General features: G+C 38.7%; 3 protein-coding genes, 1 long non-coding RNA gene and 3 pseudogenes across 18 annotated transcripts; 5 read left to right on the top strand and 2 right to left on the bottom strand.

The window, feature by feature from the left end:
- The first annotated feature begins 62831 nt into the window (after positions 1–62831).
- WNK3 (WNK lysine deficient protein kinase 3) lies at positions 62832–217003 on the top strand. Of its 4 annotated transcripts, none has more exons than XM_035712180.2 (23): positions 62832–63025; positions 86278–86927; positions 106571–106743; positions 107789–108009; positions 108726–108883; positions 111621–111709; positions 115389–115608; positions 119834–120128; positions 120917–121110; positions 121206–121355; positions 163459–163523; positions 171293–171440; positions 182007–182123; positions 183345–183500; positions 183582–183633; positions 184898–185035; positions 185409–186352; positions 190850–190940; positions 191482–191612; positions 192122–192744; positions 195644–195855; positions 207271–207473; positions 211535–217003. In XM_035712180.2, the coding sequence occupies exons 2-23, from the start codon at positions 86391–86393 to the stop codon at positions 211862–211864; spliced, it is 5247 nt and encodes a 1748-aa protein (XP_035568073.1). In that variant the 5' UTR covers positions 62832–63025; positions 86278–86390; the 3' UTR covers positions 211865–217003. The 4 variants fall into 4 exon arrangements, with proteins under 4 accessions (XP_035568073.1, XP_035568074.1, XP_025324321.1 ...); XM_035712181.2 differs by lacking the exon at positions 62832–63025 and adding an exon at positions 63482–63710; XM_025468536.3 differs by lacking the exon at positions 62832–63025 and adding an exon at positions 63482–63827.
- On the top strand, positions 196050–198098 carry LOC112673289 (Y-box-binding protein 1-like; annotated as a pseudogene).
- Positions 217004–220080: 3077 nt separating the features above from the next.
- LOC112673066 (uncharacterized) lies at positions 220081–224554 on the bottom strand. The gene is made up of 3 exons (XR_003144656.3): positions 224415–224554; positions 224116–224170; positions 220081–223979 (listed from the first exon to the last, which is right to left on the bottom strand). It is a non-coding gene; the product is annotated as an uncharacterized LOC112673066 (long non-coding RNA).
- On the top strand, positions 224456–387251 carry FAM120C (family with sequence similarity 120C). 5 transcript variants are annotated; one of them, XM_035712179.2, is made up of 16 exons: positions 224456–225148; positions 248980–249226; positions 250706–250788; positions 276341–276469; positions 289462–289564; positions 290125–290201; positions 290767–290918; positions 291908–292181; positions 292819–292990; positions 322611–322860; positions 369189–369303; positions 370940–371149; positions 378409–378610; positions 381116–381254; positions 381642–381699; positions 385636–387251. In XM_035712179.2, the coding sequence occupies exons 1-16, from the start codon at positions 224456–224458 to the stop codon at positions 385888–385890; spliced, it is 3159 nt and encodes a 1052-aa protein (XP_035568072.1). In that variant the 3' UTR covers positions 385891–387251. The 5 variants fall into 5 exon arrangements, 4 of the variants coding, with proteins under 4 accessions (XP_035568072.1, XP_025324322.1, XP_025324323.1 ...); XM_025468537.3 differs by having other exon boundaries at positions 290638–290918; XM_025468538.3 differs by lacking the exons at positions 370940–371149; positions 378409–378610 and having other exon boundaries at positions 290638–290918.
- LOC112673184 (beta-galactoside alpha-2,6-sialyltransferase 1-like) lies at positions 326898–352263 on the top strand (annotated as a pseudogene).
- LOC112673065 (40S ribosomal protein S6-like) lies at positions 355867–356660 on the bottom strand (annotated as a pseudogene).
- A 39034-nt stretch (positions 387252–426285) lies between the features above and the next one.
- Positions 426286–532311, top strand: PHF8 (PHD finger protein 8). Of its 8 annotated transcripts, none has more exons than XM_049107269.1 (24): positions 426286–426427; positions 427359–427550; positions 461800–461885; positions 462253–462361; positions 466309–466469; positions 467079–467220; positions 468818–469004; positions 471072–471234; positions 477041–477128; positions 477483–477589; positions 479101–479192; positions 481665–481754; positions 483637–483924; positions 484675–484778; positions 491054–491232; positions 491525–491610; positions 492390–492523; positions 493120–493433; positions 514775–514870; positions 524193–524302; positions 527381–527404; positions 528354–528690; positions 529672–529756; positions 530752–532311. In XM_049107269.1, exons 2-24 carry the CDS (start codon positions 427453–427455, stop codon positions 530840–530842), a joined length of 3171 nt encoding a protein of 1056 aa, XP_048963226.1. In that variant the 5' UTR covers positions 426286–426427; positions 427359–427452; the 3' UTR covers positions 530843–532311. The 8 variants fall into 8 exon arrangements, with proteins under 8 accessions (XP_048963226.1, XP_025324326.1, XP_025324324.1 ...); XM_025468541.3 differs by having other exon boundaries at positions 483622–483924; positions 492390–492490; XM_025468539.3 differs by having other exon boundaries at positions 483622–483924.
- Positions 532312–544588: the final 12277 nt, after the last annotated feature.

Below are 544588 nucleotides of genomic sequence, written 5' to 3'. Positions count from 1 at the left end.
TCTCCCTCTGCCTGTGTCTCTGCCTCTCTCTCTCTCTCTCTCTCTCTGTGACTATCATAAATAAATAAAAATTAAAAAAAAAAAAAAAAAAAAGAAATGCAGGATTTCCAGGCCCACTAACTCAGAACCTACAAGACTCCCAAGTGATTCATATAGAGTTCAGAGAAGCCTGTCCCATTCAAGATTCAGCTGGTCTAGTTTGGGTAACCTGCCCATCCCTTGACTGGAGGCGGGCATATACTATGGTTGACATTCCTGCCAGACTATTTCCAATGGGGGAAGTGATCATTTAGATTTCCCAAATCAAAGTGCTATTACCAAACAAATGGGGAACACATGCTGAGTAGCAAAGAACCAAATAAATGACCACTTCACCTTTGGTGTTCTTTGGGAAGGTGAGGTTTGGAAGATATTTTCCCTCAGGAAGGGTTAATAAAACTTTGTGTGTTCATTAGATCTGGTTCCACCTTGCAGGCAATGAAGTTACTTTGCCTATGAAAGGGAATTTCAGGGGCTTGAAAAGGAAAGCCTCACAAGGCCTGGGATAAATCCTTAGGGAATGGGTTTGTGATGGGCAAATATCTGATTCAGTCTGAAACCTGTGCCTCTGAGGCAGTGAAGTCTCTGAGAAGAGCTAAGTGTACGCCCAGAAACACTGGTTACTTAGAATTGCAATTTGGAGAATATTTGAAGGACCATGCTGACTTCCCTGGAAGGTGGAAACAGCAAAGCTTTGTTCTGGAGAAGAGCAGCAGAGCCAGATGGAAACAGAGCAATGTTCAGTAGTGATACATTGTGGCAATGAGGCATAATGCATGCATGGGAGTGGTGGTTTTTCTCTGCTGAGGTATAGACATCAGGCTGACCTCCTTTGTGGACTATGGTCTAGTCCTTTCTGGACTTATCCTTCTGAATAAGCCAGGGGAAGAGAAGAGCCAAAGCAGGTGGTGTTAAACTTTTTTGCTAATCTGGCCCACGAAGGCTCAAGCCTATTTTCATTTATTTTGGAGAAATACAAAAGATAAGACTCTACTTGCACCTCGAGACTTATAAAGCTATTCATATAGTCTACATGTGTTTTTATGTAATTATTAGTTCAGTGTCTTTCTTCCCAAAGACAAGAAAATACCAAGAAGGACAGAGATTTTGCCTGCCTTATTCATCCCTGCATCCCCAGAACCTAGCAAATGATAGGTGCTCAACAAATATTTCTCCAATAATGAATGTGATGGGATATCAGTGTTGTGGGGCTTCAAAACAGGCAATGATTCTGGTCAAAAGTCATCAAAATGCCTTCTGCTTAGATGTACCCAAAAAGTACAGCCTGATATTGTCTCCTAGTTCTTTAACATTCTAATAAAATAGCTGAAATCCTAGCCACTTGGAAAATCCAGTATCTCCCCTCATATTTTTGAAGACTCTTGGCAAATCTCATTTACCCTGGCCAGATTTCCTACTTATTCTCGGCCCATCTGCTACTTTGCACTTCCTGCTAGGTGCCATAGCCACTCCCATTGCTACATACACCAGAAGCAGTCCTTTTCACTGGGGCTTCCCAGAGCTGCCACCAACAGTTCTCGGCACTGTTTATACCCTGTGCCTGCTTTTCTTCATGGTCCCTGCCCCCATTCAATCCTTTCTCCTTAGGCCTCTTAACCTCCTCTAAATTCACTGCCACTACTCTTTCCTTTCCCATACCAGATTAAATGACTGTCAAGTAGTATCTGGCATCTGGTGGGGGGAGATGGCCTCTATTCTCCTCTCTTCTCTTTCTAATCTTTATTATAATATGTTCTGTTCTAATCAAGGATTTCTCTTTTGCACAAAATTCATTAACTTTGCACAAAAGTCTAAGTTAGGAACAAAAACAAAACAAAAAACTGAGCATTATCTACTTTCCCTTTGTGTTTGTTTCTTCTCTAACAATTTTAATTCCTAATTCCCTTAGAGATGATAATGTACTGCATTGAATGGTTTACTCCCTGCAAAATTAGGTTCACTTAGAACCTTTGAATATGACCTCATTTGAAAATACTATCTTTGCAGATATAATCAAGTTAAGATGAAGTCATACTGGATTAGGATGGGCCTTAAATTCAATGATTGGTGGCCTTATTAGAAGAGGGAGTTTTGGGGCACCTGGGTGGCTCAGTGGTTGAGTGCCTGCTTTCAGCTCCAGTCGTGATCCCAGGATCCTGGGATCAAGTCCCACATTGGGCTCCCCACAGGGAGCCTGCTTTTCCCTCTGCCTAATGTCTCTGCCTCTCTCTGTGTGTCTCTTATAAATAAATAAATAAATAAATAAATAAATAAATAAATAACAAAATCTTTTAAAAAACAAGAAGAGGGAATTTTGTTTTTTTTTAATAATAATAAATTTATTTTTTATTGGTGTTCAATTTGCCAACATACAGAATAACACCCAGTGCTCATCCCGTCCAGTGCCCCCCTCAGTGCCCATCACCCATTCACCCCCACCCCCACCCTCCTCCCCTTCCACCACCCCTAGTTCGTTTCCCAGAGTTAGGGGTCTTCATGTTCTGTCTCCCTTTCTGATATTTCCTACCCATTTCTTCTCCCTTCCCTTCTATTCCCTTTCACTATTATTTATATTCGAAGAAGAGGGAATTTTGAACACAGACACACAGAAAACAGACACACAGGGAGATGGCTATGTGAAGATGGAGGCAGAGATTGGAATGATTGATCTATGAACCAAGGAACATCAAGGATTACCAGCAACCACCAGAAACTAGGAGAGAGGCATGGGTCAGAGTCTCCCTCAGGGCCTCCTGAAGGAACTAACCTTGCCAACACCTTGATTTTGAACTTTTGTCCTCCTGAGCTGTGAGAGGATAGATATCTGTTGTTTTAAGCCATTCAGTATGTATTATTTTGTTATGGCAGCCCCAAGAAACCAATACAAATATGGATGCTCTTGTCTCCTGGTAGAAGAGTTAGGAAAGGTAAGGGAAAAAAAGACAAGCACAAATATTAGGATTGCAAGATTATATCCTGAGATTTTTTTTTATATTTTATTTATTTAGTCATGAAAGACACAGAGAGGCAGAGACGTAGACAGAGGGAGAAGCAGGCTCCTCATAGGGAGCCCAATGCTGGACTTGACCCCCTGACCAGAGATCACACCCTGAGCCGAAGGCAGACACTCACTCAACTGCTGAGCCACCCAGGCATCCCTGTATCCTGAGATTTTTAAAACGGCCTACAACTTTGCTAATCAAAGTAAGCCCAAAGAGCAGCAGAATTACAGTTTAAGAAGGGCTGATCCAAGAAAATTCTGGCACTTGCTACCACATGGATGAGCCTTGAGGACATTATGCTAAGTGAGAAAGGCCAGTCATAAAGACAAATGTTGTGTGATTCCTCTCCTGTGAGGTACCTAGAACAAGCAAATGTGTAGAGACAGAAAGTAGAATGGTAGTTTCCCAGGACTGGAGAGAGGAGAGAAATGAGAAGTTATTGTTCAATGGGTACAGAGTTACAGTTTTGCAAGAGGAAGAGTTCTGGAGATGGATGGTGGTGATGGTTGCACTACAATGTGAATGTAGTTAATGCCACTGAAACATACACTTAAAAATGGTTAAGATGGTAAATTTTTTTCAAGGTTTTTTTGTTTTGTTTTGTTTTTGTTTTTGTTTTTGTTTTTGTAATCTCCACATCCCATGGGGCTCGAACTCACAACCCCGAGATCAAGTCACATGCTTTTCCAACTGAGCCAGCCAGGTGCCCCTAAGATGGTAAATTTTATGTTATATGCATTTTACCACAATTAGAAATTTAAAAAAAAGAATGGCTAGCCTACAAAGTCACTTCTGGCTTCTGTCACCTCTCTAGCCTCATTTGGCCCATTGTCCCCCTCACTTTGTGCCCCAAACAACCAGGAATTTCTTCTTTTCCCTGAATGTACCACCTGTGGACTTTGACAAGATATGGTTGTCTTAAAAAAAAAAAAAAAAGATATGGTTGTCTTCGCCTGGTGCACTTCCCCTACCTTTTTTTTTTTTTAAGATTTTATTTATTTATTCATGAGAATAAATAAATTCGTGAGAAGACACAGAGAGAGAGGCAAGACCAGGTTGAGAAGGGGGACAGGGACTGCTGGAGTGCTAAGGTAAATGAACAATTTCACACTCTTCCTTCCATCCTTGTATCCTTTGCCCATGATTCAAAGATAGCATTTGGCTGGCTAAACTTAGTTTATAAGCCCACTCCACTCAACACACTAGGGAGAAAAGAGATAATGTGTTATTTCACAAAACAAGAAGTCCTAGGTGAGTGGGGGAGGCCTGTGTGTTGGTTAATTCAGTACCTTAAGGACCCAGTCCTTTCTACCTCACCATTATGTGAAACTCAGTGCATTGACTTTGTTCTCAGAGGCTACCTTGCTCTGCTGGCTGCTGAGTCCCTGCATCACTTCCATACAGGACAATATTAAAAGACAAACCAAGGAATGGTTGCTTCTTCATGTGTTTCCTTTTCAGATCAAGGAAACCTTTCCTATAATACCACCACATAGAGGACCTGTCTGTCCCATGAGTCAGAACAGTGTCACATTCTCCTTCTTTAACCAACTTCTGGAAAGAGGAATGGGAGACCTATGATTGCCTTAAACCAATAGTTCTTGAATTTCTTGGCTTCAGAGCATTTTTATACCCTTAAAATTATTTATTTCAATCATTGACAATAGTTTATATGAGCAATAGTTGACAACTTTTAGAATATTAAACATTAAGACTGAAAAAATTTTAAAATATGGTTGCAAATCAAAACAACAAAATGTACTAATCTCTTGTGTGTGTTTCCATGTAGATGTAAGAAAAACTTCAGAATTTGGGATGCCTGGGTGGCTCAGCAGTTTAGCGCCTGCCTTCAGCCCAGGGCATGATCCCAGTCCTGGGATCGAGTCCCACTTCGGGCTCCCTGCATGGAACCTGCTTCCCCCTCTACCTGTGTCTCTACCTCTCTCTCTCTCTCTCTCTTTCTGTCTCTCATGAATAAATAAAATCTTTAAAAAACTTCAGGATTTAAAAGTAATGAGGGGTGCTTGGCTGACTGGGAAGAACATGTGACTCTTGATCTCAGGGTCATAAGTTTGAGCCCCACTTGGGTGTAGAGATTACTAAAAAAAAAAAAAAAAAAAAAAAAACCCAAAAATAAAAAAAAAAACTTTAAAAAAGAAAAAGAACACATGCTAAAAAAATAAAAAATAAAAGTAATGATGTATTGGCTGATAATAAGGTTGCAGGGGTTATAGCTAGCAAAAGCATGGTAGAAATACTGAGATTAAACTGAATTAACCTGTAAAAACACATATATTTATGTTAAACCCTGGAAAATTCTAGAAAATATGAGAATAACAAAGATACATTCTATTCATTGTCAGAGTGATGATATCCTGATGTGTCATATAACCTCTAGAAAACTCCATCATATACTTGTAAAGTAATGAGAACAAAAAAGGAAAAGAACATCATGAAAAGAGTTTTGACCTTGCAGTATGAAAAGGTCTTGGGGGTCCCCAGGAGTCCCATACTATACCTTCAGAACCACTGATTTAAATCAATCAGGCCTTAGTCCTGAGTCACACAGGGGATGAGGGGGCCCCCGAAGCCAAAGCAGGGCCCTGACAGCCTAGAAGAGGGAGGTGACTGACAAGGCCTGCTACAGTGGGTCAGAGAGAATTCCCCAAGGACGACAAATGAAGGGGAAGAAGTGTGTTTGGGCAACCATAAATCAACAAGCAATATCCCCACGTCTCTCTTATCTAGACAGGACTACTGACCATTGGACACACTCTTCTAATTTCTACATCTCTCCTTTTCAGGGCTGGGCGTGGTTGTCCAGGGAACTAGTTTTTCCTTCAGATGTGTTCATGGCCCTGTTGAATTTCTGTTGGCACTTGGCTGCCTTGCATTATATATTGCTTTCATCAGATCAGTGTTTGTAGCCACTGGAGAAGTACCTTAGAATGTTTGCCAAGGTCAAGCATCACCTTGTTCTTATTTATTTAATCTTCATCTTTAATTCAACTCAATTTATTTCAAAAAGAACATCTTATTCACTATCCACACCATTGATTGAAAGTCTCTTTAAGCTACTCCAAGGAGTTGCAGGAAAAATGATCCACTAGACTATTGATTCTTCCTTAGAATTACATTTGTGTGTGGGTTAATTTGGTTTTAAAAGCCTTTTCCTGCCTTGTTAATTTTCCCCATTCTCACCGGTGTGAGGTGGTATCTCATTGTGGTTTCAATTTGTATTTCCCTGATGGCAAGTGATGTGGAGCATTTTCTCATGTGCTTGTTGGCCATGTCTATGTCCTCCTCTGTGAGATTTCTGTTCATGTCTTTTGCCCATTTCATGATTGGATTGTTTGTTTCTTTGCTGTTGAGTTGAATAAGTTCTTTATAGACCTTGGAAACTAGCCCTTTATCTGATACGTCATTTGCGAATATCTTCTCCCATTCTGTAGGTTGTCTTTGAGTTTTGTAGACTGTATCTTTTGCTGTGCAAAAGCTTCTTATCTTGATGAAGTCCCAATAGTTCATTTTTGCTTTTGTTTCTCTTGCCTTCGTGGATGTATCTTGCAAGAAGTTACTGTGGCCAAGTTCAAAAAGGGTGTTGCCTGTGTTCTCCTCCAGGATTTTGATGGTGGGAATGTGAAGTGGTGCAGCCACTCTGGAAAACTGTGTGGAGGTTCCTCAAAGAGTTAAAAATATTCCTGCCCTACGACCCACCAATTGCACTGTTGGGGATTTACCCCAAAGATACAGATGTAATGAAACTCCGGGACACCTGCACCCCAATGTTTATAGCAGCAATGTCCACAATAGCCAAACTGTGGAAGGAGCCTCGGTGTCCATCGAAAGATGAATGGATAAAGAAGATGTGGTTTATGTATACAATGGAATATTACTCAGCCATTAGAAACAACAAATACCCACCATTTGCTTCGACGTGGATGGAACTGGAGGGTATTATGCTGAGTGAAATAAGTCAATCGGAGAAGGACAAACATTATATGGTCTCATTCATTTGGGGAATATAAAAAATAGTGAAAGGGAATAAAGGGAAAGGAGAAAAAATGAGTGGGAAATATCAGAGAGGGATACAGAACATGAGAGACTCCTAACTCTGGGAAACAAACTAGGGATGGTGGAAGGGGAGGTGGGTGGGGGGTGGGGGTGACTGGGTGATGGGCACTGAGGGGGCACTTGATGGGATGAGCACTGGGTGTTACTCTATATGTTGGCAAATTGAACACCAATAAAAAATAAATTTATATTAAAAAGCCTTTTTTGTTTTTAATTGTCTTATCAGATGCTGTGGTCTAGGCAAACCTAGCATTTCAACGATGCAGTTTCTTAGTTTTTTTTTTCCCTAGAGAGTCAAACCAAACTTTGACCATCAGTAGTTGCATCTGGAGCAAGACAAAAGAGAGTTTTTAATTCCTCATTTGTTTTACTTTTCCCCTCCAAAATGAATGGCAAGAAAAAAGACTACAAGTGTAACAACACCTCCTTCTTCCTGCTACTTCTCCCCCTCTGCCACTCCTGAGGGTCAGCCTTATTCAGACCTGGGGGGTGGGAGGCCCCAGTGGCTTAGAATAGCTTCCAAAGCTCCTGAGTCTTGAAAGTTGCTCATCCTTAAACCTGGGAGGAGGGGGGAGGGTAGAGAGGGGGTGGGGTGGTCACAAGAAAGATAGCTGAGAGGTGGGTGGAGAGTTAGATGACCCAAAGGCCAATCCGTTGGAGGGAAGGAGAAGAGAGAGACAAAAGAAATAGAAAAGCAGAAATTTGAGTCACAGGGAAGAGAAGAGGCTCACAGGGGATTAAGAAGGAGAAAAAGTCAGAGAAAGACTAGGGGAAAGAGAGAGAGAAATAAAGGAAGACAAGAAAGAGTAAAGAAAAGTGGCAGGAACTAACTCCTCTAACCTCCCTGAGGGAATGATCACCATTTTCTGAGTACCACTCTGCTAGTTTTTCTTAGGGTAATCTCATTTCTCTCACATCCAAGTCCTCGCAGGGCTTGCAGGGCACCTAGCTGTCACCTCTCTGTACAAATCCAGTGGACTTTAAGGATCTAATACAAGTTTGGGAACAAGGGCAGATCCTAGAGATGAGATTCAGGAAAACTGAGTCAGGCAGCAAGGAGACTAAAGGAGAGGTAACTAGCTGGAAGGATTTTTCACAAGTTCTGGCAAAGAGCTGTTCCTAGTGGGACAGTTTAAAGAGAAAGGAGGGCTGAGATATCATGATGTCACCAGTTACCTCATGGCCACCTTTCCAAAGGCTTCCCTCACATTCAGTGTTTCATTCTATTGGCTCCAACAATTTTTTCTTTACAGGGAATATTATACCCATTTCACAAATGAGGAAACTGAGTCTCAGAAAGTGAAAGAGATATGTCTCAGATCTCTCAGTGTGTTTGTGGAGGAACTAGGACTAAGGCCAAGGTCTTCTGAGTGCCTACCAAGCACCAGGCCTAGTACTGCTGCTTTGAACATATATTTGATCTTCACAACCTTATAACCTTAAGGAGGGATTAATAGTCTCATTTCTCATGATTTGCACAAATGTACAACTGCTTCTGGACTCCTTTGGGAGGGCAGCCTGTTGGCTGTTATTCTTCCTGGGGATCAAAGCTTCCTGGGAGCTATAGCTTCTTTCCATGGGGAGAGAAATACTAACCACCCCACCCCTCCCTTGGGGTAGTTGTTCAGGGCTGGAATAAGTCTGAGCCTTCATGTTTGGGAGACCTTAGAGCTGCTCTTAGGAAAGCAATAATACTTTATTCTTCTAGAGGCTAGGGCTGAGACCCAGGGCTAAGGATCTCCTTAGCATATCCCTTGTACATTTTCCTCCCACTACCCTGCTTCCACCCTGACCCAAGCCATCACCTCTCTCACTGAGTTACTGCAACAACCTCCTACTAGTTTCTTTGATGATGACTGTAGACAGTTGTGCGGTTTGTGCACTGCACAAGGGCATCTGGTTGAGGGGCCCAGTAGGGGCTGAAATCTAGCCTGTATTCTGGTGCTAACTCATGCATGCTGATGTGGGGCTGCATCTGCAGGAAGAAGGGGCATATTTCTCCTTATACAAAGGCCCTTTTTCCCAAGCCAAGTGCCATAAGGCTATGTCTACCTGGAGATGGCACCTTTTACCAATTCACACATTGACAGGCAAATAGCACCTGAACAGGAACCTTGTTCTTGTTTTCACCCTTGCCTCCTCTAATCTATTCTCACAGCAATCAAAGGGGTCCTGTGAGAACCTAAGTCAATCACATCCCTCTTTTGTTCACAATCCTCCTATGGCTTCTACCTCACTCTGAGTCAAAATTAAAGTCCTTACAGTGTCCTACAAGGCCCTACATGATCTTATCTCCCAATACCTCTATAATCTTAACTCTCACCTCTCTCTTCCTCATCATTTTATCCTAGACACACTGAACTTCTTGCTGCTTTTTAAATACAACAAGTCCATCTCATCTCAGGATCTTTGTGCTTGCTATTCTCTCTGCCTGGATTCCTTTTCCTCCAGATATCCACATCCCTGATTCCTCATCATAGACAGCATACCCTCAGTTCTACAGGATCCAAACTAGTACCCAGAGCACATTTTTATTTGATTAGTGATCCTGAGCAGTGGGAAGAAAAAAGAGGTTTGTGACATCACTGGAATTGCAGTGAATGCTCTCACTTTCAAAGTCTCTTCCATCATTGCATTACTCACTCAGGATTCAGTCTTAAAAGAGAGCCAAATTTGGGTCAAGTGCCCACATGGTGTCTATACCAGGGGGAGGTAAAAAAAATGATCTGGCCCTCTTGGCTTGGCTTTTGTAATGGGAGCCAGTAGTGGGGGAGCAGGTGTTGGGAATTTCCCTCCTGCCAAGACTACACACTGTGGAAAGTATGAAACTGGATAGCCCAAAAAACAACAACTGTCATGTTTTTAGGCAATGAAGCAGGAGGCTCAGTCTAAAGCAATTGCTGGACAATTGCTATAAGGAAGTACAAGGAGGTGATGAGGTCCTAAATGGTACTGACTACTATGGCCATCTTGGCAGGAAATATAAGGCCATGCCTGCAGAGAAAGTGTCAAAGCTGGGCAAGGAAGCAAGAGGTCTGCAGAGTACTCCTGCCACCAAGATGAAGATGAATCTCTTCTGGGTAATTTTGCTTTTCTTTAAAAAAAATTTTTTTTTAAAGTTCTTTCAAACTGTTTTAAATCCTGGCTTTCTGAGGCCCAGAATAGGACTTTATTTGCCCAGTCATGTGGCAGATAGATCCTAGGATGAGCCCCCAAAGATTTCTACCTCTTGATGTTCATGCATTTAGGCAGACAGAGCTTGTAATTTGCTTCTAACCAATAGAACATGGCTAAGGGGATAGGTTGGTCACTCCCATAACATTATGTTATACATGACTCCACCTAACAAGACTGTGGTCAGAGAGACTCTTCCTTGCTGGTTCTAAAGAAGCTAGTACCTGTAGTGCAACCTGGTGGGATTCTGACACAGGGAACTCAGCTTAACTATGAAGAGACTTTTGACCCATAGAAACTGATAATAAACCTATGTGTTGTTTTAGGCCACTGGATTTTTGGTAATTTGTTACACAGCAGTAGAACACCAATGCAGTCATATTCCCCAGTTAGTGACCTCATCATCAATCTGGACAAGGTACTGCATGGAGATAATATTAGCATCTTCCTCATAAGGTTGTTATAAGGATACCTGAGTTTAATTTCGTAAAGGTCTTAGAACAGTTCCTGGCACATACATGAGTATTTTTAGGGTTTTTTGTTTGTTTTTTAAAGTGGGGGGTGTGTAGTCCCATCTTCATTCCAATAGCTCCTACATCTTCATCATTGAGACTTCGCTTATGTTGTCAATTTTATCACTTCTGCAATCTCACAGGTATCTAGGCAATTCCTTACTCTATATGGTATATCAGAGAGCATCTCGTATTGTGGCTTAGAGGACAATATATTTAATTTAGCTGTTTTGGTAAGATCTCTATTTCTTTTTTTTCTTTTTTTCACTTTTTATTGTGGTAAAAACTACATAACATAAAAGTTACCATTTTAATCATTTTATTTTTAAAAATATTTCATTTATTTATTCATGAGAGACACAGAGACCGTCAGAGACACAGGCAGAGGGAGGAGAAGCAGGCTCCATGCAGGAGCCCAATGTGGGACTCGATCCCAGAACTCTGGAATCACATCCTGAGCCGAAGGCAGAAGCTCAACTGCTGAGCCACCCAGGTGTCCCCATTTTAATCATTTTAAAGTGCACAATTCAGTGGCATTAAGTATAACCATCACCAGTATCTATTTCCAGAACATTTGCATTACCCTAAATAGAAACCCCATGTCCATTAATCAGTCACTCCCTATCCCTCTGTCCCTAACTGCTGAAACCACAAATATGCTTTCTAGCTGTATTAATTTGCCTATTCTGAGTATTTCACATAAATATAATTGTAGTCAAAAACCAACCTACGTGCTCTGGAGCCAGAATATAACACAAAGAGCTTGGGGATAAAGAGGAACAATAGTTTTATTACTTTGCCAGGCAAAAGAGGCTACATGCTCTAATGCCTTCAAAACTGCAGACCTACCAAGCATAAAAGGGTGAGGGGTTTTGTAGGAAAATACAGGACCCAGGCAGTTCAGGTGGAATCTGGTATGTGCTGCCAGCCCCATTTGTCATGTCTTCAGTATGGTCTCATGATGAGTCTGGCACCGGCTGTCCAAGTCTCTTTACTAACTATACTTTGAGGTCAACAAGATGTCAATATCGATACCGAGTTCCTAGAACAAAGGATTCTAAAAAAAAGGGAAGGAGAGGAGAAGGCTTCAAGAATGAGGAAGAGAAAAATTTGTTCAGTTTAAAGTCAAGCCTTGCTGAAGCATTAGTGCATTCATCTTTACATTTCTACTATGGTTTTAGAATCAGATGATATGTGGCCTTTTGCATCTGGCTTCTTTTACATAGTGTAATGTTTTCAAAGTTCATTCATGTCATGGCATGTATCAGTAGTTCACTACTTTTCAATGGCTGAATAATATTCCATTGAATGGATATACTAGATTTTGTTTATCTACTTACCAGTTCAAGGACGTTTGTGGTGGGGCGTCTTCATGGCTCAGTGGTTGAGCATCTGCCTTTGGCTCAGGTCGTGATCCTGGAGCCCTGGGATCAAGTCCTGCATCAGGCTCCCTGCAGGGAGCCTGCTTCTCCCTCTGCCTATGCCTCTCCTCTGTGTTTCTCATGAATGAATAAAATCTTAAAAAAAAAAAAGAACATTTGTGGTGTTGCCACCTTTTGGCACTTGTAAATAGTCTTGTTCCAAATATTCATGTTCAAGGATTTATTTGAAAACCAAGTTTCAGTTCTTTTGGGTATGCACCTAAGAGTAGAATTTCTAGCTTATGTGGTAATTCTGTTTAACATGTTAAGGAACCATCAAACTATTCACATTGGCTACACCATTTTATATTGCCACCAGAAATGTATAAGGGTTCTAATTTCTCCATGTCCTCACCAAAACATTATTATTATTATTATTATTATTATTATTATTATTATTATTATTGCCATCCGGGAAGGTATGAAGTAGAGTAGTATCTCATTCTGGTTTTTTTTATTTAAGTTCAATTTAATTAACGTATACTATATTATTAGTTTCAGACAGAGAATTTGGATTCTATAAAACTGAATTTAGATGTATGCAACTGTATTCATCAGTTGCATACAACATCCAGTGCTCATTACTTCAAGTGCCCTGCTTAATGCTCATCACCCAATTATCCCATCCCCGCACCTTCCTCTCCTCTAGCAACCCTCAGTTTGTTTCACATACTTAACAGTATCTTATGATTTGCCCCCTGTTTTGGTCTATTTTCCCTTCCTTTCCCCTATGCTTATCTGTTTTGTTTCTTAAATTCCACATATTCATGAAACCAGATGGTACTTATCTCTCTCTGACTTACTTTGCTTAGTATGATACCCTCTAGTTCCTTCAATGTTGTTGTAAATGGCAAGATCTCATTCTTTTTGATGGCTGAGTAATATTCTGCTACATATTGAATTATATAGATACATATATATGCATATATATCACTTTTTATCCATTCATCTATTTTTTTAAAGATTTTATTTATTTATCCATAGAGACACACAGAGAGAGAGAGAGGCAGAGGCACAGGCAGAGGGAGAAGCAGGCTCCATGCAGGGAGCCCGACATGGGACTCGATCCAGGGTCCCCAGGATCAAACCCCAGGCTGCAGGCGGCGCTAAACCGCTGCGCCACCGGGGCTGCCCTCCATTCGTCTATTGATGGACATCTGGACTCTTTCCATATTTTGGCTATTGTGGACATTGCTGCTATAAACATTGGGGTGTATGTGCCCTTTTAAAATACTACAATTACCCTTTGGATAAATATCTAGTAGTGCAATTGCTAGATCCTAAGGTAGTTTTATTTTTAACTTTTGGAGGAATCTTCATATTGTTTTCCAAAGTGGCTACACCAGTTTGCATTTCCACCAATGGTGTAAGAGAGTTCCACTTTCTCCGAATCCTCACCAACATCAGGTTCATCAGGGATATTGGTCTAGGTCTTTGTCTGGTTTGGGGATCAAGATAATGCTGTCCTCATAGAATGAGTTTGGAAGTTTACCTTCCATTTCTATTTTTTGAAAAAGCTTCAGAAGAATAGGTACTAATTCTTCTTTGAATGTTTGGTAGAATTCTACTGGGAAGCCATCTGTCCCTGGAGTCTTGTTTGTTGAGAGATTTTTGATTACTGATTCAATTTCCTTGCTGGTTATAGGTCTGATAAGCTTCTCTATTTTTTCCTGTTTCAATTTTGGTAGGTTATATGTTTCTAGGAACGCATCCATTTCTTCCAGATTGCTTAATTTGTTGGCATATAATTGCTCATAATTTCTCCTATAACTGTTTGTATTTCTTTGGTGTTGGTTGTTATCTTTCTTCTTTCATTTATGATTTTATTTATTTCGGTCCTTTCTGTTTTCTTTTTGACAAGTCTGGTTAGGGGTTTATCAATGTTATTCTTTCAGAGAATCAGCTCCTAGTTTCATTGATCTGTTCTACTGTTTTGTTTGTTTGTTTGTTTGTTTGTTTTCTATAGCTTTGATTTCTTCTGTAGTCTTTACAATGGTAAAGACTCTTTCCCTGATGGATTTACGCTTTGTTTGCTTTATTTATTTTATTTGCTCTTCTTTTTATTTATTTATTTTTTAACTCTTCTTTTTCCAGTTCCTTTAGGTGTAAGGTTAGGTTGTGTATTCCAGACTTTTCTTGTTTCTTGAGGAAGGCCTGTATTGCTATATACTTTCCTCTTGGAACCACATTTGCTTCATCCCAAAGGTTCTGAATTGTCGTGTTTTCATTTTCATTTGCTCCCATGTATTTTTAAAATTTGTCTTTATTTCCTTTATTTTCATTCATTCTTTAGTAAGATGCTCTTTTTTTCAAATATCAACTTCCTATATTCTTTCCCCCATTCTTTTTTTTATATTTTATTTATTTATTCATGAGAGGTACAGAGACAGTGAGAGGCAGAGACACAGGCAGAGAGAGAAGCAGGCTCCACGCAGGGAGCTCGATGTGGGACCCATCCTGGGACTCCAGGATCACACCCTGGGCCGAAGGCAGGCACTAAACCACTAGGCCACTGGGGCTGCCCAGTAAGATGCTCTTTAACCTACATGTATTTGTGGTCCTTACAAATTTTTTCTTGTAGTTGACATCATATTTTAAAGCACTATGGTCTGAAAATATGCATGGAATAATCTCAATCTTTTGTACCAGTTGAGACCTGATTTGCAACCCAGTAAGTGATCTATTCTGGAGAATGTTCCATGCACACTTGAGAAGAATGTGTATTCTGCTGCTTTAGGATGAAATGTTCTGAATATATCTGTTAAGTCCATCTGGTCCAGTATGTCATTTAAAGCCCTTGTTTCCTTGTTGATCTTCTGCTTAGATGAATTGTGCATTGCTGTTAATGGGGTGTTAGATTTGCCTACAATTATTGTATTATTACCAATGGGTTTCTTTAACTTTTTTATTTATTGGATTATATATTTGTCTGCTTCCAAGTTGGTGGCAAAAATATTTACAATTGTTAGACCTTCTTGTGGAATAGATCCTTTTATTATGATATAGTGTCCTGAATCTCTTATTACAGTCTTTGGTTTAAAGTGTGGTTTGTCTGCTATAAGAATTGTTACTCCAGCTTTCTTTTGATGTTTATTAGCATGATAAATGGTTCTCCACACTCTGACTTTCGATCTGGAGGTGTCTGTGGGTCTAAAATGAGTCTCTTGTAAACAGCATATTGATGGGTCTTGTTTTTTTTTCATTCTGATACCCTGTGTCTTTTGATTGGAGCATTTAGTCCGTTTACATTCAGAGTAATTATTGAAAGATATGAAGTTACTGCCATTGTATTACCTGTAAAGTTACTGTTCCTATAGTTGGTCTCTGTTCTTTTCTGGGCTTTGTTACTTTTGGGCTCCATCTTTGCTCTTTGCTATTTCTTTCAGGGCTGGTTTAAATGTCCACAAATTCCTTAAGTTTTCATTTGTCCTGGAAACTCTATCTCTCCTTCTTTGTGAATGACAACCTTGCTGGATCAAGTATTCTTGGCTGTCTGCATATTTTTCCCATTTAGCACATTGAATATATCTTGCCAGTCCTTTCTGGCCTGCCAGATCTCCGTGGATAGGTCTGCTGCCAGCCTTATATGTCTACCCTGTACTTAAAGGATCTCTTGGGCAGCCCGAGTGGCTTGATGGTTTGGCGCCGCCTTCAGCCCAGGGCCTGATCCTGGAGATCCGGGATTGAGTCCCACATGGGGCTCACTGCATGGAGCCTGCTTCTGCCTGTGTCTCTGCCTCTCTCTCTCTCTGTGTGTCTAGCATGAATAAATAAATAAAATCTTTAAAAAAAAGGATCTCTTGTCTGAAGTGGCTTTCAGGATTTTTTCTTTATCTTTGAAATTTGCAAGCTTCACTATATTATGTCAAGGTACTGACCAATTTTTTGATTTTGAGGTGGGTTGTCTGTGCTTCCTGGACTTGCATGCCTATTTCCTTCACCAGATTAGGGAAGTTCTAGCTAGAATTTGTTCAAATAAACCTTCTGCCCCTCTCTCCGTCTCTTCATCTTCTGGGACCCCTTTTATCCGATATTACTTCACTTTATGAATCACTGAGTTCTTGAAGTCTCCCTTCATATTACAGTAGTTGTCTTTCTCTCTTCTTTTCAGCTCCTTATTTTCCATCATTTTTTCTTCTCTATCACTGACTCTCTTCTGCTTCATTTATCCTCACTTTTAAAGCTTCCATTTTTAATAGCATTTTACATTTTGGCCTGATTAGATTTTAGTTCTTTTATTTCTACAGTAATGGATTCTCTAGAGTCTTCTATACTTTTTTCAAGTCCAGCTAGTATCTTTATAATCATTGTTTTATTTATTTATTTTTAAAGATTTTATTCATCTATTCATGAGAGACACACACAGAGAGAGAGGCAGAGACACAGGCAGAGGGAGAAGCAGGCCCCATGCTGGGAGCCTGCCGTGGGACTCGATCCTGGGTCTCCAGGATCACACCCCCGGGCTGAAGGCGGCGCTAAACCGCTGAGCCACCGGGGCTGCCCCTAATCATTGTTTTAAATTCCAGTTCAGACATCTTACTTATAACTGTATTGATTAAATTCCTGGCAGTAAGTACTACCTCCTGTTCTTCCTTTTAGGATGAATTTCTCTATCTCTTCATTTTGCCCAGAAAAGAAGAGAGAGAAGACAACAACAGGAAAAAAAAAAAAAAACAGAAATCAGAAGAAAACAAAAACAAAACAAAATAAGAAAAAATCAAGTAAGAAACAAAACAGGACAAAACAAAAAACTAGATCCTGGGTGTATTTGGATCTGCTTATTCAGAGAAATTACATCCCAAAACAGTAAAGAAAGAAAAACTCATATACATACAAGAATAAAATAAAATACAATAAAAGGTAACCATATATATATATACAATGTATATATAAAAATAAAAATTAAGAGCACCTGGGTGTCTCATTCAGTTAAGCATCTGCCTTTGGCTCAGGGCATGGTCTCAGGGTCTTGGGATCAAGTCCTGTGTCAGGCTCCCTGCTCCAAGGGGCCTCTGCTTCTGCCTCTCCCACTGCCCCTCCCACTGCTTGTGCTCTCTCTCTCAAATAAATAAATAAAATCTTTAAAAAGAAATAAATTAAAATTAAAAAGAATTTTAAAAGAATTTAAAAAATAACCACTGAAAGACTAAAGAATAATAATAATAATAAAAACCCCACGAATGCTATATACTGTTTTCCCCAAGAGCTGAAGCTTTGCAGTCTAAAATGAGTAAACTTGGTGTGAGCAGTTGTTTCTGCTGGTCTTCTGGCTGAGTGGCCTGTTGCGCTGATTCCCAGGTGCCTTGGCCTGGTGGATTTGTGCCTCCCTTGCCAGGGGGCCAGGCTCAGGGTAAAGGTCTCCGAATTGCACTATGTGGTGCTGTTTTGCTCTCTGAAGGCTTTCAGCAGTGATGGGCAGATTAAAATGGCAGCACCCGCTTTCTTGCCCTGGAGCTAAAAGTTCAGGCCCTGACTTCAGTAAGCCCTTACAAAAAAAAGCAGTCAACCACTTTTGTTTCCCTGGTTTCCATCCATACTCTGTGTTCACCCCGGCTATGACTGAATGATTTTATCTCAGGCACACGACTGAGTTTCACGTCTCCAAATTTTACAGAATCCTGCGGCACAGACCCACACCATTCCGGGGAGGCGGGGGGGACGGGAGGCGTTGTCTCGCCATGCTTCTGCCTTTTGCTGGGCCCTTGCCAGGTGAGTAGTCGAACCACTGTGCGGCGGCTCACGGTTTATGGCAACACAGAGCAGAAAGCCAGCACCTAGACCCACCATTTTCAGCTGGCTTAGCTGGCTTCCCCACTCTGATGACTGGGAACCATGCGGCACTCAGGCACCTCCACTCTTCTTAGGATCACCGAGGATCCTGAGACCACACTGTCCCACCTGGGATTCTGCCCTGCTTTGCTACCTGAGCACCTTTAAGCCAGGGACATCCCCCACTGAGGCAGATTTCTAAAAGTTCCAATTTTGCCCTCCAGTGCTTATAATACTTTGTGGTAGCCTCCTTAAATCTGGTCCCTTCCCTTCGCTCTATCCTGGATATATCACCCCAGATTCACATCTCTGCACCTCTACCTTCCAAAAGGTGGTTGCTTTTCTATTTTTAGAATTGCAGCATTTCTTTTCTTAGATCTTCAATTGATTTCCCAGGTGTTCAGAATGATTTGATAACTAGCTGAATTCCAGGGACCAGACAAAATTAGGGTCCCCTACTCCTCTGCCATCTTAACTCCTCCTCCTTATTGTGGTTTTGATTTGCTCTGATATATCTTCTTTGGATATATATTCCAGTGCTTTGCCCATTTTTGATTATTTGTCTTTTTGTTGTTGAGTTCAGGAATTTATTACATATTCTGGATACTAGTCACTTATCAGATATATAAATTGCAAATATATTCTACCATTCTGGGAGTTGTCTTTTCACTCTTTTGATAGTGTCTTTTGATGCACAAAGATTCTCAATTTTGATGACTCTATCAATTTTTTCTTTAGTTTCTTATGATTTCCATATTATATTCAAGAAAACTTTGCCATATCCAAGATTATGAAGATTTGTGCCTATGTTTTCTTCAAAGAATTTATTTCATAGTTTGAATTCTTATATTGGTTCTTACATAGGACTTTGATCCATTTTGAGTTCATTTTTGTATATGGTATGAGATAAGGTGTAACTAACTGCATTCTTTTTGCATATAAATATCCCATTCTCCCAGCACCCTTTGTTTAAAAAAATGTTCTAGAGGAATCTGGGTGGCTTAGTCAGTTAAGCATCTGACTCTTGATTTCAGCTCAGGTCATGATCTCAGGGTAGTACAATCAAGCCTGAGTCAGGCTCCATGCTGGGCTTGGAGCCTGCTTAACATTTTTCTCTCCCTCTCACTCTGCCCCTCTCCCTGCTCTAAACAAAACAAAACAAAACAAAACAAAACAAAAAACAAAACACTGTTCTTGTCCAGTTGAATGGTCTTTTTTTTTTTTTTTTCAGTTGAATGGTCTTGGCAACTTTGTTGAAAATAAATTGACTTTAGACATACGGGTTTATTTCTGGACTCTAAATTCTATTTCATTAATCTGTATATCTACCCTTATGCCATTACTATACTGTTTTAGTTGGCATAGTTTTGAAATCAAGAAGTGTGTCTTCTGAATTTGTTCTTCTTTTTCAAGATTGTTTTGAACTATTCAGAAGACCATTTTAATTTTTAGTATCTACTATCTACATCACTGTCTGAAGCCTACAGTTAGTTTGGGCTTTCAAGAACCATACCACTCCCCTAATCTTAGAACAGACATGTATATATATTAGATATATAATCCCCCTAATTTTCTAGTGCTGATGAGTACTTATAGGCTAGAGTTGAGAATGACAAGGTCCTGTTGATACAAATCTGCAGTTAACTAGAAATGCAACCTAAATGTTTTTAAAGAATACTTCCAGATAGCCTTAACAATTGAAACATGGAGTTGCAATCATTTTGCTATTGGTGTAAAAAGGGTCAGTGGTTCAGACCTCATTTACTTGAAAAACACAGGAGGTGTTGCAAATGATGCAACCTGAATTCAACCCAAAGGGCTTGGAGAAGTTACTTTTTCTTCACAAAGCATTTTCATCTGGCAAAGTAAGCTGTGGGAACTCTAAATAGTTTGTTACATATGTAGTAGCTAGGCTTATGTTTTTTATTCTCCCTTTCATAAAAAAGGTTAGAATTGATTTTTCATGTTGAAGATCACTCCAAAATTCATGACAAATAATAGCAGCAGATTCTTAGTACATTTACTTTAAACTTTCATTTCAATGGAAAGTGTTTATATAAGTAGTTTCACATGCAGTTGTAAGAAATAATACAGAGATCCCTCCCTATGCTTTACCTAGTTTTCTCCAATGGCAACAGTTTGCAAAAGTATACAAAAGTATAATGTCATGCCCAGAATGTTGAGTATCAACTATCCACTGATTTTATTCAGATTTGTCTTGCTAATACCTGTGTATGGGTGAGTGTAAGTGTATATTAAATTCTATACAATCTTATTATCTGTATAGGTTCATGTGCCTACCACCACAGAAACGATACACAACAGTTCCATCACCATAGAATCCCTCATGTTGTTTTTATAACTACCTCCACCTCCCTACTGCACCCGCTCCCCAAGCCCACTCTGGCAACCACTAATCTGTCCTCAAATTGTAAAAGGTTGCCATTTCAAAAATGTTAAATTGAATTATGATGCCTCCAGCTTTGCTTTTCTTTCTCAAGATTGCATTGGCTATTTGGGGTCTTTTGTGGTTTCATACAAATTTTGGGGTTGTTCTAGTTCTGTGAAAAATGCTGTTGGTATTTTGATAGGGATTTCATTGAAACTGCAGGTCCCTTTGGTAGTATAGACATTTTAATAATATTTGTTCTTCCAATCCATGAGCATGGAATATCTTTCCATTTGTTTGTGTCATCTTCAATTTCTTTCATCAATGTTTTATAGTTTTCAGAATATGAGTCTTTAACATCCATGGTTAAGTTTATTCCTAGGTACCTTATGCTTTTTGATACAATTATAAATGGATTAATTTTCTTAATTTCTCTTTCTGTTGGGACGTCTGGGTGGCTCAGTGGTTAAGTGTCTGCCTTTGGCTCAGGGCATGATCCTGGAGTCCTGGGATCAAGTCCCACATTGGGCTCCCTGCATGGACCCTGCTTCTCCCTCTGCCTCTATCTCTGTGTCTCTCATAAATGACTAAATAAAATCTTAAAAAACATTCTCTTTCAGGTGCCTGGGCCAGAATGAATTTGAAGTTTTCATTCCTTTCTATTTTTTAGAATAGTTTGAAAACAATAAATAATAATTCTTCTTTAAATGTTTGATAAAATTCTGCTGTGAAGCCATTGGCTGGCCCTGGATTTCTGTTTGTCGGGAGTTTTTTGATTATTGATTCAATTTCTTTGCTGGTTAATAGTCTGTTCAAGTTTATTATTCCTTCCTGTTTCTGTTTTGGTAGTTCATAAATTTCTAGGAATTTATCCATTTCTTCTAGGCTATCTAATTTGTTGGTATATAATTTTTCATAATATTCTCTTATAATTGTATTTCTGTGGTGTTGGATGTTATTTCTCCTCTCTCATTTGTGATTTTATTTATTGGAATACTTTCTCTTTTCTTTCTGATAGGTCTGGTTAGAGGGTTAGAGAATGTTGATAAACATTCTTTTTTTTAAAAAAGATGTTATTTATTTATTCATGAGAGACAAACAGAGAGAGAGGCAGAGACATAGGCAGAGGGAGAAGCAGGCTCCATGCAGGAAGCCAGATGTGGGACTCAATGCCGGGACTACGGGATTACACCCTGGGCTGAAGGTAGAAGCCCCAACCGCTAAGCCACCCAGGCATCTCAAACATTCTTATTTTTCAATGAACCCACTCCTTATTTCATTGATCTGTTCCATTGTTCTTTTAGTTTCTAGATCCTTAATTTCTGGTCTCATCTTTATTATTTTCTTCCATATGCAGGCTTTAAGCTTTGTTTGTTGTTCTTTTTCAGCTCCTTTAGCTGTAAGATTAGGTTGTTTATTTCAGATTTTTCTTGCTTCTTGAAGTAGACCTGTATTGCTATATACTCACCTCTTAGGACCACTTTTGCTTCATCCCAAAGGTTTTAGACTATTGTGTTTTCTTTTTCACTTGTTTCCATGTACTTTTTAATTTTTTTCTTTGATTCCTTGGTTGGCCCATTCATTGCTTAGTAGTATGTTGCTTAACCTCCATGTAATTACGGTCTTTCCACATTTTTTCTTGTGGTTGACTTCTAGTTTCATAGCATTGTGGTCAGGAAAGGTGCATGGTATGACTTCAATATTTTTGTATTTGTTGAGGCCAGTTTTGTGACCTAGTATGTGATGCATAATGTCCCATGTGCACTTGAAAAGCATGGATATTCTGCTGTTTTAGGATGGAATGATATGAACATATTTATTAAGTCCTTCTTGTCCAGTGTGTCATTCAAAGTCATTATTTCCTTGTTTGTTTTCTGTTTAGATGATCTGCCCACTGATGTAGTGTTAAAGTGCGGTGTTAAGCTGAGTGAAGTAAGTCAGTCGGAGAAGGACAAACATTATATGTTCTCATTCATTTGGGGAATATAAATAATAGTGAAAGGGAATATAAGGGAAGGGAGAAGAAATGTGTGGGAAATATCAGAAAGGGAGACAGAACGTAAAGACTGCTAACTCTGGGAAACGAACTAGGGGTGGTAGAAGGGGAGGAGGGCGGGGGGTGGGAGTGAATGGGTGACGGGCACTGGGGGTTATTCTGTATGTTAGTAAATTGAACACCAATAAAAAATAAATTTAAAAAAAAGAAATAAATTTAAGTAAGTAAAAGACTGGTACACTGAAGGCTACAAAATATTAATGGAAAAAGTTACAGACTCATCTTTGACAGAAGGTATATTTATGCATTAGGATATAATAAAGCTTATGTATTCTCTATATGTACATATATTACACGTAAAAAATAAATAAATAAATAAATAAATAAATAAATACAACTCTTTCTTATGAAAGAGAATTATAATACGGGAAAAAAAAGTGTGGTGTTAAAATCCCCTACTATTATTGTATTATTATTAATTATTATTAATTAGTTCCTTTATTTTTGTTATTGTTTCATGTATTTTCTTGCATGCATAAATATTTTAAATTGTTATATCTTCTTGTTGGATCTTCCCGTTTACTATGATATAGTGCCCTTCTTTTTCTCTTGTTATGTCTTTTTTTGAAGATTTTATTTATTTACTTTTAGAGAGAGAGAGAAAGAGTGTGTGTGTGTGTGCGCGCGCGAGCGCGCGCACATGTAGGGGGAGGGTGGGGGAGAAAAAAGAATCTCTCTCTCTTTTTTTTTTTTAAAGATTTTACTTATTTATTCATGAGAGACACAGAGAGAGGCAGAGACACAGGCAGAGGGAGAAGCAGGCTACATGCAGGGAGCCCGACATGGGACTCGATCCCAGGTTTCCAGGATCACGCCCTGGGCTAAAGGAGGCGCTAAACCGCTGAACCACCCGAGACAGGATTTCTTAAGGGGACTCTATACTGAGCACAGAGCCCAACACACAGCTTGATCCCATAACCCTGAGGTCATGAACCAAGCTGCAACCAAGAGTTGAACGCTCAACCAAGGGAGCTCCAGGCGTCCCATTGTTATGTCTTTTTCTAAAGTCTAATTTGTTTAATATAAATATTGCTACTCTGGCTTTCTTTTGACATCCAGTTGTGTGATGAATGTTTCCCCATCTCCTCACTTTCAATCTGCAAGTGTTTCTTTTTTTTTTTTTTTGCAGGTGTCTTTTTTTTTTTTTTTTTTTTTGCAGGTGTCTTTAGATCTATATTGAGTCCTTCTTAGGTACCATATAGATGGGTCTTTTTTTTATTTTGTCCATTCTGTAATGTTATGCCTTTTTTAAAAAGATTTATTTATTCATTCATAAGAGACACAGAGCAAAAGAGAGACAGAGACACAGGCAGAGGGAGAAGCAGGCTCCATGCAGGGACCCCAATGCAGGACTCAATCCCGGGTCTCCAGGATCATGACCTGGGCTGAAGGCAGCGCTAAACCGCTGAGCCACCGGGGTTGCCCCATCCTATGCCTTTTGATTGGAATGTTTAGTACATTTGCATTCAAAGTAATTATTGATAGATACATATTTATTGCAATTTTTAATTTATTGCAATTTTATTACATTTTTGTCATTGTTTCTTGGAGATTTCCTCTGTTCTTTTCTTGTCCTTGTCACTTTTGGTCTCTACTTTCCACTCTAAGAGTTCTCTTTAATATTTCTTGCAGAGGGATGCTTGAATGGCTCAGTGGTTGAGTGTCTGCCTTTGGCTCAGGGCATGATTCCGGAATCCTAGGATCAAGTGCCTGGTTGGGGTCTCTGCATGGAGCCTGCTTCTCCTTCCTCTGCCTATGTCTCTGCCTCTCTCTATGTCTCTCATGAACAAATAAATAAAATCTAAGAAAAGATTTCTTGCAGAGAACTTTAGTTTTTTGTTTGTCTGGGAAACTCTTTATCACTCCTTGTATTCCAAATGATGGTCTTGCTGGATAGCGTATTCTTGGCTGCAGATTTTTCCCATTCAACACTTTGAATATATCATGCCACTGTCTTCTGGCTTTCCAAGTTTTTGTCATGAAATCTCCAGCTAGTCTTATGGGCTTTTCCTTTAAGGTAAGGACTCTTTTTGTCTTGCTGCTTTTAAATTTTTTCTTAATCACTATATTTTGCAAAATTAATTACAATATGTCTTGGTGTTGCCCTGCTTTTATTGATTTTGATCACAGTTCTCTTTGGTTCCTTGATCTGGATATCTTTTTCCTTCCTCAGATTAGGGAAGTTTTCAGCCATTACTTCTTCAAATACATTTTCTGTCCCCTTTTCTCTCTCTTCTTCTTCTGAGACTCTTATAATACAAATGTTATTAGATTTGATGGAGTCACTGAGCTCCCTAAGTCTATTCTCATGTTGTGTAATCCTTCTTTCTCTCTTTTGTTGAGCCTTATCACTTTCTATTACTTTGTCTTCTAGATCATTAATTTGTTCCTCTACCTCTTCCAGCCTGCTGTTCATTGCATCAAGCCTGTTTCTAATCTTGTTTATTGGACTCTTCATCTCTAATTCATTTTTAAGTCTTTTATTTCTATGGTGCAGGTCTCACTGGGGTCTTTTTTTATTTTTTAAAATTTTATTTTTAATATTTTATTTATGTATTTATTCATGAGAGACAGAGAGAGAGAGAGAGGCAGAGACACAGGCAGAGGGAGAAGCAGGCTCCATGCTGGGAGCCCGACGCGGGACTCTGAGTCTCCAGGATCACATCCTGGGCTGAAGGTGGCGCTAAACCACTGAGCCACCAGGGCTGCCCACTGAGCCACCAGGGCTGCCCTCACTGAGATCTTGTATTCTTTTCTCAAGTGCAGTGTGTATCCCTATGATTGTCACTTTAAATTCTCCATTAGGAAAAAAATATTAAATTCTCCATTAGGCATGTTACTTATATCTGTTTCACTTAGATTTCTGATCATGGCCTTGTCTTCTTTCACTTGGGACAAATTCCTCTAGCTTCACATTTTGTCTGTCTCTGTCTTTTCTGTGTTAGAAAAGCCAGTTATGTCTCTTGCTCCTGAAAGCAATGGCATTATTATGAAGACATCATGTAATGTCCAGGGACTGGTGCTTCAGAGTGTCTCTGGTATGTGTTGCATGCACTGTGCTTTGTGTTTTGGCCATTCTGTCCTTCAGGCCAGTCATCTGCATAGGCTCTCCTCACCTACTATGGGCAGTGTTTGTTTGGTCCGTGGCCTGAAATATGGCAAGTTTTAACTAGGTGTGCTCTGATCTGCTTGTGAAATGAGACCTGTCACCACCTCCAGCAGAACTGAGGCCCTGAAAAAACTCTCCTGTCAGGAGACGTGTGGGCAGGTGTTTGTGCTTGTCTTCTGGGGGAGGGGCCTGCCTTGCTGGGACTGAAGCAAGATTGACTAGAATGGCAGTCCCATAAGAGTACAGGGGGGATAGGGCTTGTTGTAAACAAGTTAGGCAACCATCTCTCTCTTTCTGTCTCTATGAATAAATAAAATCTTAAAAAAAAACAAGTTAGGCAACCAGTGTCAGTGCTATGGTGCTTCCCTGAGATGGCTCTGTGTTTATACTGAGGGGCAGGGGAGGGAAATGATGCCAGGCAATTCCTTTGTTCCTGGAGAGATGTCTCCTTGAATACTGCTTCCCAGGGATTCACTCTGAGAAGAGCAAATAATCTCCCTCCTGCATGTCCCAGATGCTCTTCAGATTGTTGTTTACTTGCTGTCTGCCTCTGAGTTGTTTGCCTGCCTTCTCTCCAGGAGCAACTCAGTGCCCTCTGGGTTCTATCCTAGCCAAACCCACTGACCTTTAAAACTCCACACTTTAAGCCCTGCTGGTTGCAAGAACTCACAAAATTCAGCTCCTTTCATTTTCCAAGCCAATGGCTTTGGGAAATATTCTCTTTGTGCATTCTCCCATGTACTCCTATCTCTCTCACCCTTCTCCACAACCAAGGCTCCCTCCCCTTCCTGGCATCTGTAGTCCTTTTTTCCTCTAAATTTCAACTCTGCACTTCATACTTTCTTCAATGCGGCATCTTTTCTCCCTTTAGTTGTGGAGCTTTTTCTGTCAGTCTTTGGGTTGATTTCTAGAGTATTTAGGATGATTTCGTAGTTATCTAGTGGTGTTCAGGGGATAAGGCTCCTACTCTGCTGCCATCTTCCTCTTCCCAAAGATATTTATTGTATTTGCTATTCTCAGTGCAATTAAATACATTACCAGTAGGGTTGATGTGTATTTTCCTAAGATCCAGAACTGGTGTGAAATTCTTCTTTTTTAAAAAAATTATTTATTTATTCATGAGAGAAAGAGAGAGAGAGAGAGAGAGAGAGAGAGGCTGAGACACAGGCAGAGGGAGAAGCAGGCTCCATGTAGGGAGCCTGATGTGGAACTCAGTCCCGGGTCTCCAGGATCACACCCTGGGCTGAAGGTGGTGCTAAACCTCTGAGCTACCCAGGCTGCCCTAGTGTGAAATTCTTAAATAAGTCAGTGAACCAAACAAATATATGGATCATAGCTGTTTATGAATATGATGCCCAATCTTTATTTCTAGCTCAAATTTCTTCCCTGAGCTTCAGACCTAGGTCTCCAATTACCTACTGGACGTCTCCCTGTAAATATCCCATAAGCACCTCAAATTCAACAAATATCACCAAAGTTGCCATCTTCTTATCTGAACTTGTTTCTTCTTCTATGTTCACTACCTTAATTGGTGGCATTGTTATCTGCAAAATGACCTGTCAGGAACTAAGCAATAATCTCTCCTGTTCCTTGCTAAATTCCTCCAATTAAGGCTTGACTCTACAACTAAAGGTCTATCAAATCAGTACCCTTTTTTCTATCCCTATGGCATCTCCCTATTTCTAGCCTCAACATCACTCTTCTTGATTATTGCATTTGCCTCTCTCAGTACAGTTTTCATCCTTCATCAAGTCTACTTGCCACAATGGCCATTGGCATTTATGTCCTGGTAAATGTTTAACAACAGGCTTTCTAGGGGAAAAGAGGTTTTAATTTGTAGCATTTGCTGACACCCATTACGTAAATATTCCCATCATCACTGATTTTAAGCTACTAACATATCAGTTGGCTTGCAAAATTTCTAAAATTGTAAGAATCATCTGTCTTGGGAGCTGGTAGGAGCCAGCTGCAGAAAACCACTGGTATAAATGAATCTTTGTAATATGCAAATTTGACCAAGTTACTCCCTTGATTAAAACTTCAATGACTCTCCCATACCCACAGGATAAAACCCAAGTTCTTCAGCTCAACATTCATATTCCTTTGTGAATTAGCCACTATAGACTTTACTAGCTTTATCTCTCAAACTGCCCAAACTACCTCCCTAATGTCCTATCTATCCATTTTTGAATGGCTCACAACTCTTGGATTTACCAGGCTGTTTCACACCTTTGTATCTTTTTTCTTGCTTCTCTCTGCATCTGGTGAACAGCTATTTATTTTTCCAGACTCAGCTGATACCCTCAGGCAGAACTGGATCTGCTCATATCAAAATCCATTCAGGGAAGCCTGGGTGGCTCAGAGGTTGGGCGTCTGCCTTTGACTCAGAGCATGATCCCAGAGTCCTGGGATCAAGTCCCACATAGGGCATCCTCCACGTAGCCTGCTTCTCCCTCTGCCAGTGTCTCTGTCTCTCTTTCCGTGTATCTCTCATGAATAAATAAATAAAATATTTTTTAAAAAATCCATTCAGACTTCTGTCATAACACCTATAACTTTCATTTTATTTGTTCCTTTATGTTCCTTTCTCTGATATCAACTTGTGAAGTTACTTGAAAATGGACAGAGTATCATTCATCTTTTTTTTTTTTTTTGAGTATCATTCATCTTTATCTTTCTAACACCTAAGGTCATAGCCTGGTTTATAGATTCAATTTAATAAATAGTTATTAAAGGGAAAGTTGATTTAGTCTAAGACTTGAAGGAGTTAAGAGTTGGTTGGATAGACTAGTGTGAAGAGATAATTTCAGGTGAGAGAAAGTGCACATATATACAAGGCATAAGGAGAACACTCTTTAGAAAGCAAGGTGTGTGATGCTCCTGAGGAGTTTTAAAAAATTCCTCTGAATAAGTAAATAAAGAGGCTATTAGTGAGCCTATCACACTGTGGACTTCAATTATGATTAATGGCAGCAGTCACTATAATGTTTTTCATTCCCCACCCCTGGCTCATTTGCCATGGGTACAAAAAAAAAATGTGCTGTACTCTGATTAGGGAAAATACAAATTCTCCTTCTTTTCCTACTTTTCTTATCAATGATTCCTTTTTTTAAAATATTTTATTTATTTATTTATTTATAGAGACACAGAGAAAGAATGAGAGGCAGAGACTGAAGCAGAGGGAGAAGCAGGCTCCATGCAGAGAGCCCGACATGGGACTCGATCCAAGGTCTCCAGCCAAACCGCTGCGCCACTGGGGTTGCCCCTTATCAATGATTCCTAAGACTTCAAAGTGTGAATGGTGAGAAGTAACAGACTTAATATACATTTTGGAGATTGGGCTTGAGAGGACTTGGTGATAGATTGTTGTAGTGTGAAGGAAGGGGAGATATCAAGGATAGCTCTGAGGTTTTTAGTCTAAGCAACTAGAAAGATGAAGTTGTCATTAACCAAGATGAAGAAGACTGCAGGAAGAGCAGGTTTGTGGTGGTGGGAAGATCAAGTTTCTATTTTGGACATGCTAAATTAAAGAAGCCTATAAGACAGCCAAGTGGGAAGTTCAAGTAGACAGTTGAATACACAAATATGGAGTATAGGATAGGGTTGACTATTTGGGAATAATTAGTATATAAATGGATGGTAGTTAAAGTGCAAGGACTAGTATGAGATTGTCTGGAGAAATATCTGAGGAATGAGCCATAAACACTCTAAAGTTTGAGGGCTGGGGGAAAAACAGTGGAGTCAGCATAAGATAATGTGAAAGAGCAGCCAGTGAGATAAGAGGAACACAGAGTGCCTGGGTGGCTTAGTGGTTCAGTGCCTGCCTTTGGCCCAGGGTGTGATCCTAGGGTCCCAGGATCAAGTCCCACATCAGGCTCTCTGCATCGTCTCATAAATAAGTAAATAAAGTCCTTTAAAAAAAGATAAAAGGAACACTATGAGGTTTCAGTCTTATAAAAACTAAGAGAAGAAAGTGTTGTAAAAATGAAATTATTTTTTTTATAAATTTTTATTTATTTATGATAGTCACAGAGAGAGAGAGAGAGAGAGGCAGAGACACAGGCAGAGGGAGAAGCAGGCTCCATGCACCGGGAGTCCGATGTGGGATTCGATCCCGGGTCTTCAGGATCGTGCCCTGGGCCAAAGGCAGGCGCCAAACTGCTGCGCCACCCAGGGATCCCTAAAAATGAAATTATTAATTCTGTTTGATGTTGATGTCATAGTCAGTTTGGGCCACTAAAATAAAATACCATAGACTTCATGGTTCATAAACAATTGAAATTTATTTCTCACAGTTCTGGGGGTAGAAATCCAAGATCACAGTGCCAATATGGTTGGGTTCTGGTGAGGACTCTCTTCCAGTTTGCACACAACCATTTTCTGCACTTATCTTTCCATGGTGGAGTGGGCAAGAGAGTTTTCTGGGACCTCTTTTATAAGGGCACCAATCTCATTCATTAAGGCTTCACTCCCATGACCTAATCATTTCCCAAAGATCCCCACCTCTTAAAACCATCACATTGGGGATTAGGATTTCAACAGATGAATTTTGAGGGGACACATTCAGTGTCAAAAGTTGGAAGTTGTTGTGTAAAATTAGGATAAAGGAGTACTGAATGCACTTGGCAACCTAGAGCTCACTTGTGGCCTTGCCAAGGACAATTTTATGGGAGTAGGGACCAACACCTACTCACAATGTGTTGAGAAGGGAAAAAAAAAAAAAGAGAGAGAAGGGAAAAGAATGTGACAATAGCTCTCATCTGGCACCATCTGAGTTCAGTGAATATTAACCAAGATCCTTATTTCTTCTTGAGAGACAGTGCATAATACCATACAGATTAAGACAGACTTTAGAGTCAGACTGCCTGGTTCTAATTCTGATTTAGCCACTTGCTGGTAGTGTGATATTAGGCAAATGACTTTCCTTCTCTGTGCTTCAGTTTCCCATTTTTAAAGTAAAAATAGGTTGTTGTGAGATATATAAAAATTAATCTGTATGACATAAAACAGTGCCTGGCTCCTAATAAGCGCTAAAGAAATGGTAGGTCTGATTGGTATTTCATTTTTAGCCTTCAGAGAGATCTCTGGATTGGAATTTCTGCCACAGATAAATGACCATGTGTTATTCACTTAAAAATAAACAAACTAAAACAAAATATTTCTAGAAATTCAGGGACATAGAATATGTTCCAACCTATGTGGATGGCAACTTACTCAAATTTGAAATGGGTGAAATCACGGAATTTTATACACACACATCCACACTCACAGAAACCACTGGAATTTGGAGGGCCAGATATGAGATTACATTAGTTGCTGGTTTAATGTTATATCAAATAGGGGGCATCAGGGTTCAATGAAAAGAACACTGAGCAGAGATGCAAAGGGAAGAAAGAAACAATCGAACCAATATGGTTCAAATGTCTACACAGGCTAACCAGGCATTTCACAGCAACCCACCATGGTTAAGTATGATTCATTTCACAGGTGAGAAAACTGAGGCTCAGAGAGGGTAGATAATTAGACCAGAGTGGCACAACTATTAAGTAGAAGAAGCAGAATTTGAACTCTGCTGTTTTGATTTAAAAGTCCCTGCTTCTTCTACCACTAAAGCAGCCATAATGCTCTGTGATCAAGAGCATAGAGTTTCATGGGGGAATGCCTAGATTTGATTCTAGCTCCTGCCAGTTATCAGCTGTGTGAGCCTGTGCTCACACAGTGCAAGCCACTCCATCTCTCTGAGCCTCTTTGTTCATTAGTAAAACAGTGATGATAATAAGACTATTTAATTTTCACAGGGCCCCTGTGAGGATTAAACAGGCCTATAAGTGAAGCATTGAGCACATAGTAAATTGTCCATAAATGGTAGCTCACAATAAAACAATATTATACTACTCAAGGTTTAGATTCAGGTTTAGCAATTAATGCACCCAGTTAAGTTACTTCACTTTCCTGGACTCCAGTTTTTAACCTCATCTTTAAGGTCCCTTTTATGTTTATTAAAAAACAATAACAAACAACTTGTATTGAGCTATTGGCTTTAAAGGATTTTATTTAATTTTTAAAAAAAATTTTTTATGATAGTCACACACACACACACACACAGAGAGAGAGAGAGAGAGAGAGAGAGAGAGAGAGAGGCAGAGACATAGGCAGAGGGAGAAGCAGGCTCCATGCACCGGGATGCACCAGGGATCCCAAGGATTTTAATAGGATTTAAATTCAATCCTAATTTTTTAAAGTAAGCTCTAGGGCCAGTATAAACTCACCCTGAGATCAAGAGTTGCATGCTCAGGACGCCTGGGTGGCTCAGCGGTTGAGCACCTGCCTTTGACTCAGGGCAGGATCTAGAGTCCTGGGACCAAGTCCCATATAGGGCTCCCAGCATGGAGCCTGCTTATCCCTCTGTCTATGTCTCTGCCTCTCTCTCTCTCTCTCTCTCTCTCCGAGTGTTTCTCATGAATAAATAAATAAAATCTTTTAAAAAATAGTTGCATGCTCTACCAACTGAGCCAGACAGGCACCCCTCAATCCCAATTTTAAGCATCTTGTGTGAACACTGACTACTTCTAATAAGCTTAATGGGGTCACAAAAATTTTCCTCATATTTGATCCATATCTGTCTAAAGCTATTCTTTTTTTAAAAAAAACTATTCTTATTATAACCCCTTCTGTGATATTCTGTCTGTATCTAGCCCTCCATTAGTTAAAACACCACATAATCATCTATTATGGCACCAAATATCTAGGTGATTCAATCATTTTGTTGCTTTCATTTCTCCTTTCTAAACACATTCCAGTTGACTACTCAATAGGTTTTGGTGATTATTTCTTCCAGAGAACCTCTTTGAAGTAAACTCAAAGGTACACTGATTTATTAGTAGAGGTCCTCAAAGAATCAAGTATTTCCGGCTCTGAAAAGCAGCACATGAACCCCTCCCCCCAAATCTGCTTAAAGAGGAGAAAAAGTAAATACGTATCACACTGAATATACCTGTAATATATCCTACTCTCAAGTATTAGTAAAACAATAAACTCATAACATTTACTAAAAGCTCCCAAAACATGGAGTTAAAGATCAGAGGTTTGGCCACAAACGATGGTAAAACAATTGGTTATACATATGAAAAAAAAAACTGAAATTGGAGGCTAATAGTATACCATATACAAAATCCAACTCTAGCCTTCTTAGACACTTAAAAATAAAGGCAATATTTTGAAAAAGAAAAAAAAGAATAGCCCTTGACATTCAGAAGCTGGCCTGGCAGTCACATCTAGGTCATGTTATCCTCATATTTAGACATAAACACAGAACACCCACCTCAGACAAGGTTACTCTGAGACCATAATAAATTAAGACAAAGCAAGGTCATTTCATAATTTTGTCTAAACACTGTGCCACTCACAGAATACCAAATGCCCCCTCTCTTGGCCAAAATGAGTGACTTCTACTTTACCATTATAATCTTAGCCTTATGCTATTTTTCTCTCCCTATAGAAAAGATTTATTGAGATACCTGATCATAGAATTGCCCCCTCTTACTTTTTGTTGGCATCCAATTTAGAACAATCTCCCACTTTCTTAGGACCTCCTCCAAATCATTCAACTGAAGTTCAATTCCAGTAAAAGGTTTTTTTCTAATCTAATCTTACTGAAATGCCCCTGGATTCCTCATGGTGTGTGTTCTTCCTTGCTGCAATGAATAATAAATTCAACTTGCTAAATTTTAGGTCGTCTTTGACTAGAGGACATTGACAACTTAAAAACCTTTAGCAAAAAATCTTGGAGCAATATTTAGCAAAAAATATTTTTAGCACTTTGGGGTATGATGTATTTCTTAAATAATACACAAAAGCATTAACAATATAGAATAAAATTGATAAATTTGAGTGTGCGGTAGGCAGCCTCTGATATGGTCCTAATGGTCCCCCCCTTCTGGTTTTCACACTCTGGTGTAATCCCTATTGTTGGAAGTGGCCTGAGTGTACTAAATTGCTTTTTGATGAATACAATAGGGCAGAAGTGATAGGATTTCACTTCTGAGATTAGGTCATCTAGACTGTGGCTTCTATCTTGGGTAGTCTTTCTCATTCACTCTCCCTCTTTGATTGCTCACCCTGAGAAAAGCCATTTGCCATGTCATGAGAAAGCTCTATGGAGAGACACCCATGACAAGACACCAAGGTCCATTAATCACCACATAAGTGAGTTTGGAAGTGGTCCTCCCTCAGTCAAGGCTTCAGATAAGACCACAGACTCAACTGACAGCTTGATTACAACCTCATGATACACCCTGAGCCTGAAAATAAACCATGTTCAAATTCCTGACCCACAGAAAATGTGGAATCAAAGTTTGTTGTTTTAAAGCTCCTAAGTTTTGAAGTAATTTATTACATATTGATAAGTATCTAATATAGACCACATTAAAATTAGGAATTTTGGTTTATTGAAAGACATGCCATTAAAGTGAGAAATTGGGATGCCTGGGTGGCTCAGCGGTTTAGCACCTGCCTTTAGCCCAGGGCATGATCCTGGAGTCCTGGATCAGGCTCTTTGCCTCTCTGTGTCTCTCATGAATAAAGAAATAAAGTCTGCCAATGCAAAGTAATAGAAGGGTATGTTTATATGCTACTAGTGGGAACATAAACTGGGGCAACCACTTTAGAAACATTTTGGTATTACCTAACTAATTAAGTTGAGCATACCCATATCCTATAATCTGGACATTTCAAACGTAGGTATATGCCCTGGGAAAAGTGCCCCATGAAGCATGTTCACAGCAACACTATTGGTCATAGTGAAAACATGGAAACAACTGAAGCGTCTGTTGAGAGAAAAATAAATTGTAATAAATAAATAAATAAGTGCATACAGTGAAATATTATATATTTTTGGAAATAAATGAATGACATCTACATATAGCAAAATGAATGAATCTTAAAAACATAACAGTGAAATGAGCAAGGTGCAGAAGACTATGGAGAGTATGATACTATACTTACAGAGTTAGAAGTAAGGAATATGAATACATACATAGGCAATGGAACTTTTAAAAATAAATGATAAATATAAAATTAAAAATAGTGGTTAGTTATGTGGAGAGGTGGTGTGGGATAGAAAGAATAATACAGATAAATGTAAGTTATTGGTAATTTCTAGTTTTTAGGTTGGGTGGTAGATTCATGAGTGTTTTATTATTAAGATTTATAAATCAGACATAGTTACAAACATTCTTTTAAATGCATCAAATATTACTTCACTTAAAGCACTTTAAAAAACAAATGAGGAGCATTTTTATATTTTATTATGGAAAATTAAAAGCATTTTTTTTTATATCTAAAGAAAACAGCCAAGTTCACTTTTTAAATGGAAAGGAAAAATACAGAAGGGAGAAAAGTTTGGTGAGTTCCTAAGAGGATCAAGAAAAGGAATACAATTCAGGGAAAAAGAAAAAAAGTCATCCATTTTAAACTATGGTATTACTTTAATCCTAGATCATTCAGGAAGCTATGCTGGCTAAAACAGGAATTTATTAAGAAGATTATACATTCATCTGCAGTTCACATCAAGCAATTTCCATCCATGTTCCACGTCTACATCTTTAAATAGTTTTTAGTGCTCTCCCTTCTCAAATCAATATCCAACTTCAGAAACTGTCACATAAAGAAGTAGATAGAACTACTTCTATTGGTGCTAGAGGGGAACCAGTCTCAGTTACATTCTTGGGGTTTTCCTTTTTTTTTCCCTTGGGGTTTTCCTAACTGGTTCTGGGTTCTTACGCAATGCCAAATCTTGACTAGGTATTGAGGAGGATCATTTGTCTTCACAGATTATAACTGAGGGACAATGTCCACTTGGCATATTCAGATTGGTGGTCTCTCTGTGGCTTCTGTGCTTGTTTTAGAACATAGAAATCATTATAATATTTGTAACCCCAGGCCTTACATTTCAGTCCCTCAAGTTTATTAAAGCAGATATTCCTTTCTGGGGCCTCACCAGGAGGCATGGAAAGCAAGGTCCGGGTACCAGCTGACTTCTCCCACCTTTCTGCTCCCTAGCCCATGGGACATTGCTTTTGAATCTGATGAAAGTCCCATTCTCCCTCTAACCCAATTCTCCTATGTGCTTGGGCTTTTAGAAAAGAAGTTCAACTATCTTGCAAGCTGACCTGCTTTCAGCTCAGCCATATACTTCTTAGAAGGTAAAAAAGTACAGGGTCCACAATCTTCCAGAAAGTAAGAAAAGGAAAGGGTGAAATACAGGAAGAAAAAACTCTAATATTTCAAAATAACTGAAGATAAGCAAAAGTTTTCAAAATAGGACTCCAAAAATGCTAACCAGGAGCCTGGGTGGCTCAGTTGGTTAAGCACCTGACTCTTGGTTTCAGCTCAGGTCATGATCTCGGGGTCTTTGAATTGAGCCCCATGTTGGGTTCCCCTCTCAGCAGGGATTCTGCTTGTCTCCCTCTCTCTCTGCTCCCCCCTCGCTAAAATAAATAAAATCTTTAAGAAAAAACATGCTAACTGTGGAGGGGAAAAATTGGACTCCTTAAAATAAAGAACTGTTGTTTACCAAAATACACTGTTAAGAGAGTGAAAAGGCAAGACAAAAAAGGAAGAAGATATTTGAAATACATATATCAAACAAAGGATTCATGTTAAGAATATATAACAAAGGGATCCCTGGGTGGCGCAGTGGTTTGGCGCCTGCCTTTGGCCCAGGGCGCGATCCTGGAGACTCGGGATCGAATCCCACGTCGGGCTCCCTGCATGGAGCCTGCTTCTCCCTCTGCCTGTGTCTCTGCCTCTCTCTCTCTCTCTGTGACTATCATGAATAAATAAATAAAATCTTAAAAAAAAAAAAGAATATATAACAAGTTCCTATAAAGCAGTAAAAAAATGCAGACAATCCAATTGAAAAATTACGTAAAGCCAACACATCACAAGAGAAGATATCCTAATGACCAATAAACATGAAAAAATGTTCAACTCCATAAGTCATCAGGAAAATGCAAATTAAAATCATAATGCAATTCTACTCTACATCTACCAGTATGCTTAAAGTGGGAAAGACTGACAATATCAAATGTTGGCAAAGACGTGGAACTAATTGGGAAACATAAAATGGTAACCTCTTTGTTTTTTTTTTTTTTTTTTGGTAACCTCTTTGGAAAATGCATTAATCACTAAAGCTAAACAACTATAGCAATTCCACTCAAATATATACCCCAAATGAACATATATATCTGTTTATCAATAAACATATTTAAGAATGTTTATGGAGGCACTACTTAATGAAAGCCCCAAATGGAAACTATCCAAATGCTCATCAAGAGTATTTGGATACTGAATTTAATAAGTTATTTATAGATCTTGGATACTAGACACTATTTTCTAAAAAAAAAGAAAGAGTAACTGGATAAAGAGTAGTATACTCATACGATGGAATAACATACAGCAATGAAAATGAATAAACTATTTCTACATAAAGTACATAGGGATCTCACCAACCCAACCAGACATAAGAGTACATGTTGTATGATTCAATTTATATAAAGCTTATATAAAGTTTTTAAAGAGGCAAAATTAAGTTTTGGTGTTAGAACTCAGAATAGTGGTTATCTATGAGATGAATAGTGACTGGGAGTGCACATGAGGAGGGCTTCTAGGGAACTGACCATGTACTATTTTAGGATCAGGATGCTGGTTACACAGCTGTGGTCCCAATGAAAATTCTTTAAACTCTACATTTAAGATTTGTGCATTTTTCTATATATGTAATACTTCAATAAAAATTTAGCCACCAAACTTTCACCTAAAACTTATCTAGCCATGTTGCACCTGCAAGTCTGAGGACCAGACTCTGAAATGTGATTCACTGAAATAACCAATACCTCTTTAAAGCTTTTTAACTACTGCCTTTCCAGTTTTCCTGGTTATACCCCTATGTTTCACAACAATCATATTGGCAAAAATTAAGTAAATTTAAAAAAGTTAATTAGGTTTGATTATATCAACTATTGGTAAAAATGAGAAGAAAAAGGAATTCATACAATAATGGTTGCAGTATAAATCAGTACAACTACGTTGGATGTTAACTCAGAAATATCTAGTAAAATTAAATATTTATGTCCAAGAGAAATCAAAACACATGTTCACAAAAAGACTTCTACAATAACGTTCATAGCTACTGTATTAGTTATCCATTGCTACATAACAAATTACCTCAAAATTTAGTGGCTCAAAACAACAAATATTATCTAATAGTTTCTGTAGTTTCAGGCATGGCTTAGTTGAATGCCTCTGCCTCCAGGTCTCTCACAGAGCTGCAATTAATGCATCATCTGTGGCTATGCTTTCCTCTGAAACCTCAACTAAAGGGAGCAAATTACAAAAGGTCACGCATACCAGGAGGCAGAGATTGTTTGGGGTAATTTTGTTTTTTAATTATTAATCCTTTAAAATTTTTATTTTATTTTTTTAACCTTTAAAAATTTTAACCCCAGTATAGTTAACAGTGTTATATTAGTTTCAAGTGTACAAAATAGTAATTTAATAATTCTATACATTACTCAGTACTTATCATGATAAGTGTCTTCTTAATCTCTTTGACCTATTTCACTCATCCTTCCACCCATCTTCTCCCTGGTAACTATCAGTCTGTCTTCTGTAATTAAGAGTCTATTTTTTGGTTTGTCCCTTTTTTTCCCTTCTTAGGTTTCTTAAATTCTACATATAAGTGAAATTATATGGTTTTGTCTTTCTCTGACTTTTCTCACTCAGCATTCCCCTCTAGATCCATCCATATTGTTGCAAATGGCAAGATTTCATTTCCTTTTATGGCTGAATAATATTTCATTGTGTATATATGCCACTTCTTCTTTATCCATTCACCAATCAATGGACACATGGGATGCTTCCATAATTTGGCTGCTGTAAATAATGTTGCAACAAACATAGGGGTGCATGTATCTTTTCTAATTAAGGTATTCATATTCTTTGGGTAAATTCCAATTGGGGAATTACTGGATCATATGGAATTTCTCTTTTTAATGTTTCTGAGGAACCTCCATAGTGTTTTCCAGTGTTTGCATCAGTTTGCATTACCACAAACAGTGTATGAAGGTTCCTTTTTCTCCACATCCTTGACGACACTTGTTTCTTAGGTTTTTTATTTTACCCATTCTGACAGATGTAAGGTGATATTTCATTGTGGTTTTGATTTGCATTTCCCTGATGATGAGTGATGTTGATCTTTTCATGTGTCTGTTGGCCATCTGGATGTCTTCCTAGGAGAAATGTCTGTTCATGTCTCCTGCCCATTTTTAATTGGATTATTTGGGGTTTTTTTGGGTGGGGTGTTGAATTGTATACGTTTTTATATAGTTTGGACATTAACCCTTTCTTGGATGTATCATTTGCAAATATCTTCTCCCATTCAGTAGTTTATCTTTTAGTTTTGTTGATAGCTTCCTTTGCTGTGCAGTAGACTTTTATTTGGATGTAGTGCCAATATTTTTTGTTTTTGTTTCTCTTTTGTTAGGAGACATATCTAGAAAAAAAATGTTGCTATGGCAGATGTCAGAGAAATTATTGTCTGTGCTCTCTTCTAGGATTTTTGTGGTTTTAGGTCTTACGTTGAGGTCCTTAATCTATTTTGAGTTTACTTTTGTGTATTGTGTCAGAAAGTGGTCCGGTTTCATTCTTTTGCATGTAGTTGTCCAGTTTCCACAATACCATTTGTTGAAGAGACTTTTTCCCATTTCATATTCTTGCCTCCTTTGTTGAATATTAATTGACTGTATAATCATGAGTTTATTTCTGGGTTCTGTGCTGTTTGATTGATCTATATGTCTATCTTGTGTCAGTACCATACTATTTTTTTAAGATTTTATTTATTTATTCATGAGAGACACACAGAGAGAGAGGCAGAGGTAGAAGGAGGCTCCCGGTAGGGAGCCCAATGTGGGACTCGACCCCGACCCCGGGACTCAGGGTTCACGCCCTGGGCCAAAAGCAGATGCTCAATCGCTGAGCCACCCAGGCGTCCCAGTACCATACTATTTTGATTGCTACAGCTTTGTAGTAGTATATTTTGAAATCTAGAATTATGATACCTCCAGCTTTGCTTTTCTTTCTCCAGATTGCTTGGGCTATTTGGGATCTTTTGTGGTTTCATACAAATTTGGGGGCTGTTTGTTCTAGTTCTGTGAAAAATGATGTTGTTTTGATAGTGATTGCATTAAATCTGTAGATTGCTTTGGGTAGTATAGACATTTTAACAATATTTGTTCTTCCATTAAAGAGCATGGAATATCTTTCCATTTCTTTGTGTCCTCTTCAATTTCTTTCGTCTCTGTTTTATACTTTTCAGAATACACGTCTTTCACCTCTTTGGTTAGGTTTAATCCTAGGTATTTTATTATTTTTGGTGCAACTGTAAATGGGATTGTTTTCTTAATTTCTCTTTCTGTTGCTTCATTATTGGTTTATAGAAATGCAAAGGATTTCTATACATTGATTTTGTATCCTGTGACCTCACCGAATTAATTTATCAGTTCTAATAGTTAATTTGGTGGTCTTTAGTGTTTTCTATGTATAGTATTATGCTATCTGCAAGTGAATGTGTATTTCTTTTTTTAATTTAAAAAAATTTTTGAACGTGTATTTCTTCCTATCAATTTGGATGCCTTTAATTTTTCTGTTGTTTGATTGCTGAGGTTAGGACTTCCAGTACTATGTTAAATAAAAGTGATGAGAGTGGTCATCCCTATCTCATTCTTTTTTTTTTAAGATTTAATTTATTTATTCATGAGAGATACAGAGAAAGAGAGAGAGGGAGAGGCACAGGCAGAGGGAGAAGCAGGCTCCATGCAGGGAGCCTGATGTGGGACTCGATCCTCGGTCTCCAGGATCACACTCTGGGCTGATGGCGGCGCTAAACCGCTGAGCCACCAGGGCTGCCCCCCTATCTCATTCTTGACCATAGACGGAAAGCTCTGTGTTTCCCCATTGAGTATGAAGTTTACTGTGGGCTTTTTATATATGGCCTTTATGATGTTGAGTGAGGTATGTTCACTCTAAACCTACTTTGTTGATTTTTTTTATGTTGATTTTTTTAAAATCTTGACTAGATGGTGCTCACTTCGGCAGCACATATATTAAATCTTGACTGTGCATTGTCAAATTCTTTTTCTATTGAAATGATCACATGGTTTTTATCCTTCTTTTATTGATAGGATGTATCACGATTGATTTGCAAATATTGAGCCACTCTTGCATCCCAAGAATAAATCCTACTTTAATGTGGTGAATGATTTTTTAAATATATTGTTAGATTTGGTTTGCTAATATTTTGTTGAGGAGTTTTGCATCTATGTTCATGAGGGATATTGACCCTTAATTCTCTTTTCTTGGGGTGTCTTTATATGGTTTTGGTATTAGGGTAGTGCTGGCTTCATAGAACGAATTTAGTTTTCCTTCCTCTTCTATTTTTTTGCAATAATTTGAGAAGAGAATATTAACACTTCTTTAAATGTTTGTAGAGGGGATCCCTGGGTGGCGCAGCGGTTTGGCGCCTGCCTTTGGCCCAGGGCGCGATCCTGGAGACCCGGGATCGAATCCCACGTCGGGCTCCCGGTGCATGGAGCCTGCTTCTCCTTCTGCCTATGTCTCTGCCTCTCTCTCTCTCTCTCTCTCTCTCTGTGTGACTATCATAAATAAATAAAAATTAAAAAAAAATAAATAAATGTTTGTAGAATTCACCTGTGAATTCATCTGACCCTAAACTTTTGTTTGTTGGGAGTTTTTTTTTTTTTTTTTGATTACTGATTCAATTTCATAGCTCTTCATAAGTCTGTTCTAATTTTTCTTTTCTTTCTGATTGAGTTTTGGGAGGTTATATGTTTCTAGGAATTTATCTATTTCTTCTAGATTGCCCAATTTGTTGGCATATATTTTTCTTATAATATTCTCTTACAATCCTCTGTATTTCTGTGGTATTGATTGTTATTTCTCCTGTTTTGTTTCTTATTTTGTTTATTTTAATCCTGTTTTTTTTCTGTTTGATAAATCTAGCTAAAGGTTTATCAATTTTGTTGATCTTTTCAAAGAAACAACTCCTACTTTCAATGATCTGATCTATTGCTTTTTTAGTCTCTATTTTGTTTATTTCTGCTCTACTCTTTATTATTTCCTTCTTTCTAGTAGTTTGGGGTTTTGTTTGTTCTTCCTTTTCTAGCTCCATTAGGTATACAGTTAGGTTGTGTATTTGAGATTTTTCTTGCTTTTTAAATTAGGCCTGTATGCTATAAACTTCTTAGAAACATCTTAGAACAGCTTTTGCTGCATCCATTTGGGGCCATTTAGAGATTGTCTACCACAGTATCTTTTTTTTTAATTTTTATTTATTTATGATAGGCACACAGTGAGAGAGAGAGAGGCAGAGAGACATAGGCAGAGGGAGAAGCAGGCTCCATACACCGGGAGCCCGACGTGGGATTCGATCCCGGGTCTCCAGGATCGCGCCCTGGGCCAAAGGCAGGCGCCAAACCGCTGCGCCACCTAGGGATCCCCACAGTATCTTTATTCATAACAGACCCACCCAGTTTAGACATCCATCGATAGGAACATTGATAAGCAATCTATGATGTATTCATACAATAAAATACACGCAGTAGTAAAAAGGCTGAGTGAAGGAAGCCTAACACAAAAGAATATATAGTGCATAATTTAATTTATATGAAGTTTTATAACAAGTAAAACTGCCAATCTATAGTGCAAAAAGCAGAACAGTGGTTGCCTATGATGGAGATAATTGTTTGAGAAGAAATGTGAAGGAACTTTCCGGGCTGATGCTAATACTCTGTGTCTTGATAGAGGTTTCGAAAATGCAAGTATGTGCATTTGTCAAAATCTGTTGAATTACCACTTAAGATTATATTTAATTACATGTGTATTTTATTACATGTAAATTTTTACCTCAAAAGAAGAAAACATAAATATTCAACTGTATTTAATGATGTGTGTGCTGAAATATTTAGGAATGAAGTGTATTGATATCTGTAACTTTGAAATGCATCAAAAAAATGAGATGTATGAAAGTGCCTGGGTGGCTCAGTCAGTTAGGTGGCCAACTCTTGGTTTCAGCTCAGGTCATGATCTTGTGGTTGTGAGATCAAGCTCTGCATCGGGCCCTCATCCCCCACATTGGGCTCCCTACTCCATACAGAGTCTCCTTCAGATTCTTCCTCTTTCTGCCCCTCCCTGCTCACTCTCTCAATCTCTGAAATAAATAATTCATTAAAATCTTTTTTAAAAAATAAAAGGATTAATGGATTATTGGAGATATGGGTAGGTGGATAGTTACATATGATAAAACAAGTATAGTAAATGTTGGTGGGAATGCAACCTGGTATAGCCATTCTGGAAAACAGTATGGGGGATCCCTGGATGGCTGGCGATCCCTGGATGGCTCAGCGGTTTAGCACCTGCCTTCGGCCCAGGGCATGATCCTGGAGACCTGGGATCGAGTCCCACATCAGACTCCCTGCCTGGAGCCTGCTTCTTCCTCTGCCTGTGTCTCTGCCTCTCTCTCTCTCTCTCTCTCTCTCTCTCATGAATAAATAAATAAAAAAAAATCTGGAAAACAGTATGGAGGTTCCTCAAGAAGTTAAAAATAGAGCTACCCTACGACCCAGTAATTGCACTAGGCATTTACCCCAAGTATACCATGTGGTGATCCAAGGGGGCACCTGCACCCCAATGTTTATAGCAGCAATGTCCACAATAGCCAAACTGTGGAAAGAGCCCAGATATCCATCGACAGATGAATGGATGAAGAATATATTATATATAGGATGGGATATTCCTCAGCCATCAAAAGGGATGACATTTTACCATTTACATCAACGTGGATGGAACTGGAGGGTTTATGTGGAGCAAAATAAGTAAACCTGAGAAACAATTGAATGGGAAGAAATCAGAGAGGGAGACAAACCATGAGAGACTCTTAACTATAGGAAACAAATTGAGGGTTGCTGGAGGAGAGGTGGGTGGGGGATGGGGTAACTGGGTGATGGGCATTAAGGAGGGTGTGAGATATGATGAGCACTGGGTGTTATATGCCACTGATGAATTACTAAACTCTACATCTGAAACTAGAGAAGTATTATATGTTGGCTAACTGAATTTGCATTTTTTAAAAATGTAGAGTAACATATTAATTGTAGAATTTGGTGGTGGATACATATGAATTCACTGTACAATTTTTCAACTTTTTTGTATGTTTGGAAATTTTCATAATATATAATTTTCATAATATATTCATAATTTTTTTTGGTGGCAGAAGGACACACTTTATTGAACCCCTCAAGCCTAGTTCTCCTTCTGCACAGTCTTGGTTCCCCGGAGACGCCCAGTCCGGTGGGCAGCAATAAGACCCACTTTGCGGCCAGCAGGGGCATCTCTGCGGATAGTAGAGGGTTTGCCGATGTGCTGGTGGTTGCCACCTCCAAAAGGATGCTCCACAGGATTCATGATGCATTAAATGTGCGTCCCAACATTGAAATCTTTAAATAAAATAAAATAACATAACATAACATAAAATAAAATAAAATAAAATAAAATAAAATAAAATATAAAACAAAACAAAACAAAACAAAATAAAATAAAATAAAAATACCTCTTGGGACACCTGGGTGGCTCAGCGGTTGAGCGCCTGCCTTTGGCTCAGGGCGTGATCCTGGAGTCCCAGGATCGAGTTCCACGCGAGGAGCCTGTTTCTCCCTCTGCCTGTGTCTCTCTGCCTCTCTCTCTCATGAATAAATAAATAAATCTTAAAAAAATAAAAAGAAATAAATAAAGATTTCAATGTTGAGTTTAAAATATGGGGGATTCCCTAGGTGGCTCAGTGGTTTACCACCTGCCTTTGGCCCAGGGCATGATCTTGGAGTCTCAGGATCGAGTCCCACATTGGGCTCCCCACATGGAACCTGCTTCTCCCTCTGCCTATGTCTCTGCCTCTCTCTCTCTGTGTCTCTCATGAATAAATAAATAAAATCTTGAAAAATATATAAGCTGCAAAATCATACATGCTCCATTAGACCATTTATGCAAAAACAAAATGAATATTGTTTATGGCTAGTATCATATAAAATAAACATATAAAAACATCCATTGGAGGGATGTGTTGCTGGCTCAGTCAGTAGAGCATGCAACTCTTGGGGGGTTGTATGTTCGAGCCCCACATTGGGTATAGAGATAAATTTTTAAAAATCATAAAATCTTTTTAAAAAATAAGTTATTCAACCTCATACATGCTAGCAGATCCAGAAATCTAACTCCAGAGTCTACATTCTTGACCACTCTATTTATATTTGTCACCTGACTAACCCTGTGGACTGGTGTCTAAACCTTGTGGAAAAAGAGGTTTCAAGCAGGATATAAGAAGTTGATTTTATAAGGCATGCCATGAGACACAGGGAGACAAAAGGTGACACAAAGTGGAGAAAATGAAACTTGTCTTCAGTTCTACACAGAATGCAGGATATCTCTAGCAATTCAAAGATTGGAAGCAACAAGAGACACAACCCTTCATGCAGATGTTGGTGTTGTCATGGTGGATGTTATCCTCTACTCTGTGTTGAATTGTGTCCCCCAAAAAGATGTGTCTAAGTCCTAACCCCCAGTACCTGTAAATGTGACCTTATTTGGAAATAGGGTCTTTGCAGTTGTAATCAAGTTAAGATGAGGTCATACTGGATATTCCTCTCTCTTGCCCTGGCATGTTTTTAGGCACTTCAGAAAACAGTCAGATCACTGATGGCCCAAGTCCTTGGCGTACTACCTCTGCAGATTCCTGAGTTATGCTGAAACACATTCCAAATAACTGCACCTTTGTTTGTTCTTTTATAATCAGATATCTAGTAAAGTGGAATTTAAAAAAATTATCCCAATCTCTTTATGTCATAAAGACTGTGATTCACTCTGGTCACTTCGTGTTTTTTTTTTTTTTTTAATCTTAGCTAAGGAATAACAAGATCTTTTTTTCTGTGTTTTAGCAACATTATTCAGAGTTCTGGAGAGTCTTTGGGAGGAAGTAGACTCAATTTGCATAAGAAGGCAAGGTGCTTTCATAGAGCAAAGGAGGGGAGCATTCAATACCTTCTTGCTTAGATTTAAGGTTTTAGAACCTCCTTTTGGAGTGGTAAGAAAGAATGCCAGTGTGCCAAAGGAGAAATTACCTTGAAGGCAGCAAGAATCTAGGCTGGTTATTCAAGCTGTTTATCTCAACACCAGAACCTAAGGGTTCTTGAAGGTTGGACTGGTTCTAAAGTATAAAGCCCTTGGACTGAACCTGGCAGGCATAGTGGTGTGTTTTGAGAGTCAACAGCTGAGCATGAAGAATCAACTCAAAGAGCTGTAACCTTAGCACTCCAAACTCTTGCACTGTGTGGGATAAGGGGAGATGGCAAGAGAAGCAACAGAGCTAGTGGACTGAGTGGACTTTCTAGTTCTCTCTCTTTCTGCCTAGAGGTTAGGAATAGAACTCAACACATTGGAATGAATAGATACCTAGGTTCTTTACCAAGTTAGCAGGGACAGAGGCCTCAAAAGGGAGATGGTAATTTCCTATGAATAAAGACAGATGAGTGCTTAAACAGTTCATCAGGGACAGAAGACAACCATTATTTATACTCTTAAGTGGTAAAGTGGATCATAACTCCATTCAATGAGCATTTCCTTAGTCTCTATTATATACCATGCACAATACCAGACTCCAAGACTACTATAGTGTTCAAAAAGGGGAAGTTCCTGTGCTCATAGCTTATACTCATAGAGGAGACAGACGTTAAATGGACTGGATGAAGATTCAGTTTCTCTGCCAGCTCATTAGTTTATGTAGCCCAAATGTGACCTCCAAAACTACAGATTTATATCCTTATCAATATAGCACCTGTAGTTAACTAACTGAAGGGTCTGAGTCCCCTTCTAAAATCTTAGTGAAGAGAAGCTGATTAGCTTAGCCTAGGAGTCTATCCTGGTCCAATCAGCTGCAGCCTGGGAATGAGGTGACAATGGCACATTGCCCATTCAGTGGGGCAATGGGAAGGTTTTGTAAGAAGTGAGTATGGGGAGTAGGACAATGGAAAACAATGAACCAGGGGCACCTGGGTGGCTCAGTCCTTTAAGCATCTTGACTTTGGCTTGGGTCATGGTCTCAGGGTCCTGGGATTGAGCCCCATGTCAGGCTCCCTGCTCAGCAGGAAGTCTGCTTTTTCTTCCTCTGTGCTCTCTCTGTCTCCCTCACTCTTGCTCAAATAAATAAATAAAATCTTAGAAAAAAGAAAGCAATGAATCAGCTTTACATATTGGATTTCACAATATGCATCGAGTAACTACAATAACTTATACAATGCCTAATATAAATTAATACTATCAAGCCCTGCAGCACCTGGGTAGCACAGTTGATTAAGCATCCAACTCCTGGTTTCAGCTCAGGTTGTGATCTCAGGGTCCTGGGATTGTGCCCCACATCAGGCTCTGCACACTCAGTACAGGGTATGCTTAGAGTTTCTCTCTCCCTCTCCCTCTGCCCACCCCCTCCCCACTCTCTCTCTCTGTCATAAATAAATAAGCCCTAAAAAATAATATCAAGTCCTTTCAATAAACAAATGATTCTTTCTTCCCAAAGAAAAATTAAAGCCCCAAATATATCCAAAGCATCATATCTCTCATTTTTTTCAGTCAAAGGAATCTCACATGGGTGCCTGGTGGAAGCCCAAATTCCTAATTCTGTTGTCATGTCCTGTGATGTCTTCTGCTGCTGTTTTGTTTTGTTTGGCTTTGGAAAGAAGTCCTCAAGAAGAGGAGAGCTCTACTCTTTCTGAGATGAACCTTAGGGCTGTCCTGGCTTTCTATACTCTATGTCAAATGCCAAGATCTACAAACTGGCCAGTGAGTGATCATTTGGCCCCTTCCAATGATCTCTGCCTACCCTCCATACCTCCACAGGATATTGAGAGGTATCCACTACCATTCCCCAAACAATAAGTAGTGGTATTGGCATCACCACATAATGTATGTATATATCAACCATAGGTGACTGAGCTACATTAGATGTTAATTGTGCTCCATGAGAAGAAACTTTGCAATGCAAGATCAGTAAAATATTTAGGTGTTACCCCAATAAGAGGAACTAGAACATGCATGAGCCACAAGGAATCTAAAAGGGATGACTTTTTCCAGCTCAAGGTCTAAACTACAGACTGGTCAATAAAGCAACTTGGTCACTTTCCCTCTGGGCTTATACCCCAGGCTCTGTTCCTCTCAGTCATACTACCCAGACTATGGGCAGTAAAAGGCAGAGAAAACCTTTTTTTTTTTTAAACGTAATCTTGGGGCCTCTGGGTGGCTCAGTTGGTGAAGTGTCTGCTTTCAGCTCAGGTCACCATCCCAGGTTCCTGGGATCAAGCCCTGCATGGGGCTCCCTGCTCAGTGGGGAGCCTGCCTCTCCCTCTCCTTCTGCCACTCCCCCTGCTTGTGCTCTCCCTTTCTCTGTCTGTGTCAAATAAAAAAAGTAATCTCTATACTCAATGTGGGGCTTGAACTCACAACCCCAAGATCAAGGGTCAGATGCTCTCCTGATTGAGCCAGCCAGATGCCCCTAGAAAACCTTTTCATAAGGCTCAAAGTAGTAATTCTTAACCAGGGATGCCTTTGTTCCCTCCCCCTCCACCATGCCAGAGGACATCTGGCATTTGGGCATGTTGGGGACATCTGGAGACATTTTTTGGTAGTCACAAGTGTCTTTGGGGGAGGTACTACTGACATCTACTTGGTAAAAGCCAAAGATGCTACTAAACATTCTGCAACATATGAAACAGCTCTCCAAACAAAAAAATGTCAATAGTACTAAAGTTGAAAAACCTTGGCTTATAGGACTTAGAGCAGAATATGTCTCACTTCCATCAGGCCTCCAATCTTTTGGACACCATTTATGTTCCCTCTTAGTGTGCTCAGTGAAGAATGATGGTCTGGGATGAGCATTTCTACCCTACTACCTGCAAAGGAAAAAAGGGCATAGTTCAACAGGTTAACTAGAGAAAGAAAGATGTCCAAATGAGGACAAGTCAAGACAGAGAAATGCCAAAATAGAGATCCCCATAGCAACAGCTTTTAACCTTTTAGTTCTTACCTCATAAAACTTCACCCCCAGAACAGTGATTCAATTATGTGCCCTTGAGGGATGCCTGGGTGGCTCAGCGGTTGTGCGTCTGCCTTTGGCTCAGGGTGTGATCCTGGATTCCAGGGACTGAGTCCCACATCAGGGTTCCCACATGGAGCCTGCTTCTCCTCCCTCAGCCTGTGTCTCTGCCTCTCTCTCTCTGGGTCTTTCATGAATAAATAAAATTTAACAAACAAATAAACAAACAAACAAACAAATAAGTGGTACCCAAAACAACTCAAGAGGTTCAATTCATTCCACAAGTATTTATTGTGTGTGCCTGGATATGTGCCAGGAAGGTGTTTGGGACACATCAGTGCACAAAACAAAGATCCTTGCCCTATGGCAGCAATAACATATTAATAAGCCAATCATATAATATGCGGAAAGGTAATAGTAAGAGAATAAATTCACCATGGGAAGAACATAAGCCGAAAATATGTACATCGGGCAGCCCGGGTGGCTCAGCGGTTTAGCGCCGCCTTCAGCCCAGGGCCTGATCCTGGAGACCCGGGATTGAGTCCCACATCGGGCTCCCTGCATGGAGCCTCGTTCTCCCTCTGCCTGTGTCTCTGCCTCTCTCTCTTTCTCTCTGTGTCTCTCCTAAATAAATAAATAAATAAATAAATAAATAAATAAATAAATAAAATCTTTTAAAAAAAACAAAAAGATGTACATCAGCTTAGTTTGAAGTCTAACTGAAAGCATAGAACATATATGGAAGTCATATCTTTGCCTTAAAACTAGGAACATTCCCATTCTATATTATACTAGAAATCCTAGCTAGTGCTGTAAGACAAAGGAAGGAAGGAAGGAAGGAAGGAAGGAAGGAAGGAAGGAAGGAAGGAAGGAAGGAAAGAAGGAAGGAAGGAAAAGAAAGAAAACAAAGAAAAAGAAAGGAAGGAAGAGAGGAAGAAAGAAAGAGGTGTCTGGGTGGTTCAGCTGGTTAAACAGTCGACTCCTGATTTGGGCACAGGTCATGATTTCAAGGTCCTGAGACCAAGCCTGCATCTGGCTCTGTGCTCATTGAGGAGTCTACTGGAGATTCTCTCTCTGCCTCTTCCCCTGCCCCTCCCTGTGCTTGCTCATTCTCTTTCTCTCTCTTTCTATCTATATGCATATAAAATAAATAAATAAATAAATAAATAAATAAATAAATAAATAAATATTTAAAAATAATACTATTTAAAAAAGAAAAAAAAAAGAAATAGCATGTATACAGGTTGTCAGTTGAGAGGGCATTGGAGTAATACCACTCCAGTAGTCATGAGCATCCCTACTACCACTCAGTACCAATATTCAGTAACAAGAAACAGAGCTTCTTTTTTTAAAGATTTTATTTATTCATGAGACACAGAGAGAGAGAGAGAGAGAGAAAGAGAAAGAGACATAGGCAGAGGGAGAAGCAGGCTCCATGCAGGGAGCCTGATATGGGACTCGATCCTGGGAATCCAGGATCACACCCTGAGCCAAAGGCAGATGCTCAACCACTGACCCACCCAGGCGTCCCAGTAAAATCTTTAAAAAAAAACCACTTCAATTATGTACCCTTGAACTTTATTACAAGGTCTCCATTTTTGGGAGTAGATGGGAATAAGGAAAACTTGAACTCTTCCCATGAACCCAAGTAAGTTACAAACTTCCAAAATCTAAGCCTTTGCTTTCAGCTAGAATGTCCCTTCCCACCATCTTGGCCTGTCTAAATCCTACTAATATTTTAAGGCCCACATCAATGTTTCTTCCACCCAGTCCCTCATAACCCCCCAGCTCTTCTAAGTTGGTATCTCTTTATAGCACACATTATTTTCTTTTTTTAAAGGATTTTATTTATTCATGGGAGACACACACACACACACACACACACACACACACACACACACAGAGGCAGAGACACAGGCAGAGGGAGAACCAGGCTCCATGCAGGGACCCTGATGTGGGACTCAATCCCGGGACTCCAGGATCACACCCTGGGCCCAAGGCAGGCGCCAAACTGCTGAGCCACCTGGGCTGTCCCCACACATTATTTTCTACTTTGTATTAGGGTTATTTGATTTCACGGGAGGTTTTCAGCTTTTGCAATTTACTTTTATAGCATCTGCACAGTCATATATTATATATCAACATACCCAAACCATCTTTTTTGACTGAATTTGTACTTGAATCCATCAGACAACAAATATTTCAAGTTATTGCCTGCCACCCAACCCTCCAATTCCTACAATGAAGCCATCTTGGCAAAGCAGATTTTGCACAGTGATCAAGTATTTTATTTTTTCTTATTATTTTATAAAAATACAAATGGAAGCCAAAAAAGTGAAAGGGCTAATACTACACTTTAGACAAAGGCTAATAACATCAAACATGTCAAAAGCAGTGACTTGAGACAAACATAATAGAGCAGCTGGTCAACAGGGGATTCAATTATGAAGGAAAAACAATAAGGCAAAAGAGTATATACGGATGATTGAAAATACATCAGTGAAAATTGAGTCAAAAAAGGTACAGTGTAATGATGAAGGAAATTGAGAATTTTTTTTACATTTTAGACTGAGAATCAGTATAGAGTACTAGTATATATATGGGCTTCTAGAATCAGAGAAATTCACGGTTCCACAGAGCTATTGATTAGGGCACAACTTACTATGTACAGTGCTATCAAATGAAAAAAGAAGATTAGTGTTCAACTTCCTTGAAATAAATTTGTTAAGAGAGTTGAAAAAAAGAGTGCCTGGGAGGCTCAGTCAGTTAAGCATCTATCTTCAGCTCAGGTCACCATCTCAGGATCTTGGGACAGAGCCCTGTGTCTGGCTCCCAGCTCAGCAAGGAGCAAGCTTCTCCCTCTCCCTCTGCTCCTCCCCACCCACTCATTCTCTCTCTCTTTCAAATAAATAAATAAAATCTTTAAAAAGAGAGAGTGGAAAAGATACCTCAAAGTCAATATGAAAATTCCCAGCTTAATCGTTTGAAAGTCATTATCAACAAGTCCTTCTTCCCAACATTAAAACCAAGCCATGTTTGGATGCTTGGGTGGCTCAGTGGTTGAGTATCTGCCTTTGGCTCAGGTCATAATCCCAGGGTCCCGGGATCAAGTCCCATATCGGGCTTCCTGCAGGGAACCTGCTCCTCCCTCTGCCAATGTCTCTGTCTCTATCTCTGTGTCTTTCATGAATAAATAAATAAAATCTTAAAAAAATAAGATAAAATCAAACCATGTTTGAAGAACTAATGGCCAATGTTTTTTCAAAATTTGTTGAGGATTATAAAACCACAGACCTTTTTTTCAGCCCCTGACTAAGTCGTAAGCTCAAGTCTTAGGACTTGGCCTAACTTGTTCTGGGTTCTCACTGTAAATTGAGCACAAAGTATTAAATTAATTAATGTAATGAATGAACCTCATTGTTTTCCAACAAATATTTGCTGAGGTCCATAGAAGAGATAATACAGTTCTTGAAAGTAGAATGCTTTCAAGTATAAGGCTTACTTGTGAAAGGAGCTTCTGTTTCCAAAGATTATAGTGTTTCCAACAAGAAGTCTGCTATCATCCTTATCATTGTTCTGTACATAAGTTATCTTTTTTAAAAACAAGCTGCTTTAAGATTTTCTCTTCATCATTGGCTTTAGAAATTTCATTATTGACATGCCTTAGTGTAGTTTTCTGCATGTTTCTTTTGCTTGGGATTTTGTTTTTGCTTTTGTTATTTAGTTTTTTGGATCTGTGGTTTTCTAATTGTCAACAAATTTGGAAAAATTTCAGCCAATAACTCTTCAAATATTTTTTGACAACACCCCCTTTTCTGAGACTCCAATGACATGTGTATTAAGGCCCCTTGAAGTTGTCTCACAGCTCACTAATGCTCTGTTCATTTTTTTCAATATTTTTCTGTTTAAATTTAGATAGTTTTCTTTTTTTAAAAAAGATTCTATTTACTCATGAGAGACACACAGAAAGAGGCAGAGACATAGGCAGAAGGAGAAGCAGGCTCCCTCCCACGGGCTTGATCTCAGGACCTTGGGATCATGACATGAGCCAAAGGCAGAAGGTCAACCATGGAGCCATCCAGGTGCACCAGATAATTTCTTTTTTAAAAAAAAAAAAGTTATTTTTTTCTCTTTTTAAAAAGATTTATTTATTTATTTATTTGAGAGAGAAAGGCAGAGTGTGTGTGTGTGTGTGTGTGTGTGTGCACGCGCGCGCTTGAGCAAGGGGAAGGGCAGAGAGAGATAGAGAGAGTACTCAAGGAGACTCCCCACTGAGCTCAGAGTCCTCTTCAGGGCTCTATCCCAGGACCCTGAGATCATGACCTAAGCCAAAACCAAGAGCCAGCCACTTAAACTGAACCACCCAGGCACCCCATAACTTTAGATAGTTTCTATTGTTATATTTTCAAGTACATTAATCTTTTCTTCTGCAATATCCAATGTCAAAGAAAATCTTAAAGCAACTTATTTTTAAAAAGATACTTTATGGGGGTACCTAGATAGTTCAGTGGGTTAATCAGTGACTCTTGATTTTGGCTCAGGTCATGATCTTGGGGGTCCTGGGATGAAGCCCTGCATTAGGCTCAGCAGGGAGTCTGCTTGAGGATTCTCTCTCTGAAGTGAAAAAAAAAGATACTTCATGTACAGAACAATGATAAGGATGATAGCAGACTTCTTGTTGGAAGCAATATAATCTTTTAGAGCAGAAGCTTCCTTGCCTGGCAAGGTCTGACATCTTGGCTTATGCACTAAAATCCTATGAATGAATGAATGAATGCCTGTAGCACTTATTATAAAAAATATGTACATGTTAACTTGTTCTTCAGTATCCTGTAACAATTCTTGAATTATTATTTTCATTTTCACTTGTTGATGCCTTATCTCTTCCTCTGTAGTCTGTGTCCACTTTAAGCAGGGACTATAGTTGTGTGCTTCTCTTTTTCCCAAGTGGCAGCATTTGTGTAATTATTTTGTCCAGGTTTCCTGACTCTCAGTCCAATACTCTTTTTTAACGATTCCACTAATCAGCATTCTTAACAGAAATAGTATACTGAGGTAATTATAAGCACTCCTTGGCACATGCAAGGATACATTCTTGAAAAGGCATGCATGGTTTAAAATTATGCATATCAAAGGCAATGTAATTCATCATTTTAAAAATATTTTATTTATTCACGAGGGACAGAGAGAGAGAGAGAGAGAGAGGCAGAGAGACAGGCAGAGAGAGAAGCAGGCTCCATGCAGGAAGCCTGATGTGAGACTTGATCCCGGGACTCCAGGATTATGCCCTGGGCCAAAGGCAGGCGCTAAACCACTGAGCCACCCAGGGATGCCCCATAACTCATCATCTTTAATAGCTTCATAATATAATTTAGTGTGGCTATACCATAATTTATTCAAATATTCCTCTATTGACGGGCATGCAGGTTTCTTGGTGCTTTTATTTCTGTAGGATAGACTTCAAACAGCTTGGTCAAAGGGTGAATGTATGTAGCCGACACAATCAGCTGGAATTTTCCCACTTCTTTCTTGTTAACAGAATGCTAATTTTGTTCAGGTATTAGGCAGAGAACTCTGACCTCAAGGAAGGTAGTCCTGCTCCCTGATCTATATGTGACATGGTCTACATGTGACATGTATGGCAAAGGAAATGCCTGGGCAAGTTTGTGGGGGATGTCTGGAAAAAAACTGCCTTCTTTCAAAAAAGGAGAGTGGCATATCCCTTGCTTACCTGGCCACTGCCATTCTCCTTTTCTACCTCTGAATTCAGTTGTGATATATAGATTCAGCAGCCCATCTTACATGAAGTAAAAAGCCTAAGGACAAAAAGGCAATATGTCAAGGATGGTTGATTAGAAAAAAGCCTAGAAAAAAGCCTTTTAGAAAAAAGCCTAGATTCTTGAAACGTTGTTGAGCAGCTGATCCAATGCTAGCATATGTGTTCCTCCATATTTCTTGATATGTGAGAAAGAAAAACAAGCCTCTATTTGTTTAAGCCACTATTAGTCAGATATTCTTTTTTTTAATTTTTATTTATTTATGATAGTCACAGAGAGAGAGAGAGAGAGAGGCAGAGACACAGGCAGAGGGAGAAGCAGGCTCCATGCACCGGGAGCCCGATGTGGGATTCGATCCCGGGTCTCCAGGATCGCGCCCTGGGCCAAAGGCAGGCGCCAAACCGCTGCGCCACCCAGGGATCCCTAGTCAGATATTCTGTCACTTGTAGCCCAAACCATTCTGAACTAATACTGTAGATTTTGAATTTTATTAATTCTTCAGATTACTTTCAAAAAAGGTAGTAGTGAGTCCTACTTCTATCAGCAATGGATGGAAACAGGGAAATAGTCATTCATCTGGGATTTATTTTTGTATATGGCATTAGGTAGAAATTTTTGTTTTTTTTCTAGTTGGATGACCAATTTTGGAAGCACCAATTATTGAAGAAACTATCCCTTTTGCACAGATTGGAAACAGATATTTATTTTTATTTCTTAATTTTAAAAAGTTTTTATTGTAATTCGTTAATGTACACTTATATTTGTTTCAGGGGTACAATATAGAGGCTCAATACTTCTATACATCACTCAGTGCTTATCATGACTATTGCACTCTTTAATCCCTGTCACCTATTTAACCCATCCCCCAGTCCTCCCCCTCTGGTAAGGATCAGCTTGTTCTCTATAATTTAAAGTTTCTTGGGATCCCTGGGTGGCACAGTGGTTTGGCGCCTGCCTTTGGCCCAGGGCGCAATCCTGGAGACCCGGGATCGAATCCCACGTTGGGCTCCCGGTGCATGGAGCCTGCTTCTCCCTCTGCCTGTGTCTCTGCCTCTCTCTCTCTCTATCATAAATAAATAAAAATTAAAAAAAATAAAGTTTCTTGGGGCACATGAGTGGCTCAGTGGTTGAGTGTCTGTCTGCCTTTGGCTCAGGGCGTGATCCAGGATTCTGGGATCAAGTCCCACATCAGGCTTCCCATAGGGAGCCTGCTTCTCCCTCTGCTTATGTCTCTGCCTCTCTCTGTGTGTCTCTCATGAATAAATAAATAAAATATTAAAAAATAGAGAGTTTCTTGATTTGTCTCTCTCTCTTATTTTCTCCTTTGCTTGTTTCTTACATTTCACATAATGAGTGAAATCATATGGTGTTTATCTTTCTCTGACTTATTTTGCCTAGCATTATACTCTCTAGCTTTATCCACGTTGTTCCAAATGGCAATATTTCATTCTTTTTTTAAAAGATTTTATTCATTTATTCATGAGAGACACAAAGAGAGAGAGGCAGAGACAGAGGCAGAGGGAGAAGCAGGCTCCATGCAGGGAGCCCGATGAGGAACTCGATCTTGAGACCGCGGGATCACCCCCGAAGCCAAAGGCAGACGTTCAACCGCTGAGCCACCCAGGCGCCCCAAGATTTCATTCTTTTTATGCCTGAGTAATATTCCATTATATATATATATATATATATATATATATATATATATATATCCATCTTCTTTATTCATTCATCAATTTTTGGGCACTTGGGCTACTTCCATAGTTTGGCTATTTTAAGAAATGCTACAATACACGTAAGGGTGCATGTATCCCTCTGAATTACTGTTTTTGTATTCTTTGGGTAAATACCCAGTAGTGTGATTCCTGGATCATAGGGTAGTTCTTTTCTTAATTTTTTGAGTACCTTCTATACTGTTTTCCACAGTGACTAGACCAGTTTGTATTCCCACCAATAGTACAAGAGGGTTCCTTTTTCTCCACATCCTCACCAATACTTGTTGTTTCTTGTGTTTTTTATTTTACCCATTCTGACAGGTTTGAGGTAATATCTTATTGTCATTTTGATTTGTATTTCCCTGATAATAAGTGATGATTATTTTTTTCATGTGTCTGTTGGCCATCTGTATGTTTTCTTTGGAGAAATGCCTGTTCATGTCTTCCACCCATTTCAAATCGGATTATTTGTTTTTTGGGTATTGAGTTCTATCAGTTCTTTATATATTTTGGATACTAACTCTTTATCAGATATGTAATAATCTTCTCCCTCTCAGTAGGTTGTCTTTTTGTTTTATTGATTGCTTCCTTCACTATGTGACTTAACCTCAATTCTTCTTGGCATTTCTCCACCCTAGGCTTATGCCATAGTTCTGGGCTATTACAAGTGCTAAGGCCTGGGAGCAGAAGCCCGTTAAGTCCTTGGCCATCAGGCAACACAGTTTAGCAGTCAGAGGTCTATTGCCTCTGACCACAGTATTCCTTTATGACCTTGTTATATTGGGATCCTGCCAGTGGCTTGGGAATTTTTGTTAAGGCTGCCAGAACAGCCCCTGTTTTCTCAAGTGTTCCTGTCCATCCAGAGATGGTGCCAGGAAGCAAAATGCATGTCCCTTCTACCCAGGACCCATGTGTCTCCCTGATAGCATTACATTATCCTCAGCTCTAGGGACAGGAAGTGCTAGAATCTCTCTCTAAGCTGGGTAAAATATTTTGCCCTTCATATTTTCTGGCCAAGACACTTAGTCTTTGCCCCTAATCCTCATCCCCTAAGGACTTGGGCTTTTGAAACACAAAAAGAGATTGGCAAGTGAAATCTGCTTTTTGTTGTACCACATTCCCTTGTCCTGAGGCAATAAAACCTGGGTATGGGGGCAAAAGGGTGTGAGAGTAAGATACAGAAATTAAAAGGAGTAACTACAGAAAACATTAAAATATTTGTTTCAGATATGTTACTTGCAAATATCTTCTCCCATTCAGTAGGTTGACTTTTAGTTTTGTTGATTGTGCAGAAGCTTTTTATTTTGATGGTGTCCCAATAGTTTATTTTTGCTTTTGTTTCCCTTGTTTCAGGAGAAATATCTAGAAAGAAGTTATTAGGGCTAATGTCAAAGACGTTACTGCCCATGCTCTCTTATAGGATTTTTATGGTTTCAGGTCTCACATTTAGGGCTTTAATCCATTTTGAATTTATTTTTGTGTATGGTGTAATAAAATAGTCCAGTTTCTTTCTTTTGCATGTTGCTGTCCAGCTTTCCTAACACTGTTTGTTGAGTAGGCAGTCTTTTTCCCATTGGATATGCTTCCTTGCTTTGTTGAAGATTGACTATATAGTTGTGGGTTTATTTTTTTTAAGATTTTTATTTATTTATTTATTCATGAGAGGCACACACAGAGAGAGGCAGAGACACAGGCAGAGGGAGAAGCAGGCTCCATTCAGGGAGCCTGACGTGGGACTCAATCCCGGGTCTCCAGGATCAGGCCCTGGGCTGAAGGCGGCGCTAAACTGCTGAGCCACCAGGCTGCCCGCATTTATTTTTGTTTTTAAAAGATTTTAAAATTTATTTTGGAGAGTGAGAGAGAGAGCACAAGTGGGAGGGGCAGAGGAAGAGGGAGAGAGACTCCCAAGCAGAACATGGAGATCAACATGGGGCTTGATCTCATGACCCTGAGATCATGACCTGAGCTGAAACCAAGAGTCAAACCCCTAACTGATTATGCTGCCCAGACACCCCCTGGACTTCACATTTCTACAGGAATGATCTCCTGGAGAGGGAAAGGGCTGTTTCAGCATGCCAAACTCAGGCTCTGTATCCTGTCCACATGGGGACTTTGCAGAGGAATTAAGATTTCAGATACTTAGTAAGTTTTAGAGAAATGATGCAGGTTAGGTTTGCTCTTTTTTTTCAGGTTGTCAAGGTGAAGGCATTTATCTTAAATTTACCCCTCTACCTGTTATCTGGCCTGGGGCACATGAGGAAAGACTGTGTCTAGAAGAGGAGATTGTATTCCATAGTAAGGATCCAGAAATTGTACTGTTTAATTTGTTTTTTTTTTAAGATTTTATTTATTTATTCATGATAGAGAGAGAGAAGCAGAGACACAGGCAGAGGAAGAAGCAGGCTCCATGCAGGGAGCCCGACATGGGACTCGATCCCTGGTCCCCAGGATCGTGCCTTGGTCCAAAGGCAGGTGCTAAACTACTGTGCCACCCAGGGATCCCCGTACTGTTTAGTTTGAAAGTTGGAGAGATCTGCTCATTTTTGAGCTAGGTGATGTTTGTTCTTACTCAGGGGACACTCAACTTCTGCTGGAAGGAAAGAGAGCCTCCTGGGAGGATATTAACAGACCCTAGATGATTCAGGTAAGAAATTCCCCAGTACCAAGGCTTGCCTGGAGAAAAGATCATCCAGGATTCAAGCCCTGGGAATTACTGTCTTGAGCAGGGGGCTTAAGTAAGAGAAGTACATTTTCTTTTTTTTCTTCCAAATTTTTAATTAAATTCTAGTTAGTTAACATATAGTGTAATATTGGTTTCAGGAGTAGAATTTAGTGATTCATCACTTACATATGACACCCAGTGCTCATCATAACAAATGCCCTCCTTCATAGTCATCACCCATTTAGCCCATTCCCTGCCCACCTCCTCTTCAGCAACCCTCAGTTTGTTCTCTATCATTAAGAGTGTCTAATGGTTTGCTTCCCTCTTTTTCTTTTTTCTCCCCTTCCCATATGTTCTTCTGTTTTGTTTCCTAAATTCCACATATGAGTGAAATCATATGGTATTTGTCTTTTTCTGACTGACTTATTTTGCTTAGCATAATATACTCTAGCTTCATTTGCCCACATCATTGCAAATAGCAAGATTTCATTCTTTGTGATGGCTGAATAAGAGTCTAATATATATATATATATATATATATATATCTCACATTTTCTTTATCCATTCATCAGCAGATGGACACTTGGGCTCTTTCCATAGTTTGGCTATTGTTGATAATGTTGTTATAAACATTGGGGTGCGTGTACACCTTCAAATCTGTATTTCTGTATTCCTTTCAGTAAAAGAAGTAAATTTTCTTTGCCCTAGATGCTAAGATTTTTAAAAAAGATTTTATTTATTTATTCATGAGAGACAGAGAAAGAGAGAGGCACAGACACAGGCAGAGGGAGAAAGCAGGCTCCATACATAGAGCCCGACATGGGACTTGATCCTGGGTTCCCAGGATCATACCCTAGGCCGAAGGTGGCCCAAAACCACTGAGCCACCCGGGCTGCCCGATGCTAAGATTTAATAGAGGGAGAATGTGGCTGCAATATTTTGAGATCTAAATTGATTTTTTCTTTCCTGTATTTCCCCCCACTTTCTCTTACCCCCCCCCCCAAAAAGGTAGTCAGCTTTGTGGTATATTTCAGAGGAAGGAGGTGGTGAGGCAGGAAAACAAATACTCTGTTAGTCTCTCTAGCTTTTGTGTTCCAAAAGTGGAAGCCCTAGGGAACGGCTTAATGTCCAGAGGGAAAGACAAGGTATCTGGGCCAGAAAACTAGAAGAAAGAAAGAATTGCATAAGGCTAAAAAAATATTCTTCTCTTCCTCACTCCCCTCTCCTTGCTTGGGAGGGGGCGCAAACAGAGCTCTGTGGGAGATCAACCAGCACAAACTGCCAGGAGCAACATTTGGTTACTGAAAGACTCAAGAGAGGAAGGGATGTGTGCAATGTCTAGGTGGATGGACCAATAGGTGACCTTGGCAATGAATTTTGTGCTCCAAGTATAAGTATGGCAGAGACATTGGAGAAAACTATAGCACCTGAAAGGACCCATGTGGGCAGAGGGTTGAGCTGTAACTGACAGCCTCTAAAGGACCTGGAAGCATATATCTTTAACCTATCCCTACTCTCTACCCCCATGCCTGGGTACTACATAAGATCCCCAAACTGTGGCATCACCTGGGATGAGAGAAAAGAACATTAGAAATGATGTATTTTTTGCCCAATAACCTAGTAAAAGGAGGGTCAGAAACTGAGTTTCAGGAATAGTCACAACTCTACCTATGGTTGTAGCAGTCAGCTGTAAATTTTGAGATTCATCTCCATTCCATCTTGTTAATTGAAGGAGTTAACTTCTGTATGGTAGGGAGGAGATCAACAGCTAGAAGGGCCATGAAAATATCCCCCAGCCCCACCCCTGTGGGATGCTGGGGTCTAAAAATGGTTCCAGCAAAAGCTTTTGTAATTTCTTGGCACCAGAGCCTTCACTTAAGATGAACTAGATTATTGGAAGAATATTTTCCTAGAATAATATAAAGTCAAGTTGCACATACTTAATATAAATCAAATTTTCTATTTGATGTATAGGAACGTCACAAATGCAACTTGACAGTCAGTGGAAACCAGTGGGTTAGAAAGGAATATTCTCTGCCATCCATTGTTGACTAGCTATAATTGCCCACTCCCCTTTCTGCCTATAGTGGCATTTGTTCTGAGTTATGGACAGGTTGTTTCAAATAGAAGGGCATGTGTGTTAATAAAAGGTTTAAACTGAGAAGAGCCTATGCTTGAATAGGGAACAGACTGATTTCCTAATATCTGAAGGTTGTAAAAGTCACACTACTTTACATTTATTTAGCACACCTTGACTGTCAAAGAGGGACTTCTCAGGAGGGTTAATATCTGAGCAGGTTGAAGGGCTAACATTTTCAGATATTGCTCTGTATTGATTACATCATGGCACTTGGAGACTAAGGAAGAGGAGCAGGCCATAGCTAAGGGAGGTACCTGTTGATTTTCCTAAAGGTGTGGTGGTGGCTGGAATAGGGTACCACCCAGAAGTAAAAATTGTGGTTCAATTAAAGAAAATGGTGAGCACTAGTTTCTAGTTATCATCTCAGTGGGAGTCAGGGGGATAAAAAGGCTTATAATAACTTGGTAACCTTTGAAATAGCCCTTCGATGGTTACTTGGCTATGTCTCCTGTTTTCTACATTGTAGGCAACAATTCAACAGGGAAAAGGGACTATCTTTAGGGGCAGTGAGAAAAGGAGTTTAGGAGACCCCATTCATTCTATAGCGCTAATTTGGAATGCAGAGATCTTTTAGAGTCTGGTACTATTTGGAGAAATCACACCCTGCTCTTCCAAATTTTGCCAGGAAGATCTCCACAGGTGAAGTAGTTGGACCTCCTAGCCCTGAATTTCATTCATGTAGTCTATTTCCATTGTCAAAAGTGGAAGATGGAGATTTGAATTTATTAAGGGCATAGTCTGGTTTTCATACATGTTTTGGCAATCCTTGGATCAATAAATGACTTTCAAGAGAAAAGATGTAAAGATAATAAAGAGGGCTACATGGCTTCTCACTGTTTCACTCCATTTGGATTCTGGAAACTTCATAGTTAAATTTATTGATGGTTTTTTAAAGAGCCGAAAAGGCTGAGGTTATGAGGCCTATGGTAGGAAAAGAAAAAAAAAATGTGGAGAGAGATTGATATAACCCATTAATAGGGCTCTGAGGCTGGGCAGTTGGAAATACTAGCTTTGCGTTTTTCACCACACAGTCTCCTACCCTCAAGGCATCCTGCTAAGGCTTTAGGGGCGTTTGAAAGAAATCCTAGCCCTTAGGGTTAGGAGATGTCATTCAGTGGCTCAGATACCAGATGCAGCCTGGGGGATTGAAAAGCCACAGGCTCTGGAGTGAGTACACTTGGGTTCAAGTTCTGACTCTTCCACACATAGTTGTGTGAACTTGAGCAAGTCATGGCCGTTTTCCCCTCCTGAGCCTCAGTTTCTTCCCCTGTGGAGCCAGGATTATTCATGAAAAAATGACAGAAACAATTCCGTTACAGTGTCTGATACAATGCAGGAAACAGATCTTAAAGCTGCTGTGCCAAGGTTAACGTGTAGTGAAAGCTTGAAGGAGGTAGCATTCACTACCAACTAGAGGAGAGGGCTGGTGAGCGGGAGGAGATGGCGAGAGCCTGCTTTAGGGGGAGGTGGCCTTTCCCCCCGCATGTGCGCAGTCAAGGAGACCAGCAGAGCAGAGAAGGGGCGGGGCTAGGTTTCTGAAGGGGTTGCTATGGCACCGAGGGGCCAGAGGAGGTTAACCGAACCCTTAAAACATTACTCCCTCCCCCACCCGTCACTGCCTAGGCCGAAGGCCATTGTTCCCAGCAAAATGGCGTCGGTAACTTCCCTCCGGGCCAGAGGCCTAAGTAAAGCTGAGGATGGAAAGGAGACTGGAGATGGGAACAAAAACTACAATTCCCAGGGTACACCTCACCCGCCTGCGAGGCGCAATGCACGTGCCTAGGCCTAGCGGTTACAGGCCGTCAAAACTCCGTTTCATAGCTTCACTTTCCCATCCCCACTTTCGTTGTTGCCCAGCCCCCGCGCGCGCGCACTGCGGCTCTGGGGGTGGGGGGGACATGCCGTGCCCGTTGCCCTCGCAACGTAACCAGGAGACCGGTATTCGTAAATCTGTGCTTCGATTTCTAATCCCGAAGCCGGCAGGTATGGATCTCGCGAGAAAAGACGGGAGTTGGAAAAAGGGAGTTAGGGGTGGTGGGTGAAAAGGTGTTGGCGGGTACCACATTTGCATTTAGAGGGTTGCGGATAACAGAGTGGATGGTGGGTGGCTGGGAAGTAGTGTGTGCTTAGACTTTTTTTTTTGGAGGGGGGAGAAGGTAAAGCAGCCGTAGAGAGAGAGCTTTTGAACACACAGGAGGTGTCACGCGTGTTTTGCAAAGGAGAGAAGCCTTTATCCTGCTCGACGCGCATCCCTCTCTCCCGCTGCGTTGAAGAGGGCGGGGGAGGAGTGCGCACGCCCTAGTTGGCTAGCCACTCAGCACCTCGCAGTGATAGGGGCTGTTCGGAGTTGGGGCTGCTCCGTCGGCTCTCTCCGCCCCTCCCCCTCTTCTTTCCTCCCCTCCCTTCCCCGCCCCCCTCCACCCTCCTCTCCTCTCCAGAATTCCCTGGCTGGAGTACGCGTGCGCTTGCTCTGCTCCCGGGAGAGCGCGAGCTTTTGCTCATACCCCGCTCCCCTAACCCCGCCCGCTCTTTACCTACCGGCTGTAGCTGGCCCGGTGGGCTCGCGGGAGACGCTCGCGCGCGCACGCGCACACAACGCGGAGCGGAGCTCGAGACATCGAGGAGGGGAGTAAGAAGCATCGGAGGAGGCGATAGAGGAGGAGGCGGTGTGTGTATCTGTGTGTGTTCTACCGTGTGGCTCGTCGAGGGGCGAGCGGAGGCTTGAAAGAGGGCGAGGGAGAAGCGAAAAGAGTCCGAGTCTCTGTCCGTGAGAGCCTCTAATCTGGTGAGGGTCCCGGGCCGGCCAGGGCTCTGGGAGAGAGGGAGGAGGCCGGGGGGCGTGTCTGGGATCCGGCTGAGAGATGAATGGGCCGGGGATGAATGGAGGGAGGCAGCAGCGGCCAAGAGTCTGTTCCGAGTAAGCGCCCTTAGTGGAGGGGGGGGGGGGGCGGCTTGACCGAGGCTGGGTGATTGCTGTCGCCAAGAGGTATGGGACGAGGTCGGGCTTGGGTCTTCGAGGTTGTCGGAGCCGCTGTCCGTTTGAGCGAATGGGCAGAGAGAGAAATTCTAAGGGAGACAAGTGGGGAAGGGCAGGTTTGGGGTTGAGGTGCGTTTTTTTGTCTTCTTTGCTGCTTTTGTTGAGGGTGGCAACTTTGGGAGTTGATGGAAGAAGACTAGGGAATGGGGAAGGTGAGGTGGATACTTGAGGGGGACCGGGAGATGGTTGACAAAGGACTCAGTGATCGTTTGAGTGCGATTGAGGCTGCTGAAAGAGAAGATCGCTTCAGGTGTGGGAAGTTGAGTTTCAGTGGGTAATGGGGTAGGGGAAAGTGGATTTAATTTAGAGATTCATTTGATGTGTGAAAGTCGATAGGACTGCATCAGGTGAGGGAATATTACTGTCTGTGTAAGTGGGTTAGGTTCAAGGAGATTGAGAGGTGTTATTTGGGAACGGGTGGTGTTTTCTGTGACTGACAGCTTGGGGGTGGGGAGGGAATAGTATGGTTTAGTATAAAAGTGGTGAGGTGACTTCACTGTACTGAAAGAGGTTTTGTTTGACTAGTTAAGAAGGTGAAACATTTATGGAGTGGGCTGTGGGTGGAAATCCTTCCCTATCTTGGGAGTTGATAGACCCTGTTTTTTTTTTTTCTTTTTAAAAGATTTTATTTATTCATTCATGAGAGACACAGAGATAGAGGCAGAGGCATAGGCAGAGGGAGAAGCAGGGTCCATGCAGGGAACCCAATGTGGGACTCCATCCTGGGACTCCGGGATCATGCCTTGAGTCAAAGGTGTCAACCACGAAGCTACCCAGGCATCCGGATAGACCCTGTTAAAATGAAATTGAACCCTCAAAACAGATGCGAGTGGTATGGATATTCCTTCTTAAGAGTTGCCTTTGACTAAAGCAATTACATGAATAAATACTCTTTTAAGTTGTGAAAATCTTCTGTGTAGTAGTGATTGCTTCCAACTTTGGGAGGCATTGTTACCTGTTTTTCACTTACCGTAAGTTGTAACAATCAAGATAACTTTTGAAGAGATCTCAGTATATGACACAGAGCATCAGGTGTCTTCTAGATAGTCTCTAACCTTTAAGTTGATGAATTTAAAAATTGTTTAAAGTCAGGAGCCTAAAGGAAAGCATACTCTGCATTAAAGGATAGCTAAAATGTACTAAAGCTGATTTTGAATGCTAAAATAATTATACGTGATCTTTTTTGGTCATTTTGAATTTACCTTGTTTGAAAATTGGCACTTGCTGTTTTCCTGTGAGTTTAAATTGTAGCAGATTACTAGGACATTTTGTTCTCGAATACATTACTTATCTTTTGGTAAGGATACCTTGTGATGGTCTCATTCTGTTCTGGGTCAAGATTAATAGTTCATGGATTTGTAACTTTTCATGGTTACTTTCTACAAACTTTACTGACATATACTCATTATCTTGGAAATGTTGCAAATTTGAGAACATTCCCATGCCCTTTTTCTTTTATTCTGCTTTGATGTTGGAAAGAGTGTAATCCTTGTTTTGGCTACCCAGAATTTAAATACAAAAGCTGATACTATGTTCTTATTCTCATAGAATAAAATGAATACTTAGTGTATTAAGCAATAGAGTAGAAGTATAAAAGCACCATGAGAGCCTGGGAATGTTGCACCAACTTTGGCGGCAAGGTAGCCTCCCAGTTTTGAACTAGATATTTGGAGTGGAAGAACTTTCAGGTTTTGAGGCTAGGAAGTTTAAGTTTGGTATATCTGGAGAGTGGGTTGAAATAAGGCTGGAATCTTAGATTGAGTCTGGGGTGAAGGACTGCCCTGCCGGATTTGGAGCCGTTGACTATTTAAGAAGGGGAATAACGTAAGCAGATTTTTGGTATTCATCTCTCTGCCTTTGCTTCTGATGTCCCAACCCGCCCCCATCCCCCCCCCACCTGGAATGTTCTCTCCCCCTCCCTTTGAATTTGAGCTCCTTTTTAGACTAACCTCTGTCATTAGTTATTCCTGAAAGCCTTTCCTGCTCTCCCCCATCTTCTTCCCTTTCCCTAGCAGCCTCCACTAAGCTACATTAGATGCCCCTCTTTAGTGGTCCCATCACACCTTGTACATATTTTAATTACTGTGCTTCTGTTGGTAGGCAGCAGGAAAGTTATTTGCCTTTTTTATACCTAAGAGAGAAAATAAAGCACAGAAAGATAAGACCTGCTCTATTAAGTAAGTGGTGGACCCTGGAATTTTGACTTCTAGACCAATGTTGATCCTCATATCACAAGTCTGCATTTTTGATGTAATTATTCCATGGTGTTTTAGGAGTTAAATTTCTGTAATTCAAACTTTAATTATCTTCCATAAAGTACAGGAATTTTTCATTAAGGTGTACATTACTTAGCCAGTAAATGATAAAGCCAGTGGTTGCATAGTACCAGAATAGTAATAAAGGAGAATTGTTATATTACTATAAGATTTCTAGTCAGATAATTTACTTTAAAAATTAACAGAAGGTCTAAATTTTTGTGTATATGTTTGTGGGGGAGGGGATTGTGTGCAAGGAAAAAAAACCCTTCAGTACCCCATCTTAGCATAAGTAGACCAGCTCTGTTTGCAGATTTACTTGATTATGTCTCTTGGCTAAAGTCCATTATACTTTCAGAGAGGTGGGTTTTTTTCCATTTTTTGTTTGAGATCATAAAAATTATGGCACTGTTAGGAGATATTTGATGATTGTAAAGGACATCTATAAAAGCATTCATTCAGAAATTTCCAAAACTTTGAGAGTAGAATTTGATGCCATTTTAAATTGTTTTGGTAGAACTTGTCCTGAGATATTTGATTTAGGAAATGTTGAGGTTAAGTTATTGCAGTAGTGAGCCTTTAATTCTCCTTTCTTCAGGGCTATTTTTTTCATTAACAGAAATGAAGTAACATTGTTTTCTGTGTTTTAACCTGGTAACCTTTTATTGTGATAAAATTTTAGAGTGCACAATTAAGTAACTTCATGATGTTGCATATTTAGTTCCAAAACATTTTCATCTATGGATTTGCCTATTCTAGATAGTTCATATAAATGAAATCATGCATTACATTACCTTATTGTCTGGCTTTTTTCACTTCACATGTTTTTGAGATTCAATAATGTTGTGGCATGTTATCAGTATTTCATTCCTTTGTTTTAAAAAGTTTGTTTGTTTTTAGTAATCTTTATATGCAATGTGAGTCTCAAACTCACAACCTTGACAAGAGTTGCCTGCTCTTCTGACTGAGCCAGCCAGGTGTCCCTATTATTTCATTCCTTTTTATGGTTTCCTTGTATGGGTATATTACATTTTGTTTATTTATTCATCAGTCCATAGTCATTTGGGATCTTTCTACCTTTTGGCTTTATGCATAATGCTCATATGAATATTTGTGTACAGGTTTTTGTTTGAACACCTGTTTTCAATTCTTTCAGATATGTACCTAGAAGTGGAAATACTGAGTCATATGGTAGTTCTGTTTTAACTTGTTGAGGAACCACCAAACTGTTTTCCACAGTGGCTGCACCATTTTACATTCCCACCAGCAATGTACAAGGGTTCTAATTTCTTCACATCCTCACCAACATTTGTTACTCTCTGGGTTTTTTATGAAATGGGATCTCATTGTGGTTTTTATTTGTCTTTCTGTAACGACTAATGATGTGTAGCATCTTTTTATGTGGTCGTTGACTATTTGAATTTCTTCCTTAGAGAACTATTTAAATCTTTTGCCTGTTTAAAATTTTTTTATTGTTGACTTGGAAGAGTTTTTAAAGAATATATTCTAGATACTAGACCCTGATCAGACATATGATTTGCAAATATTTTCTTTCATTCTGAGTTGTCTTTTTACTTTTTTTAAATTTTGTTTATTCATGAGAGAGACACAGAAAGAGGCAGAGACATAGGCAGAGCAAGAAGCAGGCTCCCCAGGGGGAGCCTGATGTGGGACTCCATCCCAGGACTCCGGGATCACAACCTGAGCTAAAGGCAGACGCTCAACTACTGAGCCACTCAGGTGTCCAGTCTTTACTTTGTTGATAGTGTCTTTTGATGCACAAAAGGTTTGAAATTTGAAGTCCAGTTTATCAATTTTTTGTTGCTTGTGCTTTCAGTGTTATATTTAAGAAACCATTGCCAAATCCAAGACAATGAAGATTTTTTTAAATTTATTTTTTATTGGTGTTCAATTTACTAACATACAGAATAACCCCCAGTGCCCATCACCCATTCACTCCCACCCCCCGCCCTCCTCCCCTACAATGAAGATTTACTCCTATCCCTTCTTTGAAGAATTTTATTGGTCTAGCTTTAATATTGAAGTCTTTGATCCACTTTGAGTTAATTTTTGTATATGGTATGAGGTCAGGGTCCAGCTCTATTCTTTTGTATGTGGATTATCTTGACTTTTTTTTAAACCAGAACTTTTTTTAAAAAATATTTTATTTATTTATTCATAGACACAGAGAGAGAGAGGCAGAGACACAGGCAGAGGGAGAAGCAGGCTCCATGTAGGGAGCCCGATGTGGGACTCGATCCCGGGTCTCCAGGCTCACACCCCACGCTGCAGGCGGCGCCAAACTGCTGCGCCACCAGGGCTGCCCTTATCTTGACGTTTTATAAACTATAAAATAGAAAAGGGGGTGGGAGGTACAAGCTTCCAGTTATGGAAGTAATAAGTCACAGTGATAAAAGGTACAGCATAGGGAACATAGTTAATGATATTTTAATAGCATTATATGGTGACAGATGGTAGCTACACTTATGGTGAGCATAGCATAATATAAGGACTTGTGGAATCACTATGTTGTATGCCTGAAACTAATGTAACATTGTGTGTAAACTATACTTCAAAAAGATACATAATATACAATATTATACATGTATTTAAGTGATGCTATTTTGTAGCAATATGTAGTTATTCTTTGGGCATTTGTGGAGGAGAAATGTTTCTAAATGCATTTTTGAAGGTCATGCTTTATATTTGAAGAGTGGGGATATTCTAAAGCTCTTTGTGAGGCAGTGAGACTTTCATGGTCAGGAAACTTCAATATGGCAAGCTAGACAATCCTTATGGTAAAGTTGCATAAGTGTTTTTTTTTTATAAAGAGTATTATTTTTATTTTCAGATTGTTTGTGTAGGGTGAAATCTTTGCTTAAAACTTGTGGGGGGAGAGCAGCCCCAGTGGCGCAGCGGTTTAGTGCTGCCTGCAGCCCGGGGCATGATCCTGGAGACCCAGGATCCAGTCCCATGTCGGGCTCCCTGCATGGAGCCCGCTTCTCCCTCTGTCTGTGTCTCTGCCTCTCTCTCTCTGTGTGTTTCTCTATGAATAAATAAATAAAATCTTTAAAAAAGAAACCTTAAAAAAAACTTGGGGGGGGGGAAGCAGATTTAGTTTATAATTAACCAGAAATTGGCATTGGATTTATCCTAAAAGCAGACATATCTATGTGTTACATTGTTTCTGAGCTGGCTTCTTGACCAAAACATATATCAATCAGTACCTTGTGGAGACTTTTTATTTGTAGCTTAGGCTATAATCACCTGTACATTGTCCTATTCATTTAAGAATCATGTAAGATTATTTTAGTTCAACAGAACTAAACTTGTAAAAATGAGAATTAAAATTTAGCATGGTACAATTGATTTGTAAATCTCAGCCTATAGTTAAGTGTAATTAAAATAGGGACATTATCTCAAATTGTTTTAAACACTAGGGCATGTGCGTGTGTTGAATAGGAGAGTGGGAAATTGGCTTGATCAACCCCAAGACCTATGAGGTACTAGTTCAGCTCTGATGATATCCAATGCTGCCCAGAGCATAACTGAGGCTACTGTGGCATTTCCATTCAGAGTTAGCCTTTGAAGGTTTCTAGCAAGAGAAAAAAAAAAAAAAACAACAAACCCTTGACGATATGTGGTTCATTACCAAGTAAGGAACCTTTCAGATGCATTGATAACTTACTCTGAAGCTGTTAGTCCAAGTGAATTTTGGAGTATGACATACCAAACATATTTGTCATTCATTTAACTGTATTGTGTCCTTCTAGTGTGCAGAGTTGATGTGTTGGGAATAGATGAAAAGGAAACAAAGCAGGCAATGACTCTGGTCTCTTTGAGAATACTTACTTTATGGTTGGTGGACAACAGACAGTTAACAAATCTATCAGAACATAAATGCTGAGAAGAATGTGTTTTCTAAAAAGATTTTATTTTTAAGTAGTCTCTATACCCAACATAGGGCTCAAGCTCACAGTCCTAAGGTCAAGAGTCTCATGCTCCACCGACTGATCCAGCCAGGAACCCTGAGAAGAAATTTTCTTAAATGGTGCTGGGATGTTAGAGAGAAGCCTCTTTAGCTCAGGTGGTTAGTTTGGAAGGCTTCTTTGAGGAGGTGACTTTGAAGAGAGATCTGAATGTTAAGAGACCAGCAGTTCTTAGTATCCCTTCTGTTAATTTTTATTTTATTAAATTATTAATTTATCTCTTCTAAACACTTTAGATTTCTTAATATTTTATTTTTATTTATTTTTTTTAAAAGAATTTATTTTATTTATTCATGAGAGGCACAGGGAGAGAGAGAGAGAGAGAGAGAGAGAGAGAGAGAGAGGTAGAGACACAGGCAGAGGGAGAAGCAGGCTCCATGCAGGGAGCCCAACGTGGGACTGGATCCCGGGTCTCCAGGATCACGCTCCGGGCCGAAGGCGGTGCTAAACCGCTGGGCCACCGGGGCTGCTCCAGGTTTCTTAATATTTTAAATGTGTGAGTTACCTGTCTTTGTTTCTAAGGAAAAAAGAAACTAAACCCAGGTACATTCCTTATGAGAAGAGATTGTGTCTGCAAGTGAAAATGTCACTGGAGTAGGAGTCAGCCTGGGTTCTGGTCTTAACTTCAGTGTAATCTTGTGTAAGTCTGTAAGCATCGATTTCCTCACTTGTTACTAAACAAAACAAAAGTCCTACCTATTTTGCAGGGTTTTTTTTTTTTGGCTAATTAAGTGAAAAAATATACTTTGTAAATTCTACAACTACGCATGAAATACAGTGTGTTCTATTAACATATTTTTGGAGTCAAAGTTCCTCAATTGAGAAATGTTTTCCTACCAATTTAAAGCTTTCCTGTCTCTAACCATCTGGTAAATTTTAACACCAAATATTGAAACTCATTGATTATTCAGGAGGGGTTGGGTTCTTAGAAAGTGGTAGTGTGGTAGAAAATATGTTGGATTTGGAGCTAGAAAATGGGTTCCAGAATTCTCCCCTTCACTTACTGGCTTTGTGACTTGGGCACGATGCTAAACTTTTTTGGCCTTCCTAATTTTCAGAATTCAGGGCAATACCAAATAGCTCTCAGAGTTGTTAGGAGTAATCAAGCTAAATACATGAAGTTCTTATGAAAACTATAAAGCAAGGTTTGATAACCTTTTTTCTGTAAAGGACCAGATTGTATAATTTTTTTTTTTTTGCGGGTTTTGCGGTTTTGTGGGCCATGAAGTCTGTTGCAACAACTCAGCTCTGCTGTTGTAGCAGCCATAGGCAATATGTAAATGAATGAGTGTGGCCGTGGTCCGATAAAACTTTATGAACACTGAAATGTGAATTTCAAATAATTTTTCTGTCACAAAATACTATTCTTCTTTTGATTTTATCCCCCAACCATTTAAAAATATAAGAATCTTTCTCAGCCTACCTGTTGTACAAAAACTGGCAGTGAGGTGAGTTGGGTTTGGCCTGAGGGCTGTATGTAGTTTTTCCACCACTGTTGTAAAGGGTTAGGCAGAATAAAGTGTTAATTAGGGATTTGAGGGCAGCCTGGGTGGCTCAGGGGTTTAGCCCCGCCTTCGGCCCTCTGCGTGATCACGGAGACCCGGGATCGAGTCCCACGTTGGGCTCCCTGCATGGAGCCTGCTTCTCCCTCTGCCTGTGTCTCTGCCTCTCTCTCTCTCTCTCTCTCTCTCTGTGTCTCATGAATAAATAAATAAAATCTTAAAAAAAAGAAAGAAAGAAATAACTTAAAAAAATAATTAGGGATTTGAGGGTAGGTGATTGATAAATATAAAGCTAGGTGCCCCGATAAATATAAATTGTTTAATTTTGATAATGAAAGAAGGTGGAGATCATTTCAGCCCCTTTTTTAATTTGGACCTAGAGGTTTCGTCACACAAAATGAGCATCTTGAATTGAGGAAATGATCTTGCCAAAGCAAAACTGGATGATGGAAATGAGAAAGAAGATAGTTTTAGTGTTACAAACTCCCAAGGACTGTAATGTGGTTGTGTATTGTATGTACCTGTGTAGTTCAGGGTTGTGTATAGTGTTATGCACGTGGCGCCACATCTTATGAGGCCCCATACTAATGAGTAAGGAGTAGACTTGGGAGTACAGTGCCTGAGTTGAATTCTGGCCCTGGTTTTTACTAGCTGTGTGATTTTAGAGAAGTTAACTTAATTTTTTGAGCTTAGTTTCCTCATTTGTAAAATGGGAATAAAAATATTATCTACCTCAAGATTTTTGTAATGATTACATGAGAAAATGCATGAAGGGGCTTACAGTGCTCGGCACAAAACACTCAAGGAGTGTTAATTGATGATATTTATTTGGTTTTATGTTGTACATGCCTTATTTGTTTTTTCCTTCCTTCAGTTATTTTGAAAAATGATAATATCCTTTTTTTAAGATTTTATTTATTTATTCATGAGACACACACACACACACACACACACACACACACACAGAGGCAGAGACATAGGCAGAGGGAGAAGCAGGCTCCATGCAGGGAGCCCAATGCGGTACTCGATCCCGGGTCTCCAGGATCACACCCTGGGCCAAAGGCGGCGATAAACTGCTGAGGCACCTGGGCTGCCCCAAAAATGATAATATCCTTAACTGGTTCTTTTGTACAGATTGTTGATGGACAATTCTGCTATAAAGGATTAAAATAACATAGAGATAGATTAAAACCTTAAGGTCCACCTTTACACAATTTCTGCCCTCTGGTAGGTACCATTATTAAGACTTGACTGTAGGGGCACTAGGCTGACTCAGTTGGTAGAGCATGTAACTCTTGATCTCAGGGTTATAAGTTTGAACCCCACTTTGGGTGTAGAGATTACTTAAAAATCATAGAAAAATCCTTAAAAAGAAGAGTTGACTGTAAACTTGTACTGTCCTTTTTTCTCTGTATTTATATGCATATACATATACAAGTAAAAATATATATATGTTTTATGACTTGCTCTTTTCCCAAAGATATGACTTAGGATTCTTTTCATGTCGGTCTGTCTCTCTCTCTATATATCCTCTCTCTATATATATTTATATATATGTGGAGAATGAAGTAGCTATATATATATATATATATATATATATATATATATACACACACACACACACACACACACACATTCTCTTTAATGAATACATAGTATTTAATACAACTTGCTTCTTTAACCTGTCGGATAAATTAGGAACATATTTTTCCAGGATCCCTGGGTGGCGCAGCGGTTTGGCGCCTGTCTTTGGCCCAGGGCGCGATCCTGGAGACCCGGGATCGAGTCCCACGTCGGGCTCCCGGTGCATGGAGCCTGCTTCTCCCTCTGCCTGTGTCTCTGCCTCTCTCTCTCTCTCTCTGTGACTATCATAAATAAATAAAAATTAAAAAAAAATAAAATAAAAAAGGAACATATTTTTCCATGCTGTTTTGTATGCATTTAAACATGACTTGCTCTTTTCCCAAAGATATGACTTAGGATTCTTTTCATGTCGGTCTGTCTGTCTCTCTCTCTCTATATATATATCCTCTCTCTATATATATTTATATATATGTGGAGAATGAAGTAGCTATATATATATATATACACACACACACACACACACACACACATTCTCTTTAATGAATACATAGTATTTAATACAACTTGCTTCTTTAACCTGTCGGATAAATTAGGAACATATTTTTCCATGCTGTTTTGTATGCATTTAAACATACATGAGTACATTTAGAAACAGGGTTTTGTGAGTTTTTTCCACATAAGATATATATATGTTGTACTATAATTTATTGTTTTTCACTTAATAGTATTTATGTGTAGATTTTTATACTTCATATATATCCATTTCTCATTTTTAAAACATGTATATTATTACGTAGTACAGATGTATCACTGCTTATTTTACCATTCTCTCTTATAGATGGATATTTAAGTTCTTTTCAATATTTTTTGCTATTCCAAACAATGCTTCAGTAAGAGTCCTAGTGCATACATAAATTTGTATACATACAAGAATATTTCTTACATACATACTAAAAAGTGATTGCTGGTGATAAGTATGCATTAAGATACTTGGAATTTGTCAAATGAAAAGGCTATTCCAGTTTGTCTGCCAAGAGTGCACGAAGTGCTGAATTTCTCATATGCTTCTCAATATATAATATTAACAGAGTTTTAGGCTCATCTGATGGACAAAAAATATTAAATTGTTTGAATTTGCGTGTCCCTGCTTACTAAAGAGTTTGAGCCATCTTTCTACCATCCATGTATTGGCCATTTTTTATTTCCTACTGATTTTTTTAGTTCTTTATATATTCTGGATATTAATGCTTTGCTGTACATGTTGCAGATGTTTGCTCCCAGTCTGTTGCTTAGCTTTTAACCTTGTTCATGGTCAAATGGCCAAATGTGTTAGCTTTTTTATTAATGGTCGTTGCATTTTGTCTTTTTATGAGAGCCTTTCTTCAGGTTAAAAATATATTCATCCATATTTTCTTTTAATAGTTATATAGTTTTGCTTTTACATTTAGCTCTTTAGCCTACCTGGAATTTATTTTTGTGACTGGTTTTATGTAGGGCTTTAACATCCTCCCCCCGCATATAGAGAGAGCCAGTTGTTCTGACAGTGTTTATTATGCTATCTGTTCTGTGCTGAAACGACATTATTTAACTCACTATGGCTGTATTATATTACAGTTTTCTTTATATAGGTATTGCATGTTTCTTCTTGAGTTTATTCCTAGATGAATATAACTTTGTTGCTCTTATGTACAGGATAGTGTGTGTGTTTAAAATCTCAGTGACCTACCTTCCTTCTTTACACCCAGTCCTTCCCTCCCCTTCCTCGTGCTGCCCATCTCCAGTGCCCTCACCTTAGAATAGTTGTTTTTTGTTGTTGTTTTATTTTTTTAAAAGATTTTATTCATTTATTAAATATTTTAATTTGTTTATTTGATAGGGAGAGAGAGAGAGTGCATGTGCGCACACTAGCAGGAGGAGCAGCAGAAGGAGAGGGAGAGGGGATCCCTGGGTGGCGCAGCGGTTTGGCGCCTGCCTTTGGCCCAGGAGACCCGGGATCGAATCCCACGTTGGGCTCCCGGTGCATGGAGCCTGCTTCTCCCTCTGCCTATGTCTCTGCCTCTCTCTCTCTCTCTGTGACTATCATAAATAAATAAAAATTAAAAAAAAAAAGAAGGAGAGGGAGAAGCAGGCTCTCCGCTGAGCAGGGGGCCCCACGCAGGGCTCCGTTGGGCTCTATCCCGGGATCATGATGTGAGCTGAGGGTAGATGCTTAATTGAGTGAGCCACCCAGGCACCCCAAGATTTTATTTATTAGAGACAGAGAGAGATCACAAGCAGGGGTAAGGGGCAAAGGGAGAGGGAGAAGTAGGCTCCCTGCTGAGCAGGAAGCCCAACAATGTGGGACTAGATTCCAGGACCCTGGAATCATGACTTGAGCTGAATGCAGATGCTTAAGTCACCGAGCCACCCAGGTGCCCATAGAATAGTTGTTTCTTAAATTACATTTTCTAACTGATTAGTGCGGATGTATAGCAAAGCTATTGATTTCTGTTTGTTGATTTCATCTTTGGCCTTTCCTCTGAGCTCTCTTGTTAGTTCCTATTATAGTTTTTTAGTTGATTTGCTTGGATTTTCTAGATAGATAATCATATAACCTGCAAGTTTTGAATTTTGTGACATACTTTCCAATATTCATACATGTTTTATTTCCTTAAGTGGTAGCAGTGATAATAAGAATTGTTGGCTTATTCATGACTTTAATTATTGTTTATGCGAAAGATGTTTAACCTCACTCATGAGATAAATGCTAATTAAAACCACACTGAGATTCCTTTTAAAAATCTATCAGTGTTAAAAGTCAAAACGTTTGATAACACCTTTTTGTTTTCAAGGTTCTGGGGTAAAGGACAGCTTCATACATTATAGGTGGAAGTTTGAATTGGTATAATGCCCATGGAAGGCAGTTTGGCAGCGTTATATAAAGATGCACACAAAAAAAGATGCACAGGCATTATATGTATTATACTGGATATATTAGCATACTTCAATGAAAGTTAAATATGCAAATTTATTTTGATCCAACAATCTCACTTCAGGGAATACATATATATACACACACCCACACGCATATATACATACATATATGCAAAGTATGCGATGTTATCTGTCATAATAACCTAGCAAATAATTGAATAATATATACTATATAGGTTTTAAAAAATAAGAATGAGGAACTTCTATGTAGTGACAGGGGAAAAAATAACTTGTGACTATAAACAAAAGTTTGGTATATATGCTACTTTTTGTGAAGGGAAGGAGAAAGAGAACATGTATTTATATTTGCTTATTTGCCTAAAGAAACTCCAGAGAGCTACGCAATAATCTGATGAGTGGTTCCCTGTTGGGGGAGTGATGGCAACTGAATGGATGGAAAACAAGGTTGGGAGGGAACCTGTTAATTATATACCTCTTTGATTTTTGAATTTTAGGACTATAGTTTTAAAAATTAAATTAAAAATGGTTTCTTGAATTATTTCAACTCCTCCAAGAACATTTTTGTTTTTCTTGATCTTTCTTTTCTGTGTTACAGGTTTTCTCCAAATGACTGATCTGTCCATATTTAAGAATGAGCTAGTAGAAGGGCTGACTGGGAGTTCTATGTACTGAGACAGGGTTGTCAACTGGTAGGCTTTATTTTGGGGTGAGTGGGTGTACAGCTGGCTAATACATTTGGAGGGTCCAAATACCAGAGGGCAAAGGCTTTGCCCTGTGGTGCCCTCGTTCATCCTGGTTTGTTGAATTTGATATTCTGCATGCAAGGATTTTTGTCTCTTATGGAATGGGGAGGAGAGTTCATTAACTGTATCATAATTTAGTCCCTTTTTCAGCCTTTTATTTACTCTGGCACTTTATGGGATCACTTATTTCTGGGATTTGGTCCTGCAAGTCTTCTCTCTCCTGGGTTGGAACCATTTCTATTACATATTTTAGGTTGTAGCATCATTTGATTTGTGTTACTAGCCAGTTCTTTCCTATCTGCTCTCTGTCAGAAATTATTGAAATCTTATATTTGCTATGCCATTTTCCATTTGTGTCCTTGACTTATGACTTATACTTTTGTACTTTTTTTTTAACCATCACTTTTCCAGAGTCTTGGAAAGTACAAGGGATGTAACTGTTCAGTTCACCTTCTTGAACCAGAAGTCAACAGTTATATATCTTAAACTTGGGTAAACTGTAAGCTCCTTGAGGACAAGGTCTGACTTTTTATTTTATCCCCAGCTCCTGATAGTGCTTGGCACTTGGTAAACGTTTATTAATTTGAATACATATATGTGTGTGTGTGTGTATATATATATATATATATATATATATATATATATATATGTGTGTGTGTGTGAATGAGAAAGAGAGGATTATTAATGGGAAATTTACTGTATAATAAATGACTACTTAAAAATTTATATTGAACTATACTTGACATACAACATTGTGTTAGTTTTAGGTGTACTGCATAGTAGTTTTACAATTCTACACATTATGCAGTGCTCAACACAGTAAGCGTAGTTGCCATCTGTCACCATACAAAGTTATTACGATATAATTGACTATATTCCCTATGTTGTACTCTTCATCTCTGTGACTTATTTTAGAACTGGAAGTTTGTATCTCTTAATCATTTTCCCTATCCCCTCATTCCCCTCCCTTGTGGCAACCACCAGTTTGTTATCTGTATTAGTAAGCCTATTTATTTCCCTTTGTTGTTTTTTTCATTAGTTTTGGTTTTTAGATTTCATACATAAGTGAAATCCTATGGTATTTGTCTTTGACTTATTTCACCAATCATACTACCCTCCAGGTCCATTCATGTTATCAGGAATGGCATGATCTCATTCTTTCTTATGGAATTAATCCTTTATCATGTATATATAACATATCTTCTTTTTTTATTTTTTTTATTTTTTTATGATAGAGAGAGAGAGAGAGAGAGGCAGAGACACAGGCAGAGGGAGAAGCAGGCTCCATGCACCGGGAGCCCGACGTGGGATTCGATCCCAGGTCTCCAGGATCGTGCCCTGGGCCAAAGGCAGGCGCCAAGCCACTGCGCCACCCAGGGATCCCTATAAAATATCTTCTTTATCCATTCATCTATTGATGGACACTTAGGTTGCTTCCAATATTGGCTTTTGCAAATAATGCTGCAGTAAAATAGGGGAGCACATATCCTTTTGAATTAGTGTTTTGTTTTCTTCAGGTAACACCCAGTTGTGGAATTACCAAATCATAGGGTACTTCTACTATTAGGGTTTTTTGTTTGTTTGTTTGTTTTTAGGAGAGAGAGGGGGATGAGCAGAGAGAGAGAGGGAGAGAGAGAATCTTAAGCAGGCTCCATGTTCAGCTCTGAGCCCAACGTGGTGCACCAATTAACATTCCCACCGTCAGTGCACCAGAATTCCCATTTCTCCACATCCTTGTCAACACTTGTTATTTCATGTCTTTTTGTTACTAGCCATTCTGACAGGTATGAGGTGATACTGTGGTTTTGATTTGCATTTCCCTAATAATTAGTAATATTGAGCTTTTTTAAAAAGTAAGCTCTACTGAGCCCAATGTGGGGCTCAAATTCATGACCCTGAGATCAAGAGTTGCATGCTCTACCAACTGAGCCAGCTGGGTACCCCATGTTCAGCATCTTTTCATGTGTCTGTTGGCCATCTCTTTGTCTTTGAAAAATGTCTATTTAGATCTTCCACCTATTTTTTAAAATTAATTAATTAGTTTAGTATGAGTAGGGGGAGGGGCATAGAGAGAGGGAGGGAAATTCAAGCATACTCTGTGCTGAGCATGGAGCTCCATTTCACAATCCTGAGATCATGACCTGAGCCGAAAGCAAGAGCCAGATGTTCAACTGACTGAGCCTCCCAGGCACCCCTGCCCATTTTTGATTGGATTGTTTTTTGTGTATTGAGTTGTATGAGCTCTTTGTAAATTTTGAACATTAACCCCTTATCAGATATATCATTTGCAAATATTATCTCCCATTAGGTAGGTTGACTTTATGTGTTTTCTTTCAATTGCTGGTTTTAAAGTTGAAATTCTTGAGCCATTGATTGACCAAGTACTGATTTTATGATGAATTTCTCATGGATAGAACCATGATAAGCTATGGGGGAAAATTATTTCAGACTTTTGACTCAGATGCTCCAGGATTATTTATCAAACAGATTAAAGGAGTAGATATAGGGTACACATTTTTGAGATTTTCCCTATAATTTCAATGTCCATAGAAGTGCTTTTGTAGTTACCTTTATATATATTTCTAGTTTGTTAGCATTTTATGAAGGAAAAAATAGTCATGGAAAGGTTATGACGTACAGCCATTGAACTTAGTAAGAGGCTTCAGTTTTGAGGCCTGAGTTTTGCAGACTATTTCAGTGAAGTGTGTTTCTGTATTGCTGAATGAGGAAGAAAGATATTTCCTTGTCACTGAAGCAATGCCAACATGGTTTATTACTGGAAAGCTTTAAAAGAGTGTATTATATACTTATCAGCCTTGCTAAGTGAGTCTACTGAAAATCATTTAATGATTTTTAGAGTATTGTTGAATAGTGCTTTAATATAGTGCTGCCCCACGGGGTTATTAAGATGTAGACAATAAAAGCTTCTATTTATTAATTATTATATTGTGCCAGGCACTGTGCTGAGTGGTTTATATGTGTATTTTCATATCAGTACTGTGAAATTTCACAAATGAAATCAACAATGAATGAGGCAAAGTAATTGGCCCCAGATCTCCTTTGGGAAATGAGAGGCTTGGGCAGCCTGGGTGGCTCAGCGGTTTAGTGCTTGCCTTCAGCCCAGGCATGATCCTGGAGACCCGGGATCGAGTCCCACATCGGGCTCCCAGCATGGAGCCTGCTTCTCCCTCTGCCTGTGTCTCTGCCTCTCTCTCTTCCTGTGTCTCTCATGAATGAGTGAATAAAATCTTAAAAAAAAATCCTTTCATAAATTTTATAGAATTCTTTTTTTTAAAGATTTTATTTATTCATTCATGAGAGATACAGAGAGAGACACAAGCAGAGGGAGAAGCAGGCCCCATGCAGGGAGCCCAACGTGGGACTTGATCCCGGGTCTTCAGGATCACGCCCTGGGCTGAAGGCGGCACTAAACCACTGAGCCACCCAGGGATCCCCATATTCTTATATACCTCAGCCCCAGGTGACAACTACTCTTATTTTCTGTTTCTATAGATTTGCATATTCTAGACTTTTCATATAATGGAACCATACAGACTATTGTCTTGTCTTCTGGCTTCTTTCACTTAGCATTATGTTTTCAGGGTTTATCCTTGTTGTAGCATGCATCTGTAACTCATTCCTTTGCATTGACAAATAGTATTCCATTCCATGGTTATGACATATTTTGTTTATCAGTTGACAGACATTTCTATTGTTTCCATCTTTTGGCTTTTGTGAATAATGTTGCTATGGACACTTGTGTAAAAGCTTTGTGTGGACATATGTTTTCATTTCTCTTGGGAAGATGGTGTCATATATTAACTCAATGCTTAATTGGAGGAACTGCTAGACTGGGTTCCAGAGCAGCTGTACCATTCTGCATTCCCTTCAGCAATGTATGAGGAGTCCATTTTTTCCCACATCTTTACCAACACTTGTTATGTTCTGTCTTTTTTATTGTAGCCATCTTCACGAGTGTGAAGTACTCGTTGTGGTTCGTTGTGGTTTTGAGTTGCATTTCCCTGAAAAGTAATGATGTGGAACATCTTTTCATGTATGTGTTTATTGGCTATTTGTATATCTTATTTAGAAAAAGGTCTATTCAGAGAGCCCATTGGAAAAAAAAAGAGAGCCCATTGGATTATTTATCTTTTCATTACTGAGTTGTAAGAATTCCTTATATATTCTGACTAAACAGTGATCAGATATATGGTTATCACATATCAGATATGTGGTTTACACATATTTTCGGTCAGCCTTTTTGCTTTTCACCTTCTTGGTAGCATCCTTTGAAGCACAAAAGTTTTAAATTTTGATGAGGTTCATCTTGTCAATTTTCTCTTTTATCACTTGTATTTTTGTTATTGTACCTGGGAAATCATTGCTTAGCACAAAGTCACTAAGATTCACTCCAGTGTTTTTTCTAAGAGCGTTATAGTTTTAGCTCTTACATTTAGGTCTGTGATCTACTCTGAGTTCATTTTTTTTTGCGTATGAGGTGGGGGTCCAACTTTACTCTTTTGTATGTGGTATATCCAGTTGTTCTAGCACCTTTCATTGAAAGACTGTTCTTTTCCCATTCAGTGGTCATGGCCTCTGTTTTGCAAATCAATTGACCATAAATGTTAAGGTTTACTTCTAGACTCTCAATTCTGTTCCATCGATCTACAAATGACCCTTGAACAATGTGAGGGTTAGGAGCACCAACCTCTGTGCAGTGGAAAATCTGCATATAACTTGACTCTAAAAACTTAGTAATAATAGTGTACCAAAGCTTTACCAATAACATAAACAATTGATTAATACATATTATGTATGTTATATGTATTATGTACTGTATCCTTACAATAAAGTAAGCTATAGGAAAATGTTATTAAGAAAATCATAAAGAGGGGAAAGCAAATTCCCAATACCATAATACATATATCCACATATGGATGGACCTGCACAATTCAAACTCATGTTATTCAAGGGTCAATCATATATATATCTATCCTTATTTTGTTCAATTCTAATTTAATTCTTTTGTGGTAGGATAGCATACTTTGATTTCAATTCTTTTAAACTTACTGAGATTTATTGTATAGTGTATTATTTGCTCTGGAAATTTTTGCATATGTGCTCGAAAAGAATGTATAATTTGCTCTTATAGGAGTGTTCTGTAGATGGCCATTAGGTCAAGTAGGTTGGTTGTATTGGCTAAGTTTTCCAGATTATTTTTGATTTTCTGTCTAGTTCTGTTCATCACTGAGAATGGGGTATTAAAATCTTCTACTGTTATTATTGAATTATTTCTTTCCCATTTTGTCATACTTACAGATGTCCCTCCTTGTCTCTAGGAAAATTTTTGTCTTGGGTTGGTTTTTAGAATTAAGAAGACTGAGGGAACACTCATTTCCCCATTCCTCTTAATTGTTTCTTCTTATCCTTATAGTTTGGGAAACCAGGTGACTAAACATGTTAGAATTATTATACCAGAGCAGCACTATTGGTTCCTCTATTTTTATATTAGGGTTCTGAGTAAGAATTAATTTTTAAAAAGAGGTTATGCAGTTAAAAATGTTTGAAGGCTTTTTCCAACTTAAATTCTCTAGTTTTATCTATTTTTGTCTGCTTAGAAGTCTTTTTATCTTACTTATGGATCATTGCTCTTGAGGTTTCTGGATAAATGACCGTTAATTAAGTGAAGTGAATAATATTATTCTTACTTAAGAATATCTCACCTAAAATGTTTACATTTGAGGAATATGAGTAAAGGGCATACTAGATCCTCTGTATATTCTTGCAGGGCTTCCCCCCCCCAAGTCTAAAATTATGTTAGAATAAGTTAAAGAGAAAATCTCTACCTCACTGAGGCATTGTTAGATGCTTTTTCTCACTTGGAGGCAATACTCGTCTTATTAGATGACTTTCAAAGTGTATTGATTTGTCAGTGTAACCTCAGCACCTTTTAGCTCTGGTATTAATTAACAATTATATCCTAGTACTGTCATCTGATAGGCAAATTTCTGTGGATTTTTATAGATTCTCCTTTTGCCTCACACCCATATTCATTTAGATAGTAAATCTTGTATTTAGTATTTCCTTAACATGTCTGGAATCTGCCCCCTCTTGCCACTATTTTCATTCAAACCTCAGCATCTCTTTCCGGGATTATGGCAGTAGCTCTCTAACTGGTATCCCTATTTTACATTGTATGGCATAGAAATCTTTGATGACTACTGCCTCTCTGTCCTCATCTACCTGCTTCTAATAGGTGAGTAAACTATTCATGGTACCACTCATATACGCTTACTCCACACTGTTTCATGACTTTGCTTGTGATCTTCCCTTTGCTTGGATCAGCTAATTTTCTTTTTTTTTCTTTTTTTTTAATTTTCTTTTTTCAAGACTCAATTTGTGTATCTTTTCCAGGAAACCTTACTTAGAGTATCTGACTTCAGGTTTTTGCATGTAGATATCCAGTAGTCCCAGAACCATTTGTTGAAAAGCTGTTCTTTATTGAATATTCTTGGCACCCTTGTTGAAAATTAAATTGACCATGAATATGTGGATTTTTTCCTGGACTGTTTATTTTTGCTCTGCTTATGCCATCCTTATGCCAGTACCACACTGTCTTAATACTATAGCTTTGTAGTAGGTTTTAAAATTGGGGAAGTATGAGTCTTGCAACTTTGTTCTTTTTCAAGATGGCTTTGGTTTTGGCTATTCTGGGTCCCTGGAAGTTTTATATGAATTTTAGGATCAGCTGGTTAATTACTGCAGAGAAACCATCTGGAATTTTGATAGGACTTGTCTAAAATGTATAGAACAGTTTGGGGTGTTTCTCCTCATTTTGTTATAGTTCAGGGAGGTTTTTCTTCAGGTTTTCAAATTTGATAGTTCTGTATATTCTTTTTTTTTTTTTAAAGATTTTATTTATTTATTCATGAGAGACACACACACACAGAGAGAGAGGCAGAGACACAGGCAGAGGGAGAAGCAGGCTCCATGCAGGGAGCCTGATGTGGGACTCGATCCCGGGTCTCCAGGATCATGCCCTGGGCCGAAGGCAGGCGCCAAACCGCTGAGCCACCCAGGCGTCCCAGTTCTGTATATTCTTGGTTTGACATGACAAATTGTGCCTTTTAGGGCACATAACGTGATAAAGGTATATAGGCTTAACTTTGTGATGCATGTTTGTGGTGAGAAGGGAAGAATTTTCTTATTGATAGTTTACCATTTTTGAAAAACTTTTTCTTCCTTATAGGTTCACACATTCATTATGGAAAGTTTTAGAAAATACAAGAAAGCAAAAAGAAAAATGTTCATAATTCCACCATTCAGAGTTAATATAGTGTGTACGTGTGTGTATGGAAGCTTGTATGTATTTCTTTTTTCATTTAACCATATAACATATAGGGAATTTTTTTCATCTCACTAAAAACTGCAGTTTTTTTTTTAACTTTTTTTTTTTTAAGTAGACTCTGTTCAACAGATTCTGTTCAATTCTGTTCAACATGGGGCTTGAACTCATGACTCTGAGATCAAGAGTTGCATAGTTTACTGACTGAGCCAGCCAGGCACCCCAGAATTGCAGTGTTTTTTTTGTGTGTGTGTGTGTGTTTTTTTTTTAATGCTATGTCACATCTCATTTTGGTATTTAAACCTCTATTAGGCTTATGTTTAGGATAGTTTTTCCAAATTGTGTTGTAGTTAAATCTTTGCCCAGATTCTTGACTATTTTCTTTTAAAAGATTTTATTTATTTATGAGAGACACACACAGAGAGAGGCAGAGACATAGGCAGAGGGAGAAGCTGGCTCAATGCAGGGAGCCCGATGTGGGACTCAATCCTGGGACTCTGGGGTCACGTCCTGAGCCGAAGGCAGACACCCAGGCATCCCGGTTCTTGACTATTTTCTAAGCAAATTCCTATAAATGAAATTACTGGTTCAACAGGATGCATAGATGCATATTTTTAAATCTTTTTTGCCATTTTTTGGGATACTGTGTTAATATTTGGCAGCAGTTTCTTTCTGCCAATATCTGAAGATAAGCTCATAAACAAGTATTTGCATTATTTGAAACTACCATTAGATGTTCATAGCAGCATTATTCACAATAGTCAAAAGGTAAAACAAAACAAAAACAACTCAATCCATTTACCAGATGAATGGACAAACAAAATGTGGTATATCCACATGATGGAATGTTGTTAAGCCTTAAAAATGAATGAAATTCTGATACATGCTACAACGTGAATGAATTTTAAACATTATGTGAAGTGAAATAAGCCAGACACAAAAGGATTCATACAAAATATTGTATGATTCCACTTATATGAAGTACCTAGAATAAGCAAGCTCATAGGGACAGAAAGAAGAATACAGATTACCAGAGGCTGGGGAGATGGGGAATTTAACAGATACAGAATTTCAGTTTGGGATGATGAAAAAATTCTGGAAATTGTGAATGTACTTAGTGCTACTGAATTGTACACTGAAAAATGGTTAAATTTGATATTAAGTATACTTTACTACAATAAAAATATTACTACTGGATTAATTTCAGAATTTTAGATAAAAACCACTTTTTTGGTGGTTTATTTTATGTGTTTATGTGTTTATTTTACTTATTGTGCGTTACCTACCTTGTAGCTAGGTGAACTCGGGGTTTGGATACTTGTTTTAAATATGATAGACTGGGATCCCTGGGTGGCTCAGCGGTTTGGTGCCTGCCTTCGGCTCAGGGCATGATCCTGGAGACCCAGGGTCGAGTCCCACATCAGGCCCCCTGCATGGAGCCTGCTTCTCCCTCTGCCTATGTCTCTGCCTCTCTCTCTTTCTCTGTGTCTCTCATGAATAAATAAATAAATAAATAAATAAATAAATAAATAAATAAATAAAGTCTTTAAAAAAAATAAATATGATAGACTGATAGCTGGTGCTGAGAACTAAGTTCCTAACCAACATTTATGCAATATGAAGATTTACTGAGCTATGTATGCCAAGTAGTCTGCTGGGCACTGAGGACTACAGTGGTAAACAAGATAAGACGCAGTCCCTGGAGTCTCCTGGTTGCTAAGGTTGGACAGAATAAGAACAAACTTCTTATTAAGAAAAAAAAAGGATTAAACAATCAGGTGACTTGTTTTCTCCTTAATGATTTCCTTTGTGGGGTGATTTTAAAATATCCTTTTCCCCCTTTCAGGTTGCTATGGAAACATAAGACTACATAAACGGAAGTCCGTTCTGATAATTACCTGAGATGTAACTGGACTAAAGAGTGGAACAGGAAAAATTGTAGTACCAACCTCAATTACAATGGCTACTGATTCAGGAGAGCCAGCTAGTACAGAAGATTCTGAGAAACCTGATGGAGTTTCACTGGAAGACAGAGCTCCTCGGGTTGTAGCAACTTTAACGGTGGAAGCCAGACTGAAGGAAAAAAGTAGTGCTTTCTCTGCTTCTGGGGAAACTACAGAAAGGAAAAGATTCTTCCGAAAGAGTGTCGAGATGATGGAAGATGATAAAGTTGCTGAATCTTCCTCCAAAGGTGAGAGAATGAAGACCGCAATAAATATGCCAAGAGTGGAAAAGCTTCCGACAAACGTGCTAGCAGGTGGACAAGAAGTCAGATACGGACAGTGTTCAAAGGCAACCTCAGAGTCCTCAAAAGATGGTTTCAAGGAGAAAAATGAAAAGGAAATAGAAGAAGAAGCAGAAATGAAGGCTGTAGCTACTTCTCCTAGTGGCAGGTTCCTGAAATTCGACATAGAGCTGGGAAGAGGAGCATTTAAAACAGTATATAAAGGATTGGACACTGAAACCTGGGTTGAAGTTGCTTGGTGTGAGCTGCAGGTGGGTATATAGTCTCCTTGGTTTTAATAAATTTCAGTTTTAACAGGCCTGGCCTTCTGAATGATCCAGGATTAATATATATCATGGATTAAAATAAAATGAAAGGCTTGTCCCCCACCTTCCTGAAATTATGCTCTTTTCCTGGATATTCTTAGAGCCCATGGCAGTCTTTTTTCCCTCCTGTTGTTTTCCCTTCTGTTTTAAAGGGGGAAACGTCTATGAGTGTTTTCTTTGGGAAAATAACCCTAATTTATTAACCTTGGTATGTCTCCAAAACTCTTGAGGTCTCACTTTGAAAACTTTTAGTAAATGTATGCTTTTAGTTAGTTGATTGTTGTACTAAGTATTTGGGAACATGATATGTCAGGGATATATTTAGTGTGATACATCCCTTTTCTCTTTTTCTTTCAACAGTTTTTTTGGGGTTTACATGGTGTTTTTCAGAACAGAAAATGTTAAGCTTGATTCTTGGAGGACTTCTATTAATATAAACTTGTCTGTGCTTTAAATTTACCTCAAAGAGGATCTCTGGAAGAAATAATCACCAGAACCTGCTGAGTGAGGTAGTCAACTGGAATGTGTTTAGAAAGGAGAAATGAAAACAACAGAATAGTTGAATTACCTAGATATTTGGTTCCATAATATTTATGTGGTACTTTTAACTAATGAAGGACTAAATGGGAACAGAACATCATACAGAAATTCTATAAGAAGAATTGTTTTAGGCAGATGTAGTTCAAATATAAAGAAAACCTTTGTGACCTCAGTCAGCCCATGGGAAATGTCAGTGTTCACATGAGATGCTTAAAATTAAGATTGAACAGAGCAAGTCACTAAGTACAGGTTTTTGTTATTCACATTCCAGTGGTCTCTGTTCATGTTGATGTATATGTAGGTGCTGTGATTTCACACATTCTGAATTTGCTGTAGGTTGCCATTTATTATTTTTTTAAGATTTTTTTTATTTATTCATGAGAGACACAGAGAGAGGCAGAGACATAGAGGGAGAAGCAGGCTTCTCACAGGGAGCCCAATTTGGGACTCAATCCTGCCCTAAGCTGAAGGCAGACTCCCACCGCTAATCCCTGCTCATTGCTATTTAGATAGGTTGAAATTTAGTCCAGGTTCCTGCATTTCTAGGGAGCTTTTTGTTTAACAACATGGTTTTGAAACTTCACTGTTTATAAGTTAGTGTTTGTTTCATATGCAGATTCCAGAGCCTATTGTCAGAGGTTCAGATTCTGTAAGTCTGGGACAGGAGGCAAGACTGCAATTTTAACAAGCTTTTTAAGTGCTTTGAATGTAGAAAGTCCCTTAGCTCTCTGGAATGCAAGTTAACTAGCAGTCAAGCCATTCTAGTAGTTCTTGAAAGATGTGTGCATCTGTGGATTTGCTTGGTTTTCTTCTCCCTCCCTTGTTCCCCTTTCAGAATTTTATAAGGTCTGTGTCAGTAGAAATATTAGGTCATGTGAACAAATAAACATCAAAATCACCTGAAATTCCACTTTTCTGAGGATACTTTTAAACATTTTAGTTTATATCTTTCTGGGCTCTCTCTTTTTTTTTAAATTTTATTTATTCATGAGACAGAGAGAGAGAGAGAAGCAGGCAGAGGGAGAAGCAGGCTCCATGCAGGGAGCCCAGAGCGGGACTCTATCCCGGGGACTCCAGGATCACGGCCAGGGCCAAAGGCAGGCGCTAAACCGCTAAGCCACCCAGGGATCCCTTGGACTCTTTTATTTTTCTTCAAAAATGTATATATGACTATTTTTTCCCCACAAAGTGGGATTGTTACTATAAGGTTTTACAAAACCTTTTCTTTTTACTTATCATGAACATTTTTCAGTACCAGTAATTGTGAATTTACATTATTATTTTTAATAGACATCCTTATAAGTTATTTAATCAGTCCTCTATTGTTGGACATCCTGAATTTTCTCCAGTATTTCACTATTATAAACATGGTTGTGATCAACATCCTTGTAGATACAGTGAAAATTATGTACATTTTAATTTCATCTCTGCATTGTGATATTGGTAATGCTCATTTTTTAGTGATGCTCTGTAAATTGGGGAAATAATTTCCATTCACTTGGTAGTAGGATACATAGTAAAAATATGTCAAGTATTTTGCAAATTGTATAGCCATGCTAAAGGATGCTTAGGTAAAACTTAAAATATTCTAGTGGTAGAGACTGCTTAGGGGAGTGCCTTCTATCATTCACCTGTGGAGAGACTGAAAGAGCCCATAAGGTCTCACTATTCAAAGTATTCAGACCATACTTTGAATAGTGATGCCCTGGACCAGCAGCATGCACATCACCTGGGAGCTTATTAAAACTACAGGTTCCTATGTCTCATTCCAGACCTACTGAATCAGAATCTGCTTCTTAGTGGCATCCGTAGGTGATGTACACACAGTAGGCACAGTATGTTTGAAAAGCCCTGAAAAAAGGTACCAGTGCAAGAGCTAGCTGATCAGAGGAGGGGTTCCCTTGATACACCAACATGAACTTTATATTATATCATATATACTGATTCCTGATATCTGGTCCAGACTTTCCAAATCAGATTCTCTAAGAGAGAGGCCCCAGGACCTTATTTTTTTGAAAGTTTTCCAGTTGATTGGACACATAGCCAGATTTGGGAATATCTCATGTGGAGCAAATGTTGTAAATATATAAAATACATTTTAATTTGCATTGAGAACAATTGCAGTTTTCTATTCTGAAAGGAATGTCAGAATTAGTGGATTTAATCGATACAATTTTTAGACATAATTTTCTGCATATTTGGAATTAGGAAAAACTAACTTGAGTATGATGCAGTTTGTAATGTATAATTTCTCATATTTTTTTCACAAAGTCTTATTATATAGTTAAACAATTTTCTAGAAAAACATCCCAGTCAATAATTTAAAGTATTCCAAATTCTTCCCCGATCTTTATGTGTGTGTCTGTGTGTATAATACAAAGAATGAGTATGTCTATACTTTTGTTATCAATTTGATATGTATTTTCTATTTATTAACATCATTAAAATATTTAAACTATATTTTATTGCATTTATAACACCTCTTGCTTAAATCTTCCCTGAAATTAGGCAGTTCTTTTCTTTTTTAATCTTATTTTTTGCATGTTCGATTTAATAGCTTAACAAAAGGCTTTTATACCTTTTTCTCTTAATGGTATTCCCCCCTACTGTGGATATTTGAGCCTTGTGTAGCAGTTGTTAAAAGCTCCATGTACATTTGTTTAGAATACATTGACCTTATGGCAGTGCAAAGAATCGTGCGAGAGAGATTTTACTGCTGATATTTGACTTTGAGGATGTTAAACAAACCAACCCTTTGATGATATAGGTCAGATTTAGGATTTGGCTGTAAACATCTGCATTTCAACACTTTGTCATATTTTATGGTCTCTATAACTTGATTTATGCTTTAGTGGAAAGGCTGATCTATTGTTCTTTGTAAAGAACTTGGTAAATTGGTAATTTACCGTGAGTCAGGGCTATCAGTCATAAGTGCTGTCTGGAAGACTATTTTAGTTCATAATGTTGAAAGACCTGGTCAGATGTTACTGAAAGGCTTGCTTAGTAACTCTTAGAAGGAGTCAATCACAACAATTTGTAATATTTTCCTCTTGCACTAACAACTTGAAAATCAACAGCACTCTCCTTTTACACATGGAAATATAACCGGTTTTAAAATTGTGGAGAAACTTATTTTTCCATTTTAATTTCATTCATTATCTAAAAGCACTTTGGGGAAGTATATTTTTCAATACCAGCCCTACAGTTAATTGTAAAATTAGAATTAGATAACATGAAAACAGCTGAATTTCTAAAAGAAAAATTTTAAAAAATGTATGCTAGAATTTCTGTTTCTGAATAAATATTGTGGTCCAAAGTATTCACTCTGGGATACTTTTGCTATTTTGCTCTCAAAATATTTTTTATGGTCTTCTTGGAAACGTTTCCAGATTCTCTTTGAGCCACATAAGAAAATGCTTCATTACATATAGGCACACCCAAAATAGTGATATTCAGTTTGATTCCCCTCTCTCTTCATCTGACCTTGCCCTCAAAGTGGAATACTCTCATGGACAAAGAAGATTCCATTGAAGGGAGGAGAGATAAAGCTTGCTTAAATATATTTGTTCTAGTCTCTTTGTTTAAAAACTGGTCACGTAAATTTATCAAGTATAAACCAAAGGCAGATGTTTTCATAAAATGACAAAGGGTAAGAGTGGCAGGAGACAGACTTGGTCTGGGAAATATCATTTATATTCTTGGTTCAAAATTAATTTTGAGCTAACTGATGGCTAAAAGAACAAATTGATATATCTAGTAGACTGAATAATTTTGCACTCCAAAGATGCCCATGTCTTAATATCTGGAATTTATTAATATGTTACCTTATATTGCAAAAAGGACTTTGTAGATATGATTAAAGATTTTGTGGTGGGTAGATTACCCTGAATTATCTGGGTAGATCAAAGATAATCATAAGGGTCCTTATAAAAGAGAGGAAGGATGGTCATGGTCTGAAGGAGATCTGATGATGGAAACAGGTTGGAGTGATGTGATTGATGGAAGTGGGCCGTGAGCCAAGGAACATGGTCAACCTTTAAAAGCTAAGAAGGCAAGGAAACATTCTTCCTTAGAGCATGCAGAAGGAACACAGCCTTGCCAATACCTTCATTTTATTCTAGTGAGTCTCGTTTTGGATGTCTGATCTTCACAAGTAGAAGATAATAAATTTGTGTTGTTTTAAACCACTAAATTTATGGCAATTTGTTACAACAGAAGTAGGAAATGAATGCAATACACACAGCTGCCATTCATCTGTCCATTCATTCAACAAATAAATATTCAGTTCTACAATGTGTTAGAACTGTGCTAAGTACTAGGGACATAATAGGGAGAAAAAGCAGACACAGGCACTATTTTCATAAAACTTACAATAGAGAGAATTTATAGTAAGAAGGCGGCTTAGAGGGGCTCCCTGGATGGCTCAGCAGTTTAGTGCCTGCCTTGGGCCCAGGGTGTGGTCTCAGGGTCCCGGGATCGAGTCCCGAATCAGGCTCCCTTCATTGAGCCTGCTTCTCTCTCTGCCTGTGTCTCTGCCTCTCTCTCTCTGTGGCTCTCATGAATAAATAAAGAAATAAATAAATAAAAATCTTTAAAAAAAAGAATGCGGCTTAGAGATTAGAATTAGTGAAAAGATCAAAGGGCTGTTAAATATAGATTTTTTTTTGAAGGGAATAGTAGGGTTGGGAGTATCGGCAATGTGGTACCACTCCTTTACTACTTCATTTTCTTTTTTTAACTTTTTATTTTGAGATAATTTGCTACTAACTAAAGAGTTGCAAAGGTAGTATAGAAAGTTCCTGTATGCCACTCACTCAGTTTCCCCTTATATTGATATCTTAACCAGAGAACATTTATCAAAACTTAAGAAATTAAAATTATAATAATATTGACTGAATGAAGTACAGAACTTATTTGGATTTCACCAGTTTTCCCACTGATGTCCTTTTTCAATGCTGTGATCCAATTTAGGATCCTACATTGCATTTAGTTGCTACATCCTCTTAGTCTCTTCCAAACTGTGACAATTCCTCAGTCTTTCCTTGTTTTTCATGATATTGAACTTTCATTTTTTTTAAGATTTTATTTATTTATTCATGAGAGAGAGAGAGGCAGAGAGGAAAGAGAGAGAAAGAGAGAGAGAGAGAGGCAGAGACACAGGCAGAGGGAGAAGCAGGCTCCATGCAGGGAGCCCGATGTGAGACTCCATCCCAGGACTCCGAGATCACGCCCTGAGCCGAAGGCAGACGCTGAACTGCTGAGCCACCCAGGTGTCCCTCATGATCTTGAACTTTTATTTTATTTTATTTATTTATTCATGAGACACACACACACACACACACACAGAGAGAGAGAGAGAGAGAGAGAGAGAGAGGCAGAGACATAGGCAGAGGGAGAAGCAGGCTCCATGTAGAGAGCCCGGCGTAGGACTCGATCCTGAGGGTCTTGAGCCAAAGGCAGAGGCCCAACCGCTGAACCACCCAGGCGTCCCTGATCTTGAACTTTTAAAGAGTATTGCTCAGTTATTTCATAGGATGTCCCTTAATTTGGGTTTGTCATGTTTTCTTGTGATTAGATTTAGGTTATAAATTTTGGGAAGAATACCACAGAGGTGTTACAACTTTCTCAGTGCATTGTAGCAGGGGGTACGTGATGTTGGCTTATTTTTTATTTATTTTATTATTTTTTTCCCTCTCCTTTTATTTTTTTATTGGAATTCAATTTGCCAACATATAGCATAACACCCAGTGCTCATCCCATCAAGTGCCCCCCCTCAGTGTCCATCACCCAGTCACCCCCACTCCCCGCCCACCTCCCTTTCCACCACCCTTTGTTTCCCAGAGTTAGGAGTCTCTCATGTTCTGTCTCCCTTTCTGATATTTCCCACTCATTTGTGATGTTGGTTTAGATTATTGGTGATGATAACCTTGGTCACTTGGTTAGGGTGGTGTCTAATAGATTTTTTTCTATTGTAAAATTAATATTTTTCTCTTTGTAGATTAATAAATATATTGGGAGTAGATACTTTGAGACTATCAGGGCCTGGGCCAAAGGCAGGCGCTAAACCACTGAGCCACCCAGGGATCCCCTCCATTTATCAAAATTAATGTTAATTGAGGACTGTATGAGTACCTGGATAGGTACTTAATTTGAATATTTTATTTAATCTTCACAACAATTGTATGAAGTAGAGATGACTAATTTTCAGATGGTGGAACTGAGGTTTAGATACATTAAGTAAGTTACCCAAAACGGGAGAGCAGGGAGTTGTATTCATCAAGTGTGTATAAATGCGTATAAAACATTTACATAGATGATTTAAGAATTTCCCCCTCAGTTATTTGAGTAGATAATTCTTTTGTTTTTAATAATTTTAGAATACACAGTTTCATAAATGGACCCTGTTTAAAATACAGTTCTTAATTAAACTACTAACGATCAGGGGCTACTTAATAGTGTCATTTAAGAACACTCTCTGGCTTGGGGCCTCTGAGGAACAGTTTAATGGTTGGGTTGCCTTGGCTAAATGTCTGGCCTTCATCTCTATCAGTGTCCAGAGATGGTTGGACATGTTGGTGAGACTGAGTTGTGCTAATTCAAAAGCCTAAATCTAGGACACAAATTTATTAATTTAGAATGAGGAGTACAGTTGGTAGGTCAAATGGTCTAGTTGTTCTGTAGGCTAGGTACATGGGATGCTAAATTATAATCAGAAACTGGCTAGGTAAGAAAAGAGTCAGAACAAAGGAACTAGAATTCCCTGTGTGTGTTCTTTAGCAAGACAATAGAGCAAGCACATGAACTGTTTGTTCAGGTCCTGACCAGATGAGGACATCCTCTTTGTTCAATGGTACTGGAAAACGAGTGAACCTGGTTCTGTATTTGGTTCATTCCCCTTTCGGTGTGCTTTTTTGATGTGCTCTACCATTGATGAGCACTTTTTAAAAAGGTATCAATACTGTTGCTGTCTAAAAGCTGTAAAATGCTAATATGGCCAGGCTATAACTATTACATGCTGATTTCATGATTAGTACTTTGGTGTTACCACTTGCAAATTATCATTGTCCTAGTGCGTGTTTATTTCATATAGCTTTAGTTCTAGGATGCTATGCTGTCTCTCCAAGGAAAGTGGCTGTGAATGAGGTGTCTGCAGTCATTGCTGTGAATACTGCTTTTGAGAGGTGAAGTGATAAACTAGAAAGTGGTCAGGATTCAGAATATGGCAGAGCTGGGTTCCAGTGTTGCCTGTGCCAGTTGGGTACCTCGGGCAAGCTAAGCAGCTTAACATTTTGGAGCCTTCTTTAAAAAGAAATGTAATATTTTTGATATGCAAAAGACAATAAAGAATAACATGATGGAAATTTTGTACCTACTGCTCAACTTGAGAAATAAAAATGCTGAGGATCAGAGATAATGATTGTAAAATGTGGCACGTTTGAGTGTTCAATAAATGATAGTGATAAGATATTGAGCAGCCTCATATTTATTCAAAATATTCATTGATAGACTGCTTTTTAAGTTAAGCATCATTTCAGAGCCTTCATTGTGGTTTTCCTTATTTGAACAAGTTACAATACAGCTTTTATAACATTGTTGATGACTTCTTTTTTTTCACCTTTGCAGAAACAGCCACATAGCCACTGAACTGGTTATGTAGTTCATTGTTGGTGTTTGCATTAAGAGCCATAGCTGATAAGGCTATAGTTTACATATTGGAAATGAAATACTTCTTTTTTTGCTTTGTTTTTAAGTTTTTATTTAAATTCCAGCTAGTTAACATACAGTGTAATATTAGTTTCAAGTGTACAATATAGTGATTCAGCACTTCCATATAACATCCTGTGCTCATCACAAGTGCACTCCTTAATCCTCATCACCTATTATTTAACCCATTCCTCCACCCACCTCTGGTAACCAACAGTTTGTTCTCTAGTGATGAGTCTATTTCTTGGTTTGCCTTTTTCTTTCTTTTTTTCCCTTTGCTCATTTGTTTTGTTTCTTAAATTCCACATACTAGTGAAATCATATGGTAATTTGTCTTTCTCTAAAATTAGCATAATACTCTAGCAGCATCCATGTTGTCTCAAATGGCAAGATTTCATTCTTTTTTATGGCTGAGTTATATTCCATTGTATATATATTCCACTGGCAGGTTTACTTTTCACTCACTGAATTAGAAGTGGATCTTGGAAGATCTTGGCCATCCCTTTTCAGTGGAGTTTACCTCCAGCAATACATCTGGGATAGCAGTTATAATTCTGCAAAGTTGTTTATTCCTAATGCTGACTACCTTTGATTCCTAGGATCAAAGGATAAGATGGAGTAGTTTAGTTTGGCACATGAAAGACTTGTATTCTAGTAATTTAATCAGAAGGCATCAAAATGTATTCATTATTCTTCAGAATAGATCTGACCTATCACAAGTAGATGACTTCCAGCTAATTATAGGGAGATTTAGGACTTAATTAGTCATCTTAAGTTAGATAGAAAAGCATAAGTACTTATTTCCAGGTCTCTTCTAAGTGTAGCATTCTTTGCTCTTGTTCTTAAAGTTTCTTAGCTCTTTTAGCATTTAAAAAAAAAGTTCAGATGCAATTGACATGTAACATTGTGTAAGTTTAATGTGTATGATACATTTATATATTGCAATATGATTGTTATAGTAGCATTAGCAATTTATCATGTCATATGTTTATCATTTCTTTGTGTAGACAACAGTTAAGATTTAGTAGCTTAGCAACTTTGAACTTTATAATTAATCTTCAGAACTTATTTATTTACTAGTTGTATATTTATATCTTTATTTTTTATTTTATTTTTTAATATTTATGTCTTTTTTATATATATTTATGTCTTTAAACACCGTCTCTCACATTCTTTCCTCAACCCCCTGGTAACCACTCTTCTACTCTCTGTTTTTACAAATTAATTTTTTAGATGCTACATTTAATGATATCACACAGTGTATCTCAGAAGGATATCTGCACACTGATGTTCACTGTAGCATTTTTCACAATAGCCAAGGTATGGAAACAACCTAGGTGTCTATCAGCAGATGAATGGATAAAGAAGAGGTGATACACACACACACACACACACACACACACACACACACACACAGGAATATTATTTAGCCATGAGAAAGAAGGAAATCCTGCCATTTATGACATGGATGGACCTTGAAGGCATTATGCTGAGATAAGTCAGATAGAGAAAGACAAATAATGTATGAGTTCCTTAACTCTTTTTTTAAAGATTTTATTTATATATTTGAGAGAGGGAGATCACTCATGAGCAGGGGGAGGGGCAGAAGGAGAGGAAAAGGGACAAGTGAATTCCTCATTGAGTGAGGGCCCTGATGCAGGGCTGGATCCCAGGACCCCAGGATCACGACCTGAGCTGAAATCAGATGCTCAACCAACTGAGCCACCCAGAAGCCCCTTAACTCTTCCTTAAAATGACTTTTTTTTGTTGTGGCAAAATATACACATTAAAATTTATCATTTTAGGGCGCTTGGGTGGCTCAGTTGGTTAAGTGTCTGACTCTGGATTTTGCCTCAGGTCATGATCTTAGGGTCTTGAGATCGAGCCCCACATTGGGAAATAATTCAGTGGCATTGAATGTATTCAATTCAGTGGCATTGAGTATATTCACATTGTTGTACAACTACTACCACCTCCCATCTCCAGAACTTTTTATCATCCCAAACTGAAACTGTACACCCATTAATCAGTAATTCCCCCTTCCTTACTCTCTCAGCCCCTGGTAACCACTATTCTACTTTCTGTCTCTATGAATAAGCCTATTCTAGGTATCTTGTAAAAGTGGAAAGTGGAATCACACAATATTTAACTTTTGTGTCTGGGTTATTTCACCTAGCATAATGCTTTTAAGTTTCATATATGTTATAGCATGTATTAGAATTTCATTCCTTTTTAAGGCTGAACAATATTCCATTGTGTGTGTGTGTGTGTGTGTGTGTGTGTGTATACACACACTACATTTGTTTTATCTATTTTTGTTGCTTCTTCTGGCTGTTGTGAATAATGCTATTAAGAACATTGGTGTAAAAAAAAAGAACATTGGTGTAAAAAAAAAGAACATTGGTGTAAAAATATCTGTTTAAGTCCCTGCTTTTAATTCTTTTTGGCATGTATCTAGAAGTGGAATTGTTGGATCATATGGTAATTCTATGTTTAATTTTTCAGGAATTGACATACTGTTTTCCTCAGTGGCTCTACCATTTTACATTCCTACCAGCAGTGCACAAGGGTCTTCACATCCTTGCCAAATCTTATTTTCAGTTTCTGTTTTATTTTGTTTTTTTAAATAGTCATCCTAATGGATGTGAAGTGCTAGATTATTCTGGTTTCGATTTGTATTTCCCTAGTGACTGGTGATATTTTGCTTCTTTTCATGTGCTTCTTGTTAATTTATATTTCATTCTTTGGAGAAATATTCAAGTCCTTTACTAATTTTTAAATTGGGTTGTTTGTCTTTTTGTTGTTGAGTTGTATGAGTTCTTTATATGATCTGAGTATTAACTGCTTATCAGATATATGAATTGCAAATATTTTCTTCCATGCTGTGGATTATCTTTTCATTCTCTTAATAGTGCCTTTGATGTTCAAAAGTTTTAAATTTTGAGTAACTCCAGTTTATTTTTCTATGGTTGACTCTGCTTTTGGTGTCATATCCAAAAATGCATTGTTGGGCCCAACGTCATGAAGCAGTCCCCTCTGCTTTCTTCTAGAAGTTTTTATTTTTAGCTCTTATGTTTAGGTCTTCAACACATTTTGAATACATTTTTGTATATGATGTAAGGTAAGGATCCACCTTCATTTTTTTTTGCATGCAAATACCCAGTTTCCCCAACCGTTTGTTGAAGAGACCGTCCTTTCCCCATTGAATGATCTTGACATCCTTGTTGAAAATCATTTATTTGACCATATATAGAAGGATTATTCTTGGTTCTGTAGTCTATTCCACTGATATTTTTGTCTGCCCTTATGCCAGTATCACACTGTTTTGATTACTCTAGCTTTATAGTAAATTTTGAAGTGAGGAACTCCAACTTTGTTCTTTTTCAAGATTTTTTGGGTATTAGGTCCTTCGAGATTCCACATGAATTTTAGGATTTTTTTTCATTTCTGCAGGAAATGTTATTGGGATTTTGATAGGAATTACATTGAATTTGCAGCTCTCCTTTGGCATTGACACTTAACAATATTAAGCCTTCCAGCAATTAAATTCCATTTATTTACGTCTTCTTTAATTTTAATGATGTTTTGTAGTTTTCAGTGTTATAAAATAACACCTCCTTAATTAAATTTCTTCCTACATATTTATTCTTTTTAATGCTGTTGTAAATGGAATTGTTTTCTTAATTTTCTTTTTGGGTTATTAATTTTAGTTTATAGAAATACAACTGAATTTTGAATGTAATTTTGTATCCTGCAACTTTACTGAATGAGCTTTAGTGTTTGATTTTGAGTGCCAGGAAAAGGAAGCTTACTACTTATTCATGAAAAAAATGTGATATATTTCTAAGTTAATAGAAATAATAAGTAAAATAGTAAAATATATGAAGAACCTAAAATAAGATGGAAGAAGTAAAATTAAGTATATCCTGTACAAAATCAAATATGTTTGTATTGCATTTACTTGTTAAAAAACTGAGACTGTCAAATGGGTTTAAAAGACAGCCCATAATTGCACTGCTGGGGATTTACCCCAAAGATACAGATGCAGTGAAACGCCGGGACACCTGCACCCCGATGTTTATAGCAGCAATGTCCACAATAGCTAAACTGTGGAAGGAGCCTCGGTGTCCATCAAAAGATGAATGGATAAAGAAGATGTGGTTTATGTATACAATGGAATATTACTCAGCCATTAGAAACAACAAATACCCACCATTTGCTTCAACGTGGATGGAACTGGAGGGTATTATGCTGAGTGAAGTAGGTCAATCAGAGAAGGACAAACATTATATGTTTTCATTCATTTGGGGAATATAAATAATAGTGAAAGGGAATATAAGGGAAGGGAGAAAAAATGTGTGGGAAATATCAGAAAGGGAGCCAGAACATAAAGACTCCTAACTCTGGGAAACGAACTAGGGGAGGTGGAAGGGGAGGTGGGTGGGGGGGTGGGGGTGACTGGGTGACGGGCACTGAGGGGGGCATTTGATGGGATGAGCGCTGGGTATTATTCTATATGTTGGCAAATTGAACACCAATAGAAAATAAATTTACAAAAAAAAAGACAGCCCATATATGTTGTTTACTAAAATCATACTTAAGACAGTGTAAAGAAAAGTTAAAATAAAGGTATGAACAAGAAAGAGAGAGGTGTGTTAATATTAATATCTATCACAGAAGCAAGGAAATAAAGCATTAAACAGGATTTTATGAAATTACTTACTTCACAGTTTAAGAAGATGTATAAAAGAGCCATAGGCACAAAAAATATTTTGGCTGATAATTTAAACTAAGAACCTGTAATGGATTCAAGGAAAATGGATAAACATGTGGCTATAGTAGGAGATTTCAGGTCCTATTATTTCAAAATAGGACAGATCTAGTAGGCAAAAAGAGAATAAACATAGAAGAACTAGATAGTCATTTGATGGCTATATATTACTTTATATCCTTCAAGGAGAATATATATATTTTTTTATTAAAAAGTTGTTTAATTATGTGGCCTAAAGAAAACATTAAGTTAAAGAAAAGAGATTTTATATTTTGTATTACTCAGTAAAATTAGAAATAATGAAACAACCAAAAGATTCTTAACTGGAAATCAGAAGTCACACTTCTAGATAAATTGTGGATTGAGGGTCAAATCAAAACTGAAATTATAAACTACCAAGAAAGCAATGAAAAAGAGGACATTACAACAAAATTTGTGGATCATTGCATAAACTATACCCAGAAGAAAATTTATTACCTAAAATGTCTTCATTATTAATGAATAATAACTAGAAGGGATGTTGTACCCTTGAGAGATTAGGGAAATAACAAAATAAAGCAAATTAAAGGAAGAAGGAATTAAAGATAACTGAAATTAATTAAAAAATTGTAAACTTAAAAATACGATAAATTCTACTCATTTTGGCTTTCTGAGAAATGATTAATGAACCTAATAAAGAGGGCAAAAATACATGTGAGAAGTAATGACAAATGAAATATAGCAGTGCTTTGGAAAAGAGTCAAAGAAGTATAAGAGAACATGATGTGCAACTTTGTCAACAAAATTTTTCCAATATTTTCGTATGAGACATTTCAAGTACAGAGCAAAGTTGAAAGACCTGCCTGGGACATCCATTATATCCACCATCTAGATTCTACCTATAACATTGACAACACATTTTAAATCTTAAGTAATGGCTTGTTCTTAAAGTATAATTCAAAATGTACTCAAGAAAGAGTAGAAAAGTTGAATAGGCTGGTTATTATAGAAAGGTGATTTAAATTCTTTTTGTTGTTGTTGTTAATACTGGGACAAGGAAGCACCCAAGAGTATGCAGTGCAGCATTGTTTGTAATAGAGAAAACTTGAATCAACCCAAATGTCCATCAGTGGGTAATGGATAAATTGTGGAAGAACTATATAATGAGATACAATGCAGTAGTTAAAATAAATAAACTGGAACTGTTATACATATCAAAGTAGGTAAATACAAAAATGTTATATTGAACAAAATAATTTGCAAAAGGAACAGAACACATGATAACCACCTGTATGAAGCTTTAACACTTATAAAATTATATTGCTTATGGATACAAGCCTATAATAAAAATATTTTTAAAACATGCATGGATTAAAAACCTAATTCAGATGGTTACTTCTGGGATGGGAAGGAAGGGGATAGAATCAAGGAGGGATACCTAGGGGACTTCAACTATGTCTTAAGTGTCTTGTTTAAATGGAAGTAAATTTGGCAAAATGTTAAAATTCAACAAAGCTGATTGTTATACCTTACTCTTTATGTTTTAATTTTCTTGTAATTCAAAAACAGAAAGCGAGTAAATTCAGAGCTCAATTTCTAGGTAACCTTTAAGTGACAAGTGAATCCAATATTAAAACTATTTAACCCCAGTTAATTTCATGAGGCCAGTGTAATCTGAATACAAATCCTTATATTGTACAAAAAAGAAAAGTATAGCTTAATCTTACATATGAATATAGATGTTAAAATCCTTAGCAAAATATTAGCAAATAAGACTCACCAGTGGATCAAAAGAATAATGTGCTGCACCTGGTAGGCCTTGAAGATTTTAATAGTTCTGTATCAGGAACCTATCAAGAAACCGTATGATCACATCAGTGGGTGCTGAGAAAACATTTGATAAAATTCAGCAGCCCCTCCTAATTTAAAAATAAAAGTAAAGTAGGAATGTAAGGAAATTACTTCAACATGTTAAACTTTGCAAAAACAAAAACAATAAGCATTGTAAGATGTGAGATAATAATACTTTTAATTAAAATACAATAAAAGGCAGTGATAGCTGTTATCATCATTTTTTTCAATATTGTGGATGTCTTAGCAAAATCAGTAAGAAAATAAACAGTACTTTGTAAAAGAGATAACTATCTTTTCCTGTTGATGATAGAATGTAATACTTGGAAAATCTCAGTCTCTAATATCTTTTCTCTAGAGAAAGAAGATAGAAGGAAGATAGAAGGTATAGGATGACAAGGTGAAGGTCCAAGCCATAATTTGTATACTTTCTCAGAGCAATGATTGCCTCAAGGCAGCAGAGCAAGAGTCAAGCCTTACCCTTCCCACATGATACGAAAAACAGAAACATTACAAGAAAACTGCAGACCTATATCCCTCGTGAACATAACATTAGTACATTAAATCCAGCAATATACAGAAAGGATAACATGTGATGACTGACTATGGCATTTTCCCAGGATGGCAAGGATTATTTAAAATTTGAAAGTGAATGTAATTCAATGTATTAAGAGACTATAGAAGAAAAAAACAATCATTTCAATAGATGCAGAAAAAAACATTTGAAGAAATTTAGTATCCATTTCTGATCAAAACTCAGTAAATTTGCAATTGAAGGGAACTTTCATAACCTGATAACATCCATTAAGAAAAACAACATTACAGCCTGTATCTTCCCCTGCCCTTTACCCATTTTGCCCATTCCCTTACCTCCTCCTCTCTGGCAACCATCAGTTTGTTCTCTGGATTTGTAGGTTTAATTTTGCTTTTGTTTGTTTACTCATTTGTTTTGTTTTCTAAATTCCACATGTGAGTGAAATCATGTGGCATTTGTCTTTCTGAGTCTGACTTATTCCACTTAGGATCATACCCTCTAGGTCCATCCATGTTGTCTCAAATGGCACAATCTCACCTTTTTATGTGGCTGCATAATATTCCATTGTGTAATATACACCATGTCTTCCTTATCCATTCCTCTATTGATAGACTTAGGTTGCTTCCATATCTTGGGTATTATAAATAATATTGCAGTAAACACAGGGGTACATGTATAGTTTTGAATTACTGTTTTAATTTTGGGGAGTAAATACCATACCATATTGGAATTATTTGGTCATTATTTTTATTTTTTTGAGGAGCCTCCATACTGTTTTCCAGAATGGCTGCACCAATTTACATTCCTTCTAATAGTGCTTGAGGGTTCCTTTTTCTCCACATTCTCACCATCAGTTATTTCTTTTCTTTTTGTTTATAGTCATTTTGAGAGATTATGGTGATATCTCAGTGTGATTTTGATTTGTATTTCCCTGATAAAGAGTGATATTGAGCATATTTTTATTTGTTGGCCATCTGTATGTCATCTTTGGAAAAATGTTCAGATTCTCTAGCCATTTTTTAAAAGGATTTATTTATTTGAGAGAGAGCATGCAAGTGGGGAGTGAGGGAGGAGGGGCAGAGGGAGAGGGAGAATCCCAAGCAGACACCGCACTGAGCATGGATGCCAATGTGGGACTTGATCTTCCCACCCTGAGATCATGACCAGGGATGAATTAAAAAGTTGGACATTTAACTGACTGAGCCACCCAGGTGACCCTAGCCATTTTTTAATCTGATTTTTTTTTGGTGTTGAATTACGTGAATTCTTTATATATTTCAGATATTAACCACTTGTTAGATATATCATTGACAAATATCTTTTCCCATTTAGTAGGTTGACTTTTTTATTGATGATTTCCTTTGCTATGCAGAAGCTTTTTATTTTGATATAGTTTCAGTAGTTTATTTTGTTTTTGTTTCCCTAGCTTTAGGAGACCTATCTAGAAAAGTGTTGCTATGGCTGATGTCACAGGAATTACTGCATGTGTTCTTTTCTAGGATTTTTATGGTTTCAGGTCTCATTTAGGTCCTTATTCCATTTTGAGATTATTTTTATGTATGGTGTAAGAAAGTGGTTCATTTTCATTATTTTGCATGTAGCTGTCCAGTTTCCCCCATACAATTTATTGAAGAGACTGTCTTTTTCCCATAGTATATTCTTGTCTCCTTTGTCATGGATCAATTGACCATATAAGCGTGGATTTATTTCTGGGCTCTCTGTTCTTTTGATTTATGTGGTGTTTTTGTGCCAGACCATACTGTTTTGATTACAACAGTTTTGTAGTATATCTTGAAATCAAATTGTGATACTCCAGCTTTATTTTTCTTTCTCAAGATTTCTTTGGCTACTTAGCATATTTTATGGCTCCATAGAAATTTTAGGAATTTTTGCTCTAGTTCTGTGAAAAATGGTGGTATTTTGATAGAGATTGCATTGAATCTGTAGATTGCTTTAGGTGGTATGGGCATTTTAACATTAGTAATTCTTATCTGTGAGCATGGAGTATTTTTCCATTTGTGTCATCTTTAATTTCTTTTATCAATGTTTTATAGTTTTCAGTGTATAGGTCTTTCACTTCCTTGATTAAGTTTATTCCTGGGTATTTTATTCTTTTTGGTGCAATTGTAAATGGAATTTTCTTAATTTCTCTTTCTACTATTTTATTATTAGTGTATAAAAATGTTACCATGAAATTGCTATTTTTTAAAAAAGATTTTATTTATTCATGAGAGGCAGAGGAAGAAGCAGGCTCCATGCAGTGAGCCCGATATGGGACTTAATCCTGGAACTCCAGGATCACGACCTGAGCCAAAGTGCTTAACCGCTGAGCCACCCAGGGATCCCAAAATTGCTATTTAAAAGTATCATTTACAGTAGTACTAAAAAAACTACTTAAGTATATATGTAAGAAAGTATGTGCAGAATCTGTATGCTGAAAGCCAAGAAAAACATTGATAGAAGGAATCAAAGGAAATCCAAATAAATGGATTGGTTTATTGGAAGATTCAATATTGAGATGTCAGTTTTCTCCATATGACCTAGAAATTCAAGATAATTACATCAAAACCCCAGTGGGAATTTTTGTTGTTGTTGACAAACTGATTTTAAAATTAACATAGAAAGGCAAGGAACTGAAATACTAAAACAATTTTGACAAAGAACTTTAAGGAATTCATGTTAACTGATTTTCAGACTTAGTCCAAGGGTACAGTAATTAAGACATGTTTGGTATTGGCAAAGATAGGCACAAAGATAAATGGGACAGAACAGAGTTTAGAAATAGACCCAAACAGATACAGTCAAGTGATTTTTTAAAAAGATGCGATGACAATTCAACATAGAATGGATGGTCTTTTCTTTCTTTTCTTTTCTCTTCTTTTCTCTTCTCTTTTCTCTCCTCTCCTCTCCTTTTCTTTCCTCTCCTCTCCTCTTCTTTTTCTTTTCTTTTCTTTCTTTTCTTTTCTTTTCTTTTCTTTTCTTTTCTTTTCTTTTCTTTTCTTTCTTTTCTTTCCTTTCTTTCTCTTTTCTTCTTTCTTTATTTTATTTGGGACCCCTGGGTGACTCAGTGGTTGAGTGTCTGCCTCCTGCTCAGGGCGTGATCTTGGGGTCCAGGATTGAGTACCACATCCGGCTCCTTTCGGGGAGCCTACTTCTTCCTCTGCCTGTGTCTCTGCCTCTCTCTTCTCCATATCTCTCATGAATAAATAAATAAAATCTTTTTTAAAAATAAAATTCATTCAATATTTCTAACCACATTAACCAGGATTACTTAGCCTTGACTCTAAGTAAGCATTATTGGAAATTTCATACTATTTATTGTATGGCACACTCTCCTTTGCTAATAATTTTATGTGGCCATATTTTTATTGAAATTCTTTGAGTATTTTCAGAAAAGCTGTATGGTATGGTATACTTTGGGTCCTTGTTTTCATGAAAATGTGTTTATTTTTCCCTTTTAAATTTGATTGGTAGCTTGTCTGGGTTCAGAGTTTTAGGATTACAGTCCTCCCTCAGAATTCTGTAAACATTGTTCCTTTGACTTCTAGCATTTAATGTAGCAGATTAGAGGTTCATTTCCTGTTTGAAGGTATTTTACTGGATGGTAATCTTGTATTTACATCTGGAAATATGTTGGTATTTCACATATTTAACCACCATAAATGTCTACATGTCTAACATTTTGATTATTCTTGCCCTGACATTATAGACCCTATAGATGTGGAAATTTAAGGATTTGGGGAAACTTCCTATTTGTTTTGATTATTGTTTTTTTTCATTTTGATATATTGTTTTTCTTTTCCAGCATAGGAAATTTTATTTAGTTATTTTTCCAGTTTTATTGAGATATAATTGACATATAACGATGTGTACAACATAATGATTTGATATATGTGTATATTGTGGAATGATTACCACAGAAAGTTTAGTTATTATATAAGATTGATTTTTAAGTTATTGATTTATTTTGCAGGTGGGTTTATAACATAGTTTTGAACTATAACAGCTACTGCATTGTTGAATGGCAGGAGTCAAAGTATCTACCTAATAAAATATGTCAGTGATTATATAGGTCCTGAGAAAAATTTACAGTTGAAGATAAATATATACATAAATGAAAACAACAAAATAAAGCACACATTTGAATGATGTTAGAAATGTGCATGCAAATTTCTAGATTCTAATTTGGAGCTTCTTATTCCATTTCAGGACCGGAAATTAACCAAAGCTGAGCAGCAAAGGTTCAAGGAAGAAGCAGAAATGTTAAAGGGTCTCCAACATCCCAATATAGTTCGATTTTATGATTCCTGGGAGTCTATATTAAAAGGAAAGAAATGTATTGTATTGGTGACTGAACTTATGACATCAGGAACTTTAAAGACGTAAGTTGACCCTGATAGTGCCAATGAAGTTTTATTTGGAAATAATTTTCCAGAGTCCTAACAGTTGTTTATTAGAGAATTTGTAGCATCTGAATCTAGTGACTATGTCTCAGGACAGGTTAAAAAATTTAGGATGTTGGGATGCTTGGGTGGCTCAGGTTGAGTGCCTGCCTTCAGCCCAGGGCGTGATCCTGGAGTCCCGGGATCAAGTCCCACATCAGGTTCCCTGGATGGAGCCTGCTTCTCTCTCTGCCTATGTCTCTGCCTCTCCCTTTCTCTGCGTCTCCCATGAATAAATAAATAAACTATTTTAAAAAGAAGTAATGTCATTTTGTAAAAATAATGAAAGATGGGGGTTGTGGTCAGGTTCACCTATCTAGTGAGCAGTACTGTATAATTATAGTTTATTTTGTTTCTGACTATAGTTTTTCATTCAATGGTATAATCACTTATTTATAACTATTAAATGTGGGTTATACTTTTTCTGTTTCCTAGCATCTTTGCACTAAAATTTCACCTAGTTAAACCCCCTGGTGACCTTATATAAGCAGTTATTAGAAAGTAGAGAAGGATTTTCTTTATAAAATTGTGCTACCCTTCCACAAAAGGTTACTCTGATTAGAATGATTCTTGTTTTGAATTAAAAATGCTAAAAAAATTGCTAAACTTGGCAGGATGTCTTCTCTAAGAATGAAGCCTTATATTTAAAATTGTTTTTCTAGGGGTATCTGGGTGGCCCAGTGGTTGAGTGTCTGCCTTTGGTTCAGGTCATGATCCTGGGGTTTGGGATCGAGTCCTGCATCAGGCTCTCTGCAGGGAGCCTGCTTCTCCCTCTGCCTATGTCACTGCTTCTCTCTCTCTGTGTGTGTCTCTCATGAATACATAAATAAAATCTTAAAAAATGATTTTTCTGTAACAGACAATAGAAAACAACTCAGTGATGGCGTCATAGCACTGAGAATAGCTTACATGATTTACCCTAATAGTGCTCATATAATAAGCTAGCTGTGTTTGTTTACATGTGGTCTTTTGTTTCTTTGCATAGGTACTTAAAACGATTTAAAGTCATGAAACCAAAGGTCTTAAGGAGCTGGTGCAGGCAAATTTTAAAGGGGCTGCAGTTCTTGCACACTAGGACTCCTCCCATTATTCACCGGGATCTGAAGTGTGACAATATTTTCATCACAGGACCCACTGGATCTGTGAAGATTGGTGATCTTGGACTAGCCACCTTAATGAGAACATCTTTTGCTAAGAGTGTCATTGGTGATTAAAATTTTATAGTTTATTGGTTGGATAAAGAGAGATTTTGTTAACTGTATATGTCTAGAATAGGGATCAGCAAACTATGGCTCATGAGCCAAATCTGGCCCCATTGCCTATTTTCATAAATAAAGTTTTATGGGAACACAGCTTTACCCACTCATTTATGTATTGTCTGTGGCTGCTTTTGCATTACATTGGCAGAGTTGAATAGTTGTGACAGAGACCATTGTCTCTGAAATATTTACTCTCTGGTTCTTTACAGAGAAGTTTGCTGACTCCTGGCCTAGAATGTGAATTTGCTTTGAAATATCTATTACATATTTCCTTATTTCAGACATCCTAGTGTATTTCTTTTGTGGGGTATACTAAAGGTTATTAAAAGGTTCTGAAGATTTAAGAAAGAAGATTTACTAATTTAGTTTAGAAAATTATAAAGAAAGGATAGAAATAAAGACAGATTTTAGAAATCATTACCTGATCTTGAGCATTTACAAATTATAATTTATCAGTATAGAAAGTTAGGGAAATTCCTTACATACTTATATAGATATAGAAAATATTCTGCCAATTTTTATAAATTTGGTTTAGGGAGCAGAAATTAACTCAGATAATCCTTATGGCAAACCCTCAATCCTTCCTATGATATTGATGGATACAGTTTTCTTTTTTTTCATTTTTCTTTTTAATAAAGATGTGGATGTGGTGTTATTTTGTAGGGACTCCTGAGTTTATGGCCCCAGAGATGTATGAAGAACACTACGATGAATCTGTAGATGTCTATGCTTTTGGAATGTGTATGCTGGAAATGGCTACTTCAGAGTACCCTTATTCCGAGTGTCAGAATGCAGCTCAAATATACCGTAAAGTAACTAGTGTAGGTATAACTTTATTCTTTTTACTTCCTAGATTGTCACATTTCATGTGACGACTTTACCAACTGAAAACTAATTCTGGTTTAGGGCTATATAACATGCTAAATTTAACATAATTGTAATGAAACAAACTTTAGATTTATGCTATATACCTATGCTTTATTGGGGTCGCATTAAACGCTATTAGTATCTTTGGGTAAATGTACAGACATATCATCTGTATGCATTTGTTGATAATTTTTAGATTTATTAGGTGGAATTTTTTTTCAAAGTCAATAATGAAGATTGACTAAATGGTTTTGAAAGTTTCTGATGCAAAGCCTGATTTTAAAAGGGCATTCAAAATATTATTCAACACAAAGGGTTGTGGATGGGGTGGTTGGTCGGGTGTTGGGGTAACTGGGTGACAGGCACTGAGGACAGGCACTTGATGGGATGAGCACTGGGTGTTATACTATATGTTGGCAAATCAAACTTCAATAAAAACAAATTTAAAAAAATTTAAAAAGAACAAAATATTATTCAACAGATACAGTTTTTGGTTCCCTGTTAGGGGTATTTTTTTTGCAAGCTACTCATAAAGAGCTTGCAGTTTTAGTATGGATAAATTCACAAATAGCTATAAAAATAAAAGGATAGGAGTATATTAAGGGATGTAAGGAAGGTAGAAGCAAAGTCTTAAGATTGTTCAAAATTAGGTCTATTTCATATCCAGTTGGGTGGCTCTAGAATAGGCCAAGAAAGAGATTGTCAGAATGTTTGAACTAATAGGTACCCTTTTAAAATAAATGCTGTATACTGCATACTTTCATATTTAAATCCCTACAAGATGGCACTATCTTCAGTTTATGAATGATGAGACTGAGAATCAGAGATTGTGACTTGCCCAAGTTCACACAGCTACTAGTAATGTTGGATTTTGACTCTAGACCTGTCTGACTCTGGAGATACTTGTGTAATGAGACAAGAAATAAGGCCAATATCCAGAATGTGGGCCATTCTGTAGGACAAATGACCTAGTTTGTCCAACAAATCAATTTCATGAAAAAAAAGCAAAAGGGGAGGAGGGACTCAAAGAATAGAAGAGACATAAAGTAGTGTTGAGCAGGTAAATGTTTAACAACTGACTCTGAAAAAGAAAAAGCACTTATTTCTAACACTTGCTCATTTCCTTGGTATTAAATATTCCCTCAGTGACTGATTTTATGTTACCAATGTGATCTCAGTAAAGGCAGAATTGGGAATGGGATACACAGTGGAACTTACATGGTATTTCCACCAAGTTTTCACCCACCTCACCCTCTATTACCTACTTCACAATATACGATATCAATATCCTATACGATAGGACTTTTTCTATAAGAATAATGTAACTCCATTTTTTGAATGGTGACTTTATTATTTTATATTAAAGTAAAAAAATGCCATATCACAATTCACGTTTCCATCTATATTAAAGCTTCTTGAATTTGAGATCTAAATTAACTTCTAATCTCACCAAATTTATTTAGTATGTGATACTAGGTTTTCTGATTCTGCATCCTATGAAGTAGTGTGACAGACCCAGAAATAGTTTTTAGATTGCCTTATTTCATGACAATTATTCTATATCTTTCTCCTTCTAGATTAATTTGGAGTTTTCTGTTAAATGACTGTAACAATTATTTTTTTAAAGATTTGTTTATTTTAGAGAGAGAGAGAAAAGAGAGCACAAGTGGGAAGGGTAGAGGGAGAGGAGGAAAGAATCCTAAGCAGACTCCATGCTGAGTATGGAACCAGACATGGGGCTAGATCCCAGGACCCTGGATCATGGCCTGAGCCAAAACCAAGAGTGGGACGCTCAACCAACTGTGCCACCCCAGCACCCCTAATGATTTTTTTTAAAGTCTAAAACTCATAATTTGGGACACCTGGGTGGCTCAGTGGTTGAGCGTCTGCCTTCAGCTAGGGCATGATTCCAGGGACTTGGGATCGAGTCCCCGCAGGGAGCCTACTTCTCCCTTTGCCTATGTCTCTGCCTCTCTCTGTGTCTTTCAGGAATAAATAAATAAAATCTTTTTAAAAAACCTCATAATTTAAAGGGTAATAGAATGTAAAATAAGCAGATTCAGGCAGTAACACAGTTACAGAAACACTTTTAATTGTGTGGACCTTACTAATTTATCATTGAACTCCTAGAACCTGATAATTAGCTTGAGTTTCTCTCAATATTTTAGTATTGCTTAATGGTAAAGATAATACAGGTTTTTCAAAAGTTATATATATATTTTTTTCATACATACATATATATTGATTGTTGCTTCTAGCCATTCTGGAAGACTTGTTTATTATAGTTTATTAATTGGGGTTATACTTATATGTATATTTTGGGATCAAATATTTTTTCCCTATTTAATGCTGCAATATGAGAATTCTCCGTGTTATTAAATGCTTTGAGAACATTTTTAGATTTTGCAGAACATTAGCATATATATGTATCACACAATTTGTATCTCTGTTGTTGGAAATTTAGATTGTTCACAATTTTTCACTGTTATTTGTAGATCATTAGAACTGTGACAATATCTTCATCAAAAAATTGTGAAACTAAAAAAAATTGTGAAACTTACACTATATATATATACATATATATGTAAAGTTTAATATAGGTTAGTGATAAAAATTATTATGTTAATAAGTGTCCTGTTGACTTGAGATTTTAATTGCTTAATTTGTGACTAGAAACCATTTTTCCCCCAGGGCATAAAACCAGCCAGTTTCAATAAAGTCACTGATCCTGAAGTGAAAGAAATCATTGAAGGATGTATTCGTCAAAACAAATCAGAAAGGTGGGTACAAATGTAGTGAAATGATGTGACAGATGGATACATTGATCTCTTACCTTGGACTGAGTCATTATCTGACTTTGAATAATACCAGGTATTACTTTTGAATGGAAAAGAAACCATACCATCTAGAGTGAAGTGTATCAGTGCATGTTGTTTGCCATTTTGGGCTTTGATATCATGTGCTAAATTTTTCTAGAATTGAAATTTGAGTTTTGTTTGTATGTGTTATGGCAAGTTTTCATCGCCTTCAGCCTTCAGTTTAACAGTCACTGGGGACCCCCCAGTTAACTTGCTTCTAACAGTTGATAGTAGAGAGCTTCTGCAGTGTCACCTTTACGTAAGTACTTAAAAAAAGATAGCTTAAAAAGAATTGACCATCAACTCATCACATGTTTCGTATTTGACCAATGTCCTTGTGTCATGATAATGGTAAAATAGATAGGGCTATTTTTGTTCAAGAAGTATAATTTTAGGTTTATTTGTAACCCAATTTGTGTTTTCCTCATGGACACATCCCTTTAGTTTTAGCTTATATTTCCCATTAATTTGAGGTTTGGATAGTTGCTGAGTTAAATCAGTAAGTTAGTCTTTTGATTTTTTTATCTCCATATTGATTATGATTAATATAGGTGATAGGTCCTTTACAGAAATTATTTTCACCCACATTTTATTGACTGCCCCCCATTTTTATTAGTTTTCTAAGTTTAGTGTTGTGTATCTGAGGATATTTAAAGCCACTAAGGTAAAGCCTGCTCATTTTTTTAAAGTCTGTTTAATTATAGCTTTATTACAGAATTCTATTATACCAACAGGCTGTATCTAGGTAGTTATGTATTTTAATTTGGTAAACTATACACACCCTAAGAGTGACCATTTTAATCGTTTTTAAGTGTGTAATTCAGTGACATTAAGCACATTCACATTGTTATACAACCATCACCTCTATTTCCAGAACCTTTTCATCACCAAACAGAAACTCTGTACTCACTAAATAATATCTCTCCATTTTCTCTTCCTCTCAACCCCTGGTAATCTTTATTCTACTTTCTGTCTCCATGAATTTGCTTCTTCTAAGTATCTCATGTAAGTGAAATCAATACAATACTTATCCTTTGTGTCTGGTTTATTTCACTTAGCATAATGTTTTTCAAGTTTGGCTTCCATGTTAAAGCATGTATCAGAATTTCCTTCCTTTTAAAGGCAGAAATACATACACACATATAGCACATTTTGTATATTCATCCATTCATCTGTTGATAGACACCGGGGTTATTTTTATCTTTTGGCTATATGGTGAATAATGCTGCATGAACATTGGTGAATAAGTATTTGCTTGAATCCCTGATTTCAGGTCTTTTCAGTGTATACCTAGGAATGGAATTACTGGAACATATGGTAATACTATATTTAATTCTTTGAAGAACCGCCAGTTTTTTTCTGCAGTGGCTACACCATTTTGTATTCCTTCCAGAAAGGAAGGTATGAAGGTTCAAATTTGTCAACATCTTCACCAACATTTGTTTTTTTCCCATTTTTTTGATAATAGCCATCCTGATGGTTATGAAGTGGTATCTCATTGTGGTTTTGATTTACATTTTCCTAATGACTAATGATGTTGAATATCTTTACATGTGGTTGTTGGCCATTTGGATATCTTTGGAGAAATGTCTGTTCAAGTCCTTTGCCCTTTTAAAAAAATTAGATTGTTTATTTTGTTGTTGTGGCTATTTTGAGTTGTAAGAGTTTATGCATGCCTTTTTTTTAAGTGGTAATTTTTATCACAATTAAAATACATAACTACTTAAAGGTGCAGTTGACCCTTGGATAACAAGTCGTACAGTACTGTAAATGTATTTTCTCTTCCTTATGGTTTTTCTTAATATTTTCTTTACTCTAGCTTACTTTATTGTAAAAATACAGTATAAAATGCATAACATAGTATATAACACATAGAAAATATATGTTAATCAATTGTTTATGTTATTGATAAGGCTTCTGGCCAACAGTAGGCTATTAGTCGTTAAGCTTTTGGGGAACTAAGAGTTAGACACAGATTTTTCAACTAATGTCGGCACCCCAACCATTCCCTGCAACCACCACAGTGTTCGAGGGCCAGTTGTACTATATTGAAGTAGCCGTTTTAGTTTGGATTCTGATTATAGCTTTTGCAGCATTTTAATTGAGATCTCTTACCAAAGAACATTGGAATATTCAAAAGGATTCATGGCATATTAGTGTATTAGAAAGAGCACGGACTTCTGCATCAGATTAAAATTTAAATGTGGACTCACACTTAGCCAGTGTGATCTTGAGCAAGTTACTTAGCTGTTCTTCAAAGCAGGTATTTATTTTGATGATTAAAAGGATAATACATACAAAACAACTAACAGAGTAATAAGTATTTAATCATATCTTTTGCTGCTATTGCTATAATTATCCCACAGTAAAAATACACAGGCAACATTTTCATTGAAAGGCAGAGGTCTTAACTTGGTTATGTCTTCTTTTTTTTAAGATTTTACCTATTAGAGAGTACATACATGAACAGGAGGAGGGACAGAGGGATTGAGAGAAGCAGGCTCCCCACTGAGCAGAGAGCCAGACACAGGGCTGGATCCCAGAACCATGAGATCATCACCTGAGCAGACACTTAACTGACTGAGCCACCCAGGTGCCCCTTGGTGGCACCTCTCACTGTAACCTTAAAACTAATTAGTCTGAAGAAGCTTATTCTTTTTATTTTATAGCAGTCTCTTAATTATTTGTCCCTTGATCACTAAAAAAAAATGATCAGGAGGGTGGAAAATCATCAACTTACAGCATACCATGCTGTCAATATATTTTATCTTTAAATAGTATAGGAGAGGTTTTCAATGTAGACATTGTGGAATATATTAGTTTGAGCTCTCTCTGGCATATAATATAGATAGGTTAGATATTATATATCTGTTTAGAAATTGGTCCAAGCAAAGGAAATTAACTGCTCCCAGCTTGTAAAAGAATCTTTTGAACCCCTGTCCTTTTTTTCTCTTCGGAGATAGTTAAGCCCTAATTTTAGATAGAGGTGTATCCTTGCATATATACTTTGGCCTAAAACACTAGACTTAGATACTTTAAGAAAACCATGGGACTTTGCTGAACTAAATTAGTTTCATTCAGAGCATTCTCTAAAGAGTGAAGTACACTGACTAGATTATTGTTGATGGAGTCAGTAACTTCTATTTGTAAAAGAGTTTGAATTTCTGATTTCCTTTAGAGGTTATATATCCAGAAGAGCTTTTCGTTTCCTTTACTGTCAATCTGTTGTTTGAATTTTAGTAACTTAGGCCAGTGGCTTAGGGAAGCTAGTCACTCCACCTAACATATACTTCAACACTTCTACAGTTCTCTAGGCATACTTATAGGTATGTTAAACTTGAGTATATAGCTATGCTGCTGGTAATAATCTTTAATTAAGGTGACTTTAAGTGCGTGTTAGTTGGGATTTCTTTGCATCCTTGGTAAACAATAAGTTGGATTTAAGATTTGGTTTTTATAACAAGACAGATTAATGGGGTAATTAATAGAAGAGTTAAAATAAAATTGTTACTTTTATATAATTGATGTTTACTAATTAAGGATTCTATATCTTATTTATGATTGGAAAAACTGATAATGAGATACGTATTTTGTTTATTAGGTTGTCTATCAGGGACCTACTAAACCACGCATTTTTTGCTGAGGATACAGGACTGAGGGTGGAGTTAGCAGAGGAAGATGACTCCTCAAATTCATCCCTGGCTTTAAGACTCTGGGTTGAAGATCCTAAAAAATTGAAAGGCAAGCACAAAGACAATGAAGCTATTGAATTCAGTTTCAATTTAGAAACAGATACCTCTGAGGAAGTAGCGTATGAAATGGTAAGTGAATCCTACCGCTGCTCTCCACCGCCTCCCCATGCCCCTGCCCACTGCTGCCCTTTATAATATCAGAGTTGATTGATTCCTTTCTCCTTATTGCTTTATTCCCTCTCATTTTTCCTTTTCTTTATTTAAATTATTTTATTGTGAAATGCATCTCTACAGCAGAGTATATTAAATCTGTATGTACAGCATAATGAATAATAAAACACTACTGTTGTTAAGAAACAGAACACAACCCATACCTTAGAAGCCACCTCTATGCCCCTCCCAGTTATATTCCTTTCCCTAATCACAACAGTTAATACCTACCCTGACTTTTGTGTTACTCATTCCTTTGCTTTTTCTTATAATTTAAGTAATATTTTCTTTTGTTTTAAAAACCTGAGTGGCAAGCCCACATCTCATTGGTTCCTGAAGTTACTATTAGGTGAAGATACCCAGGAGTGCATAAGCTGAACAGTCTTTTGGTCATAGTCTGGCTTCAGCTTTCTTTAATGTTTATAAGAGCCATTTCTGGGGAAGTCAGCAGGCAAGGTCATGAGTGAGTTCAAGGAAGAACACACATGGCTCACCAGTCAGGTCACTGATGGGCTGTTGTGTGGACCAGAAATTAGTTGTCTGATAACAATATGGTTTGATGGGGAGTGGGCCCTTCTGACTTCTCTACTTCTACTCACCCCATGATCCCTCTCCCTACATAGCAGATGACAGCAGATAACTTCTGTGGGGTTACATGTGTGTCCACACCTGATCCAGGCTGCTGCAGTGCTTGGAGGGAAGGTGTGTAGGACCTTTGGCAGCACATAGACAAATTAGCCAAGTACAGATAGTCTTGAGCCAGGCTTACCTGGGCATTCTGTCCTCCGGTTAAAAAGAAGGATGGAACATTGACAGTGGGGATCTTGGAGATGATAGCCTTTAACATGTCTATTTTTGTAGTCATACTGTCCTAATCTGGAATGATTGCCTTGGACATCCGGTGCACAACTATTATCCTGATATTTCTCTTAACTATCTTTCTAGATTTCTCTTCCTCTCTTCATTGGGTTTCATATTTCCTAAATCCCATGTCTTTCTCTTTCTTGGTTTATTCTCTTGTTTTAGTGACATACTTCCTCTGGTCTGCTTCTTAACAGAATGGGTATGAGAAGTAAATTCTTTGAGACTTGCATGTATGACAATACTTTTATTCTATATTGATATTTAATTGATTGACTAAGACATTTTAGTTTGCATTTAAAAAAAATTAGACTCATTGTTCCATGCTTTTCTAGCTTTCAGTATTGATACTGAGAAGTACAAAGCTGTTCTGTTTTCTGAATCTTTTGCATGTCATCCATTTTTTGCTTTCTGGAAGCTTGTAATAATTTCTATTTCTTTGTTAGTATTCTAAAATTTCACAGTTATGTGTCTTGATTTGGGTCTATTTTCATCTACCGTGTTGGATTCTCAGCAGACCCTTCCAGTCTGTCAACTCATATCCTTTAGTTTCTTGGAAATTTCTTTAAGTATTTTATTGATTTCTTCCCCATCGTTTTCTTTCCGGAAATGTTATCATTTGGATGTTGGACTCTTGGATTAATTCTCCAATGTTCTTATCTTTTCTATTTTCCATCTTTTTGTCTTTTTATTCTCCTTTCTGACAGATATTATCAACTTTATCTTCTACCCCTTCTATTGAGTTTTTCATTTCTGCTATCATTTTTTTAATTTTAAGAGTTCCTTTTTATATTTTGGTCTGTTCCTTCCTTAGAGTAAACATCTTGTTTTTTGTTTCATGGAGGCAATATTATCACACCTCTCTGTAACACTAGTAAAGATAGTGTTTTTGACATTTTTTCTCCCTGTGTAGGCTCTTTTCTACAAATTGCTGTTTTACTTTTGCTGGTTTTGTGCTCTGTTTTCTTGTTAGAGGCTTTTCTGATATTTCTGATAATTCTTGGCTAGTTGCTTATGATTAATAGATTATAGGAGACTATATTTGTTTTCTGTTGCTGTGTAACAAATTACCACAAATTCAATGGCTTAAAGCAACATCCATTTATTATCTCAGTTCTAGAGGTCAAAAGGCCTAAGTGGGCTTCACTGGATTCTCTGCTTAGGATCTTACAGGCTAAAATCCAGTTGTTGGTGGCCTGGGCTCTTATCTGGAGGCTCTTGGTTGGTGGAGGTGGGTGGGGGGATGCTTTTGAGTTGTTGGCAGAATTCAGTTCCTTATGGTTGTAAGACTGAGGCCCCTGTTTCCTTGATGGCTATTAGCTGGTTGTTACTTTCCACTTCTAGAGGCTGCTTTTCAGTCTTTTCATGTACCCCCACTCCATCTTCAAAGTCAGCAATGTCTTGTTGAATCCTTCTAGAGTCACCTGCTGGTAAAAGGCTCACAAGGATAATATCCCTATTTTAAGGTCAACTGTTCATAGCAAAATAATGGGAGTGATATTTCATTATATTCACAAGTTTGAGGATTAGGATGGGACATCTTTGAGGGGCCTTAATTTTGCCAAACACAGGAACTTACAGCCTATTGGATGATGTGATTGCTTGTGTTAGACTTGTTAACTTTGACTTATAACATAGGGTGTCTGGGTAGGCCTTTAATTAGGGAATCTTTGACATCAATATTTATAGGTATGTCTTCTTGGATTGGTCAGGTTCCCCAGATAATCATCTTTCAATGTCCTTCCTGAAGGATAAGGGTTTGGTTACTGGTATTTTGGTAGCAAGTGGGGTAAAGAGCTAAGGGTTTCTGCATATGGCATTCAGCATGCATATGGTCATTCAATTTTGTTTTCCACACGGTAGCCTTAACCCTCAACTGTGTCTAGTGTGCCATAGTCCAGAGACCCTCTCTTTTACCCTCTCTAGAGAACAAATCTCCAGGCTTCTTGGGTAGGGAGAAGCAATCACCCAAAAGTGTGGAATGGAGGGTGGGGTACAGGGATCTAAATATTTAACTGCTTCTCACAACCCTTTCACTTAGTCTTCCTTATTTTAGTCATCTCTTTTGACTTAACCCAGTTCTGGAAGTAACTGATATTGCCAGTTCCTGTGCCTTATGAGTATTTTTCAGTATAAATGATTAATGAATCTCAGCCTTCCCTAGTTCACCTTTTTCAGGACTGCTAGGTCACTTATTACTTAATCTGTTTTCCACATTCCGGAGTGTCCAAAATGTTGTTGCTGTTGCCTTTCTCTTATTCTCCCTGTCCTTGTGGTTTACAACCTAAAAATCCATTTAGTATGGGGTTTGTTTTGTTTTGTTTTGTTTTGTTTTTGGAGCTTCGGGAGGGAGTGAAATTAAATATATGGATTCCATCTAACATTTTAATCATCTTTCAACTACCACGAAATTTCCCTGAGTCTGCAGACCCCCAAGACATGCTTTAAAAAACAGATTGTAGGACTGAGAATGATATGCCATGACACCTCTTCAAGTCATCTTCTCTGCTACTCAGCCCTGCTCTTCTCAGACAGCAAGCCCTTAACTTCTCTTCTCTCACTCTTCTAACGCCTGGTAAGATGTAGTACTTTGCTGTGAGCCTATTTCCCTTTGCCTAGAGTGTGGATCTCTAAACTTCGTTCATACCTCCCTTAATAGCCAGCAAGTTCTTTTTTTGTTTTAATTCAAGTTAGAGTTTACCTTCCTCTGTGACACTTTCTCTACTTTTTCCTTTAGGGCTTTTCTACCTTATTTTAAGTTAAATTTGTACCATCTTACCACCAGATTGTGTGCTCATACAGGACAAAGGACCAATGTAGTAACTTATATGTCTCTGGAGTCCAGTACTGGGCACATTGTAGGCACTTAATGTTGAATGAGGAAACCTTTTTAATCTTTCACAAACCTTAATGAGTCATAAATTAACTGTAATAAGACTGCATGTACTGAAACATCAAGTTTTTTGTCTGTTTTTGTTTAAAGCCAGAATTATTTTAACAATGCTTGGTAATGGTGTTGTTTTTCTTGTGCTGATTAAAGGCTCTCGATTTATGTATGTCTGATTTAAAAAGAACATAAATATACATCCATTATATTGAATCACTATGATGTACATCTGAAACTGTCAATCATATTGAATTGAAAAAAAACATGTAAACAAATTAACTGTTAATTTAATAGCATTTGGAATTTTGGGGGGTCACAAAATAACTCTTCTAGTAAAAAAAAAGTTAAAATCTTAAATATTAAAGATGTAGTTTGCTTATTATGTTTTGTTTGTAGGTCAAGTCAGGATTCTTCCATGAAAGTGATTCCAAAGCTGTTGCTAAATCCATTAGAGACCGGGTCACTCTGATAAAGAAGACGAGGGAGAAGAAGCCAAGTGGCTGTTTGGAAGAACGCAGGGATTCCCAGTCCAAGTCTGCAGGGAATGTACTTCTTCAGCCCCAGAACACAACTTTACCCTCTGCTCCTGCTCAGCACACTGGAGCAGAATGTGAAGAAACTGAAGTTGATCAACATGTTCGACAACAGCTTCTAAAAAGAAAACCACAGCAGCCCCATCCCTCTGTTACAGGTAACAGCACAATTTATAAAAGCACACAATTTATAAAAGCACACAATTCCTCAAGAAGGAATTTTCTAGACTTTAAGATCCTTTGTATTTTATTTAAAAATTATTTATTTATTTATTTATGATAGTCACACAGAGAGAGAGAGAGAGAGGCAGAGACACAGGCAGAGGGAGAAGCAGGCTCCATGCACGGGGAGCCCGAGATGGGATTCGAGCCCGGGTCTCCAGGATAGCGCCCTGGGCCAAAGGCAGGCGCTAAACCGCTGCGCCACCCAGGGATCCTGATCCTTTGTATTTTAGACTCAAGTATAAAATCATGGTTCCTCTAATTTTTCTTTTTCTTTTTTTCCTCTAATTTTTCTGCTATAATACATTCTCTAGTCAGAAGGACACAGTATTTTCATAGTAATAACCAATTGTTCTATAAAGACAGTATTATTTTCTAGCCAGGTTCTAGGAAAATGAGAATATGACACTTAGATTTTTCTGAAGTCCTAATGGCAAGTATAGATTAGTTGGGGTTATACATGAAATGGCCAGCAAATGGAGTTGATTTTTATGTGATTCTTTGTTTATAGGTTTACTTTACCAAGAAAATTTTAGTTCTACCACAGTGTCCACATGGAGAGTTTATATAATGGTTTTTGGTTAACTGTGTAATGTGCATGTTTTATTTCAAGTTGTCTTAGGTTTTCAGAGGGAAAAGAGATATAAAACACTTATTTTCTATGTCATTAGGACCTTGTGCTTCAAGTTTTCCTTCTACTTGTTGCTTATTTTCTGTGTCATAGGTGACAATTTGTCCGAAGTGGGAGCTGGATCTGCTGTACACTCAGATACTTCAAGTCAGCCTAGTATAGCCTATTCCTCAGACCAGATGATGGGCTCTCAAGTGGTTTCCAACATCTCACAGGCTGAAAGAAATGTTCCAGGGATGATTTATCCATCCCAGCAGCTAGTAGGACATTACCAGCAGATTTCAGGGGTGAGGTGAACTGTTACATTTTTAAATATATAATCCATATATTTACTGTAAATGAGAGAGTTTATCTTTAATATATTTTTTTTCTTATTTAACAGCTGCAACAGCAGCCAAAGCTGACTCAGCCCCACATCTTGCCTTTGGTTCAAGGTCAGTCTTCTGTTTTGCCTGTACGTGTCCTTGGACCTCCAGTTGTCGCACAACCCCAGGTTTCCCCATTAACTGTCCAGAAGATCTCACAGATGAAGGTAAGATATATTTTAGAGGCTCTGTATTCAGTTAAATATATTCAACACTGTCTAGATTTTCTGACAAGCAAAGGCTCTCTTTCACAAATTCATTATAGTTTATGTAAAACTCCCTGAAAGCCAAAAGTTGTTTATGTTTTCCTTCACCTAAGATGTTCTTGAGGATGTGCTTAACATTGTGAAGCTAGAGTCTTGAGACACTGCTCGTATAATTGGAAAAGAAACTGAGAACTCCATATATGGATAAACAAACTTATTTAGGACTCAGATCTCTTGCTCCTGGTGATGATGGTTTGTTCTTTATATTAGACTTTTCTAGCCTGGTGTGAATGTGGAGGGATTTTCTTTTCTTCTTTTCTTTTCTTTTCTTTTCTTTTCTTTTCTTTTCTTTTCTTTTCTTTTCTTTCTTTCTTTCTTTCTTTTCTTTTCTTCTTTCTTCTTCTTCTTCTTCTTTTTTTTTACAGATTTTATTTATATATTTGAAAGAGTACGCACATGAGTGGGGGTAGAGGGCAGGCAAAGAGAGGGGGAAAAGCAGACTCCCCACTGAGCAGAGGCTCCATCCCAGGACCTGGGATCATGACATGAGCTGAAGGCAGATGCATTAACCTATTGAGCCACCCAGATACCCCTAGAGGGATTTCTTCCCTAGTTAATTGGAAATAGTATTTTATAGGCTTACAATTTTTAACACTTTCATCTAAATTTTTGGCTTTTATTTATTTATTTAAAAAAAATTTTTAAAAAGATTCTATTTATTTTTTCACGAAAGACAGAGAGAGGCAGAGACATAGGCAGAGAGAGAAGCAGGCTCCCTGCAAGGAGCCGGATGTGGAACTCAATCCTGGACCCTGAGATCACACCCTGAGCCAAAAGCAGACACTCAACTGCTGAGCCACTCAGGTGTCCCTAAATTTCTGGCTTTAAAAAAATTTTTTTGGCTTTTTGAAAAATTTAAATTCCGGAATATAAGGGAAGGGGGAAGAAATGTGTGGGAAATATCAGAAAGGGAGACAGAACGTAAAGACTGCTAACTCTGGGAAACGAACTAGGGGTGTTGGAAGGGGAGGAGGGCGGGGGGTGGGAGTGAATGGGTGACAGGCACTGGGGGTTATTCTGTATGTTAGTAAATTGAACACCAATAAAAAAAAAATAAAAAAATAAAAAAATAAAAAAAAAATTTAAATTCCGGTATAGTTAACATGCAGTGTTCTATTAGTTTCAGGTGTACAATATAGTGATTCAACAATTCTATACATTACTCAGTGCTCATCATGATAAGTGTACTCTTAATCCCAATCAACTATTTTACTCATCCCCCCCACTTCCCTTCTGGTAACTCTTTGTTCTCTCTACTTAAGAGTCTGCTTTTTGGCTTGTCTCTCTCTCTCTCTCTCTCTCTCTCTCCCTTTTCTTTTCTTTTCTTTTCTTTTCTTTTCTTTTCTTTTCTTTCTTCTTTCTTTCTTTCTTTCTTTCTTTCTTTCTTTCTTTCTTTCTTTCTTCTTTCTTTCTTGTTTTGCTTTTTATATTCCACATATGAGTGAAGTCATATGGTATTTGCCTTCATCTGATTGACTTATTTCACCTAGTATTATACCTTCTAGATGCATCCATGTTGCTGCAAGTGAAAAGATTTCATTCTTTTTTATGGCCGAATAATATTTCTGTGCACGTGCGCACACACACACACACACCTCTTTATCCATTCATCTGTTGGTGGACACTTGGGTTACTTCCATGATTTGTCTATTATAATTAGTGTTGCTATAAACATTGGGGCGCATATATCTTTTTGAATTAGTATTTTCATATTCTTTGAAGGAAGTACCCAGTAATGGAATTACTGGATCATGATAGTTCTATTTTTATTTTTTTGAGGAACTTCCATACTGTTTTCCACAGTGGCTGAACAAGTTTGCATTCCCACCAGGGGATTCCCAAGAGGGTTCCTTTTTCTCCATGTCCTCACCAACACTTGTTTTTTGTGTTTTTGGTTTTAGCCATTCTGACAGATGTGAGGTGATATTTCATTGTGGTTTTGATTTGCATTTCCCTAATGATGAGTGATGTTGATCATCTTTTCATGTGTCTATTGGCCATCTATATGTCGTCTTTGGAGAAATGTCTATTCATGTCTTTTGCCCATTTTTTAAATAGGATTATTTGTGTGTGTTGATATTGAATTATATAAATTCTTTATATATTTTGGTTATTGGACTCTTTATTGGATCTTGGCTTTTTTTGATTCATGTATATTTCTATAGGAGAAATAAATGTTTTTGTCTTTTTGACTCTCAAAGTCAGCATTATTCATTTCTGAGAAGGAGTAAACCGTTTTTATGAGAGTTCATATATTAAGATTATAATCTGGTTCCCTTGGTTAATGAGGCCTGGACACATGGTTCAGCTTTTTGCCATCACTGCATTTTATTTTCTCAACCTTACCCTCCCCTGTATGTGCCTTATTTCTTTGGGAATGAGATGGTCTGAGCATTCGCTATATATGATTCAGTTAGCAGCTGGCATGTCTGTTTCTTCCTTTTTTTTAAGATTTTATTTATTTATTCATGAGACAGACACACAGAGAGAGAAAGGCAGAGAGAGAAGCATAGAGAAAAGCAGGCTCCATGCAGGGAGCCCAATGTGGGATTCAATCCCGGGACTCCAGGATCACGCCCTGGGCCAAAGGCAGATGCTCAACTGCTGAGCCACCCAGGCGTCTCAGCATGTCTGTTTCTTTTAAGAGATTGGTATATAGTAAGTCATGGCTCATCAACAATTTTTAATGACTGCCATTTCTGTGGATGTAAGATAAAACATGATTCTTACCTTCAGGTAGTTCACAGTTTTGTAGGGGAAGGCCTACACATACTTGACAAATGTCAGGTACATTTAAAATCTGCTGAGGTAGGGCAGCCCCAGTGGCGCAGCGGTTTAGCGCCGCCTGCAGCCCAGGGTGTGGTCCTGGAGACCGGGATCGAGTCCCTCGTTGGGCTCCCTGTGTGGAGCCTGCTTCTCCCTCTGCCTGTGTTTCTGCCTCTCTCTCTCTCTCTCTCTCTGTGTGTGTGTGTCTCTCTGAATAAATAAATAAAATCTTTAAAAAAAAGTCTGCTGAGGTAAATTTAATCTGATGGAGTTGACAGTGCTTGGTATTTGGCTGGTGTTTGTAGGTAACATGGTACATATTCAAAATGGAGCTCTTGTTATGGTTTGTCTCTTTTTAAGACTTTCATGCAAAGTGTGTTGAATGGATGCTTAAATTAACTTGGGTTCAACCACATAGTATGCAGTTATGTGTATTTTAAAATGTGTTTCCAAAATGTAAAAGTTTTAAAAATTGAAGGTTATTTACCCATTTAAAAATAAAAGCTATGGGCAGCCCAGGTGGCTCAGCGTTTTAGTGCCGCCTTCAGCCCAGGGCCTGATCCTGGAGACCCGGGATCGAGTCCCACGTCGGGCTTCCTGCGTGGAGCCTGCCTCTCCCTCTTCCTGTGTCTCTGCCTCTCTCTTATTCTCTCTCTCTCTCTCTCTCTGTGTCTCATGAATAAATAAATAAATCTTAAAAAAAGGGTTTGAAATATATAATTATAAAAAATAGAAATTAAAAAATAAAATAAAGCCTATGAAATTATAAAACAGACAGTGAAAATCACCGGTTATTCCTCCAGCTAGAGACAACCTATTGTTTACATTTGTGGGTAAAGCCTCTAGATTTGTCTTTTTTTCCCCTATGTATACATATATATATGTTTGTTTATATATACATCTATATCACATACCTGCTATTTTTTGGACTGTCTTCACCATATATAGAAACCACATAAGCAAGCACTTTGACCATTGGTGTCTTTTTATGAATGTGGTAGTTCAAGTTCTAGGAATTATTGCAACCAACCTATATTTATTCAGCCAACTCTCTGCTCTCCTCTTTAGAAAGCTTCTGTGTTCATTGTAGCTATGCTATTAAAATCCTTTTGAGCTTTTTCTTAGAACTTCCAGTGTCTGGTGTGTGAAGGTGTTAGATTCAGTTACTCTGAATCTCTGCCAGGGTTTGAATGAATTATGTGGCAAGTGCAATAAATGAGAAGCCATGAGCAGTATATTACTGGGACTGGTCTCAATCCCTTAATGTATTCAACTAGCATTTACTCATGATATTAAGGATTTTTGTAGTACTAATACTATGCCCAGCACCTTTTTGATAACTTGCTGGAATTTTTAGAACATAATATTATTTTGTCCATCATTTTGTCTGGGACAGGCCCATTAAAATGGGCATGGTATATGCATTTATAATTTGAATTTTCTTTGCACCAGAACCAGGAACTGCAGCTGACCTTTGGAGTAGATGGACAAACTTCAGCAAAATCTATGACTTTAGACTTGTCAGTCATTGAAATTCCACAATCAGTCTTTTTCTGTAGTTTCTCCTCTGACATTGCCTGCTTCACAAATGACTCCCGAATATCTAACAGTTGGTCTTCAACTTGAGCCTCACCCTAGAAATGGGAATCTGGCATTAACCAAATCACCAGATACTAATCAGACATCTAGTTTCTTTTTATCTATTTATTTTTAAAGATTTTATTTATTTATTCATGAGAGAGAGTGAGAGGCAGAGACATAGGCAGAAGGAGAAGCTGGCTCCCACGGGGAGCCTGATGTGGGACTTGATCCCAGGATTCTGGGATCATGACCTGAGCCAAAGGCAGACGCTCAATCACTGAGCCATCCAGGTGCTCCAGATGTCTAGTTTTTCACTGGTTAATTATCCTCAAGCTTTGTCAAGTCATTCTGCCCAATACATGAGCTGTGCACAGACTGCTGCTGGTACAGCTCAGTTCCCTTCTAATTCCACTGGAGGGCATTCAGGGGCCAATCAGCCTTCCCAAAAGATACATTAATTATTCCACCTGTATCCAGTAGTAGATCAGGAATCTGTGGCTCTAGGTTCTTCAGTGCTACAAAGCAAGGCTGTGCATTTGAAGAAATCTTGTTTGCAAGCCTCTATTCAGCAGCAGATATTAATTTTACAACCTAAGATTATGGCATCCTACAAAATAATGATCAGTAGGATTGTATTCTGTGAGTATCTGAAGCTGGTGCAAGTGAGCAGCAGCCAAAGGGTGGGTATTAAAAGTGTGATTCAGTCCCTGGAATGGCCATCTTATTCTGTTCAACATGCTTATCCAGGACCACCTGAAGAACTTCCCATTTGAAGGCTCCCGGGCAGCTGCCATTTATGATAGATGCCCAGGAACAAGCTTCTTGCCCATCACAGCTAATTTACCCAATCCAGGCTCTAGCACAGCATGTTTATTCACTATCAGCCCTGGAGTATCCTCTTTACACTGTGCAACCACCAGGATCATAGTCCATCCATTCTATGCAGACTTCTTATCTATTCCCATCTGCAGTACAGCCCTCTTATTTGGCCCTAGGCCAAGGGCAGCCTGCCTTTCTAGTACAACCTTGGGTTTCATCACGTTTTCCAGACCAGGCAGCATATGTGATCCAAGCAGCTTACTCTGTGCAGTTTATAGAACAGTTTACTTACCAGTTACTGCCTCTTGACCATACCCATTATTCAACACAAACTGTTTACACCAGCCAGATAGATAACTGAACAGGTAACCTTCATAACCCAGTAAGTATACACGGTAAACCCTCCTGATAGGAAGCACGTACATATTACAAACTCTGCACATCAGAAGTTACACTCAGTACCACCTTATGTAGCAAAGACTTCTGACCAACAAGCCTATTTAACCCAACCCTAAGGTGGTAGAAATTCTTCAAAGTTGGAGCAAAAGACATTTTTAATATCAACCTTAGATATACAGATACATCCCATGGAGCCTTTATTTAATGTCCAGCACTCAGCAGCCCCATCAAAAGCAGATGTCTTTCTTATTTATTTATTTATTTATTTATTTATTTATTTATTTATTTATAGATTTTATTTATTCATGAGACACACACACACACACACAGAGAGAGAGAGAGAGAGAGAGAGAGAGAGAGAGAGGGGCAGAGACACAGGCAGAGGGAGAAGCAGGCTCCATGCAGGGAGCCCAATGTGGAACTCAATCCCGGGTCTCCAGGATCACGCCCTGGGCTGAAGGTGGCGCTAAACCGCTGAGCTACCCGGGCTGCCCCAGATGTCCATTTTAGTCGCCAGCAGCTAGAAGCCCAATTAGCATTACATCTCAAAGGGCCATGGAAGAGCAGCTTCAACACCCTGCATAGATGTCCGTCATTCAGTAGGCTTCCTCGCAGGCCCAGATCTAGCCCCCATACTTTTCTACACAGCTTTTGCAATCACATCTAACACCAAGCCAGATTTCTCATTCTTCTTTCTTTCTTTTTTCTTTTCTTTTCTTTTCTTTTCTTTTCTTTTCTTTTCTTTTCTTTTTTTTTCTTTTCTTTTCTTTTCAAGGATTTTATTTTTTTGATAGAGCAAGAGAGAGAGCACAAGGGGGGAGTGGGGGGAGAGGGAGAAGCAGTCTTCCCGCTGAGCTGGGAGCCTGATGGTGGGGCTTGATCCCAAGACCCTGGGATCATGAACTGAGCCAAAGGCAGACAGATACTTAATCCACTGACCCACCCAGGTGCCCCCTCTCATTCAGCTTTCATTCAGCATCAGCAGATGACTCATTCATCTTATAGATAAGCATAGAAAAGCCATCTATTCAAGAAGGTCCCATAAATCAACAGCAGTCTTTGGGTAGCCACCATGCTACTTTCCAGCAGCAGTTACCTCCTTCACAGGTACCTAACTAGGTTCAGCCATTACCAGATATGTCAAAGGCATGCTACTTTCCAACAGCAGTTACCTCCTTCACAGGACCGAACCAGGTTCAGCCATTACCAGATATGTCAAAGGCCATTATAAACATGGTACAGATTTTTATTTTTTAATATTTTATTTATTCATGAGAGACACAGAGAGGCAGAGACACAGGCAGAGGGAGAAGCAGGCTCCATGTGGGGAGCCCAACGCGGGACTTGATCCCGGGACTCCAGGATCATGCCCTGAGCCTAAGGCAGATGCTCAACCATTGAGTCAGAGCCACCCAGGTGCCCCAACATGGTACAGATTATACCTCCTTTGCAATAACAATATGTAATACAGCCTTTAGAGCAGCCTCAAGTGCTTCAGGCATTAGATAGCAGTCAGACTTTTCCCCTGAAGAAAACCCTAGTGCAACACCAGCCAGCTTGCATTTAGCAGCAGTCTGTCCAGCTATGCTGGCAGCCATCTTCTGGCTCAACACTCATTTTGGGGTCAGCAGGAACAATTAAAATAGCAGATCCTCTATCAAAGCCCTGGGATAGCTCTTTTAAATCATCCATCTTCTTCTGTTCACTGTCAACGCTTAGTATTCCAGTACAGTCTTCCACTGTCTTTCAGAGCATTTCTTTTTTTTTCTAAAGATTTTATTTATTTATTCATGAGATACCGAGAACAAGGCAGAGACACAGGCAGAGGGAGAAGCAGGCCCTTCCCAGGAGCCCAATGTGGGACTCGATCTCGGACCCCGGGATCACACCCTGAGTCAGAGGCAGACACTCAACCTCTGAGCCACCCAGGCATCCCTTTCAGAGCATTTTTATGTTACAGATACAACAGCATTTGTGAAACCTAGGAATTCCCAAGGCATGTCTTCCTGAGGGGGGATATATAGATGATTGTGATTTTTCTTTAATGTCCAAAGGTCAGGGAAACAGTGAGCTAGGTAGAAACGGCATTGGACAGGGAGCCATAGTCCCTAGCCCTGGATCTTTCCCTTAGCTCAGTGTGTGGACTTGACTTAAGTCTCTTTGGAGTTTCCACATCTGTAAAATTGGAGGCATTAAACCAGGTGATGTTAACAAATAAAACATCCGGGATCCCTGGGTGGCGCAGCGGTTTAGCGCCTGCCTTTGGCCCAGGGCGCAATCCTGGAGACCCAGGATCGAATCCCACGTCGGGCTCCCGGTGCATGGAGCCTGCTTCTCCCTCTGCCTGTGTCTCTGCCTCTCTCTCTCTCTCTCTGTGTGACTATCATAAATAAATAAAAATTAAAAAAAAAAAAAAAAAAAAAACAAAAAACAAATAAAACATCCAAACACCTCCTTGGGATGTATCAGTGAATAAAACACAAACATCCCTTCTGTCATTGGCTTTTGTTTCTTAATGGGGGGAGACTGTCGATAACCTTAATAGTAAGTACATTTATAGTATGGTCCCAGGAGATTGGAGGAAATGTGGATCAGGATAAGGAGGGGGAAAGCAGCTTGTAATTTTAAATAAGGTGGTGATCAGGGTAGGCCTCATTGAAAAGGTGACACTCAAGCAAACATCTGAAGGAGGTGAGGCATTCCACAGTGCACCTTTCAGGCAGAGAGAATAACCAGTGCAAAGGTCCCAAGGAAGGAGAGTGTCTGGCATGTTTGAAGAACAGCAAGGGGGCCAGTGGAATTGTTAGTTGTAAAATGTTAGGAGCCTGCGATTATCTTATTCCACATTTATAATAAAGCATTTGCCTTTATGAGATGATAATAATGAACACTATTAAGTGATTCCTAGGTGCCAAATACTGTATTAATGGTTTTACATGTACTATCCTGTGTGAATAGTACTATGTGAATGGTGGCTCTCATTACCTGTTTTACACATAAGGAAACTGAAGCTCAGGCAGGTTCCAGGACGGTCAGGATTTGAATCTAGACTACCTGGCTGCAGAGGCTATGCCCTTAGTCAGTACACTATCCAGCCTCTTTGTAAGATAGCATCCTCCCTGCTAAGGGAGGGCATGATGACTTCATTGAGATTTAGTTAACTCGGGATTGATTGAATTAATTATAGGAAGGAATTGACAATCCAGGTTATTCTTTTTTTCTATCTCTCTTTTGGTCTGATTTAGATAACTCTAAAGACTCTGAATTGATTGAGTTTGACTAATAAAATGCTTTGAGGTCCTTAGATAAAAAGTGTGCTATACTGTAAGAGTTTTCTAATAATGGCTATTACTTTTCCAAAAGCTACTATCTCAAATACTGTGTGTTTTATAAAATTCTCTCTTCATCAAGGTCATAAATCATAATGAATTCACTGTGTACAAGATGACTGCTAACAGGAATGATCAAGGATTAATAAAGATCTTTGCAGTTAAAGTTTCTTCAGACAAAGCATGCTATTCTGGGATTTATTTCTTTAGAATAAATTTCTTCACAAAGTATTTTGGGTTGGAATGTTCATTTCTGTGGGCATGTGCTATATACTTTCCTTATCTAGTTAAAAAATTTTCCCCAAAATTTATTAAAAAATTTCAAAGATACAGAAAAGTTGAAAAATTATAAATACCCATATACCTACCAACTAGAATCTACAGTTAACTTTTGCTGCATTTGCTCAATCATATATCCCTCTTTATTCATTTATCAATCCATCTCATTTTTCTGGCACATTTCAAAATTAAAGTTGTTGACATGAGTATACTTCATAAATACTTCAGCATTCATATCATTGGCTAGAACTCAGTATTTATTTTTTTTTAGTTTAAATTTATATGCAGTAAAATTCATAGATTAGAGTTCAGTGAGAATTGACAGATGCTTACACTTGTATTACTCAAACCATTATCAAAATATAGACCGGGTATTGGCAAACATTTTCTGTAAAGGTCCAGGTAGTAACTGTTTTAGGCTTTGTGGGCTGTATAGTCTCTGTTGCAGCCACTCAATTCTGCTATTACATATATGAAAACAGCCATAGGCAATGTGTAAGAAAATAGACATGGCTGTGTTCCAGTACAACTTTATTCATAAGCTTTGGCCTGCAGGCTGTGGCTTGCCTACCCAATATAGAGTACTGCCATTACTGCAGAAAGTTCGCTTGTGCCCCTCCCCAGTCAGTAGCTCCCACATCCCACCAGAGTCGACCGCTATTGTTTTTTCACCTTAGTTTATCCTGTTCTAGACCATCATATAATTGGAATTATATGATGTATATACTCTTGTATAAGTCTTCTATCACTCAGTATGTTTTTGACATTAATCCATGTTGTGTATTTCAGTAATCTTTTTACTGCAGAGCAGTATTCTATTGTATGAATATACCAAATCTGTTTACCCTATTCATGAATACCTGAGTGGTTTCTAGTTTTGGGTTATTAGGAATAAATCTGCTATGAATATTCTTGTAGAAGTCTTCTTGTTAATGTGTTTTTATTTCTCCTGGATAATACCTAGCAGTAGAATCACTAGGCCTTGGCATAGGTGTTTGTTTTCTAAGAAATTGCCAGTTTTCCAAATTGGTTGCATTAACTTACATTAACACCAGTAATAAATGAGTGCCACACCCTCGCCAACACTCATTTTAGGTATTCTGGTGGGTGTGTAGTGGTATCTTATGGTTTTATTTTATTTTATTTTTTTTTAATTTTTATTTATTTATGATAGTCACACAGAGAGAGAGAGAGAGAGAGAGAGAGAGGCAGAGACACAGGCAGAGGGAGAAGCAGGCTCCATGCACCGGGAGCCCGATGTGGGATTCGATCCCGGGTCTCCAGGATCGCGCCCTAGGCCGAAGGCAGGCGCCAAACCGCTGCGCCACCTAGGGATCCCGTATCTTATGGTTTTAATTTGCATTTCCCTGATGACTGTGTTGTTGAGCATCTTTTCATGTATTTATTGGCCTTTGTGTATTTTTCCTTGTGAAGTATCTACTCAAGGAATCTTCCCATTTTATTTTGCCTGATATAGTTGGTCTTGTCATTTTTGACTTGTAGGAGTTCTTATATATGCTGGATAATACTAGTCCTTTAGCAAATATATGTTCTAAGAATATATCCTCCAATCTGTGGACTGCTCATTAATTTTTGTAATGACTTCATTTGATGAAACAAAGTATTTAATCTTGATGAAGTCTTTCTGTTGTGGTTATTGTTTCTGTGGCCTCAGAAACCTTTGCTTACACCCATGTTACAAAAATACTTTCCTCCTTTATGGTTTTAGGTTTTATGTTCAGGTCTATGGTATTTCTTAAATTAATTTTATGAGTGGTATGAAGTAGGCACTCAAAGTTCTTTTTCTCCCCTCCATATGACTATCCCATTGTTTAAGCTTCACTTGTTGAAAGATTTCCTTTTCCCATTGGACTGTTTAGTACCTTTTCAAAAGTAAAATAACTTTATAAATGGGAATCTGTTTCTGGTCTGTATATCCTGTTGCATTGATCTAGTTGTCTGTCCATAAGCCATTATCACACTGTCTTGTTTACTCTAGATTTATAATATATCTTGAAGTTAGGTAGTATAAGTCTTTCTATTTTGTTTTGCTTTTTCAAGATTTCTTTGGATATTATAGCTCCTTTGCATTTCCATATAAATCTTAGAATTACTGGACAATTTCTACAAAAAAAGTATCTGGTGGAATTTTAGTAGGGATTGTGTTAAATCTGTAGATAAGTTTGGAAGATATGATATAACAATATCGAATCTACCAACCCAGGAACATGGCCTATCTCTTCATTTATTTACATCTTCTTTCATTTCTCAGCAATGTTTTATAATATGGGATTTTGGCATATCATTTGTGTGTGTATGGTGGTTGTGGTCAGAACTCATCTTTTGGTAAGCTTATACCTAATACTCTATGTTTTGACAATACTATAAACGGACTTTTAAAAGACATTTTCTAATTCTTTGCTGTTAGTATATAAAATAAAATAGTTTTTTCTTTTGTCTTTGTACTCTGTGACTTTACAAAGTTCAAATTATTCTTATTATTTCATCGGTTCCTTGGGATTGTCAATATAAATAATATGATATGTAAATGGAAACAGTTTTATGTCTTCCTTTCTAATCTTTATGCTTTTTATTTCTATTTTACCTTATTGCACTGGCCTCAACCTCTAGTACAATGTTAAATAGCAAAGAAGACACTGTTCAGTTTGCTTTTTTTCTGGTGTAAAGGAGAAAGTGCTCAATATTTCCCCATTAAGTACACTGTTAGCTATAGAATTTTCTAGATTGCCTTTATCAGATGAAGGATTTTCCTTTATTCCTAATTCACTAAAAATATTTAATCTTGAGTGGATGTTGAATTTTGCCACATGCTTTTTCTGTATCTGTTGAAATGATGATATGATAACATGACTAAATTTACATACACCATTTTACTATTTTTTCATTTTATCCCTCTGTATTTTTATTTCTTCAGGCTTCTTTGGGTAAAAAAAAAATTCTTTTTGGAATCTAGTTTTAATGTCCTTTTCCTTTTCCTTTTCCTTTTCCTTTTTCCTTTCCTTTCCTTTCCTTTCCTTTCCTTTCCTTTCCTTTCCTTTCCTTTCCTTTCCTTTCCTTTCCTTTCCGTCTCCATTTACTCATTCATGAGAGATATATATAGAGAGAGGCAGAGACATAGGCAGGGAGAGAAGCAGGCTCCACACAGGAAGCTGATCCCGACACCCGGGATCACACCTTGAGCTGAAGGCAGATGCTCAACCGCTAAGCAACCTAGGTGTCCCCAGTTTTAATTTTTCTGTTGTCTTTTCAGCTAAATATTCTTTTGTGTTTTCACAATTTCTATCAAATTTATTTATCTAGGCATTTTTAATTCAGATATAATTCACATGCCGTAAAATTCTTCCTTTTAATGTGTACAATTCAATGATTTTGAGTATTTTTACAAGGTTGTGCAACCATCACCACTACCACAAATTCCAGAATATTTTTATCACCCTAAAAAGAAACTCCATATTTATTAGCAGTGATTCTTTATTCTCTATCCCTACTTCTGTTGCCCCTGCCATTCACTTTCTTATTTCTGTCTATTTAGTTGCTTATTCTAGGCACTTCACATAAATAGAATCATACAATATATGTTCTTGTGTGTCCGGTTTTCACTTATGATGGTGTTTTCAGGGTTCATCCATGGGGCAGCTTGCATCAGTACTTCATTCCTTCTTATAACCAAATATTCCATTGTATAGATATATTTTGTTTATGCATTCATCAGTTGACTGACATTTGGGTTGTTTCTATTTTTTTGTTGTAGTGAATAATGCTGCTATGAACACTTGTGTATAAGTTATTGTGTGAACATTCATTTCTCTTGTTAGATACCCAGGAGGGAAATTGCTGGGCCATATGGTAACTCCATGTTTAACTTTTTGAGAAACTGCCAAATTTTCCAAAGCAGCTATAACCGTTTTACATTCCTACCAGCTAGGTATAAGGATTTCAAATTCTTTACATCCTTATTAACACTTATTACTTGTCTTTTTGATTGTAGCGTCCTAATTGGTGTGAAGTAGTATTTCATTGTGGTTTTGATTTGCATTTCCCTAAAGGCTAATGATGTTGAGAATCTTTTCCTTTGCTTGTAGACCCTTTGTATAGCTTCCTTTTTCTTTTTAGGAGAAATATCTATTCAAATCATATGCTCTTTTTTTATTTGCTCATTTTTTAATTAAGTTTTTTGTCTTTTCATTGTTAAGTTGTAAGTATTCTGGGTGATACACCCTTATCAGATTTGTGATTGGCCAGTATTTTCTCCCATTCAGTGTATTGTCCTTTCACATTCTTGATAGTGTCCTTTGTAGCTCAAAAATTTTTAATTTGATAAAACCCAACTTACTTGTTTTCTTTGGTTGCTTTGTGCTTTTGATGTTGTATCTAAGAAACTATTGTCTACTCCAAGATCATGTAGATTTTCTCCTAAATTTGTCTTCTAAAAGTTCTAAGTTTTAGCTCTTAATTTTAGGTCTTTGATCCATTTTTAGTTAATTTTTGTATATAGTTTGAGATAGGGGTCCAATTTTATTTTTTTTATGTGGACATTCAAATTTCCTAGACCATTTATTGAAAAGACTATTCTTTTCCTATTGACTTACCATACTTGTTGAAAATCAGTTGACCATAAAAGTATGATTCCTCCAACTTTGTTTTCTTTCTTCAAGACTATTTTGGCTCTTCTTGATTCCCTGTATGTGATTTTAGAATCAGCTTTATAATGAACCTTAATAAAAATTGTGTTAACTCTGAATGTTTCCTTCAGTATGTTTCCTTCAGTCTTTTAATAATAGCAAGTCTTTCAACCATGAATATGGGGTGTCTTTTCATTAAAAGGTGTTCTTTAACTTCTTTCAGCAACATTTTGTAGTTTTCAGCGTACATGTATTACATTTCCTTGTTAAGTTTATTCCTAAGTTATTCTTTTTTGTGTTGTTACAGATGGAATTTTCTTAATTTCCTTTTTGGATTATTCATTGCTAATATATAGAAATATAACTCATTTTTGTGTATTCTTATATTCTAACTTTTCTAAATTAGTTTATTAACTCTAATAGTTATTCTCTGTGTAGATTCTTCAGGATTTTCTGTATATGAGATCATGTCATCTGGGAATAGTCATAATTTTTCCTTTCTAATTTGGATGCCCTTTATTTCTTTTTGTTCCTAAATGCTCTTTCTAGAACTTCCAGTGCCATGTTGAACAGAAGTAGTGAGAGAGGACATTTTTGTATAGTTCCTGAGCTTAGTGGGAAAGCTTTGAGTCTTTCACCATGAAGTATGATGTTAGTTATGGATCTTTGCATTTTTAAACAACTTTATTCAGGTATAATTTATGAACAGTAAACTGCATATATTTTTACGGTGTACAATTCAGTGACTTGACAGATATATGCCACAATCAAGATATTGAACATTTCCCAAACCCCTAAAAGTTTCTCATATTCCTTTTCAGTGGTATTTTGTGTGTGTGTGTGTGTGTGGTTCCTCAAGGGATTTTTTTAAGGGATTTTAATTTACATTCTTAATTCTTCAGTTTCTACATGGCTTTCATATTTTATTTAATATTATATAAAATATAAGAACCATGTAACCATTTATTCCCTCTAGGCTTTAAGCTATAATTGTTTTATATATGCTCATATATATGTGAATATATATATGTACTTAATATATAATATATAAATACATATATTACACCCACATGTATCATAAACCATAATGGTACAGTCTTATAATTTTTACTTTATATAAATATAAGCATTTTTCAGGAAATTAAGAAAACAAATTTAAATTTTGATGAAGTCCCATTTTTCAATTTCTTTGGTATTGATTCTGTCTTTGATGTGGAATCTCTTTGCCTAGCCTTAGACTTTGATTTTCTCTTGTTTTTTAATTTGTAGTTTTCACTTATGATCTAGGTGGTCTATGTTATTTTGTTAATTTTTTAGAAGGTGTGAGGCTAAAATTCAGGGTTTTTCTTTTTCTTTCTTTTTTTCTACCTGTGGATGTTCAATTGCTCTAGTATCCTTTGTTGAAAAGGCTACCCTTCTTCCACTGAATTGTTTTTTATGTCTTTGTCAAAAATTAGTTGGGAATATTTGTGTGGGTCTTTTTCTGTGTTCTCTATTCTGTTTAATTCATTAATGTCTCTCTCTGTTAATCATGTAGGTCTTGGTTACTATAGTTACATAAAAAACATTGAGTAAAGTGATTTCTCCCACTGTTGTCTTCTTTTAATTCTTTATTTAAATTTAATTTAGCTTTTTTAAAGATTATTTTAGCTATTCTAGGACATCTGACTTTCCATATAAACTTTAGAATAATCTTGTCTATACCTACAGCAAATCTTGCCAGGATTTTTTTTTTCTTGCCAGGATTTTGATAGTAATTGCATTATTCCTATATATAAATGTGGGGAGAATTGACATCTTTACTATATTGAGTCTTCCAGTGCATGAATGCAGTGTCCTTTCATTTATTTAAGTCTTCTTTGATTGCTTTCACTATCATTTTATAATTTTCAGCATACATAACATCTTTGGTTAAATTTAAGTATTTAATTAAGTATTTAATTTTCTTTGGAGGGGGCAACCTGGGTGGCTCAGCAGTTTAGCGCCGCCTTCAGCCCAGGGTGTGATCCTGGAGAACCGGGATCGAGTCCCACATCAGGCTCCCTGCATGGAGCCTGCTTCTCCCTCTGCCTTGTGTCTCTGCCTCTCTCTCTCTCTCTGTGTGTCTCTCATGAATAAATAAATGAAATCTTAAAAAAATTTTATTTGGAGATATTATAAATGGTATTGCTTTTTATTTCAGTTTCCTCATGTTCATTGTTAGTACATAGAAATGCAGTTGTGTGTGTGTGTGTGTTTTGTATCCTATGACCTTGCCGACCTTAATTCTTAATTCTAGGAGAGTTTTTTGGGTAGAATCCTTGGGACTTTTTTTTAATGTAGATAATCATGTAATCTCCAAAATGGAGACAGTTTAATCTCTTCCTTTCTACTCTATATGCCATTTAGTTTTTATTTTACTTTTATTGTCCTGGTTAGAATTTTGAATATTGTATTGAAAAATTAGAGTGGTGAAAATGAACATCCTTACCTTGTTGCCAAGCTTAGAGGAAAACTTTAATAAGTCTTTCACCATTTGGAATGATGTAAGCTATAGATTTTTCATACATGCTCTTTATCAAGTTGAGGTAATGCCTAGTGGCTATTCCTGATTTACTGAGAAACTTTGCCTTTTCTGTGTTAATTAATGTAATTTGGTGATTTTTTTAAGCTATTGATATTGTAGATTACATTGATTTCAAATGTTGAAACAGCATTGCATCCTTGGAATAAACCCATTAGGTCATAATATATAATTTTTTGTATACATTGTTGGATTTAATTTACTAATATTTTGTTGAGGATTTTTGACTCTGAAGTTCATGGGAGATATTAGTCTGCCATTTTTCTATATCTTTGCTAATTTTATGTCTAGAGATCCTATCAATTGCTAAGAGTAGAATGCTAAAATTTTTTTTAAAGACTATTTATTTGAGAGCAAGAGAGCATGGGTAGGGGTGGGGCAGACAGAGGGAAAAGCAGACTCCCTGCTGAGCAGGGAGCCCAGCTCCAGGGCTCTATTCCAGGACACTGGGATCATGACCTGAGCTGAAGACAGACACTTAACCTACTGACCCACCCAGGTGTTCCAGATGCTGAAGTTTCTAACTATAATTGTAGATTTATATATTTCTCCTTTTAGCTCATTTTTTCCCCATTTGTTTTGAAGGTTTATTGTTTCATGCATTCACATATAGGATGGCTCTGTTTCTTTGGTGGATTGATCTTTTTATCATTATATTATATCCCTCTTCATCCCTAGTAATTTTCTTTTCTGAAGTATACATTATCTGATAGTACATATCCACTCTTGCTTTCTTTTGATTAATGTTAGCATGGTATATCTTTTTTTCCTTACTTCTACTTTCAACCTATTTATCTTGTCGTGTTTAAAGTAAGTTTCTAGTAGAAAGCACCCAGCTGTTTTATTTTTTTTAATCCACTCTGCCAGTATCTCCCATAAAAGGTATATTTAGACCATTTACATTCAAAATGATTATTACTACCTTAGGACTTAAGTTTGCCACTTTAAAATTTGCTTTTTGTTCCTTTCTTGTGTTTCTCTTCCCTGTTTCTTTGTTCTTGCCTTCCTATGAGTCACTTGCAATTTTTTTTTTAGGATTCCTTGTTTTATATATACTGTTTTGAGTATATTGTGCTGTATAGTATACTTTGTGATTGCTGTAGGTATTCTCTATATTTGTAAGCTACACACTCTGCTAGTATGGACATTTTACCACTTCAAGTATTGAAATCTTCCATTTAGGTCTCCTTACCCTTCCTACTTTTAAAATATAAATGTCTCGAGGAGAGAGGGGCAAGGTGGCAGAAGAGTAGGAGTCCTCAACTCATGTGGCCCCACAAACTTACCTAGATAACTTTCAAAATATCCTGAACACCTTATGAATTCAACTTGAGATTTAAAGAGAGCAGCTGGAATGCTACAGAGAGAAAAATTTTTGCTTATAACAAGATAGGAAGGCCAAAAATAAAAAAGAATAAAGTGGGGGAGGGGAACCACAAGTAGGTGGGCTAAAGCAGGAAAGCCCAGCCCTGGAGAAGCAGGAACTTTAAATCCACGCCAGAGTTTTCCCTGACAGAAAAGTGCTTAGCAGGAGGGGCAGTGAAGCCTCAAGATTCCTGGAGTCACTATAAGAGAAGGGGTGCCCAGGGGAAAGCTCACCACAAACCACGGTCAAATCTCGGTAAAGGGCGCCACAGCCCTCTGGGGCATTTGGGAAAAGCCAGTCAGTTAGGGGGGCCAGCTCCAGAGCTGCTTTTACCTTAGAGCCTGGCTCCGGACAAAGGTGGCTGTGCCCCAATCCCTTTGAGAGAAGCGGTCCCTGGGAGCGCGGGTCCAGTGGCACAGGGCCCCGGATCTCAGGGTGCCCAAGCAGACAAACCTGACTATCCTCCGTGCCCCCTGGAACAGGCGGAAATGGGGAGATCACTGAATAGTGAGAACTCTCCTGCTGCTGGGCGCCCAGCAAGCTATGCAGATCAGTGCACCTGGCCTGCCCCCAGGAACATCTAGGCAAGTGCAAACTGGGAGTCTGCAGTTAGTTACAAGTGGGTGCTGACTGCAAAGCTGGAAATTTGGCTTCTGCCATTGTTGTTTTTCCTCTTTGTTTCACTTTGTGACTGGGAGAGGTGAGGCGTCTAGGTAACAAAGGACTCAGGGGGTAAACAGCTCCCACTGAGCCCGACAGGAGGATCTCCTCCCAGGCACACACACCTGAGAATCAGCATAGCAGACCCCTTCCCTAGAAGACCACCTGAAAGAACAAGGGAAGAGCAAGTTTACTGACCAAGCAGCACTGGAAGCTCCAGGACTGAGAGAAAATAGTATATAGAACTAGAGGGTCCTTTTTTTTTTTCTTTTCTTTTTCCATTACAACTCGTTTTTATATCAGACTAAAAATTTCCAATATTTTTTCTCTTTTCCCCACCTTAACTACAATATTTTACCAGCTCTTCATTTTTAAGTTTTTTCCTTTTTGACTTCCATATTTCTACAATTACATGTCTTAGATATATTTTTCACTTCTGCATTCCCTTCAACATATTCAATTTAATTTTGGTAGATAGGGATCCCTGGGTGGTGCAGCGGTTTAGCACCTGCCTTTGGCCCAGGGCGCGATCCTGGAGACCTGGGATCGAATCCCACGTCGGGCTCCCGGTGCATGGAGCCTGCTTCTCCCTCTGCCTATGTCTCTGCCTATGTCTCTGCCTCTCTCTCTCTCTCTCTCTCTCTCTCTCTCTCTCTCTCTGTGACTATCATTAATAAATAAAAATTAAAAAAAATTTTGGTAGATATACAAGATATGGGTTTTGTGTTTTTTTGTATGTGTGTGTTTTGTTTTTAATTTTTTCTACCTCATTTTATTTTTCTTTTTTTTTCTTTTTTTTTTTTTCATTTTATTTTTCTGTGGTGAAGTTAGTACCTTCTAAAACATGACCAACATACACACAAAACCAAGTGGAACACTGTATGGGTTCATTCTGTGAGATTATATTCTCTCTTCCTTCCCATTCTGACCCCCTCTTTTATCTTCTTTATGTTTTGGTGGTCAGTGTTGGGGCTTTCTGGAAGTATTGCTGGTTTATATAAATTTGGGACTGAGCATCTTCTAACATACAGAACAAAATACACTCAGAACAAAGAGGATCACTCTCTAGGACCCCTCAGGTAGACTACATTCTCTCTCCACTACCACTTCTTCACCATCATCATCCTCCCATTTTTTTCTTTTCCCTCTTTACTTTTTGTTCTCTTTTTTTTTCTTCTTTGTTTTGATTTTTGGCTTTCTATTTTTACTACTTTGTTTTAAAATTTATTTTTCACTTTAGTGGTCGTTTTATTTTGTTCTGTTCTTTTTCTTTTATTTTCTGGTCTCTGACCTCTTCGGAATCACCTAGGCTGTATTTTACTTAGGTTGTGGTTGATATTTTTGACTCAGCTTGCTCATGCAGCCACTCTGCACTGGACAAAATGACTAGAAGGAAGAATTCACCACAAAAGAAAGAACCGGAAAGAGTACTCTCTGCCACAGAGTTACAGAATTTGGATATCAATACGATGTCATAAATTCAATTCAGAAGTACGATTATAAAACTGGTGGCTCTGGAAAAAAGCGTAAAGGACTCTAGAGACTTCTTCACTGCATAATTGAGATCTAATCAGGCCGAAATTAAAAATAGATTAAATGAAATGCAATCCAAACTGGATGTTCTAACTGCTAGGGTTAATGGGGTGGAAGAGAGAGTGAGTGACATAGAAGACAAGTTGATGGTAAGGAAGGAAACTGAAGAAAAAAGAGAAAAACAATTAAGAGCCCATGAGGAAAGGCTGAGGGAAATAAATGATAGCTTGAAAAGGAAGAATATACGTCTAATTGGGATACCAGAAGATGCTGAGAGGACCACAAAGTATATTTGAACAAATCATAGCTGAGAACTTCCCAAATGTGAGAAAAGAAACAGGCATTCAGGGCAGCCCCGGTGGCGCAGCCGTTTAGCGCCGCCTGCAGCCCAGGGCGTGATCCTGGAGACCCTGGATCGAGTCCCACATCAGGATCTCTGCATGGAGCTTGCTTCTCCCTCTGCCTGTGTCTCTGCCTCTCTCTCTGCGTCTCTATGAATAAATAAAATCTTTAAAAAAATTCTCTAAAAAAAAGAAACAGGCATTCAGATCCAAGAGATAGAGAAGACTCCCCCAAAATCAATAAAAACCAACACCTCGACATTTAATAGTGAAACTTGAAATTTCAAAGATAAAGAGAAAATTCGTAAAGTAGCATGAGACAAGAGATTCTTAAGCTATGTGGGGAGAAATATCAGATGAACAGCAGACCTCTCCACAGAGACCTGGCAGACCAGGAAGGGCTGGCATGATGTATACAGGGTACTAAATGAGAAGAACATGGAGCCAAGAATACTCTATCCGGTAAGGCTCTCATTCAGAATAGAAGGAGAGATAAAGAGCTTCCAGGAAAGGCAGAAACTGGAAGAATATGTGACCACCAAACCAGCTCTGCAAGAAATATTAAGGGGGACCCTGTAAAAAAAAAAAAAAAGAGAGAGAGTCCAAAGAAACAATCCACAAAAACAGGGACTGAACAGGTATTACGATGACACTAAATTCATATCTTTCAATAGTTACTCTGAATGTAAATGGGTAAATGATCCCATCAAAAGACGCAGGGTATCAGACTGGATAAAAAAAGGAAGACCCATCTATATACTGTCTACAAGAGACTCAAAAAGTCAAGAGACTTTTTAGACCTAAGGACACCTACAGCCTGAAAGTGAAGTGGTGGAGAACCATTTACCATTCAAATGGTCCTTGAAAGAAAGCTGGAGAAGCAATCTTCATGTCAGAAAAATTAAAGTTTATCCCAGACTGTAGTAAGTGATGAAGAGGGACACTGTACCATACTTAAAGGGTCTATCCAACAAGAAGACCTAACAATCATGAATATTTATGCCCCTGATGTGGGAGCTGCCAAGTATACCAATCAATTAATAACCAAAGTAAAGAGATACGTAGATAATAATACACTAATAGTAAGAGACTTCAACACGGCATATTCAGCAAAGGACAGATCTTCTAAGCAGAACATCATGAAATAAACAAGGGCCTTAAATGATACACTGGACCAAGTAGATTTCACAGATGTATACAAAACTTTCCATTCAAATGCAAATGAATACACATTCTTCTCAAGTGCACATGGAACTTTCTCTAGAATGGTCCACAAATTGGGTTACAAATCAGGTCTCAACTGATGCCAAAAGATTGGGATTATCCCCTGCATATTTTTAGACCACAATGCTTTGAAACTAGAATTCAATCAAAAGAAGAAATTTGGAAGAAATTCAAACACATGGAGGTTAAAGAGCATCCTACTAAAAGATGAATGGATCAACCAGGAAATTAGAGAAGACTTAAAAAGATTCATAGGAACTAATGAGAATGAAGATACAACCCATCACAATCTTTGGGATACAGCAAAAGCAGTCCTAAGAGAGAAATACATCGTAATACAAGCCTCCCTCAAAAACGTTGGAAAAAACTCAAATGCACAAGCTAACCTCGCCCCTAAAGAAACTGGAGAAAGAAGAGCAAGTAAAACCTACACCAAGGAGAAGAGTGACAATAAAGATTTGAGCAGAACTCAATGAAATAGAGACTAGAAGAACTGTAGAACAAATAAACAAAACTAGGAGTTGGTTCTTTGAAAGAATTAATAAGATAGATAAACCCCTAGTTGGCCTTATTAAAAAGAAAAAGACTCTAATAAAATCACGAATGAAACAGGAGAGATCACAGCCAATATCCAGGAAATACAAACAATTTTAAAAATGTATTATGAGCAACTATATACCGACACATTAGGCCATCTAGATGAAATGGATGCATTACTGGAAAACCACAAAGTACCAAAACTGGAACAGGAAGAAATAGAAAACCTAAACAGGCCAATAACCAGGGAGGAAATTGAAGCAGTCATCAAAACCTCCCAAGACACAAAAATCCAGGGCCAGATGGCTTCCCAGGGGAATTCTATCAAACGTTAAAAGAAGAAATAATACGTATCCTACTAAAGCTGTTTTAAAGGATAGATAGGGACGGGATACTTCCAACCTCGTTTTAAGAGGCCAGCATTGCCTTGATTCCAAAACCGGACAAATACCCCATCAAAAGGAGAATTATAGACCAATATCCCTGATGAACACAAATGCAAAAATTCTCAACAAGATGCTAGCCAAGAGGATCCAACAGTGGCAGCCTGGGTGGCTCGGTGGTTTAGCGCCTGCCTTCGTTCGGCCCAGGGCCTGATCCTGGAGTCCCGGGATCAAGTCCCACATCAGGCTCCCTGCATGGAGCCTGCTTCTCCCTCTGCCTGTGTCTCTGCCTCTCTCTCTCTCTCTCTCTCTCTCTCTCTCTCTCTCTCTCTCTGTGCTTCTCATGAATAAATAAATGAAATCTTTAAAAAAGCCAAGGACATCTCGGTAGAACAATTCTTTTTTAAAATTTTATTTTTAAGTAATCCCTCAGCAGTTGAGTGTGCCTGCCTTCAGCCCAGGGCATGATCCTGGAGTCTCAGGTTCAAGTCCCACATCAGGCTCCCTTCATGAAGCCTGCTTCTCTCTCTGCCTATGTCTCTGCCTCTCTCTCTGTCTGTCTCTCATGAATAAATAGAGACTCCAGGATCAGGCCCTGGGCCAAACGAAGGCAGGCGCTGAACACCGAGCCACCCAGGGATCCCCTCTAGTTTCAAAGATAATTTAGTTTCCTGAGCTCTTGCAATGCTATTCTGGTGTGCTTGGTCTTCTGGCTCAGGTTGACCCCTCTCTGGGCCCTTATTAGTGCCACGTGCAGTTAGTAGAAAGGGCTTTTCTGGGCTGCAAGTGTTAGATTTCAAGAGTGTTGTATGCTTGGCTGAAGTATGGAAAGCATTTTCCCTGGCCTCTTTTTTGGCCACCTGATGCTGGTACCCTTCTTGTTTGATCTCTTCTAGTGCCACTAGGTTATAGAAGCACTTATCTGGTCACTATCTACTTCTGGTCAGGACTTGAGGAGTCTATATGGGCTCTTGCCACTGGATGGAGGGTGGGGACATAATGATTTGGGTTGCCTTCTGCCATTAGATGAAGTGTCAGGAGGCATCTGTGTAGCCTGGATCTTTTCCTGCTGTGTCGTGGAGCACCAGGAGCTTTGTGATCTCTAAGGCTCTGTATTATCAGATTCCTTCCTCTGTTCAATCTTTTTTTTTTTTTTTTTGTTCAATCTTGTAAGAATGTTGGGGTTCTTTTGATTTTTAGCTGGCTTGTTTTCAGGTGAAAAGCCATAAAAATGGCAAACGCAATCCATTGTCCTTCCTTTTTTCCCACTGTCACCTTCCTACCTGTTTCTACCTGCTTTTGCTTGCTCTCTCTTATGCCTTTAGGCAGTCATTTTTTTACATTGTCCAGCACTTTTCATTGGTAACTGCTGGGAATGGAAGAGGGTATTAGAAGTAGAACCTCACTTTCCTAAATTTTGTCATTGCAAAATATCACTTAAGTGAGGTAACCACTGTAATCTTGTCAGTAAACCCTAGAAAGTTGATGACAAAGGGATGGAGTCAATTTCTGATACTTGGGTTAATTTACTGCTAAGGTAGAGGAAAGAGACATCTTCAGTCTGGTCAAATAGCAAGCTATGCTTATATTTTGTGTCAGCCTCCGCAATAAAAATGAAAATGTTTTGCACAGAGATCTGTACACTATTTGCCTCTGTATTCCTAGCACCTAGCACAGCGTTTGATACAAATAGTTGCTTGTTACATGTTTGTTGAATAAATTAATAAGAATATCTGTAGATACCTGTCAGCCTGTTCTCAGTGGCAGAAGGATTCTTTGTTGATATTAATTATTCTTGTTGCTAATCAGGACTTCCAAACTGATAATGAACTTGTGTTTAGTGGGCAACCTAATAATATCTGTTCTTTTTTGTCCATTTTATTTTCCCACTTAGCAATGGACCAGGGGCATATAAGAGACAGGAAATGAATCATGAGTTCAGATGTGCCAATTGTGGTTTTGATAATTTTATCAAATCATATGGAAAACCACTTATTCTGATATTTATCTATTACTAAGGTCAGCATTTCTTACCTCCTCTGGTGTGATGTGTTAGTACTAGTGAATTAGTACTTCTGGTGGTCAAGATTGATTTCTTTTCATTTGACATTGTGGTATAATCAAACATTCATTTAGATGGTTTCATTTTCAGATGCTGGAGAGAAATATTAAACCTCAGAATTTTGTATGCAGTTGCATTCCTACTCAATATAATGTTTGAATATCACTTTGAGTCTTTACCACAATTGCCTTTTTCCTCTTTAAAAAGTCTTTTTTCAATTACTTTAATCACATGAGTAATATGCCACTATATACTTTTGGTAAAAATTTAAAACAGTGCTGAGCAGCCTCACTTGACCCACCCATGTCCTTGCCCCTCGTGTTGTCAGGTTGATGTATGTTCTTCCAGATTTTTTTCTATGTAGTTACATATATAGATATATAGCATGCTTAAATTATACATAGCACCATTTCCTGGTTTGATTTTTGTCTTTAAGCACCTAAAAGAGATTCTACTGTATGTGTCACTTTGTACCTTTTTTTTTAACTTAATTATGTGTCTTGGAAATATATGTATGTCATTACATATAGGTATTTTGGATTGTATTTAATTGTTCCATAGTATTCATTAATAAGACTATACTGCAGTTTATTTAGCTATTCTGCCTACCGATGGACATTTTGTCTATTTCATTTTTCACTACTAATATTACAATGAACAAAGTAGATCATGCTAGAGGAGACACTGGAGCAGAATTATTAGACCATAGTTCTATACATTTTTTATATTAATACATATTGCCAAATTGCTTTTTCAAGGGACTAGACCAATTTAAATTCTCATCAGCTGGTGGCACAATCTGTCAATATTTGATAATATCAGATTTTTTTGCTAGGCTGATACATTAAAAATAAAATATTGTTTTGATTTACATTTCCTTGATTACTAGAGATGATGAACATATCTTCATATGTTTATTTTTAACTTTTTATTTTGAAATGATTTGAGGCTCACATAGAGGTTGCCAAAATACTACAGAGTTTCTGTGTACCCTTCACTCAGCTTTCCACAATATCAACATCTTATTTAATCATAGTGCAATCATCAAAACCATGATATTGGTGGCATACAATACTATTAAACTAAAATCCTTGTTTGGATTTTGCCAGTTATCACATGCACTCACTTACTTTATGTGTATCTGTAGTTCTGTTAATTTATTTAATGTATAGATTTGTATAGCAATCACCACAAACAGAATACAGAACAGTTCCATCACTCAAAAAAAGTCCTTTGAGTATCCATTTATAGTCACACCCTCTTCCACCTCCAACCCCTGGCAGTCACTAATCTGTTCCTCATCATGACCATTTTGTTCTTGGAAAATACTGTATCAGTGGAGCTATACAATGTATAACCTTTTGAAACTGACTTGAGATCCATTCAACTTGTTACATGTATCACTAGTTGCTTATTTTTATTGTTTGTATAGTATTCCCTTATATAGCTATGCCATAGTTTGTTTACTCTTCATTTGTTTACTGCATATTCATTTTTTTCTTTGAAAATACCATTCATATTCTCTGCCCATTTGTCTCTTGAGGGTTTCCCCTTTTTCTCTTTGATTTTATTATATGTTCTGATACTAATTATTTGTTAAATATATTGCAAGTGCTTTCTTCTAGTGTCTTTCTAATTTGCTTATAGTGTCCTTTATCAGACAGAAGCTTTTGTTTATCTGCTAAGTTTGTTATAAGATCAAATCTATTCACTGTTTTTTTTTTTTTTTTTTTTTTTTTGCTTTTGGATTTTGTATCTTGCTTAGGAAGGCTCATGAGCATAAAACATTCTTCTATATTTTCATCTAATAAAATTTTTTCTTCATGTAGTTGGGCCAGCTTTCTACTTTTTGGAATTTTTTTTCCTTTATCTGCTAATGATTTATATTTTCCATTCTGGGAGGAGTATTCCAAGTTTTCTCTGTATCACATCATGCTTCCATATTATCATATTCAAATTCTTTATATCTTTTTTGGTCCAGTTCTTTTACTTTCTGAGAAAAATGTGTTGAAGTATCCCACTACAATTGTAGATTCCTCCTTCTTATAGTTCCTAATGCCTTAATTCTAAAAATTTCTGTATACTGAAAGGATTTTTCTTTAATTTCTTGCCCAAATTCATTTGGTGGCAAACCTGATCTGAACTGATGGGACTATCGATAGTTGTTTTTTGTTTGTTTTTAAAGCAGGCATATTCTGGGGCACCTGGGTGGCTCAGTTGGTTGAGTGTATGCCTTTGGCTCAGATCATGATCTCATGGTCCTGGAATCGACCCCAGTGTTAAGCTCCCTACTCAAGAGGGAGTCTGCTTCTCCCTCTGCCCTTCCTTCCCCTGCCCTCACTTGTGTTCTCTCTTTCTCTGTCTCAAATAAATAAATAAATAAATAAATAAATAAATAAATAAATAAAGGCACATTTTAAAAATATTTTATTTATTTGTTTATGGGAGACACACACACACACACACACACACACACACACACACACACAGGCAGAGACATAGGCAGAGAGAGAAGCAGACTCCATGCAGGAAGCCTGATGTGGAACTTGATCCCAGAACTCGGGGATCACACCCTGAGCCAAAGGCAGATGCTCAACCACTGAGCTACCGAGGTGTCCCAAGCAAGTACATTTTTTATATTAAGGATTACATAATTGGTATATGTAAGAACCTCTTGTATAACAGGATTTACTATTGCTAAAATATTTCATTAGTTATCCTATATTCTTGACTTAAAATATTTACAGTGAAATCTTTATGATATATGCAAGGATATCCAGAACAACACAAGGAATGCCCATATACCTATTACTCACCTTAAGAAATAAGTTATTAGCACATTTGCTGTCTTCTGGATACCTATATTTTTTGCAAGATTTAAAATTTCATGTAAATAGTATCCTAGCATATACATTCTTTTGCATTTTTTAAAAGTCAATATTATTTATGAAATTCATCCATGTTCATATATGTAGCTCTAGTTCATTCATCTTCCCTTTCTCCCATTGGTGTACAATTGAGTTCTATCCATTAATTTGCTTATTTCCATGTTCATGCGTCATTCCTTTGGGACAGAATATAAGTTATTAATTTTATAGTTGCTAAATCTCCTCCCATGTTTACTGATTTTTTGGGGGTGTTGCTTTATACCTAAAATGAAAGCCTGATTGACCAACGTTGATAGCTGATTTGAGCTTCCTCAATTAAAGTGTGTAAAGTTTGTAACTGCTAGGTTAACATTGCCTCACCTCACATCTTATGAATGCTTGCAATAGCAGTGAGATCTTTTGTAGTTAGCTGTACTGAGTGGGATGTTTAATGAGTGTTTCAGAATCCTCTCAGATCTTCATTTTTAACTGTTCTCTAAAGAAGATTTCTTCTAAAATATATGACTTCTCTTCATAATAGCAAAGAAAAAACCATTCTGCTTCAGGATACAATCTAGGATAACTGTTTTCATTTTATTGTCATGCTCCTTGAATAGCTTCTTCTAATCTGGAGCAATTGTTTTAGCCTTTCTTTGTCTTTCATGACCTTGATGATTTTGATGAATATAGGCCAGTTATTTTATAGATCAGTATTCAAAATGGGTTGGCCTGATGTTTCCACATGATTAGATCAGGTTATATATTTGTGGCAGGAATACTCTAAAGGTGATGTTGGGTCCTTTTCAGTGCATTATAACAAGAGGCATGATAATAATAAGACATGATATCCATTGTCTTATTATTTGTGATATTAATTTTGATCACTGGTTTAAGGTGGTGTCTACTATAGTTTTCCACTGAAAAGTCATTATTTTTGTTATAATTAAGTAATTTGTGGGGAGTTACTTTGAGACTATGTTTATCATAAACCTTTATTCACAGTTTTGGTAGCCATTTGAAGATTGTTGCCTATAACAGTTTTTACTATGGTGATTGCAGATGGTATTTTTCAAATTCTGTATTTATTATTTAGATTACAGCTTTCCATTCTTTGCCATTTATTTATTAATTGATTTATTTAAATGTGTAACAGAGATTTTTATTTTATTTTATTTTATTTTATTATTTTTTTTTATATTTATTTTTTTTTATTGGTGTTCAATTTACTAACATACAGAATAACACCCAGTGCCCGTCACCCATTCACTCCCACCCCCCGCCCTCCTCCCCTTCTACCACCCCTAGTTCGTTTCCCAGAGTTAGGAGTCTTTACGTTCTGTCTCCCTTTCTGATATTTCCCACACATTTCTTCTCCCTTCCCTTATTTTCCCTTTCACTATTATTTATATTCCCCAAATGAATGAGAACATATAATGTTTGTCCTTCTCCGACTGACTTACTTCACTCAGCATAAGATGTGGTTTATGTATACAATGGAATATTACTCAGCTATTAGAAATGACAAATACCCACCATTTGCTTCAACGTGGATGGAACTGGAGGGTATTATGCTGAGATTTTTATTTTATTCTATGGGTTTTAACTCATTAGTATCATTATTTTGATGCATCAGCTATCTCATATTAAGCTAGTAGGATCCTCTTCAAGCTTGTTCCTTTACACTTTTGACATGTCCCCATCATTCTTTGAACCTACATTTACACAATGTAACTTATCTTACAACAAGTTATTATAGGCTAATTCAATTCCTCCCTGCCCTAGCATCATAATTGGTCATAGCTCAATGGATTCTGATTGTGAGGGTTTGTTTTAATGGGGATACAGTCTCATAATAGGAATGATTTCAAAGTGAGGGGAAAATTGGCCATATAGGAAAGAGAAAGGAGAATTACTGGAGTGATGTTCTTGAGAAGGTGAGAGGAGATGAAGTTTAGTTTCTAAATAGAGGGTTTGGCCTTAGCATAGTAGCCCAGACAGGTTGCCCCTAATAGTATGGGTGAAGGCAGAGAGTGTGGGCATAAATGATAATAGGTGAGTAGATGTGGTAGTGGGAGCTTATGGCAATTCTTTTCTTGTTTCTTTTTTATTTTCTCGATGAAATAGAAGCATGGTCATCATCAGAGCATGAATTTGAGGGAGGGAGTATGTGTTAAAAGTTTGAGGCGAGAGGAGAAGGTATAAATTAGTTTTCTAAGAGAATGATAAAATAAATGGTAGTAAGACTGCCAGGCAGCATTAAATACCTACTTCAAGTTAATTGTCAGAAAGACTTTATTGAGTTCGGTGCTTCTCTTTTTCTAAGCTTTGGTGTTTCTCAGGGGTTTGGTGATTCCTGGTTTTCTGGTTCAGATCCTGTTTGAGTTTTTGGGCAAACTTCATTGCTGCTTATGTTGCACAAAAGAGGTTTGGGTTGGGTAGAATTGCCTGGTTGTTCCCCCTTTACCTTCCCATTTAATCATCCAGATGAATTCCCCAAAGCCACTTCATGTTTTAGTATCCACTGTGAGTAGGTTTGGTGCTTCCCAAATAAATCCTAACTTTGTAGTAGTATTCTCCACGTATGTGTTTGAAGCTTTGGTTTCCATAGATTTTGTTTCCCTGTGGATGTGATCTATTGTTTTCTGTTCCTTTGGAGATTGCCCACTATTTATGATCTGTGGATGGCACTCTTCTATTTTTCTGGGATGTTATGACTTTATTCTAGTTTAAAAAAAATCTTGGGGAGGTGGGGCAAGATGTCGGAAGAGTAGGATCCCCAAGTCACCTGTCCCCACCAACTTATCTAGATAACTTCCAAATAATCCCGAAAACCTAGTAATTCGGCCTGAGATTTAAAGAGAGAACAGCTGGAATGCTGCAGTGAGAACAGTTTGTGCCTCTAACAAGGTAGGAAGATGGAAAAAAAAAATCATTCAAGAGGGAGGAGCCCTCATGAGGAGCCCAGCTAAGGCTGGGCAGCGAGAGCCTCCAGGGCATGAAAGCCCAGTCCGGGAGAAGCAGAAACTTTATCGATCTTCCTGGAGGGAAAGGCTTGCAGGCAACTCGGGCAGGATCCCAGGAGGGGCAGTGGAGCCTCCAGGTTCCTGGGGTCTCTAATAGAGGAAGTGTGCCCCAGGGGAGAGCGTGCCACACACCTCGGGTGGAGCTCCCTAAAGGGCCGGAGTGCATGCCCCGCGGGCCCTCGGGAGCAGCTCAGGCGGCAGCTCCCCACGGAGGGGGCTGCGCGCCCCTCGGGAGGGAGATTCCAGCAGTGCAGGACATGGAACCCAAGGCGCTGGGGGACACAGCCCAGGATCCGGTGCTCCCCTTGGGACAGGAGGAGGCCAGGAAGACACAGTACAGGGGATCCCTGGGTGGCGCAGTGGTTTGGCGCCTGCCTTTGGCCCAGGGCGCGATCCTGGAGACCTGGGATCGAATCCCAAGTCGGGCTCCCGGTGCATGGAGCCTGCTTCTCCCTCTGCCTGTGTCTCTGCCTCTCTCTCTCTCTCTCTCTGTATGACTGTCAAAAATAAATAAAAATTAAAAAAAAAAAAAAAAAAAGACACAGTACAGCGAGGATGCTCCTACTGCCAGGCAGTCCCGAGCTGTGCAGATCAGCGCCCCTGGTCCCTGGAGCATCCAGGCCCCTGTGGACTGGGAGACTGTGGTAGTTACTGCTGGAGCTGACTCCAGGGCTGTAGAGCTGTCAGTCACCACTGTTGTTGTTCCTCCTGGTGTCCCCTTGTGCCTGGAACTGAGCAGGGCCACCAAGGAGCAGGGGCCTCACAGGATAAACAACTCCCACTGAGCCGTGCACCTGGAAGGGGGTGGGGCAGCTCCCCCAGGTACACATACCTGAGAATCAGCACAGCAGTTCCCTCCCCCAGAAGACCTCTGGAAGGACAGGGGAAGAGCAACTTCTTGACCAAGCAGCACTGGAAAGCTCCAGGGGAAGTCGAGGTGCTTACAGTATATAGAATCAGAGGATACTCCTCCCTGTTTTTTGTTTTTTGTTTGTTTTCCACTTTTTTTCTTTCTTTTTCCTTCCTTTTTCCAGTGCAACTTGCTTTAAGCCACTCGGCACTGAGCAAAATGACTAGAAGAAAGAACTCACCACAAAAGAAAGAATCAGAAACAATACTCTCTGCCACAGAGTTACAGAATTTGGATTACAATTCAATGTCAGAAAGCCAATTCAGAAGCACAATTATAAAGCTCTGGTGGCTCTGGAAAAAAGCATAAGGGATTCAAGAGACTTCATGACTGTAGAATTTAGATCTAATCAGGCCGAAATTAAAAATCAATTAAATGAGATGAAATCCAAACTGGAGGTCCTAATGATGAGGGTTAATGAGGCAGAAGAAAGAATGAGTGACCTAGAAGACAAGTTGATGGCAAGGAAGGAAGCTGAGGAAAAAAGAGAAAAACAATTAAAAGACCACGAGGAAAGGTTAAGGGAAATAAATGACAGCCTCAGAAGGAAAAAAATCTACATTTAATTGGGGTTCCAGAGGGCGCCGAAAGGACAGAGGCCCAGAAGGCATATTTGAACAAATCATAGCTGAGAGCTTCCCTAACTTGGGGAGGGAAACAGGCATTCAGATCCAAGGGATAGAGAGATACCCCCTAAAATCAATAAAAACCGTTCAAAACCCCAACATTTAATAGTGAAACTTGCAAATTCCAAAGATAAAGAGAAGATCCTTAAAGCAGCAAGAGACAAGAAATCCCTAACCTTTACGGGGAGAAGAATTAGGATAACAGCAGACTCTACACAGAAACCTGGCAGGCCAGAAAGGCCTGGCACAATATATATAGGGTCCTAAATGAGAAGAACCTGCAGCCAAGAATACTCTATCCAGCAAGGCTGTCATTCAGAATAGAAGGAGAGATAAAGAGCTTCCAAGATAGGCAGAAACTGAAAGAATATGTGACCACCAAACCAGCTCTGCAAGAAATATTAAGGAGGACCCTGTAAAAGAAAGAGGGAGTCCAAGGAAACAATCCACAAAAACAGGGACTGAATAGGTATTATGATGACACTAAATTCCTATCTTTCAATAGTAACTCTGAACGTGAATGGGCTTAATGATCCCATCAAAAGGAGCAGGGTGTCAGACTGGATAAAAAAGCAAGACCCATCTATTTGCTATCTACAAGAGACTCATTTTAGACATAAGGACACCTACTGCCTGAAAATGAAAGGTTGAAGAACCATTTACCATTCAAATGGTCCTCAAAAGAAAGCAGAGGTAGCCATCCTCATATCAGATAAAGTTTATCCCAAAGACTGTAATAAGAGATGAAGAGGGACACTATATCATACTTAAAGGATCTGTCCAACATGAGGACCTAACAATCATGAATCTTTATGTCCTTAACTTGGGAGTTGCCACATATATCAATCAATTAATAACCAAAGTTAAGACATACTTAGATAATAATACACTTATACTGGGAGACTTGAACACGGCACTTTCTGTATTTGACAGATCTTCTAAGCACAACATCTCCAAAGAAACGAGCTTTCAATGATACACTGGACCAGATGGATCTCACAGTTATTTACAGAACTTTACATCCAAACGCAACTGAATACACATTCTTCTCAAGTGCGCATGGAACTTTCTCCAGAATCAACCACATACTGGGTCACAAATCGGGTTTTAACCAATACCAAAAGATTGGGATCGTCCCCTGCATATTTTCAGACCATAATGCTTCGAAACTAGAACTCAATCAGAAGAAATTTGGAAGACATTTAAACATGTGGAGGTTAAAGAGCGTCCTGCTAAAAGATGAAAGGGTCAACCAGGAAATTAGGGAAGAATTAAAAAGATTCATGGAAACTAATGAGAATGAAGATACAACAGTTCAAAATCTTTGGGATGCAGCAAAAGCAGTCCTGAGGGGGAAATACATTGCAATATAAGCATCCATCCAAAAACTGGAAAGACCTCAAATACAAAAGCTATCCTTGCACCTAAAGGAGCTGGAGAAAGAACAGCAAATAAAATCTACACCAAGCAGAAGAAGAGAGTTAATAAAGATTTGAGCAGAGCTCAATGAAATAGAGACCAGAAAAACTGTGGAACAGATTAACAAAACCAGGAGTTGGTTCTTTGAAAGAATTAATAAGATCGATAAACCATTAGCCATCCTTATTAAAAAGAAGACAGAAAAGACTCAAATTAGTAAAATCATGAATGAAAAAGGAGAGATCACTACCAATACCAAGGAAATATAAACGATCTTAAAAACTTATTCTGAGCAGCTTTACATCAATAAAGTAGGCAATATAGAAGAAATGGACGCATTTCTGGAAAACCCTAAACTACCAAAACTGGACCAGGAAGAAATAGAAAACCTGAACAGCTCGATCGATAACCAGGGAGGAAATTGAAGCAGTCATCAAAAACCTCCCAAGACACAAAAGTCCAGGGCCAGATGGCTTCCCAGGGGAATTCTATCAACCATTTATAGAAGAAACAATACCTATTCTACTAAAGCTGTTCGGAAAGATATAAAGAGATGGAATACTTCCAAACTCATTCTATGAGGCAAGCATCACCTTAGTTCCAAAACCACCAAAAAGAATTATAGACCAATATCCCCCTTGAACACAGATGCAAAAATTCTCAACAAGATACTAGCCAATAGGATCCAATAGTACATCAAGAAGATTATTCACCATGAGCAAGTGGGATTTATCCCTCGGATGCAAGGCTGGTTCAACACTCATAAAACAATCAATGTAATAGATCATATCAACAGGAGAAAAAACATTAACCATATGATCCTCTCAATAGATGCAGAGAAAGCATTTGACAAAATACAGCATCCATTCCTGATCAAAACTCTTCAGAGTGTAGGGATAGAGGGAACATTCCTCAGCATCTTAAAAGCCATCAATGAAAAGCCCACAGCCAATATCATTCTCAATGGGGGAAACACTGGGAGCCTTTCCCTAAGATCAGGAACAGGATAGGGATGTCCACTCTCACCACTGCTATTCAACATAGTACTGGAAGTCCTAGCCTCAGCAATCAGGCAACAAAAAGAAATAAAAGACATTCAAATTGCCCTGAAGTTTTAATATTACCAGTTATCTCAGCTCTCAGAAACGAAACCTTTAAGGTTTTTCAGAAATTTTTCTATACATACACATATACAGAACATTTTTTAGTATTATTTTATCAGAATTGGATCATGTCAGTTTCTAAAAAGATTTCTTCTTGCTATTCAAGTATAGAAGGCACATATACATTAAAGTACCATAATCTTAAATATACAGCTTACTGAATTTTCACATATATATTCCTCCATTAAGTGCAAATGAAGATAGAGAATATTTTTATCCTCCTAGAAGTTTCACTGAGATCCACCCATATTGTTGCATGTATAGGTAGTTTATTTTTTTGTAAAAAAAAAATGAGATGTTCTATTTTAGAATATGCCACAGTTCAGTTATCAGTTCTCCTGTATACATACATTGAGATTGTTTCTGGTTTTTGACTCTTAGGAATAAAGCTGCTGTTAATGTTTCCATATGTTTTATTGATGGACACATGCACTGATTTCTCTTGTGTGTATATATGTAAGAGTGGGATTGCTGGGTCACAGTGAAAAGGTATATTTAACTATACTAAGTAATTTTACACAGTTTTCCAAGTAGTTGTGTCAAAATACATTCCTACCAGCAATGCATGAGTGTTCTAGTTTCTTTACATCTTTATCAACATTTAATATGACCCGTATTTTAAATTGTAGCCATTCTGGTGAACGTGATGTAATATATATTGTGGTCTTGCATTTCTCTGATAAGTAACGAAGTTGTGCATCTTTTCAGGTAATTCTTAGAGATTCAAATATCTTCTTTTGTGAAGTGCTTCATCAGAGTTTTTTGGGGGGTGATTGTTTTTCTCTTTAGTCTGCTTTAATGTCAAACATTTCTTCAGCCTTTCTTTGTTTTATTGACAGTGTTGATAAGCACAGGCCAGTTTTTTGTAGAATATCCCTTAGTTCATATTTGTTTGAACTTTTCTCATGACTTGATTCAAATCATGGATTTTTGTAAGGAATACCATGTAAGTGACATTCTGTTCTGCTCAGGGCATCATAATAAGAGGCATGCCAGTTTGTCCCAATATTGGTGATACTAACGTTTATTACTTGTTTCAAGTAGGGCCTGCCAATCTTCTCCACTATAAATTGCCATTTTTACCTTTATAATTTATGAATTATTTGTAGGTAGCTGTCTGAGACTGTAAATATCCCTTTCATCAAAACTTTCACCCACCAGTGTATCTATTGATGATATTCTAATTTCATCATTCCTCTTTATGTTTATTAGTTGGCTTTATTTATTTATTTATTTATTTATTTATTTATTTATTTATTTATTTAGGTGTGGACTCATAGGGCCTTCTATTATTTAATAGGCTGTGATATAATGTTATCATTATTTATTTTGATGGTTAAAGTACCCCAGACTTGGTTAATGGGCACACATTCAGGGTAGATTTGTGTCATTTTGACATGTCCCTATTATTCCCTGAGTACTTCTTTATTTTCTGGCTCAGCATGATGTTTCATGCTCATTTTGTACTTTCCCTGCCCCATCAATGGAATTGGTCATTTCTCCATGGAGCCCTAACTAGTGGCAATATAATTTAGAAACCAAAATATGGATGTTAGGTGTGTTTGCTGCTACTTGTGGGTTATAGTTACCAGAGTTCTCAGCAGACAGACCAGAATATGTGTGTGCGTGTGTGTGTGCACGTGCGCGTATTTCATATTTTCAGCCCACCTTGCTTTTGACTTTGTGTTCTTGGAAAGAATGTTTGTTTTTGTTTGTCTTTTCTATATTTCTTCATTTTACACCCAATATGTCTACTTGATTATATAGAATGGGCATTTCAAATTCAGTATGTCCAAAATAAAACACTTTCTTTTGCACTCCCCTTCCACCACTTCCCCAAGGCTCTTCCTTCCTTGGTTGTCCCCTTCTCAGCAAATGGAAACTATCTTTCCTTTTACTCAAGCCATATATCTATGCACATCTTTTATTATCTTTTTTTCATATCTCCCTTCAAATCATCAGAAAGCCTTTTGGTTTTTCCTTTAAAATATATACAACCTGACTACTCACCACCTCCATCATTATTGTGATGGTCTAATCTCTCTTACTTGAATGATTAGAGTAGCCACCTAATTGTTGTTCTTCCTTCTGCTTTTGCTCCTTTATAACCCTTTTCTCATTCTAAGAAGCAGAGTGATTGTTTTAAAATGCAAAGGTCTGCCTTTAGCTCAGGTCATGATCCTGGGATTCTGGGATCCTGGGATCAAGTCCACATCAGGCTCCCTGCTCAACAGGGAGTCTGCTTTTCCCTTTACCCCTTCCACCTGCTTGTGCGTGCTCGCTCTTTCTCTCTCTTTCAAATAAATAAATAAATAATCAATCAATCAATCAATCTTGGGAACTTAGGTGGCTCAGTCGGTTAGGTGTCTGTCTTCAGCTTGGGTCATGATCCTGGGCTCCCTGCTCAGTGGGGAGTCTGCTTGTCTCTCTGCCCCTCTCCTCTCTCGTGTGCTCTCTCTCTCTCTCAAATAAATAAATAAAATCTTTATAAATACATTTTTAAAAATCTTTAAAAAAATAAATAAAATAAAATGCATGTTAGGGGCACAGTCAGTTAAGCTTTGGTTTCTTGGTATAGGCTCATGTTATGGTCTCAGGGTTGTGAGATCCAGCCCGTATGGTATCAGGCTCTGCACTTGGTACAGATTCTGCTTGAGACTCTCTCTCTCCCTCTACCCTACTGTTAGGCTTTCTCACTGCTTCCAAAACAAAACAAAACAAAACAACAACAAAAAAACCCCCCAAAAACCAAAACAGGATTAGTTGCTCTCTCCAAATAGCTGTAGAAAGCTTGGAGGGCTGTACCAAGAGCAGCTTCTGATCAATTTGATGGTTGGTACAGACCCTTGATAACCGAACTGGGGACAGATAATAGGGGCAAAGTATAAAATATAAGTTGACTTTCAGTTCCCTTTCATGAGGTACTCCCTCGGAAGACTGTGGAGTAAAGCCCACATAATTTTTTTTCTTTTATCTAGTTCTACTTGCCTTATAATTAATGAATCTTCCTCTTAGTTTCTGTCACTCTTATCTGTCGATCTTTGTGGTGCTGGTATGTTTTCATCTTTTTTTCCTTGCCTGTTTAATAGCTTGGGTGTCATTATGTGAGTTTATCCATGGAACTGTGCTGTGGATCAGTCATTTCTTAGAGTAAATTTCATTATTCAGAATCTTGGGTTGGCCAGGTATTGGCCTTAGATAAGCAATGACTTTACAGATGAATAACTTTATAAAGATATGGAAGTTGACATATACAATGATAATTTTTAAAAATAGGAATTTCACTGTTAAACAGCTATATACATCATACATGTGGTTTTGAGCAGTTTGCACCTTTAGTTAGACCTGAGTTTGAATAACGTCTCTGAATTATTTACTATATGATTTGAGGAAAGTTACTTAATTTATTTTAGCTCTGATTCTTTTCATTTGTAAAATGACATTTTAAAATGCCTGTCTTGCATTTGCAACTTATTTTGAAATGTAAAAAGTTAGATGGATTGATGGATATACATGTGATATGCAATTATATTAAAGTGCTGTAGACTGTAAGTGGTAGATATATAGGTTTTCACTGAACAAATATTCAACTTTTCTGTATGTGGATAATTTTCATCTTGTCAGAAAAAAAAAAAGCCTACCTTGCAGGCTTATTAGGATTAGATGAGATATATGTAAGAAGTGCCTGACATGTAGTAAGTGCTTAATAAATGGTGGTTGTTAAAAAAAAAAAGCACATCATAGGAAGACATGGTTTGTAGTGTTGTGAATACAATAAGGCAGTTTATGAAATGTTTAAATGTTTCTTGTTTTTTGTTTCCTTTTTCTTTCTTCCCTCCTCTTCTCCTTCCCTTGAGATTATAAACTGCATCCAGGGCTAAGAATCACTGGTGGGAGGAGGACAAGTAATGATGAAGTTAAATAAAGGAGAAAGAGGGTTAGGAACCAACAAAAACTAACAGAAAAGCCTCTGTGGTGTGCACATCCTCAGTACTCTTCGGAGTCATTTATCTATTCATTAATTTCCACTTAGTGACTCAATTTTTGCTTCCATCACAGCTTCAGTTTGCTCATTTGTAAAATGAAGATAGCAATGCCTACTGCTCAGAGTTGTTATAGGGTTAAATTTAGTTAAATAATGTATATGAAATGCTTAGCTTAAACGAATGCTTAATAGTGATCGGTTTGTTCCTATAATAAAAATAAAAATAGTAATAAAAATGAGAATATTATACTAATGAAAGACTATTATTGATTATCTATTCCTATTTCAGGTGTTGGTTAGGCACTGGCAATATTGTGATAAATTTTACAGCTAAGGTCTCTTCCTCAAATGGCTCACAGCCTCATGGGTGAGAAAGATCTAAAAACAAATATAAGAGAGTGTTTTAAATGTCCAAATGGAGAGGAGGGGATCGTCTGGCCCATGGAATCCAAGCCTAATTTTGCTTCTCATTTTGGCCTTGTCCTCATTTTGCATGTGTGCAGACGTACTTCACTATTATCGAACTTTGCTAGCAAGTTACTAAAGTCTCAGGCATCCAGATTATCAAGGTCTCATTAGGAAAGGGGATTGGTGCCTGTCTTTCATTTGGACTTTAAGGTGGGGAGTAGTTGAGAAATAAGCACAAAGTATCATTTTCTGCCTTCTCTTTTCTCTTCCAACCTAGTCAACCCCTACTGAGGTTTTTTCCTGGACAAATTAGCTTCTAATTGTAGGTTAGATAATTAGCTTTTTAACATAATCACTATTTAAACACAAAAACAAGTATTTTGGCAATGAGATTTCTTTTATTCATACACACAAGATTCAACAAAATGTATCCAACTTAACAAATGGTTGTATTAAAGAAATTTTAAAAGAATTATATTGAGTCCCAGCGAAATGGAACATATGCAATTATATTAAAGTGCTGTAGACTGTAAGTGGTAGATATATAGGTTTTCTGACATGGTGTCCTGATGCATAAATCTGGAGGTAAAGCCTATGGATTAAGTAAAGAGAAACAAGACATGGTTACTATGACAATAATTTGGAATGATATTTTATAACCACTTATAAACAGGATTATTAATGCTATTTGTGTCCTCAGAATCATGGCTAATAGTTGGTTCATCTGTCTTTTTTATGTGAAAGCTTCAAATCAAGTTCTCTCATAATATTTTGAGGAGTTTCAAAACTAATATTTACAAATGGATGCTGGACTATTTTTATACATGTCTTTCAGATTTAATGAAATTTTCCCTTTTTACTTTTGTTTAAAATGACTATAATGTTGTGCATTGAAATAATGGGGACCTGCCCTGTAATTACCAGATTTGAGGGTTGATAAATCTGTACAAAGTTGAATTTATCTTTCTTCTTATTATCAAAGAAAGATGAATATATAGGTAAGCTTATTTAACACCTTGTCATATATTCTTCCAGACCATTTTATATGCTTATACATATATGTAATTTTAATGTAACCATACTATACATACTCTTTTATAATTTTTTTCACCTATAGTGTTAACTTATATGTTTTAATACATTTTTAAGGAGCTACATAATATCCTTTCTATGAATATACCATTATTTATTTAATGGAACAAGTACAGGTAAGTAATTTTCCTGCCTTTACTTGGCCTTCATAATTCCAGTATTAAATGGCCACACGATAGTGCAATAAATATTCATATTTACCTAACGTATTCCCTATTCCTGAACAACTAACTTGCAGCAGTTTTTATTATGTATAATACCACAATCAAAACACAGAGACATCTACCATTTATTGAGTATTTACTATGAAGTGAACTTTATACTATGTACTTTTTTCTACCTTTGTATTATTTCCTTAGGCTTTATGACCAGGATCTCAGGGTTGTAGGTTCAAGCCCTGCATTGGGGTCTGCACTGGGCGTGGAGACTACTTACAAAAAAGAAAAGAAAAAGAATGTCCTTCAATTTGAGTTTGTTTGAAGTTTCCTTTTTTTTCAGATTCAGATCATGCATTTTTGTCAGGAATACCATGTAAGCGATGATGTGTTCTTTGCACATCATATCATATTATGAGGCATGTGATATCAGTTTGTCCCATTATTGCTGAGGTTAAGTTTAATTCTTTGGTTAAGGTGGGGCCTGCTATATATAGTGTTCTACCATAAAGTAACCTTTTTTTTTGCTTTTGTAATTAATAAGTAATCTGTGGGGATATATTCTGAAACTATGTAAATTTTACCCACTAGTTTTATCATTAATGATGATTTTCTGATTTCATCATTTCTTATATTTATTAGTTGGCGTTGTGCTGTAGAAACTTTGTATCAGTATGAACTTATGTTTTCTCATCTTATCAAATGGGTTATATTGTTACTATCATTATCTTGATGCCCAAATTGTCCAATATTTGAGCAGTAGGAACCCCTTCAGGCTGGCTCCTGTATATTTTTGATATATTCCCATCATTCTTTGAGCAGTTCTTTACTTTTTGACATAACAAGATGATCCAGCCTCATCTTGTACTTTCTTTGCCCTAATGTTGGAATCAGCCATTTCTCTAGGAAACCTTCATCCCTTATAGTTTAGAAAGCAAGATATGAGCTAAGGTATGTTTTATGAAGAGTACCCAATGTGGTTTTGCTGGCTTTTCTGGAACCTGTTGTAATGAAGGCTTCTTGTATATAGGAGTTCTGTTCATAGATTGGACAGGACTGAGGAGGAATTGAAATAGTCCAGGAAGATGATGAGACATAAGTAGAGTCATAGTATATAGAAGAACCCAACTCATTCAAAGGAGCTACAGTTCAGTGTGGCTTCAAGTAAAGGAGTCTGAGAATGAGGCAGGTACCAGTTCATGGAAGACTTTGCCATCCAAAGGAAATTAACCTTATAGATGAGGAACCATCATAGAGGGTTTAAACTAGGTAGGAAAGAGATCAATTTTGGTAGATATACATTTTAAGTACGTTCTGCTGTCACCAATGAGAGTATGTAGGATGGGTTATATAAATGTTTAAAATTGTTTTCCAACATGGTTGACATTTTCCTTCTTAGAGGACCAGTATTACAACTACTATTACTAATGCCTCAAAAAAGATAGTTGTCAGTAGTTTAGTGGAAAGAGAGCAAGAAAGAGCCAGAGCACAAAGTAAGTTAAAGCTTGAGTCATTTTATTTATCTTTTTGTGAAATGGTGGCAACTCTTCCTTTTAGTACTGGTTTTACAGTCAGGACAGGAAGCTGAATGTCCATATTCTCCATTGAAAAATAACACAAACAAAAGTATGTATATAAGATAATGCTATCTTTTCAAATGAAAAATATTGATGAATATAAATACTGGTATATTTTATTTTTCTTTATGTTTGGTAATAACAGCAAACATTCAGTAATGTAGACATTCTACCTAGTTTGTGAGATAACCAAAATATGGAATGTAGCAACCATGTTTTTGGAAATAATTGCAGATTGCATTTTTAGCTTGAAGTTTACTATTATAACAAGTTTTATCTCTGTACTATTTACAGCCTGTATCCCAGGCCATTGGAATTGAACAACAAGCAGCTTTTCTAAAACCGGATTTAGTTAGAAGGTGAGTATTTTCACATTAATACCATGAAAACAACGAGAGTATTTTGAAGTATTTGTACTCAATAGGTGCTTGGTGAATCTTTTTTTTTTTAAGATTTTATTTCTTTATTCATTCCTTCACTTATTCATTCATGAGAGACACAGAGAGAGAGGCAGAGACATAGGCAGAGGGAGAAGCAGGCTCCATGCAGGAAGCCTGATGTGGGATTCGATCCCAGGACACCGGGATTATGCCTTGAGCCAAAGGCAGACACTCAACCGCTGAGCCACCCAGGCATCCCCTTGGTGAATCTTGATTCTTGATTAGAGAAGCTTCTGTGTTCTTGTATTTGTGTGTATGTTCAATAAAAATAAAAAGTATTGTTTTTACTTTTTTATGTTAATAATGATCATATGGATTGTTAAATTATTCACCATTTTCTTGTTCTCATTATTATATTTTTAAGAAAAGCTTATGAGAGTTAAAGGAAAGAAAGAATAGTGCAATTTAGAGTAAAAGCCCATCTAATTTAAAGAAATAAATTACAACTAGGTATATAACTGTTATTTTTTGGTAGTTGTAAACTAATATTTTTCCCTGTGTTTGTTCAAATTAGATAACTTTTATTGTTCTCTCTTCAAGTTCACTGATTCTTTCCATTGTTCGGTTCATTTTGCTATTGTACCCATTTGATGAGTTTTTAATTCTATGATTGTAATTTTTTCCAGTTTTATTGTGAAATAGTGGACATACATCACTGTATACATTTAAGGCATACACCATGATGGTTTAATTTGCATATACATTGTGGAATGATTACCACAAGAGGTTCAACTAACATCCAACTTCTTAGATAGATACAATAAAAGGAAAATAAAAAAGGAAAAAATTTCTCTTATTGTGGTGAGAACTCACAGGATATCCTTTCTTAACAATTTTCCTGTATCTCACACAGCAGTGTTAAATATAGCATGTTGTGTATTACATCCTAGTATTTATTTATCTTGTAACTGGAAGTTTGTACCTTTTGACCACCATCTTCCAGTTTTCCCTCCCTCCACCCTCTACCTCTGGTAACCACAAGTCTGATCTCTTTTTCTATGAATTTGTGTAGGGTTTTCTTTTCTTTTCTTTTCTTTTCTTTTTTTTTTTACTTTTTTGTTTTGTTTTTTTTTACATTCCACTTATGAGATTATACATTATTTGTCTTTCTCTTTGACTTATTTCACTTAGCATACTGCCTTCAAAGTCCATTGATGATGTTGCAAATGGTAGGATTTCCCTTTTTTATGGCTGAATAATATCCTACTGTGTGAGTGTATGTGTGTATGTGTATATATGCACACACCACAATTTCTTTATCCATTCATCCATCTATGGACAGACAGGTTGTTTCCATGTTCTATGTCTTGGCTCTTGTAAATAATGCTGTTATGAACACAGGGGTTCAGATATCTTTTTGAGTTAGTTTTTTTGGTTTTGAGGATATATTCCCAGAAGTCAAATTGCTGAGTCATATGGTAGTTCTATTTTTGATTTTTTGATGATCCTCCATTCTGTTTTCCAGAGTGGCTGCACCAGTTTACAGTCTGACTAACTGCACAGTAGTTATCTCTTCTCCACATTTTTGCCAGCATTTGCTATCTCAGGGACCTGGGGCCAAGCCCCACGTTGAGCCTGCTTAAGATCCTTTTTCTCTCTCTCTCTCTCTCTCCCTCTGCCCCTTCCCTGCTCATGCTCACTCGCGCTCTCTCTCTCACTCTCTCAAATACATAAATCTTTAACGAAGAAAGAAATGCAACAGATATCTGTATATTGATTTTGTATCCTGCAACTTTATTGGATTTCTTTATCTGTTCTAGCAGTTTGTGGTGGAGTTGTTTGGATTTTCTTTTCTTTTTTTTTTACGATTTTATTTATTCATTCATGAGAAACAGAGACAGAGATAGAGACACAGGCAGAGGGAGAAGCAGGTTCCATGCAGGGAGCCTGACGTAGGACTCGATTTCAGGTCTCCAGGATCATGCCCTGGGCCAAAGGTGGCACTAAACCGCTGAGCTACCCAGGCTGCCCATGGGTTTTCTATATATAGTATCATGTCTTCTGCAAATAGTGAAAGTTTTAGTTCTTACTACCAATCTGGATGCCTTTTATTTATTTATTTTTGTCTTTGTTGTCTGATTGCTGTGGCTTGATTTCCAGTACTATCTTGAATAAAAGTGAAACAATAGACTTCCTTGACTTGTTGCTGACCTTAGGAGAACGAGAACGTTCTCAGTTCTTCCTCATTAAGTATGATGTTACTTGTGGGTTTTATATAGATGGCCTTTATTATGTTGAGGTATGTTTCCTCTAAACCCATTTCACTGAGAGTTTTAATCATAAATGGATGTTGTACTTTGTCAAATGCTTTTGCTCCATCTATTGAAATGATCATATGGTTCTTATTCATTCTCTTATTGATGTGATGTAATGTATTAATAGATTTGCAACTATTAAACCACCCTTACAATCCAAGAATAAATCCCACTTAATTGTGGTGAATGATTTTTTAATGTATTGTTAGATTTGATTTGCTAGTATTTTGTTGAGGATTTTTGCATCTGTATTCATCAAGGATAAAGGATATTGGCCTGTGGTTCTCTTTTTTCGTGGTATCTTTATCTGATTTTGCAAATTTTCTATTTCTTCCTGCTTCAGTTTTGAGAGTTTATATAATTCCATGGATTTATCCATTTCTTCTAGGTTGTCCAGTTTGTTGTTATATAGTTTTTCATAATATTCTCCAATAATTGTTCATATTTCTGTGATGTCAGTTGTTATTTCTCCTCTCATTTGTGATTTTGTTTATTTGGGTCCTTTCTCTTTCCTTTTTTTTTTTAAAGATTTTAATTATTTATTTGAGAGAGAGAGAGAACACAAGTGGGAAGAGGGGCAGAGAGAAAGGGAGGAGCAGACCCCCTGCTGAGCAGAAGCTTGATGTGGGCCTTGATTCCAGGTCCTAGGATCATGACCTGAGCTGAAGGCAGACACTTAACCAACAGAGCCACCCAGGTGCACCTCCTTTCTCTTTTCTGAGTCTGGCTAGAGGTTTGTTTTATTAATTTTTTTCAAAGAAGCAACTTCTGGTTTCATTGGTCTGTTCTATTTTTTTAGTTTCTATATCATTTATTTCTGCTCTAATCTTTATTATTTCCTTCCTTCTGCCAGTTTCAGGTTTTGTTTGTGTTTTTTTCTAGCTCCTTTAGGTGCAAGGTCAGGTTGTTTGAGAGTTTTCTTGCTTTTTGAGGTAGGCTTGCATTGCTATAAACTTCCACATTGGAACAGCTTTTGCTGCATCCCCAAGGTTTTGGACCATTGTGTTTCCATTTTCATTTGTTTCTTTATTTCTTCTTTTATTTCCTGGTTGAGCCATTCATTGACTGTTGCATGTTATTTAACCTGCATGTATTTGTGGTCTTTCCAGATTTTTTCTTGTGATTGACTTCTAGTTTCATAGCATTGTGGTCAGAAAATATGCATGGTATGGCTTCAGTCTTCTTGAATTTGTTGTGGCTTGTTTTGAGAGCCACCATGTGATCTATTCTGTAGATTGTTCAGTGTGCACTTGAAAAGAACGTGTATTCTGCTGTTTTAGGATGGAATGTTCTGACTGTATCTGTTAAATCCATCTATTCCAGTATTTCATTCAAAGCCAGTGTTTCCTTGTTGCTATCTTTTAAAAAATATTTTATTTATTTATTTGAGCGATTAAGAGAGGGTGAGCGAGCAAGCATGAGTGAGGGGAGGAGTTGAGGGAGAGGCAGACTTTCTGTTGAGCAGGGAGCCCAACACGGGGCTCGATCCCAGGACCCTGAGATCATGAGCTGAGCCCAAGGCAGATGCTTAACTAACTGAGCCACCCAGGCACCCTGGTATTCTGTTTAAATGATCAGTCCATTGATATAAGTTGGGTATTAAAGTACTCAACTACTGTATGATTATTGATTATTTGTATCTGTTATTAACTTTTTGTCTTTGTTGCTCATCTGTTGGGTGCCTAGATGTTTATAATTGTTACATCTTCTTGTTGGATATCCCCTTTATGATTATATAGTGTCCTTCTTTGTTTCTTGTCACAGTCTTTTTTTTTTAATTTTTATTTATTTATTTATGATAGTCACAGAGAGAGAGAGAGGCAGAGACACAGGCAGAGGGAGAAGCAGGCTCCATGCACCGGGAGCCCGACGTGGGATTCGATTCCGGGTCTCCAGGATCGCGCCCTGGGCCAAAGGCAGGCGCCATACCGCTGCACCACCCAGGGATCCCACAGTCTTTGTTTTAAAGTCTATTTTCTCTGATATAAGCTTTGCTCCTCCATCTTTCTTTTGACATCCATTTTCTTGATTGATGTTTCTCCACCTCCTCATTTTCAATCTGTTGGTGTCTTTGAATCTAAAATGAGTCTCTTATAGGCCACTTGCAGATGGATCTTATTTTCTTTTTTTCTTTTTTTTTGGGGGGGGGGAATCTTATTTTCTTATCCATTCTGTCCCCCTATGACTTTTGATTAGAGCATTTAGTCCATTTACCTTCAAAGTAATTATTGATATATTGTCATTTTATTCTGTGTTTTGTGGTTTGTTTCTGAAGATTTTCTCTGATCCTTTATTGTTTTATTTCTTTCACAGTTTGGTGATTTTCCTTATTGATATATTTGGATTTTTTCTCTTTGTCCTTTACATATTTATTAGTGGTTTTTGAGATATGGTTGCCATTAGGTTGTATGTGACCTCTTCTGCATGTAGCAGTCTGTATTAATTTGATGGTTGTTTAAGTTTGGGCCTATTCTTTACTCCTCTCCTCCCCACATTTTAGATATATTTTGTCATATTTCATATAGTTACATATTTTACGTGTTTTGCATTTATTTTGTGAATATCTTGACTGAATTTTTACAGAAATATTAATCTTTACTGCTTAGTTTCCTACCTTTATACTTTTACTTTTGTTCTCTCCTTCCCACTCTAGGAATCCCCTTTAATATTTTTTACAGAGCTGGCTTAGCAGTCATGAACTCCTTCAGTTTTTATTTGTCTGGGAAACTCTTTATCTCTCCTTCTATTCTGAATGAGAGCCTTGGTGGATAGTTTTCTTGACTGCAGATTTTTCTCATTGGGCACTTTGAATCTATCATGCTGCTCCCCTCTGGCTTGCAGAGCTTTTGCTGAAAAATCCTCTGCTGGCCCCACTTTGTGAGCCTTACTTAGTGAGCATGAGTGGGGGGAGGAACTGAGGGAGAGGGAGAAGCAGACTCCTCACTGAGCTGGGACCCCAATGTGGGATTTGATTCCGCGACTCCCAAGATCTTGACCTGAGCTGAAGGTAGATGCTTAACCAACTGAGCTATCCAGGTGCCCCATGGAGTTTCTCTTTTATGTTACTATATTTTTTTGCCTTGCTGCTTTTATTTTTTTATCATTGTATTTTGCCAATTTAATTACAATATATCTTGGTATGGATCTCCTTTTATTGATTTTGTTGGGCATTTTCTGTGCCTCCTGGATCTGGATGTCTGTTACCTTCCCCAGATTAGGGCAGTTTTCAGCTTTTACTTCTTACAATAAATTTTCTACTCCATTTTCTCTTTCTTCTTCTAGGACTCCTATAATACGAATGTTATTACATTTGGTGTAGTCACTGTGTTCCCTAAGCCTATTTTCATTTCTCATAATTCTTTTTTCTCTCTTGTTCAACTTGATTAGTTTTCAGTATTCTGTATTCTAGGTCACTAATTTGTTCCTCTGCTTCTTCCATCCTGCTCTTCATTCCGTCAAGTGTGCTTCTCATTTTGTTTAATGAGCCCTTTATCATTGCTATGTTATTCCTTATCTCTGTATTATGGATCTCACTAATGTCTTCCACTCTTTTCTCAAGTCCAGTGAGTATGTTTGTGAACATTACTTTAAATTCTCTATCAGGCATGTTACTAATTTCCTTTTTGCTTAGATTTCTGGCCGTGGCCTTGTCCTATTCTTTCATTTGGGATAAATTTCTCTGTCTTCTCATTTTACTGATATTTCTGTGCCTCTTTCTCTGTTAGGAAAGTCAGCTACATCTTCTGTTCTTAAGGATAATGGCCTTCTGATGAATAGGTCCTTGTGCCCTGCTCAGTAGTATCCCTGTTCCACAGGGCCTGTAGCTTGCTGGAGTGTCTCCAGTGTGTCCTGCATATGCTCTTATTTTGTCCTAGGCACTTTGTCCTTCAGGTCAGTTGTCTGCAGAGACTTTGCTTGCTGGTTGTGGGCAGCGTTTTGTCCCCTTGCCTGAAGTGGCATGTTTTAACTAGGTGTGCTCTGGTCTGTTTCTCACCACCACTGTAACTGAGGCTCTGCAAAATTCCTGTCAGGAGACAATGTGTAAGCAGAGTTTGGGGCCAGTCTTCTGGGGAGGTGGCCTGCCACGGTGGGAGTATGGCAAAAGAGCTGGGAAATCAAGGTACCACTGGAATGTGGGAGAGGCAGAGCTTGGTGTAAGCATGTTAGGTAGGGATTGTCAGAGTTGTGCTGGTTCCTGTGGTGGCCCTGTGCTTACACTTAGGGTCAGGGGAAGGAAATAGCACCACCTAGCTCCTTTCTTCCTGAAGGTTTCTCTCCGTGAATGCTGCCTTTCTGGGATATGGTCTGAAATGAATAAATAACCTCCCCACTTTGTACTCCAGGTACTCTTCATATCACTCTTTCCACACTGTATACCCACAGGTTGTTTGCCTGTCTACTCTGCAAGAGCAGCACAATCCCCTGTGGATTGTATCCCAGCCAAGCCCAGTGACCTTTAAAACTCCAGGCTTTATGCCCCACTGATTGTCAAGAGTCACAAAATTTGACCTCTCTTGCTACGGGGATTTGTTTTCCCATTCACTACCCTGTATGGGTAGTCTGTAACCCTTTCCTGTGACCACTGCTTCCTCCCCACCCCAGTGGCTGCAGTCTATTTCTCTCCCCAGCCACGTCTCCACACTTTCTGTCTTCTTCAGTGTGGCCTCTTCTTTACTTTTAGTTGTGTAGTTCATTCTTCTAGTCTTCAGGTTAATTTCTGGTGTATTTTGGATGATTTGATAGTTACCTGGTTGTATTCATGGGACAGGTGAGCATAGGGGTTCCTCTTACTCTGCTACCATCTTCCAAGAAGTCACTACTACATATTTTTAGTCTCATTTTCATTTTTTGTTTTTTTCTCCTACCCTGTTCTTATGTCCTGCACTTCATCTGTCTATACTCTATTGAGTTCAATACATAAACAGGTATATTTTGATAGAAAATTGTTTGTTAGGAGTTGTATTTGAACACATTAATAATATACCCCAAAACAAACAAGATAAAATTGATCGAGAGCATCCTCTGATAAAAGGTTCCATAAAGGTCCATCAATGACAGTGTTTTTATTTCATTCCTACTACTGTCAGGTGACTGCCAGATAAATACATATTATCTCAGTTTTTCATAACTTTGAAAAACATCTTTATTGAGATACAATTCACATACCATTAAATTAACCAATCTTAAGTATACAATTTGCTTTTTGTATATTCTCAGATATTATATTTCTTATTTTCCTTAAACTCATTATGTATAATTTTATAATTGGAGTTTTTCTAGAATTTTACCATCAGAATGGAATTCTTCTAGACATCATAGAATTTCAGATGTTAATTCTGATTTGGGTTAAGTACTGTGCTTTGAGAATCATCGAATACTGTTTTCTCTGAGAAATTGAATAGGAGTTGCTTTTGTTTTTTTTCTAATAACTAGTTTGAATCATGATGTGGCATTTGTGAAGGAAAACATCAATACCCCTGATAACCCATGTGGAAATGGCAAACAAGATCGGATCAAACAAAGAAGAGCTTCCTGTCCTCGACCAGAGAAGGGGACTAAATTCCAACTTACTGTCCTTCAGGTCAGTGTGTAAATATTATTTGGTTAAGAGTGTGTGTAGAGGTGTATGTTGACAGATTGGGGCCATGTTGCTTCAGACAGGAGTATAGAGCATTGTGAAATGCTAACATATCTTTCATTAAAAATTTTTCTGATACGAGTATTATGTACTAGGAAATATTAGGAAGAAAATAAAAATTACTTTTTATAACCTCTCAGAAATAGTTCCTATTAATGTTTTAGTTTTCATCTTTTTTTCCCTCTATATGTATGTGTAGTATTTTACATGATTAAGGTTGTAATAGTACTAGTAATAGTAGCAAATTTATTGTATTCTTTTGTGGTAGAACTTCAAATGTTATGCATTTGTTTTATCATTTAATCCTTCAGTAACCCTGTATGATAGGTGTTGGTATACTCATCTTTATGAATAAAGATACTAAAGATTATAGAAGTAAAGTAATTATCCTGTGGTCATTGTATTAGCAAGTGATAGATCTGAATCCAATTCAGACTTTAAAGCTGTTATTTCTAACCAATGTGATATATGTTTTGGATGGATGCTTAAACCTATATATATAATTTCATATTCTTTTTCTTTTGCTGAACACACATACATGCATAACAAATATATTAAGTTTATTAGGTTTTTAACTTTAATTCCAGTATAGTTAACATACAGTGTTGTATTAGTTTCAGGTATACAATATAGTTACTCAGTAGTTATGTACAATCCTTAGTGCTCATTATGATAAGTGTATTCTTTAATCTGTATCATCTATTTCACCCATCCCTCATATTCCTCCCCTGTGTTAAAAACCTGTTCTCTGTAGTCTGTTTCTTGGTTGTCTCTCTTTTTTTCAATTGTTTGTTTTATTTCTTAAATAACAAAATGAGTAAAATCCTATGGTATTTGTCTTTCTCTCACTGACTTCCTGTGCTTAGAATTTCACTTTTGAGCTCCATCCATTTTGTTGCAATTGACAAGATTTCATTCTTTTTTATGGCTGAATAATATTACATTTTATATATATATACCACATCTTCTTTATCCATTCATCAATTGATGGACACTTGAGCTGCTTCCATATCTTGGTTATTCTAAATAGTGCTGCTATTAACACAGGGGTGTATATATCCCTTTGAATTAGTGTTTATGTATTCTTTATGCAAATACCCAATAGTGCAATTGCTGCATTGTGGGGTAGTTCTATTTTTAACTTTCTGAGGACCCTCCATACTGTTTTCCACAATGGCTACACCAGTTTGTGTTCCAAGTAGCAGTGCTTGAGGGTTCTTTTTTCTCCACATCCTCCTCAACAGGTGTTCTTTCTTGTGTTGTTGATTTTAGCCATTCTAACAAGCGGGAGATAATAGCTCATTGTAGTTTTGATTTCCGTTTCTGTGATGATGAGCATCTTTTCACATGTCTGTTGGCCATTTGAAAATCTTTGGAAAATGTTTATGTTCTTTGTAATTGGATTATTTGTTTTTGTGTGTTGAGTTTTATAAATTCTTTTTTTTAAATTTTTATTTATTTATGATAGTTACAGAGAGAGAGAGAGGCAGAGACACAGGCAGAGGGAGAAGCAGGCTCCATGCACCGGGAGCCCGATGTGGGATTCAATCCCGGGTCTCCAGGATCGCGCCCTGGGCCAAAGGCAGGCGCCAAACCGCTGCGCCACTCAGGGATCCCTATAAATTCTTTATATATTTTGCATACTAGCAATATGGTATACACTATACTAGCAGATATATACAGATATATAAAACAAAATTCGTTTTGTTAATTGCTTCCTTTGCTGTGTAGAAGCTTTTGATTTTGATGTAGTCCCATTAGATCATTTTTGCTTTTGTTTCCCTTTCTTCGAGAGATAACTAGAAAGTAGTTGTTAGTGCTGATGTCAAGAAGTTACTGCTTGTGTTCTCTTCTAGGATTTTTAGTTTTAAGTCTTACATTTAGATCTTTAACCCATTTTGAATTTATTTTTGTATATGGTGTAAGAAAGTGGTGGAATTTCATTTTTTGTGTGTTGCTGTCCAGCTTTTCCAACACCATTTTGTTGAAGAGACTGTCCTTTTACCATTAGATATTGTTTCCTGCTTTGTTGAAGATTAACTGGCCCTAAAGTTGTGAGTTTACTTCTGGATTTTCTATTATTTTTCATTGATTTATGTGCTTATTTTTGTGAGTGTCATACTGTTTTGATTAATACAGCTCAGTTGTATAACTTGATGTCCAGATTCGTGAAGATTTGTGAAGCCTCCAGTTTTCTTTCCTTTTTCATTTTTTAAAAATCTATTTCTTTATTTTAGAGAGAGTGAGTGCATGAATTGACGGAGGGGTACAGGGAAAGGGAGAGAGGCAGACTGCTCACTGAGTGTGGAGCCCAATGTGAAGCTCGATTTCACAACCCTGAGATCATGACCTGAGCTGAAATCAAGAGTTGGACACTTAACTTACTGAGCCATGCAGGTGCCCCTGCTTTTCCTTTTTAAACACTGATTTTTGTGTGTATGTTCATCAGGGATATTGGCCTGTAGTTCTCTATCTTTTTAAAAATATTTTATTTATTTATTTGAGAGAGAGAAAGAGAACACGAACAGGGGGAGAAGCAGAGGGAGCAGCAGACTCCCCGCTGAGCAGGAAGCCTGAAGTGGGGCCTGATCCCAGGACCCTGAAATCATGACCTGAGTCAAAGGCAGATGTTTAACTGACTAAGCCGCTCAGGGACTCCTGTAGTTCTCTTTTTCAGTGGTGTCTTTATTTGATTTTGGTATCAGGGTAATGCTGGCAGCATAGAGTAAATTTGCTAGTTTTCCTTTCTTCTCTATTTTTTGGAATAGTTTGAGAAGGATAGGTATTAACTGTTCTTTATTTTTTTAAAGATTTTTAAATTTATTCATGAGACACACACACACACAGAGAGAGAGAGAGAGAGAGAGAGAGAGAGAGAGGCAGAGACACAGGCAGAGGGAGAAGCAGGCTCCATGCAGGGAGCCCGATGTGGGACTCAATCCGGTGTCTCCAGGATCAGGCCCTGGGCTGAAGGTGGTGCTAAACCGCTGAGCCACCAGGGCCTCCCGGTATTAATTGTTCTTTAAATGTTTGGTAGAATGCACTTGTGAAGCCATTTGGACCTGGACTTTTGTTTTTTGGGAATTTTTTGATTACTCTTTCTTTCCTGGTTATCTGTTCAAATTTTCTATTCCCTTCTGTTTTCAGTTTTGATAGTTTGTTTCTAGGAATTTATCCATTTCTTCTAGGTTGCCCAATTTCTGGTATATAGTTTTTCATAATATTCTCAAGATAATTTCTATGTGTGGTGTTTATTATTTCTCTTAGCTTATTTGTGATTTTATTTATTTAAGCCTTTTCTTTTTTCTTGATAAGTCTCGGTAGAGGAGCTAGTCCTTGCTTTCACTGGTCTGTTCTACTGTTTTTCTTTTTTTTTTTTTTTCAGTTTCTGTATCATTTGTTTCTGCTCTAATTTTTATTATTTCCTTCTTTCTGCCAGTTTCAGGTTTTGTTTGTGTTTTTTTCTAGCTCCTTTAGGTGCAAGGTCAGGTTGTTTGAGAGTTCTCTTGCTTTTTGAGGTAGGCTTGCATTGCTATAAACTTCCACATTGGAACAGCTTTTGCTGCATCCCCAAGGTTTTGGACCATTGTGTTTCCATTTTCATTTGTTTCTTTATTTCTTCTTTTATTTCCTGGTTGAGCCATTCATTGACTGTTGCATGTTATTTAACCTGCATGTATTTGTGGTCTTTCCAGATTTTTTCTTGTGATTGACTTCTAGTTTCATAGCATTGTGGTCAGAAAATATGCATGGTATGGCTTCAGTCTTCTTGAATTTGTTGTGGCTTGTTTTGAGAGCCACCATGTGATCTATTCTGTAGATTGTTCAGTGTGCACTTGAAAAGAACGTGTATTCTGCTGTTTTAGGATGGAATGTTCTGACTGTATCTGTTAAATCCATCTATTCCAGTATTTCATTCAAAGCCAGTGTTTCCTTGTTGATTTTTTGTTTAGATGATGTGTCCATTGATGTAAATGGGGTGTTAATGTCCCCTACTATTATTGTATTATTATTGATGTTTATGTATTAACCATTTTATGTATTTGGGTGCTCCCATGTCAGGTTTGTAAGTATTTACAGTTGTTATACGTTCTTGTTGGATTGTCCCCTTTATTTGTCATGTCCTTCTTTGTGTCTTCTTACATTCTTGGTTTTAATGTCTAGTTTGTCCAATGTAAGTATTGCTATTCAGGTTTTCTTCTGACATCCATTTGCCATGATAGATGTTTATCCATCCTCTCACTTTCAGTCTTCAGGTGTCTTTAGGTGTAAAATCAGTCCCTTATAGGCAGCATATAGATGAGCATTGTTTTCTTATTCATTCTTTTACCATATGTCTTTTCATTGGAACATTTAATCTGGTTATTACATCAAAAGTAATTGATGGATGTGTATTTATTACATTTTATTACTTGTTTTGTGGTTGTTTCTAAAGATTTTCTCCAACTCTTTCTTGGCTTTTTCTCTTTCATGTATTGATTTTTTAGTGATATATTTGGATTTCTTTCTCTTTGAATATTAGTGGTCTTGATATATGATGTAATGTTTGATGTATGATAAATTTGATATATCATCTAATGCATATTGCAGTCTGTATTAGGTTGATGGTCATTTAAGTTTGAACCCATTCTTAACTCTTGTCCTCCCCATGTTTCAGGTATATGGTAGTTCATTTTATCCTTTTTTAAGTGAGTTTCTTAACTGATTTTTTACAGAAATACTCACTTTTATTACTTTCTATTTCCTATATCTCTACTGTCACTTTTTTGTTTTTACTTTTAAAGTTTGTTTGTTTCTTTGTTTTAGAGAGAGAGCACTTGCATACTAGTGGGGAGAGGGACAGAGAGAGAGGGGAGAGAAAATCTATAGCAGACCCTCTGCTGTGCACAGAGCCCATCATGGGGCTCAATCTCACCATCCTGAGATCATGACCTGAACTGAAATCAAGAGTCAGATGTCGAACCTATTGATCTGCTCAGGTGCCCCATATAACTGTCACTTTTGCATTCTCTTTTCCACTCAGAGTCCTTTTTAGTATTTCTTGCAGGGCTAGTTTAATGATCATGAATTGCTTTAGTTTTTGTCTGTGAAACTCTATCTCTTCTTTTATACAGAAAGATAGCTTTACTGGATAGAATATTCTTGGCTGCAGATTTTTTCCCACTTAGCCCTTTGAATAGATCATGCCACTCTCTTTTGGTTTGCAAAGTTTCTGTTAAAAAATCTCTTGCTAGTCTTATGGTTTTTCCTCTGTAAGTTAAGGATTTCTCTCATCTTTCTGCTTTTGAAATTTTTTTCTTTGTTACTATATTTTCCACATTTAATTACAGTATGTCTTTGTGTCAGTCTCTGCTTTTTTTATTCTGTTGGGGGTTCTCTATGGCTTCTGGAACTGGATTTTGCTTCCTTTCCCATATTGGGGAGGTTTTCAACTATTATTTCTTGAAATAAATTTTCTGTTCCCACCCCCTTCTCTCTTCTTTTTCTGGGCTCAAGTTATTTGAATCTTATTACATTTGATGGATTGACCAAGTTCCCTAAGTCTATTCTTTTTTTGCATAGTTCTTTTGTCTCTTGTTCAGCTTAATTACTTTCCACTAGTCTTTCTTCCAGGTCACTAATTAATTTCTCTACTTCTACCTTGCTATTCATTCCATGAAGTATGTTTCTCATTTCTTTGTGCCCTTTTATCTCTGTTATGTCTTTACTTATCTCTGTGTTATGGGTCTTACTCATGTCTTCCATTCGTTTCTCAGTTCAGTGAGTTTCCTTATCTTTTTTTTTACATTCTCTATGAGGCATTTTACTTATGTCTCTGAGTATGGCCTTGTCCAGTTCTTTTATTTGGGGTAAGTTTTTGTCTCCTCATTTTGTCTGGCTCTCTATGTCTATTTTTGTGTGAAGATGGTCACTTGTATCTTCTGCTATTGAAAATAGTGACTTTATGTGGCGCCTGGGTGGCGCAGATGGTTGGGTGTCTGACTCTTGGTTTCAGCTCCGGTTGTGATCTTAGAGTTGAGTTTGAGCCCCACCTTGAGCCCTGCATCAGGCTCCATGCTCATCATGGAGTCTGCTTGAGATTCTCTTTCCCTCTCCCTCCTCCCTCTCCCTCACCTTCTGCCTCTGCCTCCTGCACTCTCTCTCTCTCTCTCTCAAAATGAATACATAAATCTTTGGGGGAAAAAAAGAAAGAAATTAGTGACTTTATGAAGAAGGGGCCCTGGAGTGCTCTGGAGTTCAAGGACCTCTGTTCACCAGAAACTGGAACTTCAGGAAAGTATCCTATGTATGTTGTTTACAACCTGCTGTTGTGTCTGGGTCAGTTTTCCTTTCATTGCAGTCATCTGCACTGTCTCTTTACTTGTTGTGGCTGTGGTTGCTCTCTCTGGTGTTAGTGGGCCCCAGGCAGGCCCATTTGAGAGGCTGTGCCCACTGAGGAACTTGGGAGTGGGGCTGCCATGTTAGCAAAGTTTGTGCTGTGCCATGAGTCCTATCCAGGATCTCCTGAAGTGCTGCCATGTCTGGGGACTATGCGCTATTGAGGCCAGGGGCATGTGGTTGAGCTTGACTCACAATAGTGGCTGGGGGATCATGGCTGGGCAATACACATGAGGGTTGGTGGGTTTGTACAGTTGGACATGGTGGATGTACCTGTTGCCCCATGGCAGCTGTGCACCCTGCAGCTGAGTGGGGTACATATGCATATTTAACAAAATTTGCCCTAAGCCTAGCACCAAGACTAGCAGGTTTGTAGTAGGCAAGTTCTCAGCCAAAACCATGGGTGTGGCACAGTGCTAGTGGGTTAGGTAGCAAGCACTTTTGCAGTCCCATCTCCCACAGATGTCTCTGTGCTTATGCTGAGGTGCAGTGGAGAAAATTGGCACCTGCCAGCTCCAAAATCAGTACGAACATATCTGTCTCCTGTTTTCCCCCAGCTTTGTGTGAACTGCCATTTTTATGTTGCCTCTCCACAGGTTGCTGTCTTTTTAAGGGTGATAGCCCAGCTATCACTTGCCTTCCTGGCTTGCCTAGTGCTGATTCAGCTGACCTCTAAAGCCCCACTGGTTTTACAAGCTCCTAGAATTCAACACCTCTAGTTCTTAAAGCCAAACTTTATAGGGAGTAGTCTTCCTTACTTGAGTTCCCTGGTGTGAGGGCCTGTTTCTCTGCTTTCATTGTATGCACAACTAGTCCCTTCTGCAGGCGGCCTCCTTCACCTTACTAACCTTTGAGATGAAGCTTCCTCCCTATATTTATTTATGGAGTTTGTTTTACCAGTCTTTGGATCACTCTCCAGTTTATTGACTTGGATGTGAATGATACCCAGTTGAAAATACAGGATGGGGTGAGCTCTGGGTCCTCTTACTCTACCATCTTGCCGAGCTCTGATTCTCTCTTCTGCCCATTTTGTATCCAGATTATTTTTTGTGTTGAGTTGTAGAATTTCTTTATATATTTTGGATAATAACCCATTATTGGATATGTTATTTGCAAATATGTTCTCCCATTCAGTAGGTTTTTCAGTTTTTTATCTTTTATTTTTTTTTAAAGATTTTATTTATTCATGAGAGACTGAGAGTGAGAGGCTGAGACACAGGCAGAGAGAGAAACAGGCTCCATGCAGGGAGCCTGATGCGGGATTTGATTCCGGGACTCCAGGATCACACCCTGGGCCTAAGGGAGGCGCTCAACCGCTGAGCTACCCAGGCATCCCTGTTTTTCAGTTTTATTGATTGTTTCCATTGCTGTACAGAAACTTTTTATTTTGATATAGGCCCAGTTGTTCATTTCTGCTTTTATTTCCTATGCCTCAGGAGACATATCTAGAACAATGTTGGTACAGCCAGTGTCACAGAAATTACTGCCTGTGTCCCTTTCTAGGATTTTTATGGTTTTAGGCCTCTCATTTAATTCTTTCATCCATTTTGAATTTATTTTTGTGTATGGTATATGAAAGTGTTCCAGTTTCCGTCTTTTGCCTGTAGCTCTCTAGTTTTACCCAACACTATTTTTCAAAGAGACAGTCTTTTTCCAATTGTATATTCTTGCCTCTTTTGTTGAAGATTAATTGACCATATAATTGTGTATTTATTTCTGGCCTTCTGTCCTATTCTGTTGATCTGGGTGTTGGTTTCTGTGCCATTACCATACTGTTTTGATTATAACGTCTTTGTGGTATAACTTGACATCCGGAATTGTGTTACCTCTAGCTTTGCTTTTCTTTTTGAGGATTGCTTTGGCTAATGAGGGTTTCTTGTGGTCACATACAAATTTTAGTACATTTTGTTCTGGTTCTGTGAAAAATGTTATTACTTTGATAGAGTTTGTGTTAAATGTATAGATTGCTTTGGGTTGTATGGTCATTTTAACAATATTTGTTCTTTCAGTCCATTAGCATGAATATCTTTCCATTTATTTGTGTCATATTCATCTTTCATCAGTATTTTATAGTTTTCAGGGTACAGGTCTTTCACCTCTTTGGTAAGTTTACTCCAAGGTATTTTATTATTTTTGGTGCATTTGTAAATGTGATTGCTTTCTTTCTCTTTCTGGTGATTCATCACTAGTGTTTTGAAATGCAACTGATTTTTGTCCATTGATGTTTTATCCTGCGACCTTAGTAAATTCATTTATCAGTTCTAGTAGGGTTTTTTTTTTTTTTAGCTTTTCTATATTTAGTACCACATCATCTGCAAATAATGAAAGTTTTACATCTTCCTTACCGATTTGGATTCCTTTTATTTGTTTTTGTCATCTAATTGCTGTGGCTGGGACTTGCAGTACTATGTTGAGTAAAGTGATGAAAATGGACATCCTTGAATTTTTCCTGACCTTGGGGGGGAAAGGTTTCCATTTTTCATCATTGAGCGTGATATTATCTATGGATATATTATCTATGTATATATTATATATGTCTATGGATATAATATAGATATTATCTATGGATTATGTTGAGGTTTGTTCCTTATAAACCTATTTTATTGAGGGTTTTTATCATGAAAGGATGTTGTGCTTTGTCATATATTTTTGCCGCACCTATTGAAATGATCATATGGTTCTTATCCTTTCTCATGTCGATGTGTGTATCATGTTGATTGATTTGCAAATATTGAGCCACCCTTGCATCCCAGGAATAAATTCCACTTGATTGTGGTGAATGATTTTTTTATTGTGTTGGATTCAATTTGGTAGTATTTTGTTTAGTATTTTTGCATCCATGTTTATCAGGGATATTAGCATATAGTTAGTTTTTTTTTTTTCTGTAGTTTCTTTATCTGCTTTTGGCATCCAGTTAATGCTGGCCTCATAGAATGAATTTGGAAATTTTCCTTCTCTATTTTTTGTAATTAGTTTAATTTCTTCTGTTGTTTGTCATTTAGGTTGTTTCTTTCTGTCAGTCTCTTTGTCTGCCAGTCTGTCATCTTTAAATTTTTGTCTTTCTCTTTCCTTTTGTCTGTTTGTCTGTGTGTGTCTCTCTGTAGCAAACACTTTTGAACACAGATCTTTATAAGCCTCCCTGATTCTTTTTAATGCTTCATTCTTAGAATTAATGGGTGAAAAAGTGACAAAAAGCAAAAAACTAACCTCATTAATACAAAGAATAAAAGTGGTTGGCAGGCAGGATTTGTTGGGGATTTGTCGTTTTGTTGGGGAGGATGTATGTACAGCAAAGGGAATATAGTGACATTGTGATAACGATATTTGGTGACAGATGGTGAGTACATTTACCTTGATTAGCCAGTTCCAATTGAGTGACATGTGGAATTGTTAAATCAGTATGTTGGACACCTGAATTCAGTATAACACTGTATGTTAATTATATTTCAATTTAAAATAAATTAATAAAACTAGTGAAACTGTATGAAGATTTAAAAAATTTAAAAATATGTATTGATAGATGCGCTGTCCCAAAAGGTTGGACCAATATACATTTCCATTAGCGGTGCATTTTCTTTTTTTTAAAGATTTTATTTATTTATTCATGAGAGACAGAGAGAGGCAGAGACACAGGCAGAGAGAGAAGCAGGCTCCATACAGGGAGCCCAACGCAGAACTCCATCCCGGGTCTCCAGGATCACACCTTGGGCCAAAGGCGGTGTTAAACTGCTGAGCCACACAGGCTGCCCCCATTAGCGGTGCATTTTCTTTTGTTTAAAGAGCAAATTTGTGGGATTAAGAGAATTTTGGATGACTGAACAATCTTTGCATTTTGGAAAAATATAGTGAGTCTTCTGACTTTTTTGTCTTTTTATAAAAGTTGTGTTCCTTTTTCTTTCCCACTGGGATCACATTTCTAATTTATATTTTACTAATTTAACTCATATTTTCATAGAATGGGTGTTAAGGCAGTATTTCAATAGGGAAAAGCACTCTTTTTATCTTCTCAGCAACTTAAACTATTTTTCCATATATTTGAATGTTAGCTCATCTACATACATGTTCCTTGGTCCATTTGCAAAGAGAAGGTAATAATTGTGACTCTTAAATTGGTGAAATATTTGTGCCCAGGTGTCGGTATCTGGAGACAATATGGTGGAGTGTCAACTGGAGACACACAACAATAAGATGGTCACCTTCAAGTTTGATGTTGATGGTGATGCACCAGAGGATATTGCAGACTATATGGTAAATACAATGAAACCAAATTATCTTCCCTTCAGCATTCTGTCTCTTTTTTTCCCCTCATTTATTCAAAGCAACCTTTTGGGGGTACCATTAGTTTTTAAAATTTGCACAGAATTACACTGCTTATGATCAAAACTAAGTCACTGTACCTTCTTTCATTCCAATATATTTATTTCTAACATGTGAGGGGGTTTTATTAAGACATTATCTAGGTCAGTGATACTTATCCCTGGCTGCATGTTAAAGTCACCTTAAGAGTTTTTAAAATAAATCCATTGCCTGGGTCCCTAATTAAATTAGAATCTTTGGATATAACGCCTAAGCATCAATAGTTTTTAGTATATGCCACATAATCCTAACGTGTTAGTTTCTGATATATCATCTTACTAATCGATGTTTAATGCTCATTTCATTTAGTTTTCATATTTTCTTTGAATTGTTAGTCTTAAGTTAGTAGTTTTGCCCTTTTTAAATGCAGATAAGCAAGGGTGGAAGGAAGAGTACATAATGCTTTTGTTTCTGCCAGTTTTCTTTAGATATGCATTCCTAGAGAAATAGAATTAAGCATTTTAAAAGTTAATAATGTTGTCAGTTCTGCCTCTTGTTTAACATAGTATCTTCTGAACTCTCTCCAGGCCATTCTTTATAACTTTTAGAGATATTTCATTTTGTGATTTAAAAACGTTTGGGTTTGGACATCTAGTGGGAATCATAAAGATTGTCTCAGTTATGTTCCTCAAATGATAATTTATAGAATGCAAGATATTTTTTAAAATGCTGGCTTTTTTTGCTGGTAGGTAGTAACAATCTGACAATTGGCAGTGGTCTCAAAAAGAGAATAATTTAATGTATTATGTGGTATTTTAGTGCTGGTCGGGTTTGTTTTTTTAAGATTTATTTATTTATTTTTAGAGGGAGAGTGCCAGAGCATGAGCACGGGGAGGGACAGAGTAAGTGAATCTCAAGCAGACTCCCCACTGAGTGTAGAGCCTGACAAAGGGCTTGATCTCATGACCCTGAGATCATGACCTGAGCTGAAACCAAGTGTTGGATGCTCAATTGACTAAGCCACCCAGGTGCCCCATGCTGGTCGTTTTTAATTCTATTGTGGCATTTGTATCTAAATAATTAATTTTAATTTATTTTTCTTTACGATAGTCAACATTGGTACAATATTATAATTTTGAGAAAACTGAAATTAATAGACTTACTTTTGGACAGGTTGAAGATAACTTCGTGCTAGAAAGCGAGAAAGAAAAATTTGTAGAAGAACTGAGGGCTATTGTAGGTCAAGCCCAGGAGACTCTTCATGTCCACTCTGCTGCAGATAGAGCCATCGGAATTGATTCTATTATTGTGGAACCCAACAGTGGCCAAGTAAGAGCAGTTGTTTAGCAAATAGGTCTTCTCAGATCTATATCAGGAACTTCTTTATTTATCTGTTCATTTTTAATTCAGACAGGATCGTCTGAACAAGTACAGATAAGTTCTGCGTCCACTCAAACCAGCAGTAAGTATATTTAATAAAATTTACCATGTGGTTTTTGAAGACATTTGAACTTTAATTTACACATCTTCATTGGGAAACATTTCCTTTAGCCAATAAAGGAAATTAGTAAATTATTAATGTAGGTTTTCCTGTACTTTGAAAGGCCTTTTTAAAAAGCCCAGACGTAAAAAGTAAAACCATTCTCCAGATTTCCTTCAAGTGTTGGTTCTTTACCCAATTAATTTATTTCTGAGTCGTTGCATGGTATGTTACCAGAAAAGCAGTCACTGTACTGATGACCTTTAATGGCTTTACTGTTTGAACTTAACTGGTAAGTTGGTTTTTTTTTTAACCACTAATATGAGATGGACAGAACTTAACTAATATCACTATGTTCTAAGTTTGCCTCATGTTTTAATATAGTCATTTATATTTTGATTTCCTTCCACTAGTGTTATACTTCTGCTGTGATCACTGATAAGTTTTTGTAATTATCAGATACTAACTAAACTTCCAGGGACTAAAAATGGGGTCTTCTGTTTTCTTTTCTGATGACTTTATCTCTCCATTCTTTTCAGCTCTGGTCATGGTTATATTTAGAGTATCTGGGAGGGGGCGAAGAGCCATAGACAAATGAGGACCTGTGAAGGAATTATAACAACATGAAGAAGCAACAGGTGGTGTGGGAGTCATGAAATCAGATACCATTACCCTGAAACTTACTTTGTGTTAGGATGCCAGGGTCCTCCGCTGTTCTTTCTTGTTAGGAGGAATTTGAGCAGATTTCTGACTAATAAAGTAGGGTAGAGTTTTAAAAAATTACTTATTTGACAAGTTTACAATGTAGGAGTAAAGATGTAGGGATTTACTTTGTTTTTAAGTTGTCATGTGGTAAAATTGATGTTTTTTTTGGTGTATAGTTCTGTAAATTATAATACTCATAGATTTGTGTAAGCATCATCATAATCAGGATACAGAACAGGAGATAACAGATTTTATTGGAGAAAGTGCTTTCCATTTTTTCCCAGAAATGTGTCCTGCTTCTAATTGCAATTGATAAAATGTTTGTTTCATAGATTATAAAATCCTTCCCTAACGATATCTTGTGCTTAGTTCTTTAGAGTATTTGCCAGTGTTGGGAGGTCTGGTCTTATAAATTACACATATCCCAGTGCTGTTGGAAATGGAGATACAAGACAAATTGATGTTTTAACTTGGTTTCCTTAATAGGGTAAACATGTTGAAAATTGCTTAGCATATTGATTTTTACTAATTATTTCTGCAGATGAATCTGCTTCTCAGTCATCCCCAGTTGGACGGTGGCGATTCTGTATCAATCAGACAATAAGAAACCGTGAGGTTCAGTCTCCTCCTTCTCTTCAGCAGTCCCTGTCTACAGTTCCTGGGCTATCTCGACTTCCTAGTAAGTGTTCATTGTCTGCCAACTTTATCCAGACTTGGAGGGGTCACAAAATATTTACCATATCTTTAGTTTGTGTTCATGGGTATTTCATTCTTAGGAGAATTTTCATAAGCATTTTTGAAGGTGTTATTATCAGGGTATAATGTAAAACATTTTAAAATTAATATTTTTTAAATTATAATATTTATGAAAAAAATAAGAGGTTTTTATTCCTTGACAGTTTGAATTCTGTGTATTTTGAGTCTTATTTATAAGACTTACTCACACAGGTTCTTGTTTGTCCCTTGCTCCTCTTGTCCCCTTTGAGTTTGGTTACCAGTCTGTACTTTGTATTTATTAATATATGCCTAGCTATTCTCTGTTATTGTTCCAGGTCCAAGAACCACAAGTAATAAGGAACTATCACAGGACACACTGCCCACTCTAGAAAGTAATCCATGCCAGCGTGTACTTTTTGCCTCCAAGTCAGAACTCAAGGATGTAGTTGATGGTAAGATTTCTGAATATGCCAGTGTAGAAACTAAGCATCCAGCTGTATTTTACCAAGTGGAAGATGACAGGCAAATAATGGCACCAGTTACTAGTAGTTCAAGTTATACTGCTACTTCAGTTCGTGCAGTTGCAGTTGAATGTGAGGGACTCACCAACCAAGCAGGCATATTTCTACCTGTATATCCATGTCACCAAGCTGCCAGTCAGGCTGATGTACTTATGGTCCCTCCTGGCGAGTCAACTCAGATTGCTGGTAACTCTCTTACAACTCTGGCATTTATGTCTGATCAAAAGCCTCAGTCCTTAGTAGTGCAGCAGCCATCTATGGATGCAGAGTTTATTTCCCAAGAAGGAGAAACCACAATGAACACTGAAGCAAGTTCTCCTAAGATGGTCATTCCCACTCAGACCCCTGGCCTTGAACCGACTGCCCTTCTACCCACTGCTGTCTTGGAATCAGAAGGGGAAAGACCTCCAAAAATGGAGTTTGCAGACAACCGAATTAAAACTCTGGATGAAAAGTTAAGAAACTTGCTCTATCAGGAGCATAGCATATCTAGCATCTATCCTGAGAGTCAGAAGGATACCCAAAGCATAGACTCTCCATTTTCTTCCTCTGCTGAAGATACGCTCTCATGTCCAGTGCCAGAAGTCATAGGCATCAGCCACAGTGGACTTCAAGATAGTCCTGCACAGTCCCCTAATTTTCAGCAGACAGGCTCTAAGATTCTGTTCAATGTGGCTGCAAGTCAGCCTGCTAACATATCAGTATTCAAAAGGGACCTGAATGTGATAACTTCTATACCCAGCGAATTATGTTTACATGTAAGTATTATTCTTTCTAATCGATTTCTTACCCTTACTCTTTTAAAGAAATTCCTTGTTTTCTAAAGTTCTATCCTTTGAAATGAAATTGTCTATGTCACAAGATTCTAAGAGGTCACAGGTATTTAAGAAAGCCAAGGCTTAAGCTGCAGATGCCTACAATTTCTAGAAAGAGATGACAGAAGTATTTGGTGAGAGAGCCCTCTGGTGAATTAGCTAAGAACTTGCAAGGATGGGTTTTTATTTTGTTTTGTTTTGTTTTTGTGTGTGTGTATGTGGGTGTTTTTGTTGTTGTTGTTGTTTTTGTTTTGTTTTTTGTATTAGTGGCAAAATAGTGTAATAGGGCTGATTTGTAGATTGTTTTAGTGGGTAGGAAGAACTGACTTTTAGATTTCCACTTAAAAGTGCCTGTTATCCATTTCCTTTCTTAAAAGTTCATGGTTTAAGGTTAATCTTGTTTGGTGGGTTTTATTTTGAAAAAAATGGTTTATTTATTAAGTTTTTATTTACATTCCAGTTAACATCGAGTATAATATTAGTTCAAGTGTACAATATAGTGATTCAGCACTTGCATACATTACCCCGTGTCATCACAAATGCCCTCCTTAATCCTCATAGCCTATCCACCACCCTCTGGTAACCATACGTTTGTTCACTATAGTTTTAAGAGTCTGATTCTTGGTTTTCCTCTTGCCCTGCCCCAGTTTGTTTGTTTTGTTTCTTAGATTCCACATATAAGTGAAATCTTATGGTATTTTTTGAAGGTTTTTTAAGTTGTTACAGAGATAACAACTATCTGGCATTTATCCACTATTTGGTACTTACCCTTCTTATGCTTACACAGATCTGTTTACATACCTATAACTTTTTATTTACAGAAATAGGAGTGTGCTACATGCATATTGATCTGCAAAGTTACCTTTTCATTTATAGTATATTATAGATACATTTCTAAATCTTCACTATATCTTTTTATTATTATATAAATAGTATATGTGTGTATATAAAGTAAAATCCATCCCATTTCAAACCTATAGATATAACTATTAATGAATCTTTGCAGACATGGTTTTAATTAACATACAAATATTTATGTAATCATAGTTAATTTTTTAAAAAAGATTTTATTTATTTGAGAGAGAGCATGAGCAGGGGGGAGGGATAGAGGACTCCCTGCTGAGTGGGGAGCTCAACTTGGGGCTCCATTCCCCCTAAGGTCATGACCTGATCCAAAGTCAGATGCTTAGCCAACTGAGCCACCCAAGTGCCCTAATCATACTTCCTTATTACATATTTACAAAGACATAGATATATATGTTTATATACACGTGGTTCTTTACATACTTGTGCTGTTCTGCATTTTTTTTCAATTATGAACATTTATCCATGTTGGTACATGTAGTTCCACTTCACTTATGTTTTTTAAACAATGCATAATATTCCATTGAATAGATATAACAAATATTTATATTGTTATAAACTAGTAATTTTAAATTATGCAATTAATATATAAACAGGAAAGCAATTCAGAAGGATAAAAAATTTAAAGTAATTATGTTAACAACTTCTAATACCCCATCCTATTCCACAAACACTGTTAAGTTCTTGGTTTTAATTCTTGAGGCCATTGGCATTAATAACTTGTAAACAATATACTTATTCATCTATTTTTTGATGTAATAATTTTAGATAATACCTAATAATTCACAGCTGTGAAGAGTGAAGAAATTACTGTATTTTCCCTTTCCTCTTCTTTCCCATACATCTCCCAATTTTTATTACTTGTATTACTTTTTAACACTGGCAAAGTTTATAACATCTACATTTTTTTCTGTAACACTGGTTGTGCTTTGTCTGTAGGTTGATTTGAAGAATTGAAGATCAATAAACAACATTTATATTATGATTATATGTGTATCTGATGATGTAATATGATTAAAAGCACAGGAAATGAAATAGACTTCTCTGTCATTTAAATTTTGTTGCTCAGAGGATATTCTTTCAAATGTCAAGGTCAAATAGATTCTTTTAAAGTGTCCACTGCTACATCTGGATCAGTCTTAACTGTTTCTGGTGTCCTAGAATTCCCTTTCCCCCCCTGAAATGCTTCTATGAGTAATATTTTTAGGTATGTTGTATGGGTGACTATTTTTTTAAAGTCCAAAAATGCCTTTTGTTTGTTTCACACTTGATTAAGTATACGTGGCAGGGTCATTTTGAGTTAGTTTTTATATATATATATTGTGTGAAATAAGAGTTCACCTTATTCTTTTGCATCTGACTGTCTAGTTGTTCCAGCACCATTGTTATTCTTTGTTGTTATTATAAATGGAATTGTTTTCTTAATTTCCTTTTCAGATTTTTCATTGCTATTGTATAAAGTATAACCAATTTTGAAGTGTTGATTTTGTATCCTTCAATTTTGCTGAATTTGTGTATTATTTAGGATTATATGTATAATACATAAGATCATATTGTCTGCAAAAAGAGATAGTTTATTTCTTCACTTCCTTATCTATTAACTTTTCATTGCATGCTTTCCATCTCTTTGTCCTTCTGCTTTTTGTAGAGAATTTCTCAATTTTTAAGCTGTTTCCAATTTCCTGTTCAGCTATTTTTTATGTCAAGGATTCTATTTTTGTTTTTTCATTTTTATTATTTTTACTTTTATCATTTTTTAAGAAAGGGGCAGGGAGAAGGGCAGAGGGAGAGGGAGAAGCTCAAGCAGGCTCCACACCCAGCCTGGAGCCCAATGCAGGATGCGATCTCACAACCCTGAGATCATGATCTGAGCCAAAATCAGGAGTTGGACACCTAACCCACTGAGCCACCCAGGCACCCTAAGGATTACATTTTTATTTTTTTTATTTATTTATTTATTTATTTTTTTAATTTTTTAAATTTTTATTTATTTATGATAGTCACAGAGAGAGAGAGAGAGAGAGAGAGAGGCAGAGACACAGGCAGAGGGAGAAGCAGGCTCCATGCACCGGGAGCCTGACGTGGGATTCGATCCCGGGTCTCCAGGATCGCGCCCTGGGCCAAAGGCAGGCGCTAAACCACTGCGCCACCCAGGGATCCCAGGATTACATTTTTAATTTCCAGTAACTATAGTTCATTATTTTTCTTATGTTTGTATTATCTTCACACATTTTTCTAGAGATTAATTAAAGTCTTATTCTGTGTTATTGGCTATTCTTCTTGTTGTTGAATTTAGTGCTTGCTTTCTTTTTAAAAATTTTTATTTACTTACTTTTTATGCAGGCTCCACACGCAGTGTGGACTCACAATCCTGAGATCAAGAGTCATATGCTCCACTGACTGAACTAGCCAGGTGCCCCTAGTATTTTCTTATAGTATCAATTTCCCACATTTGATGATTCTTAGTTGTGTACTCTTCTTTTTCCCCTGTTAAGATTCTTTGTTTGTCTCTCTAAATGCTATATATAATTATTGTAGCCTTCCTCTGGTAATTGTGGGAAAGGCATGGGACATGTTTTTTGGCTCTGAATATTATAATTTTTCTCCAAATGCTGCCAGGAGGGTGGCTTAATAGTCTTCAAAGATAGAAGTGCTTTTCCTTCCTTGTGGAAGTTGTCTCCTTCCTACATTGCTGATTTGGCCACATTTTCCTCTCACCACTCTTATTTGGGAGCAGATGCCCCTGCTGTCTTTTGCTTGTAGAGATAGGGAGGGAAAGAACTGCATTATCTATTCTTTCTGTGGTACGCCAACCAGTTTACTCTCCCATTCAGTGAGTAAGTCAGGATCTCTTTTTGTGGAGCTCAAATTCTAGTTTCATGTTTCTCAAAAGTGAGTATTTTTTGTATTAATTATTATGGAGGATTTATTATTAAAGTACTCAGAATACAGCAGTTAATTCTGACATGTTGGGAGAGGTAGGAAGACAAGAAGAGGAGAGTGATTTTATAGCCAACTATGGCCTGATGTTAACAATTTTTAGAGCAAGAATTTGAAATAATTTTGAGGCCCATTGTAAATTTCTGTGTGCTTACATAAAGTAAGAAATTCAATTTGGTAAGATTTCTCTACAAATCTAAATGCCTAGATATCTTGTTTTTCTATGTTATCATGTGTATTAGGCATCTTTAACTCTCACAAATATGAGCATAAATGAAAGTTTCATTTTAAGAGCATAGGGTTTCAGTAACCATTTTTATTAAATGAAGTTTATGAAGGAAATAACTTAAATTTTAATCTTCAGTTTTCAAAGTTGCTATAATGGAAAATATTCTAGGGTGGAAGATTAATATTCTGCTCTTTATTTATCTGAAGTTCAGATAATATTTTTAAAGAAAAGGAAAGGATTAATTCCTAGAAGTTGACTATTTCAGATGCACTCTGATATGTAAATATATATAGCATTTTATTTATGCTTACTCATTAGTCCATGCAAGAAACTCCAGTGGTGTACACAACTGCTTCACCTTATACAAATTATTACCATTTTGGTTTTTCTCTTTTTGTCTCCATTAGGAGATGTCTCCAGATGCTTCACTTCCAGGAGATCCAGAGGCCTATCCTGCTGCTGTGTCAAGCGGTGGAGCCATTCATCTGCAGACAGGAGGTGGATATTTTGGCCTAAGCTTTACTTGTCCTAGTCTCAAAAATCCTATTAGCAAGAAATCCTGGACTCGCAAATTAAAAAGCTGGGCATACAGGCTACGGCAGTCAACCAGCTTTTTCAAGAGATCAAAAGTCCGTCAAGGTAGTGTGCTTACAGTCAGGGACATAGACTAGGTAACATCACTTTTCATTTACTTCTTTTTTTTGTTGTTGTTTGTTTGTTCATATACAGATCTTAACCACTTTTTCCACATAGCCCATGTATGTGACATGTCCCATTAATGTCATTGCCATTTTCCTTTTGTAACTAATTTGATTTTATAGTTACTCATTTCATGTAGATACTAAGTCTCGGGATAAGTCTTACAATGTCTGATTTTGAGTTAGGGACTTCTACAATGTTGCTTATTACATTAACACTTTTTAATTATCTAGCAGGGTTAAGCTTTTTCTACATTTCTTCATTTTTTTGGTAATATAAACAAATTTAGTCTTAACAAACAATTTTCTCTTTTCTGCTTACAATTGCATAAAACTTGCAGTGGAAACAGAAGATAGGAGATCAGCAGTTGGTCCTGATCCCATTCCTCTGACAGGAGAGTCCACAGCTGATACTAGGGCTTTGAGTAGATGTAAAGCAATGAGTGGATCATTTCAGCGGGGTCGATTCCAGGTTTGTGTCTTTGGTTGAATCTTTATCTACACGGGCATTGAAGATCTTGGTATTTAGAGGATATTTATCTTAGATGTAGATTATTGTCATATTTAATTTTTTCCCCTTATACACAGCCCGTTACCTTTCGTAGCCTTCCAGTAAAGGCAAGTCTAAAGAAGTAATTTTAGTAGCTGGAAAAGAGCACAGAAATGAGTTACCATTTTTCAGTGGGTGGTTGGATCATCTTTTTTATAAATCTATTTCTTGTCCTTTAGAATCTCAGCAACTTGAATTATCAAAAATTTTAAATTGTAGTATTTTATTTGAGTAACATGAAGCCCACTCTCTTTACCCAAGGAGCCCGAGTGAAAGACTTTGAAAATGGGAATTATAGATGGGATTTTAAGTTTGGATATTATCAATGTGTGTACATCCACTTGTCTGTGCCATATTTTGATATTGAATTTCTTTGTGGGTTTACTCTTTGGTTAGACAGAACCAGCCACTTTTGCCTTTTTGTTTCTCAGGTGATTACAGTTCCTCAGCAACAGTCAGTGAAAGTGACATCTTTTGGAATAGAACGCACACCAGCATTCAATAAACTGACAACTCATTCTAGTGAAGAAGTTTTAGCCTTTACGGACATGGCAAAGTCTCAGTTAGTGGAAATGGAACCTGCCACACACAATCCACAAACTTCACTTCCTTCTCAGAAGTTACGAGTTCTTCATGAAACCTTTAAAGAAGATAAAAAAATTCTCAAACAAGGTGACAACCTCACATCTTTCAGCACAGCTCATGAAGCTGATGTATCTTCAATGACCCCAGAAAAAGAATTGGGGGAAAACTCAGCCACGGAAAGTAGTGTGCATTCTGGACTTGAATTGTTGCTTAAAGAGAGAGAGATACTTATTGCTGGGAAACAGCCAAGCTCTGATAGTGAATTTTCAGCCACTCTTGCTGTCAGAGGGAAGTCAGTGGCAAACACTGGTCCAGAGAGTGGTCAGTGCTTACCACTCCGTGAAGAAAAAGCCTGTGCTCAAATACAGAGCTCACTCTTCTATTCGCCATCTTCTCCAATGAGCAGTGATGATGAGTCAGAAATAGAGGATGAGGATTTGAAGGCAGAGCTTCAAAGATTACGAGAAAAGTAAGATTGTTTCTCTCTCTCTCTCTCTCTTTTTTTTTTGATTGTTTCTCTTTTATCACAAATCTGCCTGGAGTTTTATAGAATTAAGTATTTGATAGCTAATTTACAATTGGTGACATTTAAAAAAATATTTATTTACTTATTTGAGAGAGAGGGAGAGTGAGCAGGGAAGGGACAGAGGGGAAAGAATCTCAAGCAGACTCCGTGCTGAAAGTGGAGCCCAGAACAGGGCTCTAACTCAAAACCTTGAGATCATGACCTGAACCAGAGCCAAAAGTCAGACACTTAACTGACTGAACCACCCAGGTGCCCCACAATTGGTGACATTTTAATGATTGGGAATTTTTGATGATTGAAAACTACAAAGATAGCATCGGATCTACAGGTTAAGGTCTCAGTTCCACAGATGCCAATCATAAGTCCAGGTAGTACTACGTATGCTTCTGACCAACCTGTTGTAAATCAAAGGTTCCTACAAGCTCTTCCTTGGGTTCAGTTATTTACTAGAACAGCTTACAGAACTCAGAAAGAACAGTTTACTTACTAGATCATCAGTTTATTATAAAAGGACACAACTGAGGAACAACCAGATGGCAAGATATAGGGGAAGGGGCATGGAGCTTCCATGCCCTCTTGGGAGTGCCACTCTCCCAGCTTTCATTTATTTACCAACCTGGAAGCTCCCCAAACCCTATAGTTAAGGGATTTTTATGGAAGCTTCATTATAGTAGGTATTATTGATTTAAATTAATGGCCATTGGTGATTAATTGAATCTCTACCTTCTAACCCCTCCCCAGAGGGATAGTGGGAGGGGCTGAAAGTCCCTCTCCCTAATCACTTGGTTGGGTCTCCTGGCAATCAGCCCCCATCCTTAGGGGCTGTTTAAAAGTTAGTACATTTTTTAAAAAGATTTTATTTATTTATTCATGAGAGACAGAGAGAGAGAGAGAGAGAGAGAGAGAGAGAGGCAGAGACATAGGCAGAGGAGAAGCAGGCTCCATGCAAGGAGCCTAATGCGGGACTCAATCCCTGAACTCCAGGGTTATGCCCTGGGCCAAAGGCAGGTACTAAACCACTGAGCCACCCAGGCGTCCCAGTGCATTTTTAAAAAAGATTTTATTTATTTATTCATGAGAGACACAGAGAGAGAGGCAGAGACATAGAGGGAGGCTGATGTGGGACTTGATCCCAGGACCTGGGATCATGCCCTGAGCCAAAGGCAGACGCTCAACCACTGAGCCACCCAGGCGCCCCAAGTTAGTGCATTTATATAAACTTAGGTGTGATTCCAAGGGGCTTGTTACAAATAATAAGATTCCTTTCACCTCTATCACTCCAGAGTTACTTTGGAACTGAAGCTATTTGAGGACAACAGACCAAATATTAAAATAAAAGATTCTCCTGGGACTCCTGGGTGGCTCAGCATTTGAACATCTGCCTTTGGTTAAGGGCATGATCCCAGCATCCTGGGTCCCTGCATGGAGCCTGCTTCTCCTCTCCCTATGTCTCTGCCTCTCTGTGTCTCTCATGAATAAATAAATAAAATCTTTAACAAAAAAATGATAAAATAGAAGATTCTCCTAATCCTTTATAGCTCAGGAGATTACTAGGGTTTTAGGAGCTGTATTCCAGGAACAGGGATAAAGACCAAATGTATATATTTTAATATAAATCATAATATCGCAACAGTAAGAAAACACACAAATCAATCTCTTACTTCTCATGCCCCAATCTCCTTTCTCAGAGGCAACCACTATGAATTGTTTGGTATATATCTTGCCTGTCATTTTTCTATGCATTCACAAATATATACATTTGTATTTTATAAAAGTGAGGTCATAATATACATGTTATTATGTAGTTTTTTATTTAACATTATTGCTTATATATATACATATTTGCACAAATAATCTTTATTCCATACATTAGTCATTTAAAGTTTTTTAGTCCATCATTAATACACATTTCAGCTTTATTCCATGTTTTGCTTATGTAAATAATGTTGAAGTAAACATCCTTCTATTTTTACATACTTACATATTTTTTGTGGGATAGATCCCTAAAAGTAGAATTTCTGGGTTAAAAGGTTTGTACACTTTAAATTGATAGCTACTGCTAAATTGTTATCCAAGGTAGCTATACCATTTTATACACCAAACAAATATATGTGAAAGTGGGGTCCCTGGCTGGCTCAGTCAGTAGAGCATGTGACTCTTGATTGTAGGATCATGAGTTCCAGCCCCACGTTGGGCATAGAGATTACTTAAAAATACATATACATGATAGTACCTTTTTTCCTACTTAACAACATTGGACTGGATATTATTGATCCTTTTACTTTTATTCCAAGCAGATGAACTAAAAATATTTCTTAAGAAATAATTGTAGTCTCCTAATTAATAGTGAAGTTGAACATCATCTCATATTTATTGGCTCCTTTTATTTCCTCCTCTTTGGAGTTGCCTTCATATATTCTTTCCCCTTTTTCCCTATAAGGTTGTTTCTTGTTTTCTTATTGATTTTTAGGAACTATCTGTATATTCTGAATAGTAACCTTTTATTATATGTTGCAAATATTTTGTTATTTATATTTGCAGCATATAATAAAGGTTAACATTATCAATATTATGTGACTTTAAATTTTATTTTATTCTCTTTCACTATATTGAAGTTTTAGAAATTTGTTCTTGTCAAATTTGTTCACTTTTTTTCCTTAGTGTCTGATTAGTTTAATGTGTTTAGGAAGGCATATCCCATCCTAAAATTGTGAATATTCTGTATTTTCACATTCTTAATCTAAGTTCCTTGTTAAACTTTACTTGTATTGACATAGAGTTTCTTGGATCATCTATATGGTGCCAGTGCTATTAAAATGCTTTCTGCATGATTTTCATTTAGACACATTCAGGAGGTGGTAAATCTTCAAACCCAGCAGAATAAGGAGCTGCAGGAGCTCTATGAACGCCTTCGGGCAATTAAAGATAGCAAAATCCAGTCATCAGAGGTTCCTCAGCCACCTTCATCACCACGTAGACCAAGATCTTTCAAAAGCAAACTTCGTAGCCGCCCCCAGTCCTTGACACAAGTGGACAGTGGTGCAGCTGCTGCAGGTAAATTGGTCTTAAAAGTGATTTAAAAAACATGGTCAAAGATCAGCAAAATTAGAAATATTATGATAATATATTTATTTTTATAATTTATTTCTTATTAAGCTAAGATGCTTTAAAGAAGTACACATTATCCTCAGATTCTTTTCTACCTTTTTGATATTAAATATTCTTTTATGAAATAATGGTAAGGACAGATGATAGATTTTGGAGAGCAGGTGAGTGTGTTTTATGTTTTTACTTGGAAAACAAATACCTGGAAGCCCAACATCAATCCCCCACATAGTTTTTGAAATGTTAGCAGTCAGTGGGAACTGTGGGTTTGCATTTGGAGTTTGTTGAGGAATTTCTAGGTAACAAAGACAATCTTAAAATTACAGTCATATTCTATGTGATGTAGAGATCATCATTTATTATTTATGAGAATATTAGAAAAATGTACTTATTTGATTTGAAAAAAGAGGATCAGTCTCTACTTAATGAAGAAGTTGTTAATTGAATCAGACTTCTTCGTTACATGTGCATAGTCAAGTGGAGGTTGACGGTGAACCATAAGGATATATGTGAGATCTCAACAGAATTTGTGGTAGACAGAATAACAGCCCTCAAACATGTCCTTATGCAAATTCTTGGAACCTGTGACTACATTTGGTTATGTAGCAAAGGGGAATGGAGGTTGTAGATGGAATTAAGTTTGATAATAAACTGACTTTAAAATAGAGTATACTGGATTATCCGGGTGGGTCAAATGTAATCACAAGGGCCCTTTAAAGTGAAAGAGAGAAAAGAGGGTCAAAGAAAAGATGTGAGGAGAGGAACAGTGGCAGACAGATGTAACATTGCTGGATTTGAAGATAAAAGAGAAGTTTGTGGGCAGCCCTGGTGGCGCAGGCAGTTTAGCACTGCCTGTAGCCCGGGGCGTGATCCTGGAGACCTGGGATCGAGTCCACGTCGGGCTTCCTGCATGGAGCCTGCTTCTTTTGTGTCTCTGCCTCTCTCTCTCTCTCAATAAATAAATAAATAAATCTTAAAAAAAAAGAAGAGAGAAGTTCGATCAGTAGCAGGAACAGAGAGCTAACCCCAGAGAGCCCTGAGCAGCCCTACCACCGCTGCCGGCCTAGTTACCATCACACCCCGGGAGGAGCCTAGTTACCATCACACCCCGGCAGCCGGCCCCAGTCACCATCACCGCAACCACGAGCAGCGAGGCAGAGACCCAGCAGCCACCCGCCACCCCCGCCCTCAGCGCTGCAAATACCAAGCTTGGCACCATGGGAAGCAGTGGCCTCACATCAGCCGCACCTGCCGGCAGGGACAAAAAGGTCATTGCAACAAAGGTTTTGGGAACAGTAAAATGGTTCAGTGTAAGAAACAGATATGGTTTCATCAACAGGAATGACACCAAGGAAGGTGTATACACCAGACTGCCATAAAGAAGAATAACCCCAGGAAGTACCTTCGCAGTGTAGGACATGGAGAGACTGTGGAGTTTGATGTTGTTGAAGGAGAAAAGGGTGTGGAGGCAGCAAACATTACAGGCCTTGGTGGAGTTCCAGTGCAAGGCAGTAAATATGCAGCAGACTGTAACCATCATAGATGCTATCCACCTTGCAGGGGTCCTCCACGCAATTACCAGCAGAATTACCAGAATAGTGAGAGTGGGGAAAAGAACGAGGGATCAGAAAGTGCTCCTGAAGGCCAGGCCCAACAGCACTGGCCCTACCACAGGCAACGGTTCCCACCTTATTACATGCAGAGACCCTATGGGCATCGACCACAGTATTCCAACCTTCCTGTGCAGGAAGAAGTGATGGAAGGTGTTGACAACCAGGGTGCAGCAGAGCAAGGTAGACCAGTGAGATGGAATATGTATCGAGGTTATAGACCACAATTCTGTAGGGGTCCTCCTCACCAAAGACAACCTAGAGAGGATGGCAATGAGGAAGATAAGGAAAATCAAGGAGATGAGACCCAAGGTCAGCAGCCACCTCAATGTCAGTACCGCGGCAACCTCAATTACCACCACAGACGCCCAGAAAACCCTAAACCACAAGATGGTAAAGAGACCAAAGCAGCCGTTCCACCAGCTGAGAATTCGTCTGCTACCGAGGCTGAGCAGGGCAAGGCTGAGTAAATGCCAGTTTACCATCTCTACCATCATCCGGTTGAGTAATCCAATATGAAAAAATGAAGATGAAATTCCAGCAATAAGAAATGAACAAAAGATTGGAGCTGAAGACCTTAAGTAAGTGCTTGCTTTTTGCCCACTGACCAGATAAATAGAACTATCTGCATTATTTATGCAGCATGGGGTTTTTTTATTATTTTTACCTAAAGATGTCTCTTTTTGGTAATGATAAGCGTGGTTTTTTTTTAAAGCCTGGTTTTTCTCAATACACCTTTAAAGGTTTTTAAATTGTTTCATATCTGGTCAAGTTGAGATTTTTTTAAGAACCTCATTTTTAATTTGTAATAAAAGTTTACAACTTGATTTTTTTCAAAAAAAGTCAACAAACAGTAAGCACCCATTAATAAAGGTCTTAAATAATAACAAAAAAAATAAAAGAAAAGAAGACAAAAGAAGAGGGGCACAAACCAAGGAATTCAGGCTGCCCCTAAAAGCTGGAAAAGGCTGGGGAACAGATCTTCTCTAGAGCCTCCAGAAGGAATGCATCCCTACCAACACCTAAATTGTAGTTCAGTGAGACCCATGATTGCCTTCTAACCTACAGAACTATAAGATGATAAATTTGTGTTATGTTGGTATGGATGTTAGTCACTAATCTATGGTTTGATTACAAGATGCAGCAGCCATCAGGGAACTTTGAAAAAGCAGTTTATTCATGGGACCTGGAGGGTACACGATATGCCTGGGGTCCACAAGCAGACCTGAGTTCTGCTTTTGTTGGGTTGAGGGTAGGGTGCCAGGGATTTTTCAGGTTCACTTTTTATTGGTGAATTTGCTCTTATGTTTTAATAAGAGCAGGAATAAAAGCACAGGAAAGGAAAAATGGGGTCACTCAAGTGATTAGTTACCTAGGTCAACCCAGACTTTTTAAAAGGGGAATCTCATGGGTGGGGTAGACTGGCTTTTTATCTAGTTGTGTAGCTGGCCATGTGTTTATTGGAAATGGATGTCTTTGAAATGAATGCCTCAAAAATCAACAGCTTAACATCAGGTGCATGCATTACAATCAGAAAAGCTGATTGTCAGACACTTACACTATACCACTTCTTTCTAGTCAACTATAGCCAGAGGCAAGTAATCTCATGGTAAAAACAGGTCTTTTGAGACTGGCTTCTTTTGACTCAGAATATTCTCCTTGAGATTCTTCAAATTATTTTATGTTATAATACTTATTCCTTTTTGTTGCTGCATAATATGTTGTGGTATGGATGTACCACAGCTTCTTTATCCTGTTGAGAGACACTTATGTTGTTTCCCATCTTGGGTTTTACAAATGAAACTGCCACTGTAAGTATTCATGTATAGCTTTTGGAGTGAATATAAGTATTCAGATCACTTGGATAAAACAGAAGATTGCTGAGTCATATGGTACATATATATAGAAAATTTTTAAGAAATTGCAAAACTGTTTTCCTAAACAGTCATATCATTTTCCATTCCCATGAGCACTATATGGGACTTCTAGTTTCTCTGGATGCTCTTCAGCCCTTGGTATTATCAGTATATTTTATTTAGCCAATCTAATAGGTATATGGTGGTATAACATAGTCGTTTTAGTTTTCATTTCCCTAATGGTTAGTGATGTTGAACATTTTTTTCTTGTGCCTATTTGTGATCCATATATCCTCTGATGAAGTGCCTGCTCAAGTCTTTTATCAGTTTTTCTTTCCTGTTTGTTAGAAGTAGAAAGATTTATAGAGGATTGGTGTTGATTCTTCCTAAAATGTTTGGTAGAATTAAACAGTAAAGCCATCTGGGCCTTCATTTTCTATGTTGGGAGTTTTTAAAATACTAATTCAATCTCTTTGCTTATTATAGCTCTATTAAAATTTTCTCTTTAGTGTAATTTTATAGAAATCTGACCCTTTCATCTAAATTAATTTGTCAGCATACAGTAGTTAATAGTATTCTCTTATCCTCTGTATTTCTGGAAGATTTGTAGTGATGTCCCTCCTTTCATTTTTAATTTTAGTAATTGGATCTCTTTTTTTTTTTGGTCAGTCTAGTTAAAAGTTTGTCAGTTTTACTGATCTTTTCAAAAAAGGTTTCATTGATTCTGTTGCTTTTCTCTATTTATTTCCACTGTAATCTTTATTATTTTCTTCCTTGTGCTTGCTTTGAGTTTACTATTCTTTTTCTACTTTCTCTAGAATAAACACAGCAAGATCCATACCTAAACACATGAACTTTCATCAGTTTAATTATGATATGTATAGGTATAGCTCTCATTGATATTTTTTATCATTGATTTTTTTTTCTATTATGCACATCTTATGCTTGATGGTATTCCACAGGTGACTAAGGCACTGTTTATTTTTTACTCCTTTTTCCTACTGTTTCTCAAGTGGATTTCTCCATTAATCAATCTTATTGATTGATTCTATCTTTTGCCCTCATATCTGTTGTTGAACCACTGTAGTGAATTTTTCTATTTCAATTATTATACTTTTAAACTCCAGAGTTTATATTTTTATAAATAATTTCTATCTCTATTGATAATCTCTATTTGATGTGAGATACAGATATCATACTTTAAACTTTTAGGCATAGTTTCCTAAAATTCAAATACAGGTTTTGTTTACCAAGACCAAAATCTAGGCCCCCTTCAGGATATTTTCCTGACTTTTTTCTGTATATGTGGTATACTTTCTTCTTTCTTTGAATGTCTCTTAGTTTTGTGATAAAAACTGGACATCATAGGTAAAATATTGTAACAACTCTGGTATCAGATTCTTCCACCCTCTTTCCCATTTTGTTTGTTTGTTTATTATTGTATTTTCTTGTTGCTGCTTATTTGTTTACTGAGTTTCCAACACTACTCTATATCCCCTGCGGTGTATGGCCATTGAATTCTTTGCAACTTTAAAAAAATTGTTTTTATTTTTAAGTCTGGCATGCTGATGTTCACATGTGGACAGTGGGCCAGTACATTCAGTGGTGAACCAACGAGTTTTCAGAAGTTTTCATTAAATGCCTCATCTGGATGTTTTTGCCAAGGGGATCTCTATGAGAAGGCACACTTTCAAGCTTCACTTTCTAAGACAACTTTTGAAATAATTTTCTGCTTGCCAGGAACTGAAGTTCAGCCAGAACTGAGTGGTACTTTCTCCTTTCTCGGGTCTTTCTTGGCATGCCAGACATTTATATTCCTAGGAATATGTCAGGGGTTTTGAAAGTTTCCTATGGTCATCTAACTATCCTAGAATTTTTAAAATTTTAGGGCAGCCTCTAGTTTGCCCCAACTGAATCACAGCCTTCTGCATCTAAGGTGTTGCCAGTACTTTCCTGTTGTTTCAGTAATGCCCTGGAGGTAGCTCCCTACCCAACCCCACTCCCCATACCCAGCCTGCCTGGGCTGACCTGAGCTCTGAAATGAAACCAAATATCCACCGCACTTTAAGAATAGAGATTTATTTTTTAGGTTGTTGCAAGTTTAGACACAATATTGACTGTGCTCTGGGGTTGGTACTTTTAAAGGAACTCAAAAAGAGGTCTAGTCTCTATTGTCTGCAGTTGCTGCTGGGTTTTGGCTATCATAACACTGAGCTGAGGAAGAAGCAGGGATGGGAATTGCCAAAAGTTAAAAATGTCACAGACCTCAGTAATTTGTCTTGGATAAATGATTTTTATTTCGTTCTGTGTCTTTGGATAATTGTCAGAGTTCTGAAATGGTTGGTGTGAGCTGTTTTGCCCATATTTTTATTATCTTAAAGAGCACGTTCACTGGGGCACCTGGGTGGCTCAGTGATAAAGTGTCTGCCTTTGGCTTAGGTCATGATCCCAGAGTCTTGTGATCAAATTCCACATCGGGGTCCCCATGGGGAGTCTGCTTCTCCCTCTGCCTATGTCTCTGCCTCTCCCTCTGTGTCTCTCATGAATAAATAAATAAAATCTTAAAAAAAAAACCACGTTCACCTTAGGCCCTTACTCTGCATTTTTGAAGTCCTTCTCTTTTCTCTTTTTCTATTATCTGAAAGAGCTTATTTCTTCTTTAACTGGAAGAATTTTCCAATGAAACCAGTTGGGCTCAGAGATTACTATTTTAGGACATTTTTCACTACAAATTCAAATTAGTTAATAGTAGTTGTGGGACTTTTCAGTTTATACTTTTTGTGTTGAGTAAGTTTTGGTAGTTTGTAGGTTTTGAAGCTTGGTCCATTTCATCTAAGTTGTTCAATCTTTGTGTTTAGAGTTTATTATTACCTTTTCAAGCTCTTGGAAACCTGTAGTAACATCACCTATTTCTGATATTTGTAATTTTTGTCTTCTCTTTTTTCCTGTCAGTCTTGATAAAGGCTTATCAATTTTGTTGATCTTTTCAAAGAGATCCAGTGTTTGCTTTTATTGATTTTCTCTATTGTTTACCTGTTTTAATTTGCATTGATTTCTGCTCTTCATATTCTCTTCTCCTTACCCATGCCTTGTTTTTATTTTGCCCCTTTCTCTAATTTCCTTAAATGGAAGCTAAGATTTTTTTTTTGTTGCTAAGATTATTTTTTAAAGATTTATAGGTAAAATCTTTAGAAAAAAACCCTATCTAGAGTGCTTATTTTTTATAAGAAGTAATGGACCCAGTTATTTTTTTTTAAGATTTATTCATTTATTTGAGAGAGAAAGCACACACACAAGTGGGGGGAGAGGCAGAGGGAGACACTATCAAGCAGATTCCCCACTGAGTGTGGAACCCTATGCTGGCTCAGACCGAAGACCCAAGAGATCATGACCTGAGTCAGAACCAAGAGTAGGCTGCCCAACCAACTGAGCCACCTAAGCGCCCCTGTGAGTTTACCTTGTGAGTTGTAGCCTATCTTCTTTGGTCTGTTGTTCCAATGTTAGCTCAGTTGCATTGCCTCTGTGGTGTTCTTTGGATCTTTCCCACATGTGGGTCTCCAAGTGGTCAATCTCAGTCTTTGGCAGTTGTCTTAGTTCAGTTCTCATGTCTTTGGTGTACTGCATTTCTTGTTGCTGAGAGAAAGGAGTATGCTCAGGTGTGCCCCTTCATAATAGGAAGAGAGCATAAGGAAGTCTGTGCATGAATTTCTCCAGATTCCTGTCTTTTTCCCTTGCTGATCTATCATGCATCTTTTTGCTGTAATAAACTTAGCTGTGAGTACAACTACATGCTGAGTCCTCAGAACTGAATCACTGAATCTGTGAGTGGTTTTGAGGACCCTGAAACATAATTACATAATCTCAATCCTCAAAAGAACTCTAAGGTAGATAGAAGTTAATGTCTGTCTTTTATAGGTAAGAAGACTAAAGTTAGTGAGGCTAAACAACTTCCCTAAGACCTAAGACCTCAGTTCATAACAGAGGGAATCCAAATCTGTTTAACCCCAAAGACTTGGTTCTTTTTTGTTATTCTGCATTGCCTCCCAATATCAAAAATTGTGTCTGCAGTGGGTTGAGAGGAAGCAATGGAGAATCATAGTGGATGATAGTGGTCTGAGATTGCTACATATAGGTTGTAGTATTTGAGTTGGTCTTGAAGGATAAATAGGATTAAAATTGGTGAAGTGCTGTGGGAAGAGTATTGTCAGTAGGTAGAATTGCATGATATAAAGGCATGCAAATGGTAAAATTTAAGATTTATTTCCAAGAAAGAAAATATAACAGTTGAGTGAAATGGAGGGTTTACATTAGAATTAGAAGGTTTTTCTTACATACTTTACAAAAAGAACTTTTGGCTTGTCTATGCTCTAGTTTGGTGTAAGATAATTTATCTAACACATAATGATATGTTTAAGCTTAATACATGAGATATAGTATGTATAAGGATAATAAACACCTGTTCTGCAAAGATAACCATGACTACTAACAATGACTTTACCACGTCAACAAGTTAAAAACCCACTGTTGTTGGTATTAAGAAACCTTTAGGGCAGCCTGGGTGGCTCAGAGGTTTAGCGCCACCTTCAGCCCAAGGCATGATCCTGGAGACCCAGGATTGAGTCCCACGTCGGGCTCCCTGCATGGAACCTGCTTCTCCCTCTGCCTGTGTCTCTGCCTCTCATTAATAAATAAATAAAATCTTTTAAAAATAAAAAGAAACCTTTAAGGGGGAGGAGGAAGAGGAGTGAAATCGAAAATAGTTAGCTGATACTAATCTGGTGGTAGTGTGAAGAATATATTGGCTAGAGCTAGGGAGTGAGTCCATTTATTTAGATCATTGTACTCACAGCATTCCATGTATGAGATGATTAAGAGCTTAGAGAATTATGGAAGTGAAAATAGGCAAGAGGTGTTGTATAGGATGAATTGCAATGATGTGGTGATGAATTAGATATTTGTCTGTTTTTGGTTAGATCCAAATGTTCAGAGTCAAGTGACTTGGAGAAAATGTGAAAGATATCACAGAAATAGGACACTTAGGTGAACTGTTATGTGTATTGAATTGAACAATTTATTGACATCCAAGGGGAAAAAACACATTTGGGTTTTGAAATTGGATTGAAGATGGGTCAAGATCTGAGATAAGAGATGGGAACCCATTGCAGTTGGATGGTCACTAAAACTATCTGAATGTGGGCATCACCTTAGGGAACAAACAAACAAACAAACAAACAAACAAAAAGAGCACCAAGTACCATACTCTGGTTTTATTCATTTCATCAGTAAGAAATGAATATTAAAGAATATCTTTGAAGTTAAGTAATGTCATAAGTAATGTTGACATTTTTTATAAATGGTAAAACATTTGTACAGTACTTCTTTTCATGTAAGTATTTTCTCGTTTGTGAGCTTCAAATTAAGTGATCTTTTATGGTATATGAAAAACTCTTAAATGAAATCAATAAATAATTGTCCTTTTCATGTGTAGAGTATAGTTAGGCCCTGGATAACGTTCAAATCACATTTTCTGCTTCTCATGTAGCACTTTATTCTTGATAACTTCTGGAAGGTATGTGTGTGCATATCATTCTGTTGCCTACTTAGGAGTCTTGCCCTTGGCCCCTATTTCATTTAAATACCTGCTTGGTTTGCTAATCATTTCTTCACTTGCTGGCTTTTGTGCCACTGGTGCAACATCCATCATTACCATCAATTGAGAGTTCAAGATCACTTGTTCCATCAGAGCTGTACACAAGAATCCTGACATTGGGCTTTCCCTTAGTGCAGAAATGTTCTTAAATGAATGACATTCCAACTTAGCTTTATGTGACACAATTTTTTTTTAAGAAACTAAGGGGAATAAGCACAAAAGTACTCCTTGGAAGAAGTGGGGTGGGCAAAAATGCTGGCACTAACTTGTATATGGTTCTGGCTATCTTCTCCTTTTTACTCCTGCCTGCTGACATTTTTCCAGGGTAAGAAGACAATCTTAGGTTTCAGCTCCAGAGTCTTACCCAATATCATTCTATTTGTTCCATCACTGGAGTTGATGGAGAATTAGATGAACGTGCAGAGGGATTACAGGAAAAAATGTCTTTATTATAGGCTGACTTGGTGTCTTTGAGTTTTAAGTCTTAGAAAAGGAGAAAAAATAAATAAATAAATAAAAAAGAAAAGGAGAGACTTCCAGCAAAATTGGTATGTCCTTTTGGTATCTCATGGTTGCCCAAAATGTAGTATCCATGATTTTGATAAAACTCATTTGTATATGTGAATATGGTCCAATTAATTCATTAAGCTATTCTCTTTTTTTTATTTTTTTATTTTTTTATTAAGCTATTCTTAAGCAAATTTCATTAATATATTTTCATTTAAGATTTAATCTCCTTGAATCTAAGCTTTTAGTAGTGCAGAATTCGTTGAGAATCACAGATTTTGTATAAGCAATCATTAAGATTATCATGTTCCTCCTTTTGAAGCAATTTCCCCCATTCATTTCCCAGTGTCTTCTGTGGTACAGTAGAAGGTACACTGACCTAATTGTCTGGATACCTGGGTTCTAGCTGAGCACATAGCCTCAGCTTCTGGATCCCATTCTTTTCATTGAAAAAAAAAAAAAGAATACTTGTTGAGCCTATATCACAGGCCTGTTGTAAGTCTCAAAAATGATAAAGAAAATTACTTTGAAAGTGTCAATATGGAGGCTTTTTGTATCATCTTCTGCAATTTCTATATTTTTCATAATTAAAAAACTACCATAATAAATGTACAAGAAATTTTCATATGCTTGTTTAATAAAATCCCTGAAAATGTTATTGTGCTTATATTTCACAACTCTATTTCCTAAAATTCATTTTAAATCCACTCTCTTGGGGGATCCCTGGGTGGTTCAGTGGTTTAGCTCCTGCCTTTGGCCCAGGGCGCGATCCTGGAGTCCCGGGATCGAGTCCCACATCGGGCTCCTGGCATGGAGCCTGCTTCTCCCTCCTCCTGTGTCTCTGCCTCTCTCTCTCTCTCTATGTCTATCATGAATAAATAAATAAATAAATCTTAAAAAAAATAAAAAAAATAAACCCACTCTCTTAAGTTTTGGTGTGTAAATCAGAGGAATTGGAACTTCATGAATTTTTTTCTGTGAAAATGATTTAGTGAATGTGTATAATAGTACTAAATAATTTAAAGACTTAGTGTGACGTTCAGATTAGGAAATTTTTTTTTTGGCAGAGACTTCTATAATTGATTTGTTTCATTTATTTGGACATCTTATGCTCTACAACTCTTGAGGTTCACAGACCATCTGCATTCTTGTTTCTGCCATTTATCATTAAACAAAAATATTGGTTAGAAAATTAGATTCTGGTTTTCTGATGCTGGTTGAAAGTCAGTATGGTATATTGAAAAGAGAGAGCATCCTTGTCTACACAGGCCTGATTCAGTTGGTAACTAATTGCAAGAACTCATCATACTTATTCTGGGGCTCATTCACCCATTATAAAACAAGTGGTTTGAATTAGACTTCTAAGATTCTTTGCAATTTTAACATTCTATGGTTGTTTTTTGAACTCTTCTAAATATCTATCTGAGGAAACTAATATAAAGATTATAATTGATACTGTTTTTAGAAATATTGTTTATTATATTTGACTTATAACTTCTACCTTATTTGACTTAAACCAAGGTGACCATATAATTTGCCATCCAAATAGAGGAAACTTTTGAAAGCTAATAATTACTCCAGGGCAGCAGCTTTTAAACCAGAACTGTCCCAGATAAACTCAAATATCTGGTTACCCTATATGTACCCTATATGTGAATTTCTGTCAACTGCATTATTGGCCAAAATCAGTATTTATCAGTTTTAATTCCTTTTTGTGATTTTCCTGTTTTTTTTCTTCTAGATCCACTGTGTGTGGAAAGTAATGTAGCATCATGCCAGCAGTCTCCAGCTAGTAAAAAAGGGATGTTCACAGACGACTTACATAAATTGGTGGATGACTGGACAAAGGAAGCAGTAGGAAATTCTCTAATTAAGCCAAGTTTAAACCAACTCAAACAGAGTCAACACAAACTCGAGACAGAAAACTGGAACAAAGTATATGAAGTAAGTTGGTTTTATGTGTTCCTCTTTATTTATGAGAACTAAAACCAGGGGCACCTGGGTGGCTCACTTGGTTAAGGATCTGACTCTTGATCTCAGCTCAGGTCATGATCTCAGGGTTGTAAGTTCAAGCCCCACATTGGGCTTCATGCTGGGCATGGAGCTTACTTTAAAAAAAAAAAGAACTAAAACCATAAAAATTGATTCACTTAGGCCTATGGTTAAAGTCACTATGAGAGAATGGTGTGATTTGACAACATAGAGATTTTTATCCTCGTCTAGATTCATTATGTCTTGGAGCAAATTATCTTTTAGACAAGAGGTCAGCAAAGTTTTTCTGAGAAGGGGCCAGCTAGGAAATACTTTCAAGCCATGTAGTTGCAACTAGTCAATTCTGTCATAGGGCAAAAGCAGCCATCGACAAATCATAAATGAGTGCATGTGGCTTTGTTCCATTAAAACTTGATTTGCAAAAAGAGGTGGCAGACTGTAGATTTCTGTCCCTTGTTTTAGACTCTTATACCTGAAAAAATAAACATCAAGTATCAAAAGAAAGCATCTGTAGCGAGGATTAATTCAGTCCTGTGGTGCAAGAAAAGTTTGGGTTTTGAGGAAAAGGTATCATATGTTGTATGTCAATATTCTTAGAACTATTAAGTGATCTCATTTGTTTGGTTTAAGAAATAATTTCAAAGCTTTTTAAGCTAGAATACTATAAAAGGCATCTTAAGTTTACAGATGAGATGCCTAGTTAATTGCATATGGCCTTAGTCAGATGTACATGTATTTGAGATATAGAAAGATGTCCTGAATGCATTCTGGATTGGGAAGAAGGCAGGCTTATAGAACAGTACATACAGTATTTGTTTAAAATTACGTATATTAGATATATGTATATACACATAGAAATGAGAAAAGCCATTAACAATAGGCTGGATGGTGGAATCTGGGCCTTATTTTACTTTGTACTTCTCTGTTTGGATTTTTAAAGTATTTTTCAAAATTAGTAAATCTATTAAAATGTGTATCAGGGCTTAGAATCTGAACCCTCATAATTGAAATATATTTGTGTGCTGTGTTATGTATGTATGTGTATATTTGTACACATGTATGTATGTGTATATTTGTAGTCATTGTATATAGTTTAGTAAAGGAAGTCTGAAAATACGTTTAGTGTTAATCTTGAATAGAAATTTCAAAAACCTAGACTTCCCAAACTAGTAAGCAGCATATCTTCTTGGGGACTCTGTGTATTTATCTTATTCCTGGCACCGATTTATACACAGATAGTATCACCATTGTAAAAATTGGAAGGCTTTAGAGGCAAATTTCAAGGCATAAATGCATTGGTGCTGCCATTGAGAGATCCTCTGAATACTGTGAATGGAGACTTTTGTTGACTAGTAGGAGGGTGGTTTTTTGCAGTATAATGGGGGATTTTTGGAGGGAGAGTGAGTAGAAAATGGAGTATGAACAAAAGTGGTGAAGGACACAGAATTGGGTTCCAGTGTCAACTCAGTCACTTACTAGTTGTGTGACTATAGGCAAGTCATCTGTGCCTCAATGTCTATGTCCTTAAAACAGAGATACTTACCTGCCTTATAAGATTGCTGTGAGGATTAAATGAGGTGTAACACCTATAAAGTGACTAGCACAAAGTAGTAATATTTTTGTATTTTGAGTTCAGTTGATTACATCTTTGTGTGGAAAGCTCATCTCCTAATCTAATGTTCTTGCTTGTTACTGGTCTGTGGCCTTACTTAGAAAATTTTGTCACAATTATGTCAGGCCCTTTACTTTGTGCCAAGCGCCCTACTAGGCACTGGATTTGATGAGCAAAAACAAGTATGTGCCCTCTCTCATGGAACTTACACTCTGGTGGGACAGTTAGATATGAACAGACTAATATAAATAAATATAAAATTGTAGCTGTAATATGGACTACAAAGGAAAAATATAGGATATCATATAGTAAGAGATTTGATCTAATAAAAGGAAGTCAAGCTTTCCCTGAGAAAGTGATGATTGAACAGAGATCTGAAGAATGAGTAGGTGTTGACTAGGTGAAAAAGGAAGGGGATATGATTCCAAGCAGAAAGAAGAGCATATGCAAAAGCCATGTATGGCTAAAGGGATTACAAGGGGACTGAAAATAGGCCCATTTGGCTGAAGTGAAGAGAGCAGAGAGGAGCTGGTGCACAGTGACTCTAAGGACGTTGGGAGGGCCTTAAAAGTAGTGATGATAAGGAACTTTGTCTATTTTAAGAAAGCTAGATAGCAAAAAAAAAAAAAAATTGGATAGCCATTGAAGCCCTAGGGTTAACATCACATTTGCTTTTTGAAAAGGTTATTCTGACTTGAAACAAGAAGAAAGGATTTTTGGGGGTAAGGATACGAGTTGATAGATCGGTTAAAATTTAGTCACAGTAGTGCAGATAAAGAGAAGTTGAGATGAAGAAAAGTGAACAGATTCTAAGAATGTTTAAGAGAGAAAATGGGGGAGCCTGGGTGGCTGAGTCAGTTAAGTGTCTGACTCTTCATCCCAGCTCAGGTCTTGATCTTGGGGTCATGAGTCAAGCCCTGCTTTAGGCTTCACACTGGGCATGGAGCCTACTTAAAAAAAGGAGATAGAGAAAATGGACAAGATTTAGTGATGGAATAGATGTATGGCAGAGGGAAGGGATCAAGACTAGGTTTCTGGCTGGCATTACTGGCTATCATTCCAGCATGCCAATTACTGAGATGTGGAACATGAGTAGGCAGTGCGTTTTGGTAGAGGAAAGACCATAGGTCATTTGAATCTCAAATCCCTTTGAAATATGCAAGAAAAGGTTAAGTATAACAAATCATCTCTCATTGTCTTTTTTAAAAATAAAAACCACATTATTTGTAAAATAATATTGTTCATAGAATTTAATAAATGCAGTAAAGTACAGATCTTAAAACAGCACCTTCTAATCCCACTACCTAGAAATTATTGTCACTAACTTTAGATAAACACCATTTCAGATATCTTTCTATGTTTGTATTTAGATACATGGAAATGACTTTATAAAAATGCAATCATATATATATGCTCTTTTGAATCAGAAGTATTAAATTTAATTTTACTTTAACAGGACAAAAACACTGATACGAAGAAGGGATTACTGAACTTGAAGTGAAAGTATTTTTTTCACCTCAAGAGATGTAGTCATTCATTCTTGAATCAAGCAAAAGCCTTTAGCTTTAGTTTGAAAGTTTATTTGAAAGGCTTTTAGCTTGACTATTCAGTTTAGAAGAACTAAGCATTTGGGACTGATACCAAACTCTAAGTGGGATTTATTTACTTTCATTAGACATATTATTACCATGTGCATAAGATTTCAGTAATCTCTGTATGTGTGCATAATCACAAGAAGACATGATAAGAAGAGTCAGGCAGGAATATATTTTCACAATACTGCCAAAAACATAATTGTCTTGAGTTTAAACTTCCAAAAATGCTACAGGAACATTAGACTTTAAGGCAATGAGTAGAAGTGGGTAGGGAGGTGACATTTGTTGAGCACTTACTATATATGCCACGCTCTTTTCCCTTGTGTCACACTAAATCATGCTTCTCTGTCTCCAAAGAATTATGTAGTAAGCTGGGCTATTATTGTCTGTGGTGCTGAATGAGAGAATTCATGGGGCTGGCAAAAGGAAATAAAGATAGAAGAGTAGTGCTAGCATAAAGAAAGGCGATGACACTAACTGGACAGACATTTAGCAGGGTCCTTGGAGTAGGCTGGAACTCTATTCAAATCCTTACCTCACTATAAAGTTGCTTAGTGATATTAGGTGTTACCAATTTTGAGCTTCGGTTTCCTTAATCTGAAAATGCCTACTTTGCAGGGCAGTAGTGAAGAGGAAGTGAAAGAAGGTATGCAACAATGCTTGGTACACAGATAGGTGGTCTAAAAGTGGTACCCATTTATAGTAATAATGGGAATAGTAAGCCAGAAAGAATAGGAAGGAATATAGATGGGTAAAAGCATCAACCAAATGAACTGATCTTTTGTTTTTATTTTTGTTTTTGTTAGAATACTCCATCTACTATGGGCTACACATCAACATGGATTTCTTCTCTGTCCCAAATCCGTGGAGCTGTCCCAACCTCCATGCCACAAGGACTCCCACTCCCTTCATTTCCTGGGCCATTATCATCATATGGAATGCCCCATGTTTGTCAGTATAATGCTGTGGGGGGGCCAGGGTACCCAGTACAGTGGGTAGGAATTTCAGGAACACCACAACAGTCTGTAGTAATTCCTACTCAATCTGGGGGACCATTCCAGCCAGGAATGAATTTACAGGCATTTCCAGCTTCATCAGTGCAGAATCCATCTGCAATCCCTCCTGGTCCCAAATGAATCAGAGTAGATGATGAAGAAAAGGGAGATTTTTTCAGAATTATTTTCAGGACACCTAAGATACTAAACGTTCTTCTTGGGTTCTGCCACATTTTCCCTCATTTGAGTTTACTTTCCACTGTACTTTTTCATTCCATTGTGGTATTTTATATAGCTCATCATTCTGTAGAACTGTGCAGTTTGTACATAGAACACTGCACACAGAAATGTTTTTTCACTGCAAATCCTATCCTCTTTGATACTTGATTTTTTTAAAAAATACCGTTCAGAATGCTTTAATAAGCTCAGCTTGAGCATTACCATTTCCAGGACACTTTTCATGAATTGCTGAGAAGCCCCCATTTTTTACTGCTGCTATCTGCAGCTGGATGATACTTTAAAATGTATAAAAACTATTTAAATTGATATTCCCCAAACGTGGACGAAGTGAGACCCTCCAAAAGCTGGAGTCTTATGGGATTCTTCACATGTTTATCTTAGGTTTACTTTCACAGAAGGCAGGGTAACTTACTGCAGGAAACATTTTGGTATATAAAATTAGAATAACTTTGTCAACCAATATAGACCGTGAGCCCTTTTTAATGTGATTTTCTTCCCGTCTTCACAGCAGGAGGAGTGAAGCCTTGTTTTAGGTGAGGCGGAGAGAAAGGAAAAAACAGAACTGTAACAGTTCCTTGATTCTGCAGATACTGTAGCTGCTTTAGGATTTCAATAGTAATTCAAAGCAGCTATCTCCTTGTTTCTCATGTGCACACTACATTGTTTTGGGGCATCTGAGAGGCATTGGTTTGGCTTGCATTCTTTTGCAAGGGATATATTGCAGCTGATATGAATCTCATTTTGGGGGAATCTTTGTATTCCTAACAAAGAGGATTCAAGTTACACCTCTCAATCCATTCTTCTGAAGTAAAATGTACTTGACAAGTTGGTTGTAGGTTTTGAGACTTACACATGAAACACTGGCTTTACAGGGTTCTAAAATGTGGGGTATACACTGTCCTGCAGTGAGATAGTAGACCCTTGAAGGACACTATTTAAGTTGCCCTTAGCTTCTTTTTTTTACTACAATTTTTTTAGTTGTTATAATTTCTTATTAGTATATATAGCATCCTAGATGATTTTAGATCTTATGATTTTGGCAGCCTCTTTAAAATCTGAGAGAGATTACTGTCAAGTTGCACTTTACTGGGTTTTATCCAGTTTTAGGAGGAGGTGAGGCAGTGTCAAAATACACTTTTGGCTTTCGAGGAGGTTAACTATAATAATCTTAAAAGGCTAGTCACAGAGTTACCTAATGTTCAGTCTGTGAAACCCAAATAGAATTCTTAAATGGTATTAATCAACTACCACATATACATGTTTAAAATACTTTCCACTCTGAAAATTTCAAGCTCAAATTTCTAGTACACATTTACCTGATAATGAGCTGTCTACTGGTAAACATTCCAAAATTTCACCCAACATTTCTTTTAACAGATTTTCCTCCATATTCCCCTAAAATTTTTACCCCAAGAGCTTGCCAGGTAATGAGGAAAATTTAATAGGTATACATTTTTTTTTGCATAGCCTACTTTGTGACATTCAGTACCCTTTTTCAAAAAATGTGTCTAATATTGCTTAGCTAAGGATCACACTAAATATCATAAAGATTGATTCTGTCATTATCCTTTGGGGTGTCTAAGGCAGCATTTTCAGAATTACCGTTTATAAGAGTCACAGTTTCTTTTCATAAAACATACTCTGGTTTGGGTGATTCTTTCTAAATCTTATGTACAGATTCTTCAAATTTCTTCTACAGTATTGGTTTTCAAGTTGCAGTGATTTTAGGACATTAGCATTAATGCAAATGCTTACATTGCAGTATTTTCCATGTGTACAAAAACAATGCACCTAAAATCCGTAATTCTTTAAAACTGCTCATGTTTTATTATAATAGTTGGTTTTGTGTAATTACACTAAGACTTAATACCTATAAAGTGAAAATCCTGCAGGTTTTAAGATCCCTTCTTCTCTAGATGTAATCTTTTTAAACCGTGTACCCCAGGATGAAAAAACTTCCATGGATGACATGCACAATTACATTTATTATTGGCTGCTCTACATCAAATGTCCCACATTTTGCCACCACTTCTGTTTTATGTATAGCCTGCAGACTTTTGCAGTGCCTTGTAATATTTAGAATCTTTTCAGATTTTTTTGCTGGAAAGAAAAGTAGTCTTCTAAAGTTTGAAGATGGTGAATAGTGTACTGCTGTCTCCGTGCTGACTGCAGTAGTTGGATTAACATATGTTATGTATATATTATGTATATGTAACATGTATAAGTTTAAAGATACAGAAAAAGTGAGTTTGTGCAGAAATTAAGAAACGGTGTTACATCACTGTAGGGTTTTTTTCCCCCATTACTTAAATGTTGATTCAGATTATAGTCACTTTGTGAATATTGGCTAGTTTTTTATCTAGGGGTTTTGCATTATTTCATAATTTTGTGAACTCATATAATAGTGCTGTTTTCATCCTTGCTGAGGTGATTTTCCTCCCCAGAAATAATTAACTCTTGAGGTGAAGCTCAGAAATTCCCTTCTTACTTAACTATGAGCCTACTATATAACAGGAGCCTTCTTCCCATTTCCAAAAAAACACACAAACCTGTCCTTTTCATAGGAGAAAAACAGTTGTACTAAAGTACCCTGCTTGTAAAGTTTATTTGGGGGATAGTCTCTATGTTCAACCACCATGTTTACTTCTCAAAGTACAAGTCTGACAATAGTACTGTATCTCCATATGTGGCAATGTGAGCATTTCATCATGAAGTACATGCTGCTATGTTTGTGAAGTTGGGTGTAACATCATAAGACTATGAAACCAGTATTGGTATAAATCTAATGAAAATAACCCTATGTATATTTGTAGCAGTCTTGAATCTCTATTTAAGGTAATTTGCTGTAATATAACAAATATCCATTTTGTTTTTCATCCTTTTCTTGCCAATTTTATATCAAGCATGAATTCTAATGGTTTGACAGCAAAATTATCTGTGAAAGTTTAAAAGGCACTTTTCCGCTGTAATTTTTGGATTGAGTGTGGAGTGTTATGTGCAGTATGATGGGATGTATCATTTTAGAACCCCAGATTTAATTCCAGTCCAGTTACTTTTGTTTATCTACCTCGTTTTCAGTACAGAAGTGAACACTGCCTGTGAAACTTGCTTTTTTTTTGCCTTGATTCTCAGTATACTTTCAGGTTATAAATCTGGCCTGCCTCCTAGTCCCAGTGCTAACCATGAGTTCGAGTTGAGAGGGACCATCACTCTGCCACCAATCTGTGTTTAAGTGATAAGAGCCATGTGCCTCTGCAGAATAAGCTTTGGGGATTTGTGGATGACAGCAGAGAAGTAAATCCAGCTGGTGGCAATATAGGACTTGATTTAAGGGTCAGTCATAAAATAAATGCTAAGAAAGTATCTAAATTAGACAGTCCAGTGCCTGTAACTTTGCATCTTTTATTAAAGATGCATTTCTTGTCCGTGTGCCTAAAGGGCTAAAGGTTGAAATTGCTTTAACTACCACAATGAAATATTTGATAAATCCTATAGCAGTGGCCTGTCATTCAGCATACTGGTAGGTACTTGCAGTGGCATTTTGTTACCTTAAAATGGCTATATGCTTTTAGTTGAATTGTAGTTGGTGGTAACTGTTTATTTGATCTCTAAAGTTTATTGGAGGCATTGACTTTTTTCTTTGTTGTCTTTTCTGAATGATGAAATGATGCATTCCTTTTCTTTTTCCAGAAAACCTAGCTAATGTTTATAAGCCACATGCTCCTTGTTTCACATGTTTACTGTAACACTACAGCATATTTAATGTTAGCAAAATACTGTATTTCAGGCTTCATGCACAAATACATTCCTGAGGTTTATTTGCCATCAGTTTGAAATTTGGTTATTTAATCTTCTGTTTGGTTTAGAAAAACTTGAGATTTGAGGTGGTGTGCAGGTCATTTTCTAGAATAGATTGTTCATTTTTTCATTCTGTAGTGTACTGGGGACTTTTTATCCCCCCTTTGTTTTGAAGGTGAACCAGAAAGGGGGTATGTTGTAGAAAAGGCCATTGATTTGATAAATATAATTTCTGGGATTCAGTTTCTTTTAAAAACAATCCAGACTGTAAAATTGTGACACTCAAACTTGGTAAAATCCTTTGAAATTGGTATGAAGTTTTGTTGGAGCCAAATGCTTTCAGATCATCATGGAAGTAGTCTTTGTATGTGAAGGATGAACACAAACATTGGTCAGGGTCCTTGCTAGCTAACATAGGCAGGGGCCTGGGATAGTGGCTAGGTTACACTGAAGTTATTTTCAACTGAGATAGTTGAAAGAGTGTACAAACCAACAGCTTCCATTCTGGAAGGTTTTCTTTTAATTTAAAAAAAAAACTCAAAAAGGCTAAAGTCAAGCAAGAAGGGAAAAGAGAAACTGGGCCCTTGAAAAAAAATGTGCGGGTGTAAAATAAACTCCTAAATGTGTGCTTGTCATCCTTTTAGGTTTTTGTTTTTGTTTTTTAAGTTGCATTTCTTTTTCACTATAAGCTAAGATTTCAGATTGAGGTTTGTGGTCCAGAACATACCCTCAGCAGAAATAGTGACTGATCGGAAAGTGCAGTTGTTCAAGGTCTGTCATGCTCAATCTCTTAAAGCTGTCATTTGTTTGATATGAATATTAAGCATGTAGACCTAGTGCAGCATGGGAGCCACTCAGGAAGTTTATGCAATTAATAAACTTTCATGCATAATTTACTATGAAGTATGCAGACTTTCAGCCACTTCTCTACACTTAACATTTAGTTGTATATGTGAACTCTCCTTCCTTAATTGGGGAATGTAGCATTATATAGAATGTTGTTAAACTCAATTTTAATCCTTCTTGACATTAACTTTTTTTTTTTTTTGGTAAACCAAGTGATCTGCCTTTAAGCAGTTGTCTGTTTTTGGTTCTTTGAAACTGTGATTTTTATTTCATTTGTACCCAGCCATTGTAAGTATTTTGTTTTGTTTCTTGGAAATTTTGTTTTGAAACGAAAATAAAGGCTGTGTTATAAAATGAGTATGCTATCTTATTAAAATGCTTTCACAGTCACTGCAATCACCTGTCTTAAACTGATTCTTCATTTATCAAATGTAATTTAGCAGATTTAAAAAATGTAGTCCTAAATAAATAAAATCTTAAGAAAAAAAAGTGCAGCCCGGTAGCTCAGCGGTTTAGTGCCGCCTTCAGCCCAGGGCCTGATCCTGGAGACCCGGGATTGAGTCCCACGTTCAGACTCCCTGCATGGAGCCTGCTTCTCCCTCTGCCTGTGTCTCTGCCTCTCTGTCTCTCTCTGTCTCTCTGCCTCTCTCTCATGAATAAATAAATAAAATCTTTAAAAAAAATTAGTCCTATAAATTATGCTGGCTGAACAAATTAACCAAGATAATCAAGATTATCTCTTGATGTATACAGCTCTAGCAAAAATTGAGTTGTACCTCTTCTCCACTCTTATTAAGGAACTATACTTGTAACTGTCACTATGATTTTCTGAGTATTTATTGTGTTATCTAGACTTTTACTTGTGATAGTTTTAATTTCAAAACAATCCTATAGGCTAAATCTGTTACTGTCTCTACAGAGAAAATTAATGTATCAGAGAGATTAAAGAATTTGCCCTGGTAATATAGCTAGGAAATGGTAAAGCCTGAATCCAGAACCAGATCTGTCTGACTCCCAAGCTCATGGGAAAAACCCCAGGCCACACATTTCTTGGATATACTGTAAAGAAAAATAATGCAAATACATTTACAATAAGTCTTCATCTATTATTAGGATTAGTATGTACTCTTTTTAACATATCTTTCATTAGGTTGTAGCCAGTGCTTGTTTCATAATTTTAGGAGTAGAAGTATGTGTTTATGGTACAAATAAGGATTCAAGATGTGCCCTTTGCGCAAACTTATTAAGGAGATTTCCTTTCATATTGACAATGTATATGGTACACCCTTAGAAAAAATTACATTTGGAAACTTCCCTCCCATATTTCTCATTTACCACACCACAGTGACTTGGGAAACTGCCAAATGAGGTGCGATCACTTGTTCACTTTGATAACTTATTAGAATAGTGCATATGTTATGCAAACAGCCCTGGGGTAAGTTAGAAGCCTATCAAAAATATTTAAGATTAGCTGAGGATTTTATAAATATTTTTTTAAAATCTATTACCTTGATATATTGACCCAGTAATGCTGAGGCATTCTATCTTAGATGATCCCTAAAGGTAGGATACAAGGTACATAGTGGAACAAGCATGGCATGGGTTTTGATTCACAGACCTCTCAAACCTCCATTTTCTCATTTGTAAAATGAGGTGGTTGTATTAAATGAGATCTGTAGAAGCAGCTATGTCTGTCCCTAATGAACTAATTGTGTTTATTGTGAGATATCTCTCTCCGGTGACTTTCACACTAAATTTGTAATTAGGAATCAGGCTGGTTTGGAAATTGGCCCTCATTCTTACTACAGTTAATACAGATATACTTTTTAGAGTGCAGCAGACCTGGATTTGTAGTCTAGCTTTGTGAACTTGGGAAAACTGCTACACTTTTCCACCTCAACTTCTTTATCTGTAAAAAAAGGATAGCTGCCTTAGTTGGGCTGTTTCTAGACTAAATGATAAAGCATATAAAGGACTGGTACATAGTAGGTTTGCTCAAATAATAGTAACGACTACTCAAGGGACCTTACATTATCACTATTTTAAAAGAAGAGGAAACAGGTGACAAACTGAACCCAACCTGTGAGTCAGTGTGAGATTCATTGGTGGAAAAGATTAGGTATTGGCCCAAAAGGTGCTAGAGGATGTAACAGAGTGGGGGTTCAGAGGTGAACATGTCTATGTTGGGGGATAAGACCATATAAAACCCATGTAAAGTGTGCACCACTAGATAAAAGAATGAGATGGCAGAATTGTCTGGCCTAAAGAGTTTAGAAGGAGCTGAAATAGTAGTAGTCGGGGAAAAGAGGGTACAGTGTTACAACAGAAGCTCAAGACAGAAATAAAGGTGTACAGCATAGGTAATGGTCCAAATAGGAGCAGGACCTTGTGATAGATAAATGAATTGGACTAGCTCACATGCATGTTACAAATGAGAAAATAGCCTCAGGAATTTAACCAGTATTTGTAAGGTTTCTTCATCCCAGCTCAGAGATTCTCAACCCTGACTGCATATTAAAATCACCTGGGGAGCTATGTAAAGCATAGCAATGTGAATATACTTAACATTACTGAATTGTGCAGGTAAAAATGGTTAAAATGGTAAATTTTGTATGTATTTTACCACAATTAAAAAAAACGCATGTGTGTCCCATCCCTACAACCAGTATCGTTACATACACATATTAATGTAATTAGGGTTGAGAACCACTGTCCTTGTTTACTAATCAAATGACTTCCCTGCTTGCTACTAGCCAGTTGCTGGTTCAAGAAAAACAAGAAATATGGCAGCCTCATTAGACCTTCTAATGAACTATTTCCTATAACCATATGAGCTTATAGCCTCTCATACAGGCCCCAAGGTTCTGGGCAATAGAGAAAGCTAAGTGGGCCCCTTGCAGAAACTGAACAGCTTGTTGCTACTTGAGTGGAAGATACCAGAAGATTGAGTCCAATGTGAACTCTCCATACCAACTTCTTATGCTTCTTTCCACCTTTCCTGATAAGAATGAACATTAATTAGGTATGTACTGTGCCAGTTACTAAGCTAAGCACTCTACATCATTTAACCTCCACAAGCTTCTGAGGTAAGTATCATTACTATTTCCCTTCTAAGCTCCTCAACTGTCGAAAACTGCTTTCTCCCAGTGTCCAGCTTTATTCCTGGCATGTAGCAGGTACCAAATCTGTAGAATGAATTAATAAGTTCTTATTTCACAGATACAGTAAGGGATCAAGAGGCTAAGTAACTTGTTAGATAGCTAATAAGGAGTTGAACTAGTATTGGAATCCAGATCTTGGCTCCAAAGCATGCACTTTAACTACTATTCTGTGACATCTACTATCCCCTTCTGCTCTCAGGGCTTTGACCTATGTTATCTCTACCCTCTCTGGTCTATCCAGCATGAAGTTTCTCCTGTATTAGGTATGTTAAGACTCTTGTGTCCAAGTAATAGAAATCAATTTGAACAAGCTTAAGCAAAAAGAATTTATTATAAAGATGGTGGTGTCTCACAAAATCCAGGGATAATGCAAATGGGCTTTAGGAACAAATACATCAGGTGCTTGAATGCAGCCAGGATTTTTCATCTCTTCACCAACCAGCTCAATCCCAAATTCTCTGTGAAGGTACATAAAGAATGCTTCCTGCTGCAACCATGAGGATAAAGTAGAGAAAGGGTGCTGGGAAGACAAAACAATAGATGTTTACCTGTACTCCTCCTCTTAAACTGCCCATAAACACATGCCACTTTCCCCACATCTACAATTCCAAAAACGCAAATACCTAACAATCCACGGCCAACTACAAGTCACATGCCCCTTCCTCTACTTCAGCGACAGTCTAAATGTGGCTCCTCTTGATCCTGCAACCTTTTGTAAACTTAACCACTACCAATAGATCTAATATGAGAAATAGATTAACCATGATCAAAATCCCCTTTTAGGAGAGGAGAGGGGCACACCATTATCAGCTACCAAGTCCAAATATGCACCATTTCCACCTGGATAGGAATAAAAGTAAATTACAGGCATAGAAAAACTTATGGGAGTCAATTTACTGATGCACCTTCTCACTTAACCAGTCTACTTGGGCCGAGGGCATGTTCTAGAAGAGAAGTGATTCTCAAATTTGAGAGTGCATTATAATAGTCACCTGAAGGTGAGACCTGCAAAAACTTTCTCAACACAAACAGTCCCTTCAAACACCTAGGTCAAGAGACTTGACCAAACTTTAGTATAGCTTCTAGAAGCCTAAGGCTAGTCCCTGAGATGACTCATTTCCCATTTGGAAAGCTCAGGGCTGTCAACAGAATTTATAGTTTGCTTTAGCCAACACTTAAAGATAGCCCCCTGACCTCCCATTTTTAGAGCATTTACTAAAAAAGGCTTACACCTGTGAGCTCTTCCCCTCCGTCCCCTCTTACAACTCAGAAAGATCTTTCTTAAGGACCTGAGAGCCATTCCTTTGAAATGTAATCATCAGGAAGGTTAGGCCTCTATTTCCCAGTCTCTGTAGGACAGCACCCTAATTTCCGTAAGTGCCAGCTAGCAGACCTAGCTGGCCTAATCGCTTTTACACTCTTGCCCACTCTTTGTAATTTTTCACTACCCTGACTCTACTTGAGCCCCTGCACCCTCCTTCATCCTCCCTCATCCTTCCTTTAAAATACCCAGTCACCTCTGCACAAGTGGGAACAGAGCCCAGCTTTTTCCCCAACTGACAGTAGTTACTGAATAAAATGTTTTCACTGCTTTTATTTCAAGATTTTAAAAAAAAATTCTAGTGACCATGGTAAAATTGGTTTCAGGAGTAGAATTTAGTGATTCATCACTTATATATAACACCCAGTGCTCATCACAAGTGCCCTCATCACCCAGTTTTCACTGCTTTAACTAATGTCAGGTTTTGTTTATCTTTGACATTACTTAAAAACACAGATTGCTGGCCCCACTCACAGAGTTTGATTCTGGAGGTCTGAGGTGAAGCCTGAGAATTCCTAACAGTTTGTAGGTGATGCTGATGTGCAGGTCCAGGGACCATCCTTTGAAAATCACCATTTTGACTCATGGTCTCTATTCACTAGATATGATTTTCTAGTGATACAACTTCCTCAAAACCTCACTTGACTGCCTGTGGATTTCATTTGAGGGGACTCAGAATGCTAATAACAAGTCCAAGAACCTTGTCAAATTATAATCTTTGTTTTTTTTTTTTAAATTATAATCTTTGAATCTTAAGATCTACTAAAGGGAATAACCTGGCTCAGCCTGTTGCAGCTTCTCTTAGTACTCTACTGAATGACTTGGCTTATTCTCCCTGGCATTCTACTCAAGCTATACCCAAGTTCAGAGGTTGGGTAGATAATAATAGGCTGAGTTCAAGGCTATGAAGTGTGTGTGTGTGTCTTTTAAAATATTTATGAGAGAGAGATAAGCAGACTCCACCTGAGTGCGGAGCCTGACGTGGGGCTTGATCCCAGAACCCTGAGATCACAAACTGAGCCAAAACTTAACTGACTGAGCCACCCAGGTGCCCTGCCTCTCTTTTCCGATCTGCTTTGGGCATGTTATACCTATTCTCTCTTCTTTGCATTTCAGCTGAATGTATTTACAGAGGAAAATATCATCACATTTGGGGATCTGGAGGACAAGGAATCTATGGAGGTTTAGACAGATAACCACATTCCAATTACCTAGATGCCAATTTCCTAATCAGTGAACATTTGAAATGAGAAAGTTCTGCTTTAAGTTAGCAAAGCCCATGAACATCTGACACTCAGCAATTGAAGATCTCTTGATACAGGCAGAAGGGCTGCTCTGTTTAGAGTCCTGAGAGTAATAAGCAACTGCCTCACTGCCAAATAACACAAAATGCCAACTTCCCATTAACTGATGTGGGAGATCACTAATCTCTGCCAGTTCCATATTTTGGGATCTATAAATTGCCACACTCCATTTCTCCTATCAGTTTTTGAAGGGATTTTTTTTTCATCATAAGTAGTTTCTAATCCAATTCTGTCTTAAAAGTAATAATAGTAAGGATATGGGGTTGCCTCACAGAAACCAATGACCAAGAATGCTTCAGGAATGATACAGAACCTGGAACTTAAACACAAGACTATATCTCACTTCTGTGCTGAGAATCTGCATTTTTCTTCCCTTTCTATAGAGTACATTTTACTTCTTTCCCTCTGGTGGTGAAATTGCTGACAGCTTCCAAGTTTTATGTTTAGAGAAAAACTGATCTCTCTGGTCCAATTCCAACTTTCCAGGGAATGAGATTCTGATTGATCCAGCTTGGATTGTCTATCTTTGACCCATTCAGTTATGGTTATATGAACTAGAAAACCTCTATTCTTTCCATCTTTCATCCCTTTGAGCCACTGCTCTCTCCTTTTACTAAGAGTTACCTATGTGCACTGCTTCACCATCTATTCTTTGCCAGTATGGCTTGTTCTATCTGCACTATTCTTTCATGATAAATTCCTTTATGGAGCTTGAAGCATTTTCAGCTTTTGCATCCTGATAGACTGTTCTCAGACTTTCATTTATCTGGACTACTCTTGGGTTCTGCACTTTTATATTCTAACTTGGCCTACCATTATCTCCCATCTTTCATTATGTTCCAAGCCAGGTCTGGCTACACTACTCCCTATTACAAACAGATCTTCTATTTTGTTGTCCTCCTGCTAAAAGAGTGGGCCCTAAAAGCCAGTCAGAAGACTGATGCTACATCAGAATCAACTAAAAAGCATGCTGAAAGTCTATTTTTCAAAAGATTATGATTCTGTACGTCTGGAATTGTAGCCCTTGCAGTTATTCTGCAAGAGCTCCCAGATTCACAATGAGGTTTGGAAACAAAGGTCCAAACTAAAAGACACTGTAGCTCTGTGACTACCTTGCAGTTTAATTTGTGTTGGTGCTTATTTCCCAGACCAAAGACGTTCTGGAAAAAAAAAAGTGATAATTTCACTTTGTCTCTGCATTGCCTTGGGCAAATAAGTAACGTCAACTTCACTACTCATAAACTGGGGCCAACAACTCTTCGAAGAATTACGGTAGTTAAAAGTTAAGTAGAGTACTACAGAAATGTTGGTTACCACTTTTACGTTTCATGTGTGTCCCATCTCATTCATTAAAAGATACGCATATTATACCACCCCCCCCCCGGAAAATGCTCCCTCCTCAGGAATTTTAGCGTTGTTTAGCTGAACTCAATTAATCCACTCTACTTCCTTTCCCATGGTGCATCACTTCTTCCCCCAAACTCCTTTTCCTGGGAAAGGCGGTAAACAGCCTGAAGCAATTCGGCGGATGCAGGGAGTTGGGATTGCAAATCCTAAACACGTTTCACGCCCCGTCACTTCGAGTCCTGTGAGCGCAAGGGCAGAAAGGGTTGGTAATCTTGTTCCTCGACTGCATCCTGAGGCCATAAAGAAGACTACAACTCCCAGGATGCCCCCTCCGCCCCGCCCCACTATCCCTCCCCCAAGCTAGAAAGCGTGTACCATAGAGAAGACGAGGCAACATGGCTCCCGGAGGTGGAAGGAAGAGGCTTCACCCCTTTTGAAGCGGTGAAGATCGGCCAGAGAGGGGGGAGAAAAAAAAAGAAGTCACTAGAGCCCGTCATCGCTTTTATCCTCCTAGCCTCTCCTGAGTCCGGTCGGCCTCACCCCTCCTCCCCACTCCGCCCTCGTCCTCTCGCTCGTTTCCCCCCTCCCCCTCAGGATTCCTTTTCCCACCCCCTCGCCCCCTGCGGAGTGCGCACGCGCCCGCCCCCAGCTTCGCGCCCAGATCGCCGCCTAACCTGCTCGCGCAGCCGCCGTCTCGTCTGCCCACCGACGAAGCATGGGCGTCCAGGGCTTCCAAGAGTTCCTGGAGAAGCGCTGTCCCGGGGCCGTGGTGCCCGTGGACCTCCTCAAACTCGCGCGCACGGTCTCGCGCCAGCAGCAACAGCACCAGCATCGTCAGCTGCCGCCTACGGCAGCGCTAGCACCCGGGGCTCCACGCGCCGCCAGAGGCTCCGCACCTCTGCAACCGCCGCTCCCGCCCGCTGCCTTGGGTGCCTACTCCGGGGGCGCGGGGCCGACTCGTCACCATCACCCCGCTCACCACTTCCACCACCAGGGCCAGGCGCACCCTGGGCTGCACCCGCCACCACCGCCGCTTCCCCCTCCGCTGCCTGGGGCCCGGGTGCTTGTGGACGCGGGCTCGGCGCTTCCGCGGCTTTATGGTGGCTACCAGACGGATTGGGTGTGTGGCGGCCAATGGAACGCCATGCTGGGCTACTTGTCAGCGCTGTGCCAGGCTTGTGCCTATCCCGGCGGCGACGGCCTGGAGCTGGTGGTCATGTTCCCCGGGGGCCTTGGAAAGGACCGGCTGGCCGAATGGGGCCGTCGGTGCCAGGCCGAGCGGCAGACAGCGCAACTGATCGTGGGACACGTGGGCAACAAGGGCACCCCTCCTCCACGGGCCTGGTTCCTGCCACCGGCCTGCCTGAGCCACTGCGTGAGGCTAGCACTCATCCGCTTCCGGGTCAAGGTGAGGGAGGGGCCGGATCTTAAATAATATGCCCACACCTATTCCCTCCCAGCTAAACACCTAACCACCCACCCACTAACCTGCTCCCCATCTACTCGCTCACCGACTTAGCAGCTAATCCACTTGCCTAACTATCCTTTATCATTCTATCCATCTACCCACCCTTTCATACCACCTCATACCAATTTGCCCACCAACACAACCACATCTCTACTCATGTCATCCCAATAACTCCCTTTACCTTCGTTTATCCAGTGGCCTATCCCAGGGTTTTAGCCGAATTTCTTTTGTCGCCCCATCTTTCTCCTGCTGTCTTCTGCCTTACGCTGAAATGGCTTTTTTCCAAATTTTACCAGTTGGTACCTCTGTATGTCTCCTTCCAACCTTGCAGCAAATCAAACATGTTAATCGAATACCTTTCTAGATCTTTCCCCACCATTTGACCCTGTCCGCTTTTTTTTTTTACTGCTGTATTCAGCCTTTTTTCACTTCAACATGCTATCTCCTCCTGCCTTAGCCTAAACAAATAAAAAACCCACTGATTCAGTCACTGTTCAACAAATATTAGACCACTGAGAGAGGGATTTAAAGGACATGTGAGACATGATTTCCTGCCCTTGGAAAATCAAGTATATAAACATGAAAGATTTATTTAATGGTTTAAGTGTATGTGATTATGCTTTTACGATACAGACTGTAAGTACAGTATCTGCTTTGTGTGTGTTGGGGGATATCTGTGGGCTAAATGGGTCAGGGGAGGGAGGCTTCCTTGAAGAACTGGATCTCTAGTTCTACAGGGTTGGGTTGGATTTGAATGAGTTACAGGTTTGGGAGGGCTGCTTTATGTGGGAGAAAGAAAATGAGCGGAAGCAAAAAGGAATATGCATGTCAGGCCCCATGGACAGTTAAGTCCAATCTCTGCATGTAGTTGGTCACTGCATATGGGGTCTGGGGAACAGCTGGGCAGCAGCATCTCCAGTTCTTGGCACCACTCCTATTGCTCTGTTGCTCTCCCATACTCTTAGGTTTCAAGTTCTTATGTGTGGGGAATACCAAGGCTTTTGAGAAGTAAAGGAGGTGGGCAGGAAGAAGAAAAAGTAGTACAGGGTTGGGTAGGACAAAACCTCAAACCCATTTTCCAACCAAGGCTCTTGGGTATGTGGTCACAATTAGAAGACAGGACAGGGAATTGTGAGCATCATAAAGAAATTGTCCTGGGTAGAGTAATGTGGAAGGAAAACTCATCTGAGAGACTATAAAGACCTGCAACAAGCTTGCAGTGGTCAGAGAGTTTGTGGCTACAAACTTCTGTCATGCTAGAACTCCTTGTACATATTCTTAAATCTGTGCCTGGGTTGGATACAACATCCAGTAAAGAGCCATCTCAAATATACAAAGTAAGAAAAAATAATATAGCAGGCATTCATTTGTTTTCCCTCAAGACTGAACATTTTTCAGTAGATTCTTCATTTATGACAGTTCTTTCCATTTTGTTTTCATTGCTACCACTCGAGCTTTAAGGACTTTTTAACTCAGTGGCATTATTAACCTGGTTGCTGGTGACAATGACTGATGGAATGCTTATTTTGTGCCAGGTGCTAATCTATGTGCTGTAACAACAAAATTTCTTTCATTTGATCCTCACAATAACCTGTGAAGCAGTATTATCCCTGTTATCCAAATGTGGAAACTGAGGCACAGGAGGTTTAGAAAGTTGCCCAAAGTCACCAAGCAATAAATGGCAGAGCTGAGGGATCCCTGGGTGGCGCAGCGGTTTGGCGCCTGCCTTTGGCCCAGGGCACGATCCTGGAGACCCGGGATCGAATCCCACGTCGGGCTCCCGGTGCATGGAGCCTGCTTCTCCCTCTGCCTATGTCTCTGCCTCTCTCTCTCTGTGACTATCATAAATAATAAATTAAAAAAAAATGGCAGAGCTGAGATTTTGAGGTTAATGCCCAGGCAGTCTGGCTCCAGAGCTCATGCTCTTAACAATGGTGCTCTAAGATGAATCTTTCTAAAGTGCCAATGTGATTAGATCATTCCCCCTACTCACCTAAAATCTTTCCTGGTTCTGGATAAAGACAGGTCTGGGTCATTAATTTATTTCATTTATTGCTTGCTGTAGACTAGGTACTATGCCTGTTGCCAGGGGTTAAGAGGTTAAAAAAAAAAAAGGAATCCTTATACTTAAGGAGGTCAGTTTAGTAAAAGACAAAACCAAGTTGCAGATATGATACTGTGAGCTAATTGCAAATGATGAAAAATATGGCCCTTACAGGGGGCATGGTTAATTCTGAGTGAGGGTTTAAAAGTTGGGAGAGGCTTCACGGTTTGGTGCTTAGCCATGAAGAGGGCTGGGAAGGATAGTTTGGGTAGTGGACAAAGGTGTGGAGACCTAAAATGGCCAGCCATGAGATCTGAATGGATTTTGATTGTAGGTTGGCAAGAGAGCTAAACACTAAGTGTGGATTTGTGGTTTCCAGACTTTTTGTTCATGCATCCCATCAATCAAAAGTTTTGAGAAGCAGCCTTAATATGGCCTACCAAAATTCTCTATCGCACATTATTTAATTTTTAAAATCCCAGCAGTTCATTCTAATAAGATAGATTAGATAAATGGATTGATAAGGCTAGTGAAAATGGAGGAATCTCACTGCAAAATTTCAACTTTGCCATATGTTTGAAGTTTTTCATAATAGGATATTGGGGAAAAATTCCCAAAAGTCCTCTTCAGTCCTGAGAACTACCATTTGGGGAATATATAAATCTTGTTCCCTATGCTAGATTGTAAACAAATTCTTTCATCTTTTCATATTCTCCATAATGTCTTGTATATTTTAGGTTTAGGATACATTCTCTTAGGAATTCTAAGAGAGTGGTTTATAAGAGTAACTTTTAAAAAGTGTGTAGTGTGGCTCTTAATCTAGTGGATTTAAAACTGGCTCCAAAGTCACATATAGTAAGGTATCTGTAGTTGTTACAATGAATGAAGTTCTCTTTTCTGGTTCTGGTTGGTGATTTTTGTTGTTGGAGTGATGGAGAACTTCCTTCCTGGTTTATAGTACAGACTTAAAAGTTATTGGTTAATAACTGATCATGGTTTGCCTTTATAGAGGAGTGTGTTCCACTGTCTTTAAGATAGCAGTTTTTCACTTGGATGATCTGTATGGGTCCCGTTTCTTTTGACTGAACTGCTAGTGCTTCAGAACAAAACTTACTACTGTATTTCTCCTCCCCTTGGTTTTATTCTTCAGCCTAGACCACAAAATGGGTCTTTATTCCTAATCTCATTTTCTTTTTTTTTTTTTTCGTTTTTTTTTTAATTTTTTTTTTCAATTTTCATTTATTTATGATAGAGAGAGAGAGAGAGGCAGAGACATAGGCAGAGGGAGAAGCAGGCTCCATGCACCGGGATGCCCGATGTGGGATTCGATCCCAGGTCTTCAGGATCGCGCCCTGGGCCAAAGGCAGGCGCCAAACCGCTGCGCCACCCAGGGATCCCTAATCTCATTTTCATATCGATTTTTTTATTTATTTATGAGAGACAGAGAGACAGAGACAGAGAGAGGCAGAGGCAGAGACACAGGCAGAGGGAGGAGCAGGCTCCATCCACGCAGGCAGCCAAACATGGGATTCGATCCCAGGTCTCCAGGATCAGGCCCTGGGCTGAAGGCAGTGCTAAACCACTGAGCCACGGCCGCCCTCCTAATCTCATTTTCATTTGTAACAGAGAAAATAAAGGTGGAGTGATTAAATAAAAGATAAATTGCTGGGCTGTTTAGCTTTAGACAGTTTGAGACTTCCCATTAAACGAGTCAATGTATATTGTTGGCTTGAATTTTGTCATTTGTTTGGTTTCATTGGTATGTTCTGCAAACCTTTATAAGTGGTAATTGTCAATAGCAGGAAAATTAAGTAAACTGACAAATTGCTAGCCTGATCTCTTCCTAAGGGTCTCAAAAGTCGAGCAGCCAAAAGCAGTTTTAGAATGTAGTCTGGGAGATGACATGGGGGTGGCTCTGGGGATGACTGCTTTGTTTTAATGGTTAATATATATTAGAAAAAAAGAAAACACATCAAACGCACCTCTTCACAGTTAATTCTTTAGAATGGGACCAATTAAAGAAAAATTAGTTGGTTTAAAGAAAAGTATTAAGTTGCAGTACTTGGATGTGGCAGAAATCATATTGGTGGTAGGTGAACAATCCAAGTTTTGAAAAGTCTGACCAAGAGCTGGTGTCTTTTTATGCTTTTGTATAGCATACGGTATAGCAATGGCTGCTATGGTTCTGGGTTATTTATTTATCCTCAGTCATAGACACATCCTGATGATACTTCTTAGGTCCCTAATGGTAGGAAAAATGATTTTTTTTAAGGTTTTTATTTATTCATGAGAGACACAGAGAGGGAGAAGCAGACTTCCTGCGGGGAGCCTGATGTGGGACTCGATCCCAGGACCCCGGGATCATGACCTGAGCCAAAGGCAGATGCTCAAGAGCTGAGCCACCCAGATGCCCCAGAAAAATGCTTCTAATAATAATAATTATTAATAATAATATTATTAGTAATAATTATTACTACTTCTTGAGTTCCAAGTTGTACATAAAGTGCTTTTTATATATCTCATTTATTCCTCACAAGCTTGCAAGAATGCACAGTATTCTTCCCCATTTAACAGTTGAATAACTGAGGTACAAAGAGGTGGGATGATATTTTTGGTCTGTACAGTATTACATGCTGGGTAAAAATCCTTGTTCTGAGTCTGTGTTGCTCATAGTCCCTTTCCACATTTCTACCACACTATTTCCTTCTTTTTGTATATTCCTGCGTAAGATTGTACACTTTTATTGGCCAGATAATATGCATAAATACAAGAAGAAAAACAATAATAAGTCAACTTGTTGAGCACTTAGTTTGTTCCAGCATTGCTAAATGTACATTACTACCAATGTAAAGCACATGTGTAAGCTAAGTGCCAAATGAGTAAGTCATACCAATCTCTTTTTTTGCATTTTCAGTCTCTCCCTCTGGTTTCTTGCACTTACAACATAAACAAATAACCTTTAAACAACAAAAACTTTGCCTTTACTTTGTTATTCCCTTAAGTCATGATCCTTATCCCATTCTTCCCTTTTAGCCATTAATCATGAACAAAGAAGACTATTAATTCCCATTCCCTAGCCTGTTGTCACTTGATATCTGAGGTCACCATTCTCAAGCTGCCACATCCATTTCCACTCTTACCCTTTCTTGGTCCTCTTTGAAATAATTAACACTATTGAGCCATGCATTCCTTGAATTGCCTTCCTTGGATTTCATAATGCTACTCACTTCTGATTCTCTTTGTAATTCTCTATTTCTTTCTCCTTTCCTAAGTTACTCTTCTCTGCCTGCTTCCTTAAGCTTTGGTTCTCTCAAAGCTTCTGTCCTAGTCATTTTATTCTATATTCACTTCCTGAGCAATCTTACCATTATTATGGCATTAAATATTAACTATATTCTGATGATTCCTATAGCTCTTTCCCTACCCTCAACCTGTCTCGAGCTTTTTTTTAAGATTTTATTTATTTATTCATGAGAGAGACACAGAGAGAGAGAGAGAGAGAGGCAGAGAGAGAGAGAGAGGCAGAGACACAGGCAGAGGGAGAAGCAGGCTCCATGCAGGGAGCCGGATGTGGGACTCTATCCTGGGTCTCCAGGATCACGCACTGGGTGGAAGGCAGGCGCTAAACTGCTGAACCACCCGGCCTGCCCTCTCATGAGCTTTTGACATATCTTTTCAGTTCTACTACTAATGTCTTATAGGTCACTTAACCTTAATAATATTCAAGATGTAACTCATTATCTTCTCCCAAAACTTGTTCTATTTCCAGTATTCACTTTTTCTTTGAACATTGTCTTTTATCTATTTCAAGCCAGAGATACTGGAGTCCTTAATTCTTCACTCTCCTGTCATATCCACTGTCATATCCACTTGGTTACCTAGTCCTCTCACTTCTACCTCAAAAATGTCTTCTGAGTTCAGCTATTCCCACCCCCATTGCCTTAGTTCAAGCTGCCATCATTTCTTATGTTAACCATGAAAATAGCTTCACTTTTCCCTTTACCACTTCTGGGCTGTAATCCATCTTACACATTGCCATCCGGGATACCATCCTAAAGACCAAAGCTGACTTCATTGTGTGCCCAAACATACCGACTGGCTACTTTCTGCCTACCCTCCCAAGACCAGACTTTTCAGCATTGCAGTTGCCTTTTACAGTCTGATCCCAAACTCTCCAGGGTTACTTGGTGCTTACTCTGCCCACACCTGTTCCAACCATTGGTATGTCTCAACCATCCTGAATTTTTAGTTCCCTAGGCTTACAGAGTATTCTCATCTAGTGCTTTGCCTATGTTACTCTCACTCTTGGCATAGCAAATTACTACATGTTGCTCAAAAGTTATCACTATGAATCTTTTCCAGCCAGCCTGAATGATGTGCTACTCAAATGCTCTTTAATTACCTCTCATTTATTCTCTTTCATAGTATTTTCGTATCACTTCATTTTAGTTCTCTTTATTTCCCATGCTGTACATTACATCTTAAGAAGTTATTTATTTTATAAGATGAAGTTTGTGTATAATCCTCTTTTAATTGAATTCCAAGAGCGCAGGGATTTGCTTCTAGGGCTTGACACATTGTATACAATTATGGTTGTTGGGAGAGAGAGATTGGTTGATTGACTAACTGGGGAGCTTTAAAGGTCAGATAAGGAAGAGTTTAGAGCCTGTGTTTTATAATGTTATATATTAATTCCATGTAAATCAACTTAAATTCCAAATGGAATTTCAGAGCTGTTAAGTAAGTTTGGTAGCTGCCTAGCAATGTATTTATAGAATAAATCCCCTCTTGGTTGTGGTAATAATAGCTACCACATGGGCTGAGTATCTTACATAGATTCATTATGCCATTTAATCCTCATAGCTATCCTCAGGATATGTATTAATCTCCATTTTTTATGGCTAAAATAAAAACAGACTCAGCATAGCCACTGGCCTGAGGTTGCACTGCTAGAATATGGTTGAGCCAAGATACAAACCTAAATATATTTGACACCAAAATCCTTTATCTTTAGCATATTATAAAACAATATAGTTGCATTTTAAACTTTTTCCAGAACATTTTTCTTATAATTAGTGTAGCATAATGGCTAAGATCTTGGAGCCAGATTGCCTGGGTTTAAATCCTTGTTCTCCTACCTACTAGCTATGTAAACAGGCAAGTTAACCTATCTGTGCCTCAGTTTCTTTATCTGGAAGATGAGGGTAGTAATTATACCTGCATCACACACTTTGTTGTGAGCCTTAAATGATTTAATGCAAGTGCTTAAAATATTACATGGCACATAGTAAGTGCTGCATAAATGCCAGCAACTATTACTTTGAACAAAATATCTTGTATGCCAAGTAGGTTGAACATAGATCATTTCACTCTCATGCTTTAAGATTAATATGGCGTGGCATACAGGGTCTTCATGATCTGCCTGCTATTCTTTGGCCTCATTTCATGTTTGTCTTAGTGAATGATTTTCAATTCAAGTAACATTTTTTGAGCATCTCCTTTTGCCAGACCCTATATACTAAGTACTATGAACAGTGGAATTCATTCATTCAATAAATATTTATTGGGCTCCTACTGTATGCCAGACACAATTCAAGATTGTGAAGATAAAGTAGTGAACAAAACAGATTTCTGATCTTATGAACTTTATATTCTAGTGGGGAGAACGGACAATAAACAAGATAAAAAGACAAAACTATGTAGTGTTTTAGATGGTATATAAGTGTTATCGAGGAAAATGAAGCAGTTGATAAGGGAGTGTTAATGTCAGGGGGATACTCTCTCTCCAGGACCTTGTTGTCTGATAGGGGAGACAAGTACAAAAATACAGTAAGAGCCCTGAGGATCATTTTTCTAACCCTTGTCAGAAGCCTAAGGACATGGTCAGTGGAAGTAGCAGAACTAGGATTTGCATACCAGACACCAAAACCTTGCCCTTTTACCTATACTGTGAAGGAAATTGCAAAGGTAATGGCCAGGATAGCAAACTGGCAGCCCATAAGCCCACACATTTTTAAAAAAGAACTTCATTGATTTTCTACTGACCAGGAGCGTTTATCAGAGTCTGACATCAGACAGCAGATTTGGACTGAATATTAAGGCATCATCTAGTTGAATGATTTTTCACTTCCCTCTATTGCTTAACTTGCATTATATGAATGTATTTTTTCTTTGAAAAATATGAATTTGTTGCCAGCATTTTAAAAATTGTGAAATATTACCAAAAAGTCTGACTTTCCAACCACTTGTGAAATATTAGATCCTTTGGCAATACTGCCCCCTTTTGCTGAGCCACATGGGCTTCATTTATTGAATCTCTACCATTCCGTGATGTCTCCCTGACACAGTGACCAAGTGCCTCTTGCCATTCGTGATAGCCGTCTTCTAACAATGGCTCCCAATGATCCCTGCCTTCGGTATTCACACTCTTGTGTAATCTCCCCCCATCCCTTGTCTGTGGGCTGGACGTAGTTACTTGTTTCTAATGAACAGACTATAACAAAGTGATCAGATGTCACTTTCAAGATTAGATTATAAAAAACTGTGACTTCCATCTTGTTTGCACTCTTTCTCTGGTTCTTCTTGCTTGATCACTCTGATGAAACAAGCTGCCATGTTGTGAGCTGCCCTCTGGAGAGGCCCACCTGACAAACTGAGGGCAGCTTCCAACTAACAGCCAGTGAGGAACCGAGGCCCTTCAACCCAACAACCCACAAGGAACAGAATCCTGCCAACAGCCAAAAGAGTGAGCTTGGAAGTGGATCCTACTCCACTTGAGCCTTGAGATGACTGTAGCCCTGGCTAATACCCAGATTGCAGCCTGAGCCAGAGGACCCAGTTAAGCCATGCCCAAAAATATTATGAGATAATTAAATGTTTTTTTAAGCCACTGTTTTTGGGGTAATTTGTTATATAGAAGTAGAAATTGAAAACACCATTGATTGTTGTACTTTTTTGTAGTAGTTTTGATAAGCATGAACTATTTCTTGTACTCACATCTATGAAAAGTGACAAAAAATTATACAAGAAGGTCACATATTTTAAAAATTATAATTTTTAATTCAATGACAAGGGGTTTTTGTGCTGTAGTGAAAAGAGCAAATGAGTTGAAGTCTAAAGACTTGGATTCAGGTCAGTAGTTGGATATTGGGTAATTTATTATTTCATTTTGAAGACCTTCATTTATAAAATGGACAAGGAAATAATACCATGTTTCCCAGGACAGTCCAGAGAACTACTGTATATAATGTATGTGAAACATACTTTATATACATGTCTGTTAGTTTATATGAATTTCAGTCTCTCCTGTGTTTCCATAATACTCTTTACATACTTCCATTGGCTTATACTATAATATCTTGTGATTATCTGTTATATGCAAGTGACTTGATGGAAGGGACCATATTTTATTCATCTTTCCATCTCCTTAACACAGTATTTGGGCACATAGCAAGTGTGCAAAAAGCTTTGGTTGAAAGACTGAACAGTTGTTTTGTTAGATAACTAATGACATTTTTGAAACACTAAGATATACTTAAAATTCTTAACCAAGATCTTTCATCTTTGGAAAACTTCCTCTTGCCAGTTCACACATAGGCAGGCATGTCTATAAAGAGGGCAGTTTCTACAGATAAGTCTTTATATAAGGTCAGTATGTAAGGCTTAAATTTGGTCTATTGAACAATTCTTAGCACAGCCAAGGCACCTGAACCAGAACTGTAAGAATAGACTAGTCCATCTTCTGGTTATTCTCATAGCACAAAGAATACACTTAAATCTACATACATTTTACGATGTAAGTAAGGCAAGAAGCAGTCATGAGGTTTGGGGCATTGTCATTTCTCTCTCCCTCTGTCTCTCAAATCAAAAAGCTGGCAATATCAACTGAAGTTCACATATTTAAAGGAAAGTTGGAGAGAGCGTATTTCTTGGTGAAAGTGATGAGTATTCCTCTATATCTAAATAAAATATGTATGTTGAAATACTGCAGTTTAAGACATCATTTTAAAATAAACCATTGTAAGAAATATGACCAGTATAAAAAAAAGGAGTGCTGAAACAAAAAACTTTTAAGAGGGCTTGGAATTTTAATAGGCTGTGTTTTGGAATACAGACAGAACAAACGATATTGTTATGAAATGCATTTATATAGTTAAAGAATTTGCCAGGGCTTGAAAGTCTTTCTTAGTTGGTGTTTAAGAAAAGAGTGTCTGTTGAGCACAGCAGAAATTATATCATAAGCATTTGTAAAGGTAGGAAATACTGTTCTCAGGTTGTTAAAGATTGGTGGCTGAACATTTTTGGGACAAATTGGGTCAAGAATTTATTTGTGAAGTTTTAGATTGCAGCTGGTTACAAGAGATCTAAACACTACCCAAATAACTATACACTTAGCTATGTGCCTAGCCAGTAGTTTTCAAAGTATGGTCTCTGACCAACAGTACTATATCACCTGGAAACTTGTTTGAAATGTAGATTGGGGGATCCCTGGGTGGCGCAGCAGTTTGGCGCCTGCCTTTGGCCCAGGGCGTGATCCTGGAGACCCAGGATCAAATCCCACATCGGGCTCCCTGCATGGAGCTGCTTCTCCCTCTGCCTATGTCTCTGCCTCTCTCTCTCTCTGTGTGACTATCATGAATAAATAAATAAAATCTTAAAAAAAAAGAAAGAAATGTAGATTGGGGGATCCCTGGGTGGCGCAGCGGTTTAGCGCCTGCCTTTGGCCCAGGGCGCGATCCTGGAGACCCGGGATCGAATCCCACGTCGGGTTCCCGGTGCATGGAGCCTGCTTCTCCCTCTTCCTGTGTCTCTGCCTCTCTCTCTCTCTGTGTGACTATCATAAATAAATAAAAATTAAAAAAAAGAAATGTAGATTGTCAGGCCCTAGTCCAGACCTACTGAGTCAGAAACTGGATATGGGACTTGTCAATATGTTTTGGCAAGCTCTCTAGCTGATTCTGATACACCCTAAAGTTTGAGAACAACTGCACCTAGATAAAATTCATGTGTTAAGTATTTTGGTGGAATCTAGTTTTTTTTGGACTTGGAGCCTGTGACATTCAGAAATACCTGGATTTTGTGCGTTGAGGAAAACTTTAAAATTTTTATAGATCGGTCAAAATCATGACTACAGATGGTGCTTCTGCAGTAATGTTAATCTTGGACTCAGAATACTTCAATTTGAAGCAGAAACACTTCATAAGGACTTAAAGATTTTCATCGTGTCACTTCTTAGGGATTTAGTTTTTGTGCAAAAATGTTCAAAATGAATCATGTCAGGAACTAGTGATTAACATTGTGGTTTACACCAAACACAGTTGAACACTTTGATTTATTAGATGCATGTTATATAAAACTATAGTTTCTATAGTTTGGCCTAGTTGAGGCATGGTATCAAAGACACTGAAAAAAAAAAAGAGGGAGGGGGGACTTATTTGGTGTCCAAAGGGCATTTGATGCACTAGCAAAGATTGAAATAAAGTTATTTGACCTGTTTGGTTGACATTGCAACTCATCCAAGCACTCTGAATAAAAGGAGGTTTATTCTAAAATAGCTTCACAAATGTATGGTTGTATTTGCTCATTCCTAGCAAAATTATGCCTTTGGGAAACTCATTTGGCAGGTGATAAACTGACTTACTTTCCTGTGCTGAAATTGAATTCCAAGAAATGAAAGTAATGGCCTGAACTACATCCCCAAAATTGTGAAATTGTCTGTTACATTCCGGGAAAGGCTCTCTGGTCTTTTATTTTATGAAAAGGAACTAATACTGTTCAGTTAGTCTTTCTCAATTAAGGTTTATGGCATGAAGGAGGAGCTACAGTGGAGATACTGAATTACTATGCTATGGTACTGAAAATGAAGCATGCTATTATTGGAACACCAGAATTCTACAAATATCTTGGGAGTTGTTACTATATATATATATATATATATATATATATATACACACACACACACACACACACACACACACACACACATACACACACCACTGTGCAAAATGTCTGTTAAGAAATGCCTAAATTTCTAAACAACTATTTTCCATTGTGAAATAGGATAAAATTATCATTCCCAATGAAAGGGCCAAAGGCTAAATTCTTTACTGAACATCCTAACCCAAAAATATAAGACCTAATATTGACTTCTTGGCACGTAAGAAACACCTCAGACTTCCTGTTCCAAGTTAAAGGGGAATAAATCACATACACAAATGTAATGATGAACTTTTTCTATTTTTGTGTTATTAATTTTTGAATTTTTAAAATGTAAACCCCAATATCTTGCATGTTTATATCATTAAGACCCACAGCATGGTTTAGTTTAAAAATTACATTTCTGGCAGTTGATTTTCTTAACCCAGCCCTTGAATGCATTTACAACCTTTGGTTCAAGGACTCTTAGAAATTTCTCACCGTCTTTGTCCTCTGCAGTTCCTGTCTTCCTTTCCTAGGTAACCCAAAGGCTACCTTAGACTCTTGTTCTTCTCTTATTCCTAAGGATACCTTGTATCAGGCTTTCTGATTTTTCAATCCTGAAAATTTGCTTTGGGCAGAAGAGGCATCTATACTGGTATCTACTTGTCTCAAATGATTTCCGATGACCTAGAGAGTAGTACATACTATAGACTTCATATCTACAAAATAAACAGGCTATAATTTATTTCATAACCACCTTTTCAGAGCCTGCATGTAAGTAATTTGTAAGTCTTACAATAAGGAATTCGCAAAATCTCCATTTTATAGATGGAGAAGCTAAGTGACTTCCCATGACTTACCCATCACTGGAGTTTAAACATATTTCCACTAGATAACTGAAATGCCTACTGTATCTTCTGATGATAAAGGTTATTCTCAAAGTAGAGTCTCTAGCCCCCTTATGAGCCACACCAGATTTTAAAAAATCTAATAGTAATTAGTAGCAGCCTAATAGTAATTAAGGTTACTAAAATTGGGTATTTGTAAATGAAAATTAGCACCTTTACTAATAACCTTTACTAAACACTGGATTGGTATTCTACCTCCATCCTGATGGAGATATTTAATGGCAAAGACTCTACAATGCATGTGTGTAGATCGTTGAGATTCCTACAGTCCGGAGAGAAGACCACTTTGTTGATGTTGGCTTGAATTGGCTATGATTTTTTTATTGCTGCTATTCTTACTTTTGGATTCTATATTATTCTTCAGATTCATCTTTATAGTTTGGTCTCTTAATAGTTGTTGGGCTACACAGTGTGTAGTGATGAAACGTTGTTTCAACAGTTTTGGTCTTCACCTTTTCAGTAGTTAGACTTCAAGGCACAAAGGGCTTGCACCTGAACTACAAACCATCTATATTTCTATTGCTAAAGCAGACTTATACATAATCCACTCCTCCCTTTGACTTTTCTTATAAAGTGATGCTTCCTTGTCATCTCTGATATCTTTTTGCTTTGGGAGTGAGAACAAATGGAGGAGGTAGACTACAGAGCTCTGCCACTAGTTTGGTGTATGTAACATGGTAGATGGGAGTGAGGCTAGTAATCCAAGAGAATTTGGGATGAGTTGGAGGAAGTATTGACGAGGTCAGAAAGTAGTGTTGCTTCTGGATTAAGCTCTTTCTATAGTCCAGGCAGGCTTCTAGGGAACCTAATGGATATAATATAATCACAGCAACTAACAGGCTCACAATCTAGTTAGTTATTCTTTATGGCCCCATGCTCTTTGTATTACTTTATGAATTGACCTGAAGTTAGTGAATGGTCAGTTTTCCAGTTGCCTTTATTTGATAAATAATATACTCAATGGAAAGAACATTATTTTGAAGATAGACCTAACTAGGTTCAAATTCAAGTTCTGCCATGTGGCTAGCTGTGTGATTTGAAGCAAACTATTTAAATTTTTCTATTAAAAAAGAAGGAAGTGATACCCATTTCACAGAGCTAGAAAGGTAAATGAAATACATCTTAAAATACTTAGCCCAGTGCCTATCATGAAGTATTAATCACTAGAATGTCAGCACCATGAGAATAGGAATTTGGGGCTCTTGGTCACTACTGTATTTCCACACTTAGATCAATGCCTGACATGTATCAGTGCCTGGTTCAGTAAATATTTGTTGAGAGTCAAAATGGCTCATTGGTTTCCTACTCTGCAATTATTTAGTGCACTGACAATCCAGCAGTAAGCAAAGTGGACCAAGAAATCTTGGCCCTCATGGAGATGGCATTCTAGTGATAAATACTTCTAGCTGTTTTTAGTAGCAGATATTCAATAAAATATTTCTGAAAGAGCCAAAATATAAAATAGGTAAGATGGAGAATATGAGCTCAGATTGAAGAGAAAGTAGGAGTACCTTTCCTGTCTGATTGTTTTGTCCAATTCTCCATCTACCCAAATACTTGTTTGGGAAGCACAATTTAAAAGCCACTGCTTTTGTCTATTGGTGATTGGAAATGAGACGTTAAACTTTCCTCAGAGAGCTGTTTTCCCCTGGGTTTTATAAATAAGTGTTGCTTCCTGTAGAAAGCATTGCCCTATTGACTGGTTAGGTGCCTTTCCTTTATGTTTCCATGGCACCCTGTGGTTATAACTTATGGTATATTAAGTGTCTTACTCTGTGCTTTCTGCATCCTGGCACTTAGAAGGCCCCTCAATTCATATTTGTTGTACTGAACAGTGAGATAGCAATTAAAAGCTGTAGGCAGTTAAGAATTTCACCTCTTACTTTGTTTGAGGCTCAAATGTGCTGCTTTTCCATTTAGTTGTTTGGGTATGTTGTTTAAGCTCACCTAAATAATTTTAGACTCCTGAAAAATTAGAAGGTAAACAACTGAACTGAATTGATTTGAGCCAGGGACTGGAAGTCATTCTGCTTACAGAGGATAGTAGTCATCATACATGGAAATGGGGCCGGGCTACTCAGATATTCTGAGGGGTCTTGTGGCTAGAAGGCTTCTTCCTTGCCCTGGTCAGGATTTCATTGCCATGCTGTGTGATCTGACTAGAGAGCACTGTTTTTTAAACTTGCCTCATTGTGACAATCAGTTGGTGTTCTTAAAAACAACCTAAGTGTCCATTGTTGGATGAATGAATAAAGAAAATATGGTATATACATACAATTAGAATAGTATTCAGCCTTAAAAAGGAAATCCTGACATTTAGGACAACATGGATGAACCTGGAGGACATTATGCTAAGTGAAATAAGCAAGACACAGAAGGAAAAATACTTCATGATCCCGCTTAATGAGGAATCTAAAATTGTCACTTAGAAGCAGAGAGTAGAATGGTGGTGGCCAAGAGCTATGAGGAGGAAATATTGGGGAAGTATTAGTCAAAGGGTACAAAGTTTTGGTTATACAAGACAAATGAGTCCTAGAGACCTGCACAGCATAGTTCCTGTGATTAACAATACTGTATCGTGTACTTACAACTTTGCTAGGAGAGTAGCTCTTATGTTAGGTTGCTTTTATTACAAAAAAATAAGAGGGCAGGAGGAAACTTTTGGAGGACATGGATATGTTTATGGCATAGACTGTGGTGATGATTCTTATCTCTAAATTAAAATTGTATACATGAATTATGTACAGCTTTTAGTAGGTCAGTGATACCTCAATAAATGGTTTAAGAAAATATATTCCCAGCCTACCCCTAGACCTACTCCTCAGAGGAGAGACCTGAAATAGGAGTAACTTCAAGGAATGGGGGATGACAGGACTACAGGCATACCTCATTCTATTGCCCTTTGCTTTATTGCATTTCACAGATACTGCATTTTTTACGAATTGGAGATTTCTGACAACCCTGCATCAAGTCTGTGGTGCCATTTTTCCAACAGCATTTATTCACTTCCTGTTTCTGCGTCACATTTTGGTAATTCTCATAATATTTCAGACTTTCTCATTAATATATATATTTTAAAGATTTTATTTATTTGTTCATGAGAGACACAGAGAGGCAGAGACATAGGCAGAGGGAGAAGCACACTTCCCACGGGGAGCTAGATGCTGAACTTAATCCCAGAATTCCCAGGATCACACCCTGAGCTAAAGGCAGAAACTCAACTGCTGAGCCACCCAGGTGATCCTCATTAATATATTTGTTATGGTGATTTGTAATCAAGAGATCTTTAAAAAAACACATTTTATTATGTATTCATGACAGAGAGAGAGAGAAAGGCCGAGGGAGAAGCAGGCTCTGTACAGGGAGCCCAACGCAGGACTCATCCCGGTTCTCCAGGATCACACCCCGGGCTGAAGGCGGTGCTAAACCACTGAGCCACCGGGACTGCCCAAGAGATCTTTGATGTTACTATAGTCCTTGTTTTGGGGTGCCACAAACCTCACCGATATAAAATGGCGAACTTAATAAATTTTGTTTGTGTTCTATTTCACTAGCCAGCCATTTAGCTTCCCTATTCCCCAAGACATAAGAATATTAAAATTAGACCAATTAATAGCCCTAGTATGGCCTCAGGTATTCAAATAAAAGGAAGAGGCACAGTCTCTCACTTTAAATTAGAGGCAAGAAATTATTAAACTTAGTAAGGCATATGGAAAGCTGAGATAGGCTGAAAGCTAGACTTCTTGTGCCCAAAAGATAACCATGTTGTGAATGCAAAGGAAACATTCTTGAAGGAAATTAAAAATGCTACTCTATTGAATACATGAACTATAAGTGAAACAGCCCTATCACTGATATAGAGAAAGTCTGAGTGATCTGGATCAAGCCAGCTACAACATTCCCTTAAACCAAAGCCTAATCCAGAGCAAGGCCCTAACTCTCCTTAATTCTAGGAAGCTGCAGAAGAAAAGTTTGAAGCTAGCAGAGGTTGGTTCATAACATTTAAGGAAAGAATCCATCTCTAGAACATAAAAGTGCATGATAAAGCAACAAGTGCTGATGTAGAAGCTGCAGCAAGTCATCAAGAATATCTAGGTAAGATAATTCATGACGGAGGCTGCACTAAACAGATTTCCCACGTACATGAAATGGCCTTCTATTGGAAAAAGATGCCATCTAGGACTTTCATAGCTAGAGAAGAGAAGTCAGTGCCTGGATTCACATCTTCAAAACAGGCTAACCCTTGTTAGGGGCAAATGCAGCTGGTAACTTTAAGGTGAAGCCAGTGCTTATTTACTGTTCTGAAAATCCTAGGGCCCTTAAGAATTATGCTAAATCGACTCTGCCTGTGCTCTATAAGTGGAAAAACAAAACCTAGATGACAGCACATCTGTTTACAACATGGTTTACTGAGTATTTTAAGCCCATAATTGAGACCTATTGCTCAGAAAAAGAATCTTTTCAAAATATGATTGTTCATTGACAGTACACCTGGTTACCTAAGAGCTCTGATACACATGAGATGAATGCTGTTTCCATGCTTCCTAACATAACACCCATTCTGCAGCCCATGAATCAAAGAGTAATTTCAATTTTCAAACCTTATTTAAGAAATTTTGTAAGGCTGTAGCTGCCATAGATAGTGATTCTTCTGATGGATCTGAGCAGAGTAAATTGAAAATCTTCTGGAAAGAATTGACTTCTAGATGCCATTAAGAGCATTCATGATTCATGGGAAGAAGTCAACATATCAACATTAATGAGAATTTAGAAGTTGATTCCAGTCCTCATGGATGACTTTGAGGTCTTCAAGACCAACAGAGGAAGTACTTTTACAGATGTGGTAGAAATAGCAAGAGAACTGAAATTGGAGGTAGAACCTTGAATTGCCATAATCTCATGATAAAATTAATGGGTGAGGAGTTCCCTTTTATGGATGGATAAGCAAAGAAAATAATTTCTTGAGATGGAATCTGCTTCTGGTGATGATGCTGTGAAGCTTGTTGGAATGACATTAAACAGTTTAGAATATTATATGAACTTAGTTGATAAACAGTGGCAGGATTTAAGGAATTGACTCCACTTTTGAAAGAAGTTTTACTGTGGGTAAAATGCTATCAAATGGCACCAGGTGCCACAGAGAAATCATTCCTGAAAGGAAGAATCAATCAATGTGGCAGACTTCTTTATTGTCTTAAGAAATTGCCACAGCCACCCCAGCTTCAGCATCCACCACCCTGTTCAGCCAGCAGCCATCAACATCGAGGCAAAACCCTGTACCACCAAAATGATTGACTTGCTGAAAGCTCAGATAATTGTTAGTGTTTTTTAGCAATAAAGTATTTTTAAACTAAGGGATGTACTTTTGCACATAATGCTATTGCACACTTAATAGACTACAGTATAGTACATAACTTTTATATACACTAGGAAACCAAAAGTTCATTTGCCTGCCTTATTGAGATACTTTATTGAAGTGCTCTGGAACTGAACCTATAATATCTGAGGCATGCCTATATTACTTTCCACCATACAGCTTTCTGTATTCTTTGATTTTTTTTTTACCTGGAGTATATTCTACTTTTATTCAGTTGTAATTTATCTTTTCAATTAAGTATTGCAATTCATATTATAAAAATTCAAAAGGTACAATAGGATATATGATAAAAGAAAATCTCCCTTCCACTCCTGTCCCTAGTTACTAGATTCCTTTCCCTAGAGTTGACCAATATTATCAGTTAGTTGTATATTATTCCAAAGTTATTATGCATATGAAACCAAATACTTATAACTATTTGTTACACAGACACACACACACCATAAATATACCTTTCAAAAAGTGGAAGTATACCATACATAATTTGTACATTGCTTTTTTATTTGCCACATCATGCTGATTTTTCCATGTGAGTATGTAAGAGTTTGGTCCTTGTTTTTTATGGTTCCACTCTATTCCATTGTATGTATATGTTATCATTTATATAACCAGTCCCTTATTGATGGGCAGGTAATTAGATTTTTTTCCAGTTTTCAGCTATTACAGTAATGCTACAATGAATACTTGTACAGTTGCAATGCTGTTGCTTATACTTACGCATTTGTGTTGTTCCAAGTGCTTTACGTATCTAAAAGATGAATCCATAGAAGCAAAATTACTGAGTCAAAAGGTATGTGTATTTGTAGTTTTGACAGATCTTGCCAAATTTTTCTCCCTAGAGATTGTATGATTTTCATGCCTACTTTCAATATTTGTATGTGCCTGTTTCCTTTACCAGTATAACATTTGGTGATGTTATAGTTGAAATACCATCTTTCAGTAGTGTTTCAGTTTTCACTTCTTATCACAAGTGAGTTTGATCACCATCTTACATGCTTACAATCTGTCTACCTTTTTTGTGAACTGTTTTCTTGTCAAGTTTTATCCTTTTCCGTTAGAGAAATTGGCCCTTTATACTATGAGTTGCAGATTTTTTTGCAGTTTGTCATTTGTCTTTTGAGTTTACTTACCTTGGCTTTTCCCAAACAGAAGTGTTTTGTTTTTATTTAGTCAAGAGGATTTATCTTTCTCTTTACTGTTACTGGGTTTTCTCTTATACATAAACTTTCCCCACTCTGAAATTATTTTCAAAAATCCCCATGAAGTCTTCTGTTATTTTTATGGTTATCCTACTGTTCTCAAATGAATGTCCAGTTATCCCAACACCATCTGTTGAGTAATCCATATTACCTTTGTAATTTGAATTATGAGTGATGGTTTTTGAACAAATAAATGGCATTTAATAAAGGCAAGGGCAGCTGTTATAAATTAAGGTACTGGGATCCCTGGGTGGCGCAGCGGTTTGGCGCCTGCCTTTGGCCCAGGGCGCGATCCTGGACACCCGAGATCGAATCCCACGTCGGGCTCCCGGTGCATGGAGCCTGCTTCTCCCTCTGCCTGTGTCTCTGCCTCTCTCTCTCTCTCTGTGACTATCATAAATAAATAAAAATTAAAAAAAAATTAAAAAAAAATAAATAAATTAAGGTACTTAGGAGCCATGTCAAATGAAGCATGGGTACCCTATTTGGATCCTAATTTGAACAAATAAACTCAAAAGACATTTTTAAAGTAATCTTGGAAAATAGAGTAGGGATTGGATATTAAGGTATTAAGAAACTATTAACTTTGGTGAAATGATAGCTTTGTTATTTTTAAACTCTATCTGTTACAGATAATGAAGTATTTATAGGTGTTTGATATCTGGAATTTTCTTGAAAGTATGCCAGAAATGACCAACAATCATATGAAAAGATGTTCAACATCACTAATTATCAGAGAAATACAAATGAAAACAACAATGAGATATCACCTCATACTTATTAGAATGGCTACTATAAAAAAGAAAGAAAAGAACAAGTGTTGGTGAATTTGTGGAGAAGCTAGAACCTTGTAGATTGTTTGTGGGAATATAAAATGGAGCAACCTCTATGGAAAACAATAGGGAGGTTCTTTTTAAAAATTAAAAATGAAACTACTGTGTGATTCAGCAATTCCACTTCTGAGTATTTACCCAAAAGAACTGAAAACAGGTTTTTGAGGAGATTATTTTCACATCTATGTTTATAGTAGTGCTAGTCATAAAAGCCAAGAAGTGGAAGCAGCCCATAAGTCCACTGATGAACAGATGAAGAAATTGTGGTATGCACATAGAATGGAATATTCATCAGCCTTAAAAAGGAAGGAAATCCTGTCACATGCTACAATGTGAATGAACCTTGAGGATATTATGTTAAGTGAAATGAGTTAGTCATAGAAAAGATAAATATTGTATGATTCCACTTATATGAGGTATCTAAAGTAGTCAAATTGATAAAAACAGAAAGTAGAAAAAAAAACAGAAAGTAGAACAGTGGTTTCCAGGAGCTGGGGAGAGGGAGAAACAGAGTTGTTTAAGGGGTTTAGAGTTTCAGATTTGCAAGATTGAAAAGTTCTGGAGATCTGTTTCACAACGGTGTGCCTAACAACACACAACAACGGTAAACCTAACACTACTGAGCTATACACTTAAAAATGGTTAAGATGATAAATTTTATGTGGTTTGTTTTTTTAGTCACATAAAAGATTTATTTATTTAGAATATGCATGTGAGTGGGGGGAGGGTCAGAGGGAGAGGGAATCTTCAAGCAGACCCCCTGCTGAGTGTAGTCGCTGACACAGGGCTTGATCCCAAAACCCTGAGGTCATGACTGAGCTGAAATCAAGAGTTGGCCACTCAACCGATTGAGCCATCCAGCTACACCAAAAATAACCATTTTAAGTGTATAATTAAATTGTATTCAGAGTTGTGCAACTGTGATCACTAATTCCAGAACATTTTTAACACCCTAAAAGGAAACCCACTACCTTCTAGCAGTCATTCATTTCCCTTTTCCCCTAGTCTCTAGAAACCACTAATCTATTTTTCCATCTCAATGGATTTTCCTATTCTGGAAAATTCATATAAAAGGAATCATATAATATGTGGCCTTTGTGTCTGGCTTCTTGCACTCTGTAGTGTTTTTAAGTTTGTTTATGTTGTAGAATGAATCAGTGCTTCATTCCTTTTTATAGCTAAATTACATTGCCTCTTCTGGTTATTCCACATTTTATTTAACCATTTTTTCTGTTGATGGTTATTTGGGATGCTCTGTGGCCTTGAGCATGGCACCTTGCTTCTCTGAGCCTCAGTTTCCTCATCTGTAAGAAGCGGCTTATAACATCTACATGGTCTGATTGTGATAAGAGGGAAAGTATACTTAGCACTATGCTTTGTACAAATAGATGCTCTAGGAGTGACTTGTATGAGAGGTATGCTGGAAGAAACTATCACCAGGGGGCAGCATAAAACTACTACTACCCTGACCCAATTGGAGTTAAACATAACTCTAGGTAAAAAACAACAACATAACTCTATGTGTAAATATGTTGCAGTACAAAGTAAAGATTTTTGGTTCTCCTACTTGGAAAACAAACATATACACATATTTCTTTGCTATCTATTTATCAGTTTCCCTCCCCTTGTGGACTTAATGTGTGACATAACTATCTACTGTGACTAGACCCTTTTTAGCCTAACAGAAGCTTAATGCATTGAAATTCTTGTCAGATTCCAGAAAACTACCATTTTTTATAATTTAAATGAAATAAAAGGTCAGTTGAGTTCAACAAAAATATATAGGTCCACAGGCTCTAGAGCCAAAATCCAGGCTTTGTTCCTTCCAGCCATGTGACCTTAGGAGTAGCAATGTAAAAATGGGGATGATAATAATAATAGTTATGGCCTTCTAAGATTGAATATTAAATGATTTAATGAATGCAGAGTACTTAGGACATTGCTTAGCACATAATATATGTTCAGGATCTGTTAGTTATTATTCATATTACTCTGTTCCAAGTTTCATGTTGGAGCCAGGAATAGATAAAGTCTCCACAGTCAAGGAAGTTAGCACCATAAAACCAGTATGCAGATTATTTCAGGATGCTCTAAGTGCAGCGATAGAGGCATACACAGGAAGGACACTTAAAGGTCTGTTTCTATTACATAAAAAATGCTGCTCTCCAGGAAGAAGCCTGGTACAATAGAAATAGTGCATTCTGGAGTCAGAACAGCCTGGGTTTGAATCTCGTGTACACTCATAAACATTATGCAGCTTTAGGAGCAGCCAATCTCTCATAGTCTTAGTTTTCCCAATCCTAAAATAGGGTGAAGTTTCTGATGTCTTCCTGCTGGAAGTGCCCTGTTTGGGTGCTCTGTGGTCTAAAATGTCCCTAAGGGATGCCTGGGTGGCTCAGCAGTTGAGTGTCTGCCTTAGGCTCACGGCACGATTCTGGGATCTGGGATCGAGTCCCATATCTGGCTTCACACAGGGAGCCTGCTTCTTCCTCTGCCTATGTCTCTGCCTCTCTCTGTGTGTCTCATGAATAGATAGGTTTTAAAGATTTATTTATTTTAGACTCAGCACAGCACACGTGATTTGGAGGAGGGGCAGAGGGAGAGATGCTTCAAGTAGAATCCCTGCTGAGCATGTAGCCCAACCTGGGGCTAGATACCACAACCCATGAGATGATTACCTGAGCCAAAACCAAGAGTCAGAGGCTTAACCAACTGAGCCACCCAGATGCCCACAAGCAAAGATTTTTTTAAAAGGTGTTAGGTAGAGGAGAAAAAGACATTAGATTAACTTAAAATCAGATTCTGACTATGTTATTTAACCTTTCTTTGTCTATTTCCACATGTAAGTTTTTTCATCCATATATACCTTGCTCATAGTTGTTCTGACAATGAGATAATGTATATAAAGTATATGTGGAATATAGAAGGTGCTGAGCAATAAATAATAGTTTTATTATATTTCTAACAAAGATATCTCTGTTATTTTTTAAATTATTTAATTGTTTATTTATTTATTTATGATAGAGAGAGAGAGAGAGAGAGAGGCAGAGACACAGGAGGAGGGAGAAGCAGGCCCCATGCAGGGAACCCGACGTGGGACTTGATCCTGGGACTCCAGGATCCCGCCCTGGGACAAAGGCAGGTGCTAAACCGCTAAGCCACCCAGGGATCCCAGATATCTCTGTTATTGTTGAAGTGGAAACTTAAGTAATATATACCATGTTAATTTCTGTATTCTCTTGAAGAGCCTTACACCACAGTTTCATGAAAGGACTGGGCATTTCAATGAATACATAGATAATACTGTGTTTGTTTATAGTAGGAATAATCAAGTTTGAAACTAGGAGAGACTTTTTTTTTTATAGAGTAATGTGTTCAGCCATGTGTGATCTTAAATTTCAACTATAACATTTAGTTACTAACCTTCTGAACTTCTAACCAAATATAGTCAGTTTCTGTTGCATTACATGTTCCTCTCTTCTTCCTTCTTAGGTCTTTCAGAGCCTTGAAGACCACCATTTGGAAGTGGTGGCTTTTTTCAGGGAAAATGGCTTCCATGGCCTTCTTGCCCATGACTCCGAGTATGCTCTCTACAATATTCCTTCTTACTACAGTTCCCATGCTCTGAAGCTGAGCTGGAATGGGAAGAATCTTACTACCAATCAGTTCCTGATGCAGGAGGTAGCCAAGCAGCTGGGCTTGAAGCGGATGAATTTTCCCATATTTGCTGCTTTGCTAGGTAGGTATCCAAAGAACAGATTCCAGTGATTGGTAAAGTTTCCTCTTCCAATGTTAAGACATGAAGACCAGAGCAATTTAGCCTATCATTATTGAATTTATCCTTTTAAAGTCCACATGCCAACACTATGCTGGGGAAAATTCAGCAGGCTTTTGGAATTCTTACTGGAAACTCAGCATGTTTGTCTTATGAATTTAACACCGGATCCTAGAAAATTATTTTGATTTTTGTAAGACTTTTTTTTTGTTATATTCCATAACTATTTTATGTAGAGTACTGTCTTAGGCCAAACATTTTAATAACTCTAAATAGCTTTGGCTCCCCCTTCAGAGCATTTGCATTTCTTTCCTGCTGTCTCAATTTAGATCAAGAACACAAATTGTTGTATACGTTTTTCTCTTTCTGTTTTGCTAACATTTTATTATGATAATTTCCAAACACACAGCAAAATTGAAAGAATTTGGTAGTGAAAATCCTATAAATCCTACATCTACCTCCTATATTCTTCCCTTAACATTTTCCCATATTTGCTTTATCATATATCTTGTCCATTCTAGCCATCCATCAATTTATCTTTTAAATATACATCTAAAAGTAAATTGCAGAGAGTTATGTTTTCCTAAAGACTTATTTACTTATTTGAGATAGAGGGAAAATGTAAGTGGGGGGAGTGGTAGTAGAGGAGGAGAGAGAGACTCTTAAATTAGACTCCCTGCTGAGTGCAGAGCCCAACCCAGGACTTGATCCCAGGACCCTGAGATCATGATCTGAGCTGAAACCAAGGGTTGGATGCTTAACCAACTGAGCCACCCGAATATCTTGAGAGTTGACTATGTTTTCAGGTGGCTTTCCAAGTACTGACAGCATGAAGGTTAATATATTGTGTCAGGTGTAACCTCTGCTTAAAATCCCAAAGGATTTGGTTTTGGCTCATCTAAAGGAGTCAGTACAGGTTTTAGAATTAGGCCTATGACAAATCCCTGAAGTTATAACTTCCTGGTTTCAATTTCCTCATGTGTGAAATGGAATAGTACACTTCATTGTGTTATTGACAAAATTAAATGAGATATAAAATGCCCAGCACTTACTAAGCAGTCTGTAATTGTGGCTGCTATTATAAAAGGCAGAATGACTAGGTGATAGATAATAGCATGGGCTTTGGAGTCTGCTTCTTATCCTGGTGGGGGCACTTATTAACCAAGCTACTTTGGGCTAAGTCACCAAACTTGTTTGAACCTCACTTTCCTTATCTGTAAGATGGGGATAATAATACTACTATGTGTGATTATTACAATGATAAAACATAAAATGTAGGTGATACAAAGTAGGTAATCAACACATAGATACTATAGATATTACATTGAGAACCTACACCTGTGTGAATTATTTGATTATTTTCTTTCCCAGAAGTCCTTTCATGGCCTGAAGGCTCTATGAAAACATTTGTACAGTCAAAAAATGATAAAATGTACTTTATAGGTAACCACATTCTCCCAGACGAGGACCTGGCTGCTTTTCACTGGAGCCTCTTGGGACCAGAACATCCCCTTGCATCACTTAAGGTAAAGTGCCCCATTTCCTGCTTATGCATCCATGTCTAGGGGATATTGGGGTTTTTTTTCCATTGGCGTTTTGATAGAGTAATTACCTTTCATTAGGCTTAAAATATTTTAAATGCAGAAAATTATAATTATGATCAATACCCTTAATATCTTTTTTTATTAAGTTTTTATGTTAATTCCAGTATAGTTAACATACAGTGTTATATTAGTTTCGGGTATACAATATAGTGATTCAACAATTGCATACATCATCAAGTGCTCATCAGGACAAGTGCACTTCTTAATCATCATCACCTATTTAACCCATCTCCATACCCATCCCTGCCTCTAGTAACCATCTGTTCTCTACAGTTAAGAGTCTGTTTCTTGGTTTGTCTCTTTTTTTCCCTTTGTTTTTTATCTTTCTTAAATTCCACATATGAGTGGAACCATATATTTCCTGACTGAATTATTTCACTTAGCATTACATTCTCTAGATCCATCCATGTCATTGCAAATGGCAAGATTTCATCCCTTTTTATTGGAATAACATTCCATTGTATATATATACTACTTCTTTATCTTTCATCTATCAGTGGACACTTGGGCTGCTTCCATGCTTGGCTATTGAAAATAATGCTGCCTTAAACATAGGGGTGTATGTATCCCTTTGATTTGTGTTTTTGTATTCTTTATGTAAATACCCAGCAGTGCCATTATTGGATTGTAAGGCACTTCTATTTAACTTTCTAAGGAACATCCATACTGTTTTCCACAGTGGCTTCAAAGCGGCATTCCCACCCACAGTACATAAGGGTTCCTTTTTCTCCATATCCTTACCAACACTTGTTTCTTGTGTCTTTGACTTTAGCCATTCTGACAGGTGTGAGGTGATACCTCATTAGTTTTGATTTGCAATTCCCTGATGATGAGCCATGTTGAGCACCTTTCCATGCATCTATTGGCTGTGTGTATGTCTTTTACGGAGAAATGTCTGTTCACCTTCTGCCCATTTTTAAATGGATTATTGTTTTTATGGGTGTTGCATTGTATCAGTTCTTCGTATATTTTGGATACAAACCCTTTATTTTACATGCCATTTGCAAATATCTTCTTCCACTCAGTAGGTTGCCTTTTCGATTTGTTGATTGTTTTCCTTTGCTACACAGAAACTTTTTATTTTGTTTTCTTTTAAGGTTTTATTTATTTATTCATGAGAGACACATAGAGAGAGAGAGGCAGAGACACAGGCAGAGAAAGAAGCAGGCTCCATGCAGGGAGCCTGATGTGGGACTCAATCCTGGGACTCTAGGATCATGCCCAGGGCCAAAGGCAGGCATTCAACTGCTGAGCCACTCAGGCGTCCCAGAAATTTTTTATCTTATAGTCTCAGTAGTTTTTTTACTTTTGTTTCTCTTGCCTCAGGAGTCATGTCTAGAAAAATGTTGTTACAGCCATTGTTGAGGAGTACTGCCTGTGACCTCTTCAAGGATTTTTATGGTTTCAGGTCTCACATTTAAGTCTTTAATCTATTTTGAGTTTATTTTTGTGTATGGTGTAAAAAAGTGGGCCAGTTTCATTCTTTTTCATGCAGCTGTCCAGTTTTCCCAGCACCATTTGTCAAAGAGACTTTTTCCTGTTGTATATTCATTCCTTCTTTGTCAAAGTTTAATTGAACATACAATTGTATGTTTATTTCTGGGTTTTCTGATCTAGTCTATTGATCTATTTGTCTATTTTTATACTAGTTTACCATACCGTTTTAATTACTACTGCTTTGTAATATAAATTGATATCTGGAATTCTGATACCTCCAGTTTTGTTTTACTTTTTCAAGATAGCTTTGGCTATTGGAGGTCTTTCATGGTTCCATACGAATACTAGCATTCATTGTTCTAGTTCTGTGACAAATGCTTTCGGTATTTTGATAGGGATTGCATTAAATGTATAGATTGCTTTGGGTAGTATAGAAAAAGTGTAGTGTAGAAAAATTTTAACAATATTTGTTCTTCCAACCCATGAGCATGAAATATCTTTGCATCAGCTTGAATTTCTTTCATCAGTATTTTATAGTCTTCAGAGAACTTATTCGTAGATATTTTTTTGTTTCTGGCACAATTATAAGTGAGATTGTTTTCTTAATTTCACTTTCTGCTGTTTCATTATTGGTGTATAGGAACATAACAGATCTCTGTACATTGATTTTGTATCCTGAGAGTTTACTAAATTCATTAATGAGTTCCAGTAGGTTTCTGGTGGAGTCTTTAGGGTTTTCTATATACAATATCATGTCATCTGCAATAGTGAGAGTTTTGCTTCTTCCTTACCAATTTGGATACCTTTTATTTCTTTATGTTGTTTAATGGCTGTGGGTAGGACTTCCAGTACTATGTTGAATAAAAGTGGTGAGAGTTGACATCCTTATCTTGTTCCTGACCTTACAGGAAAAGCTCAGTTTTTCTCCATTGAGTATGATGTTCACTGTGGCTTTTTCATATAAGGCCTTTATTATGTTGAGGGTATGTTTCCTCTAGACCTACTTTGCAAAAGGTTTTTATCATGAATGATGTTGTACTTTGTCAAATGCTTTTTCTGCATCTATTAAAATGATCATATGGTTTTGATCCTTTCTCTTAATTGATGTGATGTATCACATTGATTGTTTTTGCAAATATTGAACCACTCTTGCATCCCAGGAATAAATCCCACTTGATCCTGGTGAATGATTTCTTTAATACATTGTTGTATTCGATTTGCTAATATTTTGTTGAGGATTTTTGCATCTATATTCATGAGAGATATTGGCCTGTAATTCTCTCTTTGTGATGTCTTTATCTGGTTTTGGTATCAAGATGATACTAGCCTGATGGAATGAATTTGGAAGATGTCCTTCCTCTTTTATTTTTTGAAATAGTTTGAGAACAATAGGTATTAACTCTTCTTAAATCTTTGGTACAATTCGAACGTGAAGCGGTTTGGTCCTAGACTTTTTTTAGGGTGGGGGAGTTTTTTGATTAGTGATTGAATTTCATTGCTGTTAATTGATAGTTTAAATTTTCTACTTTTTGGTAGGTTATGCTTTTCGAGGAATTTATTTCTTTCTGGGTTGTCCAATTTGTTGGCATATATGTTTTCATTATATTCTGTTAACAGTTGTTTGAAGTTCTGTGGTGTTGGTTGTAATTTCTCCTCTCTCATTACTGATTTTTTTTTGTGGTCCTCTCTCTTTTGTTTAATGTGTCTTGCTAGAGTTTTTTTCAATTTTGTTGACCTTTACAAAGAACCAGCTTCTGGTTTCATTTATCTGTTCTATTGTTTTTTAAATTTCTATGTCATTTGTTTCTTCTGTAGTCTTTCTTATTTCCTTCTTTCTGCTGGGTTGAGTTTTCTTTGTTCTTTTTCTAGCTCCTTTAGGTATGTAGTTAGGTTGTTTGTTTGAGACTTGCTTTTAGAGGTAGGCCTGAATTGTTAGAAACTTCTCTCTTAGAACCATTTTTGCTGCATCCCAAAAATTTTGGGTCACTGTGTTTTCATTTTCGATGGTTTCCTTGTAATATTTTATTTCTTCTTTGACTTGTTGGTTGACCCATTCATTGTTTGGTAGCATATTATTTAACCTCCATGTATTTGTACTCTTTCCAGATTTTTTCTTGTGGTTGATTTCTAGTCTCATAGTGTTACGGTCAGAAAATATACATGATATGATTTTGGGTTTTTTAAATTTTTTTGAGACTTGTATTGTGGCCTGCCGTACGATCTGGAGACTGTTTCACATGCACTTAAAAAGAATGTATATACTGGTGTTTTAGGATTGAATGTTCTGAATATGTCTTGTTAAATCCCATCTGTTCCAAGGTGTAATTCAAAGCCATTGTTTCCACATTGATTTTATGTTTGGATGATCTGTTCATCAATATCTGTGGGTTGTTAATGTCCCCTATTATTATTGTATTCCTATCAATCATTTCCTTTATATTTGTTATTAACTCCTTTATGTTTTTGGTGTTCCCATGTTGATTATATATATATTTACAATTACTATATCCTCTTACTGGATTAGCCTTTTTATTATTATATAGTGTCTCTCTCTGCCTTTTTTTGCAACATTTTTTTTTTTTTTTTTGTAAATCTGTCTTGTCTGATATAAGCACTGCCACCCTGGCTTTCTTTTAACAATCATTTGCAAGATTGATGTTTTTCCATCCCCTCACTTTAAATCTGCGGGTATGTTAGGTCTGAAACTGTACACAGCATATAGATGGGTCTTGTTATTTTTTTAATCCATTCTGGCACTCTATGTCTTTTGATTGGAGCATATAGTCCATTTACATTCAATGTAATTATTGATAGATATGTATTTTTTTTCCATTTTGTTACCTGTTGTTGTTTCTGTAGATTTTCTCTGGTCCTTTCTTCTCTTTCTCTTTGACATGGTTTGTTGGCTTCTTTAGTTATATACTTTGATTCCTTTCCATTGTTTGCATATCTATTACTGTTTTTTGATTTGTGGTTATCATCAGATTTGTATATAATCTCTACATATAGCAGTCTGTACTAAATTGATGGTTGCTTAATTTTTATTTTTGTTTTTTATAGATTTTATTTATTTATTCATGAGACACACAGAGAGAGAGGCAGAGACACAGGCAGAGAGAGGAGAAGCAGGCTCCCTGCAAGGAGCCCGATGCGGGACTCGATCCCAGGACTCCAGGATCACACCCTGAGCCAAAGGCTCAACCACTGAGCCACCCAGGCGTCCCGGTTGCTTAATTTTAAACCCATTACTTCTCTCCCCTCTCACGTTTTAGGTATATGATGTCATATTTTGCATCGTTTTATTTTATGACTCTCTTACTGATTTTTACAGAAATATTTATTTTTATTGCTTTTGTGTTTTTTACTTTTCATGCCTTCACTTTTGGTCTCATTTACACTCAAAGAACCCCCTTTAATATTTCTTGTGGGGCTGGTTTAGTGGTCATGAACTCCTTTAGTTTTTATCTGATACACTGTTTATGTATCCTATTCTGAATGATAGCTTTGCTGGGTAGAGTATTCTTGGCTACAAGTTTTTCCCATTTAGCACTTTAAATGCCACTTTATCATGCTACTTCCTTCTGGCCTGCGCTATTTCTGCTTGAAAAATCTGCTGTTCACTTATGGGGTTGTCGTTTACCTTGCTTTTAAAGTTTTTGCTTGATCACTACTTTTTGCCATTTTAATTACTATGTTTCTTAGTGTGGACCTCTTTGGGTTGATTTTTTTGGGAATCTTTGTGCCTCTTAGATCTGCATATCTGTTTGTTTCTCCAGAATAAGTAAGATTCCAGGTATTATTTCTTTAAAGAAATTTCCTGCCTCATTATTTCTCTTTTCTTCTGAGATCTCTATAATGCTAATATATTACACTTGTAGTCACTGAGTTCCCTAAGACAATTCTCAATCTGCATAATTTTCTTTTCTTTCTTTGCTTAGTTTGGTTACTTTCCATTAATGTGTTATCTAGATCATTAATTCATTCCTCTGTTTCATCTAGCCTGGCATTTATAGCATTAAGTGTATTTTAAATTTTATTTATTGTGTTCTTGATCTCTTTTTTTTAATAAATTTATTTTTTATTGGTGTTTAATTTACCAACATACAGAATAACATCCAGTGCTCATCCCGTCAAGTGCCCCCCTCAGTGCCCGTCACCCTTTCACCCCCACCCCCCGCCCTCCTCCCCTTCCACCACCCCTAGTTCGTTTCCCAGAGTTAGGAGTCTTTATGTTCTGTCTCCCTTTCTGATATTTCCCACACATTTCTTCTCCCTTCCCTTAAATTCCCTTGCGCTATTATTTATATTCCCCAAATGAATGAGAACATACACTGTTTGTCCTATTCCGATGGACTTACTTCACTCAGCATAATACCCTCCAGTTCCATCCACGTTGAAGCAAATAGTGGGTATTTGTCGTTTCTAATGGATGAGTAATATTCCATTGTATACATAAACCACATCTTCTTTATCCATTCATCTTTTGATGGACACCGAGGCTCCTTCCACAGTTTGGCTATCGTGGACATTGCTGCTATAAACATCGGGGTGCAGGTGTCCCGGCGTTTCATTGCATCTGAATCTTTGGAGTAAATCCCCAACAGTGCAATTGCTGGGTTGTAGGGCAGGTCTATTTTTAACTCTTTGAGGAACCTCCACATAGTTTTCCAGAGTGGCTGTACCAGTTCACATTCCCGCCAACAGTGTAAGAGGGTTCCCTTTTCTCCGCATCATCTACAATATTTGTGGTTTCCTGCCTTGTTAATTTTCCCCATTCTCACTGGTGTGAGGTGGTATCTCATTGTGGATTGGATTTGTATTTCCCTGATGGCCAGTGATGCAGAGCATTTTCTCATGTGCGTCTTGGCCATGTCTATGTCTTCCTCTGTGAGATTTCTGTTCGTGTCTTTTGCCCATTTCATGATTGGATTGTTTGTTTCTATGGTGTTGAGTTTAAGAAGTTCTTTATAGATCCTGGAAACTAGCCCTTTATCTGATATATGTCATTTACAAATATCTTCTCCCATTCTGTAGATTGTCTTTTCATTTTGTTGACTGTATCCTTTGCTGGGCAAAAGCTTCTTATCTTGATGAAGTCCCAATAATTCATTTTTGCTTTTGTTTCTTTTGCCTTCGTGGATGTATCTTGCAAGAAATTACTGTGGCCGAGTTCAAAAAGGGTATTATTGCCTGTGTTCTCTAGGATTTTGATGGAATCTTGTCTCACATTTAGATCTTTCATCCATTTTGAGTTTATCTTTCTGTATGGTGAAAGAGAGTGGTCTAGTTTCATTCTTCGTCATGTGGATGTCCAATTTTCCCAGCACCATTTATTGAAGAGACTGTCTTTCTTCCAATGGATAGTCTTTCTTCCTTTATCGAGTATTAGTTGACCATAAAGTTCAGGGTCCACTTCTGGGTTCTCTATTCTGTTCCATTGATCTTTGTGTCTGTTTTTGTGCCAGTACCACACTGTCTTGATGACCACAGCTTTGTAGTACAACCTGAAATCTGGCATTGTGATGCCCCCAGATATGGTTTTCTTTTCTAAAATTCCCCTGGCTATTCAGGGTCTTTTCTGATTCCACACAAATCTTAAAATAATTTGTTCTCTCTGAAGAAAGTCCATGGTATTTTGATAGGGATTGCATTAAACGTGTAAATTGCCCTGGGGAACATTGACATTTTCACAATATTAATTCTGCCAATCCATGAGCATGGAATATTTCTCCATCTCTTTGTGTCTTCCTCAATTTCTTTCAGAAGTGTTCTATAGTTTTGAGGGTATAGATCCTTTACCTCTTTGGTTAGGTTTATTCCTAGGTATCTTATGCTTTTGGGTGCAATTGTCCATGGGATTGACTGCTTAATTTATCTTTCTTCAGTCTCATTGTTAGTATATAGAAATGCCACTGACTTCTGAGCATTGATTTTTGTATCCTGCATGCTGCCAAATTGCTGTATGAGTTCTAGCAATCTTGGGGTGGAGGCTTTTGGGTTTTCTATGTAGAGTATCATGTCATCGGCGAAGAGGGAGAGTTTGATTTCTTCTTTGCCAATTTGAATGCCTTTAATGTCTTTTTGTTGTCTGATTGCTGAGGCTAGGACTTCCAATACTATGTTGAATACCAGTGGTGAGAGTGGACATCCCTGTCTTCTTCCTGATCTTAGGGGAAAGGCTCCCAGTGCTTCCCCATTGAGAATGATATTTGCTGTGGGCTTTTCGTAGATGGTTTTCAAGATGTTGAGGAATGTTCCCTCTATCCTACACTCTGAAGAGTTTTGATCAGGAATGGATGCTGTATTTTGTCATATGCTTTGTCTGCATCTAATGAGAGGATCCTATGGTTCTTGGTTTTTCTCTTGTTGATATGATGAATCACATTGATTGTTTTACGAGTGTTGAACCAGACTTGTGTCCCGGGGATAAATCCTACTTGGTCATGGTGAATAATTTTCTTAATGTACTCTTGGATCCTATTGGCTAGTATCTTGTTGAGAATTTTTGCATCCATGTTCATCAGGGATATTGGTCTGTAATTCTCCTTTTTGGTGGGGGTCTTTGGTTTTGCAGTTAAGGTGATGCTGGCCTCATAGAACGAATTTGGAAGTACTCCATCTCTTTCTATCTTTCCAAACAGCTTTAGTAGAAGAGGTATGGTTTCTTCTTTAAACGTTTGATAGAATTCCCCTGGGAAGCCATCTGGCCCTGGACTTTTGTGTCTTGGGAGGTTTTTGATGACTGCTTCAATTTCCTCCCTGGTTATTGGCCTGTTCAGGTTTTCTATTTCTTCCTGTTCCAGTTTTGGTAGTTTGTGGCTTTCCAGGAATGCGTCCATTTCTTCTAGATTGCCTAATTTATTGGCGTATAGCTGTTCATAATATGTTTTTAAAATCGTCTGTATTTCCTTGGTGTTGGTAGTGATCTCTCCTTTCTCATTCATGATTTTATTATTTTGAGTCTTCTCTCTCTTCTTTTTAATAAGGCTGGCGAATGGTTTATCTATCTTATTAATTCTTTCAAAGAACCAACTCCTGGTTTTGTTGATCTGTTGCACAGTTTTTCTGGTCTCGATTTCGTTGAGTTCTGCTCGAATCTTAATTAACTCTCTTCTTCTGCTGGGTGTAGGATCTATTTGCTGTTTTTTCTCTAGCTCCTTTATGTGTAAGGTTAGCTTTTATATTTGAGTCCTTTCCAGTTTTTGAATGGATGCTTGTATTGCGATGTATTTCCCCCTTAGGACTGCTTTTGCTGCATCCCAAAGATTTTGAATGGTTGTATCTTCATTCTCATTAGTTTCCATGAATCTTTTTAATTCTTCCTTAATTTCCTGGTTGACCCTTTCATCTTTTAGCAGGATGGTCCTTAACCTCCACGTGTTTGAGGTCCTTCCAAACTTCTTGTTGTGATTTAGTTCTAATTTCAAGGCATTATGGTCTGAGAATATGCAGGGGATGATCCCAATCTTTTGGTGTCGGTTCAGACCCGATTTGTGACCCAGTATGTGGTCTATTCCGGAGAAAGTTCCATGTGCACTTGAGAAGAATGTGTATTTAGTTGAGTTTGGATGTAAAGTTCTGTAGACATCTGTGAAATCCATCTGGCCCAGTGTATCATTTAAAGCTCTCGTTTCTTTGGAGATGTTGTGCTTAGAAGACCTATCGAGGGTAGAAAGAACTAGATCAAAGTCACCAAGTATAAGTGTATTATTGTCTAAGTATTTCTTCACTTTGGTTATTAATTGATTTAAATATTTGGCAGCTCCCACATTCGGGGCATATATATATTGATGATTGTTAAGTCCTCTTGTTGGATAGATCCTTTAAATATGATATAGTGTCCCTCTTCATCTCTCACTACAGTCTTTGGGGTAAATTTTAGTTTATCTGATATAAGGATGGCTACCCCTGCTTTCTTTTGAAGACCATTTGAATGGTAAATGTTGCTCCAACCTTTTATTTTCAGGCTGTAGGTGTCCTTCTGTCTAGAATGAGTCTCTTGTAGAAAGCAAATAGATGGGTCCTGCTTTTTTATCCAGTCTGTAACCCTGCGACTTTTGATGGGTCATTAAGCCCATTCACGTTCAGAGTTACTATTGAAAGATATGAGTTTAGTGTCATCATGATATCTATTCAATCCTTGTTTTTGTGGATTGTTCCACTGAACTTCTTCTTAAAGGGGAATTTAATAGTCCCCCTTAAAATTTCTTGCAGAGCTGGTTTGGAGGTCACATATTCTTTCAGTTCCTGCCTGTCTTGGAAGCTCTTTATCTCTCCTTCCATTTTGAATGAGAGCCTTGCTGGATAAAGTATTCTTGGTTGCATGTTCTTCTCATTTAGGACCCTGAATATATGCTGCCCGCCCTTTCTAGCCAGCCAGGTCTCTGTGGAGAGGTCGGCTGTTACCCTATTCCTCCTCCCCATAAAAGTCAGGGATTTCTTGTCTCTTGCTGCTTTAAGGATCTTCTCTTTATCTTTGGAATTTGGAAGCTTAACTATTAAATGTCGAGGTGTTGAACGATTTTTATTGATTTTAGGGGGGGATCTCTCTATTTACTGGATCTGAGTGCCTGTTTCCCTTCCCAGATTAGGAAAGTTTTCAGCTATGATTTGTTCAAATACATATTCTGGCCCTCTGTCCCTTTGGCGCCCTCGGGAACCCCAATTAAACGTAGGTTTTTCTTCCTCAGGCTGTCGTTTATTTCCCTTAATCTATCTTCATGGTCTTTTAATTGTTTGTCTCTTTTTTCCTCAGTTTCCCTCTTTGCCATCAACTTGTCTTCTATGTCACTCACTCGTTCTGCCACCTCGTTAACCCTCGTCGTTAGGACTTCTAGTTTGGATTGCATCTCATTCAATTGATTTTTAATTTCTGCCTGATTAGCTCTAAATTCTGCAGTCATGAAGTCACTTGAGTCCTTTATGCTTTTTTCTAGAGCCACCAGTAGCTTTATAATAGTGCTTCTGAATTGGCTTTCTGACATTGAATTGTAATCCAGATTTTGTAACTCTGTGGGAGAGAGGACTGTTTCTGATTCTTTCTTTTGAGGTGAGGTTTTCCTTCTAGTCATTTTGCTCAGTGCAGAGTGGCCAAAAATAAGTTGTATTGGGAAAAGGAGAAAAAGAGAGGAGAGAAAGAAGGAAAGAAAAGAGAAAAAGAAAAAAGGAAGAAAAAAAGAAAAACGAGAAGAAAAAGAAAGAAAGGAAAAAAAGAGGGGGGGAAGCAAACAGAAATCAAAAAGCAAAAAAAAAAAGAAAAAACAAAACAAAACATGGGTAGTGTCTTCTGTTTCTGTATACTTTAAGTCCCTTGACTTCCCCTGGAACTTGTCCTTGTAGCTGTTCTTCTGGGGGAGGGGCCTGTTGTGCTGATTTTCAGGTGTTAGCACTTGGGGGAGATACGCTGCCCCTTGCCTGGTGCAGGGCTCAGTGGGGGTCGTTTACCCCGTGAGGCCCCAGGAGGAACAACCACAGTGGAGAGGCCAGCTCTGGAGCCCTGGATTCAGCTCCCACAGTAACTAAGGAGCTCTCAGCCTGCAGGGCCTGGAGGCTCAGGGGGCGGGCCTTTGATCTCCTCAGCTCGGGGCAGGAGCGTCCTTGCTGTCCTGGGCCCTCCCGGCCTCTGCCTATCCCGGGGGGAGGTTGAATCCTGGGCTGTGTCCCTGGCACCCTGCGCTCCCGGACCGGCGCTGTTGGATTCGCGCTCCCCGCTGGACCCCCTCCGAGCTGCTCCCGGAGCCACGCAGCCCCCTCCGCATGGAGCCTCTTCCTCTGCCCGAGCCCCTGTGAACTGCTCCCGGGTCAATGCGTGCGCGCTGCAGCCCTTAGGGAGCTCGGCGCACTCTCCTGGGGCACAGGTATCTGTTAGTGTCCCAGGGAGCCTGAGGGCATCCCCGCCCTCCTGGGGTCCTGCTCCAAATCCCTGCGAGGCCTTTCCGCCCAGGAAGATTGGTGCAGCTCCTGTTTCTCCCGGACGGGGCTCTCCTGTCCTGGGGACACTTGCCCCGGCCTTAGCCCGGCTCCTCGTGGGGCCTCTCCACCTTGGATGCCTTTTGTTTCTTTATTTCTTTTTTCCCCATCTTCCTACCTTGATAGAAGGGTGAACTCTTCTCACTATAGCATTCCTGCTGTTCTCTCTTTAAATCTCAGGCCCAATTCGTAGATTTTCAGGATGATTTGAAGGTTATGTAGGTAATTTGTTGGGGACAGGTGATTTGGGGACCCTACTCCTCTGCCATCTTGCTCCTCCTCCTGTTCTTGATCTCTGATTAGTTCTTATCTCTATGTTAAGGGTCTCACTGATGTCCTTTACCCTTTTCTCAAGTCTAGTGAATATCTTTATGATTGATAGTTTAAATTCTCTATCAGGCCTATTACTTACATCAGTTTCACTTAGATCCCTTGCTGTGGTTTGGCTCTGTTCTTTCATTTGGGTAATAATACTCTCTCTTCTCATTTTGTCTGACTTTTCTTTTTTTTAAATTTTTTTAAATTTTTATTTATTTTTATTTATTTTATGATAGTCACATAGAGAGAGAGAGAGAGAGATTGAGAGAGAGAGAGAGGCAGAGACATAGGCAGAAGGAGAAGCAGGCTCCATGCACCGGGAGCCCGACGTAGGATTCGATCCGGGGTCTCCAGGATCGCGCCCTTGGCCAAAGGCAGGCGCCAAACCGCTGCGCCACCCAGGGATCCCTTTGTCTGACTTTTCATGTGTTTCTTTCTGTTAGGAAAGTCAGCTACTTCTCTTGCTGTTAATGATAATAGCCTTATGAAGATGAGTTCCCTGCGGTGCCCTGTAGCATAGTGTCCCCTGTTCCCCAGGACATGGCACTTCAAGGAATGTCTCCTACATGTGTTGCTTGTGCTTTGCTATTGAGTCTTGGCCCCTTTTTTCTTCAGTCTGGTTGTTTGCAAAGGCTCTCTTTGCCTATAGTGGGCAGTATTTGGTCCCCAATGGTGCAGGGGGGCACGTTTTAACACTGTGTGTGGTGCTCTGCTTGAGAAATGAGACTTGCCCCTGTTGCTCAGGAACTGAGGTCCCACCATCTTTATCCATTCATCTATTATGGGCACTTGGGCTTTTTCCATAATTTGTTTATTGTAAATAGTGCTGCTAAAAACATAGGAGTGCATGTATCTGTTAGAATTAATGTTTTCACTCTTTTTTTTTTAACTTGGTAGCTTTTGCATCATAGGGAAGTTTTATTTTTAACTTTTTGAGGAATATCCATACTGTTTTCCACAGTGGCTGTACCAGTTTGCATTCCTACCAACAGTGTAAGAGAATTCATTTTTCTACACATCCTTGCCAACACCTGTTATTTATTTGTGTGTTTTTTATTTTAACCCTTCAGACAGGTGTGAGGTGATACCTCATTATTAGTTTAGGTTTGCATTTCCCGGATGATGAGTGATGTTGAGTGTCTTTTCATGTGTCAGTTGCTATGTGTATGTCTTCTTTGGTGTAAGAGAGTGGAGCAGTTTCATTCTTTTTCATGTAGCTATCCAGTTTTCCCAACACCATTTGTTGAAGAGAATACCCTTACTATCTTAAGGATTCATACAAATCTCAGATATGAAATACTAATACACCAGTACATGAAATAATGAGGAAAAGACTGAAGCAGACAGTTCACAAAAGAAGAAATGCAGTGTCCAATAGTATGAGTAGATAGATGTTAAATCTTACTATTGATCAGACATGCAAATTATTTTTTTTAACCTAACGGTTTGGCAAATATTGAAAAATTAGTCTGCCCACTCCTGTCAAGGCTATGTCGAGACTGATACTCTCATACATTTCTAGTGGTATTGTGAGTTGGTGAATATTTAACTTTTCTCTAATTCTTTAACTCTGCTGGTTTATACCTTTTCCTTTCTCCTCAACCTCTAATACTCCCTCCTTCTGCTCACTGTCAGCTCATGAGCTGGCTTCCTATTTCACTGAGAAAATGAAAGCATTTGAAACAAAAATTCCACCAGCTCCTAGGCTTTCGTATTCTTACCTATGTGCATCTATGTGCCCACATGTTTTGCCTGCCTTTTGTTAACTGCGGATGACCTGTCCATGTTCCCATCTAAGGCCAACCTCTTTACTTACATGCCAAGTCACATCCCCTCTTGCTAACTTAAGGGCATCACTTTTACAAATCTTACTTCTTTCTCCCACATCATCAGTTTTTCTCTCTTAGTTGGATTTTTTCCAATCAGATTTATAAGCATGCATCCATATTAAAAAAAAAAATAAAGCAGGAATTCCTGGGTATTTCAGGGGTTGAGCTCCACCTTTGGCTTAGGGCATGATCCCAGAATTTCAGGATCAGGCCTAGCATCTGGCTCCCTGCTGGGAGCCTACTTCTCCCTCTGCCTATGTCTCTGCCTCTCTCTGTGTGTCTCTCATGAATAAATAAATAAAATCTTTAAAAAATCAAATCTTACTCTTGATCTTACTCCCTCCACCCAAGCTACTGTTCCATATTTCCTATTCTCTTACGGCCCATATGCCTTCTAGAGAGTTTTTTACACTTGAGCTGTTTATTGTCCCTTTTTCCTATTCTCTCTGCAATCTCTTTTACTGAAATTGTTCTTTATGAGGTCAAGGTGTTAATAGTCCTTGATCAAGTTAATAAATCTAATGGCCAGTTCTCAGTTTTTATCTTACTTGGCCAATCAGCAGCTTTTGACCCAATTGCTCACTCCCTCTTCCTTAAAACCTGTTCTTCAGTAAGCTTTAAGGGCACCACTCTCTTCTAGTTTCCTTCCTACTTCCCTGGCTGTTGTTTTTGTTTCCTTTGTTGCTCCTTTGTCTTCTTTTGTACTTCTTATCTTTGGAGTGCCCCAGAATTCTATCCTTGGTGCCTTCTCTTAGTTCGCCCTACATTTTCTGCCTTAGTGATTGATATCATTCAGTCTCATGACTTTAAGTATCACCTGTTCATTGATGACTCCTAAGTATGTCTCTAGTTTTGATATCCCTCTTGAACTCCAGATTGTAATATCTGAGAGCCTACTAAAAATCTTAAGGAAGTGTATCTAAGTGGAAACTCATGATCTTTCCCCTAAATCTGTTCCTCCCAGAGCCTTCCCCGTTTTTATTCATGGCAGTCTCAGCCTTCTAATTGTTCATGCTAAAAACCATAGAGTCATCCTTGACTTCTCTCTCTCTTTCTCACACTCTATATTTTCTCTGCCACAAATACCATCAGTTCTCCCTCCAATATATGTCTACTTCTCACCATTTTCATTGCTACTTTCCTGGACAAACCACCATTATTTCTTGCTTGGATTATTATAACAGCTTATTAACTGTTGGTCTTCTATTTGCACTCTTCCCCTCCCCAAAACCTAGTCTTAGCAAAACAGCAAGGGTGAATCTTAAAAACTGATTCAGATCATGTTACTTCTCTATTCAGAATCCTCCAGCGGCTATTCATGTCAGTCTTGACCATGGCCTACAAAGTTCTGTCCTGACTGACCTCTGTTACAGTTGTTGTCTTTTCTCTTCTTTTTTTGTTAGAACCTTTGTATGTATTATTTTCTCTACTTGAGACATTTTTTCCTCCCATATAGCTATGTCATCACCCTTCTAGGTTTTCTTAAATGTCATTTTCTCAGTGAGGCGTTTCCTGACCATCTTATTTCGTAACACATGCTTGTGCACATGCATGTATACACTTGCATTCCCAAGGTCACCCTCTTCTTAGATTTTCTCCATAGCACTTATCTATATCTAGCACAGTATGCATTTCACGTCTTTATTCCGTTTGACTCTCATCACCCTATTTTGACACACCTACCCCACAATTTAAGCTTCCATGAGGGCAGTGATCTTTATCTTGTTTACAGTTGTATTCTTGCTGCGTATGACAGTACCTAGTTAGTAAACAGTGTGCAATAAATACTTGTTGAAGGAATGAATGATAGAGCCTTCTGCCCAAACAATTTTATATAAAAAGCCTTTAAGAAGTTTATACTCTTTGACTGATTAATTATAATTTTAGGAAGCTTGTAATTAATTAATTGGAAAGTGAACAGCAAATGATACCTACATTTTATCACGGCATTAAAAAAAACTTGTATTTAAATTTTTTTCAAGTATTATAAAGGGGAGAAAATAATAACATAGTCACTATTATAACATCTTCTACCTCCAACAGTTACCAAGATGTAGCCAAACTTGCTGGGATGTTTTGTTTGTTTCTGTTGCTCATGTATTTTAAAATAAATTCTGGAACACAAGTCATTTTACTCCCACATTCTTCAATATGCATTTGTAAAACATATGGTCACTTTCATGCATAATAAGTACAATGCCATTATTACTTTTAACAAAATTAGGGATCCCTGTGTGGCGCAGCGGTTTGGCGCCTGCCTTTGGCCCAGGGCGGGATCTTGGAGACCCGGGATCGAATCCCACGTTGGGCTCCCTGCATGGAGTCTGCTTCTCCCTCTGCCTGTGTCTCTGCCTCTCTCTCGCTCTCTCTGTGACTATCATAAATAAATAAAATCTTAAAAAAAAACAAAACTTATAATAATTTCTTGGTATCATTTTACTTGTCCATTTTAAAAGGATCTTCCTGGGCAGCCTGGGTGGGTCAGCCGTTTATGGTGCCACCTTCAGCCCAGGGTGTGATCCTGGAGACCCGTGATCGAGTCCCACGTCAGGCTACTTGCATGAAGCCTGATTCTCCCTCTGCCTGTGTCTCTGCCTCTCTCTCTCTGTCTCTGTCTCTGTCTCTGTCTCTGTCTCTCATGAATTAATAAATAAAATCTTAAAAAAAAAAAGATCTTCCTGAATGTCCCAGAAAGGTTTTTTTGTATGTGTGTGGTTAGTTCAAATTAGGATCTAAATACAGTCCACAAATTAAAACCTTACATTTAATAATAAAGAATTGGAAGCAACCAAATGGTATTGTGAAAGAAAACTGATCAATTATGATGGTCTCATCAACTCATGGCTATCTCTGTAATAGGATTATGAATGATATGATGTTATCTTTCTTTATACTTTTTGATCTTTTCCAACTGTTCAATACTGAGAATTACTGAGGAAAATATTTTTTTTGAAAAAATCTTTTTAAATATTTTTTATTGGAGTTTGATTTGCCAACATACAGCATAACACCCAGCACTCATCCCATCAAGTGCCCCCCAGAGTGCCCATCAGCTAGCACCCCAACCCCCCGCCCAATTCCCTTTCCACCACCCCTTGTTCGTTTCCCAGAGTTAGAGGACTCTCACGTTCTGTCACCCTCACTGATATTTCCCACTCATTTTCCCTCCTATCCCCTATAATCTCTTTTGCTATTTTTTATATTCCCTGTATGAGTGAAACCGTATATGTTTGTCCTTCTCCGACTGACTTACCTCACTTAGCATAATACTCTCCAGGTCCATCCACGTTGAAGGAAATGGTGTGTATTTCTCATTTCTAATGGCTGAGTAATATTCCATTGTATACATATACCACAGCTTCTTTATCCACTCATCTTTCGATGGACATGAAGATCCTTCCACAGTTTCGCTATTGTGGACATTGCTGCTATAAACATTGGGGTGCAAGTGTTTTGGTTTTTTATTACATCTGTATCTTTGGAGTAAATCCCCAGTAGTGAAATTGCTGGGTCATAGGGTAGCTCTATTTTTAACTCTTTGAGGAACCTCCACACAGTTTTCAGAGTAGCTGTACCAGTTCACATTCCCACCAACAGTGTAAGAGGGTTCCCCTTTCTCCACATCCTCTCCAACATTTGTTGTTTTCCGTCTTGTTAATTTCCACCATTCTCACTGGTGTGAGATGGTATCTCATTGTTGCTTTGATTTGTATTTATCTGATGGCAAGTGATGCAGAGCATTTTCTCATGTGCTTGTGGGCCATGTGTATGTTGTCTTTGGTGAAATTTCTGTTCATGTGTTTTTCCCATTTCATGATTGGATTGTTTGTTTCTTTGGTGTTGAGTTTAATAAGTTCTTTATAGATCTTGGAAACTAGCCCTTTATCTGATACGTCATTTGCAAATATCTTCTCCTATTCTGTAGGTTGTTTTTTAGTTTTGTTGACTGTTTCTTTTGCTGTGCAGAAGCTTTTTATCTTGTTGAAGTCCCAATAGTTCATTTTGGCTTTTGTTTCCCTTGCTTTCATAGATGTATCTTGCAAGAAGTTGCTGTGGCCATGTTCAAAAAGGGTGTTGCCTGTGTTCTACTCTAGGATTTTCATGAATTCTTCTCAGACATTTAGATCTTTCATCCATTTTGAGTTTATCTTTGTGTATGGTGTGAAGAATGGTCTAATTTCATTCTTCTGCATGTGGATGTCCAATTTTCTCCACACTATTTAATGAAGAGACTTCTTTTTACAAGCGGATAGTCTTTCCTGCTTTGTCGAATATTAGTTGACCATAGAGTTAAGGACCCATATCTGTATTCTCTGTTCTGCTCCATTAATCTATGTGTCTCTTTTTGTGACGGTACCACACTGTCTTGATGATCACAGCTTTGTAGTACAACCTGAAATCTGGCATTGTGATGCCCCCGGCTCTGGTTTTCTTTTTAAGTATTCCCCTGGCTATTTGGGGTCTTTTCTGATTCCACACAAATCTTAAGATGATTTGTCCCAACTCTCTGATGAAAGTTCATGGCATTTTGATAGGAATTGCATTAAATGTGTAAATTGCCCTGGGTAGCTTTGACATTTTCACAGTATTAATTTTTCCAATCCTTGAGCATGCAATATTTTTCCATCTCTTTGTGCCTTCCTCCTTTTCTTTCAGAAGTGTTCTGTAGTTTTTAGGGTATAGATCCTTTACCTCTTTGGTTAGGTTTATTCCTAGGTATCTGGTGCTTTTGGGTGCAATTTTAAATGGTACTGACTCCTTAATTTCTCTTTCTTCAGTCTCACTGTTAGTGTATAGGAATGCCACTGATTTCTGGGCATTGATTTTGTATCCTGCCACACTGCTGAATTGCTGTATGAGTTCTAGCAATCTTGGGGTGGAGTCTTTTGGATTTGCTATGTAGACTATTATGTCATCTATGAGTAGGGAGTGTTTGACTTTTTCTTTGCTAATTTGACTGCCTTTTATTTCTTTGTTGCCTGATTGCTGAGGCTAGGACTTCTAGTCCTATGTTGAATAGTGGTGGTGAGAGTGGACATCCCTGTCTAATTCCTGATCTTAGGGGAAAGGCTACGAGTGTTTCCCCATTGAGAATGATATTTGCTGTGGGTTTTTCGTAGATGGCTTCTAAGATGCTGAGGAATGTTCCCTCTATCCCTACAGTCTGAAAAGTTTTGATCAGTCAATGGATGCTGTGTTTTGTCAAGTGCTTTCTCTACATCTATTGAGAAACCATATGGTTCTTTTTTCTCTTATTGATATGATCTATCATGTTGATTGTTTTATGAGTGTTGAACCGGCCTTGCATCCCAGGGATAAATCTCACTTGGTCATGGTGAATAATCTTCTTAATGTATTGTTGGATCCTATTGGCTAGTATCTTGTTGAGAATTTTTGCATGTGTGTTCATCAGGGATATTGGTCTATAATTCTCCTTTTTGGTTGGATCTATGTCTGGTTTGGAATTAAGGTGATGCTGGCCTCATAGAACGAGTCTGTAAGTATTCCATCCCTTTTTTTCTTTCAGAACAGCTTTAGAAAAATAGGTATGGTTTCTCCTTTAAACATTTGATAGAATTTCCCTGGGAAGCCATCTGGCCCTGGACTTTTGAGTCTTGGAAGGTTTTTGATGACTGCTTCAATGTCCTCCCTGGTTATCGGCCTGTTCAGGTTTTATATTTCTTCTTCTTCCAGTTTTAGAAGTTTGTGGCTTTCCAGGAATGCGTCCATTTCTTCTAGATTGCCTAATTTATTGGTCTATAGCTGCTCATAATATGTTTATAAAATCGTTTGTATTTCCTTGATATTGGTGGTGATCTCTCTGTTTTCATTCATGATTTTATTAGAGTCTTTTTTGTTTTTAATAAGGCTGGCTAATGGTTTATCTATCTTATTAATTCTTTCAAAGAACTAACTCCTGGTTTTGTTGATCTGTTCCACAGTTATTCTGGTCTCTGTTTCATTGAGTTCTACTCGATTCTTCATTAACTCTCTTCTTCTGCTGGGTGTAGGATCTATTTGCTGTTTTTTCTCTAGCTCCTTTATGTGTAAGGTTAGCTTTTGTATTTGAGTCCTTTCCAGTTTTTGAGTGGATGCTTGTATTGCGATGTATTCCCCCCTCAGGACTGCTTTTGATGCATCCCAAAGATTTTGAAGGGTTGTATCTTCATTCTCATTAGTTTCCATGAATCTTTTTAATTCTTCCTTAATTTCCTGGTTGACCCTTTCATCTTTTAGCAGGATGGTCCTTAACCTCCACGTGTTTGAGGTCCTTCCAAACTTCTTGTTGTGATTTAGTTCTAATTTCAAGGCATTATGGTCTGAGAATATGCAGGGGACGATCCCAATCTTTTGGTATCGGCTCAGACCCGATTTGTGACCCAGTATGTGGTCTATTCTGGAGAAAGTTCCATGTGCACTTGAGAAGAATGTGTATTCAGTTGAGTTTGGATGTAAAATTCTGTAGATATCTGTGAAATCCATCTGGTCCAGTGTATCATTTAAAGCTCTTGTTTCTTTGGAGATGTTGTGTTTAGAAGACCTATCAAGTATAGAAAGCACTAGATTGAAGTCACCAAGTATAAGTGTATTATTATCGAAGTATTTATTCACTTTGGTTATTAATTGATTGATATATTTGCCAGCTCCCACACTCAGGGCATATATATTGATGATTGTTAAGTCCTCTTGTTGGATAGATCCTTTAAGTATGATATAGTGTCCCTCTCCCTCTTCATCTCTCATTTCAGTCTTCGGGGTAAATTTTAGTTTATCTGATATAAGGATGGCTACCCTGCTTTCTTTTGAGGACCATTTGAATGGTAAATGGTTCTCCAACCTTTTATTTTCAGGCTGTAGGTGTCCTTCTGTCTAAAATGAGTCTCTTGTAGACAGCAAATAGATGGGTCCTGCTTTTTTATCCAGTCTGAAACCCTGCGCCTTTTGATGGGTCATTAAGCCCATTCACGTTCAGAGTTACTATTGAAAGATATGAGTTTAGTGTCATCATGATATCTATTCAGTCCTTGTTTTTGTGAAATGTTCCACTGAACTTCTTCTTAAAGGGGAATTTTAAGAGTCCCCCTTAACATTTCTTGGAGAGCTGGTTTGGAGGTCAATTATTCTTTCAGCTCCTGCCTGTCTTGGAAGCTCTTTATCTCTCCTTCCATTTTGAATGAGAGCCTTGCTGGATAAAGTATTCTTGGTTGCATGTTCTTCTCATTTAGGACCCTGAATATATCCTGCCCGCCCTTTCTCGCCTGCCAGGTCTCTGTGGAGAGGTCTGGTGTTCCCCTACTCCTCCTCCCCATAAAAGTCAGGTATTTCTTGTCTCTTGCTGCTTTAAGGATCTTCTCTTTATCTTTGGAATTTGCAAGCTTCACTATTAAATGTTGAGGTGTTGAACGGTTTTTCTTGATTTTACAGGGGGATCTCTCTATTTCCTGGATCTGAGTGCCTGTTTCCCTTCCCATATTAGGAAAGTTTTCAGCTATGATTTGTTCAAATACATATTCTGGCCCTCTGTCCCTTTTGGCGCCCTCGGGAACCCCATGTAAAAGTAGCTTTTTCTTCCTCAGGCTGTCGTTTATTTCCCTTAATCTATCTTCATGGTCTTTTGTCTGTCTCTTTTTTCCTCAGTTTCCCTCTTTGCCATCAACTTGTCTTCTATGTCACTCACTCGTTCTGCCACCTCGTTAACCCTCGTCGTTAGGACTTCTAGTTTGGATTGCATCTCATTCAATTGATTTTTAATTTCTGCCTGATTAGCTCTAAATTCTGCAGTCATGAAGTCTCTTGAGTCCTTTATGCTTTTTTCTAGAGCCACCAGTAGCTTTATAATAGTGCTTCTGAATTGGCTTTCTGACATTGAATTGTAATCCAGATTTTGTAACTGTGTGGGAGAGAGGACTGTTTCTGATTCTTTCTTTTGAGGTGAGGTTTTCCTTCTAGTCATTTTGCTCAGTGCAGAGTGGCCAAAAATAAGATGTATTGGGAAAAGGAGAGAAGGAGAGAAAAGAGAAAAAGAAAATAGAAAAGAAGGAAGAAAAAAGAGAAGAGAAAGAAAAAGAAAGAAAGGGAAAAAAAGGGTGGGAGAAGCAAACAAATCAAAAAGCAAAAAGCAAAAAGCAAAAAAAAAAAAAAAAAAAACACCCGGGGGAGTAAGTATCTCCTGATTCTATATACTTTAAGTCACTTGACTTCCCCTGGAACTTGCCCGTCTAGTTGGTCGTCTGGGGTAGGGGCCTGATGTGCTGAATTTCAGGTGTTAGTACTTGGGGGAGCTGCTCTGCCCCCTGCCTGGTTGTAGGGCTCATTGGGGGTTGTTTACCCTGTGAGGCCCCAGGAGGAACAACCGCAGTGGTTGCTCTGGAAACCTGGATTCAGCCCCCGCAGTAACTCCGGAGCTCTCAGTCTGCAGGGCCTGGAGGCTCTGGGGCGGGGCCGCTGATCTGCTCAACTCGAGGCAGGAGGGTCCTTGCAGTCCTGGGCCCTCCTGGCCTCTGCCTGCCCCGGAGGGAGGTAGGATCCTGGGCTGTGTCCCCGGCGCCCTGTGCTCCGAGGCCTGTGCTGTTGGATTTGTGCTCCCAGTCGCGCAGCCCCCTCCACGCGGAGCCTCTGCCCGAGCCCCGCTGTGCTGCTCCTGGCATGGCGCATCCCCCTCCGCAGGGAGCCTCTTCCTCTGCTGGAGCCACCTCCGAGCTCCTCCCGGGGCACACAGCCCCCTCTCCGTGGAGCCGCCGCTGGAGCCCCTCTGACCTGCTCCCGGGTCAATGCGTGCGGGGGCTGCAGTCCTTTAGGGAGCTCGGCACACTCTACCCGGTGCGCAGTTGCTCTGTTAGTGTCCCAGGGAGCCTGAGCGCATCCCCGCCCCTCATGGGGCCCTGCTCTAACTCCCTGCAAGTGCCTTTCTGCCCGGGAAGATTGGTGAAGCTCCTGCTTCTCCGGGCGGGGCTTTCCTGTCCTGGGGACACTCGCGCTGGGCTTAGCCTGGCTCTTCGTGGGGCCCCTCGCCCTTGGATGCCTTTTGTTTCTTTAATTCTTTCCCTGCCCCCCCTTCCTACCTTGATAGAAGGGCGAACTCTTCTCACTGTAGCATTCCAGCTTTCTCTCTTTAAATCTCAGGCTGAATTCGTAGATTTTCAGGATGATTTGAAGGTTATCTAGGTAATTTGGTGGGGACCGGTGATTTTGGGACCCTACTCTTCCGCCATCTTGCCCCTCCTCTCTGGTGTAGGTTTTTTTTTGCTGTTCTCCAGTGCCTTTAGGAGCAAGGTTCGCTTTTGTATTTGAGTTTTTTCCAGTTTTTTGAGGTATGCTTTTATTGCGATGTATTTCCTCCTCAGGACTACTTTTGCTGTATCCCAAAGATTTTAAATGGTTGTATCTTCATTCTCATTAGTTTCCATGAGTCTTTTTAATTCTTCTCTAACTTCCTGGTTGACCCTTTCATCTTTTAGCAGGATGCTCTTTAACCTCCAGTGTTTGGATTTCTTCCAAGTTTCTTCTTGTGATTGAGTTCTAGTTTCAAGGCATTATGGTCTGAAAACATGCAGGGTACAATCCCAAATTTTTGGTATCTGTTGAGACCTGACTTGTGACCCAGTATGTGGTCTATTCTGGAGAAAGTTCCATGTGCACTTGAGAAGAATGTGTATTCAGTTGCGTTTGGATGTAAGGTTCTGTAAATATCTGTGAAATCCATGTGTTCCAGTGTATCATTTAAAGCTCTTGTTTCTTTGGAGATGTTGTGCTTAGAATATCTGTCATTTGTAGAAAGTGCCATGTTGGAAGTCTCCCAGTATAAGTGTATTATCATTTAAGTGTGTGTTTACTTTGGTTATTAATTGATATACTTGCAGCTCTCACATTAGGGGCATAAATATTCATGATTTTTAGATCCTAGTGTTGGAGAGATCCTTTAAGTATGATATAGTGTCCCTCTTCATCTCTTACCACAGTCTTTGGGATAAACTTTAATTTATCTGATATGAAAATTGCTACCCCAGCTTCCTTTTGAGGACCATTTGAATGGTAAATGGTTCTCCATACTTTTATTTTCAGGCTGTAGGTGTCCTTAGGTCTCAGATGAGTCTCTTGTAGACAGCAAATAGATGGGTCTTGGTTTTTTATCCAGTCTGAAACCCTGTGCCTTTTGATGGAGTCATTACGGCCCCAGGCCCATTGACATTCAGAGTTACTATTGAAAGATATGAATTTAGTGTCATCATAATACCTATTCATCCTTGTTTCTGTGGATTGTTTCTTTGGGCTTTCTCTTTCTTTTACACAGTGTCCCTTAATATTTCTTGCAGAGCTGGTTTGGTGGTCACATATTCTTTCAATTTCTGCCTATCTTGAAAGCTCTTTATGTCTTCTATTCTGAATGAGAGCCTTGCTGGATAAAGTATTCTTGGCTGCATGTTCTTCTGAATATAGGACCCTGAATATATCCTGCCAGGCTTTCCTGGCCTGCCAGGTCTCTGTGGAGAGGTCTGCTGTTAACCTAATACTTCTCCCCATTTAAGTTAGGGATCTCTTGTCTCTTGTTGCTTTAAGGATCTTCTCTTTATCTTTGGAATTTGCAAGTTTAACTATTAAATGTCGAGGTGTTGAACAGTTTTTATTGATTTTAGGGGAGATCTTCTCTCTATCTCCTGGATCTGAATGCCTGTTTCCCTGCCTAAGTTAGAGAAGTTGTCAGCTATAATTTGTTCAGATATTCTTTCTGGGCCTCTGTCCCTCTTGGTGCGCTCTGGAACCCCAATTAAACATAGATATTTTCTTCTGAGGCTATTATTTGTTTCCCTTAACCTTTCCTCTTGGTCTCTTAATCGTGTTTCTCTTTTTTCCTCAGTTTCCTTCCTTGCCATCAACTTGTTCTAGGTCACTCACTCTTCTGCCTCATGAACCCTCCTTGTTAGGACCTCCACTTTGAATTGCATCTCATTTAATTGATTTTTAATTGTGACCTGATTAGATCTAAATTCTGCCTTCATGAAGTCTCTTGAATCCTTTATGCTTTTTTCCAGAGCCACCAGTAGCTTTATTATTGTGCTTTTGAATTGGCTTTCTGACATCGAATTGTAATCCAAATTCTGTAACTCTGTGGGAGAGAGTACTGTTTCTGATTCTTTCTTTTGTGGTGAGTCCTTTCTAGTCATTTTGCTCAGTGCAAAGTGGCTAAAAACGAGTTAGACTTGTTAGAAGCGCAAGCTCTTTTCTATGTAGTGTTCCAGCTGTTCTCTCTTTAAGTCTCAGTTTGAATTCGTAATTTTTCAGGTTGATTTGAATGTTATCTAGGTAAGTTGGTGGGCACAGGTGATTGGGGACCCTACTCCTCCACATACTTGCCCCACCCCTCCAAGTCTGAGGGGAAATATTTTAAAAGATTTTAACTATCTCTCAGTGCATTTGCTAAATTTGAATTCTCTACCTTATGCCTACCTCACTCTTTTTTTTTAAAAGCCTAGATTGCTTTGAAGATTTTATTTATTTATTCATGAGAGACACAAAGAGTGAGAGAGCCACAGAGACACAAGCAGAGGGAGAGGCAGGCTCCATGCAGGGAGCCCAACGTTGGACTCGGTCCCGGGTCTCCAGGATCACGCCCTGGGCTGAAGGCGGTGCTAAACCGCTGAGGCACCAGGGCTGCCCCCTCACTCTTGTTTTTTAAGAGTTTGAGAAAGACATAGCAAGCAAGACAGAGCTCGAGTAGGGGAAGGGGCACAGGGAGAGGAAGAAGCAAAAGCACCACTGATTAGGGAGCCATATGCTGGGGTTGATCCTGGGACCCTGAGATCATAACCTGAGCCTAAGGCAGACATTTAACTGACTGAGCCACCCAGATGCCGCTACTTCACTTTTTCTCTTAGTGATCTATCACTGACGTCAGTGTACCTTGCTGATCTTATCTCCTTTAGGTCCGAGCTCATCAGCTGGTTCTTCCTCCCTGTGATGTGGTGATCAAGGCTGTGTCTGAGTATGTTAGTTCCATCAAAGACCCCTCAAACTTGGATGTGGTTGGGAAGGACGTTTTCAAACAATCTCAGGTGAGCTGGCCTTCTCTTTCCTAAGAGTCTCTAGTTTTCTTAACCTTATTAAAACCACCAGCAGATTTTTTTTGTCTGTGCTACCTACCTTTTCTCATCATGGCTGCTTGTTTTCTCCATGCTTACAGATTGGAGTCCCAAAGTTTTCTTTGGAAACATTACTAGGACTAGAATGAAAGTGTTCCTTAGCTTTGGGACTGTCCATGGTAATATAAGCTCGTTCTGGGAAATTTACAAAATAAAATTACTTACGATCTCATTGCCCACAAACAACTTGCTGTAGTTATCACTCTAGAATATATCCTTCTACTCTTTTTTTGTTTTAATGTATATTTTAATATAAAGAAGGTCTTGCTTAGTGGAGGTTAATGGGTAATGAAAGACTGCTCAAAGTTGGTACACATATGACAAAAATCAATACTTCATTGTTAATATTGATAAATGAACTCTACTGGGAACTTGTGAAATAAAACTAAAAGTTAGGAAAATAAGTTAGTTTTTTAAAAAATTTTTTAAAGATTTTATATATTGATTCATGAGAGGCAGAGGCATAGGCAGAGGGAGAAGCAGGTTCCCTGTTGAGAGCCCAATGCAGGGCCGATCCCAGAACCCCTGGATCACGACTTGAGCCAAAGGCAGATGTGCATGCAACCACTGAATCACCCAGGCGCCTCTCTCAGTATTTTTTAATAGCCGTTCTTAAAAGTGTATAGTGGTAGCTCTTAATAATTTTAATTTGCATTTCTCAAATGAGTAACGAACATTTTTTTCTTGTGCTTATTTGACATCCATATACCGTCTTTGGTGAATAGTCTGTTCCTGAACAGTCTATGTTCACCTGAGTTATTTATTTACTCACTGTTGATTTTTTAGAATTCTTCATGTATTCTTACTTGAAGTCCTTCGTCAGATAGATGATTTACAAATATTTTATTTCAGTCTATAGTTTATCTTTACATTCTTTTAACAGTATCTTTTATAAAGGAAAAGTTTTAAATTTTCATCTTTTATGGATCATGTATTTGGTGTCATGTTTTACAAATTTTCCCTAACTGCAGGCATGATGATATTGTCATGTTTTCTTGTGAAAATTACATACTTTTACATTTCACTTTTTAAAAATATTTTATTTATTTATTTATTTAAGAGAGAGAGAGCACGGATTGGGGGCAGATGTAGAGGGAGCGGGAGAAGCAGACTTACCATTGAGCAGGGAGCCTGATGCTGGGCTCAGTTCCAGGACCATGAGATCATGACCTAAGCCGGAGGCAGATGCTTAACAGACTTAGCCAGCTAGGTGTCCCTTCGTTTTACATTTAGAACAAATCATCCATATCAATTTTGAGTTCATTTTTGTATAAAGTGTTAGGTATTTTATTTTTTGAATATAGATGTTTAGTTGTTTCAACACCATTTTTTGGAAAGACTGTCCTTTCTCAATTGAATTTCTGTTTGTGTGGGTCTATTTCTAGACACTGTTTTGTTCAGTTGACCCCTGTGTCTATCTCTTTGCAAATAGAACTTTGTCTTGAATACTGTAGCTTTATGGTAAGTCAAAATTAGGTAGTGGTCCCTCCAATTTTTTCTTTCTTTTTCAAAATTATTTTCTCTAGTTTCTTTGTCTCTCTATATAAATTTTAGAATAATCTTTTCTGTATCTACAGAAAATAATCCTGCTGGGATTTTAATGGGAATTCCTTATATTAAATATACAGTTGACCCTTTAACAACATGGGGATTAGGGGAACCGACCCCCTCCATGAAGTCAGAAATCCATGTGTAGTTTTTAATTCCCCAGAAACTTAGCTGCTAATAGCCTACTGTTGACTCACTCCATTACTAATAACATAAAAGGTTGATTAACACATATTTTGTATGTTGATAGTAGTATATACTGTATTCTTATAATCTAGAGAAAAAAGTTATAAAGAGAATAAAATATGTTTAAAGTACTATATTGTATTTATCATAAAAATTCACATATAAATGAACCCACACAGGTCAAACCTGTGTTGCTCAAGGCTCAATTGTATAGATGAATTTGTGAGTTTTCAAATCCTGTAATACAATATGTATCTCCATTTATTTAGTTCATTTTTAATTTTTTTCATCATCATTGTATAGCTTTTAGCATACAAGTTACATACACTTATTAATATTTAAGTATTTTATATTTGAGACACCAATTGTAAAGGATATTGTTTTGTTCATTTTAATTTCTAATTGTTCATTGCTACTATATTAAAATATGATTGCTTTTTGTGTGTTGACCTTGTGTGTTGACTTTGTGTGTATCCTGCAACCTTTCTAAACCCACAAGGAGTTTTCTGATGGATTTCTCGATATTTTCACTGTAGGTGATCATATTGTCTGTGAATAAGGACAGTTTTATTTCTTTTGTCATCTCTGTGCTTTTTCTTTTTTTTACTGCACCATCCGGGATTTCCAAACAATGGTGAATAGGAGTAATCGGAAAGGATATATCTTGTTCCCAATCTTTGGGAAGACCATTCAGTCAGTATTAAGTATTATATTAGCTGTAGGTTTTGTAGATGTACATTATCAGGTCCAGGAAGTTATGTTCCTAGTTTACTAAGAGTTCTTATCATTAAAGGGTGGTGTATCTTGTCAAATGTATATTTTTGCATCTGCTGATAGGATCATGTGATTTTTCTTCTTTAGTCCATTGATTTTCAGATATTGAACCGTCCTTGCATTCCTAGGATGTGGTCAAGGTATATCCTTTCTTTTTTATATTATTAGATTTGATTTACTAGTATTTCATAGAACATTTTTGCTTTTATTTTCTTGAGGAATATTGGTCTCCAGTTTTTTTGGTGCTGTCTTTGTCTGGTTTGGTATCAGGGTAATGTTGGATTCCACGTGAGTTGGCAAGTATTCTGGTTTTTTTTGAAGAGATTGTGTAGAATTGGCTTTTCATCTTTAATTGTTTGGTCGAATTTTCCAGTGATGTGTCTGGCAGATATTTCTTTGAATTTATGCTGTTTAGAATTTTCTAATTTCTTGAATATCCAAGTATGTCTTTCACTAAATTTCAGAAGTTTACAGTTGTTTTTCTTCAAATGTTTTTTTCTGTTCTGTGTTTTCCTTTCCTTCCATGATGATAATGACACCAATGTTAGACCTTTTGTTATTGTCTTGTAGATGCTTGAGGGTCTGTATTTTTCTTTTTTAAAAAAATATTTTATTTATTCATGAGAGACACACAGAGAGAGAAGAGAGAGGCAGAGGGAGAAGCAGGCTCCATGCAGAGAGCCTGACGTTGGACTTGATCCCAGGTCTCCAGGATCAGGCCCTGGGCCAAAGGTAGGCGCTAAACCGCTGAGCCACCAGGGCTGCCCTGGTCTGTATTTTTCAAAAAAAATACATTTTTGTCACAGTGAATAATTTCTTTTGATTTATTGTCAACCTCATTGACTCTACTTGGTCATCTCTATTCTGCTAAAGAGCTCATCTAAAGAATTTCTTTTTAAGTTTTGATTATGTATTGTTAAGTTCTAAAGTTTCCATTTGGTTCTTCTTTACGTATTATCGTTTTTTTTTTTTTTTTTTTTTTTTTTTGCAGACTTTCTATCTTTCTTTTTGTTTCAGAAGTATTCCCCTTTCAGGCACTTTTATAAAGTTACTTTAAAGTCTTTGTCAGATAATTCCAGTGTGTTTGTCGTCTCAGCACTGAGATTCTTGATCTTGTTTCAGTATAATAGAGAATATTGACAGTTTTGTTTTAGGAGATAATTGACAAGTTAGGTTCAGACCACAAGTTCTTACCATCCTTCTGTGGGCTGTGATGTCACAGTCAGTGCAGTTTTCAAAATCTTTGCAAACTTATTTGGCTCGGTCCCATGTATATTCTACCCACCCAGTATCCAGTCTGGGACTTGTTTAGTAGTTTATCTCTTCAGTTCTTAGAGTCTCTGGTCTGCCATTTGGTGTCAGATCCATACATGTACTACTCCCTCTCTGATCCTTCAGTATTTCCTGGTTCATTGGGCCACCCTTTCTCAGTGCCTGGGGCCAAGCAGCAGAAGGATGGAGAGAAAAAGCATCAAAAGCTCACTCTACCCTACTGAGACTTCTCCTTCTCTGATTGGAAAGCAAGGTTCCTGCTATTCCCCTGCTGCCACTGCTGCCACCATAGGTTTGTTTCAGGTGCATAGAAGAAAGGAAAAGAAAAAACTATTGGAGTGTTTCCGTATACTTTCTTGAGTTTTCAAGGACCCCTTTCCCATTCTTTAAGCCAGAACTAAACTAGGGTTTCTCCTGGCACACTTAGTCTACATTAATGTATGCTTTCAGATTTTAGGCTGCATTGTGTCCACACCAAGGGATACTAGAGGAAAAAAGAAATAGGGATCCCTGGGTGGCGCAGCAGTTTGGCGCCTGCCTTTGGCCCAGGGCGCGATCCTGGAGACCCGGGATCGAATCCCACGTCAGGCTCCCAGTGCATGGAGCCTGCTTCTCCCTCTGCTTGTGTCTCTGCCTCTCTCTCTCTCTCTGTGACTATCATAAATAAATAAAAATTAAAAAAAGAAAAGAAATGCTAAACTCACCCTTGATTCAGTGGTAATTTGAATTCTGGTCCTCTTCCCCAGTCCTCCTGCTACTGTTTACATTTCAGAGTCTTCAAATAGCTGCTTCTAGGTTTTAAAACTATCTTACAGTGGGAATAAGGTAGAGTGTGTTTACTCCATCTTATCTAGAATGGAACTCTCTCTGTAGATAGTTTTAAGTGAATAAAGCAAAAAATCAGTGCTTTGTTTTGGGAGCATAAGTTTTCCTAACCAATTATATGATAGCACGGTCCAGCATCTATTCCTTTATATCTAACTTTCTGTCATAATTATAAAAAAATTTGTTTTTTATAAAAAATATACTTGGGCTTGATTTTCCCAAAGGGCTTAGTTTCTTTTTATATTCAAATTATTGTTTTTTCAAGTGTCTTTCCTAACATCATCTTTTAGAATTCTTTCCACTGTTGTTGAACACTAACTGTACCAGATACTCATTTGTCCATGACTTCTAGCATTATGAGTGCAGGCCTCTATTGTTTCCCTTGACCTAAGAAAATCTTGAACTTTATGACAGATTTTATACATTCATTTTGTCGATTTCCATTGTACTTTCAGCTGTTTGCATCAGACAATTAGGAAGAGAGTGACCCACAAAGAAAGAAATTGACATAGTGGGTAGGGAGAAATGCTAGTGTTAAGTAGGGGATACTGTTTAGATGGAAAATTAATTTTCCTTCCTTTTTTTATTGTGGTAAAATATACTTAACATAAAATTTGCCATCTTAATCATTTTAAGTGTATAATGCAGTGGTATTGAATACATTCATAATGTGTAACCGTCACCATCATCCATCTCCATAACTCTTTTCATCTTCTAAAACTTCTATACCTATTAAATGATGACTTTGCATTTTCCCCTTCTCTCCAGCCCATGGCAACCATAATTCTTTCTTTCTCTATGATTTTTGACCATTTTAGGTACCTCAGTATTTGTCTTTTTGTGACTGATTTATTTCATGTAGCATGTCTTCAAGGTTCATCCATATTTTAGAATGTGCCAGAATTCCTTTACTTTTTAAAACCAAATAATATTCCATCGTATGTTGACAGAGGAAAAATTTTGTAAGTGTTCAGTTCAGTGATGAATTTTTTAATGTTACAACTTTTGCTTCCCTTTGTAACTTTATGATTTTTGGAATCTGGATAATGATCATGTTCTTTTTTTTAAATTTTTTATTTATTTATGATAGTCACAGAGAGAGAGAGAGAGAGGCAGAGACACAGGCAGAGGGAGAAGCAGGCTCCATGCACCGGGAGCCTGATGTGGGATTCGATCCCGGGTCTCCAGGATCGCGCCCTGGGCCAAAGGCAGGCGCCAAACCGCTGCGCCACCCAGGGATCCCTTGATCATGTTCTTAACAAGGATCCCCCTTTTCACTAAACAAGAAGAACAAAATAATTTTAAAAATAGAGACTTTGCTATTAATTTGATGTTAAGTGTTTTATAGTGTTTCCTAGTTTCCTTTGTATATATTTTTTGATGTGGTAGTCATCTCAGTATAAAATTTTTTAAACTGCTTTTTTCATGTAACCTTTGTCTTAAACCGGTTTTCATTGTAGCTGTATAATTTTCATAAACATCATTTTTAACAGTTGTAGAATTATGAGAGCTCTTCTAAACAAACATAAAAAAACTGCCAGGTAATAGCGTCAAAGAGTAGGGTTCTACTCAGCTACCTATGGCCTCTGGGGATCTATAAAAGAAAAGAGTAGGATGTTATTAAATATGATCATATATTAAATGCTAAATATATTTCCAAAGACAGGGTTCCATGCTAGGCACTAAAATATAAATGTGAATAAACCGTTCTCTGTTCTTGCAGAATTTGAGGTTAAATGGGGACAGAAGCAAATACATAAGTATAATAAAGATAAACTACAATAAATTTGTCACAGAAGGAAAGTTTCATAGAAGTAGTACCCTTTGAAGGGAGACTAAATGTCAGGGCACAGAACAGTGCTACATTGAGGGAAGTATATGTAATTCAGGATTTCAGGGGAGTAGGTCATAGATCTATACTCACTGAAGTTGAATAGTTTTCAAGTTAAGTGCAGAAAACAAGTTGAAAAAACCGTATGATAGTATAATTACACATATATGAAAAAAGCAAAACCATATTGGTATACATACATAATGTGTATAAACACAGCAAAAATTATGACAGGATATAGATCAAACTAATAACACTGGTCACTTCTGGAGAGGGGAGGAAGTACAGAGCTATAGATATTAAAGAAAATTATATATGTCTTGTACCTTTGAGGAGATTGTTATGTGTATAATTAAATATAGTGGATATATAACTAATGGAACCTTGATACAGTGGAATTTTATTCAACCAATTAGGATATCATTCTATAAGTCAGTAATTTCATATAATCTTTAGATTTGGAACATTTTTTCAAACAATTATATACTCAACAGAATTTTGAGAAAACAGAGTGATTTTATTTCTAAGCGAGGCTGGAGGACCTGGCAATCTTGATTTCTGTGTTTCTGTGCTTGAATGTATGTAAATAAAGATATCTGGAATGTTATAGATTCTAGAATGTTAACAGTAACAGATTCTGAGAGAAGATTATAAATGTTTAAAATTTTACTTTTTTGGATTACATTTTAATAATTTTATATATGTTTCTATAAGAAATATTTATTGTAGTTAGATGACTTTCTTGTAGAAAGTACTCAACATTGGGGCTCTATGGTGAATTGGGCATTCTCATGCACTGATGATGAGTTAACTTGAGACCTCAGTTTTGGAAAGAGAGACACATTAGTATCATGTGTCAAGAATCTATGCATTTTAGACCTAAAGACACCTGCATATCGAAAGTGAGGGGATGGTGAACCATGTATCATGCTAATGGACATCAAAAGAAAGCCAGAGTAGGTATACGTCTATCAGACAAACCAGATTTTAAAACAAAGACTAACAAGAGATGAAGAAGGGCGTTATATCATAATTAAGGTGTTTATTCATCAAGAAGATTTAACAATTGTAAATATCTATGCCCCCAGCTTGGGAGCACCCAAATATACAAATCAATTAATAATAAACATAAAGGAACCCATTGATAATAATACAGTAATAGCATGAGACTTTAACACTCCACTACAGCAATGGATAGACCATCTAAGCAGAAAATCAACAAGAAAACAGTGGCTTTGAATGCCACACTGGACCAGATGGACTTAACAGATATATATTCAGAACATTTTATCCTAAAGCAGCAGAATACATATTCTTTTCAAGTGCACATGGAGCATTCTCCAGGATGGACCACATACTGAGTCAAAAATCAGCCCTCAACAAGTAGAAAATATTGAAGATTATTCCATGCATATTTTCAGACCACAACATTATGAAACTTGAAGTCAACCACAAGAAAAAGTTTGGAAAGACTGCAAATACATGGAGGTTAAAGAACATCCTACTAAAGAATGAACAGGTTAACCAGGGACTAAAGAAGAAATTTTAAAGTACATGGAAGCAAATGAAAGTGGAAAGACAGCAGTCTAAAACCTTTGGGATGCAGCAAAGACAGTACTAAGAGGGAAGTATATTGCAATACAGGCCTATCTTAAGAAGCAAGAAAATTCTCAAATACACAACCTAACCCTATACCTAAAGAAGCTAAAAAAGGAACAGCAAATAAACTCAGAGTCCAGCAGAAGTGGGGAATAATAAAGATTAGAACAGAAATTAACGATATAGAAACAAAAAAATCCCACAGTAGAATGGATTAAAAAAAAACTAAGCTGGTTCCTTGAAAGAATTAACAAAATTGATAAAACCCTAGCCAGACTTATCAAAAAGAAAAGAGAAAGGACACAAATAGATAAAATCACAAATGAAAGAGAAGAGATCATAACCAACACCACACAGTTATAAGAGAATACCATGAAAAATTATATGCCAACACACTGAAACACTTGGAAGAAATGGACAAATTCCTAGAAACCTACATTTTTTCCAAAACTGGAACAGAAAGAAATAGAAAATATGAACAGACACATAACCCACAAAAGAAATTGAATCAGTAGTTAACAATCTCTCAACAAACAAGAGCCCAGGGCCAGATGGTTTACCTAGGGAATTCTACCAAACATTTATTTTAAAAAAAGATTTTATTTATTTGAGAGAAAGAGAGTGAGGGAGGGAGAGAGAGAATGAGCAGGGAGAGCAATAGAGGGAGAAGCAGATACCTCACTGAGCAGGGAGCCATATGTGGGGTTCAGCCCCCGGACCTTGGGATCATGACCTGAGCTGAAGGCAGACACTTAACCAACTGAACCATTCAGGCACCCCTCTATCAGACATTTAAAGGAGGTAATTACCTATTCTCCTCAAACTGTTCCAAAAAACAAAAATGGAAGGCAAACTTCCAAACACATTGTTGAAGCCACTATTACCTTGATTTCAAAATCAGACACACTAAAAAAGGAAAATTACTAATACCCCTAATGAACATGGATGCAAAAGTTCTCAATAAAATATTAGCAAATCAAATTGAACAGTACATTAAAAGAATTATTCACCACAATAAAGTGGGATTTATTTCTGGGCTGCAAGGGTGATTTAGTATTCACAAATCAATGTGATACAGCACGTTGAGTAAAAGAAAAGAACCATATGATCCTATCAATAGATGCAGAAAAAGCATTTGACAAAATACAGAATCCTGATAAAAACCCTCAACAAAGTAAGGATAGAAGGAACATACCTCAACATCATAAAAGCCATATACAAAACACCCACAGTTAATATCATCTTCAGTGGGGAAAAACTGAGAGCCCTTCCCCTATTGTCAAAAACAAGACAAGGATGTCCACTTTCACCATTAATATTTAGCATACTACTGGAAAAGCCTTAGCTTCAGTCAGCTAACAAAAAGAAATAAAAGGCATCCTAATTGGCAGGGAAGAAGTCAGACTTTCAGTATTTGCAGACAACACGATACTTTGTGTAGAAATCTAAAAGGCTCCACCCCAAAAAATGGCTAGAACTCATACATGAATTCAGCAAAGTTGCAGGATATAAAATCAACATGCAGAAATCTGTTGCATTTCTATACACCAGTAATGACACAGCAGAAAGAAAAATCAAGGAATTGATCTCATTTGCAATTGCACCAAAAAACAGGAAGTACCTAAGAATAAACCCAATTAAAGACATAAAATATCTGTACTCTGAAAACTATAAAACATTTATGAAAGGCATTGAAGAGAACACAAAGGAATGGAAAAGCATTCCATGCTCATTGGAAGAACAAATATTTTTTTAAAGATTTTATTTATTTATTCATGAGAGACAGAGAGAGAGAGAGAGGCAGAGACAAAGGCAGAGGGAGAAGTAGGCTCCATGCAGGGAGCCTGATGTGGGACTCAATCCCGGGTCTCCAGGATCAGACCCTAGGCTGAAGGCGGTGCTAAACCACTGAGCCACCTGGGCTGCCCAAGAACAAATATTATTAAGGTGTCTATACTACCGAAATCAATCTATACATTTAATGCAATCCTTATCAAAATACCATCAACATTTTTCACAGAACTGGAACAAATCATCCTACATTTGTTTGGAACCACAAAACATCACAAATAGCCAAAACAATCCTGAAAAAGAAAACTAAAACTGGAGGCATCACAATTCTGGATTTCAAGCAATGTTACAGACCTGTAGTCATCAAGACAGTATGATATTAGCACAAAAACAGGTACATAGATCAGTGGAACAGAAGAGAAAACCCAAAAATGGACCCACAACTCTGGTCAATTAATCATCAGCAAAGCAGGAAAAAATATCCAGTGGAAAAGAGAGTCTCTTCAACAAATGGTTTTAGGAAAAATGGATAGCAACATACAGAAGAATGAAACACTTTCTTATACCATGCACAAAAATAAATTCAAAATGGTTGAAAGACCTAAATGTGAAAAAAATCCATCAAAATCCTAGAGGAAAACACAGGCAGCAACCTTTTACCTCTGTTATAGCAACTTTTTCCTAGATATATCTCCAGAGGCAAGGGAAACAAAAGCAAAACTGAACTATTAAGACTTAAGATAAAAACTTCTGCAAAACAAAGGAAATAAAAAATTGACAAAACTTTTAAAAAACTAAAAAAGTTTGATAAGGAAAAGCTCCTCAGTCAGCCCTAACCCCTCAGAGATGAGCAATGTTATTCTTTTTTTTCTAAAGATTTTATTTATTTATTCGAGAGAGAGAGAGAGAGGCAGGCAGAGACACAGGCAGAGGGAGAAGCAGGCTCCATGCAGGGAGCCTGGCGTGAGACTCGATCCCAGGGCTCCAGGATCACGCCCTGGGCCGAAGGCAGCGCTAAACCGCTGAGCCACCAGAGCTTCCCTGTTATTACTTCTTTTGCCATAGTTTTGCTTCTACTTGAACTTTATATATACTCTTTTTGTCTCTTCTTTCACTCAGTATAAGGTGTTTGAGACTTATCTATGTTGTGCTTCATTCTTTTTATAACTGTATCATATTCCATTGTAGGAAACTACCACAGTTTATCCATTCTTCTCTTGGTATACATTTGAGTTGAGTTTGGGGCTGTTATGAATGAAGTTGTTGTTAGCATTCTTGTTCCTATCTTTTGGTGGACATATGTCCTCATTTCTCCTGGGTAACTACTTGGAAGTAGGATTGCTGTGCCATATGGATAAATATTTGTTTGATTTTATAAGAAACTGCCAATCTGGGCAGCCTGGGTGGCTCAGTGGTTTAGCGCCACCTTCGGCCCAGGGTGTGATCCTGGGGTCCCAGGATTGAGTCCTGCATCGGGATCCTTGCGTGGCGCCTGCTTCTCCCTCTGCCTGTGCCTGTGCCTCTGTGTGTGTGTGTGTGTCTCATGAATAAATAAATAAAATCTTTAAAAAAAAAGAAACTGCCAGTCTGTTTTTCAAATTATACCAATACACACTCCCCCCAACAATGCACTGCAGTTCTAGTTAGTCCATATCCTTACCAGTGCCTAATGTTTATAATCTTTAATTTTAACTATTCAAGTGGATATATAGTAATGACACATTATGTATGGTTTTGTATATGTTTAAATGCTTTTTATTTTAATGTTTATACCTTTTGAACCAATGATTCCACTTTGGGCACAGTGTCCTAGGAACATAATCTGAAATCTAGAAAAAAAAATATATGTAAATATATGTTCTTTACTGTATACCTTATAATAGCCAAATGTGAGAAATAACCTAGGGGTGCCTTGGTGGCTTAGTTGGTTGGGCATCTGCCTTCAGCTCAAGTCATGATCCCAGGGTCCTGGGATTGAGCCCCTGCTTATCAGGGAGTCTGCTTCTTCTCTCCCTCTGCCTCCCCCCTCCTCTTGTGCTCCTTCTCTCTTCCTCTCAAACGAATAAATAAAGGTTTTTTTCAAAAAAGAGAACCTAAGTATCAGGTATTAGGGAAGTAGTTACATAATCTATGATACATTTATACTTATAAAATATAGTCATTTAAAATTATAATAAAAGGCTATGAATTTATTTAATACCAACTATTTAAAATGTATTAAAATAGACCAGCAATATGTCAACAAAAAATTTACTTTAAAATACTGAAAGAAAGGGTACCTGAATGGCTCAGTTAGTTAAGTGTCTCACTCGATTTCAGTTCAGGTCATGATCTCAGGATCCTAAGATTGAGCTCTGTGTTGAGCTCTGCACTCAGTACAGTGTCTGCTTGAGGATTCTCTCCCTCTGCTGCTCACCCCACTCACATGCTTGCGTGTGCTCGCTCGCTCTCTCTCACACACACACACAAATAAATAAATCTTGTAAAAAGTTTTAGAAAATAAAATATATGAACTAAAATACTGGAAGAAAACAACCCAAAATATCTTTGGGTGTTGGTACTATGTAATTTTTCCCCACCCTTATCTGTTTTTTCTTTTTTTAAGATTTTTTTTATTCATGAGAGAGACAAAGAGAAAGCAGAGACATAGGCAGAGGGAGAAGCAGGCTCCATGCAGGGAGCCCAATGTGGGACTCGATCCCAGAACAGCGGGATCACGCTCTGAGCCAAAGGCAGATGCTCAACTGCTGAGCCACCCAAGTGTCCCTATTTTTTCTAATGGTCATATGACCATTTTTGAATAGCACAAAATGTACTTAAACTTTATTTACTTATTTATTTGTTTTTATTTTTTTAATTTATTTATTTTTAAACTTAATTTTTTTTAAGTTCTCCAGATTTTACATTCTATAGTGCTTTCTGCCTACCTAATCTTTTCTGCAATTTGAAAAATTGCTCTCTTGGGTTTCTTAAAATATTTTATTTCTGCTACTGTTTTGACTCTTCAATTATAAAATTGCATGAAAAAGACACTCTCATGTTGTTTCTTCTCTTGAACATCTGATGTTCCAATGTCCAGTCCAGGATAGAAGATAAAATAGAGCGATTCAAGAAAGCAGTTGAATATTATTCAGTCACAACCAAACTCTCTTCGCTGCCAGTGGGTCCCTCCTCCTTTCTAGGTAAGGCTTCCATCTGATGCAGAGCTGCTCTATCTAAAGGTGCAACTGAGTTCCTCATGGGAACTCCTGGGCCAGAGTGAAATGACTTGTTGTATTGCACTCTTGTAGAAGTCATTCCTGTTTGGTGGATACTCTCCTTTTGATTTCCATGTAATAAGAGTAGTGACATGAGACAGGGCACTGATTTCTCAATTTTGTATGTGGGATCCAATGCCATTTCCTTAGCTTGGGCTTCTTCTGGCACTAACCTCCATTATGGCCTGGTGTATGTAAAATAGCCCTGTCTTTGGGTTCCGGTCTGAGTTTGAATTCCACCTCTGCTGCTTAATAGCTGTGTGATCTTAACTAGTCACATTTGCATGTATGTTATGTGGTTCACAATCTTTTATAGGATTTTTAAGATAAAATAATTTTTGTAAGGTTCTTGGCATGGCACATAGCTACTATTCAATAAACTATAACATTTATTAATAATTTTTCTAGCAATGTGGGGTTAGCAGAACGTAATATGGTAGAACTATTAGGATTGACTAAAGTATAGTCCTTTCTCTTGGCTTCAGGTTTTCGGAATAATCGGCTTGGAAATCCTCCCCTTCCACGAAGTCAGATGGGCACTATCTCTACTGGAAAGCCAATGGTAATATCTTTCAGGAGTCCCAAGGCCATGTGTTAGCATTAGACTCAGGTTGCGTCCTGATTTTTATACTCTGAATTAAGGAGTTAAGGAAATTCAGTGTTATCAAGACTGTATATGCCTATGTCATGTTCTCAATTTGAGGCTGGCAGACTATGTAAAGAAAAGATCCAAATCAGTAACCACTAAAGCATTGTGAAGATAGATTAACTCATGTTGGAGAGTGGTTTTAGGAGACATGGATTGGTCCATTGCCCTGTCTCTGGAGGATTCTGTCCATATATAACTGTTAGAATAATTTTTTTATTATTCTCAGTAGGCTCTTTGTATCCCAACAGTCCCTGCTACTGGCATTATCCACTGTGTCACAACTTCTGAGGGAACCATTTTGGAGCTTGTTCAAATGTTAAATAGGTTTTCTGTCTGTTTTATCCTTCAGTTTTCTCACCATGTGCCCCAGAAAATGAAATATCCACCACCATTCCCAATGGGACCCAATTCCTCTCTTCTCTTCTCTTCCCATGCTTTGGGGGAATCCCGTGCTTTTTCTGAGGACCCCATGCTGCAGGACAGTCCCTTTGCCAATTGGGCTGTCTCTTATGACTCCTCTGCATCCCAGTTTCCCAATTACCTGACTTCCAAGGCCTCACCTCCTTTGGGACCAGACTCTTCTCACTCTTCTTCCTCTGATGGTGATGAACCAAATGGAGCCAGCTCTGAGTAAGTATCTGAATAGGCACTCAAGAGAACAGACTTTTAGAGCATCTGTATTTTTTTGCTAGTAACCTGGGTTGGGTGTGGGGAAGTGTATGTTCCTAGCTTTTCTCTGTGGTACTTTATTCTTAAGTAAAGTAGGAAAACTCTATGCTTGACTATTTCATACTCATATTGACTCTGTACAGGTGGTAATTTTCAGATACCCAGGCACCTAAAGTAAAAGTAAGCATAGCAGCTGGTTAGAAAAGCCCTGGGTATGGGTATGCTATATTTCATGCTATCATTTCTCAATTTTTGAGAGGGGTGGGTTCAATGTAAAAAAAAAAAAAGAAAAGAATTTATAGAGTTAAGTATTAGAACAGTTGAGTAGGCAGTTATATTGCTTAAGACAAGATTCTGAGGTTTAAAACAGTGGTATTTTGGAACACCTGGGTGGCTCAGCAGTTGAGTGTCTGTCTTTGGCTCAGGGCATAATCCTGGGGTCTAGGATCAAGTCCCATATCAGGCTCCCTGCAGGGAGCCTGCGTCTCCCTCTATGTATGTCTCTGCCTTTCTCTCTGGGTCTCTCGTAAATAAATAAATAAATAGATAGATAGATAGATAGATCTCTCATAAATAGATAGATAGATAGATAGATAGATAGATAGATAGATAGATAGATAAATAAATAAAATATTTAAAAAATAATAAAACCGTGGTATTTTATACTAGCTTATTTGTTCTTAGATTATTTCTCCAAGCAGATTCTTCTTGGGAAACAGTTACTTTGAGGTTTCAATTGTAAATAGTTTCTTAGAACATAAGCTGACTCTAGATATGGCCTCTTACAAGATTTAGAGGAAATGTATTAGGTCCAATACTAACTTAGTTATCTTGAAACTAAACCTTCCAGAAGGTTTGTAAGATTCCTTAGGATCAGAACAGACATCTTCTGTTGGAGTATCTTTATCAGCCTCCTTTATCTCTTCTACGTGGTCTCTTAAAATTTTTAGTCACATCACAGAAACACTTCAACAGCAGCCTGGATGGGAGGATCCAAATGGTGAGAGAGGGTCCTGGGTACAGCCCATCGATGCTGGAGTTTCAGATGCCAGCCTGGGTGATGGTGAGCCCCACATCCCATCCCTGCTGTCTATGTCTACAAGGAACCACATGGACATCACCATTCCGCCCTTACCTCCAGTAGCTCCCGAAGTCTTGCGGGTTGCTGAACACAGACACCGAAGGGGTCTTATGTACCCATATATATATCATGTCCTCACTAAGGTAAGAGAAAACATCAGCTCCCACCTCCCTGCTTTTAACATTGTACTTCACACTTCATAGAACCATAAGTTATTACAGAAAATTCTAATTGGTATCTGAAGGGAGATAAAAGGAGACCAAGTATTCGAGGGCCCCTCATTGTATTAAAGGCCTCAGCTGCAGTTACACAGCAGGAGATGGGACTTTATAATAAATGAGGCCCCAAGAAGAGAACTATAATAGTGAGATTTCAAAGAAGATAATGTACTATGTTGATAGACTCTGGTATAGGGCTGGATGCAATCTAAGAAGAGTTCTTATGCCCTTGTCCTTTACCTCTTCCTCTACTTCTCCAGAGCTGTTCCCTTCCTGCATTCTTACTATACACATCTATCCCCCAGCAAAATGTCTAAGATGGACTTTCTCCATTTAATCAGCTATTGTCAGTCATAGCAGAGACTCTAAAAATGGAACATAGCTTTTAAGCTGGCTACAGTCATCTGGGATTATTACAGCTTTTTATTCTGCAACTGTTAAATACAAGCAGAAAATTTGATAGCTTGGCTACAGAGGCTATAGTTCATTACTGATTCTTCTCAGCTCAATTCCCTTTGAGGTAACTCATTTTGTTTTTTCTCCTGGACCATTTTCTTGTTAGGGTGAGATTAAGATCCCTGTATGTATTGAGGATGAGTGTAACATGGAACTTCCTCCAGCTGCTCTTCTGTTCCGGTCAGCACGTCAATATGTTTATGGGGTCCTTTTCAGTCTGGCAGAAACACAGCGGAAAATGGAACGCCTGGCCATACGGCGGCGGCTACCTGTGGAAGGTAAGTTTAGTTCTAGTTTTAATAGCTCTCTCAAACTTAGTGTGGAACAAATTGTGCAAGCACATCATACTTTGGCTGTAGAGCAGTCTTTGAGAAAATATATGATTCTCCAGAATACATAATGGCACGGGAAATGCATTAACTTAAGCCTCAGTTCTTTAATCATTAAGCATTCAGAGTAACTATTACTTATAAGAACCATGCTGGACTTTGGGAATGTAGAGGTATTTCTGACATAGTTTTTCCTTCTCAGTAAGGTTTTGTTTTGAATTTGATCCCATAGAGAGTTAGAGCCATTGAGATGTTTTAAGCTGCAGAGTGACTTGGTCAAATTAGTGTGTTCAAAAGAACCCTCTAGATTTCTGCTTCTGGGAAGATGGAATACATATACTTTTCCTTATTCCTCCTGCTAAATACAACTAAAAATCCAGGACATTATATATATAACAAGTATAAGACATTTTAGAAGGTGAAGAGAAGAAGGCAGACTGGCTAAGGACTTTGGGATCCAAGGAATTATGCAGTGGTGAGTTCCCTGGGTTTTCTTATTGCTGCATATATCCTAGACTAGGTGTGGGACAAGCTGGCAGCCCAGAAACACCCAACAGATACGGAACAGTAAGAGCCCCAAGAAATGCCTTCTCACTCTAGTCACAGGACCCCAAAGAAACAACCTAGCAACACAGAATATTTTTAGATAATAACCACCCTGTTCTAGTCAAAAACCACAGGAAAACTGTAGCCTACCCCCACTCCTATTAGCAAAGGCCAGATAAAGAACCTAGACTTCTACCCTTGCCAGACTATAACAAAGGAGAGAGAAGAGCTGAGTGGGGACCCAGGACTTTCACTCCCACTTGGCAGTGATGAGATAGCATCCCCCTTCACTCACTGGAGTAGTGTCAGAAACTACCTGCTAGAACATCAGATTAAAATAAGATCCAGGGTCTTTTAAACTAATATCCCAAATGTCCAGGTTTCAGTTGAAAATCCTTCGTCAGGGATCCCTGGGTGGCGCAGCGGTTTGGCGCCTGCCTTTGGCCCAGGGCGCGATCCTGGAGACCCGAGATCGAATCCCACGTCGGGCTCCCGGTGCATGGAGCCTGCTTCTCCCTCTGCCTGTGTCTCTGCCTCTCTCTCTCTCTCTCTGTGACTATCATAAATAAAAAAAAATTAAAAAAATAAAAATTTATAAAGAAAATCCTTCGTCATACCAAGAACCAGAAAGATTTCGAACTGAGATGTCAAACCAAGAAAAAAAGTCAATAGATGCCACCATTGAGATGACACAGATGTCTGAAGTACCTGACAGGGATTTCAAAACAGCCATCCTTTGTAAAGCAAAAATGCTTTGACAAACAATTCTGAACAAGCATGATACAAATTAACAATAGAAAGTCTTAGCAAAGAAATGGAAGATATAAATAAGAAATGGAAATTAAGATCTAAAAAATACAATGACAAAATACTCAATAGATGGGTTAAACAGCAAATTGGAGACAACAGAAGAAATAATCAGTGAATTTGGAGACAGAACAATAGAAATTACCCAATCTGAATAACAGAAAATAGGCTGAAAAAATAAACAGGGACCAGTGAAGGTAGAACAAAAGATCTAATATTTGTGTCATCACAGTTCCAGAAGGACAGGAGAAAGAGCATGGACTGCAGAAGTATTCAAATACAAAATAGCTGGACTAATATCAAATTTTGGGAAAAAACAAGCCCACAGATTCAGGAAGCTAATTGAATTATAAACAGTATAAACCCAAAGAAATCCATGTGAAGACCTAACATGGTGAAACCTTTGAAAGCTAAAGGCAGAAAAATTATTGAAAGCAGCCAGAGAAAAACACTGCTTTACCTATAGTGGCAAAATAATATGGATGACAGCTGATCTCTCATCAGAAGCCAGAGTCCAGAAGGAAGTTGCACAGCATTTTCAAGGGCCAAAAGAAATGTCAAGTCAGAATTCTATATCAAACAAAAACATCCTCCAGGAATGAAGGAGAAATCAACCTATTCTCAGATAAAGGAAGACTAGGATAATTTTTCACAAGCAGAACTACAGTAAAAAGAAGGGCTAAAGGTATTTCTCTACACAAAAAGGAAATGATAAAAGGAGGAATCTTGGGAGGAGCTTGGAAAGATGGCAGAGTAGGAGGACCCTGAGCTCACCCCGTCCCATGTTTCCAAGTAGATATCATCCACATACAAGTCAATTAACTGGAGAGTGATCCGAAGGCTGGCAGAACTAACTCCACAAACAGTAGACAGATCTGTTCATATTTATTTCTGAGTATATTGGGAGATTTCTGAAATGAAGGTGCTGACAGGTGCCATTTTCCATCCCTACCTGCCAGTATAAACACAGAGACACCTGCTGGAGGTGGGGCTGAACAGATACTTGACACCTAACTCACCAACAGTGCTCCAGGCCCATGAGTTCTCCTGAGGACTTATCCACTCCAAGCCTGCTGGCCTTGGCCCTGGGCTCAGGGCAAATATTTTTAAAAGATTTAGAGCACAATAAAGAGGGTCAGAGGTAGAAAGAAAAAGAATCCCAAACAGACTCCACACTGAGCATGGAGCCTAAAGTGGGGCTTGATCCCGTCACCTGAGCTGAAACCAATAGTTGGGCGCTTAACCGGCTGCACCACCCAGGGACCCCGGGGCAAATTTTGTTAAAGCTAAGCAGGTGCCCCACCTAGCCACCAGGTGCAAAGCTACCACTGAGTACCATGCATGTCTGTCACACCATGCTTACCTGTGCACCCCTGGCCACCCTTGTGTGTTCTCAAAGCCACATGTCCCCCAACCACCAGCATGCACCACACTGAGCAGCAATACACTAGTCACCTTTTTACATGTACCCAGCTGAGCACCCATAGGTGCCATCTACCACTGTGCCTAGCTGTGTACCCCCAGCTGTTCTTGTATGCCTCACCACCCAGTGTGCAGCTTCCAGCCACTACAGCACTAAAGGGGATCTGGCATAGGACTGGTGGTCCAGTGCACATTTTGCTAATACAACTGCCTTGTTTGCATTACCTGGTAGGCATGCCCCACTCCCCTAGAGCTAGCCTCCCTGAGTCTCACTAACACTATGGAGAGCAAGCACAATCCACAATAGGCAGAGAGTCAGTGCCAATGACTACATGGAAAGGAAAAGGAACTCATCAGCAATAGCAGGACATAAGCAACATACATAGGATACTCTCCTGAAGTGCCAGGTTCTAGTGAACAGGGGACTAAAACTGCAGGGCACTCCAGGACCTCTTCTTTGTAAAATCACTACTTTCAAGAGCGGAAGATGCAGCTGACTTTCTTAACACAGACAAATTGACACAGAGAGGCAGATGAAATGAGAAAACAGAAATTTATCCCAAATGAAAGAAAGGATAAGGCCATAGCCAGAGATCTAGGTGAAACAGATAGAAGTAATGTGTTGGATAAAGACATTAAAGCAATGATCATAAGGATGCTCACTGGACTTGAGAAAAGAGTAGAAGGCATGAGTGAGACACTTAACACAGAGATTAGGAATAACATAGCAAAGATAAAGGGCACAATAAATGACATGAGAAATGCACTTGATGGAGTGAACAACAGGATGGTAGAAGCAGAGGAACATGTACGTGGAAACAAATGAAAAAGAACTAGTGACCTAGGAGACAGAGTAATGAAAAGTAATGCCGGTCACTCCTGAGTGGCTCAGTGGTTGAGCGTCTGCCTTTGGCTCAGATTGTGATCCCATATACTGGGTTGAGTCCCACATCAGGCTCCTCACAGGGAGCCTGTTCTCCCTCTGCCTATGTCTCTGCCTGTGTCCCTGTGTCTCTCGCGAATAAATAAATAAAATCTTTTTTTTTTTAGAAAGAGTAATCAAGCTGAATAAAGGAGAGAGAAAAGAATTATGCAAAAACAAGAATAGACTTAGGGAACTCATTGACTCCATTAAACATAATAACATATTACAAAAGTCGCAGAAGAAGAGAGAGAAAGGTGGTCAGAAAATCTATTTGAATAAATAACAGCTGAAAACTCCCCTACTCTGGGGAAGGAAACAGATACTCAGGTATAGAGGCACAGAGAAACCCCAACAGAATCAACAAAAACTGACCAACAGCAAGACATATCATAATTAAATTTATAAAATATAACGATAAAGAAAAAGTTCTAAAAGTGGCAAGATAAAACAAGTCATTTACTTACAAGGGAAAAGTTATAAGGCTAGCAGATTTTGCAACAGAAACTTTGCAAACCAGAAGGGGAGTGTGATGATATATTCAAAAAGCTAAATGGGAGAAATCAGCAGCCAAGAATATTCTATCCAGCAAGGCTATCATTCAGAATACAAGGAGACATAAAGAGTTCCCCAGACAAATAAAAACTAAAGGAGTTCATGACCACTAGACCAGCCCTATAAGAAATATTAAAAGGGACACTTTGAGTGGAAAGGAGAGACCAAAAGTGAAAGTTTAGAGGTAGGAAACACAGAAGCAGTAAAAACGAATATTTCTGTTAAAAAAATCCATCAACAAACTCGCAAAAAGGGATATACAATATAGTAACATATACTTAAAAGGTGGGGAAGAGTGGAGAAAACAATGCAAACATAAATGACCACCAACTTAATATAGACTGCTATATGCAGAAGAGGTTACATGCAAACCTAATGGTAACCATATATCAAAAACCACTAATAAATATACAAAAAAATAAAGAGAAAGAAATCCAAATATAGCACTAAAGAAAATCAGCAAAACACGAGAGAAAGACAGGAAAGGATCAGAGAAAATCTTCAGAAATACCCAGAAAACATGTAATAAAATGGCAATAAACGCATATCTATCCATAATTATTTTGAGTGTAAATAGAGTAAATGTTCCAATCAAAAGATATAAGGTGGCAGAATGGATTAAAAAAACCAAGACCCATCAGTATGCTACCTACAAGAGACACATTTTAGACCTCAAGGCACCTGCACATTTAAAGTGAGAGGATAGAGAAACATCTTTCATGCAAATGGATGTTAAAACAAAGCTGGAGTAGCAATACTTATATTGGGCCAAACAGACTTTAAAAGAAAGACTGTAACAAGGGACAAAGGAGAGTACTATATATAATAATATATAGTATTATATATAGGGGACAGTCCAACGAAAAGATAAAATGTGAATATTTAGGCACCCAACATAAAAGCATCTAAATACATAAAACAGTTAATAACAAAGATAAAGGAACTAATTGACAATAATACAATAATAGAAGTGGACTTTAACACCCCAAATATGTCAAGGGATAAATCTTCTAAACAGAACATCAACAAGGAAACAATGTCTTTGAATGATATACTGGAACAGATTAATTTAAAAGATGTATTCAGAACATTCCATCCTAAAAAAACATAATAAATACTCTTTTCAAATGCACAAGGAGCATTCTCCAGAATAGATCACATATCAGGCTACAATAGAAGTCTCAAAAAGTTCAAGAAGATAAAAATCATACCTTGAATATTTTCTGACCACAACACTATGAAACTAGAAGTCAACCATAAAAAAAAATCTGGAAAGAGCACAAATACATGGAGGTTAAATAACATGCTACTAAATAATGATTGGCTCAACCAGGAAATCAAAGAAGAAATAAAAATCTACATGGAAACAAATGAAAATGAAAACACAATGGTCCAAAACCTCTGGGATGCAGCAAAAGAGACAAGTTTATAGCAATATAGACAAGTTTATAACTCAAAAAATAAGAAAAATCTCAAATAAACAACCTAACCTCTTAACCTAAAGGAGCTAGAAAAAGAAGAAAAAAACAAAACCTAAAACTAGCAAAGAAATAATAAAGATCACAGCAGAAATAAATGATATACAAAGGGGAGGTGCGTGGGGGGATGGGGTAACTGGGTGACAGGCATTAAGGAGGGTACATGATGAGATGAGCACTGGGTGTTATACTATATGTTGGCAAATCAAATTTAAATAAAATATTTTTTAAAAGAAGGAAAAAAGAAATAAATGATATACAAAGTAAAAAACAATAGAACCAATCAATGAAACTAAGAGCTGGTTCCTTGCAAAAATCAATAAAATTGACAAACCTCTAGCCAGACTTTTCTTTTTTTTTTTTTAATTTTTATTTATTTATTTATGATAGTCACAGAGAGAGAGAGAGGCAGAGACACAGGCAGAGGGAGAAGCAGGCTCCATGCACCGGGAGCCCCATGCGGGATTCGATCCCGGGTGTCCAGGATCGCGCCCTGGGCCAAAGGCAGGCGCCAAACCGCTGCGCCACCCAGGGATCCCTAGCCAGACTTTTCAAGAAAAAAAGAATTAATACCTATTCTTCCCAAATTATTCCAAAAAAGAGAAAAGGAAAGAAAACTTCCAATTTCATTCTATGAGTTCAGCATTACCCTGGTACCAAAACCAGTTGAAGACACCACTAGAAAAGAGAACTACAGACCAATATTTCTCATGAATATAGATGCAAAAGTCCTCAAAAAAATACTAGCATACCAAGTCCAACAATATATTAAGAAAATCATTCACCATGATTTAAGTGGTATTTATTTCTTCGTTGCCAGTCTGGCTTAATATTCACAAATCAATCAATGTGATATATCACATCAGCAGGAGAAAGGACAAGAACCACATGATCATTTCAATAGATGCTGAAAAAGCATTTAACAAAGTACAACATCCATTTATGATAAAATCCCTCAACAAAATAGGTTTAGAGAAAACATACTTCAATATAATAAAGGCCGTCTATGAAAAACCACAGGTGTAACATCATCCGTAATGGGGATAAACTGAGTGCTTTTCCCCTAAGGTCAATAACAAGACAAGGATGTCCATCTCACCACTTTTATTTAACATAGTACTGGAAGTTCTATCCACAGCAATTAGACAACAAAAAGAAATAAAAGGAATCCAAATCAGTAAGGAAGAAGTAAAACTCTGTTTGCAAATGACATGATACAATATATAGGAAACACTAAAGACCACCCAAAAACTGCTAGAACTGATAAAGGAATTCAGTAAAGTCGCAGGGATCAAAATCAATATGAAATCTGTTGCATTTCTATACACCAGTAATGAAGAAAAGTTTTTAAATTTCATTTCCAATTGCACCCAAAGTAATGATACCTAGGAATAAAGTTAACCGAGGTGAAAGATCTTTGCTCTCAAAACTATAGAACACTGATGAAAGAAGTTAAAGATGTGATACAGAAATGGAAAGACATTCCATGCTCCTGGATTGAAAGAACAAATGTTGTTAAAATGTCTATACTACCTGAAGCAATCTACACATTTAATGCAATCTCTATCCAAATACTAACAGCATTTTTCACAGAGCTAGAACAAACAGTCCTAAAATTTGTATGGAACCACCAGAGAACCCAAATAGCCAAAACAGCCTTGAGAAAGAAAAAACTGGAGGCATCACAATTCGGGACTTCAAGTTATATTACAAAGCTGTAGTAAATCAATACAGTATGGTACTGGTACAAAAATAGATACATAGATCAATGGAACAGAATAGAAAATGAAGAAATAAACCCACAATTATGTGGTCAGTTAGTTTTTTACAGAGCAGGAAAGAATATCTAGTAGGAAAAAGTTTCTTTAATAAATGCTGCTGGCAAAACTGGACAGCAACATTCAAAAGAATTAAACTGGACCACTTGCTTACACGATATACAAAATAAATTCAAAATGGATTAAACACCTAAATGTGAGACCTGGAGTTAAAAATCTTAGAACACAAGAAATAACTTCTTTGACATTAGCTGTGCTAACATTTTTCTAGATAGATTTCCTGAGGCAAGGGAAACAAAAGCAAAAATAAACTGTTGGGACTATATCAACATAAAAGGCCTCTGCAACACCAAGGAAACAATAAAGAAAACTAAATGACAGCCTTCAGAATGGAAGAAGATATTTGCAAATGACATATCCACTAAAGGGCTAGTATCCAAAATATATAAAGAACTTATGAAACTCAAAACCCAAAAAACAAATAACCCAATTAAAAAATGAGCAGAAGACACGAACAGACATTTCTCCAAAGAAAACGTCCAGGAAGCCAATAGGTATATGAAAAGATGCTCAACATCTCATATCGTCAGGGAAATACATATCAAAACTACAATAAGATAACACCTCACACCTGTCAGAATGGCTAAAATAAAAAACACAAGAAACAACAGGTATTGGTGAGGACATAGAGAAAGGGGAACCCTCTTGCAATGTTGGTGGGAATGCAAATTGATGCAGTCACTGTGCAAAACAGTATGGAGGTTCCTCAAAAATTTAAGATTGGAACTACTTAATGATCCAGTAATTGCACTACTGAGTATCTACCCAAAGAATACTGAGACACTAATTCAAAGGGATACATGCACTCCTATGTTTATAGCAGTTTTATTAATAATAACCACAATATGGAAGCAGCCCAAGTGTCCATCAATTGATGTATAGATAAAGATGTGGTGTGTGTATGGAATACAATGGAATCTTGTATTGGAATATATTGTGGAATATTATTTTTTAATAATTAATATTAAAAAAAACCAAAATCTTGCCATTTGCAACAATATTGTGGAGCTGGAGGGTATAATGCTAAACAAAATTAAGTCAGAGAAAGAAAAATACCATATGATTTCACTCAAATGTGGAATTTAAGAAACAAACAAAGGAAAAAAAATGAGAGAGATTGCCAAAGCAAGAAACAGACTTTTAATCATAGGGAACAAACTCTATGGTTACAGAGGGAAGGGATTAGGGGGGTGGGGATGGAAATTAAGGCATACACTTGTCATGCTGAAGACAGGGTGATGTATGGAAGTGTTGAATCACTGTATTGCGCACTTGAAACTAATAACACCGTATTAACTAGAATTAAAGTAGAGACTAAAAAAAAAAGGAATCTTGCAACATCAGGAAGAAAGGAAAGACAATGGAAAGAACAAAAATATAGGTAAAAACAGTAGACTTTGCTTTTCTTGAGTTTTCTAAATTAGGTTTCACAGCTGAAGCAAAAGTATCACTGTTTAATTTGGTTCTCAGTGTCTATAGGGAAAATATGTAAGACAATTCTAAGTGGGGAAGATTAAAGAGATGTAATCAGTGAGGTTTCTATATTTCACTTGAACCAGTGAAATATCAACACCAGCAGACTGTGGTAACTTATGTATACATAATGCAGTGCCTAGAAAATGCAATAGAAAAGCTGTACACAGAGAAATACTCAGAAACACTATAGATAAATCAACATAGAATTTTAAAATAAGGTAATATAACCTATAGGAAGAGAAGAGGAAGAAAGTAGAGCTATGAAAAACAGAACAAACAAAAAAGGATAGACATAAGCCCTAACATATCAATAATTACATCAAATGTGAGTGGTCTAATTACACCAATTAGAATACAGTCATTGACAGACTAGATAAAAATCATGACCCAGTTATATATTGTCTACAAAAATTCACTTCAAATATAAATGATATGTTTGTTGAAAGTAGAATGATAGAAAGTTATATACCATGAAAACATTAATCAAAAAAAATCAGGAATGGAGGTATTAATAGCACATAAAGTAGACTTCAGAGTAAAGCAAAATGCCAGTGATAAAGAGGGATATTATATACTGGTAAAAGGGTCAATATACCAAAAAGACTAGCAATCCTAAATGTGTATCACCAAACCACAGAGCCACAAAATATGTGGTGCAATAACTGAGAAAACTTAAATGAGAAAGATACAAATCCACAATTCTAATCAGAGATTTCAGCTCCCCTTTCAACAGTGAATAGAACAACTAGACAGAAAATCATCGGGAATATAGAACTCAACAACACCATCATTGAATAGGATCTAATTGACTCTTAACATGTCAGGCAACAAGAACAAAATATATATTCTTTTCACATGCCCACAGAACATATACCATGATAGATGATATCCTGGACCATAAAACAAAGCTCAATAAATTTAAGAGAATTAAAATTATACAAAGTATATTCTCAGACCACTATGGAATCAAACTAGAAATCAACAACAGAAAGATAATAGGAAAATCTATAAATACTTGGAAGATAACGAAACACTTTTATATAATCCATGGGTCAAAGAGCAAGTCTCCAGGGAAAAAAGAAAATACGTGAAACTAAATGAAAATAAAAATACAATATATTAGAATCTGTGCTATGGAGCTAAATTGCTGCGAAGGAAATTTATAGTACTAAATGCTCAGATTAGAAAAGGGAAATGTGACTAATCTGTCATCTGAATTTTTACCTCAAGAAACAAGAGGAGGAGAAAGCTAAACCTGCAGCAAAGCAATGTGAAGAAATAATAATAAAGAGCAAAAATCAATGCAATTGAAAACAAAAATAACAGAGCGTAATTAGTAAAACAAAAACCTGGTTCTTTGAAAAGAAAAATAAAATTAGCAAATGTCTAGAAAGTCTGCAAAGAAGAAAATATGGAATACACAAATTACATCAAGACTGAGGCAGGGAATAATACCATAGTACCTACAAATGTCCAAAGGATTATATACGAATACTATAAACAACTCTACACATAAATTTGATGGGTCAGTTTCTCAAAATTACAAACTACCACAACACACCTAACATGAAATAGACAATCCGTATAACCCTGTGAATATTAATATAATTTTAATTTTACCAAAAGAAAATCTGATTCCATTGGTTTCACTGGAGAATCCTACCAAATTTTTAACAAATAATTTTCTTTTTTTTAAAATTAGAGTTCAGATTGCCAACATATAGTATATCACCCAAGCTCATCCCGTCAAGTGCCCCCCCTCGGTGCCTGTCACCCAGTCACCCCAACCCCCCGACGTCTCCCTTCCACTATCCCTGGTTTGTTTCCCAGAGTTAGGTGTCTGTCATGTTCTGTCACCCTCACTGATATTCCCACTCATTTCTCTCCTTTTGACTTTATTCCCTTTCACTATTTTTTATATTCCCCATGAATGAGACCATATAATGTTTGTCCTTCTCCGATTGACTTATTTCACTCAGCATAATACCCTCCAGTTCCATCCACGTCGAAGCAAATGATGGGTATTTGTCTTTCTAATGGCTGAGTAATATTCCAGTCTATACATATACCACATCTTCTTTATCCATTCATCTTTCGATGGACATTGAGGCTCCTTCCAAAGTTTGCCTATTGTGGACATTGCTGATATAACCTTTGGGGTACAGGTGCTGCTATTTTGGTTCTATGTTTCTAGGAATTTACCCATTTCTCCCAGATTGCCTAATATGTTGGCATATAATTGCTCATAATATTCTCTTATAATTGTATTTCTGCAGTGTTGGTTGGGATCTCTCCTTTCATTCATGATTTTATTTATTTGGGTTCTTCCTCTTTTCTTTTTGAAAGAATAGATCACATACTGGGTCACAAATCAGGACTCAAATGGTACAAAAAGACTGAGATCATAGCATGCATATTTTTAGACCACATGCTATGAAACTTGAAGTCAACCATGAGAAAAAAATTGGGAATAACCACGCATACATAGAGTTTAAAGAATATCCTACTAAAGAACGAATGGGTCGACCAGAAAATTACAGAAGAAATTTTTAAAAACACATGGAAGAAAATGAAAAACATGACAGTTCAGAACCTTTGGGATGCAGCAGGTGCAGTCCTAAGAGGGAAGTATATAGCAGTACAGGCCTTCCTCAAGAAATAAGAAAGGTCTTGGGGCACCTGGGTGGCTCAGTCGATTAGGCATCTGCCTTCAGCTCTGGTCATGATCCTGAGGTCCTGGGATTGAGCACCACATGGGGCTCCCTGCTCAGTGGAAAGCTTACTTCTCCCTCCTCCTCTCCCTCTGCCTTCTGCTCCCCCTGTTTGTGTGCTATTTCTCTGTCAAATAAATGAATAAAATCTTAACAAAAATGAAATAAGAAAGTTCTCAAATAGACTACCTAAACTTACACCTAAAGGAGCTGGCAAAAGAGCAGCAAATAAAGCCTAAATCTGGCAGAAAAGAAATAATAAGGTTAGTGCAGGAATCAATGATACAGAAATTAAAAAACAAACAGTAAAACAGATCAATGAAACTAAGAGCTGCTTTTCTGAAAGAATTAACAAGATTGATAAACCCCTAGCCTCTGATGGATATTTAAAATGGTTTTATTTTTCTCTAATAAAAAGCAGCAGCAAACATACCAGTAGGAGTTTCCTGAGCTGTCATGTTTCTCTAGGTGAACACTTTGAAAGTGGGTTGCTGGGGTATGGACATTTGAAATTTCAATACATACTGCCAAGTTGCCTTTCAAAAGCATTATGCCAATTTTCATTCTCATCAGCAGTATTTCTTCATGTTTCCTCAGACTCTAACTTTTAAACTGTTTACCGGTCTGATGGATGGAAAAAAATGGTAACTTATGTTTATTTGTTTTAAATTTTCATTGTATCATTGCTAGTGAAGTTGAATATCATTTCATATGTTTTTTAGCCCATCCTTTATGAACTGCTTGTAAACTTTGTTTAGGTTTTCTTACAGCATTGTCTTTTCCATATTGAGTTGTAGGAGTCATTTCTAGTTCTGGATATTCACCCTTTATCTATTATGCATGTTGCTGATATTATTCCATAATATGTAACATGTTTATGGTTTGTGTTATCATACAGAAGTTTTAAATGTTTGTATAGTGATTTGATTATATCAGCCTTTTTCTTCTGTTGTTTTTTTCTGTTTTGTTTACTATTAGAAGGCCTTTCTTGGGATGCCTGAGTGGCTCAGTGGTTGAGCATCTGCCTTTGGCTCAGGGCGTAGTCCCAGTTTGGGAATCAAGTTCCACATCAGGTTGCCTGTGAGGAGACTGCTTCTTCCTCAGCCTATGTCTCTGCCTCTCTCTGTGTCTCTCATGAATAAATAAATAAAATCTTTTTTCTAAAAAAAGGTCTTTCTTATCCAAGGCAACAACCATTTTCTCTTTTTCTCCTTCTGTTATAGTGCTTTCCATTTATGTCTTTTATCTACCTTAAACTCATTTCCTTCTCAAACCTTTGTGCTTTTCCTATCTAGATACTCTCTTCCCCAGACCTTCCTATGGCTGACACCTTCAGCACTTGGTTCAACTACTTGTTCTTCCAGAAGGCCTTCCCGACTACCCTAACTAAACTGACCACCCACTCTCCATTAATATGTACCTTAGTTCATTACCTTCATTTCTTTTCTTTTTTAAAAAGATTTTATTTATTTATTCATGAGAGACACAGAGACATAGGCAGAGGAAGAAGAAAGCTCCCTGCAGGGAGCCTGATGGGGGACTCTATCCCAGGACCCCGGGATCATGACCTAAGTTGAAGGCCAGACGCTCAACCATTGAGCCACCCAGGTGCCTCGATTTATTTTCTTCATAGATCACCTCTCCAAAGTTATCTATTTGCTGTGTCTCTTTAGATTGTAAACTCCATAAGAGTAGGGATTTTCTCTTGTTCCCAGCTCCTAGAATACTTTTAGAGTTTATTCTAGTGAATTTGACATGATATAGGGGTAAAGTAAGTTTTCCCTAAATGGATAGCTGGTTGTTTCAACACCGACTCCCTTTTTAAAAGAGAATTATTTCAGTCATCCTGTTTTTCTACTTCTACTAAATACTGAGTGAGTCAAGAATGGTTATAATTATTATTCAGTACAGTGATTCTCAATGTTGGTGGTATATTAGGATCATACTTAAAGATGTTTTTAAAATTTAGATATAGAGTATGTATTAGTTTTTTAGGGCTATCATAACAAAGTACCACAAACTGGATAGCATAAAACCATAGAAATTTATTATCTCACTGTTCTGGAGGTGAGAAGTCCAGAATCAAGGTGTTGGCAGGCCATGCTGTTTCTAAAAGCCCTAGCAGAGCATCCTTCCTTTCTTTCTAGCTTTTGGTGGTTGCAATCCTTGACATTCCTTGGCTTGTAGATGTATCACTATGCCTCCACCATCACATGGTGTTCTCCCTGTGTGCCTGAATTTCCCTTTTCTTATGAGGACCCCAATCATTGGATTAAGATCCACCCTATGACCTCATTTTAACATGATTACATCCTCATAGGTGATATTTCTGAATAAGGTTAAAATCACAGGCTCTGGGTGAATGTGAATCTTGGGGACATACTATTCAACCCCCTACAGAGTGTCACATTTTATAAAATCTGCTTCACTAGGTCTGGAGTGGAGGCCTCGTATACTTAATTTTTAAGAGCTTCATTGACTTGAGTTCACCTGAAAGGTAAATATGGGAAAAAAAATAGAACATTTCTAAAAAAAGAAAGAGAGAGAGAAAGAAACAAAACGAAAGTGAGAGAAAACTAGTTCTGTCAGATATTAAAAATACTACAGAAGTAAAATGATTCATACAGTATAGAACAAAAAATGAATTAGATCAATGGAACAAGTAGATTCCACAAGTAGACCCAAATACATAAAGGAATTTAGTTTATGATAAATGTGGCAATTGAAATTAGTGGGGAGAAAAAAGGCTTATTCCATAAATAGTGCTCAGACAACTGGCTATTTGTTGTTGGGGCAGGGGACGGAGTATCCTTACCTTACTCCTTGTACCAAAATATAATTCTAGATGGATCAGAAGTGGAAAAGGAAAAAAAATGAAAACAAAATTCTAGAAGAAAAGATGGATGTACTTAGGAATAGGGAATGCCCCCCCCCCTTTTTTTTTATGATAGTCCACAGAGAGAAGAGAAAGAGGCAGAGACACAGGCAGAAGGAGAAGCAGGCTCCATGCACCGGGAGCCGGACGCGGGACTCGATCCCGGGTCTCCAGGATCATGCCCTGGGACAAAGGCAGGCGCCAAACCGCTGCGCCACCCAGGGATCCCAGGGAATGCCCTTTTAAAGCAGACTCCCAAACCCAGATGCCAATAAAGGAAACTATTGATAGATTTGTGTCATAAAAGTTAAAAGCTTCGTGAGACAAAAATACCATAAACAAATTCAAAAGATCAACAGAGCTGGGAAAACATATTTGCAACATATATGACCAAGGGCTAGTTTCTTTAATTTACAATAAGTTCAGAAAAAAAAAAAATCAACATGAAAAAGGCAAAACCCAATAGGAAAATGAGCTAAAGAATAAGCAAGTAATTTACAAAGGAAAACATATATACATCAATACAGATTTGAAAAGATGTTCAGTCTCATCCATGAGGCATATGAGAAGTATATTTCTTATGTATTATGTAAGAAATATAAATCGAAACAATAAAACTCCATCTTCACCTATCATTTTGGGAAGCATTTAAAGTTTGATTATATGCAGAGCAAGTGAGGATATGAGAAAATAGATACACACTGCTGGTGAGACCATAAGTTGGTGCAGCTTTTTACAGGTACAAATTGGCAATATTTATCAAAATAGAACATGCACATATTCTTTGACTAAGTGGGTGGACTTTGCTAGAGTATTCACAGCAATAGTTTCCTACTTTTTCCTTTCTACCAATTCATGGTTTTTATTTGTGTATCTATTCTTCCCACTCATAGTCCATGTATTATGGGGTAAACTGATTCTAGTATGTCTGGCCACAGACATTATTACTTCAGGGGAGATTTGTAATGTAAGCCAGCCAATTAGGGTGCACCCTGGGAGTCCTGCTCATATGAAAGACTGGATCAGAAGTTTTTGCTGAACTTAAAGGAAGAGACTGTGTCCATGGCCACTGGCAGCCATCTCATGGTTACCTTGCCTACAGCAATGTTTCTCAGCCTTTAGTGTGCATCAGAATTACCTAGTCTGTTAAAACACAAATTGCTTATCTCCATCCTCAGAATTTCAAATTCTGTAGATCTGAGGTAGGAACCAAGAATTCCCTTTTGTAAGAAGTTCCCAGATGCTGCTGAGGCTGCTGGTCCAGGGATTGCACTTAAAAATCTACTTGGATAAAGTAGGGATTGCAGAACATGGAAACTAAAAGAAACTGAGTGGCTCAGTTTCTTTTTTTTCTCAGTGGCTTTTTTTTTAACTTGCTAAACAGAAGCATCTAATCATTATACTCAGTAATCTTGCCATTAAAAATGTACCCTATGGATATCATTGCAGAAGTTCACCAAAACATATGCCCCTGGATGATCATTGCAGCCTTGTTTGTAATAGCTAAAACTGGAAGCAATCAAAGCACTTCTCCATAGGGAACTGATCTGATAAAATCATCCATCTAATGGAATACTATGTAGTATTAGAAATTATGAAAGTCTGCGTATGCTCATAAAGAAATATCTCTAAGATACATTAAGTATAAAAAATTATGATGACTCAGTGGGAGTAATTTATGCTTTTTAAACAAAAGAGTAAACAGATGAATATATGCAGGTATATGCTTAGTTATTTCCTGGAAAGTTAATTACTTCCCGGAAGATTAATTCTAAGAATGGCTATATTTGAGAATGGTTGGGATTGGGGTGGTGCTAGAAGTTTCTGGCATCACTTTGTGCATTTTTATTGTTTTAATTATCTATCTTTAGGTAAATTTTCCTGTTTTAAAAAAAGAAAATGTCATTTGGAGTTATCTGAGCAAGGCATGGGCCAATTTTAGCTTTTTTCTTTGTATTTCTGTATTGAAAATACAACTAATAAATGTTATATTCTTTTTAAAAAAATTAAATCATGAAAAAGTAAATGGAAAATTGAAGACTTCTCAGGTATTCAACCAGACTTGAGTGCCACTGTCATGGTGCATAGGTTATAAACTGGTGGGCACCTCTACCTATCCAGATTAAGCCTCAGCTAGGGAGTTGTTTATTGTACCTTCGTATGCATATGAATCACCTAGGGATCGTTTTAAAATGCAGATTCTGATTGAGTAGATCTGAGGTGGGTCTCAATATTCTGCATTTCTAATAGGCCCCCAAAAGGTGCTACTATTGCTGGACCACTGGTCAAACTTTGATAGCAAGAAAAAAGGAGGTGAAGAGGAGGAAGAAAAAGGAAGCATCTGAGTGGGCTGTGAAGATGGGGAGGAAGGGACAGATATGACACTGCAGCAGAATGATCAGATATGGTGGATGAGGAGAATCTGGGATGATGAGGTTTCTGGCCTGGGTGATGAGGATAGTGGTGACATTAACCAGAAGTAGAGGAATCAAGCTGGAGATAGGAGGAGAAATAGGAAACAATGTAGGATTGGTAGCAAGTCTTCATATTTAAACACAATGAGGTATGCTTTTTTGGGGGGAGTTTGCTGGACTTGCCCAGCAGATCATTTGAACTCATTTGAACTCCTCAGTAGAGTTCAGTTAGAGGTAGATTTGGAAGTCATCTATATAAAGGTAAGAGTTGAAGCCATGGGAAGGGATGAATCTCACCAAGGAGAAAGAATACTGAGAAGATGGCTGAGAATAGAAACTCTAAGAAAGGCTTATTTTAAGAGACAGACTAAGGGAGGAAATGAAGAAGAAATCAGAGAGGCAGTACAGAAGACTAGATATTCCGAAAAAGATTAGATATTCTGAAGAGGACTAGATATTCTGGCCTCCTACAACCAGAGCAACTTGATCCTGCATAAAATACAATTTGTACTGTATTGCTGGATATGTGAATTGGCAACTACTGCATAGTAAACCATCCTCAAACTCAGTGGCTTGAAACCAAATCATTTATTATTGTTTATGAATCTATGGGTTGGCTGCATATCTCTGCTGTTGGACCAGGCTTGGCTGGTCTTGGCTAGGCTTGTGTACTTGTGGTCTGCTGGTGGGTTGGCTGGGGTTAACAGGTCTAGGATGGTCTTGTCTGGTATAGCTGGACAACTGGACAACGGGGTCTCATCTTCCAGAAGGCTAGTCCAGGCTTGTTCTCATGGTAGTTCCAGGGGTTCAAGAGTGAGCGGAAGCATGCAAGCCTTCTTGAGGCCTATGCTAAGAACTGGCATAATTATCACTTCTGCAAAAGTCTATATAGGCCAAAACAAAACCTAGTCCAGATTTGAAGGGTGGAGAAACCTATCCATCTCTTAGTGGGAGGAGCTGTAGAAAGTATAGATACAGGAAGATGTGAACAAGTATGGCCATTTTTGTATTCAATTAATCATGCTGGATTTGTCAGAAGTAAAAGGAGTCTTTAGAGGACAAGCAAACAAACAAATAAATCTATGATAATGACAGTTAACAAATCTCAGTGAGCTGGCTGCGGGAACGGAGCACTTGAGAAAACTTCCAAAAATGGAATAGCAGTATATCCTTGGAAATTTGAGGTGTTGTTACTGGATGGAACAAGGAAAGGTTGCTGGTTAGGTAGGAAAACAAACAAATAGACACCTGCCACAGAATCTAAGAGTCTAGCATTTTTCATTGGAAAATTCTACAAATACTTTATTTTTTATTTTTATGTTTTAGATGTTATTTACTCACGAGAGACACAGAGAGAGGCAGAGACATAGGCAGAGGGAAGAGAAGCAGGTTCCATGCAGGGAGCCTTATGTGGGACTCGATCCCGGAACTCCGGGATCCTGCCCTGAGCTGATGGCAGACAACCAGAGCCACCCAGGTGTCCCTCTACAAATACATTAAATTAACAATGAACAGTTTTGGTCTTTCTGGTCCTAGAAACTAGTATGCTCATGGGCCGACTTTAGAGTTTGAACTGAGACTCAAAACCAGTATGCCAACCATGTCTTCTTAATGTACTGAAGGTATTTTCACTTCCTAATGGAAGCTTTTTAAAATTTATTTTATTTTTATTTTTTTAAAAGATTTTATTTAGCCATCCATTAGAGTCACACACACAGAGAGAGAGGCAGAGACACAGGCAGAGGGAGAAGCAGGCTCCATGCAGGGAGCCCGACACGGGACTCGATCCCAGGTCTCCAGGATCATGCCCTGGGCTGAAGGCGGCGCTAAACCGCTGAGCCACCCGGGCTGCCCTCCATTAGCTTTTTTTAAAATCAGAGTTCAATTTTCAACATGTAGCATATCAGCCACTGCTCATCCCATCAAGTTCCCCCCTCAGTGCCTGTCACCCATTCACCCCAACCCCCCACCCACCTCCCTTTCCACTACCCCTTATTCGTTTCCCAGAGTTAGGAGTCTCTCATGTTCTGTCACCCTCACTGATATTTCCCACTCATTTTCTCTCCTTTCCCCTTTATTCCCTTTCACTATTTTTTATATTCCCCAAAGGAATGAGACCATATAATGCTTGTCCTTCTCTGACTGACTTGCCTCACTCAGCATAATACCCTCCAGTTCCATCCATGTTGAAGCAAATGGTGGGTATCTGTCATTTCTAATGGCTGAGTAGTATTCCATTGTATACACACACCACATCATCTTTATCCATTCATCTTTCGATGGACACTGAGGCTCCTTGCACAGTTTGGCTATTGTGGACATTGCTGCTATAAACATTGGGGTGCAGGTGTCCTGACGTTTCACTGCCTCTGTATGTTTGGGGTAAATCCCCAGCAGTACAATTGCTGGGTCGTAGGGCAGGTCTATTTTTAACTCTTTGAGGAACCTCCACACAGTTTTCCAGAGTGGCTGCACCAGTTCACATTCCCACCAGCAGTGCAAGAGGGTTCCCCTTTCTCCACATCCTCTCCAACATTTGTTGTTTCCCGTCTTGTTACTTTTCCCCATTCTCACTGGTGTGAGGTGGTATCTCATTGTGGTTTTGATTTGTATTTCCCTGATGGCAAATGATGCGGAGCATTTTCTCATGTGTTTGTTGGCCATGTCTGTGTCTTCCTCTGTGAGATTTCTGTTCAGGTCTTTTGCCCATTTCATGATTGGATTGTTTATATCTTTGCTGTAGAGTTTAATAAGTTCTTTATAGGTCTTGGATACTAGCCCTTTATCTGATATGTCATTTGCAAATATCTTCTCCCATTCTGTAGGTTGTCTTTTAGTTTGTTGACTGTTTCTTTGGCTGTGCAGAAGCTTTTTATCTTGAAGACCCAATAATTCATTTTTACTTTTGTTACCCTTGCCTTCATAGGTGTATCGGGCAAGAAGTTCCTGTGGCCAAGTTCAAATAGGGTGTTGCCTGTGTTCTCTTCTAGGATTTTGACGGATTCTTGTTTCACATTTAGATCTTTCATCTGGGGATCCCTGGGTGGCCCAGCGGTTTAGTGTCTGTCTTCGGCCCAGGGCGTGATCCTGGGGTCCCAGGATCAAGTCACGCATTGGGCTCCCTGCGTGGAGCCTGCTTCTCCCTCTGCCTGTGGCTCTGCCTCTCTCTGTGTCTCACATGAATAAATAAATAAAATCTTTTTTAAAAAAGGATCTTTCATCCATTTTGAGTTTATCTTTGTGAATGGTGTAAGAGAATGGTCTAGTTTCATTCTTCTGCATGTGGCTGTCCAATTTTCCCAGCACCATTTATTGAAGAGACTGTCCTTCTTCCAGTGGATAGTCTTTCCTGCTTTGTTGAATATTAGTTGACCATAGAGTGAGGTCCCATTTCTATATTCTCTATTCTGTTCCATTGATCTATGTGTCTACTTTTGTGCCAGTACCACACTGTCTTGATGACCACAGCTTTGTGGTACAACCTGAAATCTGTCATTGTGATGCCCCCGGCTCTCGTTTTCTTTTTCAATATTCCCCTGGCTATTCAGGGTCTTTTCTGATTCCACACAAATCTTAAGATGATTTGTTCCACTCTCTGAAGAAAGTCCATGGTATTCTGATAGGGATTGCATTAAATGTGTAAATTGCCCTGGGTAGCATTGACATTTTCACAATATTAATTCTTCCAATCAATGAGCGTGGAATATTTTTCCATCTCTTTGGGTCTTCCTCCATTTCTTTCAGAAGTGTTCTGTAGTTTTTAGGGAATAGATCCTTTACCTCTGTGGTTAGGTTTATTCCTAGGTATTTTATGCTATTTGGTGCAATTGTAAATGGGAATGACTCCTTAATTTCTCTCTCTTCAGTCTCATTGTTAGTGTATAGAAATGCCACTGATTTCTGGACATTGATTTTGTATCCTGCCACACTGCCGAATTGCTGTATGAGTTCTAGCAATCTTGGAGTGGAGTCTTTTGGGTTTTTTATGTACAGTATCATGTCATCTGCAAAGAGGGAGAGTTTGACTTCTTCTTTGCCAACTTGAATGCCTTTTGTTTCTTTTTGTTGCCTGATTGCTGAGACTAGGACTTCTAGTCCTATGTTGAATAGAAGTGGTGAAAGTAGACATCCGTGTCGTGTTCCTGATCTTAGGAGAATGGCACCCAGTGTTTCCCCATTGAGAATGATATTGGCTGTGGGCTTTTCATTGATGGCTTTTAAGATGCTGAGGAATGTTCCCTCTATCCCTACACTCTTCAGAGTTTTGATCAGGCCTGGATGCTGTCAAATGCTTTCTCTGCATCTATTGAGAAGATCCTATGGTTCTTGTTTTTTCTCTTGTGGATATGATCTATCACGTTGATTGCTTTGCGAGTGTTGAGCAAGCCTTGCATCCCGGGGATAAATCCCACTTGTGGTCATGGTGAATAATCTTCTTAATGTATTGTTGGATCCTATTGGCTAGTATCTTCTTGAGAATGTTTGCATCTGTGTTCATCAGGGATATTGGTCTATAATTCTCCTTTTTGGTGGGGTCTTTGTCTGGTTTTGGAAGTAAGGTGATGCTGGTCTCATAGAACGAGTTTGGAAGTATTCCATCCCTTTCTATCTTTCAGAACACCTTTAGTAGAATCAGTATTGTTTCTTCTTTAAACATTTGATAGAATTCCCCTGCAAACCCATCTGGCCCTGGACTTTTGTGTCTTGAGAGATTTTTGATGACTGCATCAGTTTCCTCCCTGGTTATTGTCCTGTTCATGTTTTATATTTCTTCCTGGTCCAGTTTTGGTAGTTTGTGGTTTTCCAGAAATGTGTTCATTTCTTCTAGAATGCCTAATGTATTGGTGCACAGCTGCTCATAATATGCTTTTAAAATAGTTTGTATTTCCTTGGTATTGGTGGCGATCTCTCCTTTCTCATTCATGATTTTATTAATTTGAGTCTTTTCTCTTTTGTTTTTAATAAGGCTGGCTAATGGTTTATCTATCTTATTAATTCTTTCAAAGAACCAACTCCTGGTTTTGCTGATCTGTTCCACAGTTCTTCTGGTCTCGATTTCATTGAGTTCTGCTTGATTCTTTATTAACTCTCTTCTTCTGCTGGGTGTAGGTCTTATTTGCTTAACTTTCTCCAGTTCCTTTAGGTGCAAGGTTAGCTTTCTATTTGAGTTTTTTCCAGTTTTTTGAGGGATGCTTGTTTTGCGATATATTTCCCCCTTAGGACTGCTTTTGCTGTATCCCAGAGATTTTGAATGGTTGTATCTTCATTCTCATTAGTTTCCATGAATCTTTCTAATTCCTCTCTAATTTCCTGGTTGACCCTTTGATCTTTTAACAGGATGCTCTTTAACCTCCACGTGTTTGAATTTCTTCCAAATTTCTTCTTGTGATTGAGTTCAAGTTTCAAAGCGTTATGGGCTGAAAATATGCAGGGGACAATCCCAATCTTTTGGTATCGGTTGAGACCTGATATGTGACCCAGTATGTGGTCTCTTCTGGAGAAAGTTCCATGTGCACTTGAGAAGAATGTGTATTCAGTTGCGTTTGGATGTAAATTTCTGTAAATATCTGTGAAATCCATCTGGTCACAGTGTATCATTGAAAGCTCTTGTTTTTTGGAGATGTTGTTTTTAGAAGGTATGTCATTTGCAAAAAGTGCCGTGTTGAAGTCTCCCAGTATTAGTGTGTTTTTAGCTAAGTATGTCTTTACTTTGCTTATTTTTTTAAAATTTTTTTTAAATTTATGATAGTCACACAGAGAGAGAGAGAGAGAGGCAGAGACACAGGCAGAGGGAGAAGCAGGCTCCATGCACTGGGAGCCCGACGTGGAATTCGATCCGGGGTCTCCAGGATCGCGCCCTGGGCCAAAGGCAGGCGCTAAACCGCTGCGCCACCCAGGGATCCCTTTACTTTGCTTATTAATTGATTGATATACTTCGCAGCTCCCACATTAGGGGCATAAAGATTCATGATTGTTAGGTCCTCGTGTTGGATAGATCCTTTAAGTATGATATAGTGTCCCTCTTCATCTCTTACTACAGTCTTTGGGATAAACTTTAATTTATGTGATATGAGGATTGCCACCCCTGCTTTCTTTTGAGGACCATTTGAATGGTTAATGTTTCTCCAACCTTTCATTTTCAGGCTGTAGGTGTCCTTATGTCTAAAATGGGTCTCTTGTCGACAGCAAATAGGTCCAGTCTGAAACTCTGCGCCTTTTGATGGGATCATTAAGCCTATTCACGTTCAGAGTTACTATTGAAAGATATGAATTTAGTGTCATCGTGATACCTATTCAGTCCCTGTTTTTGTTGGTTATTTCTTTGGGCTTCCACTTTCTTTTACAGAGTCCCCCTTAATATTTCTTGCAGAGCTGGTTTGGAGGTCACATATTCTTTCAGTTTCTGCCTATCTTGGAAGTTCTTTATCTCTCCTTCTATTCTGAATGAGAGCCTTGCTGGATAGAGTATTCTTGGCTGCATGTTCTTCTTTAGGACCCTGAATATATCCTGCCAGGCCTTCCTGGCCTGCCAGGTCTCTGTGGAGAGGTCTGCTGTTAACCTAATACTTCTCCCCATGTAAGTTAGGGATCTCTTGTCTCTTGCTGCTTTAAGGATCTTTTCTTTATCTTTGGAATTTACAAGTTTCACTATTAAATGTTGGGGTGTTTTACAGTTTTTATTGATTTTAGGAGGGGAGCTCTCGATCTCCTCGATCTGAATACCTGTTTCCCTCCCGAAATTAGGGAAATTCTCAGCTATGATTTGTTCTGGTCCTCTGTCCCTCTCGGCGCCCTCTGGAACCCCAATTAAACGTAGATTTTTCCTTCTGAGGCTGTCATTTATTTCCCTTAACCTTTCCTCGTGATCTTTTAATTGTTTTTCACTTTTTTCCTCAGCTTCCTTCCTTGCCATCAACTTGTATGTCACTCACTCGTTCTTCTGCCTCACTAACCCTCGTCATTAGGAGATCCAGTTTGGATTGTATCTCATTTAATTGATTTTTAATTTCGGTCTGATTAGGTCTAAATTCTGAAGTCATGAAGTCTCTTGCATCCTTTATGCTTTTTTCCGGAGCCACCAGTAGCTTTATAATTGTGCTTCTGAATTGGCTTTCTGACATCGAAGTGTAATCCAAATTTTGTAACTCTGTGGGAGAGAGTACTGTTTCTGATTCTTTCTTTTGTGATGAGTTCTTTCTAGGCATTTTGCTCAGTGCACAGTGGCTAAAAATAAGTTGTACTGGCAAAACGAAGGAGACAAAAAGGAGAGAAAAGAAAAGGGGAAAAAAAACCCCAAAGATCAAAAAACAAAAACAAAACAACAAGGAAGGGTGTCCTTCCCTTTTATATATTGTAAATCCCTCGACTTCCCCTGCAGCTTTCCAGCGCTGCTTGGTCAAGAACTTGTGCTTCCTCTGTCCTTCCAGCTGGTCTTCTTTGGGAGGGCCCTCTGTCTGATTCTCAGCTGTGTGCACCTGGGGGAGCTGCCCTGACCCCTTCCAGGTGTATTGCTCAGTTGGAGCGGTTTATCCTGTGTGGCCCCTGTTCCCTGACACTCAGGCAACAGGTGACACCAGGAAGAACAACAATAGTGGCGGGGCCAGATCTCCAGTCCTGGAGTCAGCTCCCACAGTAACTACTCCAGTCTCCCAGTCTGTAGGGGCTTGGATGCTCCGGGGCAGGGGGCACTAATCTGAACAGCCAGGGCCCCCGGGTGGCAGGAGCATCCTCTCTGTCCTGTGCCCCTCCGGCCTCCCTCCTTTCCCTGTGAGAGCCCAGGATCCCAGGCTGTGTCCCCCGGGGCCCTGGGATCCGGGGCCTGCGGCCCTGGAATTGCACTCCCAGGACATGCAGCCCCCTCCACGTGAAGCCGCCGCCTGAGCTGCTGCCTAAGCTTCTCTGAGGCGCCGCTGGCATGCACTCTAGCCCTTTACCAAGCTTGGCCTGCAGCGTGTGGCGAGCTCTCCCTGGGGTGCACTTCCTCTGTTAGTGATTCGGGGAACCTGGAGGCTCCACTGCCCCTCCTGGGTTCCTGCCAGAGTTCCCTGCGAGTGCCTTTCTGTCTGGGAAGATTGTAAAAGTTCCTGCTTCTCCGGGACTGGGCTTTCCTGTCTTGGAGGCTCATGTCCCCCGGCCTTAGCCGGGCTCTTCGTGGGGCCCCTCCCCCTCAATATTCTTTTTAATTTTTTTTTCCATCTTCCTACCTTGTTAGAAGCTGAACTCTTCTCTCTGTAGCATTCCAGCTGTTCTCTCTTTACGTCTCAGGTCGAATTCATAGGTTTTCCGGATGATTTGAAAGTTACCTCGGCAAGTTGGTGGGGACAGGTGACTTGGGGATCCTACTCTTCGGCCATCTTGCCTCTCCCCCAACAAATAATTTTCAAATCCCTATGTTATACACCTAAAATAATAATGTAACATTGTATGTTGGTTATATTTCAGTAATAAAATTTTTTAAGTATTTTATTTATTAATGAGAGACACAGAGGCAGGATATAGGCAGAGGGAGAAGCAGACTCCCTTTTGGGAGCCTGATGCGGGACTCGGTCCCAGGACCCCAGGATCCTGACCTGAGCCAAAGGCAGACAGTCAACCACTGAGCCACCGAGGCACCCTCAATAGTAAATTTTTAAAAAGATTTTATTTATCTATTCATGAGAGACAGAAAGAGATGCAGAGACAGAAGCAGGCTACACGCAGGGATCCTGACGTGGGACTCCATCCCAGGTCTCCAGGATCATTCCCTGGGCCAGAGGGAGGTGCTAAGCCGCTCAGCCACCTGGGCTTCCTAATAGTAAATTTTTAAAAAAATTTAATGTAATCTCTACACCCAGCATGGGACTTGTACTCGCAACCTTACAATCAAGAGTCGGATGCTCTTCTGTCTAAGCCAGCCAGGCAGCCCTCCATAATATGTTTTTTTAAAAAAGAATACATAGAGTCTGTTGCATAAATCTTAATTTCCAACAATGCTTTGCATAGTCAGACACTTATTATGGACAATATATTTTTTAAAATTGCCATCAGTTCTGCATAAATCTTTTTCAGTAAATAGGAGAGAACACTTGCCAATTCATTCTATGAAGTCGGTATTACCCCAGTACTAAAACCAGGTAAAGACAATATATAAAAACTGTATTTCAGACCGGTATCCTTCATCAACATAGATGTAAGTATTCTTAACAAGATATTCATCAGTAGAATTCAACAATATATAAAATAATTACATACCATAGCCCAGTAGGGTTTATTACATCTTGCAAGACTGGTTCATTATTTGAAAAATCAGTCTTTGCAATCCACCACATAAACAGGATAAAGAAAAAAAAGATAATTATCGTTATCTCTATGGATGCAGAAAAATATTTAACAAAATTGAACAATGCATGATTTAAAAAACCTCTCAGAAGATTAGGAATAGAGGAGAATTCCTTCAACTTCATAAAGAACATCTACAAAAACTATACAGCTAACATTACACTTAATGGTGAAAGACTAAGTGTTTTTTTTCCTAAATCAGGAGCAAGACCAGTTATGCTCTCCCTTCTGCTCTGCAGCATAGTACTGGAACTTCTATCCAGCATAGAAAGGCAAGAAAATGATATAAAGCGCATACAGATCAGAAAGGAAGAAGTGAAACTGTCCCTAGTTGTAGATGACATAGTCTGTAGAAAATCACAATCTACAACAAAATTCCTAGTACTGATAAGTGAGTTCATCTAGGTTGTAGGATACACAATAAATATACAGAAATTAATTATATTTCTATATACTGACAATGAATTGGAGGAACTGACATAAAAAAACAAAATGCCATTTATAATTCCTCCAAAGAAAATGAAATAGTTAGGTATAAATTTCACAAATGATGTTCAAGATCTATATGCTGAAAATTATAAAATACTGATGAAAGAAATCAGTGATGGACTACATAAATGGAGAGACAAAGACCTCCATGAATTAGAAAGTTCAACATGGTAAAATGTTAATTCTCTCCAAATTGGTAAAGAAGTTTAACACAATTCTTCTTTATATCCCAGCAGAATTCTTTGTAGATATATACAAGATTATTTTTTATTTATATATATATGAATAATATATCTAATTATCTAATTTATATATTACATATATAATCTTATATATAATCTTATATAATATAAATATAATCATATATATATGGAAAGAGAAAGGAACTAGAAAAGCTAAAACATTTTTGGAAAGGAATCAGTTGGAAGCAATCACTTTACTTTGATTTTTAAAACTTACTGTGTAGCTATAATAATTAAGACTGTGTGGTATTAGTAGTGGAACAGATATAAAGAGCAGTAGAACAGAATAGAGAAACCATAAATAGCCCATACAAGTGCAGCCAACATTTTTGACAGTGCTGCAGAAGTACTTTGTTAGAGGAAAGATAGTCCTTTTAACAAATGGTAGTAGATTAATTGGACATGCATAGGTGAACAAGTACCACACATCTAGATTACTATCTAAAATATATGAAGAACTCTCAGAACTGAACATTATGAAAACAGTCCAATTAGAAGATCAGCAAAAGACTGCAGACATTTCCCTGAAGAAATTATATATGTGGCAAATAAAGACATGAAAAGATGTTTAACATCATTACCCATTAAAGAATTGCAAATTCAAATCACAATGAGATATAACTAACTATATGCCTATCAGAATGGCTAAAATGAAGAATGGTGATAACACTGCATGCTGGATTGGATGTGGAGAAACTAGATCGCCCACAAATTGCTGGTAGAATATAAAATGGTACCATCACTCTAGAAAATAATTTGGCATTTCCTTTCAAAACTCAAAATAGACTTATTGTGCAACCTAGCACTTACACTTTTGGGCATTTATCCCAGGGAAATGACTTATTTTCATGTAGGAACTTATAAATAAATATTCATAGTAGCTTTTAGTCATAATAGCTCCAAACTGGAAACAACCCAAATGTCCTTCATTTTCTTAAAAGGTTTTTTTTTTATTTATGAGAGACAGAGAGGCGCAGAGACACTGGCAGAGGGAGAAGCAGGCTCCATGCAGGGAGCCCAACATGGGACTCGATCCCGGGTCTCCAGGATCAGGCTCTGGGCTGAAGGCGGCGCTAAACCGCTGAGCCATCCAGGCTACCCCCAAATGTCCTTCAAAAGATGAATGGTTAAACTGTGGTACGTCCATACCATGGAGTAGTACTTGGCAAAGAAGGGTATTGATATATACAACATGGATGAATCTTAATGGCATTATGCCAAGTGCAAATGCAAATCTCAGAAGGTTGCATACTGTATGATTCCGTTTATATAACAATCTCAAGTTGACAAAATTGTAGGGATTGGGAACAGATTAGTGGTTGCCAGGGATTAGGGATGGTGCTGAGGGTGTTGGGTGTGACCATGAAAGGGGTAACATAAGGGAGATCTTTGTGGTAATTGAATAGTTCTGTATCTCAATTGCAGTGGTGGTTATACAAATCTACACATGATTATAGAACTATACACACAATTATACCTATGTCAACCTCCTGGCTTTTATATTATAATTGTTTTAAATATGACCATTGGGGGAAACTGGGTAAAGTGTACACAGGACCCTCTCTCAACTATCTTTGCAACTCCCTGTGGATCTATAATTATTTCAAATCAAAAAGTTTGTTAAAAAGAACACTCTCACTATTGTGGAGCATGCATATGAGGTAGACCAGATATGATGAAGGCAGGGACAGCAGTCTGAAGACTCTTGTCAGGTAAAAGTAATGAGATCTGAACCTCTGCAATATTTGTTGTGATGAAGAAAAGAGAACAGATATAAAGGATAATAAAGTAATCGAATCAGCAGGACCTTGGAAATACGCAGATGTGTAGTTGGTGAAGGAAAGTACGGACTCCTGGAAGATGACTTCCAGGTCTTGGGTAATTGAGTAGATGCTAGGCGTCTTAAGTAAAAGAGGCCATATTAAGAGCCTGAGATATACTAGAAGTAGACAGAAGCCATGTTTTCCTTGTCTGTTAAACCTTCAAAAATCTAAAAGATGTTGGTTTTTTGAGAATTTGGAGAAATTTAAAAAAATCTTTTGGAGTGTCCCATAGTCTGTTATGAAGCCAGATATTTATATAATTCTTCCTTGGACTTCTTTCCTTGCTAGCTTGCTTTCCTTGCTGGTACATTTACTTAAATGAGTTTCAATGTGATTAATGTGACTTTGAGCCTTTATTTCTTCATCTGAAAATTGAGCACTATGTTTTGTGATAACATAGTTATAATGCTTCTCTCTCAGGATTAGAATTCTGAGAAGTAAATGAGATTTACATTTATATGTAAAATATTCAATACATATCAAGTATCTAATAAGTGCTTACTACTCCTACTGTTACTACTGCTAACAATAAAAATTATGGTAACAAAAAATAAAAAGATGTTGAAATGTGACAGATCTTGTCAGTTATGGCCAGTTGCAGAAATGCTCAGAAATTTTCTAGAGCCTGTTTTTCCTCAATTTCTGTTTTCTAGTTCCTTCAGTGATCCTCAAAGAGTGGTCTGCGTATAAAGGGAAGTCACCTCAAACCCCTGAGCTGGTGTCTGCACTAACATTTCGGGAATGGACTTGCCCAAACCTCAAGAAGCTCTGGCTAGGCAAAGCAGTTGAGGACAAGAACAGAAGGATGAGGGCCTTCCTGGCCTGTATGAAGTCAGATACACCCAGCATGCTCAATCCAGCTAATGTCCCAACCCATCTGCTGCTCATGTGCTGTGTACTCCGGTAAGCGATGTGATACAGCCAGTTCATTTCTCTTTTACTTTTTTCACTTTTCCTTTAAACATATGTTTTTATAGTGTTTTGGGACAGGGAGGTTTTTGTTTTATGTGTAGCTTAGAATTCAGAAACACTGAAATTGATCACTGTGGCAGTCTCCTCAGTTTATGATCCTCTCTCATCATCAGTTCATGATCTATGTGAACTTTTTTTAAAGATCTTATTTATTCATGAGAGAGACACAGAGAGAGGCAGAGATATAGGGAGAGGAGAAGCAGGCTCCCCTCAGGGAGCCCAATGTGGGACTCCATCCCAGGACCCCGGGATCATGCCCTGAGCCTAAGGCAGATGCTCAACCACTAAGCCACCCAGGCATCCCTCTATGTGAACTTTTATATTTGGTTTTATGTTTGGTTTTTGTGCCCTTCAGTCTTTATTCATGATCTAATTCCCTTCTCTTCCTGTAGTTATCCACTCTGGGGTATTTGGTGTGTGTCCTTCCAAGCCATTTTCTGTGTATTTATTTAAACATATGTGTATCCATACACAGTCTGTAGGGTTGTTTGTGTAGATTTTTTTCCAGTTTTTTAACATGAAAGGTGCTGACATCTCATTCTATTCCGTATTTTTTTCGCTCTGTTATTTTTGGCATTTGTCCATATTTATACATGGTTCATTCCTCAAGACTGCTGGATTATGTTCCATCAAATAGTAATTCCACAGTATTTTATTTATTGATATCCAGTTCTTGGGTGTTACAAACAGTGTTGCAGGAAATATCTTCATAGATGTCTTTGTTTTTTGTGTGTTCCTGTGTCAGTTTATCTGAAGTGTATACTCAGTAGAATTCATGGATCCTATGAAATATGCATATAGGCTTTTCACCACATATTGCCAAGTTGCTCTAGATCACATCTGTACTAATTTATAGTCTTGTGAACAATGCATAAGGGTTTCTATTTCTTCATAGTATCACCAGTACTGATATCATATAACTTCTTAATTTTTGCCAGTCCAGTGGGGTTGAGGTAGTTTCAAAAAGTTATTTGTTTATTTAAGAGAGTGATGGAAGAGGGATAGAGGGAGAGAGAATGTGAAGCAAATTCTGCACTGGGTGCAGAGCCCAACAGAGGATTGGATCTCACAACTGCGAGATCGTGATATGAGCCAAAACCAAGAGTCAAAACACCTAACCGGCTGAACCACCCAGGCACCTCTCAAGTAGTATCTTTTATTTTACTTTGCATTTCTTTGACTACAGATGAGGTGAGCTTCCACTTTATACATATTAGCCATTTGTTTTCTCATTCTCTGCAGTGCCTATCTATTTTATCTTGCAAGTTTTCTTTTAGGTAACTTGTCTTTCTTGCTGATCACAGAAGTTTCTTATCAAATGTGTATGTATATACATGCATATATCATTGATATATGCATCAATGATAGCAAAAATCATTTCTATATCTGTGTGTATATCAAATATTTTCCAGTCACTGTTTTTTAAAACTATGTACAATATATTTTTTTAACAAAAGTGTTCATTTTCACCAGCTTTTTTATTGTTATGACTTCATATACATAGAAAAGTTGGAAAAATAGTATGGTGAACACTAATATGACCGCCACTTAGAGTCTGTAAGTCATATTTTACTATACTTACTTTATCCTATATAACTATCCATCTCTAGCCAGCCATTTACCCATCCTTTTGGATGCATTTCCAAATAAGTTGCAGACATCAGTGTATTTCACCCCAACTAAGAAATATTTAAGTTTGGTTTTGTTATACCCTTTAAATTGTGCCCGTGTGGTGTGTGCTTTTAAAATCTTATTTAATAGGGATCCCTGGGTGGCTCAGCGGTTTGGTGCCTGCCTTCAGCCTGGGGCGTGATCCTGGAGTCCCGGGATCGAGTCCCATGTTGGGCTCCTTGCATGGAGCCTGCTTCTCCCTCTGCCTGTGTCTCTGCCTCTCTCTCTCTGTCTCTCTCACGAATAAATGAATAAAATCTTTAAAAAATCTTATTTAATAAACTCCTCCCTACCCTTAGGTCATAAAGATACTTTTCTACATTGTTTTAATAGTTTTATAATGGTGACTTTATGTCAGGTCTTAAATATAGTAGCTGTTTATTCTGTATATGCTGTAAGAAAGGATCTGATTTTATTTTCTTGAAATAATAAGTTAGTTTTCCCAACTCCATTTATTAAATGATCTCTTCAAACCCCATGATGTATATTACCACCTTTCTTATGTGCCAAGTTCCTATATATACACGAATACATTGCTGGTATCATTTTTTTCCATTGCTTATTTGATCTCTGACTAGGATCACATTGTTTCAATTGTTCTAGGCTCTTAATTTGTCTTAATATCAGGTTGGGCAAATCTCCACTCTGTACTTTTCTTGTGTCAGACATGTACTATTTTTTAATCATGTGATCTTTATCCTTCAACATATAATTTAGAATTAGTCCAGTTTCCACAAAATCTTGTTGGAATTTTTTGGTCCATGAATTGAATTTATAGATGAATTTTGGGAGAGTTGACATCTTTATCATGCTAAGTGCTCCCATCCAGAGATCATAGTTTACCTTTCCCTTTATTTAGGGCTCTTTCTTTATGTCTTAGTAGAGTTAGGTTTTTTCCCATGGAGTTCTTGTGCATTTTAAAATCCTAGGTATTGGGGATCCCTGAATGGCTCAATGGTTAAACGCCTGGAGACCCAGGATTGAGTCCCACGTCTGGCTCCCTACGTGGAGCCTGCTTCTCCCTCTGCCTGTGTCTCTGCCTCTCTCTCTCTGTGTGTCTCTCATGAATAAATAAATAAAATCTTTAAAAAATAAAATAAATAAAATCCTAGGTATTTGATATACATTGTTATGATTATGGATGACATTCTGTTTTCTATTACACTTTCTCGTTTATTTGCTGATGTAGAGAATGTAAATTTTTGTGTAGAGAAGTCAGTCTCAACAAGTCATCAGAGGATTACAGAGTATTGACTTTTGAAATTGGACAGACTTTAGTTTAATTCTGGCTTTGGGACTTTATAGCTTGGATAAGTTACTTTAACCTTTTAACATCCTTTTATTATAAAGGTTCTCGAGAAGCCGCCTTATGGCCTCTTTCACATTATCATTCTCATTTATTATGTTGTATCGCATTAACCCCAGTTTATTGAACCCTGCAGCATTGTAATAACATTTTCAAATGCTCTGCAGCCACCAGCTTGATGCTACAATGGTAGGCCTGCTTGTCATTTTGACTCGAGACTCTGGATATTTTAAACACTTCCAACTACATAAAAATAAATAAGAATGGCTTATGAATAGCTATAATAACTATCACAAAGACTAGGCTCTAATAATCTAATACATTCCATATGCTTTCCCTGAAGAAAACACTTTAGCCTCCTGTTCAGCTTCAATTATTTATTCTTAATTTAGACATATTTCCAACAATTTGTTTATCTGATTTTCCAATGTACAACAGATCAGAAGCAGCAAATTGTAAGACGGGTGAGACAAGGTGTAGGATCTATTATTAGAACCAGTCCGAGTAACAGCAGCAATAAGTAGCAGCTTAAAAGCTGCCTAAAATGGGCAGCTCTGGTGGCTCAGCAGTTTAGCGCCGCCTTCAGCCCAGGGTGTGATCCTGGAGACCTGGGATTGAGTCTCACGTCGGGTTCCCTGCATGGAGCCTGCTTCTCCCTCTGCCTGTGTCTCTGCCTCTCTCTTTCTCTCTCTCTCTCTCTCTTTCTCTCTCTCTTTCCCTCTTTCCTCTCTGTCATGAATAAATAAATAAAATCTTTAAAAAACAAAGCTGCCTAAAATCAGGGGAAAAGATATAAAGATTACTTTTTAAAAAGACCTAAGAACCCATATAGTATAGGGAGAAACTGCCCTGTGTAAACCAGTAACCCGTGTAAGTTTATTAATAAAGCACAAACCAATAATCAGTTCGTAAAATCATCAAGAACAGGTTCTGTAATGTTACATATTATGTACTTGGCAACGTGCTAAGTCAGCCCTTTGTATACGATGCTATGGATCCTCATAATAGTGCTAAAAGGTAAATATTATTTATCTTCATTTATAGATGAGGGAACAAAGGCTCAAAGAGAAGTGACTTGCAAAGGTTACATAGCTAGTAATGGGTGGTGCAAGAGTTTGAACCCAAGTCTCTCCAACTCCCAGTTCCTATGCTCTTTAAAAGACAAAATGGTAGAAAAATACGGTCTTAAAGATTAACATAAAATCTGGTTGAAAATTTAAAATTCAACTTCATTTTTTTAAAGATTTTATTTATTTATCTATGAGAGACAGAGAGAGAGAGAGAGAGAGAGAGAGAAAGGCAGAGACACAGGCAGAGGGAGAAGCGGCTCCATGCAGGGAGCCCAACATAGAACTTGATCCCAGGTCCCTAGGATCACAGCCTGGGCCAAAGGCAGCACTAAACAGCTGAGCCACCCGGGCTGCCCTAAAATTCAACTTTAAATGAAGATTAACTTATCCTAAACACTTCCTTGCTGAGCAATATCAGGTAAAGACTGGGTAGTGGCTTAATTGCATTACTAGGAGTCTAAACTCCTCAGTTGCATCTGCTGACTATTCTCATGGAAGTAAAGTAATGCTGGGGAAGTTGTAACTAAAAGTTAATGTTGGTGCAGCTCTTGGACAATTGTCCTAGAGAAATGAGAATCTAGAATAAAAGTTGGTACAGTTTGAAGTAGGCATAACCTTTACGAATATAATAGTCACCACTGAGGAGGACAGGATAAGGAGGAACTCTGTCAGGCTTCCAGGAGTGAGGAATAGCCCTGTTGAATGTGGAGAGGCATATAACAAGGCTCTGTCATCTCTAGCAAAGTTTCGTTCAAATCTCAACACTTTTCCAGAAACACAACATGAAATTGGACAAGGATATACCTCTAGATTCATGGGTAAAGTTGAACCTTTCTGAGAAATAATTCTGTTAAGAAGCAGTGAATTTGTTATCAGCTGTAATAGGGTATTTGAGTTAACCATGTGCCATCCTGATATGTAAAGATAAATAAGAACTAGTTTTTGTCCACTTGACAGAATAAGTCTAAAGTTTACTGGCAAAAGCAAATGAATAAGAATAGCTTGGGATTACAAAAAAGGATAGTCTTGGCTCAAACAAAAATACCAAAATATTATAAATTATGCTAAAATGATGTGATACTGGCATAAAAATTGATGTCATTGTTTTAGAGCAGATAATACTACGTAGTATCCTAGACACATGATAACTTAAAATATGCCAAAGGAAGCTTCACAAAACATGGATGGGAATAGATGAATTTTTAAATAGTTGTTGAGAGAACTGTACTGGTATTTGGGGAGAAAACATCAAGTATAGGCCTTCCTCACATAAATTCCAGGTGGATTTGTTACAGAGATAAAGGTAAAGGAAAAAAGATAAAAGATAAAATAAAAACTAAGCAATGACTTAAATGATCTTGAGAAAAGAAAGGAACTTTTTAAATGAAAAGCCTCAAGTCAGGGCAGTACCAAAAAAACAGTATCAGGGAAGGCAAACACCTCTGTTGACAGTGACTGCTATACACCATGCTAAAAATTTAACTGATAGATCTGGGCAGTAAGACAATCATAAAGCGCTTTGATAAGCTGTCTTATATTCCTGGGGCTCTGAAAGATTGTCTATATCCATAAAGCTATATACACACTCGAGAAACTGGAGAGACTCCCAAATACATGTTCCTACCAGGCTGAACATGAAACTTGCACAAGGTAAAAATAAAAGCCTGACTTATAACTGCCTAAAATTTTAATGCATGCCCTAAGCTACACTTAAATCCCCTTGGCAAAAGTGGAAGCTTTATTGGGTCAAGATGTTTCTGCACAACCTCTGACTAATTGTTGGCTGACCAATAAGCTATGCTGATCCAAGGGAGATGTTTAGGAAGCTAGGCTTAAAAATGCAAAGAAGAGTTAAAAATAAAAAGAAAAATCTTAGCAGGTGTATCAGGTCACATTCTGCAGTAGAGACAGGCTCTGCAAAATCAGTCCAGACATGTCACTAAACTAACAAAGTAGCAGCAACAACAGTGTTTGGGAGGGTTGCTACAATATATGATTGAAACTAGCTGATGTGTACAAAAAATTATGAGACTTGCAAAGAAATAATAATGTTTGGCTCATACACAGAACAAAAAGCACTCAATAGCAACAGTGTCTAAAGGAGTATGGATGTAGAACATAGTAAATAAGGACTTTTAATACCTACAATAAATACATTCAAAGAACTAAAGGAAACCATATTTTAAACATTGAAGTATGATAAAAATGACCCATCAAGTTGAGAATAGCAATAGAGAGATAGAAATTACAAAAAGAAACCAAGTAGATATTCTGGAATGGAAAAATACAATAATCAAAATGAAAAATTAAAGGAAGAGGCTCATTAGTAGATTTGAGCTGAGAGAAGAAAAAGATCAAGGAACATGAAGATAGACCAATAGAGATTATCCAATCTGAAGAACAGAATGTAAAAAAAGAATTATTAAAAATGAAACTAAGAGAGCTATAGGACATCAAACATACTAACATATACATAATAGGTGACCCAAGAGAGAGGAGGATGTTTAGAAAAAATATGTGAAAAACTAAGAATTGAAAACTTCCCAAATTTGGTGAAAGACATAAATCTACGCATCTAAGGTCAAAAACTCCCAAGTATCAACTCAAAGATCCACACTTAAACACTGTTAAAAGATAAAGACAGTCTTGAATGAAGCAAGAGAAAAGCAATTTATCACGTACAAAGGAATCAGAAGAAGATTAACAATAATCAAAAACTGGAAGCAACCTGTTTCCACTGATGGATACATTGATAAAATGTGGTATATACATACAATGGAATATTATTCAGCCTTAAAAAGGGAGGAAATTCTGACACATGCTACAATGTGTCTGAACCTTGAACACATTATACTTAAGTGAACTAGCCAGTCAGTAAAAACAAATCTGGTGTGATTTAATTTATATGAGTAGTCAGATTCAGAGACAGAAAGTAAATTGGTGATTTCCAAGGGGCTAGGTTGGAGAAATAGGGAGTGTTTAGTGGGCATGAGTTTCAAGTTGAGAAGAATAAAAAATTATGCAGATGGATGGTGATGATGGTGTAAATGTACTTAATGTAATTAATACCACTGTAAATGTACACTGAAAAATTACTAACATGGCAATTACCATATATGTTTTACCACAAGAGAAAAAAGGTACATAAGGGGTAGAACGCTTCCCCTTCCCATAGTACAGAGTAAGGAGGTTAACAGACTCTCTCCCCAGCAAAATTGCAACTAACCTGGTAGAAATTTTTTTTAATCATTTAACCCTTAGGCATATATAACCAAGAAGATAAGGTTTCCTTCTCCTCCCAGCTCTCGTTTTTAGGTTATGGTTTCACCCAGGAAGGAAAATATTGCCATTTCTCATCAACTCCAGCCCTTTGTCCAGGTAGGCATAGTAAAGAGGATCACCCACCAATCCGCCACTCAGGGCAGAAGCTCTAATCTAGGGGCAGCATGCCAAGAATACTTTGGGCCCCAATCATTCCCACCCCAGCAAATGTGTGGAAAGAAGTTTCCACACTGGGAAGATCAAGCCAAAAAGAGTAGGGGCTGCCAACTACCCCACCCTTTTTCAATGCACACTTACAGAGCAGGTGTGTCACTTGTCACTCTGGAAAAAGCAGCCTCAGCATGGTGCAATGAGTGGTTCTTTTCAGGGAGAAAGTAGACCATAAGAATGAGGAGCTCTACACCTTCCTGAAGGGACTGTCTTTAATTGAAGCAGAGCATGGAGAATTCCATACCTAAGAGCATATTGAGAACAATAAGTATCTTGATGAGCAATTAAGAGGAGGCTGGTAGCTCCATGATATGAGCAGAACACCAGGGCATCCATATGTTTTATAGAGAAAACCAGGGAAAGAAACAGCCAAGAACCCTCCTAGGATCACAGTCAACTCTGGGGATCAGGAAGGTTGTATACATACACCTGATGGCACCCACTCAGGAGAAATCAGAACAGGACATGGGACAGACTTCAAAGCATTCCCCTAAACCACCTAGAGACCATCAATACAGGGCATATGCCTCACTGGCACAAGGAACTGAAATACTACCTCTGATACAAGCATCAACTGAACAATAAGCTTCTCTGACCCAGAGGCAACTCCTCGGAAACCAGGTTTAGCATAAAATAAAACTTACCACTGCCAGACTAGAAGATTATGAATACCCAAAGTTATGCCTTCTTAGCAAAGATCAGAGAATGAACCTCCAAACTAATATTCTTTCACTGAATATGGGCAAAAATGTGTAAACTCCCTGAACTATGATAGCTGCCTTACTCTACACTTATATGCAATGGGAAAAGGTATAAATCTAACTGGCTAAGAAGGCTTAAGCATAATAATTGACCAGTTAGTGGCTTATGCAGACCCAGGGGGAACATCTAGGTTGCCAGGCTAAAAGAAAAACAAGCAGAGACATCAGTAGAGACATCAGAGGCTGCATCCTACATATTTCAGAAATAGAACTAACAGAATTAGTGCAGCTAAGTCACTAAATAAACAAGAGAACAACAAGCAAACATCAACCAACCCTGGGCTGGAGGGTGGGGTCAGTATCCACTGTTGTTATAATATATTATCTAAAATATCCAGTTTTCAACAAAAATTTCCAAGGCACTCTAAAAAACATGCAAGCAAGACCCACTCACAGTAAATAGAACAGGCTTTTTAAAAAGCCTACATACTTTGTTGAATATTAATTGACCATACAGTTGAGGGCCTATTTCTGGGTTCTCTATACTGTTCCATTGATCTATGTGTCTGTTTTTGTGCCAGTACCACACTGTCGTGACGATCACAGCTTTGTAGTACAACTTGAAATCTGGCATTGTGATAGCCCTGGCTTCAGTTTTCTTTTTCAGTATTCCCCTGGCTATTCAGGGTCTTTTCTGATTCCACACAAATCTTAAGATATTTGTTCCAACTCTCTGAAGAAAGTCGATGGTATTTTGATAGGGATTGCATTGAACGTGTAAATTGCCATAGGTAGCATTGACATTTTCACAATATTAATTCTTCCAATCCATGAGCATGGAAATTTTTCCATCTCTTTGGGTCTTCCTCCATTTCTTTCAGAAGTGTTCTGTGGTTTTGGGAGTATAGATCCTTTACCTCTTTAGTGAGGTTTATTCCTAGGTATCTTATGCTTTTGGGTGCAATTGTAAATGGGATTGACTCCTTAATTTCTCTTTGTTCAGTCTCAGTGTTCGTGTATAGAAATGCCACTGATTTCTGGGCATTGATTTTGTATCCTGCCACACTGCCAAATTGCTGTATGAGTTCTAGCAATCTTGGGATGGAGTCTTTTGGATTTTCTATGTACAGTATCCTGTCATCTGTAAAGAGGGAGAGTTTGACTTCTTCTTTGCCAATTTGAATGCCTTTTATTTCTTTCTGTTGTCTGATTGCTGAGGCTAGGACTTCTAGTACTATGTTGAATAGCAGTGGAGAGAGTGGACATCCCTGTCTTGTTCCTGATCTTAGGGGAAAGGCTCTCAGTTTTTCCCCATTGAGAATGATATTCGTTATGGGCTTTTCATAGATGGCTTTTAAGATGCTGAGAAATGTTCCCTCTATCCCTACACTCTGAAGAGTTTTGTTCAGGAATGGATGCTGTATTTTGTCAAATGCTTCCTCTGCATCTATTGAGAGGATCATATGGCTCTTGTTTTTCCTCTTGGTGATATGATCAATCACGTTGATTGTTTTATGAGTGTTGAACCAGCCTTGCATCCTGTGGATAAATGCCACTTGGTCATGGTGAATAATCTTCTTAATGTACTGTTGGATCCTATGGCCACATGCAGAAGAATGGAACTAGACCATTCTCTTACACCATACACAAAGATAAACTCAAAATGGATGAAAGATCTAAATGTGAGACAAGAATCCATCAAAATCCTAGAGGAGAACACAGTTGAACTCAGCCACAGCAACTTCTTGCAAGATACATCTGTGAAGGCAAGGGAAACAAAAGCAAAAATGAATTATTGGGACTTGATCAAGATAAAAAGCTTCCGCACAGCCAAAGAAACAGTCAACAAAACTAAGAGACAACCTACAGAATGGGAGAAGATATTTGCAAATGACATATCTGATAAAGGGCTAGTATCCAAGACTTAAAAAAAACTTATTGAACTCAACAGCAAAGAAGCGAACAATCCAATCATGAAATGGGCAAAAGACCTGAACAGAAATTTCACAGAGGAAGACATAGACATGGCCAAGAAGCACATGAGAAAATGCTCCACATCACTTGCCATCAGGGAAATACAAATCAAAACCACAATGAGATACCACCTCACACCAGTGAGAATGGTGGAAATTCACAAGACAGGAAACAACAAATGTTGGAGAAGATGTGGAGAAAGGGAAACCCTCTTGCACTGTTGGTGGGAATGTGAATTGATGCAGCCACTCTGGAAAACTTTGTAGAGGTTCCTCAAAGAGTTAAAAATAGAGCTACCCTATCACCCAGCAATTGCACTACTGGGGATTTACTCCAAAGATACAGTTGTGATGAAAAAACGAAACACCTGCACCCCAATGTTTATAGCAGCAATGTCCACAATAGCCAAACTGTGGAAGGAGCCTCAATGCCCATCAAACGATGAATGGATAAAGAAGCTGTGGTATGTGTATACAATGGAATATCAGTCAGCCATTAGAAACAACGAATATGGGGCAGCCCGGGTGGCTCAGTGGTTTAGCGCTGCCTTCAGCCCAGGGCGTAATCCTGGAGACCCTGGATCGAGTCCCATGTTGAGCTCCCTGCATGGAGACTGTTTCTCCCTCTGTCTCTCTCTGTGTGTCTCTCATGAATAAATAAACTCTTAAAAAAAAAGAAACAATGAATTCCCACCATTTGCTTCAATGTGGATGGAACTGCTGGAGGGTATTATGCTAAGCGAAGTAAGTCAGTCGGAGAAGGACAAACATTATATGGTTTCACTCATACGGGGAATATAAAAAAAATAGTGAAAGGGATTATAGGGGAAAGGAGGTATAATGAGTGGGAAAAATCCGAGAGGGTGACAGAACATGAAAGACTCCTAACTCTGAGAAACGAACAAGAGATAGTGGAAGGGGAGGTGGGCGGGGGAATGGGGTGACTGGGTGACAGGCACTGAGGGGGCACTTGATGAGATGAACACTGGGTATTATACTATATGATGGCAACTCTCCAATAAAAAATATACAAAAAATAAAAATTAAAATTTTTAAAAGCCTACATAGGAGACTTAACAAAGACTTAAAAGCAGTTATTTAAAAAATGTTCAGGGACGCCTGGGTGGCTCAGCGGTTGAGCCTTTGGTTTAGGGCGTGATCCTGGTCCCGGGATCAAGTCCCGTATCGGCCTCCCTGGGAGGAGCCTGCTTCTCCCTCTGCCTATGTCTCTGCCTCTCTCTCTGTATCTCTCATGAATAAATATAGAATCTTTAAAAAAAAAAAAGTTCAAAGAACCAAATGAAACCATGCTTAAAAGAATTAAAAGAAAACATGACAGTGTCTCCTCAAATAGAGAATTATCAATAAAGACTAAATATTAAAAAGAACCAAGCGAGTATGCTGGAGTTGAAAAGAACAGTAAACCAAATTGAAAAGTTTACTAGAGATCAACAGTAGATTTGAGCTGGCAGAAGAAAGAAGCAGCAGACTTAAAGACAGATTAATACAGATTATGTAGCCTAAAGAGCAGAAAGATAAAAGAATAAGGAAAACTGAACAGAGCCTTAGAGGAATGAGTGACACCATTAAGTGCACCAACATTCGTGTAATGGAAGTACCAGCAGGAGGGAGCTGGAATAAAAAAGTATTCTAAAAAAATGGCTGAAAACTTCCCAAAGTTGACAAAAAAAACCCACTTTATTTTATATATCTAAGAAGAGATGAGCTCAAAGAGAACCGCACTAGACATATCGTAGTCAAAATGGTGAAAGCCAAAGATAAAAAGAGCATTTTGAATGCGGTAAGGAAAGACTAATCACATGCAAGGGAACCACAAAGATTAGATTCTCATCAAAAACAATGGAGACCAGAAAGCAGTGGGACAGCATAATTCAATGTGCTTAAATATAAAACTCTCAGCTGCCAACTTTATATGCAGTAATACTATGTTTCAAACATGAAAGCAAAATAAAGACATTCACAAGTAAACTGAGAAAATGTGTTGCCAGCAGACTTCCCTTTTAGGAGATACTAAAGGAAGTTCTACAGGCTTAGAGCAAGTAATAACAGGCAGTAATTCAAATTCATATTAAAAAAAGACAACACCAGTAATGGTAATTATGTACATAAATTATGTACGTAGAATAATTGCATAGTCCTTTTTTAAAAAGTTATTGCATCAAACAATACGTATATAATTGTATTGTCGAGCCTATATCATATAGAAGTATATTCAACAACATCAGCAAAAAACAAAGTGTATGGGAACAAAGATGTATTGGAGTAAGAAAATGACACCAAATGGTAAATTCACAAGTAGAGAACTAGAGATAATTAGGTTAACACAACAAAAACTATGAATATGTCCATGTTCTCTCAACTCTTTTAAAAATAAGGTTGTGTAAAGTATAATTATGACAATATATTCTTGGGGGTTTTTTTATTCTTGGGTTTGTACAGATGTAACATGTATAACAATAATACCACAGAAATGAGGGGAGGGAATGGAGGTACATAAGAATAAAATTTTGATATTACACGGGAATGAAGTTAGTGTATATGTGAAGCAGATGCTATTAAGTTGTACATTACAAGCCCTAGAGAAAATAACTCACAAGTGTAATTTAAAAATTATTAAAGGAATTAAAGTGTTACACTAGAAAAAAATCCACTTAAGACAAAGAAGGACGAGTGGATTAAATAACACGAGACATATAGAAAGCAAAATGACAGGTGCAAATTAATAATAACATTAAACTTGAGTGGACTAAAAATCCAATCAAAAGGCAGAGATTGTCAGATTAGATGAGAAAACAAAATTCAGCTGTATGCTGTCTGCAGGAAACACAGTTTAGTTTGAAAAATATAAATAGATGGAAATAAAAGGATGGGAAAATACAAAAACAACAACCATAAGATTGCTGGAGGGGCTATAATAATACCAGACAATAAATATTAAGACAATAAAATGTTACTAAGGACAAAAGGGAATACTAACAGAAATGAAGGGAAAAACAGACAATTCGAGAGTAATAATAGGAGACTTCAATACTCAACTTTCAAAAATGGATAAAACTATACAAAATATCAACAGGGAAATACAATATATGATCTTATGTGTATAAAATCATAAACACTCTACAAAAATGCTGTTAGAACTAATAAAGGAATCCAGCTAAATAGCAAGATACAAAGTCAATGCACAAAAAACAATTGTTTTTCTATAAATGAACATTGAACAATACTTAAAGCAAATGACAAAACCAACTCCATTTATGATAACATTGAAAAAATAAACACATAGGAATTAATTTCACCAAGTACATAAAAGACTTGTACAATGAATACAAAGTGTTGCTAAAGAAATTTCAAAAGACCTAAATAAATGGAAACACATCTCGTGTTCATGGATTGGGGGACTTAATATAATTAGAATGTCAATACTACCCAATGTGATTTATAGATTCAGTGCAGGCCCTACCAAAGTCCCAATGACCTTTTGTGAAGAAATAGAAAAACCTATCCCTAAAATTCATATGGAATCTCACAAGACCCGAATAGCCAAAACAATCTTGAAAAAATAAAACTGAAGGACTCAAACTTCCTGATTTTAAACTTATTACAAAACCACAGTAATCAGAACAGTATGGTATTAGCATAAAGATAGATGTATAGACCAGTGGAATAGAATAGAGACCCCAGAAATAAATTCTCACATATGTGGTCAAATGATTTTTTGACAAGGGTGCCAGGATCATTCAATGGGGACAGGACAGTCTTTTCTCTCTTTTTTATTTTTTCATTTTTTAAAATTTTTATTTTTATTTTATTTTTTTAAGATTTTATTTATTAATGAGAGACACACAGAGAGAGAGAGAGGCAGGCAGAGACACAGGCAGAGGGAGAAGCATGCTCCATGCAGGGAGCCCGACATGGGACTCGATCCAGGGTCTCCAGAATCACACCCTGGGCCGAAGGTGGCCCTAGACCGCTGAGCCACCTGGGCCGCCCTCTCTCTTTTTTAAAGATTTTATTTGTTTATTCATGAGAGATGCAGAGAGAGAGGCAGAGACATAGGCAGAGGGAGAAGCTGGCTCCCTATAGGGAACCTGATGTGGAACTCGATCCCAGGATCACGACCTGAGCCAAAGGCAGACACTCAACCACTGAGCCACCCAAGTGCCCCCAGGACAGTCTTTTCAACAAATAGTCTTGGGAAAACTGGATATCCGCATGCAAACAAATGATGTTGGACACTCACCAAACACACATATAAGAATTAACTCCAGTGGTTCAAGGACCTAAAACAATGAAACTCTTAGAATGAAACATGGGAAAAGTTTCACAACATTGGAGTTGGCAACAGTTTCATGGATAGGACACCAAAGACACAGATAACAAAAGAAAAAATACACAAATTGTACTTAATGAAAAAATTTTAAATGTATGTCAGAATACACTGTTTACATAGTAAAAAGATCACCCACAGAATGGAAAAAAATATTTGTAAATCATATCTGATAAGTGATTAACATCCAGACTCTGTAGAATCTATTGGAATCCTAGTGCACTGTTGGTAGGAATATAAAGTGGTATAGCCACTTTGGAGAAAGCAGCTCTTTCGGTGGAGCATGTGACTCTTGATTAAGAGGGTTGTGAGTTCGAGCCCCATGTTGGGTATAGAGATTACTTAAAATCATTTTAAAAAGATACGAGATACCAATTTACACCCATTAGTGTGGGTATAATAAAAAAGACAAGAAGTGTTGGTGGGGATGTGGAGGAATTGGGACACTGGAAGTAAGAATATAAAATGACACATCCACAAAGAAACATTCACAAATATATATATATATATATATATATATATATATATATATATATATATTTATTTATTTATATATTTATATATATTCAAAAATATATAGCGCTATTCATAACTGCCACAAATGGAAACAACTAAAATTTTCATCAACTGATAAATGGGCTATGTTATATTCATACAATAAAATGTTCATTCAGATATAAAAAGAAATTAACTACTAATTCATGCTACAACATGGATGGACCCCCCCCCAAAAAAAAAATTAGGCTAAGTGAAAGGCACCAGTCACAAAAAGACATCTATCATGCAATTCTATTTTTTTAAGATTTTATTTATTTATTTATTCATGAGAGACAGAGGCAGAGACACAGGCAGAGGGAGAAGCAGGCTCCATGCAGAAGCCCGACATGGGACTTGATCCCAGGGCTCCAGGATCACGCTCTGGGCCGAAGGCAGGCACTCAGCTACTGAGCCACCCAGGGATTCCCCATGCAGTTCTATTTATATGAAACATTCAGAATAGGCAAATCCAAAGATTTGTGTTTGCCAGGGTCTTAGGGGAGGGGCAGGTGTAGAGTGACTGCATGAATTCAAGATTTCTTTTGGAGGCAAGTTAAATGTCCTGGAATTAGATAGTGGTTACGGTTATATAACCCTGAGAATATGCAAAAAAAAAAAAAAACACTGAATTGTACCCATTTGATACATGAAATGTATAGTATGTTAATTTATCTCAATAAACCTGTAAAATGGAAAGGAAAGGAAAATAGATTGCCAGATAACCAAAGACTAAGAGAATTTATCACTACTGCCTTGCATTATAGGAAGTATTAAATGATGTCCTTCAATTTTATGTCCTGAAACCATAAAATTCCTAGAAGAGAGCACAGGCATCAGCCATAACAACATTTTTCTAGATATGTCTCCTGAGGCAAGCGAAACAAAAGCAAAAATAAACTATTGGGACTACATCAGAATAAAAAGTTTCTGTACAGCAAATGAAACTATCACCAAAACTAAAAGGCAATCTACAAAATGGAAGATGATATTTACAAATGACATATCGATAAAGTGTTAGTATCCAAAATATATAAATAAAAAAAACAAAATATATAAAGAACCTATACAACTGAATACCTAAAAAACAAATGATCTGGTTAAAAATAGGCAGAAGAAATGTACAGACATTCTCCAAAGACATCCAGGTTGCCAACAGAAACATGAAAAGATGCTGAACATCATCATCAGTGACCAGGGAAATGCAAATCAAAACTACAATGAGATATCATCTCACACCTGTCAGAAAGGCTTAAAACAAAAACACAAGAAACAACAGGTGTTTGTGAGGATGTGGAGAATAAAGGAACCAGCTTGCACTGTTGGTAGGAATGCAAACTAGTGCAGCCACTATGGAAGACAGTATGAACATTCCTTTAAAAATGAAAAATAGAACTACCATATGATCCAGTTATCACACTACTAGGTATATACCTGAAGAATACAAATCACTAATTCAAAGTGATATATGCATCGTAATGATTATTGCAGCATTATTTACAATAGCCAAATTATGGAAGTAGCCCCAGGGTCCATTGATAGATAAATGAATAAAGATGTGGTATTTATATAAAATGGAATATTATTCAGCCGGAAAAAAAGAATTATTTTGTATCAATAATTTTTTGTTGTTGTTAACCTTTATTTTTTTTAAAGATTTTATTCATTAATCATGAGAGACATACAGAAAGAGGCAGAGTACAAAGCAGAAGTAGAAGCAGGCTTTTTGGAGGAAGCCTGATGAGGGACTCTATCCCAGGACCCTGGGATCACAACCTGAGCCAAAGGCAGACACTCAACCACTGAGGCACCCAGGTGCCCCTGTTAGCCTTTACTTTAAAATTTACTTCAAGTATTTTAGCTTGTATTTTCTAGATTTTCACCATTCCACTTTGCATGATCATAGATTAGGAAATGCAAACTAGGTATTTTGGAAGAAAATTACTTATTATTAATATAATATTGCTTACAATGTGATTTAATTTGATTGTCTTATGATCTGAAATGTAACAGTTTGGGTTAAATGTGTGTGAAAAGCAAATTTAAGCATGTCTAAATTCATAACCCTGATGAATGAACAAGGTATGAGATAGCTCACTCGTCACACTCCTTTGAACACCTCACCAACCTAGCATGATCACTGATGTTTCCTCTTTTTTTTGTGATAATGTATTTTATTTATTTTAAAAGTCAGTCTCTCTTTCTGTCTTTTTTTTTAAATAAATTTATTTTTTATTGGTATTCAATTTCCCAACATACAGAATAACACCCAGTGCTCAATCCCGTCAAGTGCCCCCCTCAGTGCCCGCCACTCAGTCACCCCACCCCCCACCCACCTCCCCTTCCACCACCCCTAGTTCATTTCGAATTGTTAGGAGTCTTCCATGTTCTCTCTCCCTTTCTGATATTTCCTACCCATTTCTTCTCCCTTCCCCTCTATTCCCTCTCACTATTATTTATATTCCCCAAATGAATGAGAACATATAATGTTTGTCCTTCTCCGATTCACTTATTTCACTCAGCTTAATACCCTGCAGTTCCATCCACGTCGAAGCAAATGGTGGGTATTTCTCATTTCTATTGGCTGAGTAATATTCCATTGCCTACATAAACCACATCTTCTTTATCCATTCATCTTTCGATGGACACCGAGGCTCCTTCCACAGTTTGGCTATTGTGGACATTGCTGCTATAAACATCGGGGTGCAGGTGTCCCGGTGATTCATTGCATCTGAATCTTTGGGGTAAATCCCCAACAGTGCAATTGCTGGGTTGTAGGGCAGGTCTATTTTTAACTCTTTGAGGAACCTCCACACAGTTTTCCAGAGTGGCTGCACCAGTTCACATTCCCACCAACAGTGCAAGAGGGCTCCCTTTTCTCCGCATCCTCTCCAACATTTGTGGTATCCTGCCTTGTTAATTTTCCCCATTCTCACTGGTGTGAGGCGGTATCTCAATTGTGGTTTTGATTTGTATTTCCCTGATGGCAAGTGATGTGGAGCATTTTCTTATGTGCTTGTGGGCCATGTCTATGTCTTCCTCTGTGAGATTTCTATTCATGTCTTTTGCCCATTTCATGATTGGGTTGTTTGTATCTTTGCTGTTGAGTTTAATAAGTTCTTTATAAATCTTGGAAACTAACCCTTTATCTGATACGTCATTTACCAATATCTTCTCCCATTCTGTAGGTTGTCTCTTAGTTTTGTTGACTGTTTCTTTTGCTGACAAAAGCTTCTTGTCTTGATGAAGTCCCAATAGTTTATTTTTGCTGCTTTTGTTTCTTTTGCTTTTGTGGATATATCTTGCAAGAAGTTACTGTGGCCAAGTTCAAAAAGTTCTCCTCTAGGGTTTTGATGGAATTTTGTCCCACATTTAGATCTTTCATCCATTTTGAGTTTATCTTTGTGTATGGTGAAAGAGAGTGGTCTAGTTTCATTCTTCTGCATGTGGATGTCCAATTTTCCCAGCACCATTTATTGAAGAAACTACTTTCTTCCAATGGATAGTCTTTCCTCCTTTATCGAATATTAGTTGACCATAAAGTTCAGGGTCCACTTCTGGGTTCTCTATTCTGTTCCATTGATCTATGTGTCTGTTTTTGTGCCAGTACCACATTGTCTTGATGACCACAGCTTTGTACTACAACCTGAAATCTGGCATTGTGATGCCCTCAGATATGGTTTTCTTTTTTAAAATTCCCCTGGCTATTCGGGGTCTTTTCTGATTCCACACAAATCTTAAAATAATTTGTTCTAACTCTCTGAAGAAAGTCCATGGTATTTTGATAGGGATTGCATTAAATGTGTAAATTGCCCTGGGTAACATTGACATTTTCACAATATTAATTCTGCCAATCCATGAGCATGGAATATTTTTCCATCTCTTTGTGTCTTCCTCAATTTGTTTCAGAAGTGTTCTATAGTTTTTAGGGTATAGATCCTTTACCTCTTTGGTGAGGTTTATTCCTAGGTATCTTATGCTTTTGGGTGCAATTGTAAATGGGATTGACTCCTTAATTTCTCTTTCTTCGGCCTCATTGTTAGTGTATAGAAATGCCACTGATTTCTGGGCATTGATTTTGTATCTTGCCACGCTACCGAATTGCTGTATGAGTTCCAGCAATCTTGGGGTGGAGACTTTTGGGTTTTCTATGTAGAGTATCATGTCATCGGCGAAGACGGAGAGTTTGACTTCTTCTTTGCCAATTTGAATGCCTTTAATGTCTTTTTGTTGTCTGATTGCTGAGGCTAGGACTTCCAGTACTATGTTGAATAGCAGTGGTGAGAGTGGACATCCCTGTCTTGTTCCTGATCTTAGGGGAAAGGCTCCCAGTGCTTCCCCACTGAGAATTATATTTGCTGTGGGCTTTTCGTAGATGGCTTTTAAGATGTTGAGGAATGTTCCCTCTATCCCTACACTCTGAAGAGTTTTGATCAGAAATGGATGCTGTATTTTGTCAAATGCTTTCTCTGCATCTAATGAGAGGATCATATGGTTCTTGGTTTTTCTCTTGCTGATATGATGAATCACATTGATTGTTTTATGAATGTTGAACCAGCCTTGTATCCCCGGAATAAATCCTACTAGGTCATAGTGAATAATTTTCTTAATGTGTTGTTGGATCCCATTGGCTAGTATCTTCTTGAGAATTTTTGCATCCATGTTCCTCAGGGATTTGGTCTGTAATTCTCCTTTTTGGTGGGGTCTTTGTCTGGTTTTGGAATGAAGGTGATGCTGGCCTCATAGAACGAATTTGGAAGTACTCCATCTCTTTCTATCTTTCCAAACAGCTTTAGGAGAATAGGTATGGTTTCTTCTTTAAACGTTTGATAGAATTCCCCTGGGAAGCCATCTGGCCCTGGACTTTTGTGTCTTGGGAGGTTTTTGATGACTGCTTCAATTTCCTCCCTTTCCTGGTTATTGGCCTGTTCAGGTTTTCTATTTCTTCCTGTTCCAGTTTTGGTAGTTTGTGGCTTTCCAGAAATGCATCCATTTCTTCTAGATTGCCTAATTTATTGGCGTATAGCTGTTCATAATATGTTTTTTAAATCGTTTGTATTTCCTTGGTGTTGGTAGTGATCTCTCCTTTCTCATTCATGATTTTATTAATTTGAGTCTTTTCTGTCTTCTTTTTAATAAGGATGGGTAATGGTTTATCTATCTTATTAATTCTTTCAAAGAACCAACTCCTGGTTTTGTTGATCTGTTCCACAGTTCTTCTGGTCTCGATTTCGTTGAGTTCTGCTCGAATCTTTATTAACTCTCTTCTTCTGCTGGATGTAGGATCTATTTGCTGTTTTTTCTCTAGCTCCTTTAGGTGTAAGGTTACTTTTGTATTTGAGTTCTTTCCAGTTTTTGGATGGATGCTTGTATTGCGATGTATTTCCCCCTCAGGACTGCTTTTGCTGCATCCCAAAGATTTTGAAGGGTTGTATCTTCATTCTCATTAGTTTCCATGGATCTTTTTAATTCTTCCTTAATTTCCTGGTTGACCCTTTCATCTTTTAGCAGGATGGTCCTTAACCTCCACGTGTTTGAAGTCCTTCCAAATTTCTTGTTGTGATTTAGTTCCAATTTCAAGGCATTATGGTCTGAGAATATGCAGGGGACGATTCCAATATTTTGGTATTGGTTCAGACCTGATTTGTGACCCAGTATGTGGTCTATTCTGGAGAAAGTTCCATGTACACTTGAAAAGAATGTGTATTCAGTTGAGTTTGGATGTAAAGTTCTGTAGATGTAAAGTTCTGTGTGAAATCCATCTGCTCCTGTGTATCATTTAAAGCTTCTTTGGAGATGTTGTGTTTAGAAGACCTATCGAGCGTAGAAAGCGCTAGATTGAGGTCACCAAGTATAAGTGTATTATTATCCAAGTATGTCTTAATTTTGGTTATTAATTGATATATTTGGCAGCTCCCACATTCTGGGCATATATATTGAGGATTGTTAAGTCCTCTTGTTGGATTGATCCTTTAAGTATGATATAGTGTCCCTCTTCATCTCTCACTACAGTCTTTGGGGTAAATTTTAGTTTATCTGATATAAGGATGGCTACCCCTGCTTTCTTTTGAGGACCATTTGAATGGTAAATGGTTCTCCAACCTTTTATTTTCAGGCTGTCAGTGTCCTTCTGTCTAAAATGAGTCTCTTGTAGACAGCAAATAGATGGGTCCTGCTTTTTTATCGAGTCTGACACCCTGCGCCTTTTGATGGGGTCATTAAGCCCATTCACGTTCAGAGTTACTATTGAAAGATATGAGTTTAGTGTCATCATGATATCTATTCAGTCCTTGTTTTTGTGGATTGTTCCATTGGACTTCTTCTTAAAGGGGAATTTTAAGAGTCCCCCTTAAAACTTCTTGCAGAGCTGGTTTGGAGGTCGCATATTCTTTCAGTTCCTGCCTGTCTTGGAAGCTCTTTATTTCTCCTTCCATTCTGAATGAGAGCCTTGCTGGATAAAGTATTCTTGGTTGCATGTTTTTCTCATTTAGGACCCTGAATATATCCTGCCAGCCCTTTCTGACCTGCCAGGTCTCTGTGGAGAGGTCTGCTGTTACCCTAATACTCCTCCCCATAAAAGGTAGAGATGTCTTGTCTCTTGCTGCTTTAAGGATCTTCTCTTTATCTTTGGAATTTGCAAGCTTCAGTATTAAATGTCGATGTGTTGAGTGGTTTTTATTGATTTTAGGGGGGATCTCTCTATCCCCTGGATCTGAATGCCTGTTTCCCTTCCCAGGTTAGGAAAGTTTTCAGCTATGATTTGTTCAAATACATATTCTGGCCCTCTGTCCCTTTCGGCGCCCTCGGGGACCCCAATTAAACGTAGGTTTTTCTTCCTCAGGCTGTCGTTTATTTCCCTTAATCTGTCTTAATGGTCTTCTAATTGTCTCTTTTTTCCTCAGTTTCCCTCTTTGCCATCAACTTTTCTTCTATGTCACTAGTTCTTCCACCTCGTTAACCCTCGTCGTTAGGACTTCTAGTTTGGATTGCATCTCATTCAATTGATTTTTAATTTCTGCCTGATTGGATCTAAATTCTGCAGTCATGAAGTCTCTTGAGTCCTTTATGCTTTTTTCTAGAGCCACGAGTAGCTGTATAATAGTGCTTCTGAATTGGCTTTCTGACATTGAATTGTAATCCAGATTTTGTAACTCTGTGGGAGAAAGTACTGTTTCTGATTCTTTCTTTGGAGGTGAGGTTTTCCTTCTAGTCATTTTACTCAGTGCAGAGTGGCCAAAGTAAGTTGTATTGGGAAAAGGGGAAAAAGAGAGAAGAGAAAGAAGAAAAGGAAAAGAAAAAAAGAAAAAGAGAAGAAAAAGAGAAAAAAAGTGGGGAGAGCAAACAGAAATCAAAAAGCAAAAAAAAAACCCAAGGGGGAGTATCCTCTGATTCTGTATACTGTAAGTCCCTTGACTTCCCCTGGAACTTTCCAGTGCTTCTTGGTCAATAATTTGTTTTTCCCCTGTCCGTCTAGCTGGTCTCCTGGGGGAGTGGCCTGTTGTGCTGATTTTCAGGTGTTAGAGCTTGGGGGAGCTGCTCAGCCCCCTGCCTGGTGCAGGGCTCAGTGAGTGATGTTTAAGCTGCTTATCCCGTGAGGCCCCTGTGAGGCTCAGTGGGGGTTGTTTACCCTGTGAGGCCCCAGGAGGAACAACCACAGTAGCGCTGGCCAGCTCTGAAGCCGTGAATTCAGCTCCCGCAGTGACTAAGGAGCTCTCAGTCTGCAGGGGCCTGGATGCTCCAGGGTCGAGGCCGCTGATCTGCTCAGCTTGGGGCAGGAGTGTCCTTGCTGTCCTGTGCCCTCTTGGCCTCTGCCTGTCCCTGGGGGATCCTGGGCTGTTTCTCCGGCGCCCTGTGCTCCCGGGCCTGCGCTGTTGAATTCGCGCTCCCAGCCGCGCAGCCCCCTCTCCACGGAGCCGCTGCCTGAGCCCCTCCGAGCTGCTCTCGGGGCCGCGCAGCCCCCTCTGTGCGGAGGCTCTTCCTCTGTGGGAGCTGCCTCCGAGCTGCTCCCGGGTCCAGCTGTGAGCATGCTGCAGCCCTTTAGGGAGCTCAGCGCACTCTCCCTGGGGCGCAGGTGCTCTGTTAGTGTCCCATGGAGCCTGTGGGCATCCCCGCCCTCCTGGGGTCCTACTCTAACTCCCTGCGAGCGCCTTTCCCTCCGGGAAGATTGGTGGAAGCGGGATCCCTGGGTGGCGCAGCGGTTTAGCACCTGCCTTTGGCCCAGGGCACGATCCTGGAGAACCGGGATCGATTCCCACATCGGGCTCCCGGTGCATGGAGCCTGCTTCTCCCTCTGCCTATGTGTCTCTCTCTCTCTCTGTCTCTCTCTCTCTCTCTCTCTGTGACTATCATAAATAAATAAAAATTAAAAAAAAAAGATTGGTGGAAGCTCCTGCTTCTCAGGGACAGACAGGGCTTTCCTGTCCTGGGGACACTCGCTCCGGCCTTAGCCTGGCTCCTCACGGGGCCTCTCCCCCTTGGATGCCTTTTGTTTCTTTATTCCCCCCCCACCATCTTCCTACCTTGATAGAAGCGCGAACTATTCTCACTGTAGCTTTTCTCTCTTTAAATCTCAGGCCGAATTTGTAGATTTTCAGGATGATTTGAAGGTTATCTAGGTAATTTGGTGGGGACAGGTGACTTGGGGACCCTACTCTTCCGCCATCTTGCCCTCACTGATCTGTATTAATAATTATTATTAATTATTATTATTATTTAGTATTATTTTTATTATAGCACATTATTTTGTATTTTGAATTATTTAGTATTAATCTAATATCTTGCTGTTTGCAACATCCTGGATGGAGCTAGAGAGTATAATGCTAAACAAAATAAGTCAGTCAGAGAAAGACCAGTACCATATGATTTCACTCATATATGGAATTAAAAAAAAAAAAAATCCCCACAGAATCGTAACTAAAGGGAACAGATAGTTACCAGAGGTGAGGTGGGTAGGGGGATGGATGAAATAGGTGAGGAGGATTAAGAGTACATTTATCTTGATGAGCAATGAGTAGTAAATAGAATTGTTAAATCACTATATTGTACACCTGCACCTAATTTAACACTATATTAGCTATGCTGAAATTAGAATTTTAAAAAACAACATAAATATATAAAACATAACAAAATTAAAAAATAAATGGTGTCCTTTAGACTGAAAGGAAATGACACCAAAAGGATAAATAATGACCACCTGTCTAAGTAGTTGCATAGGTAAATATAAAATGTTGTATAAATATATCTTTTCTTATTTATTCATTTAATTGAATTTTAAAAATTTTATTTTTAAGTAATTTCTCCACCCAACATGCAGTTCAAACTCAAAACCCCAAGATCAAGAGTTGCATGCTCCCCTGACTGAGCCAGCCAGGCTCCCCTCATATAACTAATTTAAAAGACAACTGCATAAAGCAACAGTTATGAAATTGTGTGTTGGTGTTAAAGGTATAATATATATGGCAGCACAAGGGAGGGTGGAAAGAAGAGAACCATTATAGGAGCAGTTTTTCTATATGCTACTTAAATTATTTAGTATTAATTTGAAATAGTGTGTAAATTAAGATATATACTGTAATCCATGGAGCAACCACTATAAAAATTACCAAAAATACAGAAAAAAAAGATTTAAAATGCTACACTGGAGAACATCTCATAGAAACAGTAAAAGAGGAACAAACAAAAAAGCAAAGAAAGGGGAGGTGTGAAACCTATACATCTAAACATAACTACATCAAATGTAAATGGATTGAACAATCAAAAGGCAGAGATTATCAGATCAGGTAAAAAGCATAAACTGAGCAAGAGATATGCTTTAGATTCAAAGACACAAATAGGTTGAAAGGAAAAGAATACAAAAAAAAAATACCGTGCAAATAGTAACTATATGAGAATTGTAATGGCTATACTGATATCAGATAAGATAGACATTAAGACAAGTAATGTTACTAGATAATTAAGAACATTTTGTAGTGATAAAAGGGTCAATTCATTAGGAGTATATGCCAATTATATGTACTCCTAGCAGCAACACCCCAAAGTGCATGAAGCATAAACTGAGTTTAAGAATGAAATACATTTAAAAAAAAAAGAATGAAATACATTTCAACAATAATAGTTGAAGTCTTTCAATACCCTACTCTCTCTTTTTTTAAGTATTTTATTTATTTATTCATGAGAAACACAGAGAGAGAGAGAAAGAGAGAGAGAGAGTCAGAGACATAGGCACAGGGAGATGCAGGCTCCCTGCAGGGAGCCTGATGCAGGACTCAATCCCAGGACCCCGGAGATCACACCCTGAGCTGAAGGCAGACGCTCAACCTCTGAGCTACCCAGGAGTCCCTAATACCCTACTGTCAATAATGGCCATAAGTAAACAGAAAATCAGAAAAAAAATATGGAAGACTTTACCAACATTATCAACCAACTTGACCTGATGTGATAAAAATGATGAGTTCAAAAAAAATGATGAGTTCAGATCCTTATATACACAAAAATTACTCAAAATGGATAATAGATCAAAATGTAATAATTAAAATTATAAAACCTATGAAAGAAAACAGGAATTTTTCTGATTTGGCATTAGATGATGATTTCTTAAGTACAATAACTATAAAGCTCAGTCCATTAAAAAAAAGTGGATCTCATCAAAATACCAACTTGCATTTCAGAAGCTACCATTAAGAAACCGAAAAGACTAGCGACAGAGGGAGGAAACGTTTCCCAATCATATATCTTATAAAGGACTTGTATCTGGAATATATAACGAACTCTGAAAACTTACAAGAAAACCAATAACCAATTTAAAAATGAGTAAATGAGAGGCACCTGGCTGGCTCAGTCAGTAGAACATGCAACTCTTGATCTCAGGGTCATGAGTTCAAGTCCCAAGTTAGGTGTGCAGCCTACTTTAAAAAAATAAACCCCTCTAAAAATGAGTAGATGTGAATAGGCATTTTGCCATAAACGATAAAGGATTGGAACAGAAGGACATGAAAATATTCTCAACTTGAATAATCATTTGCATTTCACAAATTTAAACCACAATGAAATATCACTCCACTCAGGTAGAATGATTATAATAAAAAAGACAATAATATATGTTGGTCAAGGTGTGGAGAAACTGGAATTCCCTCATACATTGCTGGTGGGAACTTAAGTGGTTATAGCTACTTTGGTGATTAGTTTGGCATTTTCTTAAAAGGGTAAACACAAATGTCTCATATAACTTATTTATGCTGGGTATCTGCCCACAAGCATCAAAAAGATAGGTCCACACAAAGACTTGGACATGAATGTTCATAGAGACATTACTCATAATCAAAAAGTGGAAATAGGGTAGCCCGGGTGGCTCAGCAGTGGGCAGCCTGGGTGGCTCAGTGGTTTAGTGCCTCCTTAAGCCCAGGGTGTGATCCTGGAGACCCGGGATTGGGTTCCATGTTGGGCTCCCTGCTTGGAGCCTGCTTCTCCTCTGCCTGTGTCTCCACCTCTCTCAAGTATCTGTCAACTGGTAGATGGATAAAGAAGTGGTATATCCATCAATGAAATATTACTCAGCAATAAAATCAAACAAATTACTGATACATGCCAGAGCATGTAAAATCATTATGCTAAATGGTGCTAAAAGAAATCAAAGAAGGAAAGTTCATGAACTAGAAGACTTACCACAGTCAAGCTGTCATTTCTCTTCATATTGACCTATAGGTTTAATGTCATTTCTATAGGCTTAATAGGCAAGGGTTTTTTTGTAGGCATAGATGAACTTCAAAATTTATATTGAAAGGCACAGGTCTTACAGTTAGCTAAAACAATCTTTATAAAGAAGAAAAAAAGGGTGGAAATCACTCTACCCAATATTGAGGCTTAGTATGGAGCTAAAGTAATCAAGACAGTGGAGATATTTGCTAAGGGACAAACACATAGGTTAATGGAAGAAAATAAAGAACCCAGAAATAAAACCAAACAAATTACTGATTTTTGGCAGAGGTGCAGAAGCAATTCAGTTAAAAAAGGATAGGCTTTTCAACAAATGGTAGTGGACCAGTGGGCCTTCCATAGGCCAAAAAAAATAAAAATAAAACAAAACCCCAAAAAACAGACAAAAAATTTTTTTAAAACTTTGACTTAAACCTCATACCTTATACAAAAATTAACTCAAAAGACTTAAATATAAACATAAAACAGACTTAAAACAAAACATAAAACAAACATAAAACAAAACACAGACTTAAATATAAACATAAAATTATACAAGTTTTAGAAAAAATATAGTCTTCAGGATATAGGGCAAGGCAGAGTTCTTAGACTTATAACCAAAAGCACAATTCATTGAAGGAAAAATTAATGAATTGGACCTCCTTAGAACTAAACTCTTTTGCCAGTTGAGGCTCTTTTCTTCCTTCCTTCACTGTCCCATCCACCCCTCAGCCCAGGTCCCCCACTCCTCCCCAGCAGACCCTCCTGCTGGGACTTGGTTCCTGGCACCAGCTCCCCTGTGGCCGGGCAATGAGTTGGCTAGCACCTGGGGGAGGGGGGGAGGGGGGGGGCGACAGGTCCAGACTGGGAAGACACCTGGTGCTAACAAAGTAAGCTGCTGTCTGCAAGAGAATGGAGCAGGCAGGTAGAACAGATGTAGCCCAGATGGTCAAGCATGGGGCAAGGAAGATAGAGCCAATTGTATGGAGCCCAGCTGAAATGAACTGGCTTCCTTGAGTGTGCCCAAGTCCTGGTACCAGGCCTCTGTCCCAGCACTGAGGTTTTCCTCACACATGAATGCCTTGATCCTGGGCTGGATGTGTACCCCTACTCCTGGACCAAGGAGAACCTCCTTTGCGAGAAGAAAACATTTACTTATTTGGCACATGAAGCTGAGCTACAGGCACTGACTTTGGCCCTAGGAACATCAAGATGATTTTTGATCATCCTGAGAAAAATGAGCATTGTCCTCTAGGCCCAATAAAGCAAATATTTTCCTATAGAGAATAGTGCTGGTTCCTGAGGACTTGAAGGGCCTGCAGCCCCAGGGTGGGTAGCCAAAGATAGTCTTGTTTTCCTGCTCAGAACAGAGTGGCTGCCTTGAATGCCTCTTTCATTATGATTCACACCAACTTGAAGAGTTGGCCTTCTATTTTCAGTCATCTGTGTGTGGAAGGAGAAAGGAGTTGCTGTGATTCCCTTAAGTTGTAAACCATAGAATTCCAGATGTTGAGAAGTTTGGAAAAACAGTCTATGACTTCAAGCAGCACCCAGAACCCCACCTCAGCAGTCCCCGGGGCCCAGCCAAGGCCAAGCCAGAGGCCTCCTTCCAGGTGTGGAACAAGTACAGCTCTTCCAAAAACCTTACCTCTAGGCTGCAGAAAATATGGAGGAATTATCTGAACGTGAAGGACTATAAAGTGTCTTATAAGGGGCTAGGGTCTGACGGTCAAGTTCAGTGCAGAGGCCCTGCACTACCACCTCTGGGACCATGTGAATATATCCATAGTAGAGGCCACAGATTTTCCCTTCAACATTTCCGAATGGGTTTCCTGCCCAAGGAGAACGTTAGGACCAAGGCTGGGCCATGGGGCAGGTTTGCTATTATCTCATCAGCAGGATCTCTGAAGTCCTCCCAGTTGGGCCAAGAAATAGATGATCACAGTGCAGTCCTGAGGTTTAATGAGGCATCCACAACCAGTTCCTCCCAAAATGTAGGCACAAAAACTACCATTCGCCTGATGACTCTCAGTTGGTCACCTCTGCAGAGCACTTCCTCAAAGACAGTTTGTACAGTGAGGGATTCCTGATTGTTTGGGACCTGTCTGTTTGCATTCATATTATCTCAAAGTGGAAACAGAGCCCTGATTACAGCTTTTTTGAGAACTGTAAGAGCTGTTGCAAGCTACATCCTGATCAGCCCTTTTATATCCTCAAGCCTGAAATGCCTTGAGAGCTGTGGGACATCATTCTTGAAGTCTCCCCAGAGGAAATTCAGCCAAATCCCCTATCCTCTGGGATGCTTAGCATCATCATTATCGTGATGCTGTGTGACCAAATGAATACTTACAAGTTTCTCCCATCCAAGGCAAGCCTTGGAGTGTGCTACTACTACCAGAAGTTCTTTGGCCGTACCTGTACAATGAGTACCTACCACCCACTCCTCTTTGAGAAAAATTTGGTGAAGCACCTCAACCAGGGCACAGACAAGGACATTTATCTGCTTGGCAAAACTATACTGCCTACCTTCCAGGGAATTCCCTGCTGAGCCTGGGCTCCCTGGTCAGGTCTCCTTGCCCTTCTCCTCCAAGCCTGGGCAGGCCACATTCCCTAATAATCACAGGCTGTACTGTGGGCCTTCTGTCAGTATGAGTCACAGGCTGCAGGAATCCAACAGCAAGCAGCCAGGTCCAGCCTTCCCTGTAGCTGCAGAGGTTTGTAAACCCAGATCCTCCTGCCACACACTTGTACACACATACCTAGCTTTCTTTCCACACACAGGTAAATGCAAGATCCACCTTTCCCATTTGGGCTGCCACAGCTGGGCTGTTTCCCCCTACCGGAATGTTATTCTCACAAACCAGCACTCTGTATTACTTGAAATCTGCACCTAGACACTAATTTCATGTGTTAAAGAAGTTCTCCAAAATTATGATTGTGCCCAGGCATAGGGTGCCTCGGGGTGGGGGGGTGGCCAGTAGTGGTACAGGACATAGGAAACATGATCAGTTCTTCCAGAACAAAATTACCCCCAAGGTCCATGCCCCTGGAGGAGGTGGTGTTCTATTAGTCTAGCTGGTTTGGTGGGCCCTTAACATGGGTGCTTATGAGCAAAGGGTCTTGACGAACCCACAACCATCTCCATATGGAGAGGAGAGGCACAGAAGGGCACAGTCTCCATCTTCCAGTTCCCCACAGTTCAGTGGAAGAGAGACAGGGAAGATTCAGTTTGTTTGGTGAATAGGGTTGGCGGAGGGGGTGTTGTGGAGAGGCCTACTTGCCATGCTGTTTGCCAGCACACTTAGGAAGGGGCATACTCGTGCTGTGTCTGTGTTTGGCGAGGGCTTCACAGAGCTGGGGCTGTGGAAGAAATTTTAGAGGAAGAGGAGAAACCTGTCAAGCAGCTATTTGAGTCATTTAAATTGCATTTTCTTTTCTGCCTTTGTTGCCGTATTCATTCTCTAAGGTCTGCCTGAACTTGAAGGCGCAAATCATTTCTTGAGGGAACTCCTAACCCTGTCTGAGGCAGCAAGTACGGCCCCATGGTAGACACTAGGCAAGCCAGCTGCCAAAACTCAGATTTGTCCAGGTTCACCCTGGCCTGACCCTACCCTGCAGCTGGATTTGCATACCATGTCCACTGCTTCCCTGTTAATGCCCCGCTCCCCCTCCTGACTGCCATCATATTTTCCCTTTGAAAGGAGTAGTTTTTCCCCCTCTCTCAAATTGCTTTTAAGCATTTTCTACTTTAAAAGTATACTGCCCAACAATTTCTTTGACCTTCATGGGCCTTCTGTGGAATGTCTCTCAGAGTGGGGATGTGGTTCCCTAGAATTTAGTCACTCTCAGAAGTCAGAGCCTTAGAGATCATAACTGATTCTCACAAGGTTTATCAGAGTGCCATGCCCTCTACCCATCCAGCATGGGAGTAATGTCAGAGTCTCCAGACAGAGGCCTTGCCACCACAGTCTGCACACGTTTCCAGGTAGTTTTGCCATCTCCTCCCCTGGTGGAGAGCCAGGTTGGAGTGGTCTGGCCCCCCAGTGTGGAGAAGGTAAAAGACTCACCCAGGGTCACAAAGTAATGCTGTAGAGCCAGAGCTCCTAAACCCAGGATTCTGGGCTCCTGGCCCCATGTAATCAAGGGCCTCTTAAGCATGAGCTCCAGACCATCCACTCCATCTAGGAGCTGGAGTGCTCACTTGGTGCCAAACCCTTGGCTTATATAAGCAATAAAAGGAGTCCTGAAAGGAAGAAGCCCTGAGTTTTCAAAGTGATGATCCCCTGTTTACTAGCTATAGCACGATGGGTGAATTCTCCTGAGATTCTGTTTCCACATCTGAGGTGATGAGCCTACCTCAGGATTGTTGTGTTACATAAGACATCTATCCTGGTTCTGTACTTGGCATATAACAGGTACTCAGTACATTGTGGTTTCCTTCATTCCTGCTTTCACTAAGGTTTCCTTCCTTCCTTCCTTTCCTGCTATGTGCTCACGCCCGGGGAGAACCTTGCTTTAAGGGAGGCCAGAGGGGGAGTACTGTCCTCACGAAATTAACTATCCTATTGAGAGACAGTAATTACCCTGTCTGGAATACCCAGGAAGCCATCCAAGGCAGTGGAGGGTGCAAAACGTGCCCCTCCTCGTTGTCCCTGCTTGTAACTCGGGCCTGATTCTGCTTGGGAATGGGTGGAGCACTTGGGCCACTTACTGCTGTGTAGAGTAAATCTTTTCCACCCCTCTGTGCCCATGAATTCCTGGCTTGCTTTTTTTTTTTTAAAGTAATCTCTACACCCAACGTAGGGCTTGAACTCACTACCCTAAGATCAAGACACATGCTCTATTGACTGAGCTAGCCAGGCACCCATCTGGGTTGGTTCATCTTCTGATTGATACACTCATTGTAATCTTTGAATCACAAACACTGAGTGAGAGGAAGGTGCCATTCCATCAACAGGAGATAAGTGGTGGTATGGGCACTGAGACTACACTGGGTAGATGGCTAGCTTTTAATTGTTATTAATATAAGGGATCAGATTAAGTATGATTCTAGGTTTACAGAACTTTTAATTCTGTGTTCTTTCTATATGGAAACTAGTAAAATGCAAATAAGATAGGGGTATTATTGTTGGTCTGGTGACATGTTTAATATTTGTGACATAACAAAAATGATGACTGAGTGCTACAGGAAAGTCCCTGTCCATAACAGGTTCTGTCTTCATCAATAGACACCTATTCGTGTATCATGAGGTCTTCCAATCCTTCCACCAATCACATAAGCTATTCATATTGGTTTGGAGACCTCAATTTCAGAAGCTTCTGAAACATGCCTAATCTAATTCTGAATTACCCAAAGATTATGCAAAATTTTAAAATAAAGTGTTTAAAAAAAAAACAACTTTTGCCAGTTAAAAGAAAGCCCATGTGAATAAGATGAAAAGACAAACTACAGACTGGAAGAAAATGTGTGCAAACCCCATATTCAGCAAAGGACAAGTATTTACAGTATACAAAGAGCTCTCAAAACTCAACCATAAGAAAAAGCAATCCAGTTAGAAAATGGGCAAAATACATGAACAGATGTTTCCCTGAAGAGTATATACAGTAGCAAATAAACACATGAAAAGATGTTCAATGTCATTAGCCATTAGGAAAATGCAAATTAAAACCACAATGAGATATCGTTATATAGCCATCAGAATAACTAATATAAGAAATAATGATGGGGTGCCTGGGTGGCTCAGTCATCAGAATCTGACTCTTGATTTCAGCTCAGGTCATGAGATCAAGCCCTGAGACTGGCTCCATGCTGAGCATGAAGCCTGCTTAAGATCCTCTGTCTTCCTCTCCCTCTATCCCTCCCCTGCATACATGCATGCACATGCTCTCTCTCAAAAAATAAAAATAAAAAGAAATAGTGATAATACCAAATACCACATGCTGGGGGGATGCGGAGAAACTGGATCATTCATACAGTGCTGTTGGAAGTATAAACTAGTATAACCACTTTGGAAAACAATCTATCAATAAAATAACTATACAAACCAGAAATTATACTCTTGGGCATTTATCCCAGAGAAATGAAATTTTATGTCCCCACAGAAACCTGTATACTAATGTTTGTAGCATCTTTATTCTTTTGTGTGTGTGTGTGTCTGATCTTATTTATTTTGTCACTCTTAGAAAATCTCATTTTTGACTGGACTCAGACTTAGAGGTAGAACCTCTCAGAGAGGACAGCCTCTGTCTCTTGGCAATCTGTTCCTGGTGTTTTTCTTTGGCCTCCTTCATTCTCTTAGCCAAAAGTTTAGCATATTCTGCAGCATCTTCCTTATTTTTCTTAGTACACTGTTTCTTCAAAGCAATACGCCAACGTTTGTGTTGGAGGACACGTGGAGTAACAAGACGCTGAATCTTGGGTGCTTTGGTTCTAGGTTTCTTACCTTCTTTGTTTAGGGGCTTTTTAACAACATACTGGCAGACATCGTCTTCTTTTGACAGATTAAAAAGCATTCGGATTCTGCTGGCTCTTTTGGGCCCTAGGCGACAAGGCACAGTAGTATCAGTGAGTCCAAGAATATCCTTCTCCCCTTTTTTCACAATAACCAAATTGAGAACACTTGAGATTGGCATCCACAATGCAACCCCGAACAGATTTGCTCTTCCTCTCTCCAGTCCTCCTGGGTCGGTAGCAGGAATGCCCCTTACTCAGCAGCAGGCGGACGTGGCCATGGGTCAAGACACCCTGCTTCATGGGAAAGCCTTGTTTGTCATTGCCACCACTGATTCGCACCACGTAACCCTTCCATTCCTCGCCCAGAGCATCAGCAGCAACTTCTGTGGCCATACGCTTCTCATAAAAGGTGTACACAGTTTGTGCTCATCATCCACTTTGAGTTTCTGACAGCCAGTGGCTGGGAAAGAGATGTTCAGCTTCATCCTGAAGCGGCCTACCTTTCTGTCACCTTTGAAAACTGTTGGAATACCAGTTGCAAAGATGATGCCATTGGGAGAACTGGATAAAATGTTCAAGGGATCCCTCTGTTTTATTCCTTAAAATTGCATGTGAATCTACAACAATATCAAACTTAAATGTTGAATTAAAATAAAAACTATGCTGAGGAAAGAAGCCAATCACAAAAGACCACAAAATTCCATTTGTATGAAGTGTCTGGCAAGGCAAATCTATGGAGATAGAAAGCAGATTAGCGGTTGCCTTAAGGATGGGAATGAGGAGTGACTGCACATGAGAATGAGAGATCTTTCCCAATGAAAATATTCTAAAACTCGATTGTCATGATAGTTGCACAACTCTAAATTTACTAATCATTAAATTCTATACCTACAAGTGGGTGAATTTTATACCTCAAAAGAACCTTTTTAAGGTAAGTTTCTGTTTATATAAAATTTTTGCAAAATAAAAAATTTATTTAAAAAATTATTAGTGTTAAAAAAGGTAAAGACTTGAGGCACTCCCCCACCAAAAAAGGGAAGGTATAGAAAGGAGATCAATAATTACAAGAGTTGCATACTCCAAAATACATAAAAGACAGACTTGGAAAATATTTGCAAGTCAGGACAGCTAGTTTGTCAATATTCTCAACACATACTGGCTTCCTAATTAAAAGTATATCTCAGAGGGGTGTCTGGGTGGCTTAGTCACTTAAGCGGCTGCCTTTGGTTCAGGTCATGATCCTGGAATCCTGGGATCAAGTCCTGCATCTGGGCTCCCTGCTCAGCAGGGAGTCTGTTTCTCCCTCTCCCTCCTGTGCTCTCTCAAATACATAACATACGTACGTACATACGTACGTACATACATATATACATACATACATAAAATCGTTTAAAAACAAAACAAGTATACCTCGGAGAGGTGGCATGTTCATTTCCAGGCTACTATGATAAAGTGAATATCATAGTGAAGCAAGGCAAATGAAGTTTTCTGTTTCCCAGTACATATATAAAAGTTATGTTTATACTATATTGTGGCCTGTTTAGTATACAGTAACATTACATCTAAAAAAAACAGTGCATATACCATAAAAAATATTTTAGCACTACAAAATGCTTACCATTATCTGAGCTTTCTGTGTATCACTCTTTTTGCTGGTGGAGGGTCTTGCCTCAATGTTGGGGGCTGCTGACTGATAAGAGTGGTGGTTGCTAAAGGCTGGGATGGCTGTGGCAATTTCTTAAAATAAGACAGCAATGAAGTTTGCCGTTGACTTTTACTTTCATGAAAAGTGCGTGACTCCCTTGCTGCATCCAACTTCTACATCCAGTACTTGATGTTTCACCTTACACCTCTGTGTTATGGAGACTACTTCTCTCCTTAAACCTCAGCTAGTTTCAAACTTTTCTTCTACAGCTTCCTCACCTCTCTCAGCCTTCACACAATTGAAGAGAGTTAGGGCTTTGCTCTGGATTAGGCTTTAGCTTCAGGGAATATTGTAGCTGCTTTGATCCTCTGTACAGACCACTAAAACTTTCTCCATATCTGCAATAAGGCTGTTTCTCTTTCTTATCATTCATGTATTCACTGGAAGAGTGAATAATTCCTATTTAAGAACTTTTTCTTTGTATTTACAACTTGGTTAGCTGGCAGAAGAGGCCTAGATTTCAACCTGTCTTGGTTGTTGACATGCCTTCCTTACTAAGCTTAGCCACTTTTAGTTTCTGATTTAAAGTAAGAGATATGTGGGACACCTGGGTGGCTCAGCAGTTGAGTGTCTGCCTTTGGCTCAGGGCGTGATTCCAAGATCTAGGGATCAAGTCCCGTATCAGTCTCCCTATGGGGAGCCTGCTTCTCCCTCTGCCTATCTCTCTCTCTCTCTCTCTCTCTCTCTCTCTAATGAATAAATACATAAAATCTTTAAAAAACGTAAATAAAGTAAGAGATATGTGACTCTCCCTTTCACTTGAACATTTCCAGGCTATTATAGAGTTAACTGGCCTAATTTCTTTTTTTTAAGATTTTATTTATTTATTCATGAGAGAGAGAGAAAGGCAGAGACATAAGCAGAGGGAGAAGCAGGCTTTCTGCTGGAACCCTGATGTGGGACTTGATCCTGGACCCCAGGATCACGCCCTGAGCCGAAGGCATATGCTCAACCACTGAGCCATCCAGGTGTCCCTTAACTGGCCTAATTTCAATATTTTTGTGTCTCAGGGAATAGGGAGGCCTGGGGAGAGTGAGGAACACCAGTCAATGAAGCAGTCAGAACACACTGAAGTGTTCTTTTATTTATCAGTTAAGTCCACAGTCATATATGGGTGTGGTTTGTCATGCCCCCAAAACAATGACAATAGCAACATCAAAGATCACTAACCACAGATCATCATAACATATATAATAAAGATGAAATCATTAGAAATATTTTAGGAAATACCAAAATGTGACAGAGAGACACTAAGTGAGCAAATGCTTTTGGAAAAATGTTGCTAATAGACTTGCTTGATGCAGGGTTGTCACAAACCTTCAATTTGTAAAAAGTGCAATATCTGCAAAGCACTTTAATAAAATAAGATATGCCTATACTAGCACCCCAAAACAAAAATGTGTAAATGACACTCTCTTCAGATCATTTGTTTACAAGAAACAAAAATCATCTCTGCCTACTAGGTAGGCTCATTGTCATCCAAGAAAAAGAAATGTTAACACGGAGAATAGTGCTGGAAAGGCAGAAATGAAACTGCCTACTCTTTCATGTTTCATCACTCTTGGAATCTCTTAGCTCAAGTACTTGAGATTCTGGCAAGCCATGGATTGATTTAACTTACATTAGCTGTCTACTCTGTGTCCAAATAGTTGTCACTGGGCAGCCTCGGTGGCTCAGTGGTTTAACGCCGCCTTGAGTCCAGGGTATGATCGCGGAGACCCGGGATCAAGTCCCATGTCGGGCTCCCTGCATGGAGCCTGCTTCTCCCTCTGTGTCTCTGCCTCTCTGTGTGTGTGTGTGTCTCTCATGGATAAATAAATAAAATCTAAAAAAAATAGTTGTCACTATCCTAAAGATAACCCTTTAGATTATCTTAGAAGGAGCTATAAGTAGACCAAGAAATTTAATTGACATGGTTATGATAGACATAGACCAGTCATAGAAGTATGTATTTGTAAAAAAAAAAAAATGTGCAACCTTATCATTAGCAGTCAAAGAGATAGCTATTTAAATATCAAGAGTTTTGCTCATTTAATCATCACAGATTAATGATAACAATATATGCTTATTTTCTGCTAGAAAATAGGACAAAGTAGTCTGGAAAACAGTTTTGGAAAATATATTGGGAACCTTTAAAATGGACATACTGACACAATAATTCCAAATATAAGGCTCTATACTAAGAGAATGAATAATCAGAGATACAGATGAGATATATGTATGTGATCTTTGTAGAATTATATATTATTTATATATTATATATAACATATATAATATATATTTATAATGAAAGAAAAAACAGTATAAACTTCTGTTACAGGAATATTCAAGTAAATTGGTATATGCAGTCATTAAAAATCATGTTTTTGGTTAAAATGTCCATTCTACCCAAAGCAATCTACACATCCAAAGCAATCCCTATCAAAATACCAACAACAGGGCAGCCAGGGTGGCTCAGCGGTTTAGTACCACCTTCAGCCCAGGGCCTGATCCTGGAGACCCAGGATCAAGTCCCACGTCAGGCTCCCTGCATGGAGCCTGCTTCTCCCTCTGCCTGCATCTCTGCCTCTCTCTGTCTCTCTCTTTCTCTCTCTCCCTCATTAATAAATAAAACTTAAAAAAAACAAAATACCAAAACATTTGCCACAAAACTAGAACAAATAATACTAAAATTTGTGTGGAACCACAAAGGACCCTGAATAACCAAAGCAGTCTTGTGAAAGAAAAAGCTGGAGTTATCATAATTCCAGATTTCGAGATACACTACAAAGCTATAGTAAGCAAAACAGGGTACTGGCACAAAAATAAACATACAGATAGGTCAGTGGAATGGAATAGAGACCCCAGAAATAAACCCACACTTACATGGTCAATTCATCTGTTGATAAAGGAGGCAAGAATATACAATGGGGCAAAGATAGTATCTTTAAAAAATGGTGCTGGGAAAACTGGACCACTTTCTAACATCATACACAAAAATGAATTCAAAATAAATTAAAGACCTAAATATGAGACCTGAAACCATAAAAATCCTAGAAGAAAAGACGGGCATTAATTTCCCTGACATTGGCCTAGCAACATTTTTCTAGACATGTCTCCTAAGGCAACAGAAACAAACAAAAGTAAGCTATTGAGACTACACCAAAACAAAAAGATTTTGCACAGTGAAAAAAATTAACCGACCTACTAAGAGAAGATATTTACAAATGATATATCTGATAAAGGGTTAATATTCAAAACATATAAAGAACTTCTACAGCTTAACATCAGAAAGCAATCTGATTAAAAAATGGACAGAGGGCCTAAATAGACATTTTTCCAAAGAAGACATCCAGATGGCCAATAGACACGTGAAAAGATGCTCAACATCACTCATCATCAGAGAAATGCAAATCAAAACCATAGTGAAATATCACCTGTCAGAATAGCCAAAATCAAAAGTACAAGAAATAACAAGCGTTGGCAATGTTGTGAAGAGAAAGAAACCCTGGTGTACTGTGGATGGGAAGTAAATTGGTACAGCCAGCCACTGTGAAAAACATTATGGAGATTCCTCAAAAAATTAAATATAGAAATACCATATGATCCAATAATTCCACTACTGGGTATTTACCCAAACAAAACAAAAACACTAATTCAGAAAGATAATATGCACCCCTATGTTTATTGCAGCATTATTTACAATAGCCAAGATATGGAAGTAACCTAAGTTTGCATCAATAGAGAAATGGATAAGAATGATGTGAGGTGTGTGTGTGTATGTATGTGTAAAATGGAATTTTACACAGACTTACAAAAAAGGAGATTGTGTCTTTGAGACAACATGAATGGACCTAGAGGGTATTATGCTAAGTGAAATAAGTCAGACTGAGAAAGACAAATACCATATGATTTCACTTATTGTGGAATCTAAAAAACCTAAGCAAAGAAAAAAGAAAATCAGACCTATAAATACAGAGAACAAGGTGACGGTTGGCAGAGGGGAGGGGTGGAGACTGGGCAAAATGGATGAAGGGGAGTGGCAGATACAGGCTTCCAGTTATTTTTTTAAAGATTTTATTTATTTATGCATGAGAGATACAGAGAAACATAGAGGGAGAAGCAGGCTCCTCACAGGGAGCCTGATGTGGGACTCGATCCCCAGACCCAGGATCACACCTTGAACCAAAGGCAGATGCTCAACTGCTGAGCCACCCAGGCATCCCCAAGCTTCCAGTTATGAAATGAATAAGCCATGGGAATAAAAGATACAGCATAGGGAATATAGTCAGTGATACTGTAATAGCTTTGTGTGGTGACAGATGGTAGCTACACTTGTGAGCAGAGCATAATATATAAACTTCGGGGACCTGGGTGGCTCAGGCAGTTAAGCGTCTGCCTTTGGCTCAGGTCGTGATCTCTGGATCCTGGGATTAAAACCCCACATTTGGCTTCCTGCTCAGGCGGGAGTCTGCTTCTCTCTCTCTCTCTCTCTCTCTCTCTCTCTCTCTCTCTCTCTCTTAAATAAATAAATAAATAAATAAATAAATAAATAAATAAAATCTTTAAAATATATATAAACTTGTTAAATCACTAAGTTGTACACCTGAAACTAATGTAACAATGTGTCCATTATACTCAAATGAAAAGATTTTTGAAAGAAAATGAAAAATTTGGGATCCCTGGGTGGCGCAGCGGATTAGCGCCTGCCTTTGGCCCAGGGCGCGATCCTGGAGACCCGGGATCGAATCCCACGTCAGGGTCCCGGTGCATGGAGCCTGCTTCTCCCTCTGCCTATGTCTCTGCCTCTCTCTCTCTCTCTCTCTCTCTGTGACTATCGTAAATAAATGAAAAAAAAAAAGAAAATGAAAAAATTTTTTAAACATTTTTTTATTGAAGTTTGATTTACCAACATATAGTATGACACCCAGTGCTCATCCCATCAAGTGCCCTCCTCAGTTCGTGTCACCCAGTCAGCCCATCCCCCCGCCCACCACCCCTTGTTCATTTCTCAGAGTTAGGAGTCTCTCATGTTTTGTAACCCTCTCTAATTTTTCCCACTCATTTTCCCTCCTTTCCCCTATAATCCCTTTCACTATTTCTTATATTCCCCATATGAGTAAAACCATATGATTGTCCTTCTCTGATGAGTTACTTCACTCAGCATAATACCCTCCAGTTCCATCCATGAACTATTGGGACTTAAGATAAAAAGCGTTTGTACAGCAAAAAAAAAAAAAAAAACTAAACTAAAAGGCAACCTACAATATGGGAGAAGATATTTGCACATGACCTATCAGATAAAGGGCTAGTATCCAAGACCTATAAAGAACTTATTAAACTCAACAGCAGAGAAACAAACAATCCAATCATGAAATGGGCAAAAGACATGAACAGAAATCTCACAAAGGAAGACATAGACATGGCCAACAAGCACATGAGAAAATGCTCCACATCACTTGCCATCAGGGAAATAATAATCAAAACCACAATGAGATACCACCTCACACCAGTGAGAATGGGGAAAATTAACAAGACAGGAAACAACAAATGTTGGAGAGGATGTGGAGAAAGGGGAACCTTCTTGCATTGGTGGTGGGAATGTGAACTGGTGCAGCCACTCTGGAAAACTGTGGGGAGGTTCCTCAAAGAGTTAAAAATAGACCTGCCCTACGACCCAGCAATTGCACTGCTGGGGATTTACCCCAAAGATACAGATGCATAAAACGCTGGAACACCTGTACCCCAATGTGTATAGCAGCAATGTCCACAATAGCCAAACTGTGGAAGGAGCCTCAATGTCCATTGACAGATCAATGGATAAAGAAGATGTGGTGTATATATATTTTTTGTTGTTGTTGTTGATTTTTGTTGAGATTTTTTGTTTTGTTTTTTGGGGTTTTTTTTAAAGATTGTATTTATTTACTCATGAGAGACACAGAGAGAGAGAGACAGAGACATAGGCAGAGGGAGAAGGAGGCTCCCTGCAGGGAGCCCGATGTGGGACTTGATCCCAGGACCCCAGGATTACAACCTGAGCCAAAGCATTATATATATATATATATATATATATATATATATATATATATATATATATATATATATATATATATAATGGAATATTACTCTGCCATCAGAAAGGATGAATACCCACCATTTGCTTCGACATGGAAAAAAAATGTTTTCGAATAGTATTTAATGAATGAGAAGTTATCCTAATGTTGAATGAAAAAGGCAAGATACAGTATTCTATATATAGTATGAAATAGAGAAAATTGAGATTTGAGATGCTAGGAAGAAAGAAGCCAAAATCATCATCTTAATTGTGGTGATATCTGAATTGTAAGAGTACAAATTATTTCAGTTTTTATCTTTCATTTTCTTTATACTATTTGTTGCTCTCTTCATATTTTCTGAATAATGAACTTGAACCTTTGAAATCAGAATAAAATCATAAATATTATTTAAAATTAAAAGAGGTAGAGTAAAAGGGGAGACTACCATATATTAACACAAATTTAAGGGATCCCTGGGTGGCACAGCGGTTTGCCTCCTGCCTTTGGCCCAGGGTGCGATCCTGGAGACCCGGGATCGAATCCCACGTCGGGCTCCCGGTGCATGGAGCCTGCTTCTCCCTCTGCCTATGTCTCTGCCTGTCTCTCTCTCTTTCTCTCTCTCTCTCTCTCTGTGTGTGTGTGTGTGTGTGACTATCATAAATAAATAAAAATTTAAAAAAAATAAAATAAAAAAATAAAACAAATTTAATACTTGTCATTATGGTAGTGGCATGAGAAATAAACAGAATAGTGTAGAAACAGATCCTTGTATATATGAGACTTTAATATATGATATGAAGGCTTCACCAGACAGTAAAGGAAGAATTAGATCATAATTGGCTCACTTACAAATGGTAACCAGGAGTGCTGCTATGGCAAGCACTATGCTAAGTGCTTTTACATGCATTTTCTCTTTTACTTTTTACACCCTTTTGAGATATAGGTAGTATTTTCCCCATTTTAGAGATGAGGGAGGGAACTAAAGCCCCTAGAACCTAATGCATTTGCCCAGAATCTGTGTGTATAAAGTTTATGGCAGGGTGTCTAGAATGCAAGAGGCATTTAGTAAATGTTGTTCCTATGAATAACTTATAGTTTGTTCCATATATTGTAATATATAATGCTTGTATATAGTATATATAATAATGTAAATACTACAAATAGCAATCAAGCTGTCTTGTTATTGATACTAACGGGAATTAGTAAGCCTGCAGTTTTTCCAGAATAAATCCCCAGTGAAATAATATAATTTAAAAAATAACACATGATGAGCATCAGCAAATATTGGTTGATTTAATAATTATGATTTCCTGCTGTCTCATTTACTTTGGACACTGTCCTCTCTTGTAAATTCATTCAAGGCTGGTTGAATAAGCAGTGTTAGCCAAAAGGTGGAGCTAGCATTTCCTTCTGAATATCTTGCCATAGACTCATTTGTTCAGCAAACGTATTTGAGCATCCATTCTGCCATGCACCATACCAAGGTTAGAGAAAGGTGGAAAATTGCAAATTAACATTAACAAATATAAACCAAACCAACCAAAAATTCCACATCCCTAGGAAACTAAGTGTTCTCTGTGAAGCCTTCTCTGATCCTCCCAGGTGAATTCAGTTACTCTTTCCTAAGAGCATCCAAAACAACCTGTTCAGCTTGTAAAGTCACATCCCTCTCATTGTGCTAGTCTTTCGGTGAGCCTGTCTCCCACACTTGACTTCTTTAGGAGCTCCTAAGGTCAGTCTTTCTTTCATAGTAGTCAGGATGTGACTGGTACAATCCGGCTTTAGAGGATTTTTGTTGAGATTTTTTGTTTTGTTTTTTTGGGTTTTTTTTTAAGATTGTATTTATTTACTCATGAGAGACACAGAGAGAGAGAGGCAGAGACATAGGCAGAGGGAGAAGGAGGCTCCCTGCAGGGAGCCTGATGTGGGACTCGACCCGGGATCACAACCTGAGCCAAAAGCAGATGCTTAACCACTGAGCCATCAGGTGCCCCTTGTTGAGGCTTTTTGGGTTTGGGGTTTTTTTTCCCCGTGACCTGGTTGATGCATTCAGTCAGTCCCTAATAAATACTTACACCTACCCTATGCCATGTACTGTGCTAGATAGTTCTTAATAAATATGAATAAGAAACAACACAATAGACAAGGCCAAACAGAAAAGGTCCTAGAGCTCATGAGAACTCCCATGGCCACTTAAAAGGAGTTATGTTTTCTTTGTACAGAATTAGTCAAGCATTTGAACCTTATTCGTTGCATTGTTCAAATCTTCTGTGATTTTAAATGTATTTTAGGCATATTTTACATGTCATAGCTTAATGGTAGTATGCTAAAGTCTCCCACTATAGTTGCATTCCTGTTCATTTTCTTCTATTTTTGCTTCATGTTTTGCCAACAAAATAAGTTTGAAAGATTAAAAAAAAAAGAATGGGCAAAGGTAAATCAAGGAAGTATAAATCAAAAGAAACAAAAAAAAAATCAAAAGAAACAATATTAAGGGGATCCCTGGGTGGCTCAGTGGTTTAGCATCTGCCGTCAGCCCAGGGCATGATCCTGGAGTCCTGGGATCGAGTCCCGCATTGGGCTCCCTGCATGGAGCCTGCTTCTCTCTCTGCCTGTGTCTCTGCCTCTCTCTCTCTCTCTCTCTCTCTTTGTGTGTCTTTCATGAATAAATAAATAGAGTTTTCTGGGAAAAAAAGAAACAATATTAAATAAATAAAGTAGTCAAGAAAAATTGAGGATAAAGGCAAAAGAAACATTGAGGACAAAGGAGAATATCTTGTACTGATAGATATAAGCTCTGAATTGTGCACTGTATAATATAGCCTCAAAAAGTGTAAAATGGATTATAAAATGTGAATAAATATTCCAAGTGGAGAAGGTGTGAGCAAGGAAGAGGGTGGAAATTTCTTTCTGTGTGGTGCAGGAAGATGCCTCCTGGAAAGCCCCGACATTTAGAACTTAGTTTATAAAGAATAAGGCTTGTCAACATGTCCTGCAATCCCAGAAGCATCCTGGAGCTCAGAGAAATGTCAGTTGGGCTTGAAGAAAGAGTAATGGCAGTAGAGCTACCTGTGCTGTTGTGATTGTTCTGGGTGAGGAGACAGCAGGTTAGTGATTCAAAGCCAGGCTGCTGAGCACAGGCTCTTTCCAGGGTACCATACTGCCTCCTAGTAGTAGTAACTGGATCTGAGTCCCAAATTCCACATGCCACTCAAAAGAGACCAGCCCTTGCTTTATTTTTTTTAAAAGATTTATTTATTTATTCATGATAGACACAGAGAGAGAGAGAGAGAAAGAGAGAGAGACCTAAACACAGGCAGAGGGAGAAGCAGGCTCCATGCTGGGAGCCCGACGCGGGTCCCGGGACTCCAAGGATCACGCCTTGGGCCAAAGGCAGGCGCCAAACCGCTGAGCCACCCAGGGATCCCCCAGCCCTTGCTTTAAATGCCAGCTTTGTGAAGTCTCACACAGCTCCAATAAATCTGAATGATCATTGTCTTGTGGGTCTTCAGGAAGCTATTGACAAAGACATAGATGTATTTTTTCATCTTTCTCTTCTTTCTGCATTCTTGGTGCCTAGGACATTAAAACGTATTCAGTTCATGAAATTCAGGTCAAATACTCATCAATGAGTATTTATTTTAATTAGTGAAGTTCCTATCTTGGGGAATGGCCCCATCTATCCATCTGCCCAAGCCAGAATTCTAGGAATCTTATACCCTTCTTTTTTCTTTTACCCCCTTCTTGCAACATGCATGATCAAATCCTATGGATTTATCTCCTCAATAGCTCTTGTCTTTGTCCCCTCCCTAGCCCTCTCCATCCTCTGAGCCAGTGCCTTTTGTTTATACACAGGCACTTTGGCCACAGGTTGCTACAGTTGCCTCCCAACTGGTATCCAAGCCTATGAGCCAGTCAATATCACTGTCCTGCTGATAAACCTTAAATGTTCTTATATTTTCAGAACAAAGATCCAAATTCCTTAATACTGTTTTTGAAACACTTCATGATCTGGCCTTTCTTTTTTTTCCCCAGTTTTATTGAGAAGAAATTGATACACATCACTGTATAAGTTTAAGGAGTACAGCATGATGGTTTCATTTACATATATTGTGACATGATTACCACAATGGATTTAGTTAACATCCATTATCTCCTATAGATACAAAGAAAAAGAAAAAAAATTCTCCTGGTGATGAGAATTCTTAGAAGCTATTCTTTTAACAACTTTTCTATATATCACACAACAGTGTTAGTTATAGTCATCATGTCCATTATCTCTAGTACTCGTTTATCTTATAACTAAAAGTTTGTACCATCTGCCCACCTTCCTCTAATTCCCCCTTCCTCTAACTCGCCACCCACTTTTAGTAACCACAACTCTGATCTCTTTCTATGAGTTTTTTTTAAGATTCCACGTATAAGTGAAATCATACAATATTTGTCTTTCTCTGTCTGACTTATTTCACTTAGCATAATGCCTTCAGGCTTCCTCCTTATTGTTGCCAATGGTAGGATTTCCTCATTTTTTATGGTTGAATAATATTCTGCTATATTTGCATATATACCACAACTGCTTTATCCACTCATCTGTCAGTGGACACTTAGGTAGTTTCCATGTCTTGGCTGTTGTAAGTAATGTTGCAGTGAACATGGGGTTCCAGGAATCTTTTTGAGTTAGTTTTTATTTCCTCTGGACATATTCCCAGAAGTGGGATTGCTAGATCATATGGTAGTTCTATTCTTAATTTTTTGAGGAACCTCCATACTGGTTTCTATAGCCAGGCCTACTTTCTAATCCTGCCTTCTGTCACTGCAGACATGTTTAGCTCCAGCATTGTAGAACCTGCTATATCATACCGAACTCCACACTTCTGTACTTTCACACATGCTGTTCCCTCAACCTAGAACATAATTTCCCCACCTTTTGTTTCACAAATTTCCCCAGGGCCTTTGAAACCCAGCTTCTGCTATTTCTTCAGGATGCTGCCCTCCCTCACTCTTCTAGCCTAGCCCTCTTCCATGTTCTTATAGCACCCCAGGGCATTCTTTTATCTTGGTACTTAACCACACTCTCCTGTTATTGTTGATGCATGTACCTGTCTCCTCTACCCCCCAGACTGTAAGCAACCAGAGGCAGAGGTTCTTTTACTTTATTCTGTTGGAATTGCTAAAACCTAGCCCAGGGTCTGGCCCATGATAGGTTCTTAGCTTAGTAAGTGTTTGTGAAATGAATAAATGAGACTTTGTGGCTTAATAATAATGCTTTTATTTTCTAGGTACATGGTTCAGTGGCCTGGTGGTCGAATTCTGCATCGCCATGAGCTAGACACTTTCCTTGCCCAGGCAGTATCTACCCAGCTTTATGAACCAGATCAACTTCAAGAACTCAAGGTGATTTGATTTACCCTCACTTAAGTTCTTTCTTTTATGAGCTCAGAGTTTTCCTTTTTGGTCTTTTTTCCCCTGGAGCGGGGAAGAAGAGTAAGTTCTGTAGGTAAATGTTTGATTTACTTTGGCCAAACATGTATGTCTGTTAATAAAACCAAAGAGATGCCTACACCATTGCTCCCATACTGATGGGTGAGAATGGACAAAAAAGATGGATATTATATAGTACAAATAAGTCATGGCCACAAACCGTGATAAGGTTTCTGACTCTTGCAAGATACACTACAGGGGATTTTCCCTAGTGTCCTCTGTTTCTGAGTAAATGTCCACCCTCCCTTTATAATAATATGTATTGGCATTATAGGGAAGTCTAGAAGAACATAAGAAAGAAAGTAAATCACCAAATAACTGAAAGCATTAGAACATACTAGGTTAGAGGGCAGGCTCTGAAGACAGGCTGCCTTGGGTTTAAATCATGGCTTCATTACTTACTAGCTGTGTGATTTAGGGTAGGTTGCTTAACCTCTGTAGCTTCAGTTTCCTTACTTATAGGGTTATGAGGATACTAAGTAAAATAATCCATGCAAAACACTTAGAATGGTGTCTTGCATATTTTAAGTACATAGTATCCAATAATATTAGCTATTAATGCAGGACACCCATCTCCTGACTTCAGTGGCCATGGTCTTTTGAGGCCCTAGGATAAACGTGGAAAAGATCTGGTCCAATAAGACTTACAAAATCTAAAAAAAAAAAAAAAAAAAAAAAGACTTACAAAATCTTAATTGAACTGAGGTTAACTAAGGGAAATACAAAAAACAGTCTAAGGAAAACAGTGTTGGTTCCTTTTTACAGTAAGTATAATATTGCTTGGCACTAATGCAGTTACTGACTCCCGATAACATGCAGGAGGGGACCTGCAAGCACTTCCCATTTTCCCATTAAAGCCATCTAACATGTTGACTTGAGATAACAAATATCAACATTTTGATGTTTTCCTTATCTTTTGTCATGCCTTTTCTACATAGTTGAGGTATGATGTATGTAATTACATAATGTATTTTTAAACTTGACATAGCACATATTTTTGTGTCTTAAAGAGTTTAATAAATGTATTATATATATATATATGAATTATTATAATGTTGGCCATTTGGTTTACAGTTTTTCCCTATTATATGTAATGTTATCATTAAAATCTTTATGCATTGAGCTTTATTCACAGCTCCACTTCCTTAGAATAGATTCCTGAAAGTAGAATTTCTGAGTCAACAAATGTGGACATTTTCAGGGTTACTGACATACTGCTTAAGTGTAATATACGTTCCTCATCAACGTTGAGTGTTCTTTCTGTCCTTAGTTTTTAAACTCTTCTAATTTGACAGGCCAATAAAAGGTATCTCAAAGTGATATCTTCTTAAAGTTTTAAAGCTGATGTCTTTGTTTTTTTTGTAATGAGTATCTTTCAAACTGTCTTAAGGAACGACATAGATAGAAGCTACGTGTGCACTCAAGTGTCTGTAATTAAAAGGCAACCTGTTCATATTTAACTAGAACACTCAGCACAACAGGGATAAGAGTAAATGTAACCAATAACAGTAAGTTTTTAATGGTAGTTTTTCCTCTGTGGTGGTTTCAGATTGAGAAACTGGATGCCCGAGGGATCCAGCTTGCTGCTCTCTTCATGAGTGGGGTCGACACAGCTCTGTTTGCTAATGATGCTTGTGGCCAGCCAGTCCCTTGGGAGCACTGCTGCCCCTGGATTTACTTCGATGGCAAGCTGTTCCAGAGCAAGTTAATTAAAGCAGGCCGAGAGCGAGTATCCCTGGTTGAGCTCTGTGATGGCCAGGTACCAGCAAGTTGGGCAGCACCTAAGGGCCATCTCTGATCTGCTGCAGGGATGAATGGGCAGAGGGTGGAAAGGAGCAGAAACATTGGAGAGGGAGGTAGGAGAAGTGGGAGGATGTGTCTGCCATTAACCTAACTTGCTCAGGGATCAGCCCAAAGGCCCAGAGTCTGATACAGACATGTTTTAAAATCATATTTTGGAAAGTGCTTCTTATGAACTTCAAATTTTCTTATATTTTAAGTGCACCTGCTTTTATTTATTTTTTTTAATTCAATTTCTTATTTTTATTTTTTACATATTTTTAATTGGAGTTCAATTTGCCAACATATAGCATAACACCCAGTGCTCATCCCATCAAGTGCCCCCCTCAGTGCCCATCACCCAGTCACCCGCACCCCCACCCCACATCCCTTTCCACCACCCCTTGTTCGTTTCCCAGAGCTAGGAGTCTCTCATGGTCTGTCTCCCTTTCTGATATTTCCCACTCATTTTTTCTCCTTTCCCCTTTATTCCCGTTCACTATTTTTATATTCCCCAAATGAATGAGACCATATAATGTTTGTCCTTCTCCAATTGACTTATTTCACTCAGCCTAATACCCTCCAGTTCCATCTACGTCGAAGCAAATGGTGAATATTTGTCATTTCTGATGGCTGAGTAATATTCCATTGTATACATAAACCACATCTTCTTTATCCATTCATCTTTCGATGGACACCAAGGCTCCTTCCACAGTTTGGCTACTGTGGACATTGCTGCTGTAAACATCGGGGTGCAGGTGTCCCGGCGTTTCACTGCATCTCTATCTTTGGGGTAAATCCCCAGCAGTGTAATAGGGCAGATCTATTTTTAACTCTTTGAGGAACCTCCCCACAGTTTTCGAGAGTGGCTGCACCAGTTCACATTCCCACCAACAGTGCAAGAGAGTTTCCCTTTCTCCACATCGTCTCCAACATTTGTTATGTCCTGCCTTCTTAATTTTTCCCATTCTCACTGATGTGAGGTGGTGTCTCGTTGTGGTTTTGATTTGTATTTCCCTGATGGCAAGTGATGTGGAGCATTTTCTCATGTGCTTGTTGGCCATGTCTATGTCTTCCTTTGTGAGATTTCTGTTCATGTCTTTTGCCCATTTCATGATTGGATTGTTTCTTTGCTGTTGAGTTTAATAAGTTCTTTTTAGATCTCGGATACTAGCCCTTTATCTGATAGGTCATTTGCAAATATCTTCTCCCATATTGTAGGTTGTCTTTTAGTTTCGTTGACTGTTTCTTTTGCTGTACAAAAGCTTCTTATCTTGATGAAGTCCCAATAGTTATTTTTGCTTTTGTTTCTCTTGCCTTCATGGATGTATCTTGCAAGAAGTTACTCTGGCCAAGTTCAAAAAGGGTGTTGCCTGTGTTCTCTAGGATTTTGATGGAATCTTGTCTCACATTTAGATCTTTCAACCATTTTGAGTTTATCTTTGTGTATGGTGTAAGAGAATGGTCCAGTTTCATTCTTCTGCATGTGGATGTCCAATTTTCCCAACACCATTTATTGAAGAGACTGTCCTTTTTCCAGTGGATAGTCTTTCCTCCTTTGTCGAATATTAGTTGACCATAAAGTTGAGGGTCCACTTCTGGATTCTCTATTCTGTTCCATTGATCTATGTGTCTGTTTATGTGTCAGTACCAACTGTCTTGATGACCACAGCTTTGTAGTACAACCTGAAATCTGGCATTGTGATGCCCCCAGATATGGTTTTCTTTTTTAATATTTCCCGGGCTATTTGGGGTCTTTTCTGTTTCCACACAAATCTTAAGATGTTTTGTTCCAACTCTCTGAAGAAAGTCCATGGGATTTTGATAGGGATTGCATTAAATTTGTAAATTGCCCTGGGTAGCATTTATATTTTCACAATATTATTTTTTTTTTAATTTTTATTTATTTATGATAGTCACAGAGAGAGAGAGAAAGAGAGAGGCAGAGACACAGGCAGAGGGAGAAGCAGGCTCCATGCACTGGGAGCCCGATGTGGGATTCGATCCTGGGTCTCCAGGATCGCGCCCTAGGCCAAAGGCAGGCGCCAAACCGCTGCGCCACCCAGGGATCCCTATTTTCACAATATTAATTCGGCCTATCCATGAGCATGGAAATTTTTCCATCTCTTTATGTCTTCCTCCATTTCTTTCAGAAGTGTTCTGTAGTTTTGGGGGTATAGATCCTTTACCTCTTTGGTTAGGTTTATTCCTAGGTATCTTATGCTTTTGGGTGTAATTGTAAATGGGAATGACTCCTTAATTTCTCTCTCTTCAGTCTCATTGTTAGTGTATAGAAATGCCACTGACTTCTGGGCATTGACTTTGTATCCTGGACACTGCCAAATTGCTGTATGAGTTCTAGCAATCTTGGGGTGGAGGCTTTTGGGTTTTCTATATGTACAGTATCCTGCCATCTGCGAAGAGGGAGAGTTTGACTTCTTCTTTGCCAACTTGAATGCCTTTTGTTTCTTTTTGTTGCCTGATTGCTGAGACTAGGACTTCTAGTCCTATGTTGAATAGAAGTGGTGAAAGTAGACATCCGTGTCGTGTTCCTGATCTTAGGAGAATGGCACCCAGTGTTTCCCCATTGAGAATGATATTGGCTGTGGGTTTTTCATTGATGGCTTTTAAGATGCTGAGGAATGTTCCCTCTATCCCTACACTCTTCAGAGTTTTGATCAGGCCTGGATGCTGTCTTTTGTCAAATGCTTTCTCTGCATCTATTGAGAGGATCCTATGGTTCTTGTTTTTTCTCTTGTGGATATGATCTATCACGTTGATTGCTTTGCGAGTGTTGAGCAAGCCTTGCATCCCGGGGATAAATCCCACTTGTGGTCATGGTGAACAATCTTCTTAATGTACTGTTGGATCCTATTGGCTAGTATCTTGTTGAGAATTTTTGCATCCGTGTTCATCAGGGATATTGGTCTATAATTCTCCTTTTTGGTGGGGTCTTTGGTTTTGGAATGAAGGTGATGCTGGCCTCATAGAACAAGTTTGGAAGTATTCCAACTCTTTCTATCATTCTGAACAGGTTTAGTAGAATAGGTATGGTTTCTTCTTTAAACGTTTGATAGAATTTGCCTGGGAAGCCATCTGGTCCTGGACTTTTGTGTCTTGGGAGGTTTTTGATGACCGCTTCAATTTCCTCCCTGGTTATTGGCCTGTTCAGGTTTTCTATTTCTTCCTGGTCCAGTTTTGGTAGTTTGTGGTTTTCCAGAAATGTGTCCGTTTCTTCTAGATTGCCTAATTTATTGGCATATAGCTCCTCATAATATGTTTTTAAAATCATTTGTATTTCCTTGGTGTTGGTGGTGATCTCTCCTTTCTCATTCATGATTTTATTAATTTGAGTCTTTTCCGTCTTCTTTTTAATAAGGATGGGTAATGGTTTATCTATCTTATTAATTCCTTCAAAGAACCAACTCCTGGTTTTATAAATCTGTTCCACAGTTCTTCTGGTCTCTATTTCATTGAGTTCTGCTCAAATCTTTATTAACTCTTCTTCTGCTGGATGTAGGATCTATTTGCTGTTTTTTCTCTAGCACCTTTAGGTGCAAGGTTAGCTTTTGTATTTGAGTTCTTTCCAATTTTGGATGGATGCTTGTATTGTGATGTATTTCCCCCTCAGGACTGCTTTTGCTGTATCCCAAAGATTTTGAAGGGTTGTATCTTCATTCTCATTAGTTTCCATGAATCTTTTTAATTCTTCCTTAATTCTTTAATTTCCTGGTTTGCCCTTTCATCTTTTAGCAGGATGGTCCTTAACCTCCCTGTGCTTGAAATCCTTCCAAACTTCTTGTTGTGATTTAGTTCTAATTTCAAGGCATTATGGTCCGAGAATATGCAGGGGACCATCCCAATCTTTTGGTATTGGTTCAGACCTGATTTGTGACCCAGTATGTGGTCTCTTCTGGAGAAAGTTCCATGTGCACTTGAGAAGAATGAGTATTTAGTTGCATTTGGATGTAATGTCCTGTAAATACCTTTGAAATCCATCTGGTTCAGTGTATCATTTAAAGTTCTTGTTTCTTTGGAGATGTTGTGCTTAGAAGACCTGTTGATTGTACAAAGTGCTACATTCAAGTCACCAAGTATATGTGTATTATTATCTAAGTATGTGTTTACTTTGGCTATTAATTGATTGATATACTTGACAGCTCCCACATTCGGCGCATAAATATTGATGATTGTTAAGTCCTCTTGTTGGATTGATCCTTTAAGTATGATATAGTGTCCCTCTTCATCTCTTACTACAGTCTTCGGGATAAACTTTAGTTTATCTGATATAACGATGGCTACCCCTGCTTTCTTTTTTTTTTTTATTATTATTTATGATAGTCACAGAGAGAGAGAGAGGCGCAGAGACACAGGCAGAGGGAGAAGCAGGCTCCATGCACCGGGAGCCCGACGTGGGATTCGATCCCGGGTCTCCAGGATCACGCCCTGGGCCAAAGGCAGGCGCCAAACCGCTGCGCCACCCAGGGATCCCCTACCCCTGCTTTCTTTTGAGGACCATTTGAATGGTAAATGGTTCTCCAACCTTTTATTTTCAGGCTGTAGGTGTCCTTATGTCTAAAATGAGTCTCTTGTAGACAGCAAATAGATGGGTCTTGCTTTTTTATCCAGTCTGAAACCCTGTGCCTTTTGATGGGCTCATTAAGCCCACTCACGTTCAGAGTTACTATTGAAAGATATGAATTTAGTGTCATCATGATACCTATTCAGTCCCTGTTTTTGTGGATTGTTCCCTTGGACTTCCTCTTTCTTTTAGAGAGTCCCCCTTAATATTTCTTGGATAACTGGTTTGGTGGTCACATATTCTTTCAGTTTCTGCCTATCTTGGAAGCTCTTTATCTCTTCTATTCTGAATGAGAGCCTGCTGGATAAAGTATTCTTGGCTGCATGTTCTTCTCATTTAGGACCCTGAATATATCCCGCCAGCCCTTTCTGGCCTGCCAGGTCTCTGGAGAGGTCTGTGTTATCCTAATGCTTCTCCCCATAAAAGGTAGGGATGTCTTGTCTCTTGCTGCTTTAAGGATCTTCTCTTTATCTTTGGAATTTGCAAGCTTCGCTATTAAATGTCGATGTGTTGAGTGGTTTTTATTGATTTTAGGGGGGGATCTCTCTATCTCCTGGATCTGAATGCCTGTTTCCCTTCCCAGATTAGGAAAGTTTTCAGCTATGATTTGTTCAAATACATATTCTGGACCTCTGTCCCTTTCGGCGCCCTCGGGAACCCCAATTAAATGTAGATTTTTCTCCTTCTGAGGCTGTCATTTATTTCCCTTAACCTATCTTCAGGATCTTTTAATTGTTTTCCTCTTTTTTCCTCAGTTTCCCTCTTTGCCATCAACTTGTCTTCTATGTCACTCACTCATTCTTCCACCTTGTTAACCCTTGTCATTAGGACCTCTGGTTTGGATTGCATCTCATTTAATTGATTTTTAATTTCTGCCTGATTAGATATAAATTCTGGAGTCATGAAGTCTTTTGAGTCCTTTATGCTTTTTTCTAGAGCCACCAGTAGCTTTATAATTGTGCTTCTGAATTGGCTTTCTGACATTGAATTGTAATCTAAATTTTGTAACTCTTTGGGAGAGAGGACTGTTTCTGATTCTTTCTTTTGAGGTGAGTTCTTTCTTTTAGTCATTTTGCTCAGTGCAGAGTGGCCAAAAACAAGTTGTACTTGATAGAAGCCTGAACTCTTCTCACTGTCGCATTCTAGCTGTTCTCTCTTTAAATCTCAGGCCGAATTCGTAGGTTTTCAGGATGATTTGAAAGTTAGCTAGGTAATTTGGTGGGGACAGGTGACTTGGGGACCCTACTCTTCCGCCATCTTGCCCCTCCTCCAAATTTTCATACTGTTTTCTTACTCTGAGTATTTCTTTCCCATGGAATACTCAGATATACTATATGCATTAGCTCCATTTCTTAAAATTTCATTTCCCTTATTTGCTAAAAACTGTAAGCCACTCTTCTAAGTGATGATATCTTTGGAAAAGAAACTATGTTTGGAACTAGGAGAGGGTAGTAAAGTAGATGACAGAGTAGAAGCAGGAAATTTTTTACAGTGAAACCTTAGGAAAGATGAGGAAAGGAACCCTTACTTATTCCTCTATCCATTTGGGGGAAATGAGCTGAGGGACTAGAACAGGGGTTGGCAAACTACTTCAAAATTTGAAACTTGGAATTTTTATGCCAGTAAGGTTTCATTGGAACACAGCCACATTCATTCATTAATATATTGTCCATGGCTGCTTTACCACCACAATAGCAGAGTTATATAATTGTGACAGTATGGCCTACAAATCCTATCTGGCCCTTTTCAGAACAGGTTTGCTGACCTCTGAACTAGAGGCATGGACTTATCCTGGACAGAGATCATGGTCTCTGATCCTGGGTATGAAGAAGAAGGTTAAAAAGCTTTGCATATGTCAGGTTTTATTCTTTTCTCTTTCACCTCATTCTGTTATCTCCCCCTTTAAAAAATAATCTAGCGGGGATCCGTGGGTGGTTCAGTGGTTTAGTGCCTGCCTTTGGCCCAGGGCATGATCCTGGAGTTCCAGGATCAAGTGCCATGTCAGGCTCCTGCATGGAGCCTTCTTCTCCCTCTGCCTGTGTCTCTGCCTCTCTCTCACTCTGTGTCTCTCATGAATAAATAAATAAAATCTTTAAAAAATTAAAATCAAAATTAATCTAGCCTATTTCTGGTTGTGTGATAGACCATCAGTAAATACTTACAGTCACATTTGTCTTCCTTGACCTAGTCAGCATGCCTCATAAGCCCTTGGACAGAGCTGATATGATAGTTTGGTGTCATGCAAATAGTGCCAGGCAAGTTTTCCTGGGTATAGCTCCTTGAGCCATTTAACTCCAGGCTTCAGTTCTCTTAATGGGAAGAGATTTGTGAAACTGTACCTAGAGTGCCCATTACTGTGCCTGAAATATAAAAGTTTAAAAAAAATGGCAGCTGTTGGGGCACCTGGGTGGTACGATCGGTTAAGTGTCCAACTCTTGGTTTTGGCTCGAGACATGATCTCAGGGTCATGAGATCGAGCCCCATGTCATGCTCTTTGCTCAGCTTGGACTCTGCTTGGGTTTCTCTCTCTATCTTCCTCTGCCCCTCTGCCCCCCAACCCCATCTCTCTCTAAAAATAAATAAATATATCTTTATACTGTTATTAATTCCATTACTGTTATACAGTTACTGTTATTAATTCCATTCTTCATTTGAAGGCTGACCTGGCAACCAAAGTGGAAAAGATGAGACAGAGTATCCTTGAAGGAGTCAACATGAACCATCCACCACCTTCTGCTCTACTTCAATCACCTACTTTTGTGCCTCCCATGGTGCCCTCTCTCTACCCTGTTTCACTTTATTCCCGAGCCATGGGCTCAGTGCCACCACCCCCTCAAGGAAGGAGTCGGGGATTTCCAGGTCAGTATCTAAGAATGAGGTATTTGTCACCTTCAATCTGTTTCATAATACTCATCCAGTAATTCTCCTGTGTTAGGTTGCAGTAGTTTGACGAGGAGCTTATTGACAGGGAGGGGTGTAGCCTAGGAAAGAAAGTCCACTGACTTCCCAGACCATGCACCATAGAGGTGGTTGGTCCCTAAGGATTTGACTGTCACCAACCAAGCTCAAAGTAACCAATATAGTAGCCAGGAGCTGCTTTATTACTTCTGAGAAATATATCTCAAGTGAACAGGATCATCATAGTTGCTGGTTAGCTCACTCAATCCATAGGCAGTTGTACATAGGAGCTTGTACATAGGAGTTGTACATAGGAGCTTACAGAAAGACCAAATGGGAAATAAGAGTATATGACCAATGTCCACAGACAACCATACCCTGAGGTACCCATTTTCACTCTGGGAGTAGATCTGACACATTTCCAGAAGCTTGGAGTGAAATAAGTCACAGTCCATGGCTGCCAGTGGATTGCAATTTAGTGAAAAAAACAAATACATACACATACACACACACACATATGTATATATATATATATTTATACATACATATATATATATAAATTTATGGTGTGTGTGTTTGACACCTGAGCTATGGCTTAATGGTGAATAGACAGTCATGCTTAGGTAGCTGAGATACTGATCCTAATAATTCAGACAACCTTGGTGAAGCAGGATATCTTTAATAGAGATATTTTGACATGAAATACCCAGACTCTGATCATGTGGGAGTGTTACTATGGTTGAAGATGTTTGTTGTCTCTTGCTCATCATTTTAAAAGTAATAAATCTGGAAGATGAAGTTTGTCTTAAATTTAGGGTCAAATTTCAGTATGCATATTTAGTTCAAGATTCTACTTAGGTGAGCAGTGTGAATGTCTGCTCTGTTCAGTCAGGTAATGATCAAGTCTTAGAAACCAGGCAGCCAGCCATTCATTCATTCTATTCCTTGACGCTGACTTTAGAGACCTTGCTCTCATTCTTTGCCTGTTGACTTTATTGTGTCTCAGAAGACAGCCTTAATTAAGGCTAAGTTCTTGGGAGGTCCTTGCCATTGTCCCAGCTCCTAGTGATGCCTGGTCTCCAGTTACTGGTGGTCCATGAGGAGCCTCTTGCCACCTGAAAGGCCACAATAAGATCCCTAAATGCAAGTCTTTCTAACCTTCTTCGGACTAGCTAGTACCCTAGTTTCTTAGACTCCCACTGCTATATGAATGAAGGGCTCTTTACTGGCCATCTGCTAAGTGAGTAAAGAGTTTTTAACATTCGGATATTTTCCATAAACTAAAATTAAAGGTTTACTACAACCATGTATTCTATGAAGGCTTCCTTTTGTGCCAAATGATGAAGCTCTACTGTGCTTGTGAGCTCATACATATAGAGTTGGAATTTCCTGTTTTAAGGAGATATGCTATCTTGTCTTAAATTGGTTCTGGTTTTCAACTGTTGCTGTTCTTGCTTATTAATTACAAATTACTTTCAGTTTAGTTTGGTGGTTTGGCTGAGCTTCCATTGTGTAGTGGTACATATATTTGAATCAAAAGTGGTTTGGGCCCACTTTATATTAACTAACCAGAATTTATTTTTTAAAAGATTTTATTTATTTATTCATGAGAGGCACAGAGACAGAGAGAGTGGCAGAGGGAGAAGCAGGCTCCACGCAGGGAGCCCCACATGGGACTCAATCTTGGGTCTCCAGGATCACACCCTGGACTGAAGGCGGCACTAAACCGCTCAGCCACCCGGGCTGCCCAATAACCAGAATTTAAATAAAAACATAAAAGAAAATGAAAAGTGGCTTTGGCCCAAATGAACCAACAAACAAAAAGCAGAATCTGTAAACACAGAACAATCTGATGATTGCCAGAGGGGAGGGGTGGAAGGTAAAGGGAAGGGTAAAATGGGTGAAGGGGAGTGGGAGATACAGGCTTCCAGTTATGGAATGAATAAGTCACAGGGATAAAAGGTATAGCATAAGGAATAGTCAGTGGTATTATATTAGCATTGTATGGGGACAGATGGTAGCTACGCTTGTGGTGAGCACAGCATAAATCTATAGTTGTCGAATCACTATGTTGTACACCTGAAACCAAAGTAACGTGTCAACTAAACTTTAATCAAAAGAAAAAAGAAAGGAAAATAAAAGTGGTTATAGTTTATAATTTTCTAATAAACTTGATTTTAGGACATTCATTCTGAAAACAAATATTGAACACCTACTATATGCCAGGTTCTGTAGCTGAAAAATGAATCATCCACACCCAACTTGCTAAAGTGGATGTGTTACAGATCTTCAACCCCCTGTCCCTAAATTTGCTTCCACTGTGAACCTTTGTTGTTGCCATCAAGTCTTTATCATAGAGAAATGGAAATAAGCAGAGTAGGGGGGGTGGCTATGGGATCTTTTGTTCCACCTCTTATTCTACCTTGCCCTTAGCATTCATTACTGCCCTTCTTCCTATCTTTCCAGGTCTCCATCCGATCCCACCCCAAGGAGGAAAACTGGAGATTGCTGGGATGGTTGTGGGCCAGTGGGCTGGCAGCAGGTCCTCCAGGGGCCGAGGCTCTTTTGGCATGCAAGTGGTTTCTGTCGGTGGGCCGGGAAAAGGGTATGTATTCCAGTAGGTTGGTATGAGCTAGTGGCAATCAAGGTGCCGTTGGGGAAATGCCCAACTATTGAATTCTTCTGTTAAGGTAAGAGGCATTAACTAACTTTGCATTTTTAAAGCCAGTTTTCAGTTTAAATGTTCAGCAAACATACACTAAGTTCCCTGCCTCAGGGAAAAAGTTTTCCCCCTAGAGGAGGACATGGGATCCAGAACAATTTAGTATAATATAGAAATCAGAGAAAGGGTTACAGTGGTAACACAGACGAGGGGCATCTATCTAACCTAAGAGGGTCAAACTTCCTAGAGAAGGTGAGTAGTTAACTAAGTGAAAATGTGGGTATGGGCTGTCTCTGTTCCTCAGGATCACTTTTTCCCTCACTTCTACAGGCATGGAAAAGAACAGACTGGTAGAGGATCCAAAGGACACAAAAAAGGAAATAAACAAGTAAGCACTATTTTGATACCTCCTGTTTGACACCTCCTGTCTTTTCAGCTAACTTGCGAAAGATCAGATCAGGCATGAAAAACTGTTTTCCTAGCTTCTCCCAGCATTTGATTTCATTCTCTTGCTCTCTAGCTGTTTAGTGAGGGTTAGCCTACCCAGGCTGTTTCCACAGTGCTGCAGTGTCATCCTTTTCCCTGAGTGAGACCACAGGATAGAAACCAGGTACTGTGTCCTGAACACCTATACCTAGCATAGTGTGTGCTAAGTGCAGCCATAAAGGGGCCAAAGTGAAGTTAACAGTGGGATTGCCAGCTGTTCAGGCTTTCTGAGGGACTACCCAAGAGGCTTAGAAAATTGAACTTTGGCCTTTGCTGAATACAAGAAGGAAGGAGGTGTTGCCATTTTGTGTATTCTTAATGGCTCAAAATGGTCATAAATTTTCCTCTATTGTACACCTTGAATTCTGTCACAGTCTCCATCAATCTTTGTTAGACATGCCCCTCTCCCCAGATATGAAGACCCTAATCTTGTAGTGAACCAGAATCTTGTACTAGACTCAGACTGCTGGGCTCCTCATAGTATAGCAGCAACCTTTTCTTTCTTCTTTCTTTCTTTCTTTCTTTCTTTCTTTCTTTCTTTCTTTCTTTCTTTCTTTCTTCTTTCTTTCTTTCTTTCTCTCTCTTTCTTTCTTTCTTTCTTTCTTTCTTTCTTTCTTTTTTCTTCCTTTCTTTTCTTTCTATCTTTCTTTATTCATTTATTTATTTAGTGCACATGAGCAGGGGAGGGGGAAGGGCAGAGGCAGAGGGAGAGAGAGAATCTTAAGCAGGCTCCATGCCCAGTGTGGAGCCCATTTCAGAACTCAATCTCAATAGACCCTGAGATCCTAATCTGAGCAGAAATCAAGAGTAGGATGCTTAACCAACTGAGCCACCCAGGCACCCCAGTAGGTACTGCTTCTTGAGTGCCCCCTTTCTAACAAACCCTCTACTAGACATTTTACATGCAGTTTTTAATCTTCACAAGGGTCATTTTTCTTTTTTTTTTAATTTATGATAGTCACAGAGAGAGAGAGAGAGAGAGGCAGAGACATAGGCAGAGGAAGAAGCAGGCTCCATGCACCGGGAACCTGATGTGGGATTCGATCCCGGGTCTCCAGGATCACGCCCTGGGCCAAAGGCAGGCGCCAAACCACTGCTCCACCCAGGGATCCCCCACAAGGGTCATTTTATGAGACCACACTGCAAAGCAACTTTCACATAGGTTCTCAGTTCCAAATTAGTTCTGTATACAGCCAGCCTTCATTGTATCCATGTTAATCCCCATTGTCTAATGTTTTCTCAAAAACATATCTGCTTTAATGTTATTTTGAGCTAAAAGTGGAAATAGAATGGTAAATCCTCCACATAAGCTAGAGAGCAAGGACTTAGGGATTTTTTCCAAAGCTTCTCAACTTTTTCCAGAAGCTGTTCAGTAAGATACAAAGGATTATACCTCAAAGGAAAACTTGCCACAATGTAATACAGCCTCAATTAATCCATCATGACTTAGGGCTGATCATTAGGTATACGGTCTGAAAAACCTGATTTTTTTTTTTTGGTAGAATAAGAATAGATCCTATCTCTCAGAGGTTGATTCATGTTAACTAAGATCACAGAAATAGCTATGTGGATGTGGCTGAAAGAGTAGCACTGGGGAGAAGAGAGGGAGTGAAAAGACACTGAAAGATCTGTGAAAGATCTAGTGAAAGATACAAATTTATGCTACTTTATCGCAATCAAGTACTTTCCGCAGTAATTATTGTTATATATTGTGCACTTACTCTTTTCTGGTCACTCTTATAAATCCATGTGAGGTATTTATTATTCTCCATTTTAAATAGGAGGAAACTGAGGCCCAAAATTATCCATCAAGTCATCATCTGTATTGCCATTCCAGTCTGAGCTGACTGATTCCAAAAGTCCTGTGCTGTCCTGATTCCACTGAAGTATAACAACTCTAATTGGTAGACAAGATTCAGACTTAGGTCTGGCTGACCCTAGTGCATATGCTCTTAACCATTTCTATCAGAGCTTGCTTTTCTTAAGTGTAAGCTGCAAGAGAAACTGTGGTATCAGAAGTTTGCTTGGGGACATGGAATCAAAACAATAATATTAGCTAGCATTTATTGAGTTTTTATAGTGTGCCATGCACAACATGTTCTAAGTGTCTCATTGAATCCTTATAGGAATTTAAAACATAGCTACTATTACTATATTTTACAGATGAAGAAACTAAGGGAAAAGAAGGGATGGTAGATGATCTTAAGTTTCTCTTTGCTGAGATTACTGGGGATACTGTTATCTACTCCAAAGGTAGCCTGGCCAAGGAAACTCTCATGTTGACTTTGTGTTTAACTAAGGCATCATTCCTGGACAGAGCTGCTGCTGATTGCCTTAATGTTTCTCCTTTTTCGTCCTTTCTTCAGAGCATGAGATCATTGTTCCACCTTATTAAATCTGTTTACCCTATAGTCCTATGTTCTTTTTTTTAAGTTTATTTATTTTTTCGTATTAATATTTGCACCCAACATGGGGCTCAGACTCACAACCCCAAAATCAAGAGTCACACGCTCTTCTGACTGAGCCAGCCAGCTGCCCCCATAGTCCTGTCTTCTTGAGATTATTTCTAGGCCACTGGAGTATTGTATATTTTCTTAAGTCACTTACTGGTAATGTTTTATTTCTTTGCAGACTCCCTCAGGTGGCTCATTCCATCCATTGTGTGGATTTTTACTAGTTTCATCTTATTTCCAGGTTCTTGAGCAACACTTCTTAGTAATGCCCATGTTGTACAGATTTTGGAGCCAAATCATCTAGCTTTGAATCAGGCTCTACTACTTATCAGTTCTGTAACCTTACACAAGTTACCAAACTTCTCTGTGCCCTAGTTTCCTCATCTGTAAAATGGAGAAATTGGTATCTATCTCACAGAGTCATTTATGAGTATTAAATGATATTTGTTAAGTGTTTATCACAGGACCTGTAACATAGGAGGTACTCAATAAAAATTCAGTTATTATTTATAATTGACCACAAATTCCATAGGTATTAGATTTCCATTATATATTGTATCTTAGTGGAAAGAATGAGGTTTTTGGAGTCAAATAGCCTTGGATTCAAGTCTCGGCATGCTAGTGACCTCGGGCAAATCATTTTACCTTTTTTTTTTATTTTGAGCCTCATTTACTTTATCCATAAAATGAACCACAGAGTACCTGGCACGCCCAACCCCTTAGCAATCGGAAGCTGCTATTTTCCTAATAACATTCATGGAGAGACTGCCCTGCATTGCAAGGTAATGCAGTTCATGTCATTAGTATTTCAAAAGCAGTCACATCCCTGAAATCAACAGAAAAACAGGTGATTATTTTCTGTTATGAAAGATTCTGTGGAATAGTGCACAGAGATCTTCTGGTTTGCTTTCCTTTGCTTTCCTTTACATGTCCAGTTGTCAAAATTGGACAGTATTGTGCAGCAGTTAAGAGAATAGACTTTAGAGGCTGACCCACCTGGCATGGAATCCTGGCCCTACTACTTTCTATCTGAGTCTCCATGAGCAAGGTACTTTAATCTTTCTGAGCCTCAGCTTCCTCATCTGTAAATATCTACCATTTAGGGTTCCTGCTAGCATTAGAAAAGTATATTTCAAAGCTTTATAAATGATAGGTGTGTCATTATTATGTTGCCATGGCCATTGAGTTTCGGTCAAATCCATCTGTTGTCACCTTAAGTTCTCAGGACAGTTATCAGAGTGTACTACTAGGTGGTAACATGCTTTGGGCTTTCTGCTGTTTTTGAAGAACTGAAGCAGCTTCCAAAGGCTGTCTTATAAACATGCTTGGGAAGTGTCAGCCAGTTTGGGATTACCATTTCCACGGACTCTCTCTGTTTTTGACAGGGCACTTCAGATGGAGTTTCTAAATCCCTGGAGCCTCATCAGGGTCGGTCCCACTCACAGGTAAATGGAAACAATGGCACATTTATTAAAGAAGAGAAGAGTGGTCATCATCTTACAACTCCATCACAATGTGCCTTATCCAGGGACAGCAACTTGTGTAATAATGGTAACCGCTACTTCCCTGTGAAGAATGGGGAGAAGAGCCGCTTAAGAGAGCAAAAGCTAGGAACTGTGGCACAACAGAAGGAGGAATAATGAGAAGATGGCTTCAGCAGATCAGGAAGAGAGGAAAACCTATACTTTTCTGATTGTAGGCCCAAGTTAGAGGAGGACATAAATGCTTAGCCTAGATTTATCCAGCATTTTATTGGGATGTCCTGGTGTATTCACATTTTCCCTTTCCCTGTCTTTTTCTGGACCTCCAGACTTAGTGGTCTGCTTCTAGGGAAGCTCTGGGCAAAGATGAATGGTAAAAGGACTAGCTCCTATTTTCAAATTGAATATGTAGTGCCAGTATTCTCTTTGCCTCCCCTGGGAGTGTAGTAAGGCAGTGTCTGTCAGAAATCTGGTGTCATCATGTAAGGCCCTATAGAAAAGTTCCAGCTTTGGTTTTCTGAGTCTTCATCATGTTACTCATTTATAAAACCCATGGATGGTAGGGGTAGGGACTGCTGCCTGTGGCTTCCTAGCTTGCTTTTTCCTCTAAGAAGTAGTGGGACCTTGGTATATAATCCATACCTTTCTCCCCATTCACCTAACCCAAGATTTTATACCACCGCCTCTAACTCTGGCCTGACAATCAGATAAGTAAATGTTTTCAGGGAAGCGAAATAGTACTGGTTATTTTATTTTATTTTATTTTTTATTTTATACACTTAAAAAGAAAACTACCAATGGCCTTTGTACTGGGGGATTCTACTGAGTCAGAAAAGTACTCGGCAGATTTTTCCTGCCTCTGAACTAATGCATTGTTTGTAAAATAGAAGATGTGGTGCAGTTCACCCACTCCCTGCTGCCCACACCCTGAAAGGGTGGGAATCAGTGTATTGAAACTGAGTATGAAAGGGAACTCAAAAGACTGTGTGTGTGTGTGGGGGGGGGTGTATGGGTGGATGTATATATGAATGTGTGTATCTATATGCATACACATACCCTTTATATAAAGAGACAGATCTATTTATCTATACATATTTTATATATATAAATATATGTGTTTGTGTGCATGTGTGCATGTATACACACATGCATACATACATGGTGATGTCCCAGAGGATTTACTGAGTTTTCCAGAAATGCTTCCACTGCTATGGAAGTGGTTCTTTCCAAAAGACCACACTTTAAAATCCTTACTGAGTCACAGCCCATCGGTTATGAGAAGATGGGCTTCTCTAAAGCAGACAAAAAGTACTTTCCAGAGATTGCCTGTTCAGAACAACAAATAGTTGGGTTGTCACAAGTTTAATCTTGAACAGAGCCCTCACATCCCATATAGTGAACACAAGAGGTTAGAATGGGGTGGGGAAGATTCGGGCATTTCCTTCTGCAGGAACAGCCTAGTCAGAGAGAGAAAGGGAATGAGAGGTGATTGCCTAGGCTTGCAGCCAATTTGGAGGAAATCTCATCTGGAACTCCTGGGTCAAACTGGCCTCAGGCTAGAGTTGATTGCCATGAATCCCTGAAGGAGAGAAGACTAGCATTGGAAAGATGGGGTAGGGAAGTGTGAAGAAATCGACAATTTGATTTTACATGCCTAGATCGTTTTATTTGTTCATTGACATTTTGACTACTAGATCTTTTCATTTGCTTTGCAAGGAAGACTTCAGAGGACTCTGGCCCAGGCCTTTAAGGGTATTCTGGAAAGGCTCCCAGCCCCTGAAGAGGCCAGAATCTGCCCAGGACAAAAAAAAAAAAAAAAAAAAAAAAGCTGTTCTTCCTTGCCAGAGATACTCTTGAGACAAACTTGCATTTCCAGTTTCCCTCCTCAGCAGCTTCAGTATGAGAGATGGGAACATGGCTTACAACAGATTAGCATTGTGTCTTCATTCAGGAACTGAGGCTTCTAGCCTTACACATCTCCTTTTGGGCTTTGTGATATTCTTGCCCAAGAAGTATCATTTCTACAGGAATTCAACTGACTAGACTTCTAGCAGGGTTTCTCTCTCTTTTTGAAAAACCCCATGTACCTTAACCCACAGTAGGTCCTTGGTGATTTTTTTTCCAGACAACCAGAAGGCTATTTGCTCACTGCCCACTTAAAATGAGTTCATCATGAGAGATTGGAAACAGTCTCAGACGCTTAATCCTAGTCTGACCCAGTGTAAAAGAACCCACAACTTGTAGGGGGAGGAGGCCCTAGAATGCCTCGCCCTCTGCCCAGACACTTACATAAACCAAGCAAGATGACAAGTATGCACACCTAGCAAGATAGAACCAAGAACAAAGCATAAACAAAAACCTCCTCTTTGGAATTTGCTCCCTTAATTTGGTCTCCTCTCTTCTTTTGGACCTGCCCAGCCTTTCACAAATATCTTGAAGGTTAGGATTTCTGTGTCCAGCAAGAAAGGGATTTGGTAATGAACTTAGATGGCTGGGAAATTTCTTTCTGGAGCCACAGAGGGAGGAATCTTTGAAGCTCTAAAAATAACCAGAATTACTGAGCTGAGTTAAAAGAATATATAGACATCATTTTCTAATAGGAAGTGCTTAGAGTTATATGGAAAGGTATTTTCTTCAGTTGCTGTTTCTGTGCATCTTGAATCTATTCAACACAATCAAATGACAGTATTGTTAACTCTCACAGCCTTAGGAAATTTTCTTATTTTATAGGCATTCACTGTGAGAAGTAAAATTGCTGCTTTGACAGGGATGATTCCAGTTTGCCAAAAGGCTTGCTTTTCTCCCTTCCACATACCTCTGCTTTCTCCTAGCCTGCCCCAAGGTGAAATAAGTGGCTCACTTCCAACCTTGATTTTTATTTGGATTCAGCATTTTGGGTTTGGAAGACTGTAATAAAGAACCATAAAGGACCACTTCCTATGTTTTAATTTATCTGCCAAAATATACAGTTTAGGAGCTGGAAAGGCTAAGGTTCATTACTGAAAGATGAACTTTTTCTTATCTGAGGGCAAATTGGGGAAGGTGGGTCTGATCTTTGCTGTATCACTTGAAGAGACTGTCATCCTTTCCTTGAAGTTCCATTTCTTACTATAATGTGTGTGGCCTCTCTTGAACAAAATCATATAGGAACCCCCAGAAATGACCCCTGTATCACAAGCAAAAGGGCCACAAGCAAAAGCATCCTGGTTGTATATAGCCACCGATTTCCAAGGACTTGCAGTTCTTCTTGATTTCTCCTGGTATGTCTTAGGGTCAGCCTATAACTCCCACCCTTATCCAGTGGCCAGTCTGGTCAGAACCAGGCCTAACAAACTTTTGCCTACTTGAATCATTTTCATTTTGAGCCAGGAGGACTTTGGGTAGACTTTAAAGCCCAAGAAATGGCACTGGCTCTGGCCAGTGACATTTGATTTCAGTCTCCATCTTGATTTTCTAGCATTACTGATTGGCCAAGTCACATTAACTTTTTTGATCACTGAGAAAAATAGCCAGACAAGGCATTAGGGAGGGTGGTAAAGGCGGGGGTGGGAGGGTGGGGGGAGGAATGCTTACATAGGGTAGGAAGAATGTGGAAGTAACGGTTTGGTTATAGTGATCCAGTCCGTTGGAACCTTAGAAGGCTTGTGTGGGCATGTCACTGCTACCCTTTCAGTCTCTAAGACTCCCCTCCTTTGAAACGACAATACAAGTAGACCACTGTTTAAAGTAGCTAGTATAATTCTACTAAGGTTTAATCATTATACTTGTTCACTTCCTGATGCATATTTCCTAAATATGCTTGGGGTTTGGGGGCAGGGGGTAAGTTTTCACTGTTCCATTGTATGTCACTCCATATTTTTCTCCCTCTCGTGACTTTGGCATCTTTAATTTGACTTTTCATTATCTTCCCCTTGGCTTATTGCAGTAGTCTGCTGGGGCAGGTAGAGCTCAGTGCACTATTCCCTTATTACTGCTAATTACCTTCAATATTGTCAGAGGTTATTTTGATGTTTTAAGAAGATAACTTCATTTTTTTTACAAAATCATCTTTTCCAATTTAAAGGCAAAATAAAATACCCCCTGTGCTAGGGTGCCCATTTCAGCTTTTGACATTGCCCTTGTACTTTTATAGATGCTCTTTTTGTCCGTGTTGGTAGTAACTAATGACTAGTGAATTTTCATGTAAATGAAGCAAATTAAATATTTCAGATTTTATTAATCTCTCATAACCCTGCCAAATCTGATGATTTCATTTTAGTTATTTCCCCAAAGACACTTCCCCTCCTTTTATTTTATCCTATTCTCTTCTGTTTTTAGTATAACATACTAGGTTAAAGAAACTGTAACTGCAAGGAGTCAATGGTTTTTAGTGCTCCCTGATAAATGATGTTATTGACAAAAGTAAATTCTTTCATTGTTTTTTCCTGTGTTAATATCTCTTCTCCTGTGCTCTTGACAGTGTGTTTAGTGGATGGATAATATGTATTTCTCTTTCCCACTCCCAGATTCCAAATTCCCTGCCTTTTTGGCCCACCTCACCACAAAAGCTCCATAGTTTATTAATGTAAGTTTGAATGGATGCTTCTTAGGGAAAACTGCAGGAGTTTCTGGAAGTGTTTCAGAAAGGAATGAAAATGTCTCAGGAGTTGTTCTGTGATGGAATTGGTCTGTTGTTCTGTTAATGCTGATGGAAAGAAACTTACAGTGCTTAATAAAAGTCTATTCTTTTAGTAAAAAAAGTGTGAAATAATTTTGGGTGTGTGAAGTTAAATTTCTTCTCCCATTTTCTGGATCCCTTTCTGCAAGTGGGGGATATGCTTGTCTAATTCAGAAGTGTTGCACAGAGATTTAGGAGCCTATTTGTAGGTGAATATTAGGACAAGAGAAACAGTGCAACAATCATCAAAAGGAAGGGCATATTTAGCTTCCTGCTGAACTTTTGTATTTGGCTGTTCTAAAGGCACTTTTGACTTGACATTTCCCAGACTGAACACATCCTCTCTTCTGAAACCTCCTTCTCTCTATAAGTAGACACTACCTTCTACTCAAATGTCGAAATCACAAACCAACCTGGGAGTTATCCTAGACTCATGCTTTTCCCTCATTTCTGAAATCCACCTCATGACAAGATCTGTTGATCATACTCTACCATCTTCCTGTTTTTCACATCTGTCTCTTTTTTGTCCCAGATGCTGTGGTTTAAGTTCAGGCCTCTTCATGTCTCACTTGAATTATTGGAGTTGCTCCCCTGTCTTACTCCTAACCAGGAAACTTTGAGCAGCATTTTTGTGTTTAAGTGTATGTACCTTTTCCCAGTGAAAGGGCCCCTATATTTTTCTCGGGTTCTTTTTTTTTAAGATTTTATTTTATTTATTCATCAGAGAGAGAGAGGCAGAGACACAGGCAAAGGGAGAAGCAGGCTCCATGCAGGGAGCCCGATGTGGGACTCAATCCCAGGTCTCCAGGATCCCACACTGGGGTGAAGGCAGCGCTAAACTGCTAAGCCACCCAGGCTGCCCTTTCTCGGGTTCTTAACAAAAGCTATGACTCAAGAGACATTAAGAACTACTGCTTTAATCTACCATGTATATCAGCTTCCAGAATAATCTGTCCTTCTAACATGTTATACCCCCACCTCCATGGTCCCTTCATGATCTGGCCCCTGACCACTTCTCTAGCCTCATTTCCTACAACCCTAACCCATTTCAGCAACACCAAAGTGCATCCCATATAGCTGTTAATATCCATTTCTTCTCATTTGCTTATACCATTGCCTAGAATGCCTCTCTCCCCTTGTCTCTGGTACATTCTCAACTTTACCCACCAAGATTCAGCTCATATCTTTCTGATTCTTTTCCTGATCCCTGACCAGGGACCCCTGTACAGACTCATCACACCCAGTCCCCATAGCATTTTGCTGCATCTCTGCCCCTCAATTAAACTTCATCATCGCTGTCTTCTTAGCACATACCACCCAGCGTGCACTTAGTAAATCAAGGACAGCTAAAATACCTTTGAAAATATTCCCTGGTATAAAGCAGATTGTAGACTTCTGAGGCAGGATATGCCGGTGGCAAAAAAACAAAAAGATTGAGTATAAAGGTTCAGCACTGAATGATATTAATTTAAATGTGTTATGGAGCTATGAAAAAAAAACCTGAGCTCTGAGTCACCTTTGACCCATAGAGGCATGCTTGGAGCAGAGTCTGAAGCCAGGACTCTAGGGCATTCTTCTTACCTCACTGCTTCTGCTGAGTGACATTAGCTTTGCTTGGCCTCCCTAACTGCTCTGTGCCTTGTGTATACAGATTAAAGGAAACAGCTAAGTCTAAAGGTGAGCATTAGAGGCCTACTGAAGCTTATAAACACCTTACCCTTAAATAAAAACTCCTATTTGTAACATAGTTTGTTTAATATTAGGTTCATTGTGGCTATAGATGCCTTTTCCTAGCCTTTGAGTATTGGAACTCGGAAATTAATAGTAGGAAATCTTTAGCATTTGGCTTTTAAAAGTTACCATTTATTGAGCACCTACTGGGTACCAGGTGTAGTACCAGACTCTTGCACCTTATTTCTAATCCTCAAACCACTCTGCAAAGTAAGTACTATCCCCACTTTATATATGAGTAAATAAAATGCATTCAGTGGTACCCAAGTTTGTAAATGCTAATGAGCAATAAAACCAGAGTTCTAAATCTAAGTTTGTTTTGACTAAGCAGATAACTTTGTTTCTGCATGCCCAGCATTCCTTCTTCTTTCTAGCAGTTAAACCCAATTCTTCCTTTTGGGGTAGTGTTCCTCCCTGTCTTGCAGTAGAGGTGGGTTGGTCAGTCATGTGGCTTCACCTTCCCCAGTGGGATGGGTATATGATCTGAGCAGGGCCAATTGTGCTTTTTCATGGATTTGAGGGGAAAAGTGACAAAGAAAACATATCTTCCAAACTCACAAGCATTAGGAATAATGTGAGCCTAGAACATATTTATATCTTCTACAACTAGTCTTTATGTGTGAGAAATATGAAAATTCTGTGATCATCTATTAGGAATAGATTACAGAAAGTGATCTAATGAGGTCTTACCGTGTGCCAGAGAGAGGTCCGGGCACTTTACACATTTGTATACATTCTCATTTCATTATTCAGTCCTTATACATGAAAAATCTCCAACTGTTAAAAAGGGAAGTGTATCAGTCAGGGTAAGCTAGTTTTTGCTGCAATAGCCCCCAAATCTCAATAACATAACAGAGGTTTACTTCTTGCTCATATATGTCCAGCATGCATTGGCAGGGGAGCTCTTCATCTACAGTCACTTGGGAACTCAGACTAACAAACCCCATTACTGAATCAGGAGAAGGCATGTGGCCAGAATGCATACTGACTCTTAAAGCTTAAAATGGCATACATCACTTCTCTCTTTTCATCGCACAAAGCAAGTCACATATTTGCACCTAACTTCATAGAAGTGGAAAAGTACAGTTCTACTACATGCCTGGAACAAGGGAGAGGTAAGTTTGGTGAGTTGAATCACAAGGAGAAATGACCCATTTCTGCATAGAACTGATTTATCACATTTTGTCTGGTTGCCATTATCTAACCACTTGAGTCATTATACCTAAAATTTGGAATGAACTAGTGAAGCATTCATTCCCATTCTAGTGTCATAGGGATTCCCCGCATGTGGCTGAAGTGAATATAATCTGGTGGTAACACAAGCATTTGAGCTTAGCTCCCCTAGCCCACATTGTGGCGATGGTTCTAAGGATTAAGTGACATAGTGGATGTAAAGTGCCTGGCAGATAATACAGCCTTGATAAATGTGAGCTCTTATGGGTATGCAGGGCCATGATAAGGGATGAGAGACTTGACGCTCCCAGTCCTGACTTCCTCATAACACATTCCTTCCTAACCTATAATTGAGTGCCAGTCCTTCCATTTGAATTTGGCTGCTTCCAAAAGTGAACAGTGTGCCCCCAGTCACCAAGTCCAGGGTGTTCATAGAGACCTTATCTCACTGAGGACTTCCATAGTAATTGACACTGAAACAGAACCTATCTCCTGAAACTGTCTGGCTTCCCTGATATTTCTCTCCTATTTCTCGTTCCTTTTTGACCACTTTAAAAAAATTATGTAATATTTGATAAACACAAAAGGCTGTATGTAACATACATTATGAGATTAGATAATAAAATGAACACGCATGAGTCCACTAACCAACCTAAGAAGTATTCCATCTCCCTATCTTCCCCAGAGGTAACTGGTATCGTGAGTTTTGTTTTTCATTCCTTTGTTTTCTTTTTCAATATTTTTTATCACATAATGGTCTCTGAACAATATATTAGTTAGGTTTTACCTGCTTTTTAATTTTATAAAAATGTAATTTTTATGTAGTCTACAACTTCCTTTGCTAACTCAGTTTGATTTCTCTGACCCAAACATGCTGCTACAGTTCTAGTTAATTTGCTTTCAGGTCTACAGAATAGCCATTGTATGAATATACCACAATTTACCCATTCTCTGTCCAGTGAAAATATGAGTTTCTGTTAATGTTACTATGAATACTTTTGCACATGGCTCCTCCTGGGACCTAAGGCACACAAATGTTCACCTTTATAAGATAGTGAAAAAAAAATTTGCGTGTGAAAATTATTTTAAAAAGTAGCATTAAGTGGGAATAATAATACCTGCCTTGCCTCCCTTACTGATAGTTGTGTGAATAAAACAACCTAATGGGGGGTCGGGGCAGGATGATGGAAGAGTAGGGTCCCCAGGTCACCTGTCCCCACCAACTTACCTAGATAACTTTCAAATCATCCTGAAAACCTACGAATTTGGCCTGAGATTTAAAGAGAGAACAGCTGGAACGCTACAGAGAGAAGAGTTCACGATTCTAACAAGGTAGGAAGATGAAAAATAAATAAAAAAGAATCCAGTGGGGGAGGCCTCACCCCCCACCCCCCACCCCCCTGAGGAGCCGGGCTAAGGTGGGCAGCAGGAGCCTCCAGGACAGGAAACCCCAGTCCCGGAGAAGCAGGAACTTTAAAAATCTTCCCGGACAGAAAGGTGCTCACAGGGAACTCGGGCAGGATCCCAGGAGGGGCAGTGGAGCCTCCAGCTTTCCGGGGTCACTGAGGAGGTGCACCCCGGGGAGAGCTTGCCACACACCGCTGGCCAAGCTTGATAAAAAGGCTGGAGAGTGTGCCTGGCAGGGCCTCGGGAGCAGCTCAGGTGGCAGCTCCGCATGAAGGGGGGTGCGCGGCCCCGAGAACGCAATTCCAGTGGCGCAGGCCCCGGATTCCAGGCGCTGGGGGACACCGCCCAGAATCCTGGGCTTCCCCAGATACAGGAGGATTCTGGGAGGACACAGGACAGTGAGGACGCTCCTGACGCCCGGCGCCCGAGCTGTGCAGATCAGCACCCACCGCCCCCGCTGCCCCCAGAGCATCCAGACCCCTGCGAACTGAGAGACTATGGTAGTTACTGCTGGAGCTGACTCCAGGTCTGGAGAGCTGGGCGCTGCCACTGTTGTTACTCCTGGTGTCACCCTGTGCCTGGGAGGGTCGGGGCCGCCAGGGAACAGGGGCCTCACAGGATAAACAGCTCCCATTAAGCCGTGCACCTGGCAGGGGGCGGGGCAGCTCCCCCAGGTGCACACACCTGACAATCAGCACGGCAGGTCCCTTCCCCAGAAGACCAGCTGGAAGGACAGGGGAAGAGCAAGTTCTTGACCAAGCAGCGCTGGAAAGCTCCAGGAGGAGTCAAGGGATTTACAGTATATAGAACCGGAGGATACCACTCCTTGTTTTTTGTTTTTGTTTTTTGTCTTGTGGGGATTTTTGTTTGATTTTTTCCCTTTTTTACTCTTTTTATTTCTTCCTTTTTCCAGTACATCCTGTTTTTAGCCACTCTGTACTGAGCAAAATGCCTAGAAAGAAGAACTCACCACAAAAGAATCAGAAGCAGTACTCTCTCCCACAGAGTTACAAAATTTGGATTACACTTCGATGTCAGAAAGCCAATTCAGAAGCACAATTATAAAGCTACTGGTGGCTCCGGAAAAAAGCATAAAGGATGCAAGAGACTTCATGACTTCAGAATTTAGACCTAATCAGACCGAAATTAAAAATCAATTAAATGAGATACAATCCAAACTGGATCTCCTAATGACGAGGGTTAGTGAGGCAGAAGAACGAGTGAGTGACATACAAGACAAGTTGATGGCAAGGAAGGAAGCTGAGGAAAAAAGTGAAAAACAATTAAAAGATCATGAGGAAAGGTTAAGGGAAATAAATGACAGCCTCAGAAGGAAAAATCTACGTTTAATTGGGGTTCCAGAGGGCGCCGAGAGGGACAGAGGACCAGAAGGCATATTTGAACAAATCATAGCTGAGAATTTCCCTAATTTCGGGAGGGAAACAGGTATTCAGATCCAGGAGATCGAGAGCTCCCCCCCTAAAATCAATAAAAACTGTAAAACACCCCAACATTTAATAGTGAAACTTGTAAATTCCAAAGATAAAGAAAAGATCCTTAAAGCAGCAAGAGACAAGAGATCCCTAACTTACATGGGGAGAAGTATTAGGTTAACAGCAGACCTCTCCACAGAGACCTGGCAGGCCAGGAAGGCCTGGCAGGATATATTCAGGGTCCTAAAGAAGAACATGCAGCCAAGAATACTCTATCCAGCAAGGCTCTCATTCAGAATAGAAGGAGAGATAAAGAACTTCCAAGATAGGCAGAAACTGAAAGAATATGTGACCTCCAAACCAGCTCTGCAAGAAATATTAAGGGGGACTCTGTAAAAGAAAGTGGAAGCCCAAAGAAATAACCAACAAAAACAGGGACTGAATAGGTATCACGATGACACTAAATTCATATCTTTCAATAGTAACTCTGAACGTGAATAGGCTTAATGATCCCATCAAAAGGCGCAGAGTTTCAGACTGGACCTATTTGCTGTCGACAAGAGACCCATTTTAGACATAAGGACACCTACAGCCTGAAAATGAAAGGTTGGAGAAACATTAACCATTCAAATGGTCCTCAAAAGAAAGCAGGGGTGGCAATCCTCATATCACATAAATTAAAGTTTATCCCAAAGACTGTAGTAAGAGATGAAGAGGGACACTATATCATACTTAAAGGATCTATCCAACACGAGGACCTAACAATCATGAATCTTTATGCCCCTAATGTGGGAGCTGCGAAGTATATCAATCAATTAATAAGCAAAGTAAAGGGATCCCTGGGTGGCGCAGCGGTTTAGCGCCTGCCTTTGGCCCAGGGCGCGATCCTGGAGACCCCGGATCGAATTCCACGTCGGGCTCCCAGTGCATGGAGCCTGCTTCTCCCTCTGCCTGTGTCTCTGCCTCTCTCTCTCTCTCTCTGTGTGACTATCATAAATTTAAAAAAAATTTTAAAAAAATAAGCAAAGTAAAGACATACTTAGCTAAAAACACACTAATACTGGGAGACTTCAACACGGCACTTTTTGCAAATGACATACCTTCTAAAAACAACATCTCCAAAAAACAAGAGCTTTCAATGATACACTGTGACCAGATGGATTTCACAGATATTTACAGAAATTTACATCCAAACGCAACTGAATACACATTCTTCTCAAGTGCACATGGAACTTTCTCCAGAAGAGACCACATACTGGGTCACATATCAGGTCTCAACCGATACCAAAAGATTGGGATTGTCCCCTGCATATTTTCAGCCCATAACGCTTTGAAACTTGAACTCAATCACAAGAAGAAATTTGGAAGAAATTCAAACACGTGGAGGTTAAAGAGCATCCTGTTAAAAGATCAAAGGGTCAACCAGGAAATTAGAGAGGAATTAGAAAGATTCATGGAAACTAATGAGAATGAAGATACAACCATTCAAAATCTCTGGGATACAGCAAAAGCAGTCCTAAGGGGGAAATATATCGCAAAACAAGCATCCCTCAAAAAACTGGAAAAAACTCAAATAGAAAGCTAACCTTGCACCTAAAGGAACTGGAGAAAGTTAAGCAAATAAGACCTACACCCAGCAGAAGAAGAGAGTTAATAAAGAATCAAGCAGAACTCAATGAAATCGAGACCAGAAGAACTGTGGAACAGATCAGCAAAACCAGGAGTTGGTTCTTTGAAAGAATTAATAAGATAGATAAACCATTAGCCAGCCTTATTAAAAACAAAAGAGAAAAGACTCAAATTAATAAAATCATGAATGAGAAAGGAGAGATCGCCACCAATACCAAGGAAATACAAACTATTTTAAAAGCATATTATGAGCAGCTGTGCACCAATACATTAGGCATTCTAGAAGAAATGAACACATTTCTGGAAAACCACAAACTACCAAAACTGGACCAGGAAGAAATATAAAACATGAACAGGACAATAACCAGGGAGGAAACTGATGCAGTCATCAAAAATCTCTCAAGACACAAAAGTCCAGGGCCAGATGGGTTTGCAGGGGAATTCTATCAAATGTTTAAAGAAGAAACAATACTGATTCTACTAAAGGTGTTCTGAAAGATAGAAAGGGATGGAATACTTCCAAACTCGTTCTATGAGACCAGCATCACCTTACTTCCAAAACCAGACAAAGACCCCACCAAAAAGGAGAATTATAGACCAATATCCCTGATGAACACAGATGCAAACATTCTCAAGAAGATACTAGCCAATAGGATCCAACAATACATTAAGAAGATTATTCACCATGACCACAAGTGGGATTTATCCCCGGGATGCAAGGCTTGCTCAACACTCGCAAAGCAATCAACGTGATAGATCATATCCACAAGAGAAAAAACAAGAACCATAGGATCTTCTCAATAGATGCAGAGAAAGCATTTGACAGCATCCAGGCCTGATCAAAACTCTGAAGAGTGTAGGGATAGAGGGAACATTCCTCAGCATCTTAAAAGCCATCAATGAAAAGCCCACAGCCAATATCATTCTCAATGGGGAAACACTGGGTGCCATTCTCCTAAGATCAGGAACACGACACGGATGTCTACTTTCACCACTTCTATTCAACATAGGACTAGAAGTCCTAGTCTCAGCAATCAGGCAACAAAAAGAAACAAAAGGCATTCAAGTTGGCAAAGAAGAAGTCAAACTCTCCCTCTTTGCAGATGACATGATACTGTACATAAAAAACCCAAAAGACTCCACTCCAAGATTGCTAGAACTCATACAGCAATTCGGCAGTGTGGCAGGATACAAAATCAATGTCCAGAAATCAGTGGCATTTCTATACACTAACAATGAGACTGAAGAGAGAGAAATTAAGGAGTCATTCCCATTTACAATTGCACCAAATAGCATAAAATACCTAGGAATAAACCTAACCACAGAGGTAAAGGATCTATTCCCTAAAAACTACAGAACACTTCTGAAAGAAATGGAGGAAGACCCAAAGAGATGGAAAAATATTCCACGCTCATTGATTGGAAGAATTAATATTGTGAAAATGTCAATGCTACCCAGGGCAATTTACACATTTAATGCAATCCCTATCAGAATACCATGGACTTTCTTCAGAGAGTGGAACAAATCATCTTAAGATTTGTGTGGAATCAGAAAAGACCCTGAATAGCCAGGGGAATATTGAAAAAGAAAACGAGAGCCGGGGGCATCACAATGACAGATTTCAGGTTGTACCACAAAGCTGTGGTCATCAAGACAGTGTGGTACTGGCACAAAAGTAGACACATAGATCAATGGAACAGAATAGAGAATATAGAAATGGGACCTCAACTCTATGGTCAACTAATATTCAACAAAGCAGGAAAGACTATCCACTGGAAGAAGGACAGTCTCTTCAATAAATGGTGCTGGGAAAATTGGACAGCCACATGCAGAAGAATGAAACTAGACCATTCTCTTACACCATTCACAAAGATAAACTCAAAATGGATGAAAGATCCTTTTTTAAAAAAGATTTTATTTATTTATTCATGTGAGACACAGAGAGAGGCAGAGCCACAGGCAGAGGGAGAAGCAGGCTCCACGCAGGGAGCCCAATGCGTGACTTGATCCTGGGACCCCAGGATCACGCCCTGGGCCGAAGACAGACACTAAACCGCTGGGCCACCCAGGGATCCCCAGATGAAAGATCTAAATGTGAAACAAGAATCCGTCAAAATCCTAGAAGAGAACACAGGCAACACCCTATTTGAACTTGGCCACAGGAACTTCTTGCCCGATACACCTATGAAGGCAAGGGTAACAAAAGTAAAAATGAATTATTGGGTCTTCAAGATAAAAAGCTTCTGCACAGCCAAAGAAACAGTCAACAAACTAAAAGACAACCTACAGAATGGGAGAAGATATTTGCAAATGACATATCAGATAAAGGGCTAGTATCCAAGACCTATAAAGAACTTATTAAACTCTACAGCAAAGATATAAACAATCCAATCATGAAATGGGCAAAAGACCTGAACAGAAATCTCACAGAGGAAGACACAGACATGGCCAACAAACACATGAGAAAATGCTCCGCATCATTTGCCATCAGGGAAATACAAATCAAAACCACAATGAGATACCACCTCACACCAGTGAGAATGGGGAAAAGTAACAAGACGGGAAACAACAAATGTTGGAGAGGATGTGGAGAAAGGGGAACCCTCTTGCACTGCTGGTGGGAATGTGAACTGGTGCAGCCACTCTGGAAAACTGTGTGGAGGTTCCTCAAAGAGTTAAAAATAGACCTGCCCTACGACCCAGCAATTGTACTGCTGGGGATTTACCCCAAACATACAGAGGCAGTGAAACGTCAGGACACCTGCACCCCAATGTTTATAGCAGCAATGTCCACAATAGCCAAACTGTGCAAGGAGCCTCAGTGTCCATCGAAAGATGAATGGATAAAGATGATGTGGTGTGTGTATACAATGGAATACTACTCAGCCATTAGAAATGACAGATACCCACCATTTGCTTCAACATGGATGGAACTGGAGGGTATTATGCTGAGTGAGGCAAGTCAGTCAGAGAAGGACAAGCATTATATGGTCTCATTCCTTTGGGGAATATAAAAAATAGTGAAAGGGAATAAAGGGGAAAGGAGAGAAAATGAGTGGGAAATATCAGTGAGGGTGACAGAACATGAGAGACTCCTAACTCTGGGAAACGAATAAGGGGTAGTGGAAAGGGAGGTGGGTGGGGGGTTGGGGTGAATGGGTGACAGGCACTGAGGGGGGAACTTGATGGGATGAGCAGTGGCTGATATGCTACATGTTGAAAATTGAACTCTGATTTTAAAAAAAGCTAATGGAGGGCAGCCCGGGTGGCTCAGCGGTTTAGCGCCGCCTTCAGCCCAGGGCATGATCCTGGAGACCTGGGATCGAGTCCCGTGTCAGGCTCCCTGCATGGAGCCTGCTTCTCCCTCTGCCTGTGTCTCTGCCTCTCTCTCTGTGTGTGTGACTCTAATGGATGGCTAAATAAAATCTTTTAAAAAAATAAAAATAAAATAAATTTTAAAAAGCTTCCATTAGGAAGTGAAAATACCTTCAGTACATTAAGAAGACATGGTTGGCATACTGGTTTTGAGTCTCAGTTCAAACTCTAAAGTCGGCCCATGAGCATACTAGTTTCTAGGACCAGAAAGACCAAAACTGTTCATTGTTAATTTAATGTATTTGTAGAGGGACACCTGGGTGGCTCTGGTTGTCTGCCATCAGCTCAGGGCAGGATCCCGGAGTTCCGGGATCGAGTCCCACATAAGGCTCCCTGCATGGAACCTGCTTCTCTTCCCTCTGCCTATGTCTCTGCCTCTCTCTGTGTCTCTCGTGAGTAAATAACATCTAAAACATAAAAATAAAAAATAAAGTATTTGTAGAATTTTCCAATGAAAAATGCTAGACTCTTAGATTCTGTGGCAGGTGTCTATTTGTTTGTTTTCCTACCTAACCAGCAACCTTTCCTTGTTCCATCCAGTAACAACACCTCAAATTTCCAAGGATATACTGCTATTCCATTTTTGGAAGTTTTCTCAAGTGCTCCGTTCCCGCAGCCAGCTCACTGAGATTTGTTAACTGTCATTATCATAGATTTATTTGTTTGTTTGCTTGTCCTCTAAAGACTCCTTTTACTTCTGACAAATCCAGCATGATTAATTGAATACAAAAATGGCCATACTTGTTCACATCTTCCTGTATCTATACTTTCTACAGCTCCTCCCACTAAGAGATGGATAGGTTTCTCCACCCTTCAAATCTGGACTAGGTTTTGTTTTGGCCTATATAGACTTTTGCAGAAGTGATAATTATGCCAGTTCTTAGCATAGGCCTCAAGAAGGCTTGCATGCTTCCGCTCACTCTTGAACCCCTGGAACTACCATGAGAACAAGCCTGGACTAGCCTTCTGGAAGATGAGACCCCGTTGTCCAGTTGTCCAGCTATACCAGACAAGACCATCCTAGACCTGTTAACCCCAGCCAACCCACCAGCAGACCACAAGTACACAAGCCTAGCCAAGACCAGCCAAGCCTGGTCCAACAGCAGAGATATGCAGCCAACCCATAGATTCATAAACAATAATAAATGATTTGGTTTCAAGCCACTGAGTTTGAGGATGGTTTACTATGCAGTAGTTGCCAATTCACATATCCAGCAATACAGTACAAATTGTATTTTATGCAGGATCAAGTTGCTCTGGTTGTAGGAGGCCAGAATATCTAGTCCTCTTCAGAATATCTAATCTTTTTCGGAATATCTAGTCTTCTGTACTGCCTCTCTGATTTCTTCTTCATTTCCTCCCTTAGTCTGTCTCTTAAAATAAGCCTTTCTTAGAGTTTCTATTCTCAGCCATCTTCTCAGTATTCTTTCTCCTTGGTGAGATTCATCCCTTCCCATGGCTTCAACTCTTACCTTTATATAGATGACTTCCAAATCTACCTCTAACTGAACTCTACTGAGGAGTTCAAATGAGTTCAAATGATCTGCTGGGCAAGTCCAGCAAACTCCCCCCAAAAAAGCATACCTCATTGTGTTTAAATATGAAGACTTGCTACCAATCCTACATTGTTTCCTATTTCTCCTCCTATCTCCAGCTTGATTCCTCTACTTCTGGTTAATGTCACCACTATCCTCATCACCCAGGCCAGAAACCTCATCATCCCAGATTCTCCTCATCCACCATATCTGATCATTCTGCTGCAGTGTCATATCTGTCCCTTCCTCCCCATCTTCACAGCCCACTCAGATGCTTCCTTTTTCTTCCTCCTCTTCACCTCCTTTTTTCTTGCTATCAAAGTTTGACCAGTGGTCCAGCAATAGTAGCACCTTTTGGGGGCCTATTAGAAATGCAGAATATTGAGACCCACCTCAGATCTACTCAATCAGAATCTGCATTTTAAAACGATCCCTAGGTGATTCATATGCATACGAAGGTACAATAAACAACTCCCTAGCTGAGGCTTAATCTGGATAGGTAGAGGTGCCCACCAGTTTATAACCTATGCACCATGACAGTGGCACTCAAGTCTGGTTGAATACCTGAGAAGTCTTCAATTTTCCATTTACTTTTTCATGATTTAATTTTTTTAAAAAGAATATAACATTTATTAGTTGTATTTTCAATACAGAAATACAAAGAAAAAAGCTAAAATTGGCCCATGCCTTGCTCAGATAACTCCAAATGACATTTTCTTTTTTTAAAACAGGAAAATTTACCTAAAGATAGATAATTAAAACAATAAAAATGCACAAAGTGATGCCAGAAACTTCTAGCACCACCCCAATCCCAACCATTCTCAAATATAGCCATTCTTAGAATTAATCTTCCGGGAAGTAATTAACTTTCCAGGAAATAACTAAGCATATACCTGCATATATTCATCTGTTTACTCTTTTGTTTAAAAAGCATAAATTACTCCCACTGAGTCATCATAATTTTTTATACTTAATGTATCTTAGAGATATTTCTTTATGAGCATACGCAGACTTTCATAATTTCTAATACTACATAGTATTCCATTAGATGGATGATTTTATCAGATCAGTTCCCTATGGAGAAGTGCTTTGATTGCTTCCAGTTTTAGCTATTACAAACAAGGCTGCAATGATCATCCAGGGGCATATGTTTTGGTGAACTTCTGCAATGATATCCATAGGGTACATTTTTAATGGCAAGATTACTGAGTATAATGATTAGATGCTTCTGTTTAGCAAGTTAAAAAAAAAAGCCACTGAGAAAAAAAAGAAACTGAGCCACTCAGTTTCTTTTAGTTTCCATGTTCTGCAATCCCTACTTTATCCAAGTAGATTTTTAAGTGCAATCCCTGGACCAGCAGCCTCAGCAGCATCTGGGAACTTCTTACAAAAGGGAATTCTTGGTTCCTACCTCAGATCTACAGAATTTGAAATTCTGAGGATGGAGATAAGCAATTTGTGTTTTAACAGACTAGGTAATTCTGATGCACACTAAAGGCTGAGAAACATTGCTGTAGGCAAGGTAACCATGAGATGGCTGCCAGTGGCCATGGACACAGTCTCTTCCTTTAAGTTCAGCAAAAACTTCTGATCCAGTCTTTCATATGAGCAGGACTCCCAGGATGCACCCTAATTGGCTGGCTTACATTACAAATCTCCCCTGAAGTAATAATGTCTGTGGCCAGACATACTAGAATCAGTTTACCCCATAATACATGGACTATGAGTGGGAAGAATAGATACACAAATAAAAACCATGAATTGGTAGAAAGGAAAAAGTAGGAAACTATTGCTGTGAATACTCTAGCAAAGTCCACCCACTTAGTCAAAGAATATGTGCATGTTCTATTTTGATAAATATTGCCAATTTGTACCTGTAAAAAGCTGCACCAACTTATGGTCTCACCAGCAGTGTGTATCTATTTTCTCATATCCTCACTTGCTCTGCATATAATCAAACTTTAAATGCTTCCCAAAATGATAGGTGAAGATGGAGTTTTATTGTTTCGATTTATATTTCTTACATAATACATAAGAAATATACTTCTCATATGCCTCATGGATGAGACTGAACATCTTTTCAAATCTGTATTGATGTATATATGTTTTCCTTTGTAAATTACTTGCTTATTCTTTAGCTCATTTTCCTATTGGGTTTTGCCTTTTTCATGTTGATTTTTTTTTACTGAACTTATTGTAAATTAAAGAAACTAGCCCTTGGTCATATATGTTGCAAATATGTTTTCCCAGCTCTGTTGATCTTTTGAATTTGTTTATGGTATTTTTGTCTCACGAAGCTTTTAACTTTTATGACACAAATCTATCAATAGTTTCCTTTATTGGCATCTGGGTTTGGGAGTCTGCTTTAAAAGGGCATTCCCTGGGATCCCTGGGTGGCGCAGCGGTTTGGCGCCTGCCTTTGGCCCAGGGCGTGATCCTGGAGACCCGGGATCGAGTCCCGCGTCCGGCTCCCGGTGCATGGAGCCTGCTTCTCCTTCTGCCTGTGTCTCTGCCTCTTTCTCTTCTCTCTGTGGACTATCATAAAAAAAGGGGGGGGGGGCATTCCCTATTCCTAAGTACATCCATCTTTTCTTCTAGAATTTTGTTTTCATTTTTTTTCCTTTTCCACTTCTGATCCATCTAGAATTATATTTTGGTACAAGGAGTAAGGTAAGGATACTCCGTCCCCTGCCCCAACAACAAATAGCCAGTTGTCTGAGCACTATTTATGGAATAAGCCTTTTTTCTCCCCACTAATTTCAATTGCCACATTTATCATAAACTAAATTCCTTTATGTATTTGGGTCTACTTGTGGAATCTACTTGTTCCATTGATCTAATTCATTTTTTGTTCTATACTGTATGAATCATTTTACTTCTGTAGTATTTTTAATATCTGACAGAACTAGTTTTCTCTCACTTTCGTTTTGTTTCTTTCTCTCTCTCTTTCTTTTTTTAGAAATGTTCTATTTTTTTCCCATATTTACCTTTCAGGTGAACTCAAGTCAATGAAGCTCTTAAAAATTAAGTATACGAGGCCTCCACTCCAGACCTAGTGAAGCAGATTTTATAAAATGTGACACTCTGTAGGGGGTTGAATAGTATGTCCCCAAGATTCACATTCACCCAGAGCCTGTGATTTTAACCTTATTCAGAAATATCACCTATGAGGATGTAATCATGTTAAAATGAGGTCATAGGGTGGATCTTAATCCAATGATTGGGGTCCTCATAAGAAAAGGGAAATTCAGGCACACAGGGAGAACACCATGTGATGGTGGAGGCATAGTGATACATCTACAAGCCAAGGAATGTCAAGGATTGCAACCACCAAAAGCTAGAAAGAAAGGAAGGATGCTCTGCTAGGGCTTTTAGAAACAGCATGGCCTGCCAACACCTTGATTCTGGACTTCTCACCTCCAGAACAGTGAGATAATAAATTTCTATGGTTTTATGCTATCCAGTTTGTGGTACTTTGTTATGATAGCCCTAAAAAACTAATACATACTCTATATCTAAATTTTAAAAACATCTTTAAGTATGATCCTAATATACCACCAACATTGAGAATCACTGTACTGAATAATAATTATAACCATTCTTGACTCACTCAGTATTTAGTAGAAGTAGAAAAACAGGATGACTGAAATAATTCTCTTTTAAAAAGGGAGTCGGTGTTGAAACAACCAGCTATCCATTTAGGGAAAACTTACTTTACCCCTATATCATGTCAAATTCACTAGAATAAACTCTAAAAGTATTCTAGGAGCTGGGAACAAGAGAAAATCCCTACTCTTATGGAGTTTACAATCTAAAGAGACACAGCAAATAGATAACTTTGGAGAGGTGATCTATGAAGAAAATAAATCGAGGCACCTGGGTGGCTCAATGGTTGAGCGTCTGGCCTTCAACTTAGGTCATGATCCCGGGGTCCTGGGATAGAGTCCCCCATCAGGCTCCCTGCAGGGAGCTTTCTTCTTCCTCTGCCTATGTCTCTGTGTCTCTCATGAATAAATAAATAAAATCTTTTTAAAAAAGAAAAGAAATGAAGGTAATGAACTAAGGTACATATTAATGGAGAGTGGGTGGTCAGTTTAGTTAGGGTAGTCGGGAAGGCCTTCTGGAAGAACAAGTAGTTGAACCAAGTGCTGAAGGTGTCAGCCATAGGAAGGTCTGGGGAAGAGAGTATCTAGATAGGAAAAGCACAAAGGTTTGAGAAGGAAATGAGTTTAAGGTAGATAAAAGACATAAATGGAAAGCACTATAACAGAAGGAGAAAAAGAGAAAATGGTTGTTGCCTTGGATAAGAAAGACCTTTTTTTAGAAAAAAGATTTTATTTATTTATTCATGAGAGACACAGAGAGAGAGAGGCAAAGACACAGGCAGAAGGAGAAGCAGGCTCCATGCAGGGAGCCCAATGTAGGACTCGATCCCGGGACTCCAGGATCACACCTTGAGCTGAAGGCAGACGCTCAACCACTGAGCCACCCAGGTGTCCCAGCGACACATCTTTCTTTATGCTCAACATGTCCAAAGAAGACTTCATGTTCATTTGCACTTCAAAAAGATAATGAAATATCGAAGTCAAATTTTTCATCAGCGAAGAGAAAAATGTCATCCTCCTTGGGAACATCCATCTCTGCTTCTCCTGGCTGGCTGGTTGGCAGGCTGGCTGAAGGCACGAGGCCAATGTGTCCTCTTTCTATGGTGAGGACTGTCACGGAGTCACCGGGTGATGGCGACACCAGCATCCTTTCTTGATTAAAAAAAAAAAAACCCTCTGCAATGTGGGGATAAGGGAGCATACCTCAACATCCTAGACGCCATATACAAAAAACCCACAGAGGGATGCCTGGGTGGCTCAGTGGTTGAGCAACTGACTTCAGCTTGGGTAGTGTTCCCAGGATCCTGGGATCAAATCCCACATCAGGCTCTCCCCAGGCAGCCTGCTTCTCCCTCTGCCTATGTCTCTGCCTCTCTCTGTGTGTCTCTCATGAATAAATAAAATCTTAAAAAAAAAAGACCCACAGCAAATATCCTCAATGGAGAAAAACAGAGAGCTCTTCCCTTCTGAGGTCAGGAACATGACAAGGATGTCAACTCTCACCACTGTTGTTCAACATAGTACTGGAAGTCCTAGCCTCAACAATCAGATAACAAAAAGAAATAAAAGGCATAGAATTAGCAAAAAAAAAAAAAAAGTCGAATTTTCACTCTTTGTAGATGACATGGTACTCTATGTGGGAAGACTCTACCAAAAAATTGCTAGAAGTGATAACAGAAAATCAGCAAACTTGCAGGATATAAAATCAACACGCAGAAGTCTGTTACATTTCTACATACTAACAATGAAGCAGCAGAAAGAGAAATCAAAGAATCAATTCATTTATAATTGTACCAAAAACCATAAAACTGCCTAGGAATAAACCTAACCAAAGAGGTCTATACTCTGAAAACCAAAGAATACTTACGAAAGAAATTTAGGAAGACACAAAGAAATGGGAAAATATTCCATGCTCATGGATTGGAAGAACAAATATGGTTAAAACATCTATGCTACCCAGAGCAATCTATACTTTCAATGCAATCTGTACCAAAATACCACCAGCATTTTTTCACAGAGGCAGGACAAACAATTCTAAAATTCATATGGAATGCTCACTTCAGCATTATATATGCCAAAATTTGTATGGCACCAGAAAAGACCCTGAATAGCTAAAGGAATGTTGAAAAAGAAAACCAAACCTGGTGGCATTGTAATTGTGGACTTCAAGCTATTACAAAGCTTTAATCATCAAGACAGTATGATACCAGCACAAACACAGACACACAGATCAATAGAACAGAAGACAGAACCCAGAAATGAACCCTCAACTCTATGGCCAACTAATCTTTGACAAAGCAGGAAAGAATATCCAATGGAAAAAGTCCCTTCAACAAATGGTGTTGGGAAAATTGGATGGCCACCTGCAGAAGAATGAAACTGGACCACTTTCTTACATCATACACAAAAATAAATTCAAAATGAATGAAAGACCTAAATATGAGACAGAAGTCCATCAAAATTCTTTTTTTAAATTTTTATTTATGATAGTCACACAGAGAGAGAGAGAGAGAGGCAGAGAAAGAAGCAGGCTCCATGCACCGGGAGCCCAACGTGGGATTCGATCCCGGGTCTCCAGGATCGCACCCTGGGCTAAAGACAGGCGCTAAACCGCTGCACCACCCAGGGATCCCCCACCAAAATTCTTGAGGAGAACACAGGTAACAACCTCTATGACCTCAGCTGCAGCAAATTCTGGCTAGAGACATCTCCAGAGGCAAGGGAAACAAAAGCAAAAATGAACTATTGGGACTTCATCAAGATAAAAAGCTTTTGTACAGCAAAGGAAACAATGAACAAAACTAAAAGGCATCCTATGGAGTGGGAGAAGATATTTGCAAAGGACATAGCAGATAAAGAGCTAGTATCTAAATCTATTAAGAACTTATCAAACTCAACACCCAAAAAAACAAACAAAACAAAAATCCAGTCAAGTAATGGGCAGAAGATATGAACAGACACTTCTCCAAAGAAGAAACAGAAATGGCTAGCAGGCACATGTAAAAATTTTCACCATCACTCCACATCAGGGAAATACAAAACAAAACCACAATGAAATAAATACCACCTCACACTGGTCAAAATGGCTAAAAAATAACAACTCAGGAAACAATAGATGTCAAGGATGCAGAGAAAGGGGAACCCTCTTGCACTGTTGGTGGGAATGCAAAGTGGTGCAGCCACTCAGGAAAACAGTAGGGATTTTCCTCAAAAAGTTAAAAATAGAACTACCCTATAGTCTAGCAATTGCACTACTAGTTACTTATCCAAGGGATACAAACATAGTGATTCAAAAGCGTACATGCACCCAATGTTTATAGCAGCAATGTCCATAGTAGCCAAAATATGGAAAGAGCCCAGATGTCCATCGGCAAATGACTAAAGAAGATGTGATATATGTATATAAATGGAATATCACTCAGCCATCAAAAGGATGAAATCTTGCCATTTGCAATGACGTGGATGGAACTAGAGGGTTTTATGCTAAGGAAAATAAGTCAGCCAGAGAAAGACAAAACCATATGATTTCACTCATACGTGGAATTTAAGAAACAAAACAGATGAACATGCAGGAAGGGAAGGAAAAATAAAATAAGATTAAAATAGGGAGGCAAACCATAAGAGACACTGAACTCTAGGAAACAAACTAACGGTTGCTGGAGGAGAGGTTGGAAGGGAGAGATAATTGGGTGACAGGCATTAAGAAGGGCACTTGATATAATGAGCACTGGTGTTATATGCAACTTATGAATCACCAAATTCTACCTCTGAAAATAATTTTTTAAAATTTATGCAAAAAATAAAGATGGGGACAGAATGATTTAAAAAAAAAACCACAAGATTCATCTATAGCCTTTGATAAGAGACCCATTTTAGACTTAAAGACACCTACAGATTGAAAATGAAGGGATGGAGAAACATCTATCATGCAAATGGATGTCAAAAGAAATCTGGGATAATAATACTTATATTGGACAAAATAGACTTTAATACAAAGACTGTAGGGGCACCTGGGTGGCTCAGTCAGTTTTGCCTCGATTCTTGGTTTCAACTGGCATCATGATCTCAGGGTCCTGGGATTGAGCCCTGTGTCGAGCTCTGCACTCAGCATGGAGTCTATTTCAGGTTCTCTCTCCCTCTCTCTGCCCCTCCCACTTGTGCTCTCTCTCTCTCTCTCTCAAATAAATGAATACATCATAAATAAATAAACAAATAAATAAAGACTGTAATAAGAGACAAAGAAAGACATACATAAAAATAAATGGGTCAGGGGATGCCTGGGTGGCTCAGCAGTTGGGCGTCTGCCTTCTGCCCGGGGCGTGATCCTGGAGTCCCGGAATCGAGTCCCACATTGGGCTCCCTGCATGGAGCCTGCTTCTCTCTCTGCCTATGTCTCTGTCTTTGTGTCTCTCATGAATAAATAAATAAAATCTTTAAAAACGAACTAAATAAATAAGTGGGTCAATCCAACAAGAAGATATAACAATGATAAATATTTATCCAACTAATATAGGGGCAAATACATAATACATAATACATAAAACAGTTAATACATAAATACATAATACATAAAACAGTTAATAACAAACATAAAAGAACTAATCAATAATAATACTAGGGGACTTTAACGTTCCCACTTACATCAATGGACAGAGCATCTAAAGAGAAAATCAACAAAGAAACAATGGCTTTGAATGACGCACTAGAACAGATGGATATAACAGATGTATTCCGAACATTCCATCCTAAAGCAGCAGAATACACATTTTTTTCAAGTGCACGTGGACATTCAACAGATTACACATTAGCCCACAAAACAAGCCTCAACAAATTCAATAAGCTCGAAGTCATACCACGTATCTTTTCTGACCACAGTGCTATGAAACTTGAAGTCAACCACAAGAAAAAAATCTGAAAAGACCACAAATACATGAAGGTTAAAGAACATGCTACTGAAGAATGACTGGGTCAACTAGGAAATCAAAAAAGAAATTTTTAAAATATGGAAACAAATGAGAAAGAAAATACAACAGTTCAAAACCTTTGGGATGCAGCAAAAGTGGTTCTAAAACAGAAGTTTAGACCAATACAGGCCTACCTCAAGAAGCAAGGAAAATCTCAAACAACCTACCCTTACACCTAAAGGAGATAGAAAAGTACAACAAACCCTAAAACTGGCAGAAGGAAGGAAGTAATAAAGATTAGAGCAGAAATAAATGATATACAAAGTAAAAACAATGGAACTGGCCAATTAAACCAGGAGCTGGTTCTTTGAAAAAAAAATCAATAAGATTGATAAACCTCTAGCCAAACTTACCCAGAAAAAAGAAAGGACTAAAATAAATAAAATCATAAGTGAGAGAGGAGAAATAACAATCAACACCACAGAGATATAAACTATCATAAGAGAATATGATGAAAAACTATATGCCAACATATTGGACAACCTAGAAGAAATGGATACATTCCTAAAAACATATAAATTACCAAAACTGAAGCAGGAAGAAATAGAAAACTTGAACAGACTGATAACCAGTAAAGAAACCAAATCAGTAAAAAAGAGAAAAAAAAAAAAAACTTCCAACAAACAACCCCAGAGCCATATGGCTTCACAGGCAAATTCTATCAAACATTTAAAGAAGAGTTAATATTAATATCTATTCTCAAACTATTCCAAAAAAGAGAAAAGGAAGGAAAACTTCCAAATTCATTCTTTGAGGTCAGCACTATCCTGATATCAAAACCAAATAAAGACACCAGTAGAAAAGAGAACTACATGCCAATATCTCTGATGAACATAGATGCAAAATCCTCAACAAAAAACTAGCAAAACGAATCCAACAATGCATTTTAAAAATCTTTTACCATGATCAAGTGGGATTTATTCCTGGGTTGCGAGAGTGCTTCCATATTTGCAAATCCATCCACCTGAGACACCACATTAATATGAGAAAGGTTAAGAATCATATGATCATTTCAATAGATGCAGAAAAAACACTTGACAAGATACAACATCGATTCATAATCCCTCAACAATGTAGGTTTAGAGGGAACATACCTCATCATACTAAAGGCCATCTAAAAACCCCACAGCGAACATCATCGTTTTTTTTAAAAATGTATTTCAAGTTTTTATTTAAATTCTAGTTCATTGGGGATCCCTGGGTGGCTCAGCGGTTTAGCGCCATCTTCAGCCCAGGGCGTGACCCTGGAGACCTGGGATCGAGTCCCACGTCGGGCTCCCTGCGTGGAGCCTGCTTCTCCCTCTGCCTGCGTCTCTGCACCTCTCTCTCTCTTAATAAATAAATAAAATATTAAAAAGAGAAAGAGAGAGAAAAAACTGACAGACTCTTAACTACAAAAAGTAAACTGATGGTTTACCAGAAGGGAGGTGGTTGGGGGGATGAGTTAAGTAGGTTTGGGGGATTAAAGAGAGCACTTGTTATGATGTGTGTTTCTCATGAATAAATAAATAAAATCTTTTAAAAAAAAATTCTAGTTCATTGGGCAGTCCGGGTGGCTCAGCAGTTCAGTTTAGCGCCGCCTTCAGCCCAGGGCGTGATCCTGGAGACCGAGGATAGTGTCCCACATTGGTCTCCCTGCATGGAGCCTGCTTCTCCCTCTGCCTGTGTTTCTGCCTCTCTCTCTCTCTCTCTCTCTCTCTCTCTCTCGAATAAATAAATAAATAAAATCTTTAAAAATAAATAAATTCTAGTTCATTAACAGATATGGTAAAATTGGTTTCAGGTGTAGAATTTAGTGATTCATTGCTTACATATAATACCCAGTGTGAACATCATCCCTAATCGGTTAAAACTGAGAGTTTTCCCCTAAGGTCAGCAACAAGACAAGGATGTCCACTCTCACCACTTTTATTCAACATAGTACTGGAAGTTCTTGCCACAGCAGTCAGACAACAAAAAGAAATAAAGGCATCCAAATCAGTAAGGAAGAAGTCAAACTTTCACTATTCACAGATGACATACTGTATATAAAAAATCTGAAAGACTCCACTAAAAAACTACTAGAACTGAGAAACAAATTCAGTAAAGTCACAGGATACAAAAATCAATGTACATAAACCCATTGGATTTCTATACAGCAATAATGAAGAAGCAAAAAGAGAAATTAAGAAAACAATCCCATTTACAACTGCACCAAAAAAATAAGATAATAATAATAAGGAATAAACTTAACCAAAGAGTTGAAAGACCTATACCCTGAAAAGTATAAAACACATATGAAAGAAATTGAAGATGACAGAAAAAATGGAAAGACATTCCATGATCATAGATTAGGAGAACAAATATTGTTAAAATGTCTATTCTACCCAAAGCAATCTACACATGTGATGCAATCAAAATACCAACAGCATTCTTCACAGAACAAGAGCAAGCAATCCTAAAATTTGTATGGAACCGCAAAAGACCCCGAATGGCCAGAGCAATCCTCTGGACTACTTTCTTACACAATACACAAAAATAAATTCAACATGGATTAATCACCTGTATATGAAACCTGAACCCATAAAAATCCTAGAAGTGAACACAGGCAGTAACTTCTTTAACATAAGCTATAGCAACTTCTTTATAGATACGTCTCCTAAAGCAAGGTAAATAGAAGCAAAACAAACTGTTGAGACTACATCACAAAAACAGCTTCTGCATAGTGAAGGAAACAATCAACAAACCAAAAAGCAACCTACAGAATGGGAGGACATATTTGCCAATGACATATCCAATGAAGGGTTAGTATCCAAAATATATAAGAACTCATAAAATTTAACACCCCCAAAATATATAAGAACTTATAAAATTAAACACCCTAAAATAATCCAATTAAGAAATAGCAGGAGACATGAATAGGTATTTTTCCAAAGAAGACATACAGATGGGGATCCCTGGGTGGCGCAGCGGTTTGGCGCCTGCCTTTGGCCCAGGGCGCGATCCTGGAGACCCGGGATCGAATCCCACGTCGGGCTCCCGGTGCATGGAGCCTGCTTCTCCCTCTGCCTGTGTCTCTGCCTCTCTCTCTCTCTCTCTCTCTCTCTCTCTGTGTGTGTGTGACTATCATAAATAAATAAATAAATAAATAAATAAATAAATAAATAAAGAAGACATACAGATGGCCAACAGACACATTAAAAGATGATCAACCTCACTCATCATCAGGGAAATACAAATCAAAAGTACAATGCCATATCACTTCAAACGTGTCAGAATGGCTAAAGTCAACAACACAGGAAAGAATTAAGTGTTGACAAGGATATGGAGAAAGGGGAACTTTCACACTGTTGGAGGGAATACAAACTGGTGCGAGAAAGTAACAGTAAAACAGTACGGGGGTTCCTCAAAAAGTTAAAACAGAACTGCCCTATGATCTAGCAATTGTACTACTAAATATTTTCCCTAAAAATACAAAAATACTGTTTCAAAGGGATGCATGCACCGTGATGTTTATAGCAACATTATCTACAGTAGCCAAATTATGGAAACAGCCAAAGTGTCTATTGACTGATGAATGGATAAAGATATATATATATATATATATATATATATATATATATATATAATTATATGCATTATTATTATTATAAATATGTGGTATATATATGATTATTACTCATAAAAATGAACAAAATCCTGCCATTTGCAATGACATGGGTGGAGCTAGAGAGTATTATGCTAAGCCAAATAAGTCAGTTACAGAAAGACAAACACCATATGATTTCACTCATGTGTACTTTAAGAAACAAAACAAATGAGCAAAGAGCAAAGAGAGAGAAAGAGAGGGCAGCTCCCGTGGCGCAGCAGTTTGGCGCCGCCTGCAGCCTGGGGTGTGATCCTGGGATCCTGGAGACCTGGGATCGAGTCCCAAGTCGGGCTCCCTACATGGAGCCTGCTTCTCCTTCTGCCTGTGTCTCTGCCTCTCTCTCTCTCTCTTAATAAATAAATAAAATATTAAAGAGAGAAAGAGAGAAAAAAAACTGACAGACTCTTAACTACAGAAAGTAAACTGATGGTTTACCAGAAGGGAGGTGGTTGGGGGGATGAGTTAAGTAGGTTTGGGGGATTAAAGAGAGCACTTGTTATGATGAGCACCCAGTGATGTATGGAAGTGTTGAATAACTATATAGAACACCTGAAACTAATGTTACACTGTATGTCAACTAGCTGGAATTTAAAGAAAAAACTTTAAAAGAAAGAATAAAAATTAAAAAAAACTTTCTGGCTCACTTTTCTGCAAATTCAATTAGTCATCAAATTTATATTTTTAGGAACTTCATTTTCTTTTTAAATATTTTTTACTTGGGTATAGTTTACACAGAATGTTACATTAGTTCCAGATGTACAGCATAATGATTCAAGTTCTCCATACATTATGCCGCACTCACTACAAGTGTAGCTCCCATCTGTCACCATTTAACACTATTACATTATCATTGACTATATTCCCCATGCTGTGCCTTTATTACCATGACTTATTCATTCTATAACTAGAAGCCTGTGTCTTTTATTCTTCTACACTCATTTTGCCGATCTCCCAACCCCCTCCCCTCTAGCAACCATCAGTTTGTTCTCTGTAGTTATAGATTTGATTCTTTTTCGTTTATTCATTCACTTTGTTTTTTAGATTTAGCAACTTTATTTCCCACCAATATAATAGAAAGCACCATCAGTCACAATATTGCAAATAATATTTAATAACTTATCTTGAAAAGGAACTGTTACTGGGACTGTGCTTTGTACCCTGTGAAGACATTGGGATGGATTCTGATAAGTTGTTTCAAAAGACAAATTTTAATGTATCTAGAGCTGATGATTCTCGTGGAACAATTCTTCTAAAAAAATTTAACCCTTCATACAAATCATTTTTGTGTAAGTCTGAGTCTAATTTTATTTTATTTTTTAAGATGTTATTTATTTATTCATGAGAGACAGAGAGAGGCATAGACATAGGAAGAGGGAGAAGCAGGCTCCCTGCAGGGAGCCCAAAGCAGGGACTTGATCCCAGGACCCTGAGATCAGGCCCTGAACCAAAGGCAGATGCTCAACCACTGAGACACCCAGGTGTCCCTCTCAGTCTAATTTTTAAAAGATTTATTTATTTATTTATTTATTTATTTTTTATTTATTCATGAGAGAGACAGAGAGAGAGAGAATGGCAGAGACACAGGCAGAGGGAGAAGCAGGCTCCATGCAGAGAACCTGACGTGGGACTCGATTCCGGGTCTCCAGGATCATGCCCTGGGCTGAAGGCGGCGCTAAACCCCTGAGCAACCCAGGCCGCCCTTAAATATAAATTTATACAATGGCATTTGGTGTTTCCTCTGACATTTTCTGTAACTTGTGTCCTCTTCCCCAGATTTATATGTTAAAATCCTAACCCCCAATGTGATGGTATTAGGAGGTGGTGCCTTTAGTAAATGATTAGGCTTTGAGGGCAGAGCACTCATGAATTAGGTTAGTGCCGTTACGAAAGAGACTCCAAAGAGCTCTGTCACCCCTTCTACCACAGGGCAAGAAGATGGCCAGAGAAATGAATCAGAAAATGAGTTCTTCCTAGAGACTGAATCTGCCAGACCCTTGTTCTTGGGCTTCCTAGTCTCCAGAAATAAAATTTTGCTATAGCAGCCTAAACAAAGACAAGGTCATACAAGAAATGGAATATGGTTTCCCAATTTATTTATAATTCAAAATGCCTGTTTATGTATTCTACCAATGTATCTTCAGTTACAAGGAAAACACTTCTAAACTGTGCTCCTCGTTAATAATCAGCTCACTGGAAGCTTTCATCAAATGTATCTAATGTGATGATCATTAAATTTCATTTCCATTTTTATGCCTGTGGTTATTTGTTGCAATGTTTCAGCAATTTTCAAAACCAGAGATTCTAAACTCTTTAAAGAATTCTAATAACTCACAATGTACTTTACTGCAATGTCCGTAGATACACTTTTGTAACAATTTACGGACAAAGTTTACTGCTTGGGTACCAGCAGTTCCTGTCCCACTGCTCAAGCCAGAGTTAATATTTGTGCAGATGCTGCAGGCTCTGCTAATAGGAGGGCAAAATTGCCTCTAACCACGGGCCTGGTCACTGCCTCTACGCAGAAGCCATCCTTCCTTTCAGGGCTACAGACACTACCACCACTGCTGCTTCTGCTATTGCTGCCACCATTGTCACTGGCCCAATGTCTCCCCTCTGGGCTGCAGACTGCCCCAGATGTGTTTGTGCATGCCAGGCAGCCTGACTATTTCCTCAGCATGCACATAACCTACCATGCCCATGTTCTGTGCACATTGCCACCCAGTGTATCTCTACTGCTTATGTGTATACTTCATTGTCACATTGGATCACAAGACACAAGTTGAAAGATAAAATTATTAAGAATGTGAAGATGGCAACAGTAGAGTGTTGAACCAAGCCTGAAACCCCGTCTGGGAGCACAGCTCCCAGCAGGTGGCACATTCTTTTTTTTTTTTTTTTAAAGATTTTATTTATTTATTCATGAGAGAGAGAGAGAGAGAGAGAGAGAGAGAGAGAAGCAGAGACACAGACAGAGGGAGAAGCAGGCTCCATGCAGGGAGCCTGATGTGGGACCTGATCCAGGGACTCGAGGTTCACTCCCTGGGCCGAAGGCGGTGCTAACCGCTGAGCCACCCAGGGATCCTACATTCTTAAAGAAAGCCCTGGAAGAGTGGGTTGGTGTTCTTATCTACCTAGTTTGTCATCTGAGGAACCATCCTACTAGTTTTTATTCCAAGTGAGTGTAAACCCGATTTTGCTTCTATAATTCAAATTATGCAAAGAATGATTGATTACCTACCCCTGCTACATGATCTTAGAAACACCAGTTGCTGTTAAATCCAACTAGTGGAATAATGGAGTGGTGAAGAGCCTAGATTCTGAACTTGTATTGCCAGGAACCCCATCTTGGATATGTACTAGCTATATGACCTTGAGTAAGTGATTTAAAGTCTCTGTATAGGGACGCCTGAGTGGTTCAGTCGTTGAGCATCTACCTTCAGCTCAGGGCATGATCCTGGAGTTCTGGGATCTAGTCCCATATCAGGCTCCCCGCAGGGAGCCTTCTTCTCCCTCTCCCTCTGCCTATGTCTCTGCATCTCTCTGTGTGTCTCTCATGAATAAGTAAATAAATAAGTAAATATTTTTTAAAAAGTTTAAAGTCTCTATATAGGCATACCTAGTTTTTTTTTTTTTAGGCATACCTAGTTTTATTGCACTTTGCTTTATTGTGTTTTGTAGGTAGTAGGGTTTTTGTTTTTGTGGGTTTTTTGTTTGTTTGTTTGTTTGTTTGTTTGTTTACAAATGGAAGGTTTGTGGCAACCTTGCATCCAGCAAATCTATTAGCACCTTTTTTTCCAACATCATTTGCTTACTTTGTGTCTCTGTGTTGATCTCAGGGCCCTAGGATCAGCCACATGGGGCTCTCTGCTGAGCAGAGTCTGCTTCTCCCTCTCCTTACATTCTGTCTCATTCTTGCTTTAAAAAAAAAAAGCTAAAAATGATTAAGCTTAGTGAGGAAGACATGCTGAAAGCCAAGATAGGCCAGAAACTAGGCCTCTTGCAGCAGTCAAATTGTGAATGCAAAGGAAAAGTTTTTGAAGGAAATTAAAAGTGCTACTCCAGTGGATACACAAATGATAAGAAAGTGAAACAGACTTATTGTTGATATGGAGGAAGTTTAATGATCTGGATAAAAGATCAAACCAGCTACAGCATTCCCTTATGCCAAAGCCTATTCCAGGCCCTAACTCTCTTCAACTGTGTTACGGCTGAGGGAGGTGAGGAAGCTGCAGAAGAAAAGCTAGCAAATGCTAGTTCATGAGGTTTAAGTAAAGAAGCCATCTCCATAACATAAAAGTTCAAGGTGAAGCATAATGCATAAAGGTGGCTACACTAAGCAACAAATTTCCAATGTAGATAAAATGCCCTTCTACTGGAAGAAGATGCTAGGAATTTCATAGCTAGAGAGGAGAAGTCAGTCAGGCTTCAGGTTGACTCTTCTTAGGTGCAAATGTAGCTGGTGACTTTTAGCTGAAGCCAATGCTCATCTACCATTTTGAAAATCCTAGGGCCCTGAATGGGGTGCCTAGCTTGCTCATTTGGTAAAGCATGTGACTCTTGATCTCGGGGTCATGAGTTCAAGCCTAAAGATTTTACAAATTGAAGGTTCATGGCATAGAGTTTACCTTAAAAAAAAGAATTATGCTAAATCTACTGTGCCTGTTCTCTATAAACAGAACGATGCCTGGATGACAACACATCTGTTTATGTGGTTTGCTGAATGTTTTAAGCCCACTATGGAAACCTACAGCTCCGGAAAAAAGATCCTTTTCCAACAGACAATGTACCTGGTCACCCAACATTTTTGACAGAGATGTACAATGAGGTTAATATTGTTTTAATGCTTACTACATAACATCCATTCTGTAGCCCATGAATCAAGGAGTAATTTCGCCTTTCAAATTATTATTTAAGGACTACATTCCTAATGGTATAGCTGCCATGGTGATTTCTTTGATTAATCTAGGCAAAGTAAATTGAAAACCTTCCAGAAAGGATTCACCATTCTAGATACCATTAAGAACATTCATGATACATGGGAAGAAGTCAACATATCAACATCAAGAGTTTAGAAGTTGATTCCAAGCAGAGAGTTTTTTCCCTCTCAAAATCTTGATTCCCTTTCAGCCAAGAAAAGGTGACTGCTTCATAGGCTTGTGCCTGCAGTCAGGACCCTGCAATGGCCATCAGACTCCTGGAGGGATTTCAGGGACACAAAAGGAGAAAGGAGGACTCATCTTGTTTGCACAGCTCTAGATAGTTCTTCACCCCTCTCCCTCCACTCACTGCCACTAAGGAGTTGCTGATCAGGGTCCACCCTTGTGGCTCAGGAAGAGTGCAGAGCAGACAACCAGAGCTGCGCACCACAGCCCCTTCCCTTCACAGGCGTGGAGAAGGGCAGGGTGCCTGCCAGCTGAGTCTCATTCTTCCTCTGAGGCTCTGGTGGAGGTGGGTGTCCTCTGCCAGGCCCAACACATGATGTAAAGAATGAATTACATGCCTAGTTCTTACTGTTAAGGTTTGATGTGCAATCACAGCTGCTGTGATATGTATTTTTATCAGTGATTGGTTGGTTTTAAATAAAATACATGCTGTTTTTTTTTTTTAAAGTCATGGATGATTTTTGACTTTGAGGTGTTCAAGACTTCAGCAGAGGAAGTACTTGCAGATGTGGTGGAAACCACAAGATAACTAGAATTAGAAGTGGAACCTGGAGATGTGATTGAGTTGCTATGATCTCATGATAAAATTAATGGCTGAGTTCTCTTCGTGAATGAGCAAAGAAAGTAGTTTCTTGAGACCGAATCTATTCCTCGTGAAGATGCTGTGATGATTATTGCAATGACAACAAAGGCTTTAGAATATTATGTGAATTTAGTTGATAAATGGTGGCAGGGTTTGAGGGATTGACTCCACTTTTGAAAGAAGTTTTACTGTGGGAAAAATGCTATCAATGGCACCAAGTGCCACAGAGAAATCATTCCTGAAAGGGAGAGTCAGTCAGTGTGGCAAACTTCATTGTTGTCTTATTTTAAGAGATTGCCACAGCCACCCTAGCCTTCAGCATTGAGACAAAAACCTCCACCACCAAAAAGATTATAACTCGATGAAAGACCAGAAGATTATTAGCATTTTTTAGCAACAAAGTATTTTAAGTAAGTTCTTGGAGCCCAAAATGGAGCTTGAACTCCTGGCCCCAAGATCAAAAGTCACATGCTCTACTGACTGAGCCAGCTAGGCACCCCAACAATAAAGTATTTTTGGTTTTTTTAAAATTATTTTTTAAAGATTTTATTTATTTATTCATGAAAGACACACACACACACAGAGGCAGAGGGAGAAACAGGTTCCATGCAGGAAGCCCAATGTGGAACTCGATCCTGGGACTCCAGGATCACGCCCTGGGCCAAAGGCAGATGTTCAACCGCTGAGCCACCCAGGCATCCCAATAAGGTATTTTTAAATTGAAGTATCTATGTTGGTTTTTTAGACATAATGCTATTGCACACTTAATAGACTATATAGTAGAGTGTAAACATAACTTTTATATGTACTAGAAAACCAAAAAAGTTCATTTGACTCACTTTATCATGATATTCACTTTATTGCAGTGTTCTGGAACTGAACCCACAATATTTTCAAGATATGCCAGTATTCCTTATGCCCAAAATGGGGATAGTACTAGTACCTACCTCATAGGGTTACTTTAAGGACTGAGTTAACACATGCATGTAAAGACCCTAGAACAGTGCTTAGCACATAGTAAGTCCTCAGGTAATGTTGTCATTATTTTTCTTTTGTTTTCACTGTCCTTGTATTTTCCAGTCTGTTTTGGAGCAAACTTGTTCTTCCTCGTGTAATTTTTTTTTCTATTTCCTCCTCTTTCTCGTGTACTTTATAGTCCACTTTAGCCCTCATCATTTTTCATCTCAACAGTTATATGTACATAATCAATGCAGAGAGATGAATTGGGAAAGAGGCCATTGAGGCTCCCCCTAAGGAAGTAAACAGGGATTGAGTGGTGGTCAGGGGGTATCTTCAGCCTGTTGGAATGTTTACAACGGGAACACATTTACTATTGTTTCTGTAATTAAAAGGAAATGTTTATAACTGTTAAGTGGAGGTGGGATAGGGGAGGAAAGATTCCAGGGCAGCCTCCTTCTATGGCAGCCAGTTCACATCATCCACTAATGCTGGGAGGGATACAACCAGACAACACATTTCCAGGGCAGCAGCCAGATGCCTCCTCTCCATGGCAGTGCCAAGAGTTCCTTTGTCAGCAAAATCTACCTCAAAGTCACCTCCCTGTCAGCTTTGCCTTTCCCATTTCTCTTCAGCACCCCCACCCCACCTCCTAAGAACACTGGGGAGGAACTTTCAAGAATGAGTACTACTGTACCTGGGTCAAATGCCAGCTCTTGGGAAGGCTTTCCCAACATACGAACTGAACATGTTTGAATTAATTGTGGCTCTTTGTTCCTGTACATGTTGCTGCTACCTGTATAGGCAGCACTTACGGTTTGACTTTTTTCAGCCTTATGCTGTTCATTGACCCCTCACTCATTAGACTCCTTAAAGGTAAATACAGGGTCTCTTATTCATGGCTGGAGACCATACCCCAATTACCACCTGTATCTGGCCCAGTCCATCATAAATGTTCAGGAAGTGTTATTGAAATGGTGCCCTGAACTGTCCCTCACCCCACCACATCAGGACTTTTGCACTTATTCCTTCTGCCCTGTCCCTTCATATGATTCAGATCTCAGGTCACATGTCTTCTACAAGAGGTCTTCCTTGACTACCCTATCTAAAACATACTAACTTCTATCCAAAACTTTCTCTCAGAATTTGCTTTATTTTCCTCACAGCACTCACTGCGATCTGAGATTCTCTTATTTGACTCACTTTATTGTCTGTTTCCCTAGCTGGAATGTGAATCGCAGGAGGGCAGGGGCCTTCTTTTCTGTGTGCTTGCCCTTGAGTCCTCAGTGCTTAGAACAGTGACTGGTATATAGCAGGTGCTTGATAAATACATGAATGAAACTCTACTTGTTTGTTTATTGACTGATCTCACAGTAGACTATTGGCTCCATGGAGGCCAGGATCTTATCTGAATTACTACTTCATCATCAGCACTTAGCATGGTGCCTGGTGCATAGTAGATGCTCAAGAAAGGATTTCTGGGTCAGTGAATTAATGTCCCACACACACTTTAGCTCAATGTGCTCCAAACAGAGCTTAGTCTCTTCTTCCCCACCAAACCTGCTTTTCCTTCCATACATTCTAGTTCAGTCAATGGTACCATTATCCACTTTTTTAAAAAAGATTTTATTTATTTATTTAACAGAGTGAGCGAGCACAGCAGGGGGAGCAGCAGGCAGAGGAAGAGGGAGAAGCAGGCTCCCCAAGGAGCAGGAAGCCTGATGCAGAACTGCATCCCAGGACACTGGGATCATGACCTGAGCTGAAGGCAGATACTTAAACACCTGAGCCACCCAGGTGCCCCACCATTATCCACTCTTGACAACCAACCCAGAAATGAACTCACACTTCCATTCATTCACCTACTATTTTCAATTAGTCCCCAAGCCCTGCCTGTTCAACCTCCAAAATATTCCACTTATCTAATCTTTTTCTATCTGTGTTGCAGCTATCCTGATTCAGGCCTCATCTGTTTTTCATTACTTATGCAATAGCCTCCTCCCCCATTTCCCTTTATTTTTCCTTTTTTTTATGGAAGATTTCATAACATTGCATGTCACCTTTGTGCAGGGGCTGTATTAATCTTTGTGTCTTTCCAATTTTATTATGACCAAAGTGAGCTCCCTCTTGCCTCCCTGTGAAGCCAAGGAAGCTTTTGCTGCAGGACCTATCACTTGCCTTACGGTCACATGGTCATATGTTTTTATAAAGTTTGCAAAATATATTTAAAGCACAGTCGGTTAAAACTGCTGTCCCCTTCCACTGGTTTCCCCCTAGTCACACTTTCTCTTGTATTAGGTGGTGTTGGAGCTGCCTCAGACATTTTTGAGACCCAGCTAACTGGAAGTTGATTTAGGGGGTATATTGTTTGGGTTTAGTAGGATATTTACATATGGTTTGTATTTCTTCTATCTATAGTTATTACCCAGGTATATGAATAGCTTCTTGAAATACTACCTTTGAGCCTAATTTTGCATTCATAAGTCTATATTCTTTTCTTAAAGTCCTACCTCACAAATTGTACAAGCTTCAGGTCCACTAAACCTCAATTTTCCCATGGCTAAGACACAAAATGTGACTCAGTTGCTCTTACACAAACACCTGAAGCGGTTTGTTATTGCTTACAGTATAAAATCTAATATTTTTTTTAAATAAGCATTTTTTAAAAAATTTATTTATTCAGAGAGAGAGAGAGAGACTGAGAGGCAGAGACACAGGCAGAGGGAGAAGCGGGCTCCATGCAGGGAGCCTGACGCGGGACTTGATCCTGGGTCTCCAGGATCAGACCCCAGGCTGCAGGCGGCGCTAAACCGATGCACCACCGGGGGTGCCCTTTTTTTTCTAAATGGTTTCCCATGTGCCTCCATGCATTTGTACATGTTGATCCTTTTATCTACAAAGCTCTTTCTTGTTAATTTAGTGAACCCTCAGGTCTCCCTGAAACCTTCCTTGACAGCAGTAATCAGCTTCTGATGCATTTTCAAGACTTTATTTTGCACTTTGCAAGAGGTAGCTGTGTGCTTATTGGGCCTTGTAATCCAATTGTTGACTTGCAAACTTGTTTCCTGCAACGGCTGGCAATTTTCCCACTGAAGAGTCCCTCTTCACCAGTGTATCCTCAGGGCCTAAGCCACTATCACTTAGGAAATTGGTGTGCACACACATTATTTTCTTGTTTAAAGTGATGGACTCTTTAAGAAAATGAAATAGTACGAGGATTCCCAGAGAATATTCTAGAATGTCAGAGAATAGCAGCGCCATCTTGAAGCCTGTGTGTGGAGTTCCATTCATTCAACTTCTTCTCCCCCCCCCCCACCCCCAGGCTGTAGTCAGAAAATCCTGGGATCTTGTGTATGAAAATCCTTGCACCGTATTGAAGCAAACTGAACTGTAACAGTGGGGTCAAAAAAGAGTTCAGAGGTAGCTGGGAAGTTGATAGAACCTTTACGGAGGAACTAGGGTTAAGGGACCAAAGACATAACTCGGGGGGTAGTAGAGGATGCAAAGTGCAACTTCCCGGCCCTGAAACTCAAGCCACTGGTCTTCCCCAAGCCCATGTCCTCACTTGGGGATAATAACAGAGCTTTCCTCACAGAGTGAAGAGAATAAACGCTTTAGAGAACGTTCAAAACAGTCTAGCCCACTGAATCTGCTCAGTGAGCAGGAGTGGCTGTGAGTACTCCACCCGTTCCCTGGCTGAAGTCCGCCCTCACCGCCACCTATTAGTTTTGCAGTTTGCAGTCATTGAGTTCACTCCTCTCATAGGACGAGAAAGCTGCATAGGGGGAGTGGGGGGAGGCAGGAAAAGGAGGGGGTGGAGGAGGAGTGAGTGAATGTGCGTGTGTTTGTTGGCAGCAGGGGTGGAGGGGTTGGTTGGGGGGGTAGTGCTTAACTCCCTGTTTACCGGGAGAAGGAGGAAGGCTAAGCAGATTCTGGCCCCACTCAAAATGGAGCCAAGCGACTGCCTCGCCTAAGATGGTGGCTTAAGGTCCTCAGTTTCGATTGCGTACCTAGAGGAACCGAGCAAGTCCAAAGCTAGCCGAATCCCGTCCCCTTTTCTCAAAGTGGCGCCCCGCCTCTGCTGGCGTCACGCGGGAGCCGCTAGCGCCTCCCTTCCCCGCCTCTGCCGCGATTACCTCGTGTGCCCAGCCCTCATAAGATGGCGGTCAGGTAGCCTCCCCGCGGCGGCGCCGCCACTCTCAATATGGTACCTGTTTACCCCATATTTCTCCTCCCCTCTCCGCTTCAACTTCCTCCTTGTTTTGAATAAACTTTATTGACTACTTCGAATTGCCTATCACTGCCACCGGGCTTCTCCCGGCGACTTTTTGGGCAGTTATTCCTCCGACCTGGCCGCCGGCTCATCTCATTCCTGGTTGGTGTGCTCGCGGCGATCTCTTGCTGGCCCAGCGACGACGCCGTTTGCTTGTTCACCGGGCAGCCACCGGACTAGGCCCAAGCCACGGGCTCTAGTAGGCCCTAACGGCCGGGCCCGGAGCAAAACCGTGGGGAAAGCTGCCCTGAAGCACCGCCGGGAGCCCAGGGCCGCGCGACCCAGCGGGTGGTTCTGGAGGAAGACTAGCGAGGTTCGCTGCGTTGCCGTGACGATCCCAGAATTCGGCGCGCGCTGCCGGTGGGGCCGGAACTGCTGGCCGATCGTCCGCTGAGCTAGGCGCCCAGGCACTCCACAGAGAGCCCGGCAGCCGGCGCGTCGCTGGAATTGAATTCCGCGAGTGTGAGCAATCCCTGCGGCTTTGCAGATGAGGAGGTCTCTGTAGGGCTCGGGACGAAAGACATTCTTGTCAGGTTTGGGGCGTGAGGAGGTTCCTGTCATTTTGGGAGGCCAGAAGAGATCTCGTAAGTTTCTGGGGCTGCAAGAATATTCCTGTCAATCTTGTGATCTGTTAGGAGATCTCTCAGTTTTGAGGGATAAGGGAGTCCTCGTCACTTTTGAGGGGGCTGTGAAGAAATGCCTGCCGGTTTCTGAGCGGTGGGGGGAAAAATCCTTGTTTAGTTGCAGCAATGTGAGGAAATTCTAGTTTCAGAGGTTTAAAGGAGATCCTTTCTATTTTGGGGGGTGTAGAAGGAACCCTGTGGTCTTTGAGGTAGAGGACGATCTGATCAGTTATGAAATTGAGATTTATTTCATTTGTTGGGGATGATGAGACTCCTGACTGAATGGGGATGGAATGACTTTGAGAGGGAAGGAGAAGACCATTTAAACTCTCAGCACGACCCCAGAACTGTGATTTGAGTTGGGCACCTAGTCTTGTTTGCCTTGTTCCTGAAGGCATCGAGGTAATTCTCGAGTAATATCTGAGCCAACTTCCAGGGATCCCTCATCTCTCTCTAGTTGCCCCTATTGGGGGGTGAGAGAAGGGGATTTTTTTTCTAAGGTAACTCAGCCTATTTCTTAAGGCTCTGTTTTGCGTCATAATGAAGAAAACCCTGGGAAGAAAGGTTGTGAGCAAGGAGAGGGTACCGTGAGGGTTTAAAGAAGCTTCCTTGAAAAGGCGTCAGATGTTTCCCTGAAACCCGGAAAGAAGTTATCACTGACTCTGGGTGCAGAGGGAGGAAGGAGGGAGGGGAAAAGAAAAACTCGACGGTCAAACGCCGCCGTCCTTTATTTGTTAAGGAAATTCTGGAGGCGGTGGACTTTTCTCCGATTGCCCCCTACAGCCACACCAGCTGTGTTGCATCCCGGCAGCATTAACTGCCCATTCGTGAACTGAGGTTTGGTATCCTGGGGGACCTGATTCACAAGGTAAAAAGTGTTGTCTGTGTCCAGCCATCGTCCAGAAAGGGCGCGCGTACTGCTGTCTCCTGCTTCTCTTGACGCTACGAACCTGGCCCGCCGCAGAGCGCTCCAAGGCCAGACGAAGATGGCCTCAGTGCCAGTGTATTGCCTCTGCCGGCTGCCTTATGATGTGACCCGCTTCATGATCGAATGTGACATGTGCCAGGACTGGTTTCATGGCAGGTAAGGAGGGCAGACCAGGCTGGACAGGTGCTCGCTTGCTCCCTCCTTTCTCAGCTCTCTTTTAGATTCCGGCTCACAACACCCCCCCCCCCCAGCTTCCCTCCCGTCCTGGTTAAGAATTAGTGGCAACCCCCCTCCCAGACCCAGGTTCTCTTCATCCCTCCTTGCAGACTGGGGCCTAGCTGACTGTTGGCCTCTGGGGTCTCCCCTTTTTTCTCTTTTCCTGCATATGTTTCTTCTTTGCTCCCTTTTGACTTTTTTTCAAATTTAGAAATATTTTCAGCCACAAAGAATGTATCATTTTTGTATTCTGGCAATTTTGTTTTGCCTTAGACTCTGGCTTTGTGGGATACATACAATATTCTTGAGATAATTGTTCCAACAAACAGATTTCAGTTGTGGCTTTGCAACTTATTATCAGAGTGTCCTTGGGTAAGTTGCTTTGCTTCTCTGAGCTCCATTGTCTTCGCCTATAAAATATATTTAATATATCTGTCCTTATTATTTAAAGCATTTTGCATGCAGTCAATGAGTGGAGGCAGAAATGCAATAGTATTTATATTTCTTCAGTATTTATCTGCAGAACCATCCAACTAAATTGAATTAAGCAGAAGAGATATTGGGTAAAACAGCAGGAGTAAAACCACTAGTGAATTTCCTCCAGTTAACCATGTGTGCACATAAGCACCTGTCACCCAGGATCCCAGAGAGGTTAGTGTGTGGGGGAAAAAAATTGCTGCTATCCCATTATTGGGACTTAAACTCCCAGGTATGGAAAGAAAACCATGGGAGGAATTTTTGTACTGGAGTACAACAGAACAGTATATGGTGCCCTCCTCCTGTTACATGTGAGATTCTACAATTTTCAGTTGTCACTAGTCCCTTCCAAATGAGTTACTTTTGTCACACCCAAGATCAAACTGCAAGTGCTGGTACTGCTAAAATTCTGCTCTCGGCAGGGATTGCCCCTTGCAGCACATTCAAATTCATGTTCAGCTGATCTTTATTGAGTATTTACTACATGCCAGGTGTGAAGTTCTGTCTGTGTCTTCATGTTCTTTCCTTTAAGAGGGGACAGACCCACAGGGTGGGGCCTTTTTCTTTCCTCTAGAAATAAGCAGGATTAAGATGATTTTCAGGATTCCTGGTATCTTTGCTAGTGCTGATCAAGTCACTCCTCTGTTTAAAATTCTTTTGGTGGTTCTCCTACAGAAAAAATGCAGTCTCCTTTGTGTGACAGACAAGCCTTTTGGTGATCTACTCGTTCAGGCTCATTTCCCACCACTCATCCTCCTGGTTCTTTCTTTATGTCCCAGCAAGAATGAACTACTTATAGTTCTGGGAAAATTTTATACTCCTCTATGCCTCTTTCTTTGTGCATCTTATTCCTAATAATGTCCTCCCTTTTACAACTCACAGCATACCTCCTCTGTAAAAGGTCTCCTTCCTTCTGGTTCCCATCGCACTTTGTGTACATCCTTATTGAAAGTAATTATTATATCACATCATAGTTATAAGTACACCTATGTCACTCATTAGCCAGAGCTACTTGAGGGCAGAGAGCTCAACTTTTCATTTTTGGGACCCTCAGAACCTAGTTCAGTGATAAACACGTAATAGATACTGAGTGCCTTTTTGAATGAATGAATGAATGAATGAATGTGTCTTCTTAAATAAAAGCTATCGTCTGTGGCCTTTGCTTTGGATTCTGTGAGAAGTGTGTAGGTTCAAACCTGGGAAGCGAACTTCTGCTCAGAATATAGAGACCCTAACTGCACATTCTAGGAACTGAAAACTGGAACACATGCTTTCTATGTGCCAGACCCCATAGGGACTTTGCAAAAATTATTATTATTTTTAAAGATTTTATTTATTTATTCATGAGAGACAGAGAGAGAGAGAGAGAGAGAGAGAGAGAGAGAGAGAGAGAGAGGCAGAGACACAGGCAGAGGGAAAAGCAGGCCCCTTTCAGGGAGCCTGATGTGGGACTCGCCTCGGGTCTCCAGGATCATGCCCCGAGCTGAAGGTGGCACCAAACCGCTGAGCCACCCGGGCTGCCCACAAAAATTATTTCAATATACACCAACACTGAAAGTTAGATATTTCTTTTTTAAAATAATATTTTGGGTTTTTTCCTGATGATATATGTGAGACATGCTCCTTGTAGAAGAGACAAAACAATAAAGAAATAAAATTCATCTATGGATCTGTTATCTTGCATAATCCACTGTTAAATGTTTTGTTGTATTAACTCTTGTATTTTGACTTAGAATATAAAACTAAGTTTTTTAAACACAGAATTATAAATATCATTTTGTAGCCTGATTTTTATTCTTACTTAACATTATAATGTATTTTACCAGGTTGTCAAGTACTCATCTAATCCTCATTTCTGATAGCCCACCATATATATGTGTCATCAATTACTTGGTCATTTCCTCTGTGGTTGGATACTTACCATTATTTCTGCTTTTTTTATAATATAATATTGTGATATGAGGGAAACTTTGGGGATTCTGGAAATTTTTTTTTGGAAATGTTTTTTGTTTTGATATGGGGTGCTGGTTAAAACAAAAAGAAAAACATGGTGAACATTGTTGCACAATAGAGACTTGACATTTATAACAAACACAACTGAGGACTTTAAGAATTCCAAATTAACAAATATGGAAATGGGTTTATGGGCCGGGGTCCTCCTCAATCACATTTCTGTGGTGAGTCCTGTGTTTCTGTGAACACCTAGACAGGTTAATTGCCTTAATGTTTTTTTCCGTGAAAGAGACCAAGTTTTTATTTCTTTTCATGCTCCTCTCTATGGGCTAGCAGAAAACAAGGAAGCCAGCTGAGAATCAGGTCTTTGGTGGGTTGCTCTTGCTTACTCAGTGCATTGTGTTCATGCACATGCATGTGCACACACACCAGGCTCCCTGTGCTTCTTACAAGATTATAATTAAACACAATTGCAAGTTCCTCAGTGTTGTGGACTTTTCATGGTTGCTCACAATAGTTAAACTCACAAATGCCTATAGGTGATAGAAATTTGTCCGCATCTCTGATGACTTCCATAGGCTAGATTTCTTCAAGTCCAGTTAGGGATTAGTAATGCCAAGTTACTTCCTGGAAAGGTTATAATAAGGAAGGTGACTTCCATTTTGCTGATGAGAATCTAGAATTCATGGAATTACTTTCTGAATCTGGATTTGAACTTAGAGTTACCTGGCTCCAGAGCTTAGGTTCTCGAATGTGGAAAAAAGTTGGTATTAGCTTTATTTCTCCTACTGTAAAGGGTAGGTTTTTGCTAATCACTTTGATTTGTAGAGCAGTGGTTCTCAAACTTTAGCATTCATCAGAATCACTTGAGAGACCTATTAAAAGACAAGATAGGGGATGCCTGGGTGGTTCTGACTGTTGATGCCTGTTGAGCATCTGACTGGCTCAGGGCGTGGTCCTGGTGTCCTGGGATCAAGTCTCGCATCGGGCTCCCTATGGGGAGTCTCTGCCTCTCTCTCTGTCTCTCATGAATAAACACATAAAATCTTAAAAAAAAAGACAAGGTAAGTAGGCCACACTTTCAGGGTTTCTGATTTAGTGGGTGAGTTGGGGCTACCCTCAGAACCACTGATATAGACCATTATTCTGTGTCGATTCCTTCTCTTTCTGTGGAGTGTGACAGCTTCTGATGTTGGGGGATGTGCAGGCTAACATACCATTATTGTACCCTGTTCTCAAAGTGTAGTTCATTAGTAGAATTTGTTAAAAATGTGAATTCTTGGATGCCTGGGTGACTCAGTGGGTTAAGTGTCTACATTTGGCTCAGGTCATGCATGATCCCAGGGTCCTGGGGTCGAGCCTCACATTGGGCTCCCTGCTCAGCGGGGAGCCTGCTTCTGCTCCTGCTCCCCATGCTTGTGTACTCTCTCAAGTGAAATCTTTTTTAAAAATAAGAATTCTTGGGCTGGGATCCAGGAATCTCTAATAAAAAGAAAGATTCTGATGTACTCTAACTTTTGATAATCGTACATTGGTGGAGAATTAGGTGGTGAGCATTTATCGATGTCTAGGGCTTTGGCAAAACCTCACCGCTTTGCAGTTTTCCTATCTATAAAGGAAGCATTGGTTGGCACATCCAATGTGGATGTGACTGGAGGTGACTCTAAACTCTAGAAGAAATGGCACTGGCTTCAGAACTGGGTTTACTGAATACTAGCTAATGTGCCCCCCAACTATGTTAAATACTTTGCATAGTTATCTTTATTTAATCTTTTAAAAATTTAATTGTTTTTAAATTATGGATTATATTTAATAGTTTTAGAACTGTTAAAGTTATTTATTTAATACTGAGTATGTTGTGGTAGTTTGTGCTTTCCAAGGAATTAATACATTTCATTTAAGTTGTCAAAAATTTTTTTTAAGATTTTGTTTATTTATGAGAGACACAGAGAGAGAGGCAGAGACACAGGCAGAGGGAGAAGCAGGCTCTATGCAGGGAGCCCGACATGGGACTCGATCCCAGGTCTCCAGGATTACACCCTGGGACAAAGGGGGTGCTAAACCGCTGAGCCACCCAGGCTGCCCTAAGTTGTCAAATTTAAGTGTGTAGAGTTGTTCACAGTATTCCCGTACCATTTTGATATCTGTAGGCCGGCTGTGTGGTGATATTTCATTCCTGATATTGAAAATTTGTATCTTCTCTTTTCTTTCTCAGACTCAGTAGACATTTGTCAGTTTTATTGATCTTTTCAAAGAACAAGCTCTTTTTGTTCATTAACATTCTCTGTTGTCTTTCTGTTTTCAATCTCATTGATTTCTGTTTTTATTATTTCCTTCTGCTTGCTTTGGGTTTATTGTGCTCCTCTTTACCTAATTTCTTGAAGTAGGAGCTTAGGTTATTGATTTGAGACTTTTCCTGTTTTCTAATGTAAGCACTTAGTATTATTTTTTTATATTTAATAAACTTTTTATTTACTTTGGGGGGAGGGATTTATTTTATTTTATTTTTATTGTAATTTGATTTGTCAACATATAGTATAACACTCAGTGTTCATCCTATCAAGTGCCCTCCTCAGTGCCCATCACCCAGTCACCCCATCCCCCCCCACCTCTCCTTCCACTACCCCTTGTTCATTTCCCAGAGTTAGGAGTCTCTCATGTTGTGTCACCCTCTCTAATTTTTCCCACTCATTTTCCCTCCTTTCCCCTACAATCCCTTTCACTATTTCTTATATTCCCCGTATGAGTGAAACCATATGATGATTGTCCTTCTCCGATTGACTTACTTCCCTCAGCATAATACCCTCCAGTTCCATCGTCAAAGCAAATGGTGGGTATTTGTCCTTTCTAATAGCTGAGTAATATTCCATTGTGTATATATTCCACATCTTCTTTATCTATTCATCTGTCGATGGACACTGAGGCTCCTTCAACAGTTTGGCTATTGTGGACATTGCTGCTATAAACATCAGGGTGCAGGTGTCCTGGCGTTTCACTGCATCTGTATTTGAGGTAAATACCCTGTAGTGCAATTGCTGGGTCATAGGGTAGCTCTATTTTTAACTCTTTGAGGAACCTCCACACAGTTTTCCAGAGTGGCTGTACCAGTTCACATTCCCACCAACACTGCAAGAGGATTCCCCTTTCTTCACATCCTCTCCAACATTTGTTGTTTCCCGTCTTGTTAATTTTCCCCATTCTCACTGGTGTGAGGTGGTATCTCATTGTGGTTTTGATTTGTATTTCCCTGATGGCAAGTGATGCGGAGCATTTTCTCATGTGCTTCTTGGTCATGTCTATGTATTCTTTGGTGAAAATTCTGTTCATGTCTTTTGCCCATTTCAGGATTGGATTGTTTGTTTCTTTGCTGTTGAGTTTAATAAGTTCTTTATAGATCTTGGATACTAGCCCTTTATCTGATATGTCATTTGCAAATATCTTCTCCCGTTCTGTATTATTAATTTTCCTCTTAGTACTGATATAGCTGTGTCCCACCAATTTTGATATGTTTTCCTTTTCATCTAGTTCAATGTAATTTTTAAAAGATTGATATATTTATTTCAGAGAGAGAGGGAGGGAGGCTGGTGGGGGAGGGGGTGGAACAAGGGACAGGCAGAGGGAGAGGAAGAGAATCTCAAGCCTAGTCTACCCTGAGTGCAGAGCCTGATGTGGGGTTGGATCTCAGGACTCTGAAAGGGTGACCAGAGCCAGAAGTAAGAGTCAGGTGCTTAACTGCCTGACCCACCCATGTGCCCCTAGTTCAGTGTAATTTTTAATTTCCTTGGAAGCTTCATGTTTGATCTATGAATTGAATAGCAGTGTGTTGTTTAGTTTCCACTTGTTTGTAGATTTTCCTTTTATTCTGTTACTGATTTCTGGTTTGGTTTCATGGTCAAAGAATATACTCTGTATGATTTCAGTTTCTTTAAATTTATTAAGGTTTAGTGGCTCATTGGTTGAGCATCTGCCTTTGGCTCAGGTCATGATCCTGGAGTCCCGGGATGAGGTCCTGCGTAGGGCTCCCTGCAGGGAGCCTGCTGCTCCCTCTGCCTATGTCTCTGCCTCTCTCTCTGTGTCCCTTATGAACAAATAAATAAAATCTTTAAAGAAATATTTGAGGTTTGTTTTATGGCCTGGGATATGCTCTGTCTTGATAAATGTTCCATGGTTACATGAAAAGAACCCTGCTATTGTTGGGTTTTCTATAAATGTCGATTTACTCCTGTTGGTTGATGGCGTTGCTGAATTGTTCTCTGTCCTTGCTGATTTTTTTTTCTTTTTTAAAAGTTTATTTCTCTTTTTTTTAATAATAAATCTATTTTTTATTGGTGTTCAATTTGCCAACATACAGAATAACACCCAGTGCTCATCCCGTCAAGTGCCCCCCTCAGTGCCCATCAACCATTCACCCCCTGCCCCGCCCTCCTCCCCTTCCACCACCCCTAGTTCATTTCCCAGAGTTAGGAGTCTTTTTTTTTTTAATTTTTTAAAAATTTATTTATGATAGCCACACAGAGAGAGAGAGAGAGGCAGAGACACAGGCAGAGGGAGAAGCAGGCCCCACGTACCGGGAGCCCGATGTGGGATTCAATCCCGGGTCTCCAGGATCGCGCCCTGGGCCAAAGGCAGGCGCCCAACCGCTGCGCCACCCAGGGATCCCTCATTAACGAGTTAGGAGTCTTTATGTTCTGTCTCCCTTTCTGATATTTCCTACCCATTTCTTCTCCCTTCCCTTCTATTCCCTTTCACTATTATTTATATTCCCCAAATGAATGAGAACATATAATGTTTGTCCTTCTCCGATTGACTTATTTCACTCACCATAATACCCTCCAGTTCCATCCACGTTGAAGCAAATGGTGGGTATTTGTCATTTCTAATGGCTGAGTAATATTCCATTGTATACATAAACCACATCTTCTTTATCCATTCATCTTTCGATGGACACCGAGGCTCCTTCCACAGTTTGGCTATTGTGGCCATTGCTGTTAGAAACATCGGGGAGCAGGTGTCCCGGCGTTTCATTGCATCTGCATCTTTGGGGTAAATCCCCAACAGTGCAATTGCTGGGTCGTATGACAGGTCTATTTTTAACTCTCTGAGGAACCTCCACACAGTTTTCCAGAGTGGCTGCACCATTACACATTCCCGCCAACAGTGTAAGAGGGTTCCCTTTTCTCCCCATCCTCTCTAACATTTGTTGTTTCCTGCCTTGTTAATTTTCCCCATTCTCACTGGTGTGAGGTGGTATCTCATTGTGGTTTTGATTTGTATTTCCCTGATGGCAAGTGATGTGGAGCATTTTCTCATGTGCTTGTTGGCCATGTCTGTGTCTTCCTCTGTGAGATTTCTCTTCATGTCTTTTGCCCATTTCATGATTGGATTGTTTGTTTCTTTGGTGTTGTGTTTAATAAGTGCTTTATAGATCTTGGAAACTAGCCCTTTATCTGATACATCATTTGCAAATATCTTCTCCCATTCTGTAGGTTGTCTTTGAGTTTTGTTGACTGTATCCTTTGCTGTGCAAAAGCTTCTTATCCTGATGAAGTCCCAATAGTTCATTTTTCCTTTGTATCTTTTGCCTTCGTGGATGTATCTTGCAAGAAGTTACGGTGGCCGAGTTCAAAAAGGGTGTTGCCTGTGTTCTCCACTAGGATTTTGATGGAATCTTGTCTCACATTTAGATCTTTTATCCATTTTGAGTTGCTCTTTGTTTATGGTGCAAGGGAGTGGTCTAGTTTCATTCTTCTGCATGTGGACATCCAATTTTCCCAGCACCATTTATTGAAGAGGCGGTCTTTCTTCCAATGGATAGTCTTTCCTCCTTTATCGAATATTAGTTGACCATAAAGTTCAGGGTCCACTTCTGGATTCTCTATTCTGTTCCATTGATCTCTGTGTCTGTTTTTGTGCCAGTACCACACTGTCTTGATGACCACAGCTTTGTAGTACAACCTGAAATCTGGCATTGTGATGCCCTCAGATATGGTTTTCTTTTTTAAAATTCCCCTGGCTATTCGGGGTCTTTTCTGATTCCACACAAATCTTAAAATAATTTGTTCTAACTCTCTGAAGAAAGTCCATGGTATTTTGATAGGGATTGCATTAAATGTGTAAATTGCCCTGGGTAACATTGACATTTTCACAATATTAATTCTGCCAATCCATGAGCATGGAATATTTTTCCATGTCTTTGTGTCTTCCTCCATTTCTTTCAGAAGTGTTCTATAGTTTTTAGGGTATAGATCCTTTACTTCTTTGGTTAGGTTTATTCCTAGGTATCTTATGCTTTTGGGTGCAATTGTAAATGGGATTGACTCCTTAATTTCTTTCTTCAGTCTCATTGTTAGTGTATAGAAATGCCACTGACTGCTGGGCATTGATTTTTGTATCCTGCCATGCTGCCAAATTGCTGTATGAGTTCTATCAATCTTGGGGTGGAGGTTTTTGGGTTTTCTATGTAGAGTATCATGTCATCGGCGAAGACGGAGAGTTTGACTTCTTCTTTGCTCATTTGAATGCCTTTAATGCTTAAAGAGGAATTTTAAGAGTCCCCCTTAAAATTTCTTGCAGAGCTGGTTTGGGGGTCACATATTCTTTCAGTTCCTGCCTGTCTTGGAAGCACTTTATCTCTCCTTCTACTCTGAATGAGAGCCTTGCTGGATAAAGTATTCTTGGTTGCATGTTTTTCTCATTTAGGGCCCTGAATATATACTGCCAGCCCTTTCTGGCCTGCCAGGTCTCTGTGGAGAGGTCTGCTGTTACCCTAATACTCCTCCCCATAAAAGTCAGGGATTCCTTACTGATTTTCTATCTAGTTCAATCAGTTGTTGAGAAGGAGGTATTGAAGTGTCCAGCTACAAGTGTCAAATTTGTCTCTTTCCTTTCAGTTCTATCATTTATTGGCTCACATTTTGCTGCTTTGTTGTTTGATGCATATGTATTTAAGATTGCTACATCTTGGTGAATTGACCTTTTATTATTATCATGTTGTCCTTTGCTGTCTCTGATTGTTTTTCTGCATGGAAGTCTACTCTATGTGATATTAATATAGCTACTCATTTCTTTGGATTAAAGGTTGCATGGTATATCCTTTCTCATCCCTTTACTTTCAGCTTACATTATTTTTTGAAGATTTTATTTATTTATTCATGAGAAACACAGAGAATGAGGCAGAGTCATAGGCAGAGGGAGAAGCAGGCTCCTCGCAGGGAGCCCAATGTGGGACTGAATTCCTGGACTGGGATCAGACCTTGAGCCAAAGGCAGATGCTCAACCGCTGAGCCACCCAGGTGTCCCTCAGCTTATATCATAGTATATAAAATGAGTTTCTTGTATGTAGCATATCGTTCAGTATTCTTTTTACCCACTCCACCTGCCTCTCTTAATTGGTCTGCTTAGGCCGTTTCTACTTAATGCAGTTATTGATATGTTGGGGCTTAAGTCTGTCGTTTTGTTTTATTTTCTGTTTGTTTTCTCTGTTCTTTTCTTTGTTTTCTTCATCCTACCCTTCTGTGGAATTTTCTAGAATTCCACTTTAACATATTTATTATGTTTTTGAATATATCTCTTTGTATACCTTTTTCAATGCTTGCTCTAGGTACTAACATAATACTTAAACAACATACCACAATCAGCTGGTATTGACATCTTACCAGTTTGAGTGAAGAGTAGAAATCTTACTTCCCTTTAAAATCCTTTATGTTTCTTTGTTTATAGAAGCACATCAAATAGTTTTATAATTTTTGTTTCAACTGTCAAACATGATTTAGGAAAGTCAAGAGGGAAAGGAAAAGATACTGTATTTACCCACAGTTTTACTCTTTTCCCCTCTTCTGTCTTACTTCCTGATCTTCCCAAAGATTCCTTCTTTTATCATTTCCTTTCTTTTTAGAGAACTTCATTTAGCCAGTCTTTTAGGAAAGGTCTCCCGGCAAAAATCCTGTTAGTTTTCCTTCATATGAGAATATCTTGATTTCTTTTGGATTCCTGAAGTTCTTTTCATTTGATATTAGATTCTGGATTTTTAGTTCTTTTCCTTCAACACTTGAAAACTATTGTGCTACTTTCTTTTGGCCTCCATAGTTTCTGATGAGAGATCCTTATTCATTTGAATTGCTGTCCTCCTTTAGATAATGTCATTTCTTTATCACTGCTTTAAAGATTTTTCCTTTGGGGGTACCAGTTAAGCATCCGACTCTTGATTATAGCCGAGGTTATGGTCTCAGGGTGGTGGGATTGAGCCCCACATTGGGCTCCATGCTGGGCATGGAGCCTGCTTAAGATTCTGTCTCTCCCCCTCTCCCTCTGCTCCCCTGCCACTCCCTCCCCTTCTGCCTGCACATGTACTCACGTGCTCTTTCTCTGAAGAAAAAAAAAGATTTTTTTCCCCTCTGTCTTTTATGTTCAGGAATTTAATTATAGTATTTGTCAGTGTAGAAATATTTTAGATCATCTTTGGTTTTAGTTTTATAGGTTGCTGAAGCTCTATTTTTTAACCTATTTTTCTTTCAATTTTGTTGAGATATGATTGACATATAGTACTGTAAAAGTTTAGGGTATGGAGTATAAGTACTTGACTTATATATTGTGAAATGATTGCCACAATAGGTTTAGTTACTATCTATAACTTCATATAGGTAACAAAAAAAGAAAAAAATACCTTTTTTTCCCCTTGTGATGAGAACTTACAGGATTCACCATCTTAGCAACTTTTAGATAAGCCATACAGCAGTGTTAACCATATTCCTCATATTATACATTACATCCACAGGTACTTATTTATTTTATAAATGGAAGTTTGTACCTTTTGACAATCTTTCTCCAATCCCCCATCACCAACACCCCCGCCTTCAGTAACCATAGGTCTTATCTATTTTTCTGTGAGTTTGTATTTTCGTGTTTTTTGTTTAGATTCTACATATAAGTCACATCTTTTTTTTGGCTTTTATTTATTTATTTTTGTATATATTTATTATTGGAGTTCAATTTGCCAACATATAGAATAACACCAAGTGCTCATCATCAAGTGCCCCCTTTAGTGCCCGACACCCAGTCATCCCAACCCCCCGCCACGTCCCTTTCCACCACCCTTTATTCGTTTCCCAGAGTTAGATGTCTCTGATGTTCTGTCACCCTCTCTGATATTTCTCACTCATTTTCTCTCCTTTCCCTTTTGTTCCCTTTCACTATGTTTTATATTCCCCAAATGAATGAGACCATATAATGTTTGTTCGTCTCCATTTGACTTACTTCACTCAGCATATTATCCTCCAGTTCCATCCACGTCGAAGCAAATGGTGGGTATTTGTCGTTTCTAATGGCTGAGTAATATTCCATTATATACATAGACCACATCATCTTTATCCATTCATCTTTCAATGGACACTGAGGCTCCTTCCACAGCTGGGCTATTGTGGACATTGCTGCTATAAACATCGGGGTGCAGGTGTCCCGGCGTTTCACTGCATCTGTATCTTTGGGGTAAATCCCCAGCAGTGCAATTGCTGGGTCATAGGGCAGTTCTATTTTTAACTCTGAGGAACCTCTCCACACAGTTTTCCAGAGTGGCTGCACCAATTCACATTCCCACCAGCAGTGCAAGAGGGTTCCCCTTTCTCCACATCCTCTCCAACATTTGTTGTTTCCCGTCTTGTTAATTTTTACCATTCTCACTGGTGTGAGGTGGTATTTCATTGTGGTTTTGATTTGTATTTCCCTGATGGCCAGTGATGCGGAGCATTTTCTCATGTGCTTGTTGGCCATATCGATCTCTTCCTCTGTGAAATTTCTGTTCATGTCTTTTGCACATTTCATGATTGGATTGTTTGTTTCTTTGCTGTTGAGTTTAATAAGTTCTTTATAGATCTTGGAAACTAGCCCTTTATCTGATATGTCATTTGCAAATATCTTCTCCCATTCTGTAGTTTGTCTTTTAGTTTTGTTGACTGTTTCTTTGGCAGTGCAGAAGCTTTTTATCTTGATGAAATTGCAATAATTCATTTTTGCTTTTGATTCCCTTGTCTTCATAGATGTATCTTGCAAGAAGTTACTGTGGCCAAGTTCAAAAAGGGTGTTGCCTGTGTTCTCCTCTAGGATTTTGATGGACTCTTGTCTCACATTTAGATCTTTCATCCATTTTGAGTTTATCTTTGTGTGTGGTGTAAGAGAATGGTCTAATTTCCTTCTTCTGCATGTGGCTGTCCAATTTTTGAAGCACCATTTATTGAAGAGACTGTCCTTTTCCCAGGGGATAGTCTTTCCTGCTTTGTCGAATACTAGGTGACTAGAATGGAGTTGAGGGTCCGCTTCTGGATTCTCTATTCTGTTCCATTGATCTATGTGTCTGATTTTGTGCCAGTACCACACTATCTTGATGACCAAAGCTTTGTAGTACAACCTGGAATCTGGCATTGTGATGCCCCTGGCTCTGGTTTTGTTTGTTTTTGAATATTTCCGTGCCTATTTGGGGACTTTTCTGATTCCACACAAATATTTTTTTTTCAAGATTTCATTTATTTATTCATGAGAAACACAGACAGAGGAGAGAGAGAGAGAGGCAGAGACACAGGCAGAGGGAGAAGAGAAGCAGGCTCCATACAGGGAGCCCAACGTGGGACTCCATCCCGGGTCTCCAGGATCTCGCCCTGGGCTGAAGGCGGCGCTAAACCGCTAAGCCACCTGGGCTGCCCATCCACACAAATCCTAAGATGATTTGTTCCAACTCTGAAGAAAGTCCATGGTATTTTGATAGGGATTGCATGGAGTGTGTAAATTGCCCTGGGTAGCATGGATATTTTCACAATATTAATTCTTCCAATCCATGAGCATGGAATATTTTTCCATCTCTTTGTGTCTTCCTCCACTTCTTTCAGAAGTGTTCTGTAGTTTTGAGGGTATAGATCCTTTACGTCTTTGTTTAGGTTTATTCCTAGGTATCTTATGCTTTTGGGTGCAATTGTAAATGGGATTCTTAATTTCTCTTCCTTCAGCCTCATTGTTACTGTAGAGAAATGCCAGTGATTTCTGGGCATTGATTTTGTAACCTGCCACACTGCTGAATTGCTGTATGAGTTCTAGCAAACTTGGGGTGGAGTCTTTGGCGTTTTCTATGTACAGTATCCTGTCATCTGCGAAGAGGGAGAGTTTGACTTCTTTGCCAATTTGAATGCCTTTAGTTTTTTTTGTTGCCTGATTGCTGAGACTAGGACTTCTAGTGCTATGTTGAATAGCAGTGGTGAGAGTAGACATCCCTGTCGTGTTCCTGATCTTAGGAGAATGGCTCCCAGTGTTTCCCCATTGAGAATGATATTGGCTGTGGGCTTTTCATTGATGGCTTTTAAGATGCTGAGGAATGTTCCCTCTATCCCTACACTCTGAAGCGTTTTGATCAGGAATGGATGCTGTATTTTGTCAAATGCTTTCTCTGCATCTGTTGAGAGGATCCTATGGTTCTTGTTTTTTCTCTTGTGGATATGATATATCACGTTCATTGCTTTATGAGTGTTGAGCAAACCTTGCATCCCGGCGATAAATCCCACTTGGTCATGGTGAATAATCTTCTTAATGTACTGTTGGATCCTATTGGCTAGTATCTTGTTGAGAATTTTTGCATCCATGTTCATCAGGGATGTTGGCCTACAATTCTCCTTTTTGGTGGGGTCTTTGTCTGGTTTTGGAATGAAGGTGATGCTGGCCTCATAGAACGAGTTTGGAAGTATTCCATCCCTTTCTATCTTTTGGAAAAGCTTTAATAGAATAGGCATTGTTTTTTTCTTTAAACGTTTGATAGAATTCACTGGGGAAGGCATCTGGCCCTGGACTTTTGTGTCGTGGGAGGTTTTGATGACTGCTTCAATTTCCTCCCTGGTTATTGGCCTGTTCAGGTTTTCTATTTCTTCCTGGTCCAGTTTTGGTAGTTTGAGGTTTTCCAGAAATGCATGCATTTCTTCCAGATTGCCTAATTTATGGCGTATAGCTGCTCATAATATGTTTTTACAATCGTTTGTATTTCCCTGGTGTTGGTTGTGATCTCTCCTTTTTCATTCGTGATTTTATTAATTTGAGTCTTTTCTCTTTTGTTTTTAATAAGGCTGGCTAATGGTTTATCTATCTTATTAATTCTTTCAAAGAACCAACTCCTGTTTTTGTTGGTCTGTTCCACAGTTCTTTGGTTTCTATTTAATTGAGTTCTGCTTGATTCTTCATTAACTCTCTTCTTCTGCTGGGTGTAGGTTTTGCTTAACTTTCTCCAGTTCCTTTAGGTGCAAGGTTAGCTTTCTATTTGAGTTTTTTCCAATTTTTTGAGGGATGCTTGTTTTCTGATGTATTTCCCCCCCAGGACTGCTTTTGCTGTATCCCAAAGATTTTTGAATGGTTATATCTTCATTCTCATTAGTTTCCATGAATCTTTTAAATTCTTCTCTAATTTCCTGGTTGGCCCTTTCATCTTTTAGCAAGATGCTGTTTAACCTCCACATGTTTGAATTTTTTCCAAATTTCTTCTTGTGATTGAGATCAAGTTTCAAAGCGTTATGGGCTGAAAATATTCAGGGGACAATCCCAATCTTTTAGTATCGGTTGAGACCTGATATGTGACCCAGTATGTGGTCTATTCTGGAGAAAGTTCCATGTGCACTTGAGAAGAATGTGTACTCAGTTGCGTTTGGATGTAAATTTCTGTAAATATCCGTGAAATCCATCTGGTCCAGCATATCATTAAAAGCTCTTGTTTCTTTGGAGATGTTGTTTTTAGAAGTTCTGTCATTTGCAAAAAGTGCCGTGTTGAAGTCTCCCTGTATTAGTGTATTATTAGCTAAGCATGTCTTTACTTTGCTTATTAATTCATTTATATACTTCGCAGCTCCCACATTCGGGGCATATGTATTGATTATTGTTAAGTCCTCTTGTTGGATAGATCCTTTAAGTATTATATAGTGTCCCTCTTCATCTCTTACTACAGTCTTCGGTATAAACTTTAATGTATGTGAGATGAGAATTGCTACCCCTGCTTTCTTTTGGGGACCATTGGAATGGTTAATGATTCTCCAACCTTTCATTATCAGGCGGTAGGTGTCCTTAGGTCTAAAATGAGTGTCTTGTAGACAGCAAATAGATGGGTCTTGCTTTTTTATCCAGTCTGAAACCCTGCACCTTTTGATTGGATCATTAAGCCCATTCATGTTCAGAGTTACTATTGAAAGATATGAATTTAGTGTCATTATGATACCTATTCAGTCCCTGTTTTTGTGGATTGTTTCTTTGGGCTTCCACTTTCTTTTACAGAGTCCCCCTTAATATTTCTTGCAGAGCTGGTTTGGTGGCCACATATTCTTTCAGTTTCTGCCTATCTTGGAAGCTCTTTATCTCTCCTTCTATTCTGAATGAGAGCCTTGCTGGATAGAATATTCTTGGCTTCATGTTCTTCTCCTTTAGGACCCTGAATATATCCTGCCAACCCTTTCTGGCCTGCCAGGTTTCTGTGGAGAGGTCTGCTGTTAATCTAATATTTCTTCCCATATAAGTTAGGGATCTCTTATGTCTTGCTGCTTTAAGGATTTTCTCTTTATATTTAGAATTTGCATGTTTCACTCTTAAATGTCGAGATGTTTTATGGTTTTTATTGATTTTAGGGGTGGGGGTCTATCTCCTGGATCTGAATTCCTGTTTTTCTCCCCAGATTAGGGAAGTTCTCAGGTATGATTTGTTCAAATATGCTTTCTGGTCCTCTGTCCCTCTTGGCGTCCTCTGGAACCCCACTTAAACGTAGATTAATCCCTCTGAGCCTGTCATTTATTTTTCTTAACCTTTTTTCATGTTCTTTTAATTGTTTTTCTTTTTTTTTCCTCAGCTTCCTTCTTTGCCATCAACTTGTCTTCTATGTCACTCACTCATTCTTCTACCTCGTTAACCCTCATCGTTAGGACCTCCAGTAGGATTGTATGTCATTTAATTGATTTTTAATTTTGGCCTGATTAGATCTAAATTCTCCAGTCATGAATTCTCTTGCATCCTTTATGCTTTTATCCAAAGCCACCAGTAGCTTTATAATAGTGCTTCTGAATTGGCTTTCTGATATTGAATTGTAATCCAAATTCTGTAACTTTGTGGCAGAGAATACTTTTTCTGATTCTTTCTTTTGTGGTGAGGTCTTCTTTCTAGTCATTTTGCTCAGTGCAGAGTGGCTAAAAATGAGTTGTTCTGGAAAAAGGAAGAAAAAAAGAGGAAAACAAAAACAAAAAAAGACAAGGAGGGGTATCCTCTGGTTCTATATACTGTAAATCCCTCGACTTGCCCTGGAGCTTTCCAGGGCTGCTTGTTCAAGAACTTGCTCTTCCCCTGTCCTTCTAGGTTGTCTTCTGGGGTGGGATCTGTTGTGCTGATTCTCAGGTGTATGCACCTGGGGAAGCTGCCCCACCCCTGACAGGTGCTCGGCTTAGTGGGAGCTGTTTATCCTGTGAGGCCCCTGTTCCATGGCTGCCCGACCCTCTCAGGTACAGGGTGACACCAGGAGGGACAACCCCACTGGTGGCAGCCCGGTCCCCAGCCCTGGAGTAAGCACCAGCAGTAACTATCATAGTCTCCCGGTCCACACTGGTCTGGATGCTCCCGGGGTGGGGAGGTGCTGATCTGCACAGCTGGAGGGTGCCAGATGGCAGAGTGTTCTCGCTGTCCTGTGCCCTCCCCGCCTCCCTCTGTCGGGGGAGGGAGCGCAGGTTCCCAGGCTGTGTCCCCTGGCGCCCTGGCATCCGGGGCCTGCGCTGTTGGAATCGTGTTCCCAGGGCCTGGCAGCCCCCTCTCCCCAGAGCCGTTGGCTGAGCTTCTCCCAAGGTCCCGCCGGGCACGTGCTCCAGCCCTTTACTGAGATCTGCCCATAGTCTGTGATGCTCTCTCCCCCCGGGAGCACTTCCTCTGTTAGTGACTCCGGAATCTGGAGGCTCCACTGCCCCTCTTGTGGTTCTGCCAGGTTTCCCTGCTAAGCGCCTTTCCATCCGGAAAGAATCCGGTGGGATTTTTTAAGTTCCTGCTTCTCTGGGCCTGGGCTTTCCTGTCCCGGAGCCTTCGCAGTGGCTTTAGCCTGGCTCCTCGCGGTGGGGGGGGGCGGGGCTCGCCCACTTGATTGGGGGGGCTCACCCACTTGATTGGGGGGGAGCCCTCACCCACTTGATTCTTTTTTATTTTTTCTGTCTTCCTACCTTGTTAGAAGCACAAACTCTTCTCTCTGTAGCGTTCCAGCTGGTCTCTCTAAATCTCAGGCCAAATTCGTAGGTTTTCAGGATGATTTGAAAGTTATCTAGGTAAGTTGGTGGGGACAGGTGACTTGGGTATCCTACTCTTACTCCATCTTGTCCTGCCTCCTCCTATAAGTCACATCTTAACGTTTTTTTTCTGTTTAAAGATTTTACTTATTTATAAGAGAGAGAGAGAGAGAGAGGCAGAGACATAGGCAGAGGCAGAAGCAGGCTCCCTGTATGGAGCCCAGTGTGGGAATCATCTTGATCTTGGATTCTGGGATCAGCCCTGAGCTGAAGGCAGAAGCTTAACTGCTGAGCCACCCAGGGGTCCCTAGTTTTTCTTTTTTTTAATTTTTAAAAATTGATGATTTGCTTGTATTTGCTGATCTAAATTTTTAAAAAAATTTATGATAGTCACACACAGAGAGAGAGAGAGAGAGAGAGAGAGAGAGGCAGAGACACAGGCAGAGGGAGAAGCAGGCTCCATGCACCGGGAGCCCGACGTGGGATTCGATCCCGAGTCTCCAGGATCGCGCCCTGGGCCAAAGGCAGGCGCTAAACCGCTGCACCACCCAGGGATTCCCCTAGTTTTTCTTAATGACTTATTTAGCATAATGCCCTCAAGGTCCATGCAGGTTGTTGCAAATGGTAGGATTTCTTTTCTTATGGCTTAATGAAATATTATTCCACGTGTGTGTGTGTATCATATTTTCTTTGTCCATTCATCTTTTGGTGGACGTTTAGGTTGTTTACATGACTTGGTTATTGTGAATCAGGCTGCAGTGAACATGGAGTTGCAGATATTTCTGAAACATAGTGATTTTGTTTTCTTTGAATGTTTACCTAGAAGTGGAATTACTATATCATGTGGTAGTTTTATTTTTAATTTTTTGAGGAGCCTCCATACTTTTTTTCATATTGTCTGTACCAAGTTAAAATTCAATAGTGTGTAAGTGTTCCTTGTTTGGACATTTTCAATGTAGTCCTCCAGTCCATGAACACAGGTTATCTTTCCATTTATTTGTGTCTTTAATTTCATTGATGTCTTATAGTTCTCAGTGTAGAGATTTTTCACCTTCCTGATTATTTTTATTCCTAAGTATTTACAGTTTTGATACTATTGTAAATGGGCTGATTTTCTTTATTTTTTATTATTATTTTTTAATATTTTATTTATTTATTCATGAGAGACCCACAGAGGCAGAGACAGGCTGAGGGAGAAGCAGGCTCCACATAAGAAGCCCGATGCTGAGCTCAATCCCATGACTTGGGGATTACATTCTGAGCCAAAGGCAGATACTCAACTGCTGAGCCACCCAGGCTTACTGGGCTGATTTTCTTTATTTCTTTTTTGGATGATTTGTTGTTAGTATATAGAAATGTTACTGATTTTTGTATATTGATTTTGTATCCTATAATTTTACTGAACTTATTAGATCTAAGTTTCTTGGTGGCATATTTATAATTTTCTATATATAAAATCATGTCATTTGCAAATAGAGACAGTTTTACTTCTTCCTTTCTAATTTTGATGCCTTTTATTTCTTTTTCTTTTTCTTGCCTGATTGCTCTGGTGGGTTTTCTAGTATTGTATTGAATAAGATTGGTGAGAATGGGTACCCTTGTCTTCTTCCTGATCTTATAGGAAAAGCTTTCAACCATTCACCATTGAGTATGAAGTCAGCTGTGGGCTTGTTGTATATGGCTTTTATTATGTGTTTATTATACTGTTTTTTGAGAGTTTTTATCATGAACAGATGTTAAATTTTGTCAGATACTTTTTCTGTGCTTTTTGAGACAATTACATGATTTCTTTTTCATTCTATTAATATGATGTATCACCTTTGTTGATTTGCTTGTATTGAAGCATTCTTGCATCCCACAGATAAATCCCACTTGATCATGGTAAATGCTTCCTTTAATGTACTGCTGAATTTAGTTTGCTACTATTTTGTTGAGAATTTTTGCATCAATATGTGTCAGGGATATTAGTGTGTAGTTTTCTTGTAGCATCTTTTAGTGTCTTTATTTGGCTTTGGTATCAGGATAATGCTGACCTCCTAAAATGAATATGAGAGGCTTCCCTCCTCTTTGATTTGTTTTGAAGAGTTTGAGAAGAATTGAAATTAATTTATTTAAATATTTGGGTAAAATTCTCTAGTGAAGCCATCTGGTCCTAGACTTTTCTTACTGGAAGGGTTTTTTTTTATTGCTGATTCAGTCTCCTTACAAGTAATTGATTCAGATTTTCTATTTTTTCCCCAATTCAGTCTTGGTAGATTGTATGTTTCCAAGAACTTAATTCATTTCTTGTAGTTTGTCCAATTTGTTGGTGTAGAGTTGTTCATAGTTCAATTTGTTTCCTTTCTGTTGTTCAAATTGGGTAATATCTATTTTATCTTCTGGTTTACTGTCTCTGTTTTTCCTCTCTTCATTTTGCTGTTGAGCCCATCCAGTGAATTGTCATTAAAGTTATTGTAGCATTCAGTTTTACTAGTGCCATTGGTTCATTTCTGTATCTTCTACTTTGCAGAAATTCTCTATTTTTTTGCTGACATTTTCTATCTGTTCTTTAGTTTCAGGCATATTTGTAATTGTTCACTGAAGCATTTTTTGATTACTCCTTTAAAATCCTGGTCAGATAATTCTAACATCTGTGTCATCTCAGTATTAAGACTATTGATTTCCTTGCTCATTCCAGTTGTGATTTTCCTTGTTCTGGATATAATGAGTGCTTGTTTTCATGATATCCTGGATATTTGCGATATTATGTTAGGAGATTCAGGGTATTTTATCTTCTGTTTTTGCAGGCGTCTTTAGACACTACACTTTAGAGGCAAGGGAAGGAGGTATCACTTAGTTATTGACAGGTGGGAGTGGAAGTCCAAGTCTCTTGGTCTCTGTCGACACTACTTTAGGTCCCCCTGCCCCTAGTCAGGTTGCCTTCTCCTCTCCATCTAAGTTCATACATCCAGTAAGTGGCAAAGGTGAATCAAATCCAGGCAGTTTGGCTCCCAACTCTGTGTTTTTAACCTCTGTGCTATAGTGCCTCTGAATACTGTACAGGATGCCGTGAGTGATTGTGGGGATTGTGTCACATTTTGACAATATAGGTATAATTCGTAGCTCAGTTTTCTCCCCAGTTCCTTTTATGCAGGCTTCAAATTCACTGGTTTTCCCCTCATCCCCTTAGCCTGCTCTCTTACTACTCACCACTTATGAAACTTTTGGTATCACTTGTCCATCTTCCTCTCTAGAATGTCCACTCCATGAGGGCAGTGGCCGTTCTCAATCAATATTTATTGAATTTTTAAAAAGATTTTATTTATTCATGAGAGAGAGAGAGGCAGAGACATAGGCAGAGGGAGGAGCAGGTTCCTTGCAGGGAGCGTGATATGGGACTCCATCCCCAGACCCGGGTTCACACCCTGAGCCAAAGGCAGCCACTCAACTGCTGAGCCACCCAGGTGTTCCAATATTTATTGAATTTATGCATTTACCCCTTTAAAAAATATTGGTCGAATGTCTACTGTAGACAAGACTCTCTGGTACAAAAGCTGGGAATAATTCATCTTAATTTTGAGACCTGGTGTTGTGATAATTGGCCTCTTCACTAAGGAAGCAAGTTAGCACATAGGCACCCTTGGTCCCAGGTAATAATTATTGAGACCGTGCAGCCAGAAGTCTGATTTTCATCCATCTGTCCTCCTGATGTGAGGAATTATCTAGCCCAATGAATGTTTGTTGAATTGAAGAATAAATAAAACACATCTGGGAGATGGATAAGGGGAAGACTTCTGGTGAGCAAGATCAATGCTTTCTGTCAAAAGTAGTCGGGACAGATAGCAAGTAAATGAGCAGTTGCGAGTCTACATCGTGAGTGTTGAAATAGGGATAGTGTTCATGTGGTGCCATGGTGGCAGGGAAGAGGAAGAACAGGAATGTTCTAGGCACAGGGAGCTATGTGTGAGGAGACCCAGAAACCAGAAAAGCATGCCACTGAGAGTCCAGCTGGGTTTTTATTTTTATTTTTATTTTTTTTTTAGATTTATTTTTTATTGGTGTTCAATCTACTAACATACAGACTAACCCCCAGTGCCCGTCACCCATTCACTCCCACCCCCCGCCCTCCTCCCCTTCTACCATCCCTAGTTCCTTTCCCAGAGTTAGCAGTCTTCACGTTCTGTCTCCCTTTCTGATATTTCCCACACATTTCTTCTCCCTTCCCTTATATTCCCTTTCACTATTATTTATATTCCCCAAATGAATGAGACCATATAATGTTTGTCCTTCTCCGACTGACTTACTTCACTCAGCATAATACTCTCCAGTTCCATCCACGTTGAAGCAAATGGTGGGTATTTGTCATTTCTAATAGCTGAGTAATATTCCATTGTATACATAAACCACATCTTTATCCACTCATCTTTCGATGGACACCGAGGCTCCTTCCACAGTTTGGCTATCGTGGCCATTGCTGCTATACACATCGGGGTGCAGGTGTCCCGGCGTTTCATTGCATTTGTATCTTTGGGGTAAATCCCCAACAGTGCAATTGCTGGGTCGTAGGGCAGGTATATTTTTAACTCTTTGAGGAACCTCCACAGAGTTGTCCAAAGTGGCTGCACCAATTCACATTCCCACCAACAGTGCAAGAGGGTTCCCCTTTCTCCAATCCTCTCCAACATTTGTGGTTTCCTGCCTTGTTGATTTGCCCCATTCTCACTGGTGTGAGGTGGTATCTCATTGTGGTTTTGATTTGTATTTCCCTGATGGCAAGTGATGCAGAGCATTTTCTCATATGCATGTTGGCCATGTCTATGTCTTCCTCTGTGAGATTTCTGTTCATGTCTTTTGCCCATTTCATGATTGGATTGTTTGTTTCTTTGGTGTTGAGTTTAATAAGTTCTTTATAGATCTTGGAAACTAGCCCTTTATCTGATATGTCATTTGCAAATATCTTCTCCCATTCTGTAGGTTGTCTTTGAGTTTTGTTGACTGTATCCTTTGCTGTGCAAAAGCTTCTTATCTTGATGAAGTCCCAATAGTTCATTTTTGCTTTTGTTTCTTTTGCCTTCGTGGATGTATCTTGCAAGAAGTTACTGTGGCCAAGTTCAAAAAGGGTGTTGCCTGTGTTCTCCTCTAGGATTTTGATGGAATCTTGTCTCACATTTAGATCTTTCATCCATTTTGAGTTTATCTTTGTGTATGGTGAAAGAGAGTGGTCTAGTTTCATTCTTCTGCATGTGGATGTCCAATTTTCCCAGCACCATTTATTGAAGAGACTACTTTCTTCCAATGGATAGTCTTTCCTCCTTTATCGAATATTAGTTGACCATAAAGTTCAGGGTCCACTTCTGGGTTCTCTATTCTGTTCCATTGATCTATGTGTCCCTTTTTGTGCCAGTACCACACTGTCTTGATGACCACAGCTTTGTACTACAACCTGAAATCTGGCATTGTGATGCCCCCAGATATGGTTTTCTTTTTTAAAATTCCCCTGGCTATTCGGGGTCTTTTCTGATTCCACACAAATCTTAAAATAATTTGTTCTCTCTGAAGAAAGTCCATGGTATTTTGATAGGGATTGCATTAAATGTGTAAATTGCCCTGGGTAACATTGACATTTTCACAATATTAATTCTGCCAATCCATGAGCATGGAATATTTTTCCATCTCTTTGTGTCTTCCTCAATTTCTTTCAGAAGTGTTCTATAGTTTTGAGGGTATAGAACCTTTACCTCTTTGGTGAGGTTTATTCCTAGGTATCTTATGCTTTTGGGTGCAATTGTAAATGGGATTGACTCCTTAATTTCTCTTTCTTCGGCCTCATTGTTAGTGTATAGAAATGCCACTGATTTCTGGGCATTGATTTTGTATCCTGCCACGCTACCGAATTGCTGTATGAGTTCCAGCAATCTTGGGGTGGAGACTTTTGGGTTTTCTATGTAGAGTATCATGTCATCGGCGAAGAGTGAGAGTTTGACTTCTTCTTTGCCAATTTGAACGCCTTTAATGTCTTTTTGTTGTCTGATTGCTGAGGCTAGGACTTCCAGTACTATGTTGACTAGCAGTGGTGAGAGTGGACATCCCTGTCTTGTTCCTGATCTTAGGGGAAAGGCTCCCAGTGCTTCCCCATTGAGAATGATATTTGCTGTGGGCTTTTCATAGATGGCTTTTAAGATGTTGAGGAATGTTCCCTCTATCCCTACACTCTGAAGAGTTTTGATCAGAAATGGATGCTGTATTTTGTCAAATGCTTTCTCTGCATCTAATGAGAGGATCATATGGTTCTTGGTTTTTCTCTTGCTGATATGATGAATCACATTGATTGTTTTATGAGTGTTGAACCAGCCTTGTATCCCCGGAATAAATCCTACTAGGTCATAGTGAATAATTTTCTTAATGTGTTGTTGGATCCCATTGGCCAGTATCTTCTTGAGAATTTTTGCATCCATGTTCCTCAGGGATTTGGTCTGTAATTCTCCTTTTTGGCGGGGTCTTTGTCTGGTTTTGGAATGAAGGTGATGCTGGCCTCATAGAACGAATTTGGAAGTACTCCATCTCTTTCTATCTTTCCAAACAGCTTTAGGAGAATAGGTATGGTTTCTTCTTTAAACGTTTGATAGAATTCTCCTAGGAAGCCATCTGGCCCTGGACTCTTGTGTCTTGGGAGGTTTTTGATGACTGCTTCAATTTCCTCCCTGGTTATTGGCCTGTTCAGGTTTTCTATTTCTTCCTGTTCCAGTTTTGGTAGTTTGTGGCTTTCCAGGAATGCGTCCATTTCTTCTAGATTGCCTAATTTATTGGCGTATAGCTGTTCATAATATGTTTTTAAAATCGTTTGTATTTCCTTGGTGTTGGTAGTGATCTCTCCTTTCTCATTCATGATTTTATTAATTTGAGTCTTCTCTCTCTTCTTTTTAATAAGGCTGGCTAATGGTTTATCTATCTTATTAATTCTTTCAAAGAACCAACTCCTGGTTCTGTTGATCTGTTCCACAGTTCTTCTGGTCTCGATTTCGTTGAGTTCTGCTCGAATCTTTATTAACTCCCTTCTTCTCTTGGGTGTAGGATCTATTTGCTGTTTTTTCTCTAGCTCCTTTAGGTGTAAGGTTAGCTTTTGTATTTGAGTTCTTTCCAGTTTTTGAATGGATGCTTGTATTGCGATGTATTTCCCCTTAGGACTGCTTTTGCTGCATCCCAAAGATTTTGAACGGTTGTATCTTCATTCTCATTAGTTTCCATGAATCTTTTTAATTCTTCCTTAATTTCCTGGTTGACCCTTTCATCTTTTAGCAGGATGGTCCTTAACCTCCACGTGTTTGAGGTCCTTCCAAACTTCTTGTTGTGATTTAGTTCTAATTTCAAGGCATTATGGTCTGAGAATATGCAGGGGACGATCCCAATCTTTTGGTATCAGTTCAGACCCGATTTGTGACCCAGTATGTGGTCTATTCTGGAGAAAGTTGCATGTGCACTTGAGAAGAATGTGTATTCAGTTGAGTTTGGATGTAAAGTTCTGTAGTTATCTGTGAAATCCATCTGGTCCAGTGTATCATTTAAAGCTCTCGTTTCTTTGGAGATGTTGTGCTTAGAAGACCTATCGAGTATAGAAAGAGCTAGATTGAAGTCACCAAGTATAAGTGTATTATTATCTAAGTATTTCTTCACTTTGGTAAATAATTGATTTATATCGACTTTTGATGGGTCATTAAGCCCATTCACGTTCAGAGTTACTATTGAAAGATATGAGTTTAGTGTCATCATGATATCTATTCAGTCCTTGTTTTTGTGGATTGTTCCACTGAACTTCTTCTAAAGGGGAATTTTAAGAGTCCCCCTTAAAATTTCTTGCAGAGCTGGTTTGGAGGTCACATATTTTTTCAGTTTCTGCCTGTCTTGGAAGCTCTTTATCTCTCCTTCCATTTTGAATGAGAGCCTTGCTGGATAAAGTATTCTTGGTTGCATGTTCTTCTCATTTAGGACCCTGAATATATCCTGCCAGCCCTTTCTGGCCTGCCAGGTCTCTGTGGAGAGGTCTGCTGTTACCCTAATACTCCTCCCCATAAAAGTCAAGGATTTCTTTTCTCTTGCTGCTTTAAGGATCTTCTCTTTATCTTTGGAATTTGCAAGCTTCACTATTAAATGTCGAGGTGTTGAACGGTTTTTATTGATTTTAGAGGGGGGGGGATCTCTCTATTTCCTGGATCTGAATGCTTGTTTCCCTTCCCAGATTAGGAAAGTTTTCAGCTAGAATTTGTTCAAATACATATTCTGGCCCTCTGTCCCTTTCAGCGCCCTCGGGAACCCCAATTAAACATAGGTTTTTCTTCCTCAGGCTGTCGTTTATTTCCCTTAATCTATCTTCATGGTCTTTTAATTGTTTGTCTCTTTTTCCTCAGTTTCCCTCTTTGCTATCAACTTGTCTTCTATGTCACTCACTCGTTCTTCCACCTCGTTAACCCTCGTCGTTAGGACTTCTAGTTTGGATTGCATCTCATTCAATTGATTTTTAATTTCTGCCTGATTAGCTCTAAATTCTGCAGTCATGAAGTCTCTTGAGTCCTTTTTGCTTTTTTCTAGAGCCACCAGTAGCTGTATAATAGTGCTTCTGAATTGGCTTTCTGACATTGAATTGTAATCCAGATTTTGTAACTGTGTGGGAGAGAGGACTGTTTCTGATTCTTTCTTTTGAGGTGAGGTTTTCCTTCTAGTCATTTTGCTCAGTGCAGAGTGGCCAAAAGCAAGTTGTATTGGGAAAAGGAGAAAAAGAGAGGAGAGAAAGAAGGAAAGAAAAGAGAAAGAGGAAAAAAAAAGGAAGAAAAAAAAAGAAGAAAAAGAGAAAGAAAAAGAAAGAAAGGAGAAAAAACGGGGGGTGGGGGAAGGAACCAAATCAAAAAGCAAAACAAAACAAAACAAAACAAAAAAAGAACCACGGGGGAGTATCTTCTGATTCTGTGTACTTTAAGTCCCTTGGCTTCTCCTGGAAGTTGTCCGTCTAGCTGGTCCTCTGGGGGAGGGGCCTGTTGTGCTGATTTTCAGGTGTTAGCAGTTGGGGGAGCTGCTGTGCCCCTGCCTGGTGCAGGGCTCAGTGGGGGTTGTTTACCCCGTGAGGCCCCAGGAGCAACAGCCCTAGTGGCGGGGCCAGCTCTGGAGCCCTGGATTCAGCTCCAGCGAGGTCTCTGTCTGCAGGGCCTGGAGGCTCCGGGGCGGGGCCACTGCTCTGCTCAGCTCGGGGCAGGAGCGTCCTTGCTGTCCTGGGCCCTCCCGGTCTCTGCCTGTCCCGGGGGGAGGCCGGATCCTGGGCTGTGTCCCCGCGCCCTGTGCTCCGGGGCCTGCGTTGTTGGATTCGCGCTCCCGGGCCGCGCAACCCCCTCCGCGGAGCCCCTCCGAGCTGCTCCTGGAACCGCGCAGCCCCCTCCGCGGAGCCGCCACCTGAGCCCCCCCCCCCGCCCCCCGAGCTGCTCCTGGAACCGCGCAGCCCCCTCCGCATGGAGCCTCTTCCTCTGCCCGAGCCCCTCCGAGCTGCTCCCGGGGCCGCGCAGCCCCCTCCGCGGAGCCGCCGCCCGAGCCCCTCCGAGCTGCTCTGGGTCCCGCCGGGTCCCGCCGTGCGCGCTGCAGCCCTTAGGGAGCTCGGCGCACTCTCCCCGGGGCGCAGGTGTCTGTTACTGTTCCAGGGAACCCGAGGGCATCCTCGCCCTTCTGGGTCCTCCTCCACCTCCCTGGGAGCCCCTTTCCGCCCGGGAAGGTCGGTGCAGCTCCTGCTTCTCCGGGACGGGGCTCTCCTGTCCTGGGGACACTCGCCCCGGCCTCAGCCCGGCTCCTCGCGGGGCCCCTCCCCCTTGGATGCCTTTGTTTCTTTATTTCTTTTTTCCCGTCTTCCTACCTTGATAGAAGCGCAAACTCTTCTCACTGTAGCATTCCAGGTGTTCTCTCTTTAATTCTCAGGCCGAATTCATAGATTTTCAGGATAATTTGAAGGTTTTCTAGGTAATTTGGTGGAGACAGGTGATTTGGGGACCCTACTCTTCCGCCATCTTGCCCCTCCCTCCAGCTGGGTTTTTAGAGCAGGGCTGACTTCATGGGCATGTGACCCGTCACACAGAGCCTCATATTTGGAGGGAGACCCCATGCTTGAGGTTTAATGCTCTGTGGTTGTTGTCTTGAAATTCTTAACTTTACCTTTGAATTTATGTTTTCTTTATGAAATTCAGTGGGACAATGGAGTGTGTCCTAGGGACTTAGAGCTTTAGCTCATATATGGTCCTCCCCTCCTTCTGCCTCCCCACTCCCTAAACAGGTTCTTGGTTGGCTGTTTAGGGTACTAGGCCTGGGTGCAGGTGCAAGAGAGTCAGGGTTAGGTGCATCCATCCTATGCACTGAGTCACAGGCAGTGGCCTGTGCTTGCCCCTTGAGTTTCCTCATGCCAAGGGAGCATGACAATAAATAACAAATAAAAAGCCCCATGACAAGTTGAGAGAGACTGCAGAAGAAAGGAAAAAGGGTTTTGTTGTTTTTTTTTTTTGCTGTTTTATGAATAGGGGGCCCCTGCTTTTCAGTTGCACCGGGTCTCACAAATTGTGTAGCTGATGCCAGAGGCCAGAGGTAAGGCCAGAGAGGCAAGGCCTTTTAGACTATGGTAAGCTTATACTTTACCTTAAGAAAACCAGGAAGCCTGTGAGAGGTTCTCAGCAAGGATTGACAGGATCAAATTTGTGTTTTTAAAATGATCACTTTGGCTCTGGTTTGGAGAACCAGTTGGGTGAGGACAGAGTAGAGGCTAGGGACCCACTTAGGAGGGCAGGAGAGTAATCCTGCCAGTTAGAGATAATAGGGGCCTGGATCAGGGCAGGGTGGGTAAGGATGACAGCAGGGCACAGTTGATATCTAATCAGGAGATAGAATGATAGGACATAATGGTAACTTGAATGGCAATAGCAACACATACAGAGCACTTACAGTGTACCAGGCACTATTGTAAATGCCTTATATGGATTAACTCATTTATTTTTGATAACCTTATGATGTACATACAGTTTTTATCCCCACTTTAGGGATGAGAAAACTGAGGCACAGAGAGGTAATAGCCCAAGATCCCACAGCCAATGATGGCAGGTACAGACAGGATATAAACCCAGGCAGTCTGAGGTTATGGTGCCAATTGCCAAGAGAGGGAGCAGGTTTAGGGTGCAGGCAGAGGGAGAAATTGAATTTACCTTTGTGAAATTTGAAATATGTAAGGAGGCTATCTAGTAGAAGTACTGGGAGGCATTTCGAGGGAGGGGTCTGAAACTCAGAGGCATCTGGCTTGCTGTTACAGGTGTGTAGAGGGCACATGAAACTCTGGCAGTAAGATCAACAGAGGAAAATGAGGAAAGAAGAATGCCTAGGTAAGAAGGCCTAGGAAACATCAACCTTTAAGGAGTGGGCAGGAGAAAAAGAGTGCAGTGGGAAACAGAAGGAGCAGCCAGAGACATAATTAAGATCACATCACATCCCTGCTTGTTATTGTCCCATGGATTTGCACGGATTCACATTTGTAGCCTCTCCCATTGTCAATATTCCTCACCAGAGTAGGAATATTTACCATTGACAAATCTACATTGACACATGATTATCACCCAAAATCCATAGTTTACATCAGTGTCTACTCTTGGTGGTGTACATTCTATGGGTTTGGACAAATGTATAATGACATGAATCTACCATTATAGCTTTTTCATATCGTACAGATAGTTACACTGCCCTAAAAAAAATTCTCTGTGCTATGCCTGTTTGTTTCTCTCCCCCTCCTAACCTCTGGCAATGGCTGATGTTTTTACCATCCCGATGGTTTTGCCTTTTCTAGAATATCATATAGTTAGAATCATAGAATGTGTAGCCTTTTCAGATTGGCTTCTGTCACTTAGTAATATGCATTTAAGTTTCCTCCATGCCTATTCATGGCTTGATAGCTCATTTCTTTTTAGCGCTGAATAAACATTTCATTGTTTGGTTGTACCACAGTTTATCCATTCACCTACATCTTAGCTGCTTCCAAATTTTGGCAGTTATGAATAAAGCTGTTATAAAATAAACATCCATGTGTAGGTTTTTGTGTGGATATAGTTTTCAATTCCTTTGAGTAAATGCCAAGGAATGTGATTGATGGATTGTATGTTAAGAGTATGTTCAGTTTTGTAAGAAACTGCCAAACTGTCTTCCAAAATGGCTGTACCATTTTGCATTCCACCAGCAATGAATGAGAGTTCCTTTTCCTCTGCCTCCTTATCAGCATTTGGTCTTGTCAGTGTTCTGAGTTTTGGGTATTGTGATAGATGTATAGTGATATCTCGTTGTTTTAATTAACGTTTCCCTAATGAAATATGTAGAGCACCTTTTCATATGCATATTTCCATCTGCATATCTTCTTTGTGAGGTTTCTTTTTTTTGGTGAGGTTTCTATAGAGATCTTTTTGCCCATTTTTTTTTTCCAATCGGGTTTGTTTTGTTGTTAATTTTTAAGAGTTCTTTGTATATTTTGGATAACATCCTTTATCAGATATGTCTTATGCAACTATTTACTTCCAGTCTTTGGCTTGTCCTTTTATTCTCTTGACAGTGTCTTTTAAAGATCAGGGTTTTAATTTTTACTAAGTCTATTTTATCAATTCCTCCTTTTCATGGATTATGCCTTCAGTGTTACATCTAAAACATCATTATTGCTGTACCCAAGCTCATCTAGGTTTTTATCCTGTTATCTTCTAGGAGTGCTAGAAGATATTTATTATATTTATATTATATATTATTTATTTATTATATTATATTTAGGTCTGTGATCCATTTTCAGTTCATTTTGTGATGTGTACAAGGTCTGTCTAGATTCATTCATTTGCATGTAGATGTGCAGTTCTAGTACCATTTGTTGAAAAGACTATCTTCTACCTTTTCTCTTTTGTCAAGGATTAGTTGACTGTATTTATGTGGATCTATTTCTGGGATCTCTGTCCTGTCCTGTTGATCTGTTTGTCTATCTTTCATCACTACCACACTGTCTTGATTACTGTAGCTTTAGTAAGTCTTGAAGTTAGGTAGCATCAGTCTTTCAACTTTGTTGTTTTCATTCGATATTGTGTTGGCTATTCTGTGACTCAGATATTTTGGACAGTGTGAATTTATTGTGGCACCGATCCAATGGGTGATTTTTCTCTAGCCATGTCCAATAGTCTAGTGTTACATAGTTGGATTGTGTCAAGGTTGGAATTTGCACATGGTGGGTGATGGAAAGGCAGTGGAGCAAGGGACTTGAGGATATTTATAGGAGAATAGCTATAGTGAGGAATGCTGGAATCTAAGATAGATTGGGGAAGAAGGGTGAAGTTAAGAATAGATGAAAAGCAGGATCAAGGGGTTTTAAAGGCAAAAAACAGGTGAAATGAATGAGAGCTGGATGATTACTTATGGTCACATTGTGTGATGTATGAATTTCATATACCAGATGTGGAGCAATTGCAAGTGTTGATAAGGTCTGGGTGATGACCATGAGAATTGATAGCTGAAGGGGGAGTAGGGACAGCAGCATCTGAAGATGAGAATGCCAAAGAGCTAAGGGGCCAGAATGTTGGGCCTCTGCATCAATACTGATGTCATGTGGGATATTGGCAGGACTTAGGATGGAGAGGAAACTGTGAGCAGGTTCTTTAATGAGTGAAAAGGAGTATGTTGGGGAATTGAGTAGCTGATGATAAAGAGGAGTGGGAAGAGGCATGGCTAGATGATATGAAGCCCAGAAGAGTAAGAGATCTTACATAGGGGTAGAGGAGAGTTGTTCTCAAAGTCTCACTGGAGAATGAGGGGAATATCTACCCCCAGCACAGCGTATAACCCTGAGTTATAAGGGTCTGGTAGAAAGCACAACTTCTGCCTGACAGGGCTGTACCACAGTGCTGCTTAGGCATTTTGTGGCTAAGGACCAGGTTTGTTTGTTTCTTTAAATTTCCAATTCATAATGGACCAATCATTTGGTAAAATAAAAATTGCTAGAAAAGTGGTTGAACAAAAAAAAAACTATACAAAATACAAATCCCAATTTTTTATTGTTAGATTCAACAATAGCCATAAGATTACTCAGCCAAATTGCCATAAAAGTTATTGGATGCTTACTCTGACTTTTTGTACTTATGACAGACCTGTGGTAAACAGCTTACAGATCAGCATTAGTCTGTGGACCACACAACATGGCACTCCTATAGAGAAAATGGCTTTCTCCTAGGAGAAGCTTCCATCAGTTAAGCCAGGATGGTGAAGAAGAGGTTTGTTGTAGGGGATGTCAATTAGAGAGGTTTGTTTACCAAGGAATGGGGTTGCTGGAGGTACAAGAGAAATGCTGATGACCAGCGGAAGTTTGGGGGTAGAAAACACATATAGCTATATGGGATGAAAGTTTAGGAGAGAGGAACAACTGGAGGGGTTCCTTAATGAGCAGTGTCCAAGGCCAACAGGGTATGAGACAGAAAGCATAGAGGCCAGGGAAGTGAGTTAATGAATGCTACAGGGCCTATGGAATATATTTAAAGAAAGTTGAAGCAGGTGAAAGGTGAGGTGTGCTTCTCTGTGCTCACCGTGCTAAGCACTTTTATTATACATTCTCTGAGCCCTTAAAAAAAAAACTCTACCAAACTGATGGTGATATCCTCAGTTTATTGATATGCAGCAGGTTTTACAGGCATAGAATTATTGATTGGGATGGTGGTAGGGTCCTAATCCCAGGAAGTCAGTTTATGAACATGATCTTGGACAAAACAGAGTTCTGCCCTATTTTTTAATGCTCCCTGCTGTGTGTGGCTGTCCAAATAATTTAGGAATTTGATCTTAGCCAGAGTTATTAGGAGGGCTGTTGATGACTTCTTTGGTGAGGAAGGGTTTAGTTTTGTAAGATTACCACCTCACAGACATGCAAACTCAAATTTTCAAAATTAAATATTTTTTAGACATTACAGTATGAAATAAGTAACACATGTTCATTGTAGAGAATTGAAAAATACAAATAAGAGAAAAATGATTACTTGTTATACTTCACTCAGAACCACTATCAATTAAAATACTCTTTTCAATTCTTTTCATTTAGTCAAGTAAAATAGCTCAGTAAAGTTTAAGTTTTTGATTATATGTTGAAGTAAGAATATTTTGGATATATTGGTTAAAATCTTATTAAAATTAATTTTATCTGTTTCTTTTTACCTTTTTAATGTGGCTACTAGAACATTTAAACGTACATATTTGGCTCACATTATATTTCTTTTTATAAAAAGATTTTATTTATTCATTCATGAGAAACAGAGGCAGAGTCATAAGCAGAGGGAGAAGCAGGCTCACTATAGGGAGCCTGATTTGGGACTCGATCCTGGGCCATGGAATCACGTTCTGAGTCAAAGGCAGATAGATGCTCAACCAGAGTCACCCAGGCGTCCCTCACATTATATTTCTATGGGATGGCACTGTTTTAGAATCTCTTATAGCTTTAACCATTCTGAGTCTTTAAAAAAAAGATTTATTTATTTATTTGAGAGAGAGAAAGTGTGTGAGCCAGTTAACAGACTGAGCCACCCAGGCGCCCCTTGACCATTCTGAGTATTTTTTTTAAGATTTTTTGTTTGTTTATTCATGAGAGAGAGAGAGAGAGAGAGAGAGAGAGAGGCAGAGACATAGGCAGAGGGAGAAGCAGGTTCCCCCCAGGGAGCCTGATGCAGGACTTGATCCCAGGACCCCGGGACTACAACCTGAGACAAAGGCAGATGTTCAACCCCTGAGCCATCCAGGTACCCCTACCATTCTGAGTCTTTTTTTTAAAAAAAAGATTTTATTTATTTATTCATGAGAGACACAGGCAGAGGGAGAAGCAAGCTCCAATGCAGGGAGCCTAATGTGGGACTTGATCCTGGGTCTGTCTCCAGGATCACACCCCGGGCCAAAGGTGGCGCTAAACTGCTGAGCCACCCAGGGTACCCACCATTCTGAATCTTAATGAAGCTTGCTGTGTACATTTTTAGCTCTGTTATAATTGTTTTATTTTTTTATTATTTTTAAAAGATTTTATTTCTTTATTTCAGAGAGAGAGAGCATATGTGAGTAGGGGAGGAACAGAGGGAGAGAGAATCCTGAAGTGGACTCCTCACTGAGTGTGGAGCCTGACATGGGGCTCAATCCATGACCCTGAGATCATGACCTGAGCTAAAACCAAGAGTTGGACTCTTAACCCACTGAGCCACCCAGGCGCCCCCATGATATAATTGTTTTAGACCAGCGTTGTTCAATATACTTTTTGTATTAATATGTTTGATAATCTGCCCGGTATGGTAATTTGTAGCCACATGTGGCTACTGAGAATTTGAAATATAGCTAGTATGATGTAGGGAGCGCATTTAAAATTTTATATAACTTGAAATAATTGAAATGTAAATAGCTATGTGTACTGGACAGCACAGTTCTAGACCTTATGAAAAATAACATTTTCATAAACCTTGGCCGATTTTTCTCTTTTCTAGTTGTGTTGGTGTTGAAGAGGAAAAGGCTGCTGACATTGACCTCTACCACTGCCCCAACTGTGAAGTCTTACATGGGCCCTCCATTAGTAAGTAGATCTTGAGGTTTCCAAGAGAAGGTGGTCCAGAGGTGAGACAAAGCTAAGGAAACAAAGGGAGATTGCCTTTGCCTGAGCACTTGGGAAATAGCAAAAGCCTGTGCAGGCCCCACAGGCTAGCAGCTGCCCCACTGAGAGGGCAGAAGTACAGAGCTTTACCTCCCTAGGGACTTCCCCTGGAGGAAACCTCAAACTCACTAGGAACTTTCCTTGAGTTTGTGAGAGCCTCGTTGGCTCCAGGTGCTCCAAGAGGTTGTTAGATTGGAAGAGAATCAGGATCTGTTGAGGCCTTTATTCCTGGAACCATACATAGCTCATGGCCATTCTGACTCACAGTCTCTGTCTTTTTCTGGCTTAGTGAAAAAACGCCGTGTATCTTCAAAAGGGCACGATACACACAAGGGGAAACCAGTGAAGACTGGAAGCCCTACATTCATTCGAGAGCTCCGGAGTAGGACCTTTGACAGGTGAGGGTTGGTACATGCCAGGGCTCTGGGAGGCTAGGATCTGTCTCTTTCCAACTTTCCCACTGGCTGCCCTATCAGATGCCTCCCTGACTTGGGAATGTCTGCAGGGCTCTGCCTGTTCCCTCTGGGGAGGGATCTTCTGTTTTAGTCATTTTCTAAGAAACATTGTTAGAGTTTCATTTGACATGCAGTGTATGTTAATGTCCACTTGTAAAAACTTCTGATAGATTGGGAATCAGTTTTTGCCTCTTAGGAAAGGGTATTTGCTTGCACCCAAGAAATGCTTCAACTAAGAGTCTAAAGATCAGAAAGTTTAATTCTCTCATTTAGAGAAAAGGAAACTCTTTTTAAAAAATATTTTATTGGGGATCCCTGGGTGGCTCAGTGGTTTAGCGCCTGCCTTTGGCCCAGGGTGTGATCCTGGAGTCCCGGGATCGAGTCCCACGTCGGGCTCCCGGCATGGAGCCTGCTTCTCCCTCCTCCTGTGTCTCTGCCTCTCTCTCTCTTTCTCTCTCTCTATCATAAATAAATAAATAAATCTTTAAAAAATATTTTATTTAAATTTAATTTTCCAACATATAGTATAACACCCAGTTTTCATCCCATCAAGTGCCCTCCTTAGTGCCCATCACCCAGTTACCCCATCCCCCCACACTCCTCCCCTTCTGCAACCTTTTGTTTCCCAGAGTTGGGAGTCTCTCATGGTTTGTCTTCCTCTCTAATTTTTCCCCCACTAAGTTTCCCTCCTTTCCCTTAGAGTCCCTTTCACTATTTAAAAGGAAGCTCTTTAAAATTTAAATGTTTGAGTGATCATGTATTTCTTTTAAATCCAAAAAATTTTTCCTTTTTAATCTGTTTTTTTAATTTTTTAATTTTTATTTCTAAATTAAACTCTGTGCCCAAAATGAGACATGAACTCACAACCCCGAGATCAAGAGTCACATGCTGTACTGACTGAGCCAGCCAGGTGGTTTTTTCCCTTTTAAAAATATTAAAATGGGCTTATTAAAAATAAATTACAAGAACAAAAATGAGTTAGAAAAGTAATGAATAAAGAACTCTCTTTTGCTTAGTTTTTAATTCATGCAACCATTTTCAGCTTTCCTGTAATTGAAATGTTATTTAGAATTATGTATCTTCAACTTAATATTCCTTGATTTGTTTATTCAGGGGCAGCGAGTCTCCTTTCTACTCCCTCAGATCCCTTCCCTAGTTACCAACGTCTTGTGCATTTTTTAAGAAATAGGTTTTGCTTAAATAAACGTCTTTGTGTGTGTGTGTGTGTATCCTGCTTTTTTTAAAAAGCATAAATACACTCTGTATTCTGCATCTTGCTTTTTTTAGCCTAAATTATATATCTTGGAGATTAATCCATAACAGCATATACAGATGTTTTTCATTTTTCATGGAAGTTTAGTATTCCATTGTAGGGATATGTAATTTATTTAACCAGTCTTCTATTGATGAACCTTTAAATTGATTCTAATATTTTGCTGTTAGAAAAAAAGTGCTGCAGTGGATGTCTTTGTACTTAAGTTTTTGCATATGTGGATAAGTATATGTGTAGCTTTACTACCTAAAAGCGAAATTGCTAGATCAAAGACCCTATGCTTTAAAAATGTTGATGAAAACACTAATTCAAAAAGGTATATGTACTCCAGAGTTTCCTTGTGGGAAATTTTAATCTTAATTTTTAATTTTTATGTAGTCTAATTTATTTATTACTATTTTAAATTACTACTGGGCCTGGTCTCATGTTTTTTCTGCTATTCTATGACTTCATTTTTTTCAATTTAATCTTAGATCCATCTAGAATTATATAAAGAATGAGATAGACATTGAGCTTAATATTTTTCCAGATGTTTGTTTCAACACAACTTGGTCAATAGTTTATCTTTCTCCAGCATGGTTTTTTAAAAATGTTTTCTAGTTAACTAAGTATGTGTTGAGAAAGTGGTTGTAAAAATTGTTTTTTTAATCAGTCTTATCATTTTTTCTTTTTTAAGTTTATTTTAATTCCACTGTAGTTAACATACAGTGTTATATTAGTTTCAGGTGTATGATATAATGATTTCAACAATTCTATGCATTACTTAGTACTCATCATAATAAGTGTAGTCTTAATCCTTGTCACCTATTTCACCAATCCCCCACCTATCTCCCCTCTGGTAACCATCAGTTTGTTCTCTATAGTTAAGAGTCTGTTTTTTGGTTTGTCTCTTCATTTTTCCTTTGTTTTGTTTCTTAAATTCTATATGTAAGTAAAGTCATATGGTATTTGTCTTTCTCTGACTGATTTATTTCCCTTAGCATTATACTCTGTAGGTCCATCCATGTCATTGCAAAAGGCAAGATTTCATTCCTTTTTATGGTTGAATAATAGTTATTGTGTGTGTGTGTGTGTGTGTGTGGATAGATATATATAGAGATGGATAGCACATCTTCTTTATCCATTTATCTAGTTTTTAAAAATACTATTTTTATTTTTTACATGTTCTTAAAATATTTTATTTATTTATTCATGAGATACACACAGAGGCAGAGACATAGGCAGAGGGAGAAGCAGGCTCCCTGGAGCCTGATGCAAGACTCCATCCCAAGACCCTGGGATCATGACCTGAGCCAAAGGCAGATGCTCACCACTAAGCCACCCAGGTGCCCCTATGTATTATTTTTAAAGATTGTATTTATTTATTTGACAGAGCATGAGCGAGGGGGAGGGGCAGAGGGAGAAGCACTCCTTGCTGAGCAGGGACCCTGACTTGGGGCTAGATCCCAGGACCCTGGGATCATGACCTGAGCTGAAGGCAGATGCTTAACTGACTGAGCCACCCAGCTGCTCCTATCCATTTGTCTATTGAATGACACTTAGGCTGCTTCCATAATTTGGCTATTTTAAATAATGCGGCAATAAATATAAGGGTGTATATACCCTTTTGAATTAGTGTTTCTGTATTCTTTGGGCAAAATACCCACTAGAGTGATTACTGGATCATATGGTAGTTCTATTTTTATTTTTTTGAGGCACTTCATAGTGTTTTCCATAGTGGCTGCACCAGTTTCTATTCCCATCAGCAGTGCATAAGGGTTCCTCATGGTGTGTTTGTCCACATCCTTGCCAACACTGGTTTCTTTTATTTTTGATTTTAGCCATTCTGACAGGTGTGAGGTGATATCTCACTATATTTTGGATTTGCATTTCTCTGGTGATGAGTGATGTTGAACATCTTTTCATGTGTCTGTTGGCCATGTGTATGTCTTCTTTGACATGTCTTCTGCCCATTTTTAAATTGGATTACTTGTGTTTTTTTGTGTTGAGTTTTGTAAGTTCTTTATATATTTTGGATACTAACCCTTTATTGGATATGTCATTTGCATATTAGTCTTTTCTATTTGCCAATATATATATTTTTTAATTTTTAAAAAGACTATTTATTCATGAGAGACAGGGAGAGAGGTAGAGATATAGGCAGAGGGAGAATCAGGCTCCCTGTGGTGAGCCCAATGCAGGACTCCATCCCGGGACTCCGGGATCACACCCTGAGCCGAAGGCAGACGCTCAACCACTGAGCCACTCAGGCATCCCTTTGTCAATGTTTTAAATGGGTGATGCTGCTTTGGGTTTGAGTAAATTAGTTAAATTTGCAGATATATCTTTTTTTTTTTTTTCTGAGCAGGCTGTTGGCTGATTTTTTTCTCTTGCCATCCAAAGAAGAGTACCCTATTGACAAGATATCCTTGGTTAAGCTCCCCACCTCTGCCAATGACCAGGCTTCTTGCCTAGGATAGGTCATTTCTTCCTTGGCACATGAGGTGTATGCCATTAGTTGCTAACCCACCTTAAGGTCCACGAAAGAATGCCCTACCTCTTGGCTGAATGGCAGCATCAATGAGGCCTTCAGTGGCAGAGCCTCTGGGGCTCAGTCTTTCTCTCATGTGACCCACAGCTCAGATGAAGTGATTCTGAAGCCCACTGGAAGTCAGCTGACTGTGGAATTTCTGGAAGAGAATAGCTTCAGTGTGCCCATCCTAGTCTTGAAGAAGGATGGATTGGGGATGACGTTACCCTCACCATCATTCACTGTGAGGGATGTGGAACACTATGTTGGTAAGCATCATGGACCCTTTTAACTGTGACATTGTTTATTCCCATCAAGTCCTGTGACTCTTCCCCTCCAGTTTTCTTTTCAATCATCTTGGAAATCTGAGGTAAAGTGATTTATCCAGAGTCATTTTTTGGCAAAACTAGAACCAAAATCCTGCTTTTCTTTTCCTTTTCCTCCTCATAGGCCACAACCCCCCAGACTGAGCACCACCCCCTCCCCCCACCTTTTTCTTACCTGGGGAATTCCAGGGATCTTGGTGGTCTCTCTACTGTTGAGATGAGAAAACCTTTGACTTTCACCCTCATGTCTTCTGGGCATGAGTTTTTGGAGATAGGAAGAGAAGTGAGAAAATTGGGCCCAGGCACGTGGATTATATCATGAGTGAGGCTGTATGTCAGGCTGTTCTGTTGCTCTAGCAGGCCTGGACCCAGCACATAGATTTAAGGAGAGTGTGAGGGATTCCTACCCCTGCCTCCCAAACATGCACACACAAATATAGTGTCTGAGGTGAGAAGTTTTGAGTGTCTGTCCATTCTAGGGACAGGTGAGGAGGGGAGGGAGGCTTCCCTGGTCCAAGACCACTTGGTGCAGAACTCATCCCTTTATTCTAGGTTCTGACAAAGAGATTGATGTGATTGATGTGACCCGCCAGGCCGACTGCAAGATGAAGCTCGGTGATTTTGTGAAGTATTATTATAGTGGGAAGAGGGAAAAAGTCCTCAACGTCATTAGTTTGGAATTCTCTGATACCAGGTAGGAGGGGCAGGGGTAAGTAAAAAGCCTAACAAAGTCCTGGAACTTGTGATATACTGAGTATAAGTGTTCCTTTCCCTTCCTCTTGGTCGTTTCTTCCTTTGGGATGATGAGCTATTTTACACGTTCTAGGGTAGATGGGTCACATTATGACAACCAAATTGTGTTTCTCTTCTACAGTTTCTATCAATTGAATAGAGAATACAGTACCTATTTTAATTATTTTTTATCTCCTTCAAGACCTAGGACAGCTTTCTGTGACCTTTTTTGGGATTTAGATTGTGGCATGGTCACTGTTTAACTCCAAGGATAGGTCCTCTGTTCCTGGAAATAGACTTGCTGAATTAATTCCAAGTAGTTTCTCTAAGGATAAGGTTTCTTAGATTTAAAAGAAAAAAAAAGGGATCCCTGGGTGGCGCAGCGGTTTAGCGCCTGCCTTTGGCCCAGGGCGCGATCCTGGAGACCCGGGATCGAATCCCACGTCGGGCTTCCGGTGCATGGAGCCTGCTTCTCCCTCTGCCTGTGTCTGCCTCTCTCTCTCTCTCTGTGTGACTATCATAAATAAATAAAAATTAAAAAAAAAAGAAAAAAAAAGCTGATAACTTTTAAATGATTCTGTGTGGACTCATGCACTCAGTAGATACATGTAGTCTTCTCTGTGCTCAGAACTATAGGAGATCTCCTAAAATTGTAACATATCTTTTTGCACTTAGAAAGCTACTGTCTGATTACTTTTTTAACTTTCAATTTTGACATTAGAGATTTACAGGAAGTTGCAAAAAATATGCAGAGAGGTCCTGTGTATTCTTAAGCTAGTTCCTGTGAATGGCAACATCTTACATAACTGTAGTACCATTAAAACCCTTGCTGTTGGTTTTAACATACAGAGTTAACAACCTGAGGATTTTTTAAAAATGTATGTTTGTAACTCACTTCATATTGAAAGACTATTTGAATTAGCTTCCAGAGATACAGAGGGGAAAAAAATAGACAAAATTAGAACCAAAAGAAAATAAAAGTGGGAAAATAGAATGCATCTGGTGGGTAATCTGTACACAAAATATATGTATGAGTGTTTGGATAGTTGGTAGAGAAGGACTGTAGAGTTTTCTGTGAATTTCCTGAAGGTCAGGAAAGGGAGGGGAGTGCAAAATTATAAGGTTTGTGGTTTTATATAAGGTAAAAACACCCAGATGTTTGGGGGAAGAACTTCTTTACCTGAAACTGAGCCCTTGAGAGGTTTCTCTAATGGTTCCTCATAAAGAAGACACTATGAGATGGAGACAATACAATGATTGTTTTTGACCAATTGCCAAATAAGTGGACCCAGGTCAGGGGAGCTATGAGCATTTAGTGGAGAAAATGATCTCCTTTGACTGGGAAATGCTGTGGAGCTAGTACTTGGGACTTCTAGAGCTGAGTGGAATGAAGATGCTGACCAGACTTACAAAGATAAGGGTCTTATTGTCCTTGGGGATTCTGTGGAAAGAGCTTCTTTTTCTTACTTGACTCTCACTGGGATGGGTAACATTTTATTCAGTCTTTAACCTTAAATTCCTAATCAACTGACATCTACTTTCCACCCCTTCCTTGCTAGGCTTTCTAACCTTGTGGAAACTCCCAAGATTGTTCGGAAGCTCTCATGGGTGGAGAACCTCTGGCCAGAGGAGTGTATATTTGAGAGGCCCAATGTGCAGAAGTACTGCCTCATGAGTGTGCGGGATAGCTATACAGACTTCCACATTGACTTTGGTGGCACTTCGGTCTGGTACCATGTCCTCAAGGTAGGAATGAATGTGACTTCTAGAGGAAGCCTGGCCTTGGGCCTCCCTGTTTGTTTCAGGTGGCACCACAAAATAGGCTGCTGAGGTCTACCTGCCTCCCAGATTCTATTTGGGTGACATTTCCATATAACTACTCTATTGGGGTTGGGTACTTGGTGGATATGCCATATAAACTGTCTCTACAGTTTCGATGCTTAATATTTTTTTGAATAGCCTAAAGTTTTCTCTGACTGTTAATCTTAATTAAGCCAATCCATACTTCTATCACTATGTATGGAAATGTCTGTATTTGCTGCAGAAGTTCTTGGTAACATGAGAAATTTCCCCTCCCCCCATCTTTATTGAAGCATAATTTATGTATGATATAATTAGTCTATTCCAAGTGTATAGTTTGATGAGTTTTGACAATTATATGTAGTCACATAACTGCCACTATCATCAAGATAGAGTATATATGATAATTTTTTAAATATAAACCGTCCCATGGGTAGTTTCACTTTTAGTGGTTGTTAAAATTTTGTAATTAGCATATTGATTGTGAGTGACTATGGAAGGATTTTTGAAGTCTGGAAAACAAATTTCCTAAGTAATTTTTATTCTTTTCCACCATCATACTATTTATTTTTCTTATCCAAAATGCCAGGGAAAGAGCAGAAAATTTGGATATGGCTCTTGTCCAAATGATCATGAATCCTAAACTAGTTGTTGCCATTGGTTTAGCATGAAATTAGAGCATGTAAATCACTATTATGCAAATGTTAGATTTAACTTTTTAATTTTATTTTGAGAGAGAGAGAACACAAGTAGGAAGGGCAGAGGGAGAGGAAGAGAGAATCTTTTTTTTTTTTTTTTTTTTTTTTTTTTTTTTTTAGGAAGAGAGAATCTTAAAGCAGACTCCGCACTGAGTGTGGAGCCCCTTGTGGAGCTTGATCTCACCACGGTGAGATCATGACTTGAGCTGAAACCAAGAGTCAAACACTTAAATGACAGTGCCACTCAAGTGCCCCTAACTTTTTTTATTTTAAAGTAATTCCTGTTTTATAGAAAAATTGCAAAATGGTAGAATTCCTCTGTGCCCTTCACTTAGATTTCCCAATGTCACCATTTTATTATATTCTTTCTCTAAAGCAAACATAATAAAATAGTTCTATTTTTTTCTAAAACTTTTGAGAGTGGTTACAGATGTGGTGTCTCTTTATCTGGTGATAAATCAGTGTATTTCTTGAAAATAAGGGCATTCTCTTATATAACCACAGTATAGTTATCAAATTCGGAAGATTGATATTGATATAATGCTATTATCTAACCTACAGATCTGATTCAAATTTCTTCACTCGTACAATAGGTAATTTTTAGTGTTGTTGCTTTTCTACATTGAAATTTATTTTCATGAAATATTGGTTAAACTAATCAAGCTGTAGGTTGGGGATATTTTCGTACTAGTGGGGTTTTGTTTCTTTTCTGCCAAATAATCTATCTGGTGATTGTCCAGGCAAAACATAATTAAGAAATAAAATGTTTTTCCAACAGATAATCACTTAGCGTATAATCTTCTAGAAGTCCTTAAGCAATTACTGAACTTTAAAACTTTTATTAGCTTTGATTGCGAGTGTGAGAAGGAACATTCTCTGTAAATGGCATTTAAAGGCAAATTCAATTTTCTATTCATCAATAATGTGAATTTAAAATCTCCTAGGAAAAAAAAATCTCCTAGGGCTAGTAGTATTGATCTATTCATCTGTAGAAGCCATTTCTCATTTGGTATTGCATCTAAAATAGGAGCTTTGGGTGTACATTTATCCTAAGTTGAACAATTTTGTTTGAAATGCCCTTTCCAAATAATTTTTGTCAATCTTATAGAAGCTGAAAAGCACAAAGTGTACTACAAAGGGACCTTTTGAAGTTTTTCAAGTTCACATAAAAATGATTCTTGGATAGGTTTGGGAAAGAATTCTGTCATATTACATGGTCTTGGGGTATGAGAGAGAATATTCTTTTGGAGACCCTCTGGAGGATTTTTCTGGAAACTCTTGATATTTTTGGCACTTCAACCTCTTTTTATTTCAGGGTGAGAAGATATTCTACCTGATCCGCCCAACAAATGCCAACCTGACTCTCTTTGAGTGCTGGAGCAGCTCCTCTAACCAGAATGAGATGTTCTTTGGGGACCAGGTGGACAAGTGCTATAAGTGTTCCGTGAAGCAAGGACAGACACTTTTCATTCCTACAGGTCTTCCCTGGGCCCCTCTGGGATGGTTTCAGGAGGGCGGGAAGAGAAAGGGAGGTTGTGGCACCAGAGCCAACCCCTTCCCATGATGTATTGATCTGATTATGTGGGATATTCCTTCCATATCAGCTGACTCAGAACTGGACCTCAAGAAAATTCACATGATGGCCAGTGGGCAGCATGATTACTTGATGAGGCTGCAAGTGAGAAGGTCCAGGAAGAGGTTGATGGACTCCCTTGCACTGGGCTGATGTCACTTTGGTGGACAGAAAGAGAATATATCTCTCAGCCCCATGACTCTAGGGATAGTGGCTGGGAGGCTGGCAATGCAGGCTATAAATCAGAATGACCTGGAGTGAGGGTAGGACTTTTCCTCCCTAAACAATACATGCCTAGAATTATGAATTTGTAGGTCTAGGGTGGGATCTGAGTGTGTGTTTTGAAAAAGTGCTCTCATTGTCTCAGTTTGGGGAAGCTGACATCTTTATTGAGTTTTCCATGAACCCAGTATGTCTTTATCTATATAGATTTTCCTTGATTTTTTAATCTTCATTCTTTGATTTCAGAATTAACGTTAAATTTTCTCAAAACTGGTAGAATTCTCTAGTGCAGTCACATGGACCTGGAGATTTCTTTTTTGAGGTTTTAATTTAACATTTGATTTCCTTAAACTTCGGTAGGCTATTCAAATTATCTGTTTCATATAGAGTGAGCTATGATAGTTGTACTTTTCAAGGAATTGGTCCATTTTATCAAAGTTGTCAAATTTATGTAGAGTTGTTTGTAGTATTTCCTTACTATCCTTTTGATGTCTTCCATGTCTTTACTGATATTCTCTGCTTCATTCCTGGTATTAGTTATTTGTGCCTTCTCTTATTCTGTGTCAGTCTTGATGGAGGTTTGCCAATTTTTGAAGTTTAATTATAAAGTTTCTTTAAAAACTTTTATCTTTTGCTTTTATCTTTTTCCTTCCTTCTGCTTGCTGTGGGTTTATTTTGCTTCTTCTAGTCTTGAGACAGAAGCTTAGATTACTGATTTCAGATTTCCCTCTTTTCTAATGTAAGCATTTAGTGCTATAAGTTCCCCCTCAGCACTGATTTAACTGTCACATATTTTGATATATTGTATTTTCATTTTCATTTAGTTACATGTACTTTTAGAAAAATTGGATGTAATTCACATACCATAAAACTTAACATGTTAGGAGCGCCTGGATGGATGGCTCACTCCGTTAAGCACTGGACTCTTGATTTTGGCTCAGGTCATGATCTCAGGGTTGTGAGAAAGGGAATAAAGGGGAAAGGAGAAAAAATAAGTGGGAAATATCAGAAAGGGAGACAGAACATGGAAGACTCCTAACTCTGGGAAACGAACTAGGGGTGGTGGAAGGGGAGGAGGGTGGGGGGTGGGGGTGACTGGGTGGAAGGCACTCAGGTGGGCACTTGATGGGATGAGCACTAGGTGTTATTCTGTATGTTGGCAAATTGAACACCAATAAAAATAAATTTATTATTAAAAAACAAGGGTGCAGTTCAGCTTTGTTTTTTTTTTTTTTAGAGGAGAGAGAGGTGAGCAGAGGGAGGGGCAGAGGGAGATCTGATGTAGGCCCCACACAGACTGCAGAGCCCCACATAGGGCTTGAACTCACAACCCTGGGCCATGACCTGAGCCATAGTCAAGAGTTGGACACCTAACCAACTAAGCCACCCAGGTGCCCCGGTGCAGTTCAGTTTTTTTTTTTTTTTTTCAGTTCAGTTTTTTAAAAAAAATATATTTACAAGGTTGTGTATCCATTACCACTATCTAATACCAGGAGATTTTCATCACTTCAAAAAGAAATCCTGTACCCATTAGCAGTTATTCCTCATTCCTTCCAGTCCTCCCACCCCTGTCAACCACCTTTGTCCATTTTTTTAGATTTTTAAAATTTATTCATGAGAGACACAGAGAGAGGCAGAGACATAGCCAGAGGGAGAAGCAGGCTCTACGCAGGGAGCCTGATGTGAGACTCGATCCGGGGACTCCAGGATCACGCCCTGAGCCAAAGGCAGACGCTCAGCCACTGAATCACCCAGGTGTCCCTTGTCCATTCTTTGTATATGGATTTGCCTGTTCTGAGTATTTCATATAAAAGGAATCATTCAGTTTTTGGTCCTTTGTGTCTGGCTTTTTCACTCAGTAAAATATTTTCAAGGTTCATCCATGTTATAGCATTTGTCAGTACTTATTCTTTAAATGGCTGAATCATATGCCACTGCATGGATATACCACATTTTGTTTATCCTTTCAACATCTTAATAGATATTTGGGTTGTTTTCACTTTTTGACTGTAATGAATAATGCTGCTGGGAACAATCATGTATGAGTTTTTGTGTTAATGTATAATTTCAGTTCTCTTGGGTACATACCTACAAAAGGAATTGCTGAGTCATATGTTAACTCTGTTTTAACTTCTTGAGGAACTGCCAAAATGTTTCTAAAGCACCTACACCATTTTACAGTCCCACTAGCAATTTATGAGGGTCTCAACTTTTCTACATCCTCCCCAACACTTGTTCTTGTCTGTCTTTGTGATTATAGCCATTCTAGTGCATGTGAAGTGGTATCTCATTGAGATATTAATTTGTGTTTCCATAATGACTGTAAATGTTGAACATTTCATGTGCTTATTGGACATTTGTATATCTTTTTATGTAGAAGTGTCTATTCAAAACTTGCCCATTTTTTAATTAGGTAATTTTTTTTTTTATTGAGTTGTAGAAGTTCTTTATATATTTTGGTTATTAGACCTTATCATCATATATGTGATTTGAAAATATTTTATCTCTTGTCACTTTCATGAGAGTGTCCTATGAAGAACAAAAGTCCAGTTTATCTACTTTTTAAAAAAGATTTTATTTATTCATGAGAGACACACAGAGAGAGGCAGAGACATAGGCAGAGGGAGAAGCAGGCTCCCCACAGAGAGCCTAATGCAGGACTCCATCCCAAGACCCTGGATCACAAACTGAGCCAAAGGCAGATGCTCAACCACTGAGCCACCCAGGTGTCATCTACTTTTTTCTTTATTTGCTTGTACTTTTGGTGTCATATCTAGGAGATCATTGCCTGATTCATAATTTAAGGTCATGAAGATTTACCTTTGTTTTCTTCTAATAGATTTGTAGTTATGATTATTACATTAGGTCTTTTATCCATTTCAAGTCAACTTTTGCATATGGTATGAGGGAAGGGTCCAATTTCATTCTTTTTCATGTGGCTGTCCAGTTGTCCCAGGATCATTTGAAAAGACTATTATTTCCCCTTTGAATTGTCTTGATACCTTTGTCCAAAATCAATTGACCATAGATGTATTGATTTATTTCTGGGCTTTGAATGAATTCTATTCCATTGATCTTTATGTCTATCCTCATGACACTATCACACTATTTCAATTACTCTACATTTGTTGTATTTTATTTATTTATTTTTTTTGTAAGTTTTAAAGGAAGGAACTGTTAGCCCTCCAACTTGGTTCTCCATTGTCTTTATTTTGTTGAGTCCATCTGTTTCATTATTTATTTCAGATATGGTATTTTCCAGTTCTAAAATTTCCATTTGTTATTTATATCTTCTTTTTCTTATTTTATTTCAAGCATGTTTATACTTATTCATTGAAGCATTCTTATGATAGCACCTTTAAAATTGTCATAGGGATGCCTGGCAAACTCAGTCAGTTAAGCATCTGCCTTCAGTTTAGGTCATGGTCTCAGGGTCCTGGGATTGAGCCAAGCATCAGCCTCCCTGCTCAGTGGGGAGTCTGCTCGTCCTTCTCCCTCTGCCTCTTCCCCAATTGTGTGTGCGTGCTCTCTCTCTCAAATAAATAAATAAAATAAAATAGTCATATAGTTTTAACATCTTTGTCTAATATTATATTGTATAATTCTGGATTTTCTTTTCTGTTGCACAGATCTGTTTGTCTATTCATATATCAATATCATGTTGATTTGATTACATTGGTTTTATATAGAATGTTTAATATATGGTGAGACAAGTTACCTTCCCCCACACCCATCTGCTTTTCTCTTTCATAGTTTTCTGTGCCCAGGTATTTATTCATTTATTTATTCATCTTTGAATCCTTTGCCTAATAGAGTATCACATAATACCTTTTCGACCCTGAGCACTTAATAACTGTTTGATGAATTGAATTTGCCTATCAGAGATTTGAATTGTATTAATTCACTTATTGGTATGAAGTCCCATGAACTGGGTATAATTGAATTAGTTTATAAGCATTGCATATCTACTGAATCCTCCCACATTGGGCTAAGTGCTAGAGACAAAAGATCAATAGGCCATTTCAGTATCATGTTTTGAATATTTTATATGTTTTTGAATGTTATATAATTCTCAACTTGCTTTTTCTTCTGAACACTATTATGAGATTCACGTTGATACATGTTCACTCATGTTACTTACTTTCCAGTATTCTGTTGTATGAGTATATGGCAATTTATCCATTCTCCGGTGGATGTACATTTCATGAAGGATTTTGTGTGGGGATGACATGGACAGATATATATATATATATATATATATATATATATATATATATATATTTATTGTATTTTAGATCTGTCATTTAGGGTTGAGATGTGGAGGATAGATTTCAGAGATTGAGATTAGTATAGAGAGTAGTGGTTTGCAAACACTTTGGACTCAGGACCCCTTTATACTCTTTAATATTACTGAGGACCCAACAGAGTTTTTATTTATGTGGTTTATATTCATCAGTATTTACCGTATTATAAATTAAAACAGAAAAATTCAAAGTACTTGTTTATTAATTGAGAAATTATAATCTCATTATGTGTTAGCATGAATAATTTTTATGAAAAATAACTTTTCAAATAAAAATCTAGTGGGAAGAATGGCATTTACATTTTTGCAAATCTTTCTAATGTCTGGATTAATAGAAAATGATAAGCATTGCATATCATTGCATATCTACTGAATCCTCAAATCTGCTTCTGCATGTTGTGATATCCTGTCATTTACCCTCTGGAAAACTCCACTGTATACCTGTGAGAGAATGAGGGTAAAAAAAGACAACCTCTTAGTATTATCATGGGCATAGTTTTGACCTTGCTAGGCTCTCAGGGAGTCTCAGAGTCCCAGCATTCCCTGGACCATACCTTGAGAACCACTGGTGTAGAGAAGCCAGTTTGAGGCTGTTGCAAGTAGCCTAGGTGACAGATAATGAGGGATCTGAACCAGGGCATTGGTAGGATGGATGGATGGATGGATGGATGGATGGATGGGGAAAGGGCGATGAATATGAGAAAGGTTTAAGAAGAAAAATTAGGTCTCAGAGGGCAGTGTAGAGTCAAGGGCAAGGAGAATGATTGAGTTCCAACTAGATGCATAGTTTACAACCAACCTGTGAAGTAGATGTTTAGCTAGAAAATGGCAGACTTTGAACTCAGGTTTGTTCAGCACAAGAGCTCTTTGTTTTATTTAGTTAAAAGGGAGAGACTTGGCAAGGAGGTGATGCCCTTTTAAGAGATGAGAGAGAAGATGGTTGAGGCAGCAGAGAGACTTGAAGTCGAGGGGAGGGAAATAGGAATTTAATAACCCCATATAAGTTGGTCCAGTTCAGGTTTCTAATGGTGGCAGCATAGGTGATGGGAGAGTGGAGGAGCCAGAACTTTCTGAGTCAATGCTGGCTTGCCTGCTCTAAGGAGTTGTGTTTGAGCTGAGTGGGACAGTGCTGTCCAGAGGAAGTAAGGCACTCTGCCAGCTATGATTTTGTCATGTTACACTGCAGGATGGATCCATGCTGTGCTGACCCCCGTGGACTGCCTCGCCTTTGGAGGGAACTTCTTACACAGCCTTAACATCGAAATGCAACTCAAGTGAGTGCTGAAGCCATTGTGATCCCACGTTGGCCATTCCCATCTGCTGGAGTCCTTGGGTTCTCCCCTCTAGTGAGGAGTGCAATATAGAGGATGCGAGATGATCAGAAAGAAATAGATATTCGTTCCTGATAATGATCAGTGTGAGGATGAATACCCCTTCCTCACTTAGTCATTTATGTGACTTTGGGCAAGTCCCATAACCTTTGAGCTCAAGTTCCCTAACCTACAAAGTTGGATTTGACAGGGTAGTGGTGATGATTAGAGTTAATGAATACAAAGCATTCAGAGCAATACCTGATACATAGTAGGTGCTCAGTAAACAGGATCTCTGTTGTCATGTGCTTCTTCTAGAGCCTATGAGATTGAGAAGCGGCTGAGCACAGCAGACCTCTTCAAGTTTCCTAACTTTGAGACCATCTGTTGGTATGTGGGAAAGCACATCCTGGACATCTTTCGAGGTATGGATCCCTTTGCCAGCTGCCCCTTTTGCCCTGCTTCCCTGAGTCTGAGCATGCATGCATGTGTATGTACATGCACATAACCATCACCTCAGTGAAGATGCAGTACTGTTCCATCACCACAGAGATCTCCCTAGTGTGCTACTCCTTTATAGTCTCACCCACCCATTCCCCTTGCACTGTCCATAACTTCTGGAAACTGCCAATCTGTTTTTCCATCTCCATAATTTTGTCATTAAAAGATGCTATAAAAATGGAATCATATAGTGTGTAATCTTTTGAGATTGGCTCTTTTACTAAGTATAATGAAAGGTAGAGTGCGGATTTTAACTTTATTTAGCAAAGGTGGGTGAGAAAATTGAATCACAGTGAAATTATCCCTTTTTCCTGCTAATTGAAGACTCAATCTGGACAGTCTGTTTCCTGAATGTGCTTTCTGGGGATGGGGACAAGGCCCAGTCCTGACCATCCTGGCACCATTGTGTTGGTTCCCAGGTAGAAGCCAACCGGCTGGGATTCCTCTTTCCTGGTCTGTTTTGAAATAGAGCAGCTCCCTTGTTCAGACCTGGGATTGTTCAGGGTAACTTGACCATAAGGAATCAGCATTTTAAAGTTGCAAAGAACTTCAGAGGCCAGGGTGCCTGAGTGACTCAATTGGTTAAGCATCTGATTCTTGGTTTCAGCTGAGGTTGTGAGATCAGGCCCCCTATTAGGCTCTGCGCTCAGTGGGAAGTCTGCTTGAGATTCTTTCACCTTCCTCCCTAACCCCTCCACTCCTCACCCTGCTCATGTGTGTATGCACATATTCTCTCTCTCTCTCTCTCTCTCTTAAATAAATAAATAAACAAACAAACAAACTTTAAAAAAAGAACCTCAGAGGCTGGTGAGTAGAGTCTCCTTCCCACGACTTCAAGCCCTCATTCTGCCAACTATTCAGGTTATCACTCAAGTGTTCAATCAGAGGCTACTAATCACTTATTACCTGTTCTGAACAGTTTAGTTCAGTAGAAAATTCTGTATTGAGCCAAAATTTGGCTTTTTGTCATAACCTCCTCCTGGAGTAACTTAGAATAAGGGTATTTATTAATGGCCCTTCAGATCTATGTAGGTGGCAATCATGGTCCTCCTGAGTGGTTACATTCTCTGTCAAGAGTCAGACAACCTACAGTGTGGTAGAGGGAGCACAAGCCTCAGATTTAGATAGACACAGCTTCAGTTTTGTGCCCTTGGTTAAGTCTTTTTGCCTCTTTGAGCCTTCGTTTCCTGAACTGTAAAGTGAAGATGATGATATTTGGCTTAGAGGGTGGGTATAAGGATTAAATGAAAGAGTAGATATTAGATGTCTGGCATGTAGAAGGTACTCATTAAATGAACAGTATTATAAGAACTGAGATCTGGGGTTGTGCTTAGAACCTTGAGCATTTTTTCTGGTTGCCTGAAAAAAAGTTAACAATTCCTTCACTTCCCGGCGTGGCTTCATTGACCTTCTGCCTTCCTCTTGCCCCATTTAGGTTTGCGAGAGAACAGGAGGCATCCAGCGTCCTACCTGGTGCATGGTGGCAAAGCTCTGAACTTGGCCTTTAGAGCCTGGACAAGGAAAGAAGTAAATATACACTTTTCTCTATGTCCTTAGAGTTTGCCCTCAATAGGGACTGGCTTTGGGTATCTACCAAAAGATGCTTTGGGGAAGTAGAAGAGATGGGGGAGGCTTGTGGGCTCCTGGGGTTAGAATGGAGGACTGGGCTAGGACTCCTTGGATTACATTTTCAAACCTTTTGTTCTGATTATAAAAAGAAATTAGAAAGACTACAGAAGAGTATGAGAAGGGAGAAACATCACCTGTAATTTTAACACTCGGAATTAACATTAACATTTGGATATATTTTCTTCTGGTCTTTTTTATATGCATTTAAGAAACATGATTGCTATCACTCTGTACATACAATTTTGTATCTGAATTTGTTGACTTGTGTTCATTTTCCTGTGTCATCAAAGTTCTCCATTGTTAATAGCTAAATGATATTCTTTTGCAGGGATGTACCATCCTTACCTAACCACTTGTTTATTGTTGCTTTATTTATTTGTGGGGTAGTTACAGAAAATCATACGGTGACTGTCTATTTGCACCAACCTTTGTCCCTCATCTCTTGACTGTTGCTTCAGGATGGATTCCTAGAAGAGCAATTATTGGCTCAAAGTATATGAAAAAATGTAAGGCTCTTGATGCATACTGCCAAAATGCCTTTTTAGAAATACACCAATATCCATCTGTCCAATTGAATACTAAACAGCTATAAAAGAGATTAAGGAAGTTTTCTGTATACTGATTTGGAAAGATCTCCAGAATTTGTCAGCTAGAGGCATAGAACCATGTGGATGATGTGCTACCTTATGTGTTAAAAGGGGGGAAATAAAAATTATATTTGTATGTGCTGAGGACACAATCTGGAGGGATGCGGAAGACAGTAGTAAAAGTGATTACCTGTGGGTATGGGCTAATGGGACTGATGGCAGGGACAAATGTATATTGAGGCTTTTCAATATGTATCTTTTTATATTTGATTTTTGACTTATGTAAATGAATTACCTACTCAACATGTTGACTTTAAAAAAAATTTTTAAGAAATGCAACAAAACAGAAGAAATATCAAGATGTTCTCTTATGCTTTTGATATTCTTCATAGACTTCCCCCCCTGCATACAGTGTCCCCCCTGCATAGACTTTCCCCCCTGCATACAGAGTGACTACCCCCCTACAATTTTAGCCATTGTAGGCTTAACCTGCATAGTCTCCCCATTTCGGTTGCCAACTTTCCCCTCAGACATCATTGGACTTCATGTTTTGGGACTTCTTTTCTCCCTGCACATACCTGCATCTGGGCCTTAGCCTACTCTTCTATTTCTCCACATCGCTCAGGTGTGTCTACCTTCTGACCACTGCCCCCTACCCCGCCTCCCGACCATGAAGTGACCTTCAGAGTGACTCTATCCCAGGAACAACAAAGGAGAGGAATGAGTCCTCAATACTCATGCCTTGAGCCAGGATGACCCCAAATAGCATGGCCAAGGGGAGCTGAAGAAGAGTAGGACACAGATCTGAGGAGCCCATTCTCATGGAAGTAGTCTTTTGTGAAGATTACTTCCATGGGAGGTACTTGCTCCCTCACCTTTCCAGAGCCACTGGGCCTGGAGGAGGGAGCTATTAAATTTATCCAGCTAGATCACATGGATCCTCAGACCCTACCCCTATCCAGCCACCAAAATAGATTCCAGATAGATTAAAAGAATTAAAGTGATAAAGAATCAAACCATGGGAAATAAGGTAATGCTGAGGATTTTTTTTTATCAGTCCTCTGGATACAGAAGTGAAGTGAACACTGGTAGAAGAAATCACAAGGGAAAAGCTTAAGAGATCTGTCTACCTAAAGATGGAAATCTCGAGGACTCAGAAAGATTGCAGACAAATTAAAAGAGACCCTCAAGAGATCCCAACCTGGGTTGCTGTTGAGCTAGCCATGGCCCTGTAGGTGCTCAGCACTGGGCTCTGTCCTCACAAGTGGAGAGACTGGGTTGTCCCCAGGGATCTCCCCCAGGTCCTTGACTTTTTTGAGGGGTGTGGCTCCTCACCAAGTTCCTCACACCCCTTTACACTGTCCTTTATCAGATAGAGGTTTTGCAAACATTTCCCTGCAGTCTCTGATTTGTCTTTACAGTGTTTTTCAAAAAAGTTTTTGTTTTTTAGAAACCCGATTTATCAGTTTTTCTTTTATGGTTCATGCTTTTTGTGTCCTCAGAAATCTTGATCTAACCCAAGGTTGCAAAGATTTTTGCCTCTGTTTTCTTCTAAAGCTGTTATAATTTTAGATTTTACATTTTAGCCTTTGATCCATTTTGAGTTTATATGTGTGACAAGGATATGGATTGAGGTTTTTTTTTTTGCATACGGTTATCCAGTTGGTCCAGTACCGGTTGTTAAAGAGACTACTCTTTCTCCATTAAATTACCTTGGTACCTTTGTCAAAAATCACTTGTCTGTTTATGTGTGGGTCTATTCCTTATGCCTTTTGTTTGACAGGCTCTGCCAGACCACGAGGATGAGATTCCGGAGACAGTGCGGACCGTACAGCTCATTAAAGATCTGGCTAGGGAGATCCGCCTGGTGGAAGTAAGAAGCAGGGGCACAGGGGAGGCATTTGGGAAGGGCTCAAGGCTCAAGTGGTAGGTCAGGCTTCTTCAGTTGACTTGAGAGCTCAGGGTAGGGTTGGCAAAACCCCACCAAGGACTCTATTTACTCATTTATTTATTCATTAATTTAAATAATTATCATGGGCCTCCAGGGTGCCTCACATTAGGCTAGGTGCTTACAATACATAAATAATTCATTGTCTGCCTACAAAGAACTCAGAATCTTGTAGAGGACCCTGGGCAAAGTCCACTGCCTAAGCCTCAGTTTCCTTGTTTCTAAAGTGGGGATAATTACACCTACTCAGGGGTTGTTAAAATAAGGTGACACAGGCTGAGCACTTGAGTATAGTACTTGGCAATATAGTAAGTGTTCAATAAATTCTGATGGTGGGTCGTGATAGTGGTGGGTGGTGGAAGTCATAGTAGGAGTTGTTGGTATTAATATTTTGACTCAGTCTCTGCCTTCTACAAAATGACAATTCTCCCAGATTAAACATGATTACAAAGGCATTTTTCAACAGGTGGCTTATACCATGAGGCAGTAAGGTATAGATAGTAAGAGACTCAGAGACGGATTCTGGTTCCTGCTCCTTCACATGCAAGCCTTTCAGAGCCTTAGTATCCTTATCTATAAAGGGAGAATGTAAAACTACCTTTTCCGAGTTTTGTTAAGATCAAGAGCTAATGTATGTAGAGCCCCTGCACAGTGCCTGGCAGAGTAAGTACTCAATAAATGTGAGCCATTGTTATTAATAGACTTTGTAGCAAAGAGAGAACTTGGTGTGGGCTGGTGAAGTAGCAGAGGCACCAGAGGACAATTGGACTTAAGGAAGTTTAAACTCTCCTTTAACTTAGAAGCTGTCAATTTTCATTTAGCACTCAGGATATAGGCACTAAATCTATGCTGAAGGGTAGTCAGAGTGAGCCACTGGGAAGTTGGGCTTCTAGCCTCACTGGGTGCAGCATGTTTTACTGCCTACACCATAGCTTACATTGTCCACCTCCTACCTCCTTTTCCTCCATTCCCATCTGTCAGAATCCTTCAGATTTTAGTTACAGGACCTACCTTTTCTCCAGCTCTTTCCACTTACATCAATTTTGTATATACAAAACTTTAGGCTCATTAAAAAAAGGATGTAGAGATGGATCATGTCTGGTCCATTGGCTTTCAAATGTTTTAAAGTGATGGAACCATTTTTTTCCCTCCATCAAATGAAATCTTACATGGAAGGTCAATAGACAACCAATCAAAGCACAGCTGATGTGAATAAGGTGAAGGCAAGAGGCTTAGATCTCCACATGTTCCTCTTGTTTGCCTTCCACCCACCTCCAGTCTTCAGGGATCCTCCCAAGAAATTCAAAGGAGCCATGGGGCATCTTTGAAAACCACCTTTCTAGTCTGCTCCTTTAATTTTACAGCTGAGCAAACAGAGCCTTAGTAGTCAGATCACTTACCTGAGGTCACAGAGCTAGCTAGTGGCAGAATTGGAACTAGACCCTGTCTCGAATCCTGCAGTCCTTAGGGTTGGAACCACACAGTTTAGGACTCAAGTATTTTCTGTTTCACGCCAGCTGCATTTGGAGTCTACTCCAATTTTGACAGTAGTGCTGGGCTTTTCCTCTGCTCGTCTTCTCCTTACTTGTTGATGACTGAGTAAAGAAATGCCACCCAGTAAATTCTTGATGATGAACTCACTATGAAAAAACTAGGGTGTGCATCTAGAGGTGGAGCATCTGTAAGCTGCTTCCATGGCATTACTGCCAGTGCCATGAATAGACCACTGCTCTTAGCATAGAGAGAACCCTTGAGTAAGCTCTAACCCCCTCGTGTACTAATACTCTTGTAGGATATCTTCCAACAGAACGTTGGGAAGGCGAGCAATATCTTTGGGCTGCAGAGGATCTTCCCAGCTGGCTCCATTCCCTTAACCAGGCCAGTCCATTCCACTTCAGTATCCATGTCCAGGCTGTCACTGCCCTCCAAAAGTGGTTCAAAGAAGAAAGGCCTGAAGCCCAAGGAACTCTTCAAGAAGGCAGAGCGAAAGGGCAAGGAATGCTCAGCCTTGGGGCCTGCTGGCCAATTGAGCTATAATCTCATGGATACATACAATCATCAGGCACTGAAGACAGGCTCTTCCCAGAAAGCAAAGGTGGGTGCTGGCCCATGGGTTCAGCCCATCCCCTTTGGGTCCCTTGGAAGAGCAGGGTATCAAAAGGATTGTCTTGTACTCCCACCTCCCGTAGGGCCCCTGGTGTTAGGCTACCAGTCCCACTCATTTAACAGGCATTTATTGAGACCTTGTCTGTGCTGGGCACTGTGATAGGTGCTGTGAATGTAACCCTCAAGAGACTGACAGTCTAGTGAGAAAGACAGGCATGAAAACAAATGAGTGCAATGAGGTATTATAAATACCATATATGGGACCCTCAGACACAGAGGGGGGGATGAGTTTATCTGAGCAGGAGTGATGGTCAGGAGCTTTTCTCAGAAAACATGACTATCTGAGCTAAATCTGGAAATGCTGGATGGGAGTAACATTTAAGAATATGGTACGTGAGTGTCAGGTTGGAGTCTTGAACAGGTCCTTAAGAAAAGCCCTTCTCCAGAACTCCACCTTGCTTCAAGATTGTGATGCTCTGCATGGGCATGTGAAGATGCTCTCCCCTCTTTTTGGGGAACACGTTTTACAAGATTGATAGGTTCCCCCCGAGGTAGCCACACATTCTCAGCCTCTTCTTCTTGTGATGATTTGGGGTGGGGGTGGGGGACAGTGTAGCAGGAGGCCTTGGTTCAGGTGGTTTTTAACAGTGAACTCAACCAGTGAAACCTAAAGGAACTGGTCATCCTGATTCACATGAGAGTCCCAGACAGGTGACAACTGAGCCTCCTCCTTCTGCAGTTCAACATCACTGGTACCTGCCTGAATGACTCAGATGATGACTCACCAGACTTGGACCTTGATGGGAATGAGGGTCCGCTGGCCCTGTTGGTGTCTAATGGCAGGTAAGATGGGAAGAAGGAACACAGAGATACTGGGACTCAGTGGCAACATGTCACTGAGATAGAGCATGGAATTGGGACCTGGGGCTGGGACATGGGTGGGGGAGGGACTGCACTTGGGGAAATACCCATATATTATCAGATATCGCTTAGTTCAGAGAACCATGGTGTGTTGGGGGAGAGGCCTGGAATCTAATTGGCAGTCTGAGAAAAGTCTTGTATAAGTTGTAGAAATTTCAGCAAGTCAGTGGGTCAGAACCACTGGCAGAAATAAAAGGGAATATAGCATACTGATTAAGAGCATTAGTTTTTTAATATATCTTCTGCTGTGAGGGTTTTAGGAATTTTGCAGAAATATTTGCACAGGTGTGTTAAGAGAAATGTTCAGTGTTCATAGCATCATTGTAATAGAAAGTAATTATAATTGTGTTAATCAATAAGGGTTGGTTAAATGAATTATGGTACCTCTATAGGATAGAATACCATGTAGCTGTTAAAGGGAATAAATTTAATATCTGTTGACATGAAAAGGTGTCCAAGATGTATTCTTAAGTGAAAAAAATCAGGTTACAAAATAATATATAGTAATAGTTCCATTTTAATTTTTTAAAAAGGTGTGTGTGCACATGTGTTTGTGTGTGTGTGTGTGTGTGCTTGTGTAGAAAAGTGGCATACAGACTTCCTTATTTTTAATTTAATTTTTATGAGGAGGTTTAAAATTTAATATATGCTGTTTAAAATTGCAGAAGTATGTAACAATACATAGTGAAAAATTTTATCCCCGTCCCTATTCCCCAGTTCCCCTCCCCATGGACGACCAGTGTCAATAATTTTCTTCTAGAGATAATCATATGTAATCATGCAAATAAATATATTCATTATATATTTTACACTTGTCACACCAAACTTGTAACAATAGTTATCTCTGGAAAGTAGGATAGTAGGGGAGCCAGGAGAGGAAATTTTCACTTCAGTAGCATTTGAGTTTTGTACAACAAGCATGTATTACTTTTCTTTTTTATTTTATTTTAATTTTTTTAAATAAATTTATTTTTTATTGGTGTTCAATTTGTCAATATACAGAATAATACCCAGTGCTCATCCTGTCAAGTGCCCACCTCAGTGCCTGCCACCCAGTCACCCCCACCCCCCGCCCACCTCCCCTTCCACCACCCCTAGTTCGTTTCCCAGAGTTAGGAGTCTTTCATGGTCTGTCTCCCTTTCTGATATTTCCCACTTAGTTTTCTCCTTTCCCCTTTATTCCCTTTCACTATTTTTATATTCCCCAAATGAATGAGACCATATAATGTTTGTCCTTCTCTGATTGACTTATTTCACTCAGCATAATACCCTCCAATTCCATCCACGTCTAAGCAAATGGTGGGTATTTGTCGTTTCTAATGGCTGAATAATATTCCATTGTATACATAAACCACATCTTTATCCATTCATCTTTCGATGGACACCGAGGCTCCTTCCACAGTTTGGCTATTGTGGACATTGCTGCTAGAAACATCGGGGTGCAGGTGTCCCGGCGTTTCATGGCATCTGTATCTTTGGGGTAATGTGAACTGTGTGGAGGTTCCTCAAAGAGTTAAAAATAGATCTGCCCTACGACCCAGCAATTGCATGTATTACTTTTCTTAAAATAATTTTTAACAGAACATTTTCTAAAAGAATAAAACAAAAGCATTCACAACAAAAAACACAGGCTTGGGAATCAGTCCTGAGTTTGAATCCCAGCCCTGATGCGAATTCACTGTGTGTGATCAATCTTGGCAAGTTAATTAACCCTGCACCTCAGTGTCCTCATTATATCTCTTCTATAGATAAAGCTTACCCTAGGGTTGTTGGAGGACTAAATAAGGTAATGTATGTGAAGTCCTTATCACAAGGCCTAGCACATAGTAAATGCTTAATCAGTGGTAGCTCTTATAAATAAAATGATGAAGATGAAAAGTGATGGTGATGATGGTATGGGTATAACCAGAAGCTAAGCAGATCATCAGAAATCCTGAAACATGTAGGGAGGCAGAGGTAGGCAGTAAGAGTGATCATCTGGACCCCCAGAATACCAGACAGGAACAGTCAAGAACCAAGTAAAGTATGAACAGTATAGGAAGGAACACAAATGCCAAGGATACCTTCGTCGCATTTTTTTGTGGGGAAAAAGGATCCCAAGGGCAGGTAGAGTAGGTCCACCTGGCTGGAAAATAAGGGAAAAGGGAGTGTGAGATAGGGCAGATTCTGAAAGCAGCAGAGCTATTCTTGGGATTTGAGAACCAAGTTGCTAACAATAACAGACTGTTGAACGTTGCCTTGGTCCATGATAGGTCTCCTGAGGAGGAGAAAATTGAGAGTCCCTTTTTTAAAATTTAAATTCAATTTGCCATCATATAGTATAATACCTAGTGCTCATTCCATCAAGTGCCCTCCTTAGTGTCCTAGGGGTTCAGCCTGTAATGGCTGTTGAGGACACAATGAAACATTTTCCCCTTCCCCACTAGCCTTCTTTATGCTGCTTCTGTTACCTCCTGCAGCTGCCAGAGACTGCTGTTAAGTGAACCTAGAGAGACAAGATAGAGAAATATTTACAGACCATATGATATTATGTCTGGGCTTTTCTCCAAAATAATCCAGTGTCTTGCAGAGGACTGAGGTACAAATTAAACAAGATTTGCTGTGTTGATAATTAATGAAACTTAACTGAGTGAAAGGTACATAAGAGTTACATTTTTATATTGTTTATGTTTGACATTTTTCATATTTAAAAGACCAGGGTATAAATAGCTACCACTTATTGAGCTCCTGGCTCTGCATCAGACTTTATCTAAGCTGTTTAGTACATTATTTTATTTAATCCTCACAACAACCCTGAAAGTTAAATGTTGCTATCCCCATTTTATTAATGTGGAAACTGAGGCCCAGAGAACTTAATGATATGGTTAGCTAGCATTGGGCGCCTGCCATGTCTTGGTCTCTGTATTAGCTCATTTGATCCTCCTAAATTAAAACCCTGTGAGGTAGAAAATAGGTCAATTTAATGTCAGCCAATTTACTGAAAGCCAGTTCACCAAATAACTGCTGAATGTATGTATCAAGTATACTGATTTACCAAAACTTGTGTTTTTTTTACCTTTAAGATTTATTTCAGCAGTTTGTACTGGTTAATGTTGTTTACCATATCTGACAGGATTATTTAAGCCATGTTTTTAGTTCCATTTCTTTTATATATATTTTAACAGCTTTTTTTAGGTATACCCTACATACCTTACAATTAACCTGCTTTAAGTATACAATTAAATAACTTGTAGTAAATTTGAAGAACATGCAACTATCACTGCAATCCAATTGTAGAACACTTCTATCACCCCAAAAAGATCCCTCTTATTCACTTATAATTAGTCTTTTGGTTCTCTTTCCCAGGCCCAAGGAACCACTAATTTACTTTCTGTCTCTATATTTGCCTTTTCTAGACATATATAAATGGAATAATATAATATGTGGTCTTCTATGTCTGGCTTTTCACTTAGCACAATGTTTTTAACGTTCATGCATGATATAGTGTTTATCATTAATTGGTTCCTTTTTATTTCTGAATAGTATGGATATACCACATTTTTGTTTATCCATTTACTGGTTGATGGTTATTTGGATTGATTCCACTTTTTGGCTATTATTGATAATGGTGCTATGAGCATTTGCATATAAGTTTTTGTATGGACGTATGTTTCTGTTTCTCAGGAGTAAAATTTGGGGTCATATGGTAACTTATTGTTTAATTCTTTAAGAAACTGCCAAAATTTATTCTGAAGTGTCTGTACCACTTTATATTCCCACCAGCAGTATATTGGCTAACAGTTGTTATTATCTTTTTTATTATAGCCATTCTAATGGATATTAAGTGGTATCTCATTGTGGTTTAGATTTGCATTTCCCTAATAACTAATGCTTTGAGCATCTTTTTGTGTGATTATTGGCCATTTGTATATTATCTTTAGAGAAATGTCTATTCAAATCTTTTGGTCAGTTTTTTAAAAATTTTTATTTATTTATTTTAAAGATTTTATTTATTCATGAGAAACACAGAGAGAGAGGCAGAGACACAGGCAGAGGTAGACGCAGGCTCCATGCAGGGAGCCTGACATGGGACTTGATGCTGGCTCTCCAGGATCACAGCCCAGGCTGAAGGCGGTGCTAAACTGCTGAGCCACCAGGGCTGCCCCAATTTTGCTCAGTTTTAAATTGGCTTGTTTGTCTTATTATTGAGTTCTAACAGTTACTTAAATATTCTGGATACAAATCCTTTCCCAAATAAATGATTTGCAGAGATTTTTCTCCCAGTCGTTGGCTTGTCTTTTCATTTTCTTTCTTTCTTTTTTTTTCTTTTAATTTTCTTAATGGTATCTCTTTGAAGCAGAAATGTTTTGAATTTTACCTAATCCCAGGTCATCGAATATAGTTTCCTATATTTTTTCCTAGAAGTATTTTTAGTTTTAGCTTTTCCATGTAGATCTAGGATCCATTTTGAGTTAATTTTTGTGTATGATGTAAGAATACACATTCATTTCTTTACATGTGTTATCCAGTTTTCTCAGCACCATTTGTTAAAAAGACCATCCTTTCCCCCACTGTATTACCTTAGCACCTTTGGCAGAAATCAATTTACCATAAATTGAAATGTTGGTTCTAGACTCAACTGGTTCCATTGATGTATATGCCTATCCTGTTCTTTTTCATTGAAGTTCAATTTGCCAACATACAGTATAACACCCAGTGCTCATCCCATCAAGTGCCCTCCTCAGTGCCCATAACCCAGTTACCTCATACCCCCACCCACCTCCCCTTCCACTACCCTTTGTTCATTTCCCAGAGTTAGGAGTCTCAATTTTTGTCACCTTTTCTAATTTTTCCCACTTATTTTCCCTCCTTTCTCTTATAATCCCTTTCACTATGTCTTATATTCCCTGTATGAGTAAAATCATATGATGATTGTCCTCCGATTGGCTTACTTCACTCAGCATATCCTCCAGTTCCATACACGTCGAAGCAAATGGTAGGTATTTGTCCTTTCTGATGGCTGAGTAATATTCCATGGTATATATATACCACATCTTCTTTATCCATTTATCTGTCGAAGGATATCGAGGCTCCTTCCACAGTTTGACTATTGTGGACATTGCTGCTATAAGCATTGGGGTGCAGGTGTTCCAGCGTTTCACTGCATCTGTGCCTTTGGGGTAAATACTGAGTAGTGCAGTTGCTGGGTCATAGGGTAGCTCTATTTCTAACTCTTTGAGGAACCTCCACAATGTTTTCCAGAGTGGCTGTACCAGTTCACATTCTCACCAACAGTGCATGGTGCTGGGAAAGTTGGACAGCCACGTGCAGAAGAATGAGACTAGACCATTCTCTTACACCATACACAAAGATAAACTCAAAATGGATGAAAGATCTAAATGTGAGACAAGATTCCATCAAAATCCTAGAGAGAACACAGGCAACACCCTTTTTGAACTCGGCCACAGCAACTTCTTGCAAGATACATCTATGAAGGCAAAGTAAACAAAAGCCAAAATGAACTGTTGGGACTTAATTAAGATAAAAAGCTTCTGCACAGCAAAAAAAAAAAAAAACAAAAAACAGTCAACAAAACTAAAAGACAACCTACAAAATGAGAGAAGATATTTGCAAATGACCTATCAGATAAAGGGCCAATATCCAAGATCTATAGAGAACTTATTAAACTCAACAGCAAAGAAACGAACAATCCAATCATGAAATGGGCAAAAGACATGAACAGAAATTTCACCAAAGAAGACATACACATGGCCAAGAAGCACATGAGAAAGTGCACCGTATCACTTGCCATCAGGGAAATACAAATCAAAACTACAATGAGATACCACCTCACACCAGTGAGAATAGCGAAAATTAACAAGACAAACAACAAATGTTGGAGAGGATGTGGAGAAGGGGGAACCCTCTTGCACTGTACATGTCTATCCTTTTGCTAATATTATACTACCTTAACTACTGTTGCTTTTTAGTGAATTTTGAAGTTGAGTAGAGAATACTCTAATTTTGTCCTTTTTCAAAATTCTTTTGGCCATAGTAAGTCCTTTGTATGCTTGTATGCATTTGAGTATAAGCTTATTAATTTCTATAAAAGAAATTAGCTGGATTTTGATAGGGATTGTATTGAGTCTATAGACCAATTTGGGGAGAATTGCTATCTTAACAATATTGAATGTGACCATGTGTTCTTCTCTTTTTAGTACCAAGAGGGTAAAGAGCCTATCCAAGTCTCGGCGAGCCAAGCTCACAAAGAAGGCGGACAAGGCTAGGCTGATGGCAGAACAAGTGATGGAAGATGATTTTGACTTGGATTCAGATGATGAACTGCAGATTGATGAGAGATTGGGAAAGGAGAAGGCGACCCTGATAATAAGACCAAGTGTGTACCTATTCTTTCTTGTTCCTTTTCTGCCTGTTTCATGTTTGTTTTGGGTCCTCTTGATAGGCCAAAGGTCTTAGGCCTGAGCTTGTTGATATTCTGAATTTACCAGCTCTTTAGGTTTCTATGTATTCTTTGCTCTAGAGATTTATTTATAAACCAGTTCCTAATCTCCCTAAATTAGTTGTCTTTGGTCATTACTTTTAGGAAAATTATATTCTTTCCCCCCCTGGGTATTGGGCCCAGATGTTAATCTTAGCTTCACAATATGTGCATTTCACTATTTTTCTAGAATTTCCCCGAAAGTTACCCCGTGCAAAGCCTTGCTCTGACCCCAACCGAGTTCGTGAACCAGGAGAAGTTGAGTTTGACATTGAGGTAGGAGCCTATCCTGTGTCTGGTCTTCTGCCATTCTGGTTACAGAAACAGAAGACAAATTGTCATTCTCGTGGGGGGCGGGGGGGACAGGGAAGATACCCTATGCATTCAGTTTCCAAAATATTTATTAAATGAAAGATTGTGTGCTAAAGTGCAGTGTAGCTAAGCATATGACTGGAAGATTATAATTTAGTAGAAATATTTTTAAATATTTCAAGGTAGAATAAAAGGCATTGTGATTAAATACTAAATATATTAAAATATATATTAAAATGTAAGTATATTAAGATATAAATTTAAAATGATTAAAATATTAAAACATATTCAGGGTTGAATAAAAGGCATTGTGATGTAGCAGAAAGGAGTCTCTGATTTGGATACCTTGATTATGACCTTATACAACTTATTTACTTTACTGATGAACCTTAGTTTCCTTACCTGTAAAACAGGAGTTAAAATACCTACCTCATACACATAATAGACAGTTAAAATGCCTATCTCGTACATACAATAATAGCTACCTCACAAAGATGCTGTGGAGATTAAAATGAAAGAGTGAATATTCTGCTTATAAAATGCCTATCTCATACATACAATAATACCTACCTCACAAAGATGCTGCGGAGATTAAAATGAAAGAGTGAATATTCTGCTTAGTGCTTGGTCTATACTTGGTGCTCAGAGGAGATTAGTATCTGGAATAAGAATGTCAACATTGTATCCCAGGGCCTGACCAGGGCAGCTCTCAGCAGCCAAGGTGATATCTCTTTCCCAAACAGGAGGACTATACAACGGATGAGGACATGGTAGAAGGGGTCGAAGGCAAGCTTGGGAATGGGAGTGGCGCTGGTGGAATTCTTGATCTACTCAAGGCCAGCAGGCAGGTGGGGGGACCTGACTATGCTGCCCTCACGTGAGTACTGGCTTCAGTCTCCCCTTCCGGGCCATCAGACAACACCCCTTTCCACTCTCCCCCCAGAAGGCTAGATCAGCCAATCAGCAGATATTTCTTGAGACATTTAAGGGCACAAAGAACCAGCGAGGTCATCAGGGCTGAAAGAATAAAGCAGACATGAAATCCATCCTGAGGAACTTAAGATCTGATAGACAGTAGATGTAAAAACTTCAAGGGGGATTAGTTTCGGGTTCTTTGGGAGTTGGAAGAGGGCCTAGAAGAGGCATGGAAGGAAAACTGGGCCTTGTTTTGAAAAAATGAAAGAATTCAGCATGAGTAAACAGAGGGAAGTGCACTCCTCTTTTTGCCACCTTCCTTGCTGTCTTTGGAAAGACTTGAGGGCAAGAAGGACTGGCCTTGACATGCAAACAGTCTTTGACATACTGTCTTGATCTGTTGGTTTAATTTCTCATTTATCATTTGGAATGGTTCTCTTCTCCTTCCTTCCACCCTAACACCCAGAGCTGTTGTCCCTCCTCCTTAACTATTATGATGACTGGTTTCCTCTGACAACTAGAGAAACTCCCTTAGCATTTCTTCTCTGTCCCTTGCAGCGAGGCCCCTGCCTCTCCCAGCACTCAGGAGGCCATCCAGGGCATGCTGTGCATGGCCAACCTGCAGTCTTCATCATCCTCACCAGCTACCTCCAGCCTGCAGGCCTGGTGGACAGGGGGCCAGGACCGAAGCAGTGGGAGCTCCAGCAGTGGGCTGGGCACAGTGTCTAGCAGCCCTGCTTCCCAGCGCACCCCAGGGAAGCGGCCCATCAAGCGGCCAGCATACTGGAGAACCGAGAGCGAAGAGGAGGAAGAGAATGCCAGTCTGGATGAACAGGACAGCTTGGGAGCATGCTTCAAGGATGCAGAGTATAGTAAGGGCAGCTGAGAACTTGGGTCCAGCCAGAAGTGCTCCCCCTGGCCCCAGTCTCAAACCCAGTTCTGATCCAGGACAGCCTGTGACAGTAATGAGCAAGAGACCTTGCCTGAAGTTTGACGCTTGCTTTCTCTGAGTCATGTTTTCTTAATCCATAAAATGGAAATATCTACAGGTTGATGCAAGAATTAGAGATGATGCTTGTACAGAGCATCATTGTACATTGTCTTGTTCATGGAAGACCCTCAGAAAATAATTAGCTATCATCCATTTTTTAAAGATTTCTTTATTTATTAGAGAATGTGGGGGGAGGGGCAGATGGAGAGGGAGAGAGAGAATCTCAAGCAGAATTCATGCTGAGTTTGGAGCCCAACACAGGGCTCGATCTCACGACCCTGAGGTCATGACCTGAGCTAAAATCAAGAGTTAAGCACTTAACTGACTGAACCACCCAGGTGGCCCAGCTATCATCCATTTTTAAAATTGTCTAACCTTCTTTGCTGGAAACTCTTTTTTCAAACCTCTTGCCTATTTTATTTTCATCACTTCTACTTACTTCTCTATTGTTTGGTTCATCTTGCAAAGGTATATAATGACCTTTCAGTGTCGTTTTACATTTAAGAGACAACCTTTTTCAAGCTAAGATTTATTAAGTACTACATTATATAATGCACATTTTTGTATACTGCAGCTGACTTTAATATGGGTTTTAATATTATTTTTTAAATTAATTCTCATTGACTAAAATTTGAGCAAGATAGAGAAAGCAAAGTGCCCTTTGATGAATTCTTTTCTCTGACGAAGGTTACCCGAGGGTAACCTATGTTATCAGTTGATATATACCTTTCATTTTCTTGTACTTACAACCACACACAGACACAAATAGATACAGTTTTTGTAGTAAACATGGTTCTGCAACTTGCTTGCACATCTTCAACATCAGTGTATAGAGATCTGTCTACTTCATCCATACATGGAGATCTACCTGTTGTATGGTAGTCTACGTAGCATAGATGGGCCATTCTATGTTTAACCATTCGCTACTGATTGACATTTAGGTTGTTTCTAATTTGGGGGTTTGACTAACAATGCTGCAATGAAAATTCTGGTAAATAACTCTTTGCACCCATGTGCCAGCTAACATTTCTGTAGGGTAACTAGACCTGCTAAGTTGAAGAGTATATACAAAATAAATGTTAATAGTGCCAGATTCCCCTCTGAAAGGGCCAATATATGAGCAGTGTATGAGCCTTACTACTAGTAGTCAATATTATCAGTCTTCTTAATTTTTGGAAATCTGATAGCAAAAAATGGTGTTTCAGTTTGTTTTATACATTTATTGGCTCTTCTTTATTTTTTTTTAAAGATTTATTTATTTGAGGGAGAGAAAGAACATGCACAGGGGTGAGGGAGGGGCAGAGGGAGAGAGTCTCCAGCAGACTCTGCACTGATCATGGAGTCTGATTCAGGGCTCAGTCCCCAAACCCTGAGATCACAACCTGAGCCAAAATCAAGAGTCGGCCACTTAACCAACTGCATCACTCAGGTGCTCCTTCTTTATATCTTTTCTGTGAATTAATTCATTCAATCTTTCACCCATTTTTCTATTAGGATGGTGGTTTTTTTATTGATCTGTTGTTCTCTATTCTAGATTTCTTAGTGCTTTTAAATATATTGTTGCAAAATGTTTTAATCTGTTGCTTGTATTTTAATTTTATTTATGGTATCTTTTAGCATGTAGATTTCAGTTTTTGCCTCATTATAAATTTTTTTGTAATTTGTGTTGTGTAAGAAGACTTTCATATATTTTTACTGAAAACATGCATAGAAGGTAAAATATTATCTTTCTCTGGAATTAAGTTTTATGAATCTAACTTAATTATTTCCATATGGTAAGTCGTTTGCCCCAACACCATTCATTCACTAGTTCATTATCCCCCTGGTTTGAAGTTCCTCTTTTGTCATAAACTAAATTCCCATGTGTATGTGGATTTGTCTTTCTACTCTATTCCCAGCTCTGTCCCTTAATATATATATATGTATAACCCTGGGCAAGCTCTCTGTGTTTCTCTGTTATAATAGTACCTACCTCACAGCTTGTTGTGAGGATTAATGAATTAATACACATAAAGCACTTAGAACATTGCCCAGCACATTTTAAGTACTGTGTGTTAGATATTATTAATATTTTTCTGTTCTATAAAATTTGTCCCTTTCTGTTCAGATACCTCATAGGTTAGTTACTATAGGCCTTGTGTCTGGTAGGGCAAATCCCCTCTGCAGAACTTGCATTAGACCTAAGGAGAGCACAGATGTTCAGCAAACCCCATCATCTCTGAATGGAGCTGTGATTAGTCTTAGGGACATACAAAGATCCCCTGACCACTCACCCTACCTTCAGCAGACAGTTGCATCAACCTACAGCTAAAACATCTGCCCTGGTCTGACTACTCCCCTCTGGCTTTCTGCTTTGCCCAGCAACATGAGAAAGGTAGTTTAATAAGGAGATGCCAACCTACTTGTTCTTATTTTTCCAGAATTTCTAGGCCATTATTGAATTTTTTCTATTCCAAATGGATTCTAGAATCAGCTCATCAAATTCTATGGAAAATCCTTTATGAGATTTGTTTATTAGGATTGCATGGCATTTATAGATAAATTTATGGAAACCATTATCTTTCATTGGAGGCCTTTCTGCTATAATGGCACCTATGTATTCTTAAAAAACTTCATATCCTAAAAACTTGTACACTAAAAATAATAGGGCTTACAAGAAAAAGAGGGTTAGGGGCACACTCCTCAAAGTTTCTGTGGCTTTGAAGCCAAAACACCCAAATAATCCTTTCCCAGTTAGCAATGCATTTGCACCTAGCATCGGAGTCCATGGGTTCTTTGTAACCTTATACCTTGGGCTGAGGCTTCCTCCTTCAAGATACAGACTCTTGAGGACATTTGCTTAAGGTAGAAATCAGGTCCATCAAATTAAAATCTGATCCAGGGCCTAATCTTTAGCAATTTTTTTGTCTTTTTATTTTTTTTTTATTTTTATTTTTTTTAAGTTTTTTTTAATTTTTATTTATTTATGGTAGTCACACAGAGAGAGAGAGAGAGAGAGAGGCAGAGACATAGGCAGAGGGAGAAACAGGCTCCATGCACCGGGAGCCCGACGTGGGATTGATCTGGGTCTCCAGGATCGCACCCTGGGCCAAAGGCAGACACTAAACCGCTGTGCCACCTAGGGATCCCTTTTTTGTCTTTTTAAACACAGGGCAAATGTCTCCAGTTTCCTGTTCCACTTTCTTAGCCATCCCCTTCTCCCACCAGAGCTTAATTTTATAGAAGACAAAGGCACCATTTGCTCTTCCTCTAGTGGGAGGCACGATTGCAGGATTTTTAGCTTTTGTCTGTAGATACTCATATATTGTTAAGGCTTTCTCAGTTGTGAGAAAATTCATTATTGATTGGTTAAAAAAAAACATGCCAGGGAAAACTGCTTTTGAACCAGTGCAACTTCTGGATGGCTTTGATGTCATTCCGCTAATTACCTTTAGGGCATGAGTGATCACAAAACAGACCATCTTCAACCATGGTCTGTCTCTCTATTCAGGTTTTCTTGTATATCTCCAGTTTATTTAAAACTAAGTGTTTTATAGTTTAGTTCATATTGAAAGTGGCATCTTTTTATCTATTACATTTTCCATTTGGCTGTTACTAGTATGCAGGAAAATAATTGATTTTTCCATTTTGATCCTGTATCAGACTGCCTTCCTATACTTATACTAGTTCTGTTAATTTTTCAGTTAATTGTCTTGGACTTTTGAGGTAGGTGATCTATGTCCCCTATTTTAGTATGCTAGGGCTCCCATAACAAAATACCACAGACTGGATGGCTTAAACACCAGAAGTTAATTTTCTCACAGTTCTGGAGGCTGGAAGTCCAAGATAAAAGTGCTAGCAGTGTTTGGTTCCCCTGAAGCCTCTCCTTGGCTTGCAGATGACCACCCTTTTGCTGCTGCTGCTTCTGATCTTCCTTTTGTGAACATGGGCCCCTGATGTCCCTGCGTATATTCCTAATTTCTTCTTAAAAGGACACAGTCAAGCTGGATTAAGGCCCTCCCTATTGGCCTCATTTTAACTTAATTATCTCTTTGAAAGCCTTATCTCCAATTATAGTCATATTCTGAAGTACTGGGGGTTAGGAATTCAACATATGAATTCATATGCAACATATGAATTTAGCTCATAATATCCCTTTTCTTTCACATATTCATATATCTAGATTTTTCTAGTTTTATTACAGTGTTGAGTAGTCAGTGATAGGGGGGCATCCTTGTCTTGTTGCTGACCTTAAAGGTAATGCTGCCAGTGTTTTTCCACTTACTACATAGGGCTCTGTAGGTCTCTGGTATAGGCTATGTTCATGAAGTTCAGAGGAGTATCTATCTCTAGTTTGAGAAGTTTTTGATTTTTTTTTAAAATCAGAAATAGAATTAGGCTTTAGCAAATGGTTTTTGGCATCTTTTGATTAGTTTTTATCTGTTAATTGGTTGATGGAGACTTACAGTAAGTAATAGAATTATTGCTTTTGAGGTGACATTTCCTTCTTGGGATTGGCTGTACTTGATTATGGTGTTTAACAATAGTTTGTTTAGTTCATTTGGTTACTAATCATCTTGTTTGTTTACTATTAATTTTCTGGTTTTATTTTACTCCTTTCTCTTAATGTTCTTTGTATGACATCTCAGATTGAAAGCTCTTTTATTTTCAGTGTGTTTTCCCTTTTGATAAAGGGTTTTTTTAATTGTATTTTTAAAATTAGCATGAAGTAAAATGAGCTCTGTTGGTATACATGTTTAGATTCTTGTAACCACCACCAAAATGAGCACACAGAACCTCCTCAAACTCCCTTATGTTGTCCCTTAGTAGTCATGCCCTTCCTCTACCCCTAACACCTGGCAGCCTCTGAGCTCCTCTCCATCCCTGTGGTTTTTGCCTTTGCCAGAATGTCAAGTAAATGGAGTTACACAGTATGTAATATTTTCAGATTAGCCTCTCTTACTCAGCATAATGCCCTTAAAATTCATCCATGTTGTTGTGTATCGATAGATTATTACTTTATATTGCTGTAGTCCATTGTATACCATAGCTGCTTTTTCTCATTCACTGAAGGACATTTGAGTTATTTACCAGTTTGAGTGATTATGAATTGAGCTGCTATGAACATGCACATACGTGCAGGCTTTTGTGTAAACATGAGTTTTCATTTCTTGTACTTTATGGGCAGTGTATAAGAAATGGCCAAGGTGTTTCCCAGAGTGGTTGTGCCATTTTACATTCCTACCATTAATGTGTGAGAGTTTTAGTTTCTCCACATACTTGTCAGCACTTGGTATTGTCATTGTATTTATTTTAACCATCCTAATAAGCATATAGTGCATAGCTCATTTAATGGCTTGTCTAATGGTTAATGATGTATCTTTTGGCCATTCATGCATACATCCTCTTTTTTGAGAAGTCTTTTAAATACTTTGACTTTTGCCTATTTTTTTATTGAGGTATAATTAACATGGAATATTATATTAGTTTCAGGCATACAATATAATGATTCAACAGTTCCCATACATTACTTAGCGCTCATCAAGATAAGTGTACTCTTAATCCCCTATATCTATTTCATCCATTCCCCCTAACCACCTCCCCTGGCAACCAGCAGTTTGCTCTCTGTATTTAAGACTCTGGTTTTTTGTTTGTTTGTTCCTGTGTTTTGTTTCTTAAATGAGTGAAATCATATGGTAATTGTCTTTATTGTACTTATTTCACTTAGCATTATTCTGTACAGGGCCCTCCACATTGTTGCAGATGGCAGGATCTCATTCTTTTCTATAACTAATAGTCCTCTGTGTGTGTGTGTGTGTGTGTGTGTGTGTGTGTCTTGCATCTTTATTCATTCAACTTATCTGTGGATGAGTTACTTTCATATCATGACTATTATAAATAATGCAATAATAAACAGCAGTGCATATATCATTTCAAATTAGTGTTTTCATTTTCTTTGGGTAAATACCCAGTAATGGAATTACTGGATCATGTGGTCATTCTTTTTAATTTTGAGGAACCTCCATACTGTTTTCCATAGTGGCCATACGATTTTGCATTCCCAATAGTACACAAGAGTTCCTTTTCTCTCCATCCTTGCCAACAATTGTTATTTCTTGTCTTCTTTTTTAGACATTCTGACAGATGTAAGGTGATACTTAATTGTAGTTTTGATTTGCATTTCCATGATGATTAGTGATGTTGAGCATCTTTTTAAGTGTCTGTTGGCCATCTCTAGGTCTTCTATGGAAAAACATTTATTTAATTCCTCTGCCCATTTTTTTAAAAGTTTGTTTATTTATTTATTCATTCATTCATTCATTCATTCATTCATTCATTCATTCATGAGAGACAGAGAGAGAGGCAGAGACACAGGCAGACGGAGAAGCAGGCTCCATGCCGGGAGTCCGACATGGGACTCGATCCTGGGACTCCAGGATCAGGCCCCCTGCCAAAGGCAGATGCTAAACCGCTGAGCCACCCAGGGATCCCCTCCTCTGCCCACTTTTAAATCAGATTACTTGGGGGGTTTTTTGATGTTGAATTGTATACGTTTTTAAAATATTTTTTTGGATATTAACGCTTTATTGAATATACCATTTGCAGATATCTTTTCCCATTCCATAGATTGCCATTTTGTTTTCTTGATGGTTTCCTTTGCTCAACAAAAGCTTTGTATTTTGGTGTAGTCCAAATAGTTTAATTTGGCTTTAGTTTCCCTTGCCTGAGAAGACTTATCTAGAAAAATGTCTCGATATCCAATGTCAAGATTACTGCTTGTGTTTACTTCTAGGAGTTTTATGTTTTCAGGTCTCACATTTAGGTCCTTAACCCATTTTGGGTAGATTTTTGTGTGTGGTCCAATGAAAGTGGTCTAGTTTCCTTCTTTGGATGTAGCTGTCCAGTTTTCTCATCACCATTTGCTGAAGAGACTGTCTTCCCCTTTGTATATTCTTGCCTCCTTTGTTGTGGGTTAATTGACTGACTATATAACTTTCTGGGTTGTCTTCTTTTTGATTGATCAATGTGTCTTGTTTTATGCCAGTACCATACCATACTGTTTTGATTACTGCAGCTTTGTGTAGCATATTTTGAAATTTGGGATTGTGATACTTTAGCTTTGCAGCTTTGCTCTTCTTTTTTAAGATTGCTTTGGCTATTCAGGGTCTTTTGTGGTTCCATACAGATTTTAGTATTATTCTAGTTTTGTGAGAAAATGTTGGTATTTTGAAAGAGATTGCATTAAATCTGTAGATTGCTTTGGGTAGTATGGACATTTTAATAATAATTGTTACCAATCTAATTCTTTTCCCAATCTATGAGCATGGAATGTGTTTCCATTTGTGTTATCTTCAGTTGCTTTCATCATTGTTTTATAGTTCGTCCCTCAAAATACAGATCTTTCACTTTATTAAGTTCATTCCTAAGTATTTTATTATTTTTGGTGCAATTGTAACTGGAATTGTTTTCTTAATTTCCCTTTCTGCTACTTCATTTTTAGTACATAGAAATGCAAGAGGTTTCTGTGTGTTTAATTTTGTTTCCTCCAACTTTAATGAATTCATATATCAGTTTTCATAGATTTTTGGTGGTGTCTTTAGGGTTTCCTATATATAGTATTATGTCATCTGCAAATAATGAAACTTGTCCTTTTTCCTTACCAATTTGGATACCCTTTATTTCTTTTTCTTGAGTCACTGCTATGGCTAGGACTCCATTACTATGTTGAATAAAAGTGGTGAAAGTGGACATCTTGTCTTGTTTCTAATCTTAGGGGAAAAGCTCTCAGTTTCTCCCTATAATGTATGATGGTTGCTGTGTTTTTTTCATAAATAGCCTTTACTGTGTTGAGGTATATGTTCCTTTTAAGCCTACTTTGTTGAGAATTTATATCATGAATGGATGTTGTACTTTGTCAAATGCTTTTTCTACATCTACTAAAAGGATCATATGGTTTTATCTTATTGATATGATGTATCATGGTGATTAATTTGTGAATATTGAACCACCCTTGCAACCTGGAAATAAATCCCACTTGAACATGGTAAACAATTTTTTTAATAGATTGTTGGATTCAGTTTGCTACTGTTTTGTTGAGGATTTTTGCATCTTTGTTCATCAGAGATATCGGCCTGTAGTTTTTTTGTTTTTGTTTTTGTTTTTGTTTTTTAGTGTGTTTATCTGGTTTTGGTATCAGGGTAGGTAATGGTGGCCTTGAAGAACGAATTTAGAATTTTTCCTTCCTCTTCAATTTTTTTTGAAATAATTCAAGAATAGATGGGTATTAATACTTCTTTAAATGTTGGTAGAATTCACTTTTGAAGCCATCTGGCCTTAGACTTGTTCATTGAGAGTTTTTTGATTATTGATTCAATTTCATTGCTGGTAATCAGTTCAGATTTTCTATTTCTTCCTGATTCAGTTATGGAAGATTATATGTTCCTAGGAATTTATCCATTTTTTTCTGGGCTGTTCAATTTGTTGGCATATAATTTTTGATAATATTCTCTTAATAATCCTTTATATTCCTGTGGTGTGTTTATTATTTCTCTTCCTTAATTCTGATTTTGCTTATTTGAGTTCTCTCTTTTTTCCTTGGTGAGTCTGGCTAAAGATTTTTCCATTTTGTTTATATTTTTAAGGAACCAACTCTTTGTTTCATTGATCTGCTCTATTGTTTCTTTCATCTCTATATTATCTATTTCTGTTCTACCCTTTATTATGCTCTTCCTTCTACTCAGCTTGGCTTTGTTTGTTCTTCTTTATATAGATCCCTTATGTATAAGGTTAGGATGCTTATTGAGATTTTTCTTGTTTGTTGTAATCTCTCTTAGAACAGCTTTGGTGCATCCCAGTGACTTTGGACCATTAAGTTTTCATCTTCATGTGTTTCCATGTATTTTTTAATTTCCTCTTTGATTTCTTAGTTGACCCATGCATTGTTTAGTAGCATGTTATTTAGCCTCCATTTATTTGTGTCCTTTTCAGAGTTATTCTTGTGGTTGATTTCTAGCTTTATACTGTTGTAGTCAGAAAAGATACGTGATATGATTTCATTCTTTTTGGATTTATGAGACTTGTTTCATGGCCTAATATATGATCTATTCTAGAGAAGGTTCCATGCACATTTAAAAAGGGTGTGTATTCTGTTGTTTTTAGGTGGAGTATTCTGAATATATATACATTAGGGCCATCTGATCTAATGTGTCATTCAGAGCCATTGTTACCTTGTTGCTTTTCTGTCTGGATGATCCTTTCATCAATGTAAGTGAGGTGTTAAAGTCTCTTCTATTATGTCGCTGTTACTTTCCTCCCTTATCTGTTAACAGTTGCTTTATGTATGTAGGTGCTCCCATGTTGGGTGCATAAATACTGAAAATTGTTCTGTCCTCTTGTTGGCTTGTTCCCTTTATCATTAGATGGTGTCCTTCTTTGTCTCTTGTTGCAGTCTGTTTTAAAATCTATTTTGATAATAGTTTTGCTACCCAGCTTTCTTTTTGCTTCCATTTGCATGGTAAATGTTTTTCCATCCTTTCACTTTCAATCTACATATGTCATAGATCTGAAGTGAGTCTCTTGTGGGCAGCATATAGCTAGATCTTACTCTTTTATCCATTCCACCACCCTATGTCTTTTGATTGGAGCAGTTAGTCCATTTACATTTAAAGTAATTGTTGGTTGGTATATACTTATTGCCATTTTATTATCTTTCAGTTGTTTTTATACTTCTGTGCTATCTTCCCTTGTAGTTTAATTGCATTCTTCTGTAATATGCTTGGATTCTTTTCCCTTTATTTTTTGTGTATATATTACAGGGTTTTGATTTATGGTTACCATTAGGTTCATAATAACATCTTTTGCATATAGCAGTCTATATTAAGTTGATGTGTGCTTAAGTTTGAACCCATTTAAAAGCATTAAATTTTTACCATTTCCAACATTTTATGTCTCCAGCATCATACTTTTACATCCTTTTATTTTGTGAAGTCCCTTAACTAATTTTTATAGATATAATTGGTTTTACTGCTTTTGTGCTTTAACCTCCATACTGGTTTGATGAGTGATTCACATACTACTTTTATTTTTTATTTTTATTTTTTTTCACATTACTACTTTTATTATGTGTTTGCACCTTACTTGTGAAAATTTTCCCCATTGTTTGCTTACTCGTGATCATGGCCTTCTCTTTCCACTCAAAGAATTTCCTTTAACATTTCTTGCAGGGCTGATTTATTGGTGAGGAAAGTAGTCATGTAATATGTGACCTTTTGTGTCAGACCTCTTTTGTTTAGCATAATATTTTCTAGGTTCATCTAAGTTGTAGTATATATCAGTATTGTTCTGTTTTATGGATGAATAGTATTCCATTGTATGGATATGCCACAATTTGTTTATCTATTCATCTGCTGATGGGCATTTGGGTTATTTCCACCCTTTGGCCATTATGAATAATACTGTTATAGACGTTTGTGTCTGTTTCTGTGTGGACAAATGTTTTCATTTGTCCTAGACATATACCTAGGAGTAGATTTGCTGGGTCGTATGGTAATTCTATGTTTAACTCTGATAAATCATCAAGCTGTTTCTACAGTGACAGTATGACAATTGGTATGGTAGATAATATTGAGTGTTCTAATTTATGTATTTGGTATTCCCTCTGTATTTAGTCTTTTTAAAATATCTTTCATCAGTGTTTTATAGATTTTACATATAGCTCCTGTACATGTTTTGTTAGATTTATCCCAAAGTTCTGTATTGGAGATATTATGAATGGTACATTTTTAAACTTTTGGTTTTTAATTGCTTAATGATAGGATGCATAAATATGATTGATTTTTGTCACTTGACCTTCTGTCCTGCAACCTTGGTAATATTCACCTATTCTAAGTTTTTAAAATATATTCTTGGGATTTTTTTTTGTATAGATGATCATGTCATGTGCAAATATGGACAATTTTATTCATTTCATTCCAATCTGTAAATATTTTATTTCTTCTTGCCTTTTTTGTTCTGCCTAGGACTTTGAGCACAACGTGGTGAGTGAACACCTTTACCTGTTTCCAATCTAAGGGGGAAATCATTCAGTTTTTACACTATTATGTCGTTAGCTGTAGGTTACCAGGTTAAGGAAGTTCACCTCTATTCCTATTTTGCTGAAAGTTTGTTTATGAGTGGGTATTGAATTTTGCTCAGTGTTTTTGTTCCATAAATGGATATAATCACATGGTTTTTCCTCTTTTGTCTGTTAATATGGTAGATTTCATTGATTGATTTTTAAATATTGAACCAGACTTAAAATTACAATATAGACCTTACTTGATACGGTGTATTATTCTTTTTATATATTATTGGATTTGATTTACTAGAATTTCACTGAAGACTTTTGTGTCTACGTTTATATGGATTTTGGTCTATAATTTTCTTTTTACTCTCTGACTTTAGTTTTTGGTATCAGGGCAAAGAATGAGCTGGGAAATATTCCCTTCTGTTCTATTTTGTAGAAGCGGTTGCGTTTAGTGATTCTTTTCTTTTTCAAATGTTTAGTAGAACTTGTGAGTGAAACCACCTGGGTCTAGAGATTTCTGTTTTCAGGTTTTAACTATGGTTTTATTTTCCTTTGTAGGTATAGGATTATTTAGGTTATCTATTTCTTCTTGGATGAGTTTTGATAGTTTATGTCATTCAGGGAATTGGTCCATTTCAGCTAAATTGTAGAATTTATGAGTGCAGAATTGTTTGTAGTATCTCCTATTATCCTTTTAATGTCTGTGAGGTCTTTAGCATATCTCTCTTTTATTCTTGATATTAGTGATTTGTGCCTTTTTTTTCTTTGTCATTCTTGCCGGCATCTTATCAATTTAATGGATCTTTTCCAAGGACCTGTTTTTGGTTTTATTTAATATTTACTACCATTTGTTTTATTACTCAGGGTTTAGTCTATGTTGATAATTTTGCATTGTAAATTTGAGAAGAATGTGTATTCTACTAGTCTTGGGTGTTCTAACTTCAGTTAGATCAAGTTGATTGATAGTGATGTTCTGTATCTTTGCTGATTTTCTTTCTCCTTGTTTTATCGATTACTGAGAGAAATTTGAAGTCTCCCAAATATAATTAAGGATTTTTCTATTTCCCCTTTTAGTTCCATAATTTCTACTTCATAGACTTGGAAGCTCTGCTATTAGATGCATTCATATTTAATATTGTTATGTCTTCTTGTTGAGTTCACCCCCTTGTCATTATGTTATTTCCTATCCCAGGTAATTTTCCTTGATGTAAACTTACTTTGATGATATCAATCCAGTTTTCTTTAATTAATGTTGGAATGATACATCTTTTACTATCCTCATTTATTCATTCATTCATTCATTCATTCATTCATTCATTTATATTTACTATGGCCCAGAACTCAGTCTGTATCATTTATCTTTGGTTCCCAAGTGATATTTAATTCACATTCACACAGAATTAAGAGGAAAAAAGCTTGATTCTGTCCTCACTGCTATTCACTTAAATAATTTAGAATAAGATGAGGCCTCATTTCTCTCAACTAAACCAAGAGGAAACTTGTATTTACTGTTTGGAAAAAAAAGGAAAATAAGCTTCTAAGATTGAAGTGACCCATTCATTAGAGGTCAGGAAACCTCACACCTCACGTATCAGCAGGGAAAATGCAAATGGATACAACCACATAATCATTTAGTGTAATTTAGAATTCTGACTTCAGTGCTTGCAGGGATGTGGCAGGAACAAACTGGTGCAATCTGGTGCCAGGAGCATGCATTGTGAAATCTCATTTAGCCCAGAGAATGTGTCCCATAAATCCATCAGGAGACAAGTATGCCAGTATTCCCATAGGGGGCCTTGATGCCCATCCCTTGGGGAAAGGAGAAGTCAAGGGTGATAAATGTTAGCACAGAAATAATGAGCTAGATTTACCCACAAAAACATACAATCTCAGATGTAGCACTGACTAAGAAACTAAGAAACAATGACATTTCGAAAAATCAAAAATGTACACAGTGCTACTTTTCAGGGGAGATTTAAGTTACTGTTCTATCCTTTTATTTTGAACATATGTATGTGATTTCATTTAAAGTGAGTTTTTTGTAGCCAGCATTTAGTTGAATCTTGTAGTTTTTAAGAAAATCCTTGTTGATAATCTTTCTTTAAGCCATTTACATTTAATGTAACTAATGATATGTTCAGATAAAGGCTTACCATTTTATTATTTCATTTATACCTATCTCCTCTGCTTTTTTTTCTCTCTCATTTCCCCCCTTTATTTGAATTGTTTGAATAACTTTTTTTTTTAATTTTTTTATTTATTCATGATAGTCACATGGAGAGAGAGAGAGAGAGAGAGAAAGAGAGAGAGAGAGAGGCAGAGACACAGGCAGAGGGAGAAGCAGGCTCCATGCACCGGGAACCCGATGCGGGACTCGATCCCGGGTCTCCAGGATCGCGCCCTGGGCCAAAGGCAGGCGCCAAACCGCTGTGCCACCCAGGGATCCCCGAATTGTTTGAATAACTTTTAATATTTGACTTTAATTTATCAATTAAGTTAAAATTTTACTATTTTTCTTTGTATAACACCACTTTTTAAAGAGACTGTCCTGTCCCCATAGAATGGCCTTGGTACCCTTGTCAAAAATCAGTTGACTAAGGGTGCCTGAATGGTTCAGTTAGTTAAGCATCTGACTACTCCTAATTTCCTTTTTTTTTTAAGATTTTATTTATTCATGACAGAGAGAGAGAGAAAGAGAGAGAGGCAGAGACACAGGCAGAGGGAGAAGCAGGCTCCATACAGGGAGCCCAGCGTGGGACTCGATCCCAGGATCTCCAGGATCTGGAGGATCACACCCTGGGCTGAAGGCAGCTGGGCCATGGGGCTGAGCCATGGGGCTGTCCTGACTCTTAATTTCAGCTCAGGTCGTGATGTCAGGGTCAGGAGATCAAAGCCTGCATTGGGCTCTGCACTGGGTATGGAGCCTGCTTAGGATTCTCACTCTCCCTCTGCCTTTTCCCTCCCTCTCCCCATTCACACTTGCTCTCTTTCTCTTGCTCGCTCTCTCTAGAAAAACAAAATCAATTGACTATAGATGTAGGGGTTTTTTTTTCTAGACTCTCAGTTCTATTCCATTGATCTATATGTCTATCCTATACAACTAACTATCCTAACCTACTACTACAATTTATGGATCACTGTTGCTTTAAGTTTTAAAACTGGGAAATGGAATCCTCCAACTTTGTTCTTTTTCAAAATTGTTTTTGCTATTCTGGGTACCTTACAGTTCCATTGGAATTTTAGGATCAACTTTTCCATTTCTGCAAAAAAATGCCATTGGTATTTTGACAGGAATTGCATTGAATTTGTAAAATGCTTTGGGTGTTATTGCCATCTTAACAATATTAAGACATCCAATCTATGAACATAGGCTGGTTTTCCATTTATTTAGGTCTTTAATTTCAGTAATGTTTTGTAGTTTTCAGTATAGAAGTCTCATGCCTCCTAGGTTAAAATTTATTATTTATTCTTTTCGATGCTATTATAAATGTAATTGTTTTCTTAATATTCTTTACAGATTGTTCTTTGCTAGTGTATAGAAGCACAACTGATTTTTATATTGATCTCATATCCTGCAACTTTATTGATTTCTGTTATTAACTAATAGTTTTTTGAAGATTCTTTAGGATTTTCTGTACATAGAATAAGATCATCTGCAAATAGAGTTTTATTTCTTCCTTTCCAATTTGGATGCCTTTTATTTCTTTTTCTTGCCTAATTGTTCTGGATAGAACTTCTAGTACAATGTTGAATAGTAGGGTGAAAGTGGGCATACTTGTCTCACTCTTGGTCTTCAGGGAAAGCTTTTAGTCTTTTACTTTTAAGTGTGATGTTAGCTGTGAGTTTTTATAAATGTCTTTTCTAGTTTCCTGAATGTTTTAATCTTGAATGGGTGATGGGTTGTCATTCTTTACTTGCATCCACTGAGGTAATCATATGTTTACTTCATTTTATTAATGTGTATATTATATTGACTTTACTTTTTAAGGAAAAAGAAAATATATTTTTGTCATTAAACCTTAAGTGAATTTAATTTTTTCTTTCATATAATTTTGAAAAATATCATTCCTTTTTTCTTTCAGTTTTATTGAGAAATAATTGACATAGAGCACTGTATAAAGTATACAGCATAATGATGTGACTTACATATATTGTAAAATTACCACAGTATGTTTAGTTAACATCCATGATCTCATATAATTACAAAAAAAAAGAAAAAAGTTTTTTTCCTTGTGTTGAGAACTTTTAGGATCTATTCTCTTAGCAACTTTCAAATATACCAGTTGTATTAACTATAGTTGTCATGTTGTACACTAATAATTAGTATGTATTTATCTTATAACTGGAAGTTTGTACCTTTTGACTGCCTTCATTTCATTCCCCCGCTGTCCAATCTCTGCCTCTGGTAACCACAAATCTGATCTCTTTTTCTATGAATTTAGGGTTTAGATTCCACATACAAGCAAGATCATACAGTATTTGTCTTTCTCTGACTTGTTTCCCTTCACATAATACTTTCAAGGTCTATCCATGTTGTTGCAAATGGTAGGATTTCCTTCTTTTTTATGGCTGGCTAGTATTCCATTACACATATACCACATTTTCTTTATCCATCATGCATTGATAGATTAATTTTGTTGTTTGATTACTTTTTTTATGTTGAACCACTCTTGTATTCCTGGGATAAATTCCTCTTGGTCATGGTATATAATCCCTTTGATAGGCTGCTAGTATTTGACTGAGGAGTTTTGTATCAATATTCATAAACTATATTGTCTGTAGCTTTTTTTTTCCCCTGTGTTTTTCTGGCATTGATGTGAGGACCTCATAAGTATGAGTTTGAATGTGTTCCCTCCTCTTCTATTTCTTGGAAGATTTTGATAAGGATTGGTCTTAATTTTTAAGTGCTTGGTAGAAATCACCAGTGAAGCCATTTAGTCCTGAACTTTTATTTATTGGAAGCTTTTTGATTAGCAATTTAATCTCTATACTGTTATAGGTTAGCTGAGATTTTCTGTTTCTTTTTAAGTCAATTTAAGTAATTGTGTGCTTCTAGAAATTTGACCATTTCATATAGTTTATCTAACTTGTTAGCATATGATTGTTCATAATATTCTCTTACAATTCTTTTTATTTCTGGAAGGTCTGCAGTAATGTCCCCACTTTCATTTCTCATTTTAGGTGTTTGTGTCTTCTCCTTTTTTTGGTCAACGTAGTTAAATACTTGCCTATTGTTGTTGATCTTTTTTTTAAAGAATGAACTTTCGGTGTCACTGATTCTATTGTTTTTATTCTCTTTTTATTTCTGCTCAAATCTTTATTATTCCCTTCCTTCTGTTGGCTTTGGATTTAATTTGTTCTTTTTCTACTTTCTTAAGGTATAAAATTATATTATTGATTTGAGATCTTTCTTAATAATGTGGCATTTAGAGGAATAAATTTCTCTCTGAGCACTGCTTTTGCTGCATCCCCTAAGTTTTAATATGTTGCGTTTTTGTTTTCATTCATCTCAGAGTTTTTCTAATCATGCTTGCAATTTCTTTGATCTATTGGTTGTTTCAGAGTATGTTGTTTAATTTCTACCTATTTATGAATTTTCCAGTTTTCCTATCACTGATTCCTAGTTTTATTCCATTCTGGTTGGAGAAAGATACTTCAGTCTTTTAGGATTTATTGATACTGGTTTTGTAGTCTAAAATGTGGTCTATCCTGGAGGATGTTCCATGTATATTTGAGAAAAATGTATATTCTACTGTTTTGAGGTGGAGTGTTCTGTACATGTCTATTAGGTCTAGTTGATTTATAGTGTTGTTCAAGTCTTCCAGTTCCTTATTGATCCTATGTCTGGGTGTTCTAGCCACTGTTGAAAGTAAGGTAGTTAAGTCTCCAGCTGTTATTGTGGAACTGTTTCTTCCTTCAATTCTGTTAATGTTTGTTTCCTATGTTTTGAAGCGCTGTTGTTGGGTACATATATATTTATAATGGTTATATATTTTCTTGACTGATTAACCCTTTCATTAATATGTAATGCCCTTCTTTGCCTACTGCATATTAGAAAAATTACTTCACTCCTTCTTCCTCCTGTGCTTTTCCTTTATTTTACATTATTACCATACTCACAATACTTACAATACCAGATATGTGCGAATTTCTCCAACCAAACAATTCTCTGTGAGACCAGTGTGGTGTCCTATAATTCAACTCAATTCTGACACTGTTTACCAGAAAATAGCATCAGATCCCACAGGTTAAGGGCTCAATCCCACGAGACTTTTCCCACCACACCTTGGATGTCAACCACAAGTCCAGGTTGTCATCTGTGCTTTTGACCAATATGCTATAAATCTGAGGCTTCCATGACTGCTTCCTCAGGTTCAGTTCATTGGATTCAGGGAAACAGTTTATGTACTGTTTAGTAGTTTATCATTAAAGGATATGATGATAAAGTATACAGATGAACATCTGAATGGAAGAGATGCATAGGGCAAGGTGCATGGTGGAGCTTCTCCACCCTCTCTGAGCATATCTCTCTCCCAGTACTTCCATGTTGCATGTTTCATCACCAACTCAGAAGCTCCCTCAACCCTGTAACTTTGGGATTTTTATGCAGGCTTCCCTATTCAGGCATGATGAATTACTAATGCCAAACTCCATTTCCAGCCCCTGCCCCCCTCTCTGTGGGATATAGGGTTGGGGCTGAAAATTCTAAGCTTCTACTCATGGCTTGATCTTTCTGGTAACCAACCCCTATCTGAGAGTTACTGGGTACTTACACATTTCTAATTATTCTATGTTCTTGATTGATTGGCACTTTTATTAATATATAATGCCCTTCTTTGCCTCCTGTAACAATTTTTTACTTAAAACTTATTTTGTGAGATATTAGTATAGCTACCCCAGCTTGCTTTTTGGTTAGGATTTTCATGGAATGTCTTTTTCCATGCTCTCATTTTCAACCTAGTTGCTTCAACTTGTAAGTCTCTTGTATGCAGTATATAGTTGAACTATGTTTTTAATCCATTCTACATTGAAGTGGTGAATTTGCCTCCTAAGCTAAGAGAGCTTAATCCATTTACCTTTAAAGTGATTACCAATAGGGAATGACTTATTTCTGCTATTTTGCTATTTGCTTTCCATGTGTTGTATCATTTTTGTTCCTCATTTCCTTGTCACTGCTTTCTCTTATATTTGATTTTTTTTTTGTAGTGTACCGATTTGATTCACTCCTCACTTTTTTAACGTGTGTTTTAGGTTTTTTTTTCATAGAGTAAGCCCTGGGGATTATAATTAATATTTTAACTTTATAACAGTCTAGTTTGAATCAGTACCATTTCACTTCTGTAGCTTACAAAGACTTGTCTCACTATATCTGTGTTTTTTGTCACAACTTAAACCGTTATACATTGTGTTTCTACTAACAAATTTATAGTTATTATTGTATGCATTGGAATTCTAAATCATAGCATACAAAAAGAGGACTCAGAAACCACAAATACAACAATATGGGCTTTTATATATACCTCTATATGTAGTTCTCCTGGTGGTTTTTGTTTCTTTGTATAACTTTGAGTTATTCTCTAATATCCTTTCATTTCAGCCTGACAGACTCTATTTAGTATTTCTTAAAGGGCAGGTTTACTGACAAACTATCTTAGATGTTGTCTACTTGAGACTCTTATTAATTTGCCTTCATTTTTGAAGGATGGTTTTATTCCCTATATTATTCCTCGTTGACAGTTTTTTATTTCAGCATTTTACATATATCACCTAACTGCCTACTGGTCTCCATTGTTTCTGATTAGAAATTGATTGTTAATCTTATTGTTTATCCTCTGAAATGACAAATTGCTTGTGTCTTGTGCTTTCAAAATTCTCTCCCTGTTTTTATCTATTGACTATTTGAATATAATGTAGCTCAGTTTGGATCTCTTGAGTTTATCCTACTTGGAATTCATTGAATTTCTTAGACGTTTACCTTCATGTATTTCATAAAATTTGGGAAGATTTGGCCATTATACCTTCATATAATCTTTCTGCCTCTTTTTCTCTGTCCTTTCTTTCTGGAACTCCCATATGAATATGTTGGTAAGCCTGATAGTGTCCTATAGGTCCTTTGCCTGTTCATTTTTTTTTCTTCTTTCTTTCTACTCATCAGACTGGATAATTTTAACTGTGCTATCTTCACATTCACTGATTATTTCTTCTGCCTGCTAAAAATCTGCTATTGAATCCCTGTAATGAATTTTTCACAACATTGTACTTTTCAGCTCCAGAATTTCTATTCAGTTCCTTTTTATATTTTCTAGCTCCTTATTTATATTCTATTTTTTGCTGAAAAGTGGTTGATTTAAAGTCCAATGTCAGCTTCCTCCTGGAGAGTTATCAATTTCTTTTTTTCTATAAATAAGACATACTTTGTTTCTTTGCATGGCTCATAAGGGGTTTTTTATGTTTTTGTTTTTGTTTTGTTTTTTTTGGAGCTGAGACATTTTGAATATTATATAATGTGGTAAGTCTGGAAGTCATATTTTCCTTCCTCCCCAGAGTTTGCGTTGTTGGTTATTGTGAACTACAGTTATCTATTTATTTAGTGACTTTCCAAAGGATTTTTTGTAGATGATGTCCTTTTAGTGTGTGGTTGCTGAAGTATTCCTTCTACCTTTGTATTTTTAATATGTGTATCTTAATTTGTATTTTCTTTAAATGTCTAGACTTGCTTATTATCTACATCTTAACCTCTCTTGAATAAGACAGGAACCTTAGAATGGAATTTCTTTTGCATGTTACTTTATACTTATTATCTCTCAATCCTCACAACTTTGCAAGGCATGTGGTACTTTTTCAATTTTATGGGTGAAGATAGTGAGACCCAAATAAGTTTTCCTAAATCACAAAGCTAATGGATCAGTCCAGGATTTAAAAGTAATATCTAATCCCTAAACTTAAGGTTTTTCTACCATGCCATACTTCTTTACTTGAGATGGAAAGCCCTTTTAGAGTCAACAAAATAACACTGACAACCATTGGGACTATTAGGGATGGGATCTTTTTCAAACAACTGTTACCAGCAGCCATTTATTTTGAGGGACATTCCGTGACCCTTCTTTTTTAAAAAAATCTTTATTAAGGTCAGAAGGCAGGGGTTTTACTTCTTTGTTCAAAAAAGGAAGGCCTGAAAAATGAACTCATTTTCTTATAAAGAGACCCTATTAGAGGGAAATACAAGACTGGATTCCTCTGATGAAGCAGAATTCTGGAGAAATTTGAGGCTGATCATTAGGAGTAGGATCATTAGGAAGAAGTTTCACTCTCACTTTGCTTCTCTTAGACTTAGAAGCAGTAGCCACAGAGTTTGACTTCATCAGTAGGATCTATCTATATCATTGTCCTGTTAAATCCTATATATGTTGCATGTGGATTGTGAGGAGAGTATGATAAAACTGGATGTTTGTGATATATGTGTATAGAATGAGATACCTGTGTATATGTGTTTTACCATTCAGATCATTCAGTTCTTGTGTATCAGATCATTCAGATACTTGTATATGTGTGTTTTGCCATTCAGATCATTCAGTAATCTTGTTGCCAGTTCAGCCCAAGTGGTCTTTTTGTTTCCTTTGTGTGAATAATGTATATAGCATTTCTTTTTCCATTTCATCCAATATGTATTGAGTACTTACTCTGCATTGTGTTAGATTCCCTTAGTTTGAAATCAAATAATACCTATCCCTGCCCTCACTGTAAATTGGGGGTGACATATTTACTTTTCAACTCTTAAATACTATATAGCAAATAACTCCAGTAGAGTATACCTAGGATGCTCTGGAGAGTTAAGGAGGCATCTGAATCAGATTAGGAGAACAAGGAAGGCTGCTTTAGGAAGTGAATCTTAGAGCTGAATTTTGCAAGATCTGTAAAGTAACTCATGAGGTTACTCACTAAAGGGATGTTGAATGAGTGAATCAGAATTAGATAATGCTTAGAGAAGGACATTTGCAGCAAAGGTACAAAAGTAGACATGAAAAGTATGTGGCACATTCAGGGATTCCTACATTTGAGTATGAATTAAGTCAAGGGTCTACCGGTAGAGAAATGGGAGGAGCTGAGGTGTAGGTATCATTCTGTTTTCACCCTTCTGGATGAGATCTCAGTTTACCTGCTTTTCCCTCTCTCTGCAGTTTACCCTTCCCTGGAGTCTGACGATGATGACCCTGCTTTGAAATCTCGACCCAAGAAAAAGAAGAATTCAGATGATGCTCCATGGAGTCCTAAAGGTGATCAGTATTCTGTCCTTAAACTCTGTAGGTATGGTTTGGGGAAAATAGGCTGGGGGTAGTTGGAATATTTAACATAAGAAGACATGATTCAGTCACTCCTTTGTTTATTCAGCAAACATTTGTTGAGTACCACCCACGTGCTAGGTATCACGTTAGGTGCTGGAGTGAAAATGAAAATAAGACACATTTCATGTACTCAGTTCAGCAAAGCCAGAGGTAACGGAGCTTATTGCTTCTGATATTATATGGCTCGAGATGAAAAGAAGATCTTGAGCAGATTCCAACAAGCAGTGTGAGGCTTCTGAGAACATTCTGCTACCATCATCCCAGACCTTTGATAATATGTTGTCAAATGAGAGAAATTGTGCTGACTGTTGAACTATACAAGGCCCAAGACTCCTTAGACTGTGAGCTGTACTGGCTGAGAGGCCAGCTCTGAGGAAGGCAGAATGATCATTGAGTAGAACATGGAATTTAGGGGGTAATAGAATTTTATTCATCTCATTGGTTGGGTGGTTTTCACATTGGAGGGTATGTCAGTTAGCTTTTCCTGCTTATCAAACTACCCAAACTTAGTGGTTTAGAACAATGACAGCTGATCATTTCTCATGAATTTGTAGGTTGTCTAAGCTATTGTTCTAGTCTGGACTGGCTTGGCTGGGGCTGGATGGTCTAAAAAGATCTTCAAAATTAGGTCTAGCCCTAATTTAAGGTGGCTAGTGCCTCTCTCTCTGTGGTCTCTCCTGGTCCATCTGGAAGCCAGCACAAGCTTTTTTTTTTTTTTTTTTTTTTTCTCCACAAGATAACAAAAGCATGTCCGCTGGCAAGAGAGCAAAAGCCCCAGTTTGCAAGCTCTTTTCAAGCCTCTGCCTATGTTATGTTTTCTATTGTCCCACTGCCCAAAGCAAGTTACATGGTCAAGCTTCAATTTGAGGGGTGGAGAAATAGATTACGTCTTTTGAGAGAGGGAGCTGCAGAATCCTCCTTTGGATGCAGGGAGATGTGAGTAAGTTGAAAGGCAGTACTGCAGCAGTCTGCCACACAGGGTGCTGGCACCTCAGTACCTGTGGTTCCCCAGGAGACCCCCTGCTGGCCCCACCCATCCTTATTTGGCCTTTCTGCTGTCTGCTTGGGGTTGGGGGAAAGGGGTGGTAGGGTAATCCTAGGAAATATTCTCTTAGTGAGTCAGTCAACAAATGTTACTATTTTCTGATTGTATTTTTCCCCATAGTTTCTGGCTAATTAGCAAATTAGAAAAGTCGGAAAATACAGAAAATGGAAGAAAGGATAAAGAAGAAACCACTCATGATTCTGCTACCCAGAAGCAGCCCCCGGTGTTAATGTTTTGACATGTTTCCTTCAAGCCTGTTTTTCCTCTGTATTTCTTTTTATAGTTGAAATTACAGTGTATACATCCTGTATCTTGCTTTAACATTTTTTTGCCTTTTAATCAAATTAATATGTATATTTGGTAGCAAATCAAATAGTACAGAGAAGTTTATGATGAAATGCAATGGTCTTTGCCTCTGCTTTCCCCACCTCCAATTCCATGCCTAAGCAACAACCTCCTGGTTTTCTTTTTTTCTGACTGTTACCTCCAAAACTCAAGAAAATAGGGTTTATACCACATTTCTTGATGTATCAACTTAGCCTCTATTTCTCATTCTCTCAGCTTTGTCAGTTTCTCTTGATTACCCACTTTCTAAGATACAGATGTTAGTACACTACTCTTTCTTCTTCTAACCTTCTATGAATGCACATTTTCATTTACATTGTAAAAGTTATTAGCATTTACATTGCCTTGTGATTAATACTCTATATTAACTAGGAGTTGACTGTAAAAGTTGAAAACTAATAAATGTACCTGGCCTTTTAAGTATTGTTTCATAAATATGTCCTTATGCCATATATATAAACATAAAATATAAACATATTTTAGTGGCCACAAAATATTCTATCCCATGGACATACCTTATTTACCTCCTTTAACGTGAGGCTAAAAGCCTATTGCCAAGTTTTCACAATTAGTAATAACATTTGGGGTGAACATCTTTATATGTGTTGGTGTCTCTGATTATTTACTTAGAATGAATCCCCATTAAACTCTAGAAGGACAAAAAGTACAAGTGGGTATAGTAAAAAGTCTCCCTCTCACTCCTGTTTCACAGCCCTCACTTCCCCACTAGAATTCTCTACTAGAGAGTTGCTATAAGCTCTTAGTTAATTTCCAGAATTCTGAAAAACTTTGTTCTGACAATTTTTACCAGTTTTTTCATTATTTTAATTCAGGTGTGAGTGTTTGGAGGTCCTTAACTTTGCCATTTTTGCTGTTGTCATCCATCATGACCTACTAAATAGTTCAGGATACATTTCTATGAAAATGACATTTTCTTCTACAACCATAATACCATTTTATGACACCTAAGGGAAGTAACATTTATTTTCTCATATCATTTAATACCAAATCCTTATTCAGACCCCCCCCATTTGTACCAAAAATATCTTATAATTTGCTTATCTAAATCAGGTTGTAATCAGGAGTAAATTGAATTTAGATTAAAAAAATTTTTAAGACATTTTGGGGGGCACAGTTGGTTTTGATTTGTATTTCCCTATGTTGAGTGATCTTTTTATGTGTTTGTTAGCCATCCAGATGTCTTTTTTGGAAAAAGTATCTATTCATGTCTTCTGCCTACTTCTTAACTGGATTATTTATGTTTTCTGGTGTTGAGTTTAATAAGTTCTTTATAGATTTTGGATACTAACCTTTTATCTGATATGTCAGTTGCAAATACCTTCTCCCATTTCATCAGTTGCCTTTTAGTTTTGCTGATTGTTTCCTTCACTGTGCAGAAGCCTTTTATCATGATTAAGTCGCAGTAGTTGCTTTTGTTTCCCTTGCCTCTAGAGATGTGCCTACTAAGAAATTACTGCAGCTGAGGTCAAAGAGGTTCCTGCCTGCGTTCTCCTCTAGGATTTTGATGGTTTCCCATCTCACATTTAGGTCTTTCATTCATTTTGAATTTGTTTTTGTGTATGGTATAAGAAGGTGATCCAGTTTCATTCTTTTTTTAAGAGTTTATTTATTTGAGAGACAGAGATAATGACAGTGACAATGAGAGAGAGCACAAGTGGTGAGGAGAAGGAGAAGCAGGCTTCCCACTGAGCAGGGAGCCTGATGAGGGGCTCAATCCCAGGACCCTGGGATCATGACCTGAGCTGAAGGCAGACACCCAACTGACTGAGCCACCCTAGTGCCCTCAGTTTCATTCTTCTGCGTGTTGCTGTCCAGTTTTCCCAGTACCAGTTTTTGAAGAGACTGTCTTTTTTTCCATTGGATACTCTTTCTTGCTTTCTTGACCATACAGTTTGTGGGTCCATTTCTGGTAGGTTCCCTATTCTGTTCCACTGATCTGTGTGTCTGTTTTTGTGCCAGTACCAAACTATCTTAATGATCACAGCTTTGTAATATAGCTTGAAGTCCAGAATTGTGATGCCTCCTGCTTTGCTTTTCAACATTCCTTTGGCTCTTTGGGGTCTTTGGTGGTTCCATACAAATTTTAGAATTGTTTTTTCTAGGCCTGTGGAAAATGCTGATAGGGATTGCATTGAATGTGGAGATTACTTTGCGTAGTATAGACATTTTAACAATGTTTGCTCTTCCAATTCAAAAGTATGGAATGTTTTTCCATTTCTTTGTGTCTTCTTCAATTTCTATCATAAGTGTTCTATAGTTTTCAGCATACAGATATTTTACCTCTTTGGTTAGGTTTATTCCTAGGTATAATATGGTTTTTATGGTATATTATGGTGCAATTGTAAATGGGATCACTTCCTTAATTTCTCTTTCTGCTACTTCATTATTGGTATATAGACATGCAACAGATTTCCATATGTTGATTTTATATCCTGTGATTTTGCTGAGTTCTTGTATCAGTCAGTTCTAGCAATTTTTTGGTGGAATCTTTTGGATATTCTACAAAGAGTATCATGTTGTCTGGGAAGAGTGAAAGTTTGACTTCTTCTTTGCCAATCTGGATGCCTTTTATTTATTTTTATTGTCCCATTTCTGAGGCTAGGATTTCCAATACTGTGTTGAACAACAGTGATAAGAATGGACATCCCTGTCATGTACCTGGCCATAAGGGAAAAGCTCTCAGTTTTTCCCCATTGAGGATGATATTAATTGTGGGTCTTTTGTATATGGCTTTTATGATGTTGAGGTATGTTCCTTCTATCCGTACTTTGTTGAGGATATTTAATCAAGAAAGGATGTGTTTTGTCAAATGCTTTTCCTGCATCTATGGAGAGGATCATAAAGTTTTTATTCTTTATTTTATTAATGTGATATATCACATTGATTGATTTGTAAATATTGAACTACTCTTGTAGCCTCGAATAAATCGCACTTAATCATGGCGAATAATCCTTTTAATGGACTGCTGTATTCCATTAGCTAGTATCTTGTTGAGAATTTTTGCATCCATGTTCATCAGGGATAATGGTCTGTAATTCTCTTCTCTAGTGGAGTCTTTGTCTGGTTTTGGGATCAAAGTAATGCTGGCCTCATAGAATGAGTTTGAAAGTTTTCCTTCCATATCTATTTTTTGGAACAGCTTCAGAAGAATAGGTATTCATTCTTCTTTAAATGTTTGGTAAAATTCCCCTAGGAAGCCATCCATCCCTGGGAGATTTTGATTACTGATTCGATTTCTTTACTGATTATGGGTCTGTCAGATTTTCTGTTTCTTCATGTTTCAGTTTTGGTCATTTATATGTGTCTAGGAATATAACTATTTCTTCCATATTGCCCAATTTGTTGGCATATAATTGCTCATAATATTCTCTTATAATTGTATTTCTGTGATGTTGGTTGTGATCTTTCCTTTTTTATTCATGATTTTATTTACTTGGGTTCTTTCTCTTATCTTTTGGATAAGTCTGGCTAGGGGGTTATCAATTTTGTTAATTCTGTCAAAGAACCAGCTCCTAGTTTTGTTGATCTGTTCTACTGTTTTATTTGTATGTTACTAATTTCTGTTCTAATCTTAACTACTTCCCTTCTGCTGATTTTGGTCTTTATTTGCTGTTCTTTTTCTAGCTCCTTTAGGTGTAAAGTTAGGTTATATATTTGAGACTTTTCTTGCTTCTTGAGGAAAGCCTGTGTTGCTATATACTTCCCTCTTATGACTGTCTTTGCTGTAACCCAAAGGTTTTGGATAGTCATATTTTCATTTCCATTTGCTTCCATGTATTTTTTATTTATTCTTTAATTTCCTGGTTAACCCATACATTCTTTATTTTTTTTTTGTCACTTATTTTTTTTTTTATTGGTGTTCAATTTACTAACATACACAAGAATGTTCTTTAACTTCCATGTGTTTGTGGTCTTTCCAAATTTTTTCTTGTGGTTAACTTAAGTTTTGTAGCATTGTGGTCTCAAAATATGCATGGTATGATCTTAGTCTTTTTGTACTGATTGAGGGCTGATTTTGTGACCCAGTATGTGATCTATTCTGGAGAATGTTCCATGTGCAGTTGAAAAGAATGCGTATTCTGCTGCTTTAGGATGCAATACTCTGAATATGTCTGTTAAGTCCATCTGGGGGGCACCTGGATGGCTCAAGCATCTGCCTTTGGCTCGAGTCATGATCCCAGGGTCCTAAGATCAAGTCCAACATTAGGCTCCCTACAGGGAACCTGCTTCTCCCTCTACCTATGTCTCTGCCTCTCTTTGTGTGTCTCTCGTGAATAAATAAATAAAATCTTTAAAAAAAGTCCATCTAGTTCAGCCTGTCTCTCAAAGTCATTGTTTCCTTGTTGATCGTCTGCTTAGATGATCTGTCCATTGCTGTGAGTGGGCTGTTAGAGTCCCCTGATGTTATTATATTATCAATGAATTTCCTTAATTTTATTATTAATTCATTTATATATTTGGCTGCTCCCAAGTTAGGGTCATAAATATAATTGTTAGATCTTCTTGTTGGATAGACCTCCTTATTATGATATAGTGTCCTTCTACATCTCTTACTACAGTCTTTCCTAAAATCTAGTTTTTCGTGATGCCTGGGTGGCTCATTGGTTGAGCGTCTGCCTTTGGCTCAGGGCATGATCTCGGAGTCCTGGGATCGAGTCCCACATCGGGCTTCCTGCATGGAGCCTGCTTCTCCCTTTGCCTGTGTCTCTGCCTCTCTCTCTGTCTTTCATGAATGAATAAATAAATAAATCTTAAAAAAAACATTTAAAATCTAGTTTTTTCTGGGGGTCCCTGGGTAACTTAGTCGGTTGAGCATCTGACTCTTGATTTTAGGCTTGTGTCATGATCGAGCCCCATGTTGGGCTCCATGCTGGGTGTGGAGCCTGCTTAGGATTCTCTCTCTCCTTCTGCCCCTCTTTTCCCCTCCCCCAAAAAATCTAGTTTGTCTGGTATAAGTATGGCTATTCCAGCTTTCTTTTGATATCCATTAGCGTTATAGATGGTTCTCCATCCCCACACTTTCAATCTGGAGGTGTCTTTGGGTCTAAAATGAGTCTCTTGTAAGCGTCATATCGATGGGTCTTGTTTTTTTTTAATCTATTCTGATACCCCCTGTCTTTTTTTTCCCCCTGTCTTTTGATTGGAGCATTGAGTCCTTGTACATTCAGAGTAATTATTGATAGATATGAATTTAGTGCCGTTGTATTACCTGTAAAGTCACTGTTTCTGTAGATTGTCTCTGTTCCTTTTCTAGTTGCTGTTGCTTTTGGTCTTTCCTGCTCAAAGAGTTCCCTTTAATATTTCTTGCAGAACTGGTTTAGTGTTCATGAACTCCTTTAGTTTTTGCTTGTCTTGGAAGCTCTTTATTTCTCCTTCTATTCTGAATGACTCCCTTGCTGGATCAAGTATTCTTGGCTGCATATTTTTCTCATTTAGCACTTTGAATACATCATGCCCCTTCTTTCTGGCCTGTCAGGTCTCTGTGGACAGGTCAGCTGCTAACCTTATGTGTCTACCCTTGTAAGTTAAGGACCTTTTGCCCCTTACTTTGTATTTTGTAAGTTTCACTATACTATGCCATGGTGTTGACCTGTTTTTGTTATTTTGAGGGGAGTTCTCTGTGCCTCTTGCTCTCGAGTCCTTGTTTCCTTCACCAGATTAGGGAAGTTCTCAGCTCTAATTTGTTCAAATAAACTCTCTGCCCCTTTTTCCCATTCTTGTTGGCTTCAGATCATTTTTAAACATAAAATATCACCTTTAAAGAAATGACTTTAACCTTCTGAATTGCTTATTTTAGAATCTGCATACTGCTTATACAGAAAGTTTTTAATAATAACAACAACAACAACAGCAGCAGCAGCAATAGCTAACCAAGGATTCCTTGGTTATCCTCAAATCTAGGTCAGTACCACTTCTTTTTTTCTGTGACATTGACTTTTTTTGTTAATGAAAAATAGAATAGTACAGTAAATTCCCATACATCTACCATTAAGAATCTAGTCATCAAATCTTGCCATGTTTGATTTATCTGTTTTCTTTTTTTTTTCAAAATTGCGCTTTGAAGCAAATGCTAGATATTGTGTCATTCCCTATCCTCAATGTACTTTACTATACATCTCTAAAATGAAGATATTTTCTTTTTTTAAGATTTTATTTATTTATTCATGAGAGACAGAGAGAGAGAAAGGCAGAGACACAGGCAGAGGGAGAAGCAGGCTCCATGCAGGGAGCCCGATGTGGGACTCGATCCTGAGACTCCAGGATCACGCCCTGGGCTGAAGGCAGGTGCTAAACTGCTGAGCTACCCAGGGATCCCCGACATTTTCTCATATAACCACAATCCTGTTATCATACATAACAAAATTAATAATTTGATAATTCCTATATATTATCTAGGTCCATAATAAAGTTTCCTCAAGTGTCTAACCTAAAAGGTATTTTTACAGTGGATTTGTTTAAATCAGGATCTAACAGTTTGCATAGCATTTGGCACAAATGCCTTTTGATTCTTTTTTAATCTAGACCATTCCCCCTTTTTCGTTTTGTGCTATTTATTTGTTTTAAAAACTGGCATAATTGTCCTGTGACACATCCTACCTTCTAGATTTGTTTGTTTCCTTGTGATACTGTCTTTTTAATGAAACCAAGCCAGTTATCTTGTAGAATGTCTGATTGTTTTCTTGTGGTGTCATTTAACTCGTTCTCTTATCTCTGTGCTTCCTAAAAACTGGAAGTAACATGAGATACTTACTTGGTTTTAGATATTTGGTAAAACTACTTCCAAGGTATGCTGTGAATTCATATTGCATTGCATCAGGAGGCACATGAAGTCAGCTTTCTCTCTATTAGTAACAGTCAGGTTAATACTTAGTTAAGGAGGTGATATGATCTCAGCATTGTGAAGTTAGTTTTTTCCTTGTGAGACTAGCGAGTAATATGTGAGTTTAATACTTTGGTACTGTGTCAATATGCAGGTCCCTGGAATCAGTTATTTTTTTAGGGCTTGCAAACCTGTGATTTTCCAATTTTGTCATTCCTTCTACATTTATTAGGAGGCATAATTCTGTAAAGAATGGCTTTCCTTCATCATCTGGGGCTCTTTGATTATCCTGAAATACACTTCCTATGTCAAATGTGTGATAAATAATTTTTTTAAATAACTGTTTTTTGATTCAAGGTTATTAGGGCACTATAAAAGGGTCATACAAGAAGATACTCTTCTTCAGGAGCTCATAGCCTGTTTGGTTGGCAGAATAACACACAGCACATCAAAGTTAGAGGATGAGACAGGATGGTATGTGCTACATATTAAGTGACTGTTACATATCATAAGTTCAGGAGAGGGAGAGGTCAATGTGAGCCAGAGAGGTCCTAGAGGATTTGTATAGAAGGTTGATTTTAGCTTACCTTGAAGGATGGGCAGGTTTTGAAGAGGTGGACAAAGGAAAGAGGATACTCTAGGCAGCGTGGACATTTGAGGATGAAGGCACGGGGTGAGAGGATGCACGGCACATATTCTGGAGGTATAATTAGGAATCCGTTCTGTCTAGAGAACCTAAGAACATAGGTGTGGAAATAAGGTTGAGGAGGTAGGGAGGCAAGGAGCAGAACGTGGTCAACCTTAAATGCCAGTTCAAGAAAGTTAACTTTTATCCTATGATCATTGTGTGCTTTGCATACTTTGAGCATTTGTGAATTAGCTTCTTACCTGATGGGAAATAAAATCTGACTTTGTAAAAAGCTAGAATCTGGAAAACCGATGAGACCACCTTTGAGGGAGGTTCAGAGGTAGGGAATATGCTTGACATTCAGATAAATGTTCTCATCCTGTTTCCTCTGCAGCCCGTGTGACCCCAACTCTACCAAAGCAGGACCGTCCTGTGCGTGAGGGGACCCGGGTAGCTTCCATTGAGACAGGCTTGGCCGCAGCAGCTGCAAAGCTAGCCCAGCAGGTAGGTGCTGACAGCCAGTCAGTGGCCCTGCTACTGATTCCAGTTTGCCTTAGAGACCTAAAACTCAGAACTTCAGGCTGATAGGATCCCACTGTTGTTTCATTGAGGAGTTGGTAGCCTTTGATCTTTATCCTTGGCATTAGTCCTAGCCTCCTATGTCTTTCACAGCCCAATGCAATGACAGGCTACTTCCATAGTTCACAAAGTTAACATGACTTAGAATGAAAGAAAATAAGGGGCCAGAGAAAAGCCCTTATCGTTTGCCTTTCTAGGTATGTAAAAACCTATTAGATGGAAAGGACCAGGGCTGTCCTTGAATGAGAGCATTTGCCTTCAGATGAAGCCCCAAGGAGGTTACCAGCTGAGTATACTCAAGTTCTTAGCCACCCAACCAGTACTGGAATTTGATTTTTGGGGAGAGGCTTTTCTGGTCCTCTAGACCAAATATTATTGTCTTAATATTCACCCCCTACTTCCCAAGAAAACATCAACCACTAGTTTTCATCCTAAAGGGTCTCTTCAAATCAAATTGAATGAATGAATCAAATTGACCTCCTAACAGGTTACAGTTTAAAAAGGTCTTTAATGTGTAGACTGTGCTCATCAACCCTGGGAGAAGTTGGAGTTGAATTTTCTGGTTATCTCCTTATCAACATCTCCTTGGCTCCTAATGTGTCATCCTGTTGCTTAGAGCATTTATTGAGCATCTCCTTTACGTTTTGTGCTTCCATGTACAGTGTCTCATATAATCTGCCCAGTAGCCGTATTCAATAGGTGATATTTTCATCATTTTGCAGGTAAAGAAAATGAGGCTCTCTTTAAGGGACTAGTCCAGGATATGGAGGAGACAAGATTCAAACTCATATCCTCTAACTTCAGATTTCATGTTACTTGCTATTTCAATAAAATAGTTAAATGTTTATATAACTTAATAATTATATCCTATTTAAATAAAACAGAATAGGATGATGTTTTTAATAAATGCTGTTATACAGAGCTCAAAAGGTACTTAGAAATGTCTCAGAGGCTGTTGAGAGCCAGCAGAGAGCAAGCAGTCCAGGCAGGCCACTTTGATCACAAATTCTCTGTTATGTACATCCTAGTGCCATATAAGATGTAATTTAGAAATAAAAGGGAGGGGGGCTTTTAAATAAACAGATAATTGAAGGTGTGAAAACTACTTTGGGTGCCTTCTAAGGAGCTCACTTCGGTTTGCTCAAAGAATTGAGCAATTTGAAATTTGGGAGGGGTTTTGCAGGCTAAGCTTTTAGAAGGAAACAGGGAGGCATTCCAGGAGAAGGGAAATCCTTGGCAAAGCACACAAGGTCCTCTTAATTTGACCTCTGCTCACTTCTCCTCCCCAGCCTCCCCACAGCCCTGCATGCACATGTTTTGCACCAGCCATACTGTTGTACCACGGTGTTTGTCGTTCACTTAGTGTATATCCCATTGCCTCATGCCCCTGTGCCTTTGCAAGATTGTTTCCTCTGCCCACTAGGGATCCTCCCTTTTAGATGCCTTTTAGATGCACTCCTTCATACCACCTACCACCAATTTATTTCAGGAACCTTCTGTGCCTCTCTGGTATTCTCTCCTAGTACTTAGAGTATGCCTTTCTGTATCCCTTTTTAAACTGTGAGTGCCTCAAGGGTGGGGATATATGTAATTTAACTTGATATCCCCACTAGACTAAACATGTGTTTTAGTCTTTATTGGGCCTGTGAACGAATGAATGCATGAATGAATGATCCGGTCCCTCTGGATTAGAGGCTTCAGGTTGGGCAAGGGGGTAAGATAAATTCAGATTAAAAAAGGGATTGTAGAGCCAGCCTGCCTGAGTTTGAATCCTCACTCTACCACTTCAGCATGTTACTTGACTTCTCTGTGCCTCAGTTTCCTCATAAACTTTGAGGAGTAGATGAGATAATGTGTGGCAAAGCTCCGAAAATGGCACTTGCCACATAGTAAATACTATAGACATGTTAGTTTTCCGGGGTTATCATTGTGAGTTGGGAAAGTATGAATGATAAGACCATGGAGGACCATGAATGTCAGACTACTAACAGGTTTTTGAGCAAGGAAATGTGCAAGGTGTAAGCTGTCCTGTCCTCAGACAGCCTAATGTTCAGTGAGGGAATCTGGATGAAGTATACAAGGAGATGACAACAAAGATAGAAAAATGTAGGCTAAAAAAAATTTTTTAAAGAAAAATGTAGGCTATGTCACCTAGGTGTGAATGGTTAATTTCTGGATTCAGATGAGAGAAATGGGGGCAGAAATGTTTCTGGTATAGGTGGAACAGCAGTAAGGTTGAAAAAAGATTCTAAAGCTAGATGGCTTAGGTCTGGATCCCAACTTGGTCACATCATGATCCTATACCCTTGAGAAAATGCTTTAATCTCTCTCTGCCACAATTTCCTCTCCTAAAAATGGGATTTTAACTCTTTCTTCTCATACTTCTTGAGTATTAAATGAGTTAAATTATAGAACAGTACCTAGCATGTATTACTAATATTATTATTCTTGTCCCCCAGAAATTCCTATGGTAGCCACAGCCTGTCAGATCTTCCGAAGGCAGGAATAGGCCTGTGTTGCCAAGGCAAAGAAATGTAATCACTGAGTTGGTTTGTGTGGCTGTGTAGCATTTCAGAAGGTGAAGTCGTTCACATGCTCTCAGACTACCTTTCCAGGTTCTCAGGGCTCCAGATGCCCACTATATAGGTACCCGCTACGTAGTGGATAGCAGATCCATAGAACAATGGATGGATGAAATCCAAGATATTGGGTGAATTGACATAACTCCTTATTCCTCCTTCCCATCCAGAATTGTGCTTTTAAGACCCACTGACCTGGAGGATTGTCAAGTCCTCCATTAAAAGAAAAGACCAGCAAAAAAAAAAAAAAAAAAAAAAAAAAGAAAAGAAAAGACCAGCAAGAGGAGGAAAACCATTGTAAAAGTAATGAAGATAGAGTAATAGTTTACTACTTGTTGAGTACCTACTATGTGCTATGTGTTTTTATATCATTTTATTCTTCCTGACAACCCTGAAAAACAGATTTATTTTGCCCATTTTACAGATGAGGCGATTGAGATTCACAAAGGTTAGTAACTTGACTGAAGTCATCCCACCCAGGGAGCACAAACCTAGATTTGAACCCAAGTTTTTCTTTAATTCCAAAGTTACTGCTCTTTCACTCCCAGAGGACCCTCTTTGAGAAGTGTGCAGGGTGGGTATTCAGATAGGCCTGGCTAAATCCTGGACCCAACAACTCTTCACCTGTGAGGCTTTGGGCTCAACTTACTTAATATCCCTGCACCTCAGCTTTCTTATCTATAAACTAAGGGATTTTCCTTCTCGTGGCTACTCTGAGGAATTAATGAAGTAAAGTATACAGTTGACCCTTGTACAACATGGGTTTGAACTACACAGGTCCACTTGTACATAGATTTTATTACAGTAGTACTGTAAATGCATTTTCTCTTCCTTATGATTTTCTTAATAATTTATTTTCTCTGCCTTTATTGTAAGAAGACAGATAACATAACAAAATATATGTTAATCTACTGTTTATGTTATTAGTAAGGCTTCCAATCGATAGTAGGCTATTAGGAATTAAGTTTTGGGGATGTCAGAAGTTATATGTGGGATTTTTGCCCACATGGGGGGCGGTCAGTACCCCTAATCTCTACATTTTTCAAGGGTCAACTGTATAAAGGGCTTTAGCTGCTAGCATAAATTTAGCTATTCTTATTAGAAGTATCCATGGTCCACCTCATAAATGACAGTGCTAGGACCAAAACTCAAGTCTCTGAATTCATTTTCCTTTCAGTACCACTGTACTGATTAGTGGCAGTGATAACTTAAGGATAGATGGTCCCAAAGAGTTGATCTCAGGTGTTAGGCCTGTGTTGTGTGTACATACGTCCAGGCTAGACTTGGGGTGGGGGTGGGTTGCAGGACCACATTGACCAGTGTCTAGTTTCCTTTCTGGGCAATTCTTTTCTTTCCTCCAGTCCTGAATTTCCCCTCCCACTCGGCTTATATTTCAGGAGCTACAGAAGGCCCAAAAGAAGAAATATATTAAGAAGAAGCCTTTGTTGAAGGAGGTAGAACAGCCTCGCCCTCAGGAGTCCAACCTCATTGTGGCAGTACCAGCTCCATCTCTGGCCACTACACCCCAGCTTCTCACCTCCACCTCCCCGCCGCCTCCTCCTGAGCCTAAACAAGAGGCCCTCTCAGGAAGTCTTGCTGACCATGAATATACTGCTCGTCCCAATGCCTTTGGTATGGCCCAGGCAAACCGCAGCACCACACCCATGGCCCCTGGCGTCTTCTTGACCCAGCGGCGCCCTTCAGTTGGCTCCCAGAGCAATCAAGCAGGACAAGGTACGACTGCCACATGGTTGCAAAACTGAGAAGGAGCTTAGGGTCACCAGCTCCAAATCCTGAGCACTCTGGTAGATGAGAATACTTGGGAGGGACACAGACAGCTAACCTAAGGTGCTTGGATTTGAACTCTTAGGCCATGAAGAGACATTAACTGTGTTACACAGAGGTGTTTCAGATGTGGGTTTAGAAAGAACCTTCTGGTGACCAGAGTAGAGGGTGGACTGCAGGTGGGAAGTCTAGAGAGGGGACATCTGCATAGGTTCAGGTGAAGAGAGACTGGGGCTATAGCAGAAATGGAGAGGAAGGAGGGGATAAATTGATAAAATATGGAGGAGGTCACATGGGTCATGAGAGATGATCTGATGTGGGGAGAGAGAGGAAGAGGCGATGGGAGGGGTGTCCAAGCCCTCCTTTTCTTCACTTTGGCCTTCAAATCCCAGTCCCTAGAGTGTGCCACTCGAGGGTGGTGAGGTCAGTGTGGCATCAGGTGATGAGGATGGGGGTTTCTTTTCTCTTTTTCTCTTTATCTTTTCTTTCTTTTTTGACGATGAAAATTTCTAATGAAACAAGGCCCTGAGGATGGCACCTTCATGGACATTGAGCTATAATCACTAACCAGGCACTTGTGTAGTCCCAGTAATCAAGATAAGAGGACAAGGAGGCATAACCACAGCCCTGTAGAATTTAGGAAGGAAAATGATTGGGACCAAAGAAATCAGTGAGGGAAAGGAACCAGACAGACTAACCAGGGATTCGGTAACTGCTGCAGGAGGTCATAGAAGGAAGAGCAAAGACATGTGGTGTTGGATGGAAATAGTTAAGGAGGATTTCTTGCCCAAGGTGTGCCTGGAGGCAGCATAAGGATGGGGAGACTGTGGGCAGAGGAACAGAGGAATTGGGTAGACTGAAGATAGTTGGTGCTGGAGTTGCTGCTGAAGCCCATGCCATAGCCTTTACTTACCTCTCTTTTCCCCACAGGAAAGCGTCCTAAAAAGGGCCTGGCCACAGCAAAGCAGAGACTTGGCCGTATCCTGAAAATCCACAGAAATGGCAAACTACTTCTGTGAGCCCCCTAGTGTCCTGCCCCTCACCCCTTCACCCCCTCACCCCCATTGCCTTCTCCATAGTCAACTCTCTGGGGCACTCCTGAATCCTGTCTGCCCCGGACAAGGTGCTGAGGCGCATTGTCCTGCTTTCTTGGAACTGACCAAAGGCATGGACTCCCCTATGGGCCCCTTCACCAATTCCCCTAACTCCCTTCCCTACTTCCACTAGAGAATCCTGCCTTCCTTTTCCATACCTCTGAGTAGCAGGTGAATGGGAGAGCTTTCTGGCTGACTAGAACCCTCTTTTCTGCTGCTCCAACCCATTTTCTTGTTACCAGCCTCATCCGCCCTTTACTCTCATCCCCACTTAGAACTGGAAGGCAGGTTGAGGGGAGGCATAAAGTGAGCCTTGGCCTCTTGCTATTTCCCAGGTCATGAAGTGGGAGGCCCAGTGCTCAACACTTCCCACAGCTCCAGCCCTGTTTTCCAGAAGCCTGCCCACCTCTGCCCATATTTCCTTCCCCTCCCCAACCCAGCGGACATGTCCCATTCCAGACTTGTTCCTGGGAGAAGGGTCTAGCCCTGCTCCCTTTTGCCAAATGCTTGATGAAAATAAAGAGGAGGGCCCAGAGTCTCTCTACTGCCCCACCATGGGCCATTTTCAGAGGTGGACTAGAAAAGTTATGGGCTGACTTCACTCATCTTTGAGAAGAAGAGAAATTTCTGTCACTTCTTAAGGTGGAGAGAGGACCAACACCTAAGCCTTTAACCATGGCTTTGTAGCCCACTGGAGGAAGCTACTTTTGGGTGGCTACAGATGAGGTCCCCTGTCCCCGGGTGAGCTTCAGGTATTTTCCTAGATTTTGAGGTCCTGATAATAGAACATTATCCACGTGGCTATATCTGGGCCCCAGGAGGTGAAAAACCATCTCCCAAAAGTCTGAAAGTTCCTACCACTGAAACAGATAACCCTGGCCCTGCGTACAGCCTGCTCTCTTTACCTGTACCACAGAGCACAGCCTGGACCTTCTGGAGAGGATGTGACAGGACAGCTCACCCCTGGGTTCTCCATCAGGAGCCTCTCTGCTTCTTTCCCCACCTAAGGTCTTGGTCTGAAGAAGACCTCAAAACACACATCTTCATGTCTGGGCCTTTATACTCCCAGACATCAGGTCACAGCTCCAGCAGAGTGCAGATGGGTTACTCAGGAACCTGAGCCTGGAAGAAGAGATGCCCATCTGTAAAGGAGCAGATCATCTGATCCTCCACTCCCCATCTTCCCCTTGTGGGTGTCTTTATCATTCAGACAGTGCCCAACCCCTCTCCCTCCTCCTCCCCGGCCACCTCCCTCCACCACTGCCTGTCTTGCCTCCCTGGCAACCTGGTCTGGATGGAGAATACCCCACTCCCTCCATTTTGGTACTGCCCAAGTGGAGTGCATCCTTGCCCTCTACTCCCCACTCTGACCTCACCCCAGTTTGCCCAGTGCTTCTGGGGAACTTAACAGCTACCATGCAGGCCACAGGAGTATGTGGTTTCCCTTGTCATCTTTGTGTCTCCAGTTTGTCTTTTCTCTATAGCCCCACATCTACTCTCCTTATTTGGAATCAGGGGTCCCTTAAACCCATCTGCTTTTTTTTTATTTTGGGGACCCCATGGGCCATGCAGCCCTCCATCTAGTCACACCAAAGGCAAATAGCCTGGCTACCTCCCCCCCAGCACGTGAGGTCCCCACATCCCTCTCCTGTTTCCACCCAGCTTTGCTTTCTTGGGGTTTTCAAGGCAGCAGAGGGTAGTGAGGGGAGGGAAGTGGGGGCAGCCTGTGTCCCTGTATATGCAACTGCCTGATTGGGCCCTGACTGCTGTAACCAAGACCAGGACCCCAGCCCTTCTGCCCATTAACAGCACCCCCCCCCAACTTGATCTTTCAAAGGCAGCTAATTGCTAGCAAATCCCCCTGGTTCCAGGCCTCTTTCCCCTCTGTTTCTTTGTTAGAAGTTTCTGTGGAGCTAAAACCCAACCTCCATTTGACTGGGTTTCTGTTTAGTTTAGTTGGGCTCTCAGAGACTCCTGTTTGTTGTTTTGTGTTTTAAATGAAAAGCAAGTTTACCCTCAGAGTTATGCTTTTCCAAAGAGGCTAGTATGCTTTTTTTTTTTTTTAATGTTTCAGGTTCTAAGTGAAGTGAGTTGGAGAGGGATTGGGAGTGGTAGTAACTAAGGTGTAGAACATGGTGAGAGTTCCCTCTGGTCTCCAATCCCCAGCACAGAGCTGGTGGTTGGATAGGGGGTAGGGAGAGAGGATTTCTATTCACCTTTAATATATTTTTACAAAAAGCAAACAATTTAAAAACAAGCCCACCGCTTCTGTACATGTCTAAATATATTTTTAGAAGTGGGTAGGATTGTGAATTTCTGATGCAGGGCCTTTTTATAAACAGGTTAGAATAGCATCATACAGACTTCTCTGTTGTTTTTTCCCCCTGTTTTTTTCTTATGTTGTGTTACTAATGTAATTTATATTTTTTTTAGATCCTCCCTTTCCTATAGAGATAAAAGTGATTTATCTTGGCAATTGCTTTGCTTGGAATTCTTTTTTTGGTGGTGGTGGTGGTGGTGAGGGTGGTAGAGGGTGGTGGTGGGATGGGCCCAGGAGTGCCACCTTCTCTTTACATTCTCTCTGTCTCTTCCTTTCATGAACTCAGCACAGCCTTACACCCAAGTTAGGGAAGGGACAGAATCCTAGCCTTCATGAGAGACATAGTTGACACACCAGAAACAATCAGAAGTACAGTGAGCAGAAAAGAAAGGGGGTAACAATTCAAAGTGGCCTGACAAGTTTGTTGAGAAGGCTTTCCATATCTTCCATGGGCTATTTTTAGTGGTTATACCTGTATCCTCTTTGAATGTTGGGTTTCTGGGTTTGGTTTTTCTTACCTTTCTTTTTATCTGACATGCTCCTCCAGGCCAAAATTGATTACTGTGCTTAGGTCGAGTACAAGGGATAGAACATAATTATTAGAGCTAACATGTCATGCTCATCATTTTCTCGTGCTAGATACTACTCTTAGTGTTCTGTGTATATCGATTCATTTCATCCTCACTGACATCCTCATCCTGCTGATAAGAAAACAGAGGCAAAGAAACCTTGCAACATCAAACATCTTACGTTGTGGGGCCAGCCTGGTTCCAGAGTCTGTGTTCTTATCACTGTACACACCTGTTGCTGATAACCACTACTATTTATTAAGTGCCTTTTCTGTGCCAGCTGGGGGGCTAGGGGTTTTACTAGGATATTTCATTTAATTCTCACTGACAATCTTGGGAGATAGTTCTTAGTCCTGTTTTACAGTGAAGTTGGCCAATAGTCTTCCACAGCCAGCAGAATCTGCTGCGTGACTCCAAAACTAATGCTCTTTCCCCTCACCATCTTAGAAAATCTTTTGCAGATCCATGACCCAACAGATGTTTATTGAGCACCTGTTGTGTGCAAAATATGTAGCATTGGGAACTATGTCCGAGGAGAGCCCATTGAGATAATGTCAGGAGCCTCAGTTCCAAATCCACTACCACCCTGACTCTTTGTGACCCAGGACAGACAGCTTACTGTCTTAAAGTCGCTGTATAAGGAGTTTGGACCCAATAAGGATTTCTTCATCCTAGAGATTCTACTAGTGTGGGTCTGGGATGCCTCTCTGGGTTTGGAACCTCCTGGCTGAATGGCTTCCTCCAGCTCTTCCAATCTGAATCTTGGTATTAGGATCTAGAGAGAAAAGGTCCTTCTCTGGGGCATGGAGAACTGTGTCTTCTGGTAGAAATGCAACAGGAAAGGGGCAGGATTTCAGGGCCTTTGCAGGAATGGTGAACTGGGTTCTCCTTGTCATCAACTCCCAACCCACCCTCCCCAGGGAGGGGCCCAAAGCACTGTCACCAGCCAGGAATTAAAGGATAAGCTCGAGTCTTCATCATCTTATTTCTCACCCAGGCAGGAGGTGCCAGCAGATAAGAGGCTTTTGTCTAAAAATTAGGAAAATAAGAGCACCCAACTTTAGTCTTTCCTGTTCCAATATGTAGTGGAAAAAATACACAGGACTTGTCACTAAAGCCTGCCTTCTCAATGACCAAGTAATTTGGGAACTATTGCTCATCTAGATCTCAGTTTCTACATTGCCCAGATGGAATTAATTCAATTATGAAGCCTTCTAGTAGCATGGTCACCTCCAAACTTTCTGGATGCTGTTGATTCCCAAACCGAATCTTCCTAGACCTGACCTGTCCTGAGTACAGATCCCCAATTCTGCTAGTTCATGTTGTATTCCCTGCCTTAAGTACACAGGCCCTTCCCTTTCCATCAAGACCCTGTTCATGCCAAGTTGATTGAAATGAAACTTGCCCTCCACTAAACTGAGTGGAACAGAAGACCACCATATGGCACAGTGTTCTGATAGAGATGAGCACAGGATGCTAGTCAGGGAATCTGTCCTGATGAAAAAAGCAAGGAGTTTAGGAAGCAGATAAGTCTTCCTGTCAGGAGTGATGCCTGAGCTGAAGGATTTGAAGTAATTAGCCAGTCAGTGGAGAACAGTGGAAAGAGTAGTCTAAGCCAAGATAATAGCATGAATAAAAACAAGTGGGAGGGGGCACCCATGCACATGTAGAGGACAAGCAATTTAATATAACTGCAGCTGGGACTTTCACCTGGGTGATCATATGCAGAATCTCCAAGAGGGAATAGGAAGTTGGAGAAGACATGATCAAAGTTGATTAGTTTTTAGGCATAATATTTACTTTTAAACCTCATATATATAATTGGAGGATATGTGATTATGATGTTAGTCAAAAGACAACTGCGTCCCCTGAATGACAGAGAACCATTAAAGGGTTTTAAGCAGAAAATGACACGATCCAACTTGCTTTTTAAAAATATCCCTTTGTCAGTCAAAGTCAGGAGTGGATTAGGAAGGAGCAAGATGAAGTCGGGGAGACCAATGAGGAAGTTACTGATGAAGTGATGGAGAGGGCACCATCTCATCTTCTAATGCCCCATCAAATGCCACTTCCCTAAGGTAGCCTTCACCCAACTGTCAAGTCAATTCTGACTTTTTCCTGGACTTCTACATCTCATAAAGGGCAGAAATCCTAGGCTATCTCCAGGAGGCAGACCCATGGAGTTGTCCACTCCTACATGTAACCCACAAGACAGAAGTTGCCCTCCTTTATACCCCTTTCAGCTTTTTAACTCTCAAAATAGTTGACTTTTGAGGCCCTCTCCTTCCCCATAAGACCACAACATAATGCCAGCACTCACCAATGAATGTGGTAAGATATACAATACCCATTTTATATTTTTCTAGTCAGGAGCCCAGCAAGCCTCCCTTCACATTCCATTCTATCATACACAACCTTTCAGTGTCACCTCCTGAAAGTCCTCTTTTCATCATCCCCTCCTGCACAAGAACATTTGTGGCTTCCTGCTGCTTATCATACCTTCTGGGTTTCAAGGCTTTTCAGAACCTGGCCCAATCTGAAGACCCTGGGCTTTGGTAGAAAGAAGATGTGCCTGGGAGTTGAAAAGACCAATGATTGAATTCCAGCTCTACCACCTATGTGATCTTGAGCTGACTATATTTCTTTGACTCAGTTTCATCAGCTGTAAAATCAAGATATAATCCTTACTTCACAAGGTTGTTGAGAGGAATTAAAGTAGCTAATTTCTTTAAAGAGTTTATTCAATATCTGACATTCCGGTGATCAGTAAGTTTTCCCCACTTAAAACTTTCCCAGTAAATCCTATAATCTTATAAAAGATTACAGAAATAGCAAGCTTTCAAAGGAATTGGAGAGAATATTCCAAACTGGCAGGAAATTGAGTTGGCTCCATGATGAAAGTGCTTGAAAGACCTAAAGAAATGGCTGAGTCAATAGGTATAGTGAACCTTACACTCCTATAGAGGAGATATAACTAAGTCTGTGACACAGAGTTGGTGGAAGATGCCAAAGTATCCATGCTAACTAAATATCTGGTTCAGTTTTACAGTGGTTTTATTAAAGCCTCTTGTGTCAGTCCCTGTGCATTCCATTGGAGGGCTTGATCCTCAAGGTGCATAAGGTTTAGAACCCAGACTTGGAAACCCAAATACAGCCTACTGGGATAAATATTATGTTACAAATAAATATGGAGTACTATGGAAGTATGAAAAAAGGAGACTGAAGCCAGTCTGAGGAGCAGAAAAGACTTTTAGAAAGTCTGAGTTGAATATTGAAGGGCATTTACTAGGCAAAGGAAGGCAGAAAGAAGTATTGGAATAGAGCATTCCAAGCAAAAAGAATAGCATAAGCAAAAGTAGAAAGTTGAAGAAGCCTGGTGTGTGGCTGGAAGTACAAGCTTTTGAGTTGGCTAGTGTAAAGCCTAGAGTAAGGTGGCAAGTGTTGAGGAAGGAGCTAAAGAGGTGGCAGGGATCTGATTGTGGATGTTTTCTCTGGTGACCCTTGGGGGTGGGAGAGACAGAAAGAAGCAAGTTACTGTGGAGGCCAGTGTGAAAGGTGTTGCAAGATTCCAGTTAATATGCAATGAGGTTTAAACCAGGGCAGTGGCTATGAAGATACCAGAGATATTAACCCACATTTCTTTTTTCCCCTTTTACTATGAACATTTGCAAACATTCAGAAGTCATTTTCCATGAACACCCATATATATCCACCATCTAGATTTTACAATTAGCATGTTACCACACTTGCTTTGTCACACATATCTATTCATCCCTCTATCCATCAACCCATTTTATTTTTTATGTGCTTCAAATTAGACATTTGTATATGTCCCCTGAAACTAGTTAACTAGAGTTTAACATACAGTTGTGATTCTTTTTTAGCTAAAATTTCCAAATAATGGAATGTGCATATCCTAAAAATATAGTTTTATATGTTTTGATAAATGTACAAACCTGTGTAACCTACACCCCTATCAAGATACAAAACATCCTTGATAGAGAGAGTTCCCAGGTGTTCCTTCCCAGTCAATCACAGCCCTTCCCCTTCCAGAATAGGCCTGGAGTTTAAAAGTGTAGGATTTGAAATGTGTGAAAATAGAAAGATGACCCAGGTGGAGAAAGCTTGAGTGGCTCTCTCTCCAATGAAGTCATGAAGGCAGGTAACCATAAAAGATACACAAGCATTAGTAAACAAGCTTGAATGGATGCCTTTCAGCTTCCTCCCATCCCCCTACAGAGGCTCATCTTTATAGGTCAGTGCATGAAACAGTGAAACAAAGAACAGTGGAGTCAAGGGAATGCCCCATCGTCAGGAGTTTACAACTTGCAGGGGGAGACAAACACTGATAGTCACAGTTAAGTGTAAGAAATGTTGAATGTTGCATTGCACCAGGGTCAGTACTATAACAGAAAAGAATGGAAAATGAGGTAAAATACAAGTGCCCTAAGGGTTTGTGGTGTGTGTGTATATGTATGTAGACGAGAGGGGATCAGGGAACAGGGAGAGAGAAGGTGAATGATTCAGACTCTTGGGACTGGAGGAGCTCAAAGGAAAAAGGGAAAAAGAACACTTAAGCAGCCATGAAAAATTTCCTGGACGTGAGAGGAGTCAACTCTTGAAGATTGTTTACTTTGATACTAAGTGTGGTAGACATAAAAATGTTTTAAGTTACAAATAACAGAAAACCCAAGTCAAGCATGGAACATTAACTCATAATTGCAAAGTCTAGAAGTATGTGGATTTTTGGCACAGTTTTAATCAGAGCTTTGGTTCTGATTATCTCAGTTCTGCCCTCCTGTGTGCTAGCTTTGTCTTCAGATACTTCTTCATGATTACAAGATGGCTGAACACAGCACAATGCTTCCACTTGTTCTTATTTGCCATCTATACATCCTCTTTGGTTGAAAGTGCCTGTTCAAGTTTTTTGATATTTTTATTTATTTATTTTTATTTATTTATTTTTAAGTTTTTTGATATTTTTAATTGGCCTATGTGTTTTCTTACAATTGAGCTTTGAGAACTTTTTATGTATTTAGGATATAAGTTATTTATTGAATATATGATTTGCAAATATTTTCTCCCAGTCTATAGCTTGTCCTTTTATTCCCTTATCAGTATCTTATACAGCAACCCTTTTTAATTTTGACAAATTCTAACTTAACAATTTTATTTATTTTATGAATTTTCATGCTTAAAAGTTCTTCGTTTAACCTTCAGTAATGAAATTTTTCTATGTCTTAAAGTTTTATAGTTTTATGTTGTATATTTATAACCCATTTTAAGATAATTTTTGTATACTGTAAAACGTTTAAGTCAAGGTTCTTTTTTGACCTATGAAATCTCCAGTTATATCAACAGCACATGTTGAGAAAATTGTCCTTTCTCTATTGTATTCCCTTTGCCCCTTTGTCAAAAATCAGATAGCTGTACTTGTATGTGTCTATTTCTGGAGTCTCTATTCTATTACATTGATCATATGTTTTTTTTTAAGATTTATTTTTATTTATTTATGATAGACATAGAGAGAGAGAGAGGCAGAGACACAGGCAGAGGAAGAAGCAGGCTCCATTCCGGGAGCTTGATGCGGAACTCGATCCCGAGACTCCAGGATCGTGCCCTGGGCCAAAGGCAGCCGCGAAACCGCTGACCCACCCAGGGATCCCCTGATCATATGTTTCTATCCTTCTACCAGTACATTAATGTTTTCATTACTGTAGCTATATGGTACAATATCAAGTTGAGTGATTCCCCCCATTCTATTTTTCTTTATCAAGATTGTTTAGCTATCCCAGAGCCTGTGTCTTTTCATATAGATTTTAGAATAGGCTTTTCTGTGCCTACAGATATCTTGCTGGTATTTTGAAAGGAATTGCTTAAATATACAGATTTTTATTTGTAGAGAAGTGACATATTGCAGGTTTTTAAATACTCGTACATTTTTATATAATTTTTAATTGAAGTATAATATGCATACAGAGGAGGGCACAAACTCTAACGGCACAGATTGAGGAATTGTTATGAACTGAACACATCTGTGTAATCATTACCTAGTTCAAGAAATATAATGAGTAGCACCTAGGAGATTGAGTCTTAACACAAAAAACATAGGAGATAAGCTCATAGACTCACTTGAGATGAAGTATTTAAAGATTTATACCCTCAGGAAAAGGTATATTTTCCAAAATACACTTCCCACTGGCATATGGACACAATGAAGCAGCTTGTCTGTCTTGGCCTGGGCTTTTGAAAGGGGACAAATTTTTGCCTATATAAGTTCTTAATCATGTAGTGGAGCTTCACATGGGTTTGTAATTCAAGCCTGTACTGCTCATGTGTTTCCAGAACCCACAACTTGTGAAATGAACGAAAAATTAGTCTCGCTGGGGCAGCTGGCAAAAGCAAACACCAAACCTCTCAGTATGAAACGTCTGTAAGCCAGGTTAAACAAGAATTTCATAAATACAACCCAGTTGAACATAAATTAATTCACAATAAGCAAGAGAAAACACAACAAACAATAGGATTAAACCTCCATGAACTTCAGATAATAGAAGGATCTAAGAGTTAATAAAGTAGGTATGTTAAAATTGATTATGAATATAAAAGAAAAACCATAAAAGAACAAAACACTGTTTTTAAAAAACCAGCAAATTTGAAATAAAAAGAACCAACAGATTTCTAGAAATGAAAAATGCAATAATTTAAATTAATAGATGAATTAAACAGATTAGGCACTGTTGAAGAGATCATTTAACTGGGAGACAGATTTTAGGATATTACCCAACAAATGGCACATAGAGTTAGAGGAAAAAGGTAAGAAGCTAGAATATGTGGGGAAAAAATGAGAAGCTCTCATAAATAAGTAACTGGAGTTGCAGAAGGAATAAATAGGGGGAAACAGGGGAAAGAAATGTACAACTAGTTTGCTCAACACTTCCATTTGGAAATATATCCAAAATGTAACTCCTGATCTTCCCTCCTCAAACCTGCTTCTTCTCTGGCTTCCCTCATATTAGTAGATGGCAACTTCATCCTCCCAGTTGCTCAAGTCAAAAACTTGGGTAATCCCTGATTCATCTTTCTCTCTCAACCTGTATCCAAGCTGTAGGCAAATCCTGTTGGCTTTCCTTCAGAATGTTTCCAGAATCTGACCACTTCTCTCTCTGTCTCTCTCAAAATAAATACGTAAATAAATAAAATGTTGGAGAATTCTACTTCAGAGAAGATGGAGAAGACATACTTTTCCCTATTCCCTACACTAAGTGCAACTAAAGCCCCTGGATATTATATTGAAAACAAACATGAGACTTTGAATGGTAGAGAGAAGTCAGATCCACTAAGGACATTGGGACGTGAGAAACAATACTGTGGAGTAAGCTCCTTAGACTTTTTGCATCATACGAAACCGGATGCTGGAGAAACCAACAACCCACAAACACCAACAGAGGCAAACAGGAAAACCCTGCTTTCTCTAGCCAAAGGACCAATAAAGGGGCAACTTAGCAATATAGAAAACTTAGGCAGTGACCATTCTACTGCAGCAAACCACAGAAAAGCTATGGCTCCTCCCCAACCCTCATAAACAACCCAGAGAATAGCCTAGACTGGGTTGTGATGAGAGTCTTCAACCTCCCTCCACCTTCCACCAAGGTGGTATCAGAGAAAGTCAGGTGTAAGCTGGGACTTCCACTCCCACGTGGCAGTAATGAGGTGACACCACACCTTCCCGATCCAGAGCCTTCTCAAAGAGGCAAGCTTAAACAGAAGATTTAACTAAGGTCCTGAGTTTTACAAAATAATACCCAAAATGTCCAGGCTTAAATAAAAAAAAAAAAAAATCACCTGCTGTACTAAGAAAAAAACAGGAAAATCTCGAATGAGAAAAGACAACAGAGCTAATACCAAGATGACACAGATGAAAATCTTCTGACAAGTGTTATAAAGGAGCCATAATAAAAATGCTTCAATGGGCAATTTCAAACCCGCTTCAAATAACTTAAAAATATTAAAAGTCTCAACAAAGCAATAGAAGATATAATGGAGAACCAAATGGAAATTTTAGAACCAAAATAGAAAATAACGAAAATTAATAACTGGATGATTTCAATAGCAGAATGAAGACAAATGAGAAAATAACCAGAGAAACTGAAGATAGAATAGAAATGACCCAGCTGAACACAGTTCTAGAACTGAAAACTGACTTCAGCTAGGCTATATTTATATAAAAGATAAACATACAAAAAAATCAATTGCATTTTATATACTATCATAAAATTAAGATTATGTAAACTAAACTATATAAATTTTAAATGAACAATTGCTATAAAACAAAGTACTTATATGTGAATCTAACAAAAACATGTAAGAATCGTATGCTGAAAACTACAAAATGCTAATGAAAGATATCAAAGATCTAAATACACAGAGACATTCCATGCTCATTGATTAAAAGATTCACCATAGCAAGGATATCTTTTCTCCCAGAATGATATATAAGTTTAATGGAATTCCTACCAAAGCTACCAGCAAGGATAGATTATTCTAATATTTGTATGGAAAGGCAAGGGAACTAGAATAATTGAAATGGGTTGAATGTTGGTTCCCTAAAACATACATCCACTTCCTAACCCCCAAGTCTGTGAATGTGACTTTATTTAGCAAAATAATCCCTGCAAATATGATTAAGTTAAGGATCCTGAGATGAGATCATGCTGGATAACTCAGAGAGTTATTACTAAATGTAATAACTGTCCTTATAAGAGATGACACAGACACAGGGGATAAGGTACGTGAAGATGGAGGCAAAAATTGAAGTTATGCAGTCACAAGCCAAGAAACACCTGGAGCCACCAGAAGTTTAAAGAGGAAAGGAAACCTTCTCCCTTGTAGCTCTTGGAGGGAGGGCGACCCTACCAACACCTCTACAGGTGACCTCCAGAACTGTAAGAGGATAAATGTATGCTGTTTTGGGACATCAAGCCAGAAATAGATCATTTGTAATAGACAACAGGAAGCTAAGACAATAGCTAACAGAATTATGGGGAAAGAAACAAGTAGGAAAGTCCTTCTATTTGACTTTAACAAATTATATAGCCACAGTGATCAAGACTGTGTGGTTTTAGCAGAAAGATGAGCACAGAGATTAATTAAAAAAGAACCCAGAAAGAGCTATCTACACACAAATACAGCCAACTCATTTTTTGAAAAAAGTGCAAAAGCAGTTTAATGAAATGATAGTCTTTTTTCTCCAAGTTGTTAATTTAAATTCAAAATAGTTAACATATAGCGTAGTATTGGTCTCAGGAGTAGAATTTAGTGATTCATCACTTACATATAACACCCAGTGCTCATAATAAGTGCCCTCCTTAATGCCCATCACCCACTTAGCATATTCCCCACCTACCTCCCCTCCAGCAAACCCTCAGTTTGTTCTCTAGAGTTAAGAGTCTCTTGTGGTTTGCCTCATTCTCTGTTGTTTTGTTTTGTTTTTATATAGAGAGAGCGAGCAAGGTGGGAGGAAGGAAAGGGAGAGAGAGAATCTTAAGAAGGCTGCATGCTCAGTGCCCAAGATGGGGCTCAATCTTACCTGAGATCATGAGCTGAGCCAAAATAAAGTCAGACGTTTAACCAACTGAGTCACCCAGTTGATATATATACCATATATGTGTGTATAGTGTGTATGTGTGTGTGTGTATATATATATATATATAGTGTGTGTGTGTGTGTGTGTGTGTGTGTGTATACACACCACTTTTTATTTATCCATTCATCAGTCAATCGACAGTTGGGCTCTTTCCGAAATTTGACTATTGTTGGTAATGCTGCTGTAAACATCAGGGTGCATATACTCCTTCTAATCTGTGTTTTTGTATCCTTTGGGTAAATACCTAATAGTGCAATTGATGAATCATAAGGTAGTTCTACTTTTACCTTTTTTAAAAGATTTTATTTATTTATTCATGAGAGGCAGAGAGAAGAAGCAGAGGAAGAAACAGGCTCCACGAGGGAGACCGATGTGGGACTCGATCCCGGGACTCCAGGATCACGCCCTGGGCGGAAGGCAGACGCCAAACCGCTGAGCCACCCAGGGATCCCCCACTTTTAACTTTTTGAGGAATGTCTGTACTGTTTTCCACAGTGGCTGCACCAGTCTGCATTCCCACCAGCAGTACAAGAGAGTTCCCCTTTCTCTGCATCCTCACCAACATTTGTTGCTTCCTGTGTTGTTACGTTTAGCCATTCTGACAGGTGTGAGGTGGCATCTCACTGTGCTTTTGATTTGTATTTCCCTGATGATGAGTGATGTTGAGCATCTTTTCATGTGTCTATTGGCCATTTGGATGTCTTCTTTGGAAAGGTGTCTATTTGGGGCACCTGAGTGGCTCAGTCGGTTAAGCATCTGCCTTCAGCTTACCTTACCTGAAGGTAAGGTCCTGAGATCAGGTCTCACATCTGGCTCCCTGCTCAGCAGGAACCTGCTTCTCTCTCTCCCTCTGCCACTCCTCCTGCTTGCGTGCTGCGTGCGCTCTCTCTCTCTCTCTTTTAATAGTAAATTTATTTTTTATTGGTGTTCAATTTGCCAACATACAGAACAACACCCAGTGCTCATCCCGTCAAGTGCCCACCTCAGTGCCCATCACCCACTCACCCCCACCCCTCGCCACCCTCCCCTTCCACCACCCCTAGATCATTTCCCAGAGTTAGGAGTCTTTATGTTCTGTCTCCTTTTCTGACATTTCCCGCCAATTTCCTCTCCCTTCCCTTCTATTCTCTTTCACTATTATTTATATTCCCCAAATGAATGAGAACATACACTGTTTGTCCTTCTCCGATTGACTCATTTCACTCAGCATAATACCCTCCAGTTCCATCCATGTTGAGGCAAATGGTGGGTATTTGTCATTTCTAATGGCTGAGTAATATTCCATTGTATACATAGACCACATCTTCTTTATCCATTCATCTTTCGATGGACACCGAGGCTCCTTCCACAGTTTGGCTATTGTGGACACTGCTGCTATAAACATCGGGGTGCAGGTGTCCCGGCGTTTCATTGCATCTGTATCTTTGGGGTAAATCCCCAACAGTGCAATTGCTGGGTCGTAGGGCAGGAATATTTTTAACTCTTTGAGGAACCTCCACACAGTTTTCCAGAGTAGCTGCACCATTTCACATTCCCGCCAACAGTGTAAGAGGGTTCCCTTTTCTCTGCACCCTCTCCAACATTTGTTGTTTCCTGTCTTGTTAATTTGCCCCATTCTCACTGGTGTGAGGTGGTATCTCATTGTGGTTTTGATTTGTATTTCCCTGATGGCAAGTGATGCAGAGCATTTTCTCATGTGTGTGTTGGCCATGTCTATGTCTTCCTCTGTGAGATTTCTGTTCATGTCTTTTGCCCATTTCATGATCTCTCTCTCTCTCTCTTAAATAAATAAATAAATAAATAAATAAACAAACAAATAAATAAATAAAATCTTTCTTAAAAAGAAATCTTTATCTTTTTTTAAAGTGTCCATTCCTGCCTCCTGCCCATTTCTTAGCTGGATTGTTTGTTTTTTTGGATGTCGAATTTAATAAGTTCTTTATAGATTTTGGACACTAACCCTTTATCAGCTATGTCAGTGCAAATATCTTCTCTCATCCCATAGGCTGCCTTTTAGTTTTGTTGATTGTTTCCTTCACTGTGCAGAAGATTTTCATCTTGATGCACTCCCAATCGTTCATTTCTGCTTTTGTTTCTCTTGCCTCCAGTGATGTGTCTAATAAGAAGTTGCCACAGCCAAGGTCAAAGAGGTTGCTTCCAGTGTTTTCCCCTAGGATTTTGATGGTTTCCTATCTCACATTCAGGTCTTTCATCCATT

Source organism: Canis lupus, chromosome X (genome assembly GCF_003254725.2).
Source record: "Canis lupus dingo isolate Sandy chromosome X, ASM325472v2, whole genome shotgun sequence".
Taxonomy (NCBI): Eukaryota; Metazoa; Chordata; class Mammalia; order Carnivora; family Canidae; genus Canis; species Canis lupus.
The sequence above is the reverse complement of the archived record's forward strand: the minus strand, read 5'-3'. Positions and strand labels throughout refer to the sequence as shown.

Coding starts and splice junctions, on each gene's coding strand:
- WNK3 (XM_035712180.2), top strand. CDS start 86,391: ATGGCTACTGATTCAGGAGAGCCAGCTAGTACAGAAGATTCTGAGAAA. Junction 171,441..182,006: donor TCCAACTTACTGTCCTTCAG/GTCAGTGTGTAA, acceptor ATTTGTGCCCAG/GTGTCGGTATCTGGAGACAA. Junction 186,353..190,849: donor CCAGCGAATTATGTTTACAT/GTAAGTATTATT, acceptor TGTCTCCATTAG/GAGATGTCTCCAGATGCTTC.
- FAM120C (XM_025468537.3), top strand. CDS start 224,456: ATGGGCGTCCAGGGCTTCCAAGAGTTCCTGGAGAAGCGCTGTCCCGGG. Junction 276,470..289,461: donor ACGTTTTCAAACAATCTCAG/GTGAGCTGGCCT, acceptor TCCAATGTCCAG/TCCAGGATAGAAGATAAAAT. Junction 381,255..381,641: donor GTCGGTGGGCCGGGAAAAGG/GTATGTATTCCA, acceptor TCACTTCTACAG/GCATGGAAAAGAACAGACTG.
- PHF8 (XM_025468539.3), top strand. CDS start 427,453: ATGGCCTCAGTGCCAGTGTATTGCCTCTGCCGGCTGCCTTATGATGTG. Junction 481,755..483,621: donor GGGAGATCCGCCTGGTGGAA/GTAAGAAGCAGG, acceptor ATACTCTTGTAG/GATATCTTCCAACAGAACGT. Junction 483,925..484,674: donor GCTCTTCCCAGAAAGCAAAG/GTGGGTGCTGGC, acceptor CTCCTTCTGCAG/TTCAACATCACTGGTACCTG.